The 576,716-nt window shown below is 42.5% G+C and overlaps 4 protein-coding genes, 4 non-coding genes and 1 pseudogene across 23 annotated transcripts in view; 4 read left to right on the forward strand and 5 right to left on the reverse strand.

The window, feature by feature from the left end:
* The first annotated feature begins 28,625 nt into the window (after window positions 1–28,625).
* Window positions 28,626–416,440, forward strand: TBXAS1 (thromboxane A synthase 1). Of its 4 annotated transcripts, XM_061638831.1 has the most exons (15): window positions 36,220–36,268; window positions 37,299–37,481; window positions 48,368–48,557; window positions 108,331–108,424; window positions 150,189–150,241; window positions 210,277–210,373; window positions 281,679–281,795; window positions 306,760–306,848; window positions 308,599–308,747; window positions 312,825–312,955; window positions 331,613–331,927; window positions 406,840–406,928; window positions 408,735–408,872; window positions 410,447–410,609; window positions 412,779–416,440. In XM_061638831.1, the coding sequence occupies exons 3-15, from the start codon at window positions 48,454–48,456 to the stop codon at window positions 412,851–412,853; spliced, it is 1,614 nt and encodes a 537-aa protein (XP_061494815.1). In that variant the 5' UTR covers window positions 36,220–36,268; window positions 37,299–37,481; window positions 48,368–48,453; the 3' UTR covers window positions 412,854–416,440. The 4 variants fall into 4 exon arrangements, with proteins under 4 accessions (XP_061494817.1, XP_061494813.1, XP_061494815.1 ...); XM_061638829.1 differs by lacking the exons at window positions 36,220–36,268; window positions 37,299–37,481 and adding an exon at window positions 28,627–28,806; XM_061638833.1 differs by lacking the exons at window positions 36,220–36,268; window positions 37,299–37,481; window positions 48,368–48,557 and adding an exon at window positions 28,626–28,806.
* LOC133363497 (5S ribosomal RNA) lies at window positions 31,798–31,916 on the reverse strand. The gene has a single exon (XR_009757682.1). It is a non-coding gene; the product is annotated as a 5S ribosomal RNA (ribosomal RNA).
* TRNAV-UAC (transfer RNA valine (anticodon UAC)) lies at window positions 188,475–188,550 on the reverse strand. Its single transcript has one exon. It is a non-coding gene; the product is annotated as a tRNA-Val (tRNA).
* TRNAV-UAC (transfer RNA valine (anticodon UAC)) lies at window positions 193,345–193,420 on the reverse strand. The gene has a single exon. It is a non-coding gene; the product is annotated as a tRNA-Val (tRNA).
* TRNAV-UAC (transfer RNA valine (anticodon UAC)) lies at window positions 209,854–209,922 on the forward strand. The gene has a single exon. It is a non-coding gene; the product is annotated as a tRNA-Val (tRNA).
* A 1,362-nt stretch (window positions 416,441–417,802) lies between the features above and the next one.
* On the reverse strand, window positions 417,803–454,778 carry LOC133390366 (protein mono-ADP-ribosyltransferase PARP12-like). 2 transcript variants are annotated; one of them, XM_061638834.1, is made up of 13 exons: window positions 454,167–454,778; window positions 452,023–452,158; window positions 448,484–448,748; window positions 441,065–441,166; window positions 439,296–439,419; window positions 437,140–437,335; window positions 434,330–434,450; window positions 431,432–431,528; window positions 425,383–425,454; window positions 422,649–422,730; window positions 420,572–420,702; window positions 420,015–420,166; window positions 417,803–419,396 (listed from the first exon to the last, which is right to left on the reverse strand). In XM_061638834.1, exons 1-13 carry the CDS (start codon window positions 454,502–454,504, stop codon window positions 419,137–419,139), a joined length of 2,076 nt encoding a protein of 691 aa, XP_061494818.1. In that variant the 5' UTR covers window positions 454,505–454,778; the 3' UTR covers window positions 417,803–419,136. The 2 variants fall into 2 exon arrangements, with proteins under 2 accessions (XP_061494818.1, XP_061494819.1); XM_061638835.1 differs by lacking the exon at window positions 425,383–425,454 and having other exon boundaries at window positions 454,167–454,775.
* A 16,316-nt stretch (window positions 454,779–471,094) lies between these two features.
* On the forward strand, window positions 471,095–494,706 carry SPIC (Spi-C transcription factor). 7 transcript variants are annotated; one of them, XM_061638836.1, is made up of 6 exons: window positions 471,095–471,159; window positions 482,949–482,982; window positions 485,437–485,530; window positions 486,319–486,428; window positions 488,504–488,612; window positions 492,780–494,706. In XM_061638836.1, exons 2-6 carry the CDS (start codon window positions 482,980–482,982, stop codon window positions 493,199–493,201), a joined length of 738 nt encoding a protein of 245 aa, XP_061494820.1. In that variant the 5' UTR covers window positions 471,095–471,159; window positions 482,949–482,979; the 3' UTR covers window positions 493,202–494,706. The 7 variants fall into 7 exon arrangements, with proteins under 7 accessions (XP_061494820.1, XP_061494823.1, XP_061494827.1 ...); XM_061638839.1 differs by having other exon boundaries at window positions 486,322–486,428; XM_061638837.1 differs by lacking the exon at window positions 471,095–471,159 and adding an exon at window positions 471,317–471,464.
* Window positions 494,707–497,884: 3,178 nt separating this feature from the next.
* Window positions 497,885–498,003, reverse strand: LOC133363478 (5S ribosomal RNA; annotated as a pseudogene).
* A 74,159-nt stretch (window positions 498,004–572,162) lies between these two features.
* Window positions 572,163–576,716, forward strand: part of MYBPC1 (myosin binding protein C1) — a 165,506-nt gene continuing 160,952 nt past the window's right edge. For 5 of the 6 annotated variants that reach the window (XM_061638844.1, XM_061638847.1, XM_061638849.1 and 2 more), the window contains exon 1: window positions 572,325–572,459. In XM_061638844.1, coding sequence (XP_061494828.1) covers window positions 572,435–572,459 — 25 coding nt within the window. In that variant the 5' untranslated portion in view covers window positions 572,325–572,434. Of the gene's footprint in view, window positions 572,221–572,324; window positions 572,460–576,716 lie in introns of those variants that run through there. The other variant, XM_061638845.1, reaches the window with a different exon arrangement.

The raw sequence follows: 576,716 nt of genomic DNA on the forward strand, positions 1-576,716 counted from the left end.
GCCAATTTTTAGCATCAGATTAAATGTGTTAAATTTATTCTGGCATAGGAATTAAGTTGATCATACAGATAGGGATTCATTTCAGCTGGAGATGCAAGCAGTGGCCAACTATCTAGGGATTGGGGCCTGATGCTCTAATACAAATGGCTGAATGATAGCCAGTGTAATAGTCAATAGTCAATGATTTCTGATTTTAAATTTGTACATGGTTTTTATTGTATATATGTGATTGCTGTAAAACAGCTTTGATTTTTTTTTATAAATGTGTGTTTGTGTTACGTGCCTTCAAGTCGATTACGACTTATGGTGACCATATGAATCAGCGACCTCCAACAGTATCAGTTGTAAACCACCCTGTTCAGATCTTGTAAGTTCAGATCTGTGGCTTCCTTTATAGAATCAATCCATCTCTTGTTTGGTCTTCCTTTTTTACTACTCCCTTCTGTTTCCCCCAGCATTATTGTATTTTCTAGTGAAACATGTCTTCTCATTATGTGTCCAAATTATTGGACACATATGTGTCCATTATGTGACCTCAATTTCATCATTTTAGCTTCTAGTGATATTTCTGGTTTAATTTGTTCTAATACCCAATTATTTGTCTTTTTCGCAGTCCATGGTATGCGCAAAGCTCTCCTCCAACACCACATCTCAAATTAGTTGATTTTTCTCTTATCCACTTTTTTCACTGTCCAACTTTCACATCCATGCATAGAGATCGGGAATACCAGGGTCTGAATGATCCTGACTTTAGTGTTCAGTGATACATCTTTGCATTTGAGGACCTTTTCTAGTTTTCTCATAGCTGCCCTCCCCAGTCCTAGCCTTCTTCTTTCTTGATGATTGTTTCCATTTTGGTTAATGGTTGTGCCGAGGTATTAATAATCCTTGACAAGTTCAATGTCCTCGTTGTCAACTTTAAAGTTACGTAAATCTTCTGTTGTCATTACTTCTTGACGTTCAGCTGTAGTCCTGCTTTTGTGCTTTCCTCTTTAACTTTCATCAGCATTTGTTTCAAATCATTATTGGTATCTGCTAGTAGTATGGTATTAAGAACATAAGAACATAAGAAGAGCCTGCTGGATCAGGCCAGTGGCCCATCTAGTCCAGCATCCTGTTCTCACAGTGGCCAACCAGGTGCCTGGGGGAAGCCCGCAAGGAGGACCCGAGTACGAGAACACTCTCCCCTCCTGAGGCTTCCGGCAACTGGTTTTCAGAAGCATGCTGCCTCTGACTAGGGTGGCAGAGCACAGCCATCATGGCTAGTAGCCATTGATAGCCCTGTCCTCCATGAATTTGTCTAATCTTCTTTTAAAGCCATCCAAGCTGGTGGCCATTACTGCATCTTGTGGGAGCAAATTCCATATTGTCTGCATATCTTAAATTATTGATATTTCTCCCTCCAATTTTCACACCTCCTTCATCTTGGTTCAATCCTGCCTTCTATATAATATGTTCTGCATATAGATTAAACAAGTAGGGTGATAAAATACACCCCTGTTTCACACCCTTTCCAATGGGGAACCAATTGGTTTCTCCATATTCTGCCCTTACAGTAGCCTCTTGTGCAGAGTATAGGTTGCGCATCAGGACAATCAGATGCTGTGGCCCCCCCATTACTTTTAAAGCATTCCATAGTTTTTCATGATCTATGCAGTCAAAGGCTTTGCATCTATAAAGCACAGGGTGATTTTCTTCTGAAATTCCTTGGTCCGTTCCATTATCCAACGTATGCTTGCGATATGATCTCGGTGCCTCTTCCCTTTCGGAATCCAGCTTGGACATCTGGCATTTCTCGCTCCATATATAGTACGGGCCTTTGTTGTAGAATCTTGAGCATTACTTTACTTGTTTGGGATATTAAGGCCAGGTCCTCCCTTAGCATGTGCAGGGCCCGGGGCAAAAGCATAGTTGGGGGCTCCCCACATTCTTTCTCTCTATATATATCCTTTCCTCCAGGCAGCGGCGACTTTGTATTGTGGCTGCGGCTCCCTTTTTTGCAGCCTTTGTTGGCGGCGGCTTTGTATTTTTTGGCTGCAGCTCCCTTTTTTGCAGCCTTTGTTGTAGACTCGCTTAGTGTGTCTCGCTGCAAGGTTTTCTCCTTCCCGGCTCGCTACTGCGGCCGTCAGGAGACCGCTGCTGCACCTCTTCCTCCCGGCTTGTTTCTACGCTCCCCTCAGCTCGCTACTGTGGCCATGAGGAAGATGCGGTGGCTACTTTTATATGCAGATCGCCAAGTGCAGGGCCCCCCCCAAAGCACGGGGCCCGGGGCAACTGCCCTCTTCCCGATGCCTAGGGGCGGCTCTGATTAAGGCAATAGTTTGATAATTACTGCATTCCCTGGGATCTCCTTTCTTTGGAATTGGGATGTATATTGAATGCTTCCTGTTTGTGGGCCATTGTTTAGTTTTCCATATTTCTTGACAAATTTTTGTCAAAATTTGGACAGATCCAGTCTCAGTAGCTTGTAGCAACTCTATTGGTATGCCATCTGTTCCTGGTGTTTTGTTTCTTCCAAGTATTTTAAGAGCAGCTTTCACCTCGCATTCTAACATTTCTGGTTCTTCATCATACATTTCCTCTGTGAATTAATCTATCATCCTGGCATCTCTTTTATAGAGTTCTTCAGTGTATTGCTTCCATCTTCCTTTTATTTCATCTTGGTCAGTTAGTGTGTTCCCCTGTTGATTATTCAACATCCCTACCCTTATTCCTCTTCTATTTCTATACAATAACTATTGTAATAGTTCTCTTTGTCCCTACATACTAGTTGCTGTATTGTTGCATTTAGGGTTCTGACGGTGTTTCTATCTCCTTTTGCTTTTGCTTTCCTTCTGTCTTTAACCATTTTAAGAGTTTCTTCAGTCATCCATTGAGGTCTTTCTCTCTTTTTAATTAGAGGTACAGTGTGGTGTAGTGGTTAAAGTGTTGGACTATGATCTGGGAGACCAGGGTTCGAATCCCCACATAGCCATGAAGCTCACTGGGTGACCTTGGGCCAGTCACTGCCTCTCAGCCTCATGAAAACCCTATTCATAGGGTCGCCATAAGTCGGAATCAACTTGAAGGCAGTACATTTACATTTTTTATTGTCTTTTTGCATTCTTCCCTGATAATGTCTCTGACTTCAATCCACATGCCTGCCATCAACCAAGATGGTGATAGGGGCATCAGCCCCTTAAACAAGCCTCCACCGCCACCTTGGTTGGTGGTAGCCCTGCACACGCAGCGTGCGCAGCAGCAGAAAACAGGAGAGAGGTAGGTGGAGTGAGCGTACGGGTGGGTGGTCTGGAAGCTCCATCCCTGCAATCTGCGGCAGGGGAGTGCTACTCTCCTACCCTAACGAGGAGCCCTTCAGGGGTCCTTTTGGGCCACAGGCACCCTCGGCCAGGGCCCAACCTGGCAGCCCTTTGGCACCAGCCCTGAATGTGGTCACAATGCCACTATGATTTAAGCAAGTTTAAAATGTGAAATTGTGCATGACCAGAATATATCTTTTTCTATCAGAGTTGGCAGGCTTTTTTGTTGGTTTATTTTTGTTTGATTTTTGCTCTAACCTATCTGGAATGCAGAAGCAGTGGAAAAGCATGGCATGGAAGTTGCAGAGATAGCAGGGGCAGGAGAGGAAATTTTAATTGTGTGCTTCACAGCTGAAGTGATACTCATGACCATCTAAAAGAGGTCTCCTGTAAGACCATTAAGTCCTGGATCTAAAAGTACCTAGCTATACCACTGCATGCTAAACCTTTCTCTCTGATGTGCTTGTTTAGAACATGTAGGCATAAGAGGACAGCATTCAAAAATCCAACCATTCTCCTCCCACTTGATGTGGTACAATCCAGAACTCTTAATTCACCATCATGTGTAGATCATTTTTGACCCCCATTTCATGTGACATGGAAGGCATGGGAGGAACTGTTGGCAGGCTTCTAGCTACAAGAGCCTGGGAGACACTCCATATTGACTATGAAATTTTAAAATGGCCTTCAAAATGGTTTATTTTGCAATAAAAAGCAAGACGGCTGCTGAAAGTCTGCCTGATATAAATTGGTCGCCTCAGTGGAGATGATGTTGCAAGTCATGTGCAATGCAATCCAGTCAAGCCAACACTGCAATAGGGTGCCCCTCTGGACCGTTTACTCAAGAGGCTAAATTTGATCATGCTAACTAAAGAGTGCCTGACACTACTGGCCTCCACAAAATAAAATTCTGTCACTGTGAGGCTGGGGACCTGCCTCATATTGCCATGAAGTGCAATGCTATACCAGCAGAGAGCATCCTGGAGGTATCATCCTATCAGGAGGTCCATTCCATGTAATGTCAGAATCAGGTCTTTAGTGTGATGGCACCTAGTCTTGTGAACTCCCTCCCATTGCATATCAGACAGGTGACTACTCTATTGTTTTCTTGCCACTTGCTAAAGACGTTCCTCTTTCAACAAGCCTTCCAAAATCTTTATCCCAGTTGGTATCCGTCTTGGATTTGCATTGATTTTATGTATGTGCTGTTATTTTAAATTGTTTTGATATTTGTAATTGTTTTTATAGATGCAATTTAAAAAACTTTTTATGTAGGCAGCTGTTTTATATATGTGATTTATATTGTTGCTTCAGCATGCCTCATGGGAAGCCATTCATAAATGAAATAAATAGTAAAAATATACTGTACTAGCGGTTCCCCAACTTTTCCCCCCATGGACTACTTAACAACATAAGAACATAAGAAGAGCCTGCTGGATTAGGCCAGTGGCCCATCTAATCCAGCATCCTGTACTCATAGTGGCCAACCAGGTGCCCAGGGGAAGCCCGCAAGCAGGACCCGAGTGCAAGAACACTCTCCCCTCCTGAGGCTTCCGTCAAGTGGTTTTCAAAAGCATGCTGCCTCTGACTAGGGTGGCAGAGCACAGCCATCATGCCTAGTAGCCATTGATAGCCCTGTCCTCCATGAATTTGTCTAATCTTCTTTTAAAGCCATCCAAGCTGGTGGCCATTACTGCGTCTTGTGGGAGCAAATTCCATAGTTTAACTATGCGCTGAGTAAAGAAGTACTTTCTTTTGTCTGTCCTGAATCTTCCAACATTCAGCTTCTTTGAATGTCCACGAGTTCTAGTATTATGAGAGAGGGAGAAGAACTTTTCTCTATCCACTTTCTCAATGCCATGCATAATATTATACACTTCTATCATGTCTCTTCTGATCCGCCTTTTCTCTAAACTAAAAAGCCCAAATACTGCAACCTTTCCTCGTAAGGGAGTCGCTCCATCCCCTTGATCATTCTGGTTGCCCTCTTCTGAACCTTTTCCAACTCTATAATATCCTTTTTGAGATGAGGCGACCAGAACTGTACACAGTATTCCAAATGCGGCCGCACCATAGATTTATACAACGGCATTATGATATCGGCTGTTTTATTTTCAATACCTTTCCTAATTATCCCTAGCATGGAATTTGCCTTTTTCACAGCTGCAGCACACTGGGTCGACATTTTCATTGTGCTGTCCACTACAACCCCGAGGTCTCTCTCCTGGTCGGTCACCGCCAGTTCAGACCCTATGAGCGTATATGTGAAATTAAAAAATTTGCTCCAATATGCATAATTTTACACTTGTTTATATTGAATTGCATTTGCCATTTTCCCGCCCATTCACTCAGTTTGGAGAGGTCTTTTTGGAGCTCTTCGCAATCCCTTTTTATTTTAACAACCCTGAACAATTTAGTATTGTCAGCAAACTTGGCCACTTTACTGCTCACTCCTAATTCTAGGTCATTAATGAACAAGTTGAAAAGTACAGGTCCCAATACCGATCCTTGAGGGACTCCACTTTCTACAGCCCTCCATTGGGAGAACTGTCCATTTATTCCTACTCTCTGCTTTCTGCTTCTTAACCAATTCCTTATCCACAAGAGGACCTCTCCTCTTATTCCATGACTGCTAAGCTTCTTCAGAAGTCTTTGGTGAGGTACCTTGTCAAACGCTTTTTGAAAGTCTAAGTACACTATGTCCACTGGATCACCTCTATCTATATGCTTGTTGACACTCTCAAAGAATTCGAATAGGTTACTGAGACAGGACTTTCCCTTGCAGAAGCCATGCTGGCTCTGCTTCAACAAGGCTTGTGTATCTATGTGCTTAGTTAATCTAGCTTTAATAATACTTTCTACCAGTTTTCCAGGGACAGAAGTTAAGCTAACTGGCCTGTAATTTCCGGGATCCCCCCATGATCCCTTTTTGAATATTGGCGTTACATTTGCCACTTTCCAGTCCTCAGGCATGGAGGAGGACCTGAGGGACAAGTTACATATTTTAGTTAGCAGATCAGCAATTTCACATTTGAGTTCTTTGAGAACTCTCGGGTGGATGCCATCCGGGCCTGGTGATTTGTCAGTTTTTATATTGTCCATTAAGCCTAGAACTTCCTCTCTCATTACCACTATTTGTCTCAGTTCCTCAGAATCCCTTCCTGCAAATGTTAGTTTTGGTTCACGGATCTGCTCTATATATTCCACTTTGAAGATGGATGCAAAAAAATTCATTTAGCTTCTCTGCAATCTCCTTATCATTCTTTAGTACACCTTTGACTCCCTTATCATCCAAGGGTCCAATCGCCTCCCTAGATGGTCTCCTGCTTTGAATGTATTTATAGAATTTTTTGTTGTTGGTTTTTATATTCTTAGCAATGTGCTCCTCAAATTCTTTTTTAGCATCCCTTATTGTCTTCTTGCATTTCTTTTGCCAGAGTTTGTGTTCTTTTTTATTTTCTTCATTCGGACAAGACTTCCATTTTCTGAAGGAAGACTTTTTGCCTCTAAGAGCTTCCTTGACTTTGCACGTTAACAATGCTGGCATCATCTTGGCCCTGGCGGTACCTTTTCTGATCTGCGGTATGCACTCCAGTTGAGCTTCTAATATAGTGTTTTTAAACAACTTCCAAGCATTTTCGAGTGATGTGACCCTCTGGACTTTGTTTTTCAGCTTTCTTTTTACCAATCCCCTCAATTTTGTGAAGTTTCCTCTTTTGAAGTCAAATGTGACCATGTTGGATTTTCTTGGCAATTGGCCATTTACATGTATGTTTAATTTAATAGCACTGTGGTCACTGCTCCCAATCGGTTCAACAACACTTACATCTTGCACCAGGTCCCGGTCCTAACTGAGGATTAAGTCCAGGGTTGCCGTCCCTCTGGTCGGTTCCATGACCAACTGGTCTAGGGCATAGTCATTTAGAATATCTAGAAATTTTGCTTCTTTGTCGTGACTGGAACACATATTTATTTATATTTATTTTATTTGTTTCATTTATAAACTGCCCATAGCGAGTGGCTCTCTGGGCGGTGTACAAAAAGGTTAAAATACAGAATATCACAATAAAATCAACTACCAACAGTAAACATAAGCAGCAAACAAAAAAAAATTAAAGATTTAAAGTTATAACATTAAACGCTTAAAATGCCTGGGAGCATAGCCAGGTCTTAACCTGGCGCCGAAAAGATAGAAGCGTCGGCGCCAGGCGTACTTCTTCGGGGAGGCTGTCTATGTCTGGGTAGTTGACGTCACCCATTACTACCACATTTCCTAGTTTGGATGCTTCCTCAATTTCATATCTCATCTCCAGGTCTCCCTGAGCATTTTGATCAGGGGGATGATAGATCGTTCCCAGTATTAAATCCCTCCTGGGGCATGGTATCACCACCCACAACGATTCTGTGGAGGAGTCTGCCTCTTTTGGGGTTTTGAGCTTGCTGGATTCAATGCCTTCTGTCACATATAGAGCGCCACCGCCACCAATACGTCCTTCCATGTCCTTCCGATATAGTTTATATCCAGGGATAACCGTATCCCACTGGTTTTCTCCATTCCACCAGGTCTCCGTTATGCTCACTATATCAATGCTCTCCTCTAAGACCAAGCACTCCAGTTCTCCCATCTTGGTTTGGAGGCTTCTAGCATTAGCGTACAGACACTTGTAAGCAGTGTCTCTCTTCAAGTGTCTTTGGCACTTTTGGTTTGGCCTGTGGTAATTCTGCCCTTCTGAATTGATATCCTGTGCCCCTGCTCTCACAATGCCTACTTCCAGGCCTACCCCTTTTAAAATTGAATCATTTCTTTGGTCTTTATCCCAGGGGGGAGGTTTATTCCAAACTGGACCTTCCTCAGCTCCTGTTGGGTTTCCCCCCTCAGTCAGTTTAAAAGCTGCTCTGGCACCTTTTTAATTTTAAGTGCCAGCAGTCTGGTTCCATTCTGGTTCAAGTGGAGCCCGTCCCTTTTGTACAGGCCCGGCTTGTCCCAAAATGTTCCCCAGTGCCTAACAAATCCAAACCCCTCCTCCCGACACCATCGTCTCATCCACGCATTGAGACTACAAAGCTGTGCCTGTCTGGCTGGTCCTGCACGTGGAACCGGTAGCATTTCAGAGAAAGCCACCTTGGAGGTCCTGGCTTTCAGCATCCTACCTAGCAACCTAAATTTTGCTTCTAGGACCTCACGGCTGCATTTCCCCATGACATTGGTGCCAACGTGCACCACAACCACTGACTCCTCCCCAGCACTGTCTACCAAACTATCTAAACGACAGGCGATATCCGCAACCTTCGCACTAGGCAGGCAAATCACCTTGCGGTCTACACGCCCATCACACACCCCACTATCTATGTTCCTAATGATCAAATCTCCTACTACAAGGATCCCTCCACCCCCCGGAGATATATCCTCGGCACGAGAGGATAGCTGCTCATCCCCCAAGGAATGGGTCCCTTCTAAGGGATCGTTTCCCTCTTCCTCGGCTGGATGCTCTCCTTCCCCAAGACCATCGTTCCCCATGATAGCAGGAGAGCTATCATCCTTGGAGTGGGACACAGCTATAGCGTCCCTGAAGGCCTCATTCACACACCTCTCTGCCTCTCTCAGCTTTTCCAGGTCAGCCACCTTGGCCTCAAGGAAATGAAGTCGTTCCTGGACAGCCAGGAGCTCATTGCACCGAGAGCACACCCACGACTTCTGTCCAACAGGCATATAGTCGTACATGCTGCAGGCCGTGCAAAACACTGGAAAGCCCCCACACCCCTGCTGGCTTCTTACCTGCATATGAAAATTACTGATGGTCTTTCCCACTGTTGTGGCTGTTGTAGCAACTGTAGTGCACTGTGCTCGATGCTGTATGATTGTTAATGGCATTTCATTTCTTCTTTTATTTCTGGAAGTGTATTTTATAGTATTAAAATTTGCATGCCGTAAAATTAAATACAATAGAAGAACTAAAAGAAGCAATAAAAATACAATTAAAAATACATATGAATATGATGTGCCACGGACCACCAGTTTGGGAACCCTTGTGCTATGGAACCCCTGTGCTATAGGACAGGAAAGATGATACTTTTCTATATCCAATCAATTTTGGAATGTGCTTTGAAGCTTCACAGCCAAATTGTTCCATTTCCTCAGTTTCATTCTCGCTGAAATCGCTCTTGCTGCCAGCATGGAACCAAGGCTCTGACTCCATTATCTGCCCCCTGCTTTTTCTCCACTGCCTTTGGTTTTGTGCCTCTCTGGATTGCCGCTTGCTTCTTGTCTGTTTTCCTTGCGGTTCCTGCCTGACCCAGGAGTTTCAATGTGCCCCAGTTTTATTGCCTGCAGGGGCTGGGAAAGGTAACTTCTGGAGGTCCATTCTCTATAAACTGTAGCATCCATACCTGTTCCCTCTGCCTCTCTCTCTCTCTCTCTCTCTCTCTGTGTATCATGGTATTTTAGACAAGTATTTTGGCCCTTCCCTAAGCCAACCTTCCACTAAGTTCACGTTTTATTTATTTCACAACCTTTATATACTGCTTGATTGTAAAGAAAGCTCTAGTTTACCAAAGGAAACATTAAAATTATCTACAAAAGACAGTTAAAAACAGGTACCTTAAAATATTCAAAAGAGAATTAAAAACAATAAGTAAAAAGAGATTAAAACACATGTCAGCATTCTACATGCCTGGATAGGTTTGCCTAAACAAAAATGTTTTCTGCAGGCACCAAAAAGAATACAGTGAAAGTGCCTACCTGATATCAATAGGCAAGGAGTTCCAAAGTGCAGGAGCCACCACACTAAAAGATTGATTTCCTACAAGTGCGGAATGAGTATTATGTGGCACTCTAACCAGAACCGCAGATCAAAGTGGTCGAGTGGGCATATATGGAGTAAGGTTGGTAATCCTGCAAGTAAACTGGTCCCAACCTATTAAGGGCTTTATATACTAATAGCAACGCCTTTACTTGACCCAGTAATAAATCAGCAGCCATTGCTTATCTCTGAGCAGAGGTTTTAGTTGCCCATGAATGAGGCCTTGTCTACAGCATGAGCCCAGAGAGAAAGAGCAGACTAGTTTCTGAAGCACTGCTGAGCACATATTTCCTCCAAAATCTTACACTGCCTTACACCTATCCCTCAAGTTACTCACCCCTCCTCCTTCTATTCCTTGTGTGCTTGTTTGCTTCTTTTGTCTGTATATTGTATGTGTGTTGGTATAGTCACAGTTAGAACTGTTTAGCTAATCCTCTCAAACCGAAGAGAAGCATGTATATTGTTGCTGAGCCATTGCCATAAGAGATGTGCATATTTTGCTGAACTATTCCCCAGTGCAGTATTAAATGTGGATATTTTGAGTGTGCGTGCGTGTTCAATAAATATCCTCATTTTAAGACCCGTGTGAGTTATTGGATGAATCTGCCAAGACATGCTATTGCCACTAAAAATCCTAATTCACAAGACCCTTTGAGTGTGGATATGCAAAACAAGCCTCCTTGCTCACTAACAGAACTGCTTTGACCATTGCAATAAGATGAAAAATCCTGGGCCTAGGATAGCCTAGAGTAGATGGCTCCTCCTCCTCACGGCCACTGTTGCCCTTAATTTGTTTGTGTGGAGAGGAATAGCTGCATTGGCTTCTCACACATGGCCTCTGTGTGTGTGTGCATGTGCGCATGCACGCTCTGAGATCAGAAGCCCCTTCTGAAGTTATCTTGTCTGCATGGGAACTGTTGCAGTTCTGCACAACTGCCTGCTGCAAAAGTACTGTAAGAAACTTTGAGTCACATGGGAGGTTCTTTCCCATGCAAATGTTGTCCCTCCTGGATACTGAAGCAAGGCTGGTGTGGGAAAGAGGTGCACTGTGTCGGAATTTCTCTATTGAGATGCGTAGCAAAGTTGCGTAGTGCTGTGGAACGGAGAGTATTGAGGGAGCTGTGTGTGTGTGTTTGAATCTTTGCTAAGATTCTACCTTCCCTGCAAATTAGTCAGACAGAGGCTTTAAGCTTTAAAAATAAGAAACAACTACTTTATTCTGGAAGTACAGTAGGGCCCCGCTCATACAGCGGGTTACGTTCCGGACCCCCGCTGTAACGCTGTAAAGCGGATCCCATTGACTTACATTGACCAAAATGGCGCCCGGCAGCAAAAAAACGCCATAAAAGCGGAACAAGCGCTGTAAAGCAGGGCCTTTCTACAATTCACAACTGCTGTATTAGCGGAACGCTGTAAAGCAGGGCCCTACTGTACATACTTGATAGGAAAGAGTCCTATATCTAGCTAACTAGCTAAGTTGGAGCAACGAGCACTGGTCCCAGTACTCGCCCTCATCCTGGTTGAGAGGAGAGACAAAGAGAAGATGTCTGCTCCCCTCTCGAGAGAAAGAGAACACTGAGAAAGGCGGGAAGGAACCGGGATCAACATTCCTTTGCTTATCAGCCTAGCAGGAAGGGAAGAGACAGCAGGATCAAAGGGATAGGTATAGCCTCAACCAGCAAGAGGTCTAGCTCTCTAGCTACCCTTGTTAACCCCATGCAGCCTCAACCCACCAAGTTGGAGTTGAACCTTATACATTCCAACACACTGTGTGGACTCATGTCATCTGGGGCTTTTCACATTACTTAAAGAGCTCCCACCACACAAAGGTAATTCCAGAAAAGGCCCAAAGTGATCCATCCAGCTTCATTCAATGAAACATCAGTGGGAGAACTAATGCAGTGAGACTCTATGCATTTGTACTCGGAAGAAACATGCAATTAACTAATTAGGTCATAGAATCATATAAAAGTAGAGTTGGAAGGGACCTATAAGGCCATTGAGTCCGACCCCCCTGCTTGGTGCAGGAATCCAAATTAAAGCATACCCATCAGATTGCTGTCCAGCTGCTTCTTGAATGCCTCCAGTGTTGGAGAGCCCACTATCTCCCGAGGTAATTGGTTCCATTGTCATACCGCTCTAACAGTTAAGATGTTTTTCCTGATGTTCAGTAGAAATCTGGCTTCCTGTAACTTGAGCCCATTATTCCGTGTCTTGCACTCCTCTGTGTGGCAACCTTTCAAGTACCTGAAGAGTCTTCTCTTCTCAGTGTTCCTTTGCAAGTGTCCTTAGGACTATAGCCTTAGGTTTTGGATCCTTTATGAACTGAACCACCTTTTCTCTTCATTGTCATTCTTGAAGCATCATGCATTTTGCATAACTCAAGTGTGTGGGAAAACTCCCTGGGTGGGGGATCTATTGTTGATCCTGTTGTCTTGCATTGATCACTTTCTGGCTAAAGTTAAACTTATGGTGGATCCATTAAGATGGCCAGTGTATTGATCCAAATTCTTTCTGAATAATTTTGAGGGATTCTTAAAATTGATCTGGTCAGTTGCCATGTCAAAACCCTGACTGACTCCTGGAACAGAGTGTTATCTTGAGCGGGTTGACACAATAGCTCCTAGGGGTCCTCACTTGACAGCTAAAAACCAGTCCTCCCCACAGTTTAATGAGGGTTGAGGGCAATGAGTCAGCAGGGATGATGACTTCATCACAGCTGGAGAAAAACTCAGTGAATCCAATCAAACACAGGTTGGAGCTCATCTGAAGGCCTCTTCCCTTGCAGTAATGGGAGTGAGGGAATGTTACTTCCTGGGGAAGGACCATAGCTCAGTGGCAGAGCATCTCCTTTGTCTTCAGAAGGTCCCAGGTTCAATTCCTGGCTGAATCTGAAACCCTGGAGAGCTGCTGCCAGTCAGTGTCAACAACAATGTGTTACTTGGAATAAGGCAGGTTCCTATGTTCCTGCACCTCCATTGTATTCATATAATTTTGTCCTGCTGAACTCCTCCATGTGCCTGCAGGAAGAAGGAGAACATCGCCACCCAGGGAAGGAGAGCCTGCTGTTGCTGCTGCTGTTGGAACACCACCTCCACCACCCTTCCCAGTGGGACTGCTGCCTGGCAGACGTGCCTCCTGCAGGACCAGGTCCCAGGTACCCAGCCAGCTGTGACTAATTTCCATCACCTGTCCCTCTTTGGAGGGATACATAAGCTGGCTGGCTGAGGTGGCCTGGGAGACCCAGTGCCTGCAGGAAGAAGGAGAACATCGCCACCCAGGGAAGGAGAGCCTGCTGTTGCTGCTGCTGCTGTTGGAACACCACCTCCACCACCCTTCCCAGTGGGACTGCTGCCTGGCAGATGTGCCTCCTGCAGGACCAGGTCCCAGGTACCCAGCCAGCTGTGACTAATTTCCATCACCTGTCCCTCTTTGGAGGGCTACATAAGCTGGCTGGCTGAGGTGGCCTGGGAGACCCAGTGCCTGCAGGAAGAAGGAGAACATTGCCACCCAGGGAAGGAGAGCCTGCTGTTGCTGCTGCTGTTGGAACACCACCTCCACCACCCTTCCCAGTGGGACTGCTGCCTGGCAGATGTGCCTCCTGCAGGACCAGGTCCCAGGTACCCAGCCAGCTGTGACTAATTTCCATCACCTGTCCCTCTTTGGAGGGATACATAAGCCAGCTGGCTGAGGTGGCCTGGGTTTTTGTCTTTTTTTTGTTTTTGTTTTCTTTTGGGTGCCATTGGTTTTAGCTATGGGTGGGTTCGGTTTTGTTTTATATTGTAGTTCTTGGGTTTTTATGTAGTTTGTATGTTGTATTTTACTTTATCTTGTACGCCGCCTAGAGTGGCCGCTTGTGCGGCCAGATAGGCGGCCTAGAAATAAAATTTATTATTATTATTATTATTAGCTAAAGGGCTGCTACATTCTTGAGAAATGTTAGAACCAGGGGCATTGCAAGATATGCGTACAGGCCCATATGGCACAGATTTGCATAAATGTTTAGAGTGCCTCTGAGCAAATTAAGGTGGTGGGTGGTTGGCATCTGTACTTTGCAGCATGCCCAGCTGCCCTGTAAGCAAAGTAGAACATATCTGTAAGGTTTAACAATGGTGGGAAGGGGCAGCAGATCTAAGGTCTAATACGAAAGCCTGACCCCCCCGCAAGCAACCTCCTAAAAACACCCCTGGCTATAATTCTTGACAGTGACAATTTACTGCAGAGGCTGTTTTTTTGCATCTGGATAAAGTCCCTTTAATCCATTTTACTTTAGTACTACTGTTGTTTCAGAGTCAATAGAAGAAGCATCCAGGGCTTCCTCTCAGGATTGGGAAACCTGTGGCCCTCATGATATTGTTGGGCTCTGTCTTCCATCAGCCCCAGCCAGCATGACCAATTGTCAGGGATGATGGGACGTGTAGTATAACATCATCTTGAGGGCCGCAGGTTCTGCGCCCCTGCTGTCAGATTTTATTGGATGATTTTAATTTATTGACACCTACAATTATGGAGAGGACACTTGGTTCTGCTACATGTCTGCTCAATCTGTGTCCATCTTCGTTTATTTATTTGTTTATTTTTAAAATTTATATCCCACCCTTCCTCCTAGAAGGAGCCCAGGGCACCAAACAAAACACTAAGATAAAATACCTTAAAAACAGGCTTTAAAATATATTAAAACAAAACATCTTTAACAAAAAAGCATTAAAGACATCTTAAAAAGCAATTCCAACACAGACAGAGACTGGGGTAAGGTCTCTAATTAAAAGGCTTATTGAAAGAGGAAGGTCTTCAGTAAGCACCAAAATGAGATGGTGCCTGTCTCATATTTAAGGGGAGGGAATTCCACAGGGTAGGTGCCACCACACTAAAGGTCCATTTCCTATGTTGTGCAGAACGGACCTCCTGGTAAGATGGTATCTGCAAGAGGCCCTCACCTGCAGAGCGCAGTGATTGACTGGGTATATAAGGGATAAGACAGTCTTTTAGGTATCCTGGTCCCAAGCTGCATAGGGATTTGTATACCAAAACTAGAAACCTGAACTTTGCCCTTGCAGCTAATGGGCAGCCGTGCAATTCTTTCAACAGTGGGGTGACATGTTGGCAGTACCCTGCCCTGGTAAGCAGTCATGCCACTGCATTTTGCACCAGCTGCAGCTTCCAGACCAACCTCAAGGGCAGCCCCACATAGAGTGCATTACAGTAATCCAGCCTGGAGGTTGCTTGGATAGTGCTGAAGAGCCAAGAGAAGCTGCTAATCTATTTGTTATATGTTCTCCTCATAATCAATGGTTGCTGTTCCAGCTAGTTTGAAAGAGGCCTCTGCTTTAAAAAAGAAAATAACAATAAGAATGGATAGGCCAGCTTCTCATCTCCTAATTTTATCCAACATAGTTGAGCAGGCTGTGGCTGAACAGGTCCAGGTACTCCTGGAGGATGCAAAATATTTGGGCCCATTCCAATCTGGATTATGTCTGGGGTTTGGGATGAAGCCTACCCTGGTCAATGACTTTGGCTGGGAGAGTGATCTTGTTTATGTTTTGATAGCATCGCTCATGGAATCCTTCAGGATGGACTGTATGCACTGTGAACAGGAGGCTGTGACAGCTGCCTCCCAACCACACTTGGTCCCACGCTGTCTGAGAAGGGAGTTCCTGGATAACACAAAGTGTATCCCTCTGCTCAGCCCACCCTTTCCATTTAAAGAACTTGCTGCAACCAGATAAGGAGGGGATTGGACTATAAGGCTGCACTTTGTCTGTTATTATTGTGGGTGTGTTAAAAGGAAGAGATACCACACCAGGTTTATGAAACAAGAACTATTGTTTACTGTAACAGAAAAATACAGAGTTTAAGAGAAAGATTGGCAATGCAAACATTACAGAAAACCAGCATATTCCCTTTGGAGCAGAAATAAAGTAGATTAAAGCACCATCCACTCACCCTAAACTAAAACAGTCCCTCAATTCACCAGGGTCTCCAGAGAATATTACTCTCAAGTAGCAGTCCTTTCCCTTTGGTTTTTGCCCTCTGTCGCAGGCTTACCAAACATCTCTTTATCACACTGAGATTTGCTTTGGTTTAACCTGCCTCCAGACTGTCCACCTGTAGATATCATCTCTGTATATCTGCCTACTGCCAATCATAGGCTCTGCCTGGCATGATTCAGCCAGCAGGAACTACTGGTGCCCAGGTTACAGGCAACAGGAAGTAGCAGTGCCTTTAATTTTCCCACCCTCAGACAAGAAACGTACTAACTCTCACAGAGCAGGTTACTATAGATTATAATTCTCAAAGAAAGAAAGAAAGAAAGAAAGAAATGCAGTAGACAAGAAAGATATGCATCCCCATATAATACACAGCAATCCATATCAAATCATAGGCCATAGTAACAGTCCAGGACAGCAAAGTCCAATTCCTTCACAGGGACCAATGTCTTACCAGAAGGTGGTGCTCTACAAGCCTGACATTCTCAAGGATAGGGAATTCTAGGGAGATGTGCAGTCTGGAGGAAAAGCAGGGGCAAGTGGAGGAGCAGGACTGGTACCCCAAGAAAGACATGGCCAGATATGGGGAAAGATATGGGCTTTTAAAAAATGCTTTTGCATGCAGACATAGAAAGAATAGGGGAAATCTCCAACTTGTTTGGACAGAACCAAAACATGGGTTTGTTGTATAACCTGGTCAACCATGTGATGACCATGCCAGTATAGTCTCTGGTGTGAGTGTGTGGGGGAGAATTTATGCCCCTGTGGAGACTTCCTAATGCAGAGATGGAAAACCTGTGGCTGTCTAGTGGCTAGACTACAATTCCCATCATTCCAGACCATTGGCCATGCTAGCTGGGGCTGATGGGAGTTGGAGTCCAACAATATCCGGAGGGCCACAGGTTCCCCACGCTTGTCTTAATAGCTAAAGCAGGCTTGGCTGCTGTGCGAAAGCGCAGAGATTTGCAGCAGGTGTAGGAAGTTTCAGCAGAAGGGCATGGGAGACTTCTGTAGAAGGGCAGGACAACAGAGTCTCTACCTGGGGAAAAGATGCTTCTCATAATGTTCAACTGAAATATTCCCTCCTGTATGTTCAGCCCTCTGGGGCAGTAGATAACAAGTCCCGCCTATGTGAAAGTCCTTCAGGTACTCGAAGAGTGCAGTCGTGTCCCCCAGCTCTTCTCCAGGGTAAACATACCCAGTTCCTTCAAGCATTACTCATAGCACTTGTTTTCCATGCATCTCACCATCTTGGTTGCTATCCTCTAAACCTGTTCCCATTGTCTATGGCTTTCTTAAAAGTGCAGCATCCAGAACAGAACCCCAGATGAGGTCTGATTAAAGTGGAACGATGACTTCTTGTGACTTGGAAAACTATAGTGATTCATGCAGCACTAAAATTGCATTAGACCTTGGGCTCATGGTTATGACTGACTACAATCCCGAGAGCCTTTTCACATGTGCTACACCCAAGCCGGGTATCTCCCATCCTAAACCGATCCCCACCTCAAATGCAGAACTTGGCATTTGTCTCTCTTCTGAATGTGATTTTCCTCATTGCAGCCCAATTTTCCATTCTGTTGAGAGGCTCTTTGCTCCTGGATCCCCTCTTTTTTCTCCATGTTAGTGCACCTACCCAGAAAAGAAGGGATGGAGGAGGCCCCTAAGAAGGGCAGAGGAGATGGGGAGGCTGACATAGGGAGAAAGAGAGTTGGGATATAATACTGCCTAGTCTTCTTGTTGTTATAATCGTTATTAAATTTATTACCCGCCCATCAATAGGTCCCAGGGCGGGTCACAACAATATAAAATACAACATTAAAAACAATCTAAAACAAATTACCTTCACAACAAAAGAGGATCTGAAAATATATATATCTCAAGTGTCAAAGGCCAGGGTAAGGAGGTGCATCTTCCACATAGGACTACTGGTGAAGCAACTGGGGCGGTAATAGAGCAGAAACCTTTCTGGGGAAATACCAAAACTTAGTGGTAGAGCACATGCTTTGTATGCAGAAGATGCCCTGGGATCTCTAGTTAAAAGGAAGTGATGCTCTTTCCCTGAGACCTTGGAGAGCTGCTGGCCAGTCATAGCAGGCAATACTGGGCTAGATGAACACATAATCTGACCCGATAAATGGCCTAGGAATCTGTATGATCCTGCCAAGGAAATAAAACCTCATTCACTTACCTGCAACTATGGCTGCATGCACACAACATTTTATTCTAGAATCAGTGGAGACTGAGTTCTTGTTTTTTCTACATAGTCCAGGAAAAAGAGGATAGCGAAAAGTTCTTATCCCACTCTCATAACACTAGCCCTGTGGACATTCAATGAAGCTGAATGTTGGAAGATTCAGGACAGACAAAAGAAAGTACTTATTTATGCAGCGCATAGTTAAACTATGGAATTTGCTCCCACAAGAGGCAGTGATGGCCACTAACTTGGATGGCTTTAATAGACGATTAGACAAGTTCATGGAGGACAGGGCTATCAATTGCTACTAGCCATGATGGCTGTGCTCTGCCACCATAGTCAGATGCAGTATGTTTCTGAAAACCAGTTGCTGGTAGCTGCAGGAGGGGAGAGTACTCTTGTACTCAGGTCCTGCTTGTGGGCTTCCCATGGGTATCTAGCTTGCCATTGTGAGAACAGGATGCTGGACTAGATGTGCCACTGGCATGATCCAGCAGGCTGTACTTAAATTTTTATATTCTTATGTCCACACACAATCTAAACCCATTGCATATTTTTTTGCCTCTGAAAAGCACTTCTGCTTTCATTCCGAAATTAAAAGCTCACTGCAGATTGATTCTGCATTACCCTGTGGTGTGTCTATTTGAAAACAGATGTAGATGGTTCTGGCAAAGGTAGGCATATCCACCACACCTAACTGTCTGCATGGCAGGATCTATAAATTCAGGCCTGACACTAGAGGGTGGCCAGGTTGGGTCCTGGCCGAGGGCTCCTGTGGCCCAGAGAGGCCCCTCTTTAGGGTGGGATGGTGGCGCCAGGGCCGGTTCTAAAGGGCGGCCAGGTGGGGCATTGGCCCGAGGGCCCCAGAGCTACAGGAGCCCCTGAGGGGCCCTCCACTCCCCTTCCGTGATCACCTACCTGCCCGCCATTCCCTTGCCTCACCTACCTGTCTCCTGTCTTTTACCATTGCCCTTAATGAAGATGGTGGCCACGGTTTCCCTAAGGTACTGAAGCCATGGCCACCATCTTAGTTGATGGCAGAGATGCACGCACATAGCACGCACACGTGCCATCAACAAAGATGGCGGCGGAGGCTTCATCCCCTTAGGGAAACCGCGGTTGCAATCTTCATTAAGGGCAATTGTAAAAGACAGGAGACAGGTAGGTGGTGGCATGGAGGGCTGCACACCAGCCTCACACGTTCACGCTTGCACGCGCATGCCGGGGTCCAGGACAAGCTGATGCCCAAGGGCCCCGGCATGCCTGGAGCCGGCACTGGGTGGCGCTCTTGTTCTGTGATCTGTGGCAGCATCGGGTCCTGCAACCTGATGCTGCTGTGGATTGTGGAGCAGGAGCTCCCAGGCACCCCCCATACAGGTACTGTGGGCTTCAATTAGCCCATACACATGTACCATCTAGTTCTTTCACCCATGTGGGCTGTGTGCGCATGCTTACCATCACCTAAGATGGCGGCAGGGGCTTCCCTAACGTGATAAGCTTATTAGCCCTGCACCACCTACATCGGGAGGGGGGTATTGAGCTAAGGTGTAATGGTCCCAGATGCCCAAGGGCCCAGTCATGCCTGGCGCCGGCCCTGTCTGCATTCAATCTAGATTGAAAGCAACATGTTGAAGATGAGCTTGAATGATTCTGTATTGACAGAAATGACACTTATTGTGCTACAAATAGATATGAGTGTATGTAGCCTAAGATAAAAGGTCTGCTGACTGAGATGTAGGCCACAGAGACTAGGCAGGGTAGAAGAGACAGGCTTAGTCCTAATAAGAAGCTGCTAGGGATGGACGAGTCCCTCAGTTTCTCTCACTTTCTCATTTTTCCAATCTTATATTGTTTGCCATATTTCTGCATTTTTTAAAATGAGGTCCACACAAAAATTCATCAGTATTTTAGAGCACATTTCTCCTAATATATACATATGTTTATGCACTTTTGCCAAATAGACCTGTTTTTGCAAGCAGTCTTCCCAAACACAGCACACTTTTGCATGTTACTTAGACAAACATACATTTTTATGTACACTTTCCTCTAATATTTGCATTTTTGTATACATTTTCTGGTTGGAAAACTGCATTGCAAAATTTGGAGGTGTGAATTTTGAAGGATAGGTGTGTTTTAGTTCACATATTATTACAGAAAGTACAAATTGGGTAGAATCGCCCTGAAATGTTTGTTTGTTTATTTATTACATTTATACCCCACCTTTCCTCCAAGGAGGTCAAGGTGGCATACAAACATTGTTTTCTCCCTCCTGATTTTATCCTCACAACAGCCCTGTGAGATAGGTTAGGCAGAGAGACTGAATTTCTCCCTGAAGCTGACAAGTTGCCTTCTCATCTGGGCAATGTCACAAGAGTTCTTTGTGTCCCTGCCCCCCCCAAGATAGACCAGCCCTTTATGTGCTAGAAACATTCTGCAATCCACCAAAAAAAAAAGAAGCATATTTGACAAGCTCTTATTAATATTTTCTCCCTACACTCCTATTCGCTGGGTAGGGTTAAATAACATCTGCTGTCTGCACATAATCAAGATGAAAAGCTTTCATCACAATGTAAAAATATCAACTAATTCCAGCGTGTTATTTTAACCAGTCACTTGGAATTTGCACACTTCCCCCACCCCCATGCTTTGCATTTAAAGAAATCAAATCCATGTTTTTCTACATTGGTCTTCCTACAAAACCTGTTAACATTTTTCATTTGAAAATCAAGACAAGTGAGATCTAGGTTTGCCTTTTCGAAAAAAGATTGCTTCACTCTTTGTGAATAATATTCTTTGGTAAGTTTTCAATTTCTCCATAGATCTGTGCAGAAGTTCAGTCGGGGCATAGCGGAGAAGTTGTTCAACCAACAGTCACAAGGTAGTTTAATATATATAATAACTCCCTTCACTGTTTATACAACAGTATCCTTTTCCTTTCAGCAAAGGGGCTTGGATAAGCTACGGTTCAAGAGATATTGAATGGGTAGTTCTCTCTCCTTGCCTCCCTCCCTCCCCGCTTGGCTAAGGCCCATTAGGTTACAACATAATTTACATTTGAGAAATAAATATTTAAATAGGAATTCAACAGAAATTGAAACAAAGAATCTCTCTTTCACACGCTCATGAATCAGTTAGCCTTCTGTGGTCCTTTGCATGCAGATGTCGCCACAGTTCAAACCCTTTAATATTTTACTTTATTCCATGAGAAAACCTGCCGACGCTAGTTTTTTAATACCCCATAAAAAACCTATAAACAATGCCATCAGTTATTGTCTACTCAGCAGATGGGGGAAATAATGTCAACAGGATTTGCAGAGCGTGGGGTGGGTTGCAGGCTTTTCTTAGTTGCTATTCCAGTAATCTGATAAAACTGTATGCACATTTATTTTACAGGCACTTCCTGTTGAGTGTTTCATAGATCTTATGTTTAAGGTTTTCTTCCCTGTTAACCAATATGATTTCCGATTTTCCAAATAAAAATGCATAAAAATACACCCGAAGGGCAGTTAAATCAATATGCAAGGATGGTTAGCTGCGTTTTGTCCTCAGATGTATCCACTATTATGAAGCAAATGAGAGAGACTAGTGCAATTTTCCATTTCCATTTCAAAAGCTCCCATTCACCTTGCCCAGGCCATAAGACAGGGTAAGACCTTAATTGGAAATGGTTAAGACCCGAATGGGTAAAACACAAAACAACTGCTTTTATTTATTCATTTAATTTTAAAGTGAGGGATCAGGGGACAGAAGCCCTCTATTTTCCACCCTTAGGGATTTCATCACGGTACTAAGCCCAGTGGTAAGATAACACCACAAATTGCTGGAAGAGGAAACAAACAACAGCCTATCTAATTGTTTTTATCAAGCAGTTCCCAGACAAAAGTCACAGGGAAAAGTGTAAGTGTTAAAATAACCATCTAAAGCAGGTTATTTTACCTTTTTCAGCCCGAGAGCCACCTTCTCTTCCAGGGGCCATGTGCCAGTGGTGGGTGGGACCAGAGCAAAAGAGGGCACAGGGCAACTAATGTGAATTTTATCTGTGTACCATAGGCTCCTCAAATGCAAAGATGTATCACTGAACACTAAAGTCAGGATCATTCAGACCATGGTATACCTGATCTCTATGTATGGATGTGAAAGTTGGACAATGAAAAAGTGGACAAGAAAAAAATTAACTCATTTGAAATGTGGTGTTGGAGGAAAGCTTTGCAGATCTTGTGGACCACGAAAAAGAAATAATTGGGTGTTAGAACAAATGAAACCAGAACTATCTTTAGAAGCTAAAATGATGAAACTGAGGTTATCATACAATGGACACATAATGAGAAGACGTGATTCACTTGAAAAGACCATAATGCTGGGGAAAAAAGAAGGGAGTAGAAAAAGAAGACAACCAAACATGAGATGGATTGATTCCATAATGGAAGCCACAGGCCTGAACTTACAAGATCTGAACAGGGTGGTTTACAGCAGATGCTATTGGAGGCCATTGATTCATAGGGTTGCCATAAGTCATAATCGACTTGAAGGCATATAACAACAACAAACCATAGGCTCATTTCTACACACATACTCTCTGTTCTCCATCCAGGCAAGCAAGAAGCATTATCAGAGATCAACATAGGAACATGAGTCAGACCATTGGCTTTTCTAGCTCAGTATTGTCTACACTGACTGGTAGTGAATCTACAGGATTTCAGGCAAGAGTCTCTCCCAGCCCTACCTGGAGATGCCAGGGATTGAATCTGAGATCTTCTGCATGAAAAGCAAGTGCTCGGCCACTGAGCTGCATCCCTTCCCTCATGGACACTTTTCAGCCAGAGAAAAACACTAAAAGAGAGTATGAAGTAGGGCTATGGCCTGAGGGGAGCAAGCGTGGTTGAGGAGTGGGTGTGGCCTGGGGAGAGTCCTGAGGGCCAGTCAGAAAAGCCTGGAGGGCTGTATTTGCCCCTTGGCCCTAGGGTTGCCAGGCTCAGGGCCTGAGAACGACTCTGTATCTTTAAGAGCAGAGAAAATTCAGCCAAGTGCAGGTTTTCTTGCAACACTGTAAAGGGAAAAACCACAAGGTGGAATTCTCCCTTCCCCTTGCACAACTTTTAAAGATACAGAAGACCTCTTGGAGGCTGGGCCTGGCAACCAAGAGGTCTTCTGTATCTTTAAAAGTTGTGCAGGGGGAAGGGAGAATTTCACCTTGTGGTTTTTCCCATTACAGTGTTGCAAGAAAACCTGCTCTTGGCTGAATTTTCTCTTCTCTTAAAGATACAGAATCGTTCTCAGGCCCTGAACCTGGCAACCCTACTTGGGCCTGAGATTCCCTATCTTTGACCGTAAGTATACAAATCACCAGTCTAACTTCAATATGCGGCAAATACAAAAGATAAACTAAGTTAGTTGACCTCTGTTTAGGGACCACACCTTCATGTTTGCACATTCACATTATGTGGCATGAAGATTTGCTGTCTGTAGCAGGAATTGACCATTCTAGAGTAAATCAGCACAAAGAGATGAGCAGTGACAGTTGTTGAGAGGAGGGCAGCTACAGCTGGAGCAGAACCAAGGCTGGCTGGGCTACTACTGGGTTTGGCTAGTACCCAAGCTGTGATTGGCTGGTTGTAGCAGCAGCAGCACTGGTGGCAGCACCAGGGTTAGTGCCATTTAGCTCACTTACGTAAGCCTGCTGCCAGCCCATCTTCTCTCCCACCAGCTCTTCTAAGCTTGCCACCCACCTTGTCCTTATGTACTTACTTACCAGAGTCTCCAGAGCGAGGAAAAGAATGTGTGCAGCAGTGGAGGAAGGAGCATTCAGCCTGCAGGAGCATCCAGGTCACAGCTGGATTAAAACAATTAAGAATTAGTGGGAGGCAGCTGGGTTGGGGAGCCACCATATTAATTTCCCACAATGCCCTTTTGTACCATCGCTCTGGGACACTGTGGAAAATTTAAATTGTGACATCCCCCACCGTATCCCAGTGGAATCCAAAAACTGCCTTGCTAATTTCCCATGATACCCCTGATGTAGCATTGTGGGAAATTAAGATGGCTGTGCTGTTGGAGTGTTTGCTAAGGGATCCCTCAAACATGGAGCTGGTGCTGCCAGCCAATGTCCCCTGTATTTCCATATGTTTGGCAACAGCCATCTGCATCTCTGTGATGTAAAAGTATGAAAAGGTCTGAGAGAGTGTTTCTGTTTTCTGTGTATAGAGTGTGTGTAAATCTGTAAAATGGGCAGATATTTTCTATCTGCTTTATTCCTTGACCATATAGTACATATATGTAGCTTGATCTCTAGTATGTGACTTGAGTCACTTTCCTGAGTCAGAAACAGGAAGAAGAGCCCTTCTGGATCAGACCAAAGGCCTATGTAGTCCAGCATCCTCTTTTCAACAGTGGCCAACCAATGGCCACAGGCCCACACGTTATCTGCTCTTCAGGTTTTTTATTTTTCTGACGCAGATGTACTGACTGTCCTTGTGACAATTTCAGTCACAGTGTTGTCCATCTGTGGAATGGATAAATATTTCCTAAGTACTTAATTTCCTGTCCGTATAATGCACATATGTGGCTTGGCTGTCTTTGTTGAGTTGCCTGCTCTGCATGTATGTTATTATTTTCTGCTTTATAATGGTGGCACAACTGTTGCTGGACTGAGGTTTGTGGAATGATCTGTGGGAGCCTAATATCATATAAGGACATAAAAAGAGGCCTGCTAGGTCCAGCATTCTGTTCCCAACAGCTGCCAGCTAGATGCCTATGGGAAGGCCACAAGCAGGGCATGAGTGCAATAGCCTCTTCCTGCCAGTGGCGGCTGGTGGCTCCATGCCAGTGGAGCAGTGGAATCTGCTCTGGGTTTTAGTCCAAACCTTCAAGAAGCTGTCCAAGGTGCTTTTGAAGTTCATACTAAACCCTGGAGCAGATTCCACTGCCCCGCTGAGATGGAGCCACCAGCTGCCACTGTCTCCTACCATTGTTTCCCAGTGACTGGTATTCAGTGGCATGCTGCTTCAGATCCTGGAGGTAGTATACAGGCATCATGAATGGTAGCTATTAATAGCCTCAGTGAATTTGTTTAATCCCATTTTAACGCCTTCTAAATTGGCCGTCATCACATCTCGTTGTAGGGACTGCCATAGTTTAACAATGCGTTTATTTAGAGAATTCCCTGCCTCCACCCCAATCTGTTCTTCAGCCAAAAAAGATTCCCAGAATGGCTTAGATATCATTAAAGACCAACAAATTTATTTATAATATTTTGTAGACTCAAGCCCACTTCTTCAGATGCATAAAGTGAAGTCTTCGTTGGCATCTATATAAAGGAGAAAATTATAATGTTGGAGTTGAATGGCAATGAGATGTAAACATCACAGTGACTGGAGCGTAAACATATGTTCAGTAGGCATACCTTTAACCTTTTACAATAGTAGATTGGTGATCATTGCTGAGATTATTGTATTAATACCTGTAGCGGGGCAGAGAACTATTTACAAGAAACAGTTATAGGTAGCACAGATAGCCTGGCATTAGTAAGCTGATCAACACACACAAAAAATTGCCTTCAGGCTTGCAATCTATAAAGACAGGATACAAAAAGGAAATGGATGGGGAGGGAAGAGGAAACAGGCCAGCTTAGATACAAGTTCCTGAGTTTTTCTGATGACCAGCTGGCCTGGAAAAGTACAAGAAGTGGAGCTGGTTTCTCACCTGTGCTGATGGAGTGGGCCTGCATCCCTTCTCTTTCCTCCTCTGCCGTGACAGTTGACAGAGGGAGGAGCCAGGCTCCTTAGCAGAGCTTCCCTCCTCATCTCTTCCCTCCCTTCTTCTATTATGGTCTCATGTAATGACTGCTGCTTGGTGACAGTTGAATGTGCTCCCTGTCTCCTGTATATTCTACCATTCAACTTCACTGGATGGCCCCAGGTTCTAGGAGTGTGAGAGGGAGAGAAATCTTATGGGTGGATGGTATTGCTTGGGAGTTTGAGCACATGGAGTAGAGGTGTATTTCACATGAGCAAGGATTGTCTGTGGCTCTGTCCACCCCACTGTCCAATCCTGGATGCAGGTCTCATTTAAAAATTATTATTATTTGTTCAAGAATTGCCCTGCCGGAAAGAGAAGCCTGTGGTCTCTGCCCAAAGAACCATTCATTTTAAATTGTATTGTTTTAACATTTTGATGTTTGCCATCCTGGGCTCTTTTGGGATGAAGGGTGGGAGACAAATTTAACAAATAATAAATAAAATAATTATGAGTGTCTTTGCAGGTTGGGCCATGTGATGAAAAGCTGAGGTATATTTTAGGGTTTTGAGATACAAGTGAATGTATGATAAACGCTCCGTGTTAAGTAGACAAGAAAAGGATTAGGTAGTTGGATGCTATTAGAGTAGCAGTAAAACTAGAATCAGTGTGGCTCTGCTGGGGTTCTTTCTGGTAACTGCCCAAGGTTGCCAGGTGCTGCTGCTGGGCCTAGCTGTGCTAAATATGTAGGTCATGAAAAGGGCTTTGTTTAGTAACTCTTTGCTCTCACTGGTATATTGGAGCAATATATTCATCACATAAATCAGATTTTTTTTAAAAAGAGAGATGGGAAAGAGCGATGGCATTAACCATCAGTATTAAATAATTGGAAGATAAAATACATAATGATGCAGTTATATCTAAATTGTCTGATTATATAAGAGTAGAAGATGGGAGACAAAACCAGAATAAATTCCTTTTTGGATGGAAGCCTTTTACTGAGTACTGGCAGAACAAGGTGCCTGCCTCTGATGATAAGCAGAGCAACCCTATAAGGGATGGTGGAGTGATATGGCACTGCAGATTGTCCACTTCGCCCACCCAGCTCTGTGGCCTTGTTTGGGCCAGGGCTGGAGGTGAGAGGGGCAACATCTGAACCTAGGAGGAAGCTGCATTACAGAAAGTCAGGCCATTGATCCACTGTATTGCCTACATTGACTGGCAGCAGTTTTTTTCAGACAGGGTTTTTTTCACAGCGTACCTGGAAAAGCTATGGATTAAACCTGGAACCTTTTGCATGCAAAGCGCGTGCTCTCTCACTGAGCTAAGGCCCTTTGTCTTTCTCCTTTTCTAAAAAAGAAATTTATTTATCAATTTTCCATAGTTACAAGCTCTTTCTCTCTTTCTTATCTCCTTTCCCAACCCCTCCAAAACCAATGGTGGGAATTAACTAGCCAGGTCCAAGCTATTGTAGTTGAGAGGCCTGATCCTGAGGCCTCCTGGAGGAACAGAGGAGCTTTGGATCTGGTGCAGGGGTTCCCAAACTGCGATCTGTGGACCACTCGTGGTCCATGAGCTTCATGTAATGGTCCGTGGCATGTCCACGTTAAATATTCATACTGATTTTAAATTTAATTTAATTTGAATTATTGCTTTTATTTTGTATTTTGTTGTATTACAATTTATATATTGTAATATAATTATACGGAATCCACATTATAATACAATAAAATACAATATAAGAATAAAAGGAATAAGAATATAGTTCAAAATCACACAGCATCTAGCACAGCGGCCCTTTACAATTGCTACAATTGCAGAAAAATCATTAAGTGGTCATCAAAGGCCCTCAACAATTTTCAAGTGGTCTGTGGGGAAAAAATTTTGGGAACCATTGATCTAGTAGATCCAAGGCCACTACTGCCTCATTGCCCACCTTCCCTCACAATGTGGGAGCCAAAACCAGGTACCAATCGAAATGCTGCCAGTGGCAGATTTTCCAGCTGGTGGAGGCAGGGCTGCTGCAATGGATCTCCTCCCCCATCAAGTTCCTTCCCACCAGCAGAGGGGCAACTGTCCCTCATCCTACCAGATTGGGGGGGGTGTAGGATTGCAATTTGCACTCATAACTTTTGTTTTCATTGTGATAATACAAAAGTCTGTTTTTTAATGCAAGTGTAGAATATATGCGATATATATGTTCTGTAATATTTCAAGTTTTATAACAATACAATATGAATTAAGAATAAAACATTTTTTTAAAAGGATAAAGGCCAAGATAGTTAATTGCATTGCTATTATTAAACACACAGACACCAAAACCAAGTATTGCAAAGGTACACTTTTCATTATACAACGATTAATTGAGATATCGTTTTTGAACTGTGAAAGAACATGTAAATAGAACTGCAATCTCCCTTATTCTCTTATGGACAGAGCTTTGCATTTACATTCCTCTCTCCACCCTTTTTCCGTGGAAGCAAGCTTCCAAAGGTCATGACCACAGCGTATCAATATTAGAACTACAACTCCCACAATCCATTGTGCACTGTGGTCGTTATGGGTGAAAAGAATGCTGGGAGTAGTAGTTCTAGTGTTTCCTTGCTCTTAGCTTCTTCAAGTTAGAATTTCGAAACACCTGTCCCTCATCGGGGGGTGGGGTGGGGAGTTTGAAAAAACAAAAACCCAGCCCATATCCTTCGCCCCACCTTCTGAGCATGCAAATAATGCAGTTCCTGTTTGAGAACCAGCCAGCCAGGAAGATTTGGACAAAGCATGGTACAGCGTTGAAGGTAAGGAGCTGTTTCTTAAGGAAGTATGAATTGGAGAAGTTTTATCTTAGAACCTGAGTTCATTCAATGGGATATAAAGTAAATGGTATTTTAAAGGGGGGAGGTTAAATGCATTTTTTTCTTATGTAAACACGTGCAAGGTGTCTTCTAGAGAGCCACTATTTCCAGAAGCTGGGAGAATATCTGCTCTACCCATTTCTAAATGAATGAAGAGATCGTATTTGTGATGGTAGCCTTTGACCTGGAGAATGAGTGAAGTTGAGTTCTAGGTGCATGTTGTAGTTCTTGTTATTTTGTATTCTGTTTTTTTTTTCCTCCAAAAAAATTGCTTGAGCTTCTCTTGTGACTGATTTTCTGGGCTTCCAAATGAGAAGCTGAGGATGATACGCACGTGGAGATGGCAGGTCCCTGTAATCCTGGCTAGGTGCTGCAGTGTTGATAATAGGAACAGCATCAGACTTCTGAAAATGAGGTAGAGAAAGAGCAATGGGTCCTTCCTGCTTTGTACCTTTTGCCACCTGGGGGTAATTTTGAGCTTGCATCTTCCCAGGGGCCCTTCACAAGTTACTACTACTTATTACTGTTGTTGTTGTTGTTACATTTATTACCCACCTTTCACCAGTCGGTCCCCGGCCAGTGTGGTGTAGGGTCATTATTGTTGTTGTTTATTGCATTTGTATACCACCCCATCACCGAAGCTCTCTGGGTGGTTTACAACAATTAAAAACATTAAAAACAAATATACAAATTTAAAAACACATTTTTTAAAAAGCAATTTAAAAACGCATGTGGGTCAGTGTGGTGTAGTGGTTAGAGTAGGGGCAAGTAATCTTTTCCAGCCCAAGGTTAAACTTCTGGGAACCACATATCAGTGGTGGGTGGGGCCAAGGGCAAAAGTGGGTGAAGCAACTGATGTAAATTGTTGCCTTTTTATGGTGGGCTGGTTTCTACACACCTCTCTGCCCTACGTCCAGGCAAGCAAAAGGCATTATCGGAGCTCAAGCACACACTCCATCCAGGCCACAAGCTTCAAGGAAGGTGCAAAGCAGGGCTAGTGAGGGATGTGGACTGGTGGGAGGGGGTGTGATGTGGGGAGAGGCTTGAAGGGGTTCCCCACGCTTGGGTGAGAGTGTTGGACTAGGATCTTGGGGACCTGGGTTCAAGTCTGTACTCAGCCATGCAACTTAGTGGGTGACCCTTGGCTGGTGCAGGGGAACCTGTCTCTCAGCCAGGATGACACAGTAATTATTAATAATGTTTTGATTTTGGATAGGAGTGATGTTGGCATGGGGATGGCCTGCAGCATCGCTTCTTCCCATGTAGCCCTTAGCTTTGTCTCATGTTAGCTTTGGCATTGCAGCGGCTCCCACACTGAGAAGACAACAGGGGAAGGGGAGCTCACAGGGGTGGTGATGTGAAAGCTCCACTTCCAGAGAAGCTCAAAAAACTTGAGCTTCCTGCCTTCAGTTCCTCCTTTGCTTGTGTCTCAGATTGTGTTTCAGGGGAAAGTAGTTCACCCCATGAAGACACTAATGTGGCCGGCACAGTCTCCACTAAGGAAGAGTTATTGCTCAGTGGTAGAAGATGTGGTTTGCATGCAAAAAGGCCCAGGTTTAGACCCCAACATCTCCAGGTAGAAGACCCCTGTATGAAACCTTGGAGAACCATTGCTAGTCAGTGGAGACAATACAGAGCTAGATGGACCAACCTATGTTATCTGTGTGGATTGATGTGGGCTGTGCAACTTCATGCATCTTAACTGTTTGGATTCGAAAACTGAACACAAGCCTGTATGAGACTAGCTCACTGTCACAGCTACACTGGGGTTTTCAGTTCTGTTTCCGACAGGAAACTCATAAATGGAAGGAAACTAGGAAGCTGCCTTAAATGGAATCGCACCGTTGGTCCACCTAGCTCATCATTGCCTGCATTGATTGACAGCCTCTCTTCAGGGTTTCGACGGGAGTATTTCCCTGCTGCCTTACATGCAGATGCCTGGGACTGAACCCAGGCAAAGCTTGTGCTCTACCTCTCACCTAAGGCCGTTCCTCCCTGATAACCTGTATATGGGTGCAAGTGTGAATGACAGGCTTGTGTATGTGTGTTTAGCATCTATGTACACACACCACAGAGTATTGGTTGGCTTACAGCTCCCTGCATGTGGATGTTTTCCTGTCTGTTTACTGCAAGAAATACTGACGTACGCCTGGCAAATGCTATTGTTGCTACAGTGTCATTTGTAAAAATGCTAGGAAATTGCACTGAAGGCTAGAAAAGGGGTGGGGAACTTTGTTCAGCCCAAGGGCCGCAGTGCCTTCAGGGCAACCTTCGAGGGGCCACATGCCAGTAGTGGGCAGGGCAAGAGGCAGAAGTGGGTGGAGCAACAAACGTAAGCTTTGCCTTTATACAGTAGGTTAGTTTCTGCACACGTACACACTCCTCCCATCTCCATCCATGCAACCAAGAGGCATTCTCAGAGTTCAAAGACACATTCAGTCAGGCAAAAGCACTCAAAGAAGGTGTGAAGTGAGGTTGGGGAGGGCTATAGCCTACGGCAGTGGTTCTGTTTTTGGATCATGGGGCCCCTTTGAATATCTGATGAAAGCTATGGACTCCCATAAATAAAATAAACACAAATTTTTAATTGGATTGGAAATTGATTTTTTTGCACCCTGTTTACAGAGCCCCTGAAGCCCATGGACTACAGGTTAAGAACCCGTGGCCTAGGGAGAGGGGGGTGGCCTGGGAAGGGTCCCAGGGGCCAGTTAGAGGGGCCTTGAGGGGTGTATTTGGCCTCTGAAGCTGAGGTTCCCCCATCCCTGCACTAGAAGCAGGAGAAAATCCTTTTCGGGATCAGTGACAAACAGTATGGTGGACTCTGTCTTTTTGCCTGTTATATGCCTTCAAGTCAATTACGACTTATGGCAACCCTATGAATCTTTATATATATTCATAGGGTTTTTAAAGATGGTTTACCATTGCCTTCTTCTAAGCCTACAGCACCTGGTCTTCCCAGGCGGTCTCCCATCCAAGTACTAACCAGGCCTGACCCTGCTTAGCTTCCAAGATCAGATGAGCTCCGGCATGTTCAGGGCAGTATGGCCGTAGACCTCTTTTTGCCTAGAGGCTGGCAAAAAGTATGGAAGGAGCAGGGTTGTACAGGCTTTGTGGTGTGCTTTCCAGGTCCCTGGGATGGGAAGAATATAAGGACTCGTTGCAAGCAAGAGCTACTAAAGTTGCTGATTTCCCCCCACGCCTACGACAGGACTCCAGTGTCTTTTACAGGTGTGCAACAAGCAGAAATTCAGCAGGTGAAAGATGTCCCTGTCATTTCATAGGAACACAGAAGCTCCCTTATACTGACTCAGACCAATGGCATTAGTATTGTCTATACTGTCTGGCAGCAGCTCTCCAGTATTTCAGACAGTCATATTTGGAGATGCCATAGATGGAAGTTGGGACCTTCTGCATGCCCAGCAGATGCTCAACCACTGAGCTATGGCCCTTCTCCCATTTCAAGTCCATGCCAGCTGCATGTGAGGCAGCTTTTAAGGGAAAGAGCCCTGCAAAATGAAATGTAAAAATAGTTGCAGTCTTATAGCAGCCATTCTCAGCCTGGTGCCCTCCAGATGTTTTGGACTCTAATTCCCCCCAGCCAGCATAGCTGATAGGAGTGGAAGTTCAAAATATTTGGAGGGCATCAGGTTGGGAAAGGCTGCCTTGGGGGATTATCTGATGATCAATGAATGCATAACCCAGCATAGTTTTGAGTCCTTCTCGTCTCCATTCAGAGATGATAGCATGATATGATGTTCACATGTGATTGTTGAGGATTGCATGGAGAGTATCCAGCCCTTTATGAAGAAAAAAAATGCAATACAGTAATGACTGGGTAAATGCTCAGCTTTCCACAGGGTCAGCCCAATACATTTTTTCTGCCTAAGGCGAAGGACAGAATTTGCACTCTCTCTCTCTGTCCCATGTAGAGATGTTGGCCAAACAGGCAGCTGAATCTTACTTTGACACTGGTGCTGAGACAGTGGCGTCCACTGCACCTGAGAGCCACAGGTTAGCTTAGGGAGTGTAGGGCGCACCCAGCTCCATCCTCCAAAAGCTCAGCACTGCTCGCTCAAACAAAAGCTACAAAGCAGCAGTGTTGCCAGTGTGAGTCACGTAAGCAAAGCAGTGCATGCATTTATGCAATGCCTGCTGGAGCGTTCTTCTGACTGGCTGTCCCTCTGCCTGTTTGCTTTGGCAAGACCCTTTCCCATCAGTTCTGTCTCCTGGAGTAAGACAACTAGGCAGGCCAGCCAGGCCAGGAACCAGCAAGCAATGCCACCAAGAATCACAAAATGGCATGGGTATAAAGGAGGGGGAGTCGTGTCCCTTGTCCTTTTTGTTACAATTGAGGCCTGTGATGTTTGCAGAACAGAGGGCTAATTTGGGTATCATGGTAAACCATAATTAATAGTTCACTGTGAATGATGTCACCCACTTTGCTTCTTTCTGCTAGTGCGCTGGCTTAGCGTTATGCCCAAAGTGGGGATTGTGGTTTATTTCACTCTGAACCATTCAGGGGATTGTATTCAGCTAAGTCCTGCTTAGAGTAGACCTATTGACCTTAATGAACCTAAGTTAGTCATCCCATTAACTTGAGTGGGTCTACTCCAAGTAGGACTAGTGTTGAGAACCATTCATGATCTGTAGCCATTAAGTAATGTGACATGTGAACGAGTCCATAGCAATTCTGATTGTAGTGGATGTGCTATCTTGGGGAAAGACTTTTATTTTCCAAGGTAAACAATTTAGTTCAGGGAAAATACAGTTACCACAAGAAGAGACATATTTGTTTGGGGGGGGGGAGCTTTCAGACTGCCTGCTATGACTGGGTAACAGCTGCATTTTTGTAATGCTTCAAAGTGATTGTCTGGTAAAAACTTGGTTAAAGTCAAATAGTTGAGTTAAGTAAAATAGTCTTCTTTCTCCACTTTTGGTTCCTTGGATTGCAATCTTTAACCAGAAACATTGGATTCTCATTGCCTTTGAACAGCCTCCACCACCTTAGGGCTGCCCAGATGTTTTGGACTACAACTTCCATCAGCCTCAAGCAACATGGCTGTGCTGGCTGGGGCTGATAGGAGTTGAAGTCCAAAACATATGGAGGGCATGAGGTTGGTGAAGGCTGCTTCATAGTAAGGCTAGCTTTCATCAGTTCACGTACAGGCCAGAAGTGCCGAGTTAACACATAATTATGAAAAGTATGAATTGCAGCTATATAGCAAGCACTCATTTTCATTCTAGAGTGAGATGTATTGTAGCTGATGATCACAGAAACAACAGCAGAGAAAGATGTGGGATCAGTTTTGCTTATTTCGCGTAAAGCAGTCTGTGAGAACTGAAACCAAAGCAGCAACGCTTAGAAGAATGGGCATGGTGCTTATCATGTTCAAAAATAACCTTATAGATTAGACTGTTCTGATAACTTAATTATTTTTAGTATTAAACAGCAGGCAGCCATAAAATAAGATTTGTGTGGGAAGTTGGCAAAATTGGCCTGATGTATCTCAAAAAGCAACAGCAGTAGTCATATATAATAATATATGGTTAATGTTTGCCTAGAAACCCTCAAAATTTTAGGTGTTTTACTGTGTGTGCACTTTCAAACATAAACATATGCCGGTTTAATCCATGCACACACAAAAAAGGAAAAAGAAGAAAAAGAAAAGAGAGGCAGACTTTGAATGCTATGCAATTTTGTTCCTGAAATGAGCCCTGTTGAATATTGGCAAAAGGAGAACAAACTACAGGGAAGTCAAGTGCCCTTGGGTCCATGAAGAGGACTCTGGCATGCTACATAAGAACTAAGATGCCGTGCCATAATAGTCTTGAGTGCAGTTTCATGTGGGAATTTGCTTCTTAAAGTTACGCTACGTATACAGGTTGGTAGAATGTGGGTCAGTGTCATTACAGACTGCATAGATACATAGGATGCTGCCTTATACTGAGTCAGACCAATGGTTCATCTAGCTCACAATTGTCTCCACTGGTTGGCAGCAACTCTTCAGGGTTTCAGGCAGGGGTCTCTCCCAGCCCTACCTGGAGATGCTGGGGATTGAACCCGGGACCGTCTGCATGCCAAGCAGATGCTCTACCATTGAGCTCCAGTGCTTCACCTGAAGGACTGCAAGTTAGGAGGGTGCCGTATTTTTTGAATGCTTCCCCGGGGCAGCATGTCTTCCCTGCATGTGATAAGATAGCATATCACAGAGACGGTTATACTAAACCCTTCTTCTAGACTGCTAATTTGCTACATGCATTTTTTTTTTAAATGAGAGTATTCAAAAGTATGACCCAAATGTAGCAGTTCAAATTGGGCTGGGGAAATCCAGGTTCAGATCTTTGCGTGGCCAGGATGCTTTCTGGGTGTCCTTGGCCCAATAACTTGCTCTCAGCCTGTTGTTGTTATATGCCTCCAAGTCGATTACCACTTATGGCGACCCTATGAATCAGTGACCTCCAAGAGCATCTGTCATGAACCACCCTGTTCAGATCTTGTAAGTTCAGGTCTGTGGCTTCCTTTATGGAATCAATCCATCTCTTGTTTGGCCTCCCTCATTTTCTACTCTCTTCTGTTTTTCCCAGCATTATGGTCTTTTCTAGTGAATCAGGTCTTCTCATTATGTGGCCAAAGTATGATAACCTCAGTTTCATCACTTTAGCTTCTAGTGACAGTTCTGGTTTAATTTGTTCTAACACCCAATTATTTGTCTTTTTCACAGTCCATGGTATGTGCAAAGCTCTCCTCCAACACCCCATTTCAAATGAGTTGATTTTTCTCTTGTCCGCTTTTTTCACTGTCCAACTTTCATATCCATACATAAAGATGGGGAATACCATGGTCTGAATGATCCTGACTTTGGTGTTCAGTGATACACATTTGCATTTGAGGACCTTTTCTAGTTCTCTTATAGCTGCCCTCCCCAGTCCTAGTCATCTTCTGATTTCTTGACTATTGTCTCCATTTTGGTGAATGACTGTGCCAAGGTATTGATAATCCTTGACAAGCTCAATGTGTTCTCATCCTAAACTACCTCAAAGGGTAGTTGTGAGGATAAAATTTGGATTGGGGGGGGGAAAGAATCCTATATGATACCTTGAGCTCTGTGCAGGAAACATGGAATATAAATGCAATAAATATTTATTCATTTTTATTTATGTATTAGATTTATATTCTGCCCTTCCTCCCAGTAGGAACCCAGGGTGGCCCATTCCAGAAGTCCTCATTCTATGCAATGTGTAGCATGCTGTGTCTATGAGATCATCATTTCTGCAGCTTTGATGTGTTCAGACATGGTGCTAATTTTTTTCTGGCAGGAGGGAACCTGTTGAATCACTTTGGCCTCATTGGATTGCCTTTAAGTTGATCCCGACTTATGGCTACCCTATGAATAGGGATTTCATGGTAAGCGGTATTCAGAGGGGGTTTACCATTGCTTCCTTCTGAGGCTAGTCCTCCCCAGCTGGGTACAGCTGCACAAGCCAACCCCTTCCTTGTCCGCAACTGCCAACAGGGGGGCAACTGGGCTTCTTGGGAGTATGCAGCTTGCCCAAGGCTGCACAGGTGGCAGGGCATGTAATCCCTGAGCCACTCACTGTGGGGTGATCTTTAGCTGGCCCTTGACTCCCAGGAGACATGAGCGGGGATTTGAACTCACAGACTCTGGATTCCCAGCCAGGCTCTCCTCCCCACTGAGCTATACCAGCAGTAACATAACATTACCACACCTTTAAATGGACAAAGGCGAGCCTCCGCTATAGTCTGATTGAAAAATGCTGATCCCAGTGACACTTTTTTAAGAAAGTGGAGTTTGCAGGACTTTTGGTTGCGATTGAGTATAGTGATGTTAACTGTTTGCCTGTAAAAGAAACACAGGGCTTGTTCTTTAAGTCAGTACAGTACAGTGTTTAAAAAACTCCAGTATTGGGTGCCTGGGGAATGAATTTGTCATCTCTCCCTGCAGCCCTGTCCACATACAGAGCAATTTTCCCTCATTGTTGAAGGGGAACAGAACATGGCTTAACTACAAAGGTGCATCAGTTTAAGCTCTGATTACCTGTTCATGTTCATATATCTATTGGCTACAGGGGATTTTCATTGTACACGCTTGAAGCTTATGGCAGCTCCAAGGCCCTGATTATATCTCCCAAGGGTTGATGGAGAAAGTAAATGTTTATTAGCTAAGAACTAAATTACAACTTTTAAATATTTGCAATGTAAATGGTGTAGCAGCTAGTGTGACAGGGCCCAACTGCATGTTATGTTATGTTATTATTTGATTTATATCCTGCCCTTCCTCCCAGGGCAGCATAGCTTGCAGCCATATCAGGGGATTTTAAAAGGTGCATGGAGGGGGAGGGAATATTTCTGTCTGGACTGCAATGTATAGTGAAGGGAGGTTTAACCCTTATTTTTCCTGCTCTGATCCTGATAGAAATTCCTTCCCCATGTTGCAATTAGCAATGGAAATAAATCTCCCACTGGTGTCAAACCATGGCTTAGTGCAGCAGCAAAACAACCAGGCTGAAGCAACGCAGCTACCATGTCTTCTCTGAGAGCCCACACATTGCTTGTTCGTGCCAAACCACTTTTTGGCTTAGCATGATGTGCAAATGAGGTCAGTATCTGACTGGGTATAAGGCAACTTTTCTATGTGGTTTTTTAAACCACATGTCTGGTCTGTTGATGTATAAGATGGGAGGGATCTAGGGGAGAGAAGCAAAATGTGTTCTCCTACCCCACACCTTCTATTGCTGTAAGCAGTTTTCTCCCAGCTCAGTTAACTTCCTGTATGGAGTCTGGCTGAGGGGAAATGTCTCTCTTATTTGTGTCATTCATTGTTGGTGTGCATTTTTTCTTTACTCTTTATTTTGTAGGATGTGTAAAAGCACTTTTTCAAACAGTATTTTTTTATTCGAAAAAGTTGATTGATGTTTCTCGCAAACATACTTTAGTCACTGGTTAACTTTGCCTAGCTGAAGCCTTTGTTAGTAATTCAAGATCCACTTTGGCTGACAATTGAGGCTGTTTACCCTATTCATAGGGTCACCATAAGTCAGAATCGACTTGAAGGCAGTACATTTACATTTTTACTGCTGAGTTGGCTTTTGCAATCCTGTTGAACTTTAGAGCATTTTATTGTAAAATGAATTGTTTTAAAGTAAACATTTATCCAAGGATCCATGCTGGTAGCATGGGAAGAAAACAACACAGAACCTCTGGCTTCCTGTTGATTTATATAGAAATAGATTATTGTAATGCAAACAATTTTGACATTTACTAGCACATTGCTGTTTATGTGATATGACTGTTATTTCCTGCAACACAAGATCTTTCTTTCTCTCTCTTTTGAACATTTTCCTTTCTCCTTTGAAACAGGCTGATAAGACGACATTCCTGAGTATAGTCCTCTGGTGGAAAGAAAAATGTAGACCCCTGTATGTTGGAAGTGTAGAAGCAGATATGTCATCATTCATGACTTGTAAATGTATATGCTGGAAACCTGATGTGGAGTTTATGGCAACATTGTCTTTCCACCTAGTGTTGCTGTACTTAAACATGCGCTGGTGCTTTAGCTCCATTATAAACCTGTGTTTTCCAAGGTTTACAATCCTCTTTAAATGTCAGTGTGCTGGTCTTGATTTGTAATATGTTACGGGGGCAATTCACATGCAGGTTTATTCCTATTGATGTTGAGGCACAGGGGGTGAATGCAAAGGAGCATTACTTTTAACAGCACAGCAGCCAGCAGTGACTATAATCTCAGTGTGCACCTATTTTTCCAGCAGACTTAATTGGAGTTATGGAGCTTATCTAGGGGAGCACGTTGATATAGCAGTTGCCTTTTTATATTCAATCCCTTGTTCAAACGCTTTTGAGCCCAGTTCACGAGTGTGGAGGTTCAACGGATGTTTTAAGTGGGAAACATGTTTGCTTGAAATAATTAACCAAGGTGGAAAAGAGGCTACTTTCAGGCAACTTGTTCCCCTTGTGAAAATGTGGTGGTACAGTCACAGAGTGAGGATAGTACAGTCTCAAAAATAAGTGCAAATAGGTCTTTAATCATGGCTACCCATAAATGAAATTACATCTATATCTTGCCTTTTCTTCAGGGTGCACAGGCTAGCATGCATTTGGCTATTGTATGGCTAAACTAGACTTGATGTTAAATACATCCCTGCTTTTAGCGTGCCTGTTGAGAGAAAAGTAAATAGTATCAGTTGGGGAGGGGCTGATAAATATCAAGATTGCCAGCAGGCATGGAGGGGGGATTTAATCTATTTTCCCCAACTTGTTTTGATTCCGAATGGTGCCATTGGCACTGGGAGAAAACCCCCCGTTGGCCACACTGAGTGATTCTGCCCCCCTCTTCAAGCAAACGCTAACATCAGAAGAGGGATTTTGACGTTCAGTTTGCATTCATAAGTTTGTTCTATCCTGCTTATGCATCAGTTTGCAATTTAAAAAATCACATGCACAACAACATATTTTTGAACTTCTAAAAAAAAGAATACTGGAACATTTTTGAGGGAAGAGCTGTTATTCGTTTGTTTGTTTGTTTACTATTCCGCTTAAAGCTAAAATAGGCTTCTGAGTGGTTTGCAAAGTATAAAAACCCATTACACAGATGTTAAAATACAAACATCCATAATTAAAATACACAGTAAAACAATTCCAGTGAAACACAGGAATATAAGCCTCCCTAATTGAAACATACAATAAATAAAACAACAGCAATTAATCCGGGAGATTCTGTTTAAGAAATCAAAGTATTGCAACGTTTGGAGAAGTGATAAATGGTAAATATGCTCCAATCTGTGTACTAGTCCTGGAAGCATAGATCAGGTAGGTTTGCTTAAAAGTGTGGACCAAACCCTTGAGCATCCCTACTCCTGCCACATATCTTCATGAGTGTTGCTTCCCCGCTTTCTTGATTTGTAGGGTGAGAATGACAAAGAAATGTCAAATTCTCTTCCACTATTATTTGCTTCTTGATTCAAAAAGTTCCTCATTGTCCCTTACGTGTGCCAGGTTGAAGAGCCAGGGTTCCTGGCCCTTCTGAATTCCAGGTAATCAGTGGAAGAACCCAGTCTCTTCCTTGAAGTTCAAGGAAGAGACTGGGTTCTTCCACTGATTACCTGGAATTCAGAAGGGGCCAGATGTCCAAGCTGGATTTAGAAAGGGAAGAGGCACCAGAGATCATATCGCAAACATACATTGAATAATAGAATGGACCAAGGAATTTCAGAAGAAAATCACCCTGTGCTTTATCGATTACAGCAAAGCCTTTGTCTTTGTAGATCATGGAAAACTATGGAATGCTTTAAAAGAAATGGGGGTGCCACAGCATCTGATTGTCCTGATGCGCAGCCTATACTCTGAACAAGAGGCTACTGTAAGGACAGAAACCGATTGGTTCCCCGTTGGAAAGCGTGTGAGACGGGTGTATTTTATCACCCTATTTATTTAATCTATGCGCAGAACATATCATAAGGAAAGCAGGATTGGATCAAGATGAAGGAGGTGTGAAAACTGGAGGGAGAAATATCAATACTTTAAGATCTGCAGATGATACCATACTACTAGCAGAAACCAGTAATGATTTGAAACGAATGCTGATGAAAGTTAAAGAGGAAAGCAGCTGGACGTCAAAAAGACTGATGTAATGACAACAGAAGATTTATGCAGCTTTACAGTTGACAATGAGGACATTGAGCTTGTCAAGGATTATCAATACCTCGGCACAGTCATTAACCAAAATGGAGACCATAATCAAGAAATCAGAAGAAGGCTAGGACTGGGGAGGGCAGCTATGAGAGAACTAGAAAAGGTCCTCAGATGCAAAGATGTATCACTGAACATTAAAGTCAGGATCATTCAGACCATGGTATTCCTGATCTCTATGTATGGATGTGAAACCTGGACAGTGAAAAAAGTGAATAAGAGAAAAATCAACTCATTTGAAATGTGGTGTTGGAGGAGAGCTTTGTGGATACCATGGACTGTGAAAAAGACAAAATAATTGGGTGTCAGAAGAAATGAAACCAGAACTATCACTAGAAGCTAAAATGATGAAACTGAGGTTATCATACTTTGGCCACATAATGAGAAGACATGATTCACTAAAAAAGACAATAATGCTGGGAAAAACAGAAGGGAGTAGAAAAAGAGGAAGGTCAAACAGATGGATTGATTCCATAAAGGAAGCCACAGACCTGAACTTACAAGATCTGAACAGGGTGGTTCATGACAGATGCTACTGGAGGTTGCTGATTCATAGGGTTGCCATAAGTCGTAATCGACTTGAAGGCACATAACAACATTTTTAAAAAACCCAGTGATTTAGAAGTTCCAGCAGATTCTTCTGTCCTGAATGTTTCTGGAAACATGAGAAATGGAAGCAGAAAGGAAAACAAGTTAGAGAGATACATAAAGGCCAGGGAAAAAATGCAGTAGCTGCCCATAAAATGGAGACATGTTGAGGCAAGGCAGAAATCTTATTAAAGTTACCTACACTTTTCACATGTGTGGCACAGCAGGCAGTCTGTAATACTCGGCAGAAAGAAGAAGCATTTTCTGGAACAGCAGAAAGGGTGATGGTGCTCATGGCCAGAAAAAAAAATGAAAGGGGAACTTTAATTAGGGGCAGGGCCATAGCTCAGTGGTGGAGCACATGCTTTCCATGTAGAAGGGCCCCAGGTTCAATCCCTGGCGTCTTGAATTAAAAAAAATCTGGAAGCAGGAAGTGGGGAAGATCTCTCCCTGAGACTCCAGAAAGCCACTGCCGGTTAGAGTAAATAGTACTGAGCTAGATGAACGAACAGTCTGATCTGGTATAAGGTAGCTTCCTATGTTCTAGGCTGATCTCTCAGACAGTATGGAATCTGTTGGGTCACCCATATATCAGTGTTGATAGGTTAGTGAGACGAGGACTGATTTGGATGCCTCCTACATTTATGTAAAGTTGAGGCTCAGAAAAGGCAGGAGCGGGGAACCTATGTTCTTCCAGATGGTCAGGGATGATCGGAGCCAGCAGTCAAGGGTGATCAGAGTTGTAGTCCAACAATCTCTGGATGGCCACAGGTTCTAATACCCAGGCAGGTTTAAAGAGGCCAGAAACGTTTTATTCTTATCTTGCAAGATAATTGGATTGATAAAATATTTTCTTATTGGACTGACTATAGAAATCAGTCTGAACGGCTAGGAAAGAGAATGGCTTTGCACAAATCTGCATATGGGTAAAAACAGTATTTCTGAAGCAAGAAGTTCACCTTTTTTCCCACAGGTGATGCACAACTGTGTCATTGCAGATGTTCCCTCCTACGTGTGAGAACGCTGGGATGGTGTTAATTTATGTTGCAGAGCACAGAAAGAAAAACATGATTTGGTTACAGCAGAGCCAAGTTGTCTTAGAATTAAACTCCATTGTGTTAGTTATCTTATATTTTTTATGATACCTATAGTATTAGCCTGTACAAAACACATTAGAGAAATATTAGAGAAGCTTTGAATGTTAAATCAAAGCTATTACCTTGGGATAAACTATACATCCTTCCATTTTTATAGTTATGGGAATAGAAGCTGTGGAATGCTCATTTCTCAAAGCTGCTAGGGAAAAATATAGAAACCCAATTTTTAAGAAATATGGTCAATCTGCAGAATTTTTTGTTTTGAAGAAAAGTCTTTTTTTTTTTTATAAGCTGCCATCACCAGACTATGGATTGTTCCAGAGACTGGATGCCTAAAGTAAATTTTAGTTTATGGTTTTCAAGCAAGCTGTGACAATTGGTAGGATTTTACTGAAACAATGTACTGTGTCCTTCCAAGACAATTGGTAAACTTGTTTGGATATCTCTGCTCAGGCTAGGAACTGGTTGCAGGTATTACTGCAACTGGTTTATCCAGGCACATGACTAATTAAGTCTACATGAAAAGTGACATGTTAGAGGAGGAGGAAACTGGAGAACTGCCCTTCTGTGGGTTGGGTTCCTTCTGTGGATAAATTTATTTATTGTATTTATATACTGTCCCATAGCCGAACCTCTCTGGGTGGTTTACAATAACTAAAAACGTTAAAAACAAATATACAAATTTAAAAACACATCTTTTAAAAACAATTTAAATACACATTACAAGGGCAAATGAGGCAAGATCAAATGTACCTTCCCTGTGTGGGGCTGCATAGACTACAGATGCTCACCCATAGACTCACCGAGGAAGTTAAGTGCTATCTTTCCATACATTATCACTGAGCAGTAGTTCAGGTCTTCTCATACACCTACTTTCTCCTGCAACCTGGATCATGCAAAGCGTCCCTCAGCTTTCCTTCCCATGTTAGTTGAAGCTCCTTACAGATCTGCCAAAGAAGTCACTGAAGTGGCCCCAGCACAGACCTTGCTTAATTCTGACCCTGTTTAATGCGCCAAAGAGGAAAAAGAATGAGAAGGCTGCAGGAACAGTCCCAAATGTAACAGCGGGAAGAGCTGTGGCATTCAGACACTGGAGGAAGGAGGAATCTCTCTGGCCCATCCACAGGAGGAAGAAATCTTCTGTACAAAGCAGATCCTACATCTGTCCCAACTATTAGGAAGATGAATAGTAATCTGGCAACTCTGAACAACAGAATCATTTCTTGGAAGTTCATGATAATATTCATGAAGTATCCTCCAATAAGAGCATAGACTCCTCCGGATGCTCCTACCAGACTCCGGTGGGGATCACAGATTGAGCTGGCCAAGGAACCTCCAATCACTCCTGAAATATAAACCAATCCAACTCTATGACGTTTGTGAACCATTTCTAGGGAAATCCCCAAAAGAAGCTGCAGGAAAAGGTTTCCTAAGATATGTTCAATGCCAGCATGCACAAGCATGTAAGATAAAATGTGTTAGGGCGCTTCCAGACTGTCACTATGTTTGGGTGGGATTCAATCACATACAGGCATATTTAGGTTGCACAATGAAAGTTGATTTGGTGTCCTTGTGCAACAAACCTGCTCTCCCCTCACCCCATCAGACTTCTTGTGATAAGTGTCAGGAAAATGCACTGGAAAGTGTGGAATAACAGTTTCTTCTGTTCCCCTGGCAGAGCTGCAGTGGTTTAACAGTCAGCCCCTCTTCCCAGAGATTTCTGGGGATTGTAGCTCTGTGAGGGGAATGCGGCATCTCAGTGCCCTTCACAAACTACACTTCTTTGGGGGAAGCTATGACTGTTTCAAATGGAATAAATGTCTGGTGTGGACGTGGCCAGGGACAGCTTTGGTTTAAATTTGGATGGGAGACTACATGTGTCTGCTGTAGAATAAAAAGGTGGGGGAATCCCTGAAAAATAACGATACTGTTAACAATATCTTCCTTTTGGAAAAGAAAGGGCTTTCCCTCTGCCCAGTAACCATCCACCCAATCTCCTCCCCCTCTCCCCTCCACCTTCTTTCTTACCCCTCCTCTTCCTTCCCTTCTCCCTCCCTGCCCTTCCCTCAGGTCAGTTTCACCTATCCTAAGCATGATTGCACAGAAGTAAATCCCATTGAACTCAATAAGCATGCAAATGGTCAAATCTACCCTCCCTTCCTCCTCACTCCTTCTCCCTCCCCTCCATGGTCAGTTTCAGCCATCCTAAGCATAATTGCAGGAGAGTAAATCCCATTGAATTCAGTAAGCATCCAAATGATCAGAGCTGCCTCTCCCCTTCCCCCTCTCCTTTCTTTCCACTTTCTCCTTTCTCCTTCCCTCTTTTCCTTCCTCCTCCTCCTCCCCGGCCAACTCCAGCCCTCCCTCCTTCCCCTGTGGTCAGTTTCACCTATCCTAAGCATGATTGCAGGGCAGTACATCCCACTGAACTCAATAAGCATGCAAATGATCAAACCTGCCCACCCCTTACCCCTCCCCACTCCAATGCCCTCCCCTCCTTTCCCTTCTTCCATGGTCAGTTTAACCTATTCTAAGCATGATTACATGGGAATAAATCCCATTGAACTCAATAAGCATACAAATGATCAGACCTGCCTTTCCCCTCCCCCTCCTCTCCTCTCCCTTCCTCCTCCCTGGCCCACTTCAACCCTTCCTCTCTTCTCCTTCCCCATGGTCAATTTTACCTATCCTAAGCATGATTGCAGGGCAATAAATCCCATTGAACTCAATAAGCATGCAAATGATCAAACCTGCCCTCCTCCCCTACCTCCTCCCCTCCCCATCCTCCCATGGTCAGTTTCATCCAAATAATCAATTCATTCTCTGCAAACTTGCACAGAATTCCACTTTTTACCTCCCCGGATTAAAAAGCAGAGAAATTCACTAATAGGCAAAATACTGTTGTGCTTTAAGAATGTACTTATAGCCAACAGATATTTCTATCAAACTTCAAAAAACAGGGAAATTGAGCAGCTATAGTGAATGCACCAGGGGAGCAGGAGACCAAACCTCCTCTCTGAGATATTGTACTGCCCTACAAATTTGTCAAAATGCAAACAAAATTTGGGTTGGTCTTTCACAGTCCAATCCACTTGCTGTGCAGCTCCAAAGAATTTGGTACCATGTGCTTCTGAACATACGGTGAGTGGTGGCAATTTGAATTCTGTAGAACCCTTCACAGACCTGCCATGAACCACCTGAATGAAGCATTAAAACCCCAAACAATAACAACCCTTCAGAGTACAATAGTGTCAATAAAAACCATCACTAAACGCCAGAAAATGGTTTGGGAGAACAGGTAGGCCTTTCAAAGGAACCAAACCAATGTTGGAGTGAGGAGGGAATCATAGCTGGCTGTTCCTTTCACCCTGGTTGTAAGATAAGTTGGAGGGCCTCACGCCTGGAGGGCTGGAGTTCAAAGGAGGTCACAATGGTAGATCTTACAAGGATGTTGAGAATCTTTGATGGTGCTGGGAGGATGGTGCTATGGCTCAGTAGCAGTCCTGATTTCCCCATTTCCACCCCTTCATATACTCATAAGTATAACTTGGCAATTTATATTATACTCACTGACGAGGAAAGGAGACCTTCTAATCAACTCCACTGGAATGCATTGTAGGAGGACATTTTTCCTGTGGAATAATTGATATCTGTAATGGTAGCCCATTCACATGTATATGCTGTCTCTGGATGCTTTGACCGTTAACTGATAAGAGTGTATGTGTGAATCAGGCCTGCTGTGCACTGCTCACGTGACTGAACCATTTGTGGGAGCTCTTGTTTGTCTAGGTGTGCCAGCTGCAGAGTGGATGCTCCTCACATGGTTTTTCGTGTGTGCTTGGGATCAAGATGCGCACATGCTACATTTTATATAAAGAGAATACACACAGGTGGAAAAAAATTGCAGCTCACGTGTGATGTTTAAAAGGTGTACCTGTACTTGCTTGGAATCAGGGCTGGCACCACTTTGAGGGAGCCCTGGGCAAGGTGGCCTCAGGGGACCCCTGCCCCACCTTGCAGCCCTCCCCAGTAAACCTATTGGGTGATGGACAGTGGTTTGCTATTTCTTTTTCTTAATGCTAGGGCAAAGTAAGGTGCTGGCTGCGGCTGCTTGCCATCTTCCCGCCATCTTTATTTCCCAGAATGCCTCTGAGCCCTGATGTAGCAGTTTCAGAGGCATTCTGGGGAATATATTGTTGTTTAGGGATTTATAAACTGCTCTATATTCAGAGACCACCTGAGTACTGTACAGAAACAGAATGTATAAAACATAATACCCATTTATAAAACAGTATTAAAATATAACCGACGATGGTGGGCGGCCTCAGCTGCTGCTTCACTTCATGGTGGGTCCACCATATTACAAAAGAAAAAAGTGATGTTGGCGACCAGCATTAGTCCTGGTGGGCTTTTCTGGGCCCCATGAGCTTTGATCTTTGCCCAGCTGTCCCAAGTGCTGACCCCAGGCCAGTTCTGTGTGCTTCCATCAGGCACTGTTAATCAATAGAGTAAAGGTCATACTGGGTCATGCAGGAGGCCTCTGAGGTATGTAAAGCCTTCAGATGCCTGAGCCTTGAATTGTGTTCCAGATTTAGGGCCAAGCTAGATATGGTGATGATAATTAACACGCAGTTAACAATGCTGCTGTGGAAGTGGGTGACAGGTGGGAGGCAGTGGAAGCAGGATTGAGGCTGTGGGTGGAATCCAGTGTAGCGTTAACTGCCTTGTTCTCAGCACAAGGATTTATGCTTGTGCTACAGAACTTTCCCCCTCCACCCTCTGCAACCCCCTCCCCCAAATCTGTTCTGAGTTTGCCCTAACCCTCTGAAAGAGCTTTGGGGAGGGCAGCGTGAGGAGAGGGGGAAGGTCCACGGTGCAAGCGGAAATTCTTGTGCTAACGGAACGAGGGAGTGAGGTGCTGCCCACTGGCTTGTGGAGGTGGTGGCTAACACTTTCCCTCCACATTCATTATGGAGGCCAATTGCAATTTCTGGGAGTGCGGCAAGATTTTCATCAGGACTGTATCAGCAGGAGCGAAAGAGTTAACCCACCTCCCCATATGCCACTGTTCCAATCTTGCTCACCCTTGCGCCTGCCATTTGCAATTAAAATCTGGCTTTTAATTGTTTTCACTCAGTTGAACGTCTCTTCTAGGTTGGCCCTTGTATGAGGCTTTAGACCAGCCTTTCCCAACCAGTTTGCCTCCAGATGTTGCTGGACCACAACTCCCATCTTTCCTGACCATTGGCAATGCTGGCTGAGGCTGATGGGAGTTGTGGTCCAACAATATCTGGAGGCACACTGGTTGGGAAAGGCTGCTTTAGACTGACAAATAGGTCTGTAGGTTTGGTTCCTTACGAATAAAATGAGTGATATCCAATAGACCGATTCTGCAGGCATTTCCAATATGGTGCCTTCTGGATGTTTTAGACTTCAGCTTGCATCGCTGTCTTCTGGCTGGGGCTGATGGGAGTTGTACTGTAGTCCAAAACATCTGGAGGGCACCAAGATGAGGAAGGCCAATCTTTAGCATCTGGGACTGAAAACCCACAATGACTGGAGGGGCTATAGCTTCCAGAGATGAGCCTAGCTAAGGCATATCAGCAGTTCTGCGAAGAGAGAAACTTGCCCTTCCGCTGTCTGCTTGATGCTTAATCTATGAGTCGCACACTTCCATAGCTGCCCGTCTAGCAACATTCCTATTAATCAACAGAACAATCCCAAAGTATCTGTATTGCCTAGAATATTTCCTATTAAAAAGAGATAAAGAAGTCTCATCGATTCCTCACTTACTGACCTCCGGGCTTTTAAATCTGTATTGTATAAGACAGGATAGCTCATTCTTATCTTTTATTCATCCCTTGCTACTAAACCTGCAGGCCAGCTCTGATATGTCAGGCAGCAACTATGTAAATATTTATTGATGCTGTAGTCATTAAAGGGGATGGGGGTGGGGGTAGAGTTGCTTTGGCCTATCGATGCAGGAAACTCTTAATTCTGCCTCTGTCAGGCAGCAAGAACAGGAAAACGTGGTGTTTTTGGTCTGGAGTTAGGGTACGTCAAACTGATGTTCCTGGTTCCTCTTTTGTTGCAGATTGTCATCTGTGTATGAGTTGGAACGGCTCTTATCATCTAACCTTAGAGACTTCCCTTCTTTTGCCTGCTCTACTACTTCTGTAAATGAAAATGGGACTTACAAATGTCTTTGGGCTCGGCTTTGTGGAAGTGAATGGTGCAGTGGTGACAGTGACCATCCTGGTGATCCTCTTGGTTCTCTTGGGCTGGTAAGTGGATCCATGGGAGTTGCAATGAAAGTTGGGGATGAATACCTTTTCCAGTATTAACCAGTTTCCAGATTAAAGCTGCAATTCTCTTTGCGAATTTGACCAGTCTTCAGTGGGATTTAGCACATCCGTAACTGTGCTGGACTGCACCTGAATTTTACATATACTGTAATTTTACATCTACTGTAAGTTGGATGTATATTGAACGTTCTATCGTCTTGGAAGAAAATGGCAATTCCACAGTAAATATATGGCTAAAAGAATCAATTGGCATGATCAGTTGACTGCTGGTTTTAAAATGTTATGATTGCATTTTAACTGGTCTCCTCTTCTGCAAAAGGGGTTCACTGCTGATGATACTGTTGTACACCATCTTATACATCTATTGGGAAACCAAGGTGTTGCAGGAGCATTTCCATCACAATAGGTAGTATGTTACTCATTGAGAGAAACTGTTAGTGTAATTAAATATCTTGTGCTGTAATACAGACATCAATTAATAGGTAGAAAGCAAGAAGGCTGATTTACTGAAATGTTCAAGTGGCTCACAGCTCTAAATATGCTGTAGTTAACAGAAAACAATGTTCTTGATGTCTGTTTAAATTGGATAATTAAAATACCTTTTTATTAATGGGTATAGATTGATTGTTGTTTTTCTCCCCCTCAAGAAGTTTCATAGGAGCCTATTATATTTTGTTTTGTTTCCAGATAATATTGTCATGAGCATGTTAAAGATAATCAACTGTAAATACAGATCTAGTGTTGGGCTAGAATCTACTGGAAGTAAAAAGTTACCCAGGACTAACTTTCCATAAAGTGGTTTGGAAATAATATGCTGATAAATAATAATATGGGGAAGAAATTTGATTAGAGTTTGCCTTTAAAGGCGAATTAACCTAATTCACACTTCCTGAAACAATACGAGACTTGAAGCACAGCCATCCCTTGAAAGTTGCACTTCTCCAAATTCTGCAGTGCAGTTCTCGGGCCAAGTAATGTGTACAAAAATGCATATACTGGGGTAAAGTGTCCATAAAAATGCATATATTAGTGAAAATGCATTGTTTTAGGGAAAAGTTTGCAAAAATGTGTATATTAGGCAAAATTGCATACAGACCTGTGTATAATAGGATAAATTTGCACTAAAATTTTCATGAGGGCCTTTTTAAAAAAAATGCAAACTAATGGGGAGCTGAATTTAAGACTGAAAAATGAGAAATTGAAATTGACAGATTCACCCATCCCTATAGATGGATACAATCATTTATATGATCATGATGCCGCTATATACACTATGTCAGGTGCAATCTTCATTAGTTTATCCTACTCAGCATGGTTTCTCTTTTAATGGATACGTTCTAGAATGGGGTGGTTCACCCTTTAGAAGCATTGATATTGGGCATGGCTGCAAATTCAGGCCCAAACTACATGGCACATTGGACAATCTCCTGTTTGAATTTCCCATGGTATTTATCAAAGGCAAAATTGGATTGTAGTCACAATACAGCTATCATATGGAGAGTCTTGCCTGGATGGACCAGCAACCTTATTGATTCCAGCATTTCATTTCCACTGTGGCCAACCAGATACCTTTGGGAAGACCACAAGCAAGACATGACCATAGATTCTATACAGCCATAACTGAGTATATCAATGGCTTCTAGTCATTATGATTATGTGCTCCCTCCTGTATCATAGGAACAATGCTTATGAATACCAGTTGCTGGGGAACATGAAGTAGTTTATTTATTTGCGGTCAAGGACCCAAAAATTAAAACAGAATAAAAGAAATCGACATATGATACAGAACAGAAACAAAATTCATGATACAAGCATTAGGAGGAGGCACGTATTGATTGGGCAGCAGATACGAATTTTGATACTTGTATGGTGATATCTTTGTCAGAGCCTGTGAGGAGCAGAGCAATCATATCTTTGGGGGAAAAGCTTTTAAATTTCTGGTTCGACAAGATAGGATTAAGGAATTTAGTTCGGATTTGTGAATAGAGCGGGCAATCCAAAATGGAATGGGAAAGGGTTTCGATCTGTTCATGACCGCAAGGGCATACACGATGCTCATAAGGGATTCGTCGGAATCTCCCTTCCATTATCGCTGAGTTTAAGGCGCTGAATCTGGCTTTTGTAAAGGCTGAACGTAATTTGGGTAAAGTAAGAAAATATAAATAGGGGGCGAATTTACCAGATGCAAAAGATAAGTTTAGGGACAATGGGGAGCGTATTTTGGATGCATTAGAGATTGAGTTTTGGTAATCAATATCTATAAGCCGAGAACAGATCTGTGGGAGTGCATCGTTTTGAGATTGGGAGGCCACATAGTCTTTGGAGAGGCCAATTTTCAGCGGGGAACATGAGAAGAGTGCTATTGCATTCATATCCTGTTAGTGGGCTTCCAATTGGCATCTGATTGGCCACTGTGAGGACAGAATGCTGGATTAGATGGGCCTTTGGTCTGATTCAGCAGGGCCTTTCTTAAGTCTAGTTGTCATCGATAGCCATATTCTTTGTTAATTTGTCTAATACCATTTTAAAGCTGTCTAGGTTAATGGCTAACTCATACATATCCGTGTATTTCCCCTGCAGAGCAAATATCATTGGTGGTGGTGGGGTGTAAGTAGCAATTTTAATCAGGGAAGACAGTGTGAAGGAAAAAGTTCCTTTAGCACCATGGCTACAAACATGGATTTGGGGGTCTTGCATAGCTTTGTTTCCAGGCCCCTGATCATCCTTGTTGCCCTGCTCTGAACCCGTTCCAGTTTATCTGCATCCTTCTTAAAGTGTGGTGTCCAGAACTGGATGCAGTACTCAAGATGAGGCCTAACCAGTACTGAATAGACAGGGACTAGACCTTTAGGTGATTTGGAAATGATACTTCTGTTAATGCAGCCTAAAATAGCATTTGCCTTTTTTGCAGCCACGTGGCACTGTTGGAACGTATTCAGATTGTGATTAACAACAATTCCGAGAACCTTCTCACATGTAGTATTGCTGAACCAAGTATCTCCCATCTTATAACTGTGTACTTGGTTTCTTTTTCCTAGGTGTAGAACTTTGCACTTATCCCTGTTCAATTACATTCTGTTGTTTTCAGCCCAATGCTGCAACCTATCAAGATCACTTTGAATTTTGTTTCTGTCCTCCAGGGTATAAGCTGTCCCTTCTAATTTTGTATCATCTGCAAATTTGATAAGCATTCCCTGCGCCGCCTCATCCAAGTCATTAATAAAAATGTTGAAGAGCACTGGGCCCAGGACTGAGCCCTGCGGTACCCCACTCATTACCTCCCCCTAGTTGGAGAAGGAACCACTGATAAGCGCTCTTTGAGTATGATTCTGTAGCCAACTGTGGATCCTCCTGATGCTTGTTCCATCCAGCCCACATTTAGCTTGCTTGAAAATCAGAATATCGTGGGGCACTTTGTCAAAAGCTTTGCTGCTGAGGTCACCAGGTGTCAGTGGTTGCTCAGCAAGGTTTTAATACCTGTCCTTGGATAGCATTCAGAGTTAAAAATGCCAAAAAGTATAAAATTTTAAGTGTTTGTTGTGATTACTTTTTATAACTTTATAATGATAGGAATATAATCGCATATATAGTAATAAAGGGTATATAATCACTGCGAGTTAAAATAGTAATTAAGGAAAAGGATCCCAATGGTTTCAGATATGAAGGGGAGCAACCCCTTTCTTAAATGATACTTCTGCCTATGCAACTGGTTGGGATGTTTGTGTGGCTGATTCTGTATCCTGGAAGAATCATACAAAAGGTTCCTGGGGAAACAGTACCTGACTTCTTCAAGGATGCTCCTTGCCTACAAAACAGTGATCTGGGGTTGGGAAGCTATTGCATGGATGTGCCCAGGAATCTGCTTTAGTGCAGTGTGTTTAGGATGGATGCTTTTTCTTGATGGTACCAGAGCTGATTTCGTATTTACCCAAGCATTGCTTAACTGGAAACAATTTGGTAACCCATCTTCAACTGAAATGCAGGGATAATGGTTGCATCCAGAGAGTGTGAGGATTTAATGAGGTTTTAAAGAGAAAGAGAGAGGGGTTTGTAAACCTTAATATCTTTGGATGGCAGATGCTGTGGTTCATCATGCAAAGTATTATTATAAATAATAGTTTTTTTTATCTTTAGTTGCATATTGAGTTGAGTCTCCCATGCCTGGCTGTGGATCTGAATATTCCTTTTGCGGCTTTTCTTTTTGCTGTCTGTGGAAGAGTTGATAACATGAATGCAGGAACTTAACCATATTTTAAAAGTTTAATGTACCAGAAGCTTGGCATTATAAAAAAGCTGTCAAGCTTTTAGATATCTTTGTTCAAAGTGGATCTTCACTGGCTTGTCTAAACAAACCTGATGTTAGAAATATGGAAATAAAAGGGTAGGTGTCTGTGTATATGTCTGTGGGATACACTTCAAATTGCATCATGTCAGGATACTAAAAGAAGCACCTAAATGCTTGGCTAGAGGAGTTATTGTCTCACAGTCATGTTTGGGGTATAGCTCTCCTGATAATTTTTGGCCCATCTTTAAACCTATGTGCTGACTCTTGCTTCATAATTTATGGCAATGACAGGATCAGTCTCTGTTCTTTGATCTTTTTATTTTTTTCCTTTTAAATGCTAATCAGAACTCTTATTTGGAGGAAATCATAAGCCCAGAATGTAGAAATCGCCCAGGGTATTTGACATAGACTACCTGCTTTTTGTCATGGCCCCGTCAGAGGACTCCTCAGATGAGGACGACTCGGGAGTAACAGCAGCAGACCCAGGAGCAGCAGGAGACACGGAGGAGCCTCCTGAGAATACAGCTCCTTCTGCCCCTCAGCTGCAGAGCACCCCAGGGACAGCAGAGGCCCTGCAGCCAGACACAGACAGTGAACAGGATACTCCCCCCTCACCTGCAGAACGTAGACAGCAGAAGGTCAGGCAGAAGAGAGGCAGGCCTGTCTCCTTAAGGCCCAAACGCTGAGGGCTCACACCTGCTGTCCATCCTGCTCTTTATAAGGCACACCTTGGCTGCAGCTTGTTGCTGACTGCAACGTCAGGCGTGGCTTTGTGTAGACCTAGTTTCCCTGCAGCATCTCTTTGACTGACCTCCTTGGCAATTGATCCCGGACCTCCACTGACCTCGCTTCTGGACTTCTGACTCGGCAAGTACACTTTGGATAGGCCTGGCAGATTTACAACCCGACTGCTGGCTAAGGACTTTCCTTCCCTGCCAAAGACCCAGGAATTTCCAGCCCCCCCTGACACTGCTGATGCAGTGTAGAGCTGACACTTTTCCCCAACAGTAATTGGAAAGTAATCTGGGAAGACTGGCTGAGTTGGGAGTGGGAGGGACTGCATTGCAGTGGTTCCGCTCCTACTTGGCAGGTTGCCTCCAGAAGATGGTGCTTGGGGAACATTGCTTGGCACCCTGGACTCTCCAGTATGGGGTTCCGCAGGGAGTTCTGTTACCCATGCTGTTCAACATCTACATGAAACCGTTGGGTGCAGTCATCTGGAACTTTGGAGTGCGTTGCCATCAGTATGCTGGTGACACGCAGCTCTATTTCTCCTTTTCATCTTCTTCAGGTGAGGCTGTCAATGTGCTGAACCGGTGCCTGGCTGCGACAATGACTGGATGAGGGCTAATAAACTGAAGCTCAATCCAGACAAGACTGAGATGCTGCTAGTGGGTGGTTCTTCTGACCAGATGGTGGATGTCCAACTTGTCCTGCATGGGGTTGCACTCCCCCTGAAGGAGCAGGTTCGTAGCTTGGGGGTTCTCCTAGAATCATCTCTGTCGCTTGAGGCTCAGGTAGCCTCAGTGGCATGGAGTGCCTTCTACCACCTTCGGTTGGTGGCCCAACTACATCCTTATCTGGACAGGAATAACCTGGCTTCAGTTGTCCATGCTCTGGTAACCTCTAAATTAGATTACTGCAATGCACTCTACGTGGGGCTGCCTTTGAAGACGGTTCAGAAACTGTAGCTTGTGCAAAATGCAGCGCCCAGATTGGTAACAGGGACCAGACGGTCCGAACATATAAACCCGATTCTGGCCCGCTTGCACTGGCTGCCTTTATGTTTCCGAGCTTGATTCAAGGTGCTGGTATTGACCTATAAAGCCTTACACAGCTTGGGACCACAATACCTGATTGAACGCCTCTCCCGATACGAACCTACCCGTACACTACGGTCAAGATCAAAGGCCCTCCTCCGGGTGCCTACTCCGAGGGAAGCTCGGAGTATGGCAACAAGGGACAGGGCCTTCTCAGTGGTGGCCCCCAAACTATGGAATGATGTCTCTGACGAGGTGCACCTGGCACCAACACTGTTATCTTTTCGGCGCAAGGTCAAGACTTTCCTCTTCTCCCAGGCATTTTAGCATGCATTTTTAAATTGCTTTTTAAAAAATGTACTTTTAAATTTGTATATCTTTTTTAAATGTTTTAATTGTTGTAAAAAGCCCAGAGAGCTTTGGCTATGGGGTGGTATACAAATGCAAGAAAGAAAGGAAGGAAGGGAAGGAAGGGAAGAAGGGAAGAAGGGAAGAAGGGAAGAAGGGAAGAAGGGAAGAAGGGAAGAAGGGAAGAAGGGAAGAAAGAAAAGGTTTCTATGCTCGTCTTGGGAGATTGAGTGGGACCTTCAGTGGCTCCTTTATTAGGTGCATGTTGGGGAATGATGCCCTCTCTTTGATGTGCCAGAAGGATTTGCAAAAAACCAAAGATACTAGCTTGGCCTAATCGTGGTAGCTAAACATTTAGTGTTTCTTGGCCTGCACGGATAACATTCATCCACAGATAACATTCATCCACCCGAGAGTTCTCAAAGAACTCAAATGTGAAATTGCTGATCTGCTAACTAAAACATGTAACTTGTCCCTTGGGTCCTCCTCCGTGCCTGAGGACTGGGAAGTGGCAAATGTAACGCCAATATTCAAAAAGGGATCCAGCGGGGATCCCGGAAATTACAGGCCAGTTAGCTTAACTTCTGTCCCTGGAAAACTGGTAGAAAGTATTATTAAAGCTAGATTAACTAAGCACATAGAAGAACAAGCCTTGCTGAAGCAGAGCCAGCATGGCTTCTGCAAGGGAAAGTCCTGTCTCAGTAACCTATTAGAATTCTTTGAGAGTGTCAACAAGCATATAGATAGAGGTGATCCAGTGGACATAGTGTACTTAGACTTTCAAAAAGCGTTTGACAAGGTACCTCACCAAAGACTTCTGAAGAAGCTTAGCAGTCATGGAATAAGAGGAGAGGTCCTCTTGTGGATAAGGAATTGGTTAAGAAGCAGAAAGCAGAGAGTAGGAATAAACGGACAGTTCTCCCAATGGAGGGCTGTAGAAAGTGGAGTCCCTCAAGGATCGGTATTGGGACCTGTACTTTTCAACTTGTTCATTAATGACCTAGAATTAGGAGTGAGCAGTGAAGTGGCCAAGTTTGCTGACAATACTAAATTGTTCAGGGTTGTTAAAACAAAAAGGGATTGCGAAGAGCTCCAAAAAGACCTTTCCAAACTGAGTGAATGGGCGGGAAAATGGCAAATGCAATTCAATATAAACAAGTGTAAAATTATGCATATTGGAGCAAAAAAATTAAATTTCATATATATGCTCATGGGGTCTGAACTGGCGGTGACCGACCAGGAGAGAGACCTCGGGGTTGTAGTGGACAGCACAATGAAAATGTCGACCCAGTGTGCTGCAGCTGTGAAAAAGGCAAATTCCATGCTAGGGATAATTAGGAAAGGTATTGAAAATAAAACAGCCGATATCATAATGCCGTTGTATAAATCTATGGTGCGGCCGCATTTGGAATACTTTGTACAGTTCTGGTTGCCTCATCTCAAAAAGGATATTATAGAGTTGGAAAAAGTTCAGAGGAGGACAACCAGAATGATCAAGGGGATGGAGCGACTCCCTTACGAGGAAAGGTTGCAGCATTTGGGGCTTTTTAGTTTAGAGAAAAGGTGGGTCAGAGGAGACATGATAGAAGTGTATAAAATTATGCATGGCATTGAGAAAGTGGATCGAGAAAAGTTTTTCTCCCTCTCTCATAATACTGGAACTCGTGGACATTCAAAGAAGCTGAATGTTGGAAGAGTCAGGACAAACAAAAGGAAGTACTTCTTTACTCAGCGCATAGTTAAACTATGGAATTTGCTCCCACAAGATGCAGTAATGGCCAGCAGCTTGGATGGCTTTAAAAGAAGATTAGACAAATTCATGGAGGACAGGGCTATCAATGGCTACTAGCCATGATGGCTGTGCTCTGCCACCCTAGTCAGAGGCAGCATGCTTCTGAAAACCAGTTGGCGGAAGCCTCAGGAGGGGAGAGTGTTCTTGCACTCAGGTCCTGCTTGTGGGCTTCCCCCAGGCACCTGGTTGGCCACTGTGAGAACAGGATGCTAGACTAGATGGGCCACTGGCCTGATCCAGCAGGCTCTTTTTATGTTCTTATGTCTACAGTATGATCAGTGTACTGGGCTGTTTTATATGTGTGTGTTTGAGTTTCTTTGCACACCAAACTGAGATACACACCCCCTTATCTCTCTCTTTTTTAAAAGATTCTAGTTCTTCTCCTACATAGAAAGGTAGAAATATGTAGTTAATGGCTGATTTCCACAGGAGCATTGGGCTAGGGCCATCTCTGAAAAACCAAAAGTCACTTTTCTTTGTATTTGCAAAAGACAATAAATACTGTTCTCCCCCTCCCATCTTTTCAGAACACTTAGTAGTTCCTGTGTAGACGGACCATAGATCAGTGGTAGAGCACATGCTTTGCATATAGAATGTCCCAGGTTCAGTCTCTGGAATCTTCAGAATCTGCAGATAGCAGGGGATGGGAAAGATCTCTGCCTGCACTCCTGGAGAGTCACTGAGTCAGATCAGACCAGGAGTCCCCAAGGTGCTTGGGTCCAGGTTCGTGTTTGGAAATCTAAGCAAGTGTCACCAGCACCAGAAAATGCCCATTTCACATAAGAAAAACTGGCAATATTCTGAATATCCCCACCCCTAGAAAAAACCACAGAGAACACCTATATACCCCAAAACAAATAAAACACAGACAAAAAAAAAAAGCAGGCAATCCTCTGCCAAAAATGAAACAAATTCTTCTTGGCATATCTTTTCACTTTGATTTTTTTTGTTTTTCCTTCTATTACGTCTATATCTTGCTCCTGTTTTGCATGTTCTTCAACTGCAGTATCCCTAAGCAGAGAGCACTGTGCCATGGCAACATTTTAATATTTTGAGTGGAGGTCTTTTTAATCTTATTCTGTCTATAAACAAATCAACAGATGAGGCCCTTGAGAGCCATTTCTCTGTAGCCATTTTCTTACAGCTGCTTTCTGTTCTGTGCAGTTTGTACAGCAATTGTATATAAAAAAATAAAAATAAAAGATAAGCCAACATACCTGCTTGGGTGCATGGAACATTAGTTTCCTCGAGACAACAGCACTCCCATAAACATTGTGGTTTTTACAATGTGGGTAATAATAAGATTACTAATAATGCTGAGATGTTTGCTTATTTAATAGCCTATCATTTAGCAAGGAGGGGATGTCTTGCTGTCACAACCGGGAATAGTCTTGGTTATTATACATTTTGACAAAAAGGAGGGGTGGGCTGGAAAATGTAGAGGCAGTCATTTTAAGGAATAATTTTTTATGTTGCAAAGCCCAGGGGTGGGTATAGCTGGAACTGAGCTCTGCTGTTCCACACACCCCCATGGACCATGTTGGACAGGGTCTGTCAGTCATCTGACATCACAGCGATGTCAGACAACCCCTTTTGCCCATGCAGTTTTCAGTCCAACTGCATGGGCAAAAAAGTGGGTGCAGTGCTTCCCAAGTGCCGACAGTTGGCCCTGTGTGCAGAACCTGGGAAGGCCCGTAGGCCCAGGCAAACTGAAGTTGCTTATGGCAGCTTTTCTCTTGTCCACACACAAGAGACAATTATTTTAATTTAGATATTCCTTTATTTGTTGCTTTTAAAAATTTGATTGGCTCTGCTGGATGATGGCGATTTTCCATTGGAGAATTTAGGCAGACGCCTTGAAGGACTAGCTGCGTTATTGGAAGACAACAAAGGGCAGAGAAAACGTATTGTCTTTTTTGTGGATAGAAGATAGGTCCAGTTAGTATTTCCTGTAAGCATGAAGAGGCCTGAGCCATGGCAATAGGAAGGGAGAGAAAAAGGAACTAAGCCCAGCTACTCTAACAGAAGCAAGTGTAAATCTGTATCTCCCTTTCCTGAATTTAGGAAGCAGTATTATACTGTTGGTCCACCTAGCGTGGAATTGTCTACACGCTGACTGGCAGCAGGTTTCAGACAGGGGTCTCTCCCAGCCCTACCTGGAGATGGCAAGGATTGAATCTGGGGCCTTCTGCATGCAAAGCAGATGCTGTACTGCTGAACTGCAGCCCTTCTCCTTGTCCCTGTGCCACTAGGCAGTTGGTCATGGTGGAGAAGGGGATATTTTAGCTCCCGTTTTAAGCCAGCATTCATAGAATATAAATTAATTGCATACTAAAAACTGAAAAGCGATCCCTGCTAGTAGTGCTCTCTCTTTCTCTTTCTCTCTCCTCCCCCTTTTTTTAGAGACTGGCCCTCATGTGCTTTTTCACAGACAGATGAGGAAGCAACACCACCAGGGCAGGTTTTCCCTATCACTGCATGTCAGGGAAAGCTGCACACAGCTCTGTATAAATAAAAGTTATATTAATTTTCTTTAAGATCAATAAAGAGCACAATTAGATATCCATTAAAACAGAGCATAAAATGCAGCATCCTTCCAGTATTTGAAATACAGACCATTAAAATGCCTGAAAGAATAAAAATGCCCTCACTCTGATGCCTAAAAGATAATGCAGTGGGTGTCAGGAGGGCCTGCGTTGGGAGGGAATTCCATAATTGGGGCACCTCAGTTGAGAAAGCCTTCTCTTCTTTTTTTTGTGCTTGTTTTTTTTAAATTACATTTCTATCCCACCTTTCTTCCAAGGAGCGCAAGAATGGTGTACAGTGTTCTCCCCCTGCCCGCTTCATCCTCACAACAACCTTTTGAGGTAGGTTAAGTTAAGAGAATGTGACGGCCCAAGATCACCCAGTGAGCATCATGGCTAATTGAGGGTTTATACCATACTGGCTCTCCACCTCATACTGGCACTCGTTTGATCTCAGATAAATAAACAAATAAAGATTAATAAACAAATAAAGCCAGCTGCCTTATTTCTAATGATGGTGGATCTCTGAGAAGGGCCTCTAGGAAAACCTCTGTCTTCAAGATAGGTTGATATCATGATGAGGGTGGTCCTCAAGATACCTGAGTCCCAAGCTGAGGAGGTTAAAACCAGCACCGTGAATGGGTCTTGGAGGTGAACTCTGGCATAGATCTCTCAGAACTGTAGAGAAATGTTCCACCAAGCCACTCTAATCAGTATCCTAGTTGCTGTATTTTGAAATAGCCACAGTTTCCAAACCATCTTCAAAGCATCCCCGTGTATATTGGGTTACAGTCATCTAAATGGGATGTTACCAGAGTTTGGATCACGGTTGCTTGTTTTGCTGCACTGAATACTTCAGCCCATGTGTTTTTGTTACTTTTGGAGCATGGGGTGTGTGTGTCAGGCAAAACACTTGTCAATAATAGAGTAATCTTCAGTAGTGGGGTAGGGAGGGGAGGGGATGAAATCTAAGAATTTTCTTCTGTCGGGACATGGGCTTATGTTTAAAGAGGAAGTGGCCAAGGTCCCCTCCCCTTTTTTCTTATATATAAAAAAAGGTGTGTAGCCACTTCACGCAGTGAGGCTTGCCTTTGTAATATTTGATAGAATGCTCCTTGGGATTTACACTATGGCATTATGAAGTGTTGTTCCCAGAGGCATTCTTGAAGGAAAAAAGATGGCGGCCCCATTGGCCCTCTGCATGAATGATGTGGCACTGTCGCACTCATCTGCCACTCGAAGACATCCAAAAGGACAACACCTCCTGCATGCACAAGAGTCACCACCTCCACACACACTTCAGGGATGCCTCATCTGGTGGCAAACCATCACCTACAGTAGACTTTGGGGGTCTCCTCTCCTCCCTGGAGATTAGCACAGAAACCACTATTTCTGTATCAGATACTGTTAGTCCATCAGGAAGGGAGCCCTCCTTGCCAGAGCAAGCCAGGAGAGTTGACCTCTTCCTCCACTTTCTTCACTAGAAGATCTCTATGGCAGCAGCTGCAATTCAGGGAAGGTGATGCTAGATGCCATATGCAAAAGTCATATGCAGCTTATTTGGCTGCAGTCAGTCACACTGTGCTGCATTCACTGAGACCCCCAGCATGCTCTGGAGATATTCTCTCCTCTCTGGAGATTACTAAAGAGGCAACTACCCCTATCCCAGATGTGTCATTCCACTAGGAAGGGAGTTCCTGCTATATAAGGAGCAGGAAGTAGATGTTAAAAAACAAGGGGTACTTTTAACATCTTCTAGTTACTGCTTCTGCCGGATGTAAGAATTGGGGACCTTGGTTTTATTGCTCAGTCCCTTATGCATCTGGCAGCAGGGATAATAAGGGTGCAGGGACTAGGTGGAGTTAAATCTGTTTCACCCTGCTCCTAGAGTTTCCAGTGCTGTGTCTGCTACAAGTTGCCCAAGAACAGAGTTAATCAAGTCAAATGTCTGGACCTTGGCTTCAGGTCCCATGAAGGATCTCATCCAAGGGTTCCACTTCAGCTGTCCAAGGGCAGCAGCTTCTTATGAGGTTTCTGAAGGTGGGCAGAGCAGATGGAAACACTCAGCCCTTAATGTTACTTTGTGTCCTCTCCACTGCGTATGCATATAAGAGCCCCCCCAGCAGAAAAAGGGTTTCCACTTGAATCCCCATGTGATGTTCCTATATATTAGTGTATATATGGTAAGTGCTGGTTGTTTAGAGTATACATGGTAAGTAGTGAAAGAGGAGGGAGAGTGAATGGGCAATAGAATGCTTGATGATTGGTTGAATGTTTAAAATGGCTGACTATAAATGAAAGGATGACAGGTAAATCTGGGTGAATGTGAGGTGGTGAATCTGGGGGGAGAAGAGAAAGAGTGGATTGCTTGGTGGGGTTTAGAGAGTTGTTTACCAGGAGGGAGGTGGAGTTCGGATTAGTATTGAGTAAAACCATATGCTTATGTGCCTTAAGAAGAAATCTTGTTAATCTTGTTAGCTTTGTTATCTGTAATAAATACTTAATTTGGTTTACCAAAGGCCTGATCCTTGGCTGGGGTTTCACAGACCAGAAGGGAGGGTAAGGTAATGACCAAGGCTGAAGGGGAACTGTAACAAATGGTGGCAGCGGTGAAGAGAATAACAATACCAGTATTCAGAGTCTCTGGGAATACTAGTATTGGGACGTTACTGGTGGTTGCCTAGCAGGGGGATCTGTTGAGATCTGTGCTAGAGCGGGGAGAGAAATCATAAGAGAGAGCGGTCTGGACTGGTGGAGTCCCTGGTGGTGCCTAGAGACAGGCAGTAACCACGAGCAGGTAGGAACCTGACAGGGAGAGCCAGGGAAGGACGCATCACACCCCACTGTTGTAACATCAGTCCTGTGTAAACATTCCAAATCAAAAAGGTGTTATGGGATTCTTACAAATGTAAAGCCGGAATAGACTGGCTGGGTATCCCTAACAACTTCCCCACAGCGGCGTGTCTAGCTTCTTCATTGTACAGCTTCAGCCATATGCTGCAGATGCACCTCTTTGACAGGTGAGCTGTTTTGTTTCGTCGGACATACCTCTTTTATTGGATTTATATTTTGTTCTATTTGGAACAGTTTTATGTATTTCATAATTGCAATTTTGTTTTCTCCCTGGGGCCTTATGGTAAAGGGCAGGTGAGAAATCTTAAATACTTATTGCTGGATCTGCATGCATTTTCTATGGGTAACACATCCAGACTGGGTGGTTGATAATCTCCCTTCTCCAGTGAGGGAGTCTTCTGCACTTGTATCCGCCGTGCCTATTTGCAGGGCCAGCTCTTCCATTAGACAGAGTGAGGCAGCCACCTCAGGTGGCAGATGCTGAGCTGCCAACAGATATAACGGAGGGCACAGTGCTGTTACTAGACTTGAAGTAAGAGTCAACTGCCAGTCTGGTCAGCTTTTAATTACATTTCTATCCCATCTTTCTCCCAGTGAGCTCAAGAATGGTATACATTGTTCTTCCCCTGCCTACTTCATCCTTTTTGATGTAGGTGCCTGGAATGGGAGAGGTACCATCTTGTTCTTTGCCTCAGGCAGCAGTGTGTCTTGGGATTTTTTGTTGTTGTTATGTGCCTTCAAGTCGATTATGGCGACCCTATGAATTGGTGACCTCCAATAGCATTTGTCATGAACCACCCTGTTCAGATCTTGTAAGTTCAGGTCTGTGGCTTCCTTTATGGAATCAATCCATCTCTTGTTTGGCCTTCCTCTTTTTCTACTCCCTGCTGTTTTTCCCAGCGTTATTGTCTTTTCTAGTGAATCATGTCTTCTCATGATGTGTCCAAAGTATGATAACCTCAGTTTCATCATTTTAGCTTCTAGTGACAGTTCTGGTTTAATTTGTTCTAACACCCAATTATTTGTCTTTTTCGCAGTCCATGGTATGCACAAAGTTCTCCTCCAACACCACATTTCAAATGAGTTGATTTTTCTCTTATCCGCTTTTTTCACTGTCCAACTTTCACATCCATACATAGAGATTTGGAATACCATGGTCTGAATGATCCTGACTTTAGTGTTCAGTGATACATCTTTGCATTTGAGGACCTCTTCTAGTTCTCTCACAGCTGCCCTCCCTAGTGCTAGCCTTCTTCTGATTTCTTGATTATTGTCTCCATTTTGGTTAATGACTGTGTCTTGGGATGGGCCTGCCTATTTGTAAACTCAAAGTCAGCTTTGGTTGAGAATGAAAGCTGTCACTTTGGTTGTAAAGAGGCAAATGAGATATCAAAGCATAGCACATGTTGATTGGCCAATGTCTCCCATAGTCCTGTGGTTGCTGAGAATTTCTAAAGGGCCTGTGCACATGTTTTCTATGTTACAGCTGCTTCCCTTGTGGTTCCTGCCTTCTTGATGTAACATATGTGAATATTGCATGGTACAACAGCATGACCTGCCCCTGCTGTGCATCTGCGTTAGTCACTGGTGGGTATGGGGAAGCTTGTTCTCTGACGGTAACCTGTCACAGGATATCTGCGCTTAGCACGCCAGAGAGGTGGATGCAGCTAAACCAGTGGAAAGGTTAATGTGCACACCATGTGAGGCACTCAGGCAAGTATGGTTAAAGGGCCTTGAAGCCAGGCTGACTGACCAAAGGCAGGAGGGGAACAGACTAGCTGGAAGCCAGTAGTCTGGAGGTACAGAGTGAGGACCAGGTTGTCCCAAGTGAGAGAAGGGACTAACTCCACTGTCCAAAGCAGCATGCCTCTAAATAATACAAGTTGCTGGTAATCTGAAGCGGAGGAATTGCCGTGGCACTCAGATCTTGCTTGTGGGCTTCCCATAGGCATCTGGCTGGCCACTGGACTAGGGTGCAGGACTGCATTGGCCTTTGGTCTGACCCAGCCTGGCTTCTCATGTTTATAAGTCAACAGATGTGCAACTCTTTATACCCCTCAATTGCATCTGATTGATCCTCCAGCATTACCTGGTTTCCCAGAGCAGGAGGAACATGGGATGCTGTGGCAAACTCCTGCCTAGAATGGCCTCTTCCAAGCAGCAGCCTTGGAAATGCAGAGAGCAGGGGCCCAGCCCACCTTGCCTGGCAATCGGCTCTAATTCTCCAGGTCTTTCCTTGGGAGACCTCGTTTCAGAGAAAGCAGCTTTCATTATTATTACAAGTAACCCTTGTAGAATCGGGATTTGGGTTTCTTTTAGTGGCAGCAGAGTGATAGGAAGAATTAGTGGGCAAATAAAGCAAAGCAAGATAAAACATTTCTTATTTATAAAAGGGCTCTGTGTGTATTTTGGGTGTTTAAGGCTTTTCTATATCTGGCCTCAGGCATGCAAAATATTTAAAACCTGACATTCAGAGAGACTTGTCATTGAGGCTTTAATGGTGTTGGATGACATATCCACAGGATGAAATAAGACACATCCAGCTCTGGTTTAACTCCTTCAAAGTCGTCACTGCTCAGGTGTTAACTTTGGATCAGTGTGTTTAGATGAGAAGTAAGACAAGGGCTGCTTTATGTCTCAGCAATGTTGGGCTTTGTACAGACCCTAAAGTTTTATGTCAAACAAATTCTCCTCCTTCTTAAAAATGATGTTAATCATAACATGTTACTATGATATGAGGCAAATTAACATATTTCCTTTTTTAAAAAAAGGAAGAAAAGAAAACAACTTCTTGGAAGCTGTTTGCAACAGTTATATAAAAATCAGGGTCTGTTAATGTCCTTTAGCAGATGTGAATTGTTACAGTATCAACATTCACCCACAAAAGATGGCTGAGATTTGGCTAGCATCCTGTGCTTTCCAAAGACTTGTAAAAGAAAGGATCTCAATCTTATTAATGTACTTCACACTTTTAATTATGTATATGAAAAATGGAAATGTCGATTCCGACTTATGGCGACCCTATGAATAGGGTTTTTGTGGTAAGCGGTATTCAGAGGCGGTTTACCGTTGCCTTCCTCTAAGGCTGAGAGGCTGTGACTGGCCCAAGATCACTCAGTGAGCTTCGTGGCTGTGTGTGGATTCGAACCCTGGTCTCCCAGGTCGTAGTCCAACACCTTAACCACTACACTACACTGGCTCTCTAATTCTGTATGTAGAGGATTAAAAAAAAGGTATTTTTTTTCCAACAGGGAAAATAATTTCTGACGTGAGTTTGTGAGGAAGCCTTCTACATTTTCTTTTTACTGGAAACAGCTATCTTTTCTTTGTATTTCTACATCTCAGACAAATTGTAATGGCGGTGAAATTATTTATGTAGCACCTCAAGGAACATGGCCCTTTACAAGGTAGCACAAGGAAAAAAGGTAGGGCCCTGCCCTGAAGAGTTTACAATCTAAATGTTAACAAGGAGGCAACAAAAGAGTAGGAAAGGAAGGGGAGGTGAACAAAGGGCGAATGTGTGTAAACGCAGTTATGCATACTTAGAGTTCCTTTATGAAACTGCCTTGTGTTATGGGTGTTTCCAGGCAGTGGTTCACTGTAGAATCAATACTGCTCGTGCACCATGTACACTGTACCTTTAAAGCTGTATCATGCCACTTTAAACAGTCATGCCTTCTCCCAAAGAATCCTTGGAACTATAGTTTGTGGAGAGTGTTGAGAGTAGTTAGGAGACCCCTATTCTTCTTACAAAGCTACAATGCCCAGAATTCCCTGGGAAGAGGGATTGATTGTTAAACCAGTCTTGAAAGTGTAGCTCCATGAGGAGAATAACAACTCTTGGCACCCTTCACAAATTGCAGTTCCCTGGATTCCTTGGGGGAAGCCATGACTCTTTAAAGATACTCCTTTAAATATACAGTGCAGATGGGCCCCAAGTTTTTTTGCACTGTCCGCATGATATCGTTATCAAAATTCCAGCCTACACATTTTTTCAAACTTTTAATCCAGATTTTCATTTAACTGTGAAAAACCCATTAAGTAAAAATAACCTGTTGTATATCCACAGTCATCGCTGGTATGGAATCACGATAACACATCTCTTCCCCTCCCCCTGGACTGTTTATCATGTATGGGGTGACATTTTAGTGGGTGGTTTCTGTTGCCATTCCCTACTTCCTTATGCTCTTCTCCTGAGCACAACGAAGCCATTTTGTTTATGGTACCTAAAACAATATGAGCATGCTCATTTCCACCATTTTTCTGCATGCTGAAGGCACTGGAATTTCAACAACCCATTCTGGAGGAATTATTCTCTCAAGATCTCAATACATATTGGAGACTGTAATTGTAGTGCGTACATTGGAACTTTAATAATAATAATAGTAGTAGTACAGAGATCTTACGCAAGACATCTTTTTCTCAGAATTTTGCTATATCTATATATATCTGGCCGCATCTGCACCTTACATTTAAAACAGTATTATACCACTTTAAGCAGTCATGACTTCCCTCAAAGAATCCTGGGAAGTGTAGTTTAGAGCTGCTGAGAGTTGCTAGGAGACTCCTATTCCCCTCACAGAGCTACAATTCTCAGAGTGGTTTAACAATCAGTCCCTCTTCCCGGGGTTATGACCCCATGACTGAGAGCCACATAGGGAGCTTGGCTTGTTCTTAAGGATCTTCAGCCCAGCCAATTGTAGGATGTGGTTCTGTGGAGCATTTGCTAGATCTAGCCAATGTATGTCCAGACTTGGCTAGTGTTTTGTTACCACATTGCACCATCAGATATACTACTGTAAAGATCTGTAGGTCTTCCCAATGTTGTTGCATTGAAGTTCCCCCCTCACCACCCCATGGATATCTGCACACTCCCTAGGATGCTGTTACTGCTTTTTAAAGTTGTGCTGCTCCTACCTAGATATTTCAGTACCCTTGGAGAACCATATACACATGCCAGACTTGTTCCAGAGAGCAGAAAATTGTGTAAAATAGGGGGGAGCCCAGTAGTGGTGCAGGGAATTCCTCTTAGGGTTTGGAGGAACCGAGAAAGGTTTCTGGACATTTGGGGAGACTGGAATCAGTTGTGACAATTTTGGGAACACTGAGGAAAGAATCTCATGCAGTGACTTGGGAGATGGGTTGGGGAACAGCAGACTGGGGCTATGGAAAGGAAAGGGACAGTCCTCTATATGGGTCTGTGAGTTTCCAGAGTGACTGGAAATTAATTTGGAGACTTGAAAGAGGGCCGTAGGACAGGGATGAGGAAACCTGTGGCCCTCCAGAAGTCGTTGGATTCCATCTCCCATGGGCCCCAGTCCAGCATGGCCAAAGGAAGTACTCTTGGGTGAAACAGATTATCTTGGCCCATCCCAGTCTGAGTTCAGGCCTGGTTATGGGAGTAAATCGGCCTTGGTCACCCTGATGGATGACCTTTATCAGGAGAAGGACAGGGGGAGTGTGACCCTGTTACTCTTACTTGATCTCTCAGCAGCTTTTCATACCATTGACCATGGTATTCTTCTAGGCTGATTTGGTGAGATGGGTATTGGAGGCTGTGATGTTCCTATATTAATGTATATATGGTAAGTGTTGGTTGTTTAGAAGATACATGGTAAGTGGAGTGAAAGAGGAGGGGAAGTGAATGGGCAGTAGAATGCTAGATGATTGGCTGAGTGTTTAAAATGGCTGAACGTATAAAAGGAAGAGGGAGAGTGGAATCTGAGAGGTGATGAAAGTGAATGGGTTGCTTTGGTGGGTTTTTGAGAGAGTTGTTTGTCAGGAGAGCGTGGAGAAGGAGAGGGGTGGAGTTCGGATTAGTATTGAGTAAAACCATATGCTTATGTGCCTTAAGAAGAAATCTTGTTAATCTTGTTAGCTTTGTTATCTTTAATAAATACTTAGTTTGGTTTACCAAAGGCCTGATCCTTGGCTGGGGTTTCACAGACCAGAAGGGAGTGTAAGGTAATGACCAAGGCTGAAGGGGAACTGTAACAAATGGTGGCAGCGGTGAAGAGAATAACAATACCAGTATTCAGAGTCTCTGGGAATACTAGTATTAGGACGTGACTGGTGGTTGCCTAGCAGGGGGATCTGTTGAGATCTGTGCTAGAGCGGGGAGAGAAAAAATAAAATAAAAGACAGTCCGGACTGGTGGAGTCCCTGGTGGTGCCTAGGGACAGGCAGTAGCCACGCGCAGGTAGGAACCTGACAGGGAGAGCCAGGGAAGGGCGTCACAGAGGTAATGATTTACAGTGGTTCCAATCTTATCTCCAGGGTCATTTTCAGAGAACATCATTGGGTGACTGTCTTTCGGCCCCCTGGCAGTTGTGCTGTGGGGTGCCGCAGGGTACCATATTGTCCCCCATGCTGTTTAACATCTATATGAAGCCCTTGGGAGCAGTCATCAGGAGATTTGGGTAAGGTGTCGGCAGTACGCTCATGATACCCAGCTCAATTTCTCTGTAACATCTGAATCAGGAGAGTCCATGCAAGCCCGGGACCGCTGCCTGGACTCGATGGTGGGCTGGATGAGGGCCAATAAACTGAGTCTGAATCCTAGCAGGATGGAGGCGCTGTGTGTTGGTGGTTCCCGAGTTCAGATAATTGGTCAGTTGCCTGCTTTGGATGGGGTCGTACTCCCTCTGCAGGTCTGTAGTCTGGGGGTGCTCCTGGATCCATCTTTGTTGCTAGAGGCCCAGGTGACCTCTGTGGCTAGGAGGCCTTTTACCAGCTTCTGCTGATAAGACAGCTGCGGCCGTTTCTGGACCGGGATAGCCTGACCACTGTTGTCCACGCACTGGTAACCTCCAGTCTGGATTACTGTAATGTGCTCTATGTGGGGCTGTCCTTCAGGTTGGTCCAGAAACTGCAGCTGGTGCAAAATGTGGTGTTTGCTCACTGGGGCAGGGTATCACCAATATGTCGCCCCGCTGCTGAAAGAATTGCACTGGCTGTCCATTTGCTACCGGGCCAAGTTCAGTGTTCTAGTTTTGGTTTACAAAGCCCTATACAACTTGGGACCAGGATACCTGAAAGACCATCTTATCCCTTATATACCCAGTTGATCACTGCACTCTGCAGGCGAGGGCCTCCTGCAGATACCATCTTATCAGAAGGTCCGTTTTGCACAACACAGGAAATGGACCTTTAGTGTAGTGGCACCTACCCTGTGGAACTCCCTCCCCTTAAATATTAGGCAGGCGCCATCTCTGTTATCTTTTTGGTGCCTACTGAAGACCTTCCTCTTTCAACGAGCCTTTAAAGTTGAGACCTTATCACAGTCTGCTTCTGTGTTGGAATTGCTTTTTAATACACTTTTAAACCTTTTTTTAAACAATATGTTTTTTAACCTTTTTTAAAAAAAATTCTTCAAAGCTTTTTAAAAAAATGTTTTTAAAGTTGTTTTGTTTTACTGTATTTTAATGTCTGTTTTTATTATGTTTTAAAGTGTTTTTAATGCTTTTGTTTGCTGCCCTGGGCTCCTGCTGGGAGGAAGGGCGGGATACACACAAACAAACAAATAAATAAATAAATAAATAAGTGTATGTATGTAAGGGGATAATGGGAGTTGTAGCCAATCGGCAACCTCTAGAAGGCTGCAGCCTTCCCCTTCCTGCTATTTCACAGCATATGGTCACTGAGTTGTGTTGTAGAGATGGGCAGTGGACTCTGTGGAGGATGAATGCAAGTCTTGGCAACATTCAGCAATCCCTTTAATAACCCACAAGTCTTGAAGCTAAACATTGTGACGTAGCTTTCAATGAAAGTCACTGCAGAGTTTGGGAACTCCTGTAATGTGCCCATTAGGATACATGTGGTATATCCTTCTGTCAGTATCATGGGGGAAATTGATCCTTTTATACTATATATCTTTCTAAAATATGATGGCATCCTTGTGGCGGGGAAAAGACTATCTATAACTGTTAAGACCGTGCTAATTTAAACACTGGCTAACTTGTGAAGAACAGGCTGTGCTGTTTACGGCATTTATCTGAGAATGGCCAAAAATTGACAAGGACTTCTACTAAAGTGTATTAGGCTGGAATTTAATCTCTCTGTCTGTTTCTCTCTCTCTCGTGTGTGTGTATGTTTGTTTAACAGCACAGGTATTTTAAAAATGCTATTTTGAAGACAATTGGGAGCAAAAAATAAAATTATAATGCTTCCTTCCTTGGCACTGAAAAGCTGTTTTTTGTGAAAAGTATAAACAGTGAAAAGGCCATATCAAGTTGCAAGCAAAAGTGATCCAAGGGCAACAAAGAACTGAAGGTCAAACAATAATAAAACAAAGATGAAATTATAGCCTGCCTTCTGTTTTGTGATGCTCTCCTTGACAGCTGTGAAGGTCCTGTGCTTAAAAGAATTTGTCACACTACTATTTGTGATTTGTACTTTAAGGATGGAAGCGTGAAACCACATATGGGGGTGGTGGCAGGTGGCAGAAGCCTCCTGCAGAAGCTCTTGCCCCCCCCCCCAATCCTGTGAGGTAGGTTTGGCTGAGATGCAGTGACTGCCCTAAGTCACCCAGTGAGCTTCGTGGCTGACAGAGCCTAAATATTGTAACCTTTCCTCAGAGGGGAGCTGCTCCATCCCATTGATCATTTTGGTTGCCCTTTCCTGAACTTTTCCCAGCTCTACAGAGGACACAACATGCTGCAGTATTTTGTTGCAGGTTCCACTTATTTCATATAAAGATGTTTTGTTTTAATACATTTTAAAGATGTTTGAGTGTTTTTAGTGTTTTTGTTTGCCACCCTGGGCTCCTACTAGGAGGAAGGGCAGGATATAAATTTAATAATAATAATAATAATAATAATAATAATAATAATAATATAAACCAATGCCCAGCTCAGGTGTTGCTCACTCATTGCTAGAAATAGCAAGTATGTTTTTCACCCCTTGAATGTAAGCTTTCAGCTGGATGATAGTTTGTTGTTGATTGGCAAATGCCACTCTGTATAATAATGCCCTACCTGTCATTCCAAGCAGAATTTCTAGAAATAATAACAGGTTAAGGTAGAAATTAGGCACCATTCTGTTTTCCAGCAAAACAAAAACAGCCACTCTTTTCTCTCTTCCCCCTCCTCCACAATAAAATGCAATTTCACTTAATGTTCTGTTCCTTTCTACCCAAAATTGCATATGCACAGTTCAATTACAGGCCTGCCTTCAAAGGGTTTTTGCCAGTTTATGGTTGTGCAAATCCTGAAAGTATTAGCACGAGCATTGCTGTATTCTGTTCAGTGACTGCCTGCCCATGTCTAGGCACCTGATCCACGTATATCAGTCCTCTAACTTAACCAGCTTGACATTTTGCACAGTGCTGTTTGCAAACAAAGCTGTTTTCTTTGAAAATCTGGTTAACCACAGAAAACTTCTGCATTGTACTGTAGTTAATGCCTGGAAACCTAAGTCACACAACCAGATTAAAGGACAGGATGCATTCACTTAGTTGTGTGCTTGTTGTTGTTTTCCCTTTCTTCTAGCTGTCCTTTATTTAAATATTTCTGAACTGTAATTTCAGAGAAAATATAACAAGGCCGTGTACAACATGTTGTCCATGCACTAGTAATGTCCATGCACTGGTAATCTCTAGGATGGATTACTGTAATGCGCGCTTTGTGGGGCTGCCCTTGAGGTTGGCCCGGAAGCTGCAGCTGGTGCAAAATGCAGTGGTGTGACTGCTCACTAAGGCAGGGTATTGCCAGCATGTCACCCCACTGCTGAAAGAATTGTACTGGCTACCCATTAGCTACCAGGCTAAGTTCAAGGTTTTGGTTTTGGTGTTCAAGGACGCTCCAGCCAAAGAGAGGGAGACCCTCAAGGTGCCAAAACAGCAAACAGCAGAAAGTGAAAACTGAGGAATTTTTATTGCAGCCCAACATGTTTCGGGTGTTGACACAACCCTTTGTCAAGGGCAATCTTGTGCAGATAGCAAGCTGGTATCTCGTCAGTATAGTGTCAGGAGTGTAATTGGGTGCCTCACTTTTTGCTTTTTTGGTATACAAAGCCCTATACAGCTTGGGACCAGGAAACCTGAAAGATCGTCTTATCCCTTATATACCCAGACGATCACTGTGCTCTGCAGGTGAGGGCCTCCTGCAAATACCGTCTTATCAGGAGGTCCATTCAGCACAACATAGGAAGCAGACCTTCAATGCAGTGGCACCTACCCTTTGGAATTCCCTCCCCTTAAATATTAAGCAGGCGCCATCTCTGTTACCTTTTTGGCACCTACTGACCATCCTCTTTCAACAAGCCTTTTAGGTAGAGACTTTATCCCAGTTTGTGTTTGGGTTGGAATTGCTTTTTAAGATGTTTTTAAAGCTTAAAAAAAAAAAACTTTTAAAAAGATGTTTTGTTTTAATGTATTTTAATGTTCACTTTTATGATGTTTTATATAGTGTATTTAGTGGTTTTGTTTGCCACTCTGGGCTCCTACTGGGAGGAAGGGCGGTATATAAATTTAATTAATAATAAAAATAATAATACAACAGAAAAACCTAATGCTTCAATACTAGAGAAACATAAGAAGAGCCTGCTGGATTAGGCCAGTGGCCTGTGTAGTCGAGCCTCCTGTTCTCACAGTGGCCAACCAGATGCCCATGGGAAGGCCGCAAGCAGGACGTGAGCACAAGAGCACTTTCCTCTCCTGCCGTTTCCAGCAACTGCTGCCTCTGACTGTGGGTTCAGCAATAAAAACACCAATAGCAACCAATAGAAACTGGTTGGTTAAGAATATTTCAAATTCCAAAGGCCCATCTGAACAGTCCAGTTTTCAAAAGTTCTCTAAAAGAAAGCAGGGATGACTCCCACTGAATTTTCTTGGCAAGGAGTTCCACAAGGCAGGACCTGCCATAAGGACTCAGTCCCTGGTGAAGGACAACTGAATTTCACGGCATGGGGGACCACCAAAAGTGTCCCATTAGAAAATCTCAGTGACTGAAGTGGAACATAAGGAATCAGGTGGTCCTTAAGGTACTTCAGGGTCAAGTTGTTTAGTGCTTTGTGAATTAACTTTGAACCTGGTAGCAAATTGGCAACTAGTGCAGCTCTCTCAGGAAAGGAGTAACATGCTGTTGTCAGTAGCCTGTGAGCAGTTTGGCTGCAGTATTCTGCACTAGTTGCATCTTCTGAAACAGATAGAAGGGCCGCCCCATGTAAATCACATTGAAGTAATCAAGTCTTGATGTTACCAGTGCACAGACCAGTGTCGTCATGCTATCCTGGTTCAGGAACGGTTACAGCTGGCATACTGTCAGACGCTGGTATCAGGCGTTCCTAGCCATAGAGGTTACTTGAGCCTCTAGTGACAAAGATGGATCAAGGGATGCCTTCCCCCCAAGCTGCAGACCTGCTGCTTCAGAGGGAGTGCAGCCCCATCCAGAGCACACAGTTGACCTATCTGCTGGAGGCGGGAACCACCCATCCACAAGCCCTCTATCTTTGCAGGATTCAAGCTTACTTGATGATATCCACATGGAACTGAGACAGAAGAAGAATCAGATATATACTTTCAAACTGAGTGTTAAACTGAATGTTGGCAAGCCTGCTTTTAATGCTTGCTGAAGTTGCAATCTGGATTTTGCCAGCCAACTCCAGGCGCTCTTGGATGAAACCGATTATCTAGATCTGTTTCAGTCCGGTTTCAGGCCCGGTTTTGGCACCGAAACAACCTTGGTCGCCCTGTATGATGACCTTTGTCGGGAGAGGGACAGGGGGAGTGTGACTCTGTTGATTCTCCTTGATCTTTCAGCAGCGTTTGATACCATCGACCATGGTATCCTTCTGGGGAGACTCGCGGAGTTGGGTGTCGGGGGCACTGCTTTGCAGTGGTTCCGCGCCTACTTCGCGGATCGTCACCAGAAGGTAGTGCTTGGGGAACATCACTCGACACCATAGACTCTCCATTGTGGAGTCCCCCAGGGATCGGTCTTGTCCCCCATGCTTTTCAACATCTACATGCAGCCGCTGGGTGCGGTCATCAGGAGTTTTGGAGTGCGTTGCCATCAGTACGCTGATGACACGCAGCTCTATTTCTCCTTTTCATCTTCCTCAGGTGAGTCTGTTGATGTGCTGAACCGTTGCCTCACCGTGATAATGGACTGGATGAGAGCTAATAAACTGAGACTCAATCCAGACAAGACCGAGACATTGTTGGTGAACGCCTTCCCTGCTCAGATGGTGGATGTTTACCCTGTTCTGGATGGGGTTACACTCCCCCTGAAAGAACAGGTACGTAGTTTGGGGGTTCTTTTCGACTCTTCCTTGTCTCTCGAGGCCCAAGTGGCCTTGGTGGCACGGAATGCGTTTTACCATCTTCGTCTGGTAGCCCAACTAAGCCCCTATCTGGACAGGGACGACCTCGCCTCCGTTGTCCATGCTCTGGTAACTTCAAGATTGGATTACTGTAATGCGCTCTACGTAGGGCTGCCCTTGAAGACAGTTCGGAAGCTTCAGCTGGTGCAGAACGCAGCTGCCAGATTATTGACGAGGACCAGTCGGTCTTCGCATATAACACCTGTCCTGGCGCGTCTGCACTGGCTTCCTATTTGCTTCCGGGCGAGATTCAAGGTGCTGGTTTTGACCTATAAAGCCTTACACGGTGTGGGACCTCAATACCTTGTGGAACGCCTCTCTCGCTATGAACCTACCCGTTCACTTTGTTCAGAATCTAAGGCCCTCCTCCGGGTACCAACCTATCGGGAAGCCCGGAGAGTGGTTACGAGATCCAGGGCCTTTTCTGTGGTGGCCCCTGAGTTGTGGAACAGCCTCCCAGAAGAGGTACGCCTGGCGCCTACACTTCCATCTTTTCGGCGCCAGGTAAAGACCTTTTTATGCTCCCAGGCATTTTAATCTTCTTAACTTTTTAATCTTTTAATCTGTATTTTTAATTTTTGTAGTATTTATTTTGTTTTTGTTGTGTTTTTTGTTGTTTGTTCGTATATGTTTTTGTATTTTTATTATGATATATTGTATTTTATCTCGTTTGTTCACCGCCCTGAGAGCTATTTTGCTAAGGGCGGTATATAGATTGAAATAATAAATAAATAAATAAATATTAATCTTTTATTATGGCAGTTGGAGAGAGCTGCATTAGTATACAGTGGTGCATAAGAACCCATAGAAAGCAGAGTCATAGTTCTTTAATACGGTACAGGGACTATGTCAAGAGGATTGAATGAATTCAAAACATCCTGTTTTCCAACAAATGTGCTCAATGATAATGAGGTGGGGGGAGAGAGGGGAGTTGGGAGGAACATTCCATACCAATTATGGTGTGTCGGTTGAATTGTTTTCAGAATGCCTATTTTTCACAGTCTTCTGTGTTATCTTCAGTTTCCTGTGAATAGAGAAATATGCATGTGTATGCATGTTTACTTGAAGAAATCCCCTCTAAATTCAGTGGCACTTATTCTCCAGTAAAATGTTCATAGGATTGCAGCCACAAAGAACTATAGTAAAATGAAAAATTCATCTGCACAATTTCCGCTTGCAATTAATGGAGCATATAGACTGCAGGCTGTTCCATGTGTTAATTTTTATTGCAAAAAAAATAAAAATGAAACCGAAAAATGCATGCAAATTTCCTCCAATATTGCTGCAGAAAAGAGAGTAGTTCGGTGGTGATAAAATGAAGGGTAAGGTGTTTTTTTTGGGGGGGGGAGACTTCTCTCTGCCTGAGCTGCTGTCAGTCAGAGACTTGGTGTAGCCAATATTCGGGGTGATGGACAAATAGTCTGATATAATGTAAAGCAATTTCCTAGGATCCCAATTAGGGGTACCACCCAATTTATTTGATTAGTCATATGAGTTTTATTGAAAATGGAAATGGACTGCCTTCAAGTCGATCCTGACTTATGGTGACCTTATGAATAGGGTTTTCATGGTAAGCGGTATTCAGAGGTGGTTTAAAATTGCCTCCCTCTGAGGCTGAGAGGCAGTGAATGGCCCAAGGTCACCCAGTGAGCTTCATGGCTGTGTGGGAATTCAAACCCTGGTCTCCCAGGTCATAGTCCAACATTCTAACCAGTATACCACACTGGCTGTCATGAGTTTTTTTAGATTAATTCAATAAAAATGCATGGGTATAAAACAATATTTTTGAAGGAAACACATGCTCTTTTGGTTTTCAAGATCCATGGTGTAGTTAGGTAATTTTAGACTCTGGAACTAACCCTCATTATATGGTGATCTGTGTATTACTTCAAAATGTGATAGCCAGCTTGGCTGCATTTATGGACCCTCCTGCTCATTCTGCTGAGTGTGGGCTTCTGTACCAAAGTCCTGCCCCAGTGGCACCGGTGTGATGCACACAAGCCTTAGAAGAGGTCCCTTTTTTCAGTGTCACAGAGAAGGAATGCCTCTTCTAAGATGGAATTAGTTGACTTCAGCTTTTATACGGTTTTTTAAAAAATGCTACTTAATTCGGATACTTTAATTAAAAAAAGAAAAATGATTTTAATTGATTCATGTAGTCAATTAATTGACAAGACATAGCAGCTTTAGTAATAATGCTTGTTAACATTGGCAGTGCTACAAGCAATCACTGGGCAGTTGTAAAGTTTGGACATCATAATAAACTTCCATTGTTCCTGACCATTGACTGTGCTCGCTGGGGCTGGTGTAGTTCAAAAGACATCTGGAGTAATTTTCTAGTTCAAAACATCTGCAAGGCACGAGGTTGGGGGACGTGAACTATGGTTTATCATGAGGAGAATGAGCCTAGACAAATCTTGGGCTTGCATCTTCCTCCCTCCAGTATGGTTACGAAGAGACTATAAGCTTTGACTTTTGAGGAACCACAGTTCAGCTTGTCTACATCCTAAACTGTGGTTAATCTTAGCTGTGGTTTGTTTGGAAGATAAAAATTAATTGCAGTGTGTTGGATTTGATGCCCTAATAAACTGTGATTAATCCCAAAACAGAATGGAAAGCTTCTAAATGCTTCCTTGCAGCTATACTGGAAGAGGAGAGGGAATCCTGAAAACTCAAGGCTCGCCTGTGTTGTTCCTGTCATGAAAAGCCATGGTTTATCATGACATTGAAATACAGTTATTGTTACAAGTTTTGTTGCATGAACCTAAACGTGGAATGGGATCTTGGCAGGGATTATGTAGTAAAAGCTGGTTGGTGGGGAAGAGATGGTGGCATTGTTTTAATGTTTTTATACTTTTAACCTTCACAGCACTATAAATGCAAAATGTTACTGAAGGAAAGAGGAACCTTTCAAAATCAAAGAAAGGGCAGATTCTTTTTAAGACACCTGTATCACTTCTGTTGTAGTTTAAAAAAAGTAGTTATGTGAATGCTCTTAAATAGCTCTAATCTGTCCTGTTACATTGTATAGCTTTGTCTTAGAATGGAAATATTTGTCTCTTATACTGTAAAGTCCTGGTGAAGTTTAGATTTATGGCTCCAATCCTTCCCTGCAGGGGTGGTGGACAGATTAAATCGTCCGCCCCCGGAGACTAACGGAATCGACAGGATTCCTGAATGCCCTGGGGGAGTTCCCAGTAGATAGAGCAGGTGACCCTGTTGAAGCCCTTGTCACGCTGTGGAACAATGAGGCACGTCGGGCTCTTGACATGGTTGCCCCCGAGCACCCTCTCTGGCACTGTGGAGCCTGGCTTGCACCTTTGTACACCAGTTAGCTAAGGGCAATGAAACAGGCTGGACGATGGCTAGAGCACAAGTGGTGAAAGACGTGCTGTGAGCCTGATTGCACATGAGTAAAACATCATAACCATGCCTACTGTGTGGCGGTGAGGATGGCGAAGAAGGCCCACTTCTCTGCCTCCATCGCATCCTCACGTAGCCGTCCTGTGGAGCTTTTCTGTATTGTCAAGGGTCTGTTGACATCAACTCCAGGAAATGGAGTCTTAGACTGTTTGGAGGCCCACTGTGAATTGCTTGCAAGGCATTTTCAGGGTAAAGTTGCTCGCCTCCGTAGCAGTCTTGATGCCCCCTCCACCTCTCCAATGTAGTACTCTTGGATGAAACAGATTATCTTGACCCATCCCAGTCTGGGTTCAGGCCTGGTTATGGGACTGAATCGGCCTTGGTCGTCCTGATGGATGACCTTTATCAGGAGAAGTACAGGGGGAGTGCGACCCTGTTACACTTACTTGATCTCTCAGCGGCTTTTGATACCACTGACCATGTATTGGAGGCAATGTTTTACAGTGGTTTCGATCCTATCTCCAAGGTCTTTCTCAGAGAATAGCATTGGGTGACTGTCTTTTGGCCCCCTGGCAGTTGTGCTGTGGGTGCCGTAGGGTACCATCATCAGGAGATTTGGGTCGAGATGTCAGCAGTATGCTGGTGCTACCCAGCTCTATTTCTCTGTAACATCTGAATCAGAAGAGGCTGTGCAAGCCCTTGACTGCTGCCTGGACTTGGTGGTGGGCTGGATGAGGGCCAATAAATTGAGTCTGAATCCTAGCAAGACGGAGGCGCTGTGGGTTGGTGGTTCCTGTGTTCGGATAATTGGTCAGTTGCCTGCTTTGGATGGGGTTGTACTCCCTCTGAAAGAGCAGGTCCGTAGTCTGGGGGTTCTGCTGGATCCATCTTTGTTGCTAGAGGCCCTGGTGACCTCAGTGGCTAGGAGTGCCTGGTAAGACAGCTGTGGCCGTTTCTGGACCGGGATAGCCTGACCGCTGTTGTCTACGCACTGGTAATCTCCAGGCTGGATTACTGTAATGTACTCTGTGTGGGGCTGCCCTTGAGGTTGGTCTGGAAGTTGCAGCTGGTGCAAACTGTGGGGTCAAGACTGCTCACTGGGACAGGGTATCATCATCATGTCACCCTGCTTCTGAAAGAATTGCACTGGCTGCCCATTTGCTACCGGGCCAAGTTCAAGGTTCTAGTTTTCCCTTATAATCCTTTATAATCTCATCTGCAGGTGAGGGCTTCCTGCATATACCATCTTATCAGGAGGTCTGTTCTGCACAATATAGGAAACGGACCTTTAGTGTGGCGACACCTACCCTGTGGAATTCCCTCCCCTTAAATATTAGACAGGCGCCATCTCTGTTATCTTTTCAGCACCTATTGAAGACCTTCCTCTTTCAACAAGCCTTTTAAATTGAGACCTATCCCAGTCTGCATCTGTGTTCGAATTCTTTTTTAATATGTTCTTCTTTTTAAAAAATGTTTTTAATCTTAGACCATGTTTTGAAAGCTTTTTAAAAGAAACTTTTAAAAGATGTTTTGTTTTAAAGTATTTTAAAGTTTGTTTTTATGATGTTTTAAAGTTTTTAGCGCTTTTGTTTGCCGCCCTGGGCTCCTGCCGGGAGGAAGGGCGGGATATAAATCAAATTATAGATAGATAAATAAATAAATAAAGTCAGCTTAAAGAAAAAACCTTGGATAGATAAAATGTGTCCTTGTACTGCTTTTATTTGTAGGCCATGTATCTGCTTTACTCAAGGCATGGAGACTGCTGTAATCTGCCAGGTTTGACTTCCAACATGGATATTGTCATTCCATTAGGGTAATTATCCTGGATCTATTTTATGTGCAATCCGGTGTAATTTCTCTTGCAGGGGGTGGGGAATGCTGGCAGAGTAGAGTGCAAAACCTTGCATGTGCTATGTTAAAAAAAAAAAGTTTGTGCAACAACCTTTTGTGGAGATTTGTGAGCAAAGGGTCTTAAAGAGCAGCAGTTTCTTTCCGTCTTTTTTTCCTGTTTGTGTTATAAAAATAATTGTTTGTGAGAATGTAATTTGTTTAAAATTAGTAATGATTTTAAAAAAGAAAAAAGAGCAGCAGTGAAACGAGAAAGCTTTCCTAGGGAATAATCTGAGATGGAGAAGAACTTGAGGTTTTGTATAGCTCACCTCTTTTTAGTACTTGGAAATTTCACTGGCATCTCCAATTGCAAAATGCTATGTGTGTTGTGAATATCATGGGCTCCTATTCCGTGCAGTCATATGTCTTACTTTACAGAGGACAGTCCTGTATTTGAAGGTGTCCTCTGTTTGAAGGTCTGTCTGGTCCAAGTCTAGTCTAAAAATAAAGAACCATCAAAAGGGTGCGTGGGGGCCTTGAAGTTGTCCCTTAACTAGCACCTAGAGAATAGACTGAGCAGGCACCAGGCAACAGTCTTCCTCACTCTGATGAGAGATGTATTTTTTTTTAAAAAAACTGGCCATTATTTCTTTATGTGCACCTGTACATATAATTTGCTACATACAAATTGTGTACAAAACATTGGCCTCTTATCTTCTTATGGTGTGTAAGTGCCCCCCCCGTTCCTGTTGCATAATGGCGGTGAGATCTCAAGTGATGATTGATATAAAATACCTCTTCATGCCTGTTAAGATTAATTTTTTTTTTAATTTAGCTAAACATTTTGTCTCCTTGGAACACTGTTTTGCAATTTCTGATGGCTGTGCAGTCCCTTGATATGTGTTTGGTGCAAGGGTGGGGAACCTGTGGCCCTTCAGATGTTGTTGGATTGTAACTCCCATCAGCTGCAGCCAGTACTGCCAATGGTCAGGGATAATAGGGGTTGTAGCCCAGCAACATCTGAAGAGCCACAGGTCCCTCACCGCTGATGTAGGGCATGAGGTCATGCTAGTTTTGTTTTCAAGTTCTAAAAGTAGTAAGGCAACTTCTTCTCCTGCCCTGACATTTTAGGAAGCTTTTCTAGATGTGGCCAGCATTTGGCTTTTTGCTGCCTGAAGAGGTGAATTCCTTTACCTGGTGTGCACACCTATTCCTCCAACAGTGGGCGAGAGGGGATGCAAGCTCTAAGATGGCACAGCTATCCTGAAGATCCTGTCCCAAGTTAATGTTGCAGAATGTCCTCCCTGTTCGACAATTGCTTTCTGCCTGTGAAGTTGTGCTGAGGACCATGTAAAGGCTAGATTAGCTTCTCCAAGAATGGAGAAGCATTGTGGTTGTCATTTTGTGGTTGTCGCTTCATAGCTCAGGGATGTCCTCCCCCAGAATATCTACGAGGCCCTATTTATTAACCTCTTTTAGGCAGGACAAGACATTTTCTTTTCTGCTGTGCTTTCGGCATATGATGTTGAGTTGCTTTTTTCATTGTTCTTGCTTGGTTTGTGTTGATTGTCACTTTTGTGTATTATTCTAACTTATAAGCTATTGGGGATTTGCGAAAGGAGGAAAAGAAAAGCTGTATAAAATAGTTTATACCTCTGAGACTGGCTTTTTATGGAAAAAAATTAAGAGGTGGGAAATCTTGGATAGTCACTCAGAGGAAATCTGCTCCAAATCTGTCACTCTTTACATTCTCACAGTCTACTGCCTGAAATGAGGACTTAATCAGAAGCCCAGCTTGATACTTTCCCCCTTTGGTTTCTTTGCTGGCTGTGCATTTCCCCACTGTGCTGTTACTTTACTGATGCTGGATCTAGGCTCTCTAGGGAAAGATAGTGCTGTGAATGAACTTCAGTTGTTTAATTTGGAACAGGTCTGCATAAGTGCATTGCACAAATCAAGAATGAACAGAAAGTAGATTAGGATCTGCTGGTAGATCTCTGGATGATTTGTAGTAGATGGACAAGAGTTTCTGGTTTCTAGTAGTTTTAAGAATAAAAGCAACAAAAAAGCCATTATTGTCACTGTCTGCTTAAATTTGAGAAAATACGCTGCATATTTTACATAGGTGGCATCTGACGCTCCAGAAATGCAACAGAATTAACCCTCAGGCATCACTGCTCTGTTGGAGGGAATGTGGAAACACTGGAACTTTTTACCACGTGTTGTGGTTTTGCGGACGCAGTAAACATATTATGGAAGGAAATCTTTCAAGAGATCAGCACAATCACCCTCCAGGAAGGTCATTGCACCCTGCAACTGGCTCTCTTAACTATCTTTGACGAGGGATGAAGGGGCCTATTACACAAGGAACTAATTACCTTTCTAACTAATCTTTCTGTTGATGGGAGCCAGACAATTAATTGTCTATAATTGAAAAACTTTAGATAACTTGTAACAAATTTGGTCCATTGCGCTTATGGAAAAACGTAAAAGCAATTGCGAGCTCTGAATTATCAACAACAAGATGACTTTGTTGAGATTTATTTATTTATTTATTTATTGCATTTAATAATAATAATAATAATAATAATAATAATAAATTTTATTTTTCAGCCGCCTATCTGTCCGGGTTAGGGACACTCTAGGTGACGAACAACAAGAATAAAAACAGTCCATATACATCAACATAATCAAATTTTAAGCTAAAGAAACCATCCGTTAATTCAGTTATAACATAAAATTAATCTGTCCCAATCTTGTAGGCCTGCCTGAACAGCCAGGTCTTCAAGGCTCGGCGATAGCTGGACAGGGAGGGAGCATGTCTGAGATCAAAAGGGAGGGAGTTCCAGAGGGTGGGGGCCACAACAGAGAATGCCCTCTCTCTGGTCCGTACCAGCCTAGCTGTTCTCACCTGTGGGACCGAGAGAAGGTCTTGCGAGGCTGATCTCGTCAGGTGGCATAATCGGTGATTCTGGAGGCGTTCCTTCAGATATACTGGGCCGAAACCGTATAGGGTTTTAAAGGTCAACACCAACACCTTGAATTGGGGCCGGTAGACAACTGGTAACCAGTGAAGATCTAATAACACTGGGGTGATATGATCCCAGCGACGGCTATGCGTAATCAAGCGTGCCGCCGCATTCTGTACCAGCTGTAATTTCCAGACCGTTTTCAAGGGTAACCCCACGTAGAGCGCATTGCAATAGTCTAGGCGAGAGGAGACCAGGGCATGTATCACCTGAGGGAGCAGATGAACAGGAAGGTAGGGTCGCAATCTCCGTATCAGATGTAATTGATACCAGGCTGCCCGGCTCACTGCTGTAATCTGAGCCTCCATGGACAGCTGGGAGTCAAGTATGACCCCAAGACTGCGGACCTGGTCCTTCAGGGGCAAACTTACTCCATCAAGCATCAGGTCAGTAATTCCTAGTTTCCTTTTATCTCCCACAAGTAGTACCTCAGTCTTGTCGGGGTTCAGCTTCAGCCTATTCTCTCCCATCCATCCACTTACGGATTTCAGGCACTTGGACATGGTGTTCACAGCCAACTCCGGTGAGGACTTAAAGGAGAGATAGCTGAAGCTCTCTGGGCGGCTTACAACAATTAAAAACATTAAAAACAAATATACAAATTTAAAACACACGTTTTTAAAAAGCAATTTAAAAACACATGCTAAAATGCCTGGGAGAAGAGTAGTACATATTTATTGCCTACATGAATAATATCACACACAATTTGTGGCCACTGACCGCAAGCTGGTAACTGATGGCCCAATGCACTTGGTTAAATCTTGTAACTTGGGTTTGGAGACAGCAGGAGGGATTTTTGGGGAAACCTTACTGGTTCTGTAATAACTGTCACTAATTTGTCCACGTAACAAAGTGAAATAAAAACATTTCTAAAAATACCAAACAATAGCAACAGCAAACCTATTTTTCCCACCTAAATCCGGCTGTTGAAGTGGGGGAAAAAAAGCAAAGCAAGAGTGGACTTTAGAGTGCAACTTCAGTTCTGACATTGGGAACAAAATTCCTAGGCTCAGAATGTGCTCCGAGGCACCCTGTTTCTTTTGCCAGGCAGGAATAAGCAATGGCTTCCCTGGCGGAAGGAAGAATATTTCTCGTACTCATTTGCAAGGTGTTGATGACCCTTCTTTCCTTCACCTCCTGCTCAGAGTTTTATATTGCACACAGATGAATTCTGGTAAAATAGTATTGGTAAAATTATCCTTACTTCAGGCTGTTTCACACATTACATGGCAAAAAACCCCAGCTGGCCTAGGGTTCCCACTTACACATCACCCCCAAAAGAGGAGACTGATTAGTATAACATTCGTACATGCTCCTATATATGCAAATTTAGAAATAATTATTATATATAGAAATACAATACATCCCAGGAATGGGAAGGAAGACTGTGACCTAGTAGCCTTTGGGCGCCTTCAGTCTTCTGTCCGGGTGCTAACTGTTGATGGGCGACTTCAAGGCCCCTGCTTGCTCTTCTTAAGAGTTCTTTATCCTTAAACCAGACTTGGACTAGACAGTTCTTCAAACGGAGGACTCCTTCAAAGAGAGGATTGTCTGAAGTAGGCTATACAGCCATTCTGAGTTGCTGCAGCCTTTTATGGGTCTTAAATGAGTGGATGTGTAAGGCGCACATTTTCAAACAGCAGCTTCTCACATTCACACCTCACAATATGTGCTCTGAGGCACCCTGTTTCTTTTGCCAGTGTGTACACTCTTGGATCCATATTGTGTTTTAATTCTGCTTTTTTAAAAAAATAAATGGTTATATTCTCCCTCTTTTTACTATGCAGTTATAACTTTCTTGATTCTAAATACTGTTTTTCAATTTTTGCATAGGTTATTACTTCTGTTTTTTACCATGCATTCATTTTGAGATGTATTTATATAATTTTAAATAACAATTTGAATTGCTCTTACCAAAGACTTACGTACTTCTCTCACCTTATTTTTTAAAAATTAAATTTTAAATAATTAAAATAATTAAAACTTGACATGTTGGCTAAAATAGCTCTTTGGAACCTGCCCTGAATATTTTTGTAGTGTTTACAGCAGTAGCTGGATGTGAATGCTTGCTGCAAAGTACTGGAAAGTGTCTTTAATAATGTCCAGTTCTGTTGATGCTTGTGAATGCCTCCCCTCTTCCACATTCCAGTTATCTCTGCAGAAGTAGGTATAGGGCCACTCATTTACCATATAACTTCTACTTCTTTGCTAAGTGCTTATTTGCACCACCAAATTCCAACAAACGACAGTGGTGGTATTGCTCAAATGTCCTGTTCTCTCCCCATCCCCCGTCTTTATTAAGTGTTCATTTGCACATTCCTTTGTAGTATTTCATCAGCCGTGGAATGGTTGGGCAGATGCTGTATGCTGCATCATAGCCCAACCTGCTAACTCGTGTCTTGAGTTGAGCATCAGGAAGTAAACCCAAATACTGGCATTTCGCCCAAGCTGATAGGATGGTATGTTTTGAAAGTCAGAAAAAAGGAGAAATGGTTCAGAGATTTGTTGAGATGGGAAATACAAATTATAGGGTCAGAACAGATTTTTAAAAACTAGAATTGTATCGAAGGATGCATCTTCTTAACTTCCATGGCACAGTGAGAGCAAGAACTGTACCAGGTGGAAATTCTCACTTTAACACAACAAACATGCCTAACTTGGGCTTTAAAGCCTCCTGCTTTGGAAATTAGCCAGGCCTAAGATTATTTTATTTGAGTTGCATTGGCAACCGTACCAGCCTCTTATAAACAGCTGGAAAAACTGAGGTTTGGCTTACTGCCATAATGGAGCAGTCTTCAACTGTTTTTCAGCAACTGCTAAGTCATATGTTGATACCAGTTTTTACCTTGAATTCAAGTACCTGTTTGTGAAAATAATTCCCAAGCTGCATGCCATAGGTGACCTGGATATAAGAGCATAAGCAGACTCTTCTGGATCAGAGCATTGGTCTATCTAGTTCACCATCATGTTTGACAACAATAGCCAACCGGATGTCTCCAGGAAGCCCATCAGAAGAACTGGAAAGCAATAGCCCAGTGGTGGCTCCTTGTCAATGAGGCAGTGGAATCTACTCGGAATTTCAGCCCCACCTTTCAAGGATCTGTCCAAGGTGCTGATTCCATTGTACAGTTCATTGTCAGTTCGGACTAAAACCTGGGGCAAATTCCACTGCCTCACTGACATGGAACCACCAGCCGCCACTGCAATTGCCCACTCCTGCTGTTGCTCCTCAATGATGGGTATTCAGTGGTACATTTGCTTCTGAACATGGACATCTCATGTTGCCAGCATGACTAATTTGCCATTAGTAGAGCTACTTCTCTCATTATGGCTACAAGGAACTTCCAGATCAGAGGGAGTACCTCTGTGCTACCAGTAACTGGTATTCAAGCAATGCAGGAGGGGCTGTTGCTTCTGTGCTTTACTTAGGTTTCCTGGAAGCACCTGGCTGGCCACTCTGGGAAACAGGATGCTGGACTTGTTCAGATCTCTTGTGTGGCATACAACTTGGGAACTGCAGCTTTAAAGCCATCTAAACCAACTGCCATCGCGTCTTGTGGCAATTACTTATATATATACTGCGTGCTGCAATTTTTGTCCTAAATCGGCTGCCCAGAGAATCATCTACTGAGGGGACTGCTTGCTGCTTCTCTGCATGCTTGATTGCTCTGGCTGTGCCTTCCTGCTGCAGGAGATGAGCAATTCTGTTGTGTCTCTGTATTGGAGACTACTAAATGTTCAAATCGCTCCAGAGATGCATTGTAATTATCTGTCCTCAGAGTAGGGCTGCTGATTGGCCAAAACTAAAAGCATGACCTCTTCCTGTGCCTTTTAGCAGCAGGTTGGTAAGCGCGAGGAATCATCTGGTGAAGCTTTTCACATTGTGTAGAGAAGCATTCTGAGCTGCTAATGTTTGCAAATTACGCTGCTGTTAAAGGTACAGGAAAGAAATTAATCATAAAAGTAGTTGGGAAACCTGCCTCAGAGGAGGCTGCTTGTTGCATATCTGAATGAGTTAGTGTTCTTGTCTCATCTAATTTCAAGCAGCAGCCAGTGACTCATTCAGAAAAATGGTATGTTAGTATATTCTTCTGAGGGCAGGTAATTCTTATCCTTAATTCTTATGCAAGCTACAAGTAAACCTTTGGGGATAACAGACTGGAGTGTGCCTCATATATTAATTATATAATGTATCTTGTACTTGTCAATGTTTTTTTTGTTAATGACAAAACTTCAATAAATACTATTTAAATATATATATATATATAAAATTTGGAATAAAAAAATTGGAACATTGCTTTAACTATCCATGCCATGGTGTAAAACTCCAAAAGGGTAGCAGGTTTAGTTTGTTGCAGTGAGAACAAAAAAAAAATTGTGTAGCACCATTAAAAACCAACATATTTGATCTAGTTTTCCTGGACTTAAGATGAGTCTATTTTTTTCAGGCATCTGATGAAGGGGCCTCTAGTCCACAAAACATAAGAAGAGCCCTGTTGAATCAGGCCAGTGGCCCATCTAGTTCAGCATCCTGTTCTCACAGTGGCCAGCCAGGTGCCCATGAGAAGCCTGTAAGCAGGACCTGAGCACAACACTCTTCCTGAGCCCAACAGCACGAACGCTTACACCATAATAAATGGGATAGTTTTTTAAGGCACTACGAAATTCTTTGTTTATACTTTCCATGTACCTGGAATTAAAGGTAAATGAATGGGCTTCTTAACCGGTATCCAGGGCCCTACCAGTCACTGCTGGAAACAGTTATGCTGAACTAGATGTGCCCTCAGTTTGATCCAGCAATAGCAGGGTTCTCTTATTGCATCCTTTCCAGCTGCTCTTTAAAGAGGCTTTAAAATGGAATTTGAACTGCAAAAGTTTACCTCCATCTCTCTCCTACCCCTCCCATTCCTGTTTTGTCACTTGTAGTTTGTAATAGTCTATTTGTGCAACAGTTCTTGTCTCTGTAGTCAAAGTTAGCTCAGCAGACTTTGCGCTGAAAACATCCAGAAATCTGTTGAGAGATAATGCTGTCCTCTGTCTTTCTGTGAGTATTGTGTGGAGTATTTTGCATTGTGTATTTTAATGCAGTGCTTTTTTATGCTTGGTTTTTTAGCAAATCTGTTTATTTAATTTCCAGTTGTGGTTGTGTTAGCGGTCATGGTTTTAAAAATAGCCTCTTTGGCCTTTTCCTAGTGGTCACTTTTCAAGACATATTGGATGTTCTTGGAGCGCTGGACCTGTGCCATATTTATTACACATGTACTGTTATACACAGCAGCACCTGTGAGTTACATAAAAGACCTCATTCATATGGAAGCCTTGTGTTTGTGTTCCTCGTGGAGGCCAAGAAGAAGTTCAAAACTGTGTAAAGGATAAATAATATTGAACCAGCCGTAAGGAAGAGAGTGATTTTTGAATGACAGCAAGGTTCTACCTCCCCTAAGTATAAAGTCTTTGCTTCCCTTCTGATATGTGGTGCATGAAAAGGTTGGCTGGGTTGGTTCTTCTTTTTGATTCCTGACTTAGAGCACAGTAAGTACCTTGCACAATGAAGTCAGACCACTGGTTCATCTAGCCTAATGTTGTTGTTCTCCTCTCACTAGTGGTGGCTCAACAAGGTCTTATGCCAGCTCTGCTCTTTGAGATCTTTTACTTGGAATCTGAACACGGAACAGAAATGGGTGGTGCCCATTGGGACTGGTAGGACAGAAGGCAGGGAGGCTGACAGGAGGAGGAACCAGAGCCAATGACAGGCAGAGCCAACCTCTTCTAGTTTTGTCCCCATCTTCTTCCCTGTTGAGTTCTACAAGGGCAACACTAAGACTAAGGAGGAGGAAGCTAACAGCCAGGGTCACTCCCTGGACCAGTTGTGAGTAAGAAGGCCAGGCAAATGAGGGCTGGCTGAGGGCAGACCGAGATTGGTGGGGCAGTGCTCCACTAATCGGACAGACAATTCTGTATGCAAGGCATGTGCTCTACCACTAAGTTTGCTTGCAAATTCAGAAAAGGGGATGCCGCCATGGGAAAATGCAGATGTGCTTCTGAAGTGCTTGATTGGCTACTTATTGATGGATGCACACTTAATTTTGGAAAAATCTCAAGAGAGTGACTCTTGTAGGTTGGTATAAAAATTTTTGGCAAATTGTGCGCCTTGAAAAGTGAGCTAATCATTTAAGGTTTGCAGCAGGTGAAAAGCGTAAGGATACCTTTTCGATGGATTGGTATTGCTTTATTAGGTACACAACTGAGCAGAGTGACAGTAGGACAGCTGCTGTGACATTTAAATCTGGGGCTGTCCTGAACTGTTTGTATACTTCTCTTTGTTTTATGTGCAGCCTCTGGAATCGCTATATCTGTAGTCTCTCGTTTGTTGTATCGGGTACTGTAGCTGGGTTTTTGTGACGTGGGCTGGGAGGAAGCTTTTCTTTCTTGTCTTCATTACCTTTGTATCTGAAATATACAATAACAGTTATTTTAAAAGAGAGAGAAAGGAGGGGATCAAAGCTCAGGCAGCAAGTTCTTAAAGTTACAGTTCTTATGACTGGCTGGATTGGAAACAGTCTCGTTAACTGGATGGACTGGCAGCAGTGCTGCTAGGTGGCCGTTGAGTTGCTATTGGTGTTTTCCTGTGTCCGTCAGGTGTGTCCCCCTGCCTCCTCCAGGTCAGGTGCCAAAAGACGCCACCCTACCCTGGTCTGTCGAGCAGACAAACCTGCACTACTTTACAGCATTTTTGGTTAAGGCGACCACTGTCACATTGCCAAAAAAGAGGAGTTGCCTCACTCACAAAGAGGGCAAAAGATGACACTGATATGCATAAGATTCACATATGCAGATTTATATGTACAGATGCAAATTGAGAAATATGGAATATCTTGCAGTAGTGGGAAAGGCTGTAGCAAAGTGACCTGTGTGCCTGCTCAGCCTGCTGTCCAGGTGCTCATTGTTGCTGAGGAGCAACTTCAAGGCCCCTGCTGTTCTCCCTTTCAAAGGTCTTTTTCTTTAAACTAAACTTGGATTGGACAGCCCTGCAAATAGTGGACTGTCCTCTGTAAAATAGAGAACACCCTAGGTTTGGCTATTTTGTCTTTTATGCTGTGCATTGAATCCTGCCGCTTTTAGAGATCCCAAGATGTTCTGAGCTCTGGGGAATTTTAAGGTAATCCTTGAGAGTTGGCTCTGTATATATCCATTTTCCATGAAGAGGTACTCTTTTAATTACATAAGAATGAAGGCCTCAACTGATCTGCACCATACTCTAGCATACTCATCTATTAATCTGACCCTGAAACTGAGCACTGAGGAATTTCTGTTCATTATTCAAGATTGCAAGGATTCTTATACAAATAAAATTACAGGAGGAGCACTGGGACAGCTTTAAAGTAATTTAAATGTACATGGTATCTAAACTTGAACAATTGATATTGTCTTAGGGACACAAGAGTGTAAAACTAGAGTGATGAAAGAAGTATCACTGGGTGTCTATTGAGAATTGTTTTTCAACGCACCTGTAATGCTCACCTGAAAAATCTGGAGCTGTTCAAATACCAGGTTCAGCATTAAAGGAAGGGCTACTTTTAATCTGAGCATGGAAGCAGCAAGTCAGCACTGCATAAGCAAGCACTTGTTCATGCTATGCTGTGAATCTGTGTATTGGAAAGATTTAAGAGGTAGTAGCTGCACTGCTGACTTGTTAGCCTGAAGGGTTTTTTCTTAAACCTGGATAAATATAGATTGTGCAAATCTCTGAAGATTAGCTGCAACTGCTTCAGCTACAGTGTGAAACCTCTGTACTCCTTTGTGTTAAGTAGCCTGTTGCATTATGTGTTGTGATTGTTCTTCAGTTTCATGGAATGTGAGTATAGTCTGCAAAGTTACTAGTCCACAAACATTTTTACTAATATACCTTTATTCATTTTTTATTGCATTGGTCTTCCAACTGGTAAATTGGGCCTCATAACTTGGGAGCTAGAGTGTTAGACCTACTAAGTGCAGACTTTGAGACCTGGGTTCAAATCCCCACTTGTCCATGAAGCTTACTAAGTGACCTTGGACCAGTCTGCTGCCCCTCCCAGCGATCATGAGGTTGTGCACTGATAAAATTCATGTATGGAAGTCACCAGTCAGCATATTTTGACAGCCAAACTATCCCCATGAGAACACACAGCCCAGTACCTCTATTCCTGCTCTGAATGAGGTGTGCTGTGCAGGGCCCATTGGAAGAGCCTTTTCAGTGGTGGCTTCACAGCTATGGAATAATCTCCTCAGTGAGGTGGGCTTTGCCTCTAAGACACATCATTTTTGTCATGCTTTTACATGTAGAGAGGTGTGATGGTAGTTCATATGAATTGGTTTTATTATGTATTATGTTTTGTTGTGTTTTATTTTGTTGTACACCACCCTGTGACAGTTGTGGTGAAGGGCAGGATAAAAGGATCTAAATAAATAAATACATCTGGCAGTCAGAAAGCATCCACTGCACCTTTGCCTGTGGCTTTGTTAGTAGGAAGCCTGCATGGAGAACACAGAGGTACCTTAGGATAATGGTTCCCAAACTTTTCCTCCCATGGACTTGTAAAGTGCTGAGGGTCTTGGTGGACCACTTAATGATTTTTCCTGCCTGTTGTAGCAATTGTACTATGCTGTGCTAGATGATGTATGCTTTTAAATGTATTTTTCGACATGCTGCAGACCACCTGAATGAAGCTTGCAGACCACCAGTGGTCCACAGATGACAGTTTGGGGATCCCTGCCTGAGCAGAAGTCTTTGAATCCTGCTGGAACCATTCTTCTATAGGAGAAGAGCTATAGCTCAGTAGTAGAGCATCTGCCTTGCATGCAGAAGTTCCCAGGTTCAATTGCTAGCATCTCCGGGCAGGACTGGGAGATACCCCAGTCTGAACCCCTGAACAGCCACTATCTGTCAGTGTGGAGAATGCTGAGCTAGATGGACCAATGGTCTGACTCAAGGCAGCTTCCTATACAGTAGCTGTGTACTGTAGAAGTATACTTCCTATATGGTAGTTCCCATAACACTGTCCACAGACTGTATTTCTGTCTCGGGGAGGGGAACACGCTTTTTCCAAGGAAGCGGGTAGAGAACCACATAGACAAAGAATGAAAGCTGCAACAGGAAGTAGGACTGAGATTTGAGCAAGCATAAACTTCTAAGTACTGTTTGATGTCCTCCAGTTCCCCACTCCTCCTGCTTCAAAGATGCAGACAAACTGGAACAGGTTCAGAGGAGGGTAACGAGGATGATCCGGGGACTGGAAACAAAGCCCTATGAGGAGAGACTGAAAGAACTGGGCATGTTTAGCCTGGAGAAGAGAAGACTGAGGGGGGATATGATAGCCCTAATCAAGTACTTGAAAGGTGGCAGGAGGGCTAGGATCTCTCAATCATCCCAGAGTGCATAACATGGAATAATGGGCACAGGAAGCCAGATTCAACTGAACATCAGGAAAAGCTTCCTGTAAGAATGGTACGACAATGGAACTAATTACCTAGGGAAGTGGTGGCTCTCCAACACTGAAGGCATTCAAGAGGCAGCAGGACAGCCACCTGTCAGGTCTGCTTTAACTTGGATGCCTGCATTGAGCAGGGGGTTGGACTTGATGGCCTTATAGGCCCCTTCCAGCTTTACTATTTACTGGTGCTGTGCCCCAGACGAAGGGGAGTTTGATCAGGGAGGGGAGTCAGATGAGGGTGAGGCTCCTTGGGGAGTTGGAGGAAGGGAGACAAGCTGAAGTGTGTGTTTCTGGCAGTCCTCAAACTCTCATGCCTGGCACTTCCACAGAGGCAGCTCCTGCCCTGCCTGCGAGTCCAATGCCTGAGCAGTTGGGAAGCGACTCTCTGATCGCGCCATCTACACCTGTGCAGGAATCCCTGCCAGACACTTCAAATGCTTCCCAGCCAATCAGCATCCCACTTCCAGAGAGCGTGCTGTCACCTAGCGAGCTCTGCTGTTGGATGGGCTGTCTGAGACTCGCCCCCTCCTTGCCCTGCGTGAGGATGCTCGAGACTTTCAGAGGGTGGAACTCAGGCGGAGCCGCCGCTTATGTGTAAAAACCTTTCCTACTTAAGCAGGTGTCTCCCAAGGCACAAGTGCTGAATCAGCTCTCCCCGAACGCTGCAGGGACTGCTTAGCTAGGATAGTTAGGGAAGGTATATGAAGGATAGGATAGTCAGAGCAGACAGGTATATGAAGCGCACCACTTTGGATGTAACTATAACCCTAATAAAAAGGGGAAAAGACATCACCTCGCCTCAGTCTGAATCCCTCGCCTCTGGGCAGGACAGTTGGGATCTTATAGCATAAGAGATCTGTTGGTAGTTATGTTCCACATTTTAAGGTGTAAGGATATCACTGTGCCAATGTAACAGCTCAGCATCCACCAATGTAAGGGAGATTAGGAGTGATCGCATCCCACCCAGCAGTCACCTCTCAGGGTTAGGATCACACTGTTCATTTGCAGAAAATGTTAAGTCATAAAATGGAATAAAATTCTGAGTATGTATCAAGTAAAGATGTTTTAATATATTTTAAAGTCTGTTTTTATGATGTTTTTAGAGTGTTTTTACTGTTTTTGTTTGCCATCCTGGGCTCCTACTGGGAGGAAGGGTGGGATATACATTTAATAAACAATACTAGTACTAATACTAACTTTCTCTTGCCCCTGGGTAAACCAGAGTAAACCTTGGACTTGAGCTTGCCAGAGCCAAACTAGACCCATGCGGCAACCATGTAACTGAAGCACATGTTTGTCTTCATCACATGTAAAAGGAGGGTGGGGTCTACATCTTACACATAGGAGCATGCATAGGATAAGACAGTAGTTCCTAACCTTTGAGTATGGGACCCCCTGTATAAGCTCAAAAAATTTCATGACCCCCCCATGCTAATTGTAAATTTAGCCTCTGTTGATTGAAAAAATGGTGCGTGGCAAAATCACATCTCCAAATATCCCTTTCCATAAAAAGCTCCCTGCAGGAGGTGTTGTTTCTTAATGCAAAGGTCCATTCAAATTGGTATCTCCCTCCCTCCCCTGCAAACTGAAGATGTACAGCCCTGTCTCCCAACACCAGTGGGTTACAGTGTTGGATTAAGATCCAGGTTCAAATCCCCACCCAGCCATGAAACCCACTGGGTGACCTTGGACCAGACAGTCTCTTAGCCTGACCTATCTCACAGAGTTGGCGTATGAGCACCACCTTGAGCAACTTAGAGGAAAGGTGAGATATAAATGCAATAATAATTCAATAAATACATACATTTCAGCTGCAGTGCTTGTTCTGAGTAAGGGTGTCGTCAGCAGCAGCATGCGAGGAGATGAGAGTCAGTGATAGTAATCCCTTCTTCCTGGTAGCTCCACCCTCAGCCTCCTTTGGTGTCTGCCATGTGTTTTATAGGCAAATTCCTGCCCTCGGCGTGCCTGAAAGACGCTCTGGCGCTTCAGCAAAAGTCCTCCCCTCTTGTTTGGAGCAAGGGGGAGGTGTCTTCTGCAGTAGCAGTGGGGAGCAGGCAGTGTCCAGAGAGTGAAGGCTTAAAATAAATAAATAATTCATTTCTTTACTGTTCGCTGCCTCCTCTGGATTACTTCACGCCCCCCTGGAGGTCACGGCCCCAGGTTGGGAATTAATGGGATAAGAGCAAGACCCTTACTACTCTGTGCTTCATAGCCTGAAGCAATTTTCTTCTGCCTGACTTAGGGAAACCAGCCTAGGGGAAAGCTCCTTAAAAGCAGTGGAGCGGCAGTCAGGTCAGATGTGGGAAGCAGGAAGGGGTCTGGGTCTTGCTATCCTCTCTGGCTGCCTCCTATTTGTGTACTTGACCTCCCTTTGTATGTGAATGGGGCAAAGATGCATTTACCCCATGTGTCTGGTTCACCCTTAGAGTATATGGATTCCAGGTAATGTATGGTGCCATTTCCTGCTTTTAGAAGTCAACCAGTGGTCCTTTCCCGTGCGGTAATTATGCCTGTCTGGGTGGTGGTTACTGATAAATGTTTTGGTCAGATCATATTTATTTATACTGTCATAGACCCACTGTAAATTATAATCGGAGTAACAGATCCTAGACAACATGGAATGTTACATATAGCATGAAATAATATACTTGTCCTCTTCCTTTATACAGGATTCTAACGTAACACTTGCTGGTATACCAGGCAAATGTTTTAAAGGTGGAAGGAGCAAATCTTTTCTCTTATAATACTTGTAATAAAGCATGATGTGGCAAAGAGATTCCTAACAGCCTCATTAGAAGGCAAACTATTTTTTCATTGGCCCTCCATTAATGTTCCTGGCAGAGAATTACAGTGTGCCGACATAAAAGCTCTTCAAAGTTTAGGAATGGTTAGAAAGTTTAAATACTTGTTCGTCTGATAACGGTCAACACTAATTTTATTGCCAATGATGTTTGATTGATTTTAGGGTAACTTTGTGTCGCTGATTCCGAATATGGCATCGGTTTTGCTAGATTGGCTCTAATTTTTGAGATAATGGATGTCCCCATTGAAATACATAACAAATTCAAAAAATTTAATGGTCAGGCATAGCCTACCCACAAATGACATGGAAACTGTCTCAAATCATACAAAAGTAAACACATGAAATACCTAATGGCGTTGTATTCAGTACAATAACATTAAAAGTAAGCTGATTCAGATAATCACAATTAATGCATAGGAAAACGCTGTGTGTACAATTTTCTTTTATGTGAGGCATCAGGACAATCACACTGGAGGCTCCAGCAGTAGTCTGCCATCATGTGTCTGTCCCATCTGCCTTGATACCTTTTCTCCATCACCTTTATATCCTGATGGAACCTCTCCCCTTGTTCGTCACTAAAATCACCAAGATTATCCGGAAATCTGTCTAAGTGGCTATGGAGATAGTGTACCTTTATGCTCATATTAGTACCCAAATGTTTAAAGTTAGCGAGCATGTTTTGCACCAATTCTTCATAATTGTCTGCTTTGTGGTTACCCGAGAAGTTCTTGACAACTGAGACATAACTGCACCAGGCAGAAGCTTCAACATCATTCATAAATTTAGTGAAATTCAAATCATTGATGAGTTTATGAATTTTAGGACCATCAAAGATTCCTGCTTTTAGTTTTTCCATAGTCAGTCCAAGGAACGATCTACAAATGTATTTGAAGCAATCACCATCTTTGTCCAAGGCCTTAACAAATTGCTTCATCAGTCCAAGCTTGATATGGAGTGGTGGGAGAATGATTTTTTCTCTGTCAACCAATGGCTTGTTAATGATGTTCGCTGCACCTACAGTCATGTGTTCCCTTGAAGGCCATGTCACTTTTTTCCAATGATCTCGCTTTGCCCTACTATCCCACAAGCAGATGAAACAAGGGTACTTCGTGTATCCACTTTGCTGCCCAAGCAAGAAGTTCACCATCTTTAGATCAACACAAATAGACCACTGGTGCTCATGATAGCAGAGCTCCTGCAAGACCATTTTGATATTTTCATATTCTTCTTTAAGTTTTGTTGAGTGAGCAATTGGAAGAGATGCATAGCTGTTACCATTGTGCAATAAAACACATTTCAAGCTTCTGGTGGAGCTGTCTATAAAAAGCCGCCAATCTTCTGGTCAATATTCCGGTAGTCCCATTTGGAGAAGAAGTCCAGGAATGTTATTGCAGTATACAAGTTCTTCATCTTGGCTAAAGTATGGAAGAAGTTCCTCCTCTCTTGTCCGATAAGCTGTTATGTTAGCTTCCGGCTGTAGACAGTTCTTTTCCATTAGCCTGGATGCTAAAAGTTCAGATGCTTGCTTGATCTCGTATCAGATCATTGAGTTCTTTTGGGGAGAACTGCTCAGGTGTTGAAAAGCTTTCTTCATATCCACTTCCAGGGCTACCACCTGTGCTACACTCCACGTCCAGCATTTCTTCAACATCTGACAGTGGAAGGTCAGGCAGTGAGGTAAACACTGGTATGGGAACGTCTTTGCTGTGTGGCACAGGTCGCCTTGCTGAGTCCAAATCAGGATACTCCCACTTATGTTTCTTGTAGCGATTGAAGCCTTTCACATTCACAACATAAAAATAACAATCATCGTGATGGTTTTGTGGCTCTCTCCGCACCATAGGCACACCAAAGTTTAAATGTTTCCTTTCTCCATTTTCCCACTGTCGTAGGCACTCTACACAGGTTTTGCAAACCTTATGGGGAGCCCAAGACTTATCTTGATCTCCAAGCGTCACTCCAAAATAAGCAAGATATGCTTGTTTTACAAAGTCAGTGATGTTTTTCCTTTGTTTTTGCAGAGTGTATTTACCACAAATGTAGCAGAATGCATTAGGATTGTTTAAGCAGCCTCTTCGTGACGAACTCATATTCCTCTTAAAAAACAACAACTATCAATATGATATTATATGCAATGGATAAACTTGCAAAACAATGTTCAAGAGTAAAAAGACAGACCAAACCCTGCTGCATATGTCAGCAGCTACAGGTCATATTGGGATACAATTGTCATTTGAGGGGTATCCATTATCTCAAAAACTAGAGCCAATTCGGCAAAACTAATGTCATTTTTGGATTTAGCACTCCCAAAATACCCTAAAGTCATTCAAACATCCGTGGCAACTAAAAACAATTTTTTTTTGTTGGGCTGTGATTTCCAATTATCTAAACCCTAATATATTGGGGAACAAGTTCTGACAGAAAAGGCCTTCAACTCTTGAAAGTCCATATCCTTAATGCCTTGCTTTCTCATAACGAAAAACGCTGAGAATATCCACAGAAAATCCTAAAAGGTGTATTTTATACAGGATATTTTTTCCAGGAGCTCATAAAATAATCTGTGAATGTTGAATCAACCAACTATGCAGATTTCCTAAAATGGTTATAAAGCCAATTGTTGATAACAATGCCCCACGCAACTGCTTGGAGGGAGTTCAAACCTACAGCCAGAACTGTCCTCTCTCCACATTTAGGGCTTCCAAAAATTTCAGAAAACCCCCTTGTATGTTCTCTAGGGCAGTGGTTCCTAAACATTTTCCCCCATGGACCACTTGAAAATTGCTAATGGTCTTGGAAGCCAGTTAATGATTTTTCTGTCTGTTGTAGCAATTTAATGTGCTAGATGCTGTATGATTTTTATTGTATTTTATTAGCTTCTTTTGTTTCTTATATATTGTATTTTATCGTATTACAATTTGAATTCCATACAGTTGAAATCCATAGAAAAAGGTAATACAATGAAATGCAAAATAATAAATAAAAGAAATAAAAATGCAATTAAAATCAATATGAATATTTAATACAATAGATGTGACATCTCCTGTCTTCAGCCACAGACCACCTGAATGAACCTTGTGGACCACACATTGGGAACCCCTGCTCTAGGGTGCTGTCAATGTCTCTCCCCTGCCGCATAGGTACACGTACACACACACACACACACAAGAGAGAGTTTCACATAGGTTGTCCATCTTAATAAGTGAAAAAGAATCCCCAAGTTCTGAGAAGCAAGCTCTTGCTCCAACAGATGACCATCCATATATCACTTAGAAGTGGATCTGCATCTAGAAAAAGCCAAGATCTTAGTTTTATCATAATTTGTTTTATCAACTTTTCACTAATACAGTATGAAGAAAATTGCTCTAAAGCCCTTCTAAGATCCACCCTATCATCTACATACAGCAATATACTAACTGTTGCACTTAATGTTTTGAAGACAGAGATTTATTTCTGTGTTGAGAAAAGGTATCTACCTACAATAAAATACATGAAACTCCAGTCAAGAACATGTCTTTTAAATGCCTCAGATACTGATGTCATAGGGCAGGTCACAAGTTCAGTAGAAGCATTTTTGTGTGTGTTGTGGCTCCTCATCTTTGGAATGATCTCCCCAAGAAGGTCCATCAAGAGATCTCGTTACTGTGATTCAGGTGTCAGGCAAAAACATTTCAGTTTGCCAGGTCTTTTAAGAACAGCTGATATCAGCGTTCTTTAATGTGGAGCAGTTTGATCTTACCATCTATTTAAATTGGCTTGTTCTGTATTAATTTGTATTAATGTGTCTCAGAGGGTGCTCTGAAGGCAGCTGTTGTGCCATGCCTGAACTCTCTGGTCAGCTGTAACTGATCAGTACCTGGACAGAACACTGTCTGTAAAACTGCTCTGGAGTCCTTAGGGGAGGGACAAGATAGAAATATAATAAACAAACAGTGTCTCTTAAAGTAGGAAATCTTGACATTGCTACTGCCCGTTATCCTTTGCCAGTTCAGTGGTCTGTCAGAATATATTTTATCTCCAACGCTGGTAATCTCACAGAGCTATACCCAAGTACCCTTTTGTCCTGGTTTATCATCACCAGCTGCAGCTTGCTAAGAAAACAATGGGAAGAACAGCAACTTCAGATGACGAATGTATGTTTCATAAGTGCTACTGAGTCATCTCTCCTGTTTGTTGTTCTCTTTCATAAACCAGGTGTGTGTAAGTGAGGGATGGCCTCAGCCTTGCACTTGCCAATATGCTAGCAGCCATAACTGAAAACAAAAACCTCTTTTTATCTGCCCACTAGGAGGAAAGCGCTTCAACTAATGTTATTCTGGATGTTTCCACCCTCAGTGGGAATTCCTGTTTTCCATTATGAAAAAAGTTGAGGATAGTGGGAGAACGGTAAGACCTTGCTAAAACGGAAGGATTCATCTTTACCCAAGAAATAAGATTCTGATGAATTAAAAAAACAAATGACAAAACACTTCTTCTGTATTTAAACTAGGACTGAGCCGTAGGGATCAAATGTAGTGCCCTTCTGTATGGTGAGATTTAATGCCCCATTATCATTCCCCCTCCTCTTTGCCTTTTCCTTGGCCCCTGTTTTTTCTCCTGATGGTGTCTGTGCTTCTTTCTCCTGCTTGATACCATTTTTTAAAAAAAGTCCCTCTCCCCATATAAATTTCAAAGTGCTGGTTAGGTGTATAAAGCCCTATACAGCTTGGGATCAGGATACCCCTTATATATCTAGTCGAGCACTGCACTCTGCAGGTGAGGGCCTCCCATCAGGAGGTCTGTTTCACACAACATGGGAAGCAGACCTTTAGTGTCGTGGCACCAACCCTTTGGAATTCACTCCTCTAAAATATTAGATGGGCACCTGCTGAAGACCTTCCTCTTACAGCAAGCCTTTTAAGCAGAAATCTTATCCCAGTCTGCGTCTCTGTTGGAATTGTTTTTAAAAGGTTTTTAAAGATGATTTTAAATATTTGTTTAAGATGTTTTGATTTAAAGACGTTTTGTAGATGTTTTGAGTGTTTTGTTGTTTGTTTGTTACCCTGGGCTCCTTTTGGAGGAAGGAATATAAATTTAGATAATAATAATGCACAATGCCAGAGCAAGGGCAGGAAACATTTTCTTCACTTTGATACGGCTTCAGAAGTTGTCTCAAATCCTTTATTTAAATTAAATAGACTCTGCAGTAAATTGGTATCAGTGCCAAAGAACAAAATGGTTTACAACTTGTCAAACCAACTTTGCAAATCATGTTTAAATAAACACAATTTTATTTACAGCCTCCAATGTACAAATAAAAACACAACCCAATTTCCTGTTGACCTTTTCATAAGTGCATCTAGTCCTTTGTTATCCAAGAATGGTTTTCCTTCAGCTGGCATGCAAACACAGTTATTATTATGAAACAGAGTAAGTCAAAAGTGGAATCCCCACCAATAATGTTGTGAAACAAGAGTTAATTGGATATCTCTGCACTTTCTCAATACAGTGGAAGAAATACTGGACAAGATTTTAATCCATTTGTTTGATCCTATACGCATATACACATAATTAAATCCTTCTGTGTGCTGTGCATCGATATGTGTGTTTAGTATTGTAACTTTTCAGCAAACTTTTCATACAGTTATACTTCTGCCAAAAAGAATGAGATTCCAGCCTGTTGTCATATCATTTATCTAAGATGTAAGATGGTAATTCCAGTGAAGCAGATTACACATTTCTATTAACACCCCCATGTCTTCCCCTCTAGCCCTTGAGATGCCCCTTTCAAAAACAAAGTTATTCTTACGGATCTTATTCTCCCAGTCTGCCTAAAATTGCTTGAGAAACTATCCCTCGTGTTTTAAATCTTTACCTTTGGCATACTTTGCTTATCAGCAAATTTATTTTGAAGGTTATCATGTGTTTTTTTAAACAAGAGGATGGTTTTGTTTCTTTTCCTCCTCAACCCTGCTTGCCCCCCTGATGCTGTGCCTCATCATGTCTGTGTTGAGAGTGGCTGTCTGAAAAGGGGCAGCTACATCTGAGGTAATGGATGTTGGTAAACAAAAAGAAACAAGATAAAGGGTTCCCTGACCAATACTAGTAACAATATTGTTATTGCATATTGTAATTTTTGTACATTGTTCATTGCATACTGCACTTTTACTGGCCATTTGACTATTAGTTTGTCTTTATAAAGTTTTATTTCAAAGTGCTCTAGATGTCAGAGATTGCATTTTAATTACAGGCTACCTTGACTTTGTGTTTGCATTTAGTGGACAGCAGGACCTGCACTAGGCATCAAAGGGTGGGGTCAGGAGGCTCAGCTCCACTTCACCCTCCATGCATTAGCCCTATGTTTGGAGTGCACATCAGAACAGGATTATAGAGCTTTGTTGTTCATGCACATGCACACACACTTGTATACATGTGTACTAGAGCCAAGAAAACATCTGCACATTGCTCAGATATTTAACTTCTATTGACTAGGGATGGCAAGAATGGCAATGCCAGTGCACATTTCACATGCTACCAACAATTTTAAAAAGCACCTTCAAAGTCCCCTCCCCCATAAAATAGGGGCAGGTACCAAGAAATTGGAACAGTTGAATCACATACAGGTCTTGGAATCCTATTATGTTCTCTGATCTTCAAGAACTAGTTTCTTCCTTGAAATGCACCCATATCTTGCAGAAGCTGTCACCTTCCTCGGCCTTAGTCTCGGTGCTGCCCTTGTAGAACTTGTAGAGGATGGGGACATAGCTGGAATTAGTTTGCCTGCCTGTTAAGCCTCTGCTCTCCTAGAAGGGACAGGAAGGAGGGAGGCATGAGTTTCAGGCGTCTCCGCTGCCAGGAGACACAGGAGACTTGGGAGTTGTTGAGTCTGAGAGAGACCTTGGGGAGGGAAGCGAGCCTGAATTCCAGCCAGTTCCCACGGATGGTGCGATCTCCGAGGAGGAGATCGCGCCGCCCCCAGTTGCTGCTGAGGACCTGTTGGGGGAAGCTCCAGCAAAAGTGCCAACTCCTCCCTTACCAAGCAGTTCCCAGGATGCCACCAGCGTGACACAGCCCCCTGACCTCAAATCCATTACTCAGGAGCAGGTGTCTTCCGATGAGCCATTACAGACATGCCCCCCGTCACCTTGCTCCTGCCACCGCGAGAAATGGACAAGGCAGAGACAGGACTTGCGAAGGAGTCAGAGATTACGATCGAAAACGTTCCCTACTTAAGCTTGCCGCTTACAGTGGGGAGCTGCTGTGTCAACTTCCTTCATACGCCACAGAGCATGTCTAGAGTGTAGTTAGGGATTTTAGTGAGTTAGTGCAGGTTTTTCTATGAAGTGCAATGCCTTTGATGTATCCATTACTTTAATAAAATGAGATTAAATTGCACCCGCATCTCAGCCTCGTAGTTCCGGCTCTGGATGGGACACTGCCATAGACTCCACCTCCTGTTGGCCTCCCTGCCTTCTGCCCTGCCAGTCCCAATCAGAGCTTGGAAAAGTTACTTTTTTAAACTATAACTCCCATCAGCCGCAGCCAACATGGCCACTGGATTGGGCTGATGGGAGCTGTAGTTCAAAAAAGTAACTTTTCCAAGCTCTGGTCCCAATGGACACCAGCCACCATTGTGTTGTACTAAAGATAGGTGGCAGATAAAGGTTTTTAATAAACCAAGGGAGAATAGGCCAGAGGAAGTTGTCACTTTAAAGTGGAAGCTGTCTTTTGTTTTTACTTACTCTTGGACTGGCAAGATGGTTCTTTGCTCTGTTCCTTGAAATCCTACTAGAAACTAGCCATGTTACACATCTCTGGCCACATATTCTACTTAAAGAGTCTGATCCTGCGTAGATCTGAGCATTCCAGGGTAGTTTGGTTGTCTGTATCATTCTGTCAAGTGGAAAAGTGGATTTTTATCACACAGTGCAGATCAGATGTGTGATTAAAATGCTCACATGTATCCTTGGACATACAGAAAAATGAACTATTGTCCGCATAGTCACTGCAAATCCCTAACTTGTAGTGTCCTCTGGAAGTCTTCCTTTACAAATGGTTTATCTTCAGAATGCTTCCAGTGCTTTGCTGTGTCTTACTCTCTTGCAAGGATCTGTGTAGAAGAGCTTTCAGAGAAAGTTATAGACGGTGATGCCCTGATTTGATTATGGTTTGATTTTCATTTATTTTATTACCGTACTTGCTTTTAAAATCCTTTGTTTTATTGGTTTTTATCCTTGATTCTGGCTTTCATATACTGGGCCTTATATTTTTTCACTATTTGTAAACATATAATATATTTTTGAGTTTGTTTGAAATTTTGCAAAGGCCTTTGGCTATAAGCAATGAGAGAGGCCTTGAGTGCTGGAATGGCTTGAGTGCTTGGTGGCAGATAAAGGTTTTTAATAAATTAAATAAAGATATGTATGTTTCTGTATATAAAAGCAGAGTTGTGTGTGTGTGCGTATCAACTTGAGATGTGGGAGAGAGTAGATGTATGTGCCTGAGCATATGTGTGTGTGTGAGACAATGCACAAGTAATATCTTAGTAATGGCTCCCTCAGCAGTTTAATATTTGCAATTGGGACGATACTGAGACCATAGCCAATTCCTTAGCCAGGTGTGTTAAAGTGGGATACCTCTGCCATGTGGTATCTCTGCTGTGTCTAGGGATGGAAGAGTACAGACCCGCTCCGATCTTTATGATGCAAATAATAGTAATCATACTATAGGGGCAGGTGCTTCTTTCCATTTACGTGTGCATCTTTATGTATTCAGATCGGAATTTATTCATCCTATTGACATGTAGGATAATGGCTGGAGATCTGTCTAGGAGCACTTGTTCTACATTTGCAAAGGGGATTGCAATTCTAGCTTATGAACTTGCATAATAATTAGCACGTCTAATTAAGCTGAAACATCATGTCCTTTTAATTATGCAATTAAGATGTCAAATTACATAATTAAGGCATGTAATTACATGATGAAAAAATGTTATGAAATTTTATACTGCTTGGTGAAATTGCATTTTAAACTTTTCTAAAAAAAAAATCACACCACCTCTTTAAATACATAATAACTTTCATCTGTTCTTTACTAAAGCAAAGGCATGTGCCCCAAAATGGGTCACATATCCCAAAATTAACAAGGGGGAAAACTGTGGGTTGTATTCAGCTAAGTCCTACTCAGAGTAGATCCATTGAAATTAATAAACCTAAGTTAGTTCTATTAACCAGTGGGTCTACTCTGAGTGGGACTAACATGGAATATCACCCTGAGTTTAAATATTTTAGCTACTGGACTGGATGATACAAGTTACCTGGCTGGTTGTGCCATAGATTCCTAGTAGGTTACTTAAACTTGATATTTTCATAGCCTACGTATGCAGCAGTGGCCTTATCTAGTTGCTGCCATTTCATCTCTGTTTTCCTTTCTTCTTTATGTCCAGATTAACAATTAGCATACATGACATGAACATGACACCATTGCTATGGCTGTTGGCCATGGGCCAAGACAATATATGGCACAATGGCATCATGCCACCAGTGGATGCTGGTCCACTAGTGCGAATGGGGCACTGCCTCACATCTTCAGTCTACCCTCACCCAGCCCCAACTTGCTTGCTTTTTTTTCCTTACAAGAAGTCCAAAGGGTGACTCTTGCTTGTCAGCTTCCTCCTCCTCCTCAGTCTCAGTGTTGCTACTTGTAGAACTCAGCTGGGAGGATGGAGACAAAGCTAGAATTAGTTGGCTCTGCCTGTCATTGTTTCTGGCTCCACCCATGGTTGGTCTCCCTGCCTTCCGTCTTACCAGTTCCAGTGGACATCAGCCACCACTACATGCCACAGATTGTGTTTGCCTAAACATTATGAAGAAGATGGAACTGAGGGACGCATTACAGTAGCAGATGTGTTACCTCTCATAACATCTACTTAGGTTCTGGTTATACTGGTTGTGAGTGGGTATCATCAAGCTTGTCTCTAATATCGAAGATTGTAAAGTATCACAGACACCAACAGTAGTTATGCTTCGACATCTGTTAAAATACTTATTTCTTGAACCAAGCATTTGCTGATCTTAATACATAGTTTTTAGTGATATCTTGTAGCTCAGGGTTACGTGCCCTGCCACCTGTGCAGCCGTGGGCAAGCTGCATAGTCCCAAGGAGCCCAGTTGCCCCCCAGCTGGCAGTTGCGGACAAGGAAGGGGCTGGCTTGTGCAGCTGTGGCAAGCTGAGCAGGCCCTAGCCAGCTGGGGAGGACTAGCCTCAGAGGGAAGCAATGGTAAACCCCCTCTGGATACCGTTTACCATGTAATCCCTATTCATAGGGTCGCCATAAATTGGGATCGACTTGAAGTCAGTCCATTTCCATTTTGTAGCTTTTAATGCCATGTTTACTTTTCCTATTGTGAATTGTTCCATATATTATTTTAATATATATATTTTATATTGTAAACCCTCTGGAACATGATAATAAAGGGTAGTTTTAAAATAAAGTAAATAATAAATTAGTGCTAATTTGGCTGGCAGAAGACTGCATCACTACTTGAGAACTGAAGCGCCAAACCTTTCTACTGGAAAACATGTTAACATTCCTGAAGTTACTTAAATATTTAGAGAATGAGATCTATTTCAACAAACATATGCAGAAGTTTAGAAGACTGAGATCTCTTTCAGTAAAAAGAGGCAGAAGTTTAGAAGTCTAGCTTCAAATGTGAGTTCTTCATTGTGGGAGTAAGATGTAGTTAGGGACGTTAACAGCTTGCAAATTCTTTGGTGGGGTTTGTCACCAAATCACGCCAATAATGGCCAGCTTGTTTTAGTTTGCTCAATGCTGACTGCTACACTCTTGTTTCACTTAATATATACAGCAAGTGTACCTGCTTTCCTCTGTCAAAGACTGCATGAAAATCTATTTTTGGATTTGATATTATTTAGCACATAGTACATTTCTGGCATAATAGAAACAAATAAAAAATATTTACATTTTTAACATCTCCCATCACAAAGGCTGCTGTGATTGGCAAGACATTAATTAAAACACATAAAAATAGATTAGGTTTAGAAGAAGGAAAACTTAACAAATGTTGACCTCATTGTCTCTTGATTGCCTTCAAAGAAGTAGTGACCTCTATAGGAGGGGTTCCCAGACTGTTCCACAAGCTTCATCCAGGTGATCTATGGTCAAGTTTGTAAAAAATACAATTAAAATCATACAGCATCTAGCACAGTACAGTACAATTGCTACAACAGACAGAAAAAAATATTAAGTGGTCTGCCAAGACTCTCAGTCATTTTCAAGTGGTCTGTGGGGAAAAAGGTCTGGGAACCGCTGCTCTGTAGTTTATATCATCTTATTTGTATGCCACCTTTCCACAAACAAAATGTGCTCAAAGTGGCTTACAACAAAGTGAACAGCAATACATCTCAAAATCAACAACGGCAAGAAAAATTTCATAGTACAGTAGGGCCCCGCTTATACGGCGGGTTAGGGACCAGGCTCCCGACGTAAAGCAGAAATTGCCATAAAGCGGAACCCATTGACTTTAATGGGTTGCGTCGCGCGAAAATGACGTGAAAATGCTGCAAAATGCCGCAAAACGGCAAAATCGGCTTTAAAATGGGGAATTTCCCCTGATTGAAAGCCGCCGCATCAGCGGAACGCTGTAAAGCGGAACGCCGTAAAGCGGGGCCCTACTGTAACAAAAATAATATAACAGCAAACAAAAAACAACTTTTCAATACAATAACAAGATTACATCTCCTGGCCGGCAACATTATATGTGATGCATATCCTTAAATCACATTTCAAAGCCTTACGAAATAACTAACCTAAAAACGTCCAAACATCATTGTTGTCTGGTGGCTCTTGGTTGTCCTGAGGCAAAAAGTATGGTTTTAGCTTAAGTATATACTAGGCATATAACCTATTGCAGACATAGTTGTGGCTAATGTAAAGGTGTGATTTCTGCTGACTGGAAACCAAGAGAGAAGGAAGGGTCTATTCTTGTAAAATATAACAATATTTTCTATCTTGTTTGTTTATTTGGATGCATGACCCCTTGCCACCGGGATACCTACTTAACTAGTGCCTAGTCTGTAGTTTCCTAGTGAGATCCTAGAAGGAACTAGTGTGTACACAATTCATTTGAAATTCTACTAGTTAAAAGCATAGCAGGGAAAGCCTCAAACAGGATTTGGAAGAGATGTTACAAAGCTTAAATCCTGCCTTATTTGGTTGTTACTAGAGTTTGGTTTTTCAGTTTGCCAAGCTATGCCTTGTTTTAATTTGCTGATTAGTGGCTGGGCAATCTATTAATCAGCTCTTGCACTGACTAATAGTTCTTTCCATAGGTATTCCTAGTGCTTGGAGGACAAGAGGGAATAACAAGGATAACAATAAACAACTTTTCTCTTTTGTATTGCTTTTCTTCCCATAGCTGTTATCGTTTAAACTTTAGATCCATGTCCTTCATACCAATTTGATGTTCTGTTCTTTCTGATGTATTTTTATGTAACTGTTGTAGAGTCAGGTTGAAGACTCTTCATGGCTGTGGTTATAAAACACAAAGACTTGTCTCATATGTATGTTTGGCAATGAATGCAAAAGCACCCAAAAGCTGTGAGCCCCGTCAGTGATGGGAATCCTAAGTCGATTCTTGACACTTACATTACAAGGCCAGTTATTATTTTAGTCTTATGCTAATTTAATTTTCAGTTTGCATGCCTCATCTGTTCATCTGTCTTTGTTGATATGGTACTAAGATCAGAGCACCTAGGCCAGAGGATAAGAAGTGATGGGACTGAGGTGATGAAATGAAATGATGGCTCTGGATTCAGTGCCCACAGGGGACAGCACAGGAGAGCAATGAACTGTTACTCGTCACCACCCTCAGAGATCTCTCTGCCAGGAATAGCCTGACGCATTGTGGAACAGTTTTCTTAATAATTACCAGATCCTCCAGTTGAGTCACAGACAGCTTGTTGACATAATCAAAGGTAATGGAATGATAAAATAGGATCAATAATCCTGTCCCCCACTCAATTGATCACTATATGGACATCATTAATCAAGGCCACAAATACAGTCTGAGTGGTCTAAGATTGCTAGAGATATCTAAAAGTTAGAGTTCGGAGACTCTGATTTTATCCAGGTGTACCTGGAATGTGAGTACTTGTATCACCAGCCTTCTAGTCAGAGATAAGGTGATACCCTCATGCCTGGGAATCAACATCCAGGAAAGTCCTTGATATGTGCCTATCCAGTCTTATACTGTAAACATCCAAGGTAAGAAGATTTCACACTCTAGCTACCTCCCCCTTTTAGTCATGGGCCTTTTTATCCATTTAATCTAGAAGTTTAGCTTGGTACAAACCTTATTTCTTTACCTATTTTGCAGGTATTCTACCTCTGGGTTCTCCAGGCTAGAAAAAGTGGGCATCCACCATCCTCCACCTTTGCCTTTCATTGGAAACCTGTTATACTTTCGTGAGGTAAGACGTCCTTTGGGTAGTATTTGTTGATGGATTCATGTCTCTACCAAAGTCCTGCCTTTTGAGAATTTCACAGTAGAATGTAACATGAGTTCACGAGGGAGAGGTTGAGAATTTTCAGGTTCACAGTGATCTTATTAGTTAAAGCAAAATCTGGTGAAAATAATGAAAATTCTCAAAATCAGTTTCCATTGGGGATTCTAACCATTCTGCTATAGTTGTGCAAGAACAGGTGTAAGTTTACAAGCTGTATGTCTCAAGTGTTCAGAAACAAAGGAGGTTCTTTCTGGATAGAGCTTTCAATGGTAAGAAGCCAGATTTCTACAAATCACATAGTTCCTCATCATTCCTTGTGGCTCCTTGTCTCAGTACTGTGGCACTAACAGGCTGATTATATTTAATTTCAATTTTTAAATCCTGCTTCATTGATCCAAGCCAAGAGAATCCTATTTCTGCATCCCAAATGCCACAAATATACATCTAAAATAAATATATACTATTAAGGCTAGTTGCTCCAATTTACAACATTTATTCTGATTGCAAAAATCAGAATAATCAGTAGCAGAGGGGTTTAAACTCTTGGGCTTCAACTTAAGCCTGGAATTTTGATTTCATATCTATGGGATACAACATACTTTATTTTGTTCTAATTTTCAAAGTCTTTGAAGTTGGTTAGACCAGTATCTACAGTGACACTAGCTGTATTGAAGTCTAATACTGAAGGATAAGTTGGTGTGGGGAAAAGCAGGGTCATGCATACAGTTTCTCCTATCAACCGCCACACAATCAGCATATATGTGTACCGTTGTACTTTGAAGGCCACAGACCTCTTTCCGTGTGATTGGGGTTCCTGGAAAGGCGGGGTTCTTGATCAACTAGAAAGAACCCTACATGCATACAGTTTTATGTGCATAGGGTTCTGTACCAGGAGTGAGGAGCATTCAGCCCTTCTGGCCTCTCTATATGCCCTTTAGGATTCTCCCCAAGCTGTGTCTTCTACCACGGCCACATCACTTGCTGGGCCTGCCCACTCCTCACTTTCTTCACGTGCTATTGTCAGACTGAAATGTGTCCTTGGAATGCAGCCGACTGTACAAAGTTAAGAGTTGCATCTGTTGCTCCACCCACTTTTGCCTCTGGTTTACCGGGATGGGGATTGGGCGGGTCAGAGTGGCAGTGATGCCAGGGCTCCACTGACACACTATCAGAAGCAATCCCATGCTCCTGCCAGCATGTAGCCCCAGCCTTGTTTAGATAAACTGCAGCAATGCCAGTGTCAGGGAGGGTGACTCTGCTCTATCACACCAGCTGCTACTGCTGTACTGCACTTTGCAGGGTGCCCAGTAAGCAAAGTTAAAAAAAAAATGCTTTAAGGGGGGGGAGAAGGTACAGGAGACCTATGGCCTAGTACTGAGCTCGATGGACTAATGGTCTGTTTTGCATCGCATTGCATTGCACTGAGCAAGGGCTTGGACTCGATGGCCTTATAGGCCCCTTCCAACTCTACTATTCTATGACTCATATAAGCTTCCTCTGTTCTCTGTAGTCAGGCAGATAAGATGTTGAATTTAGACTGGCTTGGGTTCAATCTTCCCTCGGTCATGAGGGTCACTGGGGTACCCATCAGCCTATCACTGTATTTGAGTTTAACCTACCTCAAAGGATTGTTGTGCACTTAAACATAGGAAGGACATGTATGCCACCATGAGCAGCTTGGATGGAGGGTGAGATAAAAAACTTGATAATAATTGTGTGAATTTGCCCTTTGTTCATTTTCATTTAATGAGTAAAATTATAAAACTGTCACGTGCCTGACAGTTGGTTTATGACTCTGTCTGCATCTACACATCACCCTGTGTTTCCCTTCATTCTCTATAGTGAGCCTTTTCTCTTCCCACCCCTCCATTTTATGTTATTTTATTAGCTAGGCTGCTGACAGGCTGCATGCCGGTTCCCTGCCTTGAATTTTAATGGAGACATCACTCTTTCTTTAGCCTCTCTCAGAGTGGACAGGATATTCTTTGTCTGTGCTGTTTATTCTCATTTGGCCTACTTGTAGCTCCTGGGCTCTCTGAGTGGCCCACTTCTGCTGAATGGAAAATGGGGGCTGTGTTGAGGGAGGAGTTGGTGGTGGTGGAAGAGGGGGAGCTTTGTCTCAATTTAGATTTTGGTCTGGCTGGGTTGAACTGTTTTATAGCTGTTGGGAGGATTTAGGGGGTGAGGGAGATAGAGAAAAGGTTGCCCATTCCTCTCTCCACATCTGCCAAAAAACACGCTTTGATAAGCAAGTAAAAACAAACAAAATGCAAAGTGTATGGGGTCACTTGAAATCAACCCTGGTGTAATTTTGGAACTGGGATTCTAATTCTACCATGTTAAAGGGACAGAAGCTGTAGAAACTGGATATTAGACACGGTTAACGGAATAGGTCTGAGAAGAAACAAATGGTGAGCTTGAAGAAGCAGAAGTGGAGGTTGTATTGTCTGTGGCTCTTGTTTTAATTATGGCTTGCAAAGATGGTAAAATGTATGTGTGTGGTTTTGTGTTGCTTTTGGAAAGACAGACAGAATGGAAATTGAGGGGAGAGTACTTAACTTGCCACTTGTCTGATATTTACATGGAAACTGAAAAAAGAAAACTGGCTCAATTAAAAAAGAGAGAAGAAAAAGCTTTCATTGGCTCCCCCATTTGAACAAGGGCATATACAAAAGGCTCATACTGAAACCTTTGTACTAGACAAGCCATTCTCGCCTCATTGTCTTGTGTGTGTGTGTGTGTTTGTGTTATTTATTTATATATAAATTAAAAACATTACTGTTTCTAATTTATATATAGGGCAGGAAAATGTACCTCAGTTCTAAAAATCTTCTAGGCTGGCTTTGGTTGGAATATGAATGTTGAAACGGTTTCAACTGTTATATGCTGTCTCTGCATTTAGCAATATGATAAATGTGAAGCTCCACCATTTTTGATGTTGTTGATGTTCACAAAGCTTCATAGTGGAGATCCATTGGTGAATACAAATTCAACGGGGGAATACAACTCTGTAAAAAGGTTTTATTTGTCTTAAGAATTAGGATGTGTCGCATTTTAAAATAGCAAATTCTTTAAGGGGGGAAGAAAATCTGAGGAGGAAAATCAGGCAAACTTAAAAGACACATCCTGAATAATTGCCCAGAATAACTCCTATCAGGAAGTGTGCTCCCATGAAGCAAAATGTAATGATCCATATTATGCTTATTTCCTGCTGTATTGTGAAATTGATGCTTACACAAATCCATTTGCTTGTGGGCATATAGATTTCAAAAAACACCATGTATGTATGTAGAACATTTGTTGACCACCCAGTCAACAAAGTCCTTTGAGCAGTTCACACAGAGTTTATACAATTAAAACATTAACATATTAAATCATTTACATATTAAAACAATAAAATTCTGCATTTTCACCTGAGATTCTGAAATCCTGTTGTGTTCTCCCTGTCTCTCTGGCCCCTACTGTGAGATCAGTGTCTCTCAACTAGAGCCCTCTTCATGTGTTACTTTGGCAAAGAGGGAAATTGAGCGCAAAGGGGGCTGCGCTCCTGTGCTTTTTCCTGTCCCTGTGGCTCATGGCTTCCCCCAGCCCAGCATTTGCTAGTGTGGCTGTCTGAGGTGGGAATGCCTTCATGCATTTACACATTTACCTCATTGTGCAGAGGCTTCTCCAATTCTGAAGCCCTGATTGCACAAGGCTCCCAGATTCCAGGAGGCCTCTGCACAAAGAGGTATATGCAAGAAAGTCTTCCCACCTCAAATGGCCACACTAACACACGAATAGTGAGCAGGACTGGGGGAGCTATCTGTCATAGGGGCAGGGCCAAACATGTGGCTCCACAGCCCCTCTGCTCACTTTCCCTCTTTGTGTAATACTTACCTACTATCAATTTTCATTGAAAACAACTTTAGATGGCCAAACTTCACACAACTATAGTAACCATGGGGAGGTTCATGAAGTGTGCACCATAAAACATCTTTCCAAAGGATGACCAAGATCATCTTTGAAGGAGGGAAGGAAGATGCTACCCAATGTGTAATACTGATGGTTTAATTTAGTCATCATTAACATGGCAATTTGGTTTTCCAAAGTGCTTTATAACCCTTTCCTTACGGATTTTCTTAATGCAAAGATGTATCACTGCGAACTTGTCAAGGATTATCAGTATCTCGGCACAGTCATTCTACAAAATGGAGACAATAGTCAAGAAATCAGAAGAAGGCTAGGACTGGGCAGGGCAGCTATGAGAGAGCTAGAAAAGGTCCTCAAATGCAAAGATGTATCATTGAACACTAAAGTCAGGATCATTCAGTCCATGGTATTTCAGATTTCTACGTGTGGATGTGAAACTTGGACAGTGAAAAAAGCGGATACGAGAAAAATCAACTCATTTGAAATGTGGTGTTGGAGAAGAGCTTTGCCCATACCATGGATTGCAAAAAAGACAAATAATTGGGTGTTAGAACAAATTAAACCAGAACTATCACTAGAAGCTAAAATGATGAAACTGAGGTTATAATACTTTGGACACATCATGAGAAGACATGATTCACTAGAAAAGACAATGCTGGGAAAAACAGAAGGGAGTAGAAAAAGAGGAAGACCAAACAAGAGATGGATTGATTCCAGAAAGGAAGCCACAGACCTGAACTTACGAGATCTGAACAGGGTGGTTTATAACAGATGCTATTGGAGGTCGCTGATTTACAGGGACAGCGTAAGTCATAATTGACTTGAAGGCATATAATAACAACAATTCTGGACCTTGAATGTAGGCCTCCCAAATCCTAGTATAGCTCTCTGAGAACATTAGTTCATTATCTGATCTAGCATGAACTTAAATCATTTACCTCAAAGGGTTGTTTTGCGGATGAAAGAGACTATAAAACATTTCTCACTATTAAGTGCAATATAAATAAATATAATACTAATAAGTGGTAACTGTTGATTAAACACATTATCATTTTCCACTGTAGAAATATCATCTTAACCCTATTAAGAGGTGCACATAAATTGTTTACAATAATACCATCAACTATGAATACCCCCTTCATAGCTGACAGTTCTAATTAAAATCCACATTTTAAACCTATGATTAGTACATTACTGAAGGATACAGATTTCAAGCAATTTATGCTTTCAGACCTTCTTTGCAAATGACAATGTGTATTTTTGTATTGTGTGCTTCCATTTCCAACAACACACACTTCCTGCCGGTGCAAGGTGCATGGAAGGGGTGAGGAGAGGGCATAGAGCGGGGTTGACAGTAAAGTGTGTGGAGAAGGAGGGCAATCCTAATCAGAATTTCACTGACACACCCAGGAGTCCTCTGACCTCGCTGATCCTTCCTCCCTGCCTGTTCAATTGCCCTTTCTGAGAGAACAAGTGGTGACAGAAGCAAAAAGGAGGAGGAGGAGGAGCCGCCTCTTGCCTCACTCTCTTGGTGGCTGTGTGGATTGTGTCATGTATTGGGGTAGTGTTATGACTGTGATTGTTTAAGCATATCTTAATATATTATTCTGCCGGTTATTATATAGGCCTGCCTGGAAAACATATTCAGGCATGCTCCCTGTGGGTTTTTCTCCCTGTTCTTTCTTCTTGTTCTGGATGGTTCAGAAAAGAAAATGCTAGCAGCAGAAAACTCTGACTTCTCTGTCTTTTTCAGTAAAGAGCAGGAGGAGGACTTAACAGTGATGACGATGATAAAACATTAAAGCTCTAGGCCTAACTTCATCTGTGGGGAGAGAGAAAGAGAACCTGACACACTGAGTAAAGAAAAAAAAAAAACAAGGCCACAACAGGATGGCTAGTTGTATTGGAAAGACTGACATCTTTGATTGTGCAAAAGATGATTGGACACTATACACAGAGAGGATTGAATAGTATTTTGAAGCAAATGAGATTGCTGTTGAAATTGAAGCAAATGAGATTGCTGTTTTACTGAGCTCCGTGGGAAGCAAAGCATACAGTTTACTGAGAAGTTTGACTGCTCCACAAAAACCTTCACTATTCAGCTTTGCAGAATTAGTGCAAATAATGCAGGAGCATTTGGCACCCAAACCTTTACTGATTGCAAAGCGTTTCAGATTCCATAAACAAAACCAGAAAGAGGGAGGAGTGTCCATTGCAACATATGTAGCTGAACTTAAAAGATTATCTGAGCATTGCCAATTTGGTGAGGGGCTAAATGATGCATTGAGAGACCGACTAGTCTGTGGAATTCTGAAAGAAAGCATTCAGAAAAGACTCTTAACAGAGGCAGATTTAACATGTAAGAGAACAATTGAAATTGCTATATCGATGGAAACTGCTGCCAAATATGCGATAGAGTTGCAGTCAGGAGTGAAAGCAAACGTGAACAAGCATGCGATAACGTGTAAACAGAGGACAGAAGGTTCAAATGAACTGTGCTATCGTTGTGGCAAGGGTTCACACACACCAGCTCAATGCAGATTTAGAAGTGAAATTTGCAGAAAATGTAATAAAATGGGACATATTTAGAGAGTCTGTCACTCAGGTAATAGGCAACCATTTGCTAATGACAGAGACAAAGATAAACAATTGAGGGACCACTTTAAAAAGGTGTAGAAGTGCATGCTGTAGAGGAAAAACCTAATAATGGAGGTGAAACAGGGCTAGCTAGCCTGGAAATCCATAAAATAAAGGGTAGAATAAGACAAGCAATATGGCTTACACCAGAAGTGAATGGCAAAACAATATCAATGCAACTGGACACTGGTTCGGCTGTATCAGTTATATCACAGCATGAATTTGAGCAGCATTTCAGACATGCTAAACTAAAGGCTTCAGAACTACAATATACAGTAAACCTATACTGGAGAAAAGATAATTCCCATTGGAATGACACCTGTAACTGTGAGATATAATAACCAACAAAAGATATTGGACTTATATGTTCTGAAAACAGGCAGACCAACAGTCTGGGGTCATGATTGGCTGAGGAAGCTGCAGCTGGATTGGAGTGCCATCAACAGTCTGCACACCAGACTCCCCATGTTGGAGTCGACTGAAGGTAAGCTGAAAAAGGTGTTGGATGCTGCTGCACTTGTGTTCCAAGCTGGCACTGGCACACTAAGGCACATCAAAGGTAAAATAGTGTTACAGGAGGATGCCACACACAAGTTTCACAAGGCCTGTCCAATTCCATATGCCATACACCAAAAGGTGGAAACTGAGCTGGCTCGTATGGAAGCTGAGGGAATTCTTTAAAAGTTGATTGGAGCTCATGAGCTACACCGGTGGTTCCCGTAGCGAAGAAGACTGGTGCTGTCAGAATTTGTGGTGATTTTAAAGTTACCATTAATCCAGTATTATGTGCTGAGCAGTATCCAATGCCCAGAATTGAGGACATTTTTGCTAACCTAGCTGGGGGATAATGTTTCAGCAAAATAGACCTAGCAGAGGCATATTTACAAATGGAAATGGAAGATAATTCTAAGATGTTTTTAACCATAAATACACACAAAGGGCCATATCATTATAACAGACTTGTTTTTGGAATAGCATCAGCACCAGTGCTTTGGCAGAGAGCCATGGATCAGGTGCTACAAGGCTGTCCAGGCACTCAGTGCTATTTAGATGACATCATTGTCATTGGAGAAAATTACGAGATGCATCTACAAAACCTCAAGACAGTTCTGCAGAGATTGGCAGACTATGGATTCAGAGCACAACGTGACAAATGTGAGTTTTTTAAGCCTAGCATTACATACTGTGGTCATACTATTGATGCGCAGGGCCTACACAAGCGTGCAGACAAAATCCGAGCAGTCGTAAATGCTCCAAGGCCAAAACATGTGTCCCAGCTACGATTCTTCTTAGGATTCATTAATTATTATTCCTGCCAAACTTAGCTTCTGTGCTACACCCCTTGAATACCTGGTGTATTCAACATGGCAGTGGAAGAAACAGTGTAAACAAGCTTTCAAGGAAGCAAAGAAAATGGTGACATCAGACACTGTGCTCACACACTATAACCCACACCTACCAGTGAAACTAGCTTATGATGTTTTGCCATATATGGCATTGGTACAGTTATATCACATGTCTTGGAAGATGGCAGCGAATGTCCAATAGCTTTTGCATCATGTTCACTCACAGCTGCAGAGAGCAATTACACATAGATAGACAGGGAAGCACTGAGTTTGGTTTGGGGGTGAAACGTTTCAATCAGTACCTATATGGGAGTTTACCCTCATCACTAACCACCAGCCACTACTGTCTATCTTCAGTCCACAAAAAGGGATTCCGCTGACAGCAGCTGCCCGAATACAGCGATGGGCATTGTTTCTGGGAGGACACTGATACAGAATAGAATTTATGAGGACATATAGTCATTCAAATGCAGATGGATTGTCTCGTTTACCTCTAGAGGATGAAAAATCTGAGAAATACTGATCAGATGGAGATTATTTTGACGTGTTTTTTCTCACGGAGATTGAGAGTCTTCCCATTACAGCAGAGATGATACAAAGAGAAACTAGGAGAGACCCTACACTGTCACAAGTCTACATAGCAACCCAAAATGGCTAGAATGAACAGCAGAAATCTTGGTTCATTGAATTCTATCACTGCTGTGAAGAACTTACACTTGACAGTGGTTGATTTATGTGGGGACTAGGGGTCATCATTCCATCCAAGCTAAGAGTTTTACTGTTAGAGGAGCTACATGTTGGACATATAGGAGTAGTAAAGATGAAAGCTTTAGCTCGTAGTTTTGTTTGGTAGTCAAGAATAGACCAACAAATCGAACAGCTTGCAATGAATTGTTTGGGTTGTCAGCATGTCCAAAAGATGCCAAAAACAGCCCCACTTCACCCATGGGAATGGCCTGCCTTGCCCTGGCAGAGAATTCACATAGACTTTGCAGGACCATTTCTGGGCACAACCTTTTTAGTTGTGATGGATGCATGTTCCAAGTGGCCAGAAGTGTTTCCAATGACGTCCAACTGTGGCCATGCATACCACAGAGGTATTGTGAGACCTCTTTGCAAAAACAGGTGTTCCTGAACATCTGGTGAGTGACAATGGACCGCAATTTGTAGCTGAACAATTTCAGACATTCCTGAAAAAGAATGGAATTAGACACATAACTTCAGCACCGTATCATCCAGCTACAAACGGATTGGCTGAAAGGTTTGTTCAAAGCTTAAAGAATGCTTTGTGAGGAATGTCGGGGGAAAGCATCACACTGAACCAAAAACGTGCAAATTTTCTATTGGTATGCCTCAACACTGTACATGCAACAACAAACCAAGCACCGGCAGTGTCGTTCTTGGGTTGTACTTTGCGTTCAAGGTTTGATTTTCTCAAGCCAAATGTGAGAGGAGTTCAGGACAAACAACTGAAACAAGTTTAGCAATCTTTTTATGAAGAAGCACAACACTTCTCAGTAGGACAACCTGTTCTAGCGAGAGACTACAGAGGAGAACAAAAGTGGGTATCTGGGACAATCAAAGAAAGGACTGGACCACTCTCTTATACTGTAGAGATTGCTCCCAACAACATTTGGAGATGAAACATTGACCAGTTGAGGAAATCAGGGGTACAGAACGAAGAGGTGGCACCAGACATGACTGGAGTTTCTGGGTCACCGCCATCGACACCTGCCCTCGAAGAAGACATTCCACCAGTGGTTGCTCCGCAGTCACCAGTACCACCACACATCAGTGTTTCTGCCCGTGATGACAGGCACTATCCTACTTGAATAAGAAAACCACCATAGCACCTAAATTTGTAGAGATAATATGGGTTTATATCCACTGGGGAGGAGTGTAGTGTATTGGGGTAGCGTTATGATGACTGTGATTGTTTAAGCATGTCTTAATCTATTGTTCTGCCAGTGATTATTTAGGGCTGCCTGGAAAACATACAGTAGGGCCCTGCTTTGCAGTACTCCGCTTTGCAGCGTTCCACCGATACAGCGGTTGTCAGTTGCAGAAATGCCCCACTCCTACAGCACTTGTTCCACTTTTATGACGTTTTTCAGGCATCGGGCACCATTTTAGACAATGTTAGTCAATGTGTTCCGGTTTACAGCAGATTTCGCTTTGCAGCGGCGGTCCGGAACAGAAGCTGCTGTATGAGCAGGGCCCTGCTGTATTCAGGCATGCCCCCTGTGGGTTTTTCTCCCTGTTCTTTCTTCTTCTTCTAGAATATTCAGAAAAGAAAATGCTGGCAGCAGAAAACTCTGACTCCTTTTTGGGTAAAGAGCAGCAGGAGGACTTAACTGAATTGGGCCCAGAGAGAATGGGCAAATGGATGCATAGTGACAGGACTGGTGAAGAGCAAGTGGGCCCACTTTGGGAAACTGTTCAGTTCATTTATGTGCCACCTTTCAGAACAAAAGTCATCTCAAAACAGCTTATAGCTAATATGTTCAAAATATAAAAATCCAACATTATAAAAAAGAAAATTTCCCGCCAGACACCATGAAGCCTGTAGTCCTCTAACTGCAATCCCCGTGATGCCCAGCAGGAAATGATGCTCTGTGCATCATTTGCCACTGAGGTGAGGCCCTATTGGTCTCTCCTGTGTAGATGGTGGGCTTCTGCTACCTGCTCTCCATTCCTCCTTCCTCAAGGTAAGGCTTTCTTTCTTGGGGAAGGAACCATGGAGACTTGGCAGGGAGTGGAAGAGGTGGGGTGTTGAGGCCACATTCTAGGTAGGCCAGCCCAGCAGGGTATATATCTGCTTTGAATTGAGTCAGCTCTATTTGAAGGGCATGTGGCGGCGAGGGCTTGCCCTTTCAAGGACTCCACCTCCCTTGAATTATTGCCCCATCTTAGCTGCAGACATTTGTTTACTGTAGGAGCTGTACAATCTGCATATAGCCATTAAAAGTGCAATGTGTGAAGTGGGCTCCGACTAGGAGGAAGGGCAGGATAGAAATGTAATTTAAAAAGTGGCCCTGAGAGGTAAGCAAGGAAATGTAACAGTAAACTCAATTGACTAAATGTCAAGCCTTATACAGTAGGGCCCCGCTTATACGGCAGGTTAGGTACCAAACCCCGGCCACAAAGTGAAAATCACCATAAAGCGGAACATCGATCAGTTGTAGTGCGGAGAGCTCCTTCCACAACAGCTGATCGATGTTCTGCTTTTCTCCGCCGCCTTCCTTGCATGCCTGTTTGCCAAGTTCGTTTAAGCACTTGCCAGCCTTCCAAAGCCTCCCTCGCTTGTCCCCCGACCACTCACACTTCCCCCTGCCTGTTCGTTCGCACGCTTTTCTCCGCCACCTTCCTCGCACGCCTGTTTGCCAGTACTGTAATCTTAACCTTTGAACGTTTTTGAAATTGCCAGAACACAGAGACGCTGAATCAGACTGCATCGACAATACTGTATACAAAATGGTGCCCACTTGGAAATTCCCATCAGCCCAACTGTGGGAGGAACGTTTTCAAGCTCTGATGATGCGCTCAGAGCGTCGGGCGCCATCAATTGCATCTTTGCGGTATGACGGAAAATCGCCACAAAAATGAAACAAGCACCAGAAATAAGGGACAGGGTTACAATTTAAAACCGCCGCATAAATGAAGTGCTGTAAAGCGAAGCGCCGTAAAGCGGAGCGCCGTAAAGCGGGGGCCTACTGTACAGGCAAAATGGCACCGTCCACACACAAGAGGGAGATACCAGCAGAATCAGGGAAACCTCAGGGCTTTCAGAAGTACGAAAAATATTTGGGAAATAAATCTGAAGTGGGGGGGAGGGAGGCACAAATGAGGTAGCCATTTGAGGGGGAGGGAAGAGGATGGTTGAAAGGAATGTAGTAACCTGGAAAAGGGCATGGCTGTCTTGTAGGACTTCTGTATCCTGAATGTGCCAATCCAGATAAATTTGCCAATCCAGACAAACCAGCCCACTTAAAGGGGAAGGTGTCCTATGAATGGATGTAGCAGAATATGTTAATAAGATGTTTCCATCACTGACATCCTTGAGTGTCACTTGATTCTTCAGAGCAGGACAATTCTGGGAAGTTATGCTAGCGTCCCAGCTTGACCTGCCTCCTGTTCCCTCTTTCAGTTACCAGTGCCGAGAGCAGGAAACCATGGCCTCATCCGCAGGGCTCCCAGTTTGCTCCTTGAAGCACCTGCACCAAATTGCACCAATTGACTGTACTTGTGAAACTTACTAAGTAGGCCCAAAATGCATTTTAAAAAATAAAATAAAATTAGGTTACTTTTAAAAATAGCTGCTGTAGAGCTAAAATGGCTGTCAACCTTGGATGGCTGTAGAGAACAGTCTGTATCCAGGAGCCAGCAAATTAAGCTGAGTTAACTTGGTTAGTGATGTCTAAATACATTAACCATATGCTCTTTGGCATATGGGTAAATACGTATCGATTTATTTTCATTAGGATTTTATTGCAAGAGATGCTACTAAGCTAGGTGCTCCTAGTGTAATTGAAGTTGCTGTCACTAGCTTTGAGGAACAAGAGATTAAGCACAATTTCCCACAATAATAAGGCTGCTATGTAAGGTCCTATTGAAACTGCCTCTGTGTGATGTTTGCTCACATGGTAAGGCATTTCATTGTGCTGGCTAACCATATGTGACATAGGAACTTGCCTTCTAGCAGGTCATTCTTTCCTTCTAGTCCAGTATTGTCTGCTCTGACTGGCAGTGGTGCTCTGGTCTCTCTGTGTAAATCTTTCCTATGAGCTGCTACCTGATCCTTTTAGTTGGAGATGCTGAGGGATTGAATCTGGGACCTTCTGCCTGAAAGCATGTGCTCTACTTGAAAAAATAAACAGAATAGTAAAAGTTATAATGAAATATAGGCAAGTTTGATCTTCTAGGAAGTTGGGATATCTGTGGCCCTACAGAGGTTGCTGGACTCCAGTTCCTGTCATCTATGCCTGTTGGCCATGCTGGCTGTGGTTGATGGGAGTTGCCGTCCAGCAACATATGGAAGGCTCCCTGTTGTTCTATATTATGGGTAAAAAATTCAGCTGATAAGCACCTGTAGCCTTTGAATGCATATAAATACTATAAATACCAGATTTTCTTTTCTTGCTGTTACATGAAAATATAGCTATCTATTAATTGCTTCTCAAATATTGCCAGCACGCTTGAGCAGGGTGTGTGTAATGTGTGTGGTGGCAGGCAAGGGAGCTTCATAGGAATAATATCTTCATAATACCTTCAACAAAGGAGTCAGAAGGGTAGTTCACAATGGAGGGACATAGACCACAGGTAGAGTGACCTTTCTACCGGAGGCCATCACTTTAATAAAGAGCTCATGGGCAGAGTGAATTAAGGCATAGCTAGATTCTTGTATTTGGATTTATTTACATTTTTCATCACTCCTTATGCTCCTTGTTCCCACCTTCCTGACCTCCATAAATACGGAACCTTGCTTTTATGACACTTCATTTCTGGAAGAGGGGATAAAACAGGGAGAGACCAGAATGCACAATTACAGGGACCCTATGAATGATTCCCCAAGGTGGAAAAATTGACTTTGCCATAGAGCCACAAATTGGGAAGTACAAGTGTTCCTGCAGAGTCAGTCTGCGCTAATCTAATTAAGAATGCAGTGCAGTTTGATGTAAGTTATTCAATTAGTATATATTTTCTATTTCCACTTCATTTCTCTTTATGCCCCTTTACAATGCATATCCTTGTCAAGAGAGTCCTTAATGTGGTTTCTTGCTGACGTTTCTAAATACAAGTCTGGTGTGTATGGTACCATGTTTTCTGCAAAAGGCTGCCCAGGACCTATCAAGCAGATGTATGATTATGGGAATGGGCTGTGGCTCAGTTGTACAGCATCTGCTTTGCATGGAGAGGGTCCCAATTTCAATCCTCAGTATTTCCAGGTAGGACTGGAAATGCCCCTGTCTGAAACCCTGGAGAGCTGCCGCCAGTCACTGTAGACAATACTGAACTAGGTGGACCAATTGGTATGACTCTGTATAATGCAGCTTCCTATCTTCCTAAAGGACATTGCTTTTAGGCATCACAAAATCAGTTCAGATCAGTTGTCTTGTTCACATGGGTAGTTCATGTGGTTGAATTTGTAGTATCTTTTATATATCTATATATATGGATGGGGAAATGAGGTGGCTTTTCTAAATGCTGACAAGCCTAGCAGGTCTGTAACTGTATTCCATCTGCCAGATAAACATTTGTGCAGGATCAGCCGAATGAAGAAGAATGAAGGAAAGGCTAGGAGGAGTTCCGTGTTAGCAGGCATGCTACTTCAGTTGCAGAGAGGTGCAAAGAATGTTATACATTCAGCTGGCTCAACAGTACAGGCATTAGGCTGGGCTAATGGATCAGAACAGTTCAAGGGACACCCACCATGCCAGAAGAAGTTTGCTAGTCCAAGTTCTGCTCCTGATTCTTGCATGTTCAGCTGCTCATGTGAACTGAGCAGGCAAGGGATTCTGGACACTTGTTAACATGGTATTGCTGCACCTTATTCCCAAGGCCATGAAAACAGCAAAAAAAAAAAAAAACCCTGGCTAAAAGAATGCAGGATGGCCAAAGAAAACAAGCCAGAAATCTGGTCAAGTCTTAGAAGGCATTTCTAGAGAATAACACAGCAGATTGAGACAACATTGGCTTCATTCAGGTGTCACATTCTCTGCTCCTCCAAACTATTGTTTTGACAGAGCAGGAACAAGCCATGTGTGCAAATTATACCACCTCCCCATTTCTAATGTGCCTGGATTAGTAGAACACTGTTTGGTTTGCAAAGCCAAGGTTTGCTGTGATGTTGGAGCCAGCAAACGGTGGGTTTGAACAATCTCTGGAAGCCAGGATCAAACTGTATTTGACATCTAGTTTGAAGGGATTTCTGTTAAGCCAGCCATGTAAAGGGGAGAAAGGAAGGGAAGTGGGGAAAGCACACATGGTCTAGAGGATTGGAGAATGTGGCATCTGAATGCCAGCTATTGGATTTTAGGAAGTGTGGGGGCAAAGCAAGGGCATTTGAGACCTCATGCTTAATAGTTTATTTTTAATATGTCTACCCAGTTCATAGCTTGAACAGAGCTCTCTTGGAGGCTCAGGGGAAAAAAACTATTACACAAATGTTATCACAATGTTTAGAAATTAAATTGCATATAATATTCAACTTAAACACAAAAACTACATCAGCAAAAGACATCAGCCATTTCTAGTCATGTCAGCATCTTAACATACTATGGAACAGCTTACCTGAGGAGATACGCCTGGCGCCTACGGTACTTTCTTTTAGGCGCCAGGTTAAGACCTGGTTATACTCCCAGGCATTTTAACGTTCATGTTTTATATTTAATGTTTTTATTCTACTTTGTTGTGATTTTGTATGTTTTATTTTAACTTTGTATTTTAACTCTGTTGTTCACCGCCCAGAGAGCTATTCGCTATGGGCGGTCTATAAATAAAATAAAATAAATAAATAATAAATAAATACCCTGGCATATTAGCATATGGCGCCGGGCTCCTGCTGGAAGGGCGTGATATACGTGCATGCATACATACATACCCTGTGGAATATTATTGACTTCACCAATCTTTAATCTACAGTAACAAAGGAGTGAGCTCAAAGGGTCTCCTGGTGAAGGGATTTCCATAATGAGGGGGCCAGTGGAGAAAGGGCCCTGCTCCTTGTGCTCACCAACCTAGTTTCTGATAAATAGAGCACTCAGAACAGGACTCCACCTTAACACATGGGTAACTCATGTAATACAGAACCATTCCATTGTCAGTTATCTTATTTATACATCAGTCCTTGTGTGCCTGTTTGACTCAAGATTAAGAGTTAAGTTTTTTTATTGTTTGCTTAACTTTAATAGGATTCTCAAAACCGAAGATCTCAAAATATGAGGTGGGTATACTTGAACATTTGCTAGGAAAGGTCTGGGCTCCCTTTTGAACCCAGCATCCCCAGCCCAGATGTTGAATGTATCCCTATTGGTCCGTAAGACAGTGTGGCAAGTGGGGCCCAGTTCATAAGGTGCAACCTTTTGGAGTGATAGCAATGAACTGACCTCCCAACAGAGATCGATCAGAGAGAGGAGGACTGGAACTTTCATTTAACATGAGTGTTGATAAGAAGAGTGGCTGCTCTGTCACATTTTTGAGATTAGTATGAAATTAGGCTTATTACAGGAAGCAACTAACCATTGCTTTGGACAGCAGGTTGAAAAAGCTGACTCTTGCAAGTCTATAATCAAAATGGATGTGGGAGGTGCAGCAACAGCAGTGTTGACAGAACTATAAAATCCCTCATGGTGAAGCTGCTACATGTATCTGCCTGAAACGAAAGATAATGATAAATCCATTTCAGTGTATGAAATGACAGCTAGTTGGGGTTGTCCCTTCCCCTCACTAAAGCACACATTCTGCTCCCAGGCTATGGTCTGAAGGCACATAAGGCCAGCTCGCCTGCTGAAGGTCAACAGGGTCAGGTCTGGACAGTGCCTGGATGGGGGACTGCGTGGGAACCATATGTAAGCCGCCTTGGGTTTCTGTCATGAAAAGAAAGGTGAGGTATAAATGTAATAAATAATAATGATGAAATAATGAATTGTTTCTATTTATTAGAGACAGTACCTCTTCTTCTTATTTTTTTATTTTTATTATTATTAAAATGTATGTCCCACCCTTCCTCCCAGAAGGAGTCCATGGTGGAAAATAAAACACTAAAAACACTAAAACATCTTAAAAATAGATTTTAAAATATATTAACACAAAATATATTTAAAACTTATTAAAACAAAATAGACTTGAAAACATTTTTTTAAAAAAAGCTTTAAAATCATCTTATAAAGCAATTCCAACACAGACTGGGATGAAGTCTCTACTTAAAAGGCTTGTTGAAAGAGAAAGGTTTTTAGTAGGTGCTGAAAAGATAACAGTGATGGCGCCTGTCTAATATTTAAGGGGAGGGAATTCCAAAGGGTAGGTGTCACAACACTAAAGTCCACTTCCTGTGTTGTACGGAACAGACCTCTTGATAAGATAGTATCTGCAGGAGGTCCTCACCTGCAGAATGTAGTGATCAATTGGGTATATAAGGGGTAAGTCAATCCTTTAGTTATCCTGGTCTCAGGCTGTATAGGGCTTTGTACATCCAAACCAGAACCTTGAACTTGGCCCGGTAGCTAATAGGTAGCCAGTGCAATTCTTTCAGCAGACATAATGCCCCTGCCCCAGTGAGCAACTGTACCACTGCATTTTGCAGCAGCGTCTGGACCAACCACAAGGGCAGCCCCACATAGAGCTCATTATAGTAATCCAGCCTGAAGGTTACCAGTGCATAGACAACAGTGGCCAGGCTATCCTAGTCCAGAAAAGGCCACAGCAATCTTACCAGCCAAAGCTGGCAAAAGGCCATCCTAGAGTCATCTGGGCCTCTAGCAACAAGGATGGACCCAGGAGAATCCCCCCAATTATGAACCTGCTCTTTCAGAGGGAATACGACCCATCCAAAGCAGGCAATTGACCAATTATCTGAACTCGGCAACCACCAGCATCTCCATCTTGCTAGGATTCAGACTCAGTTTATTGGCCCTCATCCAGCCCACCAGTCCAGGGCTTGCACGGCCTCTCCTGGTTCAGATGTTACAGAGAAACAGAGCCAGGTATCATCAGCATACTGCTGACATCTCACTCAAATCTCCTGATGACCAATCCCAAGGGATTCATATAAATGTTAAACAGCATGGGGGACAGGATGATACCCTATGGCACCCCACTGTAAAATTACAATCCCTGGTTTGTCTCCATTTTTGCATTGTTAAAATTGTTAAAGGGAATTGGTGACTTATACTTTAGGGCAGGCATTCCCAAACTGTGGTCTGTGAGCTTCTTTCAGGTGGTCCATGGTGTGTCTGTAAAAATGCAGTTAAAAATCATGCAGCTTCTAGCACAGTATGCTACAATTGATAGAACAGGCAGAAAAATTATTAAGTGGTCCGCCAAGGCCCTTGGCAATTTTCAAGTGGTCTTTGGGAGGGGGGGAAGTTTGGGAACCACTCCTTTAGGGCTCAGCTCCCTCCCACCACCACTCACCCCAGGTGGAGGAAAAAGCAACCCCTTGTGCTTGGTGATGCAGTGGGTGCACCATGCCACTGCATCACCGTGCCTGAGCCAAAGAACAAGATGGCATCCCCTCCCCTCCATTTCATGTACAGAAGCTGACTAGACAGGCAGCTGAATCTTACCTGAGGGTAGTAGGCAAGCCTAAGATAAGGGGAAAACATAAGAAGAGCCTGCTGGATCAGGCCAATGACCCATCTAGTCCCACATCCTGTTCTCGCAGTGACCAAGCAATGCCCATGGAAAGCCCACAAGCAGGACCTGAGCGCAAGAGCACTCTCCCCTCCTGCGGTTTCCAGTAACTGGTATTCAGAAGCATACTGCCTCCAACAGTGGAGGCAGAGCATAGCCATCATGGTTAGTAGCCAATGATAGCCTTATCCTCCAGGAATTCATCTAATCCTCTTCTCAAGCCAAAAAGGGACCCTCTTGGTAGTTCTGCCGTCCTCTGAAGCTCAGGGGTGGTGGCCTTAGAGAAGGCATTCTCTGTGGCAGCCCCTAAGTTGTGGAATTCCCTTCCCACAGAGTTTCCTCTGGCACCTTCATACAGTTTTCATTACATGCTGAAGATGCACCTCTTTACCCTGGCCTTTGTCACTTGAAATGTATATTTTTAGAAGCTTCCCTGTTCTTGTGACTGTAATTTGTTTTAAAATGTTTTTAGTGTTGTTTTTTAAATTGTTGTGACTTGATCTGGGACCTTAGAGTGAAAGGCGGATAATAAATCAAAATAACAACAACAGCAACAACAGACAGCAGGACAGGACATGTGGCATACACATCCCTGTCTTAACACCTCAATGTCATCCCTCAATATCTGCCATCTGTGGCAGCCTCCTCTACCTAATGGGAGGGCCAGTCCTGTGCACCACATTACAGGTCTGGTTCTTTTCTATGATATATATCAGGTAGCATCTAATGTAATGTGCAGACAAGCTGTTATTTGTTGAATATTTTTGGGACACTCTCACCTTCTCCTCCTGGTTTGAATCTTCTATACAACTGAATTTGGGATGTATATGTAATAAAACCTAGGTACATTTATTTTAGTTTCCTTTTTTACAACAATATAATTTAAAGTAATAAAATAAAAAACAACACTTTGCCACTTTAAAATGATCCCAAAATAACTTGCTAAATTGCCAAGGGGCCTTTGGCCCTTTAAAACTCTCCTAAAATAGCCTGCTAAATTGTTTTATGGAGAGCACAATTACCCATAAAGACATATGCATGCACAGTACTGAATCAGTGGTTTTGATTATTAGAGTTAAGGAAGCAACATTATTACATACATTACATGCTGTGGAAAGACCACAGTGTTGAAATTATTTCAAAAGGTTTTCTATAAATTATGGCTATTTATGCATTTTATTCCAGTATTGATTGTTACTTTAGAAATTATAGAATCAGTGCATAGTTGCAAAATTGATGTTGTAAAAAAAACACAACTAATGCATTCCAATATAGAGCAAGATTTATCAAAGGCATTAACACTTTTTAGTTGATGCATGGCAAAATCTTGAGGCATTAGATTACAACCCATTTCGTCTGTTTTTTATTGCATCATGACCCTGCACTTTAATTATTTGCTACAAAAGCAGTTATTAATTGAAACAAATAATTAAAAATGCCCCTTATGAGGGACATTATTTTACATAATTGTTTGAGCCTGTACTGTATGTACTTCTCTCACTTTGGTCTTAAGAGAGGCAGAGTGCAGCAGACAAAAATCTAATTGTGTTGTATGACCTTTTGTAGGCAACCAGAGTTTATTCTCATTCCTTTCATGGGTGCATCTCATGAAGGGAAATGACACACAGAATGGGGCTATGCCTTTGGCCCCACCCACAAGGTTGCGTGGTGCTGCTGTCCTCACCCCTGATATCCATGTGTTCTTTGCGGATGTCTGTAAGGGGAAGCCTACATGCATAGAGGGTGAGGCCAGAGGAGGAGCCCTCTAGCCCCTTTCAATGAATTATTCCCCTCCATGTGATGCATGTGTGAGAAAGGGCTGCTCAGGTTTACTTTGGCACCTCTGGGCAGTTTAGCTAATAATGCAGAGGTACCTCTGAGCTTGTGCAGACCACACATTATCTGTAGAGGCTGAAGCTTGTAGAATGAGGGAGAAAAGGCTGGTGCAATGTAAGGGAGAGCATAGCAAAGTGCATTCTGGTGGACCCCCCTCCCCCAAGCTGGCTTACTGGTAGTGGAACTTGTGGCAAGTGGCTGAAACCTGTGGCAGCTGCCTGCAAGCCACCAGCAAGCCACAAGCTATTTGGACGTTTCAATACTACTTGACATAGTGTTGTAGCAGGATAATGTGGGAATATTAAAATGATAGCATCTTGTTGGTGCTAAGGAGCAGGAATGGACTCGCATGCTATTTTCTCTCCCATTCCACTCTCCCAGGGCTGAGCCTTTGGTAGCTTCCTGACCAGGCCAGGTGCTGCCACTAGCCATGGAAGAAGAGGGGTTTTTTTTGGGGGGGGGAGATGAGGCATAGCAGCTCTGCAGGGATGTCAGGCAGATGTGCCACTGCTAGATTCTGGCCAAAGGAGGGAATACAGGGAAACCAGCCAGAACACTTTCTTAACAGCAATAGGCCAGACCAGGTCATGCGTAATGTTTAACTTGTATAAAAACATCCACATTGTATAAAAACATCCAGGATTGGTTGCTGGTGTGAATACAAAGGCATTTGCTGCTGCTTCTTGTGGGACTGAGCCTCTCATAACTTGACCAGAACTAGATCTGACAACACAAGAGAGGTATAACAATTCAGCATTATGAATAGTACAGACTTTGGATGAATATGGCCTTAGACTCACCCTCTGGCATCTCCAAATGTAGTGGGGATAAAGTGCTAGAGTTCTGAGGTGGTAGAACAGACGACCACTTCAGGTTGCAGGGAGGCAAAAATATTTCTGAATGTTCTCATGTGTTAAACACTTCCAACAAACAGAGAAACAAGGCAGACAAAGGGATGGGAGAAACTTTCTTCCCTGGTGTGCTAGATTTCTGTTTGCAAGGAGTGTATTATATACCAGAAGCATTCAAAGTGTTATCTCCCCCTAGCCCAGCTGCAGTCTAAAATGGTACCTTTAGACTCTTCCATGTCATTCTGCTGCATGTGTAGATGAGGCCTCAGGTATGATGCTGGCAGTGGTCCTCAGAGATCCTAGAAAATTGAGTTAGGATAGATGGGCCCAGTTTGGACTGCACTCCCCCCTCCCACCCATATGGCCATAACTAAGAGATCGGAAGCATCTGCTTCCTAATTTAAACTAACCACAGTTTTTCATTATGTCCAAACCAGCCAAACTGTGGTTAGTTTAAACTATGAGTTATTAAAACAAGCCAGGAGCAAATTGTAGTTTCTGATCCCAGCTTCTTTCAAATGGCCCATAGTTTAAACTATCTGCAGTTCCTGGTTTGGATGTAATGATAAACTGTAGTTAGTTTAAACCAGGAAGTGGACACTTCTAATCTCCTCTACAAGGCTGTAGAATCACAGGAACTGGAGGCTTCTCCCACATTTGTTTCCATAGCCCTAAACTTTGATTTGGCATTATGTCTATCCTAGGCTATTGGCAGTATTGGGCCATCAATTCATCTAACAACATTAGGAAGCTCCTTATGTTCTTCATACATTATTTTATTCCATGCAGATAGGAGTTCTGTCTGTTGTTTTTATGAAATTAACCATGGTACAGAAGAACTCTCACCAGATGTAATCAGACTGCCTATGTGATTTTATAGTAAGAGGATACATTAATAACTCCCTATTTAAAAATGTTTTGCCCTGTAAACTATCATACACTTTGATGGTTGGATTCCCATCAAAGGGAACCCCTCAGGATTTGCTTCCATGAGTAATATTTTTGATCAGGGTTCTCAAACTAAATCTTAAAGCTAGCATTTTCCCTCATTCCCCTGGTGCAGCAGCAAAGCAGAACACAGCAGATAGTTTTTGAATCACTGGTATATCTGGGGAAAAAAAAAAGGAAATTCCATAATCCCAGGACAATAACTGAAAATGCTTCACAGACTTATTTTTCCTCTATTTCTGCTGTCCTTTCTTCTTCTCCTCCTCTCTTCCATCATTAGACCAGTGGTTCCTAACTTTTATGAGTATGGGACTCCCTTTGTAAGTTTAAAATTTTTTGTGACCCCCCCCCCACGCTAATTGTAATTTTAGTCTCTGTTAATTGAAAAAATGATGCATGGCAAAATCACATCTCCAAATATCCCTTTCCATAAAAAGCTCCCTGCAGACAGGAAGGTATTGCTTTGTTTTCTTAATGCAAAGGTCCAGTCAAATTGGTATCTCCCACCCCTGTCTGAAGGTGTACAGTCCTGTCTCCCAATACCAGTGTTTTACAGTGCTGGCCTAAGATCCAAGTTCAAATTCCCACCCAGCCATGAAGCCCACTGGGTGACCTTGGGCCATACACAGTGTCTCAGGCTGACCCCTCACAGGGTTGGTGTAAGGATAAAATGGGAAGGAGGGAGGAACCATGTGCACCATTTTGAGCAACTTGGAGGAAAGCTGGAATTGTTGTTGTTGTTATGTGCCTTCAAGTCGATTACGACTTATGGCGACCCTATGAATCAGCGACCTCCAGTAGCATCTGTTCAGATCTTGTAAATTCAGGTCTGTGGCTTACTTTATGGAAACGATCCACCTCTTGTTTGGTCTTCCTCTTTTTCTACTCCCTTCTGTTTTCCCCAGCATTATAAATACATTTTAGCTTAGGTATGTGGACCTCAGCCAAACTGCTGAGCTTTTTAAAAATAATAGTAATACTAATCAAGAAGCATCAGTATGGTAATGGTGGGGATGCTAGATTGTGAAGACAGAAGGATGGATAGATTTAGGAGGTGGTTAGTGCTTTTAGGCCTTGGGATGATCATCAGAACTGATGACTTGATTAGCGTGCACTTGGGAAATGAGAGTGGAGCAGAACAGATCAGCGCACACACATACACAAACAAACCTGCCCCTCCTGCAAGTATCTGCAGGTGTGCATGCATCTGGGCACATGGGAGGAGGGAAGCCCTCAACTGCCTCAGCATCTTGGAGAGAGTGATTTATTATTTATTTATTTATTTATTACATTTATATACCGCCCCATAGCCAAAGCACTCTGGGCGATTTACAGCCATTAAAAAACATTAAAAACAAATATACAAATTTTAAAACACAAAAAACAATTTAAAAACACAATTTAAAAATCTAAAAACAATTTAAAAACTGTTTGTTAGGGCCAGATACCTTTGAACAGATGTGGAAGAAAGGGGAGATGCTGGCACATATACTTAGCCACAGAGATGGGGGGGCGAGCAAGTCCAGAGCTTCCTCACTGCTCCTTGGCTCCATCTGGGCAAAAGGTGAGATCTGGGCAGCCTTGCAAATAAGAATAATTTTTAAAAGGAGGTGGCAGCAAAGCAGGAGCCAAGAAAGGCAGGCAGGCAGGCTGCCAGGAAGGAAGGGGGAAAGCAGCCTTTCCTTGCAGCCTTGCTTCTTGTTGCTTCACAAAAATCCCTCTCTCATTCTGAGTAAGGGTGTCATCAGCAGTGGCAGTGCAAGGAGATGGGAGTCGGTGATAGTAATCCCTTCTTCCTGATAGCTCCACCCTTAGCCTCCTTTGGCATCTGCCATGTGTTTTATGGGCAGATGCCTGCCCTCAGCATGCCTGAAACACACTCTGACTTCAGCAAAAGTCCTCCCCTCTCTGTTGTCTGCAGCAGCAGTGGGGCGCAGACAACATCCAGGGAGTCAAGACTTTAAAAATAATAACAACTCATTTCTTTACTGTTTGCAGTCCCCTCCAGCCAAATAATATGTACAAGAATGCACATACTAAAGTGTGCACCAAAATGCATATATTATTAAATACAGAAGTTCTTTTATTTGGAGAAATTGCTTGCAAAAATGTGTATAGGCAAAATTGCATTTAAAAATGTAGGAGAATTGTGCACTAAAAAGCTGATGGATTTTCATGAAGACTTTTTTTTAAATTACAAACTGATGTAAAAATGTAGAGAACTGAGTTTAAGACTGGAAAAAACAAGAAACAAAGAGAAACTGAAACTGACAGATTCACCCACCCTTAGATGGTAGGCTCTCTTTCTCAGGAGGTATTTAAGCAGTGGCTGCAAGGCCGTATAGGGGATGCTGCCAATACATCCCATACTGCAGATCCTGCACTGTGCAGGAGTTGGACTAGATGACCTCTTTCCAAATTCAAATCTAATCACAATCCCCAGTGGCTCTTCAGGGCAGCATATAACATTACAAAAATATTCCTGAATTTTGACAGGACTGTAGAAGTCTTCAGTGAAACAGAAACATGCTCCTGGCAAATAGTGAGTTACAACAGTATTTGGGATGGGAGATAGGGATAGAATGCATAATGACATTAAAACGGCTACTCAACTTTGAGCTAATTTGCTAGGCTGCTGTACCTGATATTTGGAAGAATGGAGAACAAGCAACCCTAAATTCTTTCAGTCTTCGAGAGTTCTACAGAAGACTAGATTAAAAGTCTGAAGAGCCTCTTTTCAGCAATGCAATTTGCATTCACTCTCTGGACTGTTGAGGCAGCACTTCTGCCAGGTCCCTCATATATCAACCTGTTCCTTGCAGTTCCTTTTCAAACTGCTGCTGACCTGCTCTTTCTGTTTTTCATTCTCTATGGCTGCTTTCAGACATGGGGCTTATTGCGTTAGTTTAACGGATTTAAATGGTAGCACTTCTGTCCCAATTTCTAAAATTCCTTTCACACTGCAGTACCTGTTGCGTTGAAGCTTTTTCAGCCGATATACTGGCATTTCATGCAAATGTCTTTCATATGGCTGCAACGAACAATGTTTTGTTTTTGTTTGTTGTTTGTTTCTTCACCCATTATACACATGTGCACTGTAGTTCCCCACTGTGTAGGAGGTCTAAGATTTTGTTCCATCACCATGCAACGCTCTCTGTTTAGCATCTGACACTTTTTTTATTTAGCTGTATAGACACGGGGTAGAAATACTATGGCTATCTGCGCCTACGCTGGAACACTGACACAATTTTCGTCAAGCAAAAAGACCCCCACAGCCTAAAGAGCGGGAACACACTGCATGCTGGGATGTCTGTTACATGAGCAACTGCAGCTAGCAAAAAACTCCTGTGATTTTCTGGGTTCCCAAGCTTGCAAATGGATTATTTCTGGTATTATCACGAAAATTAGTGTTAAACTTGCATTATATTCCACTAGAATTCCAGAATTAGCTTGTACATCGGGTGAAAAATCAAATATAATGAAAAAATTACCAGGTAAGAAATCGTCAGAATAATGGAATAAAGTGCAGTGTGAAAACAGCCTACTTTTGCCATTCCATTACAGTAGGGCACCACTCATACAGCGGGTTACGTTCCAGACCCCTGCTGAAAAGCAAAAATCACCGGAAAGTGGGACATAGTGCATGATCAGCTGTACAGTACAGCTGATAGCGTGCTACAGCTGATCGCTGTCAGCTGGAGTGCGGCAGCTGGAGCTCCCCGCGCTACAGCTGATCAGCTGATCGCCCTGCTGGCGGCGTATTAGCAGAATGCCTAAAAGCAGGGCCCTACTGTACTGTAAGGGAATTCACTACAGTAAACCTACCTGCTCACCACTCCTAATTCATTTACAGACCATTTAGTTCTAGTTTATAAACACATGCAAAGGAACATAAGAGTGCTGATGGATCAGACTACAGGCCCACCTAGTTCAGTATCCTGTTTTTAACTGTGGCAGGGCAGATGCCTTTGTACCCCACTGAGGACTTCCTAGAAGCAAGAGCCCTCCCCTGCAATTCGCTCCACCTTTCCTCAACAAATGGCATTCTAAAGAGGATCACCTCTGGACCTGGATCTTCAATAGCCTTGTAATCAGAAACTTGCCTAATTCCATTCATTTATAGCAGGAGTGAGGAATCTCAGGCTTAGGGATCAAATGTGGCCCTCCAGTCCTCTCATTTTGGCCCTTGAGATGCTTTCCAGGCCACCCCCCCTCTCTCTAGGCCACACCTCTCACTGGCTCCGCTCCACACCCTTGTCCAGTTGTTTTGGCTGGTTGGAATTTGTCCTTGAACTGTAATAATGCCTCTTGCTCGCCTGGATGGTGAAATGTATGCACAGAGATTTCTGTGACTTGTTTGTGACCTACTGTACAAAGGTAAGAGTCACGTCCATTGTCCCACCCACCACTGGCATGAAGCCCCTGGGAGGTTGCTCATGAAGGAATGCAGTCCTTGGGCTGAAAAAGGTTCCCCACCTTTGATTTATTAGCACTTATATGCTGCCTTTCAGGGCAAAGCCTTCCCACGGCAGCTCACAAAAGATGATCAGCGTCATACACAGAGCAGAAACGTTATGCTTCCAAATACTTTACAGAGTACTCCATGTGCAATGCTTCCCCATCCAGGCTTCCAACAAACTTCCCTTTTACCAATCTACCTGCAATTCATTCTGCCATGCCTATCCACTAGAGTAGTCCCAAGCCATTATGCCTTTTCCTCACCTGGCTCCACCTCCCCCCTTGGATGGTCTGCTACCTCAGTCCAGTGAAGGAAATGTAGGAAGATATGGAGAACTCAGCTGGATCAGACCAGAGGCTCACAGTGACCAACCAGATGCCTATGGGAAGCATGCTGAGTGCAACAGTAGCCCTATGTGATTCCCAGCTACTCTGACAGCACTCCCTTTCAGGAACGGTCTTTAGATGGCTTTAGTTTAATGTTCTCTGAAGCCCTTTGTGTCTGCATGGGCTGGATCTAAGCAAGCCATGGAGCTGGATCCTGTTTCTTCCTCCGGCAACCTCAGCAATGACAGCTGTAGCAGGAGAGAGAGGAACTCTCAGCAGGGGGCTCTCACCCAGGCATGATGGAAAGTGCCCTACTTCTGCTTCCTCTCCCTCTGACGTTTGAAGCCATTGATGCCAATGCCACATACTGTGGCAGCAAATTCCATAAACAGATTACTCATTGGGTAAAGAATGACTTTCCTTTGTCTGCCATAAATAGACTGCCTATCAATTTCATTAGATGACTATGGGAGAAGGAGAGGAAAAAGACTCTCTGTCTTTGTCTATTTTTATGTTTTAATGTATGTTTTTGTATATTTGCATGTTTTCAGGTTTTTGTAAGTTGTTTTGAGATACGGTAAAAAGTTGGGGTATAAATGGCTTAAATTAAGTAGAAGTCATCCTCCACAGTTTCAGCCATAGATGTGCTGGGGAGTTGACATTTCTGTGGGACCATGGGAAAGAGAAAGCTTGGTGTTAGCTTCCAATCTGTGGTCAGCATGAGATCCTTGAGATCTTCTGTTATGGACTCATGAACTGGCTCACTCAGGTTGACTCTAAGAACTGCTGTAAAGGCATTGCTGCACATTTAGGTGTTGGCATTAGGCCGTACTGCCTAAGGATGTTTTCATCAGGTCTGGAAAGTTACAAGCATGTGTCTTGAGAAGCAGTCTTATCTGCTGTGCCTGGCCTGAGAGCAGACTTTCAAGGCCAGACAGGTTGTCATGGTAACGGGAGATAACAGCTGGGAAAGTTGTGACAGCATGCTGTTAGTTCTTCCTTCTTCTTCTGTGTGTCTTTGAAGCAAGCAGTTCTACCTAGTTCTATCTATCTTAAAGGGGGGTGAATCTCTACATGTATCTACTTTAAATGCCTTTGGCCATAATGTCTTAGTAAAGACTCTTAAAACTTTCTCAAGCCTCTGTGATGCTTCTTTACCATCTTACATCCAACGTAACGTGTTGTTTCACGAAAGAAACCGCCACACATCAACAGGGTTATGGGCCCAGATCCACAGCGCGTTACACAGGAGTAAGTGGCTGGTCTGAACGGCAGACGGAAATCCAGAGGGCAGCTTGATTGGTTGTGCCAGACAGAGGTGAGCGAACATGGCTGTAAACTTGTCTGGAGGCTTGCCAATGGCTTAATGAAAAGAATTATGGCAGTTGGAAGCCAAGGATGCGTGCTTTCCTAATAAAAGAGGATTTATGGGAAGCTATTGAAGGAACACCCCCTGCACCCCTTACAGCGGCCTGGACACGGAATGATGAGAGGGCGCAAGCTTTTATTACTCTGGCTCTATCAGACTCTCAACTGTTACACGTGAGAGATGTTACAAACGCCAAACAGATGTGGGACGTGTTGGAGGCTCTTCATGTGCAACAGACCGCGGGATCTAAATTGTGTTTGGCAAGGAAGCTGTACCAGATGCGCTTCACGGGTGAGTGCGAAATGAGTGAGCATCTCACGGAATACAGGCACTTGTTTGCAGAGCTGACGGACCAAGGCGTCGAACACTCTGAACTTCAGAAGACCTATTTGATCCTTGCTTCACTCAATGGGAGTTGGAATAATTTTGTTATGGGAATTGAAGCCATGCCTGATGGGGGGCTCAATGTTGCATTCATTGAGGAAAAGCTGAGCCAGGAATGGCAGCGGAGACAAGAGGAGAAGAAAAGTGCCGTGCTGAAGGAGGCTGTCGGAAGCAAGCAGGATTACAAGCAGGAGCAGCAGCGGCTAAAGGCTTGTTATGTTTGCGGAGCTCGTGGGCATCTCCAGAAAGACTGTGCAGTCAAGCGAAACTCCAGGGACGGAGGCTGGAAGACGCATAGCGGCAGTGTGAACTTTGTTTGTAAACAGAAGTCTCAAGATTTAGGACCTGTTAACTGGATTCTTGACAGCGGTGCGAGCCATATATTAATCAAAGACAGGAGTTTGTTTTACACTTCAGAAGACGTGCAGGACTTTGTTCAACTAGCGGATGGATCGCGGAAAAATGTGGAGGCTCGAGGTCTGGTGAGATTTGATAAGCTTGGAATACTGTCAGATTGTTTGTTTGTACCAGAACTGTCTCATAACATGTTGTCTGTCAGAAAACTGGTGAGTTGTGATTTTTCAGTATTGTTTCACAAAGACAAATGTTTTGTAATGAGGGGAGATCAAGTGTGCTTGCAGGGAAGCCCTAATGTTTCACAGTTTGTAATAAAGAGCAGTCAAGCAGGATGTGCTGTGTTAAACGCTGAGGCACAGACACATCAAGGCTGCGTCCATAAATGGCATCAGAGGCTGGGGCATGCAAACTTTGACACGATAAAGAAAACCCCAATGCATAGTGAAAACATGCGTTTGAAAGATTGCGGACAGTTAATGGATTGTGATGCATGTCATAAAGCAAAAATGACAATTGCACCAATAAACCGGGAGGCTGAAAGAACCACAACAGCTCCCTACCAGCTAGTTCATGTTGATTTATCAGGGCCAATAAACACTTCACGAGGAGGTGCGAGATTCTTTATGCTCATGGTTGATGATTTTTCGAGATACACTCATGTTTGTTTGCTCAAGCATAAAAGCGAAGCTGAGCAGAAGCTGAAACTGTTCATTAAGAGAATCGAATCTCAACATGGCGTCATGGTGGGGGCTATACACACAGACAAAGGGGAGGAATTCACGAGTAAAGCATTGAGTGACTTCCTTGAAAGTAAGAAAATAGCACTTAAACCTTCCACCGGGGTTGCAGAGCACAAACACAGGGTGCTTCAGGAAGCAATGAGAGCCATGTTAATGGATTCCAGTTTAGGGAATTCTTTCTGGGCAGAGGCAATTTTGTATGCGAATTACATTCACAACAGGGTGCACTTGGAATGTCACCTTATGAGAAACTCACTGGGAGAAAACCGAAAATACAACACATTCAGAAATTTGGAGCTAGATGCTGGATCCACATTCCACAGGGAAAAAGAAGGGGCAAACTTTCACCCAGAGCACAACAAGGTTTTGTTTTGGGATTTCAGAATGCATATTTCAGAGTTTGGATTCTAGAAACACAGCAATTAATTCTGAGCAGAAGCATTAAAGTCTCAGAAAAGCCTTGGGATCAAAGGCAAACAGTCATTCTTACAGGGTCAACTGACACACAAGCACAAACGCAAGCACAAACATTTAAACCAAACCTTGACATCAAAGTGGAAGGCACACAAATTCCTCTTAGGGATGCGTTAAATGAATTGATTTGTGGGAAACGCAGAAATAAGAAACGCAAGGCTGAGGAAATGGAATGTCCTGAACAAGCTGTGCCAAGTACCAGCTCAAATGGGGGGGCTGAGAGAGCAGAAGCTCTAGTGCCTTTAAGACGTTCTCAGAGATCAAACATTGGCAAACTGCCTGATAGATTCACAGTAGGATTAATAACAAGTCCTGGAATGCATAAGGAGGTTGAAATGGATCCTGAAACATTGTATTTGACTTGTGTTCAACCAAAGTTTGATTGAATAAAGTTCTAGCTAAATGTACAGAGATGTTCTGAAATGTACTGAAATGTAAACTGAATCTGTATGATGCAATGTACTGAAATGTATTGTAGAAATGTGTTATTGTTGTAATGGATATACAGACATGATGAAAAAGGGGGGACTGTTGGCATTAGGCCGTACTGCCTAAGGATGTTTTCATCAGGTCTGGAAAGTTACAAGCATGTGTCTTGAGAAGCAGTCTTATCTGCTGTACCTGGCCTGAGAGCAGACTTTCAAGGCCAGACTGGTTGTCATGGTAACGGCAGATAACAGCTGGGAAAGTTGTGACAGCATGCTGTTAGTTCTTCCTTCTTCTTCTGTGTGTCTTTGAAGCAAGCAGTTCTACCTAGTTCTATCTATCTTAAAGGGGGGTGAATCTCTACATGTATCTACTTTAAATGCCTTTGGCCATAATGTCTTAGTAAAGACTCTTAAAACTTTCTCAAGCCTCTGTGATGCTTCTTTACCATCTTACATCCAACGTAACGTGTTGTTTCACGCAAGAAACCGCCACACATCAACATTAGGCCGGGTAGGTTTATTGAATTAAGATTAGGTTTATTGAATGTATGTACTGCTTCCCGCGACAAAAGTCCCAAAGTGATTTACAAAGACAACAAAATTCAATAATAAAAATACAGAAGCATATTGAAAACTTGGTTAGAAAAAAATACATCCCATCACTGGTGCTGCCCAAATGCGAGAAAAAAATAAAAACATCTTTGTCTGGTGCTGAAATAATGACAAAGGTGATCCCAGTAAGGTCTCCCTGTAGAGAGAATTCCATAAATGGGGAGCTACTACAGAAAAGGCCCTTGGATGTGACATGCAGAGAAGGGCCTCACCTGACGATCTTAGAGTCCAAGCAGATTCATATGGAGAAAGGCAGTAGTTTAGATATAGGGGTCTGTTAGATCAGAACCAGCACTTTGAATTGGACCTGGAAACAAATTGGTAGCCAGTGCAGTTGAGCCGGTGTTATATGTTCACACCTTCTTGTTCCAGTTAACAATATAGCAGCTACTTTCTGCCCTAGCTGTAGTTTCCAAACTGTCTTCAAAAGCAGCCCCTTGTACAATACATTGCAGTGCACTAACCTGGAGGTTACCAGAGTGTAGAGAACTGAAACCAGGCTATCCCTGTCCAAAAAAGGGTTGCAGCTGAGCTACCAGCAGAAGCTAGCAGAAAGCACTCTGTGCCATTGAGGCCTATTGTGCCTCCAATGACAATGTTGGATCTCAGGCTGTGCAACTGCTCCTTCAAGGAGAATGTAACCACATCCAAGATGGGATGCATTCCTCTCATCCGGACAGAGAAATTGCAACTCACAGTGTCTCTGTTTTCTTTGGATTAAGTATAATTTTGTTGGCTCCAGTCTCCTACCAAGCCCAGGCACTGATCCAGCTCAGCCGCTGCAACACTTGCTTGAGCTGTAAAGGAGAAGTAGAATTTATGTCATCAACAAGCTGGTGTCAACACACTCTAAAATTCCACATGATCCCACTCAGCGGTTTCATGTAGATGTTAACTACCATGGAAGATAAAATTGAATCTTGAGGAACCCCACAATGGAGGCTTCATGGGGCCACCCACCATCCCTCAAGCACCACCTTCTGGAGACTATCACCCAGGTAAGAGCAGAAACCCTGCAAAACAATGCCCCCTACTTCAAACATGGATAATCTCTGCAGAATACCATGGCAGATGGCACTGAAAGCTGCTGAGAAGTCAAGAAGAATCCTCCTTGTCCTCTTCGTAACATAGGTGATTATGCAGGGTGACCAAGGTGGTCTCAGTGCCAAAACAGGGTCTGAACCCCAGTTGAAATGGATCTGTATCTCTCTATCCCATAGCAGCTCATTTTCTTGAATGTGCCAAATGTGTACATGAGAAATGGGAACACAGCTGCTACTAGGATTGAGCTAAAACTTCAGACCTAACTTTGCAACCCTTTGATTTGTCCTCACCCAGCCAGTATAAGAACACAAGAAGAGCCTGATGGATCAGGCCAGTAGCCCATCTAGTCCAGTATCCTGTTCTCACAGTAGTCAACCAGATGTCTATGGGAAGCCCACGAGCAGGACCTGAGAACAAGACCACACTTCCCACCCCACCCCCACAGTTTCCAGCATCTGTTATTCAGAAGCATGCTGCCTCCGACTGGAAGCAGAGCATAGCCATTGTGGCTAGTAGCACTCCATCAGGGCCCCTGTAATCATTTGCAGAATCCTTCTTCTGAATCTCCCTTCAATGGTTGCCTTTGCCTCACTTCTCCCTTTCACTGCCTCTGCTGATTGGGTCAGTTGTGCTAGTCTTCTGTAAAGCTTGAGAACTCCTTCCAGTCTCTCTCGTTTTCCAGAGCTGGTTGTGTTTGTGCCCTGATGTTTCACAAAAGTAGCGGAGCCATGTATGGCTGACCATACCTTGCAGTTCCCAAGAGTATTCTTCCTGCTGGCCCTTCCCCCATGTCCTTTCCTCACAGCAATAATTAGTCAGTTGCTTCCTCCTCTAGGGGATGGTCAGTGTCTCACTTCTTCCAGAGCGCCATTTAACTCTTTGACCCTCAGCGTGTCTGTCTTCAACTACCAACCTGCCTGCATCTTACACACAGGGCAGAGGCAGAGTGAGACAGCTGCTTCAAGCAGCAGATGTTGGAGTGTGAGAAGTGGCACCAAGGTGTTACAGGGCAGAACCTAAGTTGCACTGGGGGATGCTACACATTCAATTGCATTCCAGTCAGCTTCTGTATGTGGAGCAGGACAGGTGCATGTATACCATCAGAGCTGACACCAGACTTCAGAGCGCCTTTGGCATGGAGCTGCCAGTGTCCCCCCCCCCAAAAAAACCCCTCACCCACCCAATGTGACATTTTAATTTAGCTTTCATTCAAAAATGGCACTGCCACTCTGCCACTATTAAGGCAGCTACCCAAGGCCCCTGTGGGAAGGGCACTGAGTAGCGGCACAACTAGGTTGGGGCAGTGATAGTTCTTCTGAACTGCTGGCGCTGGGCCTGGGTGCCACCTTGTCTTTCACCTCTGGTAGTGAAGCGGCTTGGGCTAGCTCTGTTTACACAGACCTCTGCATTAGCACATTCCACAACTGAGAGGGGAGGAGGAGGTAACCCTTCCAGAACTCTTCCAGAACAGCCCATAGCTACCTGTTTGTCATTGAAAAGGCCAGAGATTGAGGTCTGTTGGCTAATCTCTCTAACATAAGTAGGTCTGCCAGGCTAAACTTGCCCAACTGGTTTTGACCTCCTTAAAGAGCATCCTCCCCAACTCTCAGTCCTGAATCTGTTAGTCTCAGAGCCACTGGACCGGGAGGCATCCCCAAGAGGTCATCTTTACCAGTCCTCTAACTTACAACAGTATTCTTTAGGATTTTCATGTTACATGGATCCAAGGATGATTGGCTTTTGAGTATTATGTTATGATTGTGTTTCTTGCATTTAAAAAGTTTAGCATGTTCCTCTGCACGTATATAACCATGAGGAATAACAGCAGCATCATTATGGAACATTGCTATTGTGGGGAAAAAACCTTCATGAAATAAGCAAGAGACCCGTTTCCATATGACGCGGCATCCTTTTATTAACTTTAGATAGCAGCGAAGTTTTTCAAGACATCCAACACTCCAAGTATCGTGTAACTGGTGACGATTAGTGTGTTTAACACTGTAAACTTTTGAAATATTTTTAGTTCCCTGTGTGGTCCAGAAAGAGAGAAGAATATGTGTGGGTTTTTTTGTTTGTTTGTCTATAAGTCATTACACAGGCCAGAGATGCTGTTGATGTTTTTATTATGCTGCGTTTTTTTTATATTTAATTTTAGATTTTTATATTGGAAAATATGAATAAAAATATGTTAAAAAAGTCACAGCAACAGAAGGACTTGGTATTCCTACCAGGAAGGCTTCTGCCTTGAAGTACATCTCAGTTTTGCTTTCTGTAACTACATAATTCCTAAGTGTTGGGAATCTAATGTGCAAATTAAATAATCTGAAGCATTGGATAAAGAATTGTTTAGGAACATAGGAAGCTGCTTTAATCAGAGTCATTGGTCCATCTAGCTCAGTATTGTCTACACTAACGGGCAGCGACTCTCCAAGGTTTCAGACAGGGGTCTTTCCTAGCCCTACCTAGAGATGCAGGGGATTGAGCAAGGGATTTTCTGCATGCAGGGCAAATGCTCTGCCACTGAACAACTATGGCCCTTCCCTCTTGTGGATGTGATAGACCCAGGTTTAAATCTGCACTCTGCTATGAAATATAAATGTGGGCTAGAAGTCTCTCTCACCTTAATTCTCCTGAGTGGCTGCTGGCAAAATACATAAAAAGGTGAGATGGACAAGCATTGTATAGCATGTTGTGAACTGAAAAGAGCTAAAAGCACTTTCTAACACTGGGTGTGGAAGATGGGTGTGTGGAAAGAAAACGTTTACAGAGGATTGTCCTCTGTAGAGAGTGGAATATGGGGCTGGCCTCTCTAGTTGTGTGGTAAAATCCTTTTTACCATTTGACAGGATGATACAGCTGGTACAGCACAGTGGGGAGGAGAGCCTGGCTGGGAGTCCAGAGTCTATGAGTTCAAATCCTCGCTTGTGTCTCCTGGATGTCAAGGGCCAGATAAAGATCACCCCACAGTGAGTGGCTCAGGGCCGCAGAGCTTGGAAAAGTTACTTTTTTGAACTACAACTCCCATCAGTCATAAGAACATAAGAAGAGCCTGCTGGATCAGGCCAGTGGCCCATCTAGTCCAGCATCCTGTTCTCACAGTGGCCAACCAGGTGCCTGGGGGAAGCCCGCAAGCAGGACCCGAGTGCAAGAACACTCTCCCCTCCTGAGGCTTCCGGCAACAAATCCAATCCAGTCCAATCCAGTGGCCATGCTGGCTGGGACTGATGGGAATTGTAGTTTAAAAAAAGTAACTTTTCCAAGCTCTGCAAGTCAGGGGTTACGTGCCCTGCCACCTGTGCAGCCGTGGGCAAACTGCATAGTCCCAAGGAGTCCAGTTGCTCCCCAGCTGGCGGTTGCTGACAAGGAAGGGGCTGGCTTGTGCAGCTGTGGCAAGCTGAGCAGGCCCTAGCCAGCGGGGGAGGACTAGCCTCAGAGGGAGGCAATGGTAAACCCCCTCTGAATACTGCTTACCATGAAATCCCTAGTCATAGGGTAGCCATAAGTTGGGATCAACTTGAAGGCAGTCCATCCACAGGTGACGAAGCTACCTTTACTTTGGTTATCTGTATGGACTCTTCCTTTTGGGGACGTATGTAGAAATTAAAAGTTATTCCCTCCCTTCCTGCTCACTGGTGATCTAGGGGTGAAGGTATGTTGCTCTGTAAAAGCTATGGGGAAATATTGTGTGAGTGGTTTGTGGATTTGAGGAGTATGAAGGCAAATGAAGTATCTAGGTCAGGCTTTCCAGACATCTTGGATTACAAAACATACTGGCCAGGGCTGGTGGGAGTTGTAGTACAAAGCCTCTGTGCCTCAGCCGAAAACATGCATACACTTACAACACAATCCTGTACAAAGCTACTCAAAAGTAAGTCCAGCTGAATTCAGTGAGGCTTATTCCCTGGTGAACGAGTATACGTTTTGCAACCTTAGAGGAATTAATACAGGCAATAGCCGTTTATTACAGTGTTGGTTTGTAAGACAAGGCAAAAGCAAGTCAAGGGCAAAATGCATAATATTGCATAAAAATATTCGCCTTTTTCATTTCTATAAAAATCTTTCAAAGGTACAAAATAATGTACAGTTTGCCTGGTTTTAGTCAGGGTAATTTTTAAAAACTGTCTAATGAGAACACATTGTGCTAATTTTCATATGCACATTCAATTAACATTTAGTTAATTAGCCTTTACAAATGAGGATTAACTTAATTACATAACACTAACCTCTCAATAACTCTAAAGGGTAGGAAGGCTGCTTTTATTAAATTCAGGAGGCCTGTGTGTGTGTTAAAATCTGAAATGACACGCACATAAATTAAAGAATATTATCCATGGAGGACAACTATCAGAGATGATGATCAAAGGAAACAAACTATGAACATGACTTGGCTTTAAAAAAAAGAGAGAGAAGAAAAGGCTTGGATGCAGATTCATGCACATAGCTCTCTGCTAGCTTCCAGAGCAATTAGTTTATGATAGGTTTACTTAATTAAAAGACTGAGAGCGTGTGCACACACATGTACAATCTGAAGACAGTATGTAATATTTCCTCTGTGTCTATGGTCCATACTGTTGAGATGCCACGTCTGTCAAGATGATATGCCTACAACTAGTACCTGCAACAAAATGCTGTATGTAATGTGGAGAGCTCCTGTGTAATATACTATCATATCATATTATAATATTATTTATCCATATAATGATGTATGTAACAAAATTTCTATCTGTTTATTGAACTGAGAGGAGAGAAGGTACCAAAGGTTTTGTGTCTTGCTTATCCTAGCAGGAAAGCAGCAGAATTCATTTCTTTGTCAAAAGACTTCTGTATCAGCATTAGGAATGTATGAGTCTGTCATTTTCGGTTTCTCTCCCTTTTTCTCCTTGTTCTAATCTTAAGTTCAGTTCACCATATTTCAGCATTGATTTGCAATTTATTATTTTTGCAGTCCTCATGAAAATTCATCAGCATTGTAGTGCATTTTTCCCATAACACACACATTTTGTGTGCAAATTTGCCGAATGTACACATTTTAGCAAGCAGTTTTTCCTAATAGAATGCATTTTCACTAATGTTGTATCTCTTTTTAAAAAGAAATTTGGAGTCAGAGCAGGAGTGTAGTCATCCAGGGTCCCGGGGGGGTCTTAGACCCCTTACTTTTTGGGAAGCAGGGTCCTTATGTCTCCAGTGTCCTTTCCTGTTGATTGGAGGCCAATCAGAGTGAAAGGAGGTGAGCCACCCACTGAGAAGACTCTTTTCAGTAGCTAACGCACTCCCCTTTCATGCTCATTGGCTCCTAGGGAAGTATTTTGTGGGAGAAGGTGCACATGGAAAGGACTGAGGAGTGTGGAGGTGACCATGGAGAGCAAGCAAGCAAGGGAAAGTGGAAAATGAGAAAGGGAAAGGGAAAACCTGGGCTGAAGGGCTCTCTGGGCTGCACAGCTTCCTGTTTGTTTGTTAACAAGAATCTTATTCTCAACCCAGCAGTAAAAAAAGGGGGAGAGGGGGAAGATATGTGGTTTTGTTCTAGCCCAAAGCCAGGAGTAATAGGGGAAGATTAGGGAAAGAGAGAAGGAGGCAGGGAGAAAGTGTGTGTGTTGTGTGTGAGATGGTGTTCAGCTTTTAATGATGTTCTGTATATACTTGTTGTGCGTGGTAAGGTAAAATACAAATGAATATGCCTAAGAGTACTTATGTGTAGTGGTGGTGGTGGGGAGGAGGATGCAGCCAACACCGAGCGTTAGGAACAGGAATTTCCATGCTTACATTTGCTCTTAAAATGCATGAGCTCTGCCCAAATCCAATTACTTGTGAGTCTTAATATGACAACCAAGAAGGGAAACTCAGCAAAGGAAGTCCCTTAGCTTACAACATCTTAGTACATTTGCCCATGTACATGAACAGAAAATAGGAGATCTAGCTGAAAGGAATGCATGGAGTTCTGTATTGATTGTTGCAATGCATCAGTAAGGGAGAGTACTCCAAAGTAAGAGGCTGACTGCCCATTTTATTGTATGATATTAGAAGATTGTATAATCATAGAATGGGACGTGGCTCTGTGGGGCCAAGGCTGTGAAGGGGGTGTCACATGACTACCATGAAGGGACCCTACACTTCTGAACTTGCCACTACACTCCTGAAACAGAGAAAATGTTTATGCTAACAGTAGTGTAGAGAAATGGGCTGGTGAGCAGAGTTCATTTACTGGGAGTTAGGGAGAAGGGCTTGGAAGAATGAGCGCAGAAATGTTGGTGCTTGACCACAGGAAGTCTACATTTATTCCTTTGTTTTCACTGGTTTAGCCTCTTCCATTTGCTTTTTGTTGCATTTTTTAGATGTGGGATGGATGGAATGTGCAGCTAGAGAGCAGTTTTGCAGAGTCACTTTCACTGTGACCACAACGCAGAAGAGGACTTGATGTATACTTCACCTGTGGTGCTGCTGATAAGCAACTACTTTTATTACCAAAGTTTTTATGACCATGATCACAAAACTAGTTCCTCTCTTACTTTCCTTTGCTTGTGTCTTAAAAATGTCAGTGCAGAGGCAGGTGAAAAACAAGTGAATATGTAAGCGTTTGCACTTGTCATAAATGGTACCTCTCTCACACATTATGTTGTTGGAGAATGTAAAAAAAGATAGGAATTTGTAACCTAAAGCACGTTTTTGACCAATGTTGGTTTCAGATCAACCATTTCTGACATTGTGAAGACTCATGTCTTTGACTATTATTCACACACTTCTGAATTTGCAACTTTAAGAATGGCCTTCATTTAAGTGCGGAAACAGAAAATGATTAAATGGAGAAATCTTATTGCATTAGGCTATTAGTGGCACTAGGCTTCATTTTGTATTGTTTTATTGCTTATTGTATTAATATTACTGCTGTGCCAAAATGTCCCCCACCCCTGACCATTCTCCATTAATTAATGAGAAAAGTTGCATTCAAAAATGATCAAAGGGGAGATAAAATTTGTATGAAATTCTCATGGGTGGGGTGCAGGGTTTGTGTTGTGCTACCTTTACTTTTGAGGTGGCCGAGAGTTGTTTGTGAGTGTCCTTTCTTTCAGCCTAGAAATAACCTCACCCATGATCTGCACCCTGCAGCCTTCCTGGGTGCCCATGTTTCAGTTAAAGCCGAGGTGACTCCTCCCTTGGGACAGAGAGAGAGAGAGAGAGAGAGAGAGAGAGAGAGAGAGACCCACACACATGCACACACAGAGTGAATGAAATAGAAGAATGGAGTCTTCTTTCACAGGGGAAGAAAACCTGGGGTTTTTTTTCCCTAGAGCACTTGTTAAAAACAATGAAATTTCTTGTGGTATTTGTGATTTCCAATAAAACACAAATTATTCCCATCAAATTATCAAGAAATTGGAGGACTGATTTTAGCACAGCACGACTTAACATGACCAAATTTGGCCCAAATACTGGTTTTAATTTCTTATCCTGTATAATAGCCACCATGTGTATCATGTTAGATAGTAATAGAGTGGTAGACACAGGAAAAACATGTGCTATGAAAACCCACAGCAAACCTTTGCTCTTTTCCAATGTGCTTACTGCAAACTGACCAATATATCATGTAGCAGCTGCATGGCATGAAATCAGTCTTTGGCTGACTGTATTTTGCCAGCATGGATTGCTCAGTATAGGGCCTCTTCACATAGTGGAAATCAGCTGCATGGAATTAATCCCAAATGTTTGCCTGGAGAATGTGATGAGTACTGTAAACTGGCTCATCCTAAGGTAACACTGCAGTGACTTGATTGCAGTTTTGGGGACTATAAGTGTGCGGGGGCTGCAACTGTATCTGAGGTCAAGCTGTCTCACCACATTATATTTTCCATGAAATTTCCCAGGTGTAAGCCCCTAGTATCTATGGCTCTGCCTGCATTGCATGAAACCAATTTTTATTATGGTAACTAGTTGCCTATTTCAGTGTGTTAGAAAATGTTTATTTAGAATTTGTTATCTTACTTTTCCTGAAGAAATCCAATGGCTTACAATGAACAAAGCACCACCATGCAAATAAAGCACTGCTTTTGTTAAAAAAGAAAAGAAAGGAATGCTTTGAAATTCTTCGCTGATGCTCAGTGTATCTTCCTAGTGCGTTATTTTTCTTCATGAGACTCTGCTGCCCGCTTTATTAGCTGCTGTTTTAGTGTCTCCAGAGATTCAAATTCCAACCTTGATAATTTGATCTGAATATCCTCTGTTTTATTGGAAATCACAAATACCATGAGAAACTTCATTGTTTTTAGTAAGTGATCCAGGGGGGAAAAAATGGCACTAGATGAATGAAATATATTGTCTTTCTTAAACTTTGTTATAATAAAGGTCTCTGCTTATTCTTTTGTCTACTGCATATTCTTCTGTTATGAATGTCATTTGGAAGGGTACTTCAGCGGTCTCTTCTCTGATTGCTGTCTCTTCTGGAACCTGATTCTTTCCATTTGGCTGTATTCATCATCATTCTGCTCTTTGCTGTTTCCACAGCAGACACTTGCCAGTTTAGGCTGCAATCCTAACCCACTTACTTGGGAGTAAGCTTCCTTGACTTCAGTAGGACTTACTTCTGAGTAGACATGTTAGGATTTTACTGTAAATTAGTAAACTTTACACAGAAAGGTGGCTTGCTTCTTCAGCCTGGAGTGGAAACATGGCTCTTCAGTATTCTCCAACATTACTTTAATCAAGGACCACCTTTAAAGTGCACCAGAAACCAGCTTTGTTTATGTTTTTTTTGGGGTGGTGGTGGTTCCACTGAATTATTGTAGATTGCATCTTTCATGCTTTTGGCAAGATGGTTAAGGTTGATTCTAGAAAAGAAGTCTCAAAAGCAAATTGAGAGTTTAAAAGGCGCCATCTCTGCTATCTTTTTGGCGCCTTTTGAAGACTTTGCTCTTTCAACAAGCCTTTGAAGTTGAGATCTATCCCTGTCTGCGTCTGTGTTAGAATTGCTTGTTCATATGTGTTTTTTAAATAATGTTTTTAACCCTTTTTTAAAATATGTTTTTAAAGCTTTAAAAAAATGTTTTTAACGTTTTGTTTTAATGTATTTTAAGGTCTGTTTTTATGATGTTTTAATGTGTTTTTAGAGTTTCTGTTTGCCGCCCCGGGCTCCTGCTGGGAGGAAGGGCGGGATATAAATCAAATAATATATAAAGAAAGAAAGAAAAGAGTGCAAGTTCCAAACAGAGGTTATTCTGACATTGCAACTAAGGTCATGACAGGCACATCTTATTACATCCAAGAAACTGGCACAAAAGACTATAATTCAAATAGCAATAAATATATGATTCTGAAACACATCATATCTCTGTACCATAAAATAAGCCAGATCTTAACAACCAGCCATGTTCAAGTAATGCTCTATAAAATTCACTCACTGTAAGAATACAATGTGAAAAGAAAAAATAGCTTAACCTCTGTGTGAAATGTTTAAACCTTCTTATGTCAACTTTTCTCTATGCACTACCCGCCCTTCAAAATGGATAGGTAACCTTGTTCCATCATACACTTACACTGTTATGAAATCAGGTTTAAAGATTTCAGTTTGATTTCTGAATAACAGTTAGTGAAAAAATGGGCAGCTTGCAACCAGTGGTGCAAAAAATAAGTTATAATACTGTGACATCTCTTTATATCCTTACAGGGCTTTTGGGAAAAACACAAGAAACTGATAAATGAATATGGGCCTGCTTGTGGGTAAGATGCTCTTGCTTTCATCACTTTATTTTGTTGTTGTTGCTTTCCTTGTTTTCTGTTGGGTTTACAGCACAATTCTAACCATGCCTATTCAGAACTTGAGTCCTATTGAATTCAATGGGGCTTACTTCCAGGTAAGTGGGGTAAGGATTACAGTCTTAAAGAAAGATTAGCAGTGAATTCTTGCATGATCTGAAGGCCATCTAAGGTTTTCAGCAAGGCATAAGAACTGGGATTATTACCAAAATTTCGCAAAAGTATGGGAGTCTTCCTAGTTCAGCCTTTCCCAACTAGTGGGCCACCAGATGTTGCTGGACTACAACTCCCATCAGCCCCAGCAAGCATGGCCAATGGTCAGGTATGCTGGGGCTGATGGGAGTTGTAGTCTAGCAACATCTGGTGGCCCACTAGTTGGGAAAGGCTGTCCTAGTCCAACCGCCACAACAGGCCAGTCTCCAGTATTGGCTGTTCTCCCCTGCTTCTGGTGGGCTATTCATCATCATCATAGTTGTTGTTAGTATTATTATACTGTAGGAATGTCCTTCTGTTTATCCATCCATTTGTTGTTATTTTAAAAGGTTTTTTCAAGTGCAGAACTGCTCAGAGTATTGGATGGGGAGAGGGTTTTTTGGTCACATGATGAGGGTGGGGTAGCCAATCAGAACATAAGGAGAGCTTTCTAGTCCAGCATCCTGTTCTCACAAGTGGCCGACCAGATGCCTACGGGAAGCCCACAAGCAGGACTTGAGTGCAACAGCACTCTTCCTTCCTGTGGTTTCCAGCAACTGGCATTTGGAAGCATACTGCTTCTAATGAATTGTGCAGAAGTTCAATGGCAGAGTGGCCATGTATCATACTTTACACAGGGCAGTCCTCTATTGGAAGGTCTGGCCATGTACCATATTTTATACAGGGCAGTCCTCTTATTTGAAGTGTGTTTTAAAGATAGAGAGCCATAAGAGAGGAGAGCAGGAGGGGCCTTGAAGCTGCTCATCAACAGTTAGCACCTGGACAACAGACTGGGCAGGGACCTGGTCACAGTCTTCTCCACTGTGGTGAGAAATATTTAATTTCTATATATAAATTTGCATATATATATATATAAATTAGCATGGGCACATTTTATACAAATCATTGCCCCCTCTTTTGATGGTGCATGTCCTTTTTTTTGGTGATGCGTAAGTGGCCACACAACTCAATAATGGAGAAGAATGATATATTTAGACTGAGTACAGTGAAGGCTCCTCCGGAGCAGCTCAACTGCTCTAAAAAATGTTGCCTTCACACTGTTTTCAAGGGGTAACATGCCGTTTTGAAAATGTTTTAATTAATTTGCTGAGTAGATTTGGCATAAGAACAAATGGCATAATCAGAAGCTCACTTCTTGCAAAGCTTACAACCTAACTCTTAGCTGTGTTTGGAACTCGTGTTTCAAAGGGAGGAGGGAATTTTACATGACACTTTCAATCAAACAAAAGGAAATGCAATGATAATAGGCACAAACTGCAGACAAGGGAGTGGATAATATTGTCAGCTGTAATTTAGTATGTACAATAATGAACTGCAGCAGGGTATAGATGTGAAATGTGGGGGAAGGCAATCAAAGACTGAAATTTGCACATGGAAAATTCTTGCTCAGATTCTCATGGTTACTGGAATTTGTATGTGGTTTTCTTAAAATCCTAACATTTAAATTTTGAATGTGATATGTCAGTTTAGAATAAATTTTCATTTTCAAGGGTAGATTCCAGCACTTGATGAGTTTGTGCATGTCAGTGGTAGATGATGCAGCTTGCATATTTAAATTGGATATATTTTTTTAAAAAAGACAAATGTCATATTTCCATGATTTTAAACACCAAACATTCCCAAGAGGTACATGTGTAATCATTTTAAGCCCTTTCTGATGAGGAAGAGAGACATGTTAATTATTTTAAGTGCAGTTTTCTAGGTACTGCAATATTTTAATTAGTGCTGAAATGTTGGGAAGGAAATTCTTACTCAATTCAATAGATTATCTTTCTGTTATCACAGTATATTATTATGATATTAAGGAAGCCCTCAACATTTTCATTTGTTCAAAATCTTAGGAACTTGCTAAACTTCATTATTGTATCCAAGTTACGTAATCTTTGCAGGATTCTTGTCTCTTTTTTAAAAGTCTTCTTAAAGTTCCTGTTGCTGAAATCTGAAAGATCTAGCATCTTTTATGTTCTCCTTCATCTATTAAAAAGATGAAAAATGGATTGCTAGCTCTCATGGGGCTTGTGAAAAGTTTTAATCACCCCAGTCCATTTCCATCATTCCGTCTGTTTTTGAAGTATGTAGATGTGTGTCAGTCATTATGCAGCCAAAAATGGCAACATCTATGCACAAGGTGGAGATATTAGTGGATTTGGGGAAATCCCAAAGTTTGCAGAAGTACAAAAACTCTTCAGGGGAAAAAACCTAAGTGGGTCTAGGAGAGCCCCCAAAACAATCCAGCAAGGATTGTGCATGCTCAGAGGCCACACAATGCTGATTGACTGTGTTTTTTTTGGGGTGTGTGTGAATAGAAAACCAGGAGGGAAAATGCAATGGAGTAACATGGTGGGTGATATTGCTGGCTGGCTGGAACAGTGAGCAGGAGCACACTCTACAATTACAGCTTTCTGTTGCGGCTCCCACTTTTACTGATGATTTTCATTCATATTGCTAATTTTTAACACATTAATGCCACAACTCTCTTGTCTCTCTTTAAGATTTCTGAGATTTGGCTGTATTGACACAGAAAAGATTCAGAAACTCTTCACGCATGCCATTTTCAGCTAAAAATGTAAAATTTGAATAGAAACATAGGAAGCTGCCTTATACCAGATCAGATTATTTGACCATCTAGTCTACTTTGAATGGCAGCAGCTCTCTGAGTCTCAGGCAGAGGCCTTGCTCACTGTGCAGTCTCTTTTGTTGCCTTTTTACATTGTTCACAAAACTGAGTTTGAAAATTTTAAATTTTTCTGTAATACAAAAGTGTGCTACTTGGTAAAAGGTTCATGCTGCTTTCCAATACATTTGCTGTTGATAGACACTGTCCCTAAAGAAATAATCTCTCCTTGCTGTCACTCTTTATTCACTAGAACACTGAATTTGGATGAGACTGTATGAAGAAAGTGCTTTAAATTGTTGCTTTAGTTCACTCAAACTCAGCTCATCAAGTTGCTTTTGAGGTTTGATTGTTGTTCATTATTAAACACTGAAATACGTCTCAAAATGTATTTTAAAAACCTAACATGAATTAGGATGTTGTGCATTGTAAACGCAAACTAGTTCATTTTAAATAAGAAACGTTGTTCTCTCCTGGCCTTGCTGACATATGTACCCTATTATAATAGCTCTGCTTTTGTTGCAGCACTAGACTTGTCATTAGGGCGGTAACGTGATTAAAGACATTTTAATCAAATCAATACAATCCTATGCATGTCTAGCTACTCAGAAGCATCGATTTCAATGGGTCTTAATCCCAAATTAATGGGTGTAAGATTGCAGCATAAATGTGCATATCATAAAACTATACTTCTGGGGGGAAAAAGAAAAAAGTAATGTTTTTGATTTTTAGTGCATAAATGCCACAGAAAGCACCATCGTAGAAAATTTATATTCTTCTGGGTGGGAATAAAGGAGCAATGCCTTTTTCTAAGACTTTGTCTGTTGAGGTCAGTTTTTGTAAGTAGTTAATTTGGTAAGTATTACATTAAAGTAAAATGTGTTGCCTGATTCATCAAGATGACTTTTTAGCTTATTTAAAACACTTTAATCAATTTCTCTAAGTGATTAATTGATTGAAGTTTGCGGTCTTGTAATGAATGTTGTTGTTGCTGTTGTTGTTGTTTTGCTTATTATTCTAAATGGCACCAAGTTTGGTAAACACACTTCTCCATAACCGTGGACCAAAGTGACATGGAAACATGTAGGAGTGGGGAACAGGCAGAGAGTCAGGAGTAATTTATTTGTTCGAAACAAACAGCAATTATCATATTGTTCCTTGTTTTGTGAGGTGAATTTTTCACAGTGGCTTTCAGTGTGGAGAATAAGAACATAGGAAGAGCCTGCTGGATCAGGCCAGCGGCCCAACTAGTCCAGCATCCTGTTCTCACAGTGGCCAACCAGGTGCCTGGGGGAAGCCCGCAAGCAGGACCCAAGTGCGAGAACACTCTCCCCTCCTGAGGCTTCCGGCAACTGGTTTTCAGAAGCATGCTGCCTCTGACTAGGGTGGCAGAGCACAGCCATCATGGCTAGTAGCCATTGATAGCCCTGTCCTCCATGAATTTGTCTAATCTTCTTTTAAAGCCATTCAAGCTGGTGGCCATTACTGCATCTTGTGGGAGCAAATTCCATAGTTTAACTATGCACTGAGTAAGGAAGTACTTCCTTTTGTCTGTCCTGAATCTTCCAACATTCAGCTTCTTGGAATGTCCACGAGTTCTCGTATTATGAGAGAGGGAGAAGAACTTTTCTCTATCCACTTTCTCAATGCCATGCATAATTTTATACACTTCTATCGTGTCTCCTCTGACCCGCCTTTTCTCTAAACTAAAAAGCCCCAAATGCTGCAACCTTTCCTCGTAAGGGAGTCGCTCCATCCCCTTGATCATTCTGGTTGCCCTCTTCTGAACCTTTTCCAACTCTATAATATCCTTTTTGAGATGAGGCGACCAGAACTGTACACAGTATTCCAAATGCGGCCGCACCATAGATTTATACAACGGCATTATGATATCGGCTGTTTTATTTTCAATACATTTCCTAATTATCGCTAGCATGGGATTTGCCTTTTTCACAGCTGCCGCACACTGGGTCGACATTTTCATTGTGCTGTCCACTACAACCCCGAGGTCTCTCTCCTGGTCGGTCACCGCCAGTTCAGACCCCATGAGCGTATATGTGAAATAAGATTTTTTGCTCCAATATGCATAATTTTACACTTGTTTATATTGAATTGCATTTGCCATTTTTCCGCCCATTCACTCAGTTTGGAGAGGTCTTTTTGGAGCTCTTCGCAATCCCTTTTTGTTTTAACAACCCTGAACAATTTAGTGTCGTCAGCAAACTTGGCCACTTCACTGCTCACTCCTAATTCTAGGTCATTAATGAACAAGTTGAAAAGTACAGGTCCCAATACCGATCCTTGAGGGACTCCACTTTCTACAGCCCTCCATTGGGAGAACTGTCCGTTTATTCCTACTCTCTGCTTTCTGCTTCTTAACCAATTCCCTATCCACAAGAGGACCTCTCCTCTTATTCCATGACTGCTAAGCTTCCTCAGAAGTCTTTGGTGAGGTACCTTGTCAAACACTTTTTGAAAGTCTAAGTACACTATGTCCACTGGATCACCTCTATCTATATGCTTGTTGACACTCTCAAAGAATTCTGATAGGTTACTGAGACAGGACTTATTCTTCTATGTGCTTAGTTAATCTAGGTTTAATTATACTTTCTACCAGTTTTCCAGGGACAGAAGTTAAGCTAACTGGCCTGTAATTTCCAGGATCCCCTCTGGATCCCTTTTTGAATATTGGTGTTACATTTGCCACTTTCCAGTCCTCAGGCATGGAGGAGGACCCGAGGGACAAGTTACATATTTTAGTTAGCAGATCAGCAATTTCACATTTGAGTTCTTTGAGAACTCTCGGGTGGATGCCATCCGGGCCCGGTGATTTGTCAGTTTTTATATTGTCCATTAAGCCTAGAACTTCCTCTCTCATTACCGCTATTTGTCTCAGTTCCTCAGAATCCCTTCCTGCAAATGTTAGTTCAGGTTCAGGGATCTGCCCTATATCTTCCACTGTGAAGACAGATGCAAAGAAATCATTTAGCTTCTCTGCAATCTCCTTATCGTTCTTTAGTACACCTTTGACTCCCTTATCATCCAAGGGTCCAATCGCCTCCCTAGATGGTCTCCTGCTTTGAATGTATTTATAGAATTTTTTGTTGTTGGTTTTTATGTTCTTAGCAATGTGCTGCTCAAATTCTTTTTTAGCATCCCTTATTGTCTTCTTGCATTTCTTTTGCCAGAGTTTGTGTTCTTTTATATTTTCTTCATTCGGACAAGACTTCCATTTTCTGAAGGAAGACTTTTTGCCTCTAAGAGCTTCCTTGACTTTGATCGTTAACCATGCTGGCATCTTCTTGGCCCTGGCGGTACCTTTTCTGATCTGCGGTATGCACTCCAGTTGAGCTTCTAATATAGTGTTCTTAAACAACTTCCAAGCATTTTCGAGTGATGTGACCCTCTGGACTTTGTTTTTCAGCTTTCTTTTTACCAATCCCCTCATTTTTGTGAAGTTTCCTCTTTTGAAGTCAAATGTGACCGTGTTGGATTTTCTTGGCAATTGGCCATTTACATGTATGTTTAATTTAATAGCACTGTGGTCACTGCTCCCAATCGGTTCAACAACACTTACATCTCGCACCAGGTCCCGGTCCCCACTGAGGATTAAGTCCAGGGTTGCCGTCCCTCTGGTCGGTTCCATGACCAACTGGTCTAGGGAATAGTCATTTAGAATATCTAGAAACTTTGCTTCTTTGTCATGACTGGAACACATATGCGGCCAGTCTGTGTCCAGGTAGTTGAAGTCACCCATTACTACCACATTTCCTAGTTTGGATGCTTCCTCAATTTCATATCTCATCTCCAGGTCTCCCTGAGCATTTTGATCAGGGGGACGATAGATCGTTCCCAGTATTAAGTCCCTCCTGGGGCATGGTATCACCACCCACAACGATTCTGTGGAGGAGTCCGCCTCTTTTGGGGTTTCGAGCTTGCTGGATTCAATGCCTTCTTTCACGTATAGAGCGACTCCGCCACCAATACGTCCTTCCCTGTCCTTCCGATATAGTTTATATCCAGGGATAACCATATCCCACTGGTTTTCTCCATTCCACCAGGTCTCCGTTATGCTCACTATATCAATGCTCTCCTCTAAGACCAAGCACTCCAGTTCTCCCATCTTGGTTTGGAGGCTCCTAGCATTAGCGTACAGGCACTTGTAAGCAGTGTCTCTCTTCAAGTGTCTTTGGCACTTGTGGTTTGGCCTGCGGTAATTTTGCTCTTCTGAATTTATATCCTGTGCCCCTGCTCTCACAATGCCTACTTCTAGGCCTGCCCCTTTTAAAATTTCATCATTTCTTTGGTTTTTATCCCAGGGGGGAGGTTTATTCCGAACCGGACCTTCCTCAGCTCCTGTTGGGTTTCCCCCCTCAGTCAGTTTAAAAGCTGCTCTGGCACCTTTTTAATTTTAAGTGCCAGCAGTCTGGTTCCATTCTGGTTCAAGTGGAGCCTCATATTACCCAACAAATTGGTGGATGTGGCTTTAGTGGCCAGTCTACAAAGTGTTTATTGAAGGATCTGGGTTCTTTATACAAAGTACAAAACAACAACAATCTAAGGGTTGTATCCAATGCTAGTCATACTCAAAGTAGACCAATTAAAGTTAATGGACATGTCTAACTTAAGTTCATTCATTTCAGTAGGACTACTCTGAGCAGAACATAGTTGGATGCAATCTTAAGATGGAATAAACACATAAATCTTTAAAAGAGATCTATAACTAAATGAATCACCCTTCCTGCATACAAATTAGTAGCAAGCTTTCCGATCCGTGGTTAAATCCTCTTTGGTGAGATCCAAGCAGCCTCTTCGCAATTTATACTTCAACCAGACAGACAGCTTTCAAACTCCCACAGCTCAGTGAGGCGATAGATCAGAGGCATAGATTTTGGCATCTCCAGATGCAAAGAATACATCTTAGCATCTCCAGATAAGTCAGAAAAAGACACCTGGAGTACAGCTGCCTGGTCATTGTAGACTGAGCTGGATTTACTAATTTGATTTGGTTTAAATGTTGCTATCTGACTTCTTTCTCTCCCCTGTTACGCAAATGAGGCTGCTACTTGGCTAACTGTAACTCATAAAACATTAAAGATATCCTTACATGTACAACTTGTCAAGCTGCACTCTGTGGCAAAACAGCGGGGCTGTCCTTTTCCTGAAACCCTTTACTTGATGGATCTGATTTGGAGAAATATCAGGGTATCAAACCAACTAGGACCAATCTCCTGTCCTATATATAGGGCGGTTCATTGTGTGAAATATGTAGCCAGTGGCCTTTTACTTTAAGATGCTGAGTCCATTAAATACCTTGGTCTGACTGTCACTAGGAATATCTGCATATAAGTCTGAGTTAACATGATAGGTGTTCTAGATAAGTGCTCTCAAAATCTAGACGGATGGGCAACTTCCATGATGAGTATTCAGGGAGAGAAATTAATCCTTTTGAAATGAGTACTGTGCCACGTATAGTATGCATCATGAAACTGCTGCCTGTGCATGTTCCTCAAAATCATTACTAAAATTGCATTTTTATTTTGTAAATATATTTGGGTGTGGCAGACGCATGACAGCTTATAAAATCTTCAACTGTTAATAGAGCAGCATGCCTTTGACTTTCTCGACCTGTGTCAAAAACTTCTGGCTCTTTGGGGTTAAGTACTGCCTTTGGGAGCCTGCTCAGGAAATGCCCAAATGGAAATGGCTCAGTTACAGTGTACTTGAATAGCCTAGGATTTTATCTGTTTAAAATATCCAACCATTCACAGTCCTGTGCACCAGTGGAGTCTGGTGGCTGTGATGTCAGTAGGGTAATGAATCTGCTCCTGATTTCAGTCCAAACTTTTCAAAGAGCTGTCTAAGGTGCTAAGGAGCTGGCCATGAAAGTTTGGAGTAAAACCCTAGAAGATTCACTCCCCCACTGACATCAGGGCCACCAGTCTCCACTGCTGTGAACATGTGTCTGGCTTGGCAAACTCCTGCAGTCCAGTCTTTGATCCTTATACACATATGGGCTTGATGCTGTTGAAAAATCCGGCAGTCAGAACAAAGAACGGAGGTACTTTTTGGAAGCATGGGATTGAGAATAATCTATTGTTTTTGTCCTAGTTGATTGGGGAGGCTAACAGCTTCAAACAAGCTGACCTTTCACAAACTGAGTTTAACCTTCTGGTCATGGCAAGCTGGCAATATATTCAACTGAAATGCAGTTTATTTTCTAAGTTTGGCCTACAGGCTTGTAGGGTATCTGAGGTTTCCCCCTTTCTTTCTTTGATTCAGTCCTTGGAAACACTTCTGAAGCATACTCCAATAATTTACAGTTTTTAAAAGAAGCAAATCTAATTTAGATAATATTTGCTGCTGTTTGAATTAAGCACTGTACTTTAAAAGCTTCATTATGCTAGGCTAGACTTGCGTCTTATGCTTATCTGTTAAGCAAAAAAAGGGTGTTGTCTTTTCACTGCTGGGTTAAGTCCCTCCTTTTTCCTCAGACATTGGGATGGGTTATCATGTCTCATATACTGCTGATGTTTTGCCATTGCTGCTGTTGATGTGATTCTTGTGGTTGTTGCTTTGTTAGTGAATTGATGATTGCAATATTTTTAACTCTCTATTTTTATTCTATTTGTAAGTAACCTAGAGACTATTTTTGTATTAGGTGATGATGATAACTGTGCTTCCATTGGTACATTACTGAAATCAGTAAGTGTGATGACTGTTGGTGCTATCAAGAATCCAAGTGTTTATTTTCCCCCCATGTATTCTGGGAATGTACCAAACTGGCACACCTTTGGCACAACAGCTTGCTTTGTCTGCTTCCTTGAAATGTTCATGTAACAATTTAATCCTAGGTCATATACCTTCTTTCAGAGCACTTTTCAAACAGATGTTCTGGATCTACAGAACTGAACCGGAAACTAAAAGGACCATTCCTCAGCAGCATTCTCCAACTTCAGCTGTTCACATGGTTTGGACTCCAATTCCCATAATCCCTGACCATTGGCCATGCTAGCTGGAGCTGATAGGATTTATAGTCCAAATATCTGGAAGATACCACACTGAGGTGTTGTCCTCCCCATTCTTTATCTACTTATAGGAGGGAATCCTTCAGAGATCGTTTCTTTACTATAGCGGGGTTTTCCTTATCTCTTTGAGCAGTCTATACGCCCAGTACTTCACTTTCACCTCAGTTTTGTTCTCCATTGTTGTCACTTTTTTGCATCTTCTTATTCTACTTTTCTCTTAGGCCTCTGGATTTTTTAAAAAAAATTCACCTCCCTTCCTCTCTTAAATTCTTGACAAAAACAAGCTGGCCAAGTTGTTACAGGGATTCATTAATTAATGACCTAATTTATACACCACCTTTCTGCCCAAGCACTCAAGGTAGTTAATAAACAAGTCCAAGTATATAACTTCACCATATAACAATACGAAAAAGTTGGCTCTTTCATGTTGTTACGTGGTGAAATTGCATAATTGACAGGGGGAAGGGTTGTTGCAAGAGACAGTTCTAGGAGGGGAGGAGCCAAATGGCATTTGCTCCCACTCAAAGTGGCAGAGACAACCTTGCTGTCGCGCCTCTTCTCATGCGGCCAACGGCAGGAAGGGAAGAACTAAATGGTATTTGGTTCCAGCAAAGCCAATAGAGGGGGCCTTGCTGTCTCTCCTCTGTCCATACAGCCAATGGAAACTTCTGGGGGAGGGGAAAAGCTACATGGTAGTTGATCCCAGCAAAGAATGGGACCCTGCTGTCTCCTCTCTAATTCTCCAAGGAAGCCAAGCCTGCTGATCAATTGCCATCCATGTGGTAAGCCCCTCCTTCTCCTCAGTTTAGTAGGAATGAGTATAGTCTTGTGCATCGTGTATGGTGTTTTCTGATCCCTGGTTCGCACCATTGTCAGCCTCTGGCAGGGGCGTGAGAAACTTCACTACATGATTGGGGAATAAACAATATAGGCGGAAATTCACTGTGGGGGGTGCTGATCCCCGCAGTAGTTGTAATGTATATACCAGCTCAGTATTGAAATTCTTTGAAATCCTGAGCAGTGGAATATATGATGCAACCTAATGAAATGTAGGTGAAGGCATTTTAAGTTTCATATTTTATTATTGGAAGGCTGTTTTTTTGTGTTTTTTTGGCAGAGTGCACATAGCTCTGTGTACTTGCAGTGTTATCATGCCCGAAAAATGACTTGAGCATCATTTGCCACCACTCAACTGCTCCCCCATCCTCTTCTCTGAGGCTCTTGATTCTGATGAATGCAGGTAATGAATGCTATGTGGAAGCATTATGTGTATGGCTGACTTCAAGGAGTTTGACCTGACAGTCTTGAAGGAGATGCAGCACTTTACTCATTCCAGAATTGAAAATAGCTTCAAAATGAATATAAAGAGCAAAGATCTTTATTTTCCCCCCCATCGTGATGAATACAAATCTTTGAAACTGGAGCCTTTATTATTATTATTTCCTGAGGTCACTTGAATCATTTGACTGATACCATCACAATTGTTTTCTTTTTCTGTGAACTGGTTTCCTTGACAACAGGATGTCAAATCAACTTTTCAGCTTTAATCAGGTCAAAACAATATGTGCCTTCTATTCTGAAAGCCCTCAAGTCTTCAAAGAATTATTTTAGCCAATGTTTTATAGGTCACAATAGCTGTTTCAAACCCAACCCTCCCCCCCCAAACCCCTTCAGTTCTCAGTGTATGTTTGAAAAGTCATACATGGACAGTCCCAAGAGAAAGAGGGAAATTCATGGTTCAGCTCAGTAAACAAAAATGGATGAATTCATGTAATTACATGTAAATGTATGGTGAGGGAACATAGCTCAGTGTCAGAGTACATGTTTGTATGTAGACGGCTGCAGGTTTGATCCCTGGTTTCTCATGTTAAAAGAGCGTTAGGGGAAACATGATGTAATCTGCGTCCCTGGAGAGCCACTGCCAGTCCGAGTAAACAGTCCTGGGCTGATTAGCAAATAGTCTGATCTGACGCATGTTGCTACATGTATGTATGTGATTCTGCTCATTTTTGTGTTGAGTGAATGTAAGCTTGCTAGGTCAGACCAATGGGCCATCTAGTTCAGTATCCAACTTGATTCCACCCATTTAATAAATCTGTAAGTATGGCAAGACAGTGATAGCCCCCACCTCAATTTGTCTCTAGCATCTGTTATGCTGTCTCTGAACATGGAGATTACCATTCAGGCTGAAAAGGAGCTGCTTATCATACATTGTGACCAAACTTACCTTGACTATAAACCTCATTGGATAATCCTAGGTTTTTGCATTTTGCAGAGTGTAAATTAATTTCTCTCACTTTCCTCTCTTTATATCTGTAATGAATTTATTACACATACCATATGCCCTCATATTTAAACGTTCCTTTGCAGTGGAGGCATTCCAGCACCTTGATCATTTTCCTTTTCTGTACCTTTTCAGATCCAATGGCATCAGTTTGCACAAGGGGGTGGGGGTGGGGTGACAAGAGTTCAGTGTAAGCTTGTATAATACCTAAAAGGGTTGGGAATCAATATGGAGTCCACCATTTGATGAAACATGGTAAAATTAAATATGATTCTTAAATACGGAAACAGACTGCCACTTATGTAGTTGTCACTTTAAAAGTCCCCTATAAAGAGTTGTTTGTTTGTAAACTTTGGCAGTGTAGAGGGCTGGATTTATTATTTATTTAATTAATTTATATCATGCCCTTCCTCCCAGAAGGAGACCAGGGCAGCAGGTTAGTAATGATAGATTTATTAGATGGATGACATCTACAGAAAATCAGTGTTCTATGTAGAGTCCTGATATGGAACATTTTAAAGTGATGATATTGACCACATGGTCAGTGGCCACCTGTTTTTATACACCTTTCTGACATCTTGTGGACTCTACAGAATGGATTTTATATCAAAATCCAGTGGAATCATTGTATGTGCCATTAATTTGTGGCTGCTGTCAAATTCCTGTTGTTTCTGATCCCTCAGCATTTAATCTGGATCTTTATTTTTTTTGTTTTCAATTAACTAAATTTATAAACCACCCTTCATTACATAATAATCACAGGTCAGTTTCCAACATTGATCCTACTCATAGTAGACTCATTGGAATTAATGAACATGACTAATTTAGGTCCCTTAATTTCAGTGCACCTATTCTGAGAATAGTTCTGACAATCCCATAATATTTACAAATATAATACAAATAAATGAAACCATACAATGCTAAAAAGCTAAAATCCAGTATCAAACAACTGCAAGTAAATAGCAGCAGATCAGACAAAGACCTTAGGTTCTGAATGGGCAGTGTCCCTAAGTGTCATGGGCCTTGTGAAATGTTCCTGGAGTGAACACAGGTAGATATGCAGGCTTTCACAGATGGTGCCAGCTTCTCAACCTGTTTGTAGGAGTGCCGGATTGTTAGCTCAGTCTCCTTCAGAGAAACCCTCTCCGCATAAATAGAATGCCTGCCCCAGCCTATTTAAAGGATTTCAAGGGGCGTGTCTAATTGTTGCGACAATGTCTTAGCTTGAGTAGTCATGCCTAGTTATGCTGTGTAGAGATGCAGAGTTGTGTGTAATCTGTAAACTGATCTACGAAACACTCTAAACTGAGATGTCACATTAAAAGTAATGGAGAAAAACACACCAGTGAATCTGAGTCTGAATCCAACGGAGTTGGCCATAGTCTGGTGTGTATTCTATCAGTACTCTGTTCTGCATTCGTATGAAACTACTTGAGATTGGCTTGAGAGTCAGCTTTCATATCTGGCATTAAGGAAGATTAAGTTTGTGCAGTCCCCAACCCATTGACGTAATAAACCTTAAACAAAACTATGCAGGTAAGAAGCCAGCAGGGGTGTGGGGGCTTTCCAGCGTTTTGCACTGCCTGCAGCATGTATGACTATCTGCCTGTTGGACAGAAGTCGTGGGTGTGCTCTCAGTGCAATGAGCTCCTAGCTCTCCGGGAACGACTTCATTTTCTTGAGGCCAAGGTGGCTGACCTGGAAAAGCTGAGAGAGGCAGAGAGGTGTGTGGAGGAGGCTTTCAGGGACGTTATAGCTGTGTCCCACTCCAAGGATGATAGCTCTTCTGCTATCATGGAGAACAATGGTCTCGGGGAAGGAGAGCATCCAGCTGAGGAAGAGGGAAATGATCCCTTAGAAGGGACCCATTCCTTGGGGGATGAGCAGCTATCCTCTCGTGCCGAGGATATATCTCCAGGGGGTGGAGGGATCCTTGTAGTGGGTGATTTATAAGGAAAGGGGGGGACTGGGATTCCTTGTTCTGTCAACTCTCTTGCATGTTGCTGGACACGTGTTATTGTGTTTCTTCATGAGAAGGCGCAGCCTCTGTTTGGATATTACTCTAATAAAGACTGAACTGCTTTCACAACCTGGTCTGGTTTCTGAGTCCAGTCCGGGACACGACCCAGTGCTGGGGAGGAGTCAGTGGTCGTGGTGCACGTTGGCACCAACGACATGGGGAAATGCAGCCGTGAGGTCCTGGAAGCAAAATTTAGGTTGCTAGGTAGGATGCTGAAAGCCAGGACCTCCAAGGTGGCTTTCTCTGAAATGCTACAGGTTCCACACACAGGACCAGCCAGACAGGCACAGCTTTGCAGTCTCAATGTGTGGATGAGACGATGGTGTTGGGTGGAAGGGTTTGGATTTGTTAGGCACTGGGGAACATTTTGGGACAAGCTGGGCCTGTACAAAAGGGACAGGCTCCACTTGAACCAGAATGGAACCAGACTGCTGGCACTTAAAATTAAAAAGGTGCCAGAGCAGCTTTTAAACTGACTGAGGGGGGAAACCCAACAGGAGCTGAGGAAGGTCCGGTTCGGAATAAACCTCCCCCCTGGGATAAAAACCAAAGAAATGATGAAATTTTAAAAGGGGCAGGCCTAGAAGTAGGCATTGTGAGAGCAGGGGCACAGGATATAAATTCAGAAGAGCAAAATTACCACAGGCCAAGCCACAAGTGCCAAAGACACTTGAAGAGAGACACTGCTTACAAGTGCCTGTACGCTAATGCTAGGAGCCTCCAAACCAAGATGGGAGAACTGGAGTGCTTGGTCTTAGAGGAGAGCATTGATATAGTGAGCATAACGGAGACCTGGTGGAATGGAGAAAACCAGTGGGATACGGTTATCCCTGGATATAAACTATATCGGAAGGACAGGGAAGGACATACTGGTGGCGGAGTCGCTCTATACGTGAAAGAAGGCATTGAATCCAGCAAGCTCGAAACCCCAAAAGAGGCAGATTCCTCCACAGAATCGTTGTGGGTGGTGATACCATGCCCCAGGAGGGACTTAATACTGGGAACGATCTATCGTCCCCCTGATCAAAATGCTCAGGGAGACCTGGAGATGAGATATGAAATTGAGGAAGCATCCAAACTAGGAAATGTGGTAGTAATGGGTGACTTCAACTACCCGGACATAGACTGGCCGCACATGTGTTCCAGTCATGACAAAGAAGCAAAGTTTCTAGATATTCTAAATGACTATTCCCTAGACCAGTTGGTCATGGAACCGACCAGAGGGACGGCAACCCTGGACTTAATCCTCAGTGGGGACCGGGACCTGGTGCAAGATGTAAGTGTTGTTGAACCGATTGGGAGCAGTGACCACAGTGCTATTAAATTAAACATACATGTAAATGGCCAATTGCCAAGAAAATCCAACACGGTCACATTTGACTTCAAAAGAGGAAACTTCACAAAAATGAGGGGATTGGTAAAAAGAAAGCTGAAAAACAAAGTCCAGAGGGTCACATCACTCGAAAATGCTTGGAAGTTGTTTAAGAACACTATATTAGAAGCTCAACTGGAGTGCATACCGCAGATCAGAAAAGGTACCGCCAGGGCCAAGAAGATGCCAGCATGGTTAACGATCAAAGTCAAGGAAGCTCTTAGAGGCAAAAAGTCTTCCTTCAGAAAATGGAAGTCTTGTCCGAATGAAGAAAATATAAAAGAACACAAACTCTGGCAAAAGAAATGCAAGAAGACAATAAGGGATGCTAAAAAAGAATTTGAGCAGCACATTGCTAAGAACATAAAAACCAACAACAAAAAATTCTATAAATACATTCAAAGCAGGAGACCATCTAGGGAGGCAATTGGACCCTTGGATGATAAGGGAGTCAAAGGTGTACTAAAGAACGATAAGGAGATTGCAGAGAAGCTAAATGAATTCTTTGTATCTGTCTTCACAGTGGAAGATATAGGGCAGATCCCTGAACCTGAACTAACATTTGCAGGAAGGGATTCTGAGGAACTGAGACAAATAGCGGTAATGAGAGAGGAAGTTCTAGGCTTAATGGACAATATAAAAACTGACAAATCACCGGGCCCGGATGGCATCCACCCGAGAGTTCTCAAAGAACTCAAATGTGAAATTGCTGATCTGCTAACTAAAATATGTAACTTGTCCTTCGAGTCCTCCTGTGTGCCTGAGGAATGGAAAGTGGCAAATGTAACGCCAATCTTCAAAAAGGGATCCAGAGGGGATCCCGGAAATTACAGGCCAGTTAGCTTAACTTCTGTCCCTGGAAAACTGGTAGAAAGTATAATTAAACCTAGATTAACTAAGCACATAGAAGAACAAGTCCTGTCTCAGTAACCTATCAGAATTCTTTGAGAGTGTCAACAAGCATATAGATAGAGGTGATCCAGTGGACATAGTGTACTTAGACTTTCAAAAAGTGTTTGACAAGGTACCTCACCAAAGACTTGTGAGGAAGCTTAGCAGTCATGGAATAAGAGGAGAGGTCCTCTTGTGGATAAGGAATTGGTTAAGAAGCAGAAAGCAGAGAGTAGGAATAAACGGACAGTTTTCCCAATGGAGGGCTGTAGAAAGTGGAGTCCCTCAAGGATCGGTATTGGGACCTGTACTTTTCAACTTGTTCATTAATGACCTAGAATTAGGAGTGAGCAGTGAAGTGGCCAAGTTTGCTGACGACACTAAATTGTTCAGGGTTGTTAAAACAAAAAGGGATTGCGAAGAGCTCCAAAAAGACCTCTCCAAACTGAGTGAATGGGCGGAAAAATGGCAAATGCAATTCAATATAAACAAGTGTCAAATTATGCATATTGGAGCAAAAAATCTTAATTTCACATATATGCTCATGGGGTCTGAACTGGCGGTGACCGACCAGGAGAGAGACCTCGGGGTTGTAGTGGACAGCACGATGAAAATGTCGACCCAGTGTGCGGCAGCTGTGAAAAAGGCAAATTCCATGCTAGGAATAATTAGGAAAGGTATTGAAAATAAAACAGCCCATATCATAATGCCGTTGTATAAATCTATGGTGCGGCCGCATTTGGAATACTGTGTACAGTTCTGGTCGCCTCATCTCAAAAAGGATATTATAGAGTTGGAAAAGGTTCAGAAGAGGGCAACCAGAATGATCAAGGGGATGGAGCGACTCCCTTATGAGGAAAGGTTGCAGCATTTGGGGCTTTTTAGTTTAGAGAAAAGGCGGGACAGAGGAAACATGATAGAAGTGTATAAAATGATGCATGGCATTGAGAAGGTGAATAGAGAAAAGTTCTTCTCCCTCTCTCATAATACTAGAACTCGTGGACATTCCAAGAAGCTGAATGTTGGAAGATTCAGGATAGACGAAAGGAAGTACTTCTTTACTCAGCGCATAGTTAAACTATGGAATTTGCTCCCACAAGATGCAGTAATGGCCACCAGCTTGGATGGCTTTAAAAGAAGATTAGACAAATTCATGGAGGACAGGGCTATCAATGGCTACTAGCCGTGATGGCTGTGCTCTGCCACCCTAGTCAGAGGCAGCATGCTTCTGAAAACCAGTTGCCGGAAGCCTCAGGAGGGGAGAGTGTTCTTGCACTCGGGTCCTGCTTGCGGGCTTCCCCGGGCACCTGGTTGGCCACTGTGAGAACAGGATGCTGGACTAGATGGGCCACTGGCCTGATCCAGCAGGCTCTTCTTATGTTCTTATAGCAGAGATGGTGCCTTTTTAGTGGGGGCCCACCATGCCTTTTCATTCTCTTTGTAGGGATCTCTGTCGAGTCCTCAGTCTTGCTGTCTTCAGATAGACTTTGAAGACTGTAATGTTTTCATAGTGCTTTCTTGGGGGGAATAATTTTATGCTGCCTGGATATGTTTGTAACTTGAGTGATTTTTGAACTTAGTTCATTTGTGAAGTACTGTTGTTTTAATGTTTGTTTTTGTAAGCTGCTTTGTGAGGACTTTGTTCTAAAAAGTGGGATATAAATATCCTAAATAAATAAATAATACAAACCTAATTGTTTGAATTGTCAAGAGAGAGTCTCCGTTTGTTTTTATTTTCTGTCTATCCATGTCCTCAGCCACGTCCCAGAATCTGAACTAAGAATCTTGAAAGAGAAATAACCCATGTATGCTATACAAAGCTAAAGCTTCTCATACATTTTAACAGTCTGAAGAATCACGTACTCAGAAAGCCTTGCTTGGCAATATTGCAATGCTGGGATTCTGAAACTTATACATCTTATTGTTGGAATATTCAGTTGAGAATGTCATCAGATTTCTGTGACAGACTTTCCCTCTGATATTCTTTAACTGTTTTTATTTACTTATTCATTTGGTTTCTTACCTGCCATAAAATCCTACGGTGGGTTACAACAATATAATATACATTTTTTTTAAAAAAAAAGATAAAATAGTTGCATTTATAAAAATAAGTAAGACCATTCCAAACAGAAGAGTATAATTGAATTTCCAAACCTTGATGGCCATTATTAGTGGTTTTTTTGAAAGACATGCCAGTGCTCGTATTTTGATAAAAGTGCCATGAGTACCAGTACAAAATGGCTGCCAATGGCAGTAAGAAAAGAGATGATGGTACTCTGTATTAGTGAGTACTGTTGCAAAAAAAACCCTGGCCATAATACATCAGCTATCCTTAACATATCTTGTATTTCCTTCAAACAATAATACTAGGTTAAGTATCACAGCTTGGAAAAGTTACTTTTTTGAACTACAACTCCCATCAGCCCCAGCCAGCATGGCCACTGGATTGGGCTGATGGGAGTTGTAGTTCAAAAAAGTAACTTTTCCAAGCTCTGTTAAGTATATCCCAGAAGACCAGGAAAGAAGTATCATTTTATTTTCTGTATTATCATTATACTTCTATGTTGTGCTTATAGTGGCAGTTGAGCAGACACATTTCTCTGTGGTTAATTTCTTAGTAAACGACTAACAGTAAAAAACTGTGCATGTTAACTCAGAAGTAAAATAGATTGAATTTGATGGGACTTACTTGTAGTAACTGCATATAGGATTGCAGAAAATTATGCCAAGGCAAGCATTATTTAAAAAGCTTTGTATTGTTCACATTCTTTGTTGATGTTTTATTGTAAGGCCCTGTCAACCTAAAGGAAGAAGAAAGCATAACCCTTTAAATCAATAAATATTTCTGACAAACCTTTTAAATAAATGTTTCTAACACAGTTTCCTGTATCTGTATGGTCCATATTATACTTAAGATTAATTTTCAATTTTCTAAAAGCAAAATTACTATTTCCCCCTCTTGATTACAATATAGCTATATACTCCCCTCCCCTCTTTTTCAAAAATGTGCTTTTGAGTGTGGAATTTGCTTTTTGCCTTTTGGAGATTGAGACCTAGTATTACTTGTAGATTTGAGACCAGCTGATGGGGAGGTTAGCTTTGAAGGTGGCCCTTCCCAGCGTGGTGTTAATTACTCAAAGCAATTTGGACAGAACTATATATTAGAATACAGACATGTCTGATTATTTTCGCTTACCAAACACTTTTTCATCTTGAAAGAACTGATGGAACATAGGAAGCTGCTAAATACCAAGTCAGACCATTTTCCATCTAGCTCAGTATTGCCTAAACTGACTGGCAGTGGCTCTCCAAGGTTAGAGATATAGGCAGTTTCCCCAGCCTTACATGGATTTGCTAAGAATTGCACCTGGGACCTTTGTATGCAAAGCACATGCTCTACCACTGAGTTATAACCCTCTCCCTATGATGGGACATTGGGAATGAGAAAGTTGCTTCCTGTAAGGTAGGGATGGCAACAAGGGGCTCCCGAGCCATGGCAGGAGCATCCCCAATGTGCTTCCAGGCCTGCGGGTGGAGATTCAGCTCTCTCTCTCTCTCTCTCTCTCTCTCTCTCTCCTGATTCCTCTGTTGCCCCAGTCTTCTAAATCACCCCTCTTTCCTTACTATCATCTCTGCTTTTCCTCCTACTTCCTCGGTTGCTCCATTTTCTGTTCAGCTGCTCAGGTGCCACTTTGAGCCTTGAAAAGCAGATTGTTCTCCTTCAGCTCTATGTACATTTTTTTTGGGGGGGGGGTAAGGTAACTCACCTTGCCACATCATGATGAAGGGGGCAGTGAGGGGGACTTAAGTGGAATTCTCGCCCAACGTTAATTGCAGATCTGGTGTCAGGGAGAAGCCGCTTAATTTGCAGCAAGCATTCTTACTTTGCAAACAGAGGAACTATTGTAAAATCTGGTGTCAAGTCTGACTTGAGTAGAATTCTTGCCCATCCCTACTGTAAGGTGACTCATGAGTGGCTCTGTTGAATGTTTCAGGACTATAAATTAAAAACTAGTCCCGAGGTCTCAAATGGGACCAAAAAGAACTTTCTCCTTCTTACCGTGCTCTGCCATGAATCCTGCTGGTGTGGGTCAAATGCGGTCCTGCTGTGGCTAGCCTATGGGTACAGCACCCCAAATTTAAAAACTACTGATAAGGCCCTGATTGAAATACCATTTTTGTGAAGTTCAGGTTTGCTTCCATGAAGTGTTGGGACTTTTCTGTTGTAAATCTGATAATTTGGAACACCCTCCTACTGGAGGCCTGTGGGGCCCCTCCTCTGCCATCCTTTTGGAAGCAGGTTAGGATCTTCCTTCTGGCTGCTAATATGCTTTGTTTTGCTTTGCTATTCATGTATTGATTGCTTTTGCTTTTATTGCATTTTTTGTTTTTAATTGTTTTGGGGTACTTATGCTCTCATTATTTGATTGTTATTGTTATTTTGTACACTGTTTGGAAATTTTGTATTGAAACGGATATAAAAATCTCGTCATGACTCCCTACCACATGAGAAATTAAAGGGAACAGAATAGGATCTAAGAATCTTCCTCCAAATAGCCAGCCGCTCGACCCAAAAAGTGAAGTGCTCTATTTTCAAATGGAAAGGAACAGAGTACACAATCTTAAAAAGGAGAACTCCCTCCCCTCTCCCAATTACTTCTCAAAAGGCAGCACAGGCTTTTGTTTCCTTGTGGGGGGGGGGAAGGAATTTTTTTAAACATCTGTTGTGGATTGGTTTTTTTTTAAAACAAACAAACAATGTTTTCATTGTAATATCCACATTGAGCTGAATACAATAATTTCAACTAACTGGAAATAGGATTCTATTTTTTATGTATGTCAATAAAGTTTGTCATTACTACTCTATGGGGTTATTTTTCTATTCATATATAGATATTAGATTTCACTTCCTCCCCCCATTCCCCAATCCTATTGGTCCCAGAATCAATTTTAAGCAGCTGCATTATATTAGTAGTTAAAATGAAGGAAAATTATGTTGCTTTTTCCTCTTAGTTGGGAGAGGGAGATATTATGCATTTGGACAGAGCTGACTAAGGCAGCCCTGTCTATGCTCTTGTAAGTTCACCTGGTAAGGTCATCTTATTAGATCCGCTCCTGTCACTTGAGGCCCAGGTAGCCTCGGTGGCACGGAATGTGTTCTACCAGCTTTGGCTGGTAGCCCAACTACGACCCTATCTGGACAGGGAGAACCTCGCCTCAGTTATTCACGCTCTGGTAACCTCTAGATTGGACTACTGTAATGCACTCTATGTAGGGTTACCTTTGAAGACGATTCGGAAACTTCAGCTAGTGGAGAATGCTGCGGCCAGAGTTCTTACTGGGACGAAGAAATTTGACCACATAACACCTATTCTGGCCCAACTGCACTGGCTACCAATATGTTTCCGGGCCAGATTCAAAGTGTTGGTTCTTACCTATAAAGCCCTTAACGGCATCGGACGGCAATATCTGATGGAACGCCTCTCTCGCTATGTACCTACCCGTTCACTGCGCTCAACGTCCAAGGCCCTTCTCCGGGTCCCAACTCATAGGGAGGCCCGGAGAACAGTAACTAGATCTAGGGCCTTTTCAGTGGTGGCCCCCGAATTATGGAATGCCCTCCCAGATGAGATACGCCTGGCGCCTTCTTTGTTATCCTTTCGGCGCCAGGTAAAAACCTACCTCTTTGCCCAGGCATTTTAAGCTTATTTTAATTTTAATTTAAATTTAACTGTAATTGTAATTTTTATTTCATTTTTATTCTAATTTTGTTTTTAAATATGTTTTATAATTGGATAGTGTAATCCACACTTGTTCGTATTTTAAAATGTGGTTTTATCTTGTTGTACACCGCCCTGAGAGCTTGTTGCTATAGGGCGGTTTAGAAGTGTAATTAAATAAATAAATAAAATAAAACAGTTCTCCTCCTTTGATCACCCTGCAGTGGGAACCTGTGATTCAGACTAATGAACTGTTTCATCAGCCAGGACTGCTTAATAGTACTATCTATGCATCATCAAAAGGGTACACAGATAGGTAGCTCTCTTGGTAACTGTCCTCAACTTTGGAATTCTCTACCCTAAGCCTTCTGCAACTGGTGTAAGAAATTTTAATTCAATCTGGTTTTGTAGGGCATAGATAGGGAGGAACTGGGTTGTGTATTGTCACATTGTCTGGAGATATGTGGATGTCCCTTTAATGCCCTGTCTGAGGTCTAGATAATATGCATTTATGCCATCATAAAAAGTAGAAGCTTTAGAGTTAATTCTGTAAGAGAACGGATGATGCAACAGGAAAGGCAGTCTAATCAGAACAGACTGGGAGGGGCTGGAGGCTCCACGTAACAGAGGGAACAGGAAGAGCAATACAAAGGAATACCCACAGCAAGCCCAAATGTGAATGTGTGGGAATGGGCTGAGCAGCTGGCTATCAGAAGGATGGCACATACATTAATCCTGATTGGCTGCATAGGGGGCCACCCCTGGGAAGTGGGACTGCCCACTTGATATAATAGAAGCTGACAATCCACTGTTAGGAGAAACTCCATGTACCAACATTATTCCACATACCACCACTAAGGGACCAGGCAGGAGGAACATGTAACCCAGTAACAGCTATTGTTAAGATCGAGAGAAGGGAGTCTTCCCATCGCCGAATGCTCTGTAGGGTCAAGTCTATGTAGTGCTGAAGTATCTATTAGCTAAATAAAGCAACATAATTAGCATAGCTAGTGTCAACTTTCATTACTTACCTAGAAACAGGTTGCCAGTAGGAAAGATTACTGGCAATACAGGTAGGAAAAATATGGTTATCTGTCCTTAGCCTTGTGATGGGGCAGGCTATATCAAAGTAAATGAATAATCTAAAATCTGCATTTGGCAGAGCTTAATTTATGAATACAGAAATCATTACTGTATCAGTAAATAGATGTGTTTGCCCCAATTACCTTAGAAATAATATATCTAAACTATAGAATTACACCTGCAGCAAAAATTAATAATGCCTGGTTGCAACAGTTATTTAGTATTTGTGCTTTGGTGTTCAAGCAAATGGAGGTTTCATTTTCATTGTATTGTGTTCAACTGCCAGGATATCTTCCTTATTTAATCTAGTTAACTTATTTCCTCCACCCCTTCAACCTATGACCTCTTCTATCCATTCCATTCATCTAGTGAAGTGGATTCTTTTCTGTGCAAACCAAACCATAGTAACCATTGGTTGTGATCTAAAGAGCTATGTTAGGCATACCCAGGGCACTTTTTTAGGCTAGCACCTGTCGTGTCCGGGACTGGACTCAGAAACCAGACCAGGTTGTGAAAGCAGTTCAGTCTTTATTAGGGTAATATCCAAACAGAGGCTGCGCCTTCTCATGAAGGAACACAATACACGTGTCCAGCGACATGCAAGAGAGTTGACAGAACAAGGAATTCCTGACCCCCCTTTCCTTATTAAGGGGGCTTTCTGGCGTGAATTCTCTCACTCTGCCTTAGGGTGCCTTCTTCCCCGCCCCTCCTCCCTCTCCCCCTGGCTCGTTTTTGTTTTTTCCGGGTTCGTGGTGAGGGGGGAAGCTCTGCCCCCTCCTCTTCTGAAGATTCTACCTCTGGTATTGGAGAAAGAGGGGGGTGAACGTCATGCCCATCAGGCGGGCTTTTCTCTGGCTGAGGAGGGAGTTGAAGTCCCCCTCCTTCTTGGTCTAACTGCTCTGGCTCGGTGAGGGGTGTGAGCGTGGGAAATTCTGGAGAAGTGTCTGTATCTGTGTCTGCTGGAGTTTCAAGGCCTCTGCTGCTGCTGGGCAACACTATCTCTGAGAGTTCTCCCTCCCCCTCTTCACCCAACTCTGGGAAAATGATCTCCTCCTCATCCTCTGAAGTGCTAGGGTCCCAATCCTGCATCCTGACACCATCCCCTCTCTCATGCTGTGCCCCCCCACCTGTCGGCTTAGGGCGATGGGGAAACCGTTGATGGAATTCTTCCACTAATTCTGGGGCATGCACATCCCTCTCATTTTCCCAAGATCTGTCAGCTGGCCCATAACCCTTCCAGTGAATTTAGTACTGTAATTGATTACACCTCCTTCTGGAATCAAGAATCTGTTCCACTTCGAACTCTGGTTGTCCATCTACTAGAATGGGTGCCCCCGGGACTTCCACTGGTCGTAAAGCGCTGGGAGGGGCTGCTTTCGTTAGCAAGGAGCGATGAAACACGGGATGTGTTTTGAAAGTAGCTGGCAACTTCAGTCTATAAACCACGGGATTGATTTGTGCCTCCACTTCGAAAGGGCCCAGTTTCCTGTCTTGCAGCTTCCTACACTTGCCCGGCATCTGGAGGAAGCGAGTGGACAACCACACCTGGTCTCCTGGTTGGAGGGAGGCCCCCTCTCTTCGATGTTGATCAGCAATTTGTTTATACTCCAGTTTGGCATCATTTAATTGCTGTTTAAGTACCTGCTGCACGGCCTGTAATTCCTGCAGAAATTCCCCTGCTGCAGGCACCAGCACACTTGCTCCACTACTTGGGAAGGCTTTGGGATGGAACCCATAATTAGCAAAGAAGGGTGTCTGTCCAGTGCTAGTATGCAAGGAATTATTATAGGCAAACTCTGCGAAATGCAAATAGGAAACCCAGTCATTTTGTTGATAAGAAACATAACAACGTAAATACCTCTCTAACACGGCGTTCAGTCTCTCCGTCTGCCCATCCATCTGGGGATGATGAGCCGATGAAAGTTTTAGCTCCGTCTGCAACTGCTTCCAAACTGCTCCCCAAAACTTAGCTGTGAACTGGGTTCCCCGATCTGAGACTAAACTGTTTGGCAACCCATGTAACCGGTAAATTTCCTTTATGAACAGCTTGGCTGTTTCTTTAGCCTCTAAGGCCCCTGCGCAAGGGAGGAAATGTGCCATTTTTGTCAGGGAATCCACGATGACTAATATGGCCGTCATGCCTTGGGACTTCGGCAAATCAGTTATAAAGTCCATGGATAGATCCTTCCAGGGTTCGTTCGGAGTAGGGAGGGGCTCCAACAATCCTGAAGGTCTTCCCGTGTCTGTTTTTGCTCGCATACAGACAGCATAGGATTTTACATAGTTCTCAATGTCTCTGCGCATTTGAGGCCACCAAAAGTCCTTGGCTACATTCTGTATGGTCTTAAAGATGCCAGCTGTGATGGAGTCATGACATTGACGCAGGATCCTGAGTCTTAGGTCACCCTTTGGCACATATCTGGCGGCTTTACGCCACAACAGCCCATCTTTCCAATGGAAGTTTACTTCTGGGCCCTGGCTCTGTTCCATCTCCTGGATATACTGTTGCATGCATGGATCCTCCTTTTGTGCCTTTCTGAGCTCCTCTTCCCAAGAAGGTTGACATGATCCCAACACCAGCTTCTCTGGCAGAACTACGTACTGGGGTTGGTTGTCAATCTCACCTCCTTTGTATTGTGGCTGCCTGGACAGGGCATCTGCTCTCTGGTTTTTTGCATGGGCATGGTAAGTAATCTTGAAGTTAAACCTGGTAAAAAACTGCGACCAACGTATCTGCCTCTGGTTCAACTTCCGGGCCATCTGTAGACTCTCCAGGTTCTTGTGGTCTGAACGTATTTCTATCTGATGTTGAGCCCCCTCTAAGTATTGTCTCCAATTTTGAAAAGAATCCTTAATGGCTAGTAACTCTTTTCCCCACACTGTATAATTTCTCTCAGCATCCTGTAGTTTTCTGGAGAAGTACGCGCAAGGGTGTAACTCCGTTCCTTCCCCATTCTTCTGTAAGAGAACCCCCCCGATGGCAAAATCTGAAGCATCTGCTTCCACAACAAAAGGGCGGGTAGGGTCAGCAAAACACAAGATGGGCTCAGAGGAAAACTTTCCCTTCAGCTCTTCGAAGGCTCTTGCAGCGTCCTCTGTCCATTGAAATTTGCTTTTCCCCCTTAAGCAGTCAGTGAGAGGGGCTGTTAACCTGGAAAAGCCTGGAATAAACTTTCTGTAGTAGTTGGCAAATCCCAAAAAAATGTTGTACATCCTTTTTAGTGGTCGGTTGCCCCCAATCCAGTATACAACTCACTTTTTCTGGATCCATTTCCACTCCTTTTGCTGAGATGCGATATCCAAGAAAGTCCAAAGACGATAGGTCAAACCCACATTTCTCTAACTTAGCATACAGATGGTTCTCTCTCAGTCTTCCCAACACAGTTTTCACATGCTGATCATGGTCTTCTTGGTTCTTTGAAAACACCAGGATATCATCTAAATAACAGATTACGTACTTATCCAAAAGGTCTCTAAACACGTCGTTCATGAACTTTTGAAACACTCCTGGACTTCCACAAAGTCCGAATGGCATTACCAGATATTCAAACTGTCCATAAGAGGTCAAAAAACCTGTCTTCCATTCATCTCCCTCCTTCATCCTGATCAGATTGTATGCTCCTCTTAAGTCCAGTTTCGTGAAGATTTTTGCAGAGCGCAGCCGGTCTAACAGCTCTGAGATCAGGGGCAGCGGATAGCTGTTAGGGATGGTGATTTGATTCAATGCATGATAATCATTGCAAGGCCTGAGCTCCCCCCCCTTCTTCTTCACGAACAACAGGGGCACTCCAGCGGGGGACTGCGAGGGATGTATGAATCCTCGCTTCAAGTTTTTCTCCAGAAATTCCCTCAGGGCCTCTCTCTCTCTGTGAGAGAGTAAATTCTTCCCGATGGGATGCTGGCTCCTGGCACTAATTTAATCGCACAGTCATAAGGGAGGTGGGGGGGTAACGTCTCTGCCTCTTTTTCATCGAACACATCTCTAAATTCCCCATACTTCGAGGGAAGGGTCACTTGCTTGGTTTCCTGCACTGCTCCAGCCAACGTGTCGGGTTTTTCTTCTGCCTGACAGTTTTCCTGGCAATACTGAGAAGTGAACCACACCACAGCATCCTTCCACTTTATCTTTGTGTCGTGCTTGACTAACCAGGGCATTCCTAGGATCACATCAAAGGTCGAAAGGTCTGTTACATACAGTGAAATGAACTCTTCGTGCCCCGGGATTTGCAGTTTCAATTCCTCTGTTGCTCGCGTTACCCCCCCTCCTTTCAGGGGCCTCCCGTCTATGGTCTCTACTGGCAAGGGGGTGTCCAATTTCCATTGGGAAATTCTGTAACACTTTGCTAGCTCTGCATCAATGAAATTTGTGGTTGCTCCACTATCAATTAGCGCTGTGGAGTTAAACATTACTCCTTTGGAAGTTATAATCCGAATTGGTAGTACCAAGACTCCTCTTGATGGAGGTTTTGCCACTGGAGGCCCTTTGTCCAACGTAGCCCCCAGTCCACAGGCCTGTACATGGACTAGGTTCGCTAGTTTCCCGCCGACTCTGTTTTTCCCCCCTTCAGTCCACAATCTCTAGCCACGTGGCCTGGTTTTGAACAATAGAAGCATAAACGTTCTTTACGACGCCTCTCCTTTTCTTCTTCCGACAGCTTCGGCCTAGCCCCCCCCCCGTCCTTCGGTCGCGTTGCCTGATGTTCCTGTGGTTGAAAGGGTCTTGCTGCGAGATGCTGAAACCGAGTATCTCTGGATCTCCTGTTTCTTTTCCAGGCGCCTTCCTTCCAACCGATGATCGATCTGTGGGCATAGCCGAATCAGTCCAGGCAAATTATTTGGGGGGGAGGTTCTAGCCAAGTCATCCAGGACTTCAGAACTCAGTCCACTCCTATACATGAACATCAAGGCTGCATCATTATAACCAGTTTCCTGGGACAGAATTTTAAAAGCGTTAGTGTACTCTGACACCGTTCCTTTCCCTTGTTTCAAGGCCCCCAACTGCCTGGCCACCGTCTCCACCCTTTGAGGGTCCTGGAACATCTCAGTCATGGCTCGCATAAAGTCTCTATATCTTCCCAGAAGGCCATCCTTTCTGACCAGGTACGGAGTCACCCACTTGGCAGCTTCTCCTTCCAAGAGGCTGATCACAAAGGCCACCTTGGCCACATCACTAGGAAACTCTGCATTTCTAATGTCCAAATACAATTCACACTGAGCCACGAAAGTAGAGAGCTGCTCACTCTGTCCCACATATTTTGGTGGTAATCCGATAGGAATCTTCACCACAGCGGCCGGAGGGGCTGCTCGCATCTGATCTACCGTGGTTCTCAAGGTCTGATTGTCAGTCTTCAGAGTCCTGACAGCCGCTAACAAGGTTTGAACATCTGCCTGTAGGTCCGCCACATTAGTCCTCAGCCGTCTCACTTCTTCCGTCTCAGAAGTGGGATTTGTTCCCCCTGCTCCCTTCTCCATCTTGTCACGTTCAAGTGGTGGGAGCGTTGAGGGTGAAGTAGGTGGTTCTGTCAATCTGTCGTGTCCAGGACTCGACTCAGAAACCAGACCAGGTTGTGAAAGCAGTTCAGTCTTTATTAGGGTAATATCCAGACAGAGGCTGCGCCTTCTCATGAAGGAACACAATACACGTGTCCAGCGACATGCAAGAGAGTTGACAGAACAAGGAATCCCAGTCCCCCCCTTTCCTTATTAAGGGGGCTTTCTGGCGTGAATTCTCTCACTCCGCCTTAGGGTGCCTTCTTCCCCGCCCCTCCTCTCTCTCCCCCTGGCTCGTTTTTGTTTTCTCCGGGTTCGTGGTGAGGGGGGAAGCTCTGCCTCCTTCTCTTCTGAAGATTCTACCTCTGGTATTGGAGAAAGAGGGGGGTGAACGTCATGCCCATCAGGCGGGCTTTTCTCTGGCTGAGGAGGGAGTTGAAGTCCCCCTCCTTCTTGGTCTAACTGCTCTGGCTCGGTGAGGGGTGTGAGCGTGGGAAATTCTGGAGAAGTGTCTGTATCTGTGTCTGCTGGAGTTTCAAGGCCTCTGCTGCTGCTGGGCAACACTATCCCTGAGAGTTCTCCCTCCCCCTCTTCACCCAACTCTGGGAAAATGATCTCCTCATCCTCTGAAGTGCTAGGGTCCCAATCCTGCATCCTGACAGCACCTCTCTTCAAAAAGCAGACCCTTACGTTATGTCATTATCTACTTTTGAAAGCCCACCAGTTTTCAAAGATGGTTCGCCATGTGGCATGGAGGTCTATTATTCCAAAAATGAGGTGTTCAAATCTCTCTTGAGCTTGTAGAACTTTGGGCTAGGTATACTGGAGAATTCCAATGGAAAAGGAAGCAGAAATTGCTGCAATCTGCGTGTCCATCTATGGTCAGGAATGGAAATAAGTCAAGTGAATATGATCACTATTTGTTTACTTGGTTGTTTTTGAGTTTGCAACATTGTTTTAATGTTTCCTTTGCACTGAATGAATGTAAGTTAAATTTACGTTCTTGCATAACTCATATTAAATAGCGGACAGAAAAGAAATAATGTTGTATTTGTCAGATACTGAACTACAGTGGAACAGCAACAATGTTGATTGTGACAAATACAGATTGGAACAGAAATCACTGCATCCATACATTTTAGGACTAAGCTAGATGTGCTCAGATGTCTTTTATTTATTATACTTGAAAGCAATCCATAATCCCCTGCACCAGATTGCAAGTATGGTGCTGGGAGATGGGGTGCATAAACCTTTCTTCTGGTGCCATATCCCAGATGGAAATCCTCCTCCCCTCAAAGAAAACTGGTATTAGCTGCAGGGGCAAAAGATGCCTGCTAAACCTGTAATGTTTTCCTTCTCCACAGTTATTAAAGCTCCAAAGTTACTTCCTTGTGTGTATGTGTAATAGAGATTTAAATTGGGGATTAAGGAAAGAGACAGAGATTTAAATTGGGGAAATAGAGACAGAGATTTAAATTGGGGAAATATGGAAAGGATTAACTCCCCATCATCCACTGTTAGTGTGGGGGCCCTCCCCCCAACTGCATTTAAGTGTAATTTTTATTTTTACCAAAAAAGTGTAAATAAAACATGTCAAAAGATCTGAGCATGTTTCTCCCACATCATGTCAATGTTGGCCAATGTTTTGCAGTTCTTTGGATCTCAGACTTTATCCTGTACGGGGCCACATTACTGAATGAGTTTCAGGCAGAGACTTGTGTACAAGTTCCCAGAAGACTGAGCCATAATCCCGTCATCTTCTGCTCTCTGTCACTCTGCAGATGACCTTAATAAGCTAGTTTAAGAGAGGGTTTTTTTTAAGTATATGTATTAACTTCATGGAATCTCTCTGTACTGAGGCAGCATACTTTGAATACCAGCTGCCAGGAACAAACCAGGGATTGTTCACCTTCATGTCCTGCCTGTGAACTCTCAGAGACATCTGGCAGCCCGTTGTTGGAAGCAGAATCCTAGACAAGATGGACCTTGATTTGATCCTGCAAAGTGATTCCTACATTTCCCCGTTCTTCTACGTCTTCCTTGCCCTTGGGTTTTCTGTCTTGATGTGTCAGTATGCTAACCTTTAGGTGCTGTTTATTCATCCATTTTTGCCATATAACAGCCATATAACAATGTTATGGTTTTATTTCTATGCCGCCTTGTGGCCAAAAAGGCCCCCAAGGTGGCTCACAAAGAAAGCACACAAATACAAAATACAAGTAAGAAAAGAACAATGCAATTTACTAAAATTTAAGATGACAAAATCTTCACACTTTAAAAAAGCAACAACAACTAAAAGCCAAAGGCATTCATCTTCCTGGTAAAGGGCAGTCCCCAGAAAGATGTCAGAAAGAGCATGAATGAGGGGGCAAGGAAGGTGGAAATGCTTGCTCACCCCCGCAGCAGTCAAGGTGTCATTTCATTGATCCAGTGTGGACAAATTGGGGATGTGGTCTCGGTTCTTTTTGTATTTAAAAGGAATCTGAATTATTTCCCACATGTCTACTACACACACTGGTGTGTTATACATCATTATTGCTGGACTCTTGGCATCTTTACTTGAGTTGGTCAACGTAGTCATCTAAGTTTGTGTGGATAATCGGAGAGGTTACAATATGTTGCCTGCAAAGGTTTTTAGACAAGCCTTATCTATCTGTACTCTGATAGTCATTCAGCACCCTAAGACTGCATTTTCCCTTAGGAATTTGTTGGAGAATCTTGGCCACTCAGAGTCTTTTGGATGGAATGCAGTAGAATCTCAAAAAGACCTGAGCATAGCACAGCTTTGTTGTACAAGCTTGGATGAACAATGTTCCTAAAGTAGCAGTGGCTGACCAGCAACAAGATCTTGGGGTCGTAGTGGATAGCTCCATGAAGATGTCAACCCAGTGTGTGGTAGCTGTGGAAAAGGGGAATTCCATGTTAGGGATTACTAGGAATATGATTGAAAATGAAACTACCAATGTCATAATGCCACTATACAAAGCTATGGTGAGACCACACTTGGAATACTGTGTGTAGTTTTGGCCACTTTACCTCAAAAATGATTTTGTAGAGCTGGAAAAAGACAGCCAAAATGATCAAGGGTTAGAGCAACACCCCTGAGAAAAGGTTACATTTGGGGCTTTTTAAAAATGCAAGTAAGGCAGAGCATGATAGAAATGTGTAAGATAATGCATGGTCTGGAGAAAGTAGGGAGAGGTTTTTCTCCCTCTCTCAGAATACTAGGCCATCTAATAAAGCTAAATCTCAGAAAATTCAGGACAGACAAAAGAGTAAGTACTACTTCACAAGACGCATAGTTAAACTATGGAATTCGCTTCCACAAAATGTAATGATGGCCACCTGCATGGATGGCTTAAAAAGAGGATTAGACAAATTCAGTTGGCAATGGCTATTAGCCATGATGATGGTGTTATTTATTTATTTATTTATTTTGTTGCCTAATACCAAACTGTCTCTGGGCAACTTACAACAATTAAAACATACACATATTTAAAACAAGAATAATAGATAAAAACATATATAAGCAATAAAATCCATCAATATGTTAAAAGTCATACATAATCATCAATAAAAACTTAAAAACTGTCAAATAACAAAAAAAGGAATAACTTAAGATGGCACGCATCAAGGGCTAAAGGCCTGAATGAAGAGAAAGGTCTTTGCTTGGCACTTAAAGATGGATAGAGAAGGCCCCAAGCAGTCCACAGCCAGGGGGCCACCAGTGAAAAGGCCTGTTCTTGTGTTGCCCCTTCCAAGCCTCCTGAGGAGGGGGCACATGAAGAAGGGCCTCTGATGATGAACGCAGGGTCCTGGTCAGTTTATTCCTGTGTAACTTGTGCTTTGATTCTACTTTGTACAAAGATATTTGATCTTATCACTTGATCTTGCCCTGTGGTCTAAACAGTTGTCACATATTCTTGCTCATTCATATTCTGGATGGCATCTTTGCATATTCATTCCCTCACATCTTGCGTGCTGGATAGATTTCTGTTAGCATTGGATGATGAGGGGTAAGCTGGCAGAAATCATTTTAAAAATGTAGATCAATATGGTTTCTACTGGGACTTTTGCAACTAAAGAAATCTTAGTCAGTTTATCATATAAGCAGATTAATTAATTAATTACTTGATTAGAACTATATAAAGCAGAATATGAGAAAAATAGTTTTAAAGGGAGAAAAAAATAACACTCCCTTTGTTTTTAGAGGAGTCAGGTGTGCGTTGTAGCAGGCATCATGCCGCCCTGGGCTACTTCTGGGAGGAAGGGCGGGATATAAATTTCAGTGAATACATAAGAGGCATATTCTGTTCTTTTTCACATGAGAAGGAATGCTTCTTTTATTATGTGCCTACCTCCTGCAGATTTATGAGTGCTTGTATAAAAACTAATGGAAAAAACGAAGATCTACTGACCAATTAATTTGAGACACCTTCGTAGTTGATCTTTAATTACTCTGCACTCTTCAGCAGAGGACCTCCTGCAGACATCTCATCAGGAAGTCCATTTTGCACAATATAGGAATTAAACTTTTAGTGCGACACCACCTACCTTTTGGAAATCCTACCCATTATATATCAGACAGGGGCCATCTTTTTTGTCTCTTTGGTACCTGTTGAAGAGCTTCCTTTTCAAATGGGCCTTATAAGTGGAGATTTTTATCCCAGTCTTTATCTGCATTGGCCTAGAAATGGTTTTTATATATGTTTTATTGTTGCTATATTTATTGTTAAATTGTTTTGGGATGTTTTATGGGCAGTGATTCATATATGAGATAAATAAAATGATTAATTGATCTAAGCAATTAATTGACTTAACACTGCACCCCTAATTCATATTCATGTAGAACAATCCTATGAACATTTATTCAACACTGAGACTTATGTAGTCAGTGGGCCACTTGTTTATTTAAAATGTCTATAGCCCTCCTTTTCTGTGAGGCAAGAGGCCTCCAAAGCTTTTATACATACTCCTAAGCATGTGTACTTGGTATATAATTTTTAGCATCAGTGGGTTTTTAAAAATATCTTATAGCTAATCTTTACAAATATTAAATTCCTAGCATTATTGCCTCTGCAGTTGGTGGTTTTTAGTTTGTAATGGTTTTCAGCTCTTTCTCTGTGTGAAATTATTTGCCTATGTTCGTTATTTCTCATGTTGGGTGTTTAGGGTTGTTTCGGATTTTAATAGTGAACTGTACTGGATTTAAATCTTTACATTGCCTATATTTTGATCTGTATGTTGCCTGGATAACTTTTTATGAGGTGACTAATAAATATAACATAAATAAATACTGCATTTTCAAAGTAAGGTCTAAATTGCTTTTGAGCCCCAGTTCTATTTATGTGAAGTTTGGGAATGTTTGATCATTGTTAACACCAGCGAGAAACCAGAAGAGAGACATTCGTCATGCAAGCAACCACTGTAGGCTTTTCATTTGCACTTACAAATTGACTGAAACAGGAACTGCTTCCATGTCTCATGTGTTCTCTACAGCTCTTGGGTGTCTTCCATGATGGGTATCCTTGAGCTAACAAAAAAAAAAAAAAAAGCTACAGGAACACACAGCCAGAATATTTGATACTGAATTGAAATACTGCTGTTGACTGTGATGATCTATCATGTAGTTAGGGATGTTGTTTAGGGAATGAAGAAGGCATTGTTTTCCATTCTGCCCTGTATTGTGTCATGTGCAGCATTGTTTTCTTTCTGCTGCAGGTCATCTTCTGCCAAAAGCTACATTATTTGTCTCGCCGTCTACTGTGGTGTAATGATACAATTTACATTAAGTATGTAAATTACATTGCCATTATGTTCCTTCCACCCCATTAATTTCAGTGCCAAGGAAAAGCAGTGGAAATGGGAAACAAAATGTAATCAATTACATATTGTTTGTGGACTGAAAGCAACAACAGTGTATACCTATCATATCTGTGGGATGGATTCATTTCTGCACATGGGACAAATAAGCAAACACTGGCAATTTCCATTCCCATCTGCATTTTTGTTGTTCTACCCCCTTCCCCCATTGTCTTTTATGGTGAAACTGCTGTTTGCCGGGCATTGGCAATCAGAATAGCCACGCAGTTTTGCCACTCCAACCAGGAGTGCATTGGGAATGGGACCCCTTGGTTATAATTAGATAAAATATAGCCTGATTAGTTATTTGATGTTCATTAAAGAATACCTATAGTTCATTGTCTGGTATCAAAAACCCTAGAAAAGGGGCGGGGAACCTGTAGCCTTTCAGATGTTGCTGGACTCCTATCAACCCCAGCCATCATGTTCAATAGTCAGGGATTATGGGAGTTGTAGTCTATTAACATCTAAATGGCCACAGGTTCCCTATCCCTGATGTAGACAGATAAGGTTTTCCCTTGAATTGGCATCGCAGAATAGCATGTACTAGTATTGTATGGATTGAGACATTTATTAAAAATGTGGGGAGTAACAGATAAGCATGACTAATTTGGAAATCTGACCCCCCACACTGGTGTAATGACCAAACTAGGGGCTCATGGGTCTTGCACACAGTGAAATGTGTGATCTCCAAATTACTCTAGATGTCCTGCCACAGACGAGATGCGTGTGATCCACTTCAGATGGTACCTCAGAAGCAAGGAACTGATAGCCTGAGCTGCTGTCACTTCTGTATTCTCCGCTTCAACTGAATGTTCAAATCAACCCTGACTTGCACTTTTAAAGGTTATGCTGGAGCCTGAGAGGCAGTTTTATATATTATACTTTTGCTACTTGGAAAGCACTTCTATGTTTTTTTTTTAAAAAAGTGACTTGCATCAAACATGTCTCTTTTTAAAGCCCCTCCTAATAAAGGTGATGAAATGGAAGGGAGCATAACATGCTGTAGTTGACCAGGACAGGTGCCTAGCCATGTGACCAAAGTAGGGCTGCCAACATTCGATTTTTCAAAACTACGGACTCCTTGGATAGGGTCAGGGGCTGCCAGGGAAGGGGCAGGCCATAAATGAATCTGGAAAGTCAAGGTGGTGGGACAGAGTATGCTACTTTCTAGAGGTTGCTGGCTTTTGAGATCCCAGTATTTGCCACTTGATTCAGCACAATTTGACCAGTAAAATGCAGGCTGGTTAGCATTTTGATAACAAGCGGTGACATTGTTTGAAACAGGAACAAGAAGATGTTCAAGAAACATAATAGAAACAAATAATAACTTTGAGACAGAGTGAAACAAACAGAAAATTCTCAGAACAGTGGTCTCTTGATCGCTCCCAGCTGTGGCCCTTTCTTCATTTGCCCTGGGACTGGCTATATAATAGTGTTTTCTTCCAGAAAACAGTAAGAGAGTTTGTACAGTTTAGAAGTAAGTGTAAACAGGCTGAGTATGAGAGAGACTGTTCTCTGCTACATCTCAAACTTTTTTTGGGGGGGGGATTTGGTTAAGTGAGCACATGCCCTAGGGGAGTGTTAGACACCAGCAGGATCACTGCAATCCAATTTGCACGTGTATTGGAAATATTAAGGGGGAAGCAAGCTCTCTTTAAAATTTTGGCTGCATCAACAAAAATTCTGGCAACTGGCTAAGAGAGTAAATAAAATGCCAGGCAAGCAAAAGTTAGCTAGAAGCCTAATTGACAACTATGAGCCCAAGCTAAAGGGAGTGCAGGGAAAAAAGCTGTGTAGAAACAAGCGGGGGAGAGATGTGATAGAAGGAGGTCCATGTGCAGAGCCCTTCTCATGTAGTCTGGAAGTGCAAAACTAAAGGCGTGAAGGGGGACCGGGATCACACCACCTGTCCCTGCCTCCACATGTTCCTTGTTCTTTTCATTGATCACTGTTCAAATTGTATGCATGTAAATTCTGTATACACCTACATGGAATGCATATACATTATTTGCATAACAGGGTTTTCCTCCAAAAGAAAAGAGCAAAATGCAGAACTCCTGATGACAAGAATAATCATGTATTTTATCAAATTTTATCTCCACCCCCCCTTCCAAGGAGCTCAGGTTGACATACACATTCCTCCCCCCACCCCAACTCACATACACATTTTATCCTCACTACAACCCTGGGAGGTAGGTTATGCTAAGAGAGAGCAACTGGTCCATGATGAGCATTGTGGCTGAGTAGAGATTTGAACCTAAGTTTCCATGGTCCTCGTCTAACAGTAAAACCTATATGGCACACATCTGGCTATGTTCACTATGATATCATAGTGTAGAAATTGTGGGGTGGGGATAGCAGGCATGACCGCACTCTAGAAGTTCGTTGCATGTACTTCTATACTGTGTAAAAAGGCTGAGGGGAGAGGAGACAAGGCAGGAGTGAGCGGGAGGGAATGAAAAAACAAAGCCTGTAGAAGCTAGGAAGGGGAATCCCCATTATGGTCTCTTTTACATCAAGGTTTTATTACAGTCATTGTCCAGTATAATATAAATAAAACCAATTTAAAATATTGGAAGAGCAGTCCTAACTATCGAAAGGCGGTGTAACGTTGTTATGTGCCTTCAAGTCGATGAATAAGTGAGCTCCAATAGCATCTGTTATAAACCACCCTGTTCAGATCTTGTACGTTCAGGTCTGTGACTTCCTTTATGGAATCAATCCATCTCTTGTTTGGCCTTCCTCTTTTTCTACTCCCTGCTGTTTTTCCCAGCATTATTGTCTTTTCCAGGGAATCATGTCTTCTCATGATGTGTCCAAAGCATGATAACCTCAGTTTCATCATTTTAGCTTCTAATGATATTCTGGTTTAATTTGTTCAAACATCAAATTATTTGTCTTTTGCATGGTCCATGGTATCTGCAAAGCTCTCCTCCAATACCACATTTCAAATGAGTTGATTTTTCTCTTATCCGCTTTTTTCACTGTCCAGTTTTCACATCCATTCATAGAGATTGGGAATACCATGGTCTGAATGATCCTGACTTTGGTGTTCAGTGATACATCTTTGCATTTGAGGACCTTTTCTAGTTCTCTCATAGCTGCCCTCCCCAGTCCTAGCCTTCTTCTGATTTGTTGATTATTGTCTCCATTTTGGTGAATGACTGTGCCAAGGTATTGATAATCCTTGACAAGTTCAATGTCTTCATTGTCAACTCTAAAGTTACATAAATCTTCTGTTGTCATTACTTTAGTCTTCTTGATGTTCAGCTGTAGTCCTGTTTTGTGCTTTCCTCTTTAACTTTCATCAGCATTCGTTTCAAATCATTACTAGTTTCTGCTAGTAGTATGGTATCGTCTGCATATCTTAAATTATTGATATTTCTTCCTCCAAGTTTCATACCTCCTTCATCTTGGTCCAATTCTGCTTTCCATATATGTTCTGCATATAGATTAAACAAATAGGGTGATAAAATACACCCAACGCACATTCAAAGGGGAGCATAGGAGGCTGCCTTACACTTAATCATACCAATGGTCCATCAAAGTCAGTATTGTCTGCACTGACTGGCAGTGGCTTTCCTGGATATGAGGCATAAGTCTCTCCTGCCCCTGTGTGGAGATGCTGGGGATTGAACCTAGGACCTTCTGCATGTAAGGCAGATGCTCTACCACTGAGCTGTGGCCATTTCCCAAACCTGTACCCTTCAATCTCCTTTAAGATAAAACATTGAACCTATCTAATTTTAAAGCACCCTTATATCTGGGAAGATGTGACACATAAATATTTTGTTGCTTTAATCCCACAATTTGGATTCACACCTACATTTATTTTATAAATATTCCATGTGGTTTGAATCCCTAACTTTAAGACAATAAATGTTTTGCCTGTTTAACCCCCATCATGATCAGATCCTCGGGAAAAACCCAGTGTATATGTCTTGTTCTGAAGCAATTACATTGTTTTTTTAAAAAAATTAAATTGTGTTTTTAAATTGTTTTTTTGTGTTTTAAATTTTTTCTATTTGTTTTTAATGTTTTTAATTGTTGTAAACTGCCCAGAGAGCTTCAGCTATGGGGCGGTATATAAATGTAATAAATAAATAAATTTCATCCACACAGAAACGTCATTGTTATATAATTCTACCTTTTTTGTTGTCCTCTTCTATTTCTATACAATAACTGTTGTAATAGTTCTGTTTGTCCCTACATACTAGTTGCTGCATTTAGGGCTCTGACTGTGTTTCTGTCTCCTTTTGCTTTTGCTTTCCTTGTTTAACCATTTTAAGAGTTCCTTCAGTCACCCATTGAGGTTTTTCTCTCTTTTTAACTAGAGGTATTGTCATTTTGTATTCTTCCCTGATAATGTCTCTGACTTCACTCCATAGTTCTTCTGGTTCTCTATCAACTAAGTTGAAAGCCTCAAATCTGTTCCTTATTTGATCTTTATATTCTTCTGGGATGTTATTTAAATTGTATTTTGGCATTATGATTTCTTTGTTGTTCTTCTTTAGCTTTACTCTTGTTTTCGATATAACCAGTTCATGATCTGTACCGCAGTCTGCTCCTGGTCTTGTTTTTGCAGAAAGTATGGAACTTCTCCATCTTCTGTTTCCAATTATATAATCAATTTGATTCCTATATTGACCATTTGGTGATGTCCACGTGTATAGTCGTCTTTTCGGTTGCTCAAAAAATGTGTTGGCAAGAAACAAATCATTGGCTTTACAGAATTCAATAAGTCTCTCCTGCTTCATTTCTATCTCCTAAGTCCCATTTTCCCACAATTTCTAGTTCTTCCCTGTTCCCTACTTTTGCATTCCAATCCCCCATGATTATCAGAACATCTTGTTTTGGTGTGTGATCAATTTCTCCCTGTACTTCTGCATAAAATCTCTCTCCAGTTCCTCTTCTTCTGTGTTTGATGTTGGAGCGTAGACTTGGATGATGGTTATGTTAATAAGTTTCCTGTTTAATCTCATTGATATCACTTGCACAGACCATGCATTGTAACTCCTAATTGCTTTTGACATCACTTCTCACTATTAAAGCAACCCCATTTCCTCTTGATTTCTCATTTCCTGCATAAAATATTTTGTAGTTGCCTGATTGAAAATGTCCCATTCCCGTCCATTTTAATTCACTCACACCAAGTATTGCAATGTTGATACGTTCCATTTCTTGCTTGACAATTTCTAACTTTCCGTGGTTCATGCTTCTCACATTCCATATTCCTATTGTGTGTGTTGTACAACTCCAGACTCTCCTTTCACATCTGTGTGCATCAGCCTCTGGGCTTCTTTCGGCTTTGACCCAGCTGCGTCATTAGTCACAGCGCTACTCGTACGTGTCCTTTGTTCTTCCCCTGTAGCTCGTTGAGTCCCTTCTGACCTGGGGGTCTCATCTTCCAGCACTATCTTTTGTTGCATTTTGGATACTCTGTTCATAGGGTTTTCATGGTAAGAGGTATTCAGAGGTGGTTTACCATTGCCTTCCTCTGAGTTTGGATGCATCTTGTTCTGGTGTCTCAGCTTTGAGCATTCTGCCATGGGTGCCCCTGCTAGGAGTCTAACCTCTTGGTCTAGACTCCTGACGGCATTGCTCTCAGCTTCTTCGACACTCTCAAAAACCCTATTCCAAACTCTGTTGGGGGGGGGCTACTGCCAGTTGAACCATCCCAAGCCTGGCAGAGGAAAAACAAGCCATTAAAATAGAGTTTGACTTACACTACCCTTTTTGCCAGTGTAACGTCTGCTGGGTTGGTAGGTCATGTGACTGAACTGAACTGAGTTTGGAATGGGGTAAGTTTCCCCCTGTGTTGTCCTGCCTGAACCACTCCCCCAGAATGTCTGTTTTTGGGGACTTATGCCTGCCTTGGCTGAGCCAGGGTGGAGGAGTGTATCTTTGGCTAAGCCAGAATGGGCACTTCAGCTGGCATAACCCAGGCTCAGTTGGAGATCTGTCCATTCTTGAGAGATTTTGGGTTTGGATTACTCCCTAAATCAACATGTCTCCTATCTTCTTCTCCAGTGTCAGCATTCTTTTTGGACTGGGAACACATTTTGAATGTTGAGAAAGTGCTGTGGGTGCAAAACGGAAAAAAGGAAGGGCAAACTACAGAAAAGTGCACTAACAGGGAGGGGGGAACAGCAGCTGTTTAGGAGCCCAGGAGTTCCTTTTGCCTGGTGGCCAAACAACTCACTTATCAATCACAGCTCTGACTTCATTCACTGGCTGAAAAAAACATGACAGGTGGGAGCAGCCTGGCTGGTCTCATTTCACAGAAATTGCTTAGAAAAGTGCCTACATGTTTTGCTTCCTAACTGTCTTTCTAGGAGGGCTAGAGACTTATCTTTGTTGACAGATAACAAGGAAAAGGCAGAACTGCTCAACGCCTATTTTGACTCCGTTTTCTCCCAAAAAGGGAACAGTGTGCAACCTTGCATCGGTAGGAATCTCAGTAAGGGGTCGGGATTGCAGTTCGAGATTGATAAGGAGATAGTCAGAAATACCTAGTTAACCTAAATGAGTTCAAATCTCCAGGGCCTGATGAACTGCATCCCAGAGTATTGAAGGAACTTGCTGATGTACTCTCGGAACCTCTTGCCATCATCTTTGAGAAATCCTGGAGAACGGGAGAGGTGCCGGAGGATTGGAGACGGGGAAACGTCGTCCCGCTCTTTAAAAAGGGTAAAAAAGAAGATCCGGGGAATTACAGGCCGGTCAGTCTGACTTCAATACCGGGAAAGATATTAGAATGGATAATAAAAGAGTCCATTGGCAACTATCTAGATGACAATGCTGTGATTAGAAGGTGCCAGCATGGGTTTGTCAGGAAAAAATCCTGTCAAACTAATCTCATCTGTTTTTTTGATCGGGTCACTAGCCTAGTAGATGGTGGAAATGCTGTAGATGTCATCTATCTAGGTTTCAACAAAGCTTTTGACAAAGTCCCCCACGACCTTTTGATTAGCAAACTCGTCAAATGCGGACTACATGGAAATACTGTCAGGTGGATTCACAACTGGTTGGAAAACCATACTCAAAGAGTGGTCGTCGGTGGCTCTGCTTCGGACTGGAAGGAGGTTTCGAGTGGAGTGCCACAGGGTTCTGTCCTGGGGCTGATACTCTTCAACATTTTTATCAATGACTTAGATGATGGGGTGGAGGGAAACCTTATGAAGTTTGCGGATGATACGAAACTGGGAGGGATAGCTAACACAATGGAAGACAGGAATAAAATCCAAAGGGACCTGGATAGACTAGAAAATTGGGCTGAAATTAATAAAATGACATTCAATAAAGACAAATGCAGGATTCTGCATTTAGGCCACAAAAACAAAATGCACGGGTACAGGATGGGAAATACCCGGCTTAGCAATAGTGCGTGTGAGAAGGACCTTGGAATTGTAGTGGATCGCAAGTTGAACATGACCCAGCAGTGTGATGCTGCGGCAAAAAAGGCAAACGTGGTTTTGGGCTGCATAAACAGAGCTATAGTTTCCAGGTCGAGGGAAGTAATAGTCCCACTACATTCTGCATTGGTCAGGCCTCATCTGGAATACTGCGTTCAGTTCTGGGCGCCTCATTTTAAGAAAGATATAGACAAGTTAGAGCGGGTTCAGAAGAGGGCGACAAGGATGATAGCCGGTATGGAGAACAAGTCTTATGAGGAAAGGTTAAACGAACTTGGCATGTTCAGTCTGGTGAAGAGAAGGCTGAGGGGCGACATGATTACACTCTTTAAGTACCTGAAGGGCTGTCACATAGAGGAGGGTACAGATTTGTTCTCTGCTGCCCCAGAGGGTAGGACTAGGTCTAATGGTTTTAAGTTGCAGGAGCGTAGATTCAGATTGGACATTAGAAGGAACTTCTTGACAGTAAGGGCAGTTCGGCAATGGAACCGACTGCCTAGGGAGGTGGTGGGATCCCCTTCACTGGATGTCTTCAAGCAGAGGCTGGACAGCTATCTGTGGGAGATGCTCTAGCTGTGGATTGCCTGCTGTGAGCAGGGGGTTGGACTCGATGGCCTACAAGGCCCCTTCCAACTCTATGATTCTATGAAAGTGAAAGCTCAGAACCTTGGGTTCTTTCCCAGGGGCACCAGTGAACATATTTGTGGGCACCATGGCACCCACAGACACTGGTTTGGCAACTCTGGTTCTTCTCATTGCATTCACAAAGAATTTTGCAATAAAACCCTCCTCAGTCCTATATTTATCAGCAGAAATAAAACATCCAATGAATTTATTTAAGGATTTCCTTTAACAATTTTGACCTAATCGCTGCATAAACCAGATAGTATAATAAAACATGTGACAGACTTAACTTTTCCAATCCCACAAAGGCACAGACGCACATTCAAAGGGGAGCATAGGAGGCTGCCTTACACTTAATCATACCAATGGTCCATCAAAGTCAGTATTGTCTGCACTGACTGGCAGTGGCTTTCCTGGATATGAGGCATAAGTCTCTCCTGCCCCTGTGTGGAGATGCTGGGGATTGAACCTAGGACCTTCTGCATGTAAGGCAGATGCTCTACCACTGAGCTGTGGCCATTTCCCAAACCTGTACCCTTCAATCTCCTTTAAGATAAAACATTGAACCTATCTAATTTTAAAGCACCCTTATATCTGGGAAGATGTGACACATAAATATTTTGTTGCTTTAATCCCACAATTTGGATTCACACCTAGATTTATTTTATAAATATTCCATGTGGTTTGAATCCTTAACTTTAAGACAATAAATGTTTTGCCTGTTTAACCCCCATCATGATCAGATCCTCAGGAAAAACCCAGTGTATATGTCTTGTTCTGAAGCAATTACATTGTTTTTTTTAAAAAAAATAAATTGTGTTTTTAAATTGTTTTTTTGTGTTTTAAATTTTTTCTATTTGTTTTTAATGTTTTTAATTGCTGTAAACTGCCCAGAGAGCTTCAGCTATGGGGCGGTATATAAATGTAATAAATAAATAAATTTCATCCACACAGAAACGTCATTGTTATATAATTGACCAAGTTCATATTCTATTCTATGATTCTAAGTTAAGCTTTTCTAAGAGTGGTGGGTTTGCACAGAAGATTTAATAAGTGGAAAAGGAGATGCATCAGATGAAGTGGACTGTAGCCCAAGAAAGCTTATGCTGTAAAAAAAAAAAGTTAGTCGTTAAGGTGTCACAAGACTCTTGTAGCATTTGCTGCAATAGACAGACAATGCTCCCCTCTGGAAATTGTAAAAGGAGAGTGTGGCTTCATAACACTTTGAAAAAACATGGCTCTGCATTCCCAGATCCACAGAGGAGCTGGTAATGGTGATGGGCTGAACCACTCAAGGAATGTCTGCCACAACATCACAGGAAGGTCAGTCAGGCATACACTATGTTTTAAAAAATGCAGACAAAACAAACTCTAGTCCAGCTGAGTGAAAATGTCACAGCTGAAGCATGGGTAATAAAATGTGGGCAAATACAATGGCAGCTTGGTGGGAAAAGTATTTAGAAACCCTCTATTTGCCAGTGTTTGCCAAGATAAAGTACTGCAGACAGCTTCATTCTCTCCCAAGCAGGAGAGCTGACCTCATATCTTATTAGGATCACATTCCTGTTCAGTTGGAGACTAAAGAAGCACAATCCTATTAACAGCTTTCATGGAGTATTAATGAAATGGAATACTGCTTCAGCTAATCATCATCATAATCAGTGTATAACATGCTCACAGATGTAGTCCTGGTAATCATGTCAACCTGTTAGAATAAAAATAAGCCAAAATAAATAACCTTGAGATACTAGGATCCTCCATCCACCAACAAGTCATCGATTGTGGTGCGGTTCCTAACATTATTCCACTTTTTAGTGATGTCCTTGAGGTTAGTTGTTTGTCAGTCCCTTAGAGACAATTCACATGATCAAATTGGCATTTTGAGACTAGGAGGCAGTTCATACATGGTCCTGACACTATGCATGCTGTGAGGGACAAGTCTTGATCTCCTGAATACTCCCATGTCATATATAGAACCTTGAATGTGAAAATAGGTGGATGAGTAGGGCCTCTTCATATATGCCTAGATTTTACATGCCAAAGTGCGTGAGTCATAGGAACAAAGGAAAGTGCCTTATACCAGAACAGATTATTTGTCCATCTAGCCTAATAGTGACAACTCTGGCTGGCAGTGTCTCTCTAGGGTCACAGGCAGAGAGGTCTTTCACATCACTTGCTCCCTCATCCTGCAACTGGAGATGCAAGGGTTTGAACCTGGAGCTTTCTTCATGCAAAGCACATGCTGATACACAAGTGTTGGCTCACATATCCAGTATGCACACTGAGGAAGGCTATTATTAATTTGGTTATTTTATGTAATACCTTTCCTCCTTTTAGTCCTTTAAGACCTAAGTAGCTTACTGATTTTTTTTTAAAAAAAACACAGAATTAAAAAAAAAAGTATAAACCAGAAAAACACAAAATAGCAGAAAAAAATTCAAAGCAGCATCGTAACAAAAAGCAGTAGCAACATTAACTTTCAAAAGCTTTTCCTGAGCTTTTTTCACTGCCCGCCCAAAGGCCAGATGGTCCTTGCTCTTCTGAAGGCAGGAAACATCTTGGACCTTGACGAGAGCACCTTGGCAGGCACTTGTGGTGTGGATACATGAACCAAACCTTGAATACCACTGCATCCAAAACCTACAAACCAGTATGGCCTATGTTAATATAGATAGATAGATAGATAGATAGATAGATAGATAGATAGATAGATAGATAGATAGATAGATAGATAGATAGATAGATAGATAGATATTTGCACAATAGCTTTTAAAAATATTTTAGGGCAAATTTTAAAAGTGATATTAAAAACTTAAACACATTGCTAAAATTGCATGCTTCAGTGCAGTTTTACTTCCCTGCGCCCATGGCCATGTTATTTTATTTTACAAAATTTCTATGCTGCTTGATTATAAGAAAATCTCTAAGCCCTTTACAAGATACATTGAAATTATCAATAAAAATGTTAAAAACAAGTAATTAAGAACATTTAAAAGACAATTAAAACAGTAGTAAACTAAAAAAATGTTTAAACACATTAGCCTCTACATGTCTGAATAGGCTTGCCTAAACAGAAATGTTTTAACCAGGTACCAAAAGAATACAATGAAGTTGCCTGCCTGATGTCAATAGGCAAGGGCTTCCAAAGTGCAGGTGCTGCCACATCAGAAGGATGATTTCATGCGGAATTGGTATTATATGGCACCTGTAACAGTGCCAGTTCTGTGGTCAAGATTTGTCCAGTACTTGGATAAAACATATGGGATGTATACCGCCCTGGGCTCCTGCTGGGAGGAAGGGCGGGATATAAATCAAATAATAAATAAAACTAAATATACACATAAAAAAGCCTTTAGCCACCCAAGTGTGGAGAGCCAGTAGCAATTCTGCACACCTTATAGCAGAGTAACAATTAAAGCCCTCAGCATGCAAGCACCCTTGAATTAGCAACTATAGCAGGCCAGGTTGTCACTTGCTGACCCTTAAGGGAAGCATTTTTTTAAAAGGCTCTTCTGGAAAGGCTATTTTTGGTGAAACTGTCAGGTAGGATTTATTGAGGGTTTGCTTTAGCAGTGCTCTGTACTTAAAACTCCTTAAACCTCTCCTTGCTCAAATGTTTTTTATGCAGTTCACGACAATAATGTGTTTTGTACAGTATGAGAATATGGAATGGCATAGACTCTTTTTTACAGCAGAGAAGGCAGTACCTTCAGAATAGAGTACATGGAGGAAATGATGAGTGAAAAGTGTGCTGGTGAACACAAGTGTATGGAATGCCTGAATGTGACAATTAAAGCAGAGAACTGAACAAATAGTTGCCTGTGTGTAATCTCATGTAAAACTGTTGTTGCAGCCTTGTCTGCCTTCATTACCAGGAAGGAAAAGAATAAGAGAGATGAATGGATTGGGTGGGACTATTTTTCTCAATTTTTTCTGGTCATCACCTTTCTATATAGCATGTGTACAATTACAAAGTCCAGTTCTAAGACCTGTGAACACTATTAAATCAAAATGTTTAAACATGGGGAGCACATACGTTCCTAAATACTAATACATTCAATCTTATGCATGCATAATTTGGAGTAAGTCCTGCTGAACTCAGTGGGACTGAAGCATACATAGAATCAATGTCCATAATGCTGCAGATATTTTGACTTTTTATTGGGCTGCCCCTTTTCACGCATTAATACTGCTCATCTTCATTAGCCAGGCTGTTACATAAGGAGCATGTGTATGTATGCCCTAAATACTCTGACATGTGTTGCTGCCTCTTGCTCGGTTTGCAGTCCTCCCAATTTTAATTTGCCTAAATCTTAAGCTCTGCTCTTGAGATGGCAAATGCATTCATCATTTCAGTAGCCGCCTGAAGATGTTAAAACCACTTTAAAAGGTGAATGGGTCCAGAGCTAGGGTGGCTTGGTGCAAGAGAGAGCAGGACTCTTCCATCTTTAATAGTTGTGTAGAAGAGGGAATGTCAGCAGGGGTAGCTTGTCATACAAGTTACACCTGCTGACTTCTACACAACTATTTTGCCGTCCTGGGCTCCTGCTGGAAGAAAGGGTGGGGTATAAATAAAGTAATAAATAAATAAATTAATTAAATAAACTATTAAAGCTGCAGGAGCCCTGCTCTGTTTTCCATCTGGCCACCTTATCAAGATCCCAGGAAGCCCATGTGGAGCAAGCCTGCCAGACAATATGCCACCACTGGAGTAATTAGGAAGCCCCTTGAATGACTAATAAAAAAGGTCAAAATCCAAAAACTGTTGCATCCCCTTGATGCATTTTTATGCCACTGAGTTTTGTCCTTTTCACTTGACCCATTGTCAGCTCCTCTGAATAGGTAACTGCCCAAGGAGACAATGGACTTCCATGCAAATTCACACTTTAATTTGCTATTGAACAGCAACACTTTACTTTTTTCTTTTTTCTCATGTAACTTCCCCGTCATCTAACAGATGTGGAGCTCATTGGCTCTTGAAATGTCAGAAAATATGACGACACCATCCAAATAAATGATAACAAATCAAACTAGCAAACCTCTAAATGAGTATCGGAGGAAGTGCTGGAAGGTTTTTGTAGAATTGCCTAGTCTAAAGAGTATGACTAAGGCTTCATTAAAACATGACACTGCACTTGTCCATGAAAGCACTTGTCCATATCATTATAGCATAGAGCTGCTATGATGCCATCTCATTGACAAGGTGAGATTATTCCACAGGCACCTATACTTCTGGACAGTTCAATAGTTCCGCAAACTAAAGGCCAGATTAGATGTGACAGGGCAGCTGCTCTTGTGTCTCCCCATTTGTATATAAAGCAAGTTTGAGGGGCTGTTCTTTAGGCGGGAGAAGAGGAGTACACCTTTCTCTATATTGTCTTACTGCACTCCAGTGGTGGCTGGTGGCTGCATGGCAGTGGGGCAGTGGAATTCGCTCTGGGTTTTAGTCTGAACTTTCAAGGAGCTGTGTAAGGTGCTTCAGCTAAAATCCGAAGCGCATTCCTGTGCCCCACTGGCATGGAGCCACCAGCCGCCACTGTTGCACTCTTTTGCTTTAAGCAGTTTTCTCCCATATGGGTTGGGAGAAAATTCCTTAAAGCGACAGAGTACAGTGAGGCAAGACAGGAGAGGGAATATTTTCCCCTCCCCACCTCCCAAGTGCTCATTTTCATGTAAAGACTGAACTACTTTCCACCTCTGAGCAAGACAGAAATGTGGTAAAATACGCTTGGCTCTGCCTCGTCTAGTTTAACACTGCATGACTATCACTGTGAACAATTAAATGGGGCTAGAGGTTAGACAGACATGCCGAAGGTACAAAACCCTTATATTAAAAAAGAAAGTGACCGACCTGTGGTGCTTAACATTGCTATGGTTATTAAGAGATCTTAAAAATAATAAATGCTCTTAAAGTGCACATCTTCTTTTCAATTTAATGTTGAATATATCCAAGAGCAACCCTTTAAACCTTGCTAAAAAAAAAAATCCTTTCTCTCTCTCCCCCCCCCCAGCTTCTGAAATCTGAAAAGGCACCTCTGCTTATGAAATAATTTTGGAAGCCTACTGGAGAATGCAAATAGGAATATAAAAATAAGCATGCAACTGTGCTTTTTGTTTTCCAGATGCATGCAAACACCTCATGTTCAGAAATGTTGTCTTTGTAAAAACTGCATCTGGGCTGTGCATGGCTGTATTTAGCCACACACCATTTTGTTCCAAGGAGCCAACATTGTGCATTGTTAAGGGGACTCAGGCTGTATCAAGTCAGTTTGCTGAACTCTGAAATAATTAAGCAAGTGGTGATGGTCGGATGTCTATTTTTAAATGAGTAAACATGTGCTTTACTTTCTGTGTGTTTTTCACCTACCTCCTGTGAATGAGCATATTTAAAAATATGAGGGAGGATGGCTTAGTTTATTATTCTGGGTGTTTTGGCACTTAAGAAAGTAGCATTTCCCTTCAGCATGTTTATTTCCCACTGTCTTTTAATAAACATTTCCCCCCTTTCTCAGTATATTTTCCTTTTCTCTTAGTGAGATGAAAATATCATTTTCCATTGCATTTGGATTTTCAGATGATCTCTGCTTGGCTTTACTAGGCATAGGCGAAAGAAATAAAACAAAGCCTTGTTTTCAATCCCCTATGCATTCCCCCCCTTTTTCTTTCCATTATGATTCATGCAACATGTTTGAAATGCATAGAACTGATAACAGATAGGCAGATCAAAGCCTTCTGCAAGTTGATGGCCCAGCTATAAACAGAGTGAACGGGGCACAGGTGTTTTCCCACACGGATGCCATTTGAACAAAAACCCTCCTTTATGTAGTGCTTGTCCTGTGAAGCGAAGCAAAATCTGAATGGAGACTATCCTACTGTGTTAATGCACATTGTCTAAAGCTTTAATATCTAATGTTGCGTTAATGAATGACAGGAGACATTAGAAAGGCTACTGCTTCCAAGCTCTGGATCTGGCACAGGTGAGTCAAAATAATGTACATGAAGGGCTTTAAACACTCCAGCGCACTAAATAAATGCTGATTATTACTATGATGATGATGATGATGATCAAATCCACTGGATTATGCTACTGTGGAACAATGTAGAAAATGAAATTTATTATCCAGAGTAGTCCCTTTGTAGCCCAGGCTAGTCTAAGCAAGGGAAAAATGGTGAGGTTTGTAAAGTGATGAAAGATCAGTAGTTGGATGAAAGTACTTAGACTGTACATAGAAATTCCAAGAAGTAAAAGCAATGTACATCACTGAGGAAGTGGAGAGGTTTTTGGCAATAGAAGATTCCTTACATAAAATTAATTGACGAATAATAACTGGTTAGTGTGTGCACATGCACACAAGCGCGCACACACAGCATCAATATGGTGAGTGCCAGGCTGCATTTGGTGGATGTACTTTAATCCAAGTGGAATCCACACTGGACCTGTGAGGCAGCCCTGTACAGGTATTTTTTTGCAAATGCAATTGGTGCAAATGGACCACACTGTACAGAACTTAACACTGTTATCTTCCTTCCTTGTTTGTTTATTTATTTATTTTCTATCCTGTCCTTCCTCCCAGTAGGAGCCCAGGGCAGCACCATTGCATACTACATACCACTGTGAAGTGTGATAAAAAGTGGGTGGGTCTTAAGAACATAAGAACATAAGAAGAGCCTGCTGGATCAGGCCAGTGGCCCATCTAGTCCAGCATCCTGATCTCATAGTGGCCAACCAGGTGCCTGGGGGAAGTCCGCAAGCAGGACCCGAGTGCAAGAACACTCTCCCCTCCTGAGGCTTCCGGCAACTGGTTTTCAGAAGCATGCTGCCTCTGACTAGGGTGGCAGAGCACAGCCATCATGGCTAGTAGCCATTGATAGCCCTGTCCTCCATGAATTTGTCTAATCTTCTTTTAAAGCCGTCCAAGCTGGTGGCCATTACTGCATCTTGTGGGAGCAAATTCCATAGTTTAACTATGCGCTGAGTAAAGAAGTACTTCCTTTTGTCTGTCCTGAATCTTCCAACATTCAGCTTCTTTGAATGTCCACGAGTTCTAGTATTATGAGAGAGGGAGAAGAACTTTTCTCTATCCACTTTCTCAATGCCATGCATCATTTTATACACTTCTATCATGTCTCCTCTGACCCGCCTTTTCTCTAAACTAAAAAGCCCCAAATGCTGCAACCTTTCCTTGTAAGGGAGTCGCTCCATCCCCTTGATCATTCTGGTTGCCCTCTTCTGAACCTTTTCCAACTCTATAATATCCTTTCTGAGATGAGGCGACCAGAACTGTACACAGTATTCCAAATGCGGCCGCACCATAGATTTATACAACGGCATTATGATATCGGCTGTTTTATTTTCAATACCTTTCCTAATTATTCCTAGCATGGAATTTGCCTTTTTCACAGCTGCCGCACACTGGGTCGACATTTTCATCGTGCTGTCCACCACAACCCCGAGGTCTCTCTCCTGGTCGGTCACCGCCAGTTCAGACCCCATGACCGTATATGTGAAATTAAGATTTTTTGCTCCAATATGCATAATTTTACACTTGTTTATATTGAATTGCATTTGCCATTTTTCCGCCCATTCACTCAGTTTGGAGAGGTCTTTTTGGAGCTCTTCGCAATCCCTTTTTGTTTTAACAACCCTGAACAATTTAGTGTCGTCAGCAAACTTGGCCACTTCACTGCTCACTCCTAATTCTAGGTCATTAATGAACAAGTTGAAAAGTACAGGTCCCAATACCGATCCTTGAGGGACTCCACTTTCTACAGCCCTCCATTGGGAGAACTGTCCGTTTATTCCTACTCTCTGCTTTCTGCTTCTTAACCAATTCCTTATCCACAAGAGGACCTCTCCTCTTATTCCATGACTGCTAAGCTTCCTCAGAAGCCTTTGGTGAGGTACCTTGTCAAACGCTTTTTGAAAGTCTAAGTACACTATGCCCACTGGATCACCTCTATCTATATGTTTGTTGACACTCTCAAAGAATTCGAATAGGTTACTGAGACAGGACTTTCCCTTGCAGAAGCCATGCTGGCTCTGCTTCAGCAAGGCTTGTTCTTCTATGTGCTTAGTTAATCTAGCTTTAATAATACTTTCTACCAGTTTTCCAGGGACAGAAGTTAAGCTAACTGGCCTGTAATTTCCGGGATCCCCTCTGGATCCCTTTTTGAAGATTGGCGTTACATTTGCCACTTTCCAGTCCTCAGGCATGGAGGAGGACCCGAGGGACAAGTTACATATTTTAGTTAGCAGATCAGCAATTTCACCTTTGAGTTCTTTGAGAACTCTCGGGTGATGCCATCCGGGCCCGGTGATTTGTCAGTTTTTATATTATCCATTAAGCTTAGAACTTCCTCTCTCGTTACCACTATTTGTCTTAGTTCCTCAGAATCCCTTCCTGCAAATGTTAGTTCAGGTTCAGGGATCTGCCCTATATCTTCCACTGTGAAGACAGATGCAAAGAATTCATTTAGCTTCTCTGCAATCTCCTTATCGTTCTTTAGTACACCTTTGACTCCCTTATCATCCAAGGGTCCAATTGTCTCCCTAGATGGTCTCCTGCTTTGAATGTATTTATAGAATTTTTTGTTGTTGGTTTTTATGTTCTTAGCAATGTGCTGCTCAAATTCTTTTTTAGCATCCCTTATTGTCTTCTTGCATTTCTTTTGCCAGAGTTTGTGTTCTTTTTTATTTTCTTCATTTGGACAAGACTTCCATTTTCTGAAGGACGACTTTTTGCCTCTAAGAGCTTCCTTGACTTTGCTCGTTAACCATGCTGGTATCTTCTTGGCCCTGGCGGTACCTTTTCTGATCTGCGGTATGCGCTCCAGTTGAGCTTCTAATATAGTGTTTTTAAACAACTTCCAAGCATTTTCGAGTGATGTGACTTGTACACTTAAACCAAAGGGGAGGATAGGATTTTCATAGATGAAGACACACCCTTTCTTCCTTTTCAGACGCTTGTTAATGGGTTCCAGATCCTCTCCTTTTTTCTTTTTCTTTTAAAAAACCCTATATTACCAGTAGGCCGTATTACATTTCTGGGCTTGAAACTTCTTGGTTTATCTCTTTCTGTGGAGATAGTCCAGACTTAACAAAGGCTTTCTGAAAAGCCAAATTGTATCAAATAGAACAGCTGCACTAGAATAACTATTTTTATGACAGAACAGATCTAAATGGGGAGTCTTAATAAAATGAGATTTTCCTTACTTCTTCAGCAATCCAAAATAATATATGGCCTGTAAGCTAGTTCTGATTACCTCTCAAACATTACTGAAAACATTAAAACACATTTTTGCAATAACAACATCCACTCTAATATTTCACAGTTATCTCTCCTACCAAGCCAACCTCCCCGCCTCCTATTACACATTGCTAAATAACTTCTCTGTCTTTTGTTTGCTGTAGTCCAGCCTTTGCCATCCTGGTGCTGTCCAGGTATTGTTGGACGATGACTCCCATGAACCACAGCCAGCATTGGGGCTGATGGTCATTGTAGTTGAAAAACAGCTGAAGGATAACAGGTTGGTGAAGGCGGCTATACTAGTTTAGTTTGCCGTTGGCTACCTTCCACCAGCTTTAAAACCTAGGAGGTTGTTAGATTTTTCCTTAAAGGTATACTAAAAACAAAAGGGAGTAGAAAAAGAGGAAGACCAAACAAGAGATGGATTGATTCCCTAAAGGAAGCCACAGACCTGAACTTACAAGATCTGAACAGGATGGTTTATAACAGATGCTATTGGAGGTCGCCGATTCATAGGGTCGCCATCAGTCATAACTGACTTGAAGGCATATAACAACAATACTAATAAAAAGAAACAAAATTGTCTCACAGTAGGTTCAAAATACACCTCAGCAGCTACAGTGCATGAGACCTGGCAGGCTGTGCATTGCACAGACCCTTAGTGTTCATTCACAGGCATTGACATTAAGGTTAAGGTGCAAGCAAGTCCTGACTCAGGGATGAAACATCAGAGAAGAAAGATCCTGAAAGGAAAGGGGCGGGGGGAAGCTGAGACCTTGAGGAATGACAACTGCAGCTTGCACTAAGGGTAGTTTTGAACCCTAGTCTTACTCAGAGTAGACCCATTAAAGTTCATAGACATGACTAATGGAGGTTTATTAATTTTAGTGAGTCTACTCTGAGTAAGACTTAATTGAATACAAACCTAAATAAATGTTAAGGAGAGCCAAATGGCAAAAAATATGAATAGCAGTTAGCCAGGGAGAGGTATAAAAATAAAAAGGAGCCTTGTAGCACCTTTTTGGTACCTGGTAAACAGGGACAGTTGGAGTGTGTAATAAAACTGCATTTACTTGAGGCCCTTGATTACAGTGTCTGCTGTTTACATGTATTTATATTAATCTAGTAACTCTATATTTAATCTATCAAATAGTGTTGGAAATTTCTTGAGCTGGTAACTTTCTCAGGCTGAAGTAAACAAGGTCAAGTCTTAGTCGTCCTGTTGGCACCTCAGAGGAAAACAGTTTACATTGTGCTTCTCTGTCTCTCTCACTCTCTCTCTCACACACATGCAGAGAGGTTCTGCCTCTCGCTTGCACCACCTGTTTTATTCACAAGAAAGCATTTCCACCTTTAGGAGTATCCCGGCAATCTGACTTGTGGGAACAAAATCTCTTTGGCTCCCTCTAGAGTTGAAGGGAAAGAACTGATGGGTTCCTAGCCCCCTCTGGCCTTGTAGAAACGTGTCAAAAATTGAAGATATCTGTGCCTCCTAGATGGAGGCTGACATATAGATGTGGGAATGTTTGAGGAACAATCTTTCCTAGGTCTCAGCCACAGTAGCGCAGATTTCAGTAGCCCTGCATATGGTCTGGTACTAACAGAGTTCCAGTTATTGCCGCTTTACCAAGGCCTGTGTTTCAGACCATATGTGATTATTTCTCCAGGACATCTCTTATGTAGCCCATTTATTGGTTCTGTTCATGGAATAACAATGTGGTATAGTGGTTGGAGTGTTGGACTAGGCTGGGGAGAGCAAGGTTTCTGAAATATTCTCAGCCATGAAACATGTTGGGTGTCCTTGGGCTAGCCATTCTCCCTCAGCCTAACCTACCTCACAAAGTTGTTGTGAGGATAAAATGAGGGGTGGAAAAGAGAGAACCAAAGTATATGAGCTTGAAGGGAAAGCAGGATATATATCCATGTAATAAATAAACAAACAAAATAAAATAACTTGATTGCAGCAGAAGTGGATTGGGTCCTTTTAAAAGAGATATGGCCTCTTTGCTAAATGAATTTTTGTTTTGTTTTGGTATACTAAACAAAATTAAACACTTTTGTAACAGTTTGAAACAAACCAATTTTGAATTTGAAGGGAGGAAATGATGTCTATTTGAAATTACAGAAAAATTTGGAATATCTGGATTTGCATCCAGCAGTGGTGCTGAGTTGATGGTAAAGGAGCAAAGCAGTTTTTAGCAATTGCCCCTCCTTCTTGCAGCTCCTCACCCCACTAAATCTGCTCTGAAGAGTCCCCCAACCTTCTGGAGCAGATTTATGGTGGATGTGGGGAGGGGCAATCACCAAAAATTGCTTCGATCCCAATTCTGCTGATGGTAGCCTTACAATCTCTGGAGTTTACTGGGGATAGTGACCTCAAAAATCAAGATCATTTCGCTATCTGGATTTTCCTATCAAACACTTTCTGCATCTCAACTATTTTTTTAAAAAAAAATCCCTGTTAAGGGAGGGAAAAATGTAAAAGTATGTTCTGAGAAATTGGGGAAGCAGTCATTAGAGGTGAAGGAGATTGCTTGATACCTTATGTTTTGCGTCCTCTGCCCCATACCATCTTTTCTCAATTGCAGATTTAAATTATAAAGGCAGCTATGAACCTCACATAAAAGCAATTTCACTAGTTTTCCTTGATCATTTGCTTTATAGTGAGCTTCCTCTATTTTCATCCTCCCTCCTTCCCTCCTTCCCTTAAATTCAGCACCTCCCTGTTAAGTAACTGAATCCGTCATGACGACCCCAGAAGATTCTATGACTCATTGCAATAGAATAGCTTTTAACTTCATTGTAGGCTGTCATCTTCCTCAGAAAGGTCTATTATAGGTGATAAGCGGAGATGTGCAACCAATTTGCTACTTGCAGTACTTTTTGATCCAAATAAACATAATGTTTTGTTTTGTATTGTCCTTTAAAGTTAATTTCATCCATCCGAAATTCTGGTAAGAGAGCATCTCTTGTGACTTGGTATTTCCATCTGCAGGCTGCAGTGAGAAAGAGTATTGGGGTCTGGGTTTCCTCAGATATCCCTAATTTTAATTTTCTTAGAATCTGTGGTGTGCATTTTGTTTATTTGTCAGAGTTCTTTGTATGTTTCTCTATGTTGTGAGTTGATATGTCTTCCAATCCTCAAAATCAGCACCATCACTTGAATCAGGGATATAATGAGGGATAGCAAAGATTTAAATTAATATTTTTATCCCTGAAGCAGGAAGGAAGATGATGACATCTTTTCTCCCCTGCCCAGCCTTTTCTTTGAAAGGGAAATGGTGCATTGGAGAGAGGATGACTCTAAGAAGTTATGGAGCCCCAAAGTCAAAAAGAGCACATGAAAATGGTGGGAAAATGAAAGATAAAATCAAGAAAGGAGTTGCCTTTCCTGGGATAAAAACTGGGTATCTACTGCAGAAACAGTGGCAGTAGCCAGCTTGCTGCTGCTGGAGACTAGTTTCCCCCTTTCTCACAGTTTTATATTTTGGCACTTTCTGAGAGCTGAATAATAAACTAGTGGTTTCCTTCCCCACTTACTGCTACCATGAAAGCCCCAGTGTTCTACTGTCCTGAGGTGATTAATGGATGTGATTTTTCTTTCTCATGTATGAATTGCTGCAGGGGTGGGGAACCTCAAGATTGGGGGCCAAATGCGGCCCTCCAAGCCTCTCTATCTGGCTCTTGGGACTCTCCCTAGCCACACACCCTCACCCCAGGCCATGCCCCTCACCAGCCCTGCCTCACACCCTCCTTGAGTGTTTTTGCTTGGATGAAATGTGTCCTTCAACTCTGACCATGCCTTTTGCTTGCCTGGAAATGAGTGTGTTTAGAAACTAGCCTGTTGTACAAGGGTAACATTCACATTGTTCACCTACTTTTGCTTCTGCCCCTGCCCACCACTGGCACATGCCCCCCAAGAGTTTACCCAGAAAGCAATGTGGCCCTTGGACCCCTAAGTAACTGGCTTCAGTCAACTAGCCTCCCTCAAACAGCTGTTATTACCCCTTTGAAGGATAGTTAACTCTTTTTCTAGCTTACTTCAAGTGAGTAGGCCTCACTTGTTTCACTATCCCTTCTTCTCTTCTGACAGCAGCATCTGGCTCAATCCTGACCCATGTTTAAAGCAGCCCAACTCCACTTCCTATACAAATCATTCTACTCTTCTCTTCCCTCAGCAATGGCTTTTGTGATCTTAGTTTGGGAACTGAGGACCAAGATACATGTTATAGTCCATGTGGAGAGTGCAAGATGGCTTCCACGTGGCAGTAGCTTAATGCAGAATCTATGTAGAAATTCAATAAATAAATAAATTTGCTCAGGGAGATGGTGTTCAAACTCTTCTAAATAGGTTTGCACTCCTGAAGGATCAGGTTTTCAGGTTGGGGGTGGCCTTAGATCCAGAGCTGTCATAAACTGCCTTTCACCTGCACGGTTTGTACAGAGTACAACCTTGTCTAGATAAGAAGTTTTGCAATAGTTATCCATGCTCTGGTAACCTCCCATTTGGACTACAGTACTGTGTTATATGTGGGGCTGCCCTTGAAGACAGCCTGGAAACGGCAGTTAGTTCAAAATGTAGCTACTAAGAGTTCCGACTAGGACTGCACTCACCAGGAATACTTCTCACTAGGGTTGAAAGACCTCCACTGGCTCCCAGTCCATTTCTGAGCTCAATTCGAAGTGCTGATCCTTACCTACAAAGTCCTGTGGCTTGGGACCAGAAGGAATGCCAATTCCACATCAATCTACTCATGAGCTGAGATCATTTAATAAAGGTCTCATCTGAGTACTCCCACTGTCTGAATGAGGTGGGTGGAAACTAGGGAAAGTGTAGTGCCCTGTCTTTGAATTTCTTTCACCATGGAATCATGCCTGACATCCACACTATTATCTTTTCAGAGACCAGCAAACCCCTTTGCATTCTCCCAGGCTTTTAAAATTGTGTAAGTTGGATATTATGCTGTGTTTAATCTACAGTTTTGTAAACTGATGATGGAAATGTTTTAATAAATAGTCATGAACCACTACTTATCACATGCTTTCTTAACATCATACAATGTGTCTCCATGCCAGCCCTGCATGTTCCTGGCAGTGGTTGGCATAGAGACTTTTCATGCAAGGCAGTGGAGCCATATCATAAACAACCCCTCCCCCACCCAAAATAACCATGGCCCCTATATAGAGCTGCTGCTGCTGCTGCTGCTGTTGTTGTTGTTGCTGTTGTTGCTGTTGTTGTTGTTTGCATTTATATACCACCCCATTAGCCGAAGTTCTCTGTGCAGTTTGCAACAATTAAAAACATTAAAAACAAGTCTACAAATTTAAAAAACACATTTTTAAAACACACATGCTAAAATGTTAAAATGCCTGGGAGAAGTGGAAAGTCTTGACCTGGTGCCGAAAAGATAACAGTGTTGGTGCCAGGTGCACCTCGTCAAAAATATCATTCCATAATTTGGGCGCCACCACTGAGAAGGCCCTCTCCCTTGTTGCCATGAAAAGGAGAAACAGAGCTGTGCGTCATCAGCATACTGATGGCAACGCACTCCAAAACTCCGGATGACTGCACCCAGTGGTTTCATGTAGATGTTGAACAGCATGGGGGACAGAACTGACCTCTGCAGAACCCCATACTGGAGAATCCAGGGTGCCGAGCTATGTTCCCCAAGCACCACCTTCTGGAGCCGACCCGCCAAGTAGGAGCGAAACCACCGCCATGCAGTCCCTCCCACTCCCAACTCAGCCAGTCTTCCCAGAAGGATACCATGGTCAATGGTATCGAAAGCTGCTGAGAAATCAAGGAGAATCAACAAAGTCACACACACACCCTGTCTCTCTCCCGACAGAGGTCATCATACAGGGCAACCAAAGCTGTTTCTGTGCCAAAACCAGGCCTGAAACCCAACTGAAATGGAGATAATCGGTCTCATCCAAGAGTGTCTGGAGCTGGCCTTCACCCACTCGTTCAAGAACCTTGCCCAGGAATGGAACATTTGCTACTGGCCTATAGTTATTAAGATTTTCTTGGTCCAGGGAGGGTCTCTTCAGGAGTGGTCTCACATTCCTCTCTCTTTCAGGCAGCCAGGGACCACTCTCTCTCGCAGAGAGGCATTAATCACTTCCCTGGCCCAGCTGACTGTTGCATCCCTGCTAACATTTATTAGCCAAGAAGGGCAAGGATCCAGCACAGAAGTGGTCGCACGAACCTGTCCAAGCACCTTGTCAACGTCCTCAAGCTGTACCAGCTGAAACTCATCCAATAAATCAGGACAAGGCTGTGCTCTGGATACCTCGCTTGATTCACCTGCTATAACACTGGAGTCTAAGTCCTGGCAGATGCTAAAGATTTTATTCATTACAGCAAATTCATTACAGCGGGCCTCAGATGGTTCTACCATGTCCCTGGGGCCAGTGTGTAATAGCCCCCAGACAATTCTGAAGAGCTCCACTGGGCGGCAGATTGATGATTTGATAGTGGCAGCAAAATATTGTTTTTTTGCTGCCCTTACTGCCCCTAAATACAGCTTACCATAGGCACTTACCAGTGTGGAATTGCATCCACCAGGAATTGGTCTCCATCTGCACTCAAGCCGTCTCCTATATTGTTTCATTGCTGTCAGCTCTGCGGTATCATGTAGAATTCATTTTTAGATGGTCTCCATTTGTAGGACATAGCATATATGCTATCCTATATCCTATATGCTAGGGCTGTAGCTCAGTGGTAGAGCATCTGCTTTACATGCAGGAAGTCCCAGGTTAAATCCCTGGCATCTCCAGGTAGGGCTGAGGGAGAACCTTGTCGAAAATCCTGGAAAGCTGCTGCCAGTCAGTGTAGACAATACTGAGCTAGATGAACCAATGGTCTGACCCATACAAGTCAGCTTCCTATGTTCCTAAAAGAGAACCCTTTGGGGATGATTCGGAACAAGGACAAATATTAAAGAAATAGAGTAACATTTAAATAGTTGGCTGATTGAAAGCCCTGCAGTTGAGAAAGGCAGATTAAAAATCCCAGTGAAAGCATATTTCACCAGTTATGAGGGTGAACTGTCTGAAATGGTAACTTTTCAAAACAGATAGCCAAACTCTTTCCTGTTCACTATTAATACAATTCTTCATTTCATGTACAGGTATTATATTGGCCGTCGAATGTTCATTGTGGTATCTGAGCCAAATATGATCAAGCATATCTTAGAGGAAGACTTCAGAAACTTTACTAACAGAATGGTAAGTAGTCATTCTTACAAATGGTAAGATTTGTTGTTCTTCAAGACAGAACTATAAGAAAATCCAAAGGTACATTTGATAGCCTTTCAGAGTACGATGCAAATCTCTCCAGAGAGGTGAAAGCACCCCCTGGCACTGCCCCATGTCCTCGTGTGTCTGGGCTAGGAGATGATGAGACACTCTACAACTGGTACCATGGGATGGCTAAGAGTTAGAGCAATGAGCCAGGAAATCCCTGATTCAGATTTTGCCCCCAAACGCCCTGGGTTGCCTGCAAGTGGTGGCAGAGGTGGCAGTAGTAGTGCCACACTGCAGTTCTGCTGACAGTAAGGATCCCAATGGCAAGAGAGTTGGCAGAGCCAATGATGGGCCCTTCCAAAGACTGGGGGCCCTTGGCATATGACCTACCATGCCAACTCTGATTAGTGCCTGGCTTTTCCCAATCAATACTAGCCATAGCACAGTGGGGAGGAGAGCCTGGCTAGGAGTCCAGAGTCTTTAAGTTTAAATCCCCCTCGTGTCTCCTGGGAGTAAAGGGCTAGCTAAAGATCACCCCCACAGTGAGTGGCTCAGGGGTTACGTGCCCTGCCACCTGTGCAGCCCTGGGCAAGCTGCATAACCCCAAGGAGCCCAGTTGCCCCCCAGCTGGCAGTTGCGGACAAGGAAGGGGCTGGCTTGTGCAGCTGTGGCAAGCTGAGCAGGCCCTAGCCAACTGGGGAGGACTAGCCCCAGAGGGAGACAATGGTAAACTCCCTTTGAATACTGCTTACCATGAAATCCCTATTCATAGGGTCGCCATAAGTCGGGATTGACTTGAAGGCAGTCCATTGCATTTCACTAGCCATCAGGTTGCATGATCTTTCAGTAACTGTCAGCAGAGAGTGGGGGTGGAACATTCCTGTAGTTTCCATCCTCTTGTTTCTTGCAAATGCAATATACTGCTGCTTCTGCCATTTTATTTGATTTGCACCATGGTTGCCAACTGTCCTGATTTTGTCAAGACAGGAACTAAGATGCCCCAAAGTCAGTTGCTACATTCTTTGTTCTGAAGGAGTTGTGTGTTCTCAGTGCTTTTTTTGGTTAAAAAAAAAAGTGTCAGAACTCATATCTTGATAAAAGTGCCGTGGGTGCCATCATAAAATGGTTGACATGGACAGGAAAAAAAAGAGGTGACAGTACTCCATACCAGTGTTAAATGTTAAAACAGTTTCAGATATTATTTATTATTTACATAAAAAAGCAGTCAAAGGCGCAGACAGAGACATTTTCTGGGGCTGATGCAGCAGAAAAGCTATGGCTCTTCCTTCCTAGAAACACACAGTGTGTTTCTAGGAAGGAAGAGCCATAGCTTTTCTGCTGCATCATCCCCAGAAAATGTCTCTGTCTGCGCCTTTGACTGCTTTTTTATGTAAATAATAAATAATATCTGAAACTGTTTTAACATTTAACACTGAATCTCTGTCACCATCACATTAATCAACCTTGCTCCCTATAGCGTTCCAGTCCATAACAAAATGCCCCAAATTTGTCTGTACTGAAAAAATAACACTTGTAGAACCAAGAACTTTGTGTTTCTGTGGTTTCTATATCTTGCTTTGCTTCATATCATGTGTAATTTTAAAAGGCATGTCTTGAATTGATTCTCTTTTATTTATTTTGTTTATTATATTTATATTCAGTTCTTGTCTGACAAGTTCTGGGGTGGGGTTGTACCATTTTATTGCCCCATCAAACTTGCGAGGTAGGCTGGGTTGCAAGACTATTTCTGGTACTCAAGATGTTCTAGCAAGCGCCAAAAGGGTTGGCTTGTAATGATCATGTATAAGGTATCAGCAATGATTCAAAGCTGAACAGTAATTTAAACTGTTTCTGAAAGACTGGTCCTGATTTACTAACTATTGAAGTGAAATGGTTCCTCGCATTTTCTTTTACTTGTGCAGGCTCAAACAATGTTCTACACTAATTAGCAGAGATCATTATATGACATAAATTGGCAATCCTTGCAGTATTAACTAGGCATGTTTTAAGAAAATGTGTATTCTGAAGCTTTCTCTTTATGTATAACTAGTTTCTTCATGGGTTTTCCTCACACCTGCAGCTCCTAATCCAGTCCCTCTGTGTTCAAGACTCTTGAAATAAATACCCAGATATTTAGGAAGGCCATGCATAGTAGGATGAAATTCCATCCCTGTCAAGCTACCCATCTCTTCATGATCCTGCCTACTTTCAAGTCTTGGCACAGTGTCTTTGACAGTGTCTACATATAAAGCATTAGGTTCAGTCAAAATATGCCAGATCAAGCAATCGTAGACTCCAATGCATGGGTCAATTGTAATGCTTGAACCAGATAAGAGACCTAAGATGGTGAAGGGGAGAGAAGAGTCGTCAGATTGTTTCAGCAGAGGTCTTTTCAGTTCATTGAACAGGAGACTGATGGCAGGAGGGAAGGCTGGCACAGAAGAGGCTACAGTGGTCATCAAACTGTGGGGTGGGCACACTGAATGGTGAATGGTGGGGGGCTACAGGTTCTGGGTAACCTATTGAAGCAAGTGGTGTCTTTCCTCCACCCCAGCCAAGAAACGGTATGCTCCCTAGCAATAGCAGACAGTGTGGCAGGGCAGAGATGATTACCTCACCTCCTGGCAGGTGAGTTGCTGATGCTTACCAGGAAGGAGAGGTGCGGGGCCATGGCAAGGACAGTGTAGTACAAATGCACTGAATGAGCCACTATGGTGTTCCTGGTGGTGTGTTTGCTCTCCCCTCTCCCAGCAGGGGAGTCTCCCTTCTGGTAAGTATCAGTGACTCACCTGCCGAGAGATCACGCCATCCGCTATTGCTCCCTAGCGATGGGCTCTCACTGATCCGCATGGGATTAGTAGGGGTGACTGCTTCCTTTCTAACACCCCACTGTGCTTTGGGAAGAAAGGAATTCAGAAAAGAGGCCAAGAGTCAGTGCAGTGCATTCTTATGCTTCCCAGTGCTCGGCTTTAGAAGGGCCCCCTTAAAAATCCTGTCCTATTGCCAATTTGGAATCACTGCCACAATCCACAGATCTTTTTATACGGCAGCAACCTGTGTATGCAGATAGTGGAGAACAGGCAAAGCTGCCTTTTTATTGAATTAAATCACTGGTCTAGCATTGCCTACTCTGACTGGCAGTGGCTCTCCAGGGTACAAAGAGGGTCTTTCCCATCATCTGCTGCCTGATCCTCCTGCACATGCTGGGGAGTGAACATGGGATTTTCTGCACACACAGCATGTATTCTACCACTGAGCTAAGGTCTCTTCCCATATGGCTTCATTGTGTCCAAGGACACTCTGTACCGTCACCTCTGGGACGGAATGTTGGTGCTGGGTTGGAGGGAGGGCCCAGAAGATAATGTAATTTTAGAAGGAGGTGGGGCTGCATTCAAACAGCCGAACACTTAAGTAGCCTATATGAGAACAGAGTTTTAGCACTGGAACTAGAACTGAGGTAGTAAATTGAAAACAACATATGGCGGTCGTGGTATGTCTACTGTCTCACATCTAATATTACCTGCTTGGCCCACATACACCTTTTAAAATAACACGTTACAGAACATCACATGCTATACACTTGCTTTATGTAAATACAAATAAAAGTGCAACTATTAGTCTGCAAAACATAACTAGGTGTGAGGCAGAGAATGATATGGAGGGAAAGACAAGCACGTTCTAGCTATTGAGTAGAGGCCTTTCTGTTTGGCTTTTAATAAATGTGAATATAAAGCTTTTAGGCTATAAGGCTTTTGTTTATATTTTTGAAAATTACTCTAAGCAAGCCCTTTCAGTGCTTTGTTTAGAAATTCTGTTTGCGAGTGTACAATGTATTGTGCAAAAAATAAAAATAAAATCACCACTCTATCATGTTATTTTCCCTCTCTGCTGTCCCTAATACTATGCTGATGAAATGGAATAAAGCATTCAGTTTTTTGGAATAAATGCTGACCACAAAGCTCTGATAATACAGTTCATTCCTGAGCCAGAACATCTCTGCTGTTCTTATGCCAGGACTTTTTCCAAAAGAGATTGAGGGCAGCTGCTGTTTTTACATTTAAAGAAACAGTCACAAAATCATCAACCTGCTTTTTATCTCCCACCTTTTTCAAGGAACTTAGAGGGGTATCCTTAGGGGTGCAGTAGCAGCAGGAACCTGGGGACATATTTAGGGGTGCAGTGGCAGCAGCTTCCAATTCTGGCATGAATGCTTGCTGGCTATAAAACTGCTGCCATTACTGCTGCTAGTGAAGAGTGGGACCGGTGGGGTGGAAAATTTTCCACTACTGTATTTTTCAGTGGAAGATGTTCAATATATAGAAATGCATTGTTTCATAAAATCATCTAGTTTCATAATGAATGAACACAACAGAAGTTAAACTGGGCAACATGAATGTATACATTGAGTTGGTTCAGATGACACGTTAAGCCAAACTATGGCTTAGCCAAACACATTTGTTTCCAGAAATGAGATCGTGGCCACTGCTCCTCCTCTGGAGTTATACCATGATTTGGCTTAGTGTGTCAGCTGAACCTGGGCTCATGGTTTGTCTCGCTCCAAGACAAACCATGAGCTGTAATCAAATCTTGTTCTTGGCTTATAGCTAATTATTTGTCTGGAGGAGACAAACCATGAGCCTGGATTTGGGTGTAACACTTGGCTTAGATCCAGGTAGTGTGGCAATAGGAGGACATTCGTTGTTTTGCATCAAAGTGATGGTGCTCACTGCTACAGAGTACCGGCATCTCTTTTCTGGCTGTCCATGGCAACCATTTTGTGCTGGCACCTACAGCAATTATCAAGGAGTGAGTACCAGTACTTAATTTTTTTTTACCAAAAAACCACAGTTTAGTGTTATATATGAGCTAATGTTTGAAGAGCATTCAGCAGCAACTCGAGAGAGGGCCTTAACAGTAGAACTCCCTTCCTCCAGAGCCCTGTTTAGCCCAGTCTCAGCTGGCCTTCTGCCTTGGGCCTGTCAAATGGATCTGTTTTATCTACCACAGCTATTGCTTTTAACTACCTGTTTTATTTAACTGATTTTACCAGCTTGTTATAGAGAGACAGTGTGATGTAGTGGTTAGAGTGCTGGACTATGACCAGGGAGGCCAGGGTTCGAATCCCCACACAGCCATGAAGCTCATTGGGTGACCTTGGGCCAGTCACTGCCTCTCAGCCTCAGAGGGAGGCCATGGTAAACCACCTCTGAATACCGCTTACCATGAAAACCCTATTCATAGGGTCGCCATAAGTCAGGATCGACTTGAAGGCAGTCCATTTCCATATTTTATAGATTTGTTTTTGTTATATTTTTCATACTTGTTCAGTACTTTGGGGGGATCATTGGGTGGAAAGGGGGGATATGAATTTAAATAAAGAATAAATAAATTCTAGAGATACAAAATCAAAGTTGTAAAATAGGTGACTTATTTCTAAGTCACTGCCTCTCAGCCTCATGAAAACCCTATCCATAGGGTTGCCATAAGTCGGAATCGACTTGAAGGCAGTACACATCTACTTGGAAATAAATCCTATTTTGTTCAATGGGGCTTGCTCCCAGGTAATTGGAAATAAGATTGCAGCCTAAATAATATAAGTGAACCATTGTTAACTGCAACTCAGTGGTGCATCATCTGCTTTGCATGCAGAAGGAGGAAGGTTCAGTTCCTGGAATCTCCAGGTAGGACTGAGAAAGACTCCCTGTATGAAGCCCTGGAGAGCCTCTCCCAGTCAGTGTTGACGATACTGAGCTGAATGGACCATTGGTCTGACTCAGTATAAAGCAGTTTCCTATGTTCCTACATGCTATTGTCATGCCTTAAAAGATTTTAAAGTATTCCAATAAACAATAATTTCCAAGTAAATATTTGAATTTGTTTGAATGTAGTATTTAAACCACACTGAGTACACTGTGTGGACTGTTTTCCTAACTAAATATTTAGTTTAAACTACTTTGGGCTATTGGAAAAAAGCTTTTCATCTATTTATACAGCATGTACTATTAACATGACATACTTTTGTTTATCTTTGTTTACTAAGTGTAAGTCAAATGATTATCCTAAATCAGATATCTATCAGTTTTAGAGCAGTAGAAAAGTTTCCTGAAGAATTTCCAATTCAGACATTTCCAAAAAAATCCACATCAGTGAGTAGGGAAAGCCAGCATCAACAATTACATACCTTCCAACGTTTTGCAGATGAAAATAGGTTCATGGTCAAAGAATCAAGGGAACTATAGTTTGTTAAGGGTGCTGAGGAGAACCCTGTTCTCATCATAGAGCTACAGTTCCCAGAGTTCCTTGGGAAAGAGGGATTGACTGTTAAACCACTCTGGAAATTGTAGCTCTGCAAAAGGAATAGGGGTCTCCTAACAAACCTCAGCACCCTTAACAAACTATAGGTCCAAGGATTTGGGGGGGGAACAATGGCTGTTTAAAGTGATATGATACTGTTTTAAATATATAGTGCAAATGATGCCATTCTTCAATAGCCCTGTCTCCCACTGTCCAGTTCAGAGCAAAAACCACCAGTCGGAGATGAGGGTGCAATCAGTTCTTGTTTTATTAAAGTAATGGATACATCAAAGGCTGTGCGCCTCATAGAAACCCCTATGCTAACTCACTACAATCCCTAACTGCACTCTAGACATGCTCTGCAACTTGTGAGGAAAGTTGACTCAGTGCCCACTTCTGGGCGTGGTAGCCTCAAATAGGAGAGGTCTTGGGGCATAACCTCTCACTCCGTTGCACACATGCCCCCTTCTGCCCTGTCCGCTTCTCCCGACGTTGTGAGCGCGGTGAGGGGGGGCGAGCCTCCAAGGGCTCATTGGAAAGCACAGGTTCCTGATCGGCAGGCGGGAGAGCGGAGAGCGGAGGGCGGGGAAGCGTTGGGCGTTTCTAAGATACTGCTTGGTGAAGGAGGAGTGTCTCCTCTCTCAGGAGCATCCCACAACAGTCCCGTGGGAGCGCTGTCCCATTGAGAGGCAGGACCAGCCATGGGAACTGGTGGGGCAGGCGACTCGCTCTCTTCCCCAAGGTCGGGGTTAGACTCAACAACAGCTGGATCGTCCATACTCCCTAACGGCTGAGGCTTCTGAAACTCATGCCTTCCCCCTCCTTCCTCGGGAAGGAGGCTGGGTCCATCACCCCTGGGCTCAACATCATCCCCCCCTCCAGGTATCCCCTCTCCCCAACCCCTCGGTCGGGGCTTCTCTGGATAAGCCTCATGGAAGTCTCTCACCATCTCTGGTGCATGCACGGCCTCCACTGACTCCCACGAACGTTCAGTCTGATCATACCCTTTCCAATGAATCAGATATTGGAGGCACCCTCTGCACTTCTGCGAGTCCAGTATCTGTTCTACTTCGTATTCCTCCTCTCCATTGACTATGATAGGAGGGGCTGGCTCCGACTGTGGCCGGTGAGGGTCAGGGGAAGCTTCCAGTGTCAACAGCGCCCGGTGGAACACTGGATGCATCTTGAAAGTGGGGGGTAACTTGAGTCTATAAGCCACTGGGTTGATTTGCACTTCCACCTCGAACAGACCCACTCTCCGGTCTTGTAACTTCCGGCAATGGCCGGCCATGGGCAAGTAGCACGTGGACAACCACACCTTGTCTCCCACCTGGATGGTGGGACCCTCTTGCCGATGCTGGTCTGCAGCTCGCTTATAAGCCGCCTTGGCATGCTCCAACTGCTCTTTTAGCAACTGCTGCATGGCTTGAAGTTCCTGCATAAATTCCTCAGCTGCTGGGACAGAGGGACTGTGTTGGGGGTTCGGAAAAGCTCTAGGATGATATCCTAGGTTAGCAGAGAAAGGGGTCTGTTGCGTGTGCGAATGCACTGCATTATTATAGGTAAATTCAGCTAGAGGCAAATAGGACATCTAATTATCTTGCTGGTACCCCACGTAGCACCGTAAATACTGCTCCAAAACAGCATTCACACTTTCCGACTGCCCATCTGTTTGGGGGTGATGCACGGACGACCGTCTTAGTTCACTTTGTAACAAACGCCACAAAGCTTGCCAGAAATGGGCTGTAAATTGGGTTCCCCGGTCTGAGATCAAGCTGTCTGGCAGGCCATGCAACTGGAATATCTGTTGTACATACAATTTGGCGGTGTCTTGAGCATTTGAGAGCCCGGAACATGGAATGAAGTGTGCCATTTTTGTGAAGGTATCCACCACTACAAGAATGGTGGTTTTCCCTTGAGAGGAAGGGAGGTCTCTAATAAAATCCATAGTGACCATTCGTCAGGGTCCCTGTGGAGTGGGGAGGGGTTCCAACAGCCCCGGTGGTCATCCAGTGGCGTGTTTAGCTCTCATGCAAATGGGACAGGATCTCACATAGTGCTTCATGTCTTTCTTCACCTTAGGCCACCAGAATTCCGTGGTTACAGATTGCATAGTCTGAAATACTCCAAAATGTCCTGCTGTGGTGGAGTCATGGCATTGACGCAGTACTTGGGCTCTCAAGTCCCCCGGAGGCACGTAGACGGCTTCTTTATGGTACAGCATGTCTCCCTTCCAAGTATACTCACCTGGTGCTACTTCGGGCTGCGCAGCTAAGTCAGATAATCTCGCCTTGACGAACGGGTCTTGTTTTTGGGCCTCGCTCAAGTCCCTCTCCCACGAGTTTTGGCATGCCCCCACTATGCCCTTCTCGGGGGGAATAATGCACTGCAGTGGCCTCGGGGTGGGGTTTTCCAAGTACTCTGGTTTGCGAGAGAGGGCATTGGCCCTCTTATTCTGAGCTTGAGCAACATAGTGGATTTTGAAATGGAAGCGTGCGAAGAACTGGGCCCATCGTACTTACCTCTGGTTGAGTTTTCGTGCGGTGTGAAGGCTTTCCAGGTTGCGATGGTCACACCTCAATCTCGTGCTGCGTCCTCTCCAGATGGTGTCGCCAGGCCTCAAAGGCATCTTTGATAGCCAACAGCTCCTTTTCCCACACGGTGTAATTTTGCTCAGCATCGGTTAACTTCCATGAGAAATAAGCGCAGGGTCTCAGCCCTTCGCCTCTCAGCGCCGGTTGTAAAAGGACCCCCTCGATGGCTACATCCAATGCATCTGACTCCAGCACGAAAGGGAGCGTGGGGTCCACATGTTGCAGGATGGGCTCCGATGCAAACCTCTGCTTAAGTCTTTCAAAGGCTTCCTGAGCATCTTCCATCCACTGGAAAGGTCCTGAGCCTTTTAGGCAGTCAGTGAGAGGCGCCGTCTCCTTCGAAAATTGGCTATGAAACAGTGGTAATAATTAGCAAACCCCAAAAAGCATTGCAAGTCCTTTTTCGTCTTAGGGGTTGCCAAGTGAGAACACAACGGATCTTCTTGGGGTCCATCTCCACCCCCTCTGGGGAAATGCGATACCCTAGGAAGTCTATGTTGGTTAGATCGAAGCCACATTTCTCCAACATTGCGTAAAGGTGGTGCTCTCGCATCTTCTGCAGCACTGCACGCACATGGACTTCGTGTTCCTCTTGAGATTCTGAGTATATCAGGATATCATCCAGATGAACCACCATGAACCAGTCCACAAAGTCCCTAAAAATGTCATTCATAAAATTCTGGAAGACTTCAGGGCCCCCCGACAATCCGTAGGGCATCACTAGGTACTCATACTGACCATAGCGGGTCTTGAAGGCGGTCTTCCACTCATCCCCCTCCTTTATCCGCACCAAATTATAAGCCCCCCTCAAGTCCAATTTTGTAAAGACTTTGGCAGATCGCAACTGCTCCAGCAGCTCCCTGATGAGAGGCAAGGGATAACTATTGGGGATCATGATTTCATTGAGGGCTCTATAATCATTACACGGATGTAACTCACCCCCTTTTTTCTTGACAAACAACAGCAGCACCCCAGCTGGGGACTGTGAGGGACGGATGAAGCCTTTCCTCAGATTAGTGTCTAGGAACTTCCTCAACGCCACCAGCTCCTGCTCTGACAGGGAGTAAATCCGTCCGGCGGGGATGCGCACCCCCGGCAACAGGTTGATGGCACAGTCATAAGGCTGGTGAGGGGGTAGATGCTCTGCTTCCTTCTTGTCAAATACATCCCGGAAATCCTCATACTGAGCGGGTAAGGTTATTCACTCCTGGGCAGGCACTCCTGCCAGCAACTCTGGTTCCTCTGAGGGCAGGGTAGGCACTTCTGCCAGCAACTCTGGATCTTCCAAGGGCTGGCAATGTTGATGGCAGTATTTGGAGGTAAAGACCACCACTGCTTCATCCCAGAAAATTGTGGGGTTGTGTTGAACCAGCCATGGCATTCCCCGGACCACCGGAAAACGAGGTAAAGATGCCACGTAGAATGACAGTCCTTCCCAATGCCCCGGGACTTCCACCCCCAACCTCTCCATCGCCTTGGTCACCCGGATGGCCTTCAGGGGACGGCCATCTATGGTCTCCACTGCCAACGGCTGCTCCAGTCCTTGGGTAGGGATAGCATGCTTTTGCACCAAATCAAGGTCCATGAAACAGGAGGATGCTCCACTGTCAATCATTGCCTTGGCCTGGAAGCTCTGCCCTGAGGGCAGGATGACTTGGATAGGCAACAGTAGAGCGCCCTGGGATGGGAGGGGTCGTTGTTGAGGCCTATGGTCTTCTCTGCCCCCCAACTCTGCGGCCTCTACAAGAGCTGGGATGTGTAGTTTCCCGGCGGCTGGGTCTTCCTGGTCTTGGCTGGGCACCCTCGGGCCAGGTGGCCTAATTTTCCGCAGTACAGACAGGCCCCTTCTCTCCTGTGCTTCTCCCTCTCTTCTTCGGTTAAAGGTGGCTTAGCCCCCCCAATCTGTATGGGCTCTTCCCCTGAGGGTACTGGGGCTCCCACGCTGGGCAGAGGGCGCACATGTGGAAGGGGGGGTAGGTGCCTGAGCGTGAGGGGTCTCCATCCGCCGCTCCAACTTCCTCCCTTCGAGACGGCTATCAATTTGCATACACAGCTGGATCAGACCCTTCAAGGTATCCGGGGGCGTGGAGCACACCAGTTCGTCCAAAACTTCCGAACTAAGGCCGTTCCTGTAGAAATACATCAAGGCCGGGTCATTGTAATCTGTTTCCTGGGACAAGACACGAAAGGCGTTGTGTACGCCCCCACTGTGCCCCTTCCCTGTTTCAGGGTTCCCAGTTGGCGGGCCACCGTCTCCTTCCTCTGTGGGTCAAGGAACATCTCGGACATCACATTCTTAAAGGCATCAAACTGTCCCAGTACCAGGTCATTACAAATCAAGAACTGGGTGGCCCACTTCGCAGCCTCTCCTTCCAGGAAGCTAATGAGGAATGCCACCTTGGCATCATCTGTCAGGAACTCGGCTTGGTGCACATGAATATACAGTTCACACTGGGCCAGAAACGTAGCAAACTGGTCGCTCTGGCCCCCGTAGCAGGCGGGCAGCCCCACTGGAGACTTGACCAGGACCACCACCACCCCAGGCGGCGTGGCTTGGATCTGGGCAATCAGGGCTCGGAGGTTCTGGTTATCGGTCTGCAGGGCTTGAGTGGTGGCTCGGAGGTTCTGGTTATCAGCTTGCAGAGCCTGCGTGGCCATCCTGAGGTTCTGGAGGTCGGCATACAAGGTTTCCACGGTGACTGGTATTCCCCTGGCTGCCCCATTCGTATCCATGGTATCCGTCATGGGAAGGGGGGCGACAAGGGATTGTGGCTGAGTCAAATTGTCCAGTTCAGGACAATTAGACAAAATCTTCCCTACAGTCAATTTCTTCGAGTCAAACAGAATTGCAGTTCACGGAATGACTTTGTATATCATTCTCGGTCCCTTAAACACCAATTAATAGAGAGAGGTTATCCACAATACATTGTAGAAGACAGCTACAGGAAAGCTTTAGGCCAAAGACGTCCATATCTTCTACACCCTAAACAGAGATCGATTTCAGGACGCATGCACTGTAACTTGACATTTAATAACATCACTAACAAGTTACAGAATAGCATTCAGAAATATTGGTATTTGGTATAACATATTCCTGGCTGCTTAGGAAAACCCATGGTCTCCTTTAAGAGAACTAAAAACATCCAAGATGTACTAATCAGAAGTACTTTTAGAGACAACACTCACCCACCTAGGCTATGTATGAGCTTACCTGCACCCACTGGACATCATCCATGTGGCCATTGTGTCTATTGTAAACACACCTCCAAAAAGGTACATTTCATCAACCCCCACGATCAGCAGCAGTACTCCCTAGCTCATTTTTCCATGTGCAATACATCCAATGTAGTTTATATTGTACAATGCAGCTGTCCCAAGTTATACATTGGCCAAACTAGCAGACCCTTGAAAGTACGAATTGGAGAACACTTGAGTAACATCAGATGCAAAAGGAGAGGTGCACCCTTAGTAGATCATTTTGTAGATTGCAGTCACACCCTTATGGATTTTAAATTTTGGGCTTTGGAAAAGACACATGGACGTAGCCCAAGTGTACTTTTAAAGAAAGAAATAGCATGGATCCTGAAATTAAACACTCTTTCCCCATACGGGTTGAATGAAGACATGGACTTTCTTCCCCTTCTGTAATGGTATACAATTTAGACACGATCCCTTAAGGAACACTGCAGTGAATCACCTAATTAACACTCCAGCTGTGACCATTCACGACTGACTATAACTAACCTGACGGTTTCTAGCAGGCACGCTTATTAGATTTGTTCTGATGATCGTGATATTGATTACTAATACTCTCTCGAAAGCATTTTTGGCTGAGACCACCGCACGTGTCCAGACATTCAGTAATTGGCACGTGAGTAGAAAAGTTTGCTTTTTGTATTCCCACCATGTTCTAGATTAGAAACTGTACGTAAAGAACTAAAACCAATTGTGTAGTGATCTTACTCTATATTTGTTCCTTCTAGCCCCTGATGAAGGCTGTATATTGTTAGCCGAAACGCGTTGGGCTTTTTACAAGAATTTTTAAAAATACATGCTCCTAAATAAACTTTTGGAAATTTCCTACCTACGTTTTTCCCTTTTTTCTTCTGTCATTCTGGGGCAACCCCCCCCCCTTCTGTTTTATTGGATGACACCCACTCCTTCGTTGTATCAATAGCTCAAAACATGCCTTGGCAGCTGCAGTGTGTGAAATGGCTGGCTGTGCACTGCATGGTGCATTATTGCTAACATTCATGCATAGAGACACAGTGCATAATAGTGAGTGTGCACACACCCTCAGAGATTTGACTTCTACAGACCCTGGGGACAATGACAGCTCTAAGCATCTGAACCTTAACAACATTTTAACAAGGTATCCCTAAAAGACAAAAGTATGGATTGAATAGGGGCAGTGATTTACCGGGTACCAGGACTAGGAAACAGGATCCATTACTGGCATATGGGACAGTTATTATTATTATTATTTATTACATTTGTATACTGCCCCATAGCTGAAGCTCTCTGGGCGGTTTACAACAATTAAAAATATTAAAAACAAATATACAAATTTAAAAACACAATTAAAAAAAAAATTAAAAACACATACTCAAATGCCTGGGAGAAGAGGAAAGTCTTGACCTGGCACCGAAAAGATAACAGTGTGGGCGCCAGGCACAGCTTGTCAGGAATATAATTCCATAATTTGGGGGCCACCACTGAGAAGGCCCTCTCCCTTGTTACCAGACTTGGAGGCACCAAGAGGAGGGCCTTGGATGTTGAGTGTAGTGTACAGGTGGGTTCGTGTCGGGAGAGGCGTTCCATCAGGTATTGTGGTCCCAAGTCGTGTAAGGCTTTATAGGTTAAAACCAGCACCTTGAATTGAGCTCAGAAACATACAGGCAGCCAATGCAAGCGGGCCAGAATCGTTTATATGTCCGGTCCCTGTTACCAATATGGCCACTGCATTTTGCACAAGCTGCAGCTTCCGAACCGTCTTCAAAGGCAACCCCACGTAGACCGCATTGCAGTAATCTAACTTGGAGGTTACCAGAGCATGGACAACTGAAGCGAGGTTATCCCTGTCCAGATAGGGGCATAGCTGGCCACCAACCAAAGTTGGTAGAAGGCACTCCGTGCCACCGAGGCTACCTGAGCCTCAAGTGACAGAGATGGTTGTAGGAGAACCCCTAAGCTACGAACCTGCTCCTTCAGGGGGACTGCAACCCCATCCAGAACAGGTTGGACATCTACCATCTGGTCAGAAGAACCACCCACTAACAGCATCTCAGTCTTGTCTGGATTGAGCCTCAGTTTATTAGTCCTCATCCAGTCCATTGTCGCAGCCAGACACTGGTTCAGCACATTGCCATCCTCACCTGAAGAAGATGAAAAGGAGAAATAGAGCTGCGTGTCATCAGCATACTGATGGCAGCGCACTCCAAAGCTCCGGATGACCGCTTCCAACAATTTCATGTAGATGTTGAACAGCATGGGGGACAGAACTGACCCCTGCAGAACCCCATACTGGAGAGTCCAGGGTGCTGAGGAATGCTCCCCAAGCACCACCTTCTGGAGCCGACCCGCCAAGTTGGGGTGGAACCATTGCCATGCAGTCTCTCCCACTCCCAACTCAGCCAGTCTTCCCAGAAGGATACCATGGTCGATGGTATCGAAAGCTGCTGAGAGATCAAGAAGAATCAACAGAGTCACACTCCTGGTGTCTCTCTCCCATCAGAGGTCATCATACAGGGCGACCGAGGCTGTTTCTGTGCCAAAACCAAGCCTGAAACCCTACTGATATGGATCCAGATAATCAGTCTCATCCAAGAGTGTCTGGAGCTGGCCTGCCACCACTCGTTCAAGTACCTTGCCCAGGAATGGAACATAGGCACTTATAGGTGTGTAATTGCATCCACCAGGAGTTCGTCTGCATCTGCACTCAAGCCATCTCCTATATTGTTTCATCGCTCTCAGCTCTGGTGTATACCATGGAGCCGTACAAGCTCTACACAGGAGAGGGCGCTCAGGAGCAATCATGTCAACCGCCTGGGTCATTTCTGTATTCCACAGTTCAACCAGGGTTTCGACAGGAGCACCAGCCCTATCAGCCGGAAAACTCCCCAGAGCCCTTTGGAAACCATCTGGATCCATTAGTCTCTGGGGGAGGACCAACCTAATAGATCCCCCACCCTTGCAGAGGGGAGAAGCCGCTGTAAGTCTAAACTTCAGCAAGTAGTGATCTGTCCATAACAGAGGGACTGATGTAAGACATTCAGAACACCATCTCCATGTCCAGTTGCAAAAACCAAGTCTAGAGTATGCCCTGCTACATGTGTTGGGCCAATGGCATATTGGGACAGTCCCATGGTTGTCATGGAGACCATGAAATCCTGAACCGCGCCGGATAAGGTGGCCTTGGTATGGATGTTGACATCCCCCAGAACCAACATTCTGGGGGATCTCAACAGTACACCTGAGACCAGCTGCGTCAGCTCAGCTAAGGAGTCTGTTGGGCAGCGGGGTGGGCGGTATACCAACAGAATCCCCAGTCTGTCCCGCTGACCCAACACAAGGTGCAAACACACCAGACCAGTAGTCACATGGACAGGGTCCTTGCAGAGGGAGATGGAGCTCCTATAGACCACAGCAACCCCCCCTCCCTGACCCTCAGGTCTACCCTGATGCTGAACCCAGTACCCTGGCAGGCATAGCTGGGACAGACTGACTCCTCCCTGCTCACCCACCCAGGTCTCGGTTATATATGCCAGATCGGGTGCCTCATCCACAATTAAATCGTTTAAATGATTGCGCACCAATCTGGCATTTAGGAGCAGCATCCGGAGGTCTGAGAGCTGGCTGATAGGGCAACCAACAAACCTGCGGGTGTGAGGAGGACCGGAACAAGACACAGTCGTTAACTGCCTGGGCCGCATTCCCCTTACCTGGCAAGTCCTCCTCACAACGCCATATCTCCCTCTACCCGTCACCACACTGATTGGGGCCCCCTTAAGGCTCCCCACTTGGCTCTGAGTCCTCTCTCCCAGGCACATGACTCAAGACCCACAAAAAGCCAGGCAATCTGGCAGGCAGACAGCAGCAGCAGCAAATGGCTCTCCTTCTTCCCTGGGCAGTGGTGGTCCCCTTCCTCCTGCAGGCACTGGGTCTCAGTTGGAGGTGAGTTCTTTCTGAGGGAGAGGGAGAGGGGAGCTAGGATGTGTTAGGTGGAGAGTTAGGAAAAAGATCTCTGACTGGAGCTGGCTGAAAAGAGCCAGCATGTTAAGGGTGTGGGATACCAGCTGGAATTCTTTGATCCTTTCTTTGCTCAGAAAATTTCCCTGACATTTAGCAAATATATCTTCGACAAAGGTATATTTCTTTTTTTAAAGTTGTTTTCAAAGAAACTTGAGATTTCTGTTTACTAGTGGTTTAATAAATATTCAGATGACAATTCAGTGAACCTTGCTAAAAGTTGTTATTATTACTGTCTCTAATCAGATGTCAGTTGTTAGAAATAATGATCTTAATCTGTTAAAATTTGCACTCTCCAGAACACCTTGTTTGCTAGAATTAAGAAGAAATAAATTCAGCTTAATCTGAGGAGAAGGAGGAGGAGCTGACAGAAAGCTCTGTGGAGCTGCCGGGCCGGCTGAATGCTGGTTCCATTGGGAACCACATGCATGAGCTGGCCAGGAAGCGCCGGTTATGACAAACAGGCCTCCCAGGGAGTAAACATTCTCCCTAGGCCACAACTCACCCCAGCCCAGCAGTGCATTGGATTGCGCCCTTAAAAAGCAAGTCAGTGGTAAAAAAGCAAAAGGGAAGAGCCAATTCCATGTGGAACAAAGTTAAAGAGCTTAACCTAGTATTTTCCAGGAATAATTTTCCAGGATACATCTAAATAATATTTGAGAACTATTTCTTGGCATCAAAGTGAATATAAGAAGATATTTTAAAAAAGGAAAACACTTTATAGAGGGTTGAGATTTTTGAACAGACATCCAAGGATAGCTAGCTAGGATAGCAAAATGCCTTGGATTTTAGTTATATATATTGTTAAAGTTATCCATCATACAGTTAAAATATAATTATAGAATAATAAAAGATGAGCCGAATGGGAGAGTTTTTAAAAAGACCACGTTAACCAGATAAAGTTAAAAATGCTTGCTGGCTCAAGGAGGCACTGGAAATTTGCCCAAGAGTCTGCTACTGATCTCCTGGGCAGAAAGTTCCCTGAACTGGGCATCACATCACCACAGAGAAGGCTTCTTTCCACATTCCTGTCAAGATGTGCTACAGGTAAAGGTGGGATACACAGGACAGGAGGCCCTTCTCAGCCTCTCTTAAGGGATGGATGAATGGTTTGTACAAGTGGAATTGATCCTTCAAGAATCTCTGGCACGAATTATTTAGGACTGATGCATAGTATTGTAGAGGAAAATGTCAACTTTTGCTAGCAGTAGGTGGATGAAGTTTGGTTCTGGGGGCAGTTGGAATGGGCTTGCCCAGCCTGCCATTCACTTGAGTAATAATATGGCGATGTTGCATATGAGCATTTTCCCTGAATGTCATGCATCCTAGTTCCTACAGGCAGTGTTCTCTGGGTCATCCTTGCCTTCTGTTGGTAATGAACTATAATGTGAATTGATGGGAACTAATCTGTTGATATAGTGCTTTTCAGACTTTTGACTCTAGGGAACACTTTTCACATTGACTTCACTTGCTGAGGAATGTTAGCCTGTCTCCCATGGAACCCTTCATATTGCAGAGGCTTCAGGGTTACATTAGGGTGTACACTGTCAGGTCATATGATCCTGGTCAGGCCTGTTGGGACTCACTGTAACCCACCATGAACTAAAGGTGCTGCCCAGAACTTCTCTGCGGTGTGCTTTGCATGCGAAGAAGATAGGCCAATAGTAGTTACCATTTAGCAAGTTGTCTTTTTGGTAGAACTGAGCCAAACGTTCTTAAAAGTATATTTTGCTTGAATTTGGAAAGTCAGAGAAGGTTCCCAAATCTTCCTACCCATGAGATACCAAAGTGAGAACAGAAAGTATTGATTTCTGCTCTGACTATCACTCTGATTTGGCTTCAGGAGGGCACAGTCAGAATGAGGAAAGAGAAAAGAAGCAGTGCTTCCTGTCTAGATAAGACAGATGAAACTGTCTCTGTGTGAGAGAGAGTGTGTGTGCAACTGAGTAGCAGTGAGGAGAGTGAATGTTTTGGGTGCTTCCAGAATGGGGCTTAATATATATTTTAAATATTTAAAATATTTTATAATATTTTAATAATTTTAAAACTTAGTTGGATTTTCCATGGAAAGGGTAAAACTGGATTAAATGGGGGGGGAGTACAGGCAGGCATTTTGATGTCGACAATATCCTATGAATGCTGCAAAGAATTTGCATATACAAGCAGCACCAAATCCCACAATAATCCCACAAGCACCCTTTGATCCTGTTCAGGGTCCCCCAGCCAGTACATGAACTGACCCCTTCAACATTGTAGCCTGGAAATGACAAGGGGAAGTTGTGGGTGGGCATTTCAACTCTATTTTCAGGGTGATCCTCTTTACTGATATTTGCATTTAGTAACCCCTGAAAAACCTTTGAAGAATACCAGTTCATAAGGTTGTTGCAACTCTGTCACTGAGCCCAAACTCTAGTGATTGTTCAAAACATTTACTTAAAACATTTGTAACTCAGCTTTTGACTATCTCCAAAGTAGCTTTAAAGACTACAGTAAAAACAATTCAAAACCATGTTATTTTAAAACCACACTAAAATTATTTGGGAAACACCCTATAAATATTAATTGGCAATGGCATTAATCATAGAAGCAAAAATGAGAGGGAACTAATCAGGAGACAACTCAAAAAACTTTCAGGTCAGCCTTGGTTTGGCATCAAAAAACGAATAAGGAGCAGCAAGACTTTTTCTAGGAAGTGAGTCCCATATGTTTGGTGCCACTGCAGAGAAGGCCCTGTCCCGCATTGCCATCCTTCATATTGCACATAAAGCAGAGTCTCTGAGGAACATATGCAAATAAGAGGCCCTTTTGGCAAATCTCAGTTGATGCCAAGTGTTTTTTATTTATTTGGAGTGCTCAGGGGCTGTAATAGACGTGATGGCAGAATTGGGGCTGCTGCCCAAAACCTATAAAATGAGTAGGTGGAGGGCAATGATGCAATGTAAAGGTCAGCATAGAAGGGTGGGAAGCGGAGCTGGATTCTCCCCCTCTTATGCTTTCATCTCCACTCCCCAAATGATTTTATTAATTTTTCTCTCCGTGAGATTCCGAGAGTATATAAGACCTTAAACGTTATCCCACGAGGCCTTGAGAGCTATAAACCAATATCTATACCAGAAAGTATATCTCTATGTCTAAATTGGCATATAGAGAAACATCAGTTGAAAATATTCCTTGTCTCTATGATTATTAAGCAGAATCTTCTGAAAATCAAGACCTTGAAACAAGCACTACAGCAGGAATTAATGTTTCAAAGAAACATTCTAACACCATATGACTATGAACGTCTCCTGCATCTGCCCCACAAAACAGAACAGACAACTTTTATCAATGCCCATGCCACCAAAAAGAAAAAAAACTCAAAAGGGATATTCTAAGATATCATCTACCCCTTATTCCATCAATTTAATAACACAGGGTTCTATTTATAAATAAATGCTTTCCTCTGCTACAGGAGTAAAAGCTAACAACAAGAAAAAGAAAAACAGGAGATTCAAAAGATTTACTCCAAAAACTTCCAGATGTATAACAAGATCACCTGACATAACTTACAGAAATGACTCCACAACAATAATAGATCTCACTGCAGGCAATTTGTTACCTAATGAAATTAGGCTTCTATCCAAAGGCCTCAACTTCTGCCTGACACCTAAAGAGCGCAATATAGCACAAATGAAATGTGACATCAAAGCATTTGAAAGGAGATGCAGATTGGTTGAATTTTTTTATGATTACTCTAAGAACAACACAGACCCCTACAACAGAGATCCTCTGCTATAGTTTCTGCCACCTAAAACTTGGACACCGAACATTAACAGGAATCTAGTCCTAGAAACTTTTCTCTTATCAATAAACAGAGCCATTAACAACCACACACCAACTCCTACTCATGACAACCTTTCAAAAGAAGAAAGAATAGCCCTAAGGAACCTTCAAATGAGAAGGGATGTTGTCATCAAGCCTGCAGATAAGGGTGGTGCTGTTGTGGTACTTAACACTGCAGACTACATAGCAGAAGTTCAAAGGTAACTAAAGCATGAAACAACATATAGACTTTTTAACAGAGACATCACCACAGATCTGAATACTCTATCATTACAACTATACAATACCTTAGAAGTAGGAAAATTCTTAAAGAGGAGACTACTGATCTCCTTGTTAATTCAGATCCTGCCCCTGGAAGGTTTTGCATGCTACCAATGACTTCTTAAAACTGAGTCTTTAAACAAGCAGTATCACTTCCACAAGACTATAACAGCTCCTTTAAACGTCACATCTCTTTACACTTTGTTGTTGTTATGTGCCTTCAAGTCGATTACGACTTATGGCGACCCTATGAATCAGTGACCTCCAAGAGCATCTGTTGTGAACCACCCTGATCAGATCTTGTAAGTTCAGGTCTGTGGCTTCCTTTATGGAAAGGTTGCAGCATTTGGGGCTTTTTAGTTTAGAGAAAAGGTGGGTCAGAGGAGACATGATAGAAGTGTATAAAATTATGCATGGCATTGAGAAAGTGGATAGAGAAAAGTTCTTCTCCCTCTCTCATAATGCTAGAACTCGTGGACATTCAAAGAAGCTGAATGTTGGAAGATTCAGGACAGACAAAAGGAAGTACTTCTTTACTCAGTGCATAGTTAAACTATGGAATTTGCTCCCACAAGATGCAGTAATGGCCACCAGCTTGGACGGCTTTAGAAGAAGATTAGACAAATTCATGGAGGACAGGGCTATCAATTGCTACTAGCCATGATGGCTGTGCTCTGCCACCCTAGTCAGAGGCAGCATGCTTCTGAAAACCAGTTGCCGGAAGCCTCAGGAGGGGAGAGTGTTCTTGCACTCGGGTCCTGCTTGCGGGCTTCCCCCAGGCACCTGGTTGGCCACTGTGAGAACAGGATGCTGGACTAGATGGGCCACTGGCCTGATCCAGCAGGCTCTTCTTATGTTCTTATGTTCTTAATCCATCTCTTGTTTGGCCTTCCTCTTTTTCTGCTTCCTTCTGTTTTCCCCAGCATTATTGTCTTTTCTAGTGAATCATGTCTTCTCATGATGTGTCCAAAGTATGATAATCTCAGTTTCATCATTTTAGCTTCTAGTGACAGTTCTGGTTTAATTTGTTCTAACACCCAATTATTTGTCTTTTTTGCAGTCCATGGTATGCACAAAGTTCTCCTCCAACACCACATTTCAAATGAGTGGATTTTTCTCTTATCCGCTTTTTTCACTGTCCAACTTTCACATCCATACATAGAGATTGGGAATACCATAGTCTGAATGATCCTGACTTTGGTGTTCAGAGATACATCTTTGCTTTTGAGGACCTTTTCTAGTTCTCTCATAGCTGCCCTCCCCAGTCCTAGCCTTCTTCTGATTTCTTGACTGTTGTCTAGTATACCACATAATGATGGGATTCAGATTTTAAATGAGTTCCTTAACACCAGAAATGCTAACAATCCTCCAACAGAGGTTATCACAACTTTAGCTACACTAGTCCTGACTTGCAACAACTTTACATTCAATAGAGAACACTACAGGCGGGCCCCGCTTATACGGCAGGTTCCGTTCCGGACCCCCGCCATAAAGCGGAAATCGCCGTAAAGCGGAACCCCATTGAATATAGTGGGGCGCGTCGCGTGAAAATGGCGTCAAAATGCCGCAAAAGGGAAAAATTGGCTTTAAAAACAGGGAATCAAAGCCGCCGCATTAGCGGAACGCTGGGAAGCGAAGCGCCGGTAAGTGGGGCCCTACTGTATCTGCAACTACAAGGCACAGCTATGGGGACTCACATGGCTCCATTATATACGAGTCTATTTATGGGTACACTGGAACAAGAGATCCTCAAAAACGCCATTAACAAACTACTTATATGGTGGTGATAAATTGATGACATCTTTGTGATATGGACAAATGGCAAAGAGAGCTTAGAACAATTTAAAAATTACATCGTCTCTATCCATCCAACTATTAAGTTTACATTTAATAGTACAAATGATAATCCACACATCCCTTTTCTCACCACTGAAAACAACAAAATAGCCTCTGCTCTCTACAGCAAACCCATTGATGCCCACACCTATCTAAAGTGGAAATCCTGCCATCCTAAGCATATATATAAAAAACGTTGTGTATAGCTTAGTTCTGAGAAACAAACATATTTGCAGCAATGAAGATAAATACCAGAGAAGGATCAGCGAACTTAAAGAACACCTTTTTCTGAGAGAATATCCTCCACATATTATCAATTGTACCATCCATTGAGCTCCATTCTGTCTAGAGAAAACCTCCTCCATCATAATGAAGTTTCAAAGAACAAAGAACAGATTTCCATCCAGCATCTCCTGACCTAGCAATCAGGGAGAGCTACCCATTGCTAGCGAACTCTGAACATCTCCTGTTGTAGCATTTTGCCAGCCTCCTAATTTATGCAGACTACGCTGTGCTTAAGTCACCTATCAGCAATCCTGGGTCTCATCCTTGTCACTCCATACCCTGCATCACCTGTGTGTACCTCGTGGACACAGCTACTTTCAGAAGCAGTAGGACAATCAGAACATATTATATCAAGCGGAACATCACCTGCAAGTCCTCTAATATAAGTTATATCATCAAATGCAAAAAACCAGGATGTCATATCCAATATGTAGGAAAAACTACAGCTTCAGAAACCACAAATCAGCAATCTTGACAAAAGAAGTGGAGCAATCAGTTGCAAAACATTTCAACACTGAGGGCCACAGCCTGTTGGCCTTTTGTATAACAGCTACAGATATGCCAACAGATCCAACAGCATTGACTCAGAGGGAGAACCTTTGGATATACTCTCTGGACACATTGGCACCACATAGCCTTAACCTGGAGGACCATACAAACATTACTTAGCTTCTGCAAATGAAGCCCCTCTGAGCATTCCATCCTCAAAGCTCTGTAACTGCCACCTTGGTAACAGTATTTGCATGTTAGCAGCTGATGAAGGCAAAAGCCAAAACATTTTGGTACTACAATAAAAACCTCTGTTTTGTTAATCACAATTACGTGTATACAGAGAGAGAGAGATTTGGATGGAAAGTGAGGGATACTGCTGTCATCTAGTTTGACTATGCCTGCCAAATTTTCAAGGAAATCTCTTTGGAATGTTCTTCAAAAGAATGTTTTAGGCTTTCCTCCCACTCTAATGATTTTTGGGAGTCACTTATTAATAATTTTGTGCAGTGCTTGCTGCAAGAATGTGAGGTGGTTTTGGATCCAAAATACAGCAAGATTCCCTGCTGACGTATCCATTTTATAAAGGCGAACAAATATAGCAAATCCAGTGATAATTTCCTGCAGGGCTAAATATATTTCATTTTTAACCATGTAATCACTAGGTAGGCAGTAATGATCCCATATTTTTTCACTTAATATACACTTGGCTAAAGTGAATGCTGGACCCATATTTTTATTTCACATTAATTAATGGAGACTTGAACCTTGAAACACATCCAGTTCTTGGGGACAAAGTAAGAATTAGTACATAGACCTTATTCCAACAAAGCAAGGCATTGATTTTAATTTAGATTAACACAAACAGTTGCTGTGAATCATAGCTGCCTGTTCAAGCCTCATTCACCTGTTACTGATTTGTGTTCTGTGTGAATGTTTTAGTGGCTCAGAGCATTGAACTTCCTCTCTGTGTGTGTTTAGTTACCACAGAGTAGTCCATTTATAACTCCTGCTCCTTTGCAGAATTCATATGATTTGGGTGAACACTTATGCATCACCAAAAAGAAAGAGAGAGAACAAAAAAGGACACAGATTTGCATATTTTGTTCATATGTGTACAGATGCAATGTTAGAAGTAATTGCTATAGTAGAATACATCTCACCATAGCCAGGAGGGCTGTGACCAGGCGGCCTACATGCCTGCTCAGTGAGCTGTTCAGGTACTCCATGTTGATAGGCAACTTCAAGGGCTCGGCTGTTCTCTTCTTATGATTCTTTGTTTTCAAGCTGGGCTTAACTGGAGAGCCCTATAATTAGAGGACTGTTCTCTGTAAAACAGGACACATGGCCATCCTACGTATGTATAAAAGATGAGTGCACAACTAGCACAACTTTTTTCCTGTTTCCTCCTCCCCAGCCATGAACTAATCCAAACCAGTTTTCTAGTGGGAAGGTATCGTACTCATAACTCCTGTTAGCTTCTGGAATTCTCACAGATAATGGTACCCATGACTAAATAGCTCATGGTCAAGCTAGTTGTGACCTGTAAGGTCCTTGAACAGGACCTCCTGTGGTTTTATAAATATTAATAACATCGGGGGAAGTGAGTTCAAATTTGGATTGGAACTGTGATACTGGGGAAAAGGTTAAATCCAAATTTGAACTCCCCCCCCATGTTATTAATAGTTTAATAACTAAACTGTTTCACCCCAACTGCTGCTTTACACCTGGAGCCAAACATGTATATCAGACAGGTAGCTCTGCAGGTCAAATAGCAGTGTATTGGTTGTGTGTATGACTACTGCTGTTAAATTAACACACACAAAAATTGTAGATCCTAGTGATGGATCTCACCCCACCACCACCCCAACATCTAATTTGGCCATCAGAAATATATTCAGTGTGTGTGGGGGTAATAGTCCTCTGCGCATGTTCCAGCCAGGTAAGCACATTTAAACCGCCAATTTAAGGAGGAATGTTTTAAGCATGTGCATAGCTCTCCTAATGAAATCAATGTGCATAATCCAGCAGAAATTAGTTGCAACTAAGACCTACTAAAAACAGAAGGTTGAAATGCACCTTCCAATCCTATGTATTTTTCCTCGTTCAGTGTGTCTTATTCCAAGAGCTCGTTGCTATAGGGCGGTTTAAAAGTGTAATTAAATAAATAAAAAAATAAATACATGGAAACATTACTTCGTGGCAAATACTGCATTTACCTTCATAATAAATTTGCATCATTCACAGTTCCTGCTCGATGTCATCTCATTCACACAAGTAGGTGTTCCTCTGGGAAGGATTAGTCTTGCTGTTTCCTTGTGGCCCCACCCCCTAATTATACATTTCCACTCCCTCTGGTTGCTAGGTGACCGAGCATGCTCAGCCTGTTCTACCAGTTGCAGTAGATTCCTTTAAAAAATATATCCTTAAAGAAATATCTGTGCAAATATCTGTGTTGTCTGTGTCTATGGTTGGTAGGATAGAGCTGAAATCCAAATCATTGTTTGAGCAATATTATGGTTTTGTGCACAAGTTAAGGGGAAAATAAAATAAAGGCACCATTTGCAGCAACATAAAAAGGCCAGCAGAATGGAGGAGAGCAATCAGACGTTTCTTGTCAGCCCGCAGAAAACAAAATGAAAGAAGAGAGGAGGAGATAGTGGGCACCCATCTAAAAGCATCAGAGCAAAGCATCTGTAAGCACTAGAGAAATGGAGTGGAGACCCCTCCCCATTTTGTATTATTGTGGATTGGGTTAATACAGATTTACGGGGGGGAAACAGTGTGATAGCTCCTGTTTGCCAGTAATGTCATGTGAACCATGCAAAGTTAAAGGAGATGTGAGTAGCACACAGTAAACCACTGTGTAGATGAGCTCCAAGTATGCGAGCATAGCATTGCAACCCTACTGCTTTCAGTTCCCATTGCTTTCAGTTGGATTTAGTTGTCACTTAGTTTTGCCAGATGGTGCTTTCTGTGCTTAACATTGACTGGCTTGTGCCCACCATTATGTGCAAAGTTAAGCCATACTTTTAGGACAATGTAAATGCCACAAAGCAAGGCAAGGTAAAACTGAGCAATTCTTATCCTAATTGCCAGTATCCTTAACTTTACACAGTGACAGAGGGTAGTAAAAGGAGCAGTTCCATAAACTATTTGTTAATTGGACATCATCATTAATGTTCAGAAATGATGAATTCAAATCCTAGTTTTAAAGTGCCTGATTTATTTTCAGTCCTTAGAATTTTAGTCCCCAGAATATTAATTGCATGAATGTTAGAGATAGTAGTGATTCATATTCAACACAGTACAAAACAATGATGTAGACATTTAAAACAAAACAAAACAGCACTTACAGGTTTCCAGGTAATTCATATTTTCAACGGCTCTAGCTTTCCAAACATGATTGAGACATTTTCATGGTCATTTTTCCTTCAGTAAGATTAATTTTATGATTGGACATTGGAAAATGATAGGGTCTGTGGTTCAGTGAAGGAATACATGTTTTGCATGCAGAAGCTCTCAGGTTCAACCCCTGGAATCTCCAGTTAAAAAGGATCAGATAGCTGGGGATGGGAAAAGCTTCTACATTAGATCCTGGGGACCAGCTGTCAGTCAAATTAGACAATGTAGGGCTATATGGATCACATGATGAGTGAAGGAAGTGCTGCCATCTTGTAAGGTTTGGGAAGAAGGGCCCTCTGCTGCAATGTGTGAGAGCACAGGAGGATTCCACACACACACAGCCCTTCCTTATTGATAAAGACCACTTGGCTACACTGTGTATTTAATATGGTGAGCAGACACATGCCTGCTCTAAGTATTTCCTGAAGTTCTTCTGCTTTCTGTGAAAGAGGCAGAAAAAATAACTCCTCCTTTGCAGAGAGCAAAGACTTCTGCAAATGTGGTAGTTGAGATTCAGCACAGCACTAATCCTGAAGTCTTTAGGAGTAAGCATTACAAAGGCACACCCAAAGAAGAGCCTTTGAAGGTGATCTCAGTACAGGCTGATACAAGTGCAGGTGTTCTGTCAGGTACCTTGGAGGCTTTTAGAAACTTATACATTTAATACTTTTATAAGGTGCAATGTACATTAAAATAATTCGCAGGGGGTAAGCCACATTAGTCTGTTGCAGCAAAATATACAAAGGGTCTTTTGGAAATGGGCACAGCAATCGAAAGGGGACAGAGGAGGGAGAACACAAAGCAGAGAAAATCCAAAGAAGGAAGGGCGTCATCTTAAAAAATCTGTTCCTTGCAGGAATATAAGTACCCCACTCTCAGGAACAGCATACTTTCCCTTCTCCATTCAGGGTTGTGTCAGGGAAATGGATCCAGTGGATCCAAAGCCGTCTCTGATCCTCACCCAGCACCAATGACAGGACAGCCACTGATGTTTTCATGGCTACCACAAGGCAGCCTCCATGGCGGACCTCCTGTTCCATCTAGGGATCATCCTTTCTGTCCACAAAGGAGGAGATCTGCAAAGCCCTACAACTCCTGGGATATCCTCCCAGTGACTATTGGATTGCGCCCTTACTGATTTATTATGACAACCACTTTTGTGTACTGGGAAGGAACTCACTTCTTCAGATACATTTGATGAAGAAGGATTTAGTCCACAAAAGCATTTGCCACAATAAATCTGTTAGTCTTCTAAATGCAACAAGACTTTTGTTTAAATAATCTGACTGCCTATGTTGAACATAAATTTAAGTGTATTAATAATAATAGGCAAAAAGATCTATCTGATGGTTAGGTAGAATGCACTTCAAATTGTGAACTGAGCCCAATGTTCTGCCATCCAAACTAATCAGAACAAATGCAAATTGGTGAATTGGTGCTCTCAAGCAAGGGTAAATACTAGATAATCTATATTAATCTGATCACTGGAATGAAGTTTCAAAAAGGATTACTTGTGTAAGCAAATAGCTACACTATAGACAGAACTCCATCCAGAACCTCAGATTGGAATCTGTTAAAAACTAGAAAAGAGGAATTAAACGTGTGAACTCAGAGATATATTCACAAATGCTTTAGTCCTGGGTTACAGCTATAAAGCCTTGTCAATAACTTGAAAAATAACTTGAAAAACAATAACTTTGTCTACTCGTTTTAGTCCACAGTTTGCTTGAATAGAGATTCAGTCATCCCCCATATGGGTGTGTTCTAAAGTTCTTATGAAGTTCATATAGTAATTCCAGGCTCTCTCCCTCCCTCCCTCCCTCTCTCCCCCCCCCTCTCATGGATAACCCACCCACCATTTTGGTGTGCAAAAAAATAAACAAAACAAAATACAAAGTTGAAACAGTAAAATACTGTTGCGCACCTCCCCCAATCTCTGAGTGGTGAGATTTCGGGGGTCCCTGTGCCCATCCAGGGTTTGGTTTCCTTAGGGAAGAAGGTCAGCGGAGACTGCGGTGTCTTTATGAAATATGGTTTATTTATTTACACACATTCCGACCTGAGCTTCAGAATGGAGGGGTTCAAGGCATCAGCAGTCTAATATCCAGCTTTTCCATCTGGGTGCAGGGGCATCCTATAGCCATGATGCAGAGGGATAGCCTCTCTGCGTGCCTGCAGCCCCAACCATTCTCTAGAACACACTAAAACTACCAGCACACACCTTCTGCTAGCTGCCAGGAGTTGGGGGAAGGCTCTCCTACAGAGTTTCAATCACAAAAGGGGTCTTCCTAGCCCATTCTCCGTTGCTAGGCAATTGATTGGCCCATTATCTTACCTGGCCAATCTATTTGGTTAACAAAAGAGATTCATCTGGCTAGCAGAGCCAGCCCCCAGGGCATAGGATTCCAAATCAGAGGCTGGAAAGGTGACCCATCCATTCCACACACACCCCATGCTCATAACACTACATTAAATCCATCTGTAAAACCAACAAGAACAATATCCAACAATTCTATGCTGAAAAGACCTGGTTGAATAAAAAAAGACTTAAGGTAGCACCTAATAAACTAGTCCAATTCAGCTCTAGTCCTACACAGAGTAGACCCATTGAAGTTAATCAACACAACTAGTAGGGCCCTGCTTTTTGGTGTTCTGCTAATATGGCATCAGCGGGGTGATCAGCTGGAGGGGGGGCTGGAGCTCCCCACACTCCAGCTGATTGCGCCAGAGGAGGGGAAGATCAGCTGTAGCGTGCTACAGCTGATCTTCTCCTCTTCTGGCGCGATCAAACTCCCCTGCTCAAGCTGATCACGCCGGAGGAGGGGAAGATCTGATTTTCTCCTCCTCTGGTGCGATCAGCAGGTTAGGTTCCAGACCCCCTTGCTACAGCTGATCCGCTTTTCGGTGGTTTCCGCTTTCCGGCGGGGGTCTGGAACCTAACCTGCCGTATGAGTGGGGCCCTACTGTAACATAGGTTGATTAATTTCAGTGAGTGGGACTTAGTTAAATACCACCCTACATCCATGAGATGTAAACCTAGGGTTGTATCCAACTAAGTTCTACTTAGAGTAAACCCCTTAATGGACCTAAGGTTTAGCCATGTCCATTAATTTAAGTGGGTATACTCGGAGTATGACTAACATTTGATACAACCTTGGATCCCTCTTCCCCAATTGATTGTTATTTTGGATTGTGACTATAGGGATATTTTTAGGGTCAACACCTGCTATTTACACAAACCCAGATTTGCTGTCATGTAATATGTGAAATATTGGTTACTTATTTGGAGTATTTGAAAGCTGTATTAGATGTGATGGCAGAATATGGGCTGTTATTTTGTATCCTCAAAAATAACACAAATACAATCAAAATACAATAATACAGACATAAGAGACAAGAACAAAACAGGTCAATAATATTAATAAATAAAACAACCAATTAAAACTAGTTTCACATATTTAACTAGATTTTTATTAATAATAATAGTAATACTTTATTTCTGTCCTGCTCTTCTGTTGATGTACTCAGAACAGACAACATCATAAATAAAAACAGTAATCATCAAATCCAAAACAAATTATTAACTAAAAATGACATATAAAACAGTAAAATCAAGCAGCAGCAAGGTCTAAAATTACACATTAAAACTTTGTCAAAATAAACGTATTTTCAGTTTCTGATGTGAAAGTCTCAAAGAGGGGACCTTATGGATCTCAATCGAGAAATATTCCAGAGCCACAGCACCACCACAAAAAAGGCTCCATAGCTCTCTTTCTGTCTTGATAGAACCACAGGGCACACCTTTACTACTTTTGTTTCCAATTTTTTCTTTTATTGAGCTTGACCTTAACCTTGGGCACTGAGGAGATGGGTGAATAGAGAAGCCTACCCTGTGCATCAGCAGCAGCACTGATAACTGGCACATTCTGTGTGAAACTCTGACCTCATTCGCAGGGAGCTGTTGTTGCAACAGTGTAAAATAACCCTTGCCTTTCAGAGTTGTACGGGAGAAAACTGACACACACCAGATGGCAGGGTTTTTTGAAACAGTAGTCAAACGCAGGTAATTTGTATTGAAAGCAGGTAATCTAATATTTGAAACGTGATTCAAAGGAGTAAACCTCTGCAGTAACAGCAAAACCCAATTGTAGTCCAGGTTGCCTTGGGAATTCTGTTTCCTTTGCACACCCCTCTTTACAGGAGAGATACTTGGGTACAGCCCTGTAACAATAGCATTACCTAAGCTGTTTTGCTGGAAAAACTCCTACGCTTCCCTATCCTTAAGGAAGAGTCAAGGGGATGTCAATGACATTTGTAAAGGGTTCACGGTCACCTTGAGGTGGTTGAGACAACAACACATACTCATGTACAGCCCCTTGGTTGCTGGGGTGTGTGTGTCACTCATGCATTTAGTCTTCTCAAGCAAGGAAGTTGGATAGCTTAGATTTCAGATGCAGCAATACTACATTGTTGAAATGCTGTTGTAGATCATGATGGGAAGGGCCAGAGCTCATTAGCAGAGCATCTGCTTTGCATGCAGAAGGTCCCAGGTTCAAACTCTGGCATCTCCAGGTTGGGCTGGGGACCTCACCAGCCTGAGACCCTGGAGAGCTGCTGCTAATCAGTGCAGATAGACAATACTGAGATAGTTGGACTAATAGCTATAGTCAATATAAGGCATGTTCCTACATCCACTTTAGCTGTAACCATGCTTTGAAAGGGTGGGAAGGAAAACCCCTTTAACTGATTTTTAACCACTTAGATGGTGAGCACTGCAGGGTGTCTGAAGGGCTTAATAATCCTTTGGAAGCCACAGTTCTGTTGCAACAACCCAAACGTTAGTGTTAGGTAATATACAATAAATATATTTATTCTAAGCATACTATTAAAGAATAATCACCTCTCTTACATCAAAATCCTCCTCAAAACTGACTTTTCCACAAAGCTGTTGGCAGAGCCTCATGCAACAGAATCCTATGCACGTATACTGAGAAATAAGTCCCACTGAGTTTATTGGAGCTTACTCCCTACTAAGGCTGCATTCCTATACCGACTCACCTGGGACTAAGCCCTTTTGAATGTAATGGGACTGATTTTGAGTAGACATTCATAGGAGTGCAGCTAGTGCAATACTCAGAAGTCCTACTGTGTTAAATGGGGCTGACTCCCAAGTAAGCTGGTATAGGATTCCAGCCGTAAGTCACTGTACCCCACTGTAAATCAACCTAAAGTGAGGTTAAAATCAAGGTATATTCTTCTATTGTTAACTTCGGTTTCCAATTCCCTCTCCTTCCTCTGTTATTTTCCGTGTCAAATGTTAGGTATGTACACTTCTCAGGGCAGGGACCTATCCTATTACATTTTGTAATATGCGAGGTACATTGATGGTGCTATAACCATAATTATTTTTAATGTATTGATAAAACATATTGATGAAACTGTTCTCTATGAAAGTGCCTGAACCAGAGTTAGGGTGGCCAATTATGCAGCACCAAAAAATAAAAAATGTATCACCTAAAAACGATGAAAGAGGACCTAAATTTGCATGACATTTTCTTATGCTAGTTCACACATACAGATGCAAATTGAGAAAGTATTACTTTAATAACATACAGAGTGGAGTAGACTGTGAGCCTGTGGCCAGTGTGTCTGCTCAATCTGGTGTCTGGGTGATAACTATCGATGAGCAACTTCAGGGCTGCTGCTTTCTCTTCTTAGGGTTCTTTTTCTTTCAGATGGACTTTGACCACACAGGCCTTCAAATAGAGGATTGTCCTCTGTAAAGTAGAACACATGGCGACCCTAAGAAAAGTACAGTGCAACAGATAACCTTTACCAGCAATAAAATACCAATTTAAAATCAAGCTCGGATATCCGGTTGCACTCTTTTCAAGAGCGGCTTTAAAAAAAAAAAAAGCTTTAACTTGACAATGACGTGTATCAGGGTGAAGCCTGGGTGTACTTTTCAGGATAGTAGGTACCATGGGGAGGGCACCACAATCCAGCAAGCCCTGCCCTGTGCCCTCATAGTTCTAATTTCAGTAAAAGAGCTGCTGATCGGAAGTGATGAGAAGGTAGATTTGGGAACAGCTGTTTCTGTCAACTCTCCATAGCCTTCATTGGTCCACAACTGCACCCAGTATATTGCCTATACTGCACTGAATATTGTTGTCAAGTGATTAAAGTGCCTGGCTGTGATATTTGGGACTGCAGGTTTGCGACTGCAGTGTATGAAAGTAGTGGCAGAAGAAGCTGTATCACCATGGAGCGGGCATATCTTGGGAGCCAGCTGGTCTACCCGCTCTCAAGAATGGGAAGACATGCCTTGACGTTAAAATAATTTTGGCTGCACCACAGTCTTTCTTTACTATGAGAATGTCAGCAAGTTATTCAAACAAAGGCTCATAAGCAGACTTCTGAGGGAAACCCTAGTTAGAAAAGCACTTTAATTATGTGCTTAAGTCCCATTAGTTTCAGTAGGGCATGAAGATTTGTTTAAAGCTAAGCATGTACAGTTCAACTTCATTTGCCTGAATGGTTTGGAGGACATCCAAAACATCTGGATAATCAGGGGTTTGGGAGTGGTGTTTACATTGCCATACGGTCTCAAGTGAGACATCTAGTGAACTTGAACAAGAACTTTCCAGTTTGGATTTTGGAGTTTCTACAAATTCTTGTTTGCTTACATTGCTGTATTTACTTCTGTTAGTAAATCAATATTTAATATTCATCTAGTGCCAGCAGTGTTCTAGGTCCTGTCCAGAAGTTGTGACACGACCCCTACCCAGAGACTATACACTTATTATTAAATGGACAAAACAAAAAACAGGGATGGGACAGGGATTGATAATTAATTACACTGAAAAATGCATACATGTCCAATTCTAAATTAGCACTGAAAGCGTTTTGCTGACCTTGGGAGGTACAGCAATCCTTTTTTCCCATTAGACTGTGGTTAATGGAAATATGATCTATTTAAGTCAAAGGAGTATACAGCTAGACTACACCAGGACCAACTGGTTGAAGTATAGGATATAATTTTAAATAAATAAAATCTGTTTGGAAAGGGATGTAAACAGAAGTTACTGCAGAATTTTAGCAGAGTACATGTAGCATTCTTTGTTTAGTTCTGACTCAGAAGCTGCACCTAGTGCGAAAGGCAGCAGCTTGACCATTCACTGGGGCAGAATATCATCATCATGTTATGCTGCTACTCTGCTTAAAGAATTGCCTTGGCTGCCAATTAGTGGTTGGACTAAGTTCAAGGTGCTGGTACTCATGTACAAAACCTTATACAGTTTGGGACAAGGATGCCTAAAAGATTGTCTCATCCTTTATATACCCAGTTGATCATTGTGTTCTGTTGGGGAGATACCATCTTATCAGGAGGTTCATTTCTGTACAAGGTAGGAATCAGACGTTAGTATGGCAGCACCTGCCCTTTGGAACTCCTGGCTTGTTGGAAGACCTCGCTTTTTAAGTGGAGATTTTTATCCTAGTCTTTACGTACATTGGATCTGAAGCTGTCTTTATACATGCTTTTATTGTTGATGTATTTATGGTGAATCACTTCGGGAGATTTGATGGAAAGTGATTCATAAATGGAATAATTATAATTGAAAAGGTACATTTATTGGCTTGTTGCATTTTTTTTCTCACTCTTCCTCCAAGAAGCTTAGGATAGCATGCCTAGATATCCTGCCCACCCCTATATTATCCTTATGTCAAGTCTGGTTTCAGAGAGAGTGGCTCACTCAAGGCCTCCCAACGAGCTTCATACATAAGCGAGGATTTCAACCTGGGTCTCCGTGTTCCTACTCTGACATTCTAACCAGTTTATCACTGTGGTATATATATACATCCACCAAAGTGCCCCTTTTAAAAAAAGTTTGTTTTGGAATCAGGACTATTGTTGTATTCTTTTAAAATCTATGTTACTAGTAGCATTTAAATTTTTACTTTCTAGCCTTGCTTGGCTGTTTACAGTGGGATAGATTCATTAATCCTTCCTTTTCAAGGCAAACAGAGGTTGGCCAAATACAAAAGTTGGCTGGTTGCAGTTAGAAATCTGTTGGTATTTTTCTGCATGAGAAAATAGCCTAGCCAGTGGGGCAGCTTTGGAAGGGTTCCCCGATTCAAAGTGGAAACCTTTATCTGACATTTAGCTTCCATTGTGTGTCGGGTGTTTGCCTTGCTTTCTCAAAAGTGTTTGCTGTGCAGGTGGGTTGCGATCTTTAAAGTCTCATCTGGGGTGCATTAACTGAAGAGGCCACCTGATAAGTTTATTGATTGTTATGGCAGCTACGAGCTACAGAGCAGGCTGTTTAAGAGCAACATCAGGATAGCCTTTGCAATGGTCCTCAGTTTATGAAACTCTATTAAAAACCGTTTGCCTATTGAGCTGGTGGGTTGGAATGATTGGGGAAGGAGCAAAGATTTTTGGAATTGAAGCTTGTGGTAGCCCTGCTTATTTGTTTACAAAACTACTTATATATTGTGATTTCATAAACAATACCAAACGAGAGTACAATAAAAATATATACAATAAAAACCAAAATCATAGACCACCAGCTAAATGTAACAGAATATTTCTTTTTGTTTATTTCTCTGCATCAGCTTGGCAGCATAGAAGTGTTTTCAGCAAATGTTTAAAAATTAATTCTGAAGATGCCTACTGAATCCCTCTTGGAACGGCATTCCACAAGACTGGGCTGGTAACACTGAAGGCTTGGTTTCAAGTTGATATCAGATGAGCCTCACTAACTTGGGGGACAATCAGTTCCTACAGATGATCTCAGGGATCAAGCTGGAATATAAGAGTTCAGGTGGTCCCTAAGTGCCCTGAACATAAGTTGTTTAGGCAGGGGTGGTAATGGAATTTCCTGGGCCCAGTGCACTGTATGTAGATTGGACCCTAACGTTCCCACCTAACCTCCCACCTTCCTGCAATCTCTTGGCAAAGAACTGCTGCTTATGTACATATATTACCAATATGAACAGTTATTTTGAATCCGCGGTCTTGATTAAAATGTATTGAACAGTTCTTTAATCTGCCTTTCAGAGTTCCTGCCCTGATAATGCATTTTACAACAGTTATAAATAGTTCAAAAACCAGAATCATGTAATTATCAAGTAACATTAAAACATTAATATATCATTTATTTATTTATTAAATTTATATCCCACCCTTCCTCCCAGAAGGAGCCCAGGTTTAATATAACATTAAAAAGATAGGAGGAGCTAAAAAAAACTTGTGCAGCTTGACTGAACCATCTCTTAACCTCACAGGTTGTTGCAAAGATAAAAGGGGGAGGGAGGACCCAGGAAGAAACATGAGGTACAAATATATCAGAAACCATATTCACAAACCATGTGAAGGGAAAAATCATGCACAAAGGCCCCCCCTCCATTTGCTTTAACAGCAACATTTCACAGTCCTGATATTTTACAGCAAATTACAGTAACTGTCAAAACCATTTTTTAAAAATCGGTATTAGTTTCCTGCCAGATAGCAGCAGTGACACCTAAGTAAGCCCTACCTAATTGCTTACAATTTACAGTACAATCACTTGCTATGTCTACTCAGAAGATTTATAGCACAGTCCTAACCATGTCTACTTAAAAGTAATTCCTGTTGAATTCAATGGGGTTTACTCCCAGGTATGTGGGATTAGCATTGAATCTTTACTCCCAGAAAAATGAATATAGGATTAAAACTTCATATTGGGAAAGTTTTCAAAACAGACTCTGAATTAGACAAATAAACAGCACTTTTCAGCAGCCCAGGAAAATTTAAACTTGTTTCACTGCTTTGATTTAGAAAACTATAACACATTGTAATTATGCAGCCATACTATAGTCAGCATGGATTTTTTGCATTCTGCAGTGTTAAATCGAAAATACCCCACATGACATTCAGGTACTTCCCATAAACTCATTTCAAAACAAAACCTTACGAAACATATAGTCCTGAACTCAGAAACACTTGTTTAGCAACGCTCTAAATTTTCATAGTGATACAGAAAATGGTCAGACAGAATCGAGAGTTCAAAGTTTGAAAAGGGAGAGAAAAAAACCAGACCCCTTTTGGACTTCTTTCTGTCAGAGTTCTCATAATCTGTTGAAATTAATTAAAAATCAGCCATGTTCACAGAGTACCTGTAATCCTATTACTGACCTTGCCCCATACTCTGACCTTTATCTTCTGCAGTTTAAAAGTTAAAAACATGCCTGGCTGGTTTTTAATTAATTTAAGCAATTTAGCATTGAACTCAATGATAATGTTAGGCATGCTCAGTAAGAACCAACTTTCAGTGTTCTAAAAGCCAGACTCCCAGCTGCTCGGCTTGCCTAATCAGGGGGCCACACCCATACCAGACCTTTATTTCACTTTAGACAGTCATGGCTTCCCCCAAAGAATCCTGGGAAGTGTCGTTTGTGAAGGGTGCTGAGAGGAGGCTCCTATTCCCCTGACAGAGCTCCAATGGCCAGACTGGTTTAACAGTCAGCCACTCTGATTGAAGGTCTTTGAGGGGAACAGGGCCTCTCCTAGCAACTCTTAGCACCCTTCACTTAACTACACTTCCCAGGATTCTTTGGGAGAAGCTATGATTGTGTAAAGTGAAACAAAGGTCTGGTGTGGATGTGGCCAGGGATAGCTTTGGTTTAAATTTGGGTGGGAGGCTACATGTGCCTGCTGTAGCATAAAAAAGTGAGGAAAACCCTGAAAAAAAATTACTGTTCACAATGTTTTCCTTTTGGAAAGGAAAGGGGCTTCCCATCTACCTAATGCCCACCAATCCAATCTCTTCCCCTCCTCCTCCCTGCCCTCCCCCTCCTTCCTGCCCTGCTCCTCCCCTCCCTGCCCTTCCCCAGGTCAGTTTCACTTATCCTAAGCATGATTGCACAGAAGTAAATCCTACTGAACTCAAAAAGCATGCAAATGATCAAACCTGCCCTCCCTTCCTATCCCTTGCCTCTTGCCCCTCCCCTCCCCCTTCTTTCCCCTCCCAATCCCCTCCTTCTCCTTCTCCTTCCCCTCCCCTCCGCCCTCCCCCTCCTCCCCCCATGATCAATTTTACCTATCCTAGGACTATGACCTGGGAGACCATGGTTCGAATCCCCACACAGCCATGAAGCTCACTGGGTGACTTTGGGCCAGTCACCGCCTCTCGGCCTCAGAGAAAGGCAATGGTAAACCACCTCTGAATACCGCTTACCATGAAAACCCTATTCATAGGGTTGCCATAAGTCGGAATCCAGTCCATTTCAACTCAATAAGCATGCAAATGATCAAACCTGCCCTCCCCCCATCAGTTGCCCTTTCCCTCCCCCTTCCTTCATCCCTCCCCCTCCCCTACAATTCCCCTCCTTCCCTCTCCCTCTCCCTCTGTTCCTCTGTCCCCTCTTTCTCTTTCCCTCTACTCTCCCCTCCCCCTCCTCGTCCCCCATGGTCAATTTTACCTATCCTAGCCATGATTTCATGGGAGTAAATCCCACTGAACTCAATAAGCATGCAAATGATCAGACCTGCCTTTCCCCTCCTTTCCTTCTCCTCTCCCTTCCTCCTCCCTTCTTTCTCCCCTCCATTCTTCCCTCTTCCTCCACCCCTGCCCATTCCAGGTTTCCCTCCTCATGGTCAGTTTTACCATCCTAAGCATAATTGCACGGGAGTAAATCCCACTGAACTCAGTAAATGTTGCACTGCAGCCAACTCAGGAGGGACAGGAAGGGGGGAGGCATGAGTTTCAGACACCTCCGCAGCCAGAAGAAGCAGAGTTGGGGATTGTTGTGTCTGAGCAGGGTCGTGCGGGAGGGGGGCAGCCTGCTCTCCAGCCAGTTCCCCCGAGTAACGCCCTTTCCGAGGAGCTGAGCGCACCGCCCCCAGTTGATGCAGAGGACTTGTGGGGGGAAGCTTCAGTGCCAGCTCCTCCTTTTCCAAGCAGTTCCCAGGAGGATTCCAGTGTGGCACCGCCCTCTGAACTCGAGCCTGTTGCTCGGGAGCAGGTGTCTTCAGATGAGCTGTTGGATGCGCGTCCCCTCTTTGGATATGTGTGTACGTGCGTATGTGCCTCACATGAGTAGAAGAGCAAAACTGTAGTTATGGGGTTAATCCAGCCAGGGAGAGCACCAAGGACATTGGCAGGCAGCTGTGCCCAGCGAGGCCAGTCTTATCTACAAAAGGCTGGAGAGAAATCGAAAGAAGCTCTGTGGGGGAAGAAGTTCTTGCTAGGTGTTGTAATCGTGAGGGAGAAGTCTTGTATGCTGTTTTGCTACTTTAATGTCCACAGTAAAGGACTCTTAAACCAAGATCTCTGTCTGTGCTTGGATTTCTTGAACGTCTTGCTGTTCACCTGTAAGGAACCGGACATGCAATTCCACACACACCAACAGGGTTATGGGCCCAGATCCGGCGCACTTTACAGCGCAGTGAAATCCGTTCTGATCCAAGTCAGAGCTCCGGAAGGCAGCTTGATCGTGCCTTGGAGAGGTGAGCGGAAATGGCAGTGAATATGTCTGCAGGCATGCCAATGGAACATCTCACGGAGACTAACTATGCCAGCTGGAAGCTACGGATGAGAGCGTTTCTAATTAAAGAAGACTTGTTTGAAGTTATTGACACCACCCCACCGGCAGTTCCTCAGGCGGCCTGGACGCGTAAGGATGAGAAGGCACAGGCTTTTATTACTTTGGCACTCTCTGACTCTCAATTACTATATGTGAGAGACGAACCCACAGCAAAAAGGATGTGGGATGTGCTACAAACTGTCCATGTACAACAAACAGCGGGGACCAAACTTTGCTTGGCGAGGAAACTGTACCAGATGCGTTTAACGGAGGAAAGCACCATGACCGAGCATCTAACAGAGTTCAGACGTTTGTTTGCAGAATTGGAGGACAGAGGAATTGAGCATAGCAATCTTCAAAAGGTGTACATAGTTTTGGCTTCACTTGATGAAACCTGGAATAATCTCATGATGTCAATGGAGGCTATGCCAGATGGAGGCCTGAATTTGGACTTTGTGGAGGAAAAACTGAACCAAGAATGGCAGAGAAGACAGGAAAAGAAAAGAACTGAGCTGAAGGAAGCTGTCAAAAGCAAGCAAAACTGCAATGAGCAGCAGGGGCTGAAATCCTGTTATTTTTGTGGAGCACGGGGGCATATACAAAGGAACTGTGCAGCCAGGCGGAAAAAACAGAGACTGTGGCTGGAAGCAGTCAAGTGTGAACTTTGTAAGCGCAGAAAAACCTCAAGCCATCGGTACGCAATGGGTGTGTGACAGCGGTGCTTCCCATTGTCTTTTGAAGGACCTAAGCCTGTTTCACACGTCGAGAGCAGTAAAAGACTCTGTTTTGTTAGCTGACGGATCCAGGAGGGACGTTCTGGCACGAGGCACGGTGAAGTTAAGTAAGATTGGGATCCTGACAGACGTTTGTATGTACCCCAGTTAGCTAGCAATATTCTATCTGTGAAGAAGTTAGTAGACATTGGTTATACTGTAATCTTTGACAAAGAGAAATGTATTGTGCAAAGAGGGGGTGAGGTCTGCATGCAAGGGTGCCTAACAGATTCACAGTTCATCATACAGAGCAATCATGCAGGGTGTGCTTCGTTGAGTGCAGAGGGGCAGACACATAACGGCTGTGTGCATGATTGGCATAGAAGGTTAGGACATGCCAACTATGAGACAATTAAGAAAACCCCTACACATAGCGAAAACATGAAACTGACAGAGTGTGGGCAACTGATGGATTGTGATGCCTGTTGTAAAGCGAAGGCTACGGTTGCACCCATAAATAAAGAGGCGGAATGCTCCACAACCGCTCCCTACCAACTGATACATGTTGATCTGTCAGGGCCGATACAAAGTTCACGAGGGGGTGTTAAATACTTTATGGTCGTGGTTGATGACTTTACGAGGTACTGTCATGTTTATTTGCTGAAAAGAAAAGATGAGGCAGAACAGAAGCTACGTCTGTTTATCAGGAGGATTGAAACACAGCATGGCATTATAGTGAAACGTATACGCTCAGATCAGGGGGGGGGAATTCACAGGCAAAGCATTGCATGAATTCCTGGAAAGCAAGGGAATAGAACAAAACTTCACAGCTCCATTTTCTCCGTTTTCTAACGGGGTTGCAGAGAGAAAAAATAGAGCCCTTCAGGAATCGATGAGAGCCATGTTGGGGGATTCCAGCCTAGCAGGCTCATTTTGGGAAGAGTGCATCTTGTATGCAACATACATACACAACAGGGTGTTACACAGTGCCATTGGGATGTCACCCTATGAGAAACTCACGGGAAGAAAACCGAAGGTGCAACACATTGAGCGGTTCGGGGCTAGGTGCTGGGTACATATTCCAAAGGGAAAAAGGCATGGAAAACTGGCTCCCAGAGCACAGGAAGCATTTGTGCTGGGTTTCCAACATGCATTTTACAGGGTTTGGGTTCCTAAGACACAGCAGGTTGTGCTGAGTAGAAGCATAAAGATCTCAGTCAAGCCGTGGGACCAAAACCAGTCTGTTATTCTAGAAACGGACAGGGCAAAGACAGGAATTGCGAAGGAGTCAGAGATTACGTTCAAAAACATTTCCTGTATAAGCCTGCCGCTCCCAGGGGGGGGTCGTTGAGTCAACTTCCTTCACACGCTGCAGACCATGTCTAGAGTATAGCTAGGGACTTTAGTGATTTAGCGTAAGGTTTCCTATGAAGCGCAATGCTTTTGATGTATCCATTACTCTAATAAAACGAGATTTACTTGCACACACACTCCAGCCTCATTCTTTCGGCTCTGGACGGGACAGTTTGACTCAACACCATCCCTACTCGACCCTGTTCCCATGGCGGATGACATGGATCAGAACGGAGCAAGAGGGGGAGTACCTATCACCATGGAAGCCTTGTATGCCGAGATCCAGAACCTCCGAGTGACTACGCAAGCCCTGCAAGCCAAGAACCAAACCCTCAGAGCTGCAACGCAAGCCTTGCAAGTGGATAACCAGAATCTCCATGCCTTGGTCGCCCAAGTCCAGGCTGTGCCTCCCGGGGTGGCAGCCCCTGTGAAGTCTCCGGGGGGGCTCCCCGTGCGATACGGGGGCCAGAGTGAACAGTTTGCCACGTTTCTAGCCCAATGTGAGTTGTACATTCAAGTGCGCAGAGCTGAGTTCCCAACTGATGATGCGAAGGTGGCGTTCATCATCAGTTTATTGGAAGGTGAAGCGGCAAAATGGGCCACCCCGTATTTGATTCGCAACGACCAGATATTGCGCCAGTTTGATGCCTTCAAGAATGCGATGGGGGACATGTTCCGTGACCCCCAGAGGAAGGAGACGGTTGCCCGCCAGTTAGGGACCCTGAGACAGGGAAAGGGGTCTGTAGGGCAATACACGAAGCTTTTCGTGTTTTGTCTCAGGAGACGGAGTACAATGACCCAGCCTTGATGTACTTCTACAGAAATGGACTGAGTCCAGAAGTGTTGGATGAACTGGCATGCTCCACACCCCCTGACTCACTGAGGGGTTTGATTCAACTGAGTTTGCAGATAGACAGCTGCTTAGAAGGAAGAAAGTTGGAGCGAAGAATGGAGCCTTCACGGAGTCAGGTTGCTGCTCCGCTGCACCGTGCGCGCCCCGTGCCCAATCCTGGCATCCCTACTGTCTCGAGAGAGGAGCCCATGCAGATTGGGGGGGCTAGACCGCGATTGACAGAGGAGGAGAGGGAAAGACGCCGGAGGGAAGGACTGTGTCTCTATTGCGGAAAGTCTGGACACCTCGCCAGAAATTGTGCGGCCAAAACCGGAAGTTCCCAGCCGCCGGAAAACTTCACATCCCAGCTCTCGTAGAGGCTAGTGAGTTGGTGGGTGCTACAGACACTGAGCCTCCGTTATGACCCCTTCCCTCCCAAGGGGCCCTTCTGTTGCCCATTCGCATCACCCTATCCTCAGGTGAGAGCTTCTCAGCCAAGGCTATGATCGACAGCAGAGCATCCTCTTGTTTCATAGACCGAGACTTGGTGCTACACCACGCTATTCCCACAAGAGAACTGAGCCAGCCGTTGGCAGTGGAAACTATAGATGGCCGGCCTCTGAAGTCTGGGGGGGTGACTTGGGTGACTGAGTCTGTGGAACTGAAGGTCCCTGGGCATCGGGAAGACCTGTCGTTCTATGTGGCGTCCTTGCCGCATTTCCCAGTGGTGTTGGGTATGCCTTGGCTGGTTAGGCATAACCCCACAATCTTTTGGGATGAAGCTGTGGTGGTTTTTACCTCCAAGTACTGTCATCAACATTGCCGGCCTGAAGAGGAGCCACAGGTGTTGGCAGGGGCGCCTCCCCCAAGGGAGATAACTTTGCCCACCAAGTATGGGAGTTTTCGGGACGTCTTCGATAAAAAGGAAGCGGAGCAACTCCCTCCTCACTGGCCCTATGATTGTGCCATTGATTTGGTGCCTGGAGCACGCATCCCCACCGGGCGGATTTACTCTCTATTTGAACCAGAGTTGGCGGCATTAAGGGAGTTTCTGGACGCCAATTTGAAGAAAGGCTTCATTCGCCCTTCACGGTCCCCAGCTGGTGCACCCCTGCTGTTTGTGAAGAAAAAAGGGGGGGAGCTCCGTCCCTGTAATGATTATCGGGCCCTAAACCAGTTCACTATCCCCAATAGTTACCCGCTGCCTCTCATTAGGGAAATGTTGGAGAGGTTGCGTTCCGCCAAAATTTTCATGAAACTGGACTTGAGAGGAGCTTACAACTTGGTGAGGATTAAGTCAGGCCATGAACGGAAGACGGCGTTTAAGACCCGTTATGGTCAGTTTGAGTATTTGGTGATGCCATATGGGTTGTCGGGAGCACCTAGAGTCTTCCAAAATTTTATGAATGACATCTTTCGGGACTTTGTGGACTGCTTCATGATAGTTTATCTGGATGATATCCTGATTTATTCAAATACTCCCGAGGAACACGACTCGCATGTGTGGGCCGTGCTGCAGAAGTTACGGGAACACCGTCTTTACGCGAAGCTGGAAAAGTGTGGGTTTGACCTAACCACGTTGGACTTTCTGGGGTATCGGATCTCTCCAGCAGGAGTTGAAATGGACACAGAAAAAGTTCGTTGTGTACTCACATGGCAACCCCCCAAGACCAAGAAGGATTTGCAACGCTTCTTGGGCTTTGCGAATTACTACCATTGTTTCATAGCCAACTACTCCCATCAGACCACACCGCTCACGGATTGCCTGAAGGGCTCAGGACCTTTCCAATGGACAGAAGCTGCACAAGAGGCCTTCGAGAGCTTGAAGCGAAGGTTTGCTACCGAACCCATACTACAGCATGCCGACCCGGCGCTCCCTTTTGTGGTAGAGACGGATGCGTCAGACTTCACGATCGGAGGGGTTCTTTTGCAACCGGCCCAGAAAGGGGGAGAACTGATGCCTTGTGCCTACTTTTCCAGAAAGTTAACCGACTCTGAACAAAACTACACTGTGTAGGAAAAGGAGCTATTAGCCATTAGAGATGCCTTTGAAGCCTGGAGACACCATCTGGAAGGGGCGCAGCATGAAATTGAGGTGCGCACGGACCATCGTAATCTAGAGAGTCTTCATACCGCCCGTAAACTCAATCAGAGGCAAGTGTGCTGGGCTTCGCACGGTACCATTTCAAAATTCATTATATCTCCCAAGCACAGAATAAGCAGGCTGATGCCCTCTCAAGGAAGCCAGAATTTCTGAGGGATCCCACCCCAAGACCGTTACAGTACATAATCCCTCCTGAGCGGGAAGTAGTAGGGGCCTGCCAAAATTCTTGGGAAGCTGAAGTGCGTGAAGAGCAACAACAGGACCCTTTCGTGCAGGAGCAGCGGGTCGAAGAGGGCGCGTCACCCCAGGCAGAACAGAAGGACTTTATATGGAAGGATGGCATACTGCACCATCAGGAAGCTGTTTATGTGCCCCCCGGAGAACTGAGAGCGAGGGTACTATGTCAGTGCCATGACGCCCCTACGGCAGGCCACTTTGGGGTTTTTAAGACCATTCAAGCTGTCACTTGGGAGTTCTGGTGTCCCAAGGTGAAGAAGGACGTAGAGCATTACGTTCACTCTTGCCCCACTTGCATGAGGGCTAAACATGCCACTGGGAAGCCACTGGGGCTACTAGAGCCCCTCCCTACTCCAGGAGGACCTTGGCGAATGATTACTATGGATTTTATAACAGACCTTCCACCTTCGCAGGGGAAAACCACAGTTTTGGTGGTCGATGCCTTCTCGAAAATGTCTCACTTCATTCCGTGCGCAGGACTCCCAAGCGCTCAAGACACTGCCAAGTTGTACGTGCAAAATGTGTATAGGCTGCACGGTCAACCAGACAGCCTGGTTTCCGATCGGGGCACACAATTCACCTCGCATTTTTGGCAAGCGTTGTGGAAGTTGCTGCAAAGTGAGCTGAGACTGTTGTCTGCCCATCATCCCCAAACGGATGAGCAGTCCGAGAGGGTCAATGCAGTGTTGCAACAATATTTACGTTGTTTTGTGGGGTATCAGCAGGACAACTGGATGTCCTACCTGCATTTAGCAGAATTTGCCTATAATAATGGTGTGCATTCGCACACGCAACAGACTCCTTTCTTCGCCAATTTTGGCTACCACCCCCGAGCCTTCCCTGCCGCAAAAGACAGTCTCTCAGTCCCAGCCGTGGAGGATTACTTGCAGGAACTTCACGCTATGCAACAGCTTCTCCAAGAGCAACTAGAACAGGCCAAAGCGGATTACAAACGTGCAGCTGACCAGCATCGGAGAGAAGGAGCAGAGCTTGGAAAAGTTACTTTTTTAAACTACAACTCCCATCAGCCCAATCCAGTGGCCATGCTGGCTGGGGTTGCTGGGAGTTGTAGTTCAAAAAAGTAACTTTTCCAAGCTCTGAGAAGGAGACCTCATACGAGTAGGAGACCAGGTCTGGGTCTCTACATGTTTCCTAGCTATGCCTGGCCGCTGTCGTAAACTGCAGGATCGGCGGGTAGGGCCTTTTGAAGTGGAGGCTCAGATTAACCCCGTGGCTTACAGACTAAAATTGCCACCCACCTTCAAGATGCACCCCGTCTTCCACAGGGCATTGTTGACCAAGGACGCTGCCCCCGACCCTCACCGTCCGCAAGTGGAGCCCGCGCCGCCGTTGTTGGTAGAGGGGGAGGAGGAATACGAAGTAGAACAGATTTTGGACTCGCGAAAACGCCGAGGGCGTCTTCAGTACCTGATTCATTGGAAGGGGTACGATCCAACTGAACGATCCTGGGAAACAGAGGAGAATGTGCACGCTCCGACTTTGGTGAGAGAATTCCAAGAGGCTTATCCAGAGAAACCTAGACCTCAGGGGTGGGAAGGGTTAAAGCATGGAGAGGGGGATGATGTTGCGCTGCAGCCAACTCAGGAGGAACAGGAAGGGGGGAGGCATGAGTTTCAGACACCTCCGCAGCCAGAAGAAGCAGAGTTGGGGATTGTTGTGTCTGAGCAGGGTCGTGCGGGAGGGGGGCAGCCTGCTCTCCAGCTAGTTCCCACGAGTAACGCCCTTTCCGAGGAGCCGAGCGCACCGCCCCCAGTTGATGCAGAGGACTTGTGGGGGGAAGTTTCAGAGTTAGTGCCAGCTCCTCCTTTTCCAAGCAGTTCCCAGGAGGATTCCAGTGTGGCACCGCCCTCTGACCTCGAGCCTGTTGCTCGGGAGCAGGTGTCTTCAGATGAGCTGTTGGATGCACGTCCCCTGTCTCCTCGTTCCCGTCGCCGCGAGAAATGTACAGGGCAAAGACAGGAATTGCGAAGGAGTCAGAGATTATGTTCAAAAACATTTCCTATATAAGCCTGCCGCTCCCGGGGGGGGGTCGTTGAGTCAACTTCCTTCACATGCTGCAGAGCATGTCTAGAGTATAGTTAGGGACTTTAGTGATTTAGCGTAAGGTTTCCTGTGAAGCGCAATGCTTTTGATGTATCCATTACTCTAATAAAACGAGATTTACTTGCACACACACTCCAGCCTCATTCTTTCGGCTCTGGACGGGACAGTAAACATGCAAATGATCAAACCTACTCTCCTCTTCCTCCTCCTGCCTGCTCCCCTCCCCCCCTCCCCATCCCTTGTGGTCAATTTCACCTATCCTAAGCATGGTTGCAGGGGGTAAACCCCACTAACTCAATAAGCATGCAAATGATCAATCCGTTCTCAGCAAAATTGCACAGGATCCCATTTGTTACCTCCTGGATTAAAAAGCAGAGAACTTCACTAATAGGCAAAAACCCTTGCTCTTTAAGAATGTACCTATAGCCAACAGATATTTCTATCAAACTTTAAAAAGCAGGGAAATTGGGCTACTATATTGAATACACCAGGGGAGCAGGAGACCTGACCTCTATGAAATATTGCACTGCCCTACAAATTTGTCATAATGCAAACACAGTTTGGATTGGTCTTTCACAGTCCAATCCACTTCCTGTGTAGCTTGGAAAAATTTGGTAACATGTGCCAGAAATATCTGTTGGCTATAGGTACGTTCTTAAACTGCAAGATTTTTTGCCTATTAGTAAATAGTATCATAAACTGCATGTATACTTTTTATTTCTATCCAAAAATTGATAGATAAGATGTATAACATGCTATTTTTTGCAAGTAATTAAAAAAAACTCTGAATGCACATGTTTATTGACATCACTGAAATTGTTTGCTATGCATGCTTACCAAGATCCTGCTGTGATCTGCTGTGGACCTTGTGCTGGATGCTGCTGAAACTATAAGTTTACTGAACTTGTGTAATGTGTTGACATACACCATTCACCAATATGCAGAGACAAGCAGGAAGAGGCAGCTATTTTCATGACTTTTAAGGGGTTCAAGCGATTGCCTAGTGTTCAACAAATCCCTCATCAAGCACAACTCAGATTTCACTTATTGGCTAAAAACCTGAAAGGGCAGGGATTGGAGCAGCCACCTAGCTCATTTAAGACAAGTTGGGGGGGTGGCGGCTAACATTTTCATGCATATCTTTAGATCCAGGGCACTTAAATTTCATTTTTTAACATAATGTGGATCAGCTCTTTGTTTGTGATGAAGAATCGAGCCCAATTAACCCTGAGCAGCCCCCAGTGAAGGTAGACCTCTACATTAAGTGTATCGGATCACTTAATCATTCTTGATGTAGACTTAACAGCTCTCTGAAGAGGCTGCCTATTGTCACTTAGCATGAATTACTGCTCTGGGCTTGCCTCCTTCCAAAAAGCTAAGATCAATTGTAAATTGTACAATAACAAATAAGCAAACAATTGTTTATACAGTAGGGCCCCGCTTTACGGCGCTTCGCTTTACAGCGATTCGCTAATACAGTGGTCTCAATTAGAGCAAAGCCCCACTCATACGGTACTTGTTCCGCTTTTACAGTGGTTTTGGGGCTTTACGCGCCATTCTATTCAATGAGTTCCACTTTACAGCGGTTTTCGCTTTACAGCGGGGGTCCGGAACGTAACCTTCTGTATGAGTGGGGCCCTACTGTATTTATTTATTTATTAACAAATTTCAAATTGCACTGCACAATGTCTTTAACTTCAAACTAACACAGACACACTGGGTGGAAAACTGCACATGATTTATGTCATGTGTAATTTATGCCTTGCATCCATAAATAAGGATTTTAACACAGAAAGAGTTTTAAAAATGACTGCTGTGAATAGGTGAGTCATGGCTATAGTTTTTAGGGACTAGAATCCCTCTGTTTCACTTCTAATGACATAGTATAGCAAGCATGTTGAAGAACAAAGAAAAGCAAAACTATAAACTTTACAGTATAAGGAAAAGCATCAAGGTTTTTTTCTCTAAGGTGAAATACTTTTTCATTTCTCAGCAAGCAACGTTGATGCCGTCTAATAAATGGACCTAAGAATATCAGATGGATTAAGTGGTGAATAGTGCTAAGAATAGTGGCTGGCAGTGTATGCAAATCTCCCTTTCAATGGAAAGTCAGATCAAGTACAAGTTAGATCAGAAATACTTAGATGCAGCTGCACAAAATTATACTGCCTTTTGAAACTGAGAAAGCCTGTGAAACATCAACCCCTAGGAAGTGATCAAAATTAGTCCGTAACAAACAAAGCAAAGCAGATTTGTTTGGAGAGGGGGTGAATTGCAAATAAGACTCTGGTCGGCATATTTTAGCCTCAAGGCTGTCAGACAAGATTTACCCTGGAAATAAGAAGACTGTTCATCTGGAGTGTACGATCCATTCAAAGTCCTTTTAGCGTTGGACCCACAACTTCCTTTTAGGATAGGTTGGAAGGAATTCAGTTAGGACCAGGAATTCAAAACAGACAGTATTGAAGTCTGGAACTCAGAACAAGTTGGTGGAACTGGGACAGAACTCTTTTGTAGGAACAGAGGCAGATGGTTTGGAGGGCGTTGAGGCTTCAAGTGAGGAAGCAGATTGATGCCTAAGGATCAGACTGTGGGACATGCTACAGAGACATGCAAAGTAAAGGAATGGCATTATGGACTAGGCAGATGAGCTTAGATTGCTTATGATATTGTTGTTGCTTCTCCTCCTCTTCTTGCCATAATTTATTGCCTTCTTTTTGTGATACCTATTGGTATATATGGTACCTTACAGGCTTGCAGAGGCAGGAGACAGGTCACTGCGCCAAGGAGCTTACTGTCTAAAGTAGGTAATGGAAAAGGTAACAGCAAGGAGGAGGGATAGGGCTGGCCCTACTATTAGGCAGAGTGAGGCAGCTACCTCAGGTGGCAGATGTTAAAGGGTGGTGGCAGGCAGCCCTCCCCTGTTCCCCTGTTGACAATTTCCAAAGCTGATATAATGGAAATGCAGACCCTGGTCTGGTCATGAGAATTTCCCTGTTTCCAGTAGGTTGAGATTTCATCAAAGGAGGGTCGTGCTTTCTGGGTTTTTTAAATTTATTTGAGGAAGATTTCTGGCAGAGTTAGGCCCTATTTTGGCAGTATGGAAATCAAGATATTCCACTCACATAGTGCCGCTCCCATACCCCTTGCCTTCCATATATCGAAGGGTGACTGAACTGGGGAGTCTGCTCCTATCTGTGAAGAGTCCTGATTTTTCCAGGGCTGTACCTTACATAGGACGTTTTCATCGGTACAGGAGGCTTCCTGCTCCGGATAGTCACCATTATGAAGAGCAGTGGGGATGGGGGGACAGAGTTAGTGCACCTGTCCCTGCAGCCCCCTCCCACACACACATGTGGAATTTTCTGATTTATATAATGCCTGAATAGGTCTTTGATCAATATTAGCTTGAGGAGTCAAGCCAGCAGTTAGTACTGGGAAACATTTTTTCCAAAGTTAGCTAGATTTTCAGTTTTTCTCCATTATCTCATTAATATATTGCCAAAGTGAATTGTTCTAAAGTCTCCCAGTTAAAATAATTTTTGCGGAAGCAAGAACAATGAGGAATTTTACTTCAAAAGACTATTCACTTTACTACAAAACTTAAGCTAAATCCCATAGTCATCTTTTTTTTATGTCACACACACACACACACACACACACACACACACACACACACACACACACGTACACACACACGTTTTATATAATTTGTCCCTATTTTTAAGAGCTAGGTGGCTTTGTATTTCCTGGGTTCTGCTGGAAGCAACAGCGATAATGTTAAAAATAATTTCTGCAGTTATTCTTTCACTTAAAAATAATGATGCAAAATGCATAACGGGTTCCCTTGAATTTGTATTTAAGCATGTCTTTAAATGTTTTTTCTGAGTAGGATTAAGACTATTTACATATGCAGGTTAAACCCTTTGCATTCCTAAAGCAGTTTTTTCAGAACTATTGCCTTAATATCCCATGCAAGCAACGTAATGCTCAAGATTCTACAACAAAGGCTCTTACCATATACCTTTCTCAGACACACTCTAACTACACAAGCCTCTCCTCGGCCCCAGGAGGGGGGAGATTCTCCTGAAGAGTTTCAATGACAAAAGGATCTCCCTGGCCCATTCACCAGTTGATGGGTACCTGATAGACCCATTAACCCATCTGGCCACTCTATTAGCTTAACTAAAGGAACTCATCTGACCAGCAGAGCAAGTTTCTCATCCTCCCCCCCCCGGCGCAAGTCTCCAAATCAGAGGCTGGAAGGGGACTCATAGAAATTATCCATCTCAACCCCCCAAACTCACAACAATATCATACGGAAAGCGGGATTGGACCAAGATAAAGGAGGTGTGAAAATTGGAGGGAGAAATATCAATAATTTAAGATACGCAGACGATACCATACTACTAGCAGAAACCAGTAATGCTTTGAAACGAATGCTGATGAAAGTTAAAGAGGAACGCACAAAAGCAGGACTGCAGCTGAACATCAAGAAGACTAAAGTAATGACAACAGAAGAGTTACGTAACTTTAAAGCTGACAATGAGGACACTGAACTTGTCAAGGATTATCAATACCTTGGCACAGTCATTAACCAAAATGGAGGCCTGCAGCCTCAGGCCGTTGTGAGCTGAGCAGAAATTGAGCCTCACACATTTAGATGAACACTCTTAGAATTCTCCATGTGATTGGGAACGCTGCATGATTGAGGTTCCTGTTTGCATGAAGGATTCCAAGGGCATTCAACTTGAGGATTTTTTAAAGATTCTCTTTTAAGGGTAGATAAAGTTATCACATGAAAGCATCAAGGAAATGTGCTGTCCCCATATAATCACATGAATTAAAGCCACTGTTTTAGGGAGAGGGAAATCTGTAGGAGAAGGGTGGAGGGTTATGATTATGTGGAATACTTTTTGGACTCTTTCAGGAAGTGTGAATGGCAGATATTTTAAAGAAAGCCTTATTGACTGAGCAACTGCCTAGTCAATAAATTACCCCGTCATTGCAAGCCATTACTCTTCTAAGCAGGATTGTTACTTTCCTTCAGTGGTAGCTCTTCCAGTTCCCTCTTCAGTGTGACATTTATGCACTACATGTTTTTTCACTGGAAATACTGTACAATTTTTCTGTTCAGATGGGAAGTATTAGGGTTAATGCAAACCTATCACCTTAAGGAGATAGATGGATGTCACATAGGGAATCTGTGGCCCTTTAGATGGAGTTGGACTCCTGACATCCCCTAACCATTGGCCGTGCTGGGTGGGGCTGATGGAATCTGGAGCCCAGCAACCTCTGGTTTCCCTATCCCTGTCAAATTGTGTTCTGAGAAGCCAAGGCCTACCTGGCTCAATGTAGATGCTGAAATACCTTTCACACTGATTGAGTCTGAGGAAGCAGGAGTGTCTTCATTGAACTTGATTTTAAACCAACCAAAACTTCTTTTGAACCATTAGACTGTGCTAATTAAGAACTGTGACTCCTATGAAATTTAACTCAGCTGAAACATGGACACTTTTGTGAATTCCTAAGTATGAATTAAAAAGGTTAGGCAGTCTTTGAACATCTTGACATTAATGTGTAGTTCTCTACTCAACTATTAGTATCTGTATTTTCCACAGCCTGGTATATCTCATTTTTGGTAATTTTTAGAATTATTTTATATATTTTATGGAATTCGTTATCATTATGAGGAACCTGCAAGTTCAATGGAAGCAATTTTTTAAATCCTACAGTTCTTTTTCTTTGTGTCAAAACAAAGTTTTGTATCTTTAACTGAAAAATTTGATAATCTTTTGACCTGGTTAAATCTATCCAACACAATAACACCGGTTAATATTAAGCTGTGTTTAAAGAATTGCTTTCATATGGATTAGGACATGAAATAATACTTTTTATGCTTGAACATTTAATTATTCTCTTTTTTGAGTTCTGTAGTATAATCCTTTAAATATTGTGGGACTTCAAGAATGGCTTTATTCTGAAATACTTAATGCAATGCACTGCATATAAATAATTTTAATACAAATATGCATTAGAATACACTGCTTTTAACTCTGCAAACCAAAGGGCAAAAATGGACATCAGTTTCAACACCCCAAAATTATATTTTCTGTGTAAAATAAAATAGAAGAACTTTAAAGCGAATAGAAGAAAATAAAAACAGATAAACGAAAAAACCTTTCTCCATGTGTTTTGTTCTTCCATTTAGAAGTTTTCTCTTCTTCATTACTTCATATGGATTAAGGCTGCAATCATAAATACATTTTCTTGGGAGTAAGTCCCATAGCCCCCTTTAGATTGTACACCTTAACGTGGTGAGGGGGTTTGAGAGTGTTGAAGAAACTGAGAGCAATGCTGTCAGGAGTCTAGACCAAGAGGCTAGACTCCTAGCAGGGGCACCCAAGGCGGAATGGTCAAAGCTGAGACACCAGACTAAGATGCATCCAAACTCAGAGGAAGGCAATGGTAAACCACCTCTGAATACCTCTTACCACGAAAACCCTATGAACAGAGTATCCAAAATGCAACACGAGATAGTGCTGGTAGATGAGACCCCCAGGTCAGAAGGCACTCAACGAGCTACTGGGGAAGAACAAAGGACAAGTATGAGTAGCGCTGTGACTAATGATGCAGCTGGGTCAAAGCCGAAAGGAAGCCCAGAGGCTGATGCGCACAGATGTGAAAGGAGAGTCTGGAGTTGTACGACACACACAATAGGAACATGGAATGTGAGAAGCATGAACCAGGGAAAGTTAGAAATTGTCAAGCAAGAAAAGGAGCATATCAACATTGCAATACTTGGCATGAGTGAATTAAAATGCACTGGAATGGGACATTTTCAATCAGGTAACTACAAAATATTTTATGCAGGAAATGAGAAATCAAGAAGAAACGGGGTTGCTTTAATAGTGAGAAGTGATGTAGCAAAAGTAATTTGGAGCTACAACGCAAGGTCTGAGCGAGAGATATCAGTGAGATTAAACGGGAAACCTATTAACATAACCATCATCCAAGTCTACGCTCCAACATCAAATGCAGACGAAGAAGAATTGGAGAGATTTTACGCAGAGGTACAGGAGGAAATTGATCACACACCAAAACAAGATATGATGATAATCATGGGGGACTGGAATGCAAAAGTAGGGAACAGAGAAGAACTAGAAATTGTGGGGAAATGGGGTTTAGGTGACAGAAATGAAGCAGGAGAAAGACTTATTGAATTCTGTGAAGAAAATAATTTGTTTCTTGCCAACACATTTTTTGAGCAACCAAAAAGACGACTGTACACGTGGACATCACCAGATGGTCAATACAGGAATCAAATTGATTATATAATTGGAAACAAAAGATGGAGAAGTTCCATACTTCCTGCAAAAACAAGACCAGGAGCAGACTGCGGTACAGATCATGAACTGATCGTATCGAAAATCAGAGTAAAGCTAAAGAAGAACAACAAAGCAATCATAATGCCAAAATACATTCTCCTGTGCATGGAAAGATGATATCAGGTGGGTAACTAGCTCCACCTAGTGGTTGAAGGCAAAAGAGTACTGCTGACGTTTTACTGTAGGTCCGTTCCCAGTCTGCGCCTGCTCCATCCGCAGTTTTCTCTTTTGCCTTCACCGAATCTGGTTGATTCCTCTCTGTCTCCGTGGGTTCAGGCTTGTACTGTTTGTCTTTTAAGTCTTACCTGTTGGTTATTGCTGTTTTTTGCCCTCAGTATATGTTTTGTCTTCCCCTACTGTTTAAAGTTTAAAGTTAAAAAAAAAAAAAGCTCCTTGTGTCTTTCCTCCTGATCTTTCTCGGTGGCGAGGAGCATCCAGCCCCTCCCCACGGCTCCTGGGTCCGTTGTCCTCTTCAGGCTCCCTTCCCGACTGAATTTGCTACCGTTCCTTCGAGTCATCAACTCATAGCGTCGGCAGCATTAGCCTTAGAGGCGATTTGCACCAGAGCTCGGAACTCAGGCCCACGCCTAGGATTTTCACGCTCCCTTTTCAAGCGGCTTTCGTTTTCCCTGCTCCATAGCGGGGGGGGGAAACGCACAGACGCCATAGCAGGTCGGCAGCAACCGCGTCTAATCTTCCTGCTTTGCCCAGCCGCTTATTAGACAGCGTTGTCAGTCACTACCAGCGGGAGCCTTCCATTCTCATTTTCATCAACCCCATAAGTCCCGCAGTGTGTGCCCGCTATGGGGAAAGCCACACACAAAACAAAGCACCTCTCAAAGGGGTCGAAAGTGCTTCCCCGCACGCCAGCAACAGGCGCAGTGCCAGAACTCATTCCCATCCTGGGATCAGAGCAGGCTCATTCTTCGGGGGATCATTCCGAAACAGCGGTGGCCCTCCCCTCTACCGTCAGGCACGAGGTGGCTGAGGCTCAGGTTGTGGCGGGCAGGGTGACTGCAGAAGGCAGGATTCCTGTTCCACATAAGGGATCCTGTAGAGAAGGTCAATATTCCTCCCACCATTCAAGGGACCAGAGGGACCTGGAACCCCTATCTGATGAGGAAGGTGGCCAGTCTCACCCTTCCTTGGATGCTATTTTTTCTGACACCTCCTCTCCCGAGGCCTTCACAGGGTTTTTGGAGGAGCCAATCCCTGTCCAACAAATTCATGATGCTGGTGGGCACAGGCTTTATCCATCTCACACTCAAGCTCGCCCTATTCAGCTACAGCTTTCAGCACATTCAATTCAACAATTAAAAGAGCAGCTTAAGGATGCCCTTTTAATGGATCTGACTAGAGATTTGTCTTCTCAAACTACATCAGGCTCACAACCCTCAAGGCACCTGCCTACAGGTCACTCAAGGGCAAACACACGCCCTTCCCCGGGCCGCACATCCCCAGACCCCTATGCTGCATTGCAGGGCAGACACCTGCAGCTCCCAGCGCAGGAGCTTATAGACGCAGAAAATGGCTTGATTGTCTTGGATGAAGAGGAATGGAGTGGGGAATCAGAATCTGAGGAGATCTTATCTACTAGAATATTTCAAGAGGCTCATTTCCTTCCTCTGCTATGCAAGGCGATGGAGGCTCTTAACCCTCACCTCTACAGAGGATCCTCCTACTCCACCCTCCTCGAGAGTTTCAGCAGTATGTCCAGATCCAAAGCCTAGGTCTAGAGTATTGAAGCTTCCTTCTCTTCTCCCCAAGGTGCTCAAATCAGAATTCGACATTCCCTTGCAATTCAAAAAATCGGTTTCTGTAGCCAACAAATATTATACACTGGAACAACCGATCATGGATCAGCTGAAAGTCCCGCTCGTAGACGCGCCTATAGTCAATCTATGGAACCCATCATTGAATCCTAAAGACTCAGATGCTCACCTTAAGGATACCACTGAGTGCAAGATGGACCAGGGACTTAGAAGAGTGCATGAAGCTAGTGCACTATCAATCAGGGCAGCCGCAGCCTCTTCTGTGTTTGCTTGAGCCTCCCTACTCTGGTTGGAAGACCTGCTAGATGGCCCACAGCAGGATGCAGCCCAGATACGGAAATCTCTGCTGAAGGTCTCTCGGGCAGTTACCTTCATGGCAGATGCGTCAATGGATGCCATGCAGTTTGCAGCTAGGTCTCTCACTGCAGGGATCTTCATGCGAAGGACCCTTTGGCTTCAACATTGGGATGCAGACCCTGCAGCTCGTTCGAATCTTGCCTCGGAACCATACGTGGGTGGCAAATTATTTGGGGACACTGCCCTCACGAACATATTAGAAACCAAGGAAAAGAAAAAGTCCATGCCATCCACCAGAAAAAGGGAGGATGGAAGGACCTTTCGCCGCTCATTCCATCCATATCACTTGTCGCAGTCCTTTCGGGGCTCACGTCCCTTTGGAAGGCAGAAGGACGCCCGCTCCAGCTGTCCCTTCTGGAACAGACAGCGCAACCAACTTAAGTCCCAGCAACACCTCCCAGGTCGATCTGGCCTTACATCCCAGGCACGTGGAAACAGAAATCAGTTCTGACGCCTCCACCGATCGGTGGGTCCTCCGCACTCTTCGATACGGCCTTCGCCTGGAGTTTTCCTCCACCCCCCCGGCGAGATTCCTTCCATGCCCTCTGTCAGCAAATCCACACAAAAGGGGCAAAGTTTTGAGGTCAGTTTCCCATCTCCTACGCATGGCAGCTATCGAGGCGGTACCTCCAGGGGAGAGGTTCCTGGGAAACTACTCTCTGTTTTTCACCGTCGACAAAAAAGACGGTTCATCCAGGCCAGTATTAGACCTCAAGAATCTAAATTGCTTCATAAAGTACCGCAAATTTCGTATGGACACCTTACTTTCCATCAAAGAAGCGCTGAGGCTAGGGGACTTCCTCTCATCCATCGACCTGAAGGAAGCCTACCTGCACATACCAATCTTTCCCCCTCACAGACGGTATCTGCGCTTTGCGGTGGGACAAGACCATTATCAATTCAGGGCTATGCCCTTTGGCCTGTCGTCTGCTCCCCGGACATTCACCAAGATAGTGGTTACCCTGGTGGCACACCTCAGGACACAGGGGATTCATATTTTTCCTTATCTGGACGATTTTCTGATCCGCTCACCATCGCTACACAAGGCATGGGAGGACCTCCATGTCACCCTGACCTGTCTAAAGGATCACGGTTTCCTGATCAACAAAGCCAAGAGTCATCTCTTTCCGTCCAGACGCATCACACATTTGGGAGCAACTATAGACTCTCAAAACGGCCTCATTACGCTATCTCCAGACAGGATCAGCAAGATCTGCAAAGTGGCGTTGGATGTCCTATCCTCCCCCTCTACAGACCTGATGCAGTTGGCAGCACTTCTCGGTTTGATGGTATCCACGTTCCAAACGACGCCGTGGGCACATCATCATTCCCGCACTCTTCAGTGGGCGCTGCTGCCATTCCAGAATGACATAGCGTCCAGGCACCACCGCATGGTTGCTCTGTCACCACAGGTTCATCAGTCGCTGTTCTGGTGGACCCAAGACCCCAACCTGACGCGAGGCGTCCCTTTCCAGGATCCACTCCACACCCTGATAACATCCGATGCCAGCTTATCCGGATGGGGAACCATCTGCGACGGGCAGATGATTTAAGGCATGTGGTCGGCTCAGGAATCCGCACTGCCGATCAACCTACTTGAACTACGGGCAGTTCGTCTGGCCCTCAGGCACTTTGCGAACACCAGACGGTTAGGGGCGGTGCTTGTCAGAACAGACAACGTGTCGGCCAAATCGTATTTAAACCGTCAGGGAGGCACACGCTCCCTCATTCTTCAGAAGGAGGCCTTTCTCCTCTTCCAGTGGGCGGAGACCAATATCGTCTCGATAGCGGCAGAATACCTCAAGGGGAAGGACAACAGCCAAACGGACTGGCTTAGACAGGAGAAGCTGATTCAAGGAGAATGGAGACTTCACCCACAGTCCTTTCGTCAAATAGTGGAACGTTTTGGCCACATTCAAGTAGACCTCTTTGCCACCAGGGTCAACCGGCAGGTGCAGAGGTTCTTCTCCCGATACGAGACACCAGACGCGGAAGGGATAAATGCCTTGACTTCCCAGTGGCCTCCGGGCAGACTATATGCATTCCCTCCAATTCCAGTGATTTCCAGGGTGCTCAAAAAACTTCGTTCCCAAAGGGCAGCACTTCTATTGGTGGCTCCATGGTGGCCAAGGAGACCTTGGTTTCCAGACCTTCTCGACCTGTCAGTGGAACCACCATGGAAAATTCCAGCGTGAACGGACCTGCTCTCTCAGGGACAGCTCCAGCACCCAGACCCAGAGTGGTGGGCACTTCATGTATGGAACTTGAACGGAAGAGACTCTTGAAAAGAGGCATCTCTCTGCAGGTATTAGAAACCATGATGGCTTCTAGACGCCCATCCACACTCAGAATTTATGAAAGCACTTGGAAGGCCTTCTCATCCTGGTCGCAGAAACAAGGGATTCTTCCTCGAAAAGCGGGAGTAAACGATATCTTGTCCTTCCTGCAAGACGGCGTATCTTTGGGTCTCAGCCCAAACACCCTGAGGCGCCAAGTTTCAGCCTTATCGGCAATCCTCTCCAGATCCCCGGATAAGCCAATCGGATCTCACCCTTTCGTCAAGCGTTTCCTCAGGGGAGCAACGATAACAGCACCTCCTACGGTGCATCGCTACCCAACTTGGAATCTGCATAAGGTTTTGTTGGCCCTTCAAAAACCTCCGTTCGAACCCCTGAGTCAAGTTTCTCTCCGTCTTCTTTCCTTTAAGGTCTTGTTTCTCGTAGCCATTACTTCGGCCCGTAGAGTGTCTGAATTGAATGCCCTGTCTGTCCATAAAATTTTTTGTGTATTCCATAAGGACAGAGTAGTCCTACATACTGTCCCTTCCTTTCGTCCCAAAGTGTTGTCTGCCTTCCATTGCCAGCAGGAGCTGGTATTACCGTCCTTCTGTCCAAATCCTGTCCATCCTTTAGAAAAAGCCTGGCACTCTCTTGATGTGAGAAGAGCCCTTAAAGTTTATATTTCCAAGACTAAATCATTTCGGAAGACAGATAATTTGTTTGTCTCCTTTCACCCAAAATCCATGGGGAATAAAGTCACCACATCTACGCTAGCCAGGTGGATCAAGGCATGCATATCCTTGGCATATGCCTCTCTAAGATTATCCCGTCCCGCTGGGTTAGTCGCTCATTCAACTAGGGCGGCGGCCGCATGAGCGGCCTTTTCCCATAATGCCTCTCTGGGGGAGATATGTAGGGCAGCCACATGGGCCTCTCCCAATACCTTCATTAAACATTATAAAATAGACTCCTATGCTTCAGCCGAGGCACCTTTGGAAGGAGGGTACTACAGCATGTCCTCTCAGATCACTAGTAACCATAGCCCAGCACTATTCCCACCCTACATGGGTCAGCTTTGGTATGTCCCACCTGATATCATCTTTCCATGCACAGGAGAAGAGACATTTGGTCTTACCGTGAAATCGGTCTTCTCTGTGCATGTCAAAGATGATATCAGGGCCGCTCCCTATGACGGCTGGGCTGCCTTTCCAAGCGCTGTTAGACCTTGAACAGAGAGTGGATGAGTACTGTTGTCTTGTCTTTTTTGTGGTGTTATTTTGTTTTCTTCATGTGGGCTTGTTATTAAAAAACTGCGGACGGAGCAGGCGCAGACTGGGAACGGACCTACAGTAAAACGTCAGCAGTACTCTTTTGCCTTCAACCACTAGGTGGAGCTAGTTACCCACCTGATATCATCTTTGACATGCACAGAGAAGACCGATTTCACGGTAAGACCAAATGTCTCATTTAAATAACATCCCAGAACAATATAAAGATCAAATAAGGAACAGGTTTGAGGCTTTAAACTTAGTTGACAGAGAACCAGAAGAACTATGGACTGAAGTCAGGGACATTATCAGGGAAGAATGCAAAAAGACAATACCTCTTGTTAAAAGAGAGAAAGACCTCAATGGATGACTGAAGAAACTCTTCAAATGGTTAAAGAGAGAAGGAAAGCAAAAGCAAAAGGAGATAGAAACATGGTCAGAACCCTAAATGCAACTATACAACGACTAGTATGTAGGGACAAAGAAAACTATTACAATAGTTATTGTATAGAAATAGAGAAGGACAACAAAATGGGTAGAACAAGAGCCCTATTCCAAAAGATTAGAGAAATGAAAGGAAAATTTAAACCACGAGTAAGAATGTTGAATAATCAACAGGAGAACACGCTGAATGACCAAGATGAAATAAAAGGAAGATGGAAGCAATACACTGAAGAACTCTATAAAAGAGATGACAGGATGACAGATTCATTCATGGAGGAACCGTATGATGAAGAACCAGAAATTTCAGAATGTGAGGTGAAAGCTGCTCTTAAAATTCTTGGAAGAAACAAATCACCAGGAATAGACTGCATACCAATACAGTTGCTACAAGTTACCAAAACTGAATCTGTTCAAATTTTGACACAAATTTGTCAAGAAATATGGAAAACTAAACAATGGCTCACAGACTGGTAGCGTTCAATATATATCCCACTTCCAAAGAAAGGGGATCCCAGAGAATGCAGTAATTACCGAACTATTGCCTTAATATCCCATGCAAGTAAAGTAATGCTCAAGATTCTACAACAAAGGCTCTTACCATATATGGAGAGAGAAATGCCAGACGTCCAAGCTGGATTTAGAAAGGGAAGAGGCACCAGAGATCATATCGCAAACATACGTTGGATAATGGAACGGACCAAGGAATTTCAGAAGAAAATCACCCTGTGCTTTATAGATTACAGCAAAGCCTTTGACCGTGTAGATCATGAAAAACTATGGAATGCTTTAAAAGAAATGGGGGTGCCACAGCATCTGATTGTCCTGATGCGCAACCTATACTGTGGACAAGAGGCTACTGTAAGGACAGAATATGGAAAAACCGATTGGTTCCCCATCGGAAAGGGTGTGAGACAGGGTTGTAGTTTATCACCCTATTTGTTTAATCTATACGCAGAACATATCATACGGAAAGCGGGATTGGACCAAGATGAAGGTGTGAAAATTGGAGGGAGAAACATCAATAATTTAAGATATGCAGACGATACCATACTATTAGCAGAAACCAGTAATGATTTGAAAAGAATGGTGATGAAAGTTAAAGAAAAAAGCATAAAAGCAGGACTATAGCTGAACGTCAAGAAGACTAAAGTAATGACAACAGAAGATTTATGTAACTTTACAGTTGACAAGGAGGACATTGAACTTGTCAAGGATTATCAATACCTCGGCACAGTCATTAACCAAAATGGAGACAATAGTCAAGAAATCAGAAGAAGGCTAGGACTGGGTAGGGCAGCTGTGAGTGAACTAGAAAAGGTCCTCAAATGCAAAGATGTATCACTGAACACCAAAGTCAGGATAATTCAGACGATGGTATTCCCGATCTCTATGTACGGATGTGAAAGTTGGACAGTGAAAAAAGCGGATAAGAGAAAAATCCACTTATTTGAAATGTGGTGTTGGAGGAGAGCTTTGCAGATACCATGGACTGCGAAAAAGACAAATAATTTGGTGTTAGAACAAATTAAACCAGAACTATCACTAGAAGCTAAAATGATGAAACTGAGATTATCATACTTTGGACACATCATGAGAAGACATGATTCACTAGAAAAGACAATAATGCTGGGGAAAACAGCAGGGAGTAGAAAAAGAGGAAGGCCAAACAAGAGATGGATTGATTCCATAAAGGAAGCCACAGACCTGAACTTACAAGATCTGAACAGGTAGTTCATGACAGATGCTCTTGGAGGTCGCTGATTCATAGGGTCGCCATAAGTCGTAATCGACTTGAAGGCACATAACAACAACAACAAAGTCCCATAGAACTCTGAATAGGCGTATAGGGTTATACTGACAAGGCTGAATCCTGTTTCACTTATTTATTAAATTTATATCCTGCCCTTCTTCCCAGAAGGAGCCTAGGGCGACAAACAAAAACACTAAAAGCACTCTAAAAAATCTTAAAAACAAAAGTCTTTAAAACATATTAAAACGAAACATCTTTTAAAACATATTAAAACAAACATCTCACAAACAGCCTTTTTTTTTAAACCAGCTTTAACAAATCTTAAAAGCAGTTCATAGGTGCAGACTGGGATAAGGTCTCTACTTAAAAGGCTTGTTGAAAGAGGAAGGTCTTCAATAGGTGCCAAAAAGATGATAGAGATGGCTCTTAAATATTAATTTAAGGGGAGGGAATTCCAAAGTGTTGGTGCCATAAAACTAAAGGTCTGCCATCTATGTTGTGCAGAATGGACCTTCTGATAAGATGGTATCTGCATGAGGCCCTCACCTGCAGAGCACAGTGATCAACTGAGGATATTAATATAATATAACACAGAGGGAGTCTTCTCTAACCTTGGTGCCCTCCAGATGTTTTAGACTACAATGCCCATCTCCCCTGATCATTCACCATGGCAGCTGAGATTGATGCACTTTGAAACATCTGCAGTTCGGGGTAGGCTGCAGGGATGCATTCTCCAAATTGTATTGTAGTTGCTCCCAAGTAATTTCCTACTCTTGGATGAGACCGATTATCTGGAGCCATGTCAGTCGGGTTTCAGGCCTGGTTTTGGCACGGAAACAGCCTTGGTCGCCCTGTATGATGACCTTTGTCGGGAGAGAGACAGCGAGAGTGTGACTCTGTTGATTCTCCTTGATCTCTCAGCGGCTTTCGATACCATCGACCATGGTATCCTTCTGGGGAGACTAGCTGAGTTGGGAGGTGGAGGTACTGCATTGTGGTGGTTCTACTCCTACTTGGCAGGTCACCTCCAGAAGGTGGTGCTTGGGGAACATTACTCAGCACCCTGGACTCTCCAGTATGGGGTTCTGCAGGGGTCAGCCTTCATGCTGTTCAACATCTACATGAAACCATTGGGTGCGGTCATCCAGAGCTTTGGAGTGCGTTGCCATCAGTATGCTGATGACACGCAGCTCTATTTCTCCTTTTCATCTTCTTCAGGTGAGGCTGTCAATGTGCTGAACTGGTGCCTTGCTGCGACAATGGACTGGATGAGGGCTAATAAACTGAGGCTCAATCCAGACAAGACTGAAATGCTGCTAGTGGGTGGTTCTTCTGACCAGATGGTGGATGTCTAAGCTGTCCTGGATGGGGTTGCACTCCCCCTGAAGGAGCAGGTTCGTAGCTTGGGGGTTCTCCTAGAACAGCGTTACCCAACCTTTTTCAACCCAATGCCCCTTTGCAAAATCTTTTGTGCCCAACGCCCCCCTCAGATTAAGTATATGCCAATGCTTCCTATTATAGTTAATATACTTAACAACAAACTCATTCAGTTTACCAGCATTGTTTTGTTAAACAAGTTCATTTAAACATCACAGAAACAACGGGTAGCGAGTGTGTCCCATTCCTGAAGAAAACCAGTGAATAACTGTCTGTGACACCTGTTTGCACACAGCACTCATCCGTTGGAAGAATGCCCCCTCCACCAATACACCCAGCTTATCTTTTTTTTTTTCTCAATAATTTTTATTCAGATTTTCATAAAACATACAAGACAAAATCATAAAACATTCAAAGACAAAAAACAAAATCAAAAATAGTTAAACAAAAAGAAAAAAAGAAAAAAAAAACAAAAATAAAAAATAAAGAGTAAAATATTGACTTCCCATTTGTCAAAGATCAAATCAGTTATAAGTCTATAATATATAACAATCCTGTCTCTTAAGTCATATTATAAAATCACTTTCCTCCAGTAGTTATCTTACTTAATCATCAAATCTCATAAACATTACTTTATTCTTTCCACAAAAAGTCAAAGAGAGGTTTCAATTCTTTAAGAAATATATCTATCAATTTTTTTTCCAGATAAGCATATCGATTAATCCATCTCATTACTAATTATGATAATCTTATTGTCATAACCATAGTCAAAATAAACATTTCAATTAATCCATCACATCAGAATCTGTTAGGTTCAATAATTTCAGTAGCCATTGTTCTATTATCTCTATTAGTTCCATTTTCCATCTTCCATCTTCAGTAGTCTTGTTAAGTCCAGTAATTTCAATATCCAATCTTCCATTATCAGTATTCCATAATAATCTTGCTGTCAAAGCCATAGTCATATAGTAAGAGTCTGATGGGGATTACCTCTATCCCAAATATTTTCTTGCCATCCATTCTGAATAGGTTGCTGAAATACTGCTGTAAAATCATATCTCTGTTCTTTTTTTCAAAATACACTGGGTCATCTCTTAAAAGTTTTTCCATTGTCACATGGCTGCAGTTAATTCCATAGATTTTCTCTATATTGGGCTCCATCACATCATTCCAGTCCAGAAGATTATCCATGCCATTGATAACTTTATCTCTAGAATCTTCATTCATTTCTTCAGAGATAACATTGAGTTCCAAACAATAGATTTTATTTCTAAAGTCCATAGACTCCAAATCTTGTTCCTGTTCCACGTTGGTTCCAATCTCCGGGATCTCCTCTCTCACAGGGACCCCTATTCCAGTCTCCAGGGTCACCTCTCTCACAGGGACCCCTGTTCCAATCTCCGGGGTCTCCTCTCTCACAGGGACCCCTTCCAGGGTCACCTCTCTCACAGGGACCCTTATATCTTTAATCTCCTGCTTCATTTTACTCAATTCAATTTTCATTATCTCAATCTCATCCATTATTTTCTGAAACATAGTTATTTCCAGATTTTCAGCCACTTTCTTAATTGCCATTTTAAAAGAAAAATATAGGAAAACCACTTCTTATTTCAGCAACAATTGGGTTAATACTCCAAACTTGGTGACATCACAGTATAAACAGAGCAGACAGCCTTATCTCTCCAATAGTTAAGTAAACAAAATGCAGTTCCCAGGATCGAAACAATTAATGGCAATCGTCAAGAAACAGATTCGTCAAAATAAAATAGACCAAAAAGAGAGTAGTCTCAAAACAGTATAATATTTTTCAAAATAAAAATCTGGAATAGAAATCCCTCTTCTGTGTATATCTTTAGAATGCAAATCCAGGACAGCTTTTTGCAACAAAAACAGAGATAAGCTATTAATTAGTGCGTAGCAGAGAGAAGTTATGGCTCCCCAGTGAGATGTCAAAAACTGATCAATCTGGCAAATCTCTTTTAAACAGCAACAATTTAAGTCAAGTAAAAGAAAAATATAGAAAGAAGGGTGCTTGCCTGTTAGTGCGTTCTCTCTTAGAAGATAAGATGAACGTTCGCTTTAACAGATAGAGCTTGCTGTTGAAAATCCGTCCCACCTTCGTCGGCTGGACCTCGTCCCATAAATTAATGAGATCTGGTCGTCCCAACAAAAATAGGCTTTGAGGTTAATCTCTTCGTTTCTCCCTACCCGGGAGAAGTTTAATCAGTCAAAGAAAAAAGAAAAAACTGACTGATATATCTGAATAAGCTTCTTTTGAGGCAGGAGCCCGTCTCAAAAGCAGGCACAGGCTAAGTCACCCTTCCCGGAAGTCTACACCCAGCTTATCAAACACTCTCTCGTGATTGGTTCCAACACCATTGGAACATTACCTAGTGCCGGGGCGTGGCTAATATCCCCATTCCTTGATATGACACTGGTCGCTATTCAGAATTTCTTTACTAAAGGGCACACACTATTTATAGTGTTATTTCCATGAATTGAGACTATTAAATACATTCTAACTGGAGACAAAACAGTTTAAAAATTAATGATTTGTGTATTAAATAAAATTAAACTTAAATGCTTCAACTGTCACATCAGACCGCCAAATATCAACGCCCCCCTAATGAACCCAAATGCCCCCCTAAAGTTTGTAGTCACGCCAACACCCCCCTGAAAGGCAGTAACGCCCCCCAGGGAACCTCTACCGCCCATGTTGGGAATCGCTGTCCTAGAACCATCTCTATCACTTCAGGCTCAGGTAGCCTCGGTGGCACGGAGTGCCTTCTACCAACTTTGGTTGGTGGCCCAACTACGTCCCTATCTGGACAGGGATAACCTGGCTTCAGTTGTCCATGCTCTGGTAACCTCCAAATTAGATTACTGCAATGCACGCTACGTGGGGCTGCCTTTGAAGACTGTTCAGAAACTGCAGTTTGTGCAAAATGCAGCGGCCAGATTGGTAACAGGGACCAGATTGTCCGAACATATAAAACCGATTCTGGCCCACTTGCATTGGCTGCCTGTATGTTTCTGAGCTCAATTCAAGGTGCTGGTTTTGACCTATAAAGCCTTACACGGCTTGGGACCACAATACCTGATGGAACGCCTCTCCCGATACTACGTTCAAGATCAAAGGCCCTCCTCCGGGTGCCTCCTCCAAGGAAAGCTCGGAGGGTGGCAACAAGGGAGAGGGCCTTCGCAGTGGTGGCCCCCAAATTATGGAATTATGTGTTTGACAAGGTGCGCCTGGCGCCAACAGTTATCTTTCCGGCGCCAGGTCAAGACTTTCCTCTTCTCTCAGGCATTTTAGCATGTGTTTCAAATTGTTTTTATATTGTTTTAAATTTTAAAGTTGTGTTTTAAATTTTTAAAATATGTGTTTTAAATTGTTTTTAAAATATGTCTTTTAAATTGTATATTTGTTTTAATGTTTTTGATTGCTGTAAACCGCCCAGAGAGCTTCGGCTATGGGGCGGTATACAAGTGCAATAAATAAATAAATAAAATAATTTTTCAGTTAATGTCTATGTTGAATAGCTAACTAGTCTATAGGAGATGGGCAAATAATCTTATGTTTGGAGCACAGGTTGGACTACATGGTCTTTAAAGCTATATCATTTCTATAATTCTGTATTCAGAGCCCTAAGGAACTCCTCATGCAGCCGTCCCTCTTCCCTCCCCCCTCAAAATGCTGATGGTGGGGGAAAAAATAATTAGCTGGTTATGAAATTCAGCTGAAATTGGGTTTGGTTGAAAGAGTGAGGCAGGGGATAGCCTTGTCTCCTTTGGCTTCAGGTGATCTAAAGATCTGTCTGTCTTGGGAACTGAGAAACATTTTTGTAAATCAGGAGTCTTTATGAATGGGCTAGTTAACAAAACACTATAGAAATGTTTTTATTATGTTGGTGGGATTTTACTTTGGGAAGGAAAAGGAAGGGATTTCAGCTGCTTGAAGAAAGATTTATTCCAGGCCTGATGTGTTTTGAAATAATTCTTTTTTGAGGGCACCTATTGTATAGCAATTTCCATCAAGGAAATAAACCTCTACAGTAACTCCAGCTGATTATTCCAAATTGCATTGGGTCTGATATTAATCTTTCTTCAAGCACCTGGAGTATTTTTCATCTTTTTTTCCTTGCCAGTTGTTCTTTCCCCAGTTTTGTTGTCATTGTTCAGTGCATTACTTTGGACATTTGTCCTGTTTGTATATGTAAACTATTTGAGCTAAGACATTAACTGATCCAAACGCACAACCATTCTCTCTTTCTATTACGAACACTATTGTATACTTGCTGTTGAGTTAATTCTTTCCAATCCCACTCTGCTCCAATGACAGTATATAGATGGAAAGATCTGTCAATTTTGGTTCTCTCAGTTTCCCATTTTTCCAATCTTAAATTCGGTTCTCCCCGTTTCTGCAGCAATTTGTGATATTTTTTAAAAAAGACTTAATGAAAATTCTCCAGCATTTTAGTGTGAATTTCTCCCAATGCACACATTTTTGTAGGACTTTCTGACTAATCTACACATTTTTGCAACCAGTTTTTTTTATCATGTAATGCATTTTTGTATGTTATTTTCACCCATATAATCATTTTTATGCACACTTTCCTCTAATGTATGCATTTGTGTAAACATTGTTTGGTTTGTGAATTGCATTGCAAAATTTGAATAAGTGCGAATTTCAAAGGATGGCTGTGTTTTGGTTCTCATATTGTTTCTGAAAATGCAAATTTGATAGATTCAGTTTGAAATGTGAGCTGAATCTAATTTCTTGCCAATCCTAATAGATGAGTGGCAACTGAAAGGGGATTGGGATCGATTGCATATCAGGGATTGCTAACAGGTGGCAGAGGTGGACAGAGGGTGGGCTGGGCTGCCAAATGTAGCTACCCTCATGGTGCAACTGTAGAGATTTCATTGGCAACTAGCCTGGGCGCAAACTGATGACATCATGGGTTCATGTGAACTCTGAGGATCACTGAGCAGACAGACCATGATGATATCTGCACCTCTAGTCTGGCCTGACCTTGCCTTACTGTTATTAAGTGGTGGCAGCAGCCTCCAGTTGGTGAGCTAACTCTCATGTTCAGTTGCTTTTTGGCAGTGCAGCCCACACCTCCCACATTATTTATTAATTTGTTTAATGTCATGTATAGTGCCATCAATGTCCTTGACACTAACAATAGAAGACTGATCCCTGCCCCGAGGAGCTTACAATAAAAACATTCTACACAGGGGAGGCAACAGAGGACGTTGGAGGCAAAAGGAACAGCATATATTAAAGGCATGTGAGGCAACCACCTTGCTGAAGCTAAGCCAGACTGGATCTGGTCAGTGTCTGTACATCACCTTGAGTTCTGTGTTGGAAGAAAGGTGGGTTATAAATGCAATAAATAAAGGTCAGCAGAAAACTGATAATGAAAAGGGGCAGAATATGCACTCAGAAGTTACATCAGGGGTTGCCATCTTTTTTAGGCCCATGGGCATATTTGGATTTTTGAGCAAATGCTTTGGACAACCACTACCCCTCTGGTCACTTTTCTCTTACCTCTCCCAGATCAGGACCTTCCCACACACACACTGGAAACAGACAGAAAGTGCATGTGCACACACTTCACTTTTCCAAGGGATCTGGGTAAAAGTCAGATTCAGTTGAATTAATCTGAGACTTGAAAAGCACATAGAGCTGAAAGAGGAAGTGAGAAAGAGAGCCAGACTTCCAACTTCCTCCTTCAGCTCGATGTACCTTTCAAGGGAGAGAAAGATGACACTCATCAGTACCTCATGGGGACAGGGCTCAGAGGCTTCATGAACACCAGGGGAAGACCTCAAGGTGCCATTGTGTCCACAGGTGCCACACTAGCAATCCCTGAGTTGCATGTACTTTGCTTAGGGTTAGTGCCAAAGGCTTCACAGTAGAGGATGGATTTGATGACAGTATGGCAGCATCATAAAGGTATTTTGGGAAGCTGTTCTAGGCATCTTTGGCATCACGGGGGAAAGGGCAACATTGTTTGAAGGAGCAGAAAATTTTCGGATGTTTGGTCTGTAGACTAACCTCTACAGTTTCAGCTGGGAGAGGAAGAGGGTTTGTGATGACATGGTTTTCACGTGTCCAATATCTCAGGTCATCCATGTGGTTTGATGTCCAGTTTGTTGCTTTGATTTGCCAAAAACAAAACTGATCTCCAAACTTGCTGAAAGGAAACCAAAGTAAATTCTGTAAGGTTTCCTCTCATCTGCTTCTCTCACAGTTAATATTGTTGAAGAAAATTGATGTAGTTGGACGCAAGGTAGGAGCAGGCAGTCTTATCCTTAAGGACTTATGCTTGAAGTGAAGGGCCATAGCTCAGTAGTAGAACATCTGCTTTGCATGCCAGTCTCTGGCATGTCCAGGTCAGGCTGGGAATGGCCCTGTCTGAAACCCTAACCCTTTGTGTGAAGTTTACTGCTGGACTCCTGTCTCTTTGCAACATTGCTACATTATATAGGCATAAGAGTTTATGGTGTGCAAAAATAATTACTCCCATGGTCACTGTGGAACACTGAATGCCAATTGGAAAAGAAAACCAGAGGAATGGAATTGATTGTCCTGGACAAGGATATGGCTAGCTGCTTGGAACCCTGAACAGTATCACTCCTGTTAGGAAGGAGGATATACTGCAGCATTTTGTTGCAGGTCATCATAATAATGAGGAGTAGTAGTAGTAATAGTATAGCACCATTATTCTCTGCTCCAAGGGGATTGTCTTAGGGAAGACAACAATGGAATGGGAAAGAGAAGGAGACAGAGGTAAACAGGAGAAAAATAATATGTTTATTTTCATTAAATGTACTTAGGGTTACTTAGAGTAGGATATGGAGACTAAGGAGTTTTGCTAAAGCCTTCACAGAAAAGATGGGTTTTGATGAGGGATTTGATAGAAATGAACAGTTATTGAATATTTAGGTGATTTCAGAATATGTGCCTGATTGCATTTGACTTGAAAGAAGTGAGGAGGGAAAGATGTGGCAGTGCAGACAGTTTCTGTGCAAGAGAAGATACTAAAATTCATCTTTCACTGAGACACTTATCCCTGCACCTAGCTTAGTTTTGCCCTGGCTGTGTGAAACTATAACACACATTATGCAATACACAGCAAAAGCGTTTTTGGGGAGATAAGGGAAGCTTGACAAATATAGTATTCAGTGTGGCATCAGGTCTATGGGTTCTTTCCTTCAAAGAAGCCTGACTCAGGTCTAGTCTGGCTGAGGTGTTAAATGAGCTCTGGTGCTACTACCACATCATATGTGAGCATTTTTTAAGATTGGTACCTTAGCTTTCCCTGTAACATTGTAAGGGATCCTGGGGTGCACCTTGTGTGAAATGAGTGTTCTTTTGATTGGTGACATTCACAGTGAGTAGTGGGGATGTGTTGCGGGGGATGGACACTGGACAGAGGGAAAATCGCTTTCCTTTACTGAAGAAAAACATTGACAACAATATTGTTATTTTTTGGGGTGGGGAAAAACCCAGAATGGTAAAAGCCAGGGATAGCGGAAAAATAACTAACCTGAAACGGATTTGCCAGTTTGACGGAACAGTTACCAGCAAGCGCATCCCTTCCCTATTTGTCGTACAGCATTATTGAAATGTTGGATGCACATAGCTCTGTTCTCAAAACATTTTAAGCCAGAGTAAATGGATTTAAACTGAATTGAAGTCAGTGGAACTAAATCAGGGTTTCGCAACTTGTTGTCTGTGCAACCTTTCTTTGGGGTATGATTTCCCTTATTCTGGATTTCAGGTTCCAGTATTTTTTATTTATTTTCAGACATTACACCAAACGCAAAAGGTTAACTTTTCCTGGTAGGAATAATTGTGGTACAGGCCTGGCACCAGCAGTCAGTATCCTTCCCTGGCCAGTCCAGCTGTACTACAACTCAATGTCCTCCCCCGGGCTGTTATTTTAGCAGTAGGTGGGTGGTGGTGCCACTTTTGAATGGGAGAACAAGAAAAATATGGCATGGCTGCATGGGGATGAGGTGTGTGTGGGGGGATTGGAGCTCATCAGTGGCAACATTCCGAGAGCCCCCTGAAGTTTGGCATCAGATGATAATGGAGTGCAGCTTTATTAAACAGGAACTTGGAATGCTGTTGGGTGGTCATCCAATGTGGACCAGATCCCTGAAGATACGAGACCTCAACCTGCACTAATCTCTTGGTTAGCCACATGATGGAAATCAGGCCATGATTGGATCAACAGGAGTGATGGCAGCTACTTGTTTGGCTTTCAGGTGCACTTGTAGTATCCCTGGAGAAGATGCACCTGCCTTTCTGTGAGGCCTTTTCTGCACCTCCAGCATTGTGCTACACACTGAACCAAGAGTTTGTGGAGGATACAATTTAAACATTCTCTATGAGTACAGGAATCTGAATGCTACCATTATCTTAGTTTTTCATTATTTAACTGCCTTTGTCTTTTCTAGCAAGAGTTAAATTGCTATTAAAAGTGGTGTATTTCTGTTTAAAATATACTTGTCTCTCTTTGCCCTCATTTAGACTCTAGACTTGGTTTCTAAGCCAATTGCAGACAGCATTCTCATCCTGCGTGATGAGAGATGGAAAGATGTCCGGAGCCTGTTGACTCCAGCCTTCAGTGCTGCAAAGATGAAAGAGGTAAGATGCAGGAAGCAGGTGCTGCAATTTCATGTACAAGAAGCTTTTTCTTTTTGCTGGATGTTTCCCAAGTGTGCTATGTTTAAATGACTGCGTAATGATTGACTGTCAGTCATCCACTGCCAAACTGTTTAATGCCTCACTGCTTTGCCTATGTAAAGGCATTGCTCCTTTTGGGAAGGAAGGTATTTTTTTTTAATATATCAGGCAGCTTATCAGAGAACCAAGTGTGAATTTTCTTTTGTCAGTGCTTTGTGCTATTTGTCTGTGCTTTTAGAGAACCCAGCAAACCTTGGATCTTGACATCTCTACAGTTTGCAAGGAAACAAATGTTATGACATTGGGAACCTGTAAATCCCCCTGGGATATAAGAGCTGGATGGCTACTACAGCTTACAACAAGAGAGCAAGTTCTATAAAATGAAATAGCTCAGTATGATTGGGATAGCAATATTTGGATTGCCTTCCTGGATTTGTTTAGAACCTGATGGTGAGATTTCTGCCGTCCTCATATTTTTGGGAGTCTGCTCTTTGCCTTGATATAGTTGCTGCAGATTGTGAATGGGTGAGAGAGGGGGGCGTGGCTGGCTTGGGAAATACTTCATTTAATCTAGTTCAGCATTTCAGCTCCATATGTTGGAGGTCAAGGAACAATTATTTGACATTATGAATAAGAACAAAGGAAGCTGCCTCATACCAGGTCAAATTATTTGCCCATCTAGTCCTGTTCTGTCTGCTCTGACTGGCAGCGGTTCTAGTGTCTCAGTGGTTGGGGAGTGAGGCAGTGGCAAGGTTGGTGCAGTGCAAATGCAGCAATGGAAGTGCTGGTTTGGCTCCGGTGGTGCGTTTGCACTGTGTCAACGGCCCCCTCATGTTCCCAGTACACTGCAGTGACTCTGGCACAGGTAAGTGCCCCCACCTCACCCCAACTGCTACTGGGTTTTTACGATCACCTGCTAGCTCATCCTTTTAACAGGAAATGCCATGGATTGATCCAAAGGACTGTTAGAAGCAAAGCATGTGCTGACTGTGTCACTGCGCTTCAATTCCTCCCATAAAATGCCAACACTATGCATTTAAAAAAAAAAAATCAAGATTTTTTTTTACACTCTTTATGGTGAAACTATTTTATTGTAAAACTTTTAAACATATAATACAAAAAAATACAGTAAGGTCTCTGACACAGATCCCAGTGATAACAACTAACTAGTCTGCGAATTAATCTCAGTGATGGTATTGTTTCCTCGTTACTACTGTTACCAGCTATCTAGTTGAAAAACTTAAACTGGCAATGTATGTGCGTCTTCTAAAATTTGATTCATTCAATGTATGTGTGTCTTCTAAAATTTGGTTCACTGATATCTTCAGGCAGAGGGATGTCAGAATAATACAAACTCTGTGAGAAGTTTGCAGGAGAAGTAATTAAGTGCTGGATATATGGGGAGCTGAATGGGAAGAATAGATATTACAGAGGGCATCATTTTTAAAGTCATTATCTTGTACAAAGCTGATGTAGCGTAGTGGCTAACAAATCCAGGAGTCCCCAGTTCAAATGTAGCCTCAGTCATAATCACGGCCTTAGGCAAATCATTCTCCCTAGCCTCACTCTTCCCACTGGAACGTGTGTGTGTGTGTGTGTGTGTGTGTGTGTGTGTGTGAGAGAGAGAGAGAGAGAGAGAGATGAATGAATGAATGAATGAATGATAATAGCCCCTTACAGGATTGTTGTAAAGATGACATAAGAACATAAGAAGAGCCTGCTGGATCAGGCCAGTGCCCCATCTAGTCCAGGATCCTGTTCTCACAGTGGCCAACCAGGTGCCTGGGGGAAGCCCGCAAGCAGGACCCGAGTGCAAGAACACTCTCCCCTCCTGAGGCTTCCGGCAACTGGTTTTCAGAAGCATGCTGCCTCTGACTAGGGTGGCAGAGCACAGCCATCATGGCTAGTAGCCATTCATAGCCCTGTCCTCCATGAATTTGTCTAATCTTCTTTTAAAGCCATCCAAGCTGGTGGCCATTACTGCGTCTTGTGGGAGCAAATTCCATAGTTTAACTATGCGCTGAGTAAAGAAGTACTTCCTTTTGTCTGTCCTGAATCTTCCAACATTCAGCTTCTTTGAATGTCCACGAGTTCTTGTATTATGAGAGAGGGAGAAGAACTTTTCTCTATCCACTTTCTCAATGCCATGCATAATTTTATACACTTCTATCATGTCTCCTCTGACCCGCCTTTTCTCTAAACTAAAAAGCCCCAAATGCTGCAACCTTTCCTCGTAAGGGAGTCGCTCCATCCCCTTGATCATTCTGGTTGCCCTCTTCTGAACCTTTTCCAACTCTATAATATCCTTTTTGAGATGAGGCGACCAGAACTGTACACAGTATTCCAAATGCGGCATTATGATATCGGCTGTTTTATTTTCAATACCTTTCCTAATTATCGCTAGCATGGAATTTGCCTTTTTCACAGCTGCCGCACACTGGGTCGACATTTTCATTGTGCTGTCCACTACAACCCCGAGGTCTCTCTCCTGGTCGGTCACCGCCAGTTCAGACCCCATGAGCGTATATGTGAAATTAAGATTTTTTGCTCCAATATGCATAATTTTACACTTGTTTATATTGAATTGCATTTGCCATTTTTCCGCCCATTCACTCAGTTTGGAGAGGTCTTTTTGGAGCTCTTCGCAATCCCTTTTTGTTTTAACAACCCTGAACAATTTAGTGTCGTCAGCAAACTTGGCCGCCTCACCGCTCACTCCTAATTCTAGGTCATTAATGAACAAGTTGAAAAGTACAGGTCCCAATACCGATCCTTGAGGGACTCCACTTTCTACAGCCCTCCATTGGGAGAACTGTCCGTTTATTCCTACTCTCTGCTTTCTGCTTCTTAACCAATTCCTTATCCACAAGAGGACCTCTCCTCTTATTCCATGACTGCTAAGCTTCCTCAGAAGCCTTTGGTGAGGTACCTTGTCAAACGCTTTTTGAAAGTCTAAGTACACTATGTCCACTGGATCACCTCTATCTGTATGTTTGTTGACACTCTCAAAGAATTCTAATAGGTTACTGAGACAGGACTTTCCCTTGCAGAAGCCATGCTGGCTGTGCTTCAGCAAGGCTTGTTCTTCTATGTGCTTAGTTAATCTAGCTTTAATAATACTTTCTACCAATTTTCCAGGGACAGAAGTTAAGCTAACTGGCCTGTAATTTCCGGGATCCCCTCTGGATCCCTTTTTGAAGATTGGCGTTACATTTACCACTTTCCAGTCCTCAGGCACGGAGGAGGACCCGAGGGACAAGTTACATATTTTAGTTAGCAGATCAGCAATTTCACCTTTGAGTTCTTTGAGAACTCTCGGGTGGATGCCATCTGGGCCCGGTGATTTGTCAGTTTTTATATTATCCATTAAGCTTAGAACTTCCTCTCTCGTTACCACTATTTGTCTTAGTTCCTCAGAATCCCTTCCTGCAAATGTTAGTTCAGGTTCAGGGATCTGCCCTATATCTTCCACTGTGAAGACAGATGCAAAGAATTCATTTAGCTTCTCTGCAATCTCCTTATCATTCTTTAGTACACCTTTGACTCCCTTATCATCCAAGGGTCCAATTGTCTCCCTAGATGGTCTCCTGCTTTGAATGTATTTATAGAATTTTTTGTTGTTGGTTTTTATGTTCTTAGCAATGTGCTCCTCAAATTCTTTTTTAGCATCCCTTATTGTCTTCTTGCATTTCTTTTGCCAGAGTTTGTGTTCTTTTTTATTTTCTTCATTCGGACAAGACTTCCATTTTCTGAAGGAAGACTTTTTGCCTCTAAGAGCTTCCTTGACTTTGATCGTTAACCATGCTGGCATCTTCTTGGCCCTGGCGGTACCTTTTCTGATCTGCGGTATACACTCCAGTTGAGCTTCTAATATAGTGTTTTTAAACAACTTCCAAGCATTTTCGAGTGATGTGACCCTCTGGACTTTGTTTTTCAGCTTTCTTTTTACCAATGCCCTCATTTTTGTGAAGTTTCCTCTTTTGAAGTCAAATGTGACCGTGTTGGATTTTCTTGGCAATTGGCCATTTACATGTATGTTTAATTTAATAGCACTGTGGTCACTGCTCCCAATCGGTTCAACAACACTTACATCTCGCACCAGGTCCCGGTCCCCACTGAGGATTAAGTCCAGGGTTGCCGTCCCTCTGGTCGGTTCCATGACCAACTGATCTAGGGAATAGTCATTTAGAATATCTAGAAACTTTGCTTCTTTGTCATGACTGGAACACATATGCAGCCAGTCTATGTCCGGGTAGTTGAAGTCACCCATTACTACCACATTTCCTAGTTTGGATGCTTCCTCAATTTCATATCTCATCTCCAGGTCTCCCTGAGCATTTTGATCAGGGGGACGATAGATCGTTCCCAGTATTAAGTCCCTCCTGGGGCACGGTATCACCACCCACAACGATTCTGTGGAGGAGTGTGCCTCTTTCGGGGTTTCGAGCTTGCTGGATTCAATGCCTTCTTTCACGTATAGAGCGACTCCACCACCAATACGTCCTTCCCTGTCCTTCCGATATAGTTTATATCCAGGGATAACCGTATCCCACTGGTTTTCTCCATTCCACCAGGTCTCGGTTATGCTCACTATATCAATGCTCTTCTCTAAGACCAAGCACTCCAGTTCTCCCATCTTGGTTTGGAGGCTCCTAGCATTAGCGTACAGGCACTTGTAAGCAGTGTCTCTCTTCAAGTGTCTTTGGCACTTGTGGTTAGGCCTGTGGTAATTTTGCTCTTCTGAATTTATATCTTGTGCCCCTGCTCTCACAATGCCTACTTCTAGGCCTACAACTAGATAATGCCTGTGAACCACTTTGAATAGTATTATTCTCCTCATGCAACTTTTAAAACCAATCTGTGTGCTCTCATGAATTATCTTGTGTCTCGATATAATATGCAAACTGTGCCTGTCAAAAAAAGTACATGGAAATGGTCTAGCACAGGAGCAGACAGAAGGTAGATCAGAATCTACTGGTAGATTGGCAAAAGTTTCTGACTCAACATTGTTTAACAATAGCAACAACAAGATGACATTTTCCACCTTAAATTGCTGAAATGAAGAAAATGAACCAGGCATTGACTTCCATTTGAAAGGACTGTGAGCTCTAGGCTTAGAATGTGTTCAAAGGCACTTTGTTCTTTAATTTGAACTGTATGTCTTATGCACAAGGCTCTGGCTGGCAGATCTTGTTCTAGTAAAACAGAAAACAAATCTGAGAAGCCTGACGTCTGCCCAGCCCTGTTTTAGCACATGACCAACCCAAACAGTGTTGCAACCCTATACATGCAAGCTGATCTTCCCCTTTTCAAGCTATGGCAGAATGGCTGTCTCCCCATATGACTGTGGGGCTCCATCTGGTGCATGCCTACTGCTCTGGATTGGAACTTAAAGCTTCAAACTAGCACAGTAATAGTCATAACTTGAGGTACTGTATACTGGTACAGTTCCCCTGACTTAATACCTATTACATGGGTTCCCAAATTGTGGTCCATTGACCACCAGTTGTCCGTGAACTTCATTCAGGTGCTCCATGGCATGTCTGTGAAAGAAGACTTACAATTTTAATTCTGTGGAATTGCAATCGTAATGCAACAAAATACAATAGGTAGTATTCAGTGCTAGTCCTACTCCAAGTAGACCCATTGAAGTTAACAGACATGACTAGCTTAGGTTCATTAATTTCACTGGGTGTACTCTGTGTAGGACTTACGGTAATTGAACATGACCAAATATAAGAAATAAAAAACAAAATAAAATTATTTAAATCATACAACATCTAGCACAATCATTACAATTACTACAACAGACAGAAGAAAATCACTGTATTTTATGTATGCCAACTCAGGATCTGGTCCCTCAACTTCTGCTAATATGAAGTATTCCTTTCTGGCAATAGTGTAGTCACCGAGGATGTGGGAGTGGATGGTAATTTATCTTTGCTTTCATGAGTAACCTGGCCTGCCACAGAAAAAAGAACTTCGCTCTCTCCTACACAGATCATTGAAGAGTTAAGTGCTCTCATGCATGATGCCTTCACTATTGAAAACAGAGTGTATTTTTGTGGGGAGCGGGTGGATCGATTCTTCTTATTTTTTTACTCTTATAGCAGTACTTTGCTAGAAAATAATGGATTCACAAGGAAAATATTTCAGACTGGACAGGAGTTGTACCAGCATTCTAGTGCTGCTGATTTCTCTACAAATTTTCAATTAGAGGAAGAGTGAATGTATGCTGTGATAAACTTCTAGCCCACTGATACTTGTGACTCTTGTGTGATCTAGTGTAATATTTCAAAATTCACCTCAGAAAGGAAGAGGGGGATTCTCTTATTTTATAATTTTATGCTTAAAAAGTAAACACATTTCTCATTCCGGTGCCTGTTCCTTGGTTGTAAAAAATTTCCACTGGGCAGAAGCCTGTGTTGTTTTGACATGCTGCTGTTGAAATCCACAGTAGCATCTAAATGTGTCTGGCTCCTTTAGCTCTATAGACAGCTGTTGCTTAGCAACACCAGCTGTCACCTCCTTATTATGGTAAATTCTAATTGGCCATAAGTCTGGCACCGACTCCTGATTAATCAGAACTGACAATATCATTGGTTATGCACCTAGACAACTGACTCTGTTCCCGGTTTGATAGCAAATTTAATAAATCCTTGGGATTTTAAGCAGGGGGGGAGCAATACATTAAAATGCCTGTTCAGTAATGAAGGTGCGGTGGGGAGCTGAGGGAGAGAGGTTTGCATTCCCTTGGCAGAAATTAATCTCCCTTACTGTGGGTCATCAGCACAGGGCAAATCCTTGCCTCCTATTTGCCTCCCCTTAAACCTAAGAAAAAATAAAGCCCCTGGCGTATACAGAGCAACCCCTGCTAGCATGAGTCAGACATACTTTAGCAGCACAAATGGTTCCTTGAACATTGTGCTTTGCTGGGATGGATGTCTGTGTTTACAGAGTTAATTATTAAAGGGGAGAATAGAATGCACACTGTTGCCTCTCGTGCTGTATGGCTGTGAAGGAGCAGCACCAACTGCAAGGAAGAGAAGAGAGCAGAGTCTTATGCATGACAATTGCCAACTGTTTCTTTTTGAAAAGAGCCACAACGAAGAGTCTTGTGGCACTTCAACATTTATTATCGTGTAAGCTTTGGGGAAATATAACTGTAGTCCATGCAGCCTTATGCCATAATAAATTTGTTAGTCCTTAATGTGCCAGATGACTCTTGTTCTTTCTGTGACAGGCTAACACAGCTCCTCCTCTGTAAATGGTTTATTTTTTAGTTGTGGTAACAACAGCTCTATTCTTAGTTCCCTGTTTTAAAGCTGTGTGCAAAGCTATGTTCTACCACACTGAGCTATGGCCCTTCCCCTAAAAGAATCTAGAAAGCTGGCTGAGAGTACCATTGGCCCATCTAGCTCAGCGCTGCCCACACTGACTGGCAGTGGGTCTCCAAGGTTTCAGGCAGGGGGCATTCTCAGTCTTACCGGAAGATGCTGGGAGTGGGACCTGGGACCTTCTCATGCAAAGCAAGTGCTCTATCATGGAGCTACAGTCGTTCCCAAAATTTAATATATTTTGCCTGTTAACAGGATGCTCCAGGTACCAGCAAATGGAAGCTCCCCTCACTTCTGCTCAAATGCCGAAAATAGAGAGTAGGGAAACAAAAGCAGCCAGGCATTCGGGCACCCACCTAGTATATTTGAAGTGCCTGTCTTCTTTTTTTCTCCTCAGAAAAATGTCCCCACAGGTAACCACTACTATAACCATTTCTGTGCTCCGTTTGGGAGGAAGGGTGGGATATAATAGTAACAGTAATAATAATAATCATGCCAATATGTGTTCAGTACAGAACATGGGGTGATATTGGTACTTATGCTGCAACCCAAAAGACATTTGGAAGTGACCACCTCTTTTGGCTTTTTTTTTTTCATTTTTCCATTTACATGTACAATAAGGCTAGGTGCTGCATGAGGGAAACAGCTCTTTTAAATTCAGATGATGTTATTGCCTGCTCTTGAAAAGGTCCTCTGTCTAAAAACAATACTAATAATGAACTTGTTCTCTGAGTGATAAGACAGTAAGAAAAGCCTTGCTTGAAGAGACAGAAGGCCCATCTACCACAGCATCCTGTTTCCCACAGTGGCCAGCCAGATGCCTATGGGGAGCCCACACAAGGAGGATACAAGAGCAATAGCACCCTCCCGCCATCCTTCCTCAGTGACTCTGGTATCTCTGGTATTCAGAGATATATTGTCTCTGGTCCTGGAGGTAGTATATAGCCATCATGACTCATAGCCTTATTTCTGTTAATTTCCCTTTAAAGGTTTCTAAGTTGGTGGCCATCACCACATCTTGGAGCGATGATCATTCTGTAGTTAAAATGGCAATATCCACACATAAGAGGGTGGTGTCAGCAGGCCCAGGGAAACTCCAGGTTTTATAGAAGTACAAAAAATCTTTAGGACAAAAAACCTAGAGGGGGGCAACTCCCTGCCAAAAATAGCCCAATGAGGACTGAACATGCCCAGTGATCACTGAATGTTGTGTCAGTTGGAGAGGGCCATCGAAAATGGGGGGAGGAGGGGAAGTGGAATGGAGTATCCTAAACAAAGGCATGCGTGCTTGGAACCCTGAACTGCAGCACAACTTGTTGAAGGTCCCACTTGTCTAGAACTATTTCTGAATTACACGTTTTTTAAATAAATGCATGATTATTAAATATGAATTCATCTGGAATTGGGTACGAGAAATTTGCTTTTCATATCAACCAACAAAATCAGTCTGCATTTATCAGTACACATTTTTGACATAAGGAAACACAGCAGGCTCTCCTAAAGCAGAACTATAGCTAAGCATTGTGGTTTGAGATGATTTAACTGCTCTCATTCACTTTTGCTTGACCACTACTCGGTTTAGAAGTCAAACCAGAATTTCTCCCAAGAAATCAATATTGTTCATTGCTGTAATGCCCTCCTTTTTTCCCATCCTGCTGCTGTTTGGACTACATTCAGAGCTTCTCAAGTGATAGAAATATTAAACTTCTTTTAGCATTCCTCCTGCTGTAGGTAAAAAAAGTTATCTGAAATTGATTAAGTACATGGGTCTATTACAATGACACTTCAAAATTGGCTGGTGGTTTTGTTGTCAAAGCAGTTATTTATGAATTTGCATGAGTAGTTGGGATTGTTTTTATCCTTTCCTACCTATCTTGGGCACAGGAATGCAAGCCAACATAGGATGACTGTTACATTGACACGTGGTGTGAAAATGTTACATGGTTAGCACAATACATTTTGTGGTGTGGGTTCAATACATTCTGGTTCAGGGGCATGCTGTTAAATTTATGCCAGCTCTTGAAGCAGCAGCACAAGAAAGTTAATTGCCTTCATAAAGTTGTTCCCTCCCATAGCAATATTTGCTTCTGTACTACAATATAATGTCTGGGGACTGGAGAAACAAAATCTGCCCTGTATTTCAGCACTCCCTGCATTGCTTCTTTTCACCATTTTTAGCGCAACACCAGGCTGTTGTACAATCAGACCAAACAGACTGAACAAATCCCATACAATACAAGATTAAATGCTACAGCTCTATCCCATGCACATTAATAGCTTAACAGAACGGAGTTTAGAGTACTGTGCTAAACAAAACAAAATCCCAGTTCTGTGAACCAAACATACCGATGAGTTCTGTTTGTGTTGTCCACTTTTTCTCCTTCCAGTCTTACCAGCTGACTTCAGAAGCCATAAGCCCATCTGACACCCTAATTGCTGTGTGTTTTCAGAATAGACTCATTGTGTAATGATTTTGACATAAACAAAGAAAATGGGGGGGGGGAGATGCTATTTCTTGGGATTCCACTCTATGCAACCTACATAAGCCTTGGCAATTTGGTCTATAAATATCCTTTTCTAAACTTCTGTTTTCTTTCTTTCCTTGGTGGTGGTGGTGGTGGTGGTGGTGGTAGTGGGGAGAAAAACAACTTGCTTGGGTTTTAAAATTATAAACATTCCCGGATTACCCTGTGAACCAACCAGTCATCACTCTTGCACAAATCTAGCTTTTTATGTTAGAACTCAACTGAGGCTACGTTGCCAAGGGGGTAGAATCTTCTGTGGGCATAGGGGAGGTATTTTGTTTAGAGCCTAAGGTTGGCAGATTCAGCAGGCCCTCATCTTCCTCCCTCCCCCCCCCCCAGCCACCTTCATAAGGGCAGGGGCATGCTGTTACTAGGAAATCCACAAAACATGCTTGTGGAATTTTACTTGCTTTGCTGTTCTGTTAAAAACAAGTACTGGCAGAAGCGAAGCATGGAAAGTTTCAGCCAGAAAGGTTAAAGTTTGACAATAACATGGGGGAACACAGAACTGTGAACTGCATATGTGAAAAGGTTGAGCAACCTTTGTAACAGAAACTATTAGGCATGCTGGCTTTGCAAAACAAATAACTTTCCTCTTCCAAACTTTCCCAAGGGTTCTAAAGTATTACAGATAAATCTATGAAGAGATATAGGAGTATTTATTCATTTATTTATTTGATATAGTATACCAGCGGTGGGGGATCTGTGGCCCTCCAGATGTTGCTGGATTCCAGTTCTCTTCACCCCAACCAGCATGGTCAGGAATGATAGGAGACGTAGTCCAACAACATCCAGAGGATCACAGATTCCCCATACCTGATTTATTCACTGCCTTACTGACAACTTTTCTCCAGCAAGATTCCCACAATAAAACATCCAGCATTAAAAGCACTAAATTATAAACTATAAAACTGTGTTTGGAAAAATAATTAAAAAGCAATCATGAATGCAATTGCAAGAGCAGTGGCCAGATAAAAAAATAAGACAAATAAGCCCAGCTCTTAAGTCGTAAGAGTGGACACCAGGCACACAGTCCTGGGGGGGGGGGGCATTGCAAAGCCAGGACATCTGTGTGGAAAAGGCCTGATTCCTGATCCCCATTGAAGCATCATCATCAGTCCTAAGTCCACAGAGCACTTTATTTCTTTCATTAATTAAATTTATATCCCATCCTTCCTCCTAAAGGAGCCCAAGGCAGCAGGCTTATCAGTGATAAAACAATACAATTAAAACATTTTAAAAAATCCAGTGCAGATGTAGACTGGGATAAAGGTCTCTACTTAAAAGGCTTATTGAAAGAGGAAGGTCTTTACTAGGTACTGAAAAGACAATAGAGACAGCACCTGTCTAATATTTAACAGGAGAGAATTCCAACGGGTAGGTGCTACCACACTTCATATATATTATCCCAGTGATCCTTACAACAACCAAGTGAGTTTAGCCTCATGATTATCTTCATGGCACAATTTTTTGGGGAGTCTGTTAAGAGATTGCAGCATGCCTAAAGCTACAAAACACAAATACTGTACCACCTCCTATCTCTCTGCAAACTTTAAAATAAAACAAGAAATTAATAATTAGATTGATATCTAACTGCATCCTACCATTTATTACTAAAATATTGCAATGTCACAAATAAAAAGAAACATTATTGATAATATATTCATAAATTCCATCAGTACGTCTGTGGAAAATCAAATCATGCTGGACACATTTCTGTATGCATAAGCTTCTTGAGCAGCAGTACTGTTGACAGTTCAATGTATAACATATTCATGGCACAAAATATTCAGAGCAGAGTGATGGATAAATGTATGTCTTCCATGGCCTCGCTATGTGGCTTTCCACAAACAGCTTGTATGCAGATCCTAAACTTGGAGGTATGCCTGAGAACTGACACTTTTTTTTCTCATTTTGGCACCAGGTAAAAACCTACTTGTTTGTTTAGACATTTGAAGGATTCTAATTTTGGAGATAGGTAGCCCACTCTGCTATTTTTAAGAATTTGTAGTCCTCAGCATCTCTAGTTTTCCGTATGTGTATTTTACCAGTGCTTGTGCTTTGAGTTTTTGTTATGATTGTTGGAACTAGATCAACAGTGGGGTTTTGTTTTTAGTTTTTATTGTACCCTGTTCTGAGATCAGTTATGATGAAAGGTGGGTTATAAATACTCCAAAATAAAAACATAAAATACGTTGGATCTACACTTGTGGCCACATCTGCACCATGCCTTTAAAGCACTGTTATACCACTTTAACAGTTATGGCTTCCCCCAAAGGATCCTGGGAGTTTGTCAAGGGTGCTGAGAGTTGTTAGGAGACCCCTATTCCCCTCACAGAGCTATAATTCTTAGAGTTTCCTGGGGAAAGCTACGACTGTTAAGCTAGCATAATAGTGCTTTAAATGTATGATGCAGATGTGACGCTGTGACAGAATGAAATAGTAATGAAATGGTGAAATGGACTGCACCATTCCAAATGGTTCTGGTGGTGGGGATATCATTATTGAATACTCACCTGTATAGGAAAAAGAAATCCTCCATGTCAGGGCCAGTTCAAGAAACATTGCTGCCTGAGAAGGAACAGTAGCAAATCCCCCCCCCGCCCCGTCAAGATTCATAGTCCCAAGGCTAACCAAGGTATTTTGGCACCTAAGGCCTCCCCACCACCACCACTGCTGCCCCATATCTCCAAATGAGAGTTAGCTTCTGAGGCTTATGTAAATATGTTTGGAAATGTTAACCTGTTGGTTTCAAATGCAGACAGCAATGCGCCCCCTGAATGATTTTTGAGAGTTAAGTCATTAATATTGAGAAATGTGTTGAGATATTCAGATAAAATCTACTTTAATATTTCACAGTGTCCTTGTGTTTGCCAAAATACTTTCGTTTGCCCGATGATACATAAATAAGCCAAGAAAGTGTGTTAAGAATGAATGTTTGATTATGTTGTGCCACACTACAGGGTAGCTCTGTTTAGTGTTCTAAAACAGAAGAGAAAAATGCATCTGGGAAGATCCTGTGGCTCTAGAACTCTTGTCAGGTTTGATAAATAACTTTGTTCCTTTTTTCAGCTGACACTATCCAAAGACTATTGATTTCTATTTCTCCTGATAGTGCTGCTGTGCTCTTATCACCTCTTATCTCTCTGTAGCCCTCCCTGGTACTCTGTTTTGAAAGCATATTAAACAAAAAAAGTACAGTACACCTTGCACAGTCATAAGCAATTGATGCAGTTGATCTGTTTTATTTTTTTTAGTTAGTGCCTGTTTTAATCGTTTTGAATATGTTTTTAACTGGTTTGATAATTTTAATGTTTTTTGTAAATCCTTAGAGAGCTTTACATTCAAGTGGTCTATAAATTTTGTTAAATAAATAAATAAAAGAGAGAGTTAGGAAGCTAAATGTGTAATTTCTTAATGGGCACAACAGTCCAACTAGCTGGAGGCTGGCGGGAGTGAAGCCAGCAGAGGCAGAGCTGGCAGAAGGGACCGCCACATCTGGTTGTTGCTCAGAGGCCTTTTGGAGGGGAGGATGCTGGCTGTGCTGGCAGGGTGTGGCAGGAGGGAAGAAAATACATTTCCCTCCGCCACCCCTTTTCTCAGCATACTGGCTGCCCCAACGGAGGGCCGCAGGAGGGAGCCGAAATCTGGATATCGCATAAGTCCATCCCCTCAGCCCCTCCTCCAACACACCCCCAGAACGCCCCTTTTGAAGGCCTTCTTCCAGCATTCGCCAGCTCCCCTTTACACTGGGCTAGGCTTCCCCAGGGCTTATGCCTCCATAGCCCGAATGAGCCTCGCAGTCCAATCTCAGCCCGGTGTAAATAGCCTCATAACCTCAGCCTGGTGTAAATAGCAGTTGGATTGTGCCTTTTCAGAAAAAAAATACATTTGTTTTATTCATTTTTATTTACCAGAACAGATTCAAATTTAGAAAATGGTCAGCAATGGTTGTAAAGTTAGGAAAGATGTGGGTAATTTGTTTTGTATGGTAGAGGGGAGGGCACACTTGAAAATGTGTTATAATTAGCCAGATCCTTGGCCCAGAGGATTGTTGGTAATTTGAATACTGTAAGACCATGTAGTTAAAATTATTTCACAGATGATATAGTGACGTTCACTCTTTCCTCCAAGTGTTGAGAAGTTCCAGGGGTGGGGGGCTCATCCAGGGTTGGTTTCCTTTGGAAGGAAGTCGCTGGAGACTTAGGGCATTTTGTAATATTTGTGTTTATTTTCAAGTATGCTGGATAGTACAGGCTGAGGCACACAGTTTAAACACTCAAAAGAGATTTGCCACAGATTTTCAGAGAGGCGCCTCTTCATTCCTAGATGCTGTTAGTTTACAAAGCTCCAAAAGTCAGTTCAGCCCTCTGTCTTTGTCAATGGCAGTTTGTCTCTCTCTCTCTCTCTCTCTCTCTCTGTGTGTGTGTGTCTCTGTCTCTCTCTCTGACACACACACACCTGGATTACATCATCTGCAGTTGAGTGTGTGTGTCTTATTCCTACCCCCTTCTCTGGAATCAATCTTTTAACAATTAGCTCCCATTTAGGGACATCACCTGACTATCCCAGGCTATTAACATTACTCCATTAAGTCCAAGGCTCTGGCCAGCTATTGCCTTACAGTGATAGTTTTATTCACAGAAATATGAAAGCAAAACTCATAACAATATTAATAAGCGTTGCAAGTGCCACGGGCACCTGATGAAACAGTCCCTTCCCTGAGGCAGCTGTTGCTTCAGGTCTATCAAGGAGGGGGTGGGAGAGAATTCCCACCCTAACCTGAAAGTTCCAGGAAGCAGCAACGGAGCCAAGGAGTGCATTACATGGCCCTGTGCAAGTGCACAGTTGCTGGCTGGATTTCAGTCACTGGCAAGGATGCAGGTAGCTGACATCAGTAAGGGTGGCTATCCAGTCAGCCATTGTAACCCCGTCTCCTGTTGTTTCCTACCACTTACAGGGTGAGAATTCCTGTCTTTCCTTAATTGCTTTGCAGCAGCTATTGCTGCCAAGAATGAGCTGATGTAATGTATCATCAGCAGAAAGTCCAAGTGGAGACCCCTGAGAAGTACCAGCTGCCAACCAAATGGAAAAGAAGGGGGTGGCATCTATGGAAATAGGACTTGGTAGAAATCAACTTGGAGGATGTTCCCCAGCCCACCTCTGCCCTCCCTTCTTTAAAGTGTGAGAGCTCACTGGCCTTAGTGTAGCTGGGAGTGATGTGACTGAGGTTAAGAGGAAAGGGATGCTTTCAGTTTCTCATTTGGGAACACAGGCTTAGTTGCCTCATTCTTTAGATTTCCTGAATATTCTCCCATGAACTCTGAATAACTTTAGAATCCTCTACCTAGAGAACAAATATCCATCACCTGGAGGAAAGGTGGAACATAAATGTAGTAGTAGTAGTAGTGGTATTTACTTATTTGTTTATTTTATTTATTAAAGTTATGTCCCACCCTTCCTCCCAGAAGGAGCCCAGGGCTGTAAACAAAAATACTAAAAGCACTGTAAACACCTTAAAAACAAAATATTAGATATATTAAAACAAAACATCTTTTAAAGTGTGTTAAAACAAAGCATCTTAAAAAAAATCTTTAAAACCAGTTCCAGCACAGAGACTGGGATAAGATCTCTTAAGGCTTGTTGAAAGAGGAAGGTCTTCAATAGGCGCCAAAAAGATAACAGAGATGTCTAATATTTAAGTGGAGGGAATTCCAAAGTGTCGGTTCCACTTCCTATGTTGTGTGGAACGGATCTCCTGACAAGATGGTATCTACAAGAGGCCCTCACCTGCAGGGCGCAGTGATTGATTGGGTATATAAGGGGTAAGACAATCTTTTAGGTATCATGGCCCCAAGCTGTATAGGGTTTTGCACACCAAAACTAGAACTTTGAATGTGGCCCGGTAGCTAATAGACAGCCAGTGCAATTCTTTCAGCAGCAGGGTAACACGTTGGTGATACTCTGCCCCACTGAGCAGTCACACCACCAATTTTTGGACCAGCTGCAGCTTCCAGACCAACCTCAAGGGCAGCCCCACATAGAATGCATGACAGTAATCCAGCCTGAACCTTCTTGATCACCTTCCCCCGAAAAGGATGTATTTGTGACCAGGAGGTAGTTGTCACAAACCAATGGGTCCAGGGTGAGCTGTCAGATCACCGTCTCTTTTAGGGTGGCTGGGACCACTCCCTCTAGCAAAGACTCATTGACCACACCTGGCAGGTTTTAATAAACCAAGAAGGGCAAGGGTCGAGAGGACATGTTGCTGACCACATTGTTGTAAGCACTTTATCCACCGCATCAGCTGAAAGCGATCCCAAGAAGTTGCAGCAACAAGATGTAGATGAGGCATCACCTATGGAGGTGAGCAATTTTACCCTCAAACTGCCTTACAAACAATTCACAGGGGGCTTCTGAAGAGTCTAAAACTCCATTTCCTGGAGTTGATGTTAACAGACACCTGTCAATATGAAAAATGCCCCACTGGATAGCTACCTGAGGATGTGATGGAGGCAGAGAAGAGGGCCTTCTTCCTCGCCCTCACCACCACACAGTAGGCATGGTTATGATGTTTTGCTCGTGTCTGATCAGCCTCACAGAAAGTCTTTCACTACTTGTGCTCTAGCTGTTGCCTAGCCTGTTTTATTGCCCTTAGTTCACTGGTGTACCAAGGTACAAACTGGGCTCCGCATGCCGGAGAGGGCACTCGGGCAACAGTGTTAAGAGTCTGATGGGTCTCATTGTTCCACAGCATGACAAGGGCTTCAACAGGGTCACCTGCTCAATCTACTGGAAACTCCCCCAGGGGATTCAGGAATCTAGTGGATTCCATTAGTTTTCAGGGGCGGAACATCTTAATCTGTCCACCACTCCTGCAGGGATGGATTGAAGCCATAAGTCTAAACTTCACCAAGAAGTGCTCTGAGCAATGGGGTGGCAACCACCTCCCCTATCTACAAACCACCCTTTCTTCCATCTGGAGCAAAAACCAAATTAAGGGTGTGCCCTGCCTTGTGCGTCGGACTGGTGACAACTTGAGACAGTCCCATGGTCACCATGGAGGCCATGAAGTCCCGAGCCAGAACACTAGAGGCAGCCTCAATAGGGACACTGAAATCATCCAGGATTATTCTCCTTCAATACTACAGCTGAGACAACCTCCGCCAGCTCAGTCAGAGAAGCTGCCAGGCAGCAAGGTGAATAGTACACCACCAGCAGCAACCCTAGTTTACTGTCTCCTTGACCTGACATCAGGTGCAGGCCCTCACAGCCAGCTCCCAGATAAAGTGGTTTCCAGGTGACAGAGATGGAAATTCTGTAGACCACAGCAACCCCTCCCTGCTGTCCCTTCAGCACCAAATGTCCAGGTGGGCAAAGCTGGGTCAGATCAACTCCTCCCAGCTCACCCACCCAGGTCTTGGTAATGCACACCAAATTGGCACCCTCATCCATGATCAAATCATGGATATGGCGTTATCAATCTGGCATGAAACAACAGCACACACAGGCCAGTGGGCATAGTAGATGAGCAACCAGGAACCTGTCCATGGGAGGAGTGGGAGCAGGAAACAAGGAGTTAGGTAGTCCTGCCCTCGTCTTCCATGGTAGCCTATCACCTTTCCATGGCTATACCTACCTCTACCCATTATCACTGAAATTGGGGTGGCATCTCCTATGTCCCTCCTTTCCAAGACACATGATATAAACAACAACAGCCCATCAATAAAAATCAACAAAAGAACAGTTATCCCAGTATGCATCTGAGAGAATTGGGAACAGTATTACTAGGACTATACCACCCAGTAACTTTCACACAAGGCACATCTACTCCCCCTTCCTGTCTCACATCTAGGGAGGGCCAGCTTTCTGCCAGTTGTAGACTCTTTATTATTATTATTATTATTATTATTATTATTATTATTATTATTATTATTATTATTATTATTATTATTATTATTAATAATAATAATAATAATAATAATAATTAATATTCCACCCTTCCTCCCAGTAGGAGCCCAGGGCAGCAAACAAAAACACTAAAATTACTCATAAAAATGGGAATAACAGATAGATTCTAGCCACGGTAAAGCTCCTGAGATGAGTCACTCTTGTTTTTTCAGGCTATAGACAAGTGCAAATGTAATAGATTGTTTTACCACAGTTAAAAAGTCAGAAGTGGGGAGTGTTATGTTTTCCCTTCTTCCTAGTGTTTATATTGTCCCTGGTGAGTCGTGTATTTCCATTGTTATAGCAGTTAAATTAACCATGGTTAGGGCTAACCTGGTTCCATCTTAACTAGGATGTGAAACCACTGTGGGTATGTCATCCTGGGTTAGGCCTGGCAAGAGAACCGGAGCTCTGAAATGAGGGGATGAGGGTTGGGGTGGAAAGAGCATGTGATTCTATAGGTTGCTCCAATGGTTAGGAAACCTTCAGTTTTATGGCTGCAACACCAGCCTTGATTCCTGTTCTGGTCTGTTCTCTTGAATAGCAAAGACCAAACAATGAACAGAGCATGGAAGCCATTGTCTTCCCTTTTGTTGGGATTTGGCTTTTCTATCTTTTTCCAGGGCTTGATGCATGGGATTTTATCCAATATTATTCTTCTAGCTGGACAACTGCTCATTCACTTGTGGAGGAAAGCCCGATTTGTGGCAGGCCGCTGTGATCTGCCTGAATTACATTGGTGAATATGAAACTTCACAAGAATCATGTTGCTTGACAAATTCTTTGCAGATTGAAAGCTTGCATGCTGTCACTAACAGAAGATGGTCCAAAAATGACATCATTGTGCATTTCCCATTTTAGATGTTGGATGCTGTCAAACAGCATGCAGAAGTCAAATAACCTGGCCATGGAAGGAAAGTGATAACTTCTGGGCATTTGGATTGGCTGCTTATGACATAATGAAACAAAACATAACCAATGTATAATTTACCTAAACAGGGGGTGGTGGATACTGCTGTATCAGGAAATGGAAGCCTTTATAATAATTTTTAAAATGCAAGTTTTAGTTCTTGTTGCTTGTGAAGAAGTCTGGAGTGATGTTTCTAATCCAGGTCCATGGTTCTGAGAAAAAGCCCCCAAAGTAGCACTTTTATTCAGGTTTGAATAATGAAAATTAAAAAGATCATATTGGGAACACAATTTTGTAGATACCACTTTAAGAATTAACAACAGCATTTGATTAGAAGAGCACAGGGCTGGCATTAGAGTAACATAAACAAGCACTCCTGTAAGATACACATATGAAGAATGAAGTGTCAAGGCATGTACTGGCAGAATTATGCCACAGTGTTTCCGACATTAACAGATTCCTGTAGTCTTATTTGGCAGATTGGAGTGAAGTTTGGTGCCGAGACATTAGTGACATGAGATAATTGGCAGATCAAATATTTGCACTGAGCATATTGCTTATGTTTTGTTTCGTTGTGTCATAGGCAGCCAATCCAAATGCCCAGAAGTTATCACTTTCCTTCCATGGCCAGATTATTTGACTCCTGCATGCTGTTTGACAACATCTAACATCTAAAATGGGAAATGCACAATAGGTTGCAATGATGAAATGCACAATAGGTTGCAATGAGAAAAGGCGGGTCAGAGGAGACATGATAGAAGTGTATAAAATTATGCATGGCATTGAGAAAGTGGATAGAGAAAAGTTCTTCTCCCTCTCTCATAATACTAGAACTCGTGGACATTCAAAGAAGCTGAATGTTGGAAGATTCAGGACAGACAAAAGGAAGTACTTCTTTACTCAGTGCATAGTTAAACTATGGAATTTGCTCCCACAAGATGCAGTAATGGCCACCAGCTTGGATGGCTTTAAAAGAAGATTAGACCAATTCATGGAGGACAGGGCTATCAATGGCTACTAGCCATGATGGCTGTGCTCTGTCACCCTAGTCAGAGGCAGCATGCTTCTGAAAACCAGTTGCCGGAAGCCTCAGGAGGGGAGAGTGTTCTTGCACTCGGGTCCTGCTTGCGGGCTTCCCCCAGGCACCTGGTTGGCCACTGTGAGAACAGGATGCTGGACTAGATGGGCCACTGGCCTGATCCAGCAGGCTCTTCTTATGTTCTTATGTTCTTATGATGTCATTTTTGGACCATCCTCTGTTAGTAACAGTATGCAAGCTTTCAGTCTGTAAAGAATTTGTCAAGCAACGTGATTCTTATGAAGTTTGATATTCTACCATCCCCCCCCCTTTTCAGGTAAATTATTATTGTTTCCAGTTCTGGAAACAAGCTTGACTGTGAGAAATTATTGAGCTGTCAAGGAACACTGTAGGATAGGCATCTGTGCCAGGTGGATATGACTGGCAGATGAAAAGGGATGATTTACAAGGGGTCAACTGGAAGAGAGCCAGGGCAAGGATAACTAAAACAAAAGAAAAACAGTAAGCTAGCAGCATGCTCCTGTGAGTGACAGGCAAATTAAAATAATAGGGAAAGAGCAAAAGCAATGAAGTATTTCAAGGTCCACATGAAAGAGTGCCAAAAGAAGTGAAAACCTGTAGAAAAAGCAGAAGTTTCCCATTGAATCTATGTGTTGTTGTTGCTTATTAATTTATATACCACTTTCATGTCAAAATGGCTTCTAAGTGGTTTACAAGTAGAAAATCAATTCTAAAATATTGACTCATTATTAAAATACGCCATAAAACAATTCCATAAAAACATTTAAAATATCCATAATTAATATACAATAAAACAAGCCTGTTAAAAAGTATAATGATTAAAACAGTTAAAAGAGCAATTCAACAATTAGGTCAGGAGAATGCTCATTTAAACAAGTTCAGAGACATGCTTATCTAACCAAGTGTATCTTCAAGAGCTGACAGAATGCCAATACAGATGGGCTGTCTTGTATTTCAGCAGGTGGGGCATTCCACAACACCGGTGTCACTAGTGAAAAAGTCTGCTACTGCAAGCAAATAGTCATCAGTCCAAATAATGTATAACTAAATAATCAAGAGGCATATTAATGCATGGTTGGTGGTCACAACCAGCCAACCTCCCCTTGCTGGCTTGGTTTGTGTGCCCAGAGCTTACACATCTGTAACCCAAGCCTATTCAACTGAGTTTTTGGCTGCTGTATTGTTAAACGATAGAATTCACTCCCTCAGGAGGCAGTGATGGTCACCAACTTGGATGGCTTTAAAAGAGAATTAGATAGATTCATGGAGGATAAGGCTATCAGTGGCTACTAGCTTCTGAATATCAGTTGCTGGAAACCGCAGGAGGGGAGAGTGGTCTTGCACTCAGGTCCTGCTTGTAGGGTTCCCATGAGCATCTGGTTGGCCACTGTGAGAACAGGATGCTGGACGAGATGGGCCATTGGCCTGTTCCATCAGGCTGTTCTTATGTTATGTTGTGTTTTTATTATGAAATGTAAATTTATGATATTAGTGTTTTAGCTGTTTTATTGGTCATATTTTTTGTATTTTACACTGGAGCAGAATTGACCTTTATATATGGCTTTTATTGATCTGACTAAGGCCTTTGATACTGTGAATAGAACCACTCTCTGGACCATTCTTCTGAAAACTGGATGCCCTGATAAATTTATGAATATTTTGCGACTCCTTCATGACAACATGACAGCAACAATTTTGGACAACAGTAGCTTTCAGAGCGATCCATTCGGATCAGGCGTAAAACAGGGATGTGTCATTACTCCTACTTTATTTGCTATCTTCATTGCTATGATTCTACACCTTATTGAGGGGAAACTATTGGTGTGGAAATCATATATCGAACAGATGGAAACCTTTTAAATCTCAGTTGGCTGAAAGCAAAAAGTAAGGTAATGTCAGCCTCTGTCATAGAACTCCAATATGCCGATGATAATGTAGTCTCCACACATTCAGAGAAAGATATTCAAACTATCCTAAATGTCTTTGCAGAAGCATATGGAAAGCTCTCACTTAATATTAAAAAAACCAAAGTGCTTCATCAACAGGTGTGAACTAGTCCCTCTGTAGCACCATCAATCCAGCTTAATGGTATGACGTTGGAGAACATTGATCACTTCCCCTATCTTGGAAGCTATCTTTCTGTAAAAGCTGACATCGATGCTGTAATTCAACATCTGTGAGTGCCGCATTCTCCCTAATGAAGCATAGTGTTCGAGTAACTGCAAGTACTCTTGCATGAAACAGGTTATCTTGACCCATCCCAGTCTGGGTTCAGGCCTGGTTATGGGACTGAATCAGCCTTGGTCGCCCTGATGGATGACCTTTATTGGGAGAAGGACCGGGAGAGTGCGACCCTGTTATTCTTACTTGATTTCTCAGTGACTTTTGATACCATTGACCATGGTATCCTTCTGGGCTGACGTGGTGAGATGGGTATTGGAGGCACTGTTTTACAGTGGTTCCGATCCTATCTCCAGGGTCGCTCTCAGAGAATAGCATTGGGTGACTGTCTTTCGGCCCCCTGGCAGCAGTTCTGTGGGGTGCCGCAGGGTACCATCTTGTCCCCCATGCTGTTTAATATCTATGTGAAGCCCTTGGGAGCAGTCATCAGGAGCTTCGGGGCAAGGTGTCAGCAGTATGCTGATGATACCCAGCTCTATTTCTCCATACCATCTGAATCGGGAGAGGCCGTGCAAGCCCTGGACCGCTGCATGGACTCAGTGGTGGGCTGGATGAGGGCCAATAAACTGAGTCTGAATCCTAGCAAGATGGAGACGCTGAGGGTTGGTGGTTCCCGAGTTCGGATAATTGGTCAGTTGCCTGCTTTGGGTGGGGTCGTACTCCCACTGAAAGAGCAGGTCCGTAGTCTGGGGGTGCTCCTGGATCCATATTTGTCATTAGAGGCCCAGGTGACCTCAGTGGCTAGAAGTGCCTTTTACCAGCTTCGGCTGGTGAGACAGCTGCGGCCGTTTCTGGACCGGGATAGCCTGACCACTGTTGTCCACGCACTGGTAACCTCCAGTCTGGATTACTGTAATGCACTCTATGTGGGGCTGCCCTTGAGGTTGGTCCGGAAGCTGCAGCTGGTGCAAAATGCAGCGGCGAGACTGCTCACTGGGGCAGGGTATCGCCAACATGTCACTCCGCTGCTGAAAGAATTGCACTGGCTGCCCATTTGCTACCGGGCCAAGTTCAAGGTTCTAGTTTTGGTGTACAAAGCCCTATACAGCTCAGGACCAGGCTACCTGAAAGACCATCTTACCCCTTATATACCCAGTCGATCACTGCGCTCTGCAGGTGAGGGCCTCCTGCAGATGCCATCTTATCAGGAGGTTCGTTCTGTACAATATAGAACCTTTAGTGTGGCTGCACCTACCCTGTGGAATACCCTCCCTTTGAATATTAGGCAGGCACCATCTCTGTTATCTTTTCAGCGCCTTTTGAAGACTCTCCTCTTTCAACAAGCCTTTTAGGTTGAGACCTATCCCAGTCTGCGTCTGTGTTGGAATTGCTTTTAATATGTTTTTAATAATGTTTTTAACCCTTTTAAAAAGTTTTTTTAAAAATATTTTTAATGCTGTTTTGTTTTAATGTATTTTAAGATCTGTTTTTATGATGTTTTAAAGTGTTTTTAGCACTTTGCTGCCCTGGGCTCCTTCTGGGAGGAAGGGTGGGATACAAATTGAACAATAAATAAATAAATAAATGATCCTTCAACATCAACTTCGCTGGACTGGCCATGTTGTTCGAATGCCTGATCACCATCTTCCAAAGAAGTTACTTTACTCCCAACTTAAGGATGGAAAATAGAATATTGGTGGACAGCAAAAGAGGTTTAAAGATGTCCAATCCACTTGCTGTGTAGCTTGGAAGAATTTGGTAACATGTGCCTCTGAGCATATGGTGAGTGGTGGCAACACCTGCAGTCAACCCAAATAATAGAAAGAAGACATGTGGTGTGCTGATCTTGCTTTAGCAGGGTGGAAGCAACATTATTAAGACAGTTGATATAGTTCAGATGGTCACTTTAAATATGTCTGATTTACTTTGCAATTTTAGTGACGTTTCCTATAGGAAATCATTTTCTTTTGTTTGTATTTCTGTGAATATGTGAAGTACAGCAACACTTTCCAAAATTTACGCTAAAAAAACTCCAAAAATAATTGTGGAATAATGGCACTTACTATCCTGCAGAATAGTCTCCAGTGGACATCAGGAGTGTCTCAGTTTGCACAGGATAAAACTGGGAGGTGAAATATATTCTAGCAAAATTCTAGGTGTGCACTATGCTTTTAATTGATCGTGCCCACCTTGCCTTAAATGAAGTGGTTTAAACTTAGCAGGCTGAAAACATGGATCCTCTTTTTTTCCAATAGCTAGAGTCAGATCCTCCGTGGCGCAGAGTGGTAAGCGGTGGTAACGCAGCCACAGCTCTGCTCAAGGCCGGAGTTCGATTCCAACGGAAGGAGGAAGTCAAATCTCCGGTAAAAGGGGTCGAGGTCCACTCAGCCTTCCATCCATCCGTGGTCGGTAAAATGAGTACCCGGCATATGCTGGGGGGTAAAGAAAGGCCGGGGAAGGAACTGGCAAACCCACCCCATATATACGGTCTGCCTTGTAAACGTCGCAAGATGTCATCCTAAGAGTCGGAAACAACTCGCACTATAACGACAGTCCTGTGCCAAGTGCATGTAGGACTCAAAATCTCCCTGCCACATGGGAAACTCTGCCAATATAAAGGTTATTGAGCGTGTGTGCATGTGTGTGTGTGTGCGCACACACACACACACACAGATGCGCACACACACTGCTCCTAAGGTCTCATGGCTGTTTCAGCTTCCAGGTCATGGTAAACAGATGGTACAATGCTACACCTTTAAGTTGCACTTATCATCAAGAGCAGTAAGCACCCGCCACAGAATCAAGATAGCAGCACAACCAGCTTCTCTGGCCATCAGTCTGGGTGACGGAGCATGTTATCACTGGTGTGTGTGTGTGTAACTTAACTTTCTTTCCTGAGAAAATGACTTTATCCACTGATTCAGGAGCTCTTCAGAGCACTTACCTCCTGCAGTATATAATTAATGTAGAGAAATGTATTGTATTTTTTTTATTTATACCGTGTGCATGTGCTCCTTTTTAGATGGTGCCACTAATCAACCAGGCATGTGACATCCTGCTGAGCAGCCTAAAGGTCTTTGCAGATTCTGACACAGCTTTTGACATCCAAAGGTACTTTAATAAATTAGAAATGAGAGAAGTTTTTACAATTACTTGATTTGCCAAGGCATCCTAAATACCTTAGGATATGCAATTATTTTACAAATTGAGTTTTTAATTCCTCTCTCTCTCTCTCTCTCTCTCTTGATGTGGACTCTATCATTTTCAAAGGAGTATATCTTTTCCACCACTTGTTTTATTATGGCAGCATATTTAACAACAAAAATTACATGCAAAAGTAATAGTAGCAGAGTATCTAATCTGTAGCTGCCTGTAATATCTCAGTGGCTGCATTCAAACATCATGATAAACCATAGGCAAGATTTGGGCTCACACACTCCCTCTCTCCTCTCCTTCCTATGGTACAATTGCAAGGAAGACATTGGAAGATTTTGCTTTTATTTTTTATTAACCACAGTTCAGCATCACAACCACAGTTCAGAACCCTTAACTGTGGTTTGTCTTGATTATGTTTTTTGAAATAAGCCATCTTTGTAAATCAGACCCATTTGGCAAAGGTCCTTTCAAGTTAGTTAAAAATTTCCTTTGGCAGGTTCTGCCTCTTGTATTGCTTCCTGTGGATTGTGGCTGGGAGATTACATATGGATAAGCAGAATAGCATTACTGTTTAAAAAAGAAAAAGATTTTATGATATCCATTCCGTTTCCATATGCAGTCCCTGGTAAGCTAGTATGTAACAGAGCAATCCTAAGAGGGGCTGGGAAGGCACGCAGTGGTAGATCCTCTGCTGCATCCTGTTGGCCAGGGCCGAAGATGGAACATTTTTCTTTGTTGCACCAGCTCTGGGTAGGCACAGGAGAGCCCAAATCAGGCCCCTCTTCTGGAAGTGTCTGGCCTAGGATCTGGCACCAACAGAAATACTGCCAGTGATAAGTGGGAAATGATTGTTTTATTGCCATCAGCGTCATTGTCTAACACAGTAGTCACTTCTCACTCGCCCCCACTTTTGGTGGACACAGCAGTGGTCTCCACAGCAGGAGAGCCCCCTGCCGGTGCAGAAACACTGCTACTGAATCCTAACTCCCTCCAGCCATGTTTCTCAGGTGGTTAGGATTCTACTTTAAGTAACTTAGGATAAATCTGAACTCCATATTCCTAGGTCAACATTGACGTGGTGCTGCATGATGGGAGCCAGGACTGGGAAAGAATTCTGTTAAGCAGAATATGTGTTATGTATACATAGGTATAATTTGATTTCTGTGCACTCAGTCCTGTATGCCTGATGACTGGGAGATGAATATGTAGACTGATTTAATTATAAAGTGTGTCATTTGAGGTCCAATTTAAGATCTGTCTCAGGTGGGATGAGACATTCAGAAATGCAATAATCACTTGATAGTGCAGTCCAACTGATAAACATGTATGTGTGAACCAGCCCTAGAACTTCTGGAAAACTGGGATTCAGAAAATTGAGAGTTTATTGTGTTTAGAATAATTAATAAGTATCAATTTTGTAGTTTAAAAGCACAATTTTTTTACCAAAAAAACAAAAGGTATAAACATTGTTCATAATCAACTTCAGAAGATACTGTGCTGAGTTTTGCATATTATGATTATCTCTTGATACTGTGTAAGCAGTTTTTTAAAAGGGTTGGCTCATATAAAAACTCAAATGTTTTTGAATTGGCTTGGACTTCTGCAGAAAAAATAAACCTTAAGACTATTGTGCAACAAATGCAGAAATAGAACTGTATAGTACAAATACAGCAGATTAAGAGCGACCTTCTTAAATCTGTTACAGGAATTATAGTTGGTTCACTCTGGATGTTGTTGCTAGTGTGGCTTTTGGAATCTGTGTGGACTCCCAGAAGAATCCCAATGATCCCTTTGTTAAGAACACCAGAAGAGTCTTTGAACTTTCAAAATTCAGACCCCTCTTAATCCTAGCCGGTAAGTATAACATCACATTGTTCTCTATATGGCCCAACTGTTCCTAAATCTTTCCCTAAGGAATTGTACATTACACACCAAAATGTGCGGAAGGCAGTGGTTTAGAATGCAGGCTATGGACTAAGGCAATGTACCCATATGATTTCTTGAAGGTAATTTGTAGCCACAGTATTTTTCCATGCAAATGTGCTTCTTGCAAAGACTTCAGATCCTAGCATTCATCGATTCACTGAATGTGTAGATTTTGTATTTTCAACTCAAATAAGGGTGTCAAATAAGATGGTGCATTGAAGTTGTTTTCTGTATTGGATTCTGGAAATAGCACTAAATATTTGTAAAGAAGAAAACTTGAACCAATTTTCAGGTTCCTTCCCAGAACAAACATCTGTGAAATTTTAAGGGGAGCTAAAAAGAGCTTAGTTGATCTCTAGACCATCACTGGATTTCACCTAAAGCAAATTTATGGGTTCCTCCTCAGGCAAAACTGCAGAGGAACTTCAAGGGAAATCATAAAAGATTCAATAATGCTAGCAAAATTTCTTGAAAGTGTATACAGTTTCACACAGCCATTTGTGTTTACAGATGTATGAGCATCCTGTTGCTTCCCTTGAAAGAGGTTAAGCCTTTACGAGCATTCAAACTGAATGCTCACAAAGAGCAGGCTTTTGGCAAGCATTTGAGGGTGCTTTCGAAGTGCAAAAAGCTTTGAGGGTGCTTTCAAAGTACCCTCTTCTCCTACAGCCTCTCTCATCTCCTTCTCTAAGGGCCCAGTAATTTATTTCTAGGTAGGATAGAAAAGGGTGGCAGTGACCGAGGTTATGGGTCTCCCAAGACCCCAGTGGAGTGGAAACAACATGCATTGTATCAGTTTTTCACTATGGATTGTCACATCCACACCATATATTTAAAGCACATTTAAAACATGTGACTTCCCCCATAAAAAATCCTGGGAACTGTAGTTTACCCCCCACAGAGCTACAACTCCCAGCATTCTTAACAAACTATAGGTCCCAGGATTCTTTGTGGAAAACAATGTGCTTTAAGTGTATGGTGTGAATGTGAGCTGGGACCAGTAGTTCCAGCCCCATTCTTGGTGGCCAAAAAGGCTCTACCAGGGCCTGGGAAGCACCTGTTACCATCCTTTTCCCCATGCCCCGAGACAAGTAACTGGGTGCTTGGTGGAAGGGAAAGGTGGTATTGGTGCTGGTGTTGCTTGCAGGATTGATGCAAACAGGGCCCCACTCACATCAATCCTGCTTGCAAGCTTTTGAACAGCCCCATTGGCCCTTGCTGAATATTGATCCCCCTTACTGAAATCTCCATTCCATGCCCTTCAATCTTGAAAAGATTTTGAATGCTTATAATATCCCTATTAGTATTTGCATATGATATTTCTGATTTTGAATTCACTTTCCAGGCATATTTCATGAGTTTGGTAAAGGATCAGGGACAGGGTTAGATTTCAGTAGGGAAGGAATGAGATTATGCAAGGGCCCAATACTTGGCAAATGCTCTAATACAAAATATACATCCTAGTGAGTGAATCCCATTGAACTTAGTGGAATTTATTTCCAAGGCGTGTATAGCACAGCACGTTGTGGATTTTTTTTAAAAAAAAATGTGAATGTGAGCTGTGAATCTCTAGCATGTATAAAAGGAGAAAAAGTAATATAATTAAATCATACAATACATTTCAACAAATCTCTTTATCAAATTCCACAGTTGTATATTTTCCTGTATCAAAAAGTGCCCCAAAAGAATTTTGGTTGACATGTGTCTCTGAAGGTGCTCCTGAGAATTGTGCTTGTTGAAACACTTTACACAACTTAACTGTATTAATAAAATAGTAATCTATACTAATAAATTAAAATAAATATATAGAGGCAGGTTCACCTCTACTTTTTTTTTTTTTTGAGAATAATTTTCTTATAGAAAGTAGAAAAACACAGGAATATAGAATGTGACCATACAATACATGCCACAAAAGTTCTATAAAGTGATAAATATTAGTTATATTCATAAGAAGTATAAAGGATATAAAGATATAAAGAAAGAGGCATAAGATAAAAAGGAATCATAGAATAGTAGAATTGGAGGGGGCCTATAAGGCCATCAAGTCCAACCCCCTGCTCAATGCAGGAATCCAAATCAAAGCATTCCTGCCTTATGGCTCTAACAGGAAGTTTTTCCTGATGTTCAGTTGAAATCTGGCTTCCTGCAACTTGAGCCCTTTATTCTATGTCCTGCACTCTGGGATGATCAAGAAGAGATCCTGGCCCTCCTCCGTGTGACAACCTTTCATGTACCTGAATAGTGCTATCATATCTCCCCTCAGTCTTCTCTTCTCCAGGCTAAACATGCCCAGTTCTTTCAGTCTCTCCTCATAGGGCTTGTTTCCAGGAAACCAATCATACATTTTGCAAACTGTAATAAGAGATGTATCAAAAAAAAAAAGATAGAAAAAATTTCCCTGTACCTCTCCATATCCCTTTCTCTCAATGAGTTATGGGTGTAACGAACAGTTGGAATGAAACTGAAAAAGGATAAGGTTAGAGGTCTAGAATGCTTTAGAACTGCAGTCCTATCCTCTACATGCCTACTGAGAGGTGTCCTATTAAATTCAATGGGACCTACTCCCAGCTAAGTGGGTAGAGGATTGCAGGCTTAAACAGGAGCTTGTTTATATATGATATCTGTGCGTCAGCCCATAATGTAAAGTTCTCTTGGCAGCTTATAATACGTAAGTAAAAGCAATTTAAATACAAAATAAATCATAAAACCATAAGACTGGGCTCCTACTGGGAGGAAGGGGGGATATAAATCTAATAAATAAATAAGATGAAAAGTTAATGTAAGTACAAAAACAAAACCCTCACTGCACCCCAAAGTTGAACAGAGATTTATAAACAGAGAGGCCCAAATGATATAATGATTTAAAATACCTGTGTGGATAGAAAGGTCTTCACTAGACACTAAAAACACAACAATTATGGCACTGGGCAAACCTACTTGGGAAGGCTTTTTCATTCCTGGTGGAATTCCAGCGTGGAATTATTTTTGGTTTTGATGTAACTAACCATAGTAATGATGTCAACAAAAGGCAAAGGCTACAATCCTATGCTCTTTTTTCTGGAGAAAACCCCACTGAACACACACCTTTTTGTGTAGGTGTACTTTTCCCCCTCTCCATTTGATATACATATCTAGTTTGTTGGTTTATAACAATAGCCACTCAGGGTATAGATTTGGAATTTATTGTTCTCCACTTTCATCTAAGGTAGTAACCACTATAGGAATCATTGATTAAGGCTTAAATTTGTGCAGTGAACACAACTAAGGCTTTGTGAATAGCAGGGTAGTTGCTACAAAGGAAAAGTACTTTAGGGCAAATTCCTCATTTGAAAAAGCCTTTAGTGACCTTCTACTTCATGATTCACTTAGTTAAAGGGTACATTTACACAAAACTTTCCTACAGCCATGAGACAAACCTTGTGATTGTCTTTGGAATTTGTAAATATAGTTTGATGCAGTTAGTCTCTTTGGAAAAAGATATATAGGCTTAACTAGAGCATTAAATGAGGCAACCTGCTTTCCAAAGATAGGATGGTGGAAATGGAATTCAAGTAACCTTCTGATCACATTCTCAGAGCTGTCTTATATCACAGGTTGCTTTGCAGGATATTTTTTAAAATACACTTCATAATGAATTGAGTGTGTGTTGAACATGCGTTGCAGTATTGAAAAAGCATTAAATTATTTTTCTTTCTAGGACAGCTTTCTCCAACTGAGTATCCTCCAAATCATTCTGGATTGCAACTCCCATCAGCCCTAGCTTAGCATAGCATAGCATAGCATAGCACAGCACAGCTCTAATGTAGTAAATTAGAGCAACCTTTGAGAAGTTTCTTACAACAAAGTACTTATCTCAGTTATCTGAGCTGAGAAAGCATATGAGATCCTCTAGTCAAAACTGACAAAATAAGAGAAATTAGTAGTATAAAAAATGCCCAGGAAGGTAAGGTGTTGAGTATACTTGCTTGAATTGCTAATGTTGCTTTTTTTAAAACTCTTTTGAAGTTGCATTTCCATTCATAATGATCCCCCTCCTTCGGATTTTGCCAAATAAGAAACGAGATGAGCTGAATGGATTTTTTATCGATGCCATTAAGAATATGATTGCTTTGAGAGACCAGCAAGACCCAAATGAGGTAAGACATTTTCTGTGTTATAGAAGGAACCCTTCAGGACCAGACCAAGCTGGGACCATCTAGTCCTACTCATTCTGCTTCCTACAGTGGCCAGTCACATGCCTCTGGCAAGCCCATAAGCAAGCCCATAAGCCCTTCCCTATTTTTTGCTCTTGGCGTCTGATATGCTTCAGAGTTAGTCTGTCTCTGCAAACTGCAGAGATGATATCAAAACCAGCAAAGGCCTCTGTCCAGAATGCAAAGTCTGTCTGATTTAACGTTCTGAAACACTCAGTTGATTGTTTTGATCTTGGCTTCTACATGGGTTTGCACTTCTTGATGTACATTGGAACTGTAGCTGTGAAAAGGGTACAAGAATGTTCGTTTTTCTGGTGACTCGTATGTTCTCATTAAAACTACTATTGAAAATTGCACTTAGAACTTGCAAAATTTCCAACCCAGTTATTTCATCCATTTAAAAGCATGACATTTCTTTAGGCATGAGGGCTTTTTTTAAAACCCTTTGTGTTTGTGTTTTGTTTCCTTTTTTCACTTTTGACTCTTTTCTCCATGTACTCCCTCATTATAGATATTTCTTTCCCTTTTGTCAATTTCACCTTTGTTCATACATGATGCCTGGAACACCCTCCCTGAAGTTCTGTATGGTGTCACCTCTTATGTCCTTCAGGCCACAGTTCAATCCTCATCTCTTCCATCAAGCCTTTGGCTTAACCCCTTCATATTCATCCCCAGCTGAAATGAACCATAAATACATGTAACTACATTTGTTCATATTCAAGGTTCAATACCCTTGTTCTCCTTGACATTGCAAGAGAGAAGCCAAGCTCTAGAGAGTGAAAAGAGTCTAAACCTGAAGCTACAGACAAAAGCAAGTCAACTTGTCTCTGCCTCCCCGCTTCATCTTGGAGCTGGAGACAGGAGGCAGAGCCCAAGGGGTGCTGTGAGGGGAAGTGCCCATTAGGGGCAGAGGCAGAGCAAGCCTCTGCCCCCACTTCCAGCTCTGATCTGCTGAGTACAAAGTCTTGTTTTCTGTCATCCTCGCCTCCCCCACCCCCAGCTTAGAGCTGGAAAGAAGAGCAGATTTCCCCTGGCTTCATGCATGCTTTGAGGCCTAGCAAAAGTTCAGGAACAACACCTTGACTCTTGGGGGAAGTGGGCCCTGGTGACTACAAAATTTTGATTGACCGGTTCTTTGCTCCAGTTTTCCATTGGGAAACCAATATGACAAGAATCACCATTATTGTTATTGCCTAAAATTATTGAAAACCATGGAGTTAGATCTAGTCCAGGGCTGAGAAACCTGTGGCCCTCCAGATGTTAATGGACAGCAGCTCCCATTACCCCTGGGCACTAGCCATGTTAGTCGCGACTGATGGGAGCTGGAGCCCAACAACATCTGGAGGGCCACAGGTTTCTCATCCCTCATCTAGTCCAAACAAGGTATGACTGTTTTAACATAGCAGTGTGTGCCGAGGGATCATGTAGATCAAGTGTGCTACAATTAAAAAGGGATGTGACACTGGATAACCATGCCAACAGAGTGAAATAGCTCAGATGATGTAAGCAAGTCAGACAAGCTGCATGCTATAGGGGAATGTTGAAACTCCTGGGTGGGAGGAGAATCCCTGTCCAATTCAGCTATGACTACTGGTGTCACTCTGAGTATGAGGAATATTCTTTCACTGAGAGCAAGTTGTCACAGTACTCCTAACCCCAGATGGTATTCTTCCTATGGGCCCACGTACAATAGATGGAGAACAGGACAGTAATACTTCAAGGAATAATATCTGTTCATATCTGTTTTTCCTTAGCCAAGCATTTAAGTCTCATTTTTGCCACCTTTTTTAAGAGTGGCCAGGAAAGCCATATCATATAATAGGAATGTAAAAGGGTTAGCATTTCTTTGTATTTGGAATGGAGCTTATTCTCTGATTATAATCCACTGCAACAGCACTTGTGAAAATATCCTTGTAGACCATAATTTATTTCCTGTTTTGTAGATTAGCAAATAAAATAAACCAAGAGCCCTTCAAATCTACAAATCGAATTTGAATGCAAGTGCTCTGGTACACAGTCAAAGTCAAATGCATCACAGATATGAGCTTAATTGATTCACTTCAGCTCTTTCTGACACCCTTTCATGATCTGATGTTAAGTTTGTAAATTTCAGAACTGCAGAAATGAAGAATATTAATTAATGAATATCTTACAAACTGAGCACATTCTAGTCTATGGCATACTACTCTAAATACAATATTGTGTAAATATATATACTTTAAAAACATGGAAAGAACTAAATTGGGAACAGGAGTGAAATTGCTGCAGGTAAAAATGTTAAATATGATTAAGTGGGAAATAGCGAAGCTTATTTGAAATGTTTATACAAAAGAAAGGTCTTCCTTATATGCTAGAAAATAATCATACAGAGAGAAGGGAAAAGTGATTAATGACAGTTTTAGTACTACTGATACTTTTGTGATATAGATGGAGCAACATGAGGTCAATTGCTGTTGTGCCTTCCCATTCATTCTTAGTTGCCTGTGCCATTTTTGCCACTAGTTAAATATGGGTGACTTTCTGACACCAGTAAAGCTATGGATAATTTTCTATTAGGATGTTTTAGGTTCATGCTTCAGAAATGCCTTGTGTAATTCATTAGAATCGTACAGGGAGACTGGCAACATGAAGTTCCCCCCTTTTGTGTTTGTCTAGGTGTCACAGCTGTTTGTGTTAATGCAGATGGCTTTTGAGCCCATAAGTGTTTCCAGATAAGTGCTTTGTATTTCTCTTGTTTTCTTAAGTACTCTGTGTGTTGTTTTACCTTGAAGAAAGCAAAATTGGTTAGGTGGGTGGCTGCTTTCATACGTAGTCATTCACTTATATTCAGATGTGGATATTAATTGTTAATAATTTCATGTCATTTATAATTTGCCTACATTTAGTTTTTATTGATGAACTCTTATATACCATTGGGAGCCAGTGTGGTATAGTGGTTAAGGTGTTGGACTACGACCTGGGAGACCAGGGTTCGAATCCCCACACAGCCATGAAGCTCACTGAGTGACTTCGGGCCAATCATTGCCTCTCAGCCTCGGAGGAAGGCAATGGTAAACCCCCTCTGAATACCACTTACCATGAAAACCCTGTTCATAGGGTCGCCATAAGTTGGGATCGACTTGAAGGCAGTCTATTTCTTTTTATATATATATACCATTAGTCTCCAAATGGTGAGTCAGGAAACTCAAATTTATGTTACACCCTGATTTATTGATTTATAAGATTTCTTTTATCCACCATTCACCATGATTGGCCCGTCCCAGTGATCTTTTAAAAAAATCATTAGAGCAGAAACAGATATTCCTTAAAAACAACAATAGTAACAATAATAATACACATCACTTTCAGTCTCCTGTAAAGTATTTTTATAAACATTTGGTTAATCATCACGGCAGACAAATGAAAAGTATTGTCAGATCAGGTCTGTAATAAATTTTCAATGTGTTTCATAAAAGCTACAACTAAATGTAAACCTGCCCAAACAGGGAATTTCTAAAATACATAATTCCTCAGTTTTTCCACTGCTTCCTATCATGAAAACTGTTGTGTGGAGTAATAATTCATTGTTCTTGAATCAGCCCTGGAGGAACATTGACCGCAATGTCATTTCCATCTGAGTGGTTTAAAAAAAAAGGGGGGGGATGGAGGTATTAATCTTCTCCTATGTAGAATCACTAAAATATATAGGTCAGAACTTGGATTAATTGGCTGTTTTGCTGTGACTCTGTATGAGAGGAAGAGGACTTAATGGGAGCTTGAAAAACTGCTGAGACCCCTCAGAAGTTCAGCAGCTTGTTGTAGCATAAGCTTTCCCAGAAGGAAAAAAATGCCTACGAATTATGTAATGGAATATATCTTACTCTTAACTACAGTTCAGGCTTGAGAATCATGGAGTGGCTTCTGCAGCCTACCCCTTTTGTGGCCTTGTTATCCATCTCCTCTCCAGCCCTCTTGTGCAGCACACGTGATGCCTTATTCTTCAGAGTGGGTTGGGAAAGGTGGTAGATGACAGGATCCATTCAGGAATGTGAGGGGAAATGGTGGCTGCCTTTTCTCATGCTGCATCAGGACATATAAATAGGGATGGACCACAGATTAGTCTGTTTTAGTCTTTGTCAGTTTTGCTTGTGTTCATCCCATCCTTTTTCTACATTAATCTGCCATTTAAAAAAAATCAGCACAAAAATGCATAGCTCAGTGTAGGTATTTCTAAACATACTTTATCCCACCACAGGGGTGGGGAACCTCAGGGCCGAATGCATCCTTTTAGTTCTCTCTGTCTGGCTCTTGGAACTCTCCTCAGATTACATCCCATCACTGGCCTGCTTCTCAGCCCCAGTGTTTTTGCTTGTCTGGGATGTGCGCTTGAACTCTGATCATGCCTCTTGCTTGTCTGGATGGAGGATAGAGAGGGTTCCCCATTCCTGTCCTAAAATATGCATTTTAAAACACATTTTGCTATATATTTTCCAAAAATGTGGAGGAGTGCAATCTAATTGTATTCCGATCCACACATTAGCTTGGGAGCTGTGGATCAGCTCCTTTCAATCTCGAAATTCACACAAATCAAATTCCTCAAGCACCCCAAATTTCAAGGCATATGCTTGGACTACAGTCCTAAAAACATCATACTTTAAAAATCCAGATAGGGAAGCTGTTTTTCTATTATATTGGATTTAAAAGAATAATAATATATGTATCATCTTATTTTCCCCGGAATGTGTTCTCTTGAAAAATGTGTCGCTTGAATGAAAAAAAAGTTTCAATTAAGGGCCAACCTCCACAGGTCTATTAATGAGACAAGGAATCACCGCTGATATCAGGAAAGGTTCCAGAGAATGTTCTGTGATTTTAATTAGAATAGAAATGTGAGTAATTGTTTTTGTGCTGCAAACATTTATTAATATCTTGATGAATACTATAATGTTTATAAGCCAGCTCCAAAAGTCCTGTTGCTATGTTTGTGGTAATATTAGAATCTGAAGCAGGTTTTGAAGATCACTCAGTCTTTCTTCACAAGTTTGACTTGGTCAGTCAACAATAAAGGATTCTGGTAGACTTCAGGGCCAAGCTACACATTATGTGAGACACCTCCAATTGAATTTCCAACTTTTTAAAATGAGAACATTAAAACAGCTGGGGGGGGGGCTCATTTGATCAGAATAGTGCTGCTGGGGAAGGAAGTGTTAACCCTTTCCCTCACACTTTAATTTAATTTAATTTAATTTAATTTCCCCTCAGTCTAAAGTCACCCCACTCCATAGCTGCTGGTATGCCTGCAGAGGAGAAAAAGATACTTGCATTTTCGCCTGTGGAGCTAAGAAAAGCTTTTTTGGGTGTGTGTGTTTGAATTAGATTGGGTAAATTATGTGGCGAGGGGGAGCTTTAAACCCAGCTTCTGGTCAGAATCGGACCCCCCCCCGACTGGTTGCCTTTACGTGAAAATAAAAATGGATTGTTATGATTACATTTTTAGCTTACCCTTCTTCCAAGAAGCTGCAGGCAACATACAGAGTGCTTTCCCCATCTCCATTATTTTCTTTATCACAGCAACCATGTCAGCTGGATTCGGCTGAGACAAAGTGAATGGCCTAGTGCTCATAGTTAGGTGGAGATTTGAACCCAGGTCTGCCCAGTCCTAGTCTAACAGGCTAACCACTATACCACCCTGGCTCTCATTCTGAGAGATGTGACCATGGATCTCCTGTAGCTTCACCCTCTCTCCTCATTATCAATGTGAATTAAACCTGTTTCAGTAAAACCTGTCCACTGTGCATTGACTTTTGCTTTGCATATTGCTGTCTCCATGGCAAATACCATGCATGCTTGTCTGTGGCACTCTGCCCCAACTATTTTTGAATACAGAAGTATAATTTTTGGGAAGGTTCATAACTCAATGGTAGAACATTGCTGCCCTGGGCTCCTACTGTGAGGAAGGGTGGGATATAAATGTAATAAATAAATGACTAATAAACATGTATTATTTATTTATTTATTATTTGGCATCTGTTTGGCATGCAAAAGGCCCAGGTTCAATCCCCAACATCTCTGGGTAGAGCTGGAAAAAACTCCCTCTCTGAAATTCTGGAGAGCCGCTGCGAGTTGGTAGAGTCAGTACAAAGCTAAGTTGACCAATTGTCTCACTTAGTATAAAGCAGCTTCCTCTATTCCTGATTTTTTTTTCTTAATCGCAGCCAGTGAGGTTAGTCTTCAGGGGTGGCACTGTTTGGGGAAAAAAATCACTAATAGGCAAAAAACCTTGCAGTTTAAAAATGTACCTATAGCCAACAAACATTTCTATCAAGCTTTAAAAAGCAGGGAAATTGGGCAGCTATAGTGAATGCACCAGGGAAGCAGGAGACCTGACCTCCTCTCTGAGATATTGTACTGCCCTACAAATTTGTCAAAATGCAAACACAATTTGGGTTGGTCTTTCACAGTCCAATCCACTTCCTGTGTAGCTGGAAGAATTTGATAACATGTGCCTCTGAGCATATGGTGAGTGGTAGCAACACCTGCCACCTCCAAAGATGAAGAATTAACATTTTTGTATGTTTATTGGTGGTGTTCTTACTTTGCTTCTTTTTGGTGTTACTATTGTTTCTACAGATAATCTAATCTAGAAAATTATATTTCTCTCATTATTCATCCTAGAAATCTGTGTCAAATTTATTTTTATCAATTTCAAAGCCTTTTTATTGGTCAGTGCCATATAATGGTGAAGACAACCTTTTGTGTTTCAAACTGGAGGTTATGCTCTATTTCTATTTTGGGCACATTAACAGTTGAATCTGAAACTGCAGTTTGATGTAAAATCAGAATGATTACAATATGGTGCTACTTAAGCAATGGCTCTAGCTGCTGGAAAAAACAAACGTGGCCTGCCCAAGATGCATGTTTTCAGCCTGCTATGCTTAAACTACTCCACTTAAGGAAAGGTGGGCATGGTCAATTAAAAACATAGAGCACACATAGAATTTTGCTAAAATACATTTCACGTCCCACTCTTTTATCTTGTGCAAAGTGAGACACTCCTCATGTCCATTGGAAACTATTCTGCAGAACAGTCAGTGCCATTATTCTACAATTGTTTTTGTAGCTTTTTTTTAGTATTGCAAAGTGTTGCTGTCGTTCACATATTCACAGTAACAGAAGCAAAAGAAAATTATTTACTATAGGAAACTTCACTAAAATTGCACAGTAAATCAAACATATTTAAGGTGACTATCTGAACTATACCAACTGTTTTAATATTGTTGCTTCCTCCCTGCTAAAACAAGATCAGCACAGCACATGTCTTCTTTCTGTTCTTTGGGCTGATTGCAGGTGCTGCCACCACTCACTATATGCTCAGAGGCACATGTTACCAAATTCTTCCAAGCTACACAGGAAGTGGATTGGACTGTGAAAGACCAACCCAAATTGTGTTTGCATTTTGACAGCTTTGTAGGGCAGTACAATATCTCAGAGAGGCAGTCAGGTCTCCTGCTCCCCTGGCGTATTCATTATAGCTGCCGAATTTCCCTGCTTTTTAAAGTTTGATAGAAATATTTGTTGGCTTATAGGTACGTTCTGAAACTGCAAGGTTTTTTTTGCTATTAGTGAATATCTCTGCTTTTTAATCCGGGATGTAAGCAATGAGATCCTGTGCAAGTTTGCTGAGAATGGATTGATCATTTGCATGCTTATTGAGTTAGTGGGATTTACTCCCGTGCAATCATGCTTAGGATAGGTGAAACTGATCACAGGGGATGGGGAGGGGAGGAGGGGAGCAGGCAGGAGGGGGGAAGGTAGATTTGATCATTTGCATGTTTATTGAGTTCAGTAGGATTTACGCACATGCAGTCATGCTCAGGATAAGTAAAACTGACCATGGGGAGAGAGGGCTGGAGTGATCAGGGGGGGAGGAAAAAGAAGAGGGGAGGGGAAGAAGGGAGAGAAGACGAGGAGGGGAAAGACAGGTCTCATCATTTGCATGCTTATTGAGTTCAGTGGGATTTATTCCCGTGCAATCATGGCTAGGATAGGTAAAGCTGATCATGGGGGGGGAGGGGAGAGTAGAGGGAAGGAGGAAGGCAGGGAGAGGGGAGCAGAAGGAGGAAGAGGGGGAAGAAGGGGATTGGAGGGGGGAGGGGGGAAGGGGCAAAAAGGGAGGGGGGAGGAGGCGACGGCAGGTTTGATAATTTGCATGCTTATTGAGTTCAATGGGATCTACTCCCGTACAGTCATGCTTAGGATAGGTAAAACTGACCATGGAGGAGGGGGACAGGGAGGGGGGAAAGTGCAGGGGAGGGGAGGGGAAGGAGGAGGAGGGGGAAGGAGGAGAAGGGAAGGGAGGGGTGAAGGGAAGGGAGGGGTGAAGGAAAGGGGAGAGGGAGGGGATAGGAGGGAGGAGGAGGGGAGGGCAGGTTTGATCATTTGCATGCTTTTTGAATTCAGTGGGATTTACACCTGTGCAATCATGCTTAGGATAGGTGAAACTGACCTGGGGGAAGGGGAAGAAGAGGGGAGGGGAGGGGAGGGGAGGAGATTGGGTGGGTGGGCGCTGGGCAGAAGGGAAGACCCTTTCCTTTCCAAAAGGAAAACATTGTGAACAGTATCATTCTTGTTCAGCCTCCCACCCAAATTTAAACCTTTATTTCACTTTACACAATCATGGCTTCTCCCAAAAAATCTTGGGAAGTGTAGTTGGTGAAGGGTGCTGAGAGTTGCTGGGAGACGCTCTATTCCCCTCATAGAGCTACAGTCAGAGCGGCTGACTGTTGAATTACCCTGGCCACTGGAGCTCTGTCAGGGGAATAAGAGTCTCCTCTCAGCACCCTTTACAAACTACACTTCCCAGGATTCTTTGGGGGAAGCCATGACTGTTTAAAGTGAAATAAAGGTCTGGTGTAGGTATGGCCCCCTGATTAGACAAGCCCAGTAGCTGAGAGTCTGGCTTTTAGAACACTACAGTTGGTTCTTACTGAGCATGCCTGACATTATCATTCAGTTCAATGTTAAATATTTTAAATTAATTAAAAATAAGCCAAGCATTTTTTTTAACTTTTAAACTGCAGAAGATGAAGGTCAGAGTATGGGGCAAGGTCAGTAATAGGATTACAGGTACTCTGTGAACATGGCTGATTTTTAATTAATTTCAACATATTATGAGAACACTGACAGAAAAAAGTCCCAAAACGGACTTTTTCTCTCTCTCTTTTTACACTTTGAACTCTCAATTCCGTCTGACCCTTTTGTGTATCGCCATGAAAATTTAGATGATTGTTAAGCAAGCATTTCTGAGTTCAGGACTATAAGGTTTGTAAGGTTTTGTTTTGAAATGAGCTTATGGGAAGCATCAGAATGGCATGGGGGGTATTTTCAATTGAACATTGCAGAATGTGAAAAATCCATGCTGACTATAGTATACAGCCACTCTTGTGGCTGTATAATATTTTTATTGTCATTCTAACTTACAGAAATACAAACAACAGTCAGGTAACCTGGAAAGAGACAAATCCAGTCGTAGAAAAACTAGACATTTGGAAACTGGCAAACAAAAGATTAATCATCGTCCCAAGGTGGACCTCCATAAATGGCTATGTGTACTGGGACAATGGCTCCATAGATCATGGGCATTAATAAATTGAATGAAGGGAAACCATACAAGTTCAAATTTGTCTTTCCTGGCTCAACCTTGTGCTTTTTTGATCTACCTAGTTAGCTTCTTGGCCAATGCTACTGTCCTTGATCAACCATACCATGAGTCTAAGGAGGAGTCGCACGTTTTCAACATTTTGTTCCTTTTTAAATTGTGTCCCAACTTTACTGCCAAAGTCTCATGCAAAGACTGGGCTTGATATCTTCCAGTCCTCCTGCTGTAAAGTATCCTGTATTTAAATTTTGTCCTATATCTTTTCTTCCATATTCTTTTTTCATATTGAACATAGTAGCGTGAAGTTCAAACCACAATGTGTGTGTGTGTGTTTACATTGTTTTGCAGTTTTAGAAATAGCGTCACAACATAGTTACCAATGTATTAAAGTGCTGCACAATTAAATAAAATGGAATAGAATCTAAAATACAAAAGATTACAGACATAGTAAATTAAAAACAATAAAAACAGTTCCACAACTGTTATTCCACAAAATGACTGGAACATAATTCAGGGTATCAAAAGTACAGAAAGATTGAGGAGAAGAAGCAAGATCTAACTCCTCTTGCCCTTCTCCCAATAAAAGATTATCCATCAGGGTGGCCAGGGCCAGCTGGGTCCCAAAACCAGGTCTGAACTCAAATGAAAATGTGTCTAGATCATCAGTTTCACCCAAGAATGCCTGCAACTGCCCTGCCATCACACTCTCAAACACCTCAAGAAAAGGTATATTAGCAACTGATCAGTAAGTATTGCAGTCTCGGGGTCAGGGTGATGGGTTTTTTTTAGGAGTGATCACACTGCAGCCTATTTCAAGTAATCCATGTTTCACTACACATGCTTGTGTATTTTAAAGGGTTTTGATGCATGTTTATGCACCTTTGTCTCATGCCTCCCACTCCACTGCATCCCACAACACTGAGCAGCTGATGAGATTATAGATGTCTCAGGATTCCTTTTATTTAAGAAATGAACCCAGAGATTTTTTGCATCAAAGTACTGCAAAGAATTTACTACTGTACATCTTTATTAAAAATAAATTAACTATCATCTGAGCCTCATCCTGTTTACAGTATATTAAAAAAAACCACCCAACATCAGCCAGCTGTTGGTGTTAGCAAACAAAGCAACTTCAATGCCAAGCCAAATCCCTAAACAAGTATTTTAGAAAGAGCCTGAGCTAACAGAAGTTATTGAAACATGGCCCGAAGTTTAATAAACTTGAAGACTAGGGAGTAAATTCCAGAGCTGAGAAAATGCTGCCCTCAACCTCAGTTATGTGCAAATCTAGAGCCTGTCTGTTCAAGCACTGTAGACATTTTCAGTATCTTCACTTGAAAGAGGAAGCAAGGAAGGTTAAATGCTTAAAAGACAGAATTAGAGTGTGTACAGATTATCTGTGAACAAAAGTGAGTGTAGATTTTTTGGCTATGAAGTTTGCTCTGTAAAGATATGTGTGCAGTCTGTGGATCATATCCTGATTTCTTATTCCTGTTCTTCCTCCCATTCTTCACTTCAAGCACTCTGAAGGTATTTAAGTTTGTACATAGCCTTCTGGATTTTTTAAACATTTGTAACCCTAACCCTTCTGATAAGATGCTCAGTGCACCATTTTACCTTTACATTTTAATCTGTGAAATGGGTTAGGGTAAGAGGGATAGTGACTTACTTAAGGCCACCCAGTGAGCCGTACAAGGGAACCAGGAATTGAATTTGATTTATCCAACAAAAAAACACCCCACATACCACACAATCTAGCAGTTAGATTAGATTCTAATCACTTCTGTCTATTCCAGATAAAGTTGTGAATGCTTACATTACACTGGAATCAAGGGAAAATAAGCAAGATACTTAACCCCATTGAATTCAGTAGGATCTAAATGTGAGACATCATCTGGTTGTTCTTTGCTCCTGCTTTGCTGCTTCATGTAAAGACAAAAGGAAAACTCTTTCACCTGAATAATTTAATCTGTCACTGTGACCTACCATAGATACATTTTTAGTATAGTCCCAGCTGTGATGTCTCATTAATCATATATTTCTTGGTCATATTTCTGAATGCTTCAACTGATATTGTACCAAAAATGAACATTTGGGCCTAGAAGTTGGGGATTCATTTGTTAAAAGGGTGTTCAATACTTTCAATTAAAGATAGATATCAAAATTCAGTTTCAAGAAAGAAATTGAGACTGACAATCAATATATTTAACCTTGGGGAGAAGAATTGGGTTGCATGTGCTTAAGTTTCATATTCCTATACTTTATTGTATGGCTGTGAAGCTTAATATGGCTTATATTTATTCTTCTACTGCATAACACAAAGCTTGCTACTTCCATGCGGAATTGCTTCTCTGAATGACCACTGAGTTTTTAAAAAGATTAATGAGCAGGAAGAGATGGCTCACAGCACTCATATCACGACCTATAATGGAAGGTGCCTGTCTTGGAAAGACTAGAAGGATTCTTGCCTAGAGCACCCACAAAGTTAGGGTTGTATCCTTTTGTAAAACTTCGACAAGCAGGAGTCCTTCACTACAGTAGTAGCACCTTTGGGTTTCTGCCAGATGCCTTCTTGTGCAAAATAATTTTTAAAAAGAAAGAAATGGAAAAATAATATAAAGAATATATAATATAGTAAGTGCCCATCTTGCTTATGTGTCTTTCTGTCTGCTGCTGCTGTAGCATTTTTCTGCAACTCAGTCATTCTGTAGCTAAGCAAAATTGAATACAGTATGAAACGCAGGGGTCTCTTTGCAATCAGGAAAACTTTTGGGAAGATTGAGCCAGGTACCAGATAGGATATCTCCCTGTCTGACTGCCTGTCTCACTTGTATCCCATCTTTTCTCCAAAGACCTCAAAATGCCTTATGGGGGAGTTACTCACTTCATCCTAATGCAACCTTTTGAGACTGAGACACAGTTGAATCTGATTTGATAAAGCTATCAATATTGAATTCGTTTCATCGATTTTTACACATGACCCTGTAATTGATCTTCTATCCTCCATCGCTCCTCTCACACCAATGTTTTATTACTATTCAGATTCCATCTCAAATGCCTCCCAGACTCTTTGAGCCTTCTCAGATGTAACTGTGCTTCCTTCTTTTGCAGCCATAGAATATCCCTAACTCTGAACTTACAGATGCTCTGCAAGCTCTGAGGTCATCTAATGTGGGTGTCAGGCCTCAGTCGGGGCCTGCTCTTTGTTTTGGGTGCTGAGATAAAGGTGTGGTCCAAACAGGCAAGGATGAGATTAGAAAAGCAGAACAGGGTCAGAAGCAGGGCCATAGGCCAAACAAACATGGTTGAAGTCAAAGCAAGCAGGTCAGCAGCTGATGGACTAAGGGCAAGAGAGTAGTTTCAATATACACAGGTCTCATCCACAATATTATGATTATTATTCCATTTATAGACCGCTTACTATCTAAAAGATCTCAAAGCGGTTTACAATAGAAATGCACAGGGTACAATAAAAAAAAATCAAATTAATTTACAAAACAAAATACATAAACAATATCCATATACATAAACATATACATAAACTCAGTATAAAAGTCAGAGTTCACCAAGGGAAACCCGTAAGTCACCCTCCCCGCTCTATGAAAGTGTCAGAAAACTGAAATTCTATTAACCATGGTGGAGGGCGACAAGCAGTTAAAAGGTCATCATTCCCCTGGTGCAGCTTGCCGCCATTTCTCTCGCCTCTCCTTCCTCCCGGGGGAGGGGGCGGTGGGAGCATCCAGCGGCTGTGAGGCTCCAGGTCTCAAGCTTTGGCGGGCCTGTCAGCTAGAGGCCTGCATGGCCGCAGCATCCCCCCCCATGAGGCTGAAGTGGGCCCCACTCTTTTTCTCTGCAATGATGAAGCAGTTGAGCAGGTCGAAGTGGCCCATGCAGTGGCCTGTCCTTTCTGCCGGAGTCCATCCTCTGGCACATCCTGCATTTCCCAGTTGGGGAGCCCTGGCTGGGCAGAGGCGGGTCTTGTCGGAAGAGCAGCAGGTGGGGAGCTTCTCCACTGCTGGGCAGCCTGTGGAAGCCGTTGTGCAGCAGCCCACCATGCAGTGAGCGGGTGGAGGCCACCACTGCAGCTACCAATGAGGAGACGCCAGCTTGGCCTTGGAGCCTTGCACAAATAGAAGGTTGGGCATGGTGAACCAAACTCTAAGTGTCCTCCGAGGAGCTGAAAGGTGCTGGCGCCAACATTGCTTTTCTGCTTGCCAAGAAGTTCTTGAGTACAATCTGCCTGGATGCTCTTATCTATGAGCTCAATTGAAATGGATGGGTGTTGTATGAGAGCAATATACATTTAAGGCACTATTATACCACTTAAACAGGCATGGCTTCCCTGAAAGAATCCTGGGAACTGTAGTTGCTAAGGGTGCTGAGAGTTGTTAGGAAACCCCTGTTCCCTTCATGGAACTACCATTTCCAGAGTTCCCTTGGAAGAGGGATTGATTGATAAACCACTCTGGAAACTGTAGCTCTGTGAGGGGAATAAGGGTTTTCTAACAACTCTCAGCACCCTGACAAGATTTAATTTGTTATTGCAACCTAGGCTGCCCCAAGACATTTGTGCTACCTGAGGCAAAGAATAAAGTGGTGTCCCCCCTCCATCCCATGTACAGAAGATGATTGGGCTGGCAGTTGAATCTGGTGATGGAACAGCATCCTCCAATGTACCGGAGGATAGCAGGCATTATTAGGGGGTGCATTATTTATTATTTATTAAATTTATATCCCACTCTTCCTCCCCAAAGAGCCCAGGGCAGCACACATACAAGCAATACAACAATTAAAACATCTAAAAATATTAACCCATGAATTGCACACAGCTCTGCCTTCCAGTGGAGAGGAACAGCCAGGGGGCTACAGCCACCACACTACCTGAGGTAATCATCTCACTCTGCAGAACAATGCCCTGATGGCATCCTTGCATTGTTGCACTCTGCCAGGTTTGCAGAAAAGGCAGACCTCCTGTGATGCAGGAGGTAAAGTCTCAGTCGGTCAGTCACATTTATTTGTTAGAAACTATTAGTCATCACAAAAATACAAACAGTATAGAACTACATTTTAGCATAGGTGGTCCCCAGCACATGGCATCCCATTGAAACACTTCCCAGGTCCTCAAGAATTTATTTCAAGGGCTTCAAACAGCCTCAGAACAAACTATTAAAACCAGGGTTCAGAGAAAGCTAAGTACATTTAAGCCCTGTTGAAATCAATGGCACATCAGCACACCAGTTTGAGTGCTTATATCCAATTGATTGCATTTAATTTCGTCTTAAGGCTGGAATTATAGTTTTAAAGAATATGATATTGTTTCCCATGGTATACGTACTCATTTCTGTCATCTCCACTGTCGTATCTATTTAGAGAGGTTTTGCATGTTTTTGAGGCATTACAAGAGCATAAGAGCAATGCTAATAGTGAGATGAAAGTACATATGTGGGCAATAGTGCCTCCATCATACTGCTTTCAACTCTGTGAAAGAAGTGCTTCTCTGTCTCCAGCCTTAGAAGAGTCATCTAATACCATTGACTTTACAGCCCATTCCTAAGAAGAAAACCAAAATGCGTGGACAATTCAGTATTTGAATTAATAAGAATGGGTTTAAATGGTTACCATGTACCTTGCAGTGATGGAACATTATCTAGCCAGCACCAGGGTACAATAATATGGCACTGCACACTTCAGCATGCAGGATGCTTGAAGAGGATGTAGGTAATCTGGTGAAAGTTTTTATAGGGCTTGGGAATGGCCAGCTCAGTTAATTTCCCCAATTTACATATAAACCCCACAGTTGGTTTTGTTCAGCCTCAAGGCACTTTTTGGGTGTCCTTTCCTTCTTGCTGGCTCATAGCCCTTGGCTAACTAACTGCAAAGCCAAAGGACAGTATGTTAAATATTTCTTCTCTTTTGATTCTCACCATTCCCCCGTCAATGATCTGATAAAGTCCTTTGACATATATAATGAATGATTCCTTTTGTGCCCTTATCTCATTTGCCCTTTCCCTCTCTGCCTTTTCCACTCCCTCCATATTATTACCCATCACAGCTCCAAGAATTATACTTTAAAAAAATCTCCCTTGATCTTAAAAAAACTAATGCAGGTTAAATTATTTTTAAAAGCATTCCAACCTGGCTTTTCCTTCCCAGTCTGCAACATCTTGAAGTTGAACCCTGCAGCTACTTCTGCATCTCTCTGTTGTTATTGTTAGGTCCAAACCCAACATGCAAGCTGTCACTGTCTACTCAGCTCACATCCACCCGGGAAGGTGCGGAGTTGAGAGCAAGAACCTATTGCCAGAGGCCAGGAAATAACACACAATATTACCTTTGCAAAGGGGTCCCAAGACCTGCCAGCAAGTTGCCTTTCAGAAGTGGGAACCCCGTTTATTGATACACACAAGATTTATATAGTTTCCCCAACGGTTACAAAATGGGGAGCAGACGTCATAAAGAATAGAAAACATTGCTAGACACAGTAATATCTAAGATATGGAAAAAGGGGTGCTTAGGATAACAAAAGCCAGGAACATCTTGCCTTCTTTCAGACATAGGCTTGCATAGTTTATACGACCTTGAGATAAGCACTCAGAGTCAGAGGAACAAAGGATAGATAGGAGCAGGGGAGGTTCGGTTACAAGTGGGATCATTAAACTAAGAATACACTCAGGTTACATCTTCTACATTTGTAAGAGTATGCGTGTCAAGGTCTATTTGCATGTATGAAGCACAGGCATTCTTTTGTGATACAGTTGGTAACATCATATAAGATATTGAGTATAGATATGCACAAGGAAATGGGAGGGGAGCACATTTCCAGTTCAATCAGGCTTTTATTCACTTAGCCACTGGAATGTTTGGGGTCAGGTCATCAGGAAATAAACCGATATCTACTTTATATCAAGTCAGTAATATTTCCATACCCAACATTATTATTGTTGTTGTTGTTAGTAGTAGTAATAGTAGCTTGCTGTGGCAGATTATACTGGTGTTTTGAGGAACTCAAAATAAATGTGATGCCATAATGCAGTTAACACTGGGTTGCAAAATGGACTGTAGCCCAAACCAGCTTTAATGGAGTGATGTCAAACAGACTCCAGCCAAAAGTCACTATTTTCAAGGGTTTATACTTCACGCTTTCAGAAGTCTCCAGCATGAGAGCTAGTTGGTGTGTTGTGCTTACAATCTCTGGTGGAAATATGAGGTGACAGCTTTGCAATAAGCATAGAATGTAGGCAAAATGTGAAATATTTGAAGCAATAGTCCGGATCAACGGACCTGTGGAACTAGTTCCACATGCTCAGGTGGGGTTTAGACTTGTTCTTATTCAACAGCAGCTCTCCACCCTACCAATTCCAGATAGCAGACCACTTTTGAAACTGAGAGGACTTTAAAAAGTAGTTTGTGATATGGCGCAGGGCTCTGCTCCTCAGTGGGGGAAAATGTTAAAAATACCACTGGGCATGCCCAACATGTTTCAGTCTTGGCCAATGTTTGGAGGACTCAGACATGAGGAGTATGCCCAGGCTTGTTCCTGCTCATAGCTTAACGACTCCTGTAAGCATTCATGTAGTGGGACAAGGGTGTCCCTTTTTGTCCTATTTTGTCTACTAATATTGGCACAGTGTATCTATGTAATATTAAGTATGTAATATCTTCCTCTTCCAAAACTACTGAAACTCCGTTTATAATTTCCTATCATCAATACAGACTTACAAAGCAAAGACTCCATTGAGGACCAAGTATGTACTCATATATATCTATGTGGAGACAGTGGAGGCAGAGCATAGCACCATGCCTAGTAGCCATTGATAGCTTTATCTTCCAAGCACTTCCATGATTCTTTCTCCTCCTTTTTCTTTTTTTTAATGAACAGTTGTCTTAGGAGTCTGAAATCATGTAGGGAACCAAGGGGAAGAGGGGCTGCTTAAACCTTTCCCTTCCTTCCATGTATCTGCTTAAAATCATTCCCAGTGGGAGAAAAGATACAACAGATGTGAGAGAAACAGAGAGAGAGTAGTTTGATAGAACAAACAGAAGAAAGGAGAAGTATTAAGCGGCCTGTCTCCCAACTGGTCTTTTGTTCCCAATTTCAGCCTGCATAAGAACCTAAGAAGAGCTTGCTAGATCAGGCAAATGGCCCATCTGGTCCAGCATCTTGTTCTCACAGTAGCCAGCCAGATACCTGTTGGAAGCTTGCAAGCAGGACCTGAGCGCAAGAGCACTCTCCCCTCCTCTGGTTTCCCAGCAACTGATGTTCAGAGGTATACTGCCTTCAATGGTGGAAGCAGAACATTGATAGCCTTATCCTCCAAGTATTTGTCTCATCCTCTTTTAAAGCCATCCAGGTTGATGGCCATCACTGCCTCTTGTGGGTACAAGTTCCATAGTTTAACTATCCACTGTGTGAAGAAGTACTTTCTTTTGTCTCTCCTGGATCTTCTAACATTCAGCTTCATTTGATGTCCACAAGTTCTAGTGTTATGAGAGAGGGAGAAAAGCTTCTCTATCTGTTTTCTCCATGCCATGCCATGCATCATTTTATACACTTATGTCACCTCTTACTTGCCTTTTCTGTAAACTTAAGAGTCTCAAATACTGCAACCTTTCCTCCTGGGGAGTCGCTTTATCCCCTTGATCATTCTGGTTGCCTTTTTCAGTACCCATTCCAACTCTACAAGAGTGGGCTGCTTAAAAAATAAGATAAAATAAAAAATATATATTTATAAAAATATAAAAATAAAAGCTAAACAAAAGAATAGTTTGACTATGAGTGAAGAGAAAATACCATCCAGTGTTTATAATAAAGACCAGAGTGTAATTGTTAGGCAATGCCAGAAATAATGCTTGTCCCTTCTTTGAAAAAGACATTTCATACAGCTGAGTTAGAGTGAATGTACGTCCACATGCTTGTTCACTTACTGTTCACTGACTTAATGTTTTCACTATCCATTTTACAGAGACGCAGGGATTTCCTCCAGCTGATGCTTGATGCCCGAAGCTCCGCTAATGACATCACCAGGGGACATTTTGACACAGTCAGCCTAGCTGACGTTTGCATTCAGGAAAATGAGACATCTGCCAACAAAGCCCTGCCTAAGAAGCAGCCAAAAATGTTGAGTGATGATGAGATAGCTGGACAGGCCTTCTTATTCCTGATTGCTGGCTATGAAACCACCAACAGCACCCTCTCCTTTGCCACTTACCTGTTAGCCACCCATCCTCAGTGCCAGGAAAAGCTGCTTCGAGAGGTTGATGAATTCTTTTCAAAACATGTAAGTAGGCACCTTGCTTGACTTTTCTGCTTTTTTATTTGGGGGGGGGAGAGAATTAGTCAGCCAAAGACAGCAGAATGTACTGAAGCAGATGAGTGTGGCATTTAATAAAATGCAAAGATTCAAGCCAAAAATCAAATGCTGCCAAAAGCCATCTGCCAGATCAGGGCCAGTATGGTCCTATTTCTTTTCTTTGCATTGTTTATGTAATAGAAAGTGATGTGTCCAGTGGCTTATCCACCTCCCAAACTCAGTGGATCAGTTACATCTGAATGGTTTGTGAGATGGAGGGTAAGTGCATGCCACCTCCCCGATGGGGAAGACTGTTTTTTTCAAATTTCATAGGCCAGTGGCAACTATTTGCTTGTTGAGTACATGTATTCTGTCATAGGAACATAGGAAACTGCCTTTTATGGAGTCAGACCATTGGTCCACCTAGCTCAATGCTCTCTACACTGACTAGCAGCAGACTGAAATTTTGCACAGTAGTCACATGCATCACTTGTTAAACAGCATTCTATTATTATTATTATTATTACTATTACTATTACTACTTGATTGTCACTTATTTTCCTGTCGAGGCTCTAGTCTGGCTGTGGAATAGCAAGACAAGAAGGATTGTTGACATGATCACTTCTGAGCACCCTCTCCGGTATTGCATAGATCCCACTCCGAGGCTGACTGAGCATTGGTTAGAGTGCATAATAGCACCTACCATGTGGCGGTAAAGGCAGTCCTACTTGCTGCCTCTGTTGTGTCCTCAAGTAACCATCCAGTAGAGCTTTTCCAGGTTGTCTGGAACTTGGTTTCCCCTGCTAGTGGGGACAAGCCTCTGGAAGGAATGGAGGCCTGCTGTGACTGTTCGGCCCATCATTTTGAGGGCAAAGTTGCTCGACTGCATGGTGATTTACATGCTAACATTACTCCAGCTGAGGTGTCCAGTGCTGTATCTTGTCTGACATTGTGGGATCAATTTCACCTTATGCAGCCTGATGATATAGAGAGGGTGCTGGCATGTATTGCCTGAGTACGTGCCCTTTGAATGCCTCCCCATCATGGCTGGTGAAATCAAGCCGGGAGCGGGGTTGAGTGGATGGGTCCAGTAAGTAGTGACAGCTTCACTGCGTAAGGGTGAAGCCCTTGATCCAGTGGATTGTAACAACTGTTGCCTGGTCACAAATACACCTTTTTACGAAAGTTGATTGAGAGGATTGCGGTGGAACAACAGCAGATACTCCTGGATGAGGCTCATTATTTGTATCCATTATCTGTAACCCAGTCTGGGTTCAGGACTGAATCGACCTTGGTCACCCTGATGGATGACCTTTATAAAGAGGAGGGCTGTTCCTTTTTCATCTTTCAGTGGCCTTTGATACCATTGACATAGCATCCTTTTGGGATGATTCTTTGGGATTGGCATTGATAGCATTGTGGTACAGTGGCTCTGTTCCTACCTGCAGGGTTGTGTCCAGCGTGTAGCACGGAGAGTGTGCGCTTTGGCCTCCTGATGTTTATGCTGTGTGTTGCCACAGGGCACCATTTTGTCTCCAATGCTATTCAACACCTATATGAAGCCATTGGAAGCAGTCATTAGGAGTTTGGGAGCAAAGTGGCATCAGTATGGGCCAGGTTGAAGGTTTTTGTGTTAATTCACAAAGCCCTAAATAACTTGGGCCCAAAGTAAGGACTGCTTGATTCCTTACACTCTGCCTCAGTTTTCTGATGGGGTACTGTTAGTGGTCCCGCATGCCCCTGAGTTTTGGCTGGCCTTTACTAGGGGCCGAACCTTTAGATAGACCTTTCAAATCTGAGATTCTTTGCCAATCAGCTCTTACTGGTATGATTGGTATTTTTATTGTTTTTATTGTAATACTGTGTTTTTAGTCTGTATGCCACTTCGTGATTTTAAATGAAAGTGCAATTTATAAATATTTTAAATAAAGTTACACAAAAAGGTCATATTTATGAGAATAATTAAAAAACATTATAATAAAAACATATTTATTAGAAAAACATGTAATTCATAAAAAATAACAAAGTAACCCCCAATAATAGTAGCAGAAAGCTTCAGCAGCACAACAAACAGCAAGCTTCTGTGAATGATTATGAGTGTTTTGGAGGGAGCACCAGCCCTTCCCGTTCCATTATCCTGACCTTACCCCCTCTTTCCTCCCTTGTGTTAGTCCCTATATTCTCTCTCCATTATCTCCATCCTGATGAGCATAGGGCAGGACCAAGTCAGAAGAAGCTGCCCCTGCACCACCTGTGGTCATGGCTTCAGTAATGGGTAAGAGGCAAGGAGATGGGGGAGCTTTTCTCCCATCCATCACTGAGGCTCTTGCTGCAGGAAGATCCCAAAGCCAATAACAATGATCACAGCGTACCACAATGTTGCAGGCAAGGAATGCTTTGCAGGGCCTTACATTGAGTAAGTCCAATGGCCCATCTAGCCTAATGCTATCAGCTCTAATTGGCAGTGGCGTTTGCATCCCTTTTGCCCACAGTCCTTTGACTTGAGATGTTTGAGATTTAATCTGCAGCCTCATTCATGCAAAGCATATTGTGTGCTTTCCCCTGAAGTTATGGTCCCTGCTCCAGCTTTCAGGAATGTAGTCAAGAGTCCTAGACAATTAGGCACTTCAATCAGAACTGCAAAAATGAAGACAGATAAGAATCAGGCCCAAGATAGTTTGTATTTCTACGTTCATTGTTTACTGATTGCATTACCCTCTGTCATGTTTATACATACTTGCTTTGAGTGTTGAGCTTGTGTGTGGCATCATGATTAAGAACATGAGCTAGGAGTTGAAACTCCAAAGTTCTAGTCTCAACACAGTCCAAAAATGCCCTAAGGTTGCAGGGCGAGTCACAACAATTTACAACATAATGGTAAAAGCAGTTTTATACAATATTATTAATAATTTGATTTATTACTTGCCAGGTGGCCAATTATGCATTGCCCAAAAAATAGGAAAGGCATCACTAAAAAGTGGACAAAAAAAGACAATGATTTGTATAATATTTACATATGCTCATTTATATGCATCGATGCAAATTTAATAATAACTAAGTTAAATAAAATATAGTATATCTTACTATCATAGGAAGTCACCTGTATGCCTGCTCATTGTGCTGTCCAGGTGTTCACTGTTGATGGGCAACACCAAGGCACCTCCTCTCCCTTATTGTTCTTTATCTTTGAACTGTCTTGGAGCTCATCTACATGGTGGTTTACTGTGTGTTTGGTGCTGCTCACATCTCCTTTAAATTTGCATGGTTCTCATGACGTTACCAGCAAACAGAAGCTATCACACAGTTTCCCCCCTGTAAATCTGTGCTAACCAATCTGCTGATAATACAAAAAGTAGAGGAAAAAAAATCTCTACTCTGTTTCTCTAGTGCTTGCAGACATTTTGCTCCTATGCCTTTAGGTGGATGTATCAATCGTTTCCCTCTCCATGCCCACTATCTCTTCGTCCCTCTTTTCGTTTTGTTTCCTGTGGGCTAACAAGCAACTCCCGGCTGCTCTTCTCTGTTCTGCTGGGCTTTTTTACGTTGCTGCCAATGGTGCCTTTATTTTCTTTTCCCCCTAACTTGTGCACAAAAGCATAACACTGCTCAAACATGATTTGTATTTCAGCTGTATCCTACCAACCATAGGCATGGAAAACATAGATATTCACACTTCCAGTTTTTTTAAAAGGAACCTACTGCAGCTGGTAGAACAGACTGAGCATGCTTGGTCACCTAGCAACCAGAGGGAGTGGAATTGTATAATTAGAGGGCACAAGAAAACTGTGAGACTAATCCTTCCCAGAGGAATGCCTGCTTGTGTGAATGGGAAAAACCGATTTGCAGCTGACATTGAACAGGAACTGTGGACTGTGCAAATCTATTATGAAGGTACAAGCAGGGTATTTGCTACAAAGAAATGCTCCCATGTAGATGAGCCCTTGGACTGGGCAGCCCTTTAAATAGCGGGCTGCCTTCTGTAAAGTAGGACAGATGGCCACCCTAAATGTAAAGCAGTCAAACGGTTGCTATTTCCTGCAAAACCAACACTATCAAATTATCCTTTTGCTCTATGACTGTGTCAGTCCTGCTCACTGCAAACAGTTTGACTTGTGACTGGGTTGCAGTGTGGCCCATTCTATATAATCCAGACAGAGCTTTCTTCCTCAGCCCAATAAGTGAATCTAGGTATTTATTTGAATTTCAGTCTCAGTACTTGATAGTAGCCATATTTAACATTGATGCATTTCCATGAATTATTGTATGGAAATAAGCAACCGCCTTTTTCCAGTTTGGGAGCAGTGCCAAAATTTTAACCAGGGAGACAGTGCCCATTGCATAAGATCCAGAGCAGGGGCATAGCAGCAGGCAACTCACTGAGCTACTCTGTATTTGAATAATAGTCAAATAAGACCCTTAGTCTGTCTGGTTCATGATTGTCTACACAGTGATAGGCTCTCCAGGGTTTCAGGAAGGGGACATTCCCAGCCCTACCTGGAGATACCAGGGATTGAACCTGGTACCTTTTGCATGCAAAGCATGTGCTGTGCCACTGAGGTATGGCTTTTCCATGTGAATTAGTGAATTAGTGATTCCAAGTGAATTAGAACTTCTTGGTACTGGAAACAATGTATACAGATCCCCATATCTTTTCCCCCTTGGGAAGAAAAACAGCTTGGGGGAGAGGGAATTTTGAGTAGGGAAGTAGTCCAGGGTCCAGGCTAGGCACCTCCTCTCTCACAACCAATTTATTTTGCTCGAAGTGGCAGTCTCCTGTGACTACTTTCTATTAAAAAGAAATATGTCAGCAAATTTACACAAAAGTGCATGTCATGCTTGGCCATTAAGTTTCCAATGTAACTGGGGAAAGAGAACAAAAAACGATAAGTTTGCTCAGCTTGGATTAGTGGAAAAGTGACTAGGGCAGCAAGCTTTGATTATAATAAGAAAGCACACACACACACAAACTCAAACAGCAAAATATAACCTGAAATATACCAGAGAGTAAAATAAGCACATTAAAACAGGAATAGAAAGCAGAAAAAGGAACTAAAAGCAACAGATCTGAAGAACCTGGAAAAGTAGATTTTGCCTGGCAACAAAAAGTTATTACAGTAGATCCCAGATGAGCCTTTAGGCGAGAGACATTCCATAGGTGAGGGGTCACTCAGCGGCGTCACTAGCGGGAGTGCAGGGGGGTGGGGACCTCTGGTGCGCGCCCTCCAAGGGATATGGACGAGGTGGCTGGGCTTGCGTGCGTGCACATGCACACGCACTCTTGAAGCCAGCCACCCCGTCCATGCCCCTGGGAGGGCGCATGCCGGAGGGGCACCCAGCCAGAGAAGGCCTGGGAACGCCGGCGCGCCTCCCTCACTCTGCCGATGCTGCTCCCGGTCTCGCCCGCCTGCCTCCGAGGAGTTGGAGCAGCCTTGCCGGGCAGTGGCGTGGGGCGGGGCGGCTCTGGGTGTCATCCCCCTCATGGTGACACCTGGGTGCGGGCCACACCCTCTGCACCCCGGTAGCGACGCCCCTGGGGCCACTGCTGAGAAGGCACTTTTCCTAACCATCCGCCATATCAGAGAATGGCCTCCGTTAGTCTCAGGCTATGGGCAGATACATATGGGATGAGGTAATATTTTCAACACTGCAGCCCTGTTGGACTGGCAGTTGAATTGCACCTCAACGCACTGGCAATGAGACAGTGTTCTCCATTACAGCTGAGGGCAGCAGACTAGCTTTGGGGGCTCAAACCAGGCTGCGTGGCACACATCTCTGTTCTCTAACTTAGGGGAACACCTGGGGAGCTCAGGAGAAATGACAGGGAGGGTCTGCCATCACTGTTCTCACTGATCTGCAGCCTCAGTCTGCCTATGGTGGGACCAGCCCTGAATACCACTCAGGCATCGATTCCTAAAGTATTGCCTTAAAGAAGAGTTTTTTCTCTTCCACAGAGTTCCCAGACAACCATGAAAGGCAGGAGAATTTATTTTGATGCATCTGCTCACCTAATCAAATACTCTATATTCTAAACTGTTTTTATGGAGTGAATCCCCTTAGCTACAAAAACTTATTTCTCTGAGCATTAGAGAAAATGGAAGTGATAGTTGCACAGACACTGCTGTCAAGGAACTACCCACAACAATTTGCATGTATTTGGTATATTCATACAGTCTCTCAAGGCACTTTACACTCAGAAGCTGGCAACTGCAGATGCTAAGCAAATATGCTGACAGAGAAAGCTTGCATTTATCAAGAGAGACTGCAGCGTAAACAGACTTTGGAAGAAGAATTCCACAGGTGAAAGATGCTATTGCGCATGCATCCAATGTGCCCATATGCACATACTGAAAACAAGCACAGCTAATGGAAATCATTTTGCTGTCAATGTTGTAAAAAACGCCAAAACAAAAACCAAGACACTTTGATTTCTATATCTGTGGAGGGGAAGTACACTTCAGTGTTGCTGGTACCAGCAAGTGGTTCTGTGATTTTAAAGCAAAATAATCCTTTTGCAGTGTATAAATGCCGATCTCTAGTTTCCTAGTGAGATCACTAGTGAGATCATTTAAATATTTGTCTGTATCCCTTGGAATTTCAAGGGTGAAGAGTGCCAGAACTGGGGAAAAAATATCTTTCCCTAGTCACTCTCTAGTCTTAGCAGCAGTAGGGAAGTTGTTGTTGTTATGTGCCTTCAAGTCAATTATGACTTATGGCGACCCTATGAATCAGCGACCTCCACTAGCATCTGTCATGAACCACCCTGTTCAGATCTTGTAAGTTCAGGTCTGTGACTTCCTTTATGGAATCAATCCATCTCTTGTTTGGCCTTCCTCTTTTTCTACTCACTTCTGTTCTTCCCAGCATTATGGTCGTTTTTAGTGAATCATGTCTTCTCATTATGTGTCAAAATTATGATAACCTCAGGTTCATCATTTTAGCTTCTAGTGATAGTTCTGGTTTAATTTGTTGTAGCATCCAATTATTTGTCTTTTTCGCAGTCCATGGTATGCACAAAGCTCTCCTCCAACACATTTCAAATGAGTTGATTTTTCTCTTATCCGCCTTTTTCACTGTCCAACTTTCACATCCATACATAGTGATTGGGAATACCATGGTCTGAATGATCCTGACTTTAGTGTTCAGTGATACATCTTTGCATTTGAGGACCTTTTCTAGTTCTCTCATAGCTGTCCTCCCCAGTCCAAGCCTTCTTCTGATTTCTTGACTATTGTCTCCATTTTGATGAATGACTGTGCCAAGGTATTGATAATCCTTGACAAGTTCAATGTCCTCATTGTCAACTTTACAGTTACATAAATCTTCTGTTATTACTTTAGTCTTCTTGAAGTTCAGCTGTAGTCCTGTTTTTGTTCTTTCCTCTTTAACTTTCATCAGCATTGTTTCAAATCATGACTGGTTTCTGGTAATAGTATGGTATCGTCTGCATATTAAATTACTGATATTTCTCCCTCCAATTTTCACACCTCCTTCCTCTTGGTCCAGTCCCGCTTTCTGATGATATGTTCTCCGTATAGATTAAACAAATAGGGTGATAAACTACAACCCTGTCTCGGATACTCTTTCCGATGGGGAACCAAACGGTTTCTCCTTATTCTGTCCTTACAGTAGCCTCTTGTCCACAGTATAGGTTGCACATCAGGACAATCAGATGCTGTGGCAGCCCCATTTCTTTTAAGGCATCCCATAGTTTTTCATGATCTACACAATCAAAGGCTTTGCTGTAATCTATAAAGCACAGGGTGATTTCCTTCTGAAATTCCTTGGTCCGTTCCATTATCAAACATATGTTTGCAATATGATTTCTGATGCCTCTTCCCTTTCTAAATCTAGCTTGGACATCTGGCATTTCTCTCTCCATATATGGTAAGTGCCTTTGTTGTAGAATCTTGAGCATTACTTTACTTGCATGGGATATTAAGGCTATAGTTCGATAATTACTGTATTCCCTGGGATCCTCTTTCTTTGGAATTGGGATATATGTTGAATGCTTCCAGTCTGTGGGCCATTGTTTAGTTTTCCATATTTGTTGACAAATATTTGTCAAAATTTGGACAGATTCCATCTCAGTAGCTTGTAGCAACTGTATTGGTATGCCATCTGTTCCTGGTGATTTGTTTCTTCCAAGTATTTTAAGAGCAGCTTTCACCTCACATTCTAAAATTTCTGGTTCTTCATCATACGTTTACTCCATAAATGAATCTTTTATAGAGTTCTTCAGTGTATTGCTTGCATCTTCCATTTATTTCATCTCGGTCAGTCAGTGTGTTCCCCTGTTGATTATTCAACATCCCTATTCTTGGTTTAAATTTCCTTTTAATTTCTCTAATCTTTTGGAATAGTGCTCTTGTTCTTCCCTTTTTGTTGTCCTCTTCTATTTCTATACAATAACTACTGTAATCGTTCTATTTGTCCCTACATGCTAGTCGCTGCATATAGGGTTCTAACTGTGTTTCTGTCTCCTTTTGCTTTTGCTTTCCTTCTCTCTTTAACCATTTTAAGAGTTTCTTCAGTCATCCATTGAGGTCTTTCTCTCTTTTTAACTAGAGGTATTGTTTTTGCACTCTTCCCTGATAATGTCTCTGACTTCAGTCCGTAGTTCTTCTGGTTCTCTGTCAACTAAGTTTAAAGCCTCAAATCTGTTTCTTATTTGATCTTTATATGCTTCTGGGATGTTATTTAAATTGTATTTTGGCCTTATGATTGCTTTGTTGTTCTTATATTCTGTCTATTGAGATGAATAGTGAAGTCCCAAAGATGACACAGATATTCCTAGTATCTCCTTCTCTTCACCTTGCACAGTTGTAGACCTGCTGTAGTATTTGCTCTTTCAAAACACGTGCCCCCCTCAGAGCTAGTAAAATGTGCATTTGATAAGGTTGCATTCAAGGAAATGCATGTTCAGTGTCAAAGAAACTGACAGAGAGAGAGTAAGGCTAAAGGCACATTTGGTACCTGATCCTATGCATATTTCTGGAGAAGTATATTCCACTATGTTCAATGGGATTTAGTAAATGTGAATAGGATTGCAACTTACTTTTTAAAAATATCAATACAAGTATCTCAGATTATTAGGAAATGAGACATTTATAGGAAATTGTATATTTCATACCCTCCTTTTGAAATAAACAAATGTCTGTTTTCAGACATTTTTATTTGCCAAGGCTTTCTTGGACAACATGTGTACAAATGTTAATAGTGATGGTGTAGAACTATTTTAACCATTTTGGGATATGCTCCCATTTTTAGGGAGATAAATACAAATGTCCTATTTTCAGATTTTTCTAGTAATCATAGTTTTTCAGCTTTCTAGGTCATGCAGACATACCATGAGATTGTTGATATTCACATGAGATAGCGAGTAAATTAATGTGCTAGCCAGAACCAAGTATTTTTACTTAAATATTATAACATTAAAGAATCAATTGTTCTCAGGCAATAGAATTCAGCAGGACTGCACACCACTCCTTAAAGTATTAACTGGGATAAAATTGGAGGACAGAGAGCATTTTGCACAAGATGATCAGTTTGAATATTACTCTTTGCATTAGAGAAAGCCCCCCCCATTAATCATTTTATTCTCAAGGATGAAGAGTTCTCTTCAGCTGTAGTAGTGTAGTCTGTTTTGTGTATCACCATCAATTCCTCTTTTTTTGAGATGTCATGTTACAGGTGTTGGGAAAAGATGGAGCAAGAAACCTTTACAGTAGCTCCTTTCCTTGCAACCATATTTGTGGGCATTTGAGACTTAAGAGAAACAGGTTTCTCATCTTTGAGTTGAAGGAAGATAACACATTCCACCAGTAAGTAGTCACACGTGTGTGAGTGTGTGTGTGAGAGAGAGTATGCATGAATAAGAAAAGATGGAGTATTCCAAAACCTAAAAAAAACCCTGCTAAATTATGCACATTCTACTTGTAAGATCTGAATGCTGATGAGTCAAGAATGCTTGTCTAATTTATTAAGAAATATTAAATCCCCAGGAGCAACCAGTGGTGGAATTTAACTCCTATTTAATGTTGTAGCTTCAAAAATGATCTGCGCTGTTATGAGTGTTAGATCAGAATGGAATTTTTCCTCCAGGAATGTACATAAATTAGGGCAGCATTAATGGAAATCAACCAATCCCTTTATTTGTCAATAATTGTACGAAGTGAAAGCTGAATGACCAGGTGCCAGAAAACGTGGAAGCTCATTTACATTTGATGATTATGTAAGCAGCACCTTTAGTGTAATTATGTTCTTTTGACTTCCATTTTCTTCTGTGCCCCATCCCATCCCAGCCTCACTTACATATTTAAAGTGTGTGTGTGTGTGTGTGTGTGTCTAAAAGTTTTATCCGTCTAATAATACACAGCAGCAGCAAGCATTGGTAATGCTTGTTTCATCAGAAATGTTGGGTACAGAAAGTAATTAGGGTTCAGTGTGTCTGGGGCGGTTCTTTTTATTTGGGAGGGATGTTATTTGTATGTCGATGTCTCAGAGCCAAAAGGATTAAGAATAATTAGAAAAGGGATTGGGAATAAAACTGTCAATATTTTAATGCCTATTATGATATTATACAAGTCTATAATACAGTGCCTTTTATGGCATAATACAAGCCTATGGTGGGACTACACTTGGAATATTGTGTATAGTTCTGATTGCCAAACATCAAAAAAGGCTGTTGTAGAGCTGTACAAGGTGCAGAAAAGGGCAATCAAAGTTATCAAGGGTTTGGGCTGGAGCAGCTCACCTGTGAGGAAAATTACAACGTTTGGGGCTTCTCAGCTTTGAAGAAAGGCAAGAACAGTTTTATATACCATGACAGAGTTGTATAGTATTATGCATGGTATGGAGAAAGTGGATAGAGATGCTTTTCTCCCTTTCTTATAATACTAGAATCCGGGGTCATCCTGTGAAGCTGAATGCTGTGATATTCAGGATAAAATAAAATGCTTCAGGACTGAGAAAAGGAAGTGCTTCTTCACACAGTGCATAGTAAAACTATGGAATTTACTCCACAAGATTTAGTTTTAGCCATCCATATGGATGGCCTTAAAAGGTGATTACACAGATTCATGGAGGATAAGGCTATCAATGGCTACTAGTTATGATGGCTGCATACTACCTCCAGAATCAAGATAGCACATATTTGAATACCATTTGCTGGGGAAAACAGAGGTCCCAGTACTGATCCTTGGGGGAGTCTATTTACATCCCTTCACTGTGATGACTATTCATTTATTCCTATTGTCTGCTTCCTGTTCTTTAACTGATCCATAAGAGGACCTGTCCTCTTACCCCATGACTGCTAAGCTTACTTATGAGTCTTTGGTGAAGGACTTTATTGAAAACTTTTTGAAAGTCTTAAGTGCACAATGTCTGCTGGATCATCCCATCTCAGACTCTAAAGCTGAATATTAGAACATTAAGGACAGACAAAAGAAAGTGCTTCTTCACATTGCGCATTGTCAAAATATGGAATTCAATCCCACAAGAATTCAATCCCACAAGAAGTAGTGATGGCCACCAGTGGATGGCTTTAAAAGAGGGTTGAACAAATTCATGGCGGACAAGGCTATCAGTGGCTACTAGCCATGATGGTTATGTTCTAACCCCACTGTAAGAGGCAGTATGCTTCTGAATACCAGTTTGCTGGAAAGCACAAGAGGGGAGAGTGCTCTTGCGGTCAGGTCTTGTTTGCATACTTCCCATCGGCATCTGGTTGGCCACTGTGAGAACAGGATGCTGGTCTAGATGGGCCTTTGGCCTGATCCAGCAGGGCTCCTCTTAGGTTCTTACAATTCTGCAGTCGGCAGGTAAAGCCTTGTTGGTAGTGCCACCACTGGGGACAGTGTCGCTGGCTTACACCAAAGAAAGGACCTTATCATTGGCGGTTCCCTGTTTGTGGAATGCTCTCCCTGCTGAGGTGCACCTGTCTCCCTCATTATCGAATTTCAGGAGAATTTTAAAAACATTCCTGTTTACTCAAGCATTTGATAACTGAAAGATACTGTCACTGGCAACCCTGAAATCATTGGCTGAGAAATGTGATTGTTTTAAGCAGTTTTTAGGGGTTTTATTTTACTGTTTTTCGAATCTTTTAAAAGATCTTGATGTTTTTGCCGCTGTGGTCTCCTTTGGGAGGAAGGGTGGGATATAAATTGAATTAATAATAAAATAATAAAAATCCCTGTCTGCATGCTTATAGACCTTCAAAGAATTCTAAAAGGTTAGGTAGAGAGCACTTACCCTTTCAGAAGCCATATTGGTTTTTCTTCAGCAGACTTTTTCTTTTGCTTGGTAATTTTATCTTTGACAATGCTTCCCATCAGTTTTCCTAGAGCAGGTGTTAAGCTAAGCGGCCTGTAATTTCCTGAGGGGCCCTGGATCCGTTTATAAAAGACTGGGCAAATAAATGGCTTCATTGGAACCTGTCCCTTTTAAAGATGTATCCACACAATCATCTGTGTATGTGCTGGCCATAGGAAAAGTGTTGGAAACTGAACCATGCACAGGATTTTCTTGTGGTCATCGCACCCTTAGATAGTAGTGATGCCCAAGATCTCAGTGTGCCTATTTGCAATATATTTTCTTGACTATGAAAACCTTTTTTCTGGTTCCATGGTGCTGCTCAATCCACTTCTTGCTCCTCTCTACATATTTGTCATACCCATCTGTACTGCTTCTGGGGACTGACTTTACCCTGCCTCTCTCATTTGGCCTTGTCCTTCAGTTAGATGACTTCACCCAATCATTTTGTCAAACACATTAGATATTTAAAAAGACGCTAATGAAGTACATAAGCCCGGGGTGGCTAACCTGTGGTCCTCCAGACATTGCTGGACCACAGCTTCCATCATTCTGGCCTATAACCATTCAGGCTGGGGCTAATAGGAGTTGGAGTCCAAAACATCTGGAGGAGCCACAGGTTAGCCACCTTTAACCCCTTCACTAAATAAATAAAATTTCTCAGCTGGATCCTTCAGTATATATGATCTACTTTGTGTAGGTTATCAAGGTGCTGTATGATAAAAATATTCTGCAAAGAGAAGGCTTAATAGCTTGATTTAAGTAGATGGTATAGTTAAACTTAGGGTGTTATTCTAACTCAGTGGGGTTTTAGTTCTGTGGTTACTCCAGAGCAATGTAAAAGGCAGTCTTGAGATATTGTAACATGATACTGTGTTCCAAGGAGAGAGTTTCTTTTTTTAGTAGAGCCACTTCTAAATAAAAGATTAATTTTGTTTTCTCCTCCTTCATGTGAGAGAATAACTATATAAGATGGATTTAGTAAATTTACTTCTTTTGTCTGAATACTTTTCTCTTCTCCAATTAGCACACTCAAGCCTGCTTCTTTGGCAAGACAGTATCTGTGTAGAAAAGAAAAAAGGATGTTAAAACAGAAACAAAAACCTGTAGAGCTAGAATAATTAGGCAATTGATCATGAGGGTAATTGGACTTCCACAAAGCAACCTTGTTTTCCACGTTTTTATTTCTCCTAGATGGGTGTGAAAATACAGCTGTATTGATTAAAAGCTACCTCTGGTGTTTTCTACAGTATCCAGTAGTCTTGGTCCAACTGAATAGATTCTGAATAGACTAAAGTTGTCATCATCATAGTCATTATTAGTTTGTTTATATGCAGTCTCCCATATGGGTTCTGTGCCCGGACTGATCTTTACTTGGAACCTTCTAGAGCAGCCTTTTTCAACCAGTGTGCCTCCAGATGTTGTTGGACCACAACTCCCATCAGCCTCAGCCAGCATTGCCAATGGTCAGGAAAGATGGGAGTTGTGGTCCAACAACATCTGGAGGCACACTGGTTGGGAAAGGCTGTTCTAGAGCAGGAATGGGGAACCAGTGGCCTTCTGGTTGCTGTTGCACTCACCTCCCATCAGCCCCACTAGGAGCTGTAGTCCAACGACATCTGGAGTGCCACAGGGTTCTCATCACTGTTTTAGAGATAGGAAATGAAAACAATTTTGTTGAAGGCCTGCTCCCAGACTTCAAGGCACATGCTCAAAAACGTTTATCACCTCACCCTCCAGTTTGCAGTGAAACTCCCAGAGTGATTTACAATAAAATACAATAATTTCAATAACACTTGCAAAATACATTAATCAAAACAGAAGAATGCAGCGTTACAACACCAGAAAGCACCATTATGAGTGGACTAAAATCAAAATTAAAAGGTCTGAGTAAATAAAAAATTATGTTCCTTGCACCAGAGTTGTCAATAGGTGAGACTGTCTGGGGACAGAATTTATAAAATAGGATGTCACCACTGAGAAGTCCCTTTCTGTGGTATCACATGCCTCACATCAGAAGGTGGGGACACCCAGAGAAGAGCTTCCTAAGATGATCTCAGTGTTTGTCCTGTAGAAATAGGAGGTCTAGTTTCAGATAAGTGGTTAAACATGCAAATTCCCCCTCCCTGCGGGCAGGAATACTCACCATTAAAAATCTGTTGCTCTGTTCCAAAAGAAAGATTGCTGGCAACTAGCTGGGACTCTTATGATAATTTCTTAACCTTCAGAGGTGGGACCCAAGAGGCCCAGAGTGCTCTCCTTCTGAAAGATTTTAAAAAATAAAATAAATTAACATCTCTATTCCCCATACTACACCAATTTTTGTTAAGGATAAAGGTAAGTGCTTGCTGGTTTGTGAGACCCAAGCTAATCTAAAGCTTATGGGCTGGTAGGAGATTTCTTTTTACCCTTTTTACTCTGGTCACCATATTGCCTTCATAAATGTTTCACAGATAAATATTTCCATTGATTTGTGATGTTGAAGACAGTGGTGTGCTGTGTTCCCTTTTTTTTCCTTGTCAAAGTTGCAGAGATCTGCAGAAAAAGTATTTTCCTTGAATTAGCAAGCCTCACTTTGAAAGATCTGTGGGTGGGGGAGAGCCCTTCTTTATTATGGAAACAATAATTTGATCACACTTCTTCATCTCCTCTCCCCAAAATGAATAGCTTACTAATGTGTGATGATAATTGTGCAGAAAGCCTCTTACAGTCACGCTACAATGTCACTACAAACTGACTGGGAAATTGGTGCCTTGAGTCTGAAATTACATGTTGCAGTTACCAGACATCATTTCAGATTAGTTCTACCTGTATCATGGGCAGCTCACAAGGTGCTACATTGTTGAGTGAGGGAGTGGAGCCTTCCACACCTTCAAAGATGAGGCAGAAAATACCATTTAGGAACAATTTGAAATAAAAATTGTAAACAACAAAGAAGCAGTCTTTGACCTTTAAAGTCTAGAACAGTAATCTGATGCTAGTGTCACTGCGACATAGAGTTTATGTGCCTTTTATAGTACAATGCATGATTTTCAGGATGTGTGGAAAGGTGAAGTAGGGGGCCCAAGTCCTGGCTTTTCCTGGCTTCATATCTGTGGGAGGAGCCAAGATTTGTTGGACTGCTTAGATATACAGGGCTAGCGTGTGGTAGAGTTAGTTTTCTCTTCCCAACCAATCTCTTTAGTCTCCAATGACAGTGGCCTGGATTGCATGTCACACTAAAGTAAACCATAGCTTAGTGTGAATATGCGTTTGGCTCCCAGAGAGCAGATCCCAGCTGCTTTGCTCCTCCCCAGTTCTTTTGTGCCATGGTTTGGTTTAGCCTGTTGTCCAAACCAGGCCTCTGTGGTATCGCAGTTCTTGAAAGTACAGTGCAATACTCTGAGGAACGTACAAAAAGACTGCCTTGGTTGTACCACCAAGAACTACTTTGCAACAGAATCATTGGAGACTTAAAACAAAAATAGAATATGTTTAAGAGTGCCCCTGAGAACTATCCTAATATGAAGTACATTGGGCCTTATAAAGTGTACTTTTGTGCATCTAGAGGATTTTCTCCTCTTTTTCCAGAGAACTGACAGTCTTTCCTTCTACAGGTGCTAAGAATTACATTTTCCACTTCTTTTTCTTAAATCCTGCCATTTTGATTGGATTCTAATTGCATGTTACCAACCTCTTAAGTATCAGTTTTAAACTATAAGGCATTTTCCACACACACTTCTAGTGCCTAGCATGTTTTACTATGAATTGTAAGTTGGATGCAGTTCAAGAGCAGACAGTTGGGTCCTGGCAGTTTTCACAGAGGTTATCTTCAGAGGAGACATTTACCTTTTGGCAAAGCAGTAATTACCCTGTCATGGTCCACAGACAGGACCTGATTATTCATTATCATTTGTTTATGCATTGCTTCAGTCTGATGATAGCATGACCAAAGACTTCTTTCCTTGCATAGGCTGTGACCCTATGCACTATTACTTAGGAGTAAGCCCTATTGAACGTAGTGGAATATACTTCCAAATAAAGGTGCATTTATCACATTGCAGTGTATGTGTGTGTGTTAGGGATGGAGTTCTTTCCCTAGTTCTGATCCTCTTATATGCCGATAGTCTGTTGTTTGATCCCGATCCACCCTTTTTTTGTTCCTGTTCCTTTTTTGTTCTGGCACTTCCTGATTCGATCTGCTGTGTGGGTTTTTTTGGTGATTGATCCACGTTTTTTTTTCCAGTGATGGGGAAAAATTGAGTAACTGTCAACATAAATACTTATGTGAACGATCACAGTGTTAGACGTGGTTTTTTTCAGTGATGGGAAAAATGCGTCATTTTTAGCGTAAATGCTTCTGTGAATTATCACAGTGTTCCACATGGGTTTTTTCTTATTCACATATCAATGAGGCAGATAATCCCCTTTGAGTCTGTCTTTTGCCTCAGGCTAACTGATGTGCTGCTTAAGTATTCCCTTCCCTTTCGCTGTTCGCTATTCTCAGATTAGTTTGTCAGCAGCACTGCAGCTTCATCACCACCACCACTAGTACCACCTTGTATGTTTGTTCACACATACACACACGTCGGCGTACAGATTCAAAAGCCTGGGAGAGGTGGTGATGCTGTGGGGCAATCCTGTCCAAGTGTGGCTAGTGTACTGTCTACAATCACAGTGTAATGGTGGGAGAATGAAAAAGAGCAGAGCGGAGGCAGGGCAGGTAACATGGGTCAGTTTCATCATCATGTTTCCCACGCAAGAGGATGGAGATTAAGAATGCTCTGAGCTGTCTTGTTTTAAAGACATGAAATTGCAGGATGATTTGACAATTAACATTGGTAACATGTATAGCTAGAGCAGGCCAGGCAGCCAATATGTTTTGCATTGTATGGCGATAATAAAACAATTTTTTTGTAATATATGATGGATAAATGGTGATCGTGATCACAGCTACAGTTAACGAATGCAGCAATTTTGATCACAAAGATAATTATGTAAAATAGGGGGGATTTAAAAAAAAAACTCTTGCAGATTGCAGCAGCAGCCAAAAAATCCATGCCGATTACAGCTGCAGCCTGCCACAAGAAATCCGTGCCGGTCTGAAAATATACTGGACTGTCGAATTCAGTCGGAATCCAATACTAAGTCCGATTTAGAGGATATTCTCCCCCATCCCTAGTGTGTGTGTGATAAATACAGGCCTAAAGATACAAAAAAGAAAAGAGTGCTAGTCTCAAAGCTGAACTAGTCTATAGATGGATTAAAAATGCCATGGGTTGTCAAATAAAATATTTTATATTTTATCAATACAGAATATAATATTCTGTATAAAATATTATAGAATATATTATATTCAATTAAATATACAGAATATAATATTTTATATAAATACTACAGAGTATTTTATATTCTATTTATAGAATATAAAATAGATAGATTAGATTTTATATTCTAATCTGGGCTCCTTTGGGAGGAAGGGAAGGATATAAATATATATAAACATAAATATAAGCTGATGAAGGCAGAAGCCAAAACGTTTTGCTAGCAAAATAAAAACGTCTGTTTTGTTAATCACATTATATGTGATTAACGGAATCCTTATAGGGATCCCTTGGATGAAATTCTGTTTGTTGCTTTCAGAACTCTCTCTCTCTCTCTCTCTCTCTCTCTCTCTCTCTCTCTCTCTCTCTCTCTCTCTCTCTCTCTCAATATATATAAACAAAGTCACCTTTTTAGAAAGCCCATTACAACTGTGAATTCTGCAGGTATCCTGAATGATAACTTTAGAAGGACTTGTTCCAAATCTAGTGGCTGCTTCAGGTTACATCACGTGTTCTCTGCTGGGTCCACTGATCATTAATTTACTTTCAAATATAATAATTAAGTTCTATGTTCACTCCAAAATTCTAATCAATCTCCTGTGCAATGCATAATGGTAAGCTAGCCCACTCAAACACTGCTTCAAAAGAGACTTTTTAATCATGCTTAATATCACAAGTGCTGATTATCAGTGGGAGGACAAATGGATAATGCAACTAATAAAACGTTAACCTTAAGTAATTTCCAAACTTAATAGTGTTTCACCGTTTAAAACAAGCCTTCTCATGTGGGTTATATATAGCGTAACATATATTGTTACTTCAAACTGTGTGGGTGTATAAACACTAATGTACAGTTTAAATGTTGTTTGTGTGTGTATCTATTTATACACACACAAACATACATATGACTTTATATGTGTTTGCGTAAGGGTATAATCCTTTTTAGTTAAAAAAAAAAAGCCAGCAAAACAAAATATTTGCACAATGAGCCCTTTGGGAACTGAGCTTGATATCGACGAAAGTACTGTAAGCTGTCCTGAGTCCACAAGATAGGGCATGGTATAAATAATAGATAATAAAACAATATATGAATGTGAAATACTATATACATTTACTATCTTTTAAAAGCAATCTCGCATCCTCATGAAACGTATTGATATATAATGCTGCCACAGGGTCCCTGCCGATTTTCACATAGTTTGTCTTCAGAAGACACACTTACCTTTTTTTTTAAAGAGCAATTACCTTTTCATGGTCTGTTTATTCATGATAATTTCTTTATGGATCACTTTAATCAGATGGTAATACCACCGAGGTCAAACTAATTCTTTTTCTTCAGTAAAATAATAAACATGCTAAATACACGTGCAGGAGTCTATGCCACCTTTACAGTGTAGTAGAAATGAAAAAGGAAGAATTCCCCAAGATATTGTGTGAGGTATCCATGGAGTCAGGGCAGATGTCAGAGGCTGGCATTGTTGTGTAGCTGCAAGATGCTGGAAGATGAGACCCCCAGGTCAGAAGGCACTCAATGAGCTACTGGGGAAGAACAAAGGACACATACGAGTAGCGCTGTGACTAAGGATGCAGCTGGGTCAAAGCCGAAAGGAAGCCCAGAGGCTGATGCGCGCAAATGTGAGAGTCCGGAGCTGTACGACGCACACAATAGGAACATGGAACGTGAGAAGCATGAACCAGGGAAAGTTAGAAATTGTCAAGCAAGAAATTGAACGTATCAACATTACAATATTTGGTGTGAGTGAATTAAAATGGATGGGAGTGGGACATGTTTAGTCAGGCAACTACAAAATATTGTATGCAGGAAATGAGAAATTAAGAAGAAATGGGATTTTTTTTAATAGTGAGAAGTGATGTAGCAAAAGCAATTAGGAGCTACAATGCAAGGTCTGAGCGAGTGATATCAATGAGATTAAACGGGAAACCTATTAACATAACCATCATCCAAGTCTACGCTCCAACGTCATACACGGAAGAAGAAGAATTTGAGAGATTTTACACAGAAGTACAGGAGTAAATTGATCACACACCAAAACAAGACATGATGATAATCATGGGGGACTGGAATGCAAAAGTAGGGAACAGAGAAGAACTAGAAATTGTGGGGAAATGGGGCTTAGGAGACAGAAATGAAGCAGGAGAAAGACTTATTGAACTCTGTGAAGCCAATAATTTGTTTCTTGCCAACACATTTTTTGAGCAACCGAAAAGACTGTACAAATGGACATCACCAGATGGTCAATATAGGAATCAAATTGATTATATAATTGGCAACATAAGATGGAGAAGTTCCATACTTTCTGCAAAAACAAGACCAGGAGCAGACTACGGTACAGATCATGAACTGGTCGTATCAAAAATCAGAGTAAAGCTAAAGAACAACAACAAAGCAATCATAATGCCAAAATACAATTTAAATAACATCCCAGAAGAATATAAAGTTGAGGCTTTAAACTTAGTTGACAGAGAACCAGAAGAACTATGGACTGAAGTCAGAGACATTATCAGGAAAGAATGCAAAAAGACAATACCCCTAGTTAAAAAGAGAGAAAGACCTCAATGGATGACTAAAGAAACTCTTAAAATGGTTAAAGAAAGAAGGAAAGCAAAAGCAAAAGGAGACAGAAACATGGTCAGAACCCTAAATGCAACAATACAGCGACTAGTATGTAGGGACAATTACAATAGTTACTGTATAGAAATAGAAGAGGACAACAAAAAGGGAAGAACAAGAGCCCTATTCCAAAAGATTAGAGAAATGAAAGGGAAATTTAAACTACAAGTAGGGTTGTTGAATAATCAACAGGGGAACACATTGACTGACCAAGATGAAATAAAAGGAAGATGGAAGCAATACACTGAAGAACTCTATAAAAGAGATGCAAGGATGACATTCACGGAGGAACCATATGATGAACAACCAGAAACCTGCTCTTAAAATACTTGGAAGAAATAAATCACCAGGAACAGATGGCATATCAATAGAGTTGCTACAAGCTACTGAGACTGAATCTGTCCAAATGTTGACAAAAGTTGTAAAGAAATATGGGAAACTAAACAATGGCTCACAGACTGGAAGCGTTCAATATATATCCCAATTCGAAAGAAAGGGGATCCCAGGGAATGCAGTAGTTATCGAACTATAGCCTTAATATCCCATGCAAGTAAAGTAATGCTCAAGATTCTACAACAAAGGCTCTTACCATATATGGAGTGAGAAATGTCAGACGTCCAAGCTGGATTCAGAAAGGGAAGAGGTACCAGAGATCATATAGCAAACATAAGTTGGATAATGAAATGGACCAAGGAATTTCAGAAGGAAATCACCCTGTGCTTTATAGATTACAGCAAAGCCTTTGACCGTGTAGATCATGAAAAACTATGGAATGCTTTAAAAGAAATGGGCGTACCACAGTATCTGATTGTCCCGATGTGCAACCTATACTGTGGACAAGAGGCTACTGTAAGGACAGAATATGGAGAAACCGATTGCTTCCCAGTCAGAAAGGTTGTGAGACAAGGGTGTATTTTATCACCCTATTTGTTTAATCTGTACGCAGAACATATCATACGGAAAGCGGGATTGGATCAAGAGGAAGAAGGTGTGAAAAATGGAGGGAGAAATATTAATAATTAAGATATGCAGACGACACCATACTATTACCAGAAACCAGTGATGATTTGAAACGAATGCTGATGAAAGTTAAGAGGAAAGCACAAAAGCAGGACTACAGCTGAACATCAAAAAGACTAAAGAAATGACAACAGAAGATTTATGTAATTTTATAGTTGACAACGAGGACATTGAACTTGTCAAGGATTATCAATACCTTGGCACAGTCATTAACGAAATTGGAGAAATCAGAAGAAGGCTAGGACTGGGGAGGGCAGCTATGAGAGAACTAGAAAAGGTCCTCAAATGAAAAGATATATCACTGAACACTAAAGTCAGGATCATTCAGACCATGATATTCCCAATGACTATGTATGGATGTGAAAGTTGGACAGTGAAAAAGGCGGATAAGAGAAAAATCAACTCATTTGAAATGTGGTGCTGGAGGAGAGCTTTGTGCATACCATGGACTGCAGAAAAGATGAATAATTGGGTGTTAAAACAAATTAAACCAGAACTATCACTAGAAGCTAAAATGATGAACCTGAGGTTATCATACTTTGGACACATCATGAGAAGACATGATTCACTAGAAAAGACAATAATGCTGGAAAGAACAGAAGGAAGTAGAAAAAGAGGAAGGCCAAACAAGAGATGGATTGATTCCATAAAGGAAGCCACAGACCTGAACTTACAAGAACTGAACAGAGCATGACAGATGCTATGGGAGGTCACTGATTCATAGGGTCGCCATAAGTCGTAATCGACTTGAAGGCACATAACAACAACAACAAGTACAGTATATACGCATTAAATTTACCCAGAGCTTGGAAGATTACTTTTAAAAAAGAATAAATTACAACTACTGTTGTTGTTGTTGTTGTTATGTGCCTTCAAGTTGATTTCGATTTATGGTGACCCTGTGAATCAGTGACCTCCAATAGCATAAACCACCCTGTTCAGATCTCACCTCCACGATTCTTTATCTCCACTCTGCTGCTGTCTCCTTCTCCTCCTTCGTCTATGTCCTTGCCCTCCGGCTCTTTTGCCTCCATTCAATTATTCTCCACCACTGTTCATTTTTTAAATGAGAACATAAGAACATAAGAAGAGCTTGCTGGATCAGGCCAGTGGCCCATCTAGTCCAGCATCCTGTTCTCACAGTGGCCAACCAGGTGCCTGGGGGAAGCCCGCAAGCAGGACCCGAGTGCAAGAACACTCTCCCCTCCTGAGGCTTCCGGCAACTGGTTTTCAGAAGCATGCTGCCTGTGACTAGGGTGGCAGAGCACAGCCATCATGGCTAGTAGCCATTGATAGCCCTGTCCTCCATGAATTTGTCTAATCTTCTTTTAAAGCCATCCAAGCTGGTGGCCATTACTGCGTCTTGTGGGAGCAAATTCCATAGTTTAACTATGCGCTGAGTAAAGAAGTACTTCCTTTTGTCTGTCCTGAATCTTCCAACATTCAGCTTCTTTGAATGTCCACGAGTTCTAGTATTATGAGAGAGGGAGAAGAACTTTTCTGTATCCACTTTCTCAATGCCATGCATAATTTTATACACTTCTATCATGTCTCCGCTGACCCGCCTTTTCTCTAAACTAAAAAGCCCCAAATGCTGCAACCTTTCCTCATAAGGGAGTCGCTCCATCCCCTTGATCATTCTGGTTGCCCTCTTCTGAACCTTTTCCAGCTCGGTACCTTTTCTGATCTGTGGTATGCACTCCAGTTGAGCTTCTAATATAGTGTTTTTAAACAACTTCCAAGCATTTTCGAGTGATGTGACCCTCTGGACTTTGTTTTTCAGCTTTCTTTTTACCAATCCCCTCATTTTTGTGAAGTTTCCTCTTTTGAAGTCAAATGTGACCGTGTTGGATTTTCTAGGCAATTGGCCATTTACATGTATGTTTAATTTAATAGCACTATGGTCACTGCTCCCAATCGGTTCAACAACACTTACATCTCGCACCAGGTCCCGGTCCCCACTGAGGATTAAGTCCAGGGTTGCCGTCCCTCTGGTCGGTTCCATGACCAACTGGTCTAGGGAATAGTCATTTAGAATATCTAGAAATTTTGCTTCTTTGTTGTGACTGGAACACATATGTGGCCAGTCTATGTCTGGGTAATTGAAGTCACCCATTACTACCACATTTCCTAGTTTGGATGCTTCCTCAATTTCATATCTCATCTCCAGGTCTCCCTAAGCATTTTGATCAGGGGGACGATAGATCGTTCCTAGTATTAAATCCCTCCTGGGGCATGGTATCACCACCCACAACGATTCTGTGGAGGAGTCCGCCTCTTTGGGAGTTTTAAGCTTGCTGGATTCAATGCCTTCTTTCACATATAGAGCGACTGCGCCACCAATATGTCCTTCCCTTTCCTTCCGATATAGTTTATATCCAGGGATAACCGTATCCCACTGGTTTTCTCCATTCCACCAGGTCTCCGTTATGCTCACTATATCAATGCTCTTCTCTAAGACCAAGCACTCCAGTTCTCTCATCTTGGTTCGGAGGCTCCTAGCATTAGCGTACAGGCACTTGTAAGCAGTGTCTCTCTTCAAGTGTCTTTGTTTTCTCCGCTCCACCCCCGTCTCGCTGTCCATCTCCTCCCTCATCACCTCTTAAACACCCACAGAGCACGAGGGAAGAGCAACACTGCACAGAAACCCAGTTTGAGGCACATGATTTTCATCTATGGATCAGAGGAGCAGAAGACTTCCCCTTTTCCCCTGCAAATAACACCCAAAAGTAATGCTGGAAACATTACAATTACTCCTCAAAAGTAATAAAATTACTCCTATTACAATCAAAATGTAAAAACATTACCCACTCATTCCTCAAAAAAGTAATAAATTACAAGTAATTCATTTTTTTGGTAACCTAGTTACTTCCAAGCTCTGAATTTACCTCACATAAAATCACTGATTCCATCAATTAAGGGCTTTTTCAGATTATCACATTTTAACGCAATAAATGGTCAGTTACCCATTTTCTAATTAGAAAGACTTCCTTCTAGACATCTTCCTTCTAGGTCAGTCAGTCAGCCAGTAAGTCAGCCCAGGAGGGCTGACAGGGACAGCTTGGCAATGTAATGGGATTAAAATCTAGTGAAAGGTATTGTGTGGATAGTGTTCCGTTATTGTCGGAAGAGAGACGACAAAGTTCTTGTCTGGCTTCCTGACTGGTATGTCTTCTAAACCAGTGGGTTTAAAACTTTTCCCCCCATGGGCCACTTGAAAATTGCTGAGGGTGATGGCGGACCACTTAATGATTTTTCTGCCTCTTATAGCAATTGTAATGCACTGTGCTAGATGCTCTATGATTTTTAATTGTATTTTTATTGCTTCTTTTTTTCTTATAATTCAAATTGTAATACATTCAATATATTATATAAAAGCAGAATTCAAACTGTAATACAATAAAATACAATATGTTAGAAATAAAAAAGCAATAAGAATACAATTAAAAATCAATATGAATATTTAATGCAATGAATGTGATCTCTCCTGTCTTCAACCATAAATCCATAGATATATTGTGAACTGCCTGAACAAAGCTCATGGACCACTGGTGGTCTAAGGGCTGCAGTTTGGGAACCCCTCCTCTAAGCCTTCCATGCCACAAAGCTTCACAAGGAGGCATGAATAGTACAAGTAAATCCAGTGCTTTGTGCTGTGGGGAAAGAAAGAGGGCCAATATAGCTATAAGACTGTTCTGGCCAATTTGATATTAGGGTGGCTGCTTACATATTGCCAAAAAAAAAGGAGCAATTGCTTCACGAAAAAGAGGGCAAAAGAGGACTATGATTTGCATATAATTTGCATGTGTTTATATATAGATGCAAATTTAGAAACAAGGACTATAATTTAAATAGAAATACAGTCCATCGCATCACACCATAATGGGGGTGACTAGGTGTATGCTTGCTCAGTTTACTGCCCAGGAGCTAACTGTTGATGGGCACCTCTAGGTCTCTTCGTTTTAAAAGTTCTTTATCTTTCAGCTGGACTTGGACTGGACAGCCATTCAAATAGAGCAGCGTCCCCTAAAAAAAAGAACACATGGCCACCCTATTAGATACCGACTCTTATGCATGGGTGGACTGAGTTACTTTTGTCCAATGGCCATTGCAACTTTCCAAGGAATAGAAAATGTTTTCAGAAATACGAACTCCTTAATATTCAATTTCAGGATAAGAAAAAGCGGACAGCATTATAGGCAAGTATACCAATACAACTGCCAGAGTAAGAGTAAAAATTTGCAGCTGTCTGACAGATGCTATTCCAATCAGTTGAGGGAGGGCATGGCAGTGGCCCAGGGTGTCCTCTAGTTCCATTACCTGTCAAACTCTATCTTAATTTCATCATAATTCTAAGGTTATCTGGTTCAGAAATTTTTCCACCCTCAGTAGGTTCACATGAGGTCTCTATTCTCCTGTGTGCTGATGATATGATCCTAGTATCCTGGAGTTATATAGGCCTAATGAGGATGTTATATAAAGTCAGCAAACACTACAAAGAGGAAACGCTAACTGTAGAAAACCAAAGTGAAAGAAATCCCATACATTTTGTTGGTTATTAGTTAATCATCTAAATAATCAGTGGTAGGTGTAAAGGTGCTATACTAAAAATTTCCAGCACTAAACATAGCTTTTTGATTGATTCCTCTAATTTGTAGCTCTGTTGCAGGGTATGACAGGGTTATGGCATCACAGTTATGGAACTTCCTCCCATTAGAGATATATTTGTCCTCTTTGTGGCCGATTGTTGTTGTTGTTGTTTTTTACATCTGTTAAAAGTATATCTGTGCCATATGCCTTTGGGAACTTGTGATGGTGAGCCAGTTCTTGTTCATTGTTGCTGCTATTTTGTAATTGAACTGAGAGTTGGATAATGTTATGGTGTTATTGTTGTATTTATGTTGCATTTTACTGTTAAACGTGGTCTAAATTACTACTACTACTATTACTATTACTACTGTATCTGGAATAGGTAAGATTGCTCTAGATCAGCCATTGACAATTTTCTAAAACCCTTTAAAACACTCAAATGAAAAGCAGTAGGACATTGCCAACTCACCAATGATCAAGTGTGAACCTTGCAACAGTAAACTGGAGTTAAACTATCAGAGTGAATGTACTTCCAAATTCCTGAAATTACCATAGTGGAGCAATTCAGGGGTCTCTTATGTTGAAGTGGTCCCACTGACTTTATCAAGATTATTCCACTGGAAATTAATCTTTGAATTTGTTCCTTAACCTATCAATTGGAGCAGGCAATTGATTTAGCTCATATACAATCCCTTTAATGGTTGTTGTCTATAGGATGAATATATGATGCTATTTTTCATTTGTAAAGCACCTTTCAAATCATAATTTGTAAGGCAGCTAAAGGGAAGAGGGATCACTAGCCTTACCAGAAACCATCATGAAATGGCAACAGACGTGGGGACACATCCGTTAGCACAGTAAATGTGTTTGTTTGCAGATTGGCTAGCTGCTTTCACTGACCCCACATGTTTGCATGATGCTGACTGAGGTTCCCTCTGCCTCCAGCTCCATCTTCTGGCTCCTAGTAAGGACCATGAGGATGCCCCTCCCACCTCATTTGCTCTGCAGCAGACTCAGTGTTTTATATTAGTTTAATTCTCGTGGCCCACTTCAAATGGTGTGGATTGTGGTTTGGTGAGAGTGCTGAAAATTCTCTGTTAGACAGTCTTGTTCCCTGACTCCCTGTGAAGAGGAAATGGCTATAAAATCACTATAGGTCAGTAAGTGTATATATGCCTTTATTTAAGTAAGGTATGGCCAAGGGCAGTTTTAATAGCTGCAGGGTAGAGAGGAGCTAGCCTATTAAAGGAACAGAAGCACTCTTTGGAGAAAGAGTTTAGGCTGGCTTTGCTTATGCAGTGGCCATGAGATGATGACGCTGTGATGGTGGTCCTACTTCAGCCTATGGATCTAGAATATACTTTTGAATGCTTCCCCACTGTCAGAGGGGAGCAAGGACCCAGAAGCCAGGCATTGTACCAGGGAGTCAGAGCAAAGGAACACTCTGGAACACACAGAGCCAGAAAGACTTTGCTCCATCAAAATCCCAGCCCAAACAGGAAGTCATTTATAGTCCTTTCTGTCTAGGAGTGCCTAATGACACTGGGCCCAGTCCAGAACCTGGGGATACTTCAATGTCAGGAAGATACTCTAAACCTGGGGTTCCCAAATGGTGGTCCAGGTACCACCAGTGGTCCACGAGCTTCATTAAGGTGGTCCGCAACATGTCAACTTTAAATATTCATATTGATTTTAATTATATTTTAATTACTTCTTTTATTTCTTATACTGTATTTTATTGTATTACAATTTTGAGTTTTATGGAATGTAAATTGTAATACTATAAAATACAATATAGAGAGTAAAAGAAACAATAAAAACATAATTAAAAATCATACAGCATCTAATACAGTGCATTACAATTGCTACAAAAGGCAGAAAAATCAATAAGTGGTTCGTCAAGACCCTCAGCAATTTTCAAATGATCCATGGGGGAAAAAGTTGGGGAGCCAGTGCTCTAAACCACAGTTTTCGTAGCTCACAGCACACTGTAGCTGCACAGAGAGCCAAAGTTCCATTTGTTCTACCCCGGTGACTCTTGACATAATCCAAACCTTTCTCCTGTTAGGAACACAGGAAGCTGCCTTTACTGAGCCAGCCCTTTGGGCCATTTTGCTCAGCATTATCTACACTAACTGGCAGCAACTCTCCCAAGTTTCAGACAGCAAACTCCTGTCTCCTATCTGGAGATGGCAGGGATTGAAACTGGGGCCTTCTGCATGCAAAGCAGATGCCCTGCCAATGAGCTATGGCCCATGTAATACTTTAGTTCTCCCAAGGGGTTTTGCTTTGTTTTGTTTTACCATTCAAAAATGGCATCTCGTATGCTGTCTGAGCAACCCATTCTTCTGGCTCATTCTGCTGAATAAGAAGACTAGGCCTCAGTAAGTCTGTAGGATCAATCCTTAACATTTCTATCAACTGTCTCTGCACTAGACTCCAATGATTCCAGCATGCTTAAGTTATTTATGTGCCTAACTATCTGTGCTAGGTAGGATATCCTGTGGGTAAAAAGCTTTGTAAATAAAATAACAGATGTTATTAGCATTATTATAAATCCTGGATGTCTGATGGCAGGTGTGGAAACAGAACATTTTGTCACCGCTGCAGATAGTCCCTAGACGTTTAACAAATTGCTATAACAATTTTGCCTTCCGTGAAAATTTCAAATTGCTAAATATTTAAACATCCATTTAATAGGAAGATTGTATCTGTGGCAGAGAAAGGGGTAGGGTTGAGCAAGAGAAAAATACCATTCTCTTCTATAGCAAATACCATTCCAGTAAAAAATTCAATTCTTTCCAGTTTCTCTAATTTTATGCACATTCAAATTCCATAAACATGCAAAATGTTACAGATGGCCAAACTAAACAGTACATGGCAAATGAGGCTGTAACAGTCTTCCAATTATTATTTTTATGAAAAGCAGCAGAGGGCCACAGGGGAGGTATGTATGTGGAGAAGTAGGGCGGCTTAAACCTTTTCTCTCGTTGTTTTCCTGCTCAGAATTCCTCCACAGTTGCTTTTCCACTTATGGGAGAAGACATATGGATGAACAGCTACTTTTAAGAAAAATAGGGTCATTCATTACATCTAAATATGCATCTATATAGATAAATTAGTATATGCAAATCTGTACCCTTTTTCATCTTTTTTGGTAATGCGTTTCCTCTTTTTTAAGCAATGCATCTTGGAAAACGCCTGTGCGTGAATTAGTTTAGCTTTGTGTCAGGAAGATGATGGTGAAGTTCAGTCTTCTCATCACTGTACCTCTTTGGATTGGAAAATCCACACCTATAGAACTGTTGGCTGTTACAGCAGCAGGAGTATTGGTGTGATCAGAAGGAGCACACTTATCACAGAATCATAGCATAGTAGAGTTGGAAGGGGCCTATAAGGCCATCAAGTCCAACCCCCTGCTCAATGCAGGAATCCAAATCAAAGCATTCCCGTCAGATGGCTGTCCAGCTGCCTCTTGAATGCCTCCAGTGTCGGAGCCACTACCTCTCTAGGTAATTGGTTCCCTTGTCGTATGGCTCTAACAGTTAGGAAGTTTTTCCTGATGACTTCAGATCCCTTTGCCATCCTTTGAGCACGAGTATGACTTTACAGAGGAAATGGTTGAGCACTGCATGCAGAAAGACCCAACATCATTTCCTGGCACCTTCAGTTAAAGGAATCAGGAGGCAATGAGAAAGACCTCTCTCTTCCTACCATAATACTAGGCTAGAAAATGGACAAATAATCTAACCTGCCAGCTTTGTAGGTGATGCCTGCTGAAGTGTGGGAAAAGATACCCCTACAATCTCCTTCATCCTGCACAAACTGATGTGATGGTGACAAGGTGAATGTTATGATGGATTCCTATGTCATATCTGGAATTCTGAAGTTCTCATTCTTGTCCTAAACGTGCCCAGGTCTGCATTTTCTCCACTGTTGAAATTGCTCAGGTTTGTCAGATAAATGATCTACACATGGCTAGTGAAGCCATACGCTGATCCTCCCAGAATGTAGAGTCCAATGGATTTACCATCCTTTTTTGCAGAGCCTGAATCTAAGCCTCTTTAGGCCCTCCTAGTGATTGTAGGTTTGCGCACAGTGATGAAAGTTGGTGATTTGAATCTGCAGGACTAAAGCCCTTTTATGGTTTCCCTTTTAAATTATGTTCCATATTTTCAGCATATACATTGACAATCTACCCTTTGTCCAAGAGTCTTACACATCCATACCTTAAGTTCCAGCATATTATGGAGAGAAACAGGGACACTCTCATAACACCTATATTCCCACATCAAGGAACGTTCCCTAGCCCCTTGCCTAGTCCCTCTCCCTGCTGTTCCATTGTATGCATTAAGTACACTAACCTGTGCTACACCAGCTTTTGTAGCAGGTGTTGTCTTGGTATAGTTTCCCTTGTTGAAAGACAATGTTCTTAAGAATGTTTTATAGAATATTTAATCTCATAAGGGAATTGGTTGTACTTATTATACTAGAATAGCCCAGGGGCAGTTCCAGATTTTTGGCAAGATACCCTCATTGGACCATGTTCCCAGAATGGGTCCCCCTCCTTCCCATTGTCTCCACTGTCCATTAGGGATGGGATCCGTTGGCCGGTGCTGGTTGAAAAGTATTTCATCGACCTAACAGGGATTGGTATTGATTCAAGTTCATTGTTTGTCTGCCAGCCGCTGCTTTTACTAATCTGATCTGGGTTTTTCCCCTCACATAAAATATTGAGATTAATATTGAGATTTTGAAAGGAAATATTGAGATTCTGGAAGGAAATATAAATAAATGAAACATCAATAAAATTATTGTTCTTAATATCAATATATTAGAGGCAGTTTTTTTTAAAAAAATCCATTTTCAAAAATAGCTACAGAAAATCACTACATAAAAATCCAATCTGTAGCTATAGAGAATAAACAAATTAATGGAAAATTCAATACCAAATCCAATTTGAGTGGAATTTTAGCATACCCTACTATTCATTCACTTACCATCCCACTCTGTGCCAAGTCTGCACCACTGCCCAGTAAGAGGGGGCAAGGCAAGTGTTCAGCTGTTGCCACTTGTTCTTGCCACTGCTTGCATGCTTAGAAGAGGGGTCAGGCACTGGGGTTCAAGAGTTAGGGTGGCCATGTGCCCTACTTTATAGTTAAGAGTCCTGTTTCAAGTTGCCCTTTATTGGAAGAGGGGGATCTGGTCCAACTCTGGTTTCACACTAAAGAAAGGGAAACAGCAGGGCCTTGAAATTGCTCATCAACACTTGGACTGGCAAACTGAGCAGGCACACAGGTCACCTGGTCACAGTCTTCCCCCACTTTGGTGAGATGTATTTCTAATTAAATTGTAATCATTATTTCTAAATTTGCATCTGTCTGTATAAATTACCACATGCAGATTTATCCATCTCATTGTCCCCCTTTTGGTGATTTAAAATTCCTCTTTTTTGGTAATGTGTAAATTCCCCACCCCACATGAAGAGTGATGTCCTAGCTGCGGTGTGAGCCTCAGTAGATGCCTAGTGATACCCGCCCTAATTGCTGCAATGTTTACTATCTGGATCTGTGGTTATTGTGAGGAGAAATAGAGAGAAAGCTGTGACCTGACATTTTGTGCTTGTTAGTGTACATTTGCATGCATATGCACTAAAGATGCATCCATCCCTCACTCGGAGATTTAACTTCTACGTGGCTGGCAGGGAGGAGGTGTAAACTGTAGTGTACAAATAAATTGTCGCATGCACATTTAATGTAAATCATTGTCCTCTTTTTTTTAATTTACAGTCTGGTATCATATTAAAAAATCTATCCTTTCTCCATTTTGCAAATAGATTCCAAGGAGTTTCATTTCATTTCATTTTAAATTTGTATACTGCCTTTCTGCATTACTGTACTCAAGGTGGTTTACAACCATAGAAATGACAAAATACAGGAAATAAATCACACTGTCATCCTATAATAATTCAAACTATAAAAATAAACAATTAGCAAAATTCAAGGATCCATTCTGCATATTATAATATTAACAAAATATCTACAAATGACAACAAAAATACCTCCATCAATTAAAATAAACCATTAAGGTTGCAATCCAACGCCCCACTCCTTAAACCGGGCTGTAGCATCTCTCCTGTTGCTTACCCAGCTTCCTGCTTCAGAGTGACACATCACTCCAACCCTATTTGAAACCGCTCTGGGAGCCTTTTTATTATTTTGGCCAAAGAGAAAGATAAAAATGAGGGTGAAAGTCAGCAAGGAACACTGGCGACACAAAAGTCTAAAGCACCTATTGTGAGTGTTCATAATGTTAGAATGTTTTGAGGAAGGCTGGTTGACTTCAGGGTCTTGTTTGATTTTATTTTGCATTTTAAATGCTACCTGTGATTTACCTTCATGCGGACTCATCTGGGCCCCCCGTATCATGTAATGCTATTCAAGGATCTTTGACGGTAGAGGTTCAGCACATATATAAGGCACTGGGTCTTTTTTTAATGTGCAGGTAGCCCTCTTTGAGTCTCTGGATGGCTGTTGGTGCTTAACGGGGTTCGACTGCCCCTGAAAGACCAGGTCCGTAGCCTGGGGGTCATTCTTGACTCCCAGCTGTCCATGGAGGCTCAAGTTTCGGCTGTGAGTCGGGCAGCTCTGTATCAACTCCAACTGATACGGAGGCTACGCCCCTACCTTCCCAATCATCTGCTCCCAGCGGTGGTACATGCCCTGATCACCACTCGCCTAGACTACTGTAATGCGCTCTACGTGGGGTTACCCCTGAAAACGGTTCGGAAGTTACAGCTGGTACAAAATGCAGCAGCGCGTCTGATTACAGGTGGCCGCCGTAGAGATCACATCACTCCTGTGTTGAAGGAGTTGCATTGGTTACTGGTTGTGTACCGAGCCCAATTCAAGGTGTTGTTCTTAACCTTTAAAACCCTATACGGTTGTGGCCCAGCTTATTTGAAGGAGCGCCTCCAGCATCGACAGGGATGCCGCTCAACAAGATCAGCCTCAGAAGACCTTCTCTGGGTCCCACCTGTCAAAATAGCCAGACTGGTGAGGACTCGAGAGAGGGCCTTCTCAATTGTGGCCCCCACCCTATGGAACTCTCTCCCAAATGATCTACGCCATGCCCTGTCTATAATGAGCTTCCGCCGGACCCTGAAGACCTGGTTTTTTAGGCAGGCTTTTGGAATGGGCTAGTTTTACTGTGTTTTTAAATTTTTAACTGTTTTATATACTGTTTTATCGTGTACGTCGCCCAGAGTGGCTGGTTATCCAGCCAGATGGGCGACTAACAAATCTCATAATAAATAAATAAATAAAATACTCACTGTAAGGACAGAATATGGAGAAACATATTGCTTCCCAAACGGAAAGGATGTGAGACAAGGGTGTATTTTATCACCCTATTTGTTTAATCTGTATGCAAAACATATTATACGGAAAGTGGGATTGGACCGAGGTGAAGGAGGTGTGAAAATTGGAGGGAGACATATCAATAATGTAAGATATGCAGATGACACGATACTACTAGCAGAAACAAATAATGATTTGAAACAAATGCTGATGAAAGTTAAGAGGAAAGCACAAAAGCAGGACTACAGCTGAACGTCAAGAAGTCTAAAGTAATGACAACAGAAAGTTTATGTAACTCTAAAGTTGATAATGAGGACATTGAACATGTCAAGGATTATCAATACCTTGGCACAGTCATTAACCAAAATGGAGACAATAATCAAGAAATTAGAAGGCTAGGACTGGGGAGGGCAGCTATGAGAGAACTAGAAAAGGTCCTCAAATGAAAAGATGTATCACTGAACACCAAAGTCAGGATCGTTCAGACCATGGTATTCCCAATCTCTATGTGTGCATGTGAAAGTTGGACAGTGAAAAAAGCAGATAAGAGAAAAATCAACTCCTTCGAAATGTAGTGTTGGAGGAGAGCTTTGTGCATACCATGGACTGCAGAAAAGGTTAATAATTGGGTGTTAGAACAAATTAAACCAGAACTATCACTAGAAGCTAAAATGATGAACCTGAGGTTATCATGCTTTGGACACATCATGAGAAGACATGATTCACTAGAAAAGACAATAATGCTGGGAAAAACAGAAGGGAGTAGAAAAAGAGGAAGGTTAAGCAAGCGATGGATTGATTCCATAAGGAAGCCACAGACCTGAACTTCCAAGATCTCAACAGGGTGGTTCACAACAGATGCTCTTGGAGGTCACTGATTCATAGGGTCGCCATAAGTCGTGATCGACTTGAAGGCACATAACAACAACAAAAGGACTAGGGAGAGCAGCTTTGAGAGCTAGAAAAGGTGCTCAAATCGACTTGAAGGCCCATAACAAAACTACTTACAGTATAAGCATGTTTTAGACGTGAGTGTGTGTGTGGTTCTCTGACTGCCTTCTCTGCTTCACTCTCAGTGGCATACATACTGGAAAGCCTCCCTTCACAGTGAAGGAGCTGTCATTTATAACTGAAATAAAAATTGGCTATTTTTTTAACACCCACAATTTAGAGCTCAAGTGATAGCCCTGGAGATTTAAGACTCTTCATTCCTCCCCTTCAGAACGTAAGAGAGAAATTGGTGGAGCTTGGATTTCTTCATGTCAGGACCCACAGCATACAAGTATTCTTGTTAGGACTGAGGCAGAGAATAGACTTTGCAGGAGTGGATTTACACTGGGGGCCAGTTTCTACAGTCGTGTTGCACATACATAGGGTTGCTGCCTGGGGCATACAGAGAGTTCAACTAGTACAGAATCCATCAGTAAGATCCCTAACTGGGGCTGGCTGCTACAAACATAATGTGCCACTGTTAAAAGGCCTTCTTTGGCTCCTGGTGAAGGAGGTGATAATTAGACTTTCAGGTTTACTTTTGTTTGTGACATATTGGAATAGGAGAAGTCAGAGAATAAAGCCAGGTGATTATTCTTTCAGCATCAGCTGATCCTAATAATTCAGGTATTGTGCTATATCCTGCTGTTGTGTGTGTAACAAATGGATTAGGATAGCTGGCTGCAGTTTTGGACTCTCCTTGGGGCATAGCTGTAGAAACCTTTATGATGACTACCTGCATTTTTGTATTTATACCATTATTAATAATAACAATAATAATTACATTTATTAGTCGCTTGATACTCAGAGGTTTCCAAGCAACTTACAGCAATGTTTAAACAAAAACAAATATATCATACTGTAAGATTGAAACCATAAACCAACAATGACACCCCCATGCAGCCACAGGATGCTTTGACAGCATACTAATAACAGACAACATCATCTCAGTCTATCAAAACCTTGGAAAAAAGGTACGTCTTTACCTGGTACCAAAAAGATGTCAATGAAGGCCCCAGGTCAAGCTCACTAGGGAGCATACTCCACACATGGGAAGCCACAACTGAAAAGACTGTCTCCCTTGTCACCACTCTATGAGCCTCCCTCAGAGGGAGGACCTGGAGAAGGGGTTCAGAAGAAGATCGAAGGGTCCGGGACAGTTCGTGTTGGGAGCGGCATTCCAGATGATATTGGGGTCCTGAGCCATAAACAGTTTTATGGGTCAAAACCAGCACTTTGACTTTACCACTATACCATTGCAAAGCCTCATGTGATTGCCCCTGTGGCATATAATGCATCATAGTGATTTCTTGCCCTCTCTATAAGGAGCTCACGGTAACATTTTAACAGCACAATAACTCCATGAGTTAACATTGTGGGATTTGTTTTAGCAGGAAAACTCAAATGGGGTCAGGAGAAGAGTTGAGGGATGGATGGCTGTGTCAAAAGCAGTATTCAACAAATTCATTTTTCCAGAGTTACATTCTGGATAGTTCACCACTCCAACACAAATGCCTGGGAGCTCTGCTAACCTGCAGGGATGCAGGCAGGTTGGCATGATAAGAGGAATGAGTTGCATGCTCCTCTGTGTAGCCAGAGATAAGTGGACACATACAATGTGAGTCGTTTCTTGGATGAGAAGATCCACTCTGGAAAAGCAATCGGAACCAACTCAGAGGTGCCTTGGAACAGAACCAGTTTGGGCTAGCTGGCTCAAGAAAGTTGACTCTGTTGTGGAGTTAGCACTCTTGGGGTGCATGCTTAAGATTCCAGGATATACCCCAGGGAACGAGCTGATGCCACTTCCCTCTGATGCTCTGATTCCCCAGGAGCTGCAGAATAAATGGTTGTGCTTTTTCTTGTCCACATTTAGAGCACCAAAGTGGTGAGCTGTCCTGCTTTAACAGCATCATGTACATTTGTCTCACTTTGCCTTTGAATGCTATTGTCTCTGTCGTAATGCTAGCAACGAACTGAGGTGTGGGGGACTGAGCTAGGCAGAAAAGTGTGTGCGTGGGGGAAGAGTTTGGTGAAAGAGGAATTTAATTTAGGACTAAAGGGGGGGGGAATACAGCAAGCCCTTTCAGGTGTTGCTGTTTGATGCTATTTAGAACAGTCACTCATGTCTCTCTGAATAAATAGTAATGACTGTTTCCCGCAACTCCACTGTGAACTGTATTCACTCCATGCGGGGAAGCACAAAATAAAGCCACATGCAACTCACACAAGATGATGGCTGTTGTAATATTCAGCAGTCAGGTCTGGTTAGAACCATTTCATTATCACAGAATTATGAGGGAGCTTCCTGCTGTTGCCAGGCACTTGTTTATCCCTTTGCTCCATTCTACCTTCCACCCCCCCTTTGCCTTTCTGTGAAATGCCACACATTGATTCTGAGCAGAGCTGCAAGGTCAGATTGCGGACATCTGCCCCTAAAACTGTGATTATGATTATGATTTTATTTTAACCCCATTTAATTTAATGCAAACATGCCTGGGAATTTCATTTCAAATCTTGGCTTCTCCCCTCCTGCTCCCCCACCTCTTTTCTCCTAGAATGTAGTGAAAGAACTTTCAGATGAGGTATGCCTTTGAAGAGCAAGGCTGTGTGTTTTAATTAAGTTCTGTTTTCTGTCATGGTGAGCCTGAGGTGGTATCCATGGAAGACAATATAGTGCTGCCCCTGACTTAGGGCGCTTCCAGACTATTGCTATTTTTGGATGGGATTCAGTGCCATACCAGCAAATTTAGGTTGTGCAATTAAAGTGGATTTGGCACTCTTGTGCGACAAACGTGCTCCCCCCCCCCAGTTGGACTTCCTGCCATAAGGAAAGTGACAAGAACTGCACTGGAAAGTCTGGGATAACAATTACTTGATGCAACGTTGTCTAACCTCCTAGCAAACAAATCAGAATAAATGTGCAATAAGAATTGATGTCTAACCTTGCCACAAATTTCATGCAAGCAAATCAGGATCAGTGCTTACTAAACAGGTCATATGGAAGCAACCTTATGGTCCTACCCTGTGTCCTTGGTGGGGGCATAGCTCATGGGTAGAGCACATGCTTTGCATGCACATGGTCCCAAGTTTGAACCCTAGCATCTGCAGCTAAAAGGATCTGGTAGCAGGTGATGTTGTTATTTATACTGCACCATCAGGATGCAGTGATGCTTTACAAGAGTACCAGAGGACAGGTTTATGCCCAGAGGAACTCACAGTCTAAAATTCAACACTGGGAAAACAACACCAGAGGCAGGGGTAAAAAGGGAAGCAATATTTATTTATTATTTTTATTTATTTATTTATCATTTGATTTATATCCCACCCTTTCTCCCAGCAGGAGCCCAGGGCGGCAAACAGAAGCGCTAAAAACACATCAAACATCATAAAAACAGACATAAGAACATAAGAACATAAGAAGAGCCTGCTGGATCAGGCCAGTGGCCCATCTAGTCCAGCATCCTGTTCTCACAGTGGCCAACCAGGTGCCTGGGGGAAGCCCGCAAGCAGGACCTGAGTGCAAGAACACTCTCCCCTCCTGAGGCATCCGGCAACTGGTTTTCAGAAACATACTGCCTGTGACTAGGGTGGCAGAGCACAGCCATCATGGCTAGTAGCCATTGATAGCCCTGTCCTCCATGAATTTGTCTAATCTTCTTTTAAAGTCATCCAAGCTGGTGGCCATTACTGCATCTTGTGGGAGCAAATTCCATAGTTTAACTATGCGCTGAGTAAAGAAGTACTTCCTTTTGTCTGTCCTGAATCTTCCAACATTCAGCTTCTTTGAATGCCCACGAGTTCTAGTATTATGAGAGAGGGAGAAAAACTTTTCTCTATCCACTTTCTCAATGCCATGCATAATTTTATACACTTCTATCATGTCTCCTCTGACCCGCCTTTTCTCTAAACTAAAAAGCCCCAAATGCTGCAACCTTTCCTCGTAAGGGAGTCGCTCCGTCCCCTTGATCATTCTGGTTGCCCTCTTCTGAACCTTTTCCAACTCTATAATATCCTTTTTGAGATGAGGCAACCAGAAGTGTACACAGAATTCCAAATGTGGCCGCAACATAGATTTATACAACAGCATTATGATATCGGCTGTTTTATTTTCAGTTCCTTTCCTAATTATTCCTAGCATGGAATTTGCCTTTTTCACAGCTGCTGCACACTGGGTCGACATTTTCATCATGCTGTCCTTAAAATACACCAAAACAAAACAATTTTAGAAACATTTTTTTAAAAAGCTTTTAAAACATCTTTAAAAATATTGTTTTTAAAAAAATAAAAATAAAAAGCAATTCCAACACAGATGCAGACTGGGATAGGTCTCAACTTAAAAGGCTTGTTGAAAGAGGAAAATCTTCAAAAGGTGCCGAAAAGATAACAGAGATGACGCCTGCCTAATATTTAAGGGAAGGGAATTCCACAGGGTAGGTGCTACCACACTAAAGGTCCGTTTCCTTTGTTGTGTGGAATGGACCTCCTGATAAGATGGTATCTGCAGGAGGCCCTCACTTGCAGAGTGCAGTGACCGACTGGGTATATAAGGGGTAAGACAGTCTTTCAGCTATATAGTCCCAAGCTATATAGGGCTTTGTACACCAAAACTAGAACCTCAAACTTGGCTCGGTAGCAAATGGGCAGCCAGTGCAATTCTTTCAGCAGTGGGGTGACATGTTGGCAATACCCTGCTCCAGCGAGCAATCTCGCCGCTGCATTTTGCACCAGCTTCCAGACCAACCTCAAGGGCAGCCCCACGTAGAGTGCAATACAGTAATCCAGCCTGGAGGTTACCAGTGCGTGGACAACAGTGGTCAGGCTTTCCTGGTCCAGAAATGGCCGCAGCTGTCTTACCAGACGAAGCTGGTAAAAGGCACTCCTAACCATGGAGGTCACCTGGGCCTCTAGCGACAAAGATGGATCCAGGAGCACCCCCAGACTACGGACCTGCTCTTTCAGAGGGAGTACAACCCTATCCAAAGCAGGCAACTGACCAATTATCAGAACTCGGGAACCACCAACCCACAGTGCCTCCATCTTGCTAGGTTTCAGGCTCAGTTTATTGGCCCTCATACAGCCCACCACAGAGTCCAGGCAGCGGTCAAGGGTTTCCACGGCCTCTCCCGAATCAGATGGTACGGAGAAATAGAGTGGGTATCGTCAGCATACTGCTGACACCTTGCCCCAAAACTCCTCATGACTGCTCCCAAGGGCTTCATATAGATGTCACACAGCATGGGGGACAAGATGGTACCCTGCGGCACTCCACAGCACAACTGCCAGGGGGCCGAAAGACCGTCACCCAATGCTATTCTCTGAGAGCGACCCTGGAGATAGGATCAGAACCACTGTAAAACAGTGCCTCCAATACCCAGCTCACAAAGTCGGCCCAGAAGGATACCATGGTCAATGGTATCAAAAGCCACCAAGACATCAAGTAAGAATAACAGGGTCGCACTCCCCCTGTCCTTCTCCCGATAAAGGTCATCCATCAGGGCGACCAAGGCCGATTGAGCCCTATAACCAGGCCTGAACCCAGACTGGGATGGGCCAAGATAATCTGTTTCATCCAAGAGTACTTGCAACTGCTGCGCCACAACCCTCTCAGTCACCTTCCCTAAAAAGGGGGTATTTGCAACCGGTCGGTAGTTTTCACAAACCAATGGGTCCAGGGTGGGCTTTTTCAGGAGTGGTCAGATCACCGTCTCTTTCAAGGTGGCTGGAACTGCTCCCTCCCGCAATGATGCATTGACCACACCCTGGAGCCACTCAGTCAAACCCCCTCAGCAAGCTTTAATAAGCCAAGAAGGGCAAGGGTCGAGAGGACACGTTGCTGGCCGCATCATCGCAAGCACCTTGTCTATGTCATCAGGCCACGTCAACTGAGACCGTTCCCAAGAAGTTGCAGCAGACGTTGCACTGGACACCTCATTGGGGACTACAGTAGATGTGGATGGGGCATCAAGACTGCTATGGAGGCGAGCAACTTTACCCTCAAAGTGCCTTGCAAACAATTCATAGTGGGCCTCCGAAGGGTCTAAAACTCCATTTCCATTTTGTGAGAATGGAGGTTGTACATGACCTACTTCTCAAACCTGCTTCTCTGCATTTCAGTTGGAGCAGAGCAACTTGTTGCTCCTGTCGTTGCATGTTAAGTGGTTCCATGGGATCAGGCTGTTACTTCATTTTCTTTTTCAGCCTTGAAGCCATGGGTTTAAACTCAATCACAAGGAAGAGGAAAACTGTCTCCCAAGCTTGCTTGCTTTGTCTCTCTGTCTCCTCCTAACTAGCCATAGTTTGGTGTGGCTGATTTATTCCTTCTACCTTTCAACTGAAATTAAAATAAAGAGGAAAAAAAGGATATGCATATTTATACTGTGTATAGGAAACACCAAACTAGGTGATTTTGCTGCTGCAAACATCTGTTATGTTAGTGCATTAATAAATAATTGTATTAAAAATTAAATAGAATTAGCTTACCGGTCTGTGCTGCTAGCAAAACACAGACTAGACATTTAGCTTCCCCTCTTTCAAGAGTTTATCTGTATATTAAGACAAGGAAGATAAACTTTACATGTGACTTGATAATCCAAGCAATGCAAACAGAACAAGCCAAGGAAGAATAAAAGCTCAATCACTCTTTAGCATAGCAATTGAGGGTGTCTTAAAAGTTTTAAAATCCTCAGTTGGGCAATACCTTTATTACGACCAACCAAAATTCATGAAACAGTAGCAAGTTCTTTTGTGACATTTTGATTAGTCCTAATAAAGATATTGTGCAATTGTGGATTTTGGAGGGGGGGTTCTTATAAACCACCTTTGCTTCTTAAAGGTTTCTGACTTTTTAAATTACATTTGACAGTAGTTGTAGTTGCCATCACACTGCAACTCACTTCACTGCATTTTTGACCTGAGTCTGCAAACTGCATGTACTATATCTGCAAATAGCAGTAATGGCAATGAAAACTTGTGTTAGATGGGGAACTTGCATGGCAATGTGGATTTGATGTCCATTTGGAGTCATGTGGACAGGCAACAGTGAGAAACAGACAACTGACATCTCTCCTACTAACAAATGTAAGCCCTATTCCACTTTGGTTTCTAAGCCTTCTCCAGATAATTCCAGTCTTTTCCCTGCAACCTGAGAGCTAGAAACTTGCTTTTTTTAAAAAAAAAAGAACCAAAATTCTTGCTGCCAAATTCCGTTTCAGATATTAAACTCCATAGTTATACCATAGGATTGTAAATACACAGCCTGGCAGAAAGCTGCAGGCTGTCCAAGACATTTAGGTAATTAAAAAAATTAATAACTAGAAATCACTCTGAGAGGGTGCACAACACATTTATATTATAAAATCTGAAGTTTGGATAAAAGGTTTTCTACTGTATTAACATCAGGATAGCAAAAACTTGCTTTCAGAAAAAAAGACAGATCATAAATTCATAACTGAATAACTGTGTTGGGTTTATTGCTCATAGCTGCTGTAAAGAAATATTGTTTGACTTCTCAAGGTTTCTGTGCTAGGTAAACAGTTGAGATATTTCCCCCTACAGAGAACTACACCTTCATCCCCACTGTTTTTCAGATAGAAATAAAAACACACCATAACCAGAGTTCACTTTCCTTAAGGATATTCTATTGTGCCCCTTTCTGAGAAGTGGATTGCGCTTGATTTGCAAAGACGAGACAGGAGAATTGAATGAAAAGAGATGTTGCTGTTTCCTAAGGGAAAATTGACATACACACATTCTTAACTGGATTTGTGCTTTATTTTAGTTCTATAATTCCCCCCTCCATCCTTGTTACAGTTGCGTGTTTTTTATTTTCTTTTCCTTTTTTTAAAAGACCTTTATGTTCCCTTTGAGGTGACTGCAGGCTGGTTTATAGTTTCCTGTGCCTTAACTCACACAGCAGCAGAAGTTATATGCATATATAGGCAGTGATTTAGGCAGAGTCTTTTAAGTTTGAAGAGAGAGTGTTTTTTGCATTAAAAATGTCAAGATTAATACATGGATGCAAAAAAGCAGGACTTCCATTAACTCTTCTCACACCAGCCCCGACCTCCCTGTTAATCCATTAATTCTTTATCGGGGTTCCTCCCACTAAGTCATTGCTTGTAATATATTACTTTTACCTTGTAAATTACTATTTTGTTCTTGCTTTTAAAAATTAGTTTTGTACCCCCTTAAAAACAAATTGAAATGTGTAGCAGCCTAAAGTGGAAGGATTCTGCCCTACCTTTCTTCATAATATTCTAATAAGAGGGTGTGTGTGTGTTTGGTGGTCATAGAAGATGGTTTATTGGTTGATTTATTTATTTAAGACATTTATATGCCAATTAATCATTAACATTTCTAAGCAGTATACATAAAAATGAACCACACAGAAAACAAAACAATAAAAATTTATAATAAAACAAACACTATCTTAAAATGCCTGCTGGAACAATAAAGTCTGAGTCATGTGCCTTAAGTTCAGCAAGGAGGATCCCTATCTAATCTCATTTGGGGCCACAATACTGAATGCATGGCTTCTAGTAGTTTTTACTTGGGAAGCTTTCAACCATGAAGTCATCAAACTGGTAGAGTCCAGGTCAGGACTGTACCAACACATCACCCAGTTTGCACTTCATGGTAAACGATAGCTAGCTATAGTTAATGGTTTACTGTGCATGAGCTAATTGTACTAGCTTTGCTTCTTCCCACTTACATTGGGGAGAAACAAACCACATTCCCTAGCTTAAGAGTTGAACTGGGGAGCATAGTTCAACTCTTAAAAGCAGGACTGGTAAGCCAAGTGTAAAGCTCTGCTTATCATTGTGGTTTGTGTACAGTAGGGCCCCGCTTTCCGGCGTTCCGCTGATGCGACGGCTTTCAATCGGGAAATTCCCCGTTTTAAAGCCGATTTTGCCGTTTTGCGGCATTTTGCGGCATTGTGGCGCGACGCGACCCATTATAGTCAATGAGTTCCACTTTACGGCGATTTCCATTTTACGGTGGGGGCCTGGTCCCTAACCCGCCGTATAAGCGGGGCCCTACTGTATAGTGAAACAAACAAAGCCAGGATAGTGGCTGGTTTTTCACCAATGATAGCAGGGAGAAGTGAAGCAGTCACAATCTTCAAACACAGCCTCTGAATGTGTTGTTTACCTTTTTACACAAACCTCCGGTGGTGTAGTGACTTTTCTGAACAAATCGTAGCTTGATTCCAGTTAAAATTAGGCAAATGCAATTGTGACATATACACTGGCATTTCTTGCAAAGCAAATGTAAAGTGAGGATGACATGCCCTCTTATTAAAACATCTTTGTACGTATGTCTGCGATGTGTACATACATGGCTATCTAAAGACATATCGATTGTCCACAACTTACATGCTGAAAATGCAGGTGTACACACACACACACAGAGAACTGTGTGCTTCATAAAGCATGGGTCTGCCTTTACACTGATATGTCAGAACATAAGTGAATTCTGTGGTATTTGGGGTTATCTTCAGAGGTTGAAAAAATGGATGCTGAATGGACAGCACAGTTGTGTGTGTAGGTATGGTTGTGCTCACATGTTGTTATGGCTGCTGGCCAACCATTCCTTTGTTACAGGCCAACATGCTAGAATGGTTTCTTGATGGTCCTGCATCAAGAGATAATGACAGAAGATGGTCTTATGATAGCTGGAGGTCTATTGAGTTTTGAAGGAGATAGCTAGCCATTTGAGCTTGGAAAAGGTGACCCGCTTTCAGTGTAGGGGTGTCTATGTGAAAAACAACATGAGAGCGAGTGAGCTGAGAATTAGCTAAAGGCACCTTGGGAGGGCAGGGTATTCCTCTAGAACAAGGATAGCCAATGTGGTGCCCACCACCTGTTGTTGTATGCCAACTTGCATCATCCCAGACCATTGGCCATACTGGCTGGGGCAGATGGGAATTGAGAGTCAAGATATAGAAGGCACCATGTTGCTCCAGGGTTATAATGTGCAGTAGTGAATCTGCTGCCTTGAAGGGGTTCCTCTTTGCCTCCAATTGTGCTCCAAAAATATAGTTGTAAATTAACAAATATTAGAACAATTCCATAAGTCCAGAGCCTTTGCAGAATGAGGGCATACTGATTTTGTGATTGTGCCATGGTTTTTGAAATGCTTAGGTATTTATGTGTGTTTTTAATTATGGTTGAATTTGTTGCTTTGAACTTTGTGCATCACTCTGAGCTCCTTTTGGAGGAAGAGCAATTAAAAAAAAAAGCATTCCATGCTCTCTTACCTAAAAGAGCACATACTTGGGTAGTCCTGCGTCTGAAATTTTCACATCCTGGACTTACGGGAAACCCGTAACAATTTGCATGCATGCTGAAAACTATATGAAAAATAACTGTTCAATAGTATGCACATTTTCAGACATCAGAAACATTATTCCTGCCTTCAGACACCCAGTTATAAGCCACACTCTGTATGATAACATGTTGTTTTTTTAAGTACCCTGACTGGGGAAATGGGCACATCTTTGCGAGGCTATTAATACTTGATGAGGCCTAAAGGAGTCTGACTGACCCTGGCTTCAGGATTAAATGGTCACAGTCCCAAATTGAGGTCAGAGGAAGGCATCTGTAGAAAAAACAAGAGAAGTGGGAGGGAGGTGTAAGGAAAAGCCACTGGCATCACAAAGTACGAGTCTCAGCAAAGTAGACAAGTAGTCAGTTGCCCGTTCAAAGGCTAGTGCCAATGACCTTTTAATTCCTTTGTGAAATGAAAGCAGCCATTCCAGCAAGCTCTGGGCTTTGCTGCCTCAGCAAAGAGAAGCTGTTTATATTATCAGAGGATGGTTTTTTTCCCCCCCACAAACAAAATGCTCCCTATAGTTTTCTGTTTGCCTTCTTCAGCCATTTCATCACCTCAGTCCCATCTTTTCAGTATTGGAATCAGTCTTGATTTTATCATGTCTCAAGTAGCAACATTTTTTCTCTCTCATAATGTCTATAGTTCCTGAAGCGATAAGGCAGTTACAAATAGGAACCTAAAGTGCTTTACAAAACGACTCTTCATTTTGGTGGGCTATCTTGATTTTCACTGCCGGGGAATGTTGCAACAGTAGTGTCCAGATCTTTGACCTTTGGGCAGCCTGATCTTGTGATCTGCATAAAATATCTGCTACTATTCCTTTACTATTCAGCCCTGCTGAAAGATAATCGGGATCCTATATTTACCCAGCAGTAATATACCTATTTATTCCATTTATATCCTGCCTTTCTTCAAAGGAGCTCAAGGCAGTGTACATGGCTCTTCCAACCCCACCTTTTGTCCTTGCAACAACCCTGTGAGGTAGGTTAGGCTGAGACAGAGAGAAAATGACTAGCCCAAGCTCACCCAGTGAGCTTAATGGCTGAATGGGAATTTGAATTGAGGTCTTTTTAGTCCTAGTCCAGCATTCTAACCGTTACATCAGACTGACTCATTCGGCCAGTTTGGGTGATTTGGCGGTGATAGCAACTCTGTGCATGGTAGGACGTGAGACTGAGAGCATACCTTCCTTCCCTGCCCACCCAGCACACTTCCCCCACCTCTGATGTCACCAGCCATCTACATGGAGCATAACATTCAAATAGGGCTTGTGCATGTAAAATCCAGTGTGCATCAGCTCAGATCACACAGTGAGTTTCCTAAATTAATGGAAAATCAACTGTGCGGTCCGGACCTACATACACTGGATTTTCTGCATATGTGATCTATTTGAATAAATGAGACCCTGTGTGGCTGGCTGGTGGCATCAGAGATGAGGTAGGCCCACCAGGTGTGTAAGACGAAAAAACAAGATGAAAAGCGTGCCAAACACAGAAAGTGTGCACCACCAGTAGCAATCCACCAATAAATGTGCAAGACCTCTGCCAGCCATGGCCCCTTACCAGCAAGACATGGAAAGCACCAAATGTTGTGTAGAAATGCCACTTTTGTGTTGGTGGCAAGACTTACAAACCTTTGAGATCAACAAAGCTTGCTTCCAAGATAACATACATATAACATACATAGGATTGCAACTGTAGTCTGTTCTTTTCCTTCCCTGCCAGCTGCAGGCTGTAATCAGTGAGAATTGCAGGGATGAAGAATAGCAGCCTTCCCCTCATTGACCTGAGCTGTGGCAGTCAAGAGTGCAGCAGATAAATGACAAGATTTGAGGCCAATTTTGTGAGTAGGGATGGCATGGCCTGGGGTGTGGTGGAGGACTCAGTCCCACTGACAGTGCTGAAGTAAGAATCAACAGCCAGTCTGGTTGTCTTTTGTACATGGAATGGAGGAGGTAACACGTCCATTTCAGGCAGCAAAATGTCTTGACTGGCCTGTCCAATTGGAGTCTATGAGTGGTGTTGCTCCTGACACTGGATGCAGCCACATTATCCTTTGCACCCACAAGTGTTTTTGAGTTCTTTTATGGTTGAGGCAGAAGCAAGATGCTTGCCTTTTGATCTCATTGGTGCCACCTCTTTGTAATATTTAATAAAGGGCCTATTTTTAAGGAATGTTAGGATTGAGTTAGCTCTGTTTTCTGGAATGTAATGAACATAAAAGAAACTATTTTTATGTGGTTTTTTTAGCTGTTCTACCCTTCCTATTTGCAAAGGCATTGATGGCAAAATGACCATGCCACAGTGGTAAAGATCCCAAATTAAAGAATTAAATAATCTCACTTTTTATTTAGAATACACAACCACACACACTATAGTGATTTGAAGGAAATGGGCAGGGGGAGAGAGAATCACCATCGTTTGTTGGGAGGAGGAGGAGCTGTCAATATTGGGATTTTTATCTTAGTGTTGTGTGTCAGGTACCAAAGGGATTTTATATATTAACCAAGCCTAATATCATACAGCTTGATTTTTTTTAATCAAAAGAGAATTAAGAAATAACTGGAATTCACAATCTCTATAACAGTGCTCTATTACATACTGAATGGTTTGTCTAGAAGAGGGGTGCACAGCTGTAGTTGAAGAATGAAATGTAGACAAAGGCTGGTGCCTAGGATCCAAAGCCCAAGAGAGATCAGGAGAGAAGATACCCAAAAAGTATGTGGAACCTTTTAGTTTAGCAAAAACCATAAATAAAACATGTAAAGTGGGGACATGATAGATGTTTATAAAGTTATGCAAGAGGCAGAACAGATCCAGCATCCTTAGGCAGCTCCCAGGACCCCAGCAGGGCACCATTGCTGATGCTTGTCCTGGGGGCCTCATGCTGGATAGCTGGGTTGCAAACTGGCCACCATTTTAATGATCAACAATGCCTCTGAACTACTGTTACTCATAGGCATTGTGGGAAATGAAAATGGTGGTGCCGGCTGCTGCTGGCAGCCACTACCAGTTGGTAAGCTTGCTGAGGGAGTTACCAGTAGAAGAAGCAGTCCACCAGAGGACACTCTGCTGTGGGTCTTCTCAAACCTAAAGCCAGTCCTCGGGTAGAGAAAGTAGATATACGTCTTTTTTTCCTACCTTAATCATGACAGTAGAACTCAGAGTCATCTAGTGAAACTGACTGCGTAACAGATTCAGGACAAACCAAAGAAAGTACTTTTTTACGCAACATGTAATTTATGTATGCAATTCACTGCCACAAGATAATTTATTTATGTACAGCATTTGTATGCTGCCTCATAACATAGAGTTCTCTGGGTGGTTTACAAACATCAGTAAGAAAACTTATAAGACATATTGATGGGCACTGGCTCTGGACAAAAATGAGTGTGATAGAGGAAATTGTTAATAGAGTCTCCATTATAATTTTCTCAGGAACATAGGAAGCTGCCTTATACGGAATCAGACAAGAAACTTCTAGAAGTTTCTAAAAGGTTTTCTCCTTCATTTTGAATCAGGGCCTACGCATGAAGAAGTGGAAATCTAGCCCTCTGATGCTGTAACCCTCATCCAACTTGCCTCTCTGAAAGCTGGTATTAACCATAGATGGGAAAACGTATAAGCAAAAGATCTAACAGTGAGGACAAGGGAGCCAAAATGGTTATCTATCAAGAGCGAAGCCTTTTCTGTGGTGGCCCTGGCATTGTGGAATCTTCTCTTGAAATCAATATACATGCTCACCTAATCTCTTTTTATAGATAAACCAGATGTTTATTCTATGAAATATATGCAGATAAGTGAAGATTCTTGCTGTTCTACTGTCAGTTTTAATTTTTCATCTTGTATAGTGGTATAGATTTTGTATTTTTAATAAAGTGTCTTCATTGGTATTATTAAATGGTTGTGAATTGCCTTGTGAACAGTTTTATATTGAAAACCTTGAGCTAGTCCTTGTGACAATCATTACAAAGTGGGGAAAAGCTAGGTTCAGTATCTCAAGTAGCTGAAAGCAAGCAATTGGCAAGCCAGAACTGGAATCAAAGGCAGAAATGGCAACATCAAATTTATTTATTTATTACATTTATATACTGCCCCATAGCCGAAGCTCTCTGGGCGGTTTACAGCAATTAAAAACATTAAAAACAAATATACAAAATTTAAAACACACAAAAAAATTTAAAAACACAATTTAATTTTTTTTAAAACAATTTAAAAAATGGCCCCACCCCTGTAACCAGCCTTCCTTGTTAGATGGGGCAGCCACATTTCTAGGCATGGCATTTAGGGAGGGGGAGGCACATAGCACCAGCCAACTCCCCCCCCCCACTGGTGGAGAAGATGTGAGGGCCAGGCCAGGTGAAGGAAAAGGTGGTGACTTTCCCCCTCACTGTCAGGCCCAGGATGTGACTCAGGAACCAGACCAACGGCTGTAGTTAATTCGTGTTTTATTAGGGTAATGTCCAAACAAAGACTGCGTTTTCTCATGAAGCAATACAGGGATACAGGTCCTGCGGCATTGGGAGAAAGTTGACAGAGCAAGGGACTTCTTCCCGCCTGTTCTTTAAGAAGGGGCCAAACGGGCGCGCAATCTTTCGCTCCTCCTTAACTGCCCCTCAGGTACTGCCCGCCTTCCCCCCCTTCTCTCCTGTCTTTTCAGCTGTCTGCGTGTGCGCGGTGAGGGGGGAAGCATCACCCCCTCCTCTTCTGAAGTTTCCGATTCCAGGATGGGGGATAGGGGAGGGGCTGATGGTAAACTGCCTCCCCGCTTTTCGGCTGTGAGCAGCCCTCCCTCTTTCCCCTCTTGCTCTGAGCCTGAAAGAGGGGGAGGCATGAGAATGTCCAGGGAGGGCTCAGGCTCCCCGTTGCTAAGCGACCTTATCACTGGCAGTTCCTCTGTTTCGTCTTCGCTCCAAAGGGGGGAAGTTCCTCCCCCTTCCCTCTGCCATCCATCCGAATACTCTTCTCCCAACTCTCCGGGATCCAGCTCCCCGGGATTGGGACCCCAGCTCTGCCTTCCGACACTCACTCCTCCTTCATGCAATGTGTGTTAACTTACATAATGGGCTATGTAAAGGTCAAGTTAACAGACAATTTAATATGGACATTAGAAATTAAATGACCAGCATTTTTTATTTCATAAGAAAAATGAATGTTAAGGATACAGTGAGCAAGGGTATAACAAAAGGTATAAAACAGACTAGTTTGTGCTATAATTAAGAAGTTAAAAACTAGTGTGGAGCTTGTTTTCTCAAAAAGTCAGTTTTAATGTTGTATCACAACACCATCAATTAAAAAAAACAAGTTTTAGAAACATAGTAAGAGCACACTACAATGCAACCATAGTCAAACATTTAAGGAGAGTGGTGCTGATACAGAACTTGTTGAAGTCAACTATGGAAAATCAGGCTGTCAAGTAAGAACCTGGTTTCTCTGAGTTGTTTTAGGGTTAAGCTGTTGTATTTGTTGAATGTAAATTCTTCCCTTGACATCCTGTTTGGTCCTCCTAAATTTCCCATTATGCCTGCCTTCTGTGTCATCAGTTTTCTGAGCAATGAGCACTAGATTTGACTGATTATGGCTGGTATTATTAATAATAATATTAATATTCATAATAAATTGCACATTGCTCCTTTTTTCATGCTTTAGCTGAATGTTGTTCAGTTAAATGAAGGAAGTTACTTTGAGCAGGAAGTTTAAATATGCTCAAACAGTTGTCATTTTCCTTTGTTTTTTGGTAATCAAAATTGGCTTCCTGCCAAGGGAGCATAATTAAAATTATTCTTCATGGCAAAGAAAAAAAACAGATATAAAGGGGAGGGTTCCTGTCTCCAAGTACAGGAAACACAAACAGCTATAAGTCATTTCTCTGCATGAATGTTTTAATGGCCTGCTTTCTGGGACATTCTAAAAGTGGATAATGATTGCAACCTTGAATAACTCTTTTATGGAAGTGGGTGTATTTTTTTAAAGGGTATTTTTGTTGCTGTTCCTTGTTTGAAAATTCAATCATCATTGAAAAAATTAAGCAAATATGCCCATTCCCAGCTGTATTCCCTAAATTACAGGGTTTTTAAAATTACATATGGTTACTCATACACCATTACGTTAATGCACCAGGATGAAAAGATATTTTTAAAAGTCACTGCCTGATACGAAATTAATCTTCCAAGATTCTGAATGCCTACAACTCCCACTGAAAGCAAATGGAAACTATATGTGCTCAGTAACCTTTTCAAGATGAGGATTTCAACTTGAAAGGAGGAGGGTTGTGGGCTTCTCTGCACAAGTGTCCTCCTGACTGGTTTCAATGAAGATATGCTTACTGGGTAATTTCCAACAATTTTTAACATGCATTAGTTTTGCATGCCAAAGGAGGCCACTGTAGTCTCTTTTTAGGGCATTTTCACATGCAGCATAGACAAAGCATACTCTGGCTCAGTTCGGATGTAAAACTAAGCCAAACCATAGCTAAGTGTGAACAAGCAAGCATGTGAGTGCATGAAGCAGAAATTGTGGCCTCTTTGCTCTTCCCCTAGTCTTGCTGCTGCTGTGCTACCAAGGCTAAGCCGTGGTTTGGCTTAGTGTGACATCCAAACCTGGGGTCGTGATTTGTCTCCTGCACACAAGCCATTAGCAGTAAGCTAAACCGCTTGTGGTTTGTCTGGAGTGAGGCAAAGCATGGGCCTTGGTTCAGACATAATCTTAAGCCAAACCATGGTTTAGCTCCAGGTAGTGTGGCAGCAGCAGGACTGGGGAGGAGTGAAACAGCCACAATTTTTGCTCTATATATTCTCACACATTTACTTGTTGTTTGGCTTAGCATTATGTGCAAACCAGGCCTCTGTCACAGATATGAAAGTTGGGAACATAAGAAAATGCCTTCTAGCAAGTCAGACCATTGATGCATCTAGGTCAGAAGAATTGTCTACACCAGGGGCAGCAAGTATGGTGCCCTGCAGATGTTGTTGGTCTACAACTTCCATCATCTCTTATTGGGCAGTGTGGTATAGTGGTTAGAGAGTTAGACTAGGGCCTTAAAGACCAGGGTTCAATGCTCACTGGGTGATCTTGGGTCAGTCACAGTCCTTCAGCCTACCCTACCTCACAGGATTGAGTGGATAAAATAGGAAATGACATAACTGTATGCCACCTTGAACTGGGAAGAAAGGTGGGATATACATGTAATAAATAAATAAAATAAGTAAACAAGCATCTGGAGAGGACCATTTTGATTATCCTTGGTCAACACTGAGCTGTGACAGCTGTCCGGGGTTGTGGGCAGAGCTGTTTCTCAGCCCTTCCCCAAGAGGCCTGGGATAGAATTGGGACCTTCTGTATGCAAAGCGCTGAGCCACATGCCTGCAAAATAGGACAGGGCCAATTTTAAGTCTTCATTGTGGCCAATATAGACAATACATTTGAACATTTGAGTTGCAGATGCAGGAAATACAAACACTTATTTACAGTCCAGTCCTCCCTACATTTATTTGGCAGTAAGTACCACTGATTTCAACTTTATTTTGAAGGAAATGAAATTAGAATTATGGCTTTGAGCATTAACCTGACAACTGCCTTAGAAAATGGATAGCTTAGTTCTATGCATATTTACTCAGAAGTAAGTCTGTCTGAACTCTCCATAGATCTACATAATGGGCTGGTTTGAACATCACATTAAACTGTTATATAGTGCTATGTAGCTGAATCTCAGTGAGCCCAATCAAAGCATTAGACTTCTATGCTCCCTCCTCTAGTCTTTTCCCATGTGTCTGAGAGGAAGACTTCTAGTGAGTTTTCTGGTTTAAAACAAGCAGTGGTTAGTTGCTAAAGAAGCCAGCTTCAAACCAGGAATTATAAAGTTGGCTTATTTGAGTTACATGTGATCCAGCCCAGTAAGTGTGCAGCTGCAGGTTAACAATCTCAGTTTTCAGGCAGAAAAGCATAAGAGTCAAGTTGCTTAATATTGGTTAATATAGGTTGATTGGTTCTTGCAATGGTCTTTGGACTAAGTAATAAACAAATAATAAACATATAGGTTGATTGGGATTAGGATGCCCCTCTTATATCCTGCTGCATACTAACACTGCTGATAGGAGGGAAACAGGCCTGTAGTGGGGGGTACTGCCCCCCTAGAGCTGTGCTTCCTCCCCCAGGATTTTTGTCGGATATTGTCTTCTTTTTGTTGACATGACAATGGCAACTTTTATTTAAAGAATGATAGCTTGTTTTAAGAACAGGAACAATTTAAGAATATGATTCTCTGAAAAATTCAGAGAATAAGGCAGGGTGAGTGCACAACAAAAGCCCCTAAAAGTCTGCTCACTCAAGACTTTCCCTGTGTGAGGGAGGATTTTTCATAATCACAATCACCCAGTAGTGCAATGGCAAATTCAGAAGTGCAGGGTCCCTTCATAAGAGAATGAAATCCTTGTTAATGCCTTCTCCCACAACAACAGACGTCCTTAGGAGAAATTAGCATGAAAGGGGAAAGTGTTAGCTACTGAAAAGAATCTTCTCAGTGGCTGACTCACTTCTTTCACTCTGATTGGCTTCAATCATCAGGAAAGGACAAGGAAGCATGTTGGAAAACACTTCCCAATGGCTAACACACTCCTCTTTCATGCTGATTGGCTGATAGGATGGTGGAGACATTGGGACCCTGCTCCCCCCAAAAGTAGGGGGTCTAATACACCCTTCCAACTCCTCACATGACTATACATCTGCAATCACCCTATAATTACTTAACTGATCCTGAAAAAAACCCAGCCTTTATAACCCATGAAGAGTTGAATATTTGTATTATGGGCTACCCCTTAGACTTTCATTTGCTCTACTTTATGTTTCATTTCAGTTCTCTGCCCAGCCAGCAATAAATTAGCATGTTTGTTTCCATGCAGTAAGAAACAAGAGTTTGTTTATTCTGCAGTTATTATATATAGCAGGATTGCTTATTGCAAAAGGGTGAAATAAAGAGATGAAGCGATCTGAAAAAATACCTACGCTAAGTTACCCTTTATTCTTTTAGAATACTGACTATACTTACAATCATAGTGGCTATTTTTTCTTCTTTTTCTTGAGTATTTGATGGCAAAGGATGAAAATAACCCTAAAAGAACAGAAACACTGCTGTGCACATTACAGTATGGCTGGCCGACCATCTAGGCTGTAACTCAGGCCAAATTTTTTATTTACCCAGTATGTGCCACTCAGCATCAGTGACTCACAAGCATTTAGCAAGTTTGATTTTTCTTGCATTTGAAAATGAAAAGATAGCTAACCTTAATTTTGATAAAAATTTACATTGCTTTTAATTCTAGGAAAAATCAAAAGCTGCAACTGTTCTGAAGTATGATTTTTGGGTGCTATGCATTTTCTCTCTCTCTGAAAAGGTGTATTGTGAGCCTAACATTCAGAAAGCTTTCTTGCATGTTTATCAAGCATTTTTATAAGTTTAGAAAAGGAAGTCTGTTATGCTGTAAATATTTTACAAACTTAAGGACTCGACCTCTTTGTCTTTAACAAGAAAGTTATGCATATTGTTCTCAGCACCACTCTCCCTAAATGCTTGACTATGGTTCCATTGTAATATGTTCTTAACTCTTTTTCTAAACCTGTTTTTTTATATTGGTGTTGCTGTGACACAATATTAAAACTGAACTTTTGAGAGAAAAAGCTCCACACTAGTTTTTAATTTTCTCCCTGTAGCATAAACTGTTTAGTTTGTTTTACACCTTTTGGTATCCCCATTTTCACTGTACCCTTAACACCCTTTTTTTACTTATGAAACAAAAAATATGCTAGCCATTTAATTTCTGGTGTTCATACTGAATTGTCTGTCAACTTGACCTTTACATAGCCCATTACGTAAGTTAACACACTCTCTGGATAGAGAACGGGGTTGGGGAAGGTCACTACTTTTAACTTCCCCATGCCTGATTCTCACGTCTTCTCCATCAGTGAGCAGGGAGGGGGATTGGCTGGCATTATGCCCCTCTTCTCCCAATGCTCACAACTAGTAAATGTGTAATACATATTCTAAGGCAGCCTTTCCCAACTAGTGGGCCACCAGATGTTGTTGGACCACAATTCCCATCTTTCCTGACCATTGGCAATGCTGGCTGAGGCTGATGGGAGTTGTGGTCCAACAACATCTGGTAGCCCACTAGTTTGGAAAGGCTGTTCTAAGGGAAGACAATGAGAAGAGCAGTTTATTAAATAATAATACTCTGATGTGTTGCCCTTCTGATATTTAAATGTTATTAAGAGTTGACAAAAGGGCCCGCGTGCCTTTTCATTTCCCATCAAGCAGAAACTGCTGCAGCTTTACTGAGCACCTAGCCAGCGGCTGTGTCAGCACTTTGGTTGCCCATAATGAGAACTTTATGATGAGGATGGTGGTGGTATTGAACAGAAACGGTGAAAGTGCTGTAGCTCAGTGGGACACATCTGCTTTGCATGCAGAAGGTCCCAGGTTCAGTCCTCAGTGTCTCTAGCTAGGGCTGGGAATGTCCCCGTCTGAAATTCTGGAGAGCCACTGCTAGTCAGTGTAGACAGTATTCACCTAGATGGACCAAAGGTCTGACTCAGCAGCTTCCTATGTTTCTTCCTATGCTCCTCTGGGGCTAGCTAACAATAGTGACTTTCACAAAGGGAGAGGGGGAGGAGTCTTTCATTTAGGTGGCAGTTTCCTATCTCTTGATAATGGACGGTAGTGACAGCTTCAGGTTTTGGGGGTCTTTTGGGCAATATAACCTCAGACAGGGCCCCCTTCCTGAATATGTCCACCTCCTAATTGTCAGGAGTGTGTTTGCTTGCTGTCTCCCTCTGACCACCACCCAGAAGGAGAGGGCAAGGCAAGCAGTGGCAGCTTCTCCTTGCTCTTTTCACCACTCACATGCTTGGAGACACCATGTGAACAAGCAGCAACAATGAGGAAGATTGGGGCCAGCATGATCTGGGGGCTGGAAGAGGGGCCCCTGCTGTGGAGTGGGTCTCAGCAGTTGCCCAGCAGTGCCAGCTCCTGATGCCAAGTCTGTCGGCAAGTTTTGGCTGCATGGCTATGAAGCGAAATGTGATACCTTTGGAAATAGTGGGAAGTTTGTATGCATTTGGGAAAACTAGTGCTGATGAAAAAACATCGTTGTGGTATTGTTATAGGTTTAAAGATTTAAGCAGCCTGTGTGCAGGATGCTCACCATAGCTATTTCACTGATGTAGCTAAAAAAAAAAAGGTTGCAGTGCTGTTGTTTTTACCTTTGTTAGTTTAAGGCCCCTGATGTGATCAAATTATAAGTGAATAAGTGAATTGTGTAATCCACTGCGCTGCACAGCAGCAGAGCATACTTTCTCTGGGGCAAGATCTAATGCAGCCATACAACAATACATAGTATCTCATCCACTTGCTCTGGCATTTCAAGATGGCCTCCTGCGTTAAGCAAGCCTTCAGTACTACTGCTGCAATATTCTGTGAATGCCCTTTGGAAGGGCTTTTTGGTGAGGCAGGGCTCACTTCCTCCTCCCATACCCCCGTGTGCTCTGTGCAAAGGCTCATTACGAGTGGTCCTCTTGCCACCTGTCTAACACTGGTGCAATTTTTGCATTTGGCAAAATAATTCAGGATTTCTGGTGAGCGCTTGAGGCAAGGCTGCAAAAGTATGCCTTGTGGTAGAATGCTTCATGCCTGTTGTGGCACAAGCTTCTGCTGATGCAACCAGAAAGCAAATTTGGTGCATGTTCTGAACATTTACCACCAGAGATGACCACTTGCACATCCTTTCATAGATTATAATAATGGGTTGGACCCAGACTAAGTCAGTTGAATTTAGGTCCTATTGAAATCAGTAGCACAAGTTAATCATGACTTAATTTAAGGTCCATTGATTGCAGAGGGAACTTAATTCAACTGACTAGGCTTGGGTCAAACCCAAGAATATTCATTTTTGTGTACTTCCAACAGCCCATGCACTATTACACATTGTTGAAGAAAACTCTTGGGTGCTTGGTGTGTGCTATATTTCCTTGCTTACTTACAGTATTTAAGCCTTCCTCATCCCCAGGCCTGTAATAACAAGGGGGAAAGAAAATGTTCATGTTAATTTGTTATTCAGGAGGCAGTGGTACAATAAACAAATTAAAGTAGCAAGCAAGCCCTTAAAACTTCCAATTACACCTAAGCCCCTCATCCATTCAACTCTGGGGAATTTTCTTTTCTTTTCCTCCAAGAGATCATAACAACTCATTCTGTGTCCTCCCATTATTTATTTTCTTCCCAGCGATTGCTCACCATGAGACAAGCCTCAAGGGATCATGGGTGGAAAAATCTCTCCTTTAAGAAAAGGCCTGTAGAGCAGTGTGTGTGTGTTTTGATATGAGCAGCTGATCCAGTACAGCTGGTGTGTATCTGGGGAGGGGGAAGAGGGATAGACAGGCGACTGTGAAATGGAACAAAAAGCATTATGCATAGTGTTTAATTACTGTTAATATTATATTACACTAGCACTTCCATACTGGTCACCTGTAGCATTGATCTTCAGATGGTGGGCCAGGACCCCCAAATGGAGCACACCCTGAGACAGACAGTAAGAGGAGCTAGTGACAATCAGCGGCAGTATCACCACACTTCTTTAAACAGGAAGAGGGGTCTGATGTCTAAAGAGCAAAGGCCTTCTATACCTTTCATAATAGTGGCATAGAAGAAGGACATTTTGGCAGATGCAGCTTCTTGCATCATATTCCCATCGGGGTGAGAAAAGCTGAACCTGATGAAATTCTCTCTTCTGTGCTGCTATTAAGGGTCCAGGAGGCCCTCCTTTTCAACTGGTCATCCTAGAGACAAAGCAAGAGCAAGAAAATGAGAATATATGGTAGTAAAAGGAAAAGAGGGCTCCATGTTACAGGTTGTAGTTAAAGGTGGAACCTGGGTTTGAAAAGGTTGATGGTTACTGACCTGTAGCATTCTGAACACAACTCAAGGTCTTTCTGGTGACCTATGAAAACCCTTAGCAGTTGGGGTTTTCTGCCCTAAGAGACCATCTGCTCCAAATGCACTAATTCCTTCCAATGCAGGGGCTGTGCCCCCCCCCAACAAAAGCTTCTTGATTTGCTTTAATGGAGGAAACTGCCCTGGATGCAGAAAGGGATCTATGCATGGAGTTGCTTGCTTCCTCCATTAAGAACGTGTTGTTGTATCAGACTGAAAGACTAGACCTCCTGGTTGAGCATCCTGCTGCCCACAATAGCCAACCAGATGCTTCTAAGACATGTGTGACTGCAAAAGCGATAGCTCTCTCCTGATCCCTCCAACAACTGGCGTTCAGTAATATGCTACCTGTGGACAAAGAGAAGCCATTTTGCCATCTTGACTAACCGCTGTTGATGGACCATTTGAACTGGATAAATCAATAACTCTTAGTCATGATTGCTATATATTAACTCCAGTATTGGAGGTGGTATGTCTTTGAATACCCGTTGCTAGAGAAAATGAGTGGGAGAACGCTATTGCACTCATGTCTTACTTGCAGGCTTCCTATGAGCATCTGGACGGCCGTTCAAGGAATAGAATGCTGGACTAAAAAGGGTTTTGGTTTGATTCATCAGAGCTTTTTTTAATGTTGTTTGAAGTGATTAAGAAAACCCACATCATATTGGAACACATGTAAAGTTCTGGATCAAGAATATATTCTCAGAGAGCCCTGGAGTTGGGACAGAGTGGTAGAATCACAGTCCAGAGATCTAGAGTGCCATGTGTGCCCCAGCACCCTAGCAAGATCTTGTAAGAACATAAGAAGAGCTTGCTGGATCAGGCTAGTGGCCCATCTGGTCCAGCATCCTGTTGTCACAGTGGTCAACCAGATGCCTATGGGAAGCCTACAAGCAGGACTTGAGCACAATAGCGCTCTCCTCACTTGTGGTTTCGAGCAACTGGTATTCAGAGGGCTACTGCCTCCACCTGTGGAGACAGAGCACAGCCATCATGGCTAGTAGCCTTTGATACCTTTATTCTTCCTGTATTTGTCTAATCCTCTTTTAAACCCATCCAGGTTGGTGGCCATCATTGCCTCCCGTGTGAGAGAATTCCATAGTTTAACTATGTGCTACATGAAGAAGTACTTTCTTTTGCCAGTCCTGAATCTTCCAATGTTCACTTTCATTGGATGTCCATGAGTTCTCGCATTCTGAGAGAGCGAGAAAAACTTCTCTATCCACTTTCTCCATGCCATGGATAATTCTGTACACTTCTATCATGTCTTGCCTTTTCTTACTTGGCTTTTCTCTAAACCAAAAAGCCCCCAATATTGCAACCTTTCCTCATAGAGTTGCTCCATCCCCATGATCATTCTGGTTGCCCTTTCCCAAACTTTCTACAACCCTACAATATCCTTTTTGACGTGAAATGACCAGAACTGTACACAGTATTCCAAATTTAGCTTCACCATAGATTTGTATAACAGCATTATGATATCGGCAGTTTTATTTCCAATACTTTTCCTAGTGATCCCTCGCATGGAATTTCCTTTTTCACTTCCCCATTCACTTTGATAGAGACCTGGTTTGCACATAAAGCTAAGCCAAACCATGGCGTAGCACAAACAAGCAAATGTGCATGTTACTGGAATGAACTACACGGCCACTGCATTCCATGGCGTAGCTGAGCTTTGCGTCTGAACCTGAGCTCCTGTTTACCTTGCTGCAGATGCACAGTCCTTGAGCATTACATGCGAACTGGAGGCAGCTCCATTACCAGAACTCAAGGACTGTCTGTAGGAGAGAATATCCTCCATGTGCTTAGTTCAGACAAGGGCATATCAAGGGCTTGTAAGGCAATAATTTTTTATGGTCAGTGGAAATTGCTTCCTCCTTAGTGCTACAGTGGCATTAGCCTTTTTCTTGCAATAATAATGTGATGACTGGACAAAGGTAGCCAGCGAGGGTAATAGCTGTGCTGGGGTGGGGAGGGAGAAGCCTGTTTGCACCATTTAAAAAAGTTATAAACGTTCCCAAAAAGATATGTACATTGCAGTTCAGGAGCAGAAGAGTGCACATATTTCAAAGAACAGTTTATTTTTTTAAGGAAAGAATCTTGAGGTGTAGGAACGAGAAGCTTTTCACTTTTTAACTTAGGGATATATGAGCGCTCATACCCTCTACTGAAATAAAAATTACTAACTCATAAGTAAATAGTAAGAAAGAGAAAGTAAAAAACTTACTATTGCAATTTTCCTTTGTGCCCTCATTCCTTGGTTGTGTTGAGCAGAACTCATTCATTACAACAAAAGGGTCTCGATTTTTTTATCTTGCTGTGGCACTTTGAATTTAAGAGACTGCCCCTGGTTGTGGTTTCAAAGTCAGTCCTTCTAACAAACCAAAATGATATTATTGCTCACAGTGCACTGCCATCCTCCAGACGTCCTTTTCGTTGTGCGTTCATGATAATTTGTGCTCATTATGGTTTTAGGGCAGTTATCTTATCCTGAGAGCCAGTGTGGTGTAGTGGTTAAGGTGTTGGACTAGGGTTCGAATCCGCACATAGCCATGAAGCTCACTGGGTGACCTTGGGCCAGTCACTGCCTCTCAGCCTCATGAAAACCCTATTCATAGGGTCGCCATAAGTTGGAATCGACTTGAAGGCAGTACATTTACATTTACGTATCTTATCCTGCAAATGTTTTGGGGTGGTCATCATACCACTTTGTTGCCAATCAGTGCATGTCCTATGACTTTCTGCTAAAATCCTGTTACTTTTTGTATCACAGATGTTCCAATTTATTTATTTTTTGTCCTACATTGCAGTAGTGCCCTTCTGGATGGCAATAATACATTCACATTGGGAAAGCATTGCAGAACGTCTAACAAAGTGGAATGATATGTGGACTGTCTAGTATAAATCCATCACTAATGAACTATTATTGCATCAATGACATGTTGCAGAATATACCCACAAAACTCCCACCAGTCTAGAGGGGCCTTAAATGTATATGTTAATGTGAACTTCTGTCTACCCTGACTTAGATCGATAGATCAATCATCTATCTATCTATCTATCTATCTATCTATCTATCTATCTATCTATCTATCTATCTATCTATCTGTCTGTCTATCTATCTATCTATCTATCTATCTATCTATCTATCTATCTGTCTGTCTGTCTGTCTGTCTGTCTGTCTGTCTGTCTGTCTGTCTGTCTGTCTGTCTGTCTGTCTGTCTGTCTGTCTGTCTATCTATCTATCTATCTATCTATCTATCTATCTATCTATCTATCTATCTATCTGTCTGTCTGTCTGTCTGTCTGTCTGTCTGTCTGTCTGTCTGTCTGTCTGTCTGTCTGTCTGTCTGGAACAGGAGCTTTCTGTTGTACATTGTCATAGGCATCTCTGCCCCCACTCAGAAAAACCCACCACACCCTAAATAAACAAACTTAAAAATACTGTTCAACTTTCTACAGTAGAATCCCACACAAGCAGTGAGTGATTACGCCATGTGCTCTCTAGAGAAAAACCCTTTGGATTTTTTTCTTCATGCTCATGACACTAAAAGAAATAATAAGCACCCTTCATCAGTCTGATGGGTTCTATTTATGTATCAAGTCAGGAAGGAGGGGTAAGGTTGGAGAGCTCCTTTTTTCTGACTTAGGATTTTGACTTTTTAATTAAATTTCCTCTCTCACAATCACCCAACTGTCTAGATTTGAGCCACAGATAAGTGGAGCTGGAGGTGGGCATGATAGCAAGAGCAGCAGGATTGGGGGATGGTGGTGGAGGGGAAATGAAATACTTACCAGGAGAAGAACACAATGCGTGTATATGTACGTGTGTGTATCCAGCACAATTTTCTTAAGCTGGAAGGCTTCCCAGTTAAGGTCAGTGCAGTATTAAAGGAGATGAATACTGAACCATAATTTTGACTCCCAATGGCTCGCATTCTGCTCTGCCTGCATACAGCAAAGGGAAGGGCCGTAGCTCAGTGGTAGAGCATCTGTTTTGCATGCAGACGGTCCCAGGTTCAGTCAAAGGAATCTTCAGGCAGTGCTAGGACAGACCCCTGTCTGAAACTCTGGAGGGTTGCTGCCCATCAGTGTAGACAATACTGAGCTGGATAGACCAGTGGCCTGACTCTGTATAAAGCAGCTTCTTATGTTCCTAAGATAAAGACACAGTCATACTATTACTTCCTCTGTCTCAGCGTCTGGAGAATGTAGAAAAAGATATGACCTTCTCCGTTGCACAAGTCCCACACCTGAAATCTGCAATAAGAGATTTGGCAATTCTGTTCCTTTGGCTTTCTAAATACTATCTACGTGATCAGAGGCACTATGCCTCTGAAAACCAATTGCTGGAGATAACACTGCGCTAGTTGGTGTAGCCAGAGGGATCTCGCATTGGGCACCCTCTAAAATATTTCCAATTACCTCAAGGTTGCTTTAACTGTGGTTTCTTCCTGCATGGAAATACACTTCTGGGCAGGACATTATGTGCAAACCTCATAATGATCCTGTACATGTCTTATTTTGTCATCTGTACATGTAGCTTACACATGCTGAGAAACCACCATCTTTGGCAGCTTCACAGCAGAAGTACCATTCATGTGGGAAACTCGTGTCTGAAGGTTCTGTCAGCCGTTTTAACGTTCAGTAAGATACGTATTTCAGATGGTATCCTCACCTCCACCCTGAATTTCCATAGCTTGTTTGTTTTAAAGGACACCCATTTTCTCTTGGAAACCAGCCATTCTCGGGAAGTCCCGAAGCCATGATGAAATTGTGAGAACACACACGCACACAGTTCTGCCAAGATACTTGGATCCCCAGAATGAATCTATTGACGACTGAAGCTCCAGTCTGCTTTTTCACTGTTTTTTTCTCCCCCAAGCTCTGAAAAGAAGCCATTGTCAGCTTTTCCTACCCTGGTATATGGGATTATGACATTTTAATTATGATGTTTTCATTCTATCCAAAAGTGCTTTATTGTGACCAGCAGGATTAAAGGCCAGAGGACAGGTTTGCTCTAGGAGGGTAAACAAAATCAGGATAATGTTTCCTGCCTAGCTCTTTTTCAGACACCTCTTTTCTTCTCCTAGGGTGGTGAAGGTTTCCATGGTTCTGATGTAGTTACAGTGTAATTAGAGCTAACCAGCTGCCTGTGAAATAACCAAGTCTGTTTATCTATGCAATCGGAAACAAGGCATTGTAAAGGGTAAATCATAAACAGATGGGCATGCTGTCCTGTGGGGTTTGAAAAGGGGAGGGAATGATGGGAGAAAGGAAGCTCTAGCAGGGTGGGCACAAGTCATGGATCTTATGATCTTGCTTAGAGTCAGACCCAGTGTAACTTTTTGCACCGTGGATGTCTGAAACTGTCATCTGTACAACTCACCTGCCAATAGCCCCTAAACCACAGTGGGCAGAGTACGGTAACAATATTTGTGTTTTCTTGCCATTGGCATCTGGTTGGCCACAGTGAGAGCAGAGCGTTTAAGTAGATGGGCTTTTGGCCCAATCCCGCAGGGCTCTTCTTATGTTCTTAATGTGTCTGTCTGAGATTTCGTTGTGATAACAACCCATTTACCTGACATTTTCCCATGCATGCAACCACTGGGATCATTCTAGGAGTCATGCTGCAGCTGCAAAAAAATATATTAGAACCAGCTCTAAACTGAATTATGAAAGGGATTATTAAAATCATGTTGCTTTCTCCACATGCATTCAGGAATGGCTTTTTAGTCTTGCAAGCTTAAATCATGGTTCTTGAAACCGTCTAGGCCGAACTGAAGTCAGCAATTTCAAATGCACAGTCTAACTTTCGGCCTCTTGTGGACTAAACTAAAGCTTAAATCATAGAACCTGAGGGAATCCTGTTCTTACAAACTCAGGGTCTGAAGTCAATCTCCTGAGTTTTAAGCACTTGACGTAGGCAATTTTGTTTTTCTCCTTGTGTAAGACAGAGATAATGTGTACTTTATAATTTTTAATTACATGAGCACAGAGAAGACTATTAATTATATTCATCTCTATCAAACACTTTTGAGCACCTCACACAAAGGTGTGATAGAGAAGTGAAGTGGCATTATAAGATGCAGTAAAGCTGAAAGTTACCACAAGAAATGCTTAATACTGCATTATGAAAATGAAGTTTCTCCTTGTCAAAGTAAATAGTAATTATCCTCTGTGATGGAGAGTTCTTGATTTTATTCCTGTTATTACAATTACTTGCCTTAATTCCCAGGAAATCTGATCTGGATGTACTGACATACTTGCCCTATGTAAATATAGCTATAGGAGGGCCCACAGCTCAGTCATAGAAGGCATACTTTCATGCGATGGATCTCAGGCTCAATGCCTGGCTGATTTTCTCAGTTACAGTCCCATTTTATGATCATTTCTATGGTGAACCAAATGATGGAGTCGCCTCGATAGGATCAGCTTACCAAAAGCTTTTTTGTGTATCAACATACAATTTTCCTATATTCTATAAAATATACTTTGACACTAAAATGTGACATGGGGACGTTTTCACTGTCACACAACCTCTTCCTTCGAAAGTAACAAAAGGTTTTCAAAATTCAGCACGTTAGCCAAGTTTTTGTGATCCAGTTATGAAACATGACAGCTTGATGTCAGCTTGAGAGGCACAAACTGCAGTTTCATTGACTGCATTCCGCACACACCAGCTTTTGTGCACATAACAGTGTGGGATAGTCAGTCCCCAGTTGAGGGGGCAGGTTTGTGCCCACATCCCCACCAGTGAAACTAATAGAGAAATCTGGACATTTGGGAACCTTTCAGGTCTATTGCAATGCCTCAAGTCCAGAAAGGAACTGGAAGTCCCAATACAGCCATAGTGACAAGCAGGCAGGCGAAGACTTGTGGATTAGCCAAGCCTAAATGAAGAAGTGCCCCGCTGAATGAGGTTCTCACAGTGGCCAATCAGATACTTATGGGAAGTCTACTACTAGCAGGATCTGGACAGGACTCTCCTCACTTTCGATTCCTGGCAACTGGGATTCAGAAGCATACTGCCTCTGACAGTGGAGGTTGAACATAGCCATTGTGGCTAGTTGCCATTGGTAGACTTATCCTCCTTGAATGACCTTGGTGTTTTGTTCTTGCCTAAACAACTGCATAGAAGCCTTTACCTATAGTTCCCAGACCGATTGCTCAGAACTGCCATTGTCATCTTCCTCATTGCTCCATAGACCCTCTCCGCAGTCCTTGCTCCTTTGTTCCCTTATGCCTGGCTCATAAACCTCCCACCTTGTCTGTCTCCCTGTTCTTTCCATCAGTGGCTCCAACTTGGGTAAGTTTTAGGATGGAACTGCATGCCCCAAAGACTATAAGGCTCCTACCTAAAACAGCAGTCCCTCCAGAACATCTGGAGGATGCCAGGTAGGTGAAGGCTGACATAACCCAACGTACCAAGTCAATAATAACAACTCACTTAAAATATATCAAAATTATGCAAACATAAAGCTTACCAATAGGTCAATAAACAATATCCCAAAATAGCCCCAGAGTTCCTCTGCTAGCTGCTCCCTTGTGACAGCTTCTGGGGCAGGAAGGTGGGGCTTGGGGAGTGAAAACAGCCATCCCCAGATGGCAGACAAAGAGTCTTCTCCCCATCTGTGGCAGCTGATGAGGTGAAACAAGAGCAGGAAGACACACAGCACATTGATGCCACTGGTGAGCCAATGTGGTGTGATGGTTAGTGCTGAACCAAGACCTGGGGGAACCAGATTCATATCCATATTCAGTCATATCCATGGGGCACTGCATGACTGTTGGGCAAGTGACTCGCTCTTGTTCTCTCTTTTGACCCAACTTATCTTCTGCTAATGTAGAATCTACACAGGGATTGTTGCAAGACAAATATTGGGAAGGTAAAAACTCCAATATTTCCTTGAGGAAGGGTGAGCTAAAACTAGGTTTAATATAAGGCACCTGGGAAAAGGACATAGCTCAGTAATGGAGCATTTGCCTTGCACGCAGAAGGTCCCAGGTTCAATCCCCAGCTTCTCCAGGTAGCATCTCCAACATCAGACAGGTAGTGTCTCCTGTATGAAACCCTAGAGAGCTTCTGCTCATCAGTGTAGACAGTACTGAGCTGGATGGAACAATGGCCTGACTTGGTATAAAGTAGCTTCCTGTGGCACTGACTAACTTGTAATATGTATTTCTGCCCTCAGCACCAGGCTGTCCTTGAGAGGTTGCCCTTGACAAAAGCCATGATGGCATGAGATAAACGTAACTCAATTCTATGTGAGGCAAATCTGTCCTGCAGTGCTGGCTATCTGTCGCAGTTCCATGCTAATTACTCTGTTCCAACATGTTTGACTCCTGTGCTGAGAAAGACGTTTAGGAAGTTCCATAAAATGAATAATCTTCATGCCTGTCTGTTGAGCCTTGATTTCTCATTCAGGCTCTGAATAGGTATTGGCAATATAGCAGGGCTATTGCCTGGCAGGGCTCTTAACACAAGCCTGCAGAAGAGATTCTCTGTCCAAGAGAGGGGGAGAGTCTGGAGCCTAAGCTGTACTGTACTTAACGGCAGAGGCTACACTCAGTTCCCACAAAACACTGTCCCTCTCTCCACTGCTTTCTGTCCTGCACAATAATTATGCCATATAACATCCTCCCCTGCAACTTTTATACTACTGCTTCTCCTGTAGAATCAAATCCATGTTTAGCTTCATCTTGCATGCATGTAGGATTACACTTTCCAAAGTCAGGAATAAACCCTCCATTCCCTGTTTAAAGCCAGACAACCGAGTGAGGGTGTACATTCCTGCATTGTGCATGGATGTGATGGGCATTCTCTTGCTGCTGCCTCCCTCGTCACATACGAAGCCTTGCAGAGGAACAACAACAACAAAAACTTGAAAGGGAACTCTGTTCAGAATCCACATGAATCTGTTGTGGGGGCATGAAAATTCACACTTGAGGAAATGAACATTTGATTAAACTAAACAAATGAGCCCCTTATATCCACAGACCTTAATTTAAACCATTGCCACCTCCTTGCTGCCAGTGCCAGCTGGAGGAGGAATGATTTACATTTATCATCTGACTTCTAAGTGATACCACAAATGTCTGCTGAGATGGTTGGGGGGCAAAGAGGAGAAGACTCTGTGTGTGTGTGTGTGTGTGTGTGTGTGTTGAAGATTCTTTGTTTCAATACATCTGTGGTAACTACTATTGAATAGTTCTATGGTAGGGAAGATCAAGTCCCAAATACAACTATAGTGCAGTCAATCAGTGTATTGCATTGCTTTTTCTGACCCAGGGTAGCTAAATATGTCAGCCTTTCCCAACCTGGTGCCCTCCAGATGTTTTGGGCTACAACTCTATCAGTCCCAAGTCCTTGACCATTGATCACGCTGATAGGGCTGATGGGATCTGTAATAACTTGAGACGATGATACCTTTGCAGATCATCTCTCCTGTTCCAGACCAAGACGATCTTTAAGATCTTCACTTGGTGACAATGTGGAAGTGGGTCTTCCTGGAGATAAGACCACCCTCTGGAATGCCCTCCCTCCAGTGGCTTATGATGCAGAGGCAGTATTAACCTTAGACTTTATCCACACTTTCCTGGATTCTTTGACGCTTACATTTTTAATTTTTGTTTTGTACATTGGTCAGTTTCATTTATGATGTATAGTTGTGTTTTTATCTTGTGTTTTTATCCCATTTTTAGGTAATTCTATTAAATGTCATTTGAATTTTTATTTTAGTTGTATTTTTATTGTAAACTGCTTAGAGGTTTTTATTATAGTAAGCAGAATGAAAACATTATAAATAAACAGTACAAAATATCTGGAGGGCAGCAGGTTGGGGAAGGCTGAAATATGTATACTTGATAGAGTAAGGCTGCAATTCTGCCCATAAAGAGGACTGTCAGCATGGGAAGTGCATGAATCCTTCCTTCATTTGACCAGCACAAATGGTGACAATGCTAATCAAAGCAGCTCTTGTAGTGCTCAATACAAATTGCACTCTGGCAATGCCGGAGATGAGATTCCTCTGAGCTAAGGGTGACTCACTCATTTGCATAGATCACATGATGGAAACCTTTGTCATGGCTAACTTTTACCATTTATTTCAATTAACATTATTTGGTGTGAGGCCATCATGGAAAGAATTTCATAATGAGCCATGTGAATAACTTAAGTTACAATTAATTTGTATGTATGTGAAAGATGTAAATCCAAAGCTGATATAGATGTTAAAGTGGTAACTTTACTTCTAAGCCAGGGGAGGGCAGACTCCAGGCTTGTCTGATCCACTGTGCTTTCTACTAGAACTCCAAGATCTACCAGCCAGAGCCAGGTGCAAAAGACACATAGTAAGAATTAAAGAATAGAGTGCCTCTGAGTGGAGAGTAGTTCAGTCCCAGAACTGAACTGATAAGAACATAAGAACATAAGAAGAGCCTGCTGAATCAGGCCAGTGGCCCATCTAGTCCAGCATCCTGTTCTCACAGTGGCCAACCAGGTGCCTGGGGGAAGCCCGCAAGCAGGACCCGAGTGCAAGAACACTCTCCCCTCCTGAGGCTTCCGGCAACTGGTTTTCAGAAGCATGCTGCCTCTGACTAGGGTGGCAGAGCACAGCCATCATGGCTAGTAGCCATTGATAGCCCTGTCCTCCATGAATTTGTCTAATCTTCTTTTAAAGCCGTCCAAGCTGGTGGCCATTACTGCATCTTGTGGGAGCAAATTCCATAGTTTAACTATGCGCTGAGTAAAGAAGTACTTCCTTTTGTCTGTCCTGAATCTTCCAACATTCAGCTTCTTTGAATGTCCACGAGTTCTAGTATTATGAGAGAGGGAGAAGAACTTTTCTCTATCCACTTTCTCAATGCCATGCATAATTTTATACACTTCTATCATGTCTCCTCTGACCCGCCTTTTCTCTAAACTAAAAAGCCCCAAATGCTGCAACCTTTCCTCGTAAGGGAGTCGCTCCATCCCCTTGATCGTTCTGGTTGCCCTCTTCTGAACCTTTTCCAACTCTAGAATATCCTTTTTGAGATGAGGCGACCAGAACTGTACACAGTATTCCAAATGTGGCCGCACCATAGATTTATACAATGGCATTATGATATCGGCTGTTTTATTTTCAATACCTTTCCTAATTATCGCTAGCATGGAATTTGCCTTTTTCACAGCTGCCGCACACTGGGTCGACATTTTCATCGTGCTGTCCACTACAACCCTGAGGTCTCTCTCCTGGTCGGTCACTGCCAGTTCAGACCTCATGAGCGTATATGTGAAATTAAGATTTTTTGCTCCAATATGCATAATTTTACACTTGTTTATATTGAATTGCATTTGCCATTTTTCAGCCCATTCACTCAGTTTGGAGAGGTCTTTTTGGAGCTCTTCGCAATCCCTTTTTGTTTTAACAACCCTGAACAATTTAGTGTCATCAGCAAACTTGGCCACTTCACTGCTCACTCCTAATTCTAGGTCATTAATGAACAAGTTGAAAAGTACAGGTCCCAATACCGATCCTTGAGGGACTCCACTTTCTACAGCCCTCCATTGGGAGAACTGTCCGTTTATTCCTACTCTCTGCTTTCTGCTTCTTAACCAATTTCTTATCCACAAGAGGACCTCTCCTCTTATTCCATGACTGCTAAGCTTCCTCAGAAGCCTTTGGTGAGGTACCTTGTCAAACGCTTTTTGAAAGTCTAAGTACACTATGTCCACTGGATCACCTCTATCTATATGCTTGTTGACACTCTCAAAGAATTCGAATAGGTTACTGAGACAGGACTTTCCCTTGCAGAAGCCATGCTGGCTCTGCTTCAGCAAGGCTTGTTCTTCTATGTGCGTAGTTAATCTAGCTTTAATAATACTTTCTACCAGTTTTCCAGGGACAGAAGTTAAGCTAACTGGCCTGTAATTTCCGGGATCCCCTCTGGATCCCTTTTTGAAGATTGGCATTACATTTGCCACTTTCCAGTCCTCAGGCACGGAGGAGGACCCAAGGGACAAGTTACATATTTTAGTTAGCAGATCAGCAATTTCACCTTTGAGTTCTTTGAGAACTCTCGGGTGGATGCCATCCGGGCCCGGTGATTTGTCAGTCCTTTCCTTTCTTGGTACTTTTCTTCATTTCAGCAACCTAACTTAGGTAAGGAAAAGTTGTTTTGTTGTGATTGTTAAACAATTTGGAGTCAGAAACCTTTGCAGACCTTCTGCAGATCATGCAGAGATCTACCAGTAGATCCTGATCTATCTTCTGCCCACTCCTCTTTTAGATTGTGGGTTGTTTTCAACCAAGGCCTACTCAGAGTAGACCCATTGAACTTAATGAATCTAAGTTAGTCCTGTCTGTTGACTTCAATACTCTGAGTAGGACTAGCATTGAATACCACCCTGTTAAATCTCTTTTTTAAGGATCTCTCAACTGAGTCCTCTAAATCTGACCAGTGGCTTGGAAATACAAAGATCTGGCAAATAAAACAAGGATTCAAGGTTATCTTTAATTTGGTTTTGCTCTTTAATATTTCTGTTTCTAACTATTTAACACTTTTCTTTTCTTTTTGAGGAATATTAAATAGATTGGCAAACACACAGTTGGCTTTTAAAGAGAGGGAGAACTCTCTGAAGATGGGGTAGTGGATGAGCAATAGGGCAATGGCCAGGCTGAGGAATGTTTTGCCCATACAAACAAAAGGGCCATCGTGATAGAATTGGCTGGTTGTTTAATAAGGTACTAACTCACATACTTAGAAACTCAAAGGTCGAAATAGAAATTTCCAGGTTTAAACTTCCTATCAAAATGAGCAATGCACCTACTGTTTTAAAAGTTTGCTTGCCCAAGCATTGTCAGTGGGTTTTTTTTACAGATCCTTTCAAACTGTAGGTTTGTGGATTCTTCATAATTTTACCTCAAGGCTAGAGATGTTTTCCACACACATGCATGGCACAGCCCTCCTGGGATTGTAATTCTTCAGAACACTGGTGGAGCAGTGGATGCTTCAATGCCTCTTCATGTAGAACAGACAAACAAAACAAAAAACCTCTCTTCATAAAGAAAAAAAAGTAGCAAGTCAAGGAGAAAGTTAGGCTAGAAACCTTCTCCTTCATGCACTACTTTTTCTTTAAGTAAGGAGCTTCTGAAATGGGAGAGAATTCAAAAATACAACAAGGCACCTGTGCTCTAAAGGGGTACAGTCTCAGGAGGACCATACCACATGCTTTTTCTGAATATTTACGTGTACTGGCTGATGATCATTATATTCAATGATACTCTTGGCTTCCACTTTTTAAACAGGACTTATTTATGTGATGAAGTTGAGCCTGTGCATTGCTCCTCTGGTTTTTGGGTGGACATTTTGGATCTATAATTACTATCTCAATGCAGTCTCTTTAAACATAAGACCTGGTTAAGGACACACAACAGATTTTGTGTGTGAATTCTGGCCAGAGTGCTCCTCTGCTTGTAATCCTTTAATTTATCGATAAGGTTATTGCAAAAGTTTGGAGTGAAGCATCTCTAATATTGCCCAACATTATCAGGTTTCCTTGACCTCTGTTGGCCTTATGAAATAGAGATGGATCTAGTTTTGTTAGTAGATTATCCTGTTCCTAGAAGCTGGCAAAGGTCAGCTGTCTAGGCTGCATTCTTTGCTCTCTCAATAACTTTGATCCGTGTGATCAAGAAATGTTCCCGGCCTTTTTGCTGACCCTGGCTGAAGTCAGAAGGAATGCATTTCAGAGAGGACAACAAGGTCAACATTGATCCTAAATACTCTCTTTTACATTGCAGGATTCTGTGGGTGTGTGATTATATCAAGCTTAGAGATTATTTACACACACTCTTCCTCACACACTTTCGCAACCACACTTTGCAACCTTTTAATATAATTATATAATGGTTATATAATGGTTAGAATCTTGGTCTAGGATTGGGGAGACTCAGGTTCAAGTCCTCATTCTGCTGTGAAGCTCACTGGGTAAGCTCAGCTCAGTCATTCTCTGTCCTCTGTCAGTCTCACAGGCTTGTGTAAGGATAGAATGGGTTGGGAGAGAATTGTGTGCAGCGGTCTGAGGATGGGACTAAAAATGTAACTTTAAAAAGTAAAGAAACAGTTACAGAGAATACACCAATACCTTGCACATTCTCCCTCTGTGTTCCTGGGCATGGTGTGGATGTGTAACTTATTATCTCCCCCTCAAATGGAAGGTTTGTGTACTTATGTTGTGGATACACCACAGTACCTAAAAGCAGATAGGAAAATGTGCATGATCATTACTCATGCATTACTTCATTTTCTGTCAGTTTCAGTTTCTCTGTCTTCTCTGTCATTTTTCTAGTCTTGAGTTCTCTGCACTTCCAGGTCAGTTTATTTTTTTTTAAAGAAATCATGAAAATTCACCAGCATTTTAGTGCAAGTTATATCTCATAATATATATGCTTGTATGCCGTATTGCATAATATACACATTTTTGCAAAGCAGTCCCCTAAAATAATACATTTTTGCATGCTATTTTCATGAATATATGCATTTTTATGGACACTTTTTATGCCCTATTGTATGCATTTTTTTATACATTACTTGGCTGGAGAACTGCACTGCGAAATGCAGAGAAGAGTGAATTCCAAAGGATGGCTGGGCTTCATTTCTCACATTGTTTAATAAAATGCAAATTAGGTAGATTCACCTTTAAATGGGAATGCAGTCGAATTTCTCCATATCCCTAGAAGCAAATCGTATTCAAAAACCATTGCCAGATGAAGTCAAAAGATGGAGTCCCAATGGCTCCCTATCTTTATCATTATCCATTCCTGATCCTGGTGGCAAAAATCCTACACAAGTCAGTGCTGACTTTGTTGCCTCTTTCTTCTCTCCCGGGACCAGGACCGCTTCTCCTCTGTACTTTTTGTTGAGAAATACAGTGTAAGAAGAGATCAATCTAATATGCATCAAAACCAAAGTCAAAGCTGTTTGGTTCATTTGATTAAGCTGTTGACACCCCAAACCTTAGAATGTTTAGCTTATCTGAGCGTAAGGTATCTTGTAGCAGTTTATTCTATGCAAATTTTTAGGAGAGCCTGCTTGAATTCAAAGCACTCTGCTTGATTCGTCAAGGTCTCACCTACAGTTTTGCTGCCCTCACCTGGTAAGACTGAGCAACAGGCCGTTGCAGCAATTTCCCTAAAGAAGAAAGGAAATTATTTGTATGCCTTTGAGCCTTTCCCAGGGGAAAAGTGGGCAGTAATAGATCAGAATGAAGTGCTACAACAACATGAGGGAGTTCTAAAGGGGAAGGGGGAACCATGCCACCCACATTCTTTAATAATTGTAGAGCAGGAGTCATGGGAGTTCTGAGAATACATAAGAAACAGGAACATAGGAAGCTACTTTTTACTGAGTCAGACCAATTGGTCCATTTAGCTCAGTACTGTCTACACTGACTGTCAGCGATGCTCCAGGGTTGCAGGCAGAGGTCTTTCCCAGCCCTACCCAGAGATGCCAGGGATTGAAACTAGGGCAATCTGCTAGATGCTCTGCCACTAAGCTATGGCTCTTCCCCAACTGAATGATATTTTAATGCCAAAGGTGGAAACTCCAAATAATACTCATACCCCATCCACATTCACTACTCAAGACAGGACACGAATGTCATAGTGATGCTGTGATCTTCAAAATATATTGTTCATTTTTCTGATTTGTAGCCCAGCCTTTCTCCCATAAATTCAGGGGTCGAATGCATGATGGTGTGGGATTCACCACCTTGTGAGATAAATTAGGTTGAGAGATAGTGACTAGCCCAACGTCATCCTGGGAGGCTCATAGCTGAGAAGGGACTTAACCCCAAGTCTCTTCACTCCAAATCCTACACTCTTGCTACTATACCACCCTGAATAGAAATTTAATGAGGACTTCTTATTCTAAATACTTTTTAGTCATTAGAGGGGGCCTTGCTTCATGTCCTGTTGCCATTTATATTTTATTTATAGTGATTTATTTTTAGTGATCTGTAAGCTGCTCTAGGATCTTTTTTTTTTGGCAGAAGAGCAGAATAAAAATTATTTTGAATGAATGAATGAACTCATACATATCATTTTTATGCCACCTTAGGGGACACAGCCCACTTAAGGCAGCTCCCAATATCAAACTAGTATAAAAACACTGTGCACACAACAGTCTATCATTAACAAAGGAAAGAGCATTAATAATGATCTAAAAAAAGAATTTAAAACATAGGCCAACTAAAAGCATGCCACAAGCTGATATATCTCCCTATGGCAATTAATGGAGCTATACTGCTCCATAAAAAAGGAGGTTCAAAAAAGAAGGTATTTGAAAGCCCTCTTGAACACTTGGAAGCTAATTCACACCTCTGTGGGAACAGAGATCTGCAATCTGAAGCCACAACAGAAAAGGCTATTTGTTGTGTGAGAAGATACACAAATAGGACCTTCCTTGTAGTGGTACGCAGACATTTGAAAACTGCTCGTTGTGTGTGTGTGTGTGTGTGTCTGTGTGTAACCCAGTTGATTGACTCTCTTATTCATGCACACGTGCATACACACACACACACACACACACACACACACACACACACACACACCTTTCATTTTTAGGCATCATGTAAAAACAATAACCGACAGTAAAAACAAACGAGAACCTGATTACTTCCATTTACAAAATATTACTTCAGATTACTTCAAATTATGATGAAACATGCATCTAAATAGTATTTTGTTTTGTTATTATTTAGTGAGTGAGTGATGCTGTTTTATCAGTACTTCACATATTTATTTATTTACATATAAAATGTCATCAGGATCCTTCTCGCAGAACAGTTGGTGGTAGAAAGTTCCTGTGGGTGGGGCAGTGGAGCAGGCTCAGGGATGGTCTTTGCCTCTGTCCCACCCTTTCCTGGAATCCTTCCCACGGGATTAGGGCTGTCCAGAGTCCCATGTCCAGTTTAAGGTTAAAGAAGCATAAGAAGGGACAGCAGAGATACTGAAGTTGCCCATCAGCAGTTAGCAGGCAGGTGCACAGGCTACCTGGTTGCAGCGTTCCCCAGTCTGATGATATGTATAGTATTTTTCTAGATTAAATCCACTATTTCTAAATTTGCATCTATACATACAATTTCTTATGCACACATTTTATGCAAATCTTTTTTTCTTTTTGGCAATGCTATTTTGCTTTGTTATTATGTGGAAGACTGTGGTACATGGCCCTGGAGGGTGGGGGTGGGGCAGAAAGTCCATCTGGAGCAGGCTCGGAGATGGTCCTCTGCATCTTTATGACGGTCCTTTATGAGGGTCCTTAGCCTCCTTAAGTATCCCACTGGAGACTGAAAAGTAGATATATAAGACATGAAATGATGCCCACCACCTTTTACAGGGTGTTCCTGACTACCAGAACATACATGAGGTTCCGTACCTCGATATGGTGATAGCAGAGGCTCTGCGCATGTATCCACCAGCATTCAGGTTAGTACAAACAGTAGAAATACCTCTTTCAGAAGCATATTTTCTCCTACCTGCTTAGTCCAGTACTCATTATTCATAATCTGGCAGAGTTGCTGGATTGTTTGTTTGATTTCAGCCTTGTCATTTGATTGCCAAAGCAGATTCTATAAAGTAATACAATGTAACAACATCAAAGCTCTTCGGCCCCCTCCAATACTTGCCATTACTCTGGGATTGGAGGAATGGGTGCAGCAGCAGAGAGGAGACAGAGCAGAGCCCTCAGAACGAGAGAGGTCTTCAAAGCAAGCACTGGGGGCCACAGATGCTCCTTCGGAACGCTACAGGGTTGTGATGCTATGACCACACACTCTTTGCTGAGGCCAACATTTATTTCTTTTCACTTTCTTATTAGAAATAAGTCTGCGTCTGTGTTAGAATTGCTTTTAATATGTTTTCTTTAATAATATGTTTTTAACCCTTTAAAAAAAAATGTTTTTAAAGCTTTTAAAAAAAATGTTTTTAACGTTGCTTTGTTTTAACGTATTTTAAGGTCTTTTTATGATGTTTTAAAGTGTTTTTAGCGTTTCTGTTTGCCACCCTGGGCTCCTGCTGGGAGGAAGGGCGGGATAGAAATCAAATAATAAATAAATAAATAAAATAAAAATGCCTACCATGCCTTTTTACCAGCAGGTGGCCCAGGCTGCTTACATTTGATTGTGAAACAATGCAAGGATAAACTTTCCAAACAGATTGAAACAAAACAACCTAAAAATATCAACAGATCAAACAGCAGCAACAAGCAGCAATGAAAAATAGAAAAGGCAGGTCCATATTATCCGATATGAAAAACTTGGGTAAATAGGACAGCTTTAACCTGGTTTGTTGGTGTCAGGTGAATATGGTTGGGGAGAGGCCAGAGAAAGCCTGGCTCTGGTGAGGAGGTGGCATTAAAGGGAGCAGCACCTGCTGCAGGGCCTCCTCTGAGGATCTTAGCTTATTATTATTATTATTATTATTAAAATTTATATCCCACCCGTCCTCCTGGAAGGAGCCCAGAGTGGCAAATGGGACAAAACAATGTACATGAAACGAAACAATGCTTTGGATGACTTTTGCAGCAGGCCCTTTAGAGATTTTTAGGTTAAAACTATGGTTGAACCAAAATGGCGCCCTAATTCTCCTGCCATATTCAGAGGTGGCAAAATGGGGGGGGTTGGGGATTTCCAGGGGTAGGGTGGGCAGAACCCCTCCCCCCACCTGTCCCGAGAATGCACTTACAACTGATGCTATATGGTGACTGTTTTTTTTTTAATCCAAAACTTCCCACAAGAACAATGCAATGCAGTCATGTAGCATCATTCTAGGTGAATTCTAGGAGGAAAAAAATGGCACCCACCAGCTGCCCCGAACAGCATGGCTGTTGTGGGCAATTTGTGGCCTCATCCCCCCCCCCAGTTTCACTCTCTGCTCTTTCTCTTACCCCCCCCTCCCGTGCCCCACAGATTTCAAGTGGATAGTTCTATTTGTTTCAGCCTTAGTTAAAGTCAGCACTTCGAAGTATGCCAAGAAACAAACAAGAAGCCAATGGAAGATTTTTAAGTGGCATCAAAATATGCTCACTACAGCAGGTTGCCCAGCTAAATGACCTGGCAGCCGTATTCTTGAAGCACCTTTCTCTCTGTGTTTGGACTTTTCAGTGATCCTAGCCATGCTTCTCTTATTCAAAGCATCCCATCCATCAAGGGTTACATGTAGAGGCTTCTCCAAGTGCCTCTTCCCTGTGCTTTTGTTTTTGCATTTTTGAAAATGCATGTTTTGCTCTTGTAGGTTCACCCGGGAAGCAGAAAAAGACTGCTTAGTCTTGAAACAACATATACCTGCTGGTGCCATAATAGAAATTGCTGTTGGACATCTCCATTACAATCCAAAGATCTGGCCAGAACCTGAGAAGTTTGTTCCTGAGAGGTATGTGGACAGCTGCTTTTCCTTTCATCAGACCCAGTAAAATCAAATGCAATTTGCCACATAGCTGATAGCGAAAGGAAGGAAACTGACTTGTGAAACAGATAGAAACAGCTCACTTGGTGGACCTTGCTTTTGTCCACTAGTTCTTTGGCAAAATCTAGGATGGTAACTTCTCATTATGTGTCCAGCAGGCTCCGGGCATGTTCACTCAAGCAGTTCATCTGATGGTCCAGTTTCTTTCAGTGCAATCCTATATACCGGGGTTGTGAACCTCAGGCCTGGGGGCCAAATGTGGCCCTTCAGGCCTCTCTCTCCCTGGCTCTTGGGACTCTCCCCAGGCCACACCCCTCACCAGCCTTCCTTCACACCCTACTTGAGTATTTTTGGCCAAATGGAATGTGTCCTTGAATTCTGATAACAACTCTTGCTTGCCTGGAAGGAGGATAGAAAGGGTCTGTAGAAACTAGCTTACTGTACATTTACATTCAGGGCTCTACCTGTTTTGGCCTCTGGCTCCGCCCACCACTGGCATATAGCTCCCAGAAGGTTGCCCAGAGGGGAATGCAGCCCCCTGCCCATCATACACATCTACTCAAAAGTAAGACTTATTAAGCTCAATGGGACTTAATCCCAGGTAAGTATGCATAGGATTGCAGCCTTAATGCACTTTTACTCCTGCATTATTCCCATTGAAATTGAGTTTACATGCTGCTGTTATGACACAGACATCCATGCAGAGACTCGCCCTGCAACACAGAGAGCTGGTTGGCACTTTGTATTTCTGCACAGGATGGAAGCACTGCAGTGCAAAACACATTTTTTTCATACTTTTGCTTTCACTGTCAGTGACTGCCATACGAATCCGGAAATGACTGTCCTACGTACTAGCCAAATGACGTGCATATTCCCAGAGGGTTTTTTTTGTAACTACATGATAGTTTCTCATAATAGGTGTTCCTCTAGTCCAGGGATACAGAGCCTGCTGTCCTCCAGATGATATTGGACTGGAACTCCCATCAGCTCCATCCAGCATGTCCAGTGGTCAGGGATGATGGGAACTGCATCCCAACAGCATCTCAAGGGCCACAGGTTCTCCATCCCTGCTTTGTTTCTCACTTTCTCTTGGCAGGAGAGGCATCATGGTACCCAATGTGCCATTAGTGCAATCCAACATTGTCTCCAAATTCTTCTGAACTAGAAAGATACCTGTTTGCCAGGGGCATTGCTAGGTACTTAAAAGACTCAGGGCACGGGGCCACGACACAAATGTGTGTTTGCTAATTTACACAGAGAGATGCAAATGTAGCCTGTCAGGGCTTACTCTGGGCTATTGGGTGCTAACAGAATTTTCTGGGCCCAGCATACCGTGTGTAGATTGCGCTCTCCATTCCACCCTCAGTCTCTTAGCAAAAGTGCTGCCTATGTGTATATTGAAATGAAAAAGAAGAAAAAGTGCCCCTGGGCAAATTAAGGTGCCTTGCGCTTTCACTGTCACTTTGCACTTTGTAGTGTGCCCAATCACCCTTTGAGCAAAGTAAAAATACAATTGGTTCTTAAATCTTCTTACCTCACAGGTTTACAGCTGAGGCCAAGCAGCAGCGTCCCCCCTTCTCTTACCTCCCCTTTGGGGCCGGCCCTCGCGGGTGCATTGGCACACAACTGGCTTTGATGGAAATAAAGATAACGTTTCTAAGAATCTTGCAAAAGTTCAAGTTCAAAGCCTGCTCCAAAACTGAGGTTTGTGTCTGTATTGATTCTTGGAACTGTGTTTCTCTGCTCAGTGTAATAATATAATCAGGAAACTTTGTTTTCTTTTGTTTTTCCAAAGCTCCTGTAAAAAGGAGTTTTTAAGCTGGTCCTCAATACTGTTCTGTGGGTCTATAGCCAGTGTTTTAAAAGCAGGAGGGTTGGCACCCCATATATAAGAATGTAAGGATTCTGCAAGATCAAACCAGAGATCTATCTAGTTGAGAATCCTGTTTCCTACAGTGACCAACCAGATGCCAATGGGAAGCCCACAAGCAGGACACAAGCACTACAGGGTTTATTATTACAATTATATCCCACCTTTCCTCCAAAGAGCTCAAGGTGGTGTAGATGGTTCTCCCTCTCCTCATTTCATCCCCACAACAACCCTGTGTGTTAGGTTAGGCTGAGAGAGCGTAATTGGTCCAAGGTCACCTACCGAGCAACCTGAGGCTGCATTCACACCTTACAGTACATTTATTCCACTGTTGTTCCACTTTGAACAGTCATGGCTTCCCCCAAAGAAATTTGGGGACAGGTAGTTTGTGAAGGGTGCTGAGAGTTGTTAAGAAACCCCTATTCCCCTCATGGAGCTACAATTTTCAGAGTCGTTTAACAACCAATCCCTCTAGGGAGGTCTGGGAATTGTAGCTCTGTGAGGGAAATTCTGGCCAGGTCCATTTGCCTCACTCACACGTTAACTGAAGAGTGGACCCTCAAACACACCTAACACAAACCCTGCCACAGCACATCACAAGGGAAGATTGGTTGTTAACTAATCTTTCTGCTATTACTGGTCTTCTGATTAGGAAAGCCCCGAGAAGCCCCCAAGGAATCTTGGGCTTCTCCTTCTCCAGCACATGGTTTCACAACCACAGTTGTAGCCTCATCACACCTAGAGATGTAAAATTTCCAGAAATTTTGAAGCCATAGAAAAAAATTTGTTTTTCTGGGGGGTTTTCAGAAAAAAACAAATTTTCAGAAAAATTGAAAAAATGCAATATTAGCACTTTTTACAGATTGAAAGTCACTTTGTTACTCCAGGAACAAAAAATGTAATTATGTACAAGTTGGTTTGGCATAAAATTATCACATTTGGTATATTAAAAGTACATTTTATTCAAACATTTATTACAAATTGAATTTACTTTTTTAATTTTTAATTTGTTTGGTAACAACTGGATCTACAGGATCCTGAACTGTAAGGAACCTCTTTCATTTTGCCAGTTTATGAGGAGCAGGCAAAAAACAATTTTTAAAAAAACAGAAGAAACCATCAATGTTAAGAACAAAGAAAATTATTTATGTCTCCGCTTGTCCTCCACAGTGTCAAGCAGACAAAGCATCCATTCCCATAAAAAGAACTGAGAAAAAGGGAGGGCAAGATTCAATGAAACATTTTATTCATCATACTAAAACAAAACTTTCCATAATCCATTTTTCTTCATTTTTTCAAAAACAAAAATGGCTTCGGGGGAAAACAGGGAAAAAACTGTTTTTTTCTGAGTTTTTCCAGGGGTTTTCCTGGCCTTCACATCTCTAATCACAACACAATATATTGAACCAGATCCACTACTGTCTACTTTGATTGGCAGCCGCTCTGCAGTGTCTCAGACTGGTAGCTTTCCCAGTGCTGCTGCCTAGGAGCCCTCAGGTGAATGGACCAGAGATTGAACTTGGGATCATGTGCATGTAGAGCTATCCTCCATTCCTATGCTACATTAACGGAATTTATTTACTTTAGTTGCAAGAATATAGGGACAAGTGCTATCCTATAGCCAACTGCAACAAGAAAGCACAGAAATAAGGTGGCACAAAGTGTTCTGTTTAGACTAATATACAGACATCCTAGGAATTGATCTTGTAATTTTATTATTGTATATGTTTCTATGTTTGCCGCCCAGAGAGCTGTTTGCTAGTCGGGCGGGATATAAGCTGAATAAAATAAAATAATAAAAATAAAAATGTGTGCAGGAAAGGCAGTCAGTTGATTTGGTATTTTGAGTAAATAGTTGTGAATTTATATTGGTAGATGTAGAACGTTTGCATGCCTTGACAACGACATGCACCTCCTCTGGAGACCTGCCTCACATTTAGTGAACAATAGTTTAGGGCACGTTATAACTTGATTTGTGTTTTGTTTCTGCGCCCCTTGTCCAGATTCCTTTGCAGCTGATGTCTCAAGCAACACTAGGACCACAGAATGGAGTCTGCATCAAGATAGTTTCTCGATAGAGCAAAACAGCCAGCACTCTCCCTCTGCCTTCCAAGGAGATGACCGCTTGCTGTGTGATGTATTTCCACTGTATTGCAAACTATGTGCTGGAACAGACTTTGCATTTTTACCTTCTTGGAAATTATTTTGGAATTTGTTTCTCAAAATCTAGCTGGGCCAGGAAAGGTCTGTGTCCCTTAATGCAGCCTTGTACTTTAACACTCGCCTAGAAGCCATAGTTGACAAGAAATCCCATGTGGGCAAGTGAGCAGCCTGGGAATGAGAGAGGAGCAATGGGAGGGAGGGAGCAGCAATCTGGCCCTCTTACACAAGGTCATTTGATAAAAGGCAATTTTTAAACTAGCCTGTTAAGAGGCCAGTAACCTGCATTCTGTGCTGGCTGTGGGGATGAGGGCTTCCTCGGGCAAGCTAATTTTAAAAACAGGCTAGTAATTTTTGTGGGCTTATCTGCAAGGCTGCCTTAAGGAATAAACATGGCAAACTTGGGAATCCCAGTTAGCAAGAAGCCAACGTCCCCATTGCAAACCCTGCCATTGAGAGCCAGTTCATACATGCAACAAAACAGAAGTGGTGCAAGAGATTTGCAATTCTTGCTCCACTTCTGTTGCAAGATGGACTTGGGTGTGTCAGGTCCAATTAGCTTCTGTTATTACTTCTACTTATTCTTTTAGTTTAAATGGCTCTTGAGTTGTGCTGTGGTGTTGATGAGGCAACTTCTCATCGTCTAGTAGCAGCAGCAAAGTCATTTTTCCTTCCTTTAGTACAAAACCAGGAACTTGAGAGCTTAAAAAAGTAACATCCTTGCATTTCCTTGGAAGAGAATTTGTTATAATTACAAAAAATCTTAGGATGCTGAATTCCACAACCCAGCCCAATTCCTGCAATTCTGCAAGGGAACCCCGGACCAAAAAGAGAAACAAAATCTCAAATGGGAGCTCAGAAACAAACATTATATAAACATGGCTTATACTTGACAGAGTCTTGGGCTGCAATCTTAACCCCGCTTACCTAGAAATAAGCCCCATTGTAGTCAATAGGACTTACTTCTGAGTAGACATAGCTAGGATTGCACTGTTGATCTATTTAATAGCAACAACGAGAACAGATAAATTCTCCAGGTGTTAAAACAAGACTTTTGCCCAATGTCAGGGATATTACGTTATTGTCAGTTTTCATTTCTGAGCCACCTCCCCCTGTACTTTTTCTGCTCTTTGGTGCTCATCATCATCATCATATCCTCTTCATCTTCAGTACATTCAGCTTTAATTATAGATACCATCAGCCAAAGATGTGGCTTGTTGTTCTTGAATCTGCATATAAAATTCTGCCCTGCTAATATCTTTTTCAGCCCTTCCCACCAAAGCACAACTCAGGTTTCAATTCCTGCTGCTCATTCTTCTCACTCCCATTTTAGGTTTCGCATCCACGTTTGTCTCATCCATGCTCCTCTCTCATTAGTTTTATATATCCCTGCTAAACCAGCCTTTCCCCACAAGGTGTTCTCCAGTTATTTTGGGTTGCCACTCCCATCAGCCTCAGCCAGCATTGGCTGAGGCTAATGGGACCTGTAGTCCAAAATAGCTGGAAAACAAGTATATTGAACCAGATCCACTACTGTCTACTTCGATTGGCAGCCGCTCTGCAGTGTCTCAGACTGGTAGCTTTCCCGGTGCTGCTGCCTAGGAGCTCTCAGGTGAATGGACCAGAGATTGAACTTGGGACCACGTGCATGTAGAGCTATGCTCCATTCCTATGCTACATTAACGGAATGTATTTACTTTAGTTGCAAGAATATAGGGACAAGTGCTATCCTATAGCCAACTGCAACAAGAAAGCACAGAAATAAGGTGGCACAAAGTGTTCTGTTTAGACTAATTTACAGACATCCTAGGAAAATGTGTGCAGGAAAGGCGGTCAGTTGATTCGGTATTTTGAGTAAATAGTTGTGAATTTATATTGGCACTGGGTAGCAAGAAGGCTACAGCTTCTTCTTGTTCTCCAGGATTAGAAAGGTTTAATGGATTTGGTTGTCTCCAGGGTGAACAGGCCACTTTAGAAATGACAGAGGCAGCTAGCAACTGCAAAATTGTAGCCATTTTGTAACCAAGAAAACACCCCAAATTAAACATTTTCATTCTCCTCATGGCAGGTGTTTCGACATGCTATAATTTGAGACCTCAAGTAAATTGGGTTACTGTTGTAAAATACGTAAAGGGAAAGCTAAAGAAATTACAATGCAATCGTAATCATGTCTACTCGGCCCTGCAGTGAAGTCTTACTGAATTCAATGGAGTTTTCTCCCAGGTAAGTGGAGTTAGGATTGCGGCCTTAGGACAGAAGACAGAGGAACTTCAGAGGGGTGCTTTTTAAACCAAGCCATCAAAAGTGCACTTTTAAGATAACACCTTCCAGTTTTCATAGTCAACCTGCAGCTTAACCATTTATAAAGTGAGTGTTCGCCTCATGTTGCTTTGGCAGCTATCACTGTATAAAGTTTGCAAAACATGGCAATTTACCAATTAATAGTGTTATTTTGTGAATATTAACTGGTTACAGACTTATCTAGGATTTGGAAGACATTCATTAGCTTTTTCCCCTATAAGGCTGTCACATGAGCTGTGTGGGAATGCGCATAAAGCTTTTTAAGTCAGACCAATGGCCAAACAATTCGAAGACCTGCAGGTCCCCAGTGTTTCAAGTGGGAGCCTCTCACAGTCGAGACACCAGGGATTGGACCTGGGATCTTGCACATACCAGAAATGTGTTCTATTACTGAGCTATGGACTTTTCTCAGGAACAGGCAACTTGATTAAACTGAAGTCTTGGGATGTTAACCAGTTACGATTCCAGCCCTCAAAACTTTCCCTTAGAATTGATTTCTGTAGCAAACAACTTGAACTTACCTTTCAAGTAAATTCAGATTTTGTTTACTGCCCAGTGAAAAGCAAAAGAAAACAACAAATACTTTATCTGAAAATATATCCGCTGTGCTTGTGATAAAGTGCAGGGGTGAAATCTGATGCCACACAAGTGGATTTTTGCTTGTGGAACAGAATTTCTCCTTCCCTCCGCGCTTCCCACATGCTCTGAAGAGTCTCGATGCAGACATGGCAAGTGCCAAAACAACTTCAGAAAGTGTTATTCGTTTTAGGGCTAGCAGAACTCTGCTATCCAACTTTACATTCCCGTTAAGAGCTCAGGGAAAAGAATAGAGTTAAAATATAGATGTTTTCAGGATTTGTGGTGTTTTGACTGACATTTCCTCAACATAAAATGCTTTTCAGAAGGATTTGAAAGCAGAATTTGCCAGCAAGCAAAACAGAAAATCTGCTGCTGTGATTGAGTGATTAATATAGTTGCTATGATTAGAATGTAGCATCTTCAAGGAATTCTTATTTTGTCTCAATTGTAAACTGCATTTTTAAAAATAATTGGGGGAAGGGATTGTGCTTCACAGATGACTAAAATACTTAGTAAACAAGCATTTTAAACTCCTATTATCAAATGTGAAGTATTTGTATTATATTTGATTCTATGGTGGTTGTTTTTTTGCACTTTCAAAATAAAGTTATTTTGAAAGAGTTTATTTCTAGACCCTTAGGTCAATGGCAGAGATTCATGCTGCACCTATGTTCAGTCTATGTCAGCCTCCATTCATCCATGCTTCAGATGACTGACAGAGGCTCAACGAGACAGCAACCGAGCATGCTGGGGAAAAAAAAATCTAACAGTGCGTTTTTCCAAGGCTGCTGCTCATACTTGTTACCTCATGCTTGAATTTGGAAGTTTTTCTGTGTGTGTACATGAACAAGCGTGCATGAGAATCCTGGCCTACAATTTCTTAAAAGAAAAAAAAAAATCAGCACTCAGGACTGTGTTTGGGGACGTGAGAACTTCTAACTTACACAACCACTGTGTGCTGAAGGATCAGAAAGCAAAAATGACTAGAATGACTCCATACTAAAGTCAGTGTGACATTTTTGCAATTTCCCCCACATTCCAAGGACATGAGATCTCTTAATAAGACAGTAGGAAAAGGAATATCCTTGAAAATAGAATAGCCAAGAACTCTTGGCTATACTTTCACTAAGTGAAAGTCTGAAAAAAGTGCTTTTGGTAGATCCTAAACAGCAGCAGGAGATGCCCATTCATCGCAAAATAGGTTTAGTAAAATGAGCTGCTTTACTTTATTAGACAGGCTTTCCAATCATGTTTTTATGCTGTGCGCAGCAAGAAGAAATGCTCTTTTGGCCGGAAGATAATGGGCCAAATTACTTTTATATGTACTTATCATTTAACTGTGTTTCTTTGCTATGATATTAAATCCTTTGGCAGAGTCAGCCCACCTTCCTAACTCATTCCAAATTCACACGACTATTACCAAACATCTTTTTAATTGGTAGCAGAGCAACTCTGGTCTATTGCAGTTCATCCCAGTCCAGGTCTAGTGGCTTCTGTCTAACTAGTTGTACCAGAATGAATATCCTAGTGAAAACAATGACGTGTGAATGGACATTGACATTAGACTGTGCACCTATTGTACTCCCAATGGTCCCTAATCAGCATGCCAAAAACAGCTTCTGTGTATGCCTCTCCAGATTGGGGCATGTGTACCACCTCCCTTTCTAGGCAAGCCACTGACTTCTTTCCAGTCCCTCCAAAAATAAAATCTTTTCAAGAAAAGCCTTTGCTGAATTACCCATAGCCTCACTACTTCTGTACTTTATTCTGGTTAACTCCAACCATTACTTTTTTTGCTTCTCCTCTTTCTTCATGCACTTTTTCTCCCTACAGCCCAGACCATATCACTCTAATTCACATCCCATATGCAGCATATCAGTCAATGTCAAACTAATGTTAAGTGGTACTTTTTTTGCAGACAAGTCAACAAAAGTGTATAGAAACAGACATTTAAAAGGAAAACACATACACACACAGAAACCTTTATAACATCAATCTTTTAATTCTTAAAAAGAAGCCAGATACATTGCAAGAAAAGGATCAAGCAGATGAGACCAGACAATACTGAAAGGTTTTATAGCTATAGCTATAAAGGGCTTTGGCTACACAGTTTCACAAAAGTCCTGAGGAATTCAATACAGGACCAACCAAACAAGTTTGCTGCTTTAAAATCAAGCCAATTAAAAAGCCAATCCTAGTGATCACAAGTTATTTGACCAGATAGGCCTTTAGTTAAGTCATGCATTGAGCTGTCTATATATCCATTACCAAGCTATAGCTGCATGGCACTATCCATTAAGACACAAAATAGCCAGATTAAACCCACCTTTGTCAATGTACATAGGTGATGAGAGTTTTAAAACACTTCCAACATTGATTATATTTCCAAAATTCAAAACTTTAAAACGCAGACTGTTCATGACAAGACTGCCATGTATACAAACCAGGAGACCACAGTATCAAGAAAGGAAAAACCCCATGAGTACATTTCATTATTTGAGAGAACGACGGCATCTAAGCTGCCAAAGTAAAACAAAAGGGCAGAAAAGTTCTAGAAGTATCACCTGGAGCATTTGGCCTGCTGAGAGGCAATAACTATTGCTCCCTAGAGTCCTAAAAGTTACTACTGATCCAGTCATACTAAGTATTCCAGTGTTGGGAATTAAAGTAAATTACCGTCACAGATGCACTGCTCGTGTGAAACTTCCAGGTGTGTCATGCAGGGGGAAGCAGGTTGGAATTGTCACCCCATGCCCCAGTGTATATTGCACTTGAGGTTTTAGGAAGTGGGAGCAATCTCTGAACAACCTATCAAGTCACTGCACAGCCATGGAAGTGACTGGTTCATCTGCGGCACTAAAGCAGAGACATTTAGAAAAGAATGCTGGAGATTATCAAAAGGAGTGCTCTCAACCTTTTGGCTAGGCTATATATAAGGGCTGTTACTCAAGTAACAAAATCTTAAGTCAATTAAGCTTGTATGATTAATCAATCAAATCTTACAGCACTGAAGAAAAAATAATTCCTTTGAGACACAAATATACTCCTTAGGTACCATCTCAGAAAAGTCATTCCCTCCTGTGGGAGAGGAGGGAGGCCTCTTCTAATAAGGTGCTTACCGCTCCCAGATTTGAGTATTTACATTAAAAAGAAGTTTAAAAAATGGTGGCCAAATTTATAGGAGCACCTTTTTTAAAAAAATCAGTCAATCACTGAAATAGCATAGCCCTAATATAAAATGACTTTTCATTGAATCTTCTGCAAAGCAGCCCACATGGCAGAGAGATAAGCAATGATAGGTGGTTCATAGGCAAGTTTCTTCTAATTGGTGTATTCTATCAAGTATTCAGGATAAACCTGATGTTTCTCAAAAATGACAAAAATGGATGGATTCAGGGGGCTATTCACACAACTGTCATAGAAAAAAGTGTTTTGGCTGTCTTTGGCAGGAGGACGGAGATAGGAAGACACACCACTGGTAAACTCCCCAACCAACACTCTGGCCAGAAACATGGTCTTGAGAGAAGAATTACTTTTGCTGTAGTTATCAGAATATGAAGCATCCCTTGCAAAATAACTTCCTGTAAAGAACCAAGAGAGTGGAAAGAGACAAAAAACATATAACAGAGTAAGGCTGCTTACTGTTTTTCAACTTGGTATAGTCATTTAACATTAGCAAGACATCCAACAAATGTTCCTAGGGGGAAAAAACACTTCCAAAATGAGATTCCAAGCAGTCTCTAGGCCAGGAATGAGGAACCTATAGCCCTTTGGATGCCACTGGACTATAACTCCCACTATCCCTAACTGTTGGCCATCTCTGCTGGATCAAAAGGCCTTCTCTAAGCACAAGATCACCTGTTGGATTCCATCGTTTCAAGCATCATACTCAACTTTTACTGTAAGACCAAACAACAGAATTTTCTTATTTGTCTCAAGTCAGCTGTCAAACAAGACCACTCACTATCCGGCCTCTAAGGCTATGATCTAATAAGCACTTCCTTGTAAATTTCATTTCTCCTGGCAAGCAATCCTTTGCTATCCTGACATGAGTAATCTATTTGGATTTCCTGGATAGCATCTAGACACACTAAATGGTATACTGTAGAAACAAAGGGAATGCATCAATTCCAGGCAGTGATTTATCCAGTTAATGTATAGCGCATAAGGAAAAGTATACATTAACAGTATGAAGTTACCTTTGCCATAGGCTGTACCATGAATGCCACAGATCCTCCAGTCAAAGTTCTGCACGCAGATAGCATCTATGTAGTCTTTGCTTGTCCCATGAAATAACAGTCTTTCATCCACATCCTTTCCCCCATTTGCCTTCTTCATTTGCTCCTTCTGCCTATAAAGCAAACGTGTCAGAACTTCCTTGATGCAGAAACAACCAAGATCTGGCAAGGGAGCACCTTGTCTTAGTGTGGCACCACCTCCACAGCATTAAGATTTGCTAATGAAACTCTGCTGCAGATTTCAGCAATTATGGGTCTTTTCTGTGGTTACCCCTACTCTTTGGAACTCCCTCCCACAAGCAGAGTCTGCTGTCTTTTTAGAGTGGGGAATGAAAACATGTATTTTCTACTTCGCATCTTCAGCACTTAAGATTTTGCTTATTCTGATCCTTTAATTGTCTTGCTGTTTTGCCTATTGATTTTTACATTTTAGACACAGATGGTTTTAATTTGTAATTCAGAAAAATGAATTAAGAGAACCCAGTTACATAACATTAGAGAAATGGTGTTTCACATACCACTTATATACTTCCCACAGAGCCAGATTCTGGATTCTTTTGATATACACGATTGTTGATTTTGGCATCGTACGCTGAAAATTAACCTGGACTTTTCTGTACTCATTGGAAGATGGGGAAAGAGTGATCAGCTACAAGGTAAAAGATACAAAAGTGCTCACACCTGTGTCTTGGATCATCCCCATCGTTGGGGAACCATCTTCATATTCCTGTCATTACCCTATTGTAAATCGAGGCCAAATTATAACATCACTGATTCTGTTCTTAAAATATGATATCCTTTATCTCTTTTTAAAAAAAATCTAAACACCTACTGGTTCAGGAGCATAAGGGATGTTGACTGAATTACTCCTATTAAACACAGTTATTTAGCAGCAACATGTTACTAGATGCTGTTCTGAATGCAGATATAGCATTGTCATCACTCAGTAGGCTTCTAGGCCACCCTTCTGAATGGCAAAGCACCAAGTTCCCACCTACACTGAGAGCACATTGTTGGTTCCAAGTATATAAGAAGAGCCCTGCTGGATCAAAGCAAAGGCCCATCTAGTCCAGCATTATGCTCTCACGGTGTCCAGCTCCCAGGTACACATTTTAGGAACATTCTTTCACTGTCTTAAGGCAGAGGGCTGGGAGGTCACAGAAAGATTATGGTAACACAGAAGCAGGAAAACGTTTGGCCCAGACACTCAATTGTGAACATTTGATCCTGTTTCCCATAAAGCACAAACATGCCCCCCACTCCTCAGTCACTGTCTGACTACAGTAGCAGAAAAGTTACTCAATACTTTCTCAAAGGCTGCCCGAGAACATGCTATAAGTGGCAAAATTATTATGAGCGCTGTATCAAAACTATAATTTCCTTTTAAAGCATCTATAGTGACCCATTTCCAAGGCAGCAGTCCTGGCTGGTGGGTGCTGATTTAATTCAACCAATGCTGGATAAAGTTCTTTCAACAAAGAGCTGAAGGAGGTCAGAAAGCAGGTCCCTTCTCATGTGTAGAGTCAGCCCACTTTTTCACCTAGTAAATAGGGTTTGCAGGTTTTTGTATTGTTTCAAGTTCAGTCTGATCAGAGGAAGCATGTGACAAAAGGACATACACCGTGGGAGAGGCAAAGCCATTCAAAGGATTTTCAACACTCTTTTAAAACTACTGTTGATCTCTAGCCTGGGAGTATTTTTTCCAAACCTTGCCTAAAGCTGCAAATGCTGCTTAGATTTCACAGAAGGAAATCATTAGCCAAAGGAGGGTTCATCTCTTTTGACTCAATTATTAATATAATCATTGCTTCCTGACTGATCACAGTGAGAATCACAGGCAGAGCTGACTCTCTTCACAAATCTCACAGAAATGCAATTCGATGAGGAGCACACTGTGGAATCTCAGTACATTCTCTCACCAGACTTGTGAAGAAACATTTGAAATAGGCAAGCAGGAATTACAGTTCAGGAAAGTGGGGCTTCCTGTTCACCCCCATCCTTTTGGAGTAGCAGTTTCCTGCACTGTGTTGCATTAGCAATTCAGGGAGCATTTCAGGGACAGCATTTAGTGCTGCATCCACATGCATCTCTTGTGTGCGTAAGTGATCTGGATAATAATGAATCTCACCTTCCTCCTGGCTTTGGGAGACTGGCAAAACATTCCAATTCTTTGAAGGGGCAAACTGCTTGCTGACGCCACCTCCCAATGTTCCATTTTTACTGGTTCTTGATTTTTATTGGATGGGTTAGATATTTTAAGTTGTATTATATTACTTTACATAATCATGATGGATGAAAAGGACAGGTAAAAATGAAGTAAATAAATAATGATGTACATACCTCATCCTTTCACCTTGCCAAAACACAAATATTCAGACTGAATTACTTTAGAGAATTAAGAAAATTTGAATTATTTTGGACTGTAGAATCTGCCAAGAAGAGCACAAGAATAAAAACTGCCCTTTCACCTTGGCAGTGGCTAATTATCTCTTGTACAGTGCCGCCCTACACAAAAATATCAGAAGTGAACATGCCAGGCTAGGTACTGTGACATTGCAGGGAAAGCTTGACAACGCACAGTTCAGGGCATCCTACCTTATATCCCTGGTCCGGTAAGGCTGACTGGTCCCAGTGAGTTGGAATGTGCGTTGTGCCTCCCTTTGACTGCTCAGCCCCACTTTGCAATTAAAAGACCAGATAATTAAAAATTAATGCTTTCATATATTAAGTGTGTGTGTGGGACATAGAGTTGAATACAAGACAAAGGGAACACATTCAAATTTTGAATTAAATAGCCAGCATCGATTTTTCACATTCCGCAATGTTAAATTGAAAATACCCCCCATGCCATTCTGATACTTCCCATAAGCTCATTTCAAAATAAAACCTTATACAACTTATAGTCCTGCACTCGGAAATGGTTGCACAGAAGTAAATCTCATTGACCTCAAAAACATGCAAATAATCAAACCTCCCTTCCCCTCCCTCTTGCCCCTCCCCCTTCCAATCCCCTCCTTCCCCATCCTCCTCCTCCTTCCCCTCCCCAATCCCCTCCCCCTCCCCTCCCCCATGGTTAGATTTACCTATCTTAAGTATGATTGCATGGGAGTAAATCCCACTGAACTCAATAAGCATACAAGTGATCAGACCTGCGTTTCCCCTCCAACTGCAAACACAATTTGGGTTAGTCTTTCACAGTACAATCCACTTCCTGACTATCCACTTTAATCCACTTCCTGACTATCAAACTTTAAAAAGCAGGGAGATTGTGCAGCTATAGTGAATGCACCAGGGGAGCAGGAGACCTGACCTCTCTGAGATATTGTACTGCCCTACAAATTGGTCAAAATGCAAACACAGTTTGGGTTGGTCGTTCACAGTCCAGTCAACTTCCTGTGTAGCTTGGAAGAATTTGGTAACGTGCCTCTGAGCATATGGTGACTGGTGGCAACACCTGCAATCAGCCCAAAGAAGAGAAACAAGACATGTGCTGTGCTGATCTTGTTTTAGCAGGGAGGAAGCAACAATATTAAAACAGTTGATATCGTTCAGATAGTCACCTTAAATATGTTTGATTTGTTTGATCTACTTTGCAATTTCGGTGAAGTTTTCTATAGTAAATCATTCTCTTTTGCTTCTGTTTCTGTGAATATGTGAAGTACAGCAACACTTTGAAACACTAAAAAAAAATCCAAAAACAATTGTGAAATAATGGCACTGACTATTTTGCAGAATAGTTTCCAGTGGACATGAGCAGTGTCTCAGTTTGCACAAGATGAAGCAGTGGGATGTGAAATACATTCTAGCAAAATTCTAGGTGTACTCTATGTTTTTAATTGACCATGCCCACCTTTCCTTAAGTGCAGTGATTTAAGCATAGCAGGCTGAAAACATGTATCTTGGGCAGGCCAAGTTTTGTTTTCCCCGACAGCTAGATTCATTGCTTAAGTAGCAACATATTGTAATCAGTCTGATTTTACATCAAACTGCAGTTTCAGATTCAACTGTTAATGCACCCAAAATAGAAATAGAACATAACCTCCGGTTTGAAACACAAAAGGCTGTCTTCATCATCATATGACATAGACCAATAAAAAGGCTTTGAAATTAATAAAAATAAATTTGACAGAGATTTCTAGGATGAATAATGAGAAATATAATTTTCAGGTTAAATTCTCTGTAGAAACAGTAACAACACAGGAAAGAAGGAAAGAAAGAACACCAACAACAAACATACAAAAATGTAATTCTCCATCTTTGGAGATGGCAGGTGTTGCTACCACTCACCATATGCTCAGAGGCACTTGTTACCAAATTCTTCCAAGCTACACAGGAAGTTGACTGGACTGTGAAAGACCAACCCAAACTGTGTTTGCATTTTGACCAATTTGTAGGGCAGTACAATATCTCAGAGAGGTCAGGTCTCCTGCACCCCTGGTCCATTTACTATAGCTGCCCAATCTCCCTGCTTTTTAAAGTTTGATAGTCCGTGGCGCAGAGTGGTAAGCGGCAGTAACGCACCCAAAGCTCTGCTCACAGCCGGAGTTCAATTCCAACGGAAGGAGGAAGTCGAATCTCTGGTAAAAGGGGTTGGGGTCCACTCAGCCTTCCATCCATCCGTGGTCGGTAAAGTGAGTACCCGGCATATGCTGGGGGGTAAAGAAAGGCCAGGGAAGGAACTGGCAATCCCACCCCATATATATATATGGTCTGCCTAGTAAACGTCGCAAGACGTCACCCTAAGAGTTGGAAATGACTCGCACTACAACTGTGGGGACACCTTTACCTTTTTAGAAATATCTGTTGGCTATAGGTACATTCTTAAACCGCAAGGGTTTGCCTATTAGTGAATATGATCTTAATAAAGTGTAGACACAATTTAAGATCGGGAGGGATAAAGTCTACCTTTCAGCAAAACATCTTTAGCTAGAGCCAGTGTGGTGTAATGGTTATGGTGTTAGACTATGACCTGGGAGACCAGGGTTTGAATCTCCACTCAGCCATGAAGTTCACTGGGTGACATTGAGCCAGTCACTGTCTCTCAGCCTAACCTACCTTACAGCGTTGTTGTGAGGAGAAAGTGGAGAGGGGAGAAAACATGTACACCACCTTCAGCTCCTTGAAGGAAAGGTGGGATGTAAATTTCAGTAAATGGATGATATGCTTAACTGTGCAAGTATTCTGCCCTGTCCATTGCCTTCAGTACATGTGGCTAAACCCTGATCAGCAACTAGTTTTCTAGTAAGTCACTTTGAAAAGCAAGTGACAGGAGCTGGGCCAGCACTTCAACCTCCAGACCAAAAGGCAAACTACTGACACAGATACTAACCTCCCCACATCTTTTGCTTCCAGAATTCCTTGCAGGACCAGATTTTTCCTAAGGACCTCCGGTTGCAGACCTCTAGCTTAAAACAAAGGATCACAGAACAATAGGAAAGAACCTAAGGGAGAACTTACCAGGTTGGAGGCACAGATAGACCTGGCCTCCTTACCTACTGCAATGGCCTCTTGAGCTACTGTTTTTAGAAGGTTATGAATTGGCAAAAATTGCAGGGGGGGGCAATCAGGAAGTACATCTTGTGTATTCCTTTCAGTGCTCTTTCTCCCTCCCTCCCCACCCCCGCCACATTTAAGCACCACTACAAGATACATGATCAGTCTGCAGGACAGGGCAAATCATATAAAATGTGGGTCTAATTTCCCTTGGCCCTGCAAAGTTACCAGCAGTCTAGTGCAACCACTTAGACCCTTTCTGGGTCACAAGCACTCAGTTTGGTTCTGTGATGCATTATCTCTATACATACTTCTATCACCCACCTGGGTTTCTTCTTGACACAGCTCTGCCCTGTTCTAGAAGACCTCCCTGTATAGCATGTAAGCTACCAGGGTATGAAAGTTGCCAGAATTCTCCAGGAACAAGATCCAGCTTTTGCAACATGCACTATTTCTACCATGGGATTTCCTCTGGGCTCAATAATGGGAGGGACCACAACTCCTAACAAGGCTCAAGCGGCAAGCATTTCAAGGTGCCGTTTTTAAACCTAGTGTAGGCCCAGAGTACCTGTGGAAAAACAGTCTCACTTGCAAACACTGTTTTCCAGATGAACACTCCTCACCACAGAGACTAAGATCTTTAGGGAAAAGTGACTGCTTGGGGTTCTGTCCTTTAAGGATGCTCAGTCTATGGAGGTCCAGGACACAGCATGTTCAGTTGTGGCATCACAACTATTGAACATTCCTCTAAGGAGGCCTTGACAAGTTTCTTTCCTCTTGAAACACATGAGATCAAATTATTTATTTATTTATTACATTTACACTCTACCTTTCCTCCCAGGAGCTCCCTTTTTAAACCCCCAAGAGATGGTGCCCCCTGTAGGATGCACACCTTAACGTGGTGAGGGGGTTTGAGAGTGTTGAAGAAGCTGACAGCAATGCCATCAGGAGTCTAGACCAAGAGGCTAGACTCCTAGCAGGGGCACCCAAGGCGGAATGGTCAAAGCTGAAACACCAGACTAACATGCATCCAAACTCAGAGGAAGGCAATGGTAAACCATCTCTGAATACATCTTACCATGAAAACCCTATGAACAGAGTATCCAAAATGCAACACGAGATAGTGCTGGAAGATGAGATCCCCAGGTCAGAAGGCACTCAATGAGCTACTGGGGAAGAACAAAGGACAAGTATGAGTAGCGCTGTGACTAATGACGCAGCTGGGTCAAAGCCGAAAGGAAGCCCAGAGGCTGATGCACACAGATGCAAAAGGAGAGTCTGGAATTCTATGAAGCACACAATAGGAACATGGAATGTGAGAAGCATGAACTAGGGAAAGTTAGAAATTGTCAAGCAAGAAATGGAACGTATCAACATTGCAATACTTGGCGTGAGTGAATTAAAATGGACGGGCATGGGACATTTTCAATCAGGCAACTACAAAATATTTTATGCAGGAAATGAGAAATCAAGAAGAAACGGGGTTGCTTTAATGGTGAGAAGTGATGTAGCAAAAGGAATTAGGAGCTACAACGCAAGGTCTGAGCGAGTGATATCAATGAGATTAAACAGGAAACCTATTAACATAACCATCATCCAAGTCTACGTTTCAATGGTAAACACAGAAGAAGAAGAATTGGAGAGATTTTATGCAGAACTACAGGAGGAAATTGATCACACACTAAAACAAGATATGTTGATAACCATGGGGGACTGGAATGCAAGAGTAGGGAACAGAGAAGAACTAGGAATTGTAGGGAAATGGGGCTTAGGAGACAGAAATGAAGTGTCATGGCCCCGTCGGAGGACTCCTCAGATGAGGACGACTCGGGAGTAACAGCAGCAGACCCAGGAGCAGCAGGAGACACGGAGGAGCCTCCTGAGAATCCAGCTCCTTCTGCCCCTCAGCTGCAGAGCACCCCAGGGACAGCAGATGCCCTGCAGCCAGACACAGACAGTGAACAGGATACTCCCCCCTCACCTGCAGAACGTAGACAGCAGAAGGTCAGGCAGAAGAGAGGCAGGCCTGTCTCCTTAAGGCCCAAACGCTGAGGGCTCACACCTGCTGTCCATCCTGCTCTTTATAAGGCACACCTTGGCTGCAGCTTGTTGCTGACTACAACGTCAGGCGTGGCTTTGTGTAGACCTAGTTTCCCTGCAGCATCTCTTTGACTGACCTCCTTGGCAATTGATCCCGGACCTCCACTGACCTCGCTTCTGGACTTCTGACTCGGCAAGTACGCTTCGGATAGGCCTGGCAGATTTACAACCCGACTGCTGGCTAAGGACTTTCCTTCCCTGCCAAAGACCCAGGAATTTCCAGCCCCCCCTGACACTGTTGAGGCAGTGTAGAGCTGACATGAAGCAGGAGAAAGACTTATTGAACTCTGTGAAGTCAATAATTTGTTTCTTGCCAACACATTTTTTGAGCAACCAAAAAGACGACTGTACACGTGGACATCACCAGATGGTCAATATAGGAATCAAATTGATTATATAATTGGCAACAGAAGATGGAGAAGTTCCATACTTTCTGCAAAAACAAGACCAGGAGCAGACTACGGTACAGATCATGAACTGGTCGTATCAAAAATCAGAGTAAAGCTAAAGAAGAAGAACAAAGCAATCATAATGCCAAAATACAATTTAAATAACATCCCAGAAGAATATAAAGATCAAATAAGAAACAGATTTGAGACTTTCAACTTAGTTGACAGAGAACCAGAAGAACTATGGACTGAAGTCAGAGACATGATCAGGGACGAATGCAAAAAGACAATAGTTCTAGTTAAAAGGAGAGAAAGACCTCAATGGATGACTGAATAAACTCTTAAAATGGTTAAAGAGAGAAGGAAAGCAAAAGCTAAAGGAGATACAAACACAGTCAGAACCCTAAATGCAACAATACAGTGACTAGTACGTAGAGACAAAGAAAACTATTACAATAGTTATTGCACAGAAACAGGACAACAAAAAGGGAAGAACAAGAGCCCTATTCCAAAAGATTAGAGGAATGAAAGGGAAATTTAAACCATGAGTAGGGATGTTGAATAATCAACAGGGGAACACACTGACTGACCGAGATGAAATAAAAGTAAGATGGAAGCAATACATTGAAGAACTCTATAAAAGAGATGACAGGATGACAGATTCATTCACAGAGGAACACTAAGATGAAGAACCAGAAATTTTATAATGTGAGGTAAAAGCTGCTCTTAAAATACTTGGAAGAAACAAATCAGCAGGAACAGATGGCATACCAACAGAGTTGCTACAAGCTACTGAGACTGAATCTGTCCAAATTGTGACAAAGATTTGTCAAGAAATATGGAAAACTAAACAATGGTCCACAGACTGGAAGCATTCAATATACATCCCAATCTCAAATAAAGGGGATCCCAGGGAATGCAATAATTATCAAACTATTGCCTTAATATCCCATGCAAGTAAAGTAATGCTCAAGATTCTACAACAAAGGCTCTTACCATATATGGAGAGAGAAATGCCAGATATCCAAGCTGGATTTAGAAAGGGAAGAGGTACCAAAGATCATATTGCAAACATACATTGGATAATGGAACAGTGCAAGGAATTTCAGAAGAAAATCACCCTGTGCTTTATAATTACAGCAAAGCCTTTGACTGTGTAGATCATGAAAAACTATGGAATGCTTTAGAAGAAATGGGGGTGCCACAGCATCCGATTGTTCTGATGCGCACCCTATACTCTGGACAAGAGGCTACTGTAAGGACAGAATATGGAGAAAACGATTGGTTTCCAATAGAAAAGAGTGTGAGACAGGGGTGTATTTTATCACCCTATTTGTTTAATCTGTATGCAGAACATATCATACGGAAAGCGGGATTGGACCAAGAAGAAGGAGTTGTGAAAATTAGAGGGAGAAATATCAATATTTTAAGACATGCAAATGATACCATGCTGTTAGCAGAAACCAGTAATGATTTGAAAAGAATGCTGATGAAAGTTAAAGAGGAAAGCACAAAAGTAGGACTACAGCTGAACGTCAAAAAGACTTATGATTTATGTAAGTTTAAAGTTGACAATAAGGACATTGAACTTGTCAAGGAATTATCAATACCTCGGCACAGTCATTCACCAAAATGGAGACAATAGTCAAGAAATCAGAAGATGGCTAGGACTGGGGAGGGCAACTATGGGAGAACTAGAAAAGGTCCTCAAATGCAAAGTCAGGATCATTCAGACCATGGTATTCCTGATTTCTATGTAGGGATGTGAAATTTGGACAGTGAAAAAAGCAGGTAAGAGAAAGATCAACTCATTTGAAATGTGGTGTTGGAGGAGAGCTTTGCAGATACCACGGACTGCAAGAAAGACAAATAATTGGGTGTTAGAACAAATTAAACTAGAACTATCACTGGAAACTAAAATGATGAAACTGAAGGTTATCATACTTTGGACACATAATGAGAAGACCTGATTCACTAGAAAATACAATAATGCTGGGAAAAACAGAAGGGAATAGAAAAAGATGAAGGCCAAACAAAAGATGGATTGATTCCATCAAGGAAGCTACAGACCAGAACTTACAAGTTCTGAACAGGGTGGTTCATGACAGATGCTGTTGGAGGTCACTGATTCATAGGGTCGCCATAAGTCATAATTGACTTGAAGGCACATAACAACAAGAGATGGTGGGTGGTCCAAGGTCATCCAGCAAATTTCATGGCTGTGTGGAGGATTTGCAAAAAGACAGCTCCTTATAGTCCTTAAGGAGAAGGGGTGGACAGGTCCATCGATACTCCCTCCCAGCTGTTCAGCCAAAATACAACAGCCTGGATTGCACCACTTGAAATCAGAGTTTGCAATATGTCAAGAGCATTGCCTAGTACTCCAGGATGCACAGCTGAGGAATACCTTTATTAGGACCAAGCAGAATGTCACAAAATAGTGGCAAGTTTCCTATCTATTTTGTGACTTTTGGTTGGTCCAAATAAAGGTATTGCCCAACTGTTGATTCTGGAGTTGTTTTCTCCACCTTTGATTCCCACCCCCTTAAAGGCTACATTTGCTTTTCACATTTTCTAGAACTCCACTAAACAGTTAAAATGCTGCTGATAGGTGTGGCAGAAATAGTTTTCTGCGGGACAAAAATAAGGCTTTTTTTTGAGACACAGTAACATTCATTCTCATAGAATTTCCTTAAACTTAAATGGTAATTCAACTAAGTCCTACTCAGAGTAGATCCATTTAAATGAATGAACTTAAGTTAGTTATGTCTACAGGAATACCTCGCATTAACTTACTCAATGGGACCAGAGCGAGTACGTAAACCAAAAATATCCTTAAAGTGAAGCACTACCTTTTAAAACTTTTTTACCTCTCCTTCATGCGGAGCCTCAAAGCCCCGCGCTAAAGCCTCTGCTGCTGCGCTGCTGCGCCTCTCAGCTAATCACGATCGCGCCTCCCAGCTGATCTGCGGTGGCGCGATCGCATCTATTTCCACCCTCACGCACCGTTAAGTGTCCGTAAGTGTGAAGCAAGCGTATGTAAACAGGGGCATGGTGGAGTATAGAGTATGTCCGTAAAAGCGAGTGTACGTTAAGTGAAGGTCTGTATAGTGGGGTATTCCTGTATTAACCTCAATGGGTCTGCTCCGAGTCCTAACACTGACTACTGTCTAATGCTTCAGTCCCTGTGCCTTCCGTATTACTGAACTCAAAAAACTTTAAGATGTCCACAGCACAGCCTTACACACAGCACAGCCTTACATAGGTCATGGCAACACCAAGCAAAGCCCACAATAACAATTAAATGCTCCTGCCTCGGCTTAGACCCTTTCCAGGTCATAAGTCACTGACGTCATTCTGTAAAGCATTCTCTCTATACACACGTTGATCACCAACCTGGTTTTCTTCTTCTCTACTTCCTTTAAAGACACAAACCGAGGTCGTCTATGAACACTTCGTACTGTCAGGTAATGTAGGTTTTTCTGTTTCATGGCTGGGGGAAAAACCCAGAAATATAAAACGGTGCTTACATATAAAACAATGTTCATTCCTTTTGAAACCCTCATCTGCTGCCAAAGCCATTTATACTCTTAATATTTGAATACCACCGGTTTCGATTTATATCTTAAAATAGAAAAAGAAGCAGAGTCAGAAACTTCTAGAGAACATTCCTTTCTTCAAAATCTGTTAGAATCCTACGTCTAGGAAACTTCATCTCCAAGTGATGTTACCCCATGAAGCTGGTGTTAGCACCATACTAAAAGCAGAGATGAAATCAATTAATGTGGAGTCAAATGGAAAGAAGACCTATTTGGCTTGTGAATCAGAGATGCTTTACTTCTGATTTAGAAGAAAGGCCCCCAGGGGAGGTACATACTATACCAGTATCAAAGAAGCCATTTAAAAGACTACTATCTCATAAAGAGTCCCAACCTCCCCGCTCTGCTCAGCAGGGGGTGGGGTGGGGATGGATTATCCAGTCTTGGCATAACAAAACAAGAATGGCTATTCTGGCCATACATGCAGCCCTGTCCTCTCTTTGCTGACTATAGTTAACTACAGTTTCCCATTTTGTCCAAACCAGGAAACTATGGTTAACAGCTTCAGAACAAGTCAGGATATGAAGCCATGGTCTGAAGTTGGCTTGATGGAAGTTTATTTGCTACATGCAAGGACACATGCAGGGACACAAGGCTCATTCGTATCTTGGCTTATTAACCTGAGATATCATCTGAATGCAACCATTGTGTGACCTTAGTTCAATGGTAGAGCACATATTTTGAATGCAGATGGTTCCAGCATCTATAGTTAAATAGAATACTAGGTAGCATGACCAGGGGTATAGTCATTGAGGGTCTCAGGGGGTCTAAGACCCCATACTTTTTGGAAAGCAGGGTCTCAGCCGGTTCCTATGTCTCCAGCATCTTATGATACCATCAGCATGGAAGGGGAGTGTGTTAGCCACTGAGAAGAGTCTTCTAACATGCTTCCTTGTTCTTTCCTACTGATTGGAACCAATCAGAGTGAGGCAGCCGCTGAGAAGACTCTTGTCAGTAGTCTTCAGTCTTTAGCCCAAGACCCCAAGGGATCCTTGCTTCCAAGAACAGTCCCAACCCCCTGGGCAACTGCTCCCGGGCAACTCACCTTCCCATGGCTGAGTTACCACCAACACCAACCCTGTTAGGCAGGTAGACTGCCACCATCCCTTTAATTAACTTTCCACTCTGAATAAGAGGGCCTCAGGGCACTACTAGTCACCCCCAAGGCAGGACTATTGTTAAATCCCTTGCTCTGGTATGTTAACCTGGAATAACTATCAGTAGTCAGTAGCATCGTGGTCAAGGACTGGATTTAGAGCCAAAGCCCCAAATAACACACACCAAGTAAGGAGAGGTAATTCATTTAAAAGCATAAGGGTGCATATAAAAAGAGAGCAGCATATAATATCCTTTAAAGCCAGACACCCCCAACAGCGTTAGGCATAGACACATTTACATAACATACTGAGAGATTCCAACAGACAAAAGGAACATAACAAAGCTTACTAGCCTAGCTAATACTCACTTCAGAGTACAAGAGCCTGGTTCCCTGAGGCTCCACAAGAATCCATAGGCGAGTCAAGGTAGATAGAAAGGGGAACAACTAACTGAAGAATCACCCTTCATTTTATGGGGTTTAGCTGGCAACAGGGAAGGGGGCCAACTAGCCAATCCAGGCACCCTTTCAATGATCCAACCCAGACACCATCTTTGAAGATGAAATAGGCTAGAAAGTTCACACCGGGCAGTGTCTGATTTACAATGCCCAAATCTCCTGATATCAGGAAGGAGATAACTAGCTCAGCTGCCTCCCCTAAGAATAACAATCTGCGGCTGGCTGGCACTAAAATGCCTGAGCTTTCCCAGCACAGAGTATCCCGGAGACCTTTGCAACAAAACCCCCATAATGCCCTCTGGTTGAGCCATTTTACTTTGGCCTCCCTTAACCCAACCTTAGCTATTCTTGACACTTTCATGCTTATTGGCTTATAGGGATGTCTCTTGTTATGGGAGAAGGCATTAACAATGATCTCATTCTCAGCCCAGCTGCAAAAAAAAGAGGGAAGGCCATGGCTGTGAGTATCATGAAGGGACCCTGCACTTCTGAATTTGCCTCTAGGCCAATGGCTAGGAAAGAGTTCTGCCTGAAACCTTGGAGACCTTTTGCTAGTTGTAGTATACAGTACTCTGCTAGAAGGAACCATGCTCTAGCTCAGTGTAAGGCAGCATCATGTGAGCTTTTAGCGCAGGGCTGGAAAACCTGTTGTTGACAGCGGGCCAGAGCCTCATCTTCCCTACCCTTCATGGGCCAAATTGACAGGTGGGTAAGGCCAATCAATTTCCTGATGCCATAATGATATCGGGTAATGCTCCACAGGACTTCAAAGCACCAGACAGGGCTGGCAAAGAGCCCTGCATGGTGCTCTGAAGCACTGCCAATCAGCAGACTTGGAAGTCACCACCTATCAGCTGATGGGTGGCAACTTCAAGCCTGATTTCTGCAGGGATCAACTACGTGATTGACTTCCCTGTACAGAAGTAGGTTGTGCAACCGATCCAGCTGCGTCTGTACCTGCCCCACACTTGACGTCACATATGACCAGGTTTGGGGCAGGTGGGCATGGTTTGGGGAAAGCAGCCTTGTGGGACAAATTTGGACCTGTGCCAAGCCAAATTTGGCCTGCAGGGCAGAGGTTCCCAACCCGTTTTAGCAGATGGTGTTTCAGCACATCTCTATTGATGCAAAAGCATGTACCTTTGAAGTCAATCTCATATTTGTGTTTCCCAGCTGAGAACGTGAGTGTTGGCGATGCTTCGGACTGATAAGCTTTCTCCAAGTCAAGGCTGGACAGTGTAGCAGCGGCGTGATCAGCATCCTATCAGCAGAGAGCCAAACAAGAAGTGTTTGCACAACATTTTTAAAAGGAGCTGGTTGAAACCTTGATTTGAGAAGAGCTTACAATCTACTTGGGCCGAACGCTTGAGACATAGTGGACTGTATGAAAAATATTCGCCATTTATAAACAAACATCCATGGGATTGATTTGCAGCAATTAACCGGAACTTTAGAGAGGCAAGTAACAGCTATAAAGCAAAACAGAGTTTCTCCACAAAGTGAAAAGCTATAAACATAGTAAAGGGATAGATTTTCATAGTTTGCGAGCTGAAAACATTGCCAAAATCAAGTAGCTGTAAGGCACAAAATAAAAAAATCCATAAAGACTCGTTGCTTGATGCCAATACGATACAGGATTCTAGGGCCTATGGTGATTTGCAAGTCCCTGAGTCCAGCAGAAAGCCCACAGTAATAGATATATGTGACTTACGGGCTCCACTCACGTGTAATGCTAAGTTAAACCACAGCTGAGTGCAAAAGTGCAGGCTCCTGGGAATGAGATCACAGCCACTTTGCTTGTCCCTGGTCTTTCAGCTTTGCATGGCAGCTAAGCTCTCCCCTCCTTAACCATGAGCTGTAGTCAAGGTCTGTTCTTGGCTACAGCTCATGATTAACCATGAACTTGAATTCAGACAACACACTAAGTCAAACCTTGGCTTAGCTGCCATGCCACATTGAGCTAAGAGAATCAGGGATGAGCAAAGCATGTATGAGCTCCTCTCCTGAAGCCAGATTTGCACAGTCTTGGTAAGCCACAGTTTGGCTTACTGCATTATGCAAACCAGGCCATTGTGTCACTTATAATGCTTAACTTCAGTGTTCAGATTAATCCCCCCCGTTCTCTGTTTTACGCACCCTTCAATTCCGTATTTGACAGATGCTCATGTTTCCATTTGAAGAGATAAATGTAAGCTTTTAACATGTTTGTATTAAATCCACATTTTCTTTTAAATGAAGTCATTTTTTAAAAAGAGACTCTTAGAATACTTTGGTTTTTTAAAAAAACAAAAACCTGAAGTCCTATCAGGTTCTGTTAAGTGTAGCAAAGACAGATCTGTAACATGTTGTATGCCACTGAAGATGTAGCTTATGGGCTACAAACTGGGACTGACCAATGAGAACGTATCCTGCCAGCTTTGGTGGCCAGTCTCAAGCACAGTTCAAAGTACTGGTGCTTACAGTCCTACACCGCAGGGGATCCAGGTAACTGAAGGATGGCCTTCTCCCACATGAAGATGCCCATACATGAAAGTCGTTTTTGGAGTCCCTCCACTTGGCGCCCCCACCTTGAGAGGTCACGCGAATGTCTACCAGGAAGAGGGCTTTTTTGGTTTGTGACAGCCTGACTTTAGAATGCCCTCCTGAGGGAGGCTTGCCTAACATTTAATGATTTTATCTGGTCATTTATATTTCACTTTTCTATAGTAAAACCAAGTTCCAGGTGGCTACTCTTTAGTTTTTTCTGGCCCATTTTTAAATTTTTCTCAGCCTTATAAATCCTTAGTTGAGCCTACATTTATTCAGCTGTTGTTATTTTATTTATAGGAGGGAAAGCTAACCTGCAATCTGTACCCAGCTTTCCCCCCCCAATTTGTCTTGATTTTTAAAGAAATTTACTATTTTTAATATACTGAACATTCTTGTGGGTCCCCCTTTGTGATGCCATGATGCAAAATGTTTTGTGCTCCCTCCAAACAATTTAATTATTTTTTCAAAAAAATTAATAACAAAATGATAAAAATGATTTAAAATAGTGTGGTCTTTTGGAAGTCAGCTTTGAGAATTGCAATTCTCACTGCACTCACTTTTACACTCTGGCCACATCTACTTTGATATGTGGCACCAAGAGAAATGACCATGGGTCAATGTGGCCCTCGGCCTGAAAAGATTTAGCTATCCCTTTTTCTAGCATTTGTATTCCAGCCAATTACAGTGTTCTCTGTATTGTTTGCAGCTTACAAACAATAAAACCTTAAAGTACAGTAATAATCATGGAATAAAACAGTAAACGAATTTCAGCACAGACATTTAAAACAACACAGAATCACTAGAGGTATTTCTTTTATTTATTTATTTGTTTGTTTCATTTATAGACCGCCCATAGCGAGTGGCTCTCTGGGCGATGTACAAAAAGGTTAAAATACAAAATATCAACAAATATCAGGTATACAAAATATCAGGTATACAACTGATCTAAAATTCAGTGGAGTTTCTATTTAAAAGCCTCAAAATATCTTCATCAAGCACCAAAAAGACTACAGAGGCAGGACCAGGTAAGCCTCTTTGGGGAGGGCATTCCATAACAGTGGGGGCACCAGTAAGAAAGCTCTCAGTTATTTTACATTATTGTTTCTACTGTAATTTTATTATTATTATTATTTTGTTTTTAAATGTTTGATGTTTTGTTTTGGGAACAGTAGTATGAAAGGGCTGGGTAGAAATGTTCCAAATAAAGAAATAAATCTAATCAATGTGTGTAGCCTTATACAATTTATAAATTGTACAATTTGGATTTCCTTCAATGAGGATTGTGCAAGAAAATATCTCAAAGGGTTGTAACCAACTGGATTTTGAGCTTCACATACAAATCTGCCTATACCACTTTATAACATACGAAGAGTCACCACAATTTTATTCATTTCAGTACCACATTACCCAATGATACTTACTTGTTTTCCATATTCATTCCACACCCCGTATTCATCTTTCCAATACCATATCCAATCAGTTGTAAGAATATAGTGAGGGGGCTTGGTTACAGAAGAGGCTGTGGAGAGGCGTCTAATTTTGGCAGGGCCACAAGCCATATTGGAGAATATGATGTCTGGATGGTTGGAGCTTTTTCCAGCCCTGCTGAAGGAAAATCTGTGGACAATTGGTTTAAAGAAGGGGTTTAGAGTGCACAAACATTTTTTCAAAGAACTAGAAATTTGATTCTTAAATGCTAATAATGCCAAGATCTGCTACTCTGTGCAACCAGCATGAGAATTTGTTATTCCATCCTTAACTAAGAGTACTCTCATCATTAAAGGTGTTTTAAGGAGTAGTGAATGCTCCCTTCTCAATTGCACCTTTTTCAGACTGGCCTTCTTCCTAGAAACAGTGACAACCAATTTTGATTGGCTACAGCTACATGATACTCTGCTGAGAGTAGGCAAAGCTAATTCAGAGGAAGAATGCTTTACTCGAAATAACCTTCATCTAACCTCAAGGTCAAAATCACACAGCCAAATCTGATTGGCTACACAGTGACACCACTGCAAGGTCTGTCTCTGAGGGGAAAAGGACAGAGGAGGTGTTGAAGGAAATGAGAAAGTAAGACAGAAGGTTAATATTTTTATTTATTTATTTAAAATATAATAGGGCACTCAGGGCGGCTTACAATAAAACCGCACACATACATAATAAGATTGTACACAATAAAAACACAAAAGCGTTAGAGTAAATTAAAATACATAAAATACAACACACACACACACACACATATGGGAGTGGTACTAAAGGGACTAAAAAGTAAAAATAAAAATAAAAAGCTTAAAAACAGTTTCAGGCTCTCCTATCAGTCCCTCCTAAAGGCTCTCCGAACAAGATGGTTTTCAAAAATCTCCGGAAAACCATCAAGGAGGAACCAGGGGTAGGGTATACATAAACAAACAGCTTCTTCTAAGCTGATTTAAAAACAAAACTATAAAAATATTTTAAATAATAAACTAGGAACAGAAAGGATGAGATGAGATGAAAGCTGTTGTAGGAGTAGGAAGCAAGTGTCAAAGGGCCTTTGGCCCTCTAGATGTTGCTGAACTACAACTCCCATCATCTCTGGCTACGCTTGCTGCGGCTGATGGGAGTTTATGTTCAGCAACATCTGGAGGGCCGAAGGTTTCCCACACCTGATGTAAAGCCTCTGGATCAGCAGACTCTCCCTAAAATGGAGAGGCTGAGTCACAATATCTCCACAGCAAATGTCTGCACTTAGCTTGAGGAAAGCTGAGCTATGGAACTCCTTGCCAAAAGAGTGGCAAGTTGTACCAGCTGATTATGCCAAACTCTGCCTTCATCTGCCACCATTCTGTGACTGGCTCTGCCCCTGCACCAACAGTTTCTCAAGTGAGCCCTTGAGGTAGAATGTTTTACAAGTCCTGGTATACTGAGCTACATGGCCCAATTTGGTATAAGGCAGCTTCCCAAGTTTCCCTCCAATTTTGAATGTTTCACTTGATGATAGACACCCACTTTCCACAATGTTTTTACTTCAAATGGTTTCCTTCTACCTGCAAAACCTTAAAAAAGGCTGGAAAGAGACTCTCTATAGGTTAGGGAAAGAGAGAACTGTTCTCTTATCAATGTCCAGATCTTAAATATCCCTTTCTGATCAGTATCTATGTAAAGCAGAGAGGCAGAGGCAGAGCAGCTGTCCAACACCACACTTGCAAGTCACATTCTGCCACCTTAAGACCTAGAAACTTTGTTTTCTTCCTCAAAAATAAAAAAGCTGGAACATGGATGAATCTAAGAAGACGTCAAAGACTGTACAAAATTGCTTTTAAAAGACCACATGCACACACCCCTTGCATTTTGATTCTTTTCCCCACACAACTCCTAAGCAGATTTAGAATCTTTCATGCCAACTTTAATGAAGGCTTTGTGTGTTACAACGCAGTTAAATTATAAAAAGAAGACAAAGCACAACAATCAAGTAATAATGCAGCAGCAGAGTTAACTAACAAGAAAATGTAAAGGTGTAAACAAGCAGCAAGTGTCAGAGATAGACCTGTACCAGTACAATTCAGAGTCAAGCAAGAGCAAATTATTAATGTATATATACCTGTCATTAAATGGGTCACAGTAGGCCTGTTCAATTTTTTCCATATTGGTCAGATCTTTCCAATGGGTACCATCAAAGATTTGCCATCTATATGGGAACTGGAAATGAACTCGAATACATTTTTCTAGACAGATAAAACAAAGTTTTTAGATCCTTGGCCTACTGTCCATGGGTTAAAAGTAGAAACACTAAGGAGCTAGTGCTCAATACACAGAATGAGGAGCCAAACAGAAATGCTTGCTAGGGGATACGAGGAGCTTGGAAGCTTCCATTTAATTGCACTCTCCATCGGGTTGAGGAGATGGGACTGTGTAAGCCTGAGGCCCACTTAGGATTGTTTGCGTTATGCTAGACATCTGAATGTGGCCAGTGAGTTTACATCTGGACTTTCTTGACAGTTTAATTATTTAAAAATTTGTTACTACATTTATATACTACCTTTCTGTCAAAGCACTCAAGGCAGTTTACAATTTAATTACAATCTCAGAGACATGATACAAAAGGGAAAAGGAACCTGAAGGGGAGAGAAAAAAAGCTGCACCTATCTTCTGAATAATCTGGCCCAGTCTGGAGGACAGCACATCTGAATTTGGCCTGCTTGCATAGTAGCCAATGTAGTGTAGGCCTCAATCATGCAGCTAAGTAACCAAATATTTGCTGCATCACGCAACCGAAGACTATGTGCACTGAAGTTTTCACCAGCTTTAGACATGCCATCTCTACATGGACAAAGGGCAGGGCAGATGTGCACACCCCATCACTTCACCCAAGCCAGATCAGCCCAAAGATATTGTCTCGACCAGTTACATAATGACTATGTGGAATGGTCAAAGCAGTTCTATGACGAGGTCTTGCTGTCTCCCTTCTGAAACAGCTAAGTGAAATGTTTGCTGATGGTACTATAGTTCAGATGTGGCCTTGACAAGATCAAACATGGTAATACTTACCCTTTCTCTATAAGAATTGCTTTTCATAATGTCTGCTGAGAATTTCATCTGCCTACTTTGCAATGAATCATATGAGCAGCTCAGCCATCTTGTAATTAATTTAACAGCCAGACATTCACATAAGGTGCTGAAGACCAGTAAAATTCATGCTGTTATTGTAATAGTAACATAGGAATAGTATATTTTCCTCTTAAGATGCCTTGAGAGCTTTTTTTTAAAGTGCAAAAAACAACAAATAATTTTATTAAATAAAGGCATACATAATAAATTAACCAGGTAGGGAAGATAATTGCAAGGACACTTACAGATTTGAAAACGAAACCTCTGTCTATCACAAGCAGGTAGTATTGAATCTAATCCTCAGGGGGGGAAAGTTTCAAGAGATATCCCTGTAAGGGAAATGTCTATGACATATCGTCAATTTTGCACTAATTAAGAGAGACACAACTCAATCTAGAAGTGCAAGGGCAGGATAAAGTAAAGGGGTCAATGCAGCTGACCTTCTTCAAAGTACATGGGTTCCTGCTGGGAGAAAGGGCGGGATATAAATCTAATAAATAAATAAATCTGTTGCAGGCAGGGGCAAGCAAAAGAGGTAGAATGGCAAGCCAACAGATACATTATTTTTAAATGAATAAAAGCTAAACAAATATAATAAATAAAATGAACAAATACAGCTTAAGTCACAGTTTCTTTGAGATGATACTAATAGATCAATTTTGCAAAGTCTTGAAAGCACATAAAAACCAAAAGTGAGAGCAAAACACACACACATATATATGCACAAGAGAAAGCAAACAAGATACAACTATTTTAACTTACCTTGAAAGCTGCAACTTTTCCTAATGTGGTATAAGCATATCGTATCTGATTCTTCTCTGCTGTTTGTGGTTAATGGCACCTGACCACTGCTCTCTCTTCTTTCTGAGAGAGTAGGAAAACACATATTCTGGCTCAAGGCAAGACAGAAAAGAGATATTTCAACTGTTCTGCTTTCCGTGTACTTGAGATTCACAAACACAATCAGTGTTGCTCTCCCTCAAGTGAATAAAATACATGTCAGTGCTTCAATTATAAAAATGGCAGGGGTGGGGTCTGCCTCCTTAGGTACTGTGTTTAGAAGGCTGGTGGGGGCATGATTTGGTTACCAAGGCCTATGTATTACATTGAGGGGGGCCCTAGTTTCCCCCTCACAATCCAAGTACTGAGCCAAATCAGCAGAGGCTAGTCAATTAGGTTGTTTTCAATGCTTTGATGGAATTGTTTTATTGTGTATTTTAATTAAGTATGGATTTTATACTTGTAAACCTCATACACAAGTAGTATATAACACAATCAGCAGCAGCATGGTGGACTACAGCTCTGGCACAGGGCCTTTTTCTTTTTGAGGTAGTAAACCTGTGCCTGGGTTGTGCCGCTTCAAATACAAATGTACATGACTCAATGCCCCTCCATACAAAAATAAAACATTCCACCCACATAGAAAATGAGATGGCAGGGAAAAGGGGTCTAGCTTAGCAATCTCCCTGCAATGCTAGCTTTATAGGTGCAGGGATTTAAAAAAAATAGAGGACATTGCAAGCCCACACCTGATGTGATAAAAAGCACACAGAGGTTTCCTGCCTCAATGAGAACTGGACCAATGCCTGTACTTACACACTTCTGGGACATGTGGAACTCCATCCCCCTTTCTATGACAAACACGGCTGCATACCAAGAGAAGTCATATGCTTCATGTGAAGGTAAAGAAACTTCCAAAGTCTCTAGCCAATTTAACTTGGGGAGTTTGCATGTGCTACTGCCCATCACAGATTAAAAAAATCAACTGACAGATCTTTAGAATTACTAAAACTAGTCTTCAAAAGTGATCTTAGAAGAAAACTAGGGGCTCAATATTGTAAATGGGTTGTTGAGATATCTCAAATGGATCATTAGGAACAGCTGTTTTTTTAATTTACCAGATTTCCCCCGAAATGGATAAATCCAGATTTAATGGGGCGAAAGTATGGGCTAGTAATTTGATGACAATATAATGCAGACACTGCAACAACAACAACAAAAAGTGCTAGCTAGTCGCACCACAAACACCCATCTGGAAGTGCACTAAAGCTGTGTACGCACCATAAATCTAAAGTATATGACTTCCTACAAAGAATCCTAGGAACTGTCGTTTTTTAAGGGTACTGGGAATTGTAGCTCTGTAAAGAGTGAACTACAATTCCCAGGATTCTATGGAAGAATGTGCTTTAGATGTATGGTGTGTACGCAGCACTCATTTGGGTGCACCAAATGAGAAGAAAATTTATTTATTTATTTATTTATTTATTTTATTCAGCTTATATCCCGCCCGACTAGCAAACAGCTCTCTGGGCGGCAAACATAGAAACATATACAATAATAAAATTACAAGATCAATATAACAAATATAAAAGTACATCATCTAAAATACCAATTACAACATTTACATAAATAACTTAGATTAAAATGCCTCAGAGAAGAGAAAGGTTTTAACCTGGCGCCGAAAAGATAATAGTGTCGGCGCCAGGCGTACCTCCTCGGGGAGACTATTCCACAATTCGGGGGCCACCACTGAGAAGGCCCTAGATCTTGTTACTACCCTCCGGGCCTCCCTATGGGTCGGGACCCGGAGGAGGGCCTTCGTAGTAGACCGTAGTGTACGAGCCGGTTCATAACGGGAGAGGCGTTCCTGCAGGTATCGTGGTCCCGCGCCGTATAAGGCTTTATAGGTTAATACCAACACTTTGAATCTGGCCCGGTAGGATATTGGAAGCCAGTGCAGGCGAGCCAGAACAGGTGTTATATGCTCAGACCGCTTAGTTCTTGTTAGCAGTCTGGCCGCTGTATTTTGCACTAGCTGTAGCTTCCAAACCGTCTTCAGAGGTAGCCCTACGTAGAGCGTGTTGCAGTAGTCCAAACGTGAGGTTACCAGAGCATGAATCACTGATGTAAGGTCCTCCTTACTCAGATAGGGACGTAGCTGGGCTACCAACCGAAGTTGGTAAAACGCATTCCGTGCCACCGAGGCTACATGGGCCTCGAGTGATAGGGAAGAGTCTAAAACGACTCCCAAACTACGAACCTGATCCTTTAGGGGGAGTGTAACCCCGTCCAGGACAGGGTATGTATCCACCATCTGACCAGAGAAACCATCCACCAGCAGCATCTCAGTCTTATCCAGATTGAGTCTGTTTGTTAGTTCTCATCCAGTCCATTGTCGCGTCCAGACAACGGTTCAGCACATCGACCGCCTCACCTGAAGAAGATGAAAAGGAGAATTAGAGCTGCGTGTCATCAGCGTACTGATGACAACGCACTCCAAAACTCCGGATGACTGCACCCAACGGCTTCATATAGATATTAAAGAGCATGGGAGACAAGACCAAACCCTGCGGGACCCCATACTGGAGAACCCACAGGGTCGAGCAATGTTCCCCAAGTATTATCTTCTGGAGATGGCCCACCAAGTAGGAGCGGAACCACTGCCAAGCAGTGCCTCCAACACCCAACTCCGCAAGTCTCTCCAGAAGGATACCATGGTCGATGGTATCAAAAGCCGCTGAGAGATCAAGGAGAATCAACAGAGTTACACTCCCTCTGTCTCTCTCCCGATATAGGTCATCACACAGGGCGACCAAGGCCGTCTCAGTGCCAAAACCAGGTCTGAAACCCGACTGAAATGGATCTAGATAATCGGTTTCATCCAATAGCGCCTGGAGCTGGTCAGCAACCACTCGTTCCAAGACCTTGCCCAAGAATGGAACATTTGCCACTGGTCTATAGTTGTTAAAGTCCTCTGGGTCCAAGGAAGGTTTTTTCAGGAGTGGTCTCACCGCCGCTTCTTTCAGACAGCCAGGGACCACTCCCTCTCGTAAAGAGGCATTTATCACTTCCTTGGCCCAGCCAGCTGTTCCATCCTTGCTAGTTTTTATAAGCCAAGAGGGGCAAGGATCAAGTACCGAAGTGGTTGCACGTACCTGTCCAAGCACTTTGTCCACGTCCTCGAACTGAACCGACTGAAACTCATCCAACAAAACATGACTAGACTGTGTTCCAGACCTCATTAGGACTAACTGTCATAAAATGGGAATCTAGGTCCCAACGAATGCATAAGATCTTATGCTGGAAGTGCTTAGCAAACTCATTACAGCGGGCTACCGATGTATCTACCATATCCTGTGGGCCAGGGTGGAGTAGCCCTCGGACAACTCTAAAAAGCTCCGCTGGGCGGGAGAGAGATGACTTAATAGTGGCGGCGAAATGTTGTTTCTTCGCCACCCTCACCGCACCTACATACCGCTTGGTAGAAGCACAAACCAGCGCATAATTGCATTCGTCGGGAGTTCGTCTCCAACTCCGCTCAAGCCGTCTCCTATCTTGCTTCATCGCTCTTAGCTCCGGAGTATACCAAGGAGCTGTATGAGCTCTACAAAGGAGAGGGCGCGCAGGAGCGATCGTGTCAACAGCCCGGGTCATCTCTGCATTCCACAGATTAGCCAGGGCTTCGACAGGTGCGCCAGTCCTATCAGCCGGAAAATCCCCCAGAGCCCTTTGAAAAGCATCAGGATTCATTAGTCTCCGGGGGCGGACCAATTTAATAGGTCCCCCACCCTTGCAGAGGGAAAAGGCCACTGAAAGTCTAAACTTCAGCAAGCAGTGATCTGACCATGACAAAGGGAGAGATGTAAGACTCCCCACATCCAGATCACTATCCCCATGTCCAGTAGCAAAAATAAGGTCAAGAGTATGCCCCGATGTATGTGTTGGGCCACTAACATGTTGAGACAGCCCCATGGTTGTCATGGCGGCCATGAAGTCCTGAGCCGCCCCAGACAAAGAAGCCTCGGCATGGATGTTGACATCCCCCAGTACTAATAGTCTGGGGGATCTCAACAATACCTCCGAGACCACTTCCGTCAGCTCAGTTAGGGAAGCCATTGGGCAGCAAGGTGGGCGGTACACCAAAAGAATTCCCAGTCTGTCCCTCTGGCCCAACACAAGGTGCAAACACTCCAGACCCGTAACTGCATGGACATGGTGCTTGGTGAGTGAGATGGAACTCTTATAGACCACAGCAACCCCACCTCCCCGACCCTCAGATCTCCCATGATGCTGAACCAAATACCCTGGTGGGCAGAGCTGGGAGAGACTAACTCCACCCTGCTCGCTTACCCAGGTCTCGGTTATGCATGCCAGATCGGCTGCCTCATCCATAATCAAATCATGGATGAGGGAGGTTTTATTTTGTACCAATCTGGCATTAAGAAGCAGCAACTGGAGATCTGAGGGTTGGCTGAGAGGACAACCAACAACCCTGCGGATATGAGAGGGACCGGAACAAGGCACAGCCACTACATGTCTGGGCCGCGTTCCCCTTACCTGGCATGTCCCTCTCATAACACCATACCTCCCTCTGCCCGTCACTACGGCAATTGGGGCCCCCTCTAGTCTCCCCACTTGATAGAAAGATCTCTTCCCCAGGCACATTGTAAACTATAATACAAAAATACAAACAACCATATATACAAACATACACACACACACAACACACACTCACTATACAACCACACCATTCAAATTCAGCCAACATGCCAAAACCTAGGCCCGCATACTGTGCACGCAGATGCCAGCTGCAAGATCTCTCTTCTTCCCACCTAAACAGTCAGATGATGGTAAAGGCCCACAAAAACGTCAGCTGCGGCGAGAAACAAAGCCGCGGCGGCCACAAGGCGACAGCAGGCCAGGCACAGAGCAGCAGCAGTCTCTATGGGCAAAGCCGCAACGGCGGCAGTGACGGAGAAGCACACTGTAGCAGCAGCCGCAGAGAGGAAAGCAAACAAAAAGCAAACAAACAGACACAGCACACACAAAAAAACCCAGGCCACCTCAGCCAGCCTGCTTATGTATCCCTCCAAAGAGGGACAGGTGATGGGAATCAGTCACAGCTGGCTGGGTACCTGGGGCCTGGTCCTGCAGATGTATGTCTGGCAGCAGAAGTCCACAGGGAAGGATGGTGGAGATGGTGATCCAGCAGCAGCAGGCTCTCCTTCCCTGGGCAGCAGTGTTCTTCTCTTCCTGCAGGCGCTGGGTCTCCCATATCAGAAAGACATCCCAAATAGATAATTCCGAATTCTTCCCTGAATCTAGAAGTGCTTTTTGATCTTACAACTGACCCAGGGAGACTATTCCAGAAAGTTATGTCTCTAATAATTAAACACTGTCCCAATTTCCCTGCGTAAAATCCAACTTACAGCTTTCTGATGCTTGCTCAACCTTCGTTACTGAGCTTTAGAATCTGCTGTTGGTAAGGGGGATAAGATATCTGGGGCAGCATACTATATTGACTAGTTGCCCTGCACCATCACTGAGCTGGCCATGTAATGCATCACAAACAGGGCAAATGTAATTCTTGCATGTGTTACTTGCAAGAATTTCTGGTAGAGATAAGGAAGCAGTTGTACTTTGATACTGGCCAGGCAACATTTGAAAGATGGTAGTATTGTAACACTAAGGTATTTCCTCAGAGGTTCTGGACACTGGAGAGGCCAATATGGTCCAGCTTAGATGGTTACAGGATGTTACGCCAGATAACTAGTTGCTATCCTATGGTCTCTCCCAGGAACAATGCCAAAAGCACAACAGCAGCAGAAAAAGAGAGTTAACACAGTAGTTACAGCCACTGCCCCAGATCCCCTAGCAACTGCATCATCATTTATCACAATGTTGCTCCCAATGATGACCATACAGGCACCATAAATGAAAGGCAACAGCCAACATGTGGTGACATAATGTAACCCATTCCATAACCTTTCTCTCACACACAAGAACAAGCACACAGTTAGGAAGAGACCTCCTCCAATCATGCTCAATGATAAACATTCCAGGGCTCCTTCAGGTGGATATACAGAGATAAAAGTTGGAAGTGTTGACAGAAGAGTTGTGGCTCAGTGATACAGCATCTGCTTTGCATACACAAGGTCCAGGGTTGGGAGATACCCGTTGGAAATCCTGGGGAGCTGCTCCCAATCAGCACAGTCAATACTGAGCTAGATAGACCAATGTTCTGACTTGGTATAAGGTAGCTTCCTATGTTCACATGTCCAAATTGCTGGCCAACTTAATAGTTGATCACATGGCCCCACTATTTGACTTGTAAGGTTGTCTTCACCTATCTTGGAAAGCCATTCAAGAAACTGTCAAGTGAGTAGTTAAAGACCCTCCTTCCCATCTCCTTCACTGGGCAATATATATATATATCTATACATCTCACACACATATACTAGGGATGGGCGAGAATATCGATTCAATTCGCATTTCAGATCGAATTTATCAAATTCACACTTTCTGAAACTATATGAGAACCAAAACACAGCCATCCTTTGATATTCACACTTATTCAAATTTTGTGATGCAGTCTGCCAACCAATGTTTACAAAGATTTGTACGTTAGGGGAAAATGTGCATAAAAGCAACTATATGAGTGAAAATAACATGCCAAAATGCATTATATGAAGAGAAATGGCTAGCAAAATGGTTACATTAGTCAGGGCTGTGGAGTTGGAGTCGTGGAGTTGGAAGCAATTTTGGGTGGAGTCGGAAGAAATGTACCGACTCCGACTTCAAAATAAAAACTTATATTATAACAGTATATGGTAAATATATCATGTTATACTTATATTTTATACTTTTTTTAGTTTTCAGGAAAAATATTTGTAATTTTGATTGACACATTTTTTAAATATAAATTCACAAAGTCAAAGAAGCTTCCCAAGTCAGCTGTATTTGAGCATTTCACCATAACTCAAGATGGAAAACATTTTGTGTGTCAGTGTCAGGGCTGTGGAGTCGGAATCAATTTTGGGTGGAGTTGGAGTCGGACAGTAGAAAAATAGAGTCAGAGTCGAAGGTTTGGCATACCGACTCCACAGCCCTGACATTAGTCAAGGCTGTCTACAAAATTGTTTATTAGGAAAAATTTGCACTTAAGAATTTTCATGAGGATCTTTTTTTAAAAAAAATCATAAATTGCTGCAGAAATGTGGCAAACTGAATTTAAGATGGGAATAATGAGAAACTAAGAGAACAGCAATTGACAGATCTTTACATCCCTAATACACACATACACATCGCCTCTGTTCCTGAGGTACACAGCTGGATGGCTGCCACTGTGCTAACTGGACTGGGGACTTCTATAGTGTTTTAAAAGAAAATGAAGTACTCTACCTTTGCAAGGTGATGATGTGTTATTTTTGATGGCATATGCGTTCCTGTAGGTCAAGGAAATTTTACTAATCAGGGCTTTGCTCATCCCCCGCTTTTCCAGCTTCTCATAACACTCGGAGTTAAAAATGTCATGTGAGCGTTTGCAGTTGCTCCCAAACCTGCATTCTCCTTGGAGGGAGTACTGGCATATGTGAAGTTTGACACATATCTTCTTAAAGTTACAAGATCCGTAGGGTCCATCCCCTTTATTATAGTATGGACATACCTGAGAACGAAAAAGAAAGAAAAAAACCAAAGAAACACAATTACCTTTTAAGCAAACACACTACAGTCTGCTGTAGACTCGTATATTAATCCAAGAAAAGATGTAAACACAAGTCTAGCAATGCCCTAACTGTTTTCAAGGGACACTGAGTTAAGAGAAACACAAATGCAGCCCTGCAACAAGACTGCTGCAGCATAGAGTGTCTTTGTTCAGGGTTCCAGCACTCCATTCTATTTCCATCTCCTACCCTGTTTTGTTTTGCCACACCCAACAGCATTCCATGCACACTAAGCATGCTCAGTCTTCATTGGCATGTTTGGGAATGTCCCCTTCTCCCTTTCCAGCCACTCCATTCTATTCCCCCTCCCGCTTGGTTGTCAGTTCCCCTCCCCCCACTTGGCCAGCCAACTTGCCATGCCACTGAGTTATTGTGGGGCTGTTTGGTAGGGGCTCACCTATTTAGGAGCTGTTGCCCCACCTAAACATCTTTTGTTAATCTGGAAACTTCTGGATTATCCCACATCTGCATATACCTCTCTCTGGTGCATGGGTGGTGTGGTTTTGACTTCATAAACACAAGCATTGGAAACTGTGAGCTGGTATTAGAAGTAATGATGTAAGCAATGGGATCCTATAAGGAATTTGGCTTTCTAAAGTAGTAGTGGACTCCTTTCTGTGACTTGGGTCTGGTAGGCTAATAATTAGTCTAGTTACCAAAAGGGTTACGTTTCTGGAGTGGTCTTCAGTTACATTATTGTTATTTGGTCATACACATAGGCCCTAATAGAAAGCAAGCTGCAGAGTTTTATTTCCTTGCTGTCATGCAAACTTTTTGCATTTCTAATTCACTTGAATAAACAGCAACATCTAAACACAGCAATGTTCAGTAACAGAAAATTAGTTACCAGATATAAGAAGGCACGGGGGGGGGGGAATGCAGACTAAATTCCTCTGCCCTCAACCCAGTTTTCTTCTGAACCTTCACATCTCTACTATTAAAAAGTAATAAAATATTTAATCAAATTATTAAGCTATGTGTCTTGTAGAGGGCTGTTGAACCATCATGTCTAAAGTTTTCTGAAAGCCCAAGATGATTTTCCCTCTACTTTTGAGCAAATGTTATGCAGAGATGACTTGTGCCACAGCTGTCAATCTTTATCTTACATCCCAATATACTTATTTAATTTCCCCATCAGAACAATGACGGCACACCTGAATGCACTCTGCAATTTGCATCAAAACTCTAGAAGCTGGACAAGCAGCACTGAAAGCGCAAAAAATTATTAGGACAGCTCGAAGTACTACCCTAGTGATAACTGCGCTGCATCTTATCCAGAACCGTCTTGGCCAGTAGCCAGTGAGATCTTCAGGAAGTCCACAAGTGTGCCAAGATGGCAATAGCCATCTCATGTCGTTTGACATCAACACCATGCACATTCTGTCTCCAATTATGAAGATTTCATTCCCAGTTATTACTGCTAACAAATAAGCACTAACGGAGCCCTTTCCTCCAAAACATTGTGCCTAGGCCCACTGCTTTGTCTTTGCTCTTGTCTTGACTACTTCTCATTATATTTGTATCTCATCCACCCTTCCCTTTCAATAGTTTTTCAGGGCAAGATTATAATAAGAACATAAGAAGAGCCTGCTGGATCAGGCCAGTGGCCCATCTAGTCCAGCATCCTGTTCTCACAGTGGCCAACCAGGTGCCTGGGGGAAGCCCGCAAGCAGGACCCGAGTGCAAGAACACTCTCCCCTCCTGAGGCTTCCAGCAACTGGTTTTCAGAAGCATGCTGCCTCTGACTAGGGTGGCAGAGCACAGCACAGCATAATAGCCTATGCTGGTGCTTGAACTCAGGATATTTTATTTTTAACTCTGTTCTAGTTTTTCAGTTGCATTTTTTTCCTGGATTTTAAAGTTTTGAAATGCATTTTAATATTGTTGTACATTGTTTTGGGACTTGACATGGGAGTCTGTATATTAATAAACAAACAACTTAGAAATCAACAAAACAGAACCAACCATAACAGCAGAAATCAACTAAATACAATGACCTAACATTTAAGGCCACTGAACACCATAATAAAAAAAATGTTTTCAGCTAGTACATAAAGGCCATTAAAGTGCCACTCAAAGAGGTTTGTTGTTGTTATATGCCTTCAAGTCGATTACGACTTATCGTGACCCTATGAATCAGTGACCTCCAGTAGCATCTGCCGTGAACCACCCTGTTCAGATCTTGTAAGTTCAGGTCTGTGGCTTCCTTTATGGAATCAATCCATCTCTTCTTTTGTCTTCCTCTTTTTCTACTCCCTTCTGTTTTTCCAATTCCATAGACTTCTCTACTGTGTTCCACTACCCTGCATTGGAAAACATGTCCAGCACATCAGAAATATCATAAGCTGCAACAGAAATATCATAAGCTGCAGAACTGACTTGCTTAAGTAACATTGAAGGCTTGTAAATACCCAATTGCCTGTAGCAAGTAATAATCACCTCTGAACAATTAGGCACAGAAGATTTACAAATATAGGGAAGGGCCATAATTCAGTGGTAGGGCATCTGCCTTGCATACAGAATATCCCAGGACAGGTTCAATCCCCAGCAACTCCAGGCACACAGCTGTGAAAGACTCCTGCCTGAAACCCTGGAAAGCCACTGCCAGTCAGTGTAGATAATACTGAACTAGATAGACTGATAGCCTGACTCCTCATAAGGTATGCTATGTTCCTATGCTCCCTCCCTTTAGGACCAAAAACAACCAACAGAGAGGAACGCATATGGGTCAGTCATTTCTGGAAGACTGTAGCGACACACGAACAGCAATTGGCATATATTTTCAAGAACACGGGGATGCATACACATGAAGCACAAATATAAAGAAGGTTTCATCACATTCCTGCAGCGTTTTAGGCAGTGCATACTGTGACCCTTTCCTTATCTCTCTATCAGGCACAAAGCACATTCCTTGCACCAGGACAGAAGCGCGTTCCAATCTTTCAGCTCTAATCGCAACATCCTGGCTAGTTTTGTTCACTCATAATAATGGCTATGGTCGGCTCCACTTCTTTTCTGTACTTAAACTTACAAAAGCCTAAGCTAGCACACTGCAGCTACAAGGACTAATAACTTTCATTTACAATAAATAAGTGTAAGCTGGAGTTCTCACAGTTCTAACCAAGTTCCAGAAGTGTCCAAGGGTCAATATATTGCACACTGGTTGTTGAGAAATCCATTTAAAGAGTATCATCAATCATATGTGGTAGCCCTCACCTCAGGCAAGAGTGAAGAATCATTCTGAAGCAGCAGCTGACACAACTCATCATTCTTTAAGCTTTCCAGCCCATGCTCTTTTAGGATAGGAAGGTTATGGGGTGAATGAAAGTCATGGATGAACTTGCATTGTCTCCTATAAATTTTGAAAACATTAAACATGCCTGTAATTGCATCTTGTTTTTAACCATCAAATATGAATTAAAGTTGCATATTGTGCATAGCCAAGGGCAACCACACATACCAACTCTACACAAGTTAAATTGGAAGTAAATCTCACTATGTTTATCAAAGCTTACTCCCAGGTAAATGCATATAGGCCAGTCGGCTCAGTCATCTTCCAAGAGGATTTTGGATAATTTATTTTTAAAATTTGTATACCACTTAATTGTCGAAACCTCAAAGTCAGGGGTTCACAAACTGTGGTGTGCAGACCACCAGGCATCATTGAGCTCCATTCAGATGGTCTGCATCACGCCCGCATTAAATGCTGATTTTGAATTATATTTTTACTGCTTCTTTTATTTCTGTATACTGTATTTTATTGTATTACAATCTGAATTCTATAAATGCAAGTTGTAATGCAATAAAATACAAGAAACAAAAGAAACAATAAAAATAAAATTAAAAATTGTACATATCTAGCAGAGCACATTACAACTGCTACAGCAGACAGAAAAATAATTAAGTGGTCCATCAAGACCATCAGCAATTTTCAAGTGGTCCATGGGAGAAAAAGACTAACAACCACTGCTCTAAATACATAGAGCATTACACTCACACAAACATATGTATGTTAACATTGTCAATAAAAGTCGGAAGTTAAAAACAAGTTGGAATTTTTTAAATTTCATCATTGTAAGTTTCCCTAAGTCAAAAGATGTCTGTGAAAGGAGAAATGCATGATTAGGAGTGAACAGGTGAATGGAGAAAGAAAGGGTCACATGAGCGGAAGCATCTGATGAAGTGGACTGTACTCCACCAAAGCTTATACCATAATAAAATTTGTTTTTTTACAAAACTGCTGTTTTTGCTGCAACAGAGAAATGTGTTCTACTCCTGCAGAAAAGTTCATACTTTGCTTTAAGATCTCCATGGCAAGGTCATGAGGAAGTAAAAACCCAACCAATGAAAAAGATTGTAAGTTTTACCAGCCACCCCATCGCCATGCTCCATTTTCCTTCTATGTATCAACAATTGTGCGCAAACATAAATGATAGCAAGAATCACAAATCTTCCACTGATAGGTCAGGTAAGTCTTTAATGCACATTGGAAGAGGATTGTTAGGGCAGAAAGACATTGATACAAGAAAGGAATCTGGCATAACTATAGCAAGCTAAACTTGGAAAAACTTGGGGGGGGGAGAGAGACACTCTAGCAAAGAAGCCCAGATTTAATTTTTTTCTAGTGAAAAAATTAAATGCTTTGTGCACTGGGAAAAAAGCTTCTTTCAAAATTTGTTTTGGTAAATATATCTTCGTATCTACAGAACGTTCACTCCGTGTAATCACACTACACCCATAATATAATGCAATAAATATATAACACTTCTTAAAAATCTATGCTCATATATGTCCACATACGCATAGAGGTAAAGATCAGTACTTTAAAGAAGAATTTCCTTCCTAGCTCCGCCCCACACTGAAAAGCCAGTGACGCTGGACGTAGTATTTCAGCTTCCAAGAGTGAAGTTTCCCCTGGGAAAGTTTCCCCTTTGAATAACAATACCTCCTGCCCCCGCCCCATTCTTCCACTCGGAATCTACAAACCCGTATAAGTTCTCTCCACATACATAAACCCGCCTCCTTGGCACTTTTACGGTCGGATCCTCCTAGGCACTCGGAAGCAAACCCAAACCGAGTTAAGGGAGGCTACCCCCAAGCCTTTGCGGACGTGGCCACGGCAGTGCTCCACGATCCCAAGCGCATTTACTCGCGAGTAATCCTCCCCCCCTCGGGCTAAGGACGTGTGTATAAACCCTAAATACATTTTCTAGAGAGTAAATCCCATTGAACTCAAGGGGGGAGTTAGCTCCGAATAAACATGCCGGTGATGAGTAAACATGCCGGGGCGGAAGCGGGCCGAGGGTTTCCGTTTATTAGGGGAAGGCGCCCCCTTTTCCAAGCTGAGGAGGCGGCCTCACCTGGTGCCCTCATGGCGACACCCCCCGCAGACGAAGTACCGGCAGAGATGGAGCTGCCGGCACCGCCCCTCGCACGTCCCGTTGCCGTGGTCCGGGCACAGCCGCGCCTTGGTGGTGGCCACAACGAGGAGGGGGTTTTCGCTCTCAGCCGCCGATGGGGTCTCTTCTCGGGTCACCAGCGTGAATTTCTGCGCGTCCTTGAATACCACCTCCATAAAGTCTGGATTGAGCCCAAACGCCACCCGCCGACAGAGCTCGCCCTTTTCCAGGCAGCCGCCAGACGCGCACAGTTCCTTGAGGGCCTGTCTGGCCAGGCGCTGAGAGGTGAAGCAGTCCATCTTCCTGGTTTGGGGCTTCCCGGTCCAGCGCCGCCGCTGCCGCTATGGCCCTCCTGACGCCGCTTCGCCAAAAGACCACCTCCCACTCCTGATTCCCGCCTTTGCAAGACGACCACCGCCCCTTCCTCACAGCAGCGCTGCTTTTCCCCCTCTTCCTAGCCCTATCTCTCGCCCGAGGGAGAAACGAAATTGAAAGTGTGAGGAAGGATGCAGGACATCGGAGCAAAGAGGCACCGCCTACCTAACTAGTTCTCTTCCTCTTAGGCTGTGTCTGATCACGGGTCTATCTAGGCCACTGTCGTCTACACTGACTGGCAGCGGATCTCCAGGGTTTCAGGTGAGCGACACTCTGAGCCAGGATTGACCTGGGACTTCCTGCATGCAGATCATGGGCCGTACCACAGAACTACAGCTTTCTTGTATATACAGATATAAATAACCTGGGAATAGCACATTGGATTCAATGGGACTTTGTCTTTTTCATTCATTCATCACTAGCTCATGACAGAACAGATGCCCACCATCCTTTTTTCCTCACAACAACCCTGTGAGGTTAGGTTGCTGTGACTAGCCCAAGTAGGGGTGCCAGGTCAGAAACATCTCAAAACCTGAGATTTCAGGGGCGGGCCCTAGTGATGCCCTTAAGCATGATACATTAAGCATCAATCAAGTTGCTTGGGGCATACAATTAAAAAAACATTTCTCTGATTGGAAATTAAGATAGAAATCTTAGCTAAATAAGGGGTTCCCAGGTCCAGCTGAAGTGATGATCATTCCTTTTCACCTGTTTAGGGAGCCTGGGTAGGGAACATTTAATCTAGCCTACTTGCTTTTGGCAAGATATTTATAGTGCAATCCTATGTTTGTTTACTCAGAAGCAAGTTCCAATGTATTCAACGGGGATTACACAAACAAGGAAGTGTCCAGAGAACTGCAACTTCAAGTGATAAGGAACTTGTTCTTTCAACAAGCCTTTTAAGTTGAGACCTTATCCAGTCTGTGTTGGAATTGCTTTTTAAAATGTTTTTAAACCTTTTCTTTTTTAAAAAAAATGCTTTTTAAAACTTAAAAAAAAAGTTTTTAAAGATGTTTTGTTTTGATGTATTTTAAAGTCTGTTTTTATGATGTTTTAAAGTGTTTTTAGTGCTTTTGTTTGCCGCCCTGGGCTCCTGCTGGGAGGAAGGGCGGGATATAAATAAAATAATAAATAAATAAATAATAAACTTCATTCACCCAAGCCAAAATCCAGAATCATGCCACTTTAAGCTGTTTTGCAATTGCTTATACTTGTTTTATGGTTATTGGATTTTACAGGGATTTATTTCTTAATGTGAGCTGCCTTGGTCTCCAATCACCAACCCTACCTCACAGGGTTGTTGGAAAGACACCATACACACAAACTGCAGATGTAAAAATACATGCACCCCATATAATAGTTTATTGTCAAACCAGTTGATCATTGCAGAACATTAAGAAAAAATCAATATTGGTTTCCTACATGATAAAAACTGTGATACCTAAGTAAGACCTGCCTAATTGCTTTCAAAAATAGGATTGGAGAGGGAGAGAAAGATTTACAAGACAAAGACAATTCTTTGCTATGTTCACTCAAAAGTCCCATTTACAGCACAATCCTAACCATGTTTACTCAAAAGTAAATCCTGTTGAATTGAATGGGGTATATTCCAGGTGTGTGGGATTAGCATTGTAGCTTCACTCCCAGAAAAGCAAGTATTGGATTATAGCTTTCGTATTGGGAAGGTTTTCAAAACACTGCCCTCTTCAACAGCCCAGGGTTTGACTCTTGCACACAAGAAAAAAACCTGAAAACTATATACTTACTCAATTTATGAGATGTTCAGATAAACAGAGGGGAAACCCCCCCACACCATTTTCTGGCATTGCAATGAGGTCTAGACACTACCTGGAGGTCAACAAATCACAATCCTGGCTTCACTTATTGGCTGCAATCCTGAAAGGGCAGGATTAGAGTTACGAGCTGCTATAACAGATCTGTTAAACACATTTAACAGCCGCACAGGGGGGGCTGACACTTTTGTGTATATCTCGTGAACCAGACCACTTAGAAACATAATTTTTAAAAACATTAAAGCTGAGAGTCCGGAGATTAAGGTGACTCCCAAAAGCTGGAGTATCCAGCCAAAAACTGGACACCTAGTAACCCTATGCGCAAGGGAGCTTCATGGGGATTTGAATCTGGTTCTCCTTGGTCCTAGTCCAGCACTCTACTACATCACAGAAGCTTAATTCAGAGTAAGCATGCACACAGGGTTGCACTGCAGTGCTAACTTCTAAACACCTCCCCCCGTCATTGTTGTAGTCACCTGTCAAGTCTGGTCTCAGTAGGAGTGGTCATGTTACATTCAACAAGCGTATAATCTGTGTACAATTTGAGTATACATATACAGTTGAGCTGTACAAGTCAACAAGTGTGCACTCTTTCACACAAAAAATTGTACATATGTTGAGACAGCTTGTACCTGGGCTCTGTGTAACATGTGAACAAGTGTTACAAGGATCCTTCCCTAGTGGTAGTCATAGCCCTTACCTGATAGCAGTACTTCAAGGAGTGCCACATGATGAAGCCACCCATTTTGATTTCCCACAATGCTCTGCAGCAATGCCATATAGCAGAGATTTGTCTGAATTTGGAGGATCACCTCAACCAGTCCAAGGTAGTATTTAATACATTTCATGGGTGATTAGAGTTTTGACTTGGTCTGGTACCTCTTACATGCAAACAAATATAATAATGGCCATGTTCAAACACAACATAAATCAACAGTTTGTTTTAACTACTAAATATGATTTGTTTAAATCTGAACCCAAGTCTGTCCACAAACTTTGGTTTGCCTATGGTCAACAAACCAGGATCTGAAACCTTGGTTTGAAGCTGATTTGGATTGCCTTTATGTCTGAAGTCAGTCTTTTGTTTTGTTTTGTTGTTTCAATGCTCAGTCTCAAGAGGCTGCTGCACCATGGAGATAGGAGTGAATTTATGAAGCTGAGAGCTGAGCAAATGAGAAAGAAAAGCAGACAAGCAACCCAACCCATAGTTTGTCTGAAAGCTCAAAACATGGAATGGTTCTTAACTATGGTTACCACAAACCATGGTTTTGAATTATGTCTGCCTCAGTCAATACTAACCCATAATAGTTGCAAAAAACAATTAAAGTTCCTGTCAACTTAGTAAATAGCTGTCAGAGATCTCAAGTTCCCTATAGTCCAGTTCACTTGAACAAACCTTAGCTTAACATTGTGATTTGTTGGAGCAAAACAAATCATGATCCCTGGTTCAAATGTAACACCAGATCGGGGATTGTGGTTTGTTGTTCTTGCTCACAGAAGGGAAAGAGCAAAGCAGGAGCAGTAAACAACTAATTACTGTTTTTATTTATTTATTCTTACCACCTTTCACCACAAGGTCCCAAGGCAGTTTACAATAATTTAAAAACACAATATTAAACACAGTTAAAACAAATCGACTATGATAAAAAGAGCAGGGTGGGTCCTAAAATATATACAGTCTCTGTCCAAAACAGACCATACATGATTAACCATCTGGAAATAGGCACTCCTAGCCACTGAAACCTCCTGAGCCTCCAGTGACAGTTGGATACAGGAGTACCCCTAAGCTCTTTCCAGGGGAGCACTATTCCATCCAGAACTGGCTGTCTCTTCATGTCCCTATCTCAAAAACACATAGCACCTCTGTATTTTCAAGATTCAGATTCAGCTTATTGCTCCACATCCAGCCTATCACCACCTCCAAGCACCAATCAAACACCTCAGCTGCCTCTCCTGATTCAGATGGAGCAGAGAGATCGATTGTACTGCACAACTTCTTAGGTGTACACAACTGCAAGAAAATGTATATAGTCCATTTATAGTCCATCCTTCCTTTGACAAGCTCATAGTAGCATATCTGAGTTATTCCATTTGCTTCTCACAACAACCCTGTAAAGTAAGCTAGATGAAGATAATGATCCTTGTTGCAAATAACACTAATCATAGAATCATAGAGTTGGAAGGGGCCTTGTAGGCCATCAAGTCCAACCCCCTGCTCACAGCAGGAAATCCACAGCTAGAGCATCTCCCGCAGATAGCTGTCCAGCCTCTGCTTGAAGACATCCAGCGAAGGGGATCCCACCACCTCCCTAGGCAGTCGGTTCCATTGCCGAACTGCCCTTACTGTCAAGAAGTTCCTTCTAATGTCCAATCTGGAGGGGAGAGTGTTCTTGCACTCGGGTCCTGCTTGCGGGCTTCCCCCAGGCACCTGGTTGGCCACTGTGAGAACAGGATGCTGGACTAGATGGGCCACTGGCCTGATCCAGCAGGCTCTTCTTATGTTCTTATGTTCTTACTAGTCCTACCCTCTGGGGCAGCAGAGAACAAATCTGTACCCTCCTCTATGTGACAGCCCTTCAGGTACTTAAAGAGTGCAATCATGTCACCCCTCAGCCTTCTCTTCATCAGACTGAACATGCCAAGTTCCTTCAACCTTTCCTCATAAGACTTGTTCTCCATACCGGCTATCATCCTCGTCGCCCTCTTCTGAACCCGCTCTAACTTGTCTATATCTTTCTTAAAATGAGGCGTCCAGAACTGAATGCAGTATTCCAGATGAGGCCTGACTAATGCAGAATATAGTGGGACTATTACTTCCCTCGACCTGGAAACTATAGCTCTGTTTATGCAGCCCAAAACCGTGTTTGCCTTTTTTGCCGCAGCATCACACTGCTGGGTCATGTTCAGCTTGCAATCCACTACAATTCCAAGGTCCTTCTCACACGCACTACTGCTAAGCCGGGTATTTCCCATCCTGTACCCGTGCATTTTGTTTTTGTGGCCTAAATGCAGAATCTTGCATTTGTCTTTATTGAATTTCATTTTATTAATTTCAGGCCAATTTCCTAGTCTATCCAGGTCCCTTTGGATTTTATTCCTGTCTTCCATTGTGTTAGCTATCCCTCCCAGTTTCGTATCATCCGCAAACTTCATAAGGCTTCCCTCCACCCCATCATCTAAGTCATTGATAAAAATGTTGAAGAGTATCGGCCCCAGGACAGAACCCTGTGGCACTCCACTCGAAACCTCCTTCCAGTCCGAAGCAGAGCCACCGACGACCACTCTTTGAGTACGGTTTTCCAACCAGTTGTGAATCCACCTGACAGTATTTCCATCTAGTCCGCATTTAACCAGTTTGCTAATCAAAAGGTTGTGGGGAACTTTGTCAAACGCTTTGCTGAAATCTAGATAGATGACATCTACAGCATTTCCACCATCTACTAAGCTAGTGACCCGATCAAAAAAGATATGAGATTAGTTTGACAGGATTTTTTCTTGACAAACCCATGCTGGCTCCTACTAATCACAGCATTGTCATCTAGATAGTTGCCAATGGACTCTTTTATTATCTGTTCTAATATCTTTCCCGGTATTGAAATCAGACTGACCGGCCTGTAATTCCCCGGATCTTCTTTTTTACCCTTTTTAAAGAGCGGGACGACGTTTGCCCGTCTACAATCCTCGGGCACCTCTCCCGTTCTCCAGGATTTCTCAAAGATGATGGCAAGAGGTTCCGAGAGTACATCAGCAAGTTCCTTCAATACTCTGGGATACAGTTCATCAGGCCCTGGAGATTTGAACTCATTTAGGTTAACTAGGTATTTCCTGACTATCTCCTTATCAATCTTGAACTGCAATCCCGACCCCTTACTGAGATTGCTACCGATGGAAGGTTGCACACTGTTCCCTTTTTGGGAGAAAACGGAGTCACAATAGGCGTTGAGCAGTTCTGCCTTTTCCTTGTTATCTGTCAACATTTTGCCATCCTCATTGAGCAGCAGTCCCACCTTTTCCTTGGTCTTTCTCTTGCTTCGAACATATCTGAAAAAACCCTTTTTGTTGTTCCTCGCTTCTCTCGCCAGCCTCAGCTCATTCTGGGTTTTAGCTTTCCTTACGCTATTCCTGCAAGCCCAAGCCGCTCATCGGTACTCTTCCTTGGTGATGCGTCCTTCCTTCCATTCTTTATACATGCTCTTTTTAATTTTTACCTCCTCCACCAGTCTTCTGTGTAGCCACATTGGCTTTTTCCGATGTCTTCCGTTTTTCTTCCTCTTTGGAATTGTTTGTGATTGCGCTTTTTGTAATACCTTCTTCATGAACTCCCACGCTTCTTGGGCTCCTTTTTTCTTTAGTCTATCTAGCCACGGGATCCTACCCATCATTTCCCTGAGCTTGCTAAAATCGGCTTTCCTGAAATCCAAGGTCCATATTTGACTATATTCTTCTTTGGCTTTCCCCAGAATCCCGAATTCCAGCATTACGTGGTCACTTTCCCCCAAGGTACCGACCGCTTTAATTCCCGTGACCAATTCATCCCTGTTAGTTAAGATCAGGTCCAGGATTGCCGATCCCCTTGTTCCTTCTTCTACTTTTTGAAAGAGGAAATTATCAGCAAGGCCCATCAGGAATTTGTTGGAGGCTTTGTGCTTCGCAGAGTTTGTCTCCCAGCAGATATCTGGGTAGTTGAAGTGCCCCATCACTACTACTTCTTGCCTCCTTGAGATTTCAGAGATTTGTTTGAGAAAGGCCTCATCTACCACCTCTTCTTGGCCAGGGGGTCTGTAGTAGACACCTACTACCATGTCGGTTTTATTTGTTTCTCCATTTATTTTTACCCAAATGGTCTCTACCGGACCACTTTGTTCGCTCTCTTGGATTTCCATAGAGGTGTATTTGTCTTTGACGTATAACGCTACTCCCCCTCCTTTTCTGTTGCTTCTATTCTTCCTGTAGAGTTTATATCCTTGAATGGCTATATTCCAATCATGGGAGTCATCCCACCAAGTTATCCCTATGAAGTCATATTTGCCTTGATGCACTAAGACTTCAAGCTCCTCTTGCTTGTTTCCCAAGCTCCGCGCGTTGGTATATAGACACCAGAAGTCTCTTTTGTCCTGATTGGATTCCTCCGTTAATATACCGTGAGCTTTGCCATGCATCCCTTTCTCTCTCCCAGTGTCTCCTGTACCCTTCAAATCCTTGCGTTTACAACCCGCTGTCTTTGGATCGGTATTTAAGCTATCATCTCCATCCCCCAGAGGCTTTAGTTTAAAGCCCTCTTGATGAGTTTTGCCATACTTCTGCCAAAGAGATTCTTCCCAGTGCTCGTGACGTGCAGCCCATCTCTTGCCAACAGTCCCCCCTCCAAGAAGCTTAGACCATGATCCCAGAATCCAAAGCTCTCCCGTTGACACCATCTGCGTAACCAGTCATTGACCTGCAGTATCTTCCTTTCCCTTTGTAGTCCTCTATCCTTCACGGGAAGAATTGACGAGAAGACCACCTGTGCCCCAAAATCCTTGACCTTCCTACCCAGAGCCTCATAGTCTGAGGTGATCTGTTCCAAGGTGTTTCTGGCCGTGTCGTTTGTGCCCACATGGATGAGGAGAAAGGGGTACGTATCTTGGTTCCCAATGAGCCTCGGCAGGTTGTCAGTGACATCCCGGATGCGTGCCCCAGGGAGACAACAGACTTCCCGATTCATTCTGGCTGGCTGGCATACTGGTGCCTCTACCCCCCTGAGCAATGAGTCTCCAACCACCAGCACCCTCCTCTTTTTGCCGCGAGCGGTGGTTGCATCAGCTTCCTTCTTCTGGGGTGTGGAGTCTTCCTTTGCAGCCAGTGGCTCTTGATGCAGGTGAGTTTGTTGAGGCTCTTCAGAGGTGCCGTCTGCCAAGAGATGCTGAAAGCAATTTGTTAGTTGCAGCAGTTCTGAATCCCTCCTGTTTTTCCTTGCCCTTACAGTGACAGTCCTCCAAACTATGAGTTAGCACAAAAATGCAGGTTACCAGAGCAAATACTGTCGCCACTGCACTCCTTCCAGGTCCTGCTGCTGCCACACTACCCATGGCTAAACCATGATTTGGTTTAACATTACATCCAAACTGGGCTCATGGTTTAGTTTGCACCACAAATCACAAGAATAGCCTAGATTTGTTCTTGGTTTACCACTCACGGGGGAGGCAAACCAGGAACAATGACGTGAGTTGGGCTCTTAACACAGTTGCCCATGAGCGCCCTCTCCAGCATTGTGGAGCCCAGTTTGCACCTTGGTACAACAGTAAACTAACAGCAATTAAACAGGCTGGATGGTGGCTGGGGCACAAGTGGCTAAAAACGTGCTGTGAGGCTGATCGGGCATGAGTAAACATTATAACCATACCTACTGTGTGGTGGTGAGCATGGCAAAGAAAGTCCACTTCTCTGCCTCCATTACATCCTCAAGTAGCTGCCCAAAGGAGCTTTTTCAGACTGCCAGGGGGTCTGTTAACATCAATTCCAGGAAATGGAGTTTTAGACCCTTCAGAAGCCCACTGTGAATTGTTTGCAAGGCACTTCAAGGGTAAAGTTGCTCACCTCCATAGCAATCTTGATGCCTTATCCCCATCTACTGTACAGTAGGGCTCCACTCATACAGTGGGTTATGTTCCGGACCCCCGCTGTAAAGCAAAAACCGTTGTAAAGCAAAACCCATTGACTAACATTGACCAAAATGGCGCCCGACGGCAAAAAAACCCGTGAAAGCGGAACAAGCGCTGTAAGAGCAGGGCCTTTCTGCAACTGACAACCACTGCATTAGCGGAACGCTGTAAAGCGAAGCGCTGTAAAGCGGGGCCCTACTGTAGTCCCCAGTGAAGTGTCCAATGCAACATCTGCTGCAACTTCTTGGGATCACTTTCAGTTGATGCATCCTGATGACATGGTCAAGATGCTTGTGACAATGCGGCCAGCAACGTGACCTCTTGACCCTTGCCCTTCTTAGCTTATTAAAGCTTGTCGAGGGGGTATGGTCGAGAGGTGGTGACCTGACCACCCTGGACCCTTTGGTTTGTGACAACTACTGGTCACAAATACCCTCTTTTTAAGGAAGGTGATCAAGAAGATTATGGCGCAGCAATTGCAAGTACTCTTGGATGAAACAGAATATCTTGACCCATCCCAATCTGTGTTCGGGCCTGGACTGAATTGGCTTGATGGATGACTTTTATTGGGAAAAGGAGAGAAGGAGTGTGACTCTGTTCATCTTACTTGATCTCTCAGTGCCTTTTGATGCTATTGACCATGGTATCCTTCTCAGCCGACTTGATGAGATGGGTATCGGTGTCACTGTTTTACAATGGTTCTAATCTCCAGGGTTGTTTTCACATAATAGCATTGAGTGATTGTCTTTCAGCCCCCTGGCAGTTGTGCTGTGGGGTACCACAGAGTACCATAACATCCCCAATGCTGTTTAACATCTATATGAAGCCCTTGGGAGCAGTACACTGATGACACCTAGCTCTATTTCTCTGTAACATCTGAATCAGGAGAGGCTGTGCAAGCCCTGGACCAATGCCTGGACTCAGTAGTGGGCTGGATGAGGGCCAAGAAACTGAGTCTGAATCCTATCAAGACTGAGGTGCTGTGGGTTGGTGGTTCCTGACTTTGGATAATTGGCCAATTGCCTGCTTTGGATAGGGTTGTACTCCCTCTGAAAGAGCAGGTCCATAGTCTGGGGGTGCTCCTGGATCTATCTTTGTCACTAGAGGCCAGGTGACCTCAGTGGCTAGGAGTCCCTTTAACCAGCTTCGGCTGGTAAGGTAGCTGTGGCCATTTCTGGACTGGGATAGTTTGACCACTATTGTCCATGCACTGGTGACCTCCAGACTGGATAACTGTAATATGTTCTATGTGGGGCTGCCCTTGAGGTTAGTCCGGAAACTGCAGCTGATACAAAATGTGGTGGCGCGACTGCTCACTGGGGCAGGGTATCCCTGCTGCTGAAAGAACTGCACTGGCTGTCCATTAGCTCCCGGGCCAAGTTTAAGGTTCTAGTTTTGGTGTACAAATTCCTATGCAGCTTGGACCAGGATACCTGTATGATCGTCTGACCCCTTATATACCCAGTTGATCAGTGCACTCTGCAGGTGAGGGCCTCCTGCAGATACCATCTTATCAGGAGGTCTGTTCCACACAACATAGGAAGCAGGCTGTTAGTGTTACCGACCCTTTGGATTTTCCTCCTCTTAAATATTAACAGCTGGTATAGCACAGTGGGGAGGAGAGCCTGGCTGGGAGTCCAGAGTCTGTGAGTTCAAATCCCCGCTCGTGTGTCCTGGGTGTTAAGGGCCAGCTAAAGATCACTGCCACTTTGAGTGGCTCAGGGGTTACATGCCCTGCCACCTGTGCAGCCTTGGGCAAGCTGCATACTCCCAAGGAGCCCAGTTGCCCCCCAGCTGGCAGTTGCTGACAAGGAAGGGGCTGGCTTGTGCAGCTGTGGCAAGCTGAGCAGGCCCTAGCCAGCTGGGGAGGACTAGCCTCAGAGGAAGGCAATGGTAAACCCCCTCTGAATACCGCTTACTATGAAAACCCTATTCAAAGGGTAGCCATAAGTCGGGACCGACTTGAAGGCAGTCCATTTCCATTTTCCTCTTAAATATTAGACAGGAAGAGTGGGATATAAATCAAATCATATCAAATAAATAAACCTTGGTTCAGACATAATGCTAAGCCAAACCATGGCTTAGCACTGGGTAGTATGTCTGCAGCAGAACCAGAGAGGAGTGCAGGAGCCGCAGTCTTCACTCTGGGAGCCTGCATGTTTTCACTTTCACAGTAAGTTCCACATTCTAGCCATTACTCCTTAGGAATGAGATAAATGCATAGTTCTTCAAAATATGACTCATCTCATACTAGCTTCAGAGATGTACAAGGAGGGGAAGAACAGAAAATGCAAGTGCTTTTCTTATTTCAGCATAACATATGAAGTGGCATTTCTTAATCTCCCCTACCCACCCTTCCGGTTGAGATGTGTTGGTTGTCCATGCTTTGGAAGCTTCTCCAACTCACTGGTGGGCATTGAGATGCACACCAGATATTAGAAGAAATATATATTGTTACACACACACCAATCTCCAAGCAGTGAGAGATTTCAGGGGTTCCAGTGCTATCCAGGGTTTGGTTTCCTTGGAATGAAGGTCAGCGGAGACTGTGGTGTCTTTAGGATATATGGTCTTATATACACTTATATACAACCTGAGCATAAGATGGAAGGGGCTCACAGCATTAACACTCCAACTTATCTTACTTCCCCATTAGGTTTCGAAGGCAGTCCCCAAAGCCATAGCCTGAGATTCAGCACAGAGAGAAAGCCTCGATCTCTTTCCAGCTCTGGATCAGACTAAAAACACCCAGGCTACCTCCTGACCCTAGGAGGGGGGTTATCCCGGTTGTTCCTATGGCAATAAATCAGCTCTTAACCAAGTCAGGCATGTAGATTAGGTACTTGACAGACCCATTAACTTAACAAAGAAATTGGTTTGATCAGTTCAACAGACTCCTTTCCTCCAACTCCATCTCTACAGACTCAGAATTACAGGCTTGGAGCGTACCCGAAGACATCATCCATACCAATCCACCGAGCCTATAACTATTCACTAATAGGGAAAAAAACTTGCAGTTTAACAATGTACTTATAGCCAACAGATATTTCTATCTATATGCTCAGAGGCACATGTTACCAAATTCTTCCAAGCTACACAGGAAGGGAATTGGACTGTGAAAGACCAACCCAAATTGTGTTTGCATTTTGACAGATTTGTGGGGCAGTACAATATCTCAAAGACGAGGTCAAGTCTCCTGCTCCCCTGGTGCATTCACTATAGCTGCCCAATTTCCCTGCTTTTTAAAGTTTGATAGAAATATCTGTGGGCTATGGGTACATTCTTAAACTGCAAGGTTTTTTTGCCTATTAGTGAAGTTCTCTGCTTTTTAATCCAGAAGGTAAGAAATGGGATCCTGTGCAAGTTTGCTGAGAATGGATTGATCATTTGCATGTTTATTGAGTTCAGTGGGATTTACTCCCGTGCAATTTTGCTTAGGATAGGTGAAACTGACCACAGGGGATGGGGAAGAGGGGGATGGGAGCAGGCAGTAAGGGGAGGAGAAGGGGAGGTTTGATCATTTGAATGTTTATTGAGTTCATTGGGATTTACTCCCGTGCAATCATGCTTAGAACAGGTAAAACTGACCATGGGGAGGGATGCCTGGAGTGGGCAGGAGGGGAGGAAGAAGGAAGGAGGAAAGGAGAGGGGAAGGAGGGGAAAGGCAGGTCATTATTTGCATGCTTATTGAATTCAGTGGGAAGTACTCCCATGCAGTCATGGCTGGGATAGGTAAAACTGACCATGGAGGGGGAGGAGAGGGAGGGGAGAGTAGAGGGAAAGAGGAAGGGGGAGAGAGGAACAGAAGGAGGGAGAGGGGAAACGAGGGGATTGGAGGGGGAGGGGAAAGGAGGGAATTGGAAGGGGAGGGGGAGGGAAGAGGCAAAAGGGAGGTGATGGGAGGGAGGAGGAGGGGAGGGGAGTTTTGATCATTTGCATGCTTATTGAGTCCAGTGGGATTTACTCCCATGCAATCATGCTTGAAAATGAAATGGACTGCCTTCAAGTCGATTCCGACTTATGGCAACCCTATGAATAGGGTTTTCATGGTAATCGGTATTCAAAGGTGGTTTACCATTGCCTTCTTCTGAGGCTGAGAGGCAGTGACTGGCCCAAGGTCACCAGTGAGGTCCATGGCTGTGCGGGGATTCGAACTCTGGTTTCCCAGGTCGTAGTCCTAGAATAGGTAAAACTGACCATGGGGGAGGAGGGGGGAGGGCAGTGGGGAGGGGAAGGAAGAGGAGGGGGAAGGAGGGGATTGGAAAGGGATGGGGAAGGGGAAAGGAGGGGTGAAGGAAGGGGAGGGGATAAGAGGGAGGAGGAGGGGAGGGCAGGTTTGATCATTTGCATGCTTTTTGAGTTCAGTGGGATTTACTCCTGTACAGTGATGCTTAGGATAGGTGACACTGACCTGGGGAAGGGGCAGGAGGGGAGGAGGAGGGCAGGGAGGGGAGGGAGAGGGGAGGATATTGGATGGGTGGGCACTGGGCAGAGGGGAAGCCGTTTTCTTTTCCCAAAGGAAAACATTGTGAACAGTATCATTCTTTTTCAGGGTTTCCCCCACCTTTTTATTCTACAGCAGGCACATGAAGCCTCCCATCCAAATTTAAACCAAAGCTGTCCCTGGACACATCCACACGAGACCTTTATTTCCCTTTAGATAGTCATGGCTTCTCCCAAAAAATCCTGGGGTAGTTAGTGAAGGGTGCTGAGAGTTGCTAGGAGATGCCCTGTTCCCCTCACAAAGCCTCAATCAGAGCAGCTGACTGTTAAACCACTGGCCACTGGAGTTCTGTCAGGGGAATAGGAGCCTCCTTTCAGCACCCTTCACAAACTACACTTCCCAGGATTATTTGGGGGAAGCCATGACTGTCTAAAGTGAAATAAAGGTCTGGTGTGGGTGTGGTCCCTGATTAGACAAGCCCAGCAGCTGGGAGTCTGGCTTTTAGAACACTGACAGTTGGTTCTTACTGAGCATGCCCAACATTATCATTGAGTTCAATGCTAAATTTCTTAAATTAATTAAAAATCAGCCAGGCATTTTTTTTAACTTTTAAACTTCAGAAGATGAAGGTCAGCGTATGGGGCAATGTCAGTAATAGGATTACAGGTACTCTGTGAACATGCCTGATTTTTAATGAATTTCAACAGATTATGAGAACTCTCGGAAAAAAGTCCAAAAGGGCTCTGAGATCTTTCTCTTGTTTTACACTTTGAACTCTCGATTCTCTCTGACTGTTTTGTGTATCACCATGAAAATTTAGAGGGTTGTTAAACAAACGTTTCTGAGTTCAGGACTATAAGTTTTGTAAGGTTTTGTTTTGAAATGAGCTTATGGGAAGCATCAGAATGGCATGGGGGTATTTTCAAATTAACATTGCAGAATGTGAAAAATCCATGCTGACTATAGTATACAGCCACTTTTGTGGCTGTATAATTAACTCTAACTATAACTATATGAGTTTTCCCTAATAGCACAAAGAGCAGCTGGAATGGATGGGTATGAGATTTTCATCAGAAAAAAGTTACTACCATCCCAATCCAAATCAAGACCTAATATGGGCAGACCCTCAGCATATATTTAAAGCACATCCAACACACATTTAAAGCACAATATTTTCTGAAAGAACCATTCAAACTGTGATTTGTTAAGGATGGTGGGAATTTGTAGCTCTGTGAGCAGGAAACCACAGTTCCCAGAATTCTTTGGATGAAGCCATGTGCTTTAAATGTGCATTGGTTGTGCTTTAAGTGTATTGAGTCGATCTCAATTCCACACCATTTCTGCTTTTTGAAAGAAAAAAAAGATACTGGAGATCTGATTATGGGCTTATCTACGTGGGAGCGTTTCTTCATAGGAAATACACTGCATTTACCTTCATAATAGATTTGCATCATCCGCAGTTCCTGATCAATGTTAGCTGCCAATCGCTTTTTCCCATTCACACAAGAAAGCGTTCCTCTGGGAAAGATTAGTCTTGCTGCTTCCTTGTGGCCCCACCCTCTAATTATACATTTCCACTCCCTCTGGTTACCTGGCAACCAAGCATGCTCAGTCTTTTATACCAGCTACAGTAGGTTCCTTTAAAAAAATCCAGAAGTGTGAATATCTGTGTTTTTCATGCCTATGATTGGTAGGATTCAGCTGAAATATAAATCTTTGTTTGAGCAGTGTTATGCTTTTGCACACGAGTTAGGGGGGAAAGAAAATAAAGGCACCATTTGTGGCAACATAAAAAAGGCCAGCAGAATGGAGGAGAGCAACCGGAAGTTTCTTGTCAGCCTACAGGAAACAAAATGAAAGAATGGAGGAGGAGATAGTGGGTGTGGAGAGGGGAACAATAGGCACACCCACCTAAAAGCATTGGAACAAAGCATCTGCAAGCACTAGAGACTAGAGAAATTGAATGAAGACTTTTTTCCTCCCCTTTTCATATTAGCGTGGATTGGTTTAGTGCAGATTTACAGGGGGGAAACTGTGTGATAGCTTCTGTTTGCAGGTAACATCATGTGAACCATGGAAATTTAAAGGAGATGTGAGTAACACCAAACACACAGTAGATGAGCCCTATGAGTCTTTCTCATCTTGTCTAGTTTGATCCTTCCTTTTTCTCTTTCTATCTCAAAATGCTCAAAGCTGCTCTAAGGTAGACTCTAGATTACTACACTTAATTTTATATTCTCTTGTTTATCTTCATATTTTCATAAAAAGTGTGTTGTCCCCTTATTTCAAGGTGTTACAACTGATGCTTCCCCCCCCCAGTGTAGAGAGCTTCTGTCCCATCAAATCCAGGGCTTTGAGAAATGTTTGAGCAGCCTTTTTCATTTAATCCCTTTTACTTTATTCAGAATACTATACCATTTGGTTCTGTAGACATAATCATAGTCTGTAGATAGAAGCTCCTCTTCTTGTATAATCAGAAACAGTTCTGTTGTAATTTTAACTGTTTTTAATATTTAATTTTAGATTGTTGTAACCCGCCTTAGGACTTGCTGGTGAAGGGTAGGTAACATTTATTTATTTATTTAGTTATTTGATTTATATCCCGCCCATCCTCCCAGCAGGAGCTCAGGGCGGCAAACAAAAGCACAAGAAACACTTTAAAACATCATAAAAATAGACCTTAAAATACATTAGAACAAAACAACTTTAAAAACATTTTTTTAAAAAGCTTTAAAAACATCTTAAATAAAAAGGGTTAAAAATATTGTTTAGGGGGGGAAGTTTTTTTTTAAAAAAAATTAAAAAACAATTCCAACACAGATGCAGACTACTAGTAGTAGTCATCGTCTTGTATTTCAAAGGACACTTCAGCAGAACAATGCTTTTAAAGTCACCAGCTTCAACTTGACAGGATTAACAGATAGATCTATTTTATTTTAATTTGGACTGTCCATCAGTATGTTTGGTGGCCACAGGGCTAACTCTGCTTAGTGTGTGTGTATGTGTGTGTGTGAGAGAGAGAGTTAGTTACCGGCCTTCTGCCAACTCTAGTAGGGTTTGCCTATGAAACTCCCCCAAGCAAGATAGCAAACATTCTCGGGAAGAAAAATATTTCAGCAGGAAATACAAAGATATTTGACTTCAAAGCATCTTCTAATCTTCAGTTAGCAAGTTTACACTGTATTGCAAAACAGACTCATTGTTATTATTTAACTCTGCTGTCGGCACCTCTGTTGCTGCTGCTAAGATGTTTTGAAGGGACTGAACCTGGAAACTTCTGCATGCAAATGTTTGGCAAGTTTGGGAGGATGAAGTGTGGGGTACAGATGTTGGGGAGGGCGTTGACTGTTCTGATGAAAGGAATGAAGAAGGCATGGAGGGAATGCCCCTGGAAGCCTCTGGGAATGCTAATGGAATGGCTGAGAACAACTCAGGAACTCCCGCCCCCTTTGCCTGAATCGGTCAATGAAGAGTCCAGATCTAGCCATCAACAAACAGATGATTATGACCCAAGCCATAGTGATAAGCTGAGTTCAGAGACAAACGCTGGTAATCTCTTCAAGGTCAAAGCAGCTGGGGAAAGGGCCAGCTTCAGTTATAGTAATGCTCCCAGAAGAATCGCCCATCTTGTAGAGCAGGCTAGGAAATGCAAGAGCAGCTAGTGCCAGAAAAGTGCCTGTCCATTTCTCTGATCGATATACGTGAGTAGTTGGGCATGTCTAGATTGTTGTGACAATGTCTATTGCTGCCTCCACCTTGCCTAGTTTGTTCCTGAGATATATCTGGCCTGTTATTGGTTTTGTATCCTGAGACCTGCCTAGTTTGCTCCAGTTTTTGTATCCTGATTCAAGCCTCGAGTGCGATGCACTCTTCTGGGGGCACCAGTAGGGGGCATGGACTGCACTCCCATGAAAGTAGCAGGCAGATGGCGGAGGGACCCCGAGTAAGAACCAGAGAAGTGGAGCTCTCTCAGGGTGAGAAATGGAGAGGAAACGAAAATTCCTAGGTGAGAGCTGGGAAGGTCTGTCATTTTCTATGGGGCAGGGGTAGGGTATTAAGAACTAGTTTTGTACAGAGGGAAGATGATGCACTTGTACACTGTTTCTGTACTTCACATATCCTACTGCTGATTTTCCAGTCTCTTTTTTCCCCAGGAAGCTGTTGTGTTAGATATGCATTATATTTTATAGTACCCAAGATAAGTAGGTAATAACTTATGTTATGATACTATATTTTACAGGGATTGAGCTGTGGAATTTATTGCTGGGATGATATTGTGTATAGTTTGACATTACTGTTTAGGATGTGTTCATTATGCTCATTATGTATTATATACTATTATGTATTTATTACTATGTGTTGCTTATTATTATGAATTGTATTTATATAACTGCTTAAATGTTTATCTTGCATAGATACTATGTCATGTATTGACATATATTGCTTATGTTCTGTGTTGTAAACTACACTGTGGTCTTTTGAAGAAGGCTGTATATAAATTAAAAAATTAATAAGGAAAAATCTCCAGGTAGGATTAGGAGTGACTCCTGTCTCAAACCCTGGAGAGTCACTGACTATCCTGACCAACTCCATTGGGTTCAGACTCATTCTCACTGGTGTGTTTTGCTCTGTTACATTTAATGTAGCCTATCACCTTAGAACATTTCAGAGATCAGCTTACAGAATACACAGAATTCTGCATCTCTACACAGCATAACTAGGCATGACTACTCAAAGCTAGGACGTCACAGCAAGTAGACACACCTCTTGAGACCCTCTAAGTAGGTTCAGGGTGAGTTCTTTCTACTTGCGTAGGGGAAGTTTCAGTGAATGGGACTGCATGAGCAAATGAGCACTCCTCCTGACTGGAAAAGCTAGAACTATCTGTGCCCACGTGCACATCTCTCCGTGTGCTGGGTAGCGGCAGTGGTGGCACTTCATCGAGATCTGCCGCGGACACCGATTTGGGTTGAGCCTTTGATTACTCCTCTAGAGGAGGCATGCACACCAACAGTGGCTTGGGCAAAGGGGGTTGGAGGGGAGGAAAAGGGGCTGGCTCATGGCCAGACAGTGTTTCTTCTGTTGTAACTAGAGCTTAGGGCTTGGAGCTGTGACTGTCAAAAGTCCTGGAGCCTTCTCTTTCAGTACTCCCCTGTTGCAAGCCACTGGGCCCCTCCCCTGGTTCCCATTCTATCTCAGCCTCCTCCTGACCATTCCAGGAATGCTCAGCAGGGCTCAAGATGCCAACAATCAGTGTAGACAATGCTGAGTGAGATGAACCAATGGTCTGATTCAGAATAAGGCAGCCTCTGATGTTCCTGTGTAGTTCTGAGTAATGGAAAAGTTTGTTTCCAGCATTTGGAACATCCACATGACCCAAGATAGATCTCACATAGTTTGCTGTGTATCTTTTTACCCACCTACCCCACCATGGGACCGACATAGCCCATGCCATTCTGATCTAGAATGGTAAGGAAATACCTCTAATCCACTTCAGTCAGTGCATGTAAATAAGCAATGAGGCACTTTTCCCCCCCTCAGAATGGTCAATAGAAATGCTATTCATTTACATGAGACATTTACTGTGGCTTTCCAAGGACATCCCATTTACAGCAAACTGCTTCCTTATCTTGAATATGAAAGGCCCTTCCAAGTAATTTGGAAGAACAAAAGCATCAGGCCTCAAAGAAAAGCATGTATTAAAATCCAAATGCACTCTTATAATTTATTATATCCTGATCCATTTAGAGCTGGATGTGACATTGAGATTCTAAATAATAATATTTGTGTGTGGGTTCTGGAGGCTTTCACACTTATGTAGTTCAGCTCCCAGGAAGACCTGTCCTCTGAGTCAGAAGTCAAGCAGATGCACCGAAGTCAGAATAGCAATCTTTATTCTGATGAATGAATCAAGTCAAACAGGCACACCCAGAGAGAGCAGGTGCGACAGAGAATGGGGCTCTTCAATGTGTGCTCACATATATCACATCAGTGAATCCATTTAGAGTTGGGTGTGATCCATTGAGTTGAGATTCTCAGTTATAATATTTGTTTATGTGGGGATTTCAGATGCATTCGTGGTTTTTGTAGTTCAGCTCCCAAGAAGACTTGTCCTCTGAGTTAGGAATCAGGTAGATACATCAAACTCAGAACAGCAACCTTTTTTCAGATGAACAGGTAAAGTCAAACATTGTATGTGAGAGAGACACCCAGATTCATGTGCAACAGGGAGCGGAGTTCTTAAGGGTATGCTTACATATATCAAATAAAAGATATCACTCTCTCATGAGTGCCCAATAGGATGGGGGAGAAATTTGATTCAGTTTACACTTAAAACTGAATCTACCAAATTCACACTTTCCAAAATAATAGAACTGAAATACAACCATCCTTGGAAATTCACACTTATCCAAATTTTGTGATGCAGTTCTCCAACCAACCAATATCTACCAAAATACATGCATTGGGGGAAATGGGCATTAAAATGGATTAGTGAAAATAACGTACAAAAATGCATTATATTAGGGAAAATGCTAGCAAAAATGTGTACCTTAGTCAGAACTGCATATAAAAATGTGTTTATTAGGAGAAATTTGCAGGAAAATGCTAATGAATTTTCATGAGGATTTTTTTAAAAATTGCAAATTGCTGCAGAAATGTGAAGAATGGAATTTAAGACTGGAAAAAAGAGAAACCAAGACAATAAAAGAGACATCCTTCCATTCCTAGTACACGCACAATCAGATGCAGTGCTACAAAAAGGCCACATTGTGGAGCTAGTGCCTTTCCTTAGTACCTCACAATTTCTGGAGAAATTGATTGATGGGATGTTTGCTGCTTACAAAAGCAACATTTATGCCCTCTTACTTCCTGTTCTCAGATGCGCACTGAAAAAAAACATACCCAAAGAAAACAGAGCAACCCTGTTCTCAGCCAAGCCTTTATTTGGATTACCAGCTCCCATTTAAAACTAGCACTGTGAATGCTGCGTTCCTGTCATGCAAAGTGCCCCTGTCCCTGAAGTTTTAATATAACCCAGCAATTGATGAGGTCAATTAATATTATCTATTTACTTAAAATTATACCCCATCATAGAACCTCAAGCAGCATACATTTCCAGGCGGTCTTCCATCTGGGCCCTGATCAATTTGCTTAGCTACAGCAGGGTATGTACAGCTTAGCCAGGGACCACTAGCTAACAGACAATTGCTACAGACACCTGTAACATACTTTGAGGTGTACCTAGCAATTGTCATCTGTGGTCTTCAACCTTTTCAGATGTAGGACCCACTTTTTGCCCAGTTGTGCATTTGGGGACTTCTTAATATTTTTACCATCTATTTGTGTGGTGGTAGTGCTGATGTTGCAACCCACTTTTGGTCAGACAGCAATCCAGCAGTAGGTACCCACTCTTCAGTTGAAGAACAATGGACCAGTGTTTTGCAAGTTTCTGATAAGGGAAGTAGACTTCTTTTCTGAATTAAAATGGAAGACAAGCTTTGTTTGAAGTTTCAAACTTCAGGTACTGCTTGCAAGCTTCCCATAGGCACCTAGTTGGCTGCCATAGAACCAGGATGCTGGACTAGATGGGTCTTTGGTCTGATCCAACAGAGCTCTTTTTATGTTCTTATTCCTGCACCTCTAAAAGGCTTACTTTTACTGCACAATTCCATGCCAGTTTACACAAAAGTTCTGGTAAGATAAATGGACCTTACTGCCAAATATATTTGCTTAGGACTGCAGCCTTAAAGAGTATGATCCAGCCTTGGAGGAGCATACCAATATGTTTCTGGGTGAGTCACTGTTCTGAGAACAGGAACTTCCAGAGGGGTAACTATGTTAGTCTGTCACATGTGAAACAATGAGCCTTGTGGCACCAAAGACTAACAGATGTTTAAAAGTGTGCACTGTAATACATCTGTTAGACTTTACGGTGGCACAAATCTCTGTTTATGTTCTATGAGGGACTCTTAGGACAAAATCCGAAGCAGTGGGTCATTCAAAAAACACAACAGGGCAGGTGATTATGATTCACCCATATCAGGAGCTAGTCACTGTAGAGATGTGGAATAGTTGCTTGGCCCCAGAGACTGGATGGGAGGAGTCAAGGGCAGACCAATTAAGCATACAGAGTAGGGTGGCCAATAGGGCAGCGTCTCAAAAAAAAAAAAAGAGGGCAAAGCCTGCACTAAATGTACATATGCTGATTTATATGTGCAGATGGAAATTCAGAAATAATGAGTATAATTTAAAGAGAAATATATGTCTCACCATAGTGGGGAAAACTGAGACCCGGTGGCCTGCTACGTGCCTGCTCAGACTGCTGTCCAGGTGCTAACTGTTGGCTGGCAACTTCAAGGTCCCCGCTCTCCCTGTTTTTTGTCAACCAGAGTTGGACCAGACAGCCTTTCAAACACAAAACTCCTTCAAACAGAGAAGTGTCTTCTGTAAAGCAGGACACATGACCATCTTAAAGGGCTTGTTCAGTGATGAATGCCTGACTATGGATGCTCTCCCCAGGGAGGCCTGCCTTGTGCCTCCCTTGATGTCATTTTGGCTCCAGCTATAATTTTCCCATACGTTTAAATTCTCTAGATGTTGCTTTTAGGCTGTTTTGTGTACATTTTTAATTCCACTGACTGCTTCTGTTCTGCTCTTTTATCTTAGGGTGTTTTCATGTTCTTGGTTTAATTTATTGTATTCTACTTTTAACTTTTTGCAAGCCACCCTGGGAAACTGTTGAAGGGCAGCATATACGTCAGCTTTTTTTAAAAAGAGTTTGTGAACTGGTTCTGGGTTGCAGGTAAATATACTAAAGTAAAACCATTTTTAAAAAATTGAGGAGAAACACGAACAGGCTGAAACAAACAGTGGAATCATATATCTGTCTATTCTGAAGTAAGTCCCACTAATTTCAATAGGTCCTACTATCAGGTAAGAAGGTATCAGATTACAGCTGAAGATTGCAATCCTATGCACAACTGTCCTGGTAGTAAGTCTGTTGTACACAGTAGGGCTTACTTCTGAGTCAACATGCATACAAGGTACTGTATAGCTCCTTTAGCTGCTTAGTGTAACAAATGCACATCAGGACTGGGGAGTATGTGGCCCTCCAGATGTTGCTGGCAACTCTTATTAGCTCCCTCCAGCATGGCCAATGGCCAAGGATGATGAGAGCTCTGGTGCCCAATATCTGGATGGCCAGGTTCCCTACCCTTGATGTGCATGTGGGGGGGATGTGCCCTACTCATGACTTCCATGGGGGGTTGTTTGCTGTTTTTTTTGATGAGCATGCTGTTTGCTTGGAGCCCAGTATATCATTACAGCCAACACCTCAGCCAAGTAAGGAACAGTGAGGATTTAAAAATATATAAATGGTTTATCCAAAATATGCTTGGCTAGGTGCATTTTTTGGAGAGGGGGTTTAGGAAATGTACAGATAAGAAATGATGCTGTCAGCATCTTTGAAGAAAAGTAAAGCATTTTGTTGGATTTCCTCGTTGCTGTGGTTTTCAACTGTTCCCTTCTCAATGGGACTTCCCGATAAAGGGCACTGCCTTGGGTTATATGGGGCCAAGGAAGCATTTGCCAGAGAAGTACTGCTGAGTAGAATGTATCCTTGAAAAGGGCTACCTTGTTGCATTGGGGTGATGTATATTATGTGTGTGCATGTACCAGAATAATATGTATTGCAGGCATCCCATCCATGTGCTGTTGCAGCCCTTCTAAGGGCCTCTTCACATCCACAAGTCTTGATCCTTGCACCAATGTAGGAGGGTTGGGCCAAAAGGACAGGGAGAAGTGAAGAAGGAGCTGACCCTGCATTGTAATATAATAGTATCAAATACCAGCACTTTTAAGCCACCTTTTAGGGTGTAACCAACAGGGGTGTAGTTATCCAGGGTCTCAGAGGGTCTTAGACATCTTACTTTTTTGGAAGAAGGGTCCCAGCAGGGTCCCTATGTCTCCAATATCCTATAAGCCAATCAGCATAAAAAGTTAGCCACTGAGAAGGGTCTTCTAACATGCTTCCTTGTCTTTTCCTGCTGATTGGAGCCAATCAGAGTGAAAAGAGATGAGTCAGCCACTGAGAAAACTCTGCCCAGTAAGTAGCTAACACTCTCTCCTTTCATGCTTATTGGCTCCTAGGGACATCTGCTATTGTGGGAGAAGGCCTACAACAAGGATCTCATTCTCAAGCCAGCAGGGAAAAAAAAGATGTGAGGGAGCGTGGCTGTAACTATCATGAAGGGACCCTGCACTTGTGAATATGCCACTACACTACTGGTAACCAGGGCCGGCTCTGCCAAAGTGAGACAAGTGCCTCAGGCAAAAGATTCTGTCGTGGAAGGGGAAACCCAATATATAGCCTATCAAATAAATGTGTTCTCTGGGTAGCTCACAAAAAATAAAAGAATAAACTGCAATATTAAATTACAGGAACAAAAAAAAATAGCTGCATAAACCTTTTTAACCTGCAGAGAAAAGGTTAAAAAAAAAACAGTTTAGAAGCACAAATATAAAATTAATGATATATCAAGCAAATTAAGAGCCCAGACATGAAGATTACAGATTCAAAGGACTGTTCTTGCAATCCTTTCGTCTTATCTAATAGATAAAACTTGAACCACCCAACTGATGTTCAGCATATTGGCATTTTGCCATAGCTTTGAGAGAATTTTGTGTACATCTCAAATGAATGGTCACACACATATGTATTTTCATAAGTAGTCCAATAAGTCAGGGGTGGCTAGTCTTTAGTCTCCGGCTTACATCATCACTGCCCACGCTGGCTGCAGCTAATGGAAGCTGGTGTCCAGTTCAGAGCGAGAACCACCAGTTGGAGATGAGGGTGCAATCAATTCTTGTTTTATTAAAGTAATGGATACATCAAAGGCTGTGCGCCTCATAGAAACCCCTATGCTAACTCACTAACGAGTGGTCGTTAACTCGGCCAGATAGGCAACTCATAAATAAAATTGTATTATTATTATTATTACTACAATCCCTAACTGCACTCTAGACATGCTCTGCAACATTTCCGGGCGCGGTAGTCTCAAATAGGAGAGGTCTTGGGGCGTAACCTCTCACTCTGTCGCACACATGCCTCCTTCTGCCCTGTCCTCTTCTCCTGACGTTGTGAGCGCGGTGAGGGGGGGCGAGCCTCCGAGGGCTCATTGGAAAGCACAGGTTCCTGATCGGCAGGCAGGAGAGCGGAGGGCGGGGAAGCGTCAGGCATTTCTAAGATACTGCTTGGTGAAGGAGGAGTGTCTGCTCTCTTAGGAGCATCCCCCGACAGTTCCGTGGGAGTGCTGGGGGGCTGAGCGCTGTCCCATTGAAGGGCAGGACCAGCCATGGGAACTGGTGGGGCAGGTGACTCACTCTCTTCCCCAAGGTCGAGGTTAGACTCAACAACAGCTGGATCATCCATGCTCCCTAACGGCTGAGGCTTCTGAAACTCATGCCTTCCCCCTCCTTCCTCGGGAAGGAGGCTGGGTCCATCACCCCTGGGCTCAACAGCTGGAGTCCAACAACATCATTCTGGAGAGACAGAGTGATTTGAGTGAAACTTACATCTCAGCAAACATGAGGCCTGTTTCAATGATACTTGGCACCTCAAATGACCCAATGCATAGAGTGGACCAAAATTGTACAGCTCCATCCAAAACTGTACATGCGCAATTATACAAATTGCATAGATCATAGGCAATGCTTACAATTCATATGCACGCAGCACACATGCTTTTGGCACAAACGACTCAGCAATTTCACACCGATTTAACTTCATCATGCAGGCGTAATAAGTTCCAGAGGAGTCGCCGTGTTAGTCTGTTAGAGCGGACACAAAAATACCTTTGTAATATCTTAAGGAGTGATAGCTTTATTGAGGATTATGCTTTCATGGACTAGAGTTCGCTTTATCAGATGTATGAAGTGTTATCTTCACTTGTCATGTACATATTTATATGTGTGTTTATGGATGTGCATGTACACACCAGGGATGGGGTTCGCTGCATAGTTCCAATCTGCTTGCATTCTGATAGTCTGTCGTTTGATCCTGATCTGTCTTCTTTTGCTCCTTCTTGCTCTGGCACTTGCCAATTCGATCTGCTGTGCTGGGTGATTTGATCTGTGGGTTTTTTTTGGGGGGGTGGCAATTTTTTTTGGTAGTTATTAACGTAGATACTTATATGAATGATCACGGTGTTCCACATGGTATTTTGGCAGCGGGAAAAACATTGCATAATTTTTAGGTAGCTTACGTGAATGATCATACCTGCAGTTATGAATGCAGTAACTTTGATTACATAAAATAGGGGCAAAAAATGCAAAACAAATTTTTGCAGATTGCAGTCGCGGCTGCAAAATATATGCCAATTACAGCCGCTGCCCACTGCAAGAAATCAGTGCCAGTCCAAAAGGACAGCGAACTGGTGAATTCAGTCAGAATTTGGTACTAGGCCCGATTTAGCAGATATTCTCCCCCATCCCTAGTACCCCCCCCACACACACACAGAAAGCAGGTGTGGGGAACTTTTGGCCCTCTGGACATTACTGAATTACAACTTCCATCATCCTTTGTCATTGACCATGCTTGCTGTGGCTGTTGGGAGGTGTAGGTCAGCAACATTTGGAGAGCCAAAGGTATAGACAGTCACACAGGAATAGAGAAAAAAATGACAAACTACACCTGCTGAAATTCCCCTTTCTACAAAACAATGAAAGGTGTAGGAGCCCTAATTCAAAAGCTCTCTCCTTTGAAGGTCATCCTTCAATTGCTAGAAAGTTCTTTTCTGGGATGCCAACATTTTTTATAGCCCTGCTCCAATGTCAGACAGAGCAGGGGAAGAGAGAGAATTTATGGAGAAGTTTCCATAATTTTAATGGCAGAGATTTGAGCATGTATTAATTCTCCCAATGAAATTGATGGGTTTTACAATGCTTAACTCTGGCTGAGTACACACCTTACCTTTAAAGCACATTCCATCTCCCCTCCAAAGAACTCTGGCTGCTTATCTCTAGCTGTGTACACACCATGCATTTAAAACAAATTCAAAGCAGATCCCTCCCCTCCGAATGCTGGAAACTCTAGTTTATTAAGGGTGCTAAGAATTGTAGCTCTGTCTGAGGTAAACTACAGTTGCCAGCATTTTTGCAAGGGTGGGGGATGTCTTTTGAGTGTGCTTTCAAGATATGGGATGTGAACACACTAGTCACCTCCCCAAAGCGTTTCCATTACCCACACCTGGAGGGGGAACGGGCTGATCTGCCAATCAGTTGCAAAATCTCTTGAAGCTGAATTAAAAGAAAAAAGCACTCAGGCTGATCCCACCAGGTTTTACAGTAAAAAGGGCATGGTTTGACTACAGTCATGTGCCACTCTTTTCAGAAGAGAGAGGTGGAGATGCGCTGGAACTGGCAGAACAGTGAGTGCATTTCTACCCATGGTGTGTACACAGTCTCTGGCTAGTAGATGTTGAAAAGTTTATTGGCTTCATTTCATTGTATTGGTGCCATTAGAGTCACAGGAGTAGGTCTAATAAAACAAGTGGTGACTGTAGCTCTTCCTAATGTCTTTCCTGTAGTTTAAGCGCATTACTTCCATTTCTTTCCAACAGAATAGCCAGCCTCCCTTCCATCTCCATACTTGCCCTTTCTCTAGCATTAAGGAACTTCCTTCTTCTCTCTGTCTTTTTCCATTGTTCATGAAAAGGCGGCAAAACCTTTTTTTTAAAGCTAAGGCCGCAATGTGATGCATTTCTTGTTTTCAAGAGAAATCCCCAAATATGGTACTTCCCCAAAATGGGCTATTTAATGCAATCCCTCTGCAGGCTGCTGTTGCTGTAGGAATTCATATTCTCCTATATTGACTATAAGGCAGTTCCTGTGTGTTTTGAGACAGTACCCTTTCCTAGGTAAGTGTTTGCAGAATAATTGCTTACCGATTTCAGCTTTTTAAAAAATCATCTGTTGTTACTTGGCTCCCATTCAGAAGCAGTGCCATTGAGTAAGGACATCTGGGAGGGGAGAGGGGTGGGAGTAGTGGGTGGGTGAGCCAAGTGGTGGCTGGTAGCAGCAATACCTCTACTTGTAGAGGCAACATACCTCTGAATGCCAGTTGCTGGGAGTCACAAGAGGGGAGCATACTCAGGTTCTGCTTGCAGGGTTCCTATAGGCATCTGGCTGGCCATTGTGAAACCAGAAACAGTCATGGCTTCCCCTAAAGAATCATGGGAAGTGTAGTTTGTTAAGGGTGCTGAGAGTTGTTAGGAGAAGACCCCTATTCTCCTCACAGAGCTACAGTTTGCCACAGTGGTTTAACACTCATTTCCTCTTCCCAGAAAACTCTGAGAATTGTAGCTCTGTGAGGGGAACAGGAGTCTCCTAACAGCTTTCAGCACCCTTTACAAACTACACTTCCTATGATTCTTTGGGGGAATCCATGACTGTTTAAAGTGGAATAATAGTGGAATAAACATCTGGTGCGAATGTGGCCTAGACTGTATTCTTGGTTGGCCGGTTGGAGCAATCTCCGTATTTAGAAACATGTTGCCTTTGGCTGCATTCAGACATGGAGTTTATTATTTTAGTTTTACTGATTATAATGGTAGTTCTTCTGTCCTAATTCTAACACTCCTTTCACATTGCACTACCTGTTGCCTTATGGAACTGTGACTTTTTGACCGATGTACCACCATGTTGCGCTAAATTTCATTCATACCAGTGGGTGTAGTGTGACAAAACAATGAACAGCATTGGACGTGCCACTATTCCCCCACCCTGTCCACACATGTGGACTTCTGTTGCCCCATAATTCCACCATGAAAACAGCAGGAGAGAACAGTATGCTGGTATACCACCCCAAATTTTGTGACTTTTTGCCACTGCAATTTTCTGTGTTAATGGGTTGCAAACTGATTTTTTTCTGGAAGCGATCAACACAGAAATAAGCACTAAACTTCCACTAGATTCCACTAGATTTCTAGAAGTGGCTTTTATGTCATGTGAAAGATAAAAAGAAATACAGAAATGATCAGGTAAGGAAGTGTAAGGAAATGGAACAAACTGCTGTCTGAATGCAGGTTTTATAATTCGTTAGCTTCCACTGTACATGGATGGCACTAATAAGATCTCATTATACATTTATATCACTATACATTTATATCGGTTTTATATTGCTTGAACAGTAATGTTTCCCCCCAAAAGAATACTGGGAACTGTAGTTCTTTAAAAGTGCTATGAATTGTTAGGAGACTCCAATTCCCCTCACAGAACTACAGTTCCCAGAGTTCCCTGTGGTGGATACCTATGGTGTGGATAAATGAAATAATTAACAATTCGGCTTATTTATTTAATGTCCTAATGTTAGGGGTGAACTCTGCCATCAATTATGCAAGAGAAATTGTGCCACAATACCATCTTTGGATTATGAAGAGTAGGCCTACTTCATGTTTTATTATCTAAATAAGGGTGTTCTGGTTTTACATAGGCTCGAAGATCTGGCATTTGCTTTTTAAAAAATGGTAAGTCTACAAAACGTTGGTTTCCTTCTTTGAGAAAAGCTTCCAGGTTTTGCCAAGTAATTCTTTATAAAGTAACTTTCATTGCTGTCAGTGCCCAGTCATTTTTCAGTCGGAGAACTGCTAGATGACGGCAGCATGCTCTTATGAAAAAGACTACCAAAAAGGAACAAAGATCTCTTACAATTTCTCTGTGCCATTCTGTAGTTTAATTGGCAGTTTCTTTACCGTCGTTCAGTAATATATGAAATGATTACGTTTTTCACTTTTTAAAAACATTAAGGCTTCATTATGCCTTTTAAAGCATCATACATGTCCAGCCTAGAGCCTCGCATGTACTCCAGTGTATATCTGAAGCTGTTGTGTGTTTGTGTTGCCCAAAAGGAATGTGCACATAGATCTACATCTCCTAGATGTGAAGGGACAATTGGGTGACCCTCCTCAACACATTCAAGGCATGCATGAGTAGGATGGCTGTGGGGCAGGGTGGGACAGTATTCCCCAATGCTGCTGCACTCAGCAGCCGTGCCCCCCCAATCTGTAGAATCAGTGTGTATAAGAAGAGGCTCTATGCATGAACCGTGGGAGGGGGGAATCCAAACCAAAAAGGACCCCTACCCCTGTAGAGGGTCTCTCTGTGTATGTAAGCATGATCACTCTTTATGCACCCTCCCTCCCATGTGGATTGGGAGAAGTATGGCTGCCAGGCATGTCAGTGATGGGACATGGCCCTGCAACCTCCCTCACCCATTTCTTGAATGTGTGTATGGGACTGTCTAAATGCCTCCACTGATAGGCAGAGAGTGATGGGGCCAGAGAGTTGATGGCTCTTAGAGGGCTGCCCACATGGTTCTAGTGTAAAGGAGACACCATTCATGCAATTAGCAATTTTTAATTTTAAAAAGGAAATAGCAGACACAAGGCAGGATCTGAATCAGGGCCCTGGTGGGAGGCAAAGGGTTATAGCAGAGGTGGGGAACCTTTTTCTGCCAAACAGTCACACTTCCTTCTGGGCAACCTTCTGGGGCCACATTCCAGTGGTGGGCGGGGCCAGAGGCAAAAGTGGGTGGAGCAACAGATGTTAACTTTGTATTTGTCATCAGCTTGTTTCTACGCACTCCTCTGTCTATCCTCCCATCAGACAAGCAAGAGGTATTATCAGAGGTGGACACATCCCAGATAAGCAAAAAGACACAAGAAGGGTACAAAGCAGCGCCAATAAAGGAACATGGCCTAGGGAGACAGGATGTGGCATGGGAAGAGTCCCAAGGGCCAAAGAGAGAGGCATGGGAGGACCACAGAGAGCCAGGGTGGTGTAGTGGTTAGAGCAGAGCTTGGAAAAGTTACTTTTTTAAACTACAACTCCCATCAGCCCCACCCAGCATGGCCACTGGATTGGGCAGATGGGAGCTGTAGTTCAAAAAAGTAACTTTTCCAAGCTCTGAGTGTTGGACTGTGACCTGGGAGATCAGGGTTCGAATCCCCACACAGCCATGAAGCTCACTGGGTGACCTTGGGCCAGTCACTGCCTCTCAGCCTCAGAGGGAGGCAATGGTAAACCCCCTCTGAATACAGTTTGCCATGAAAACCCTATTCATAGGGTCGCCATAAGTCTGGATCGACTTGAAGGCAGTCCATTTCCATTTCCATTTCAGGAGGACATTTGACCCTGGGCTTGTAGTTTCTCCACTCCTGGATTAAGCTACCTCCCTCTCCACCAGTGTTCTGATCTAGATGAGGGCCTTCTGTACCTGCTGTTTACTTTAAAAAACTAATGTCTACAATTGCGAATTGCATGAATGGTGCCTCATCTAATTTGGTGCTCACAGAGTGTGGCAAAACTTGGTGATACGTTAACTATGTATTTGTGCTTTTAACTGCAGGGTTTTTAGGGGGGGACACAAATTGCCAGTGCAGGAGGACTCATTCAGACTGGGATCTTAGTGGGGGGCTGTACCTCTTTGTCCCCTGTTATGATCCTGATCTGGATCTCCTCCAGCCCCTGCCTCCCACGCTGGCAAGTTCTGTTTTTTAAAAAAGCACTTAGTAGCACAGATATGGAGTTATTGTATTGTCTAGGCCTAAGCGCTATGCCCCACTGGCTCTTAGGGGATAGTTGAGAAGTTTATTAGGGAGGAGGTCTACAAGTCTTCCATTGACTGAGAAGTCTGTGTGGCACCCAAAGCTTCTCCCAGAAGCTCCTCACAGTAAATGCAGCACTTGCATCTCTCTAGATAGGGGTGCCTGGTGTACAGCAAGTTATTCCACCAACCAGTGAGGCAGCTGGCTTTTGTGATCCACTAAGACTTTCCCCACACACAGATTCTTGTTACTGGATCGGAGCAAGTCTGGCAACTATGGGATGGATATTTTGCAAATATATTCTGGAGTTGTATATACTGAGTTGCGTTTTGCACACATTGCTCTTGATTCATCTGAACTTATATATTGTCACAGAGTTTTACAGACCAGGACTTGTTAGGACAAGCCCTTGAAGATGCCTTAGAGGTGTTACAGCAGCATTCTGATGGTGACTTCATGTATGTGCCAGGTAAAATGTGAAACTAGTTGCATTCCACTTTTATATGATTTACTTATTTGTTACATCTTTATCCCGCTCTTACTTCCAAAGGAACTCAGGGTACCAAATGTTGATTATGTGTGGGTTCCAATTATTTCTTAATGTTAGAATATACATGAGTATGATGCATTGTCTATTTTTGTTTGTTTGTTTAAAATCTGATGTGTTCAGCATGAAAACTTCTGTTAAATTATCTTATGGGCAAAATAAGTCACCAAATAAGTGCCTTCATACAAAATCCAATTATTTATATTTTCATTATCTCATTATATGTTTACCCCACCCAATTTCCTTTTCAAGATATGTCTCCCTTTCCCCATATTTTCAGGGGGATGTCCTTTCATGGTTGCCTCCTCCATGTACTTACCTAAACCCTCAGATCACCCTCAGAAGCCCTTCTCCAAGTGCTCCCACCAAGTGGGATGTGGAGATAGCAACTGGGGACAGGGCCTTTTTAGTGGTGGCATCCTGGATGTAGAATGCTATTTCCAGAGAAGCTCACCTGGCACCTAGTTTTTTGTCCTTTGGATACCAAAAGAAGATATTTTTATTTTCCCTGGCCTTTGAAATACTTAATTTTCAATTGATTTTAGTATCTCCTTTGCATTTTATTGCTTCTTTTAGTATTTGACTGTTATTGTGAGCCTTATTGGGCAGCATATATAGTAAATATTGCAAGTGGATGAATGAGTGTCCTGGGGTATTTTCTCTTCTACATTTTCTCTGTGTTGACATATTCTGTGTCTTTCCCCCCAAAGAAGACTATAAAAACTGCCTGACGTACTATCACCATTCTCTTCGAGCAAATCCAAGTTACCTGGCAGAATCTTCCACAGACAACCCAATATATAGCTGGAAGAACACAGTAGTAAGTAAAGTACAGTATTTAAGTGCAATTTTCCTAATTAGAAGTATGGAAAATATTGTCACTCTCTATACCAGAGGCGGAGAACCCTTTTCAGCTTGAAGGCCACATTCCATGGTGGGTAATCTTCTAGGGGCTGCATGCCTACAGGGCCAGAGGCTACAAGTGGGTAAGCAATGGATATGATTCAATCTTTGTTCAGTAGGCTATATTCCAGCCACACAAATTCAGAGGTTTCTACACGTGCACACCCCACATCTCTCCATCCAGACAAGCAAGAGACATTATCAGAGTTCAGGGATGCTTTCCAGCTGGATAAAAGCATGAGGAGAGTGCAAAGCACATGCTTAAAGGCACTGTGCTTGTTTGTATGTGCCAGAAGTACACCCTGAGTTTATATGACACAGAAGTGTTTACCTGCCCCCACTACAATCCTCTTCCTACCCCCATTGATCTTTGCAAAATAAAAATAACTGGAGCATCTGGTACAGTTTCTCTCCAGCCAGAGTATGGGAGGGACAGGGCTTGTTTGGGAGGACCTTGCACTAGCCAGCCAGGCAGATGGATCAGTCTGATTATGAATAAAATATATTTATTCAATGATGTGGATGAAATGATTGTTTTGGTTGAAAAAAGACCTAACTTTTGCCATCAAGCTGCAAGCCAGCTAGACTAACATGTAAAATGACTTTTGAGCAAGAAGTAGGGTCTGAAAAGCCAGTGCACTCCTGGTCTTGTGAAGCCCTGGCCATAATCTGTCAGGCTCAGAAGTGCATAGGAGCTGGCAGGGTCAGACCAAAGCTCCATCTAGTTGGTCTGTTTCCAGCAGTGAACAGTTGGATGCTTTCAACAAGTGAGTCACAAAGATAGTAACCCTCCCCTGCTGTGGCTCCCCTCTGCAACTTGTAGTCTTGGCACTGCCTCTGAATGTGGAGATAGTGTGTAGCCATAATGACTAGTAGCCATTGACACTTATACCAATGGATTTGTCTAATCATCTTTTTAAGCTATCCTGGACAGATATGCCTGGTGCCAGCAGCCAGACAGGTCGGGCACTGCCCGAGGGCCCCAACGTTCAAAAGTGTCCCTCACTGGCCTGACCAGCTGATTGCACACTAGGCCTGGGTAGCAGTATGCAGGCATCATTTCACCCAAGCCTGGCTCCCATTCATGGCAGCCAGCTGACCACCTTCCCCCATCCTTTAGCTCCCTGCCTTGCCTGTGCCATGTTAAAGGTCAAGGATGTGTTTCTTAGAGAAGGTATTCTGGGCAAGGTGGCCTGAAAAATGCAGCTTACCACAGTGGCTAGAAAGGCTTTTTTAAAAAAACTTAGATTTTGAAATCTAAATATGTTTAAAAACAATCTTTCTAGCTGTTTTGGTAAGTTGCAAAAGCAGTGGAAGCTTTCTCCAGCCATTTCACCCTGAATGCCTGGCTCTGAGGGATCCCTGCTTCGGCCCTTTCTCAGATCCTAAGTGCTGGAGGTGGCAGAGGAGGCATCAATGCTTCTACCACTATCACAGCAGCAAAGAATATATTTTAAAATGTAAGTGGGGGCAGGAGGAATGGGGGCAACAGTGAGGGAGGTGGAAGAGGGGAACAATAGTGCTGTCACTGGAAAGGATGAAGGGGCAAAGGCTGTAAAAAAAAAAAGGCAGTGAGGCCACACCTCTGGTCTCACCCCAACAATGTGCGGTTTCCCTTGCCCTGCCCATCATCCATGCTTTAGCATGAATCTCTCAGGGGGAAAGATCACATGTAGACCTCTATTTGTGTAGGCTTCCCCAGGTGTTAGGACTCTGTGTGATCTGGACCTTGGGAAGGCTACATGCATAAGATCTATGTGGGAAGGCCTCCTTGCCTCAGATGCTCATAGACGGCAAGGATGGGGCTAGCAGAAGCCCTCCATGATTGGGCGCAAGGTCAAAGGTGTGGCCCCGTAGCCCTTTCTACATGCTTTCTTTGCCTGTTCACGCAAGTAACACTTGAAGAAGGCTTGTGTCACTGTGGCATTCTAGAGGACAGGTAAATGTCTGCCTTTCACATTTTTTCACACTGTTGTTGTCCATTTCTGTAAGAATATTGAAGAAGACTTCTATCTGGATGGAGCTGAGTACCACACCCTGCAGATTGCTCCAGAAAGCTCAGAGATGTGTGCTATACCTCTACAGCAAAAAGGCAGGAAAGGTTTGTGAAAATCCTGATAATTACATGCATCCATTATTTTGATTCTAGACCAGTGTTCAGCAACTTTTTGGGCCAGTTGGAATTTTTAAAAAGTGTAATGAGCACCAGTCACAACATGGCTCCTATGAAGGCATGCCATAACACAAAATGGCTTCCGTGGGGTTATGGCAAAACATAAAATGGCTGCCATGGGGTCATGTCATTATGGCTGCCACATCTAAAAGAGCAGGAAAAGAGACACAACTACAAAATGATGTGGGCATGCTCCCATCAGCCACCCCATCAATGAGGGAAAAGGTTCCTACATTAGCCACCCCCACACTCACTCACAGAAAGAAGAGGAAGGGTGGAATCAGATCCTGTCATCCAGTGAAATGTGAGGATGTTTAAGTGGGTGTGTTCATTGTAGAATAGGCTGAGCTAGTGCAAACAGGAAGTGAGCAGGAAGAGCAGTTCCTTGTCCATTGTGGATTTTTGAAAGGATATTTAATGAGACCTTTCACGGTGGCCATAGAAGGTACTAGTTGGCAAACTGGTGCCCATGGGTGCCATATTGCCGACCCCTGTTCTAGATTATTGTTTGGTCAATTTTTTAAAAAATGATTGATCTTTCTGTTACTTTCTGTGTACATTGGAATAAAGGAAATGTATTAAGGTTGGGCTTCCCAGGTCACATCTAATCTGTGGATTACTATATACTGACTCTGTTAGGCACTTCCCATTTGCATCTTGTATATTTTAATTGTTCTTATCTGTTCATTTAGCAAGATTTATATACTGCTTAATATAAAAGACTAAAAGAGGTTTACATAAGATGGTACAAAATATTCATTACATTCATTGGTTTTGAACCCATTTCCATCCTTGCTTGTATAACTTGCTTATATTTTGCACTGCTCCCCCCACCCCCCACCCCACCTGCTCTCCACAGGAATGCAGAACTCATGTTTTGCTCCTTGGGAGTCCTGCTTAAAGGATTCTTGTGAGAACTTTTATGCTAGATCTTGAAAGCCCTGTGGATTTTGCAGAAGATACCAGATACTACATATGAGTTTTCAATTCTGCCATTGTGTTTTCCACATGTATTCTGTCACAGGCATCACTCCAAAAAGAATTCATGAGGAAAACAGTATTATACTGAGACTACAGTGTTAACTGGATTAACAATTATTTCCTTTCCCAGGGAATTCTCAGATTTGCAGATCTGTGAGGGGAAATGCAATGGTTTCATCAACCTTTTTAGATCCAAGATTCACCTTTAGTTCAAACATGCATTTGGAAACCCACTTCTTTTTTTTACCATATATGGTGGTAGTGCATCCATTGCAAAGTACCTTGCGTCAGGCTACTTTGTTTCATTTATTTTATCTGAAGCTTTTATATTCCACTTTATGTCAAATGACCACTTTATGACCAGGGCGGTAGACACAATCGCTCCTAAGCGTCTCCTTCCGTGGATCGGAGCTAAATCTGCCCCTTGGTTTACTGGAGAGCTGACGGCGATGAAACGCGAAAGAAGGAGACTAGAGCGACGTTGGCGGAAAACTCTGAGCGAATCTGACCGAAAACGGGCTAGAAGCTATTTAAAGACCTATTCCGCAGCAATGCGGGCTCAGAAGAAATATTTCTTCTCCGCCACCATTGCATCTGCTAACTCTCGTCCTGCGGAACTGTTCCGAGTGGTCAAGAGTCTTTTAAGTTCTGACCCACATGAATATGATGCTGACCACTCAACAGCCCGCTGTCACTTGTTCGCTCGATATTTTGCAGATAAAGTCGCTCAGATTCGCTCTGACTTAGACGCCAAAATTAATACAGTCTCTGTGGATGTAACTTCGGCCTCTACTTGTATAATTAGAATGGATTCCTTTCAACTTGTTCAACCCGAGGATGTGGACAAAATCCTTGGAGAGGCGCATCCTACCACCTGTATGTTAGATCCTTGCCCATCCTGGCTTATAAAAAATGCCAGAAAGGGACTGGTCGAGTGGGTCAAAGAAGTGATCAACGCCTCTCTACAACAGGGCAGATTACCACCCTGTCTAAAGGAAGCTGTAATAAGACCTTTGCTGAAAAAATCCTCCCTTGACCCCTCATTATTAGGTAACTATCGTCCAGTCTCCAATATCCCTTTTTTGGGCAAGGTAATAGAACGAGTGGTAACCGCCCAGCTCCAGTGATTTTTGGATGAGACGGATTATCTAGATCCATTTCAATCTGGTTCCAGGCCCGGCTATGGGACTGAGACGGCTTTGGTCGCCTTGGTGGATGACCTACGCAGGGAACTGGACAGGGGGAGTGTGTCCCTGTTGGTTCTACTGGACCTCTCAGCCGCTTTCGATACCATTGACCATGGTATCCTCCTGGGTCGCCTCGCTGGGATGGGACTTGGAGGCATGGTGCTACGGTGGCTCCGATCCTTCCTAGAGGGGCAAACCCAGAAGGTGGTTATGGGGGATACCTGCTCGACCCCTTGGCCATTGACCTATGGGGTCCCCCAGGGTTCAGTCCTGTCCCCCATACTATTTAATATCTACATGAAACCGCTGGGAGAGGTTATCCGGAGTTTTGGGGTTCGGTGTCACCAATATGCGGATGACACCCAACTCTATTCCTCCTTTCCACCTAATGAAACCAAGGAAGCCGTCCAGGTGCTAAACCGCTGCCTGGTATCAGTGATGGACTGGATGGGGATGAACAAGTTGAAACTAAATCCTGACAAGACAGAGGTGCTCCTTGTCAATCGGAGGGCGGATCAGGGAATAGGGATTCAACTTGTGCTGGACGGGGTTACACTCCCCCTGAAATCTCAAGTTCGCAGCTTGGGAGTACTCCTGGACTCGACTTTGAGCTTGGAGGCGCAGGTCTCTGCTGTGGCTGGGAGTGCCTTCGCTCAATTAAGATTAGTGCGCCAACTGCGCCCATTCCTTGACCTGTCAGACTTGACTACGATAACACATGCCTTAGTTACATCCCGATTAGACTACTGTAACGCGCTCCACGTAGGGCTGCCCTTGAAGACTGCTCGGAAACTTAAATTGGTACAAAGAGCGGCAGCCAGAATGTTAACTGGAGCTGGTTCAAAGAACATACTACTCCTTTGCTATACCAGCTCCACTGGCTGCCAATCTGTTTCCGGGCACAATTCAAAGTGCTGGTTTTGACCTATAAAGCCTTATACGGCTTAGGTCCAGGCTATCTGTTAGACCATGTCTCCCTCTATGAACCTGTCCGGATTTTAAGATCATCCGGTGAGGCCCTCCTTACTATTCCATCTTTCTCGCAAGTTCTTCTTGCTGAGACACAGAATAGGGCCTTTTCGATGGCTGCCCCTAGATTGTGGAATTCCCTCCCTAGCGAGGTTCGGTTGGCTTCTTCGCTATCATCCTTTCGCGCCCAGGTGAAGACTGTTTTATTTAGGCGGGCTTTTAACTGAAAATGTTATAGTTTTAATCTATTTTGATTTAATCTATTTTTAATTGTTTTTAATTGTTTGTTCTGATTGTTTATTGTTTTAATTGTGAGCCGCCCTGAGTTCCTCGGAAGAAGGGTGGGGTATAAGTATTTTAAATAAAATAAAATAATAAATAAAAAGACCTCAAAGCAGTTTCCAGCTAACTAAAATATCAACACCACATGATGGGTTGTATTCAATGAAGTCCTACTCAGAGTAGACCCATTGAAATTAATGCGCCTAAGTTAGTCATGTTGATTAATTTCAATGAGTTTATTCTGAATGAGGCTAGTATTCGATACAACCCAATAAAAGACAGTTAAGAAATACATAATGACCAAAATGCAGTTTCATCCATTTAACAACAGTAACTGAAAAAAGGTCCAGGGAAACAGAATCAACATTCAGACTCCCAAAGGCTTTAGAAAACAGATAGGTCTTAACCAAATGGTGAAAACACATTAATGTTGGAACCATTGATACTTTAATTAGCAGTGGCTGCCGATGTGCCAGTAATTATACTGTTGTGTGGGCACTGCACATAACCAGTCCTCAACCAAGCTTCTGATTTATCTGTATATTGTTGGCACAACTTTCATAAAAAACTTCAGCTCAGCTTTAATTCTGAAATTTCAAAAGAAATTGAACACTCCTTTATAAACAGATATTGTTTTATGACCTGTGTGTGTTTTGTTTTGTTTCCTTCCTTATAGGCAGGAAGAAGCTCCGTCTGTTTGAGTATCTTCACGAGTCTCTCCATAATCCAGACATGGCAAACTGCATCCAGTGGATAGATAAGCCTAATGGTGTCTTCCAGTTTGTTTCCAAAAACAAGGAGACATTGGCAGAGCTATGGGGGGAACGCAAGGGAAATCGTAAAATCATGACTTACCAGAAAATGGCCAGAGCCCTGAGGAATTATGGAAGAACAGGAGAAATAATTAAAATCCGAAGGAAGCTGACCTATCAGTTTGGTGCTGTGGTTTTGCAAAGGCTTTCTCCAGCCTACTTTCTGGAGAAAGATGGAGATTTTGATCAACATCCCCAAGATGATCAAAAGTGCCAGTATGCAGACAACTGGCTTTCCTATTGTTACATGCGTAACAAGGATCATGAACTACAGCAGGCTTACTGAAATACAAATTCATTCTGTTATGGGTCTTAGAGAAACTTTGAAGCCTAGCAACATTTCTCCAATATAGATCCCCCCCCCAAAAAATCTTGAGATGTCACATTGTGCATATGTACACAGACTTACATGGGTTTTTCTTTCTAGCAAGCTTTCATATTCACATAATCCCTTCTTCAAGCTAAACTGGAATAGTCATAGAAGATGTTTAAGGCCGTACTCCACACATACCTGATGATGAGTCCCACTGAACTCAGCAGAGCTTAAGTCTAAGAAGACATATACAGCTGTAAAGTTCCTAAAAGGGGGGGGAGTCAAGAAGACAGAGAACAGATTATTGCAACATATTGATTTTAACAATATTGATTTAGAAGCAAGTCCTGTTGATTTCAATAGATATTTCTTCTAACTCACTGCACCATCTTAAGCATGTTTACTTAGAAGTAAAGCCCACTGAACTGAATTCCCTGTAAGTGTGTTCACGATTTCAACCTTAATAGTAAGGTTTAACGGCACATTATATGCACAAACACAAAGCTAAGATCTCTGAACATCCTCATGCATCCAACACGTTAAGAATTACTGTGGCTTGTGTGTCTTCAATGGCTTTTGCAATTAATTTACATCTTACTGTATGTATCATATTAAATATCACTTTATTTAACAGGCATGTTTGAGATTCTTCAGATTTTTTTATCAGCCCTCACATTACATGGGATATTTTTTTTGTTATTAATATTCAACAACAGCCAGCAGGTACAGAAATCCACATGAACAAACTACGGCAGCTCAAAAATCCTTAGAAATGTTGCTTTCGTAAAAATAATAATGATTTGCCCCCATGGCCCATATGATGGCCGGATATGTCCCATTCCAGCAACATCCATTTTCAGGGCTACTTGTTACATTCTCCTAAGAATAGAAACAACTGTCAGTGTTGGTTCTCTCAGTTTCTCATGTTTCCAATCTTAAATTCAGTTTGGCAGAATATTGCAAAATAATAATAATCCTCATGAAAATCTTCAGCAGTTTACTCTGAATTTCTCCTAATAAGTACATTTTTGTATGCAGTTTTGACTAATATACACATTTCTGCAAGCAAGTTCTCCTAATACAATGCATTCTTGTATGTTATTTTCACTAATACATTCATTTTCATGCACACTTTATTATATCCATTTTCGTAATCATTGCTTTGGTTGCAGAATTCAGGTAAGTGCAAATTTCAGAGGATGGTTGTTTTTCAGTTCTCATATTGTCTCAGAAAATGCAAATTTGATAGATTCAGCTTTTAATATAACCTGAATTGAATTCCTCCTCTATCCCTACATCCTCAGCTGATTCCAACTTCTATGGCCACCACCTATATCAACCAACACCTTTTCTCAATATCAGCATTAGGTGTTCCGATCATCCTGGATGCAACTTCTGCTTACCAAAAGTGGCCCACTAGGCAGAATGTCTTACCATTTATTGTATTGCTTTTCAATGATTGTTGTTGTTGCTGTACACCGCCCTGATGTTTTGTGAGAGGGCGGTATATAAATATTCTTACAAATAAATAAATATAAAGTTTGAGATTTGTCCATACCAGCGAACTTGCCTTTTCTTACCCATTTAAAGTATGAGAGTACGTTGAGATTGTTTTGGCCCCAAGACCTCTAAGCATTTGCTTTAGCAGATAACACTGATGGAGAGTTTGGGTAATAGGTACCAGCTATCCTGAGGGAAACTTCAGAGGTAAACAGCTAATAGGTGGTTTAATTTGTCATTCACAATGAAGCAGAATGTTGGAAGATTCAAGACAAACTTCTTCACACAGCACATAGTTGAACTATAGAATTTGCTCCCATAAGATGTTGTGATGGCCACCAACTCGGCTATATAAGAGGATTAGACAAATTCATGGAGGATAAGGCTAACAATGGCTACTAGCCATGATGGCTATGTTCTCCCTCTGTATGCCTCTGAATACCAGTTGCTGGGAACCACAAGTGAGGATAATTCTGTTGCACTCAAGTCCTGCTTATGGGCTGCCCATAGGCATCTGGTTGGCCACTGTGAGAACAAGATGCTGGACTAGATGAGGTTATGGCCTGATCTAACAGGCCTGTTCTTATGTTCTCATGCTACCAATGATTTTATAATGGAGAATTAGCTGAGATTATATATATTCATATGCCACTTTTCTAGGCAAAGTCCATCCAAAGCAGCTTGCAAACAATAGAAACAAGTATTAATAAAATACTTTAATAGAAACAAGTATTAATAAAAACAAGTAGTAAAGTTCAATATTACTAAAACCAAGGATAAAGCAGATTCACAATGTTAAAAATAACAGAGTGGAGGGAGAAAGGAGCTGGAGGACAAGGACATGGAAGAAGGAGGAGAAGGAGGCAGCAACGGAAGGGAGATAAAGAACTGTGGAGTGAGATATGGCAGTGTGTGTGCGTGTGTGCGTGCTGGCTACTTTGCTGCATTTGCAGTGATTTAACTTTTTTGCACCCCAGGGGAAAATGTTTGCTTGGGTGGGTGTGCCTTAGTTGGCAGCAGGGCAGTGTCCAGGAGGTGGTTGAGTGAGAGAGATGACGCTTGCTTTGTGTGTGTGTGGTTTAACGCACAAAGATCTGAGTAGTGGTCTGTGCCTCCCTCCTCACCTCTCTTACCAGCGGAGAGAGCACCACTGCTATCTTATGGATAAAAAGAGTTATTCTATTACCTCTGTGTGTGTGTGTGTGTTTATTTTTAATGTTGTTTTAGGCTATTTGGGTGTGCAGCAGCCAAGGCCAGCACCTTGTAGGCACTCTAGGTGTTTTTTTTAAGAAACGTGACTGTAATTATAGTTATTACATTTGCGCAATCGTAAAGTAATCAAATTCCTTTCGTAACAATTGTACCTGTAATAGTAATTTATTCCTTTTTGGGGCCTTGTAGCAGTAATTGTAATGCATTCCTTTTTCAAAGTAATCTTCCAAGCTCTGAAAACAACACCCATGCAACCTTCTTGTGGTATGTTAAACCCTGATAGGATAGAGCTGTTATAGAACAGTAAGTACTGACTTCTTGTCTCCATGGTTCACTATCACATCCAATATAGGGCTTCCATATTTCTCCCCTGTGAAATGCACCAACTATTCCTACATCAGGAGCATCTGAATTTCACCTTGATGGCCATGCCATGTTTTGTGTTGTCACAAGCCTGCCATCATCCAAGATGGTGACGGGAGTGGCAATATGTCTGCACACATGCCTGCCATGGTGTATTAAAGCACATGTGTGCACACACGGGGGGGCACAGCGGTTTGGTGCTCAAGGGCGCATGGCAGTCTGGCGCCGGCCCTGCTGATTTCAGTCAAATTCCCTGTGTTCTTACAAACTAGAGATAAAAGTATATTGCATTCCCCCCAAAACACAAACCCACACACCTAACATGATGCCAGACCTGTAAACTCAATGATGAAGGTGAATACAACACTTTTCCTGGAGCCACTTGCCAGAGCCACTTGCCAGAGCCACTTGCATCAGTCCATTACTGCTTCTACCTGCCAAAATATCTTGTTTTATATATCATTACATTTATATCCCACCTTTTTCTTCAAGAAGCTCAAGGTGGCATACATCTTGGCCTCCCAGGTCCTAGTCCAGGACTCTAACTGCTGAACCACACTGGCTCAGTGTCAGTGGACACCCAGGCAGATTTATATCCCACTTTTTTGGCTGGTGCCTTCAGAGTGGCTTTCAACATTTGTTACAAAATAAATAACATGGATACATTTTAAATTATAGACTACTTTTAAACAAAACCAAATGGATCCAGGGCCCTTCCAGACATTGTTTTTATTGCACGTTCATGATGATTTGTGCTCTTGATTTGGGCAGTCACATACTATCCTGCTTTCAATACTGGTTGCTCCTGAAAACGTTTTGGGGTGGTCAGACTGCTTCATTTCCAGTCGATGCATATCCTGCAACTTCCTGCTTAAATCCCATAACTTATTATACCACAAATGTTCTGGTTTATTTTTGTCCTGATTTTGTTGCGCTGTGGCCTCTCCGGACAGCAATAATGTGGTAGCATTGGGGAAGCATTGCAGAACAAACGAAAGCAGAATACACCTGCCACTAATGCACTATTATTGTGTCAAGAACATATTGCAGAATATGCCCACAGTGAAATACCGATGTGGAGGGGGCCCCAGCTGGAACAGGAACAGGCATCTGATACTGCCTCCCTCTTAAGGATTCTGTAGTGCAATTGGTGGTAGTAGAAGGCAGCAGATGGTGATAGAGAGGACAGTCCAGCTGGAACAGGTGCCTCTTGTTGTCTTTGCCTGCTCCCTCTCTCTCCTTGATGCCACATGCGTCTTTCCAATCTTCTTCATCCCTCCAGACAGGCAAAAATAATGGCATTGCTTCTTCCAGTCTGACCTTCTTTCTTGGAAGTCTGTTTCTTAGGGTGGCCACTTACGCAGCACCAAAAAAGCAAGGACAAAAGAGGGCATAGATCTGCCTTGTGCAACATTAGCATATGTTAATGAATATTTAGAAATAATGGATATAATTTAACTTTTGTTGTTGTTATATGCCTTCCATTCAATTGCAACTTATGGCGACCCTATGAATCTTTTTTGGATATATTCATAGGGTTTTCGTGGTAAGAGGTATACAGAGGTGGCTTACCATTGTCTTTGCCTATGGCACCCGGTATTCCCAGGCGGTCTCCCATCCAAGTACTAACCAGGCCTGACCCTGCTTAGCTTCCGAGATCAGACAAGATCGGGCGTGTTCAGCATAGTAGGAGAATATATTTCCCCATGGTGGTGAAGAAGGTGACTAGGGCTGCAATCCAATACATACTTACCTGGGAGTAAGTCCCATTGAACCCAACAAAGCTTACTTCTGAGTAGACATGTATGGGATTGCAGCCTAGGTGCGTTATGTGTGGCTGTTTAGTCTGCTGTCCAAGTTTTCAAGGTCCCTTTTCACGGTTCTTTATCTTTAAATGAGACTTGGACAAGGCAGCCTTTCAAACAGAGGATTGTCCTCTACAAAGTAGAGCACATGGCCACCGCAATATTTCTGTACATAAAGTGGAGGCATTATTTGGGAAACCAACAGTGTGTGTGTGTGTGTGTGTCCCTCTGTATTTCATGCTAAGTGTGTTTGTTTGCATAGAAGTAATTCTATTTTGGGTTTTTATGAGCTATAAAGAAGCTGTCATTAAAAATACCATAAAATACACTCTTTTTTTCTTTTCTTTTTTGCAGTTGAAATAAATATATCCATGGGCAGGCCTTTGATCCTTGTTGTGAATCTTTCCTTCCCTACTGAAATCTCTTTGCCCTCCTCCTGCTGAAACCTAAGATAGTGCCCCTGATTTCAAGGCTTGTTTAAACAGTGGCAGTCTAAACTGTGTCATCGCACGTTATGATCATTTAGAGAGACTTGAGGCTAGCAATTGATGAGTGGTACAGAATTAGGAAGAGGATTTGCAAGTAAGTAATACCATGCTGTATATGGTCAACATTACTGTGTGTTGATATTGGATGACTCTCACAGTAAATTGCAGGAGATGTAGCGACCAGATTCATAACATAATACAATCTTGTCTCAAGAGGTTTAGGTTTTTAAAAGCCTCTAAAATTATGCCACATGAGAAACAAGTGAACACAGTAAGTAGAGAACAGGCAGTTGAACTCACACTGAACTTCCCCCAAGCTTGTTCTGTTTAGTGCACCCTTAAAACACATTTAAAGATGTATTTAACTTCCTATATCAGCAATCACCAAGTTTAAACATAAGCAAACATGAAATTTCTTCAAATACAGATTTCAATACTTGGAATTTAATCCCGAAACCCAGCTTCAGCAAAAACAAACATGTCTGAAATTATATTGTTTTAAATTTTAAAATTGTGTTTTAAATTGTTTTTAAAATATGTGTTTTAAATTGTATATTTGTTTTAATGTTTTTGATTGCTGTAAACCGCCCAGAGAGCTTCAGCTATGGGGCGGTATACAAGTGCAATCAATCAATCAATCAATAATAAATCATGAGAAGAGCTTGCTGGATCAGGCTAGTGGCCCATCTGGTCCAGCATCCTGTTCTCACAGTGGCCAACCAAATGACTATGGGAAACCCACAAGCAAGACCTGAGCACAAAAGCATTCTCCCCTCCTGCGGTTTCTTCAGCAACTGGTAATCAGAAGCATACTGCGTCTCCATCCGTGGAGGTAGAACACATATATAAACCAGGAGTGTAGTCATCCAGGGTCTCGAGGTCTTAGACCCCTTACTTTTTTGGGAGCAGGGTGTCAGCAGGGTCCCTATGTCTCCAGGATCCTATGAGCCAATCACCATGAAAGGAGAATATGTTAGCCACGGAAAAGAATCTTCTAACTTGCTTCCTTGCCCTTTCCTGCTGATTGGCACCAAGATTACTGTTTTCAGTAGCTAACACTGTGTCCTTTCATGCTGATTGGCTACTATGGACATCTATTGTTGTGGAGGAAGGCATTAGCAAGGATCTCATTTTCAACCCAGCAGCAAATAGAAAAAAGGGGGGACAGAGTTTGGTTGTGACTATCATGAAGGGACCCTGCACTTCTGAATTTACCACTACATTCCTAATATAAACATATAAAGTATATATATAAATATACTTATTGTACAAGCATATATGAGTGAAAATTATATAATACAGATACATACATACAGATTATACAATCACTAGTTATACACCAACATCCAGAATGGATAAAAAAAGGATGTGATGGGCATCTTTTTGCTGCTGCTTTGGTGCCTGGCTGTACTCTGCAGAACTCTTTGCCAAATGACCTGTTTGCAACCTAACATAAAACCAGCCAAGCAGCTGCTCTGTTTGAATCATGTCTAAAAATACCTGGGCAGCCTGATCACAGTAGCATAGCCATGCTTTAAATGCATATTGGTTTTATACCACTTTAACCATCATGGATTCCCCCAAAGAATCCTGGGAACTATAGTTTGATGAAGGTCCTAAGAATTCCTTTTAGATGCCTACCACCCCACCACATCAAACTACAATTGCCTTGGTTCCTTGGGAAGAGCAGATAACTACTGAACCAGAGGTCGGAAACCTGAGGCACAGGGGCCAAATGCAACCCTCCAAGCCTCTCTGTCCAGCCCCCAGGACTCTCACTACACCTTCTCTCCCCAGGACACATCCTCCCCCCTTCACTATGTCACACCCTTCTTGAGTTCTTTTGCTGGGTTGAAATGTGGCCTTCAACTCTGATAATGCCTTTTGCTTGCCTGGGTTGGAAGATAGAGAGTTATGTGTAGAAACTAGCACAGCAATTTTGCCCAAATACGGTGGCGGGGAGGGAGAATCATTTGTTGCTGCACCTACTTTTGCCTCTGGACCTGCCCACACGAGGCTCCCAGAAGGAGCCCAAGTCAGCAAACGACAAAACACTAAAAACATCTATAAAACGTACTAAAAACAAACCATATTTTGTTGAAAACATATTTAAATTAAATCTTTAAAAAAAACTTTTAAAAACCTTCAAAAACATGTTAAAAACTATTCCATCACAGATGTGGACTGCAATCAGTTCTCTGCTTAAAAGCCTTGTCTTCAGCAGGCGCCAAAAAGACAACAGAGAAGGCACCTATCTAATATTTAAGGGGAGGGAATGCCAAAGGGTAGGTTCCACAACAATAAAGGTCCACTTCCTATGTTGTGTGGAATGGATCTTGTGATAAGATGGTATCTGCAGGAGGCCCTCACCTGCAGAACGTAGAGATCGACTGGGTATATAAGAGGTAATATGATCTTTCAGGCAATATGTATCCTGTACCTCTATTTTAACCCCAGTGCCACAAAGAATGTTTACACAATGAGGCATAAATCAGCCTTGAGCTTTTTTTGTGCAGTTTATATAATTAAGATGGAAGTGAGGCCTTTGGAATGTGAATTAGCTTTCTGCTTGAGCTATGTCTCCTATTTATTTATTATATGTTTATTCCACCCTTCCTCCAAAGTTCCTCCAAAATTCCTACAGGGTTCTTTTTTTCCTGTTATCCACACAACAGCTCTGTAGAGTAGCTTAGTGTGAGAGATAGTGATTAACCCAAGGTTACCCATTATGCTTCATGGCTGTGTGGGGATTTGAACCAGGATCTCTCCTGACCTAGCCCAACACTCTCACCAACACCACTCCACCCAAGCTTTTGCTTGCACTGCAAAGCAAGTTACACAAGACACACTTTAAACCCGTGTGTATTTAAACCCATAAACTGTATTTTGCATTGTAGCAACTGAGATGTTTGGACATAGGAGGTGAGTGACAGGAGCAGCCAGCTTCTTTGTAACGCCCAAAGGGGGAAGCTTGCCTCGGGGAGGATCTGCTTCAACATTTGAACCTTGCATATATCCTCATAGGAGTTTCCCTTTTGACATCAAAAAGAAATGCTGCCAGATAAGATGCCTGACAGGAAGGGTTACAGCTCAGTGGTAGAGCATCTGCCTTGCATGCAGAAGGTCCCAGTTTCAGTCATCAGCATCTCCACAAAGGGCTGGGAATAACCCCTGCTTGAAACCTTGGAGAACCGCTGCCATTCGGATTGGAGGCCTGGATCCAGCCAGATGGTTATTTCCCCCCATCCCTTTGACATATCAGGCGACCTTTTTTGCCTGCAAAGCTTTCAAAGCACTATTTTGCACAGCCCTTTGCATAGGGCTTTGCCAACACCTCCGTTCAGCTGGGTGTGGCTTGGTCAAAATGGCCTGGCGGGCCCAATGGGCAGGCCTGGCAAGCTTAATTAGGCCTATGGGCTGGAGGTTCCCCACCCCTGGTATAAACAATACTGAGGTTGATAGACCAACAGGTCTTACTCAGGAAAAAGCAACTTCTTATGTTCCTATAAGTGAGTCAGGGTGCCTGCAGACAGCCAACATTATGCAGAAGGGATTCAAGCAGATAGTGAAGCTTTAGCTTTGTGCATTTTAAAGTGGATTAAAGATCTCTGTTACCCTAGTGCACCAAATCCACTTAAAAAAAAACTTTTCTGTGGTTTGGAAAGTGACAGGGAAATGCATTGAAAAGTGTGGGATGAACGAACGATTAACAGGAAGGCATGTAAACACTCCATAAGCAAATCAGGACGATTGTAGGATAAATGCTCATTGTCATATACAGGGCCGACGAGGGGGGGGAAGCTGGTACAAATTACTGGGGCCCGGTGATCCGGAAGGGGCCCCAGGGCCCCACTACATCAGGGCCGGATTAAGCTGAGGAGGGTGCTGAGGCTGATTGGTGTTTGGGGGCCCTTCTCCTCTTAGGCAATATTTTTCTCAAACCCCTTACAATGGTAATGATGGGGGCATATCAGTAATAGAAAGCAAGATTTTTTAGAACAGCTTTTTAGTATGAGTTGTTGAAGCTGGTATCCAAGATTTAGCTCCTTCCCCAAAGCCTCTATAAATTTAATCTCAAAGTGAAGTAGTAAATGGATCTCATCTCTAGTGCACATGTATGGCATCATGCACAGGTGGCCATTTTACATGCTTATTTTGAACTGCTTATAAATACAGTACTTTTTAAAGTATACATTTTATTATTTATTTGTTTTTAGGGTCTTGCATTTATTCCCCACCTTTCTTCCATCATGGAACCCAAGGCAGCATACATGTGGTTCCCTGATAGCCTTCCATCCAGGTACTGCCCAGACCTGGTTAACTTCAGCAAACTGGTGCCTTCAGACCATACAGAAGCTAAACAGTGTTGTGATCTCTCCATTTTTATCATCATCATAACCCTGAGAGGTAGGTTAGGTTGAGCGAAAGTAGCCCACCCAGTGAAGGTGGGGGGGCGCACCATTTACTAGTTAGCCTCGGGCAGCAAAATGTCTTGGGCTGGCATTGTCCAGGAAAAAAAGTAGTCCTCCATTCCCCCCTACGCACCATAAGTCACAAAGTGGAGCAAAGGGGCTTTCCCAGTTGCGGAGTGGGGAGGGAGGGACAGAGAGAAGGCGGGACAAAAGCATTGTGAACAGAGCGAGGCGAGGGACGGATATTACCTGAGTTAAGCGCATGCTCCTCACAGGTGGCTGCTCCATCAAACGAGTGGCAAGGAAGGGGGAGCAAGAAGGGGGGCCGGCAACCATAGAGCGCTTCCCCACCTCCAGCCCAGTCAAGGCTTTTCCTCAACCACGTAGGATAGGCTTAAGCGGCCGCTCATATGACTGCCCATCCCGGCCCAACCGGGTCTCACCAAAGACACCCGCCGGGAAGGAAGGGGGAAGGGGCATGTGGGAGGGGGAGCACGTGCTCTAGGACACCTGGCGGCGAATGGCAGGAGTAGGCGAGCAGAACAAGGAGACATGTGTGTGTTGCTTCTCGTGGTGATGGGCAGGAACATGGACCCCAGGGAGGGGAAAAGAGCAGTGGAGGAAGGTTCACTATCCCATTCCCAGCCATCGTTGAAGGGAATGACGGGGGCCAAGGAGTGAAGGGCAACTTTGGTGTGCCGCCTGGCGCGGGCCCCCAAGAGCTCCGGGCCCCTAGGCTTCAGCCTACTAAGCCTAATGGATAATCTGGCCCTGCACTACGTTGCATATGCTTTTGTCTTTCTCGGTAGTATCATTATTTGTCGATTGTTTTTAACATCGGTGAATTTCAAAGAAAATAATAATGATACACAAAATTCTGTCAGTTATCAGCCAATATAGACTCTAATCAACCAAAGAACTACTAATTACATATTAAGAACAGAAAATAATTATATGTGTTGTGTTACACATACATGTTTAGTGTTTAAAGTGTATGGTTAGTTCAGCAACTATCATGTGGGTGCTTAAATTATTGATATTAGTCATTAGGATCTTAATATTCTCAACAGGTACAAATATATTTATTATTAACATAAAAATGATATCACACATTTATATTGCAGTGAATTTAAAATAACTATAATACATATAAGTTGCAATTTGCATATGTAAGTTGCAATTTGCAAGGTTGCATTTTGCGAGTATTTACTGCAATGTGAATTATGAAAAATGTGAATTATAATACTGTGATATATGTGATTTTGATTTAAAATTTTTATATATTCTTTACATTTTTATTTTTCTATGTTCTTTAAGAATAAATGTTTTCTTTTCCTATTCCATGTTTCATTTGTATACCACCAGCGCATATTTGTGTCTTTTTTTACACATCAATACAAATCCCATGCAAAGATTTTTAGCTGGTCTGCCCTTGCTGGTGGTCCCGAATTTTTTTTTTTCACTGGGGCCCGAACCTGCTCTCAGCAGCCCTGGTCATATAACCACTCTGTAAACAAATCAGATCAGAATGAATACTCAGTAAAGAGCAGGCATAGACTAACCGCTGTGTAAGCTTTGTGTAAGCAAATCAGGATGAACACTGAATAAACAGGTTATTATTTATTTATTTACTTACTTATTAATCACCTTCAACATATGTCCCAAAGCAGAGTACAAAAGGTTCTCTGGAGGAGCTCTGATTTATTTGCTTGGTGGCTCTTCTTGTAACCTCTAAAGCAGCATCCGCTGCAACTGGAGGGGAAAACACATACTCATTCCTAAACCCCTACCAGATGGAGGTTAAAGCCGTCAATGGCTACTACCCATGATGGCCATGATGGTTCATCCTCCACTGTTGGAGGCAGCTGATGGAGAACAAGAACAGGAGAGAGCTTATTGCCCCTCACATCCTGCTTACAGTGGTAGTCAGGAATGGTAGGGCGGAAGGCAGGAAGCACAACAGCAGGTAGAGCCAATGACAGGCAGAGCCAGCTAATTGGAGTTCCCTGCTGAGTTCTGTATGGGCAAAACAGAGATGAAGGAGGGGGAAGCAGGCAGCCAGGGCCACCGTCAGCTAGGGATGGAAAGATCTATCAATTTCAGTTCTCTCAGTTTCTCACTTTTCTAATGTTAAATTCAGTTCTCTACATTCATGGAGCAATCTGCGATTTAAAAAAAAAAAAATCCTAAGGAAATTCACCATTTTAGTTCTCCAAATAAACACATCTTTGTAGGCAGTTTTGACAAATACACATTTTTGCAAGCCGTTTTTCATCACATTATGCCTTTTTGCATGTTATTTTCACTCATATATTCATTTTTATGCACACTTTCCCGTAACACGTGAATTTTTGTAAATATTGTTTAGTTGGAGAACTGCATCCCCAAATTCTAATAAATGCAAATTTTGGATGGCTGCGTTTCAGTTTTCATATTGTTTCGGAATGTGCGAATTTGATAAATTTTGCTTGAAATGCGAACTGAATTGAAATTCTCACCCATCCCTACCCTCAGCACAGGTTGTAAGTAAGAAGGCAGATGGGCTTGGAGGAATCAGGACAGTGCCCCATTTGCCCTAACGGACCAGCCTCCACTCCTGCTTGTAGGGATTTGGTTGGCCACTGTGAGAATAAGATGCTGGACTAGATGGGACTTTGGCCTGATCCAGCAGAGGTCTTCTTGTGCCCCTCCCTCTGCATCCCAAGAAAAGGCAATAAGAGGGCTATAGGCCCTGTCACCTGGTGCTCTTGTGCTGGACAGTTCTGCCTTGATTCTTTTTTTACTCCACAGCTCCTAGTATGGATGTGAGAATGCTACTTGTGTGGCTCTTGTGCCAGCGCTTGGACCTTTAGGATTGATGTTATATAACCAGCTATGCCAGCGCAGGAGGCTGGATGAAGATCAGTTTTTATGATTGCGCCAATGTTGTTGGATGCTATGCATCAACCTTGCTTCCAAGCTCAACTGGCTTTGTTTGGATCTAAGGGTCAAACTAGACTTGAAAACATGCAGTTTTAAAAAATGCAGATTGCACCAGCTGGGGAAATGTAACAATTAACAGGACAACAGCAGGCATACTATTTCCTTCCCTGGTGCGATCCTGAAGAATTTCCCTCAGAAGCTGTTGTTTGCACTGGGAAATAATCCCTAAATGGTGGCAATGAGGGATTTCCCCCCAATGCAAATACAAGCTTCAGAGAAAATAATTTCCTCAGGACAACAGCAGGGGAGGTAAAGGTTAAACTCCCTTTCTGTGCCTGCTCTTGTCTCCTTAATTATCACATGCCCCCAGCTGATGCAATTTGCATTTTTTAAAACCAGAGTATTAAATGCAAAGACCCATTTAACATCTGGTTCTGAGCTAAATCTTGCTTCCCTCTCCTCCTTCCTATCTTTCTGCATTATTTCACATTAGGGTTGCCAGGTCAGAAGCATCCCAAACCCTGAGATTTTGGGGGCAGGTCCAAGTGACATCATGGGGTGGGTCCAAGTGACATCATGGGGCAGGTCCAAGTGACATCATTAAGCATGATACATTAAGCATCAACCACAGTTGCTTGACACATACAATTCATACAAAAACATTTATCTGATTGGAAATTAAGATAGAAATCTGAGCTAAAAGATGGAGCCTCAGTAGGGAACATTTCATCTAGCCAATTAGCTTCTGGCAAAAAGGGTTCAAGTGCCCTCATGCCAGGCCAGTCACCAGAAGGCCATTGTAGGAAGAAAGGAGCCTAGTGTTATGGAGATGTTAGATGGGAGCACTCAGGAGTAAAGATGGATGCCCCTGAAGAGCTGCAATTCTAAACACACTTACTAAGCTCCATAGAACTCAATAGGACTTACTTCTCAGTAAATATGGTTTGGATTGCGTTGTTGGTAAAGCTTGACTAGGGATCCTCTGCAAAGATATCCATATCCAAGTAGGGTTGGCTACCCCCTGTCTGGAATGCCCTGCCCCTACCCTTTAATATCCAAATTTCTTTACAGATTTGACCCTTCACTTCAGAAAGAGGTCTGAGTAACGAGTAAGAAGATTTTCTACCCTTTTCTGTCTCCCCTGTGGGCTGCTATAAACTCACTTGTATTTTGCTGCTTGTTGTTTAGTTTGGGCGAAGGAATGGATCCTGTTGAGAAATAGAAGGTTATTGGAGTTAGAAGAGCACGATCTGAGGTTTGGATGGCATGGTTATTTGTGGTATGATAAAGTTAAAGTTAATGTAGATTTTAAAAATCACTTTATAAGATGTGCTCTGTTGAGAATATGGCATAAATATAAACCAAGGCTATGCACTAAAATGCCACTATGGATTTCAGTGCAGGAAGCTTTTTATAGAAAGGAAATTTTAGGAAAAGAAAGATGGCTAACTTATCAAGATCTTTTGGAAAAGGAACAAGGCGAATACAAAATGAAATCGAGGGAACAGCTGGCAGCAGAGGGTTATCGTTTTTATTGGTTTTCTTATTTACAGTTGATGGAAAGATTTAAAATTGTTGAAAGAATCTTTGATTTTGAACAAGGTAAATCTGAGTTTGAAATGAGTTTGTGTACAAATGATGAACATGTAATTGCCAAAATGTATAAACTTTTGCTAAAAATTGAAATGGAAGAAGAAAAAGTTAAAGACTGTATGGTAAAATGGGCTAAGAACTTTGGATATAACATACAAATGGACCAATGGGAAAATATGTGGGCGAAAGGGCTGAAATTTACATTGTGCCAAAATCTTAAAGAAAACTTTCATAAAATGATGTATCGTTGGTATATGACACCAGAGAAACTGTCAAGAATATACAATACTGTTCATAATGAGTGTTGGAAATGTAAGCAACAGGAAGGGACTTTTTATCATATGTGGTGGACATGTAAACAAGCAAAAACGTTTTGGAGTCAAATACATAAATTAATGCAGAGAATTTTAAAGATTAATATTCAATTTAAACCAGAACTCTTTTTGTTGGGCTTGATGGACGTACAATTGGAAAGGAATCATGGAAGAATGATTCAATATATGGTTACTGCAGCAAGATTACTATATGCACAAAGATGGAAGGATACAACACTACCAACAATTGAAGAATGGCTACTAAAACTAATGGACTTGGCAGAAATGGATAAGCTGACGTGTCTATTGAGAGAAAAAACAACAGTCAAATTTCTCAAGGATTGGGATCCCTTTCTGAGTTTTTTGCGAGACACAGAAAATGAATTGGTGATATTGGGATTTGATGATTAACTATTTAATTGAGAAAAAAGGAGATTATGTAATTTATTAGTGAACAAGGTATCTTTATATGTATCTGTTATAGCTGATCGAAGATAAATCGGAAGTCACCTGTTTTTGCATTTTTTTCTCTTTATCTTTCTTTTGTATTTCATTTGTATTTTATTTTTAAAAATAATAATAATAAAAAAATAAACTCACTCTATCAGCCAACCCAATTCCAGTGAATATAATTGACACAGAGAAAGCACACATGATTTGGTCTATCTTCACAGGCAGCAGCTTGGGAACAACAACAATTGCAGTCACGCTGCCCAGTATGTGGATTCTGTTTTACCGCTATTAGACAAGAAACAAACAACAAGGTGCATCATCAGTGGGTTTAAGAAGGTTGAGCGGAGCGCATGGAACCACTGTTGTTGCTTCTATGGATGAAAGGGAGTAAGGATAAAGGTAATTTAAATGCATGTAGAAAAAGAAGAACAAAGGACATTGATGATTTCTTAAATGCAGTACCATACCAACCACAACAACATTCCTACGAGTAAGGCAGAAAACTAAGCATCTCACAACCAGTCAGGATTCCTAACCAAAAACCAAAAATATGATAAATGAAGAAATATTTGTATAAGCATGACTATCAAATATATTTATTATTTACACAACCTGTAAAGATATTTATAGGGCAATCCTATGTTTATTTATTCAGAAGCAAGTCCCAATGTATTCAGTGGGGCTTACTCAAACAGGGACAGAACTGCAACCTCAAGTGATAAGCAACTTGATTCATGCAACCTAAAATTCAGAATCATGCCACTTTAAGCTGTTTTGCAACTGTTTATACTTGTTTTTTATGGTTATTGGAGTTTAAAGGGATTTACTTCTTATTGTGAGCTGCCTTGGTTTCCAGACTGCAACCCTATCTCACAGGGTTGTTGGAAAGATTCCCACATATACACACACACTGGAGAAGTAAAAATACATACACCCCATATAATAGTTTATTGTCAAAACCAGTTGATCATTGCAGAACATTAAAAAAAATAAAATCCTACATAATAAAAACAGTGATACCTAAGTAAGCCCTGCCTAATTGCTTTAAAAATAGGATTGGAGGGAGAGAGAAATATATACAACACAAACACAATTCTTTCCTATGTTCACTCAAAAGTCCCATCAGTTTACAGCACAATCCTAACCATGTCTACTCAAAAAGAAGTCCTATTGAATTCAATGGGGTTTACTCTGGATATGTTTACTCTGGAAAAGCAAGTACTGGATTAAAGCTTCAATTTGGGAAGTTTGCAAAGCACTGCCCTCTTCAAAATTTAAACCTGTCTGACTCCTATACACAAGAGAGAGAAAAACTGAAAGCTTACTTATTCAATCTGTGAGATGTTCAGAAAAATACGAAAAAGCACATTTCTGAGCCTTGGGCCAGTTACTATCTCTCAGCCTCAGAGGGAGGCAATGGTAAACCCCCTCTGAATATCACTTACCATGAAAACGCTGTTCATAGGGTCCCTATAAGTCGGAATCAACTTGAAGGCAGACAATTCAATTTGACTCTGCATTTTTGGCCCTTTAATTCCTTGTCAATCACAAGGATTTCTTATTGGCTAAAAACCTGAAAGGGCAGGGATTAGAGCAGAACTTATTTATTATTTATTTATTTTTAAAACTTATATACCGCCCGACTAGCAATAGCTCTCTGGGCGGTGAACATAGATACAATAAAATACAATATAATACAAAACATCAGTCTAAAATCAAATTTCACAGTCTAAAAACAGCAAAGGCTAAAATTAAATTACAAACATTACAATCATTAACAAAAAATTAAAATGCCTCGGAGTAGAGAAAGGTTTTAACCTGGCGCCGAAAGGATGATAGTGTCGGCGTCAGGCGAACCTCCTTGGGGAGACTATTCCATAGTTCGGGGGCCACCACTGAGAGCAACGAAGAAGTTGTGCAGGAGGGAGCTGACTTTTGGTGTATATCTCTGGAACCAGACCACTTAGAACAGCCTTTTCCAACCAGTGTGCCTCCAGATGTTGTTGGACCACAACTCCTATCAGCCTCAGCCAGCATTGCCAATGGCTGAGGCTGATGGGAGTTGTGGTCCAACAACATCTGGAGGCACACTGGCTGGGAAAGGCTGACTTAGAAACTTAATTTGTTTTTTAAATGAAAGCTGAAAGTCTGGAGATTAAGGTGAATCACCCAGATACCCGGAGGGAACCTTCAAAAACCAAAGTTTCCAGCTGAAAAACGGAGGTCTGATAACCCTATTTGAGTACATCCACATAAGGCTGTCAGCTTCTGAGCCAGTTCCTCTTTGCTGTCCTTAACAGCAGTTTCACCTGCAGCAATTGCCAGGTGAGAACAAAGGGTCCTGTGGCACCTTAAAGACTAACACATTTATTATGGCTTAAGCTCTTTTGGACTCATTATATTAAAAGTTTAATTTTTAAATGTCTTTCTTCCATTTTTAAAGCATTAGCTGCTTAACATCTGCATATCAAACCACTTTTCAAAGGACTAACAAAGGTGAGGCCATCCCCACGCCCCCTCTCCCAATTAGGATTCCTATATGCGGATTGCTCGGTCCTATATAGCTTTGAAGTCAACATTCTAAAGGAGAGAAACCCCAATGCCTCCAGTTTTCTAGACTCATAAAGCTTAACCAGCCAATTCATCTTGTGTAATGGAAGACCTTTCAACGGAGCCTGTACTTAACTATGGGGAATCTTTTTCACCCCAAGGACTGCATTCCCTGCTGAGCAACTTTCCAAGGGCCACACATCCCAGTGGTAGGAGGAGTCAGAGGCAAAAGTGAGTGAGGCAATGAATGCAAATTGTAGGTTTGTACAGGAGCCTAGTTTCTGTACATACTCACACACTCCTCTCTGTGGAGGCAAGCAAGAAGCATTGTAGGGTTGCCAGGTTCAGGGCCTGAGACTGATCCTGTATCTTTAGGAGAAGAGAAAGTCAGCCAAGTGCAGGTATTCTTGCAACCCTGTAATGGGGAAAACAACAAGGTGGAATTCTCCCTTCCCCCTGCACAACTTTTAAAGATACAGAAGACCTATTAGACTGAGGCTGGGCCTGGCAACCAAGAGGTCTTCTGTATCTTTAAAAGTTGTACAGGGGGAAGGGAGAATTCCTCCTTGTGGTTTTTCTCATCACAGGGTTGCAAGAACACCTGCACTTGGCTCTTCTCCTAAAGATACAGGATCAGTCTCAGGTCCTGAACCTGGCAACCCTAATTACCAGAGTTCAAGGACATTTCCAGCCAGGCAAAAACATTCGAAGAAGGGTTCAAAGCAGGGTCAGTGAGAGGGGAGGGGGGAGGAGAGGTGGCCCGGGGACAGTCCTGAGGGCCAGATAGAGAGGTCTAGGTGGGCCCCTCTCTTAAATTGCCCCTGCCTTAAACACTGCTGTCAACAATGAGGTAAAATAGTTACAGTTAAAGCAAAAAATGTGAGAGAAAATTAGACATGCGCTGCGGTCCTAACACCCTGACACATACACACCCGCCACGCAATGGTGGTCGGTGCCCATTGGGAGTGGGCAGAAGGCAAGGAGAGCAACAGTAAGCCCAGCCAGAGCCAATAACAGGCAGAGACAATGATTTCCACTCACCCTCTCCATCCCTCTTTGCTTGCAGGAGGACACCAGCGGGCATTTTCACCTCCTGGACTGGTTGTAAGTAAAAGAAGGCAGACACATGAAGGATGGTTGAGGGCAGACTTAGGTTGGTGGGGCAGTGCTCTGTTTGCCCCAATGGGCCGCCTCCAGTCTCTCTCTCTCTCTCTCTCTCTCTCTCTCTCTCTCTCTCTCTCTCACACACACACACACACACACACACACACACACACGCAAAAGTACAACACGCCTAGGATAAAAAAAAAAATCCCCTAGGCCTAACATGGCTGATACCTACACTATTAACTTAACATATAGTTTGACCTTGAAAGAAGAAAAAGAAAGATGCCCATTTTCACTATAAGCAACATGTGGCCAATGGTTCTCACGAGAGGAAAGGGCTGTCTTACTAAGAATTTGTGCATGGAACAACTTCTGCTAATACAGTGGATTAGCTGAGCCTCAGTGCGAACGGGCTGTATTAGCAAGATGCCATCAGCACGCAAACAGAGTGTAAATTGGTGGGTGGAAAAACAGATCCCTTTGGACATTCCAGAGTCACATAACACAACTCAAAGCCCAAGGAGTGATGAAGGAGTAAGAGAAACAACAGCTGGCCACAAGTCCCAAAGAGCAAGCAGAAGAATCACTGGAAACAGTAGAGTCATTCTCTGATTAATTATCATTCCCTCTGTCTCCGATGTTCAGAGCTGAGTGTAGATCCTTATGTAACCAAAATTGCAACAAACACATGAGGTAGGTATCAGCTGGCATGCGGGAACCCTAAGGTTTACAGAAGTACAACAAATCTTTAGGGGGGGAAGCTAAAACAGGAGGGAATCAAAAACAGCAGTGTGATGGAGGACTGAGCATGCTCAGTGGCCACAGAATGTTGACTGACTGGGGGAGGCAGGGTGCAGCAGAGAGGAGGAATGGAATGGAGTGGCTGGAAACCTGAACAGAAACACTCGACACAGTGTTTTGTTGCCGTTCCCATTTGTAAGGACTCAATGGCTGAAGACACAATTTAATATTATGAGAAAAAATCTATGTAATAATAATAATAATAAACTTTTATTTGTTAGTCGCCTATCTGTCCGGGTCAACGGACACTCTAGGCGACGTACAATAATAATAACATAAAATACAATATACATATCAAAAACATTATAATCAATCTAAAAACCAACATCAGTTACTGCATCATAAAACTAATCCACCCCAATCCCGTAGGCCTGCCTGAATAGCCAGGTCTTTAAGGCTCGGCGGAAACCTATCAGGGAGGGAGCGTGTCGCAGGTCAAGAGGGAGGGAGTTCCAGAGGGTGGGGGCCACAATCGAAAATGGCCTCTCTCTAGTCTGCACCAGTCTAGCTATTTTCACCGGTGGGACCGAGAGAAGGTCTTGAGAGGCTGATCTCGTCAGGCGGCATAATTTGTGATTCTGGAGGCGTTCCTTCAGATAAACTGGGCCGAAACCGTATAGGGTTTTATAGGTCAACACCAACACCTTGAATTGGGCCCGGTAGACAACTGGTAGCGAGTGGAGATCTATTAATACTGGAGTGATATGATCACAGCGACGGCTGCGCTTAATCAAGCATGCCACCGCATTTTGTACCAGCTGTAACTTCCGGACCGTTTTCAAGGGTAACCCCACGTAGAACGCATTACAGTAGTCTAAGTGAGAGGAGACCAGGGCATGTATCACTCGTGGGAGCAGATGAGAAGGAAGGTAGGGTCACAGCCTCTGTATCAGGTGTAGTTGATACCAAGCTGTGGGGAATTACAACCTAACACTGCAATAACTCCAGCTATATGCATTTTCCCACCATTCATTAACAATTTGTTCTTAAAACTGTGAGGCTTCCAAAACTCTAGAGTTAGCGATCATATATAATTATGATACATTGTGAGAATGTGATACTTGGCTTTGAGCCCTTATTCTGCTCCCACAAGACCACTAGCAATTATTCTTTAAAAAAGCAGTTCAGCTTATCTTGTGACCCTCTAAATCCTGGAACCCTTACTAACTAAAGAGTTGGCCAAGTACAGGCCATAATGGTCAGAAATTCTTCTGGAAGAGGGCTGGAGGTACTGTACTGGCTGAAGGCGATGACATCAAGGTATCCACAGAGCTTGGAAAAGTTACTTTTTTGAACTACAACTCCCATCAGCCCAATCCAGTGGCCATGCTGGCTGGGGCTGATGGGAGTTGTAGTTCAAAAAAGTAACTTTTCCAAGCTCTGTATCTGTGCATGGAAGACAAGAAAGGACTGACTGTTTTGGAATATGGTCTGAGAGAGGCTGACTTGTTGTCTGTGATCCAGCACTATGCCACTGAGGGGCCCTTTAGAAGCCTAATAGGGAAGCAGGACTGTTGGAGTGTTAATGCTGTGACTCTTCTAGCTTGTCCTCAGAGAGAGAGAGAATAAATAAAGCTCTATATCACAGAAATCCATACGTCTCTAGTGACCTTCTTTCAAATTAAACCAAAACCAAAGTATGTGCTGGAAACCCTGAAACCTTTCACTGCTCGGAGATTGGAGTGCACGTAATAGCATGTAGATCATCATGATCAGTCCAACACACAATCACTGCGTGCATGAATGTAGTTGATTTCCATTATTATTATTATTATTGGGATGTTGGAACTGCGAATATTGACTGCACTTACAAAGACAGTAGATGCCTGTAGAGCTGATTTACATCAATGACCTGCAAATGATCAACAGGTGCACAGAGTCCCATGGGTGCTTGCATCTTGTAGGTGTGAATGCTACTGCCAAATCTGGAATACATGAACCAGTTCAGGAGGAATCAAAAATAAATCTTGACTGGCTTCATGCATTCATTATTGCATAGTGATTTATTTTCATAGAATTTGTTCTGTGCACCGGGAAGTTTGTTTCGTTTCTGATGTGTTTTCTCCAGACCGTGAACAGTAATTCATTGTATGATTGGCCTGAAGACTGGTGATAAAAGCAACACCTAATTAATCAGTGGCAGATGCTGTTATTACTGAGAAGTCAGCAAACACACAACTGTCAAGGTAAACTGTAGTGTAACATTAAGCTTAGCTGACAAATTTCCAAGTCTTCTGATGGTAGGAGGTGAGGAGTGAAGCTTCATCAATGTGAAATATGCCTGTTAAATAAGGGAATGGTGCTTAATACAAAAGTGGAACAAGTTACTGAAGATTCCCTCTCCTCTCCCCCCACCCCCCAAATGCCGTTCCACCCAGAAAGATTTCTGACTGGGTTTGACTCTGTGGTGGTGATGGTGATGAAGAAGCTATTGTTCTCCACCATCATTGTCTGCACAATGTTATTGTATGGAGCTTTTTGAGTGGTTTGTGGTCTTTTGAAATTTAACACAATAGGAATGAGCACTTGTATCTGTCATGGTTTGGACTCCGCATTTAACACTGATCAAGTAGTGGAGGTGTCCAGAACATTGTCCGGTCATTTTTGCCTAATTTTCAATTTTGGGGGCTTGAAGATATGGACAAGGTGTTTGTAGAAGCCCAACCAAACACAACCACCCTTGCCCCTCCTGGGGAATTATATCTAGCAGGGAAGAGATGGATGGATGGCTTGGTCCAGGAGGTGAGGAATTCCTCATCAAGAGGAGCTGTGGTCATAGCCTCCTTAAAGGAGCTGGTAGTGTGATCACTCCAGTAAAAAACTTCCTTGGATCCAGAAGCTCTTAATAAGTACAGGCTGGTGACTAACAGCTCCTCCCTACGCAAAGTACTCAGCTGGAACAGAATATGGCTGCAAATGTACTGAATGGGGCCAGGCATTATGGACATATTATGCCAGTACTTCATTGGCTCCCAATCCTAATTCAGTGCTGACTTTTACATTTCAAGCCTTTCACAGTTTGGGTTCTTGAAGCACTGTCTCTTCTCACATGTCCCTGCCCACCTACATCTTGAGGTCATCATCCAAGGTTCTTTTCTGAGTGCTCCTTTGAGGACATGTTAAGAGACCTTTTCAGCAATGGACCTACGCTTATGAAATGCCCTCCTTAGAGAGGTCCATGTGGCATCTACACTGATGTTTTCCTGGCACAAAGCAAAGACATTTTCTATTTACCTATGCCTTTTAACATATGCAGTAGTCTAGTGTTGCTTTAGCTCTGTGAAGTTGTATTCTTCTGCAGTGACCCGCTGTTCTGTTTTTACAGGGGTCTTTCTGACTATATAGTTGTGTTTTTATGTGCTGCATGTTATTGTATTATATTGTAGTTGTGTTTAATTTAACTCGTTCTTCATAAGCCATCCAGAAAAAACTTCTGTTGTAGGCTGACCTAAAAATAGTAGGCTATGCATGTATAAATAAATAAATCCTACTGGCCCTTCTGCTACAGAGAAGAAAAGCAATGTAATCCTGCCTGATCATTTTTTTTCCTATAGGAAGAGTCTGGGTAGAACATAAGAAGAGCCCTGCAGGATCAGGCCCAGGGTCCATCTGGTCCAGCATCCTGTTCTCACAGTGGCCAACCACATGCCTATGGGAAGCCCACAAGAAGAACCTGAGTGCAACTGGACACTCCCCACTTGCAATTCCTAGTAACTGGTGTTCAGAGGCATAGTGTCTTTGATAGCCTTATCCTCCATGAATTTGTCTAATTCTCCCTGGCAAAGGGAAGAGCCAAGCAACTGTGGCCTGCCTAGGAGGGTGATTAAGGGACTGGAGCACACACCAGTATTTGCATCACCACAGTTAATTCTGTATTACAGGAGCAGGCTGCACAGTTATAATGTAAAGCTACCACTTGTATGGCAACAGGCTCCGGCCCTCTGCTGCTAGATCACACTCAGTGTTAGCAGCACTCCTCCTCACCTTCATTTGGGGGTTACATACTTTCCTAGAAAAGGCAGCTTGTCCCGAGTATCTGATGCCAGCATAGCTCCAATTCCAGATGAGCTCCGTCTCTGTAGGACACCTGCCACCAGAACTCAAACTGATTACGTCAACGGCTTACTGGTAGGAGCCTGAGCTCTTATACCCACTGCCTCTGTAGCTGTGTTCGGAGAAGATCTATAATTTGGAATTCAAAGGGGGGGAAACCTTTGGTTTTGCCATTGGATTGCTCAGATTTTACAGCTTGAAGGTCACAATGGAAGTGAAGAGAATAATTAGAGAATGGTGATCATTTGGATGATGTGTGCATAATCTGCATACCGATAGCACCGGAAGACAAAAGATCTGATTGATTTGCCAGCTAAGTCTTTTAGCTGCCTGGGATGATAATGAAACATGGGATTATGATAAATGGGATAAATCATAGATAAAATGTTCTAGGGTGGATCTGGTGTGAACCTTATGAACTAGGTTTGAGAATGTATTAAACTTTATAGAGATATTAGAAAGAAATTTATTTCTCTTTGGTAGGAAAATATGCCCATTTAGCTGTTAGACAGAAAAAGAACAATTTCCCTGATAATAGAGGATATTGCAAGGGATGTAACATACTGCCCTTGTAGCAAGTACTATCACGTCCATGGAGGTAGTTTAGAATACTCTTCCCCAACCTGGTACCCTCCAGACAAGTCCCAGCTGTGCTGGCTGGGGCTGATGGGAGCTGCAGTCTAAAATATCTGCAGGGTTCATGAAGGCTAGTTTAGAGCCACTTCATATATTCATCTTACTCCTTATATACCCAGTTGATCACTGCACTCTGTTGGTGAGGGCCTGCTGCAGATACCATCCTATCAACAGGTTCGTTTTGCACAACATAAGAAATGGACCTTTAGTGTAGTGGCACCTACCCTTTGGAATTCCCTCTCCTTAAATATTAGACAAGTACCATCTCTGTTATCTTTTTAGCACCTACTGAAGACCTTCCTCTTTCAACAAGCCTTTTAAGCAGAGACCTTATCCCAGTCTGCATCTGTGTTGGAATCGCTTTTTAAGATGTTTTTAAAGATTTTTAAAAAATATATGTTTTAAAGATGTTTTGTTGTTAAGATGCTCTTAATAATATAATAATATTATTAAAAACTATGCATATAAGATCTTCTAAATAAAGGCCTAAAATTTAAATGCTCCAATCTAGCAAAGTGTGTTCAGGACTGTGCACTTATTGACTTTTTAAAAAAGGTGAAATATCATTAATCAGCTGTTTGACAGTGAAGGGGGAGTGAGAGGGACTGAATCCTGAATGGCTGATTAAATAGCTGTCTACCCACTTTGGGTGCAATAAGTCTACCCACTTATCTGGGAGTGAAACCCATATTGAACTCAATAGGACTTACTTCTGAATAATATGTAGGATTGTGGGGTTTAATAACTTTCCAAAGTTCCTCAAGTCTGAGTGAGATGCATTTCCTTTAAGGCAGGGCATCATGAATGATTAGAATGGATATTTTAAAATGGACCATATATCAAGCTATAAGAAACAAGTTCTTTGAGGAGAGCAATGTGACACCAGCAATACTTTCTGAAGGCAAAGCTATCCCATTTGTCCAGCCACTTGTGGACTCACAGTGAGTGATGATAACTTAGGAAAGTTCTTCACATTTCAAAACTTGCAAAGTGACTATCATATTCTTTCTCTCAGTATCCCTCCCCCCTTGGCTCTCATACTGTGTACATGTGTTTGAAACCTTCAGCAAATGTTGACTTGGAAGGCCTAGATTTTTTTAAACATCTCATAATGCAAAACATAGGCCACATCCACACCATACATTTAAAGCACTCTTATACCACTTTAAAGACTAATGGCTTCCTCCAAAGAGTCCTGTGAACTGAAGGGTACTGAGAATTGTAGCTCTGTGGGGGGTAAACTACAGTTTCCAGGATTCTTGCAGGGTGAGGAATGTGATTTGAATGTGCTTTAAAGGAATGGTGCATACATAGCCTCAGGCTAGTAGATGTTGAAAAGGTTATTGGCTTAATTTTATTGTGTTGGTGCCATTAGAGGCACGAGAATAGGTCTAATAAAACAAGTTGTGACCTTTGCTCTTCCTAATGTTCTACCTCTATCCTCTTTCCTGTAATTTAAACACTTACTTCCATTTCTGTCCAACAGAATAGCTAGCCTCCCTTCCAACTCCATACTTGCCCTTCCTCTCTAGCATTAAGCACCTTCCTTCTTTTCTCTGCCTTTTCCCACTGTTCATGAAAACAATGTTCATGCTATGGCCACGTTCGTACCATACATTTAAAGCACTGTTGTACCACTTTAAACAGTCATGGCTTCTTCTAAAGAATCCTTGGAACTGTAGTTTGTTAAAGGTGCTGAGAGTTGTTAGGGAGTCCCTATTCCCCTCAAAGAGCTACAGTTCCCAGAGTTCCCTATAAAGAGGGATTGATTGTTAAATTACTCTGTATGGTGCAGATGTGGCCATAGTCAGGGCCGGCTCCAGGAATGCCGGGGCCCTTGGGCATCAGCTTGCCCTGGGCCCCAGCGTATGTTTGTGTGCACGTGCGTGCATGCACGCGGCCCCCCACACCCCCACCTACCTGTCTGCTGTCTTTTACCATTGCCCTTAACAAAGATGGCGGCTGCGGTTTCCCTAAGGGGATGACGTGCGTGCATCTCTGCCGTCAACTAAGATGGCGGCAGGGGCTTCAGTACCTTAGGGAAACTGTGGCCGCCATCTTTGTTAAGGGCAATGGTAAAACACAGCAGACAGGTAGGTGGGGTGTGGGGGGGGTATGGGGGGCCACAGATCGCTGAAGGGGAGTGGAGGGGCAGCTGAGGGGCCCCCTATAGCTCCAGGGGCCGTCGGGCCAGTGCCCCACCTGGCCGCCCTTTAGAACCTGCCCTTGCCATAGTCATAGTTTCTGGTAAATGAAGATGGAATACACAGGCCTTGTTTGCATGTCACAGTAAACCATACTTAATAGATCACCATGATTGTGCCTTTCTAGTCTGTTTTGCTTCTCCCCACTAGTGCTTGATAGAAACAAGCTATGATACTTAAATTAGCGATATATCTGAACCAAGGATCTACCTATAGATCATGGTGGTTTTTTTGGGAAAGCAAAACAAACCACGATCCCTAGTTCAGAAGTAATGCCAAGCAAAGTCTGGTGGTTTTTTTTCTTCCAGGGCTGTTATGCATTGCAATAAGTCAACTATGATATTGTGATGTGAGTATTCCTGAAGGTTTTGTGAATGCAGCATGCTCATCATTTGAGTATAATCTGGTTTATATTAAAGAGAAATCTCCAAGTGGAATCCAAACCTCAATACATAAAAGCAACAATATTAAAACATCAGTCCCCACACCATTATAATCTATTATATATTTTGGAAAGTTGTTTGTCTGTTCACTAAACATTTGGACATCTCTTAAGACATCACAACCAAATTTTTCATGATGGTTCTTGAGATCAAGGAGCAGGTTTTCATCTATGTTTGGAAACAATTGGACCCCACTTTGAAAGAAGATGGCAAAGATGCACTGATTTTAACCACTGATTTCAAAACTGCACTGAAGTTTTGGTTTCACAGAATCCCTGTGCAACACCGACTACGAGGCTGCTGGTAACAGATAAAATACAAGTCAAAATTATCAAATACAGAATCTATGTTCAACAACCAAATTCAGTGTTCAGGGAAAGCCTGGGTAAATAAATGGGTATATACATGTCTAAGGGCGCAATGCAACCCAGCTTTACACTGGGCTGGGGTGAGCTGGATGCCATGGAGCCCAGGCTGCGCCAGCAGCAGCCCTCTACCGGGCCTGAGCTGTGGCTCCACCAGGAGACTGACAGCGTTGCCAGAGGTCTGCCTGGGGTGGCCAGCCTAGCAGAAGAAGCCCCAGAGGAAGCTGGTGGAAGCCCCAAAAATGAGATGTTCCGGGGGCCTGTTGGTGGAGGAGCCATGGCAGGACTTATGCAAGATCCTCCTCACATTCAGACCCCTCCCCTGGATCCCAATCCCCCTGCAATCTCTGCTGGCTGAAAGGCCAGTGCAGTAAAACAGTTTTATTTCCCATTGAGGCCTGTTTGTCAGAGCCGGCGTTTACCAGCCAGCTCATGCATGCAGAGCCTGCATTCAGCTGGGCTGGTGACTCCTGAGCGGGAGGGGGATCCCATGGAGCTTTCTGCTGGCACCTCCTCCGCTGACCTCCCCCACCCCCCTGGTTGGCTTCCCAGCACTTGGATTGCTCTGTAAAACATATAATAAAAGAAGCATCCACATGGTGGAAGGAGGAACATTCCAAAGGGCAGGGGTGGTGAGAGAAAAGGTTTGTTTCCAAGTATCCACCAAACAATTGTCCATTGGATGTGGTGCTAACAATAAAGTCTCCTCTGATGATCTAAGTCAGTGATTCCCAAACCTTTTCCCCAAGGACTACTTGAAAATTGCGAAGGGTCTTGGTGAACCATTTAGTGATTTTTCTGCCTGTTGAGGCAATTGTAATGCACTGTGCTAGATGCTGTATGAATTTTGTTTGTGTTTTTATTGCTTCTTTTTTTTCTTATATTGTGCTTTATTGTATTACAATTTGCGTTCCATAGAATTCTAACTATAATACAATACAATAGAATATAAGAAACAAAGAAGCAATAAAATGCAGTTAAAAATAAATATAAATATTCAGTGCAGACATGCCGTGGACCCCCTGAACGAAGCTCCATGGACCACAGTTTGGGAACCCCTGATGTAAGTTATCTAACAGGTTGACTTTCAAGTAACCTGGCCTGGAGTTGTTTAAGGTTTTGTATGTCAACAAGATGCTGAACATAGCCCAGAAGCTAAATGGCAGCCAGTGCAGTTCTTTCAGCACAGGGGTAATATGTGCATACCAGGGGGAGGTATACAGCTTAACATCTTGGCTGCAGAGTGAGGCAGCTGCCACCCCACATGTGGACACTGGCTCTTAGATGCACCCCTGGAAGGGCTATTGCATGCACACCAATTCCTACCACTTGTGTTTCTTCCAGTAAGAATTTTCCCTTTAGTTACATGGGAATCAAGTCGTCAGAGCATGTAATGCACTGTTGCTACGGCCTAGAACGTGACCACAGAGTTGTTTCAATACATTCTCTCATTTCTTCACAGCCTGTGTCACACCTGCTTCTACACATATTTATTAATGATGATATGCCAAGGTCAGGCCTGGGTCATGGACAGCACTCTGGAGTGAGGCAGAGCCACACAAAAAAAGCCAGAGCCAAAGAACCAGTCAGGACCAAAGGGGAATCCAGAGGCAGGGCCAAATAGTAAGAGGCAGAAGTCAGGATAGAAGAGCAAGGCAGGAAGAAGAAGTAAACAACACTCGAGCTCAGGAAGACCCTGTTCCTGCAACAGGAAGCCTTTTTTAGTCCTTCCTGCCCACAAAGCTCCAATGGCTTGGATGGGCGGAGTCAATTCAGGGCCAGGAGGTTCCTCATTGAGAAGGCTGACACCTGCTGTTCAGTGACTCACCAGATGGGGCACCTACATGCAGATCCAGCATCTCTTGACAACCAAATTCCTTAAATATGCTTAACTCAGCCTTTCCCAACCAGTGTGACTCCAGTTGTTGTTGGACCACAATTCCCATCTTTCCTGACCATTGGCAATGCTGGCTGAGGCTGATGGGAGTTGTGGTCCAACAACATCTGGAGGCACACTGGTTGGGAAAGGCTGGCTTAACTGACTGCCAGTCTTGTTTTCGTTAAGCGCTTTCTCTCTTATGCTGGCATTGCTCCTAGGACCCTTTCAAATGTATTCACTAGGCTAGGCTAGATATAGGGTTGGCACCTTTTCGATCTGGCCCCTCTTGTAGCCCCTTTAACAGCAGTTATCAGGTGACCAGGTTTAGATCCATGCTATGAAAAGCATTACCTGCTGATTTCTCCATACCAGACCTCTGTTAAAGAGAGAGTGCTGTTAGCTTCATGTCTTGCTTGTGGACTTCCTATAGGCATTTGGCTGGTCGCTATGAGCACAGGATGCTGGACTAGATGGGCCACTGGCCTGATCCAGCAGGGCGCTTCTTATGTTCTAAAGGACCAGGAAGAGGCCAGGCTGGTCTCCACGACTGTTCTCCTCCCATCCCCACCAGCCAGATTGCAAATGTAACTATATAAAACAGAAACAATTTAGGCACTTGCTTGCTTAGTCATGTAATCAAAGAGTCCTGCATATTCCAGCTCTCCGCGTAGAACTTGCACTTATTAGTTGCACATTTGGGGGTATTAAAGAGACTGTCTTATGGACTGGGTGTATCTATGGATGTATGTTTCCCCTGAACTTGGAAATTCCATATAGGTAGCCATTAACATTATGTCTTTTAAAAAGAGTTGTGATAAGATCTGAACTAAGGACATTGAAGTCTATATTCTTCAGATATCATTTGCTCTTTCTGTTCTTCTTGCTTAGACAGGTATTTGCCACAATGTCACCTTCACCACCCTGTCCTGGAATTTCAGCTGGTCCTGACTCATAGCCAAGTGTGTGCTGTGATGTGCATTGATTTTATGATCCAAACTGGCCACACGCTGAAGAAGTAATAACCCCACCACCACCACCACCACAAGACTTCAGATTACGTTTTGGCTGGGTCTTCTTAAACACTCTGCTTGAAAGCTCTTTGAAGCTTTTTTGTTGTTAATCTGTCAGATATACTCCCATCAAGGGATAGGCTACTGGCTCTGAGGATGATCTACCTGAGCATTACGTTGTAATCTAGCCTAATACTCTGTCTTTGTTCTGGTCAGTTCAGAACAGAAAGATATGATTGGAACAGTCATATGATGGAGCTTATTGTGATTGACAGGAGGGAAGATCACTGTTTAATCCCTGTACTTATTTATTTATTGAAACAACAATCCTTGAAACGTGAAGAAGCAGTGATGTAGTTAGGTAATTTTGGACTCTGGACTGAATGATCTTACAGGAGATTTCTTGTTGATTAATTCAAATCATGTTCAGCCACTCTTGTTGCATCTGCCCCTCCCACCGCTCATTTCTTTGAATGGGGCCCTGGATATTTTTCCTGAAGTCCTGCCCCAATGGTATCACTGAGGAGGCAACTAGAGATCCCGCTTGCCTGACATGCTAGTTTTCTACATTAAGCGGGTTTTTTTTCCACACATGCAACGCCTCCTCCCCATCATCTGCTGTTACAGACAGCAGAAACAGCAAAATGTGACTGTTTCAATCTTGTGTTTCAGTTCTTCATGTTGCAGTCATATACACTGGGGTGACCACTTAAGCAATGCCAAAAAGGGAGGAAATGCACTGCCCCCCCAAAGAAGACAAAAGAGGACACAAATTTGCATGTGTACAGATGTAAATTCAGAAATAATTACTATGATTTAATAGAAATACATGTTTACCATAGTGGGAAGATTGTGCCCTGGTGAGCTGTGTGCCTCCTCAGTCTGCTGTCCAGGTGTTCATTGTTGATGATGAGCAACTTCAAGGCTCCTCTTGCCCTTCCTTCTTAGGGTTCCTTATCTTTAAACCAGGCTAGGACTGGACAGCCTCTCAAAGAGAGGATTCCTTCAAATAGAAGGCTGTCCTCTATAAAGCAGGGCAAATACACACTCCCAATAAGAAGTATTATTCAATCCGGGGGGCTATTTTTGATTAATGAAATATACATAAGGCCAAGCTGAAGAACAGGAGAGGGACTGTGAGTAACACCATGGGAGAAGTTGCTACCTGAATGGTGATGTCAACGGGCCAGTGATGCTCTGGGGAAGCTGAGGCCTAGATGTTTGATCAGACTAACATGATCCATGGCTAATTTGTAGCAGACATAACAGCAGTGGCTAGAGAACATCTAGGATCAAGGGGAAATGGTTCAGACTCCCTTGTTATTTTTGCTACTGCCAGGAGGTGTAATGTTGCTACATTTGCAGATTTATTACTGCTGTTATTATGACATTATTCTTGCAATTGCTGATCTTCTGATGTATTCTTCTCATTGCTGTAAGCTGCTTTGATCAATTTTTTGTGTGGAAAAGTGTCATACAAATAAAGGGAGAAGGAGGAGGTGGTGGCTGCAAAATGATTCAGCGGGGACTGTGTCTCCCCATTCTGTGGTTGCAGTGGTCCAGCGCTCCAGCCACTGCTCTTCCCTGTCAGTACACAGTGCATTTCTTTCACTTCTCTGCAAAAGAGTGATGAAATGATGGGATATAACACCAGTGTCTGCTCCAGGTGTTGTTTTATTGGGTGGGGGAGATTGGGCAAGATGCTGTCGGTGGGTCCTCCTTCCACAATGCCCCCTTCCCCACTGCAGATGGTGCCCATTTATTGGCCTTCTCCTTCAAGGCCCAATCTGTGTAGCTGCCCAGAGGGACAGTGCAAGCAAAGTGGACAGTGTGGTCCATCTCCTCAGTCCTCTTTCCATGTTCAGTTGAAGACAGGTGAGCATCAACAGCAAGGAGCAGGCACAGCAGGGATATGAGGTTCCAGGGGTTAGGAGCACCAGGCCTCTCTGCAAGGGTGTGGCCTTCAGCAAGTGCCTGATGATGCAGTCCCCGATGATGCAGTCCCCTGGTGCTGGGCCTCTGTGGCATATTGGACTGGACTGTATGAAGCATTAGGATCAAATATTGCTGTCTTCACTTAGAGAAAATCAAATGGTAAGGCTGGAAAAGATACCTGCTGGAAATCCTCAAGAGCACCAGTCATGACGATATTTGGGCTAATTTTACATAAAGGTGACAATTGGGGAAAAATCAGAATTTGATATTTTGTACTTTGAACATTTTTTCCCTTGGAAATTCAATACCTGGAGGAATGCTTTTCATCATTGCACACTGCTTATGTTATCTCAGTGGGAAGATGTGGCTTTGAAAGCTGATGTTACAAAATTATTATTTTGATATGTATTCATTGACTAATTTTAAATGAAATACAGTATAAAATAAATCAAAGATTATACTGGTAAACCCCCTTGATTCCGTCCCCCATCCTTGAGCGTCTGGCATTTTAACTGCCTACGTTAAGATAGATACAAATTCTGTACTTATTTGAATGTTCACAAAATATGACAATGTATTCTATCATAATCTGAGCAGAGATATTACAAAATTACTTAACAGGGCATCCAGAACCCATAGAAGTGGACTGTTTTGAGGTCTTCAGACTACTCTCCAATGAACACTTCTCTCACTTTCTCTATTTCTGGATTCCGCCTTCAAATAGCGAGGTGAAATACTACGTTCAGTGGCTAGGCCTCAAAACTATGTCATGATGATTATGTTGGATTGTGAGCAGCAGAACTTTACTAAATGTGTTTTTTCCCCATCACACCCAGTGGTGGCTGATGCTCATTGTAGCTAGTTCGGCAGAAGGCAGGGGCCCAATCGGTAGGCGGAGCCAGAACCAATGTCAGGCATTGCCAACTAAGCCTAGTTTTGTCTCCATCTTTTTCCCTGTTAAGTTCTACAAGGGTAACATTGAAATTAAGGGGGAGGAGAAAGCTGATAGGTATTGCCACCCCCTGGACTGGTTGCAAATGAGGAGGCAGGCAGGTGGCAGCTTGCTGAGGTTGGTGGGGCACTGCCCCATTCACCTTCATGGACCAGTGTGCACTACATTACGGTTGTGAAAAAAATATACATGGTGGATATTTCTTCTTCTATGGAACTCTTAAGGATATATCTCCTAGGGCTAAGCATGCTCACATTAGTGTTTAAAGCCCTAAATGACTTTGACCCCAGATATTTGAAAGCCTGCCTCATTCCCTGCAGACCCTCTTGGGTGTTAAGATCAGCAGAGGGGGCTCTCTTTATAGTTTTGTCACCCTCAGAAGTGCAAGGAATGGTGGTCTGGAAAAGGTTTTCCCTGTGGCAGCCCCAACGTTGTGGAATTCCCTCCCAACAGAGGGGTGTTTAGCACCTTCATTGTACAGCTATCACTGTATGCTGAAGACACATCTGTTTACCCTGGCCTTTAACACTTGAGATAGATAGATAGATAGATAGATAGATAGATAGATAGATAGATAGATAGATAGATAGATAGATAGATAGATAGATAGATAGATAGATAGATAGATAGATAGATAGATAGATAGATAGATAGATAGATAGATAGATAGATGATAGGACCCATCCTATTCTTTCAACAAATAAATAAATTTTATTGACAGTTCATGGTTTACAGAAATAAAGTTCTTTCAAGTATCCCCATAATTCATGTTTCAGTCATTTACAAAACATAAGCACCTCTTGGTAAATCCTGCAATTGTAATTTGTTTTAAATCACTTTTAATGTTGTATTTTAAATTGTTGTGATCCATTCTGGGACCTTAGGGTGAAGGATGGGTAATAACTCAAAATCTTCATCATCATCATGATAATCTGGATCTTATGAAAGACACAAAGCTGGCTGATGCCCCCACTCTTCCCTCTAGAAGCTAGGACTAGGGAAGTGCATCATGTTCTGTGGTGTCACTGTACTGTGCATTGCCCCACCCCTACAGCCAACAGCACATGATATGTGAGGGGAGAGCAGGACAATGCACAATGCAATGACATCGCAGCATTCATTGTGTGCTACCTAGAAGTAAGACAGGACAGAGGAAAAGATACTCAGAGGTGTGACATCTTTATGGTTTTTGTAATGTCCCTGTGCTGTAAAGTCAAAACTTTGCTATTTGTGTGTGTCCCCTCTCCTCACTAGTTTAGAGTTTTTTTCCCATGCAGCATATAGTTTGGTCTGCCTCCTCTTTGTGCAGTCTGCTTCTTACTGGGAGCAAGATGATTCTGCTTAAAGTTTGCTGACAGATTGACAGGAGCCTACAAATCTGAACTAATGTTTGGACCCTCCAAACTAGTGTCTAAGGTTTCTGTGACCTGACAGCAATTAAGTGGCACAGCATAAGGGAACAGGGCCTTTGAGAGTTCTTTTTTGGAGTTGGCGGCAGACAAGCTTACATATTTCCTTTCCCTGGCCTTAAGACTGTCTTACCTACCTGCTAAACCGCTGAGCATATGAGGTGGTCAGGCCAGATCTCAAACTAATAAAAAAGACAAGGGATACTTCTCTACCTATCTCAGTTGAACTACTGGGCAGGGGAAATCTGCCCCAAAAAAGTAATGAATGCTAGGGATGGGGGAGAAATTCAATTCAGTTTGCATTTAAAGCCAAATTTATCAAATTTACGCCTTCTGAAACCACATGAGAACTGAAACACAGCCATCCTTTGAAATTCGCACTTACGCAGTTTTGCAATGCAGTTCTCCAACTAAGTAATGTTTTCAAAAATGCATATATTAGGGGAAAGTGTGCATAAAAACAAATACATCAGTGGAAAAAAAACATATAAAATGCATTATATTAAGAGAAATTTCTTGCAAAAATGTGTCAATAGTCAAAACTGCATACAAAAATGTGGTTGGTAGTAAAAAATTCTCACTAAAATGCTGGAGAATTTTCATGAAGATCTTTACATTGCAAATTGCTGTAGAAATGTGGAGAACCAAATTTAATATTGGAAAAATGGGAAAGTGAGAGAACTGAAACTGACAGAGCTTTCCATCCCTAATCCATGCTGTATAGGCCCAGGTCAAAGTCAGTGCCACCGCTCTCCTCCTCCCTCCATTTAACAACACATACTCAAGATCAGACTGTTATACACAGGAATTGCTACCATAACAGCAGGGAAGTGCAAGCCAGCAAAATCATTAGGGACTTGTGGCGTGAACATGCAACCACCATCTACCAGCTGGGAAGGATGCGGCTCTGTCTGAATTCAGACTGCAAGGAAACTGGAAAAGAAATCAATGGAATGGAGCCAGATCAAGTGTAAGCACCTTGTCCTCTGTGGATTGGGACTCTCTTTGCCTGCCTCCTCTCAAAGGTGCAATTGCATTGACCATGAATTAAACATCAACAGTCTTCTAGCAGACAAAACATATTTTTGAGAATAGCAGGGATCCTGTTGCGAGTCCAGCAATATTTAATTTGCCGTCCACATATAGCTTCTCCGTTCACATAACTCAGAAATGTCGCTGGATATTAATCTACCACCAAAACCACTTACTCTGTTACCTATGTTCTTCAATGAATACACCACGATGTACATAAGAACTTAAAATTGCCCTGCTGACTGAGACCAGAAGCCTGCCTAGCCCAATAAATTTCCCACAGTGGTCACCAAATGCCTATGGGAAGCCCAAATTCAGGACATGAAAGGATTAGCTGTTTCCTGTGCCTTAGTAACTGGTATTTAAAGGCATAGGGCCTGGAATCCTGGAGGTATAGCCATTACGACTAGTAGTCATTGCTCTTCTCAATGAACTGTCTAAATTCCCTTTAAGAGCTGTCTCAATTGGTGGCCTCCACATTTTATTTATTTGTTTCAAAGCATTTCTGAACTGCTTAATATTTTTAAAATCTTGAAGTGGTATGCAATGTAAAAAGCAAACAATATCATTAGACAAAAATATAACTTAAAACCAACAGAACAGCTGTATAAAAACATTTCAAAGCATCTAAAAGCAAATACAAAAAAAACCAGGAGTATCAAACACATAAATTAGGGTGCAATCTTATGGGTCAGCCCGGTAATGAAAAGCCTGGGCAAAAAGTTAAATCTTTACAAGAAGTCTCATGGTTGCGGTTTCACTCATGGCAGACAAAAGAAAGGGCATTCCATAGTATAGAGGCAACAGCAGAAAATGCCCACAAACTTCTGTGAAAGTTAATTCCATTGTTTAAAAATGCACTCTGTGAAATACTGCCTTTTGCCGTCCTGAATCTCCTACCATTCTGACTGGCTGGATGGTCGTTGTTGGTGATGCTAAATAAATGTTAAATGTTCCCAGTAAATAAATAGAAACTCCCTGAGAAACCTTGTTCTTTGACACATGTCAAACAGAAAACCCTGGGGCCTCTCAGATAACAAGTTATGGGAATCCTAGGCTCGTTACAGCTTGTTTTACTCCTGTGGGATCTTCTGAAAGGTTTGTTATTACAAGCAGGACCTGGACAATCCCAGCAGCAGTATAGGTTATTTTGGGCACAGCCATTCGCGTAATAGTTTTGTATGGAGGAATTATGACTACTTCCCACTGGGATGCGATTTGATAGCAGGTATTTATCACAGGCAAAGGTCAATGCTTTCATTATTATGGGTAAATGTTACCATTCAATACTGCAAAAGAAAATGTCCATGATGGGGTCGGGGCAGATGCTATATGGCTGATGCATTATTAGAAAGTGTAGTGAAGCTCTTATTTATTTGTTAAAATTTATATACTGATTGATTGTAGAAAACCTCTTAACGGTTTACAAAAGACACTAAAATTATAGATAAAACAGTTAATTATAGTTCCCAGAAAGATGTCAAAAAGAACAAGAGTGAAGGGTAAGGCAGATGGAAATGCTTACTGGATTCCAATTCCCATCATGGCCAACAGTCAGGAATGATGGGAGCTGCAGTCCAACGGCATCTGGAGAGCACCATGTTGACTATCCCTGCTGTAGACAATACTCAGCTAGTTGCTAGAAAATGGCTTGGATCCTAAGGTTTGTATTCAACTAAGTGCTACTCAGAGTAGACCAAATGAAATGAATGCACCTACATGAACCATGTCCATTCAGTGGGTCTACTCTGAGTAGGACTAGCATTGAACACTACTCTCAGTTGTTCTTCTGCTTGTGCAAGGGTATGTGCAACTTCTGTTGACTCCCCACTCCATCTGCTGCTTCCCCCTCATAACACCATTACCAAACACTATGGAGCAGATTTTTAAAGGCTGCAGAGGGAAGGAGGCAAGCATTCCATTGATGGTAGGAAAGGTAGAATCCAAGCCATCACCTCTGTTTTCACTAACTAATCTGGGGCTAATTGCCACTTGGTAAATAAGCACATTAAAAGAGCCTGCTGGATCAGGCCAGTGGCTTTTCTAGTCCAGCATCCTGTTCTCATAGTGGACAACCAGGTGCCTGTCGGAAGCCCATGAGTAAGACCTGAACACAACAGCATTCTCCCTTCCAGAGGTTTCCAGCAACTGGTGGTCAGAAGCACACTGCCTCCACCCATGGAGGCAGAGCATAGACATCATGGCTAGTAGCCATTGATAGCCTTATTTTCCATGAATTTGTCTAATCTTCTTTTGAAGTCATTCAAGCTGGTGGCCATCACTGCCAGAGGCAAAAGTGGGTGAAAAAAATAATGTGGGCTACAATGGTTTTAACACACATTCACAAATTGCTCTCTATCCTCCATCCCGGCAAGCAAACCAGGCGAAAAGACTCAAGGAGGATGTGGCTGGGGAGGGTGTGTGACCTGGGAAGAGACTGATAGGCCTGGAGGGCCACATTTGGCCCCTAGGCTTGAGGCTCCCAGTCCACCCTGATACAATCCACCAGCAGCTACTATTCCATCTAGTTGCTGACGGAAGGAATGAAAGAAACAAGCAAGGCACTTTTTATTGAGACCAACTGTATTGTATATGTATTTATTGTGTCAGCCATTGCAGAATATTCTTTCGAAAGAGAAAGGCAGGATATAAATATGAAAAATAGAGTAAAAGAATTGTCACAGCAGGTAGAAAAGGAGCAGGTGACCCGGACACCAGGTGACAATCCCAATAAAATGAGTACATTTTAATTCCTACTCTCTTCCTAGGAGTTCATTTTTCCTTTTTCCCTCTCCCCCATTTTATTCTCACAACAATCATGGGAGGTAGGTTAGGCTGAGAGAGAACAACTGCCTCAAGATGCATCCAGTTAGCATTATGGTTGAGTGGTGGTTTGAATCTGAGTCTCCCTGGTCTTAGTCTGGTTCTCTAACCACTACACCACACTGGCTCCAGTGTGGAGTGGCATTTCTAGCAGTCTGGGCTGGGGATGGCTTGGGAGGACATTTTGACTTAGGCCAAGGCTGAGGAACCTATGGCCCTCCAAATGTTGCTGGTCTACAATTCCCATCATCACTCACTACTGGACCCGCTGGCTGAGGGTGATGGGAGTTGGAGTCCAGCAATATCTCAACATTCAAAGGTTCCCCACCCTTCTTAGGCCATGCTGAGGATGGACTTGTGTCCAATGTTACAGAGGATGATCTTCTATTTGAAGCACTGTCACTCTATTGCAGCAGACAGTCCTCTAGTTGAAGGCAACCTCTAAAGGGTCTGGCGTTAAAAGATAAAGAACCACCAGAAGGAAAAGCAGCAGGGGCCTTGAAGTTGCCCATTAATATTTAGCATCTGGACAGCAGACAGAGTTGGCAGACAGGTCACCTGGTCACGTTGTCCTGTTAATGCAAAGATGTCCACCTGTACAATAGGACTTGCTCTTCCTCTCCTCTCCCCGTGCACCCCAATCTGTTTGGGGATTTCCCCCAACCCTCTAGATCAGATATTGGGAAGCATGGGAGCACATGGGGAGAGGAATTCCTTGCACCGAGGGGATAACTTTGATGGGTACAACCTAATCTGCCCCACTATAGTGAGATGCTATTTAAAATTATAGTCGTTATTTGCATCTATCTATATGTACACATTATTAGCATATTCAAATTTTGTGCACACTTGTGCCCTCTTTTGCCTTCTTCTTTGGTGATTCATTTCCTCTCTTTTTTAGCAATGCGTCAGTGACCCAGCAAAACAAGACTGACCTCCAGGGTGGGTAATACAGAACCTTTCTAAGCACCTTTAAAAAATTATATCATACTTACAGCTCATTCTTGGCTCTACCCTCTGCCATTCCAGGACCGGGAGCATGATAATCCCACTCTGACCTAACAGATTTAGAGGTAGCCTTGCTGCAGGAGCAGGATAGATAATCTGGTGCAGTTCACAACTTTTTTTTTTTTAAAGAGGCTAGCTGAACACACCACCACTAGCTTTGCACAGAGTGGTAGTGTCCAGGCAGCAAGGACTTTTAAAAATAAATAATGAAAAGAACTTGAAGTTTGGGAGACAGTGGAGGCTGGTCCATTTGGGCAGATGGGGCACTGCCACACCCGCTTTGGTCTGTTGTCAGCCAGCTCCCATCTGTCTGCTGTCTTACTTACATCCAGTCCAGGGGGCGACACTGGCTGTCACCTTCCTCCTCCTTAGTCTCAGCCCTGCCATTAAGTAGGGTGGAGGATGGGAGCAAAACTATAATTAGTTAGCTCTGCCATTGGCTCTGGCTCTACCTATTGTTAGCCTCTGTGCCTTCCGCCCTGCCAGTCCCAATGGTCGCCAGTCACCACTGATGGGAGAAGAGGTGTGGCCAGCCCTGGGACAAAGAACAGATGGCATTTGCACCAGTGACCACTGTAGCCCATTCTACTTCCTGTTGGCTTGTACCAAAGCACTATGTATTAGAGTTGATGAGTATGCTCTATGCATGAACATATGCATTCGTTTGGATTCCTTTGATTTGAAAGCCCTGCCTCCTAGTCTTTAGATGTACCCAATAGCAGTGCGTGTGGTGGGGCAGAGCCACCCTCCTGACACCTGGAGGGCAGCAATGAGGTGGGGGCCGCACTGGTACATCTATGTGGCCCTAAGCTCGCTGTTACTCTGCCCCATCCAGGTAAAGCAATAGGGATACCAGAGTCAGCAAGACAGCTCTGCAGACCAACTCCATTGCACACACTGCTGCTGGATGTGCCCTTTTGTGAGCAGAGCACCCCTGCCACCTGAGATACAGTGCTTAACTTAAGGAATTCCCCTGGCTAGGGTGGTCTGGCAGTCTAGGGCTCTCTCTGCCAATAGAAGGGAGGTTAAAATTGTTCCAGAGAGCATTTACTTTGCCTTCTTTCTTGCTACAAGGTGTTACCAGACTGGGCTCTGATCTTCTTGCCTTGATTTTCTTAATTAATTAATTAATTAATTAAGTTTTAATATAAAGCACTTTGAGAGAACACAGGTTAGAAAGCAGTCGCTACCAGTCCCAATGGGCAACATTCACCTCTGGTGAGGGTAGCACTCCGCTGCACATGCTCAGAGGTACTTTTTGCATGTGCTGGGGTTGGCCTCAAAAACAAGTTCCGTGGCTGAGCCCAAGTCTAGACAGGAGTGACTCCAGGAAAACTAGCTTGGAGGACCAAAGGTATGGCAAAGACGTTATCAGGGAAGCAAGGATTTCATCCATGGTATATGGGACTTTCGTATACTATAACTGAAAACTGAGCAATTGGGGTAGCAGCAAAGAGTTTGGGGGAGCACCTGCTGCCCTCACTACCCTTGGAATCATTCCTGGCTCAGGACCAAAGTTTAGCCTTCTGCAAAGATTCTATTAGGGATCTTAGATTGTCAGGATTTAGCATTTTCTTCAATGGATCATGCAGAAGTACATGATTAAGGAGGCAGAAATCTTATAGGGTCACTTCGTAAATCACATTTTGCAAAGACATCCACATCAAATATTCTCTAGGAAAAATGGTGAGCCCATCCCCCCGCCCCAATTTAGGTGCAATCTCACTAGATGTTGCTATTTGGGGGGATGTAGTCACTTGGGATTCTTAGACAGTGAGCTAGTTTCATCCCATATCTTGTGACCCTGCAGCTGGAGGGAGGGTTATGCTAGTACAGTTGCCTTCACTTCAGCAGGAAGGGGAACAGCTGGTTTCGTTTTAGTACACTTTTTTCAAAAGATGCAACATAGACTATCACCTTGCTGACTAAGCTTGTCACAAAGTGCTGTGGGTAGGTGGGTAAGGAATATACCCTGACAAACGCCTTAACTGGTTAATGCATGTCATTTCAGGTAGAGGGAAACAGATCTTATTCCGTGTTTGTGTATGGACAGGAATTATTTCATTGGGACTAAAATCCCCAGCATAGTGTTCTTGGTGCTTGCTAAGCCCCCCTGCCCCTCCCAATTTCTATACATACATATATGAAAATGGAAATGGACTGCCTTCAAGTCGATCCTGACTTATGGCGACCCTATGAATAGGGTTTTCATGGTAAGCGGTATTCAGAGGGGGTTTACCATTGCCTCCCTCTGAGGCTAGTCCTCCCCAGCTGGCTAGGGCCTGCTCAGCTTGCCACAGCTGCACAAGCCAGCCCCTTCCTTGTCCGCAACTGCCAGCTGGGGGGAAACTGGGCTCCTTGGGACTATGCAGCTTGCCCATGGCTGCATAGGTGGCAGGGCACGTAACCCCAGAGCCACTCACTGTGGGGGTGATCTTTAGCTGGCCTTTTACACCCAGGAGACACGAGCGGGGATTTGAGCTCCCAGACTCTGGACTCCTAGCATATATGTACATATGTAAGAAAATCTTATCTGTGGGTGCCTTTTTGTCTGTTTTATGTGTTTTTTTATGTGTGTATCTGTGTTTTGACTGTTGTTTGGGAGGGGGTTTGAGCACTATCAATTTTTCTTCTATGAAATGGGCTTTTTGTGATGCCCATGACATTTGTTTAGATTTTCCAAACGTGCCCCCAGCCAAAAACAGTTAGGGACCCTTTCCTTGAGATAACACATTCAAGAATGAAAGGTTAACAGCCACATATTGCCTATATTGACACATCCTATGGGAGTGACTACTCAGCTCATCTATATGTTTGGTTATGTATCCTACGCATATTTACAGCTTCCAATTAAGTCATTTATTTAAAACCTTCTATATCCTGGCCTACATTTCCAGGGCAGCTGATAATTCATTATGATGACAATTAAAAAAAAAACCCACTCTGTAACATTTACAAACATGATGAGTAAAACAGCAGAACAACCCAAAATGGCATCAGCAGCTTAATCAAGTCTGGATAAATAAAAAGGCTTAGGTAAACAAAAAGGCTTTTTGTCTGGAACCTCGCTTGGGAGAGAATTCCACAGATGGGACACCACCACCCATGACCCTTTCCCCAGTTTCCATCCACCTCACTTTTGAAGATGGGAGCAGACAGAGAAGGGCCTTCTGATTATCTCAATAATCAGGCAGATGGAGTTATGGCTGCAAACAATAACAACAATCCAGGCCAGGACCCAAAGACCCACATAGCTCATGCAAGGTGCACACACTATTCCATTAGAATTTTGGACATTTTCCCTCCTCTGAACTTTGAGCTGATGACCTCCTCTACCCCTCCCGCCCTTCCTTTGCCATATCATAAATGGGTTCTTTCTGAATCACCCCTCATGCACTGAACCATTATGGCTATGCATCTAACCAATATGGAAAAGAGGCAAACCTGAATTAGAAGAACCAAGACAGAAAGACACGGATGATGGGGTTTAAGTGTTGGAGTAAAATATTTGAAAGAAGGGATTAATTGGAATAAAAATGAGAATTCTCTGAAATTATCTAGAGTGGTTTTGAGTTAATTCCAGAGACAAGAGTATTGTGTTAGACACAGATTACTTAGAATGGGTGTGCGCTACCTTGTTTTTAATCATGTCTAAGATAAACTCCATACTTTTAGGGGAAATCCCAACCACAATTCCTGTTGGATGATCTACACCAATTACAAACCTATAGCTGATTAAAATACTGTGCTAACCAGCAATGCTAAATTTGTACAAGTTTACCACAGTTCATATATCAACCACTGACAGCCTGCTTGACCATAGAGTAATTAGAGATGATGTAGCTGTCATGGAATCAAATCTCTTCAGTTAAACATAGAGAGAGAGATGTTCATTTATAGCTTAAACCTGGGGCTGGGACAGTACATACTCTCTGATACATCTCAATCAAGCACACTCTTTTCCATTGGCACACCTTTGTGAGTGCTGAGATGAGAATTCTGCCAAGTTCTCACATCTGCTATGGCAATATTGACTATCAGCACCTTTTAGCAATGGGTGTGCAAATTGGCCTCTAACATATCTGTTACATATTAGTAAGTGCTCTAAATTGGCAGCACTCAGTCTTTGGCGCATTCATTCAGCACTCATCTGCTAATTTGCAAAAGGATGATTTAAATATTTTTGGTCCCTCTGTATTTAAAAATGTGAGCAGTGCTGATATGGCATGATTGCAGTAGAAATGCAAAGCTACATAGATGGGCCCACACTCAGAGCAAGCCAGTTTCTCTTGAACCGAAGTGGGAAAGTTGTTTGTGGTATGCTATTTGTACATGTGGAAGGATCATAGAACACATGCCTTGCATGCAGAGGATCCAAACTTCAATCTCCAGATAGAGCTAGGAAAGGGTGATCTCTGGGAAAGAGTTTTGCAAACATTTTAAGGTGAGCGACAGCTTCATGCTCATGACTATGACGAAAACAAATTATTCAGTATAAACCCATTTTTAGTCTTAATGCAAAGGAATGTGAATTTGACTTATTCACTTGACTGCCAGGTGCAAAGGTAGCCTGGGAATAAAACTCTGTAAGAACAAGTACCACTAGCGCAGTGACTAATGATGCAGCTGGGTCAAAGCCGAAAGGAAGCCCAGAGGCTGATGCGCACAGATATGAAAGGAGAGTTGTACAACGTACACAAAAGGAACATGGAATGTGAGAAATATGAACCAGGGAAAGTTAGAACTTGTCAAGCAAGAAATGGAACATTACAATACTTGGGTGAGTGAATTAAAACTGACTGGAATGGGACATTTTCTATCAGGCAACTACAAAATATTGTATGCAGGAAATGAGAAATTAAGAAGAAATGGGGTTGCTTTAATAGTGAGAAGTGACATCGCAAAAGCAATTAGGAGCTATAATGCAAGGTCTGAGTGAGTTATATCAATGAGATTTAATGGGAAACCTATTAACATGACCATCATCCAAGTCTATGCTCCAACGGCAAATGCAGAAGAAGAGAAGATTTTACACAGAAGTACAGGAAGAAATTGATCACACACCAAAACCAGATGCACTGGTAATCATGGGGGACTGGAATGCAAAAGCAGAGAACAGAGAAGAACTAAGAATTGTGGGGAAATGGGACTTAGGAGATAGAATGAAGCAGGAGAAAAACTTATTGAATTCTGTGAAGCCAATCATTTGTTTCTTGCAAACACATTTTTTGAGCAACCAAAAAGACGACTGTACACGTGGACATCACCAAATGATCAATATGGGAATCAAATTGATTATATAATTGGTAGCAGAAGATGGAGAAGTTCCATACTTTTTGTGAAAACAAGATCAGGAGCAGACTGTGGTACAGATCATGCACTGGTCATATCGAAAATCAGAGTAAAGCTCAAGATGAAGAACAAAGCAATCATAATGACAAAATACAATTTAAATAACATTCCAGAAGAATATAAATAAAAAACAGATTTGAGGCTTTAAAGTCAGTTGGCAGAGAACCAGAAGAACTATGGACTGAAGTCAGAGACAGTATTAGGGAAGAATACAAAAAGGCAATATCTCTAGCTAAAAAGAGAGAAAGACCTCAATGGATGACTGAAGGAACTCTTAAAATGGTTAAAGAGAGAAGGAAAGCAAAAGCAAAAGGAGATAGAAACACGGTTAGAACCCTAAAAGCAACAATACAGTGACTAGTACATAGGGACAAAGAGAACTATTACAATAGTTATTGTACAGAAATAAAAGAGGACAACCAAAAGGGTAGAACAAGAGCCCTATTCCAAAAAATTAGAGAAATTAAAGGGAAATTTAAACCAAGAGTAGAGTTGTTGAATAATCAACAGGGGAACACCCTGACTGACCAAGATAAAATAAAAGGAAGATGGAAGCAGTACACTGAAGATCTCTATAAAAGAAATGCAGGGATGACAGATTTATTCATGGAGGAAATGTATGATGAAGAACCAGACATTTTAGAATGTGAGGTGAAAGCTGCTCTTAAAATACTTGGAAGAAACAAATCACCAGGAACAGATGGCATACCAATAGAGTTGCTACAAGCTACTGAGACAGAACCTGTCCAAATTTTGACAAAAAGTTGTCAAGAAATATGGAAAAGAAAACAATGGCCCACAGACTGGAAGCGTTCAATGTATATCCCAATTCCAAAGAAAGGGGATCCCAGGGAATGCAGTAATTATTGAACTATTGTCTTAATATCCCATGCAAGTAATGTAATGCTCAAGATTCTACAACAAAGGCTCTTACCATATATGGAACGAGAAATGCCAGATGTCCAAGCTGAATTTAGAAAGGGAAGAGGTACCAGAGATCACGTCGCAAACAAACGTTGGATAATGGAATGGACCAAGGAATTTCAGAAGGAAATCACCCTGTGCTTCACAGATTACAGCAAAGCCTTTCATTGTGTAGATCACGAAAAACTATGGAATGCTTTAAAAGAAATGGGGGTGCCACAGCATCTGATTGTTCTGATGCACAACCTATACTCTGGACAAGAGGCTACTGTAAGGACAGAATATGGAGAAATCGATTGGTTCCCAATCAGAAAGGGTGTGAGACAGGGGTATATTTTATCACCCTAGTTGTTTATATGCAGAACATATCATAAAGAAAGCGGGATTGGACCAAGATGAAGGAGATGTGAAAATTGGAAGGAGAAATATCAATAATTTAAGATATGCAGACAATACCATACTACTAGCAGAAACCAATAATGATTTGAAACGAATGCTGATGAAAGTTAAAGAGGAAAGCACAAAAGCAGGACTGCAGCTGAATATCAAGAAGACTAAAGTAATGACAACAGAAGATTTATGTAACTTTAAAAGTTGACAATGTGGACATTGAACTTGTCAAGGATTATCAATACCTTGGCACAGTCATTAATCAAAATGGAGACAATAGTCAAGAAATCAGAAGAAGGCTAGAACTGGGGAGGGCAGCTATGAGAGAACTAAAAAAGGTCCTCAAATGCAAAGATGTATCACTGAACACTAAAGTCAGGATCATTCAGACCATGGTAAGCCCGATCTCTATGTATGGATGTGAAAGTTGGAGAGTGAAAAAAGCAGATAAGAGAAAAATCAACTCATTTGAAATGTGGTGTTGGAGGAGAGCTTTGCGCATATGACAGACAGCCAAAAAGCCAAAAACTGGGTGTTAGAACAAATTAAACCAGAACTATCACGAAAAATAACGAAACTGAGGTTATCGTACTTGGTACACATAATGAGAAGACCTGATTCACTAGAAAAGATAATAATGCTGGGAAAAACAGAAGGGAGTAGAAAAAGAGGAATGCCAAACAAGAGATGGATTGATTCCATAAAGGAAGCCACAGACCTGAACTTACAAGATCTGAACAGGGTGGTTCATGACAGATGCTCTTGGAGGTCACTGATTCATACGGTCACCATAAGTTGCAATCGACTTAAAGGCACATAACAACAACAACAAAAGCTGGCACATGTTGGATCTTGACCTGTGGCAAAGCAGTTATGCTTTCCCTGCCATGCACAGGATTTGGCTTTGTTATGTTTGCAGTAGCAAACACCTGTAAAGGAATGATTGCACTGTCTTACCAGCAGAAGCCAAATCTTGTGTATGACTTTAAATTTATGAACATGCCTAACACTAAGTTAATTCATTTCTCTATCTAACCTAGTTTTGTCTACTCTGAGTGGCAGAGGCTGTCAAAGCTCTTTCTTTCTGTGCTGCATACCTAGAATGCATTTATCAGGAAATGCCAGGGTCTGGACCGAGAATGTTCTGCATCCATTCTACTACTGAGGTATATTATCCCTCCACACTATCAGTTTATCACAAGCCAGAAGCCAATATGGATTGGCTTTTCCCCACAATAATCGTGCCCAGATGACTGTTTGTCTGGATCATAAATCAGGGATTAGGAACCTATGCCACCCCCTTCCCGATGTTGTTGGACTCCAGCTCCCATCATCCCTGACCATTAGTCATGGTGGCTGGGGATGATGGGAGTTGGAGTCCAAGAACATCAGGGGGGGCAACAGGCTCCCCACTGCTGATGTAGAGGAAAGCTCAAAAGAAGCTATGTGTATTGTTCCTAAAGATGTTTTGTTTGTAAAAAGATGAAAAATATTATCCTGTCATTCTGGCAGGAATGGAATCAAAATGAGTCCCCTGAGAAATAACAGAAAAGTATCAGCATAGAGTAACTTTTCATCTATTTGATAATTTGATTATATATGTGTTGACCTAGAGCAATAAATGTTGAGAAATAAATAGTGGCAAGTTAGAAGAAAGGTGCAGAGAATAGATCTCATTCTCATAACAACTGTTCTTTTATTTTTCTACATCAAGATTAGCCTTGGGTGCTGCGTGAGCGATGTTCCACTCACACAACAGGACTTTCTCTTCCCTTCTCCCTTCATGCCTCCTAAATCTGCTCAAGAGGGGGATGTTCCATTGTACAAATGGAAGTCTATTGCACATGTAGAATGGCAGAATTAGATACAACCCCATGTGAATAAATCAGCTTTCCCCAACCTGGTGCCCTCCAGAGGTTTTGGGCTACAGGTCCCATCAGCCCCAGCCAGAATGGCCAATAATCAGGGATGATGGGAGTTTGGGACCAACAACATCTGGAGGGCACCAGGTTGAGGGAAGACTGGAATAGATCCACGCACTGACTTCCTGAAAGTCACACAAGTATGTGGTGAATCCAGAGCTCAATTCAGTGGGAGGTTTTCCTGCACAAGCCTTGGTCAAAATTAGTGGAAATGCTTGTGCAGGAGGACTCAATGCAATGGGGTCCAAATGAAACCAGTGGATCTTTTAATAAAGAAACTCAAGATCACATTTGCCACTTAAATCAAAATCACCTACTCTGTCATTTTTTCAATTAATCAGTGACCATCTTTTCTGAAAACCTCAGTGTAGGTCCTACCAAGATAGAGAAAGTTAGAGTACCATAATCCTGGGCTCTTGATCAAGGGATATTCCTGTAAATTATGTGACATTTGCTAAAATTATCCTTTATTCCTAATGTTTAATGCCGAGCCAGCCATGGGAAAAGTGATAGTGACACACAGAATTTAACTAAGTGCTTTGCTTGACATTGTAGAAATCTGATAGGCGTTTCAAAAAGACTCTCTCTCTCTCTCTCTCTCTCTCTCTCTCTCTGTCTGCAGTGCTATTCTTGGCCAAAAGCACATGCTCCAATAGTACTCCCAGCATACTAACAAAAGAAACCACAAACTGAGTGACAGAATAAGATTTGCGGCCAGATAATTAAATTAAGTATTTGTTTTTCAGTTCTTCCCCAATGACTTTTGGAGGGAGAGATTATGCTTTTTTAAAAATAGAGTTTTGTATTGTGATTGAAATTGTTCGCTACGTAATATAACTAACTGTAAACCTAGACGCACGTACATGCACACACAGTAATATGCACACATATTACATTGCAATAAACATATTAAAACATTTTCATGCACAATACAAAGCTCATTAAAAAAACATAATCTTTCCCTCCCTTTCCATCACATCGGACAGAAATGAAACAAGGGGGAAGTATCAGCATGTCTGGGGAAACTCCAAGATTTGGAGAAGTATGAAAAATCTAAAAACAGTAACACCAAGTGGGATCCCCTAAAAAAAAAAAAAAAAGCCCAGTGAGAATTGATCATGCATAATGTTGAGTGTGAGTCAGAAAGTAATGTCTTCCCTCCTGCATTGTGCATTGGTGACAACTTTTGTATACGAAAAAAGTCTATGTTCCTGCCCCTGAGTTGAGATGTTCCTTAGTGTCCTGAGGCTGGGAACTCTGGGCATGGTGGTGACACATAGGTGAGCACCATAATTCTGGAATGCCCCCCCCATCCTGGAAATTCAGTTGATGTCCATACTAGCGGCATTCAGGTGAAAGCTGTTGGAAGTGGGGCAAGAGCAACTCCTGTTTTGTTCTTTTGTTTATGTTCCAGAAGGGAGATAGAGTTAGGGTCCTCCAGATGGATAGGCTTGACTACCTTTACCTGTGATGCTGTGACTGACTTCCTTCTGTCGTTAGGGAAGCTTATCTGCCCCTCCTCCTTCTGCCCTTCCTCTCTTCTCTTCTTCGACTGTCCGAGAGAGAGGAGACATCTTTATCTCTGCTCGCTCTCTCCTGAGCCATGAGGGAATCTCCCATGTCTGGGTGTTGCACCTCCAACTTAGTTAGTTAGAACTAGGTATGCCTTTCCTAACTACTATGTATTTCTATAAATAAAATAGCATTTCTTATTTTACTAAATCTTAAGTCTCAGTGATCTCAATGCAGGGTAAAAGCCTGCTACTTAAGTAAATACACACACTGGCACACAGCATCTCAGACCGTTGACAATCTCTGCTAATATCTATACAAATTTACATAACAAAACCCTGACTACTTAGTGAAGGTCTTGGGCCTGTTATTTGATATTCTTGATATGTTTCTTTTACTGTATTTCCTCTGGAATATATGCTTTAACCTGAGACTTTGTTGTTTTATTGATTTTGCTCAGCTGCTCACACATAACCTTTCCCAATGCCCATTTGTGGATGCCCAGGTAAGACATTGTGGCAGGGCCAGTAATGTGATCCTGCTGCCATTTTCTCAATGCATAGGTGTTAAGAATGGAGAAAGCTTGAACAAGGCTCCAAAACAGGTGTGGGGAATGTTGGCCCTTCCAAATGTGGAACTACAACACCCATCAGCCCCTGCAAGCATGGCCAATGATTATGGGAGCTGTAGTCTAGCAACATCTGGAAAGCCAAAGGTTCCCAACACCTGTTCTGAAAGGATAGAAACAGGAGTGAAAGGAATCAGCTTTATGGCAATTTTCTTGCCTATTGCATTCCAGAAGCTTTGCATCTTTGGGCATAACCATCAGATAGGGAGGTAATTGTGCACCAAATCACAGACTCTTCTGTCCTTTCATACATTTGAATTTCTTGGGTACTTAATCATAAACTGGCAATATAATTATATTCAGACTTAATTAAATAGTATTCTAGACCAGATATTTGTCCAAATTTTCCCTGATGTTGCATGTATATGTTGCTTTACTTAGCCATTTTATTTTATGTATTATTTATTTTATGTTTTTATACCCTGTCATTTCTCCATATGGAGTCCAAAACCCCGAAACTATGTTAGACACAGATATGCCTGAGATGTCATATTATAGATAATAGAAATTCCTGCTTTTGATTTGCAACAGACTGGAAGGTAAATTGTCCAAACCCATTTCAAGCTTTCACTGTGACTATTCTATCCAGGACTTCTTATTTTAAAATTGGGATTTCATTTTCTTGGTCATTATGTATAATATCAGTGAAACAGGCCATGTCTAGATCATTTAACTGTCTGAAGTATTCCTTTATGAAATACTGATACAACAATCGAAATACTGAACAAACAAATCCAAAAGCAACTAACAGAGATGTAACAGAATTCTCCATTTACCCCATCCCTTTAGGGTAATTATCAGTGGTGTCGTTTGATAATTTTATACCATGGACTGGATTGTCCTACAAGAGCCCCCATCTTTAGATAATAATGTGTGTTACTTCACTTACTTCAAAATGTGATAAGCCAGCCCTGTTGTGTTTGGAGGCCTTCCTGCCAAATGAGGCCATGGACTTCTGCCCCAAAGTCCTGCCCTGATGGCACTATGGGTAATTACTGAATATGTTTTTAATTACATTCTGATTCCTATGCACAAAATGGTGTACATGTCCTCATCCATTTTGATGGCCCAAGGAAGATGGAGACCAGTAGAGCTGGGGTTCTAGAATAGGCAGGAAGCTAAGACAAGGCAAAGTCAGGACCTTGGACAAGAACCAATGTGCTGGTTCAGGACCAGCAGTTCTACTGCTGAGACAGAAAAAGACAAGTTGTCTCAGCGTTGTCTTGGAGCAACTGAAAGATGGGATAGAGAACCTGTGACCTCCAAATGTTGTTAGACTCCAACTCCCAACAGCCCTAACCAACATGGCCAATTGTCAGGGATGAGAGGAGCTGTAGTTAAGGGCCTCATGTTCCCAATCCCTGTTTTATACTCTAGATTAGGCAGTCAAGATGAAAGCCCATCTCCCAAGGGTTGCCCCTGCCCAATTGAAGGGGTGGTGCTTTTTTCTGTAGCTGCTGGCTTCTTTTAAGCAGTGGAATTTCAAGATGCAGAGACATCTTTGGAGAAGGTTCTTTAGATGTTTCCTAATGCTCCTAAGAGTCTGTGGACCTCTCATAGGAGTCCAGGGGCAGAGGCCATATAATCAGGGTTCAGGGGATGAGATGTGGGCTCTGGTGCCAGCAGAATCACATGGGGAAAACTGGGAAGAGGATCATCTCCTCCTCAGGGATACTTTTGGAGGAGGGTTCTGTTTATTAGTATGTCTGTCCCAGGGCCATAACAACACGATCTTGACCCACAGAGAATTTCTTCAAACTCTTTGATGCTTCCTTCTTCAGTTTATATGCCATATGTTCTAGAATATAACACCAAAACAACTGGTTTGGATATTCCAATTGGATTAAGTGCTAACGGAAACTTCTGTGAAGTTGCCTGTAGATGGCACCAGTCTCCCCTATTTATCCAGTTGATACTCTTAAAATAATATTGCTGCACCAACTCCAAATGGATTGTTGAGCTTATAATAACAAACCAATGACCACACCATGCACAAATGCCATCCAGCCTCATTTGGGTTTATCGTGGGCTTCTATTGTTATGGTTCCAGACTGTTAATACCCTTAAGCCCCAGGCTCTAACTTGAGCAGGAAGAGTTTATTTTGGGAGGAAGAGTATTTCCCATAGATGAGTGCCTATAATTCCAACAAAAGTCTTTTTTTTAAAAAGCAGATATACTGTACTGCATTGTTAAGTCTAAAATTAAAAGAATGTCACCCTCATGACTTACAAAAGAAGGCTTTGTAGAATCACTTAGCAGTGAGAAAGATTGCAGCATCACCCAGGGATCGGATAGTCAGATTGGGGATGGGAGGGATGGGACTCCTGCACCTTTAATGTTTGTGTAGAAGAGAAAATGTCCTGCATGACAAGCTACACTTGCTGAAATTTGCTCTTCTACAAAACTATTAAAGGTGCAAGAGCCCTAACCTCTCTTTCATCTGGCCACCCTAATGTCATACAAAACTCCAGCTGCATATGTCATTCTGCTATGCCTGTAAAATTGCTGCCATAGATGCATGGACAAATTAACTATTCGCTTCCCCTCTCCTGCAACAATAGATTGCCTTGCACAAGTGTTGCCTCTATCCACTGTGGAGTTTCAGTTGTGTCCCACCATCATGGGACATCTCAGTGTTCAAAGTGTGGTGCGATAGCATGGTGGTGGTGGATGAGATGGAATGCCATCCCACTTATTTTCAGGCTGACATAGTTAAAGTTGGCCTAATCATCTTTCCCACTTTCTCCCACTTTGGAAGTAGGGTGACTCTGAGAAGGGCCATAGATCAGTGGTAGAGCATCTGTTTTTCATGCTGGAGGTTCCAGATTCAATCCCTGGCATCTCCAGGTAGGACTGGAGAAGACCCCTGTCTGAAATCCTACAGAGCCACTACCAGTCAGTGCAGACAATACTGAATTAGTTGGACCAATGATCTGACATGGTATATTCCATGTGTCTAACTTTATGGTGGATTGTCCTCTATTGGAAAGGGTGTTGGAGAAGAGTTCACTATTTGAAGAAGTCCTCTATTTTAGAGATGGTCCAATCCAATGTGATTTAAAGATAAGGAACCATAAGAAGGGACAGCAAGAATCTTCAAGATGCCCACCAACAGTTACCACCGGGACAGCAGACTGAGCAGGCACACATATCACCTGGTCACTGAGATGTACTGGGTTTCTATCTATAGTAGTTATTGCTAAATTTACATTTAGTCACACAAATTAGCATATGCAAATAAAATGCAAAATCTGTGAATTTGGGGGGCACCCTACCCATCTCACTGTCTTTGCTATCACCCCACTTCCTTTTTTCTCTCACTGGAACATCTTATCCAGAGATGCCCTCTTGAATCTAAGGGTACTTCCAGACGACCTGTTTATTTAACATTCATTCTGATTTGTTTTCAGGGAGATTAGATGACATTGTATCAAAGCAAGTGTTATCTCACATTTCCCAGTGCATTTCCCTTACCACAAAAAACGCTGATATTCCTGGATTCCTGCATTGAGCAGGGGGTTGAACTCGATGGCCTTGTAGGCCCCTTCCAACTCTACTATTCTATGATTCTATAAGTGGGTTTGTTGTGCAAGACCTCCCAATCGACTGTAATTTTGTAACCTGAATTTGCCAGTATGTGACTGAATCCCATCTGAAAATAGTGACAACCTGAAAGTGTCCTAAAGCTATTATCTTCATAAAGCAATGTAAAATTACAGCTTGTATAGCTGAATTCCATGTTTTCTATTCAGGAGCAAGTTCTACTGTGTTGAGTTGGAGTTACGCCCTATTCAGTGCACACAGGTTTGAAAGCTTGGAGAGTTTTTCCCTGTATCAGGGATGAGAAATGTGAGGTTCTCCAAGATGAGCCAGTGTGGTGTAGTGGTTAGAGTGTTGGACTACAACCTGAGAGACCAGGGTTCAAATCCCCACATAGCCATGAAACTCACTTGGTGACCTTGGGCCAGTCACTGCATCTCAGCCTCAGAGGAAGGCAATGGTAAACCCCCACTGAATACTGCTTACAATGAAAACCCTATTCATAGGGTCACCATAAGTCTGGATTGACTTACAGTCCATTTTCTTTTCTAAGATGTTGTTGGACTACAGATCCCATCATCCCTGACCACTGATCATGCTGGTTAGGGCAGTTGGAAGTTGAAGTCTAGCCATATACAGATCATAGGTTCCCATTCCTGGTCTATTTTATTGGTTTATTAACAGTGCAGTTATATAAGTTTCTACTCAGAAGTGAGCCTCATTAAGTTCAATGGGACTTACCCCCATTTACAATTTCAGTCTAAGACCCTAGTTTGGATCTAAAGGTTCCATTCATTCTCAGGAGCAACCTCTAAGGCAGGGGCAGGAAACCTATGGCCCTCAAGATGTTGTTCCAACTCCCATCCTCCCTAACCATGCTAGCTGGCCATGCTAGCTGGGGATGATGGGAGCTGGAGACCAATAACATCTGGAGGGCACCAGGTTCCCCATCCCTGCTGTAAAGGTAGGCGCTTTCTCCCATAGAGGAAGTTCAGAGGAAGCTCCTTCCACTGGAGAAAAGGAATGGTTGGATCCAACCTGAACTTTAGTATCATTGAGGGGGAAAATATTTTTTAAAGCCATGGTAAGGGAAAAGAAAACAGGAGAAGGACCACTCCCCCACACTCTACTTTGCTGGCACAAGACCCTCACAGCTTTGGATTTGGTGGCTCCTCTGTCATTGGTTCTCCTTCCTCTACCCCCTTTGGATTACTATGTGATGGTCATGCTGGGGCTGGTAGGTATTATAATCCAAACCATTGGGAAGGCACGAGGCTTGTGAAGACTGAGCTAAAAACAGTAACTCTGTTTTGTTTTTGTTTTTGTTTAAAAAAACTCACATCCAAATAAAACATACCAACAAAAGTGAAAAAATATATATTTTTGTTTTTGTGTAGCTTGTCAAGGAAATTTGTCAGCTCTTCCTAACTTGACTAGGCTGGGCATGTATAGCCTTGAGAAAAGACAGGGGAGATCTGATAGCACTCTTCAAGTACTTGAAAAGTTGTCACACAGAGGACAGCCAGGATCTCTTCTTGATCATCCCAGAGTGCAAGATAAGGAATAATGGGCTCAAGTTACAGGAAGCCAGATTTCGACTGAACATCAGGAAAAACTTCCTAAATGTTAAGAGCAGTACGACAATGGAAATAACTTACAACAAATATTGCTTACAACAATATAAATGCCTCGAGGAGGTCTGCTCATTTGAACTTCTCGCTAGCCTGCATCCCCCTGACGAAGGCCTGAAAATCAACAGGCTGAAACGCGTTGGGTTTTTACAAACAATAATTTTCTACTTTTCTAGCATCTTGGTTTCTGCCCCCCTTTTTTCCCAAATAGGAAAGACCACCTGTTGTTGATTCTCATACAGGTGTTACTGGCTTGTGGGAGAAGGTGTATTGGCTGAGGTATATTATGGGGGGGTTCCTTGTGACCAGCACTGATACTGGCAACTAGATGGGAAGAATCTGAGGATGTATTCCCCTTTACTTGAAAAGAGAGGTGTATGAATGTACATTGAATTAAATACATGTACATGTGGCACTTTAAAAATTAAACAAGGTGGACAGCTGGATATCTCAGGCCATGGGTTGGCAGCTTAGGGTATTAAAATACTTCTAGGACAAGCTGTGAATAAAAAGGTAAAGCTGTCCCTGCACTTGTAGTGCTAGTCGTTTCTGACTCTTAGGGTGACGTCTTGCGACGTTTACTAGGCAGACCGTATATATGGGGTGGGATTGCCAGTTCCTTCCCCGGCCTTTCTTTACCCCCCAGCATATGCCGGGTACTCATTTTACCGACCACGGATGGATGGAAGGTTGAGTGGACCTCGACCCCTGTTACCGGAGATTCGACTTCCTCCTTCCGTTGGAATTGAACTCCGGCCGTGAGCAGAGCTTCGGCTGCGTTACCGCTGCTTACCACTCTGCGCCACGGAGGGTCTATGAGCTGTGAATAAGACAGATCTATTTGGAAAGGGCAGGAGCTAAACAGAAAAACACTGACATATTTCAGATATGCAAGCCAGAAAATTAATGAAAAGGCACTACATTTATAATGTTGTGTTTTTTAGCTCTCTTCATCTTTGCATTTTAATGGTTTTTAAAAACCCAGGAAAAGCCTGCTGGATCAGGCCAATGGCTCATCTAGTCCAGCATCGTGTTCTCACAGTAGCCAACCAGTTGCCCATGGGAAGCCCGCAAGCAGGACCTGAGTGCAAGATCATTCTCCCTTCCTGTGGTTTCCAGCAACTGCTGTTTGGAAGCATACTGCTTCCATGGTTAGAGGCAATATACCAGTTGCTTAGCCATCATGGCTAATAGCCATTGATAGCCTTATCCTCCATGAATTTGTCTAATCCTCTGTTAATGCCTTCCAACTTGGTGGCCATCACTGTCTCTTGTGGAAGCAAATTCCATAGTTTAACTATGCGCTTTATGAACACATACTTTTTTTTGTCTTCTGAATCTTCCAACATTCAGCTTCATTGGATGTCCACAAGTTCTAGTGCTATGAGAGAGGAAGAAAAACTGTTTGTATCCATTTTCTCCTCACCGCATGTAATTTTATATACTTATGTCCTTATTTATTTATTTATTATTTAATTTATATTCCACCCTTCCTCCCAGCAGGAGTCCAGGGCGGCAAACAAAAGCAGTAAAACACTTTAAAACATCATAAAAACAGACCTTAAAATACATTAAAACAAAACAACTTTAAAAACATTCTTTAAAAAAGCTTTCAAAACATCTTAAATAAAAAGGGTTAAAAAAACATTGTTTAGAAAAAAAGTTTGTTTGTTTTTTAAAAAAACATATTAAAAGCAATTCCAATACAGATGCAGACTGGGATAAGTCTTAACTTAAAAGGCTTGTTGAAAGAGGAAAGTCTTCAATAGGCGCCCAAAAGATAACAGACGGCGCCTGCCTAATATTTAAGGGGAGGGAATTCCACAGGGTAGGTGCCACCACACTAAAGGTCCATTTCCTATGTTGTGCAGAATGGACCTCCTGATAAGATGGTATCTGCAAGAGGCCCTCATCTGCAGAGCGCAGTGATTGACTGGGTGTATAAGGGGTAAGACGGTCTTTCAGGTATCCTGGTCCCGAGCTGTATAGGGCTTTGTACACCAGAACTAGAACCTTGAACTTAGTCTGGTAGCAAATTGGCAGCAAGTGCAATTGTTTCAGCAGTGGGGTGACATGTTGGCGATACCCTGTCCCAGTGAGCAGTCTCACCGCCGCATTTTGCACCAGCTGCAACTTCCAGACCTGTTGCCTCTTGCTCACCTTTTAACTAAACTACAAGGCCCCAAATATTGCAACCTTTGCTGCATGAGAAAGTAAAGAAACTCCTAACACCTCTAGCCAATTTAACTTGGGGTGCGGTGCTGTTCTCCATCTCAGATCAAAATACAACTGATAAACCTTTGGAATTACTACAACTAACCTTCAAGAGTGATTGTAAAAGAAAACTAGGGCCTTTATATTGCAAGCAGGTTGTTGATTGCACTGACATCACAATTTTATACACTTCTATCATGTCCTTTTCTCTTTTGTAAACCACTCTGGAACTATGACTGAAGGTGTTATAAAAACACTTTTTATAAGTAAATAAAAAAGGTGTATCCAGTGCAATCCTATGCATATTTACTCTGTTGTTAAGTCCCACTGCAATGGGGCTTACTCCCAAGTAAATGTGCACAGGATTGCAGTGTTACTATCCTTTATTTGTGAGAGCATATTAGGCTAAAGAGTAAAACAATTTCAAAAGATGTCTACAGAAGCCAGAATAGTAATTAGGATGGTTGAAGTGTAGCTTAGGGTTCGCTATAAATTTAGCAACCATTCTAACAGGATTGGGCCTTAAGTAACTTGGTTACCAACCATTTTGTAATAGCAGCATGCTCAATAGCTGAGCAGAACTGGGCGTGTTTCAAAATAAGATCCACAGAGGCGAGAAGTATCAGGAGATTAATTGGGGCAGTTGGATGGATATTTTGATATCCATATTTAGTGGCTTAGGGAGGTCTTTAAATATTCGATCAACGAGGTGCCTGAGAAGGGATCTTATGATGGGATAGAAGGCCCTAAGGGGGATAAAGAAGGATCTGCTTATGAACCTGTTGCCTTTATATTACAAGGGTAAAATGCAAGGTCACATGCTAAATTAGGAAAGAAGTTGGATACTAGAAGGATCCTTTTGATCCAAAGAATGTCCAGCATGTCATATGGAGCTGCCTGCACATTAAAAATATTTATTTATTTATTTATTTATTTATTTATTTATTTATTTATTTATTTATTATTTCAATTTATATACCGCCCTTAGCGAAATAGCTCTCAGGGCGGTGAACAAACAAAATAAAATACAATATATCATAATAAAAATACAAAAACATATACAAACAAACAACGAAAAGCACAGCAAAAACAAAATAAATACTACAAAAATTAAAATACAGATTAAAAGATTAAAAAAGTTAAGAGGATTAAAATGCCTGGGAGCATAAAAAGGTCTTTACCTGGCGCCGAAAAGATGGAAGTGTAGGCGCCAGGCGTCCCTCTTCGGGGAGGCTGTTCCACAACTCAGGGGCCACCACAAAAAAGGCCCTAGATCTCGTAACCACCCTCCGGGCTTCCCAATGGGTTGGTACCCGGAGGAGGGCCTTAGATTCCGAACGAAGTGAACGGATAGGTTCATAGCGAGAGAGGCGTTCCACAAGGTATTGAGGTCCCACGCCGTGTAAGGCTTTATAGGTCAAAACCAGCACCTTGAATCTCGCCCGGAAGCAAATAGGAAGCCAGTGCAGACACGCCAGGACAGGTGTTATATGCGAAGACCGACTGGTCCTCGTCAATAATCTGGCAGCTGCGTTCTGCACCAGCTGAAGCTTCCGAACTGTCTTCAAGAGCAGCCCTACGTAGAGCGCATTACAGTAATCCAATCTTGAAGTTACCAGAGCGTGGACAACGGAGGCGAGGTCGTCCCTGTCCAGATAGGGGCGTAGTTGGGCTACCAGACGAAGATGGTAAAACGCATTCCGTGCCACCGAGGCCACTTGGGCCTCGAGAGACAAGGAAGAGTCGAGAAGAACCTCCAAACTACGTACCTGTTCTTTCAGGGGGAGTGTAACCCCATCCAGAACAGGGTAAGCATCCACCATCTGAGCAGGGAAGGCGTTCACCAACAATGTCTCGGTCTTGTCTGGATTGAGTCTCAGTTTATTAGCTCTCATCCAGTCCATTATCGCGGTCAGGCAACGGTTCAGCACATCAACAGACTCACCTGAGGAAGATGAAAAGGAGAAATAGAGCTGCGTGTCATCAGCGTACTGATGGCAACGCACTCCAAAACTCCTGATGACCGCACCCAGCGGCTGCATGTAGATGTTGAAAAGCATGGGGGACAAGACCGATCCCTGGGGGACTCCACAATGGAGAGTCCATGGTGTCGAGTGATGTTCCCCAAGCACTACCTTCTGGTGACGATCCGCGAAGTAGGAGCGGAACCACTGCCAAGCAGTGCCCCCGATACCCAACTCCGTGAGTCTCCCCAGAAGGATACCATGGTCGATGGTATCAAACGCCGCTGAGAGATCAAGGAGAATCAACAGAGTCACACTCCCCCTGTCCCTCTCCCGACAAAGGTCATCATACAGGGCGACCAAGGCTGTTTCGGTGCCAAAACCGGGCCTGAAACCGGATTGAAACGGATCTAGATAATCGGTTTCATCCAAGAGCGCCTGGAGTTGGCTGGCAACCACCCGCTCCAAAACCTTGCCCCAAAAAGGGACATTCGCCACCGGTCTATAGTTATTCAGATTATCTGGGTCCAAGGAGGGTTTCTTTAAAAGAGGTCTCACTACTGCCTCCTTGAGGCTACCAGGGACTACTCCCTCCCTCAAGGAGGCGTTAACCACTTCCTTGGCCCAACCGGTGGTCCCAGCCCTGCTAGCTTTCACTAGCCAAGATGGGCAAGGATCCAGAACAGACGTGGTTGCCCGAACCATTCCAAGCACCTTGTCCACTTCCTCGAGCTGCACCAACTGAAACTCATCCAATAAAGAAGGACAAGGCCGTGCTCCAGACACTTCAATGGATTCATCTGTCACAACATCAGAGTCAAGGTCCCTGCGGATACATGCGATCTTATCTTGAAAGTGTCCAGCAATTTCGTTGCAGCGGGTCTCAGATGTTTCCATAGTATCGTGGGGGCCAGAGTGTAAGAGCCCTCGCACGACTTTAAAAAGCTCCGCTGGGCGGCATAAAGATGATCTAATAGAGGCAGCAAAATAGAGCTTCTTTGCTGTCCTTACCGCTTTTGTATACAACTTACTGGTGGCACTTACCAAAGCATAGTTGTATCCACTGGGAGTTTTCCTCCATCTGCACTCCAGCCTCCTCCTCTCTTGTTTCATCGCTCTCAGCTCCGGAGTATACCACGGAGCGGTATGAGCTCTACACCGGAGGGGGCGCGCGGGAGCGATCATGTCAATAGCCCGGGTCATTTCCGTATTCCACAGTGCGACCAGGGCCTCGACAGGAGCACCGGTCCTATCAGCCGGAAAATCTCCCAGAGCCCTCTGAAAACCTACGGGATCCATCCGGCTCTGGGAGCGGATCAACTTAATAGATCCTCCACCTTTGCAGAGGGAAAGAGCCGCTGTGAGTCTAAATCTCAACAAGCGGTGATCTGTCCATGACAATGGGGTAGATGAAAAACACCCCACCGCCAGATCACCATCTCCATGTCCAGTGGCGAAGATCAAATCAAGAGTATGTCCCGACATATGCGTTGGGCCAGTAGAAAATTGAGACAGCCCCATTGTTGTCATGGAGGCAATGAAGTCCTGAGCTGCGCCAGATAAGACAGCCTCGGCATGGACGTTGAAATCCCCCAGTACCAAAAGTCTAGGGGATCTCAACAGCACCTCCGAGACTATCTCTGTCAGTTCAGCTAAGGAAGCTGTTGGGCAGCAAGGTGGACGGTACACCAACAGTATTCCTAGTCTGTCTCCCTGGCCCAATACAAGGTGGAGACATTCCAGACCAGTTGCCGTCTGGACAGGGTGCTTGGTGAGAGGAAAAGAACTCCTATAGACCACGGCGACCCCCCCCCCTCCCCGGCCCTCAGATCTACCACAGTGCTGAACCAAATACCCGGGTGGACAAAGCTGGGAAAGAGCAACTCCTCCCTGATCAGCCACCCAGGTCTCGGTTATACATGCCAGGTCGGCACCTCCTCCAGGATTAAATCATGGACAAGTGAGGATTTATTATGTACCGACCTGGCATTCAAAAGCAGCACTTGGAGATCCAAGAGCTGGCTGATAGGACAACCAGCAATCCTGTGGATATGAGGAGAACCGGAACAAGGCACAGACACAATTTGTCTGGGACGAGTTCCCCTTACCTGGCCTGTTCTCCTCCTAACACCATACCTCCCATTACCCGTCACTACGTTAATGGGGGCCCCCGAAAGCCCCCCCACAAAGGATGGAATCTTTTCTCCCAGGCACATGTTAAAAATACACAAATCCACACAGACAAGCAAACATACAAAACATTCACCCCACATTTAACCCACACACACCCCCCAACAAACAACATTAAAAATTAGTTAATCCTCTTCAAGCAGCGATGGCAGTCTCGAGCCCCCCATCCAAAAGCAAACCGCAGTAACGGCACCAGGACAGCAGCACAGCACCAAGCAGTAACAGCAGCACCCACATGCGAACAAAAAGCGGCGAAGGTAGCAAAGATGTAAGCCGCAATGGTAGTGTCCTGGGCAGCGGCACGGCCGTCAGTGATAATAAAAACCCCTGCAACCCGCGGCGGCGATGGCGGCGACGATAGGCCGCAGCGACGAAGTCCACCGGCAGCAGCATGGCCCCCCCGGCGATGACAACGCCCCGCGCGTAAGCGGGCGGCGGCAGCAATGGCAGCAGGACGGGTCACAGCGGAGTCCCCAGCAGCGACACGCCCCTCAGCAACAGCGACAACATCCGCATGCAAGCTGGCCGACAGCGGCGGCGCGGGCCGCGGCGACAGAGTCCCCAGCAGCGACATGCCCCCTAGCAGCAGCGACAGCGTACAAGCGGGCAGACGACGGCAATGATGGCACGGGCCGCAGCAACGGAGTCCTCAGCGGCGGCGCACCCCCCGGCAACGACGACAACGCCCGCACGCAAGCGGGCCGGCGATGACAACGACGGTGGCACAACAATGGCGGGCGGGCGAACAGGCAGCAGCAACGGCGGCAACGCAACACCGCTGGCAGCAGGGCCCAAACAGGCCGCAACAATGCACACACACACACAACAGCAGCGGCGAAGGCCGAAACGACGTTGAATTGCTTTGGAATAATTACAGTTGCTGAGTGCCCAGCTACCTGTAGCTTTCCCTCAGTGCTCACTAGCAGCAATTGTTGTTTCAAACGGTGGCAGCTGCTGTTAATTCAAGTGAGGGGGAGATTCCCAGTCTGTTACATGCATTGCTGGTAAGCACCATTCTTGTTTCTAATTATTTTGACATTCTTCTGTAGGAGGCGTTTAGTTGTCTTAGTGTTCTTTTAGTCAGAGTGATAAAGTATTTTAAGACTCTATCTCTGCCTTCTCGACCTTGAAGTACTTACTTTTAAAGGGATGTTTTCACTACAGTAGCTCAGTGTCTCCATCATTCCTTGTAGCATAACAGGATAAGAGATAATGGAGCTAACTTTTCAATTCTTCACTCGTCCCAGTCTAGATAAAATTATGCTAAAGTCCTTAGATTATATAGCTGAAAAGTTTTCACTTAGACTGTGGTTATTAGATTTATATCCCACCCTTTCTCCCAGTAGGAACCCACAGTCTTGTAGAATCAAGGCATATTAATTACAGTTACTAATTGTGGGTGAAGGCAGGTGTGGTGTGTGGTTGGAAGTGGCTTGAACACACACTGAAAACACATTTTACAATCCATGTTCAAATTGCTTCCACCACACTTAAAACATTAGCTCCCTTTACACATGCATCGAAGGGGAATTGCACCTAAAAAGGGTGTGTGGGCCCTCCCTATGCCCCTGTCCCAGGGCCACATGGAGTCACTGGATTTCCCCCTGACATGCACATATTAGGTGGATGGATGTCGGGGGCACAGCCAACAGAGCAACACAACCAGCTTGAGCTGACCCTGATGCAGTTTATAAGAATAATGTGCTTACAGACATGCATATCACAACCTTCTTCTGTGTGTGATTCCACTTCTCACAATGCATATGAGAAAGGGGCTAGAATGCCTGTCTTGGCCTTCTGGGAAGTAGGCCAGTTTATTACTGAAGCTGAGCGACAATGGATTCTCTAAGGCAGCCTTTCCCAACCAGTGTGCCTCCAGATGTTGTTGGACCACAACTCCCAACAGCCTCAGCCAGCATTGCCAATGGTCAGGAAAGATGGGGATTGTGATACCTAAATATTTCAACTTTTTTTCTATTGTAAAATCTGTCTTGTCCATTAACTCTTTCTGTTCCCTTAAAGTTAAATTTTTCACCAACATCTTTGTTTTTTGATTGTTGATCTTAAATCCTGCTAACGGTCCAAATTCTTTTAATTTGTCCATCAATATATGAATTCCTTCCAAAGGGTTTTCTAGTACAATTATCAAATCATCAGCAAATGCTCTCAATTTATATTCTTCTTTTTTTATCTTTAATCCCGAAATCCTTTTATCTTGCCTTATATCTCTAAGCAGCACTTCTAAGACCAGAATAAATAAAAGGGGAGATAATGGACATCCCTGTCTTGTACCCTTTTGTATTTCACATGAATCCGTTAAATCTCCGTTAACAATTATCTGGGCCTTCTGAGATGTATAAATCGATCTAATCCATTTTATAAAATTGTCTCCAAAATCCATTTGCTCCAAAACCTGAAACATAAATTTCCAATTCAAATTATCAAATGCTTTTTCAGCATCTAAAAAAATCAAAGCTGCTTGTTTATCATTTCGTTGTTCTAAATATTCCAACACATTCAAGACATTCCTGACGTTGTCACGTAATTGTCTTTTAGGTAAAAACCCTGATTGATCTTCCTGAATAAATTGTTGCAATATTATTTTCAATCTTTCTGCCAAGATCATTGTAAAAATTTTATAGTCATTATTCAATAGAGATATTGGCCGATAATTTTTTGTTTTAGTTAAATCTTGCTCCTCTTTAGGTATTAATGTTATATTAGCATTTTTCCAACTATCCGGTATCTTTCCCTCTTGCAGAATAAAATTCATTGTAGACTGTAAAGGTAGCAAGAGTTCTTCCTCCAAACATTTATAATACATTGCAGATAACCCATCTGGTCCTGGCGCCTTTCCTAATTTAATTTTGTTTATAGCTTCAGATATCTCTCTTGACGTAATAGGGCCATTAATAGCTTGTCTCTGAAAATCTGTAATTTTAGGCAAATTCTGTTTAGATATATACTCTTCTATTTTTTCAGATGGAATTTCCTGACACTTGTACAATGTTGAATAATATTGATGAAAAATCTTTTTGATTTTTACATTATCTGTCAGCGTCTCATCTCCTTCTTGTATCTTTAAAATAATATTTTTTTGACGTTCTTTTCTTAATTTATATGCTAACCATTTCCCAGGTTCATTTGCAAATTCAAAAGTCCTTTGTTTAGCAAAATTTAGTTTCCTTTCAATTTCTCTAACTGTCAACATTGACACTTGTTTCTGTAACATTTTAATTTGATTTACAATAGAAACTTTAGTTGGATTCTTTTTCAATTCTTCCTCTTTTTGTTTTATTTCTTCCAAAATTAATTGCATTTTCTGTTGTTTCTTTTTTTTTAATTCAGAGTTACATTTAATAAAATATCCCCTCATAAATGCCTTACTTGTATCCCAAACGATATTTTCACTTGTTCCTTTATGTAAATTATGTTCAAAAAACTCTTTTAATTTCTTCTTACATTCTTGTACTACTTTGTCATTCTGTAGTAAAGATTCATTTAGTCTCCATCTAAATCCAAGATTTTTTTTTTTTAAAGTTAATATCACAGGATTGTGGTCCGAAAAAGTTTTTGGTAATATATCCATTTTAAAAATATCCTTCGCTAGAATTTTAGACATCCAAATCATATCAATCCTCGAGAATGTTTTGTGTCTTTCTGAAAAATAAGTAAATTCCTTTGCGTTATCATTTATATATCTCCAGGTATCCACCAATTCTAAATGTTCCATCAGTTCAAAGCAAATCTTCGGTAATTTACCCTGTGTCTCTTTGATATTTTTTTCAGAAAGCCTATCAATTTTTGGTGAGATTACCCCATTCCAATCACCCATGACGCACCAATGATCATATGAAAACTCTGACAATTTTTCCATAAGTCCTGTGTAAAACCTTGTTTTATCTTCATTGGGAGCATAAATACCCACTATCAAAATGTTTGTATCCTGTAAAGTAATTTCAACCCCCACAAATCTACCACTATCATCCAGTAATACCAATTTAGGAAGCAATTGTGGGTTAATGTAAAGAACAACTCCATTTTTTTTTTTTGGTCCAGCTGAAATAAATTCTTCACCCAAATTTTTACAAATCAAATATTTGGAATCTTTCTTCTTAATATGAGTTTCTTGTAAACAAATTATATCCAATTTTAATTTTTTCAAATAATGAAACACTTTCTTTCTCTTCTGCGCCGTGTTGGCTCCATTTATATTCCAAGTTAGATATTTGTAATCCATCTTTAAGCGTGTATTTTAAAATGTGCCTGATGCTCCTTTTAATCCATCATCTTCCTTCCCCTCCTCTGCATACCCTTGTTGACTTTGTTTCCCAGGAATTATATCCATATCTTTGAATTTATCTTCTTCCATGTCTTTTGAAGCTTTTCTCAAGAAGTCCCTTGCTTTTTGAACAGTATTCAATCTATATTTCTGTTGTCTGAATGTAAAGATCACTCCTTCTGGAACATCCCATCTAAATTGAATTTTGCATTGCTTAAGTTTTTCTGTAAGGAAAGCATATTCTTTTCTCTTACATAGAAGTCTAATAGGAATTTCTTTCATCACCAATATTTCCTTACCATCAATTTTAAAGGTATTTTTAAAGTGTTGCTGTAATACCATATCTCTGGTCGTCTTCTTTATAAAATGAACAAGCACATCTCTTGGAATTTTTTTCATTGTTGCATATCTGGAATTAATTCTATAAACTTTGTCTATTTCAAATTCCATCCGATCTTCATTCAAATCCAGAAATTTTACTAAAGCATTAACAATTTTATCTCTGATGTCTTCACCTGTTTCCTCAGGGATTGCACGGAATCTCAAACAATGCTCTTTATTTCTCATTTCAGTCACAGCCAAATAGTCCAAGTTTTTTTCTAATTCCAGATTTAATATATCTGTTCTATTCTCCAAGATTTGTACCTTTTCTTTAGTATTTTTTGCATCCTCCTTTATTTGCCCAATTGTCCCTTTAATCTCATCCACTTGTGTTTTAATATAGTCTTTTATATCTATCAATTCAGTTTTCATTTCCTGTTTTATATCATTAATCCCTTCCATTATTTTTTGAAACATATCTGGGGGTATAGCCCCTTCCTGTGGGTCAATAGAACCTCTTCGCTCCTGGGCCCTAGTTGCTTTTTTAGTTGTCATTTTCAAAAGAAGCCTTTAATTTCTGATATTAACCACTGTTCCAAAACCTAGAGGCAGTCTATTTCTTTTTTTTTTTCCTCCACCAACAAAAGAGTTAATATTCCAGGCCTGTTATTATAGTCCAGCCAGCACAACACAGTTCTTATCTACGTCCAAGAATGCAAAACAATCCTGGTTCCCAGTACAGCCAACACCAAGCGATTAGTAACATATACGAACAGCAGATTCGTCCAAAAAAAAATAGTCCAAGGAGAAAAATAGTCCAAAATATATTTCCATCAAATAATAATTACCTCTCATCCATTTTTAAACTTTAAAGCTCCAAATTCAGGCCAGCTTTTTGTCGTAAAAAAAATATATAAGTTGTTTACATTTTCTTTCTTCCTTAATTATATTTAAAAGAGAAAAAGTATGACTCACCCAGGTTTCTCAGTTGCTGATTCGTAAACAAATCCCTTTTATTGTAGTAATTTAAGCCAAATGATAAGATTTAGACAGAAGTAGGCTCGCTGGTTAAGGACGTTTTTTTTTGAAGGAAAAAAAACGCTTCGCTTTATCCCAGTACAGCTTGCATGGAAATCCTGACTCCGTCTTCAGCCGATCGGCATGCCTTCTTATCTCAGGGATTTCCTGATCAATTCCAGCCACCGACAGCTCAACGAAGTCTTGTGGAAAATCTGATCGGTTCTCCTATACCTTGGAGAACATTTAAGCCAGTCAAAGTTTCCTTTTAACTGGCTTTTAACCTGAAAAAAGCTTCCTCTGAGGCAGAGATCTCTCAGAGACAGTCACCAGCTGAGCACTCACTTCCGGGAAGTCAAGAAAGACTTGCTAAGATGGGATAAACTACAACTGTCATTAATGGGTAGAATATCTGTGATAAAAATGAATGTATTACCGAGAATGATGTTTTTGTTTCAAACAATACCTGTAATATCCTCTGATTTACCTTTTAAACAATGGCAAAAAGATATCTCTAAATTTGTATGGCAAGGAAAAAAACCAAGAGTTAAATTTAAACTACTACAAGATGCCAAAGAAAGAGGAGGACTGGGATTACCAAATCTGAGACTTTATTTTGCTGCCTGCTGTTTAGTCTGGATAAAGGAATGGATTTTATTGAGGAATAAAAGACTATTGGATTTGGAGGGCCATAATTTGAAGTGGGGATGGCATGGATATCTATGGTATGACAAAGTAAAAGTAAATGTAGACTTTAACAATCATTTTATAAGACGTCCTCTGTTGAAAATATGGAATAGATACAAACCAAGGTTTTATTCGAAAATACCATTATGTGTCTCAAGTCAAGAAGCGTTTTATAGAAGAGAAATGACTGGAAAAGAGAAATGGTTAACTTATCAAGAACTATTAGAAAATGTACATGGAGAATATACAATGAAAGAGAGAGAACAACTGACAAAGGAAGGATATAGTTTTCAATGGTTTGCCTATTTACAATTGTTAGAAAGATATAAAATGGACAAGAAAATGTATGGGTTTGAAATAAGTAAATCTGATTTTGAAATAGGATTGTGTACAAATGATGAAAATATAATTGCGAAAATGTATAAACTCTTATTGAAAATGGATATGGAGGAAGAACAAGTAAAAGAGTGTATGGTAAAGTGGGCAAAAAATTTTGGTCATAACATACAAATGGATCAATGGGAAAATATGTGGAAAAAAGGTTTGAAATTTACACTATGCTATAATCTTAAAGAAAATTTTTATAAAATGATGTACCGTTGGTACATGACTCCAGAAAAGTTGTCAAAAATGTATAGTAATGTTTCTAATGTTTGTTGGAAATGTAAACAACAAGAAGGATCATTTTATCATATGTGGTGGTTATGTAAAAAGGCAAAATCATTTTGGGCACAGATAGGTAGGAAGATGCAAAAAATTCTAAAGATAAATATTCAGTCAAAACCAGAATTTTTTTTATTGGGTTTTATGGATAAACAAATAGAAAAGAAATATGGAAGAATAATATTATATATGATTACGGCAGCAAGATTATTATATGCACAAAAGTGGAAAATGGAATCAATACCAACAATGGAAGAATGGCTATTGAAATTAATGGATTTAGTAGAAATGGACAAATTGACATGTTTACTTAGAGAAAAATCGACAGATACATTTCTTAAGGAATGGAAGCCTCTCTTAGACTTTTTGTTGAAAGATCAAAATAAAATGATGATACTGGGATTTGACGATTAATTAAGACAGCCTACGGAGAAAAGGGACTCTGTATGTATACATTAAGGGACAGGTTTGATGTATATTATATACTTATAGCTGATCTGCGACAAATCGGAAGTCAACTATTTTATTTTCATTTTTTGTTGATGTATTGTTATGTTTTTTTGACTTTGTTTTGTTTGTCTTTTGAAAAATTTGAATAAAAATTATTAAAAAAAAAAAAAAGGAAAGATGGGGATTGTGGTCCAACAACATCTGGAGGCACACTGGTTGGGAAAGGCTGCTTTAAGGGTTCCAAATGAATTCAGAAACAGCTGAGATCTGAAAGATGGACCTCCCATTCATAATTCATTCTCCTACCAACTGTTCTTAAAGGGATCTGCAGGAAAACCCCAAAGGATTGGATTGGCCACTAGGCAGAATGAGGCAGTTGCCTTGGGCAGCTGATTAAGGAAGCCAGCAAAGGGCCAGTTATAAATTTGTTGTTGCTGTTGTTTCTTTTTACCTCCAGGTACTTGTGGCATTTTCTGCCTCAGGTGCCAACATAATTTAGCTGGTTTTATTATTATTATTATTATTATTATTATTATTATTATTATTATTAATATTATTAATATTAATATTAATATTAATATTAATATTAATATTAATATTAATAATATTATTAATATTATTAATATTATTAATATTATTATTATTCTTCAAGGGGTGGGAGACCTCATTTTGCTGCTCTGTCTTGTGCACCAAAATGTCTTGGGCTGACCCTGATCCAGGTTTGAAGCACAATGTGCTTGAAGACATGCATATAAATCGAGGAGCTCTTATGTTTTTCTGCACACCAGCTAACCTGGCTTCTCTCTGCCCCCAGACATACTCACCAGCAAACTGGACAGACATACTGGCCAGTGTATTGAATGGTCAGTGGCCATTTGGCTTGCCCCTTCCCCATGCATCAGGGAGGCTCTTGGCCTTTTTGAAAAGAATTAAACACCATATGCAGATTTATTTGATTAAATGTGTATTCATGCTCCACCTTTTTTTTTTTAAAACACGATCAAGTTTTTAAGATGTTGAAAAATTGCTTTGGGGAGTAGGGGTGAAATTCCCAAACTATCTGTGCTGTACCCAGCAGCTTGTGCTGCAAACCCTGAACTCCATCCGGAAGGAAATTGTAAATCTGAACAAGAAGTGGTGTCTCTTCTTCCACCACGGGCTCACCTTCTAAAATAGTGACTAGAATTATGTACATAAAAGGCTTCATCAGCTAACCTGTTGCTAAAGTTTTTGTTGGTGTCTGCTGTTTTTTTTTAATTGGGCTTATTTAAAAATAATGATTATATTGTAATTTAAATTAGCATACTTGCTATTAGGTAAGTCTCCTTCGGAAGGCTGAAGCCTTGAAAGGCAGATTAGAAATATTTGAAATAAATAAATGTTCTACTCTCTCCTCCCATGGCTGCTCTCCTCCCATGGCACCAATGGAAGTCTGGGAGCATCTCCCCCGCTTTGAGAGTGAAGGAAAGGGTTAACCCCTTCCCGCAGTCCTGATGAACCCCTCTCTCAAGCTGGTTATGCACTATTTTTTTCAAAAAAGCAACTTTGTCCCACAGTCACACGGGACTAATAGATGTTGGACTACAACTCCCATCATCCCTTGCAATTGGCCAGGCCAGCTGGGGATGTTGGGAATTGTAATCTAACAACATCTAGGGACCCAAGGTTGAAGAACACTGGTCCAAAATATTTGGAGGGCACCAGGTTGGTGAAGGCTGCAGTAAAGAAGGCCTGGCAAAGCTCCTGTTGTATTGCAAAGGTGACATAAACAAAGCACAGTGAGTGAGCCTAGCTCTTAGTATTACTGAGGACTGTTATTAGAAATTATCTGGATGCTCTCGACATTCCTGCCCTTTTGCTTCTCGGGATAGCAGGATAAGGAGCGATGCACAAACAAGATATCCCTTTCCAGAGGACAAAAGAGCCATCTCTCTCAGCAGTGACCTCTACACTTGGCACAAAAATACTCCCAGTGGTACAGTGCAGAAGTGCAGGAGCTCATCATGACACAGTCCCCAAAGCTACGCCCCTACGGAGAGTCCAACAATGCAGGCAGCTGATGCATTCCATCATACACATACATAAAGACGCACACACACACAAACACCCAAGAACAGCTGTACTTAACATAATACCCAATTTATTAGGATCAGCATGACTGCAATCCTATACGTAGTTTCCTGGGAGCAAGCTCCATTGAACTACATGGTGCTTACTTCTGACTGCACAGGGTCAAGTTGCAAAATGCATTGAGCTTTAACAAATGATCTTCAGCGAAATGCAATTTTTTGCTTTTAATTAGAAATGCAAACAGTCTTGCAAAGAAGTGTTCTTATTTAAACTACTAGCATGAAAACAAGAAGTATTGAACCTCTGCTTGATTGTTTCCCTCATTCTCTGACTTCCTCTGTGCTAATCTTTCACAAACAATAGTGAAACTTGAATGCTTCATTATCACCTCATTCACTTGCCAGAGAAAGGCAATCAATTACCCTGGCTCTCAAGCACTCCAGCTCTGAAAAAGTCCCAGATCTGCACCCTCCCTGTGTTTTCCCTCCCCTACACCAGTGAATTCTTTTTTGGCGGGTGAGGGTGGGAGGAATCCAGCTTTTTAATATCTGACAAGCTAGACATTATATTAACCATAGGATTGGTATCCTACAATGAGATTTCTTGCAGTCCACATCAATTGGGATTGCTGAGTAGGAGGGTGGACATGACCAGGAAAAAGGGTTACTTGATTGTCCTTAATTGATGATACATGCAGAGGTGTGGTGGGAAAGACACTTTGATGATAGCATCCAGGCTATCCTGGATCCAGGCCACCTTTACAGGCCACCTTTACAGCCATCGTGATGCAACTCATATGTAATGAAGATGTTATTAGATACACTTTAATTTTTCTGCTCTGCTTTTATGAAACAGGTTTTGAAGCACTGGTTTTGAAGGATGAGGTTTTGAAGCATGAGTCCTTCAAGGCCGGTTGCTTCTAGGTAACCTGTTTACTGAGCATTCATCCTGATTTGTTTGTGGAGAGATTAGACAATATTGAGTCAAGCAAGTGTTATTGTTTTTTAAATAGTATTTTTATTAGAAATTTTGTAATACATGAAATAGGAAAGTAATTGCATACATCAATGTGCATATAATAATATATAACTATATCTATCTATCTATAACTATACACAAACACACACACATACATGACAATAATGTAACAAGAATAAACAAACCAAAACAACAGGCATATTATCTTGTTTAAAAAAAGTAAGATTCATACCTTTCAAAATGTTACATCACACACACCAATATAATAATCGAGCTGAGTGTCAGTCAAATGTTACCCCACACTTTCTAGTGCATTTTCCTGTTACTTTCTTTATTGCAAAAAAGTCAGATATATTGTGAGGAACAGGTTTGTTTTGCAAAAGCTCCAAATCAGCATTAATTGTTCAGCCTGAGTTTGCTAGTATGTGACTGAGTCCTACCTGAAAGCCCCCCGTAGCATGCAAAACTATTTTGACTATCAGCTGCAGGCAATGATGGTTCTGTTGTTTTCAGATGTCTGAGAAACCTTTATCTGTTTACAGCCTTGGATTGCTGTTCATCCAGGAAACAAAACTTCCCAGTGGCATTGAGAGCACAGGGTTTTTACAGAAAAAAACAGACTGGTCCTACATTAGGTAGAGTGAGGTGGTTGCTTCAAGCATTTGGTTTTGGATTGCTGTTGGTTTTGGATATCATGAAGGGCAGTGAATTGTTAGTGATTTAATTTATTAGAGTTGTATTTTTACTGCCAAGGAGAGGGTGTGGTACTTGTGGGGCTTTCTGCTGTGGGTGCTATGCACCTTGATTGGGAAGGAGGCATTTGCTGCTCCCCTTCAGGCAGCAAACTACCTCTGACCTGCCCTAATATCTAGGCTATTTCCTACACAGTGGTTGGACAACTCTAATGACACCTCTGCCAACCTACTTCAGGTCCCTTTTTGGGTTTTGGTTGTAAATTGGGGGCGTGATGAATCAAAAACACTTTCTTTAGTATAAATGTTGAGCCTTTTGGCCATTCAACCCGTAACTAACCACATCACTGGTCATGTTAAGTGGCCTTGAGCAGCCTTCCTGAACCTGATGCCATCCATTTGTTTTGGATTATGGCTTCCATCAGCCCCAGCTAGTTGTGCTGACCACTGGTTAATTTTCTGTACCCCCCCCAAACTGCAGTTTCCCCCCACAATTGTTATTATGGGAGGGGAGTAAAATTTCTTGTGTAGTTATGCCCACATAGGCACATCTGCTTTTTATTAGACTCACTGGATTTCACTTTTCCTTCCATTATTTTGTAATGATGTCAGTGTTGAAGGACCACCCCACAGTGTACAGTCACATACATACACAGTCACACACACATGCTCACAGGCACCTTCAGTCTGGGCCACTGTCCCTCCTTGAGCTTATTCGGACCATTTTTTATGAGAGCTTTTGTCTCATCTCATCTACAACTAGCTGGGCTGATGGAAGCCATAATCAAAAACAAATGGATGGCATCAGGTCCATAACACCAATATTTCATGTTCCATCAGTCTCACAACAACGTTGTGGTACAGATCAATATTATTCCCATTTCATAACCGTGAAATGGAAATGGGAGACTATCAAATAGACTTGCCTAAAAGTATAAATTGATGGCCTCCTATAAAGGGATGGGGTACGCTGTCTAGTTCCGGTCCACTTGTATTCCGATAGTCTGTCATTCATTCCCAATCCACCCCTTTTTTTGTTCCCGCTTGCTTTGACAGTTGCCGATTTGATCCGCTATTTTTTTATTTGCAGAATAATAACGTAATTTTTAATGAAAATACTTACAGAAAATCACAGTGCTCCACATGGTTTCTCCCCCTATTTACATATCAATTAGGCAGCCTTTGAGTGGCAGGGAATGAGATTAGGGTTTTCTTTCTTCTCCTGCCTGCTTGCTGCATTGATGTTTTCGTCGAGGTCTATTTGTCATGCACCCAATTTGCAACTGAAACCCAAAAAGAGGCCTGAACTAGGTTGGCAGAGGGGCCATTAGAGTTGCATTCAGATTCAGATCCATGGTGAAGTAATAATCAGACATGATTTAGACAAAATGGAGACTAGGGATGGGGAAGAATTTAGATTTAGAAAATCAAAGTTGGCGCAGGACTCCTCAATAATTCACATGTTCTCTTTCTTTGTGGATGGATCCTAAGTGCTGTGAGTATCCAGTTTTTCCTGGCATCAGATTATTATTTTTTTTAAAACCACACCAATATAACAATATTATGTCTTTGAAACTGATCAGGCTATCTCTGCTTGCTAATATGAAACTGACAAACCTCAGTCAAAACAACTGATGAAGGGGGAGGAGGTGAAGGGGAGGAGGGAATGGGTGGGAACTGAAAGCTCCTTTACTTTCCAAAAAGAAAGCAACCTGTCTGTTTTGTTTGCTAACCTGAAACTGACCAGCTTCAGTCACACAGCGGATGGAGGAGGAGATGAAGGGGGGTTGGATGGGTGGAGAAGCTGCTTTTGTTTCAGAAAACATTGTTGGAAATAACAATTAAAATATTGTTATTTTTCAGGAGACAAAAACATTGGGATGGTAAAAGCAACAGATAATGGACAAAGAACATGCTGCAATTGCCTGCTAGTTCAACAGAATGCATTCAAACTGGAAGCAGCAAGCAGTTTCCATCACTAATGGAGACATACCAGATTTATAAGCTTAAATCATTTTGTCTTATTTAAGAGGCAGATGATAGAAGCAGTAGCTTTTGTATTGAGCTGATTATCAGGTTTGCTATCTATATGCAGTTGTCTAAAATAAACATTTTATATAACAACCAGGTCCTTCAATCTATTAGTTTAGCAATGGGGAACCTCCAGTCCGCAAGCCGAATCAGGTGCACAGGGCCTCCCAATTTGGCCCAGGAGGCCATTTTGGGCTCGCCACATCCACTTTTCACTCACCTGACATCACCTGATATCAGGCACTGGACACATAAGGCCATGGCTGCAAAGGCTACAAAGCTCTCAAGTGGATCTGATCCTTGCTGACTGTGGTGGGGTTTCAGAGCCAAATTTAAACAGCACCAAACGCAACCCCTGCTGCTCTGGGGCAGGATCAGTTCCATGATGTCATATTATGTCAGGTAACTGACAGTTGGGTGGCTCAATGTATCTGTCACAAACCCACAGACAGTTGGCCACTATTTGACCCCGCCATCTGAAAGTGGTTCCTCACCCCTCTGTTAATTAATACATAGCCCTTCTGGTATCATACACCCTCCTATCCACCAGAGGGTGCACACGCTCTGTTGCTGTACCTTATGCCCTAGAAATGAATGGCACTCACATTTTTTGCTCCCACACCAGTAGGGTCTCTGAATGCAGCTCTTTACCTTCTTCCTGATACAAAATTAACTTCTGTGACTACATTCCCACTGACTGCAACCAAAGGCAGTGCTGGTGCCAGGCTATTTTGCGCCCTAGGCAAGGCTAACTACCTACACCCCCCCCCCAAAATTGCTAACTTCAATTTTCAAAAACAGATGTCTTGTAGAAAAAATGAAAAGCACAAAACTTGAAACTGCTACATTTATTTTAAATTGCAAGAATGAGTAATACAACAATCTTTGATTATCTTTCCCAAATACAAAAGAAAATGTTTTAGCACACAAATCATTTTGAATAATCTTGTGAATTGTGATGTTAAAACTTAAGTATCTTAAAAGTTTCAATTTCAGGCACATCAAAATATCACTTTGTGTGCCTTTTCCTTTGCAAATTTTGTCACCAATTCCTTCAGGTCAAGTGCTGATGCTTGGGCATGTTCAACTGATACAGTTGCCAAGTCAACTAGTCTCTTTTGCAACATTGTTGAGCGTATGTTTTTATAAGTTTGAACTTTGAGAAACTGCATTCACCACTTGCCACTGACACTGGAAGTGTGGGAAGGATATTTAGAGCAACAGAAACATTAGGCACATTATCCAGGAGTTTTTGTTGTAGTATGAAGAGAAGTACTCCTTGTGTGGCATAGACTTTGGAAGTCTTTGAGCTATTGCTATATGTTCACAACACAGATCTTCAGCATCAATATCTTTGTTTCCATTGTGCATCAATGATTTTTCCAAATTCTTGCAGGACTTAAGTAAATCTTCAGTAGATTTTTTGTTGATACTGTATATATCATACAGGAAGCCAAATAGGGAATTATATTTTTGTAGCTGTTGGAATCTTTCCTCAGCAGATTGTATGGCCATGTCTAAGACAGCATTTTGAATTTCTGCTTTGGATCTTGCGGTGCTTCTTCTTGGGCCTCATACTCAAACTGCCATTTCTTTCTCCTTTTTCTAACCTGTTCTGTCTCAAAGTTTGGTAGTATTTGTAGCTCCTTTGCAATCTCAGTAGCATCTATCAAAACTTGTTGAAAACATGGGGACATGGTAGAACCATCTGAGGCCCACTGTAATGAATTTGCTAGGCACTTCCAGGATAAAATCTTTAGCATCCGCCAGGACTTAGACTCCAGTGTTATAGCAGGTGAATCAAGTGAAGTATCCAGAGCACAGCCTTGTCCCGATTTCTTGGATGAGTTTCAGTTGGTGCAGCTTGAGGACAAGGTGCTTGGACAGGTTCATGCAACCACTTCTGTGCTGGATCCTTGCCTTTCTTGGCTAATAAAAGCAAACAGGGATGGAACAGCCGGCTGGGCCAGGGAAGTGATTAATGCCTCTCTGCGAGAGGGGGTGCTCCCTGGCTGCCTGAAAGAGGCGGTAGTGAGACCACTCCTGAAGAGACCCTCCCTGGACCAAGAAAATCTTAATAAGTATAGGCCAGTAGCAAATGTTCCATTCCTGGGCAAGGTCCTTGAACGAGTGGTTGCGGGCCAGCTCCAGACACTCTTGGAAGAGACCGATTATCTGGATCCATTTCAGTCGGGTTTCAGGCCTGGTTTTGGCACGGAAACAGCCTTGGTCACCCTGTATGATGACCTTTGTTGGGAGAGAGACAGAGGGAAGGTGACTCTGTTGATTCTCCTTGATCTCTCAGCAGCTTTTGATACCATTGACCATGGTATCCTTGTGGGGAGACTGGCTGAGTTGGGAGTGGGAGGGACTGCATGGCGGTGGTTCCGGATACCACAAACTTGAACTTACAAATTGCATCAGCAAGGGCCTTCAATTCGGGAAGTATTTCCAGATAAACATTTTAGGCTTGTGTCATCAAAGATCTCTATGAAAGCATCATATGTACTACCAAGATGATATCTCAGCGGTTTCAAAGCATCGATCCGACTCTCCCGTCTTGTTTCGCTCAATGGCTTAACAGTTATGCCTAAGTCTGATACATGGCTAGTTAGAATTTGCCAATGCTGAGTCGATGCAGAGAAATAATTATAGATCTGTTGAACCAAACTGAAGAAACTAGTTGCTTCCAGACAACACTTAGCGGCATCATTGACTACCAAGTTTAAAGAGTGTGCATTGCAGGGCACAAAGAAGGCATGTGGGATTATGTCCAGGACTCTCTTTTGTACGCCATTTTCTTTGCCTTTCATGTTACCCCCATTATCATAACCTTGACCACGCAGATTCTCAATTGGTAATCCCATTTGCTCAAGCTGTCCAAGAAGAGTTTCTGTCATAAAGGCACCTGTAGTCTCCTTTAGTGGAACAAATCCCAAGAAATGTACTTATGATAACCTCAGGCTCAGACATATCATTAACTGATGGTTTGATTACAGCAACATAACATGCAATCATTGTCATTTGTTCAATATGACTAACATCAGGTGTGCAGCCCAGAATAATTGAGTAGTTTTTGACTGAGTTTGCATGTGTTAAAATTTTCTGCTTTATAGCACCTGCTAGAAGCTGTATAAGCTCATTTTGGATATATTTTCCTAGGTAGTGAACCATTGTTTCTTGATATTTAACTCTGCACAAATGTTCATTCGTGCTAGGATCCAAAAGGGCTAGATATTGTACAAACTTCAAAAAAATTCCATTGCTGGTACTGTACAACTTTTCAGTTGTACCACAGAATGCCAAATTTTGTATGCCAAGAACTATGACCAAAGCAATCAAGCGTTCCAAGATTTGTCACCAATATTGTTCTTCTTGCCTAATTTTCTGCTAGTTAATATAATCAATTGTTTTTCCTTTAGATAAGCGCAATTCAAATTCTCTCCAGGTCTGATAGTTTTCTAAATGGTCAGTATTCCTAAAATTGCACAAACACGCTGTTACTCACTCGAGTATAAAAAGGATAAATAAAAAACAGAATATAGACATTTTTCATAAGACTTTATAATTAATTATATTCCATAGCACTGTTGTGGTATTTATCTTAAAATAAAAAATATAAATTGTTAGTTGCATTTTTTCCAAGGGTTAAGAACACTAATCTGTATAAAACTGTGCCCCTCAAAGGTCAGTACTGTGCCCCTCTGAGGTCTGTGCCCCAGGCGGCTGCCTAGTTGGCCTAATGATAGCACCGGCCCTGACCGGAGGAGAAAGTAAATATCATGCATCATAATGATGGACCCTTCACACGTGTAGTATATATTGTAATTGAAGCCTGCCATATTCTTATGGTCTGACAAGGATGAATATTCCACTTTTCTTAAATTATACTACAAATCACTAAAAATAATCAAGCAGTATTGTGTGTTCATGATCAGGTTACCTTCATACCATGCTCTCTCTCTCTCTCTCTCTCTCTCTCTCTCTCTCTCTCTGTATATTTGTGACAGTACTTTTGCTACCCATGGTAGTCATTTAGTGCTGGCACCCACAACACTTTTATCAATATATGAATACTGGCAGCTCATTTTTTGTTCCCAAAAGCTATACGTATATGACAATCTCCTTTACTCCCATTTTGTGGGTGTGTGCATGAATCTGATACTTCTGAATTTAGAAAGTTATAGCCGTTCTCCTCAGCCACATGAACTGTAGCAGAGATTCCTTCCTAAAGCCAAGAGGGCAGCGGCTGCAAACAACAGATGTAAGCAGAGCTCCCACAACTGTCAATTTTCGGAGGGTTTGCATTGAGAGGAGGGGAGGTGCTATTTTGATTGATATTTCACTGCTGAATATAAAGCAGAGGAATTCTTCTCTCCCTCCGCTTGTCATATTACAGGCCTGCATGCTCTCCACTGGACTTGTGGCTACTGGCTGTTGCATCTGACACATACTGGGAATAAAGAGCGGCTGAAACGATGCCAGAACCAACCAAAAAAGCTGGTAAGCTTAATAGTTTCTCTCTTATGCATCTCAGCAAAATGCAAAACGCTCATTTTGAAACCAGCTTGTGACTGAGCAGAGATCAGAGAGGGCAAACTTGATACAGCAAATCTGAGACATGTAAAGAGATTTCACAATCATTGAAACAATAGTCAAATGGTTTAACGGTTAAAGTTGGAAAGCTCAACTTAACTGAAGGGGAATTCTGGTTATGGTTGCATTGTGCAAGATTATTGTAATTGTTGTTGGTACAGTTTAATTTTCTGAAAGATCCCTTTTTTAATTACCAAGTGCCTAAACGTTCATAAGGTTAATCCTTCTTTATGTTTTCAAAAAGTGTATATTTATTATTGCAAATGAATCTCTGTTGTATGTTAACAGAAAGACTAGGTTTATAGGTTTGTAACAGTTTCCCTTGGATATTTAATGCTTCTGATAATACCATCCCCTTTACCCTACTCACTGTGTATCAAATTCTGAGACTATTTTTATGGCAAGACAGAGATGCTGTCATTGTGATTGGTTGCAGTCTGAGCTTTAGAGAAGGCTGCTATTCTTTCCAAGCAAAACTCTTACAAATTTGTAACATTTAGAACCCAGCACTCCACAATGGGATGATTATCTGGACTTAAGCCTTTTTTAAAATAGACTTTAAAAAAAAATTGGGAAGGAGGTTCCTCATCTTTCACAAATACAGTTTGCCAACAGCCCAAGTATTATCCTCATCACAAGCAGAGCAAAACAAATATATATTAAAGACATTATTTAATGATTTCTAAGAACAGTACTCATTTGTGTGATTAGAACATCCCAAAGACATTAACAGCAAGTAATAGCACAACCCTATACACGCTTACTCAGACATGTCACAGATCCTGTGCATGAATACTCTTAGCATGAATTCTCATGCTACAGTTTGATCCTGTATGTGCTCACTTGGAAGTAAGTCCTATTGAGTTCCATGTACCTACTCTCCAGTAAGTGGACATATGATGTTAGCTTTAATCTTTTTCCTCTGAGCTAAATCTGCCCATTTCCTTTGCCCTATTGTACAACATCTTAGTTGCATCTTCATAAGGCCACTACATGCAAGACAGCTTTCCTATATGAATGTTATGGTGGACAAACTACATATATGCCATGTGCAAACACTGTAATATATGAAACTCCACAATAAAACAGCAAACTAAACACCTTTCACTCTTGTTATAAACTCTCTCCTTCTTACCTGATAATGCACACCTTTTCTACTTGGAAGTGATAGTGTTTGCTTTCTGTGAAAAAGCCCTTACCCTTCTTTGGATTGGGATGTGGAAAAAAAGGACATTAAGCTACAGAGCCAACAACATTTTCTCTGTGTACTATGTTTGCTTCATGCTTGGACAATAACTCACTTCCATATTTGGGATCTGGCAAGGACATATCCTCAGGGCATATTGGATGCTAGCTCTGTGGGGTTTTCACCTTGTCTGTTAGCGTGTGGCGCGGATGTCTGGAGTGTTTTACAGTGAGCACTTTAGTAAATCTATTTCTTGTCCAACTGGCACCTTTGACATAGTGGATCTTGCTTGTCCCTTCTCTCTGTTGCATATTTTCTGGATAATATCCAGTAGGGATACAATGCTTAGAAGATTTTGCTTGGTACAGAAGATTGGATGAGATCATTTTCATAATCTTCCCAGCCCTAAAATCTATCATTGATATCTTCTGATAGCAGCCTTACCAGTTTAATGAGCTTTGGGCTGCTGTTGCTTCAAAATGTTTCCAATTAATCTTTCTGAACTTGATTGAAGGTGCTTTTTTTCGTGTGTACTATTTACATGGGCAGAATTATACTGCAAAATCTGCATTATTCTCTTTTGTTTTAGTTCTATAGTCAGGTCTCTGGCTAAGTATTTCCTTGACATTTTCGAGGATTGTTTATTTAGAAAGATTTCCAGTTTGCTGTATCAGATAAAGTATTTACACCTGATAATACTATCCTCTTTAACTTACTCTACAAGGTTTAGAACGTATTAGTGTTCCTTAGTTGCATGGGTTAGGAGGATCTTCATAAATAAGGTATATTTTTGTTATAATCACAAGTAGTGCAAAACAGATACATATTAAAGGCATTATTTAATAATTGTTAAGAACAATACTTGTTTGTGATGGGAACATCCTAAAGATATCAACAGCAAATCTGAAAAATGACATAAAATTTCTGGATTGCACCCAGTGCTCCAGTGATACTTCAGGGTGACAGCTGCAATGACTTAACAAAACTTGGTTCATCCTAAATTCTGTATCTTGAAAATTAAACCTTATTAAGGAAGAGAAACCCACTTTAATACAATGGCAAGCAATCTGCTGCTCATGAGAAGTGCTAATCAGCATTCAGTATTGGGACATAATTTCAGGTTTTAAGGGATGGCTTTGTTGCTGTCATTAAATCTCCACTCATCTTCACAATAAGAGGCTCTAGCAGGCAGGGATTTTGGAAGACATAGTAGTATCCACATGAGGGAGAAAGTTGGTCAGGTTGATCATTTAGGGTCTTACAACACTACAGTTTTAGGGTAATTCTGCAGGTTTTGTGAGAGAATTAGCAAGCTGCTTCTTTACTATTCCATTAAATATTCTTATTTTGCCGCCCTGGGCTCCTGCTGGGAGGAAGGGCAGGATATAAATCTAATAATAAATAAAATAAAATCAATAAAATTTGTGTGTATGTGATTTGATGAAGAATTGTTCCAGTAGATATGACTGTCTACTTTTTAAGTTTCCTGTTCTCAGTAGAGAGGCTGAGGAGCTTTCTGCAGGAGATAAAAGTTTTACCACCTCCAATTGGGATCCAGCACCTTACAGGCCTGAGCCCAAGGCGGTGAGTGTTGATAGGCTATAAGGGTCAGCTTGCATCCTGGCATTGCTCCCTAATGCTGGAGGACAGTCATGTATGAAGTACGAAAATAGCTGTACCAAATGTACAAGCAAATGTGAGAGCCTAAATCTGCACCCAAATTACAGCCAACCTTCCTTCTAAAGTATCCTATTGGTAATGCAAATGGCTGACACATATATATGGGAATATCATTTCTGTCTGAGAGGGTATTACACTGGACAGAGGACTTATTTTTATTTATTTAAAATATTTCTTATCCACTCTTCATTGCAAAGCAATCTCACAGCAATTTACAATTAAAATGGAAGCATATAACTCAGGGACCTTCAGGTTTGGTGACTAAATGTGGCCCTTCAGGCCTCTCTATTTGGCCTTGGGGCTCTACCGAGCCCATGCACACATACACCTTGAGTGCTTATGCCTCACTGGATTATGTCCTTGAACTGTGATAATGCCTCTTGTTTGCCTGGAAGAAGGATGGAGGGTGTGTGTGTGAGTGTGTGCGTGTGGACGCACGTGCACAGAAACCTCTAGGTCTTGTATGGTTGGAATATAACCTACTGTACAAAGATACAATTCACATCCATTGCTCCTCCCACTTTTGCATCTGGTCCTGCCTATCAGGAAGGGTAGCCCCTGGAAGGCTGTCCATGAGGGAATGTGTCCTTGGGATGAAAAGGGTTCCCCATCCATGATATGCCATATTTACAATCAACACTTTATAAAACAAGACGGAAAAAAATGAACAATAATGAATAACCAAAGTTAAACAGTAAGAACCAACAAGCTGGCACCAAAACTCCTAAGAATTGCAGCCAACGAAATCTCAGAGGAAAGGGAATTCCATAACTGGCATGTTACCACCACTGAGAAGGCCCTCTTCCTTGTTGCCATATAGCAAATTTTGGCTGATTGCAGCATAGCCAGGACAGCCTTCCCCCAGGACTTCAGCACCTGGACAGGTCTGTATGGGAGGAGGTGTTCTTTCAAATATCCAGCACCTTGAACTTGGCTTGGTAACATATTCTTGGTAACATCTTCTCCACCGGAGGCTGCTCGATTTGGGCAGGTGGGACACTGCCCCAACAAGCTCAGTCTGTCCTTAGCTAGCCCCCACCTGCCAGCCTTCTTACTTACAACCAGTGGAAGGGGTGACAGCTTCCTCCTCCTTAGGTTCAGTGTTGCCCCTTTTAGACCTCAGCAGAGAGGAGGAAGGGGACAAAACTAGAATTAGCTAGCTCTGCCTATGATTGGCTTGACCTCTGCCTACTGTTTGGGCTACCTTTGTAAGGAAGGGGGGGATATAAATTTTATAAAACAACAACAACACCTGCATTCCGCCAGTCTTTGTGGGCCCCGGCCACCACTGCTTTTAT

The sequence above is a fragment of the Rhineura floridana genome, chromosome 8, assembly GCF_030035675.1.
Source record: "Rhineura floridana isolate rRhiFlo1 chromosome 8, rRhiFlo1.hap2, whole genome shotgun sequence".
Classification (NCBI taxonomy): Eukaryota; Metazoa; Chordata; class Lepidosauria; order Squamata; family Rhineuridae; genus Rhineura; species Rhineura floridana.

Bases quoted from the DNA above. Each gene is read 5' to 3' on its own strand.
- TBXAS1 (XM_061638829.1), top strand. From the start codon at position 48,454: ATGAAAATGGGACTTACAAATGTCTTTGGGCTCGGCTTTGTGGAAGTG. The intron at 306,849-308,598 runs GTACTTTAATAA...AATCTGTTACAG, and splicing joins ACAGCTTTTGACATCCAAAG to GAATTATAGTTGGTTCACTC. The intron at 406,929-408,734 runs GTTAGTACAAAC...TTGCTCTTGTAG, and splicing joins ATGTATCCACCAGCATTCAG to GTTCACCCGGGAAGCAGAAA.
- LOC133390366 (XM_061638834.1), bottom strand. From the start codon at position 454,504: ATGGACTGCTTCACCTCTCAGCGCCTGGCCAGACAGGCCCTCAAGGAA. The intron at 441,167-448,483 runs GTAGAGTACTTC...CTACTCTCTCAG, and splicing joins CACATCATCACCTTGCAAAG to AAAGAAGAGAGAGCAGTGGT. The intron at 425,455-431,431 runs GTTGGTGATCAA...GTTTTAAGCTAG, and splicing joins GTAGAGAAGAAGAAAACCAG to AGGTCTGCAACCGGAGGTCC.
- SPIC (XM_061638836.1), top strand. The intron at 486,429-488,503 runs GTAAGTAAAGTA...CATTTCTGTAAG, and splicing joins ATAGCTGGAAGAACACAGTA to AATATTGAAGAAGACTTCTA. The intron at 488,613-492,779 runs GTTTGTGAAAAT...CCTTCCTTATAG, and splicing joins ACAGCAAAAAGGCAGGAAAG to GCAGGAAGAAGCTCCGTCTG.